Source organism: Vipera ursinii (genome assembly GCF_947247035.1).
Source record: "Vipera ursinii genome assembly, chromosome: 2".
Classification (NCBI taxonomy): domain Eukaryota; kingdom Metazoa; phylum Chordata; class Lepidosauria; order Squamata; family Viperidae; genus Vipera; species Vipera ursinii.
In genome coordinates, this window is record NC_139513.1 from 111,344,466 (window position 1) to 111,899,838 (window position 555,373).

Here is a 555,373-nt window from a genome sequence, read left to right on the forward strand (position 1 = left end):
CTTTATAATGCCTTGGTAAGGCCACACTTGGAATACTGCATCCAGTTGTGGTCACCATGATGTAAAAAAGATGTCGAGACTCTAGAAAGAGTACAGAGAAGAGCAATAAAGATGATTAGGAGACTGAAGGCTAAAACATATAAGGAACAGTTGTTGGAATTGGGTATGTCTAGTTTAATAAAGAAAAGGATGAGGGGTGACATGATAGTGGTGTTCCAATATTTCAGGGGTTGCCACAAAGAAAAGGGAGTCAAGCTATTCTCCAAAGCACCTGAAGTCAGGACAAGAAGCAACGGATGGAAATTAATCAAAGAGAGAAGCAACCTAGAACTAAGGAGAAATTTCCTGACAGAACAATTATTCAGTGGAACAACTTGCCTCCAGAAGTTGTGAATGCTCCAACACTGGAAGTTTTTAAGAATAGGCTGGACAACCATTTGTCTGAAACGGTATAGGGTTTTCCGCCTGAGCAGGGCGTTGGACTAGAAGATCTCCAAGGTCCCTTCCAACATCATCATCATCATCGTTATTATTATTATTATTATTATTATTATTATTATTATTATTATTATTGTTGTTGTTGTTGTTGTTGTTGTTGTTGTTTGTTTTTTTGTTATTATTATTATTATTATTATTATTATTATTATTATTATTATTATTATTATTATTTCTATCATACTAGAATGGTGTAGTAATTCCAATTGTTCCTTATCCTCATGACTGGCCTTGTTTCATTTCTAGGCTTTGGTTTATCCTGTTTAATCCTGCTGTTTGTTGCATTGCTGAACCCCCATCAGTTGCAGAATAAAGAGAAAGAAGAGAGTCAGGAGATCATTGCTATGCCAGAAGCTTTTTCTGCAAAGATCATTAGTGAGAAAAGGATGGTTGCTCCTAGGCTGAAATACCTGGTCTATGCTGATCTCTCCCTTCCTCAATGTTTTGAACTTGGATTCTGAATTAAAGTATTCAACCTCCGAAAAGGATTTCAATTGGACCTAAAGCAAAAGGCTCAAATGGAAAATAAGGGCTAAAGATATGGAACAGCACTGAAACACTGGGAGAATTGCTAACATCTCCTCCAATCTAGCACCTGAAGGGATGTCAACTATAGAAAAGGTCCAAATTGTGTCCACAGGACACTTTCTCTCTGATTTCACCCATAGAGTGATTCCTTCCTTCCTTCCTTCCTTCCTTCCTTCCTTCCTTCCTTCCTTCCTTCCTTCCTTCCTTCCTTCCTTCCTTCCTTCCCTCTTTCAACACATCTTCAAGAATTTAGCAAGCACAGTGTATGTGTTTGCCTTCACTCTTAGTATTATTTCCCTGGAGAATCACTGAAATGAAAGAGTTTATTGGAAAATGAAATGCCTAAATATTTCCTTTTTCCTAAGGGTGAGTGGAAAAAAGCATTTTTACTGGGTCAGAGAAACAAAGAAGCAGCCACCCTCTTTAAATAAAATCCAACAGGGAACAACAATTATGACACACCTGTCAGTGAAGAGAATGCCTTGATAGTAGGGATGTTCTCTCCCTGACGTTTCTATCAATGGTTTTTAAAAGCTAAGGTGCCCTTTGTGTTTCTTCATGAATGGCTATAGCTCAGCAGGAAAGTATATGCTTAGCATACCCAAGAACTCAGATTCAATTCTTGGCATCTCCAGAAAGGACGAATAAGCACTCCTGTCTGTCAATCACTGCCAGCAATACTGTGCAAGATGGACCAATGGTCTGAATCATAAACTTCTTATGTTTCTTTGTTCTCCCCACCCCACCCACCTTGACAGAATTGCTATTTATTGTTGTTAATTTCTTCTTCTGGAAATGATTCTGATCAAAGTTGGTGGCATATGCATTTAATAAAAAAATTATCCAGCAGGCTCTTGTGGCAAACTGAAACAATGAGCATGAGTTACAAGTGACCCACCCCCACCCCCAAATCAGCTTGCCTTGATTTGAGTCCTGCAAACATTGGATCCGCTTTGCCAAATATGGCTTGTGTGGAGAGAAAAGCAAGTTTGCAACTTCATTATCTTTATGCAAACCCTAAGGCCAGTAATGCCATCTTTCTCTACTACACTAAAGCTTATTTGACATGTACAGTACTAGCAGAGGTCAGTAATAAGATCGGCATTTCATTATTGGAACCAACCCAGCAAAAGGGGCAGGGTTTGAGCTCAATGTCATTGTGTTTGAGAAGAGTTCCTCTTGGCAAAAGAGAACAAAAGCTACAAATATCTGTCTTATATTACCTTGGGGAAGAGCAATTGCTTCTAGGTGCCTAGCATTATAATTATAATTAACAGGGGAATGCTCTGATTTGGGTGCCTCTGTCAAATATTTGATAGAGGCACCCAAATTTCTATTATGCTGGCTGGGGAATTCTGGGAATTCAAGTCCACATGTCTTCAAGTGGCCAAGTTTGGAGACCCCTGGCTTAGGAGATACTCAAACTTCTACATAAACCAAGACATGTCCAAGCATACTAACACTTGATCTGGACTGACTTAAGACTTTTAGTTCTCTTAAGTGAAGCAGCATGAAGATGGAGAAATGACAAGTTGTTGTAACGTTCCAAAATTCCCTCAGTCATTGCAGGAGATACTTAAGTGCACTCTCAATTTGTGTGGAAGAACAGGAAATAATTCCTTAATTGGTATGCTGCTTTCAGAGTGAGGAGTTAAAATGGAGCTGGATTACTATGGGATGACTCAAACTTAGTGCCCTATCTTAGAATAGAATAGAGCTAATCTAAGGTTTTCTAATCCAGCCCCCTGCTCACGCAAGAGACCCCACATTTCAGACAAATGGCTTTCCAGTCTCTTCTTAAAAGCCTCCAGTGACGAAGCACCCACAACTTCTAAAGGCTAAAGCTGTTCCACTGGTTAATTGTCCTCACTGTTAGGATGAGTTGGTTGACCAAAACTCAGTGCCCTATCTACAGCAAGTGATCGGAGCCACCTTTTAAAATGGCAGGGTCTTCTTTGACATGTGGCTAGTACCGTAAGTGAAACTAGCAGATTTCTGAAATGCATATCCAAATGCCATTTTCCTATCTTCAAACTGTTTTTGTGTTTTATTGCATACATTTAATAAAGTGGAGGATGGATGGATGGATGCTTCTCATTTGGTTTAATAACATTTGCTATATAATTTAAATCCACAATTCTTTACAAGAGAAAAGGAGATGAATAGATGCAGAGGGACAAGCAATGGATCTTTCATTAAGAAATGGGAAGTTTGTCAGACCTAGCTTATCGCTTTCCCATTCACAAAATAAATCCTTACTTGGAGCTCAAAGTCACATTTGGAAGCAATAAATGAATTCTGTTTAAAAAATAAAGGCTATCCTCAGGCATCTTAGCTGAGGATAAGGATGCTACTTTGCTGGTAATCTGTGAATCATGTGTTTTTAACTTCCAGGGACAATCTATGCCCTTTTAATTATCCCAAGTGGTTGTTCCTTTGAGTGTTTAGTAAACAAACTCCATCCTGCAATGATCTGTGTCAGATGCCCTTGGGAGGGGAATGAAGAGGAACCAAATCTTTTGGTTCTCAGTCAGATATTCTTGCTCATACTTGTCATCCTTTCTGCCTATCACTACAGAAATGCAAAGTTACTCTGTCTTGATTGCCAGGGAAATAGACAAGTGACCAAGAAGTCCCTCCTGTAATCCACAACATCACCAGGAGTTCTGGGGTAGGGGAGGGTGTAAGAAGTAGAAAGAGGAATGAGCCATCAATCTTCTCTTGACTACTATAAAACTTTCAAGGAATAGTTAACACACGAATACCCATGTGCTAATATCTATGCATACAAACACACACACACACACACACACACACACACACACACACAATATCATACAAACATATATTTCTTCTGCAGAGGTGCAGGGATTTGAGGTCTGTTGCTAGAGGTAAAGGTCATAGAACTGAGTTGGTATTACAGCAGTGCCCCAGATGTGCAAAGTAAACTTACCTTTGCCTGAATCTGCTGCAGCCCACTTGGTTGATTCCAGGGATCCATACTGGGTGGATGCCTTGCTCTCCTTTTCCATCTTCACTCCTTGCTGTGGTTTTTAAAATGTCCCTCTTCCCCCCTTTTTTAAAATGGTCAGAATTCCCTAAGGAGGAGGACTTCTAAGGAGCAGAGGTTGCCAGGAAGCTAAGCTCGGCTTTTGATCAAGGAATCATTTAGTAAGGAATCAAAAGAGCATGGATCTCAGCCAAGCCAGGTCCCGGTTTGGCAGCTGCCACCCACTATCAGTTCATACCGCGATGCTCTTCTACATCTGTCGAGGGATAAAGCAGAATCTGAGGCTGCAGGAGACTAGATGAAGGTCTGTTATGACACTAAGAGGTGCCCTCTGGTGGTTAAAAAGGTTTATTTTTATCATTTGAAAGACTCAGAAAAATCAAAACACCCCTATTTATTCCACTGACTTTGTCCCTTCTCTCTGCCTGCAACTAGTCATTACTCAACCATTCAGTTTAACTCCCTGCAAAACAGTGTAAAACCACTTGCATAAATATTTATTTTATTTTATTTTTTATTTTTATTACATTTATATCCCGCCCTTTTCCGAAGACTCAGGGCGGCTTACAAGCTTAGCAGTAGCCTTCATTCTATGTATATGCCTGCTTGTTAGAGCTTTCACACACACCCCAAGCGGCATTATTACAAAGTCAGCTTATTGCCCCCAACAATCTGGGTCCTCATTTTACCTACCTCGGAAGGATGGGAGGCTGAGTCAACCTTAAAAATATCTCTTTATTTTTAAGTAAATTCAGCTAATAGCCCTATAGTAGTGATGGCGAACCTTTTAGAGACCAAGTGCCCAAACTGCAACCCAAAACCCACTTATTTATCTCCAGGTGCAAGGTGGGACATGGCCCACTGGGTGGGCGTGGCTGTGGTGGTTAGGGCAGACTGTGTGGGTGTGGCCAAAATGGGCATGGTCACCTCGATGTTGCTCGTGGGGAGGGACGCCTGTGCGGACTGGGCAGGGGGAGATCCAGGGAGTCTCTGGCAGGTGGGATGGTGGGCAGGAGGCTCGTCCTGCAGGGTGAAGTGAGGCAAGGCAGGGCAGTTATGCCATTGCTGCAGGGCAAGGCGAGGCAGTGGCCGGGGCAGCTGCTGCCTGACACCATTGGCCCTTGCACACAGAGGCCAGCAAGTGCAGGGGGCCGACGGTGTCCATCAGCAGCCACAGCCTGCCGGCTCCTCAACCTGCACACTCTGCAGCCCGCAGCCAGCAGTGCAGAGAAGCCGCCTCTGAGCTGGACAGCTGGCCGACAGCTGAGGAAGCAATGCAATGGGTCGTGCCCGGGAAAAGGAGAGCATGCAAGGCCAGGAGGGATGGGACAGGATGGGGAGGGAAACCAGCTGTGCCAGGATGCATCCGGCCACGTGGGACCTTGGGCGGCTGGTTGAAGAGGGACAGTTGCCATCTCCAGGACATGGCGCGCGTGCCTGCAAAGAGGGCTCTGAGTGCTGCCTCTGGCATGCACACCATAGGTTTGCCACCACTGCCCTGTAGTGAGCTAAGCCCACCCAAAGTTGAAGATCTACTGCAAGAGGGTTTCCCCGATATTATGACGTAAGTCCATTTCTTCCTCAACCTTTTTAGAGAGAGCAAAGAACAAGAATCAGTTTGTCCAACACAAAATGTAAATTTATTTGCAGTTTGGAAGACAGAAGCTTTGTTATTCTTCCCTTTACTTCTACTAAATCTTGAGTTTTATGGCACTTTCTCATCAACAATTTCCAACACGTTTCATTGTGTTCAGCTTCTGCTGGACCCCTCCATATATTGTTGACATTCCACACTAATCCCATTAACGACAAAGGATATGAATTTAAAGTTCAACAAGAGCACAGGATTTCCCCCCCCTCTCTATTCTTAATACAATCTTAGTGGAAAGTTTACAAAATTTTCCCAGATGTCCACTATCTTTACTTTCCGATGAGTAGAAAATTTTAAATTTAAATTTGCTGGGACTTGCAATGAGCCAGTGCAATAAAATAAAATCAGATTGATTGAAAGCTGGTAAGGATTTCTATTTTTCAGCAAAGTCTCCAAGTTCTACCATTTAATATTTATCTGTGAATCATCATCATCATCATCATCATCATCATCATCATCATCATCTAATGTATCTGTGAACCCCCTCAAAGTCCCTGGTAGTTGGGTCATAGAGAAATAAAAATAAAATATCTGGAATGTGTTTACTTAAAGCAGCGTAAGACAACCCTAGTCCAAGAAGAGACAAACCAATAGTCTCTTGTCACAATAGGCCCATGGCTGGAAGGGGAACTCCTTCACATTTCTTCTGTGCAATAAAGTTTTTCTGGCTAAATGGAATAGCTGAAACTGCCTCAAATAAAGACATTTTCTGTGGCAGCTGCTAGTTAAAACTCCAAATCCACTTTCCTCTTGTTTGCAAAATGTGCATATTAGTCATCTTGATGGTGGCTAAACACACACCAGGAATAGAACATTCTTTATTTTGCGGTGATTTGTTTTACCGTGACTGGGAGTTTAGTTCCTGGAGTAGAGACCTGAAATAGTTACAGCCTTGAACTGTTGATTCTATTGGGCAGGGAAGTAGGATGATGGAAGAACTAGTGAAGGTACTAGAAGTATTTTAATTTAAATACACTAATTGTATGTTTGGGAAACAAGGAGATAGATGGAATTTTAATTTAATTTTGGTTTGGGCTTTTTTGGATGAGAAAAAGGAAAGAGGCAGCAAGAGGAATACACTTCCAATGTTGTATGGAAGTGTATCTCTCTGTTACTGTTTGTTTACTATATGAGTCACTGAGTCTATTCTAAAATTTTCATACATGCTCCTGAGCAATATAAAAAAATGAGAAAATCTAAGCACAGAATTTCAGTTGGGTCACTTCCTTATTCAAGACAGACCATTGGTGGTACAGACTGTCATAAAGTTTGGATCTGCATTTGCTCATTAGTCTTCTAGATAAAACAGCATTAACAATTCCTAGTAATGCTGCAATAATTGAACACCAAACTTTGAACATATTCAGAATTTTGCAGCACTGGAGTCCAGAGGACATTTGGTTGTCACCACACAATAGTGTATAAGAGCTCAGGTATTCAAGCAGACAAATTTAACCAGAAAGTCTCAATTGACTTATGAGTACGGTAAATCTTTAAAACCTTTATTTTTAATATGTAGTTATTTCCTTGGAAAAAATGATAATTTTAGGATTACAGTATGGTTTATTAGTTATTCCAAGGAAATTATTTAAGTTAATTAGGGAGCAATCATATCATGATATATACTAGATAACAAAACTGTTTACTGAAGTGCATTGATCTTGTTTTGGGGATATGTTTATCTTTTCTGTCAATTGGCATAAAATAATTAAATGTAACTATGATGTAGGAGAAGACCTGGCTGAGCCCAAGGGAGGGGTCAAACACATCATTAGACAAGAGTCCCTGCAAGCCCTCAAAAGAGCTAAGTCCAGCCCACCTTGAATGCCTTTCTTATCTCCCACTCATTTCTTCCCTTGACCGCTAGTTGGTCAGATTTTTGTAGATAGCTTAAACTTGCAACAAATTTTTATAGTCATTTGAACTGCCTGAATCTACTGATTTCCCTGGTGCTTGATATATTATTATCAATAAATATAAATTACAGCTCAGCTGCAAAAACATAGATTTAATTAAAATTTACAGTGGTGAGTGAAAAACAGTCCCGTCCCCCTGCAATCCTTTGGCTGCTGTTCCCCAAACGTGTTGAGCTAACTCCTAGTTTGTGTTATATAAAACCATTAAGCACATGGTTTAGATTTCTCAGACATCACTTTTGAATTTCTAAAGCTATTTTGCAGAATGAAATGAATTTCTGTTGTCTCGAACCTTGTCTTTATTTAGTAGAACATGTTGTCTAGATGGCTCATCCACCCTTTTGTGTTTATGAAGAAGCAGACAAAACAATACTTTTGTGAAAAGTTCCAAATTCCAAATGTGCCATTAATCCAAAGGAGTTTGAGCACCAGCTGAGGCCTTGCAGCAAATTGAATGAAAGATGCACTGTAGCACAGAAACACTTGACATACCTGGATTTCTGACAACCAATTGTCCAACCAATTCAAGCATTTCTTAAATTCAGCTTGGGATATTTAAGAGTCTCTCTCTCTCTCTCTCTCTCTCTCTCTCTCTCTCTATATATATATATATATATATATATATATATATATATATATATATATATATATATATATATATATATATATATATATATGTTTAAGTATTTGTCAAGGTTTTTTGAATGGACCTTGCTAATTAACTCTTTCATTCCTGTTTTGGCCCGGCTCAGGGCTTATCCACAGGAACTAGTCAACTTATGACAGCTCATTATTTTATATATATATATATATATATATATATATATATATATATATATATATATATATATATATATATATATATATATATATAATCATCTTAGCCTCCCAAATTCTTTATTAGCAATTTGAATAATTTGCACAAATAATGAGCTGTCATAAGTTGACTATGTCCTGTGGATAAGCCCTGAGCCGGGCCAAAACAGGAATGAAAGAGTTAATTAGCAAGGTCCATTCAAAAAGCCTTGACAAATACTTAAACATACATTTGCCTTGCCTTCCAGCTAATATAAGAGAGAAAGAACCCCGTGGCTCAGGAGGTTAAAACACTGCCTGATATACAATCAGCCCGGGTTCGAATCTCAGATAAAGGGTATGACTAACTGATGAGAACATAAATGAGTTCGAAATGATCATCTTAGCCTCCCAAATTCTTTATTAGCAATTTGAATAATCTGCACAAATAATGAGCTGTCATAAGTTGACTATGTCCTGTGGATAAGCCCTGAGCCGGGCCAAAACAGGAATGAAAGAGTTAATTAGCAAGGTCCATTCAAAAAGCCTTGACAAATACTTAAACATACATTTGCCTTGCCTTCCAGCTAATATAAGAGAGAAAGAACCCCGTGGCTCAGGAGGTTAAAACACTGCCTGATATACAATCAGCCCGGGTTCGAATCTCAGATAAAGGGTATGACTAACTGATGAGAACATAAATGAGTTCGAAATGATCATCTTAGCCTCCCAAATTCTTTATTAGCAATTTGAATAATTTGCACAAATAATGAGCTGTCATAAGTTGACTATGTCCTGTGGATAAGCCCTGAGCCGGGCCAAAACAGGAATGAAAGAGTTAATTAGCAAGGTCCATTCAAAAAGCCTTGACAAATACTTAAACATACATTTGCCTTGCCTTCCAGCTAATATAAGAGAGAAAGAACCCCGTGGCTCAGGAGGTTAAAACACTGCCTGATATACAATCAGCCCGGGTTCGAATCTCAGATAAAGGGTATGACTAACTGATGAGAACATAAATGAGTTCGAAATGATCATCTTAGCCTCCCAAATTCTTTATTAGCAATTTGAATAATTTGCACAAATAATGAGCTGTCATAAGTTGACTATGTCCTGTGGATAAGCCCTGAGCCGGGCCAAAACAGGAATGAAAGAGTTAATTAGCAAGGTCCATTCAAAAAGCCTTGACAAATACTTAAACATACATTTGCCTTGCCTTCCAGCTAATATAAGAGAGAAAGAACCCCGTGGCTCAGGAGGTTAAAACACTGCCTGATATACAATCAGCCCGGGTTCGAATCTCAGATAAAGGGTATGACTAACTGATGAGAACATAAATGAGTTCGAAATGATCATCTTAGCCTCCCAAATTCTTTATTAGCAATTTGAATAATTTGTATATATATATATATATATATATATATATATATATATATATATATATATATATATATATATATATTCCATTTATATCCCGCCCTTCTCTGAAGACTCGGGTTTTTCCCCACGTAGAATTGAAGGTGTAAGATATAATATATAATTTTCTTAATAGGAGCATTTGAAGCTGAATTGCCTCTGTAAGCAACACATATCCTTCGCCTTTCTTTCTTATTTGTCCAGAACTAACTCCTACTGTTTCTTCAGGCAGACAAAGAATGTTAAAATGTCAACCAATAAATGGTGGAAGATTCATAACAGTCAAAAGTATTTTTCTTCACATAACATACAGTTAAACCATGGAATCAATTATCAGAAGTTATGATAACTAAGGGCACTTGTTATAATAACTATGATAATTTAAAAATATTTCTTAAAATCTATTGTAAAGTAGTATAATTAGGAAAGAGTCATGCTTGTGGGCTTTCTCTAGAGTCTAGAACAAGAATGGATATCCCAGAATCTTCTGCTTCTCTAAAGGGCTTTCTTTCTCTCACAAGCCCTCCCCCCAATGTCTGTCTGTCTCTTCTTACCTTAGTGGTTAAAAACTGGTAGCATGATTTTGTGCTATTTGAAACCTCAAAAATGTCAGTGTAAGTCCCTGGATACAATTAACATAATTTCCAAAACAATAAAAAAATCCAGACAGCACCCACTAAAATAAACAAATAAAAATCCACGAACGTCCTAGAAATGATGTCCCCATTCACTTTGCATTTTCATTCTATATGCTGAATTCACATCAAAAATGATAAGTATGAGCCTTTTGGCCAATGCTAGTGTGGACTACAGAGCATTTAGTCAGTTCCAGAAACACTCAGCCTAAGTATCAAGGTAGCTTTAATGAGCATGATTAAACTGAGGAATTAATTACCCAATTCTCTAGCAGTGGCCATCAGATTAGAAGACTTTAAAAAGAGATATGAATAAATATTAAGATTAGTCTTATCTATTATCCTGGTATCCAAGGGAACATGCCTCCAAACATCAGTTGCTAAGATACGTGATTGGAAAGGAAGCAGAAGAAAATGATTGAGCTCATGTTCTCCTCATGGGTTTTCCAGTAGGGAATTCCACTAGACAGCATTGGGGTTGAATGATGGAATAGATGATGGTACGATCTGATCTCCCATGGATGTTTATATTTTTAAGGGTACTTTGGTTAACTGTTCAAGCCTATCATTTCTGGTCATTTGTGAATTAGGATTTGTCCTCTAAGATAGCCATAATCTCATCCTGGTGCCACCTCCTTAACATTTCCTTAACTGAAATTTCCTGAGCTCAGATGCTTACTTAGCTACTCTGTGAACAAAATTGGGAACTGCAGTATAACATTGCGATGAGTAGAGAGTGTGCAGAACAGAGTTTTGCTCTTCAGCAAGTAATGGAGAAACGTATGACTCTGAGAAAGTCTGTTGTATATGTGTTGATTTAGAAAAACTTTGTGATAAAATAATAAGAACTGTTTTAGGTGAACAAGAAACTGAAAGTTGACTCCTGAATGTGTTATTAGTGGTTTTATAGGTTTTTACCCATTTTGGTGAAGAACGAGGCAAAACACCTCTTGAGAATGTTATCATGTTATTAAAACAAGTACTTTCTATTTGAGCAAATTTCTGTAGCAAAATTGTTTACTGGGTGAGCCAGCCCTGAACACTCCTGCATCTTGATGAAGCCATGGCTTTAAGATTTAAAATGCACTGTAAAATATTATTTTTCATCTACTGGAAATTGTGAAGCTTAAATGTTTTCCAATGTAGCCACCTGAACACATATTTCTAAAGACTCTATCTCTGCTTGGATAAGTTACCACATGCCTTCTTCCTCTGTGAGCCTGTCCTTGCCTAACAGAGAGAGACAGAACATGATTGTTTCTTTTCTGGTCTTCTGGCTCCTCCAGAGCTCTCTGTGCTGGACAGAATCTGTCCCATATTAGACCCCAATCTTCACCAATCTTCTCTGGGTTGTTTGATGCTCCACTTCTGAGAATGTTGCCTAGCCCAGCCTCTCCTCAAACCTGCACCTTTTCAGCAATATATCCCTTATTTGTTCGTCTCAGGTTACCAGCCAATACTGCTGTTAATTAAAACCAATAACAACTCTTCAACTACCAATACTATCTAGATTCATCTTAGCTTGCCACCTTCACTATCCATATTTTCCTTCTTCTTCCCAAAAGTTCCTTCCTAGTTTTTGAGACTGTATCTTTCTTAACTTCTACTTATCAACCACTAGAGCAAGATGTATATTTAGGTTTTTTGTGCACTGGTGACAGATTCACAAAGAGGCATGGCTTTCTATAGCCTATCATTAAGTGGTGAATAATGTGAGTAAAGAAAACTTGGGAGTAAATGGTATGCTGAGCAAAAGGGTCAGTGTTAACAAGGAGTATACCAAGGATAGGTGATGGTTGTTTGAATCATTTATGTACAAATGCATAAGGAAGATGTCTGTTGTTTGGAGTTGTGAATTGTGTGTACTTTTACATGCAGACCGTGCTGTGGTGTTTGCAGAGAATCCAAAAGATTTACCACTGATGTTAGATGTTTACATGATTGTGACAAGGAATATGGATCTGAAAAGTAAAGTATGAAAGAGAAATTACATTTATCAAGAAAAATGGAATGAGCAACTACTGTATAAGCAAATCAGTTAAAAATAAGAGTACGGTGAATTAACATAAATTATCTTAATAGAAAGTTAACTAAAGCCTGGAAAATAGATTTAGGTTGCTGAGAGGTAGTGGATAGAATGTAGCTTGGTGAAAAACATGACTGTTTGTTGGAATAAATGAAAATGGCTGTATACAAGAGCATGCTTCTGCTTGCTTTATTATTAAAAAAATGAAAGTTGAGTTAGACATGTCAGGAGAATCATAAAAACTTTGATGCGGTGAGAAAGGGCTACTTAGGAAATCTGTGTGATAAAATAAGAAGCAGGCTCAATAATCAATGGAGATAGATGAGTGTGAATTGAATACAAAGTTGAGAGAACAGTATAAAAATAATATATTGAGCGGATTGGCCGTAGAGGAGAAAGAACTATAATCACATTTCAAAAAAATAATATATGAAGAACAAATTGGTTGAGCAGAAGGGGAAATGGTCAGGTGGAGGTAATACAGTACTCAGAAAAAAGATCCTCAAAGAGATAGAAATTTAAAGAACTAAACACAATTATGAATCAGTACATTAACAGAGTGGAAGGATGGTTAGTAAGAAAAGAAAACGATGGGAAGGTACAGTGAATGGTGGTGCTCTAAATAAGAATTACTCCCCCCCCTTTCTCTCATCTCCCACCTTTAATTTTTTGTTCTCATTGCATCTTAAACTTTTTTCTGCATTTTCAAAAATATTGCTTTCCAGGAAAGAAAGAAAGAAAGAAAGAAAGAAAGAAAGAAAGAAAGAAAGAAAGAAAGAAAGAAAGAAAGAAAGAAAGAAAGAAAGAAAGAAAGATAGATAGATAGATGATGGGCATGCATGCAGCAAAATAAATATTTATGTTTTAACAACATTTACTCAGGATAAAGGCCCAGTGCAAACATTTGAAATAATCTCACTAGATGGCAGTACCTGGTCCATCTTTGTTTGAATTTAAATTAAGCAAGATCCAACCTGGTTAGTATTTGGTTGGACAGCTACTTGTGATTTCCTGGAGATTGCTGGAAAATCCACAAATATTCCAAGAAGCAGTAGAAATTTGCAAAGAGAGGTCCACAAAGTTGAGATTCGATGGATAAGCTTAATTTATGGGCCTGTTGGCCTTTACAACTAGGAATGAATCTGCTTTGTATTCCAGCCTTAATAACATAATATCATATATACCTTCTGAGAAATCAATAAGAAATTGCTCAGGGATTGGATCAAAAAAAATTCCGAGAAAGAGACAATCTCAGCAATGAAAAATATTTTTCCCCAAAGTAAATGGCAACTGTGAGCAGAAATGAACTGTAAGCCCAATACAGATACAGTTCTAACAACTAAGAGGTGACCCCCATCCCCTATTGTGACTTTTTTTGCATTGCCGGAGCTGGGGTGCGTGTGATCTCCGTATGATGCAACCGGACCGCAGGCTGGCTGTTTGACACCCCTGCCCTAGAGAATTATAAAACTAACTCCGTCACCAAAGTGATATCACCAGTGACCCTGAATTCTATCACCAATTGTTAGACAGTCATAAGCTTTCTATTGTGGGGTACTTATACAAATTAACAGTAAGTAAATACAGATAGGTCTTCTCTAGAACAGAGGTCCCCAACTTTTTGGGCACCAGGGACTGTTTCCGTGGAGGAAGGTTGTGAAGGCGTAGTTTTGCTGCCTGCATCTTGCGGATGGGCTTTGCTTGTTTGTGCGGACCAGTTGCTGGCAGGCCACAGACTGGGACTGGTCCACGGACCAGGGGTTGGGGATCCCTTCCGTAGAACCTGATTTGATGCCCTCCCGTCAGCAATACTGAAGGGAAGATTTCATGGGATCCCTTATTCATAGAGACTTGCCCTTGTATTTCCATGTTCCAAGTACCGGTACTTCCTTGCCCATGTTCTCATCTGGTGCCCTTTCTATGATGCCTCAAGACATGCTCTGATTGCTCCAATCATTCCCAAATGTGAAAGCCATGCAAATAAATTTTATGTTTACTATTTTTTTAAGGGATGCTAACCCTACACTGATATATCAGGTGGCAAAATATTTTCACCAAGTTACACAACTGTGCAAAATTTTTAATTACATATGCTGTTTTATTGTCCTATTTTAATAACTAGCTGCTGTATTAAACTATTTTTCTTTATACTATACTTTTTTATTATAAAGACTGGTTAAAGACCTCAATAAAGCTTTTTGAATTAAACAAACAGACAAATAAACCTATCTCCAAAGCAAAAGATTATACCAAAGATATTTTGCTAAAAATATCTAAACTGGGAGTTGGTACTATTGTTAGGCTAAGGAACTTGGAATTTGATCTATCCAACATTAGAATAATTCTCCAAAAACTGAACATGTATGTTTTGGAGAGACAAGCCAGCAAAATAAAAATCATATCCAAATGGGAACTATGGAGAAAAACACTCCAGCTAATTTTTCTCAATACTTCCATACCATTAACTCCTCCAGTTTAAATATTTCTCCTTGATCCCTCTTAATCACAAAGGTTGTAAAAAATTCTGGAAATCATGCTCTGCATGAGTTTCCTAATTAAGGGATTGTTGTAATTAAGTAAATAAATTGTAATTAAGATGGCATTGTATCTGTATTACATATGTAAAATGAAGAAATGTTCCAAGCTATGAAAATGACTCATTTCATTCAATGAAGCATTGCCTAGAATTTTCAACATTGTGTCATCTTATATTGATAAACCCATTGTGGATGAGAAACAGAATAATGGGTATTTAAAAAAAATAGGTGAAGGATAAAAATATAAACCAATTTTTAGGGAACAGTAGCCTCTGTGAACAGATGAGCTTTCTTTTTTCATGAAATGTTAAATTTTTAGCCTTATAAGAACCAGGTGGGAGTCACCTGATTAATCACTCTCTTACCATTAGTTAAGAAGTAGTAGATAGAACTAGCATCCAATAAAAGCAGCTTTAGGTTACTGGATCTTGTGAGATTTGTCTGCAAATTACATAGAAATGCTTTCAAATAATGTTTGTCAGTCAACCTGTGTATGTTTTATTATCAGTTCTTGGCAAGCGATGCTGAATGTTCTGTTATTGGCATGACTAGCAAACCTATTGCACACTATGAGATTGCTTTGTTTTATGCAAAAATTAATGCAATTGTGCGGAATCAGGTTGGAATGTCAAGATTTTCCTGGAAAGTTGTCTCTCTCTCTCTTGGATCAGTACTTTGCCTAAATAGGATGCTTGTTGAGGTGGTGATGCAATTCTGCATGAACAGGTGCTGTGTGTCACCTCAAGACTTCATGCCAGGAGAGACCTCTCTGCAGGCATAAAAAGTATCTAATCTAGAATGGAAATAGGAACAGATATTTTACCTGCTAGAAATGCCAAAGTCCCTAAAGCAACATAAAATAAATTCACAAAAGTGGAGTGTTGTTTGACAAGCATATCCAAAGGGGTGCTTCAAATGAAACATCATCAAAGTTTGCTTTGTGAATACTTTTACCTGTGAAGGGTTTGTAACGTTCAAAAAAATCTGGTGCCAAGTTATAAAAGAGGGCAGTGGGTAAACCATTACTAACTTAACAACTGCAGCAATTAACAACTATGGCAAAAAAAGGTAATAAAATGGGGTAAAATTTACTTAACAACTGTTTTGTTTAGCAACATAAATTTTGGACTCAACTGTGGTCATAAGTCAAGGACTACCTATATCTCTTTCCCCAGCACCAGCATCCAGACCTCCAACGATGAGAGTCTTAGAAGTATAGTAGTATAATTTCATTCACATGGATATGGCATAGTGGTGCATATAAATTCATTTCTTCTACTCTCTGGTCATACTAACAAGTAATTTGATAATTACATAATATTTGGGAATCCAAGTATATTTAATGGCAAGTACTGTGACATATTTTGGCTTTGATTTTTTAGGATAGGCAATATTAAAATAATAACTGACTAAATAAAAGTTCAAAACAACTCTGGCAATAGAATAAATCCATTGTACAATTTTACTATTTACAAAGTCTATACAGTACAAAGTAAATCTGAAGCAGAGATAACCCTTAACTCAGAAGTCCCCAATCTTTTGGGCACCAGGGACTGGAGGGGCATGGTTTTGTGTGCTGCCTGCATCTCGCAGATGGGCCTTTGCTTGTTTATGCGGACTGGTTGCTGGCATGCCGCGGCCCGGTACTGGTCCACAGACTGGGAGGTTGGGGACCCCTGCCTTAACTGGCAATCTGGAATGTGATCTATTTCTTACTGATAAATATATATGATGTCTCCTCCCCCACACCCAATTATTATATTGTCTTCTGCCAAGCTGAAAACATAATACTGTGTGGCAAATTGTCATTTTTATCTCATTTTATACCAATAATCATTTTTATAATAAATGACCTGAAAGTGCATTCCTTGTGCTTACCAGAAATAGGAAACTATTATTTTATAAATATAGAATGCAGCTAATACGATTTTCTTAGATAATTATATGTCATATTTATGCCTACCATGCATACATTTATTTACAATTGCTTGATAAAACATACATATGGAATTGAATGAATTTTCAATTTGAAATTATGATAAGCGCCTTATTAAATAAAACAGCTGAGAATGGCAAAAGGAGGTAGAACTATGCCTGTAGATTGATCAATTTAAATTCTGTAAGTTACGACATTGCAGATTCCAAAAATGGAACTCCTGTATTTATTTCTAGTCTCCCAAGTTACATTACTTTGCTAAACATGTAAGATTTTAAATAAAACAATAAAAATATTTGTAACATCACCCAAGCAATTTCCATTCCCAAGATTTATGGATGGATTTTGATTTTGTTGTTGTAATGAAAAGCCAAACATCTTCAAATGAATAGGCAACTTGTTAGCAGCAACAGTTTTTATTGAAAAAACAGAGTGCTTTGATGCTTACTATTAACTGCAAAATGGGAGCAAAACTTGTGGAGATTGCATGTGAATTTATTTCTACCATGAAATTGGAAATATTTTTTGTCCATGATTCTTACAACATTCTTCTGAAACTCTATTCCATTCTTCTGTAATTGTACAAAGGCAATTATTGTTAATAGTGCATTTTCTAAATAGACAGGTTGTTGGGAATCAGGTGCTTTACTGTGAGACTCTAGCCCTCAAAGCAGTTTATTATTATTGCCTTCTTGTTCTGAACAAAGAAATCTGTTAAACCAGATTGTATTACAGCTGAGCATTTAGACAAAATCTCTGATATTTACGAAAGGTTCTAGTTTATACTGGAAGAATAAAGCATACACAAAAGAACAAAAATAATATTTTCCATATATCCTGAAGATGTATAGAAACATAAGAATTTTCTAAATATTATTAATGCAAGATAGAATGTTAAAGCCATGTGTAAACTGCTTTTGTGACCACATTTTATAGAGAAGAATCTTCTATTTGAAGGTAAAATCTGGTTTAAAAGACAATAAAAAAGGGAAAAGTAGCAGCTATAATCATCAGCACCTAAGTAGCAGGCTCCTTCATTATGGTGAGATATATTATATTTTTATTTGTCTCTAAATTTGCAATATATAAATTAGCACGTGCAAATGCTATGCATGTTTGACTTCCATTTGGACAAGAAATAAGTGACCATTCTAATTTATAATCCCTAATCTATAGTTTGTGAGGGCTTTATGGTCATATTTCAACTATTGGGGGAAACATTTTAATATATGAACATTTTAAACATTAGATCAAATGTATCTTGTAGATTTAAGAAAAATACCATTGTAAAGAATTAGATGGCATCCTCGAATTTCAGCTCAGTTTTCAAAAATACTGAAATATCTGTAATGATCTTTAATTTTAAAAACGAAAAGCAAGTAGAACATTTTTACGTAACTATCTAATTGTGATTAAAAGTAAGAGAAGCATTTTATGCAAGAATTCTGTGTCTGTTTTAAAAAATGATTAAACAGTCTCTGTAAAGACAATTCTCATAGTGGGAAAAAAACCTATAGTATTTCTGCTGAAAGCCCCTTTTCCTAGTTTTGAAAATGAACGTTTTAGAAAAGCAGACTTGCTATAAGTACATACAATAAATTAATCTTACGAAAATAAAATATTTATAAAATCTTTATAATAATTTCCTGAGCAAATATGTACATCATAAAATCGACTGCCAACAGAATGCATTCTTACAGATCCGGTATGGATTATTTAAAAAAACTTCACCCTAATTCTCCGAAGTCTACCTTCTGATAAAGTGACTGATGAAATCCAGTATTAGTTACCAATTCCTAGTGAAGTTGTCATCTTTCATAGCTTTTACCAGCCAGTCCCTTTCTTTCTGTTCATCATAATCAGAGTCACTCATATCACTAGAATCTGCAGCTAAGAGACGGGAATAATTAATCCTTTTTTGTCGTGGTAATTTGGATTGAACAACCAAGAACAAAACTAGCCATAGTATTAAGGTAACGGAACATGCCCTGTAGAGCATTGCTAAACCAAAGCTGCTCACTCCAAATCCTCCTGCAAAGCTGCCTAAACTGGCTCCACATCCATGAGAGAGGCCTTGAAGGACCAAGTGCAGAGACCTTTCTGTGCCAGGAGTGGCAATGTCATCTGTCAGCATGTACACTGCCCACCATAACGCGCCATTGCTGAAGGCGCAAAAGACCTGGATTGGCAGCACAGACCAGGAATTCCAGAGGAAAGAATAGTAGAGCAGCTGTACTGCCAGGCAACTTAATCCCAAGGCAACTGTGCCACCATCGGAGAGAGCCTTTAGCAATTTGCCTTTGAAGATATAGAGAAGGATTTCAGCCATTAGCCCAATAGTCACCGAGAGGCCCATGAATAATTCATGACTGCCTTGATCTTGCATTTGCCAGAAGAGAAAATTCTGCACAGTTGACCCAATAGCTCCTGTGAGGAAGATGGTGACAGCATACAAGATGGTTCGACCGTCACTCCCAATGAGGTTCAAAGCTTTGACTGTTTTATTGACATGCTCGGTTTTTTTTGACACATAAATGGGAAAGAAGGCACTGACAACTAATGTCAATGTCATGAACAAGGCATAGCCATAAAAATGCACTGCAAAACGTGGAATATTAGTATTCAAAAAGCAATTCAGCTGATCCACAAATATTGCGGTGCTGCAGAGACCCAGTGATGCTCCCAAGTAGCTCCAGATCCAAAGGTTCTCATATCTGTCAGCAGCATCCACAAAGTCAAGGTATTCATAGAGACTGTCATCGACCATCCACTCAAGGGGTCCAGCCAGCAGCTCCCAAAAGACAACAGCACCTAACACCATAAGGAAGACCTGGTGCTCACTGTCCAAGAAGTCAGTACCCTGAAGTAATTGAGAGCTTATATCTTGTGCTCTTTCCCTGCGTTCTGATAGATTTTTCAGTACAAAAGATACCTCTCCAGCAGGTAATGGGATTGCGTAAAATGTGAAGTTACTATTTCCTCTTGAGTCATTTTTGTCAGCCTTTTCTTTCATAATCATAATGCCAGCTGTTTCTTTCAAAGCCACATTCACCGTCGTTTTTTCCAAATTTTGCTCGGCTGGAACAATTTCTTCCCCAGAAACACCAGATGTCACACCAGGAGAAGCATCTATGAATTGCTGTGCATTTATATCAACATCATTGGCATCTTTGTTTATTAGAGGAGTTTTTGTACTTTTTATTTTAAATGAGGTATACGTTACTGTTGGCTTTCTTGTAGACGCTTGGCCCTTTGAGATCATTCCAAGTGGTTCTGTAGACCACATTTTGTTATCAGCAAAAGAGTTACCATTCACTGCACTCAGATGGCTCACATTTATATCAGGCACTTGGGTTGTAGTCAGTTGTTTAGTGGGATACTGGCTCATATTGCAATATTTATAGACAATATCTTTGTTCACTGGTGGGATGAGTGTAAGTAGCAAACCTGCTCCAACTGAGCAAAATAATGATCCACTAATAAATATTTTCCTTTTATTGTGGGTTTTTGCTAGATAGGAGCATAGTGGGGCCCAAAGAGAAGTGATTAAATGTTTCAGTCCTATTATAATCCCTACTAGAGGTGCAGTCAGCCCAAGCTGCCGAAAGTAGAGCGTTAAAAATGGGATTGCACAAGCATTTCCTGCACCATATAGAAAATGGAAAAGGCTAGCAAGAGTAAGTGCTTTGTTCACATCCCATTGGTTATTTGTACTCATGGCTTCAGAAGGAGTCTGTGTTCTTCCCACTTTTGCCCTGCAAATTAATAAAGCAAAGACAGATTTATCAGTACTCAATAAAACAGGACAAAAAAGTTAAAGTTTCTTAATTTGGTATGACTGCAAATCACTAATCAAACCTGTAGTGCAATTATACATACAACAGCAATAACTTCACAACTGGTTTGTCACAGAAAAACACTGTATGTAAGATACATTTTTTAGGAATTCATGAAAAGTAAAACCTAAGTTCTGAATCAAGAAAATATCTTTTTTTAATGTGCTGATTACTTTAAACTATAATCCTCTATACAGTTACCTGGGGTCAGGCCCATTTAACTTATTTATGCTTATTTCAGAATACTATAGATAACCAGAATTACACTGAGAGATGCTTCTGTTTGATTAGGATTACATTTATGCTAAGCTTTTTCAAAGTAAAATAAATGACCTTTCTTATACAAGAAGTAGAATAAAACTGTTAACTAATTTTTAAAATTCAAAGGGACGCTTACATATAGGATTGCAAGAAAATCCTTTTAAAAAAATAACAAAAAAGCTGAAAATCCAAAGCAGTATATGTGTGTGTGTTTGTGTGCGCATGTGCAAGTGCACATGCATTTTATATATTTATTTTATTTATTTATTTTATTTTATTAGATTTATATACCCCCCCTCTCCAAGGACTCGGGGCGGTGTACAGGGCAAAAAACACTAACACACAAAATATAAAAATTAAAAATAAGATTAAATCAATAGCCCTAAGTAATAAATACATTCTAAAATTTAAAATTTTTAAAATATAACTCTAAAATCCAACCCCTCAGTCCAGGCCGGCCTGTTCAAACAACCAAGTCTTCAGGTCGCGGCGAAACAAGCGAAGGTCGGGAGCCATCCGAAGCTCAACTGGAAGCTGATTCCACAGGGCAGGCGCGCCCACAGAGAATGCTCTCCCCCTGGGAGCCGCCAGTCGACATTCCCTGACCGACGGCATATTGTTTATATGTAAAATTTAAAATATAAGATTATGATGTATGAAAGGGTGACATCAGTCACCAATAATATTGTTAAAGAAATGATTCAGAATGTGAGAACTAAATAATACTCTAAAATTTTTAATACATGTGCCATAAAGCAAAAATTATTTTAGAGGAAAAATGTTACCATTCATGCTGGAAAGTGTTCTTAATCAAAGTACTGTGATCCAGTGCAATTAATGAGAAACACTGTGTTTGCTGTTTATAATATATAAATTCATTCCATATAATACTGAACATATACAATAGAGCTTTTTTGATAGAAACCTTTTTAAAGAATTTTAATAATTGTGTTACTGAATTTATCTATTTCATTAAATGAGATATATTTAAGAAAGCTACAACTGGAAAGACAAAAGTAAAACACTTCAGAATAGCTTGTATTATCATGGAAAGAAAGAAAATGAAGATAAAAGCAATAATGAGAGATAACATTATTAAACACATATTTCAAATTTTTGACTGAGATCCTTTAGCATTAGCACAGAATTAGGATTCTAGAATCAAATCAAATATAAATAACACCAAGCTCCCATATCAGTAATAGGAAATTGAATAAGAGCCAAAGATATTAAAAATTACAGTTTTACAAAATGTTTTAAAGTGAATTTGTAATACACAAAACAGTTTTTTTGAATGTGAAACAGCTGTTTTCTTTCCAAATTGTTATATCCACCATTTTGGAAAATTTTGGTACAAAACAAAATGTTTTAAACTCAAAAGTATTTTTTTCCAGCTCAAAACACTTCCATGATCCTGTTGCTGCATTTCAAATTCAAAGGTCCAAAACTAAAAGTTTTTACCCTACTATTAAAAAATAGCCTCCTTGCTCGGGCTGATGATAATCTTAAGAATAAAGCATTTATAAGTTCTAGTTGGACAGAAAGAGAAGATGCCAGTTGAGACCTTATACTATAAGTCCATAATAAAAAGTGAAAGATTACTGTCAATACTACGTGAGTAGAAATAAATTCAGAGTTTTGTAAAAATCTGTTTTTAAAAAATCATTACTATTTACAGCATTATTCTGCATCAGCTACAATACTACTTTAATGCCATGCCTTAGAGAATGGTATAATGAAAATGCCAGAAATCCTTCTTGAAAGACTCCTTCAAACAACAAACATGAAGATGTAATTCCTGTTTCAGAACTAAATGGAAGTGAGTGGGTGCAGAGCCAATTGCATGTTAGAGTGTTGGAACTCTTACAGAATTTTAACCCAAATAGAGAACAGATAATATCAGAAGCTTCTAATATCAGAAGGATCACATGAATCAGAACAGAAGAATGACATTATTTCCTTTGTAGAGGAAAACAACAAAAGCCTTTGTCTAGTAACAAACATTGAACTGATTTAAATAAGAAGGCTATCAGATACTGTAAAGAAAACACAGTGAGAGCTGTCAGGTGTAACAAAACCAGTCTTCAAGTAGGAAAGAGCAGGCAATATGAACTTTGTTTTCAGGAACTTTATCTGTATATCTTTAGGAAAGATACAACCTATCTTTGTAGTTTCATGTGGCATACTTATTAGAAATTGTATTTTGTGAGTGTCTCAAGAGCTTTTGAATAAACACAGCAACAATCATAGGATGAGAAAAACTGTCTGTTTATAAACTAGTTATAAACAGAAAGTAAAAATAGGACTACATGGATAAGGAAGTAAAAAGTGCAGCTGAAACCAGTGCTTTACAAATCTTAACAATTAGGAGGAAATAGTATGCTGGCCTTATTGGCGGAGAAAATTGAACCATTCAGGGTAATAAAAACTAAACACAATTGTGGAGAGTTCCAGAGGCTCCCTTCAAATTGCTTGAATGACCAGTCAAATTACAAAATCATTAAATTTAACTATGTAGAAAATAATGCCCAGAAAGCTGAACAAGGATATGATTTTATCTTCTCCTCTAAGAACACCAGGGCTAGCATCACCCAATAAACCTAGCAGTGGGCTAATGCCTCCTTAAGTAACACCAGCTGCCTGCAATTAGTGCAGGTTCGCGTCCCACCAGGCTCAAGGTTGACTCAGCCTTCCATCCTTCCGAGGTAGGTAAAATGAGGACCCAGATTGTTGGGGCTCAATTAAGCTGACTTTGTAATAATGCCGCTTGGGTGTGTGTGTGAAAGCCCTAATAAGCAGGCATATACATAGAATGAAGGCTACTGCTAAGCTTGTAAGCCGCCCTGAGTCTTCAGAGAAGGGCGGGATATAAATGGAATAAAAATAAAATAAATAAAAATAAATAAACCTGATTAGAAGGCAACCTAAAACAAGCAAAAGAAAGCACTTCCACTGTGCATAATAGTGTCTGTAATTCATTATTACAAGATAAAGCGATAGCCTCTAATTTGGACTGATTTGAAGAAAGATTGAAAAAAATCACGGAGACCTGGTCTTACAAGTTATCTGTCTTGAAGATACAATGTTGCATATAGATTAAATACAGCAAGCCTCCAAAATATCAGTTATGGGATAACAATTGGGGGAGTGGATCTGTCTTTATGAACTGCCAGATGGCTATTGCTCTAAGAAAATGTTGGATTAAGTTGGGATCTATAATCTTATAAGAACTAAAAGTAGCATAGCTGGGCTGCAAAAGTCGAGAAGACTAGTGCTAATGTTTTCTGTAGTCACCCTTCAGTATCCTTTGGATTTTTGCAGTGCACTTATTTTTCAATGTTTATGTCCACCTGCTTGCCAAGTGACTTTGAGCAACTAACAAAGGTTAAAAACATAAAGGAAAAAGATAACATAATAAAGATAATAAAACATGCTGTATGAGTGCCAGACAGATAACAACTCATAGAAGTTGCTACACACTCATATACCATCCTTGATCAACCTGTTGAGGAGCAACCAGTTAAAGGTGGCCATGTTGTGGCCAACCAAATTGGGGGGGGAAGGTGCTCTATAAGGCGGATGCTGTGCCAGAGAAGACAGGCCTCCTGCCTCACATCAGGTGACATCATCTAATAATTGATAGGATTGGGAGGATGTCAACCCTGCTGGAATTTACAAAATGAGCAGAGACAATGAAATTGATAATCCTGCAAATAACCAGATTCCAATTGTAGCTCCAATTGTGCCATATTACTATTGTCCTTCTCATCTGCCTTGGTGGAGCAGTGGGCTAATGCCTCCTTAAGTAACACCAGCTGCCTGCAATTAGTGCAGGTTCGCATCCCACCAGGCTCAAGGTTGACTCAGCCTTCCATCCTTCCCAGGTAGGTAAAAAACCCAGATTGTTGGGGGCAATTAAGCTGACTTTGTAATAATGCTGCTTGGGGGGGGGGGGTGAAAGCCCTAATAAGCAGGCATATACACAGAATGAAGGCTACTGCTAAGCTTGTAAGCCGCCCTGAGTCTTCGGAGAAGGGCGGGATATAAATGGAATTAAAATAAAATAAATAAAAATTATATGTAAAAACCTTAGCCTCTCTACATTTTACAAAGGCAGTATTGGTGCCTATATATAATGTAACCTTGTGTCACGTTCAGTACACACACACACACACAATACACAAAAGAGGATATTTGAGAGAAGGATGTGTTTAACAACAAAAAAAAGGGGGGTGGGGCATTTTGTTAGAAAGCCCTTGCCTATTCAAGCCATTTAAAACAGTCCTTTCCGTATACTAACAGCAATCTATCCTAATGACAATAACGCCAATTCTAATCTCAGTGGTTTGTTTCCTTGTCCTCTTTCCAGGAAAAGCCAAATGGCTCTGAGAATCACAGCGATAGGACGGTTGCCTATCAAGCCAATAGTCCGCCCATTCTCTCCTGGCTTGTGCAAATCGAGGCCGTGGACTACTGATGGTCGATTCCAGCTCTGGTCATTCACCCTTGGTTATGTCCGTGAGTGAAGGGGCCTCCTTGGAAACCTGACCCTCCAACCCCGCCGCCCCCCACCCCCGTTCAGCCCCAGAGCCTCGCCCCACCCGGGCGGCCCCTCCCCACCCCATCTCCGTGCTCGCGGGAGACACCCCCTCCTCAGCCCCGCACCTTGGAGACGTTGCCATGGCAACTTCTGCGGCCGCCCGCCTCTCTGGCGCTGAACTCCAGCAGCCGACGCGGGGCCTCCCCTACCTGAAGAAAGCAGCGGGCAATCGGCTTCTTCCGCTACCCGAGGCGGCCTGCGGTCCCGAGCGCGCCGACTGCGCATGCGCCAGATTACCTGTCAGTGGTGTAACACCTGTTGCCGCTGCCCCAGCTGTTGGAACGCTCCCTCAGGTGCCGTCGGAGGGGAGGGACAAACCATTGCTAGGAGACGAGGAATCGTTCTGGGAAGTACGAAAAAGGCGCCTGGCCGCGTTTTATCCGCCTTCCTTCGCCGCTCAGGCGCCTTCTCAACCAGAGACCGGCTTTGTCTTCCTTCCACTTTTTCCTGCCCTTTGCAAAAGTCTGCCTTCCGACGCTCGCATAGTTGTTCTCGGGGTTTGAGATACTTTACGGGCTCACTCTTAAAGGTAAAGTGCGTCTGACTCTTAAATAATTTCAGATTCTTGCTCGCTGGGAAAACAGGGAGCCGTTGGAAAGAAAAGGACTTGAATGGGCAGAGAAGCGCGTATCTTTAGTTTCTGTTCTTGCTTCCATTTCCTAGGTATACCTGCTTTATCCCTTAATGCAGGGGTCGGCAACCTCGGCTCTTTTATGACTCGTGGACTTCAACTCCCAGAATTCCTGAGCCAGCATAGCTGGCTCAGGAATTCTGGGAGTTGAAGTCCACGAGTCATAAAAGAGCCGAGGTTGCCGACCCCTGCCTTAATGCATTATCTCTTTTCTACTAATTTTCTCTTATCCTGTAATTGTTGCCACTCTTAATATTTACTTTTGGCCTGCAATATAGTGCTCCTTCTAATGTTTATCTTTATTTTGTTACTGTATTGCCCCTTCTAAGGATTTCTTTTACTAAACATGTAACTTGCAATTCATGCAGCTTGCAACCATGATCGATTTTTCTCAGAGCAGCTAACTGTGAAAACTGACATGTAACTGTCATTCAAATCAGTAAAACTGTAAATGAAGTAGGGCAAAGGTTTTAGCGTGAAACTTTTCTCTATGTTTCCTAATCTTAAAATAATAGTAACAAAATATGGTACCATAACGAGTCCTTGCCAAGTTTCCCAAGGACATGGTGGCAGCTCAGATAGAGGCAATCAAGTATAGTTTTAGGCTTATTATACTGTCTTACTGTCACAACTAGAGAATTGTGTATAAGATAAGTTGAAATTAAACACAATTGATAGGGATTGTTACCATATTAAAACTGGCATTTAAAGGCTTATCTTCTAAAATCATAGTTCCTATTTTATTTTATTTATTTTATTACATTAGAATGAAAATTTGTTGCCATTCTTCATCAACATTCTAAGGCCCCAAATCATTTTGGTGGAAGGGATATATGTTTATTCACTAGTGCGGTTTACTTTTAGTTTGAATTGATGTAACTACTGAACTCTTTAGAGAAAAAAGTCCCACAAAACTATATTTCATTGCATAATAAAGCAAAAAAGTACTAGCTTTGCTAAAGATCCTGCCGCTCTGACTTAAGTGGAAGATTACTCCATGTGATCCTTCCTTCCTTCCCCTTTCTTTTTCTTTTTTTTCTTTCTTTCCTTTCTTTCTTTCTTTTTCCCCCACCCAAATTCTAATAACTCTGGGAACAATATTAGATCCTTATATCTCAATTCACTGGTACTTATATACTGTAATAATTTATAACCTCTGATTGTTTAAGGAAGAAAAATAATGACAGGAACACATAGCGTTCAACTTTTTAAAAAGCTATTTAATGAAATTAAAGACTGCCACTTTCCAGCAGATGTTATATCTATACAAATAATTTATAATGTATTTACATAATGTACATCTCCATTTAATACAGATATAGTATTCAAAACAATCTAATAACTTTTGGGTTGTAAACATTTAGCTGCAGCACCATGTTTAGGAAACCCTATGCTTAAAATTGTATCTTTTATTTCTTAAAAAGAGATTGATCTTTACAGCAGCTCATGAAAATATTAGTTATATATGATCTGTTTTTCCATCCATCATTGCTCAACCTATATAATTTGTATTATTGCTCTGTTGAATATTTGTGATCCCTTCGGTTGATTTACAAGGATTATGCAATTGAAAAGAACCCTACGGCCATACCTGTCCATTACTTAGAAAAATAGAAAGACAAAACTGTATAAAGGCTGCTTCTGAGAACTCTAAATATCATGCTGCGTAAAGCTTGCAGTCTGTTCCTTTCATGTAAACTATTCATATTTTATAGGAAAAGTGTGTGCATTAATAGCTAAATCAGGTTTGAATAGAAAGCAATATAAAAAGTGTGATAGAAGTGGCCGCAGAAAGCAGACAAACTTTTGTAACATCTCTAAAACGATTATTTTCTCCCTTTTTGACATTCATGGTCATATTTCACTAGAATTTTTATTTTTGTCATTTCATTTTACCAGTAGTATTTCCTAAATTATCCTGAAGACCCAGTGGGGACCAGTAAGCAAAATGAAAAACGGAATATTTTAATAATACTGTAGGAGGCAGGAGTATACGTTTGAACTCTATTCAACTTTGATCATTTAATCCTTGTGTGTATCATATACAGGAATGATCCTTTCATCTACAATACCTGCACCTCAAGATGGTCACCTACTGTTACCTTCACAATCTTCAGATATGCAGATATGATTATCTGCATTTCATGAAATTGTAACTCCCAAAATCACCAGTGCAGCAAAACAGAATGAGTTTCATATATTATCACAATTTGTGTAATAGATCTGTATAGTAACAGACCTCAGTAAAATCACAAATAGTTGGCAGCAGCCAGCTGAGCCTGGCTGATATTCAGAGCTAAGCAGTTGGCCCTGTCAGTATTTAGATGAGGGATTGTCTAGGAATTCCAGGGTAGACTAAACTGCAAAGGTGTGGTGGTACAGGTAAGACCCTGAAGAAGGCAGTGACAAACCATTTTGTAACACTGCCAAGAAAATTGCATGGATTCACCTGGGATGATTCAAGGATTATTTATCTGTGTATTAAAAACATTTATTTAGACAAAGAATGTGAATGGAGAATCAATGGAATTTTTAAAAGAGACATAAAATCACAGGACATAAAAGAAGATCAAAAGCAAGGGACCATGATTAAGTGAGAAACAGGCTAAGGTAACTCCAGGGTCAGAGAAAAGGATGTCAATAAAATTGGAAAACAACTGGATAGAAGGTCACTAAAACATTATTTTAGGATGAAAGGAGAAAGAGGGATAAATCACAACAAAGCATTCAAGTAACAAATTTAGGTTTCTTGCAATATGAGACAGTTGGGGTCAAGATGGCTGAAGCAAGCAGAGAGGCTATGCAAGACTTGCTGAAATGAACACTAGATTCCTGGAAATGTACAGAATAGCTGAAAGCAAAAGGGGCCAATCAGAAATAAAGGCAGTCACAGTACAATTTACAAATTTTCGTGTTTCCTTGACTACCATTATATTATAAGAATTCATGCACACATTTGTTTAACATTATTCCACTTATTTTCTAACGAAAGAAACATTGCATCCTGCTTTATTAAATCTAAATTCTTTACTTTGGGACAAAGCTTATCTATGATTTTTTTTTAGAATAAGCTTGTCTGTAATATATTTATGACAACACCTGCCTCAGCTGAGATTTAACTAAAGCCTCTGTATAAGGAATCTAATTACATTTGCCACTCAAATGATAAAGTGAAAGCTATTCTTTCTTAATCTGATTAATGAGAACTGCTTTATTCAAAGAAAACACAGTATAGTAGCTTAAAGATTTCATACCTTGTTTTCTTTTGCATCAGAAGCCACTTTCCTTTACCTCATGCAATGTGGTGGAATCGCTGGTTAAAGGAGAGTGGGGAGTAAAGAAGTGCACCAGCACAGTGTCATCTGTGGCAGGAAGCGACAAAGGCCAGACTAGTGAAGCCCTTATTCACCGGTTCTCAAGGGAATGCAGTCAAGTCTGGCAAGGTGATTAACAATAAAGAAACTGCTTTGGCTTATTCATGGAGTTGTTCTGGTTCCTTGCGCCCGGCATGCTATTGCTACAAAATTTTCCTATATTGGATGGGATCTTTTTTTTCTATTGCTAAAAACCTGACTTGTTCTTCTGACAATATTTTTTTTCTCTTTTCATCTTGACACCTTTCTTTCACTTAATGAAACACCTAATGAAACTCAACAAAAGATTTGAAAGGTTGGGATTATCAGCTTTTTTATCGAATAATGCCTGCAAAAGTATTGATGGGTAAGAGTAGAGACTTAGGTAAGTATTTAGCCAGTCCTATATCATCGTCTTCTTCCTCTTGCAAGTTGGTCTGTTTTGTTCTTGACTTTTGCAAACAGTAGCTGGGTTCTAGGCAAGGAAACACTTGAATACTGGGAAAAAATCCCAACAGAGTTTCAATTAGTAAATACCCAAGAGACAAATATAATTCTAATTTCAAATCATTTAAAAATTGGGCATTGTTTTTAATTAGCAATCCATGTATTCTAATCACACAATAACACTGTATAATTTATAACAATTTATATTTGATGATGAAGTTGAGGGGAAAAATTAGGCCTCTCTTAGCTAGAATAAGTTAGCTACAATTGTTTTTGCTTATTTTTTTCCTAGTGAATTTGGTGTAGGAAGGCACTTATCAATATTGGCCCGTAAGATGAGTTAAAATGTCTTATATCCATTATTCAGATGTATAAGATGTATAAGATGTCTTATATCCATTATTAAAGGGACGCGGTGGCTCAGTGGGTTAGGACGCTGAGCTTGTTGATCAGAAGGTCAGCAGTTTGGCAGGTCGAATCCCGAGTGCCACGTAACAGAGTGAGCGCCTGTTACTCGTCCTAGCTTCTGCCAACCTAGCAGTTCGAAAGCACGTAAAAATGCAAGTAGAAAAATAGGGACCACTACGGTGGGAAGGTAACAGCGTTCCGTGCGTCTTTGGCATCTAGTCATGCCGGCCACATGACCACGGAGATGTCCTCGGACAAGCGCTGGCTCTTTGGCTTTGAAATGGAGATGAGCACCAGCCCCTAGAGTTGGGAACGACTAGCACGCATGTGCAGGGAAACCTTTACCTTTTACCTTTATATCCATTATTACAGGGTTCTCACCTACTGATTAAAATTGGGACATGCAATTATGTTGCCAAGTGCTGTAGTCACTAAGCAAAATACCATGTCACCATGCCAGATTTATGACTTCATTTCTGCCTCTAACATTAAGCAAATTAAGTTGTTATGTGAGACATCACATGACTGTGACTTGCAATTTCACTTCAACATTCTCTATAATTCTGGCAGTCATGTGAGTATGAGACACTGCAACAGACATAATTGTGCACCAATTGTGAAGTGCCAAAGCTGTGATGGGCGTAAGTGTGAGACTTAGATGCAAAGCTGGATTTCTTTCAATTGTTGTAATTTTTCAAATGGTTGTTAAACAAGGTAGTTGGTAAGTGAGGACTACCTATACTTGCAGTGGACATAATTTCTGAGATGATTAAGAGCCTAGAACGTCTGATCAGAACAGCTAAGCATACATATCCAAAGTATTTTTAATTACTATGAAAGCTTAAAGTAAATAAGAATACTTTTTAGACTGATTTGCTGTACATTCCCATAATTCAGAAACTGACCTAAAAGAATCAATAATTATTGCTCATTAAAGAAGGCTACCTGATAACATTCTTATAGGCTCGCCTGGAATCCTTGTCAAGAAACACAGTAAAAGATCTTTGTTCTGTACTTCTGAGACTGATGTCACGCATTCGTATAGTATTTGTTATTAACTGAAAGAAAATGAAAGATATTCTGATTATAAAAATTGTCAAACCTACTGTATATACAAATAAATAAAGATGTGTTTTGAATTGTCTTCCCTTTTAAAATATTTTCTCAATACAGCTAAATAAGTCATTTGTTAGGACCACCGGAAACAGTATGAGTCATATTTGATATCACAAAATAGTTTTAGAAAGCTATCCTTCATTAAAAATAGCCTGATGTAACACAGAAAAAGTATGATTATAATTTCTTAAGTTTAAAATAAAATTGTATTGCTCAGGGAACCATTAATGGATTGGGGCTCTAGCATTAAAGGTAGTCCTTAACTTATGACCCATAACTGAGTCCAGAATTACCATCTTAAGTCATGTGGATCATTAGTCCAGGCACCCACATAACCAGAAGTAATTTTCTGCTCTGTTTTATGGCAGTCATTAACTGAATGCCATGGTTATTAAGTGAACCTATTCATTTGAAAGGGTGTTAAAACATTGTGAATTGCTGTCATCTGATCACAGAACATCACAAACAGTCATAAGCTGACCTGCGCAACATGCTATCATGTACCATAGAGGAAGGGTAGTGTGACCATTTTGATGGCCAGGGGTGCTTTACGAATCATAGCACCCATTCTGTGGCAGTCATAATTCTGAATGGTTGTAAAATGACTGGTCATTAAGCAAGGACTACCTTTAAGGAGAAGGTGGTTAATTATTCCTGCTACGTCATCAGACCCTTAAAACAGTTTTTTTAATGTGGCAGAAAATACAAGGGATTCTGAGGTTTGAAATAATCCTTGTTAAAGGTTTAATGAAACTATTTGCTTTATACTACTGAATAATATATTAAACAAACACTTCTTAGCTACATTGAATACTCTTAGAAGAACTGCGTTTTCTACTATAATATTTAAATTATCTGCTGTATATTCTATAGATCATTGTGAGAAGGAAGCAAGGAGCTTTTTTGCCTTAATAATTTTATCAACATAAAACATTTAATATGCACAAACTTTAACAAGTTGAAGACAAAGTCTAACTTTTTTAGAAACAATGAAAAAAGGAGAAAAAAATAAAAGAGCACGAGTTACTAAATCAACTGAAATTCTGGAAACTCTGATCAAGCAACATCCCCAATGGCAAGTAGACACAAACAGCAATTTAGCAATAGACTGCATTTGAAATTCAGTTTTTCAAATTCCTGATTTGCCAAACTAAACCAGAAACCTCTTCCCTAACTTATTCTCCAAGTATTGATTAGCATCATGGCTCCTCTTCCTGAAAAATCACAGTACCACTTACAGAATATGATCGTCCTGAAATGTTGGAGGTTTTTATGACTTCATCAATATTTACAGTCAAGCACACTAGATCTACAATGGAAAAAAATGAACTAATGAGTACTGACCTTGTCCTGACCCTTCATATGTCTAGCAGTAGTAATAACCACATTCTGATTTAGTTTATTTTGTTCTACTTTTATAACATTCAACAGTTAGAATTGTCTGGACAATATACACTACAAGTAAATTAAAAACATTTTAAAAGATAAATGATACAGATTGCACATAGTAAGATAAAACTAGCAGAAAGAAGGAAAATCAATAAAGTTATAAAGTGATACAACACTGCCTTTGGAACTTGAGGCTAAGTGTAAAATGTGCTTATACAGCCCAGTTTACCATCTATAATTCTATGAAGAAAGTGACTGCATAAATTTCATTACAAATGCAGGTGAGAAGCACAGTAAAAGAAGATAATCTATCTTTGAACACTTTTTACAGTGTGAGCTTTTATGTTCAATAAGGAAGACACACATTGGAGTTTTTAAAAATAATGTATAGAGAACATTCTATAGAAATATTTTTCCTGCCTGTTTTATAGGGATTTCATTAACACGTGTGATACATCTATACTGTATATCATAATCAACACAATTCTATCTGTTTTTTATTTTTAAAATGAATATGATGGTTCCATAAACCACCATAACTTTTACCTTCAAATTCATGTGAAGGAATGGTTTTTATAACAAGGCCTGTAGATCGCAAAGAAATCATCTCATCCTTTTCACGGTTACTCAGCAAAACCTAAAAAGAAAGATGTTTTACTTTGATGATTGCATTTATGCTTTATAAAATGAATGAGCTATTCAGCCATCCATCCAATAGACACACTTCCGCTTATGTTGAATAGGGCCAGGCAGAGTGTTTGAAAGCAGTGATTCACAAAGAATATCAGCACCAAAGGAACACTTCAAAGCATTAAAGCAGTAGTGCCCTTCACCAGCTCCATCTGACTGTTTCAAAAACTGTGTCTGGCTACACATGGGAACCATGGCCACTTCACTTCATTGGAGGTCTCAAAAGTGTTGCTTCCTCATGCACGCATACTGGCAGAAAATCAACCAGCTGTCAAAGCTTTGTGAAAAATGCAGTGCTTTTAATATTTTAAAAAGGTTTTGTTTGTACTAATGCGCTTTGTGAACCGTCTCTTCTGAATGCTTTTCATAACCCCACATATCTCCTCTTAGTTCTTTATAAAGTCCTAGTCTATAAGTCAAATTACTCACTTTCTTCTTAATGTTTGTCATCTCTTTGAAGAACATAAAACATTCAAATTCAGCTAACTTCTAAGTCTAATGTGAGATAAAATAATTAGGTCAGCTTGCTTGTTACATAAATTTGAAGCATAACTTTCAATACTGAAACTCAAGTTATTGATGTGGGTGAAATATTTTGCTGGAACTTAATTCCAATTCCTAAAAGTCTAGAGTTTTCCATTTCTACCTAGGATTTGTATAGCGTCTTACCTTTTTATATAATAATGTAAGTTCTGCACCAGGAAATTCTATTGTTGGTTTCTTCTTTGTTGGTAAATTGTCTAGTAGAGAAAGACATAGCTTTCAAGCAATTATGACTAATAATAATTTTCCAGTTAGTTTACAGACAGACTGAATATTGAGACATACAGTGCTCTTCTACTTGAGATTTTTGTTTGTTTGTTCTGTATGGACAATAAATGTGATAGGTGGGGGAATGGCATGTGAACTTTTAGCTAAATATTGTTGAGGAGAGGTAAAAAAGCCAAGGAGTTGTGCTAATGATGTAATCAGAGGGGAAAACATTAAATATGCTCAGTTTGTCTGAGGTTATTTTTAAATATAAATATTACAACGTGTTCATTGGGTTGGGATGAAAGGAACAGTATTTTAACATATTGGTCAGGGAAGACTGATTACAGGTTTTGAGAATAAAACTGAAAGTGCAATAGATAGTAAATCTTGAAATGAAATACAGACCTCTGGAAGGGTTGAACTCTTCAAAGTTTATTCTTAACTCAGTGAGGAAAATGTCCTCAACTGGCTCCAAGGCAGCATTATTGAAAAAAATCTGAAAGACAAGAGAATCCGTCCTCACTGGGTGAAATGTAATCATCTTTGTTTAAACTGATAAATATTTTCATCCTTCAAGACTACTGACCTTCACGGCGTAGACTTGGAAGAAAACTGGCTGTAAGCCCAGACGCACATAATATGCAATCACATCAATAATAAACAATTCAGAGAGGGTGGACTTGCTTGGTGAAGAAAGCTGCATGGGATCAAAAATGATTACATCAGTCTACACCATTTATATGTGCTATTTCTAGCACATATGCTGGTAAATATAGAAGTATGATTAAGAAAAATATTCTTTGACTGAATCACATAGACTCTCTCATCTAAAATACTAGACAGTAAGATGTTTCTTTCTTTCCCTACCCCCATTATTACACCAACAACAATAACTATACCTTTATGAAATATAAAAGACAGTTAATGGTAGGGCTATGACCCCAAACACAGCAGGATGATACATAGGCCTCATGTCAAGTTGGCTATTAGAAGCTGAAGATTCTGATTAAGGGATGGTGATATTGCTGGTTTCTTTTCCTATTATCTCAAGAATGGGTCTGAAAATCTCATAGCTGTTTCTACACATGCAGAAGGAATGGCTTTCTCTCCTACCATGGTGGCCAGCTTCGGAATTGTGTAACAGAGGGAATTAATATTGCTCTCGTACCACGGATCAGCTCTTCCAAGATAGGCAGCCAACTCACATGGCTCTCCCTGTTTTGGCAGAGAAAAAAGAAGCAAGGTTTTACTCTATACTGCATAGGACAAGATCCACTTGCACAAAATCCCCTTCTACTACTAACCATAAGTCACTCACCTCAATAAGGGAAGAGACTGGTTGCTCTTCAACAAGAGGCACATAATAAAAATGTACTTTTAGCCTTTGTGTAAGAAACACCCGCCTGCTTTCTCGCTTCCTGGACATGGGGAAAAATAAGGTCTGATAAGGCTTCTTCAGTAACAACTGATCTCTCCCTCTCTCTGGAGTCCTTGGCAGGCTCTGAGCTGGTAATTTGCCTGCTTGTTACCCAACTAGATAATATAATCAGTGCTAATGAGTGTGAGGTTTTTCTCCCTATTTATATACAGAAGCTTGGCCTGCCAGTATTGGTGGGGCTGACATTTGATGAAGGTGTGGTTATATATGGGGAGCAAATCCCACACTCACTAGCATTGGGGATGAAATTTAGTTGGGTAATGAAATGTCTGCGTGCAAACAACCAAGCTTGGACATCACGAAGATGGTGGTGGTGGTTATATAAATGGCAAACCCCATACTCACTACCACTGATCATGTTACCTAGTCAGGTAATGAAATGTCTGCAACCAAGCTCAGAGTACCAAAGGCTCCTCAATTCAACCCTGAGCTACATTGTATTATCCTCCCTCTCCCTCTCTGTCTCTCTCTCTTTCTCTCTCTCTCTCTCTGTATTCTGACTGAGAAAATATTGGAAGATTTATTAATGTGCTTTAGTAATCTGCCAATACTTAGGTAACTCGGCTGATTTAAAATAGCTAAGCAAATATTTGAATTGGACACCATCAAGAGAGATCAAATTGACTAATCTTGGGAAGACAGGAAAAATCTTAGAAAAGAGCAAAACAATGTGTCTATTAAGTTATCAAGTGTTGAGCATTAATCAAAGGAGATTTGACTTTATTCTTTTGACAGTTATGAAACTGGTGTATAAGAATCTATATCATTTTCTTTAAAAAAGCAAATTCATTATTTCTTAATTTGTGGCTGCCTCTTTTTTGCATCTTCCCTATACCTTTTTATAGAATAGTGTGTGTGTGGGGGGGGGGAATCCAAGCACTCATGTTGCCAAGCCTCATATGACCTACCGCTAACATGACAATTGATTTTACAAAAACTACATTCTGTAGCGTGTTAAAAGGTTTCATCCACTACAGTGAGATACTGCAATTCCATTGTAAACTTTCTCCCTTTAAGTACTAATCATTTGAGGAATATTATGTCCTCAGACTTGTTAGGATGAATGATAATGAATGAACGTCAACACCCAGCATTAATCTTTTAAAACAAACATGGATAATGTGGCTTACTTGTTGCCACTTCACATTTTTCTTCTGCTGGAGTTAAAAGGGCATATATATTCTGCTCAATAAAAGGCATCTATTTCATACAAAATGGATTTATTTATTGATTAATTTGGGTGTTTTTTTATCCTGCCTTTATTATTCTGTAATTAACACAAGGTGGTGAACGTACCAAATACTCTTCCTTCCACCTATTTTCCTCAGAACAACAATCCTGTGAGGTGGGATGCACTCAGAGAGGCTGACTTGCCCAAAGTCTCCCAGCTGGCTTTTATGCCTAAGGCAGGACTAGAACTCACAGTCTCCTGATTTCTAGGCCAGCACCTAAAACACTTTATTATCATCATTTAAAGCTTGCTGGGATGACTCCTTTTAGTATGTATGTATGTATGGATGGATGTATGTCACTAAAATTGTAGAAAAAGCCCACTTACCACCCTTTCAGTCTAGTTAACTGATGGTGAGGCCACTAGCAAAATGACATCAGGCTATAAACCAGAATTGTTCCTGCAGATGTTTCTAGTTTGTTATTTACATTCCTTGTGCAGATGCAGTTCAATTTTGAAAAGAAAAACAAAAACAAACAAAGAGATAAGCCTCTCCTTATCTCGTATAATATGAATTCATTCCCAACCTGGCAATGTCCCATAGGTTTTAGTTACAGCTTATAAAAATTGACAAGCCAGGAAGAGTTGGCTAGCAGCCATAGATAGCTGGAATAATAATAACAAAAGAGAAAGGCAGTTATTGTTTGCTATCTCACTGGCAACAAGTGCTCTGTGCGAGTGTTTTCATTAGGGTTACTGTTAAATTATATCTGATGTGCTAGGAAATGTGGTTTACATTAGGGATGGTTCCCCAACTGTGGTCCTTTCCAAGCTGGCTCAGGAATTCTGGGAGTTGAAGTCCCCTAGTCACAAAGGGGCCATGGTCCCCCACCTCTGGCTTACATAGTACCCTAGTTGCTACCTGGTTGTTTCCTTAAGAGAAAGTATCTGCATTATACAATACTAACCTCAAAGAGTGATAGGCCTGGGCAAGGCGTCCCAGTATCCTGTCATCACCCAGCACCAAGACCCGAGCTGTATGCAGTTTTTTCACTTTAACTATTGGTTCTACGGTACTACCACCGTATTTCCGCTGCAGTTTCCCAGTTGGCTTTGCACCTTGCCCACTGCAATTACTCTGAAGCAAAGCTACGCTATCTGCATATTTCTTCTTTATGCAACCCTTTCTCTGGAGCCGAGAGTGCTCAGTCTCAGCACTGCAGGAAGTTGGCATGTCATCAGCCAGAAGGGGCAAGTCTCGCTCAATCCCACTGTCATTGGAGAGCACAGAGAAACGTGTCTGTTCACAGCAGTCGTAATCTGGTACCAGATCTTGAAATTGAAAGCCATCCAGTCCTGGACTCAGAGAATCCTGTTCACCACTCTGACTTGGTGAACGGAGAAACTGCACCAGCTCTTTCCCTAAAATGAGAAGAGAGTGTGAGATTTTAAGAAAAGTCTCAGAAGCTTGTAGCCAGGACACAATTCTTGTGCAAAATAAAAGATTTTGTTCACATTCCTAGGCTGAAGCTTTGGTTCTTGAAAGTAACATAATTGAACATAAAGTAATGCCACGATAAGCTTTAATGTCTTTCTCCTTGAGAAGATTAGAGCTTAAAAATGTTCTGCTGAAAAAAGAAAACCCCTATCGTTGGGACCATAAAACTTCAGAATGCAGCTGGATGAGTGCATTTTTAACAGGTCCCTTGTATTCAGAAATAAAAGACTGAATATTCATTAAGGGGACTGAATATTCATTAAGGGGAAGGCTAGCCTTACTAGCCAATTTTTTATGAGCCAAAGTACAAACTAAAATCAAGAGAAAGTGGCTTAAGCTGTTTGCAGTAAACAATACATCTGTGGGACAAAGAACAGCCATGATGAATTTTTGAACAATAATGAAAATGGGGTACTAATCCTGATGAGAACTGATTTTATTTCAAATAAAAGCAGCCATTTAGCATAAACTTTTTACTTGTAATTAAGCCATGTTCATGAGTTTAAAAGGTTGGTTTTGATTTTTTAATTTTGTTCCTTTAAAAATGTGGCAGGCTTTCAAATATGTATTTATTGTGTTCATATTCAAACACAAAAAATACAGCAGAATAAAACAGACTGAATCTGACTACCCCTCACAATCATTTCAAATATGCACTTAAGATATTTTTAATGCATTGCTTTTATCAAGGCAATGAAACCTATTTATTCATTTTCATATAATATACAGTATTTCCTGAATAGCATTCACATGGCGTCCAAACCACTGTTCTAACTCATGGGGGAAGTGAAATCATTCAGAGATTTATCAAAACATTCCAGTTTGCTTTTCCTTGTCATGCTTCACCATCCACGCTTGGAAAAGCATTTTTGTGCCCCCAATATTGACACGGATATGCAATCTGCCATTCATTATTTTTTTTCTTCTTTTCCTGTTATATAACTTATTTGTATCCAAAGTCCCAAAGGTGCTTTTTCAAAAGGCAACTGGACTTTGTTTTTCCTTGAAGACGTTTTGCTTCTCATCCAAGAAGCTTCTTCAGTTCTGACTCAGAAGCTTCTTGGATGAGAAGCAAAACGTCTTCAAGGAAAAACAAAGTCTAGTTGATTTTTGAAAAAGCACCTTTGGGATAACCATGATCTGGATGGCTGAGAATCTCCAAGGACATTTGCATCCACAACCCCCTTCAAATAATAACTTTCTGATTCAGAGCTTCCTTGTTCACCTTAAGCACTTAAGAAACCTTCTTAAACACTGAAGTTGCCCTGCTTCTCTGTCAGGGAAAAAAAACCCCTAATGAGATTGTGGTTATCCTTTACCCACACCCTCCACCCACACTATCTTATAGGCTTCCTAGCATCACCCAGCCATCGCTGAGATAATATAAAGCCATTTATCATGATCTTTATATTAACGCTGTGTTAATTGGCTAAGTCTAAAAGACACTACAAGAGATTAGTGGGGACTCTACCACAAACATTTTTACTTTTCTTCCAGTTAGCTACAGTTCCATAACCCTTGTCAGAGTTCAGATACTTACAAAGTTGGTCTTCATCAGTCCACAGGTGGAAGCTGATTTTAGGGTTGGGCAAAGGGATGTCTGAACTTTTGTCTACTGAAGACTTCTTCACCCCTGTAAAATACAAAAATCTCGCTGTTTATATATCATTTGAGGTTATAGTTTTGGCCAGTCAAGAAAAAACTGATAAAGTCTTAGAAAGAGATGAGAGAAATGTGAAAATTAGTCTGTGAGAATGTTGGAAGGGCTGGTGTTTGCTCTGCACTGGGTTATGGAACCTCACATTTAGTTCTCTAAAATGATGTTCATGTAGAAAAATCACACAGAAAGATCTGATTAAATGTGAGATGAGTAGCTACTTTACAAGCAGCAGCATTTTTATAGAAGGAGAGAGAAATTCAGATTTGGGGATAAGAGTACATAATTAATTGTACCTAGTTGTTATTGGCAGTTTGCTGGGTGATGACAGTTGGCATTTTGTTGCTTTAGCTTTCTTTTTCTTAAAAAAAAATACCTAATACAGTTCTTATGGGACTGATTTTGACATTGTTGTTTTTTGCTGCCAAGGACTGTAAAGCTCCATATGGGGAACAGATTGGATATATTCATCTTGCTGCACATACTGAGAGAAATGAAGCATGCAGAAGAGGGTACCTCACAAATTCCCAAACCTCATCCCCAAAAACAACTCAGGGACCAAGACCTTCTTCTTCCAAGTTCCAGAATGCTCCACTTACTTCTCTCCGAAGAACTCAACAATGTGCTATAGATGTTCTCAAGGGCCTCAACATATCGACCATATTCCAGATTCATTTCTTCAACTGCATGTTCAGTTGCTGCCATCACTTCTTGAAAACAGTGTTCAATCTCATCTAAGGGCTTTGTCTGTCAAGGATAAAGATAAGGATAAACTCCTAGAATGAAATTCACGTCTTGCAAAATGAGTTCAGCTTTATTCATTCATCAAGTGAGCAGATGTTTATATAGATCTACTGTCTTAATACTCAGTTTTAAGTAGAAAACTAATTTTTCACTAGGAAAGTGCAAACATGGAATACTTGATACAACTGACATATTTCTGGAAGTGATTTGACCACTGGGATTGTTTCATTTTTCCCAGTAATATGCTTATGAAAAAAATATTTTAACTAGGGTTAACAATGTACTTATATTTTGTAAGCTTCTCTTTGTCTACTCATGTTAAATAATAAACAGCTTGTTTTAATTATGGCTTGTTGAAATGCAAAGCCTATCCACATTTTTTCAAAACTCATTTCCACTAATTTTAATAGAGCTTATTCCAACTAATGTTGAAATTTCATAGTTTTTATTGCCATTAAAGACAGAAGCCAATTTCAAACAAAATCTGAAGGGGACTTAAAGGGACAAGTACACTGCTCCATTTTTGATGATTACATCACTGAATACAAGCATTTAGGAGATTTTAATATGCATTAATAATATAACCAATCAGTATTCAATGTCATTAATATGTGCAATCCTAAGTGGAATTTTGTATGATCAACACTTCATATTATTTTTGCAATTTAGGAAGGACAATCCAGTAAAAGTAAATTGTACTAGAAACATAAATGGTGCTTGTGAGAAGATTAAATAACAGTGGATTGGAAATTAAATATGAATTAGCAATGTGATGTAATTGCCAAAATGGCAAATGAAATTTTATGCTGTATCCACAGAAATACAGTTTACCAATCATGGAAAATAATCATGTTTGCTTTAGTCAGAACCCTCCCCACTTATTGTCCATTTCTGGGCATCACACTTTAAGGATTCAGAGAAATTAGAACAAGTTCAGAGAAGGGTAACTGGGATTATCAAAGGACTAGAAACTAATTCCTATGGATAAAGGTAAATATGTTTAGTGTTGAAAAAAGGACTCAGGAGCATATAATAGCATTCTTCAAATACCTGAAAGGATATCACACAGAAGATGGATAAGAAATCCTTATTTATTGTTCCACATTGTTCCATACAACATGCACAAGACACATAAGTATGGATATCTTATCAGTATGGGTATAACTTAGACAAAGTCATATTCCTAATTGAATGCTATCAAATATTTCCTAACATAAAATCAGTTCAACAGATAAACCAATTTCCTTCTTCAGAGGTGTTTAAGCAGAGGATGGAGAATCATTTTTAAGGGCTACTTTAATTCAGATTACAGCACAGAGTAGTCAGACTCAGAGGACACTTAAAACTCCATGATTCCAAATTAGAGGATTTTAACTTGTAAAAAAATATATTTGTTGGCTGAGGAGTTTAGGATGGGGCAGAGAGATTTTCCCAATTGCAAAATGAATTATTCTAGTGAGGAAATGTTGTATATAGGTGTATGCAGGAGAGGCAAATAATGGCTCATGAGTGATGGCATCATGGAAATACCATGAGTCATGCAAATGTTGTGATGCAAGTACATAATTGCTGCATTGGTGTGCAAGTATCATCAGATGCATGTCATTTGGTGATTATCATGGTCTGTTACTGATGAAACTGGTTCTGCCTGCCCCAGATAATCCAGAAGGTGCTGGTTTATATGCCACACAACCACCAATGGTGTGTTTGGAGGATGACTAAAGTTTATTTATTTATTTAATTAATTAAATTTCTATACCACCCTATTCCCAAAGGACTCAGGGCGGTTTACAGGGCAGAATAAAATACAATATAAAAATAATATAGAATTAAAATACATTAAATTAATTAAGCCCAATTAAAACATTTAAAAAGCTATAAAAAGTTATTGAGATACTGGATTCAAAATCCATATGATCTCTGGAAATGGGGACAGCACTGGACTCCTCGATTTCACCATCTGAAATATAAGGCAATATTTTACCCAAATGTGGAGGGAGGTGATAGATTAAGAAAAACTAAAGTCCTATCAAGCACAGTCTCCACTTTAAGTCAATAAGGCTTTGGAAGGTGTAATGGGTTCACCATTTCATTATTTTCCTTAACTATATTTAGGAATGCCCTGTTATTTATCGAGGCTTGTTTAAGAAAAGTTGGGAGCATTTTTAATGTGGATAATCCATATTTCAGCACTGTACTCAATGATGCAAAACCTACTACATTTTATGCAATGTAATATCAAACTTTCGAGCGGATCAATAAGCCATTCAACATCTAATTCTCTACCTCTCTCGGTTATTATAAGGTCTTACAGAAAATAGTTCCACTTTGAAATTATAAAAATGCTTATTTCGCAAAATGTTTGCAGGGAAGCAGACAACCTAAACCTTTTACAATGCAACTCATTTTCCATTAATGTGAAGTTTAGCTTCAAAAGAAGTCTAGAGTACATAGTGTATGCCAGATTTGTGGCTAAATATCAACAAAGCTTCTTGGGCTAAATGTGTGCAGGAAAATGAGCACATTTCCAAGAATTGGTCTTTTATCTGTAGGATTACTGGCTTTGTTTCTATTTCCCAGCACAACTGTTTTTTTTTAACCTTAAGAAAAAAAAATGCAGTGTTTTCTATGTATTCCAATACATTTCTTTTTCTTTAAAAGGCAGAAAGCTTCCAGATGTGTTAGACTTCAATTTCTACAGTTCGCAGCCTGTTGAATATTATGTGAGGTGATGTCCAAGGAGGTAAGGGAATTCTGTGTTTTTCTTGGGCAATCTTCAACAGCACACATGTATGTAAGATCTATCTATCTATGAACTGAAAATGAAAGCCGATCTTGATGCAGCACTCTGAGAAAGAAGGAAGTTAAAAATCTCCATCTATACTATTTAGAGTGAAACTATTACTTTAAGGAGCTTTAGTTACTTCATTCATTCAATCATTAATCTGCAAAACCAAAACTTTCTTGTTTCTTCACAATACCTGAAATACTTGGTGCAAGTTCCTCATATCACAATGTTCCTTCAGGCCTGTTTGGAAGGCATGTGCTATTACATAGATCATGCAGGACCTGGCGCACTGGAACATTTGAGCAGCCTTGATTTCATCAACTAGTGCTTGGCATACAGCCCCAGAGAGCAAATCTGGATCAACAAACATGAAAATCCTAAGGAAATGAAGAGTTAATATATATTACATAAGCAGAATTTATTAGTTGTAGATATGAAAGTGAATCCAAGAGTCTGCATGGGAAACTAAAGCCCTCTGTAAACAATTCCCTGCTTAAATCCACAATATTCCAGGTTCAGTAACGTTAATGTCCCTTCAGTATTAATGGTTTCATCTTGGTATATAGACCAGGGGTAGGCAACCTCGGCTCTTTTATGACTCATGGACTTCAACTCCCAGAATTCCTGAGTCATGCTGACTCAGGAATTCTGGGAGTTCAAGTCCATGTGTCATAAAAGAGCCGAGGTTGCTTACCCCTGGTATAGACACTTGATCTTTTTGATCTAGCAATTTATTTTCATGTGGATGTTTTATCACAAATTATAAATCTATTTACAATTTTACAAAGTTTAACTAACAGAAATCAAAGTAAAGGTATATTAAAGAGTCGGAGTGATGTTCTTCTGCAACAAATATGTAACATCACACACATACTGTACAAAGCATACTTAAAAACCTGGGAATAAACAACTTGGAAAACTTCTTTCAGCCAGATGACCATATAGCACCATTCATTTTCATATACTTTCATATACTTTTGTATCAAATGATACAAAGTCCTAATTTTAGGATAGATTTAGGCACAAAAGAGACATGGGAAGTGGAATACTTACTTATCCTGATAAGGGAATGAATCATTTTTGAGACCTTGTTCTGCAGAGACTTTCCTTTGGTATAATATCCCTAGTGGGTAAACACATACACAACAATTAAAATGCAAAATGTCCATGGTCTGATTTTGATTCTACTAATAATCAATTGGTTAAGGGAATAAAGCTCAAAACTGCCACCATGAGCTACTGGACAGCTTGAACAGTAAATGATCTCAAAGCAGTCTTAATGAAAGCATGAAACATGCTTACAGATAAGCCTTTTATTGTGTAATCTTCCTGCATTATTCATGAAGCATTCTTGGGGAGAGGTCCATGCATCACTGCATGTTTAAAGGATAGTCCATCCTAATTATCCCATATTTTCTGATCCATTTGGTGCTAATTTTATGTATTAATAAATAGCCATTATATCATAACAAATACAACAAACTAAATTAAACAAAGCTTGCCTACCTGGTATTGCGCGTTCTAGTTTCAGCTGGCAAGCATAATCCAAACCAATAGTGCAAAAAGGCTTGGGTAAAGTAAGCAACTTCTTGAAGAAATCATAGACCCTCTCATACAGGTCATCGAATAAGCAAGGCACCTGGGGGTGAAAAAACCCACAGTAAATGTCCAAGCAGAAGTTTCTTCATTTAAAACACATTTAATTCTCAGAAGTGTAAGAATTTCTGCTGCAGGTACTAATTATGTTCAACCATGAGTAGAAAGCAGATTGTAGGATTATAATAGGGTTATAGAATTCCCGTTTATAAGTAGTTTACATTACTGATAATCTAAACACTATCACAAAATTTTCTTTTCCCATTGATATAACGAATAATGCAGTGCACAGTAGGGGCCAGCATGGCCATTCATAAATATACTGCATCCTATTATCTGTATCTGTCAAGGCAAGCTGATTATGAAAGTATTCATTGCATCTTTACAAAGCTCTGCTTCCTGTCCTAAGATCAGAGTCTCTGCATTCTTAATCTGTGTGTATGCAGACAAATGTGCCTTTGAATCAGTGTCGACTCCTGAAGACTGCCTACACAAGTTCCTGCAGTCAACTTGGCAAGTTTTTTTCAGGGTGGTTTGCCATTGCTTCCTTCCTAGGGCTGACAGTGAGTGGCCTAAAGTCACAGACCCTTCAGAAAGAGCACATTTAATTCTCATGGGTATAAGAATTTATGCTGCACAGGACTAGAACTCACAGTCTCCCAGTTTCTACCTGGATGCCTTAACCACCACACGAGACTAAGAGCTCTTTTTAATAATGAGCATAGCATATACATAGCAATACAGCAAACTAGTCTTTATAAGCTCCTCCCTTTGGAATGGATATGGAGTCTCAGTGTCAAAATTAATGCCTGATATCAGTGCATTCTGACCTATTAATCCCAGTGCTGAAGAAATAAGGTTCTTACTTTGATCAGTGTATACATCAGTGTGTGAAGCAGGGGGATGATGTGCTTCTGATGGTTACACCTTTCTGCCTGGAAAAAGCAGACAGTTATGTTAAATGTATTCTAAATATTGAATTATTTTCTAAAGAAGAGAGGCAAAGCTTCCCAAAATAAAATCACAGAAGAGAGGAAGGCATCCAGCCAGAGCACTGCAGCTGCAATGCTTCTGAAAGAATGCGTAACTACAACTGTAAGGAAATATGAGACGACCTTGTACTTTGCTGTTTAATAACTGGTCTCTTCCTTATTTTGATGCATTCTGATAAAAGGGGGTGAAGGATTGAAACCTATAGGAATGTGTATTTTAAAGGGAAGTTTGAAGGAGCTAGGTGTATATCCCATAACCAAAGGAGAATAAGCTAAGTTGAATAGTATTTGAGAAAACTGGTCCTAGAAAACTACGACAAAAGGTTTTTTAATCATAAACATATGGAACGATTTATAGTTAACACAAGATTTAAAAAAAAATGATACTATGCCAAGTTGCTCTTAATGTATTATTTTCCCCCCACTGACATTAAATTTTGATTTTTTACAAAAACACTGAAGATTTGCTTTCAGTGGAAACTGTGAGGTGAATGTATATTCAAATGAGCCTGCCAGAATTGTGGGAAAAGAATATTGATATTATCTGTCTCTAGCCAAACTAAAGATTCTTTACTCTCAGGATTAAGGGTTAGGAATGAAAAGGAGCAAAAGCAGATAGAAGAGACAAATCAAGGAACATTGGTCTCCGGTCAGCTCTGCAGAGATGATGGGAGGTGTGATAAACTGAGATATAGCAATCAGAAAGGAAATAGACCTGAAAATTAGATGTTGATGCTATGAATTCCTGACCTCAAAAGAGTGCAAAATTGCTTTTACACTGGGATTTGGTAAGCAGCATGTCTTGTTTTGCTACTTTCAAGAAAGGAATGGTGAGAATTTAATCTAGAACAATGGAAACATCCTTTTTTTTAGCCAAGGGATACTTTAAGAAAATAATTTTAGGAAATTTGCACACACAAAGAGGTAGGACCAAAATGATTGTCTCCTTAATTTTTAATTGTGAGATTTTGAAAAGTAAGATAAATTGCTTAGACTGATTTAGGTTAGACCCTTTTGTTATTTCTTTTTAGAATAGTGGATCAGAAAACATTCTGTGGGCTGAATTTGTAACTGAATTTCAGCAGTACAATTATAGGGGAGTGGCTGCATGTGTTCCCAGTGCAAGAGTTGTTCGCTCCTGTTCTAGCTGACAATAAGTAGCACTGATGATGTTACCTAGTTTGGTAATGAAACATCTGCATAAGAAAACCATCAAGCTCAGATAGCACCAAGGACCCTAGAGAAGATATCCCTATGTGTCAGCTGCAAGAGAAGACAGCATTACTAACATCTCTTTGAGCCTATGATGCCCAAGGTTCCTGACGGAAAGCCAATTTCATTCTTTCTAAATCCAGAAGGACTGACCATTAAACATAGTTTTATATTCATAATCAAGTCTGTCTGGGCTACCAAGATTACCCCCAAGCCTAAATTAAGGTCACTTGCCTATTAACTGGATTGTTTACATTCCATTTTTTCTTCAGGAGATCAAGGCATCTTACATGGGAATCTCAATTTATTTTATTTCAAAAAACCCCACAACCACTGCTAAGGTAGGTTGGATAACAAGAGAGTGACTGAGTAACAAAAGTCATCCACTGAGGCTCCATGGCTGAAGGTGGACCTGACCTAAATCTCCATGATCCTAATCCAACACATTTACTATTATATCACAGTAGTTCTCATTCTTACTCTTTCAAGTTCTTTCACCAAAATTTTAATCCAGAGGATTCCATTTTGGGGATTCCGCTCCATTTTCTTGTGCAAGGTCCATCTCAGCATCCCTGCGAGATCAAAATCAAAGTATATATTAACATTTCATTTATTAATCCAAGGATACAATATATAAAAGAATGGAATTCATAGGAGAGGGAAGGCTGGATTGTAATATGTTCAGGAAAAGCTGTCCATTCAGGATGCAGGTGTCTTTCAATATGTTTTACAGCTAAGGGCTCATCCATGTGATCATTAACTTTAAGTACAATTAAACATATTAATAATTCTTTCCAGTCCTTAAAACTATTCTATTCCTAGAATAGGAATTTGCTTCCAAGATGTTTTTAGTATTGCATGAAAAAAAATCTGAACAAAAACACTTACATTGCCTTTTGTCTATAAAGATTCTCAGTCTTTCAGTCATGGTTGTCCCAATGATGCTTTGCAAAAGGCAACTGGAGTTTTTTTTCCTTGAAAATGTTTCGCTTCTCATCTAAGAATTGAAGAATTGAAGAAGCTTCTTGGATGAGAAGTGAAACATTTTCAAAAAACAAAACAAAACAAAAAACACCCCAAGAAAGTCCAGATGCCTTTTGAAAAGCACCTTTGAGCCATTACATTGCCTTCATTTAACTTCAGTACATTAAGTTAACCAATGCATCATTTGTAATGCTATGGAACAGCAATAACCCTGTCATACAAATGGCCAGATAGCAGTCTAAAGAAAGCTAAGGGAAATGGATATTGACACTGGTTGGAGTCCACCACGATCTGTCATTAAGGTTTTGTTGCAGTTATCTTCACACAACACAACTAATCCAGGCAAATATATCACCTCTGTGAACTGATGTCCAAAGATGAAGAGTGGCTATCTTTATAGAAAGTAGTGAGATTGTTACTTATTGCTTTTTTTAACTTTCCTCTGAAAAACCTGGGAAGAAATTCCTCAAGGACCGATTGGAATCAGAAGCATAGTGGACAGAAACTTAACTATTTCCATGTCTTTTTTGGCTATGAGATGAAAATAACAGAGAGAATTCCCTGTTATTCATGTTCACCTTGGAAGTTTTAAATAGAAATATTAAACAAGATACAGAAATTAAAGGGTTGGGGATAAAGGGTGAAACATGTAAATTACAAGCATTTGCTAACGATTTAGTATTTATTTTGGAAGAACCTCTGGAGATGATTCCTAAATTGTGGGGAAAAATAGAACAGTGTTGTGATTCAGGGTCAGCCTGTGGGTTCGGCAGTTGGGTCGGACAACTCAGAGGAGGAGGAGGGGGGTGTTGAAGAGCTTGCTGAGGGGGTTGGAGAGCTTGCTGATGAGAGCCCTCAGCCAGGCCCCTCCCACCTGGTCACGATGCAGACCCAGCTGGGTGAGCCTGACAGCATGGATGAAGATGAGCCACAGCTGGCCCTGTTCAAGGACGCCCGACGCAGGAGGCAGTCAATCAGGAGTAAACAGAGGAAGGCTATGGGGCACCTCGGAAGGAGGCAGAGAGAAGCCACGCCCTGAACTGTATAAAAGGGGAATGCATGGGAGGGCTGGTTTGCTGAAGGCAACCGCTTGAATAGCTCCTGTTTCATGGTTCATGTCTTGTTTTGCTCTGTTTTATGTTAATAAATTTGGCAGGCTTAGTTCCAGCCTCTTGCCGTTTGTAAAGGGGTTGTCCCTGCCTTTTCTGCAGGGCCGGTAGCAGGCTGGTACAGAACAAACAGTATGGAGAAACAGTGGGATTAATAATAAATAAAGAAAAAACCAAGGTAATAGTAAAGAATCTTACAGATAAGAAAAAAACAAAAACAAACGAATGTCAGAATCAATAGAGCTACAGATAGTGAAAAAGGTCAAATATTTAGGTATATACTTATCAGCCAAATGCTCAACAATAAAAGAAGACAACTATACAAGGCTATTGAAACAAATAAAATTAGACTTGGAAAAGTGGAAGAATTTGTAATTGTCAATACTTGGAAGAATGGCTACAGTTGAAATGAATATATTGCCGAAGATTTTATTTTTATTCCAAACAAATCCGATAAAACTTGAGAAAAAATTCTTCCAAGATTTAAATTCATTAATTTGGAAGTTTGTTTGGCAAGGAAAGAAAGCTAGAATAGAGATGAAAACATTGCAATATGCTAAGGAAAATGGAGGTTTTGGGCTACCTGAGTGGGCTTTGTACTATCAAGCATCTGTATTAATATGGGTGAAAGAATGGATAACTCTCAGGAATAAAAGGTTGTTATATTTGGAGGGACACGATTTACAATTAGGGTGGTATGCTTTTTTGAGGTATGGGAAAAATAAAATTCATAAATATTTCCAAAATCACTATATTAGAAAAGCTTTGATAACAGTATGGGAAAAAATAAAACTAAAATATATGTAAAAATTCCAGGGTGGCTATCAATGATGGAAGCTTTTTCAAATCCAAATTTGATAGACTTTGAAAAAATCTGGACATATAGAGATATTCTAAATACTGATGGGACATTAAAATCGAGACAAGAACTGGAAAATCAGGGCATCAACCTGTCGTGGGCACAGCTAAATGCAAAATAGATATGAAAAAGATGTGAAACTGTATGGGTTTTATAAAGAACAAACTGTATTTGATAAGATATTGTTAACCTCTGATGAGAAATTAATTAAGAAAATGTATAATTTTTTGTTAATTTTGGAGATGGAAAGTGAACAAACTAAAGAAACAATGAAAAGATGGGCGAAAATTTTTGGTTATAATATAAACTAGAAAATGGCAAAAATTATGGGAGAGAAATTAGAAATTGACATTGTTGGGAGAACATGTAGAATTTAATCCTGAACTTTTTCTATTAGGTATGATACCAGAAAAGATTAATAAACAAAGTTTATATTTAGTTCTACACATCACAACAGCAGCAAGAATAACCTTCGTGCAATACTGGAAAAATGAAAGAATACCACCAGAGGAAGAAGTAATTAAAAAATATTGGAATGCGCAGACATGGACAGATTAACTATGAGACTGAAAGATAAAGAAGAAATAGAATACTATCAAACCTGGGAGTCATTCTACAAATGGCTAGAGGAAAGAACCAAAGATTAGGATTTGACTATGTATTAGCGCTTTTGAACCCAGACTGCACGCTGGTTGAAAAACTTACTTATGTATGTAAGGAGAAAAAACCTAATAAAATCTTTATTAAAAAAAGAAAATAACAGAATTACTTCCCAGAGAAGCCCTGATATTGCTCTACACTTTCATTTCTGGGTGGATGATAAGAGTGGATTAACTCTATGTTAACCATCTGTTCTCTATTCATAGGATACAGCTTACTAGAGAAAGTAATTTGTCCCCAGACAACTCCAAGACTATTTTAGATTGAACGTTTATTCATGACATGCTTGTAATCCACTTAAGCATGTTGTGAACCTACCCTATGTGGGTTGTTTATTCCTAGCATACATTAAGCCAAACCAACTGGGAATCCACTGGATTTGATCAATGTTCTACCCAGCCATTTGGCAGTTCTCTTTTCTTTAGGCAAAGCTCTGCTATCTCGCTGCCTGAAATATCTCAACTAGAGATAATAGATGGAAATTTCATCTTTACAAAGCATGTTCTTTGACAAGGAGCAATTGCTTTTCTGTAGTTTTACTGGTAATGAAGAATTTAATGGGCAGAGATTTGTCCTCTAGGATCAGATCAATTACTTCATCTTTGAGCAAGTATCTCACCAAGTAAGGTATCCAAAAACAAATTCCAAGTGAATGACATCCTAGCATGGAGATTCAAGCTTTCCTTGCTCCAGCTTATGTAGGCAGAATGTGTAGGAGATGATCAAGCTGAGCCTGAGGGAGGAGTCAAATGCATCTTCAGTCTTGAGTTCCTTCACGCCCACAAGAAATCTAAGTCCAGCTGATCTTAAATCCCATTGACTCTTATCTACTACTAATTTGCTTTATTAATTAGTAGATTCTTGAAGAGAGCTTAAGCTTGCAACAGACCTTTATATTCATTTGAACTGCCTGGATTTCCTGATTTCCCATGCTTGACAGAATGGAAGTGTAAGCACACAGCAACCAATCTCTTGGAAGGCTGGCAATCTGGAGTGATCTTACCTCTCTCACTCTGGAAGGCTGGATGATGGCCATCAAGTTCCCGAAGAAGGGCATGCACACTTCGGAGAAAGTCTGACTCAACCTCTTGAAGCAGAAGAGGTAATCAACATGAGGAAAGAGGTTCAGTGATTTCCAATTTTTTAGTTTCATACAAACTTACATAAGTTTACATATACATAATCCCTATCAACAAAGGCAAAATCCTGGTAATATATCACTAGTGTTGTTAGCTCCTATCTGAGATGTATGCATTAAGCTAAGCAGTACCACAGTTATGACTAATACATCAATATTGTTGAACATAGATAAAATCAAAATATCCAGGTTTATTTCTCAGCAGTATTTTCCATACACACTTTCTTTCCTTGGCACTGTTTACAAACAAAACTTGAAGGGTACCATGTGTAAACAATTTAGTTAATTAAAAAAATGATATTTTTTATTTAAACAACCCATCAGCAATTACTATCAGCCATGATAGGTTTATACATGTTGTGTATTGTAAAGAGGACAGAATTAATAGAAAGAGGATAGAAAATTGCAACAATGTTCATTTTTTATAGTAAGTGAGCTTAATGAAGCCTATAGTAGTTTTCTCATGAAGTCTTTAAGTATAAATAATGCTTAATTTCAAGGCACCCTAAGACTCTTTAGGTGCTCCTTGTGTCAGTCCTAGAGGAGATCAACCCTGACTGCTCTTTAGAAGACCAGATCATGAAGTTGAAGCTCAAATACTTTGGCCACCTAATGAGAAGGAAGGACTCACTGGAGAAGAGCCTAATGCTGGGAAAGATTGAGGGCAATAGAAGAAAGGGACGACAGAGAATGAGGTGGCTGGATGGAGTCACTGAAGCAGTAGGCGTGAGCTTAAATGGACTCCAGAAGATGGTACAGGACAGGAAGGCCTAGAGGAACATTGTCCATAGGGTCGCGATGGGTCGGACACGACTTCGCAACTAACAACAACAACAACAAGCTGTTGTGATGGAATCGGCAACTGAGGTTGGGAGTGGAACCAATAGCCTGGCTAGCTTGGAATCTGTGCAAGGGAGGAAGCAACAGAGACCTAACACACACCCCCCACACCCCCACAAAGGGCTGAAGGGCTATGGTTGTTCTCAAGAGAGTGAAGTTAGCCTGGTGAGATTTTTGTAAACAGGCAAATAGCAATAAAAAAAATTATCTGATCGGCCGACAACGTTGTTCCTTGTACTTGACACTCTCCTGTGTTTTCTTTTTTCTTTTTTTCTCCAACAGGGAAGGATAGCAAAAGAAAACTGGAACCATTTCACTTTTCCTAATTAGAATGTCATGCTCTAATACCAAGCACAGACCTGGGTTTTCCATATCTGGACAGTGTTTAAAGGAGTTGATTGCAAGCTTAATTGTAGCCACGCTTTTTGGAGAGCTAGGTGAACGGAGGTCTCAATTTCACTCAGCATGGCCTCAGTTCCTGTGCAGCTTCTGCAAAATAAGACGATGGTGTAAGGCAGAGGCTGTGGACTGCTCTGTGGAAGAGCAAAGGATGAAATGGTTTGCCTCCCACAGCAGTTCGGTGTTCAGAATAACATCCACACTCACACAAGTGCATGAAATGAGATTTTCTTTCCCTCCTGCTGCTATAGCCCCCCACCCTCACCCAAACGCCTCAGCATTGCAATCCTCCAGAGCTCTTTTTACAAACATATTGAAGGCTGCAGTGATAATTCAGTCCCTCGGGGTTGTCCATTCCTTTGTTAAAAAAATTCACAGGATAAAACTTGAAAGTTATCTTGGTGCAATATAGGTAGTCCTCGAGTTACAAACCACAATTGAGGTGAAAATCTATGTTGCTAAGGGAAACATTTGTTAAGTGAGTTTGCCCCATTTTACGATGTTTCTTAAGTGAATCGTTTGCATTTGTTAAGTTAGTAACACAATTGTTAAGTGAATCTGGATTCCCCATTGACTTGGCTTGTCAGAAGGTCTCAAAAGCTGATCACATGATCCTGGGACACTGCAGCCATCATAAATATGAACCACTTGCCAGGCATCTGGATTTTGATCATGTGACCACGGGGATGCTGCAACAGTTGTTAAGTATGAAAAATGGTCATAAGTCATTTATTTTAGTGCTGTTGTAGCTTTGAACTGTTATTAAATGAACTGTTGTAAGTCGAGGACTTCCTGTGCACTTTCTTTGGCTAGTGTTCTCAGGCCTAAAACAGCCTTCCTGGTCTGTCACCCTCTACATGAGCTGAACTACAATCCTTTTAGTAGCTTTATCATATGACTATAGTAGGAATTTGGAGTCAGTATAGCTGGGCTGCATCAGATTAGAGGAAGGCTGTCTTAGAATGTGCGACATTCCACAACAACCCTAAATATTGTGAGGCCAGCTATCAGTAGCATAAACCATTGCTATTCAGGATGGTGACAGGCAGAACAGAGTTAGCTAAGATGATGAACAGACCTATGTGATGCTTGTCCTGTAATTGTAAATACAGTGCTATAGCTTCCAAGCATAGGAAATTATGTTGAAAGGGCTTCCAAAGTAAGCATACGGATTCAGTGGCTTTGTCCCCCTGCCATATTTTCCACAGTCCAGTTTTGAGGCAATTATCCAGCACCTTTGGACCAAGAGCTTAATGGTAAAGCCAACCTTGTAAAATGCTTTTGTTGTTAGCTATTCCGCAGCCTCACGTCACCTGGCCTCCCCAGAGCATACAGGCTGGGCTACACTATGGAATTCATGCATTCATGCTTGAGAATGAACCCAGTGAGCCCAAGCAATGATAACCGCATCAGTTTCTCCTCAGCTGCAAAACAAGAAGTGCCACCACAACAATCTTTTGAAATGTGGGTGGATTCATACCAGTGGTTGTTCCAAAATGTGCTAAAACTTTCCTCATAAATATCAATATGCACATATACAGTACATACTTACAAGAATTCAAGTGACAAGATGTGGGCTCAAAAATTTCTAGAGAAGTAACTGGTGAAACAAAATCAATAGTAAACTCTCAGGATATTTTTGAGACATTAGGATTCAGAGACTCATATAATGAATGCACAAAACAGGGATAGGCATGTAGCGATCCCAAGTCTTCAAGACTGGTATTCCCTCCAAGCTCCTTTAGATGTTGCTATCGAAGCACAATTTTTAATGTGACAAAAATAATAATCAAAATCAGTAACTACATTTGTTAAATTTTAAATTAGTCACATTTACATGTTGTTCAGGGCTCATTGTATGCTCTGGCATACAACTCAATAGCCAATTTCCCTACCTCCATATTTTTTTAAATTTTAATTCCATTTATATCCCGCCCTACTCCAAAGACTCAGGGCAGCTTACAAGCTTAGCAGTAGCCTTCATTCTATGTATATGCCTGCTTATTAGGGCTTTCACACACACCCCAAGCGGCATTATTACAAAGTAATAATACATTTATTTACATTTATTTATACATTTATGGTACTTCCACTGTCCTGGTTTTTTTAATAACTGGGTTATTAAAGTATTGTGTGGCTACAAAAAGTTAGCGGTTTGCAAACAAAGATGTGGGATAATGTGCTACATTATTCTTTTAGTCTTCCCAAGTAATTCACTCATTAATCATCTTAAGTACCAAACAATTTTCAGCTGTTTACAAAACCACATATAAGAGTTGATTCCCATCAGGAAAAAATCAGGAGACTTACGTAGTTAATAAGCTGCAAGTTTCATTGATATTGGGTGTGTGTGTGTGTGGAATCTATCATTTTGCCAGACACCAGGAAAGCAGTGAGAAAAAACAAATAAGATATTTCCACCCCAAAGTACTTTGAGGTATATTGGGAAATGGTGGGAAATGATGGGAAATAGTTCAGGTGTTCTAATTCTTCCTAAAGTCTCTGTGAGTGAAGGAAACCCTTTCAGTTCTAGGCAAATACTTTATAAAGTTTACAATATGCATCTCACCTGATCAAGCGTCTCTTACCTAGATTGGACTGCAACTATCTGGCATGCTTGCAGCACTATGGGTGGTGGGACTTATGACCACAATTGGTATTCCTCGATTTATGACCACAGTTGAGCCCATAATTTCCATTACTAAGCAAGACAGTTGCTAAGTGAATTTTGCCTCATTTGCCTCTTGCCTCACTCTTTCTTCACAGTTGTTAAATGAATCACTGCAGTTGTTAAGTTAGTGATGCAGTTGTTAAGTGAATCTGGTTTCCCCCATGGACTTTGCTTGTCAGAATGTTGCAAATATGGTCTCACGACCCCAGGACCCGGCAACCATCATAAATACATTGTCAGTTGCCAAGTATCTGAATTCTGATCATGTGACCACAGGGAAGCTGCAGCGGTTGTAAATGTGAAAAATGGTCAAAAGTCACTTTTTTCAGTGCCACTGTAACCTCAAACGGTCACTAAGCAAATGGCTTAAGTCAAGGACTACCTGCATTTCAAGCCATTCAGGGGATGCCAAGTTTGGAAACTGCATTAAGCAGCCTCTACTTAGGATGCCTGCCATTGGATAGCAATTGAGAGGAAGAATTACTGGCCTTTTGCACAACATGCTTAACTGGGTCAGGGAGATACCCGTTTAAACCCAGTTGATTGACCCTGCAAATGTATCCAAAAGAGATAAGACCAAGGCTAGAATAGGCTTATTCGGGATAAGAGTAACACTTCCCTAGTGAACTAATTCCCTCCATTTTGTGGAAACAACCTGCTAAATGATGAAAATGGGCACTCTTTTTTTGGCTGCTGGGGGTGTGGAGGTGTCAACCCACCCTGCAACCCTATGGAGGGGATCAGAAAGGACAAAAACAGTTTGGGTGGTTGCTGTATTGGTGCTGGAAGTTAATTTTCCATGCAGAAAAGGGGAGGGGTAAATGACGGCCTTCCATCGGGCTTGGTACAAGCTAGGAGGTCTAAAAACATGGCACTGTTCAACTGTGCCACTGCCCCAGAATAATATGCTGCTAACAAACAAACCTTTCTTCTCTCATGAAGGTGAAGCAATACAGCACTTTCTTTAAACCTTTATTAGAGACTTAAATCCTTACCTCGCTGGGAATTACTGTATACACAATGCTACAGAAGTCATTACTGCATTAGATTTTCAAAAACAAAATGTGGCCTAATAAATTTCAATCCATATAACATTTTAATCATCAAAAATATAATTGAACTGATCACGCTGGATGTTTTGCAAAATGTGTCTGATCATGTGTCCATTCAAAATACAACACCTATTCTAATGATTCTACTAGTGATTTATTTTTTTTGAGGACTAAAAGTTTCCTTTCTCATCATGGGTGGGCCTAATTGCAGAAACAGCTCTAACCATTTCCGGTTTTCTATTTTAGGACCCCAGTCACGGCAGAAGTTGTTGCAGACAAACTTCCTCTTTACACCTTTTGTCAGGGCCATCAGTGACTGCTGAAGCTACAAACAGCCTCCAAACTCCCATAACTCTTAAGGAAGCAATTCCACAAACAGAAGTTGGCTAAACCTCGAAATTTAGCAACAGCAAACAATGAAGTATTTCCCTGCATTTCCTGAGGATCTGGAAGACAATTCTTAAATATTAACTTTAGCCACACACTTAGTTTGTAGAACATGCACAGCTGTGTGTAAGTCGTTGAGACTTCTTTTAAGATAAGGCAACTGTTCTGAGCCCCATATTTGGAGGGTGGAGATACCTTAAAGTAAGGTATCAGAATGTCCAATCAGCTGATTGCCTTTCATTCAAGGCAATCAAAAGAAACATTACCTTTGTTTATTCTTATGCAACTGAGTAATGTAGCAAAATAAAAAGTACATGCGCCTCTGCCAGTTTTAGGACAAAATTAAATCCAAGCAAATTTTGCAATTGCTCTAATCTGAGGGAATAAAAACTGACTTATCTTGCAAACACTTGGTGGTTTCCTTGATCTCTAAGTCTGCTGTTTTTCATTGACATTCTTGAAAAGTAATATGCCAATCTCTTTATTATTTATGTATGAAGCAGCCTTCTTGAATCTCAGGAAACCTGACTTTGCATGTGGTCCTAAGCACACACTCTTCGAAGTTCCGTTGAATAAGTATGTTTAAAACTGAATGCTGGATGTTTGCCAAAATTGGTTATGTCAATAATAAGACATAGAAGGCAATTTCAATTACCTGACTTTTTATTCTTTATCCCCCTAGAAGTAATTGATGTATTATTTGGGGATTTGTCATCACATTGGCTAGGGGGTAATAGGATTCATACTTGAAAACATCTGTAGGGTGTCAGACTAACAAGTGTCATCTAGCTATCTATGACTAGTAAAATGATGCCAATCATAAAGTACCAGTATGTACTTTATATTAAAAAGCCATATTTATAAACATACATCCACAAATGGATATGTTCATTGCATGTGCAATGAGAAACCCTCATTATTCAAATATATTAACACAACAGCATTGTGTTGATGTCCTAATAAGCCTCTGATTTGCAGATATAATTTCTTTAGTTTCACTGTGACATATTAAGCTACCTTTAACTAAAAAGTAGCAGAGTGAGCACCTGTTACTCGTCCCAGCTTCTGCCCACCTAGCAGTTCGAAAGCATGTAAAAATGCAAGTAGACAAATAGGGACCACTCCTGTGGGAAGGTAACAGCGTTCCGTGCACCTTTGGCGTCTAGTCATGCCAGCCACATGACCACAGAGACATCCTCAGACAAGCGCTGGCTCTTCGGCTTTGAAACGGAGATGAGCACCGGCCCCTAGAGTCGGAAATGACTAGCACGCATGTGCGGGGGAACCTTTACCTTTAACTAAAAAGACTGTGGTTACATAAAAGTTAGGACTTATAGTTTCAAGGATGGATGGTTGAGGCCAAACTAAGGCAAGCTCCTAGATATTGATATATGGAGAAATGGGCTGGTTTTTCTAGTGGCTAGAATAAATGTATAGAATAAGGTAAAGTGTGTTCTGGATTGAAAATATGCTCAGAAATCTAAGCAGTTGTTACAGAAAGTGTATGCTTTTGTAAAAGTTGCTTTTAAAAAATCTACAACTTTCTGCTTTTTCTCCTTCTACTTTATCACTGTAGAAGATTTTAGAATTTACAAGGTTGTTAATTATGTTAGTCTGTGCAACAAAAAACACAAGAAGCTTTATAGCACCAGTAAGAATTAGCAAATATATTAGCCCATAAAATTTTCCTACATAAAAGGAAAAGTTTTCAAAGAACCCTTTGAAACTAGCTGTATAAAATGAATTTTGCTACTTTATCAAATATTTTGAAACCTACTAGCATCTATTATCTGAATAGGCACAGTATTCAAAAGTCAAGGTCCCTTGAATCTAGCTTGATTCGTGGTGACTACATGGACATTTCCACATAGTTAGAGAGTGATGTAAGATCCACAGACCATTAGAGCAATAAAATAAATTAAGTAAAATAAAAAGTAAATTGTTTCACTATTCATCTCTACAATTTCACAAAACTTTAATTAGTCAGGTAGCTTTTGCAGCTTTTAGTTTTCTGGAATTTTTATAGTTTATACCTTACCATATTTTAATTCTATAGTCATTGCCCTCACAGACTCTAATTTATTAATTTTGCAGCCTCTGCACTTATGGTGGTCAAAGACAGTATGCTGCAAAGTAAAGGAACAGTTCCCCCAATCCATTTTATTTCAGTGTGTTGAGTGGGATCCTACTGCTGAGTAGACTACATTTTCTATACAATTCTAATTTTAGCTTGGGTCTTCCCTTTCCTTTTAAAGAGGTTGGGAAAACTTGCAAAATGTATTGCTATATTCGGATTTAGCTTGGGGAGACCCAGGAGGAGCCAGGGCCTCACTTGAAAGACTGTACTACACTGCTGTAAAGCTCAGATATAAGCATTTCAGGGCAGGAGCTAATTTAATCCCTCATTGGCATGTACAGGGCATATTGAAGAAGAGCAGGTGGGGAGATGAGAAAGAAGTGGGTAGGAACAACACATTATTTGGCTTCTTTAGTTTAATTAAGCTTCAACATTAATTTAAATGAAGTAATTGCATTTAAAAACCTCATTTGTTTTAACTCAACAATATTTGTGTAATGCTTTAGGGACCACAGGTAATCCTGAAAACTCAGAAATTATACCCTTTCTGCAAAGCTTAATATGATAACTTTAGAAACAAATAAAAAAAAATGTCAGCCGGGCTTGGCTCAGGAATTATATTTTTCTGTTCAGTGGTTAATTGGCTTTGTTGCCTATTTTAATCTTAGGCTGCAACCTTTTACTCTCTGTAGTAAAATGATGCATCCAAGGAGAAAAGTGGCATATTGCAGAACAGAAAAAGAGCAGGTACATTGTTGGCTGGAGCCAGAAACTGGAAGCAGAATTCCATGCATATTTTATCATATGGAAAGTCTATTAGTTTCAGTGGAACTTATTCCTAGGTAAACATGTAGTGACTTGTAAAAGAAAGAATGTGGCAATGATTCCGAGAAGTGGCTGAAAGCTGGGAAAAGAGACTATGATTCCATATATAATGAAAAATAGGTTGATTCTGATAGAGTTGGTGCTTTTAAAAGATATGGTCTTTCCCCATATATCAGGTGTTTTGTGAGTTATAGTTTTAGCCAGAAGGATATGCACATCAGTTCCTAAACATGAACGATCCTTTGGAGAATTTCTCCAACTTATCACATTTAATTAGATGAGATGAGGGCTTCCAGAAAGCATTTACCATCTCTGATACCATTTTCAGTGACATTTTCAGAATATCAGCTGAAAAGATAATACAGTAGGAAATGCGACATATTGCCGAATCTGTTCATAAAATGAAGCAGCACATCAAAACACCTGTTAAAGTAGTTCTGCCTCCAAAACTTTATACAAAAGTGATCATGTCTAACATTAATTGGGGTAGCAATGGAGACAAGGTCTCAACTCATTTCTCTCAAGTCCTGACTCAGGATTTGCTCAATTCACTGAGTAATAAACTACAGTAATGAAAAGGGCTGGGTTCTTACAAGTTGCTAACAAATGAACTATTATTAAGAAAGCCATACACAATTTGCTATGTGACCTAATTAAACGTGTTTTTGCACCTAGCTGTAGTACAAAAACACTTGTCATTCTGTGTGGCTAGCACTCAAATCAACTGATCCATCAAGATCACCAAAAACATAAGAATGAATGCAGTTAAGAAAAACGGAAACTATATCTTGTACTCCTGCCTTTCCTCCAGCTGATGAACAGGATTTGAGGACCAACACTTTTGGTGAAGTGTTCATGAAGCCTGAAATTAGATGGGGAAGAAATTCCCACAGCTTCCAAGAGACTCGTTGCATTGGTGCTCACATCAATATTAATCATTTAATGGCAGAAACATCAAAGGCTGATAGACCACAATATTTTTTCATGCAGAAGTTCCAAATTCAACTCCTAAGTAGGGAGAAGGAAAATTATATAAACTTTTGATGAATACCAGCCACACCAGTAAAGCTAAATGAAGCAATTTCCGATCTCAGTGCAGGGAAGCTTCAACATGCAAACTGGGCACCACATTTCAAACACCACAAACAGGGTTGTGGTACCACCTCCAACATAAGGGTCTCCGGTGGTTCCAGTTCACACATTCATTCACCCAGGAAGAATCAGTGCTTGGCTAATCACACATTTCTTTGAGGAGGCTCTTTGGGTGTTCTCTAAATAGCCTTCAACTGAGAGGAGGAGCAGCTGCCATGTGCCCCCCCCCCGTGGCTGCAGGAGGGCACCCATCCAGCTAAATGCTCTGAGGGGCAAAGCTCCTGTAACACAAGCTAGCAATTGCGCAAAGAAACCGACAAGCCGCCTCCCCAAAGCAATGGCAGCCATCCTCGGCACCTCTGTTCCAGTTTTTCCTGTCCCAGGGTGGAGGGGGGGGGGGAATCTGGAAACAAGGGCGAAGTGTTTCTGCCAGGAATCTGAACGTGCAAGTCAAAATTAACCCGCTCCTGCCAGGCGCGCCGAGGGGAGCACTGCTGGCTCCCCTTTGCAGGGATATTGAGCCTTGGTGGAGCAGTGGGCTAATGCCTCCTTAAGTAACACCAGCTGCCTGCAATTAGTGCAGGTTCCCATCCCACCAGGCTCAAGGTTGACTCAGCCTTCCATCCTTCTGAGGTAGGTAAAATGAGGACCCAGATTGTTGGGGGCAATTAAGCTGATTTTGTAATAATGCCGCTTGGGGTGTGTGTGAAAGCCCTAATAAGCAGGCATATACACAGAATGAAGGCTACTGCTAAGTTTGTAAGCCGCCCTGAGTCTTCGGAGAAGGGCGGGATATAAATGGAATTAAAATAAATAAAAAAAATAAAAATAGCCCCGAGTCGATTGGGGGGGGAAAACAAAAACACCTGTTGCTGAGCACCGGGCCTTCCACTTCTGCTGGCCCTGGTTTCCTGGGATGGAGTCTGCCGCGCTGCCTTCCTCCCTTCCCGCCTTCCCAGTTGCCGGAGGGACAATTTTCCCTGCACGGGACCACTGGCTCACGTCGTCCCTCAGCAGACGGAAGCAGCGATATCCGGCCGAGAGAGCGCGGTTCTTCTTTCCCTCACCCTCCACCACTTCCCCCCCCCCCCAAAACTGCAACTTTTGTCCCTCGCCGCACAAAACTTTCCTGCTCCGGATCTGGCCCAAAACACCCGTCGTCCCCTCTCCCCCCCCCTCCCCCTCCCCGCCCCGTCTTCCATCGGATCAAACAACAAGGCGGAGAGCTGAGAGAGATTTTGGAGAGACCCGTTCCTAGTCGCTCCAAAGCTTTCTGACGGGAAAGTTTTAACCAGAATTGGTGTTCCTTCGGAAATCTTAACGACGAGCCCCCCCCCTCCCCTCAAACGCCTCCTTTACTGGATTCTCCTGTTTATTGCTGCGCCTCGCCGCGGGGGGGGGGGTATTAACGTCCCGCCTTCTGCGCCTCGTCCTTTTCTCCCGTCAACCTGAGGAAAGCGACCGGCCGCCGCGGGCTCCCAGGACGCGCGAGAAAAGCGGGCTCCCGAGAGAGAGAGAGGCGGCCGTTACCTTTATTAGGGCGAGAAAAGCGGGGCTAGTCTCGACCGGTCCCCGCCTGAACTCGCGAAGGGCCCTTGGAGCAAAGGGGGCCGTCTTCGTCCGCGCGCCGGCTTGTTCGCGCGCGCCGTCTCGGGTTTTTGGCTCGGCCGCTCAGGAAGCGTTTTGGCGGGTTTGGCTCGCTCCCTCGGAGTTCTCTCCGCGGCCGGCCGCTCACCTCCGGCCCCAGGGCGGCTCAAACGAAGCCTCCCAAAAAAAAAAAAAAAAAAAAAGATCCTCGCCGCCCTGCGGGAGGACAGACGCACTTCCTTTCCTGTCCGAAGGTTGCTTCGCTCGGCTCCTGGCTTTGCCACTCCGCTCGCTCGCTCGCCCGCCCGCCCGTCTGTCTTTTTTTTTTCCGGCGCCGAGGAATCGCTGAGCTCAGCTGGGCGGCAGCGGGAGTTGACTGAATGGCAACGTCGACGCCTCCCGGCAGGGAGAACCCAACCGAGAGTTACCGGAGAAGCCTCCGGAAGGCTTGGACCAGGGGTCTTCAAACGTGGCCCTTTTATGACTTGTGGACTTCAACTCCCAGAATTCCTCAGCCAGCAAAGCTGGCTGAGGAATTCTGGGAGTTGAAGTCCACAAGTCATAAAAGGGCCAAGTTTGAAGACCCCTGGCCTTGGACGGTGCCTCGCTGGCTCCACCGAGAGGGGTTTTCGCCCACGGCCACGGGGGACAGCTCTGTCCACGTGAGCTTGCAAGAGGTCAGGCAGGTGTTTGTCCTCTCCTTTGGTGCCCGGCGGCGGCGGCATTTGCCAGCCTCTCTCGCAGCTTCGCCTTTCCACAAGTAAAAAGCCTCTCAACAAGCCCCCCCCCCCCCGCGCCTGGCTCTCCCTCCTCTCTCCTACCTTGGTTCATTCTTTGCCGGGTTTTCCCCTCCAGAGGTTGATTGGGTAGAAGACGTGTTTATATTACCCAATGCAGGTAGTCCTCGTCTTACGATCACAATGGAGCTCCAGAGTCCTGTTGCTGAGGGAGACAGTTGTTAAGTGAGGTTTGCCCCATTTTACGAACTTTCTTGCCACGGCTGTTAAGTGAGTCACTGCAGTTGTTAAGTTAGTTTACAGGTTGTAAACTAAGTAAATCTGGCTTCCCCCATTGACTTTGCTTGTCGGAAGGTCGCCAAAGGGGATCACATCACCCCGGGACATTGTAACCGTCATAAGTACGAGTCAGTTGCCAAGCATCTGAAATTTGATCACATGACCATGCAGAGGCGGCAATGGTCGTTAGTGTGAGAAATGGTCATAAGTCACTAAATGAACTGTTGTAAGTTGAGGACTACCGCTCTGAAGCGGAGAAGGTCCTCACCGTGACCTCTCTTGAAATTACGCCCCAGACTCATCAGTTAATTGGCTGGGAATGATGGGGGTTGAAATCCAACACATCCAGGGGTTTCAGTTTGGGAAGGCTGCCTTCTAATATATATAAAATATAAATACACAAGAGATGTAATACAGTATTTCTTTCACACTGCACTCCAAAGGTCTTGGACGTGGATTTAAATAATTCATATTTAAACTCAATAAATGTAGCCACTGCATTTGCAGCTCTCCAGATGCCACTGCTTAAGATAGGATCTGCACATGCCCATTCTGTTGGATGCGGTAGCCTGGGAACTTCCAACCCCAATCGTTCCCTTCCCAGGGTGGGCAAGACTGGCATAGTGACTAAACCGAGACATAGCCCCAACTCTGCCATGGAATAAATTAGGTCACTACAATGAAAACGTCTCAGCCTTCATAATGTTGTTATGAGGATAAACGAGAGGAATTACATAACATGAGCTGCTCTAAGGAAGAATGGGGATACAGTATTTTTTAAAGCCCAACAAGAATTCACTGAATAGGCTTTCTGTAAGTCTCTGCGCTAACCTTTGGCATACTCAGTGAAGCTGTTCCAGCTGTCAAACTCCAGCTGCCACAGCAGGCATTGAGTGCGAGAAAGCCAGTCGCATGCTTCAGGAGTTTTGGCCGCAACTGTTGTTTTTGTGTTATATATGTAAACAATCCTTTAATAGATATGTATATATGTTAACAGTTCTAATAATACGGCAGCAGCAAAGTGCATAAACTAAAAGACTCCTGACAGAGAACACGCGCGGGAACTTTGACAGCTGTCAAAGTTCCCCGCACAGCGCAGGCGCCACCACTGACAGCTCGCGGCTGTCAAACTCCGGACTACGAGGAAGCCTGAGCTGTCAAAGCGTCCTCCGTACAGCGCAGGCGCGACCACTGACAGCTCGCGGCTGTCAAAACACCAAGACACGCGGAAGCCGGAGCTGTCAACAAAAGACGACGCGGATTGGTCCCTGCCTGACAGGGCGCCAAAATGAACACCGCTGATTGGTCCTCGCTACCAGCTGCCGGCTATAAAAGCCGGACAAGTTATTCTATGTTTGCCTTGCTCTTAAATAAACCTGTTGTTACTAGCCTGTCGTCCCGAGTGGTCCTTCGGCTACTTCACTGGCGACGAAGGTGGGATCGCTCCGGAGCTGAAGTCACGGCCGAGGAAGGGAGTTCCCGGCAAGAGCTGTCACGGAAGTTTTAACTTCCATCGGAGCAACCCAGGACCGGACGATATGGCAAACTTCGGCCGTGTGAGGGAGTTTGATACCCGCCATCCCGAGAGATGGCAATCACACCTCGGCCAAGTCGAGGGATTCCTCCTCGTCAGTAAAATCACTGACGACCGAGCAAAGGCCGCCGCTCTGCTGTACATCAGCGGGCCCCCGGTGTACGATGCAGCCGTTGGGTTGTTCAGCCCAGTGCCCATCACTGAAGTCTCCTACGCAGACTTGGTGGACCAGCTGAGCAAATACTACATGCCGGCTCGATCAGAACTGTACTGGCGGGTGCAATTCGCACAAAAGAAACAACGGCAGGACGAGCCCGCCAACGAATTCATCGCCGGGGTCAGACACGCCGCAAGGAACTGCTGCTTCCCCGACCTGGAAGACCGCATCAGAGACCAGGTGGTGATCGGTCTGAGGGACGAGAAGCTACAGAAAAAACTGACGTCCAAACCCGACATGAACCTGGCCGAGCTGACCAGGGAGATCATGGCATACGAACACAGCCACAAGAAGAAACCGACCAACACGACCCCAGAGACCCCCGCGACCGTCTACCAGGAAAGCGCAGCCTTCAGCGACAGCGGAGAGTCGGTAGATTTCACCGACGGAGAAGCCCTACAGCGCCGAATGGAGCACCGACAGCCGAGAAGGGGAAAAACGTCGGACCGCCGGGGATCCAGGAACCCTCCACCGCCACCACCGCATTACGAGCAACGAGCCGCCTGTGCCAGCTGCGGGGGCAATCATGCCCGAGGAAGTTGCCGCTTTAGGAACGCGAAATGCCACAATTGCGGGAAGACTGGCCACATCAAGCCGGTGTGCCGCAGCAAGGGCCGGGACAACATCAATGAGGTGGAGGCAAACCCCCCAGGTAGGCCAGCTGACCAGGCCAGCAGAGAACCCCACCCAGGGCCCCTGGTAGAGACAGTGGACAGGGTAAACAGCATAAGCTCCAAGGTTAAGATCTGGGTCAGAATTCAGGGGGTGCCCTGCCACATGGAAGTAGATTCGGGGTCGGCAGTTTCCTTAATTTCTCTGACAACCTATCAGGAGATCTGTCAGAAAGGCCGAGGACAAATTCCCCTGAAACAAACTCAGGTACACCTAGCTGACTTCCAGAAAACCCCCATTCCGTTGGAAGGAAAAGCCAAGGTCGTAGTGCAGTACAAGGGGTTCAAGGGTCCCCTGGAGGTTTTAGTTACACCAGGGAACCGTACCAATCTGATAGGACTAAACTGGTTCAGTCCACTAGGTATCGCTTTAACTGGGGTTAACACCATCCTAACGCCCAGCCTAGAAGCCGTTTGCGATAAGTTCGCCGACGTTTTCGATGGCACTTTAGGGAAATACACGGGTCCCCCCATCTCCTTACAGCTAAACCCTGCAATCCAACCAGTTAGGATAAGAGCCAGGAGGGTACCTTTTGCCCTCAAAGAAAAAATCGAAAACGAACTTGATCGCCTCGTAGGACTAGGGGTGCTTGAGCCAACAGAAGGGGGAACCTGGGAGACCCCTATCGTCACTCCAATCAAACCTAATGGGGAAGTAAGACTGTGCGCTGATTATAAGGCGACAGTCAACTTAGCCCTCAGCCCCCATGCCTACCCGGTGCCAGCGGTAAGGGACGTATTTGCTTCCATCCGCTCTGGCGCCCTTTTCGCCAAGCTTGATCTCACACAGGCGTATTTACAGCTGCCTGTCACTGAGGACACTGCGGAGGCCCAGACAATTGTCACCCACCGCGGTGCCTTTAAGGTAAAGAGGCTCCAATTTGGCATATCGGCGGCCCCGGGTATATTTCAGGGTATCATGGAGAAGACCCTGAAGGGAATACCCGGGGTCTGCCCCTACTTCGACGATGTTCTCATCGCCGGAGAAAACGAAGCGAACTTAGCTGACAGGCTGTCAGCTGTGCTGAGCCGGCTCAGAGAAGCCGGCCTCAAACTTAAGCGGGAAAAGTGCTCTATTGGAGTTACATCCACTGAATTCCTAGGGTACAAAATAGATAGCCAGGGCATTCACCCCACCTCAGAAAAACTGCAGGCTATTCAGACCGCACCCAGTCCTAGGAACAAACAAGAGCTGCAATCCTTTTTAGGATTGTTAAACTTTTACCATGCCTTCATCCCCCATAAGGCCACTATTGCGGAGCCTCTGCATAGACTCCTAGACAAGGGCACAACTTGGTCCTGGACCAAAGAACATGAGAGTAGCTTCCAATCGTTAAAAAAGATTATCTGTCACAGTTCAACTATCACCCTTTTCAGGGAGGACACCCCAATATGCATCGCTTGCGATGCCTCTCCCTATGGAATCGGGGCTGTCTTAAGTCACATATTCAAGGACGGCACACAAAGACCCATAGCCTTCTATTCACGCACTCTAACCAAAGCTGAAAGAAACTATGCCCAAATTGACAGGGAAGCCCTAGCAATAGTAGCAGGGGTCAAAAAATTTCATGATTACCTATATGGAAGACCATTTACCATAATTACAGATCACAAACCCTTGCTAGGCATATTCACGTGGAATAAAACTACTCCACAAATTCTCTCCCCGAGAATGCTAAGATGGTCAACCTTCTTAGCAGCCTATTCCTATCAACTAATACATAAACCAGGTAAAGAATTGGGACATGCTGACTGCCTCAGCAGATTGCCCATACAAACCAGGGACTCAGACCCAGCCCCAGCCAGCCAGATTTTAGCAATCTCCCAACTTCCAGAATGCCCCCTGACTGCAAACATCATAGCTAATAATTCTGCCAAAGATAAAATACTTGCCAGAATCCTCAAATGGGCCACAACAGGATGGCCAGCTCAAAATCCACAACCTCAATTCCAACCTTATTTTAACAGAAAAAATGAGATCTCAACACATAGAGGATGCCTGCTGTGGGGAAATAGGGTTATCATACCAGAGAAAAACATAGACCAAACATTACAAATTTTACACGAAGGACACCCTGGAATTGTAAAAATGAAGGCGATGGCTAGAAGTTATGTGTGGTGGCCAGGCATAGATAAACAAATAGAAAAGTATGTGGGGGGGTGTTATACCTGTCAAGAGACCAGGAATGAACCACCCCAGGCTCCAATCCATAAATGGGAGACTACAAGGAACCCTTGGTCACGTATACATATAGATTTTGCTGGACCCATCCAAGGCCAAAGTTTCTTAATTGTAGTAGACAGCCACTCAAAATGGCTGGAAGTCACACCCCTTAGAAAAACAACGTCCCAAGCCACTATTCAAGCTTTACGAAAAATATTCGCTACTCACGGCCTACCTGACACCATAGTTTCTGACAACGGACCTCAATTCACCTCTCGTGAATTTCAGATCTTCGCTATGAAGAATTGTATTAGGCTGGTCACGTCGGCGCCGTTCCACCCATCGTCAAACGGAATGGCTGAAATTATGGTACGATCCACAAAAGAAGCATTAAAAAAATTCGTCAAAGGAAACTGGCAGAGGCGCCTCAGCCAGTTCCTCTTAGCACAACACACAACACCATGCTCCACGACCGGCAAATCACCGGCGGAATTAAGATGGGGGAGAAGGCTAATAACACGTCTGGACAGACTGCACCCGGACACGTATCCAGAAGAAAAACAGCACCCCCACCCCGCCCGCACACTCAACCCAGGTCAATTGATTTGGGCACGATCATACACAGATAAAAACAAGTGGGTCCAAGGGACAGTAATAAAACAAACAGGCCCCATCTCATACCTTATAGCTACGCAAGCACAGGGCAACATACGCCGCCATATTGATCAGCTCAGACCCAGACAACCACCACACAATTCTGAGCAATCAACCAATGCCAGCATACAGCCCCCACCGGAAATGCTGCCTATCCCCAACCAGGAAGAAGAACACCAAAACGAAGATCCGGAACCAGACCACCCTCCACCCCTTCGCCGCTCAACCAGGAATCGGAGACCACCCACCTACCTAAAAGACTATCAGTGGGCAGGTTCAAACATCCAAGAGGACGGAAACGCACCAGGGGAGGGGTAAGGGGTGTGTTATATATGTAAACAATCCTTTAATAGATATGTATATATGTTAACAGTTCTAATAATACGGCAGCAGCAAAGTGCATAAACTAAAAGACTCCTGACAGAGAACACGCGCGGGAACTTTGACAGCTGTCAAAGTTCCCCGCACAGCGCAGGCGCCACCACTGACAGCTCGCGGCTGTCAAACTCCGGACTACGAGGAAGCCTGAGCTGTCAAAGCGTCCTCCGTACAGCGCAGGCGCGACCACTGACAGCTCGCGGCTGTCAAAACACCAAGACACGCGGAAGCCGGAGCTGTCAACAAAAGACGACGCGGATTGGTCCCTGCCTGACAGGGCGCCAAAATGAACACCGCTGATTGGTCCTCGCTACCAGCTGCCGGCTATAAAAGCCGGACAAGTTATTCTATGTTTGCCTTGCTCTTAAATAAACCTGTTGTTACTAGCCTGTCGTCCCGAGTGGTCCTTCGGCTACTTCAGTTTTGCTCCTTGAAGGCTCACTCTGCTCCAGGCTTTTGTCCAAGTAAGACTTTATCAGTTCTTTCTGATGTCCAGACTCATTCCAGATCAGATGTTTGCTCAAAAATCTAACCCAGCATTAATCTGATTCAGCAGTGTTTCAGGTACAGCACTCTTCTGCAGAAAAATGATCTTGCGTTTTTTAATGAAAGGTCTTACTCAAAAAGAGGTTTGCCAGAATTTTTCTTGACTTTTTGCCACCATAGACATAAAAGGGCTGACCTCCTATAATGTCTATATCACAGTAAGTTCCGATGTTTACAAGAGGTGCTTTCCTGCAGACACAGAGCAGGAAGCCTTTCAAGAGGATGCTTCTTTCAGGGCCATGAGGCTGGATTGCTTTATCTGATCAGAACTGCTAAACAAATAACATGGAGATAATTTGGCTGGATTTTAAAACCAAAGCTAAAGGGTTTCTACCTTCACAAAGAAGCCGACTTTGTTTGAAAGAGCATCTTAGGATTTTTGCAATCTGGTATACGCAGTTTCATTCATAACACACTCCAGTTACCGTAGATACTTTTCTGTGCCTACAAGTTACTATCCCTAGGCTATTTCTCCTAGATCCATGTTGTCTAAGAGCTGGGTAACTCCCAAATATGTGGATTTCAGATGTCGAGAATCATAATAAAGCAGCTTCTGTGGAAACATGGCATTATTTTGTCTGGTTTAATATTCACTAGCCTGCCTTTTGAGAACCTTTCATCACTTCTATGGCTTCAGTACAAATTTGTCAATATGCCTTGTATCACAGAAGCCTATACGCAGTGTCCTAACAGGTTAATTAGAGTTCTTTCTTAGATTTGTATTTTTGTTAGTTTTTAGTCCTCAAATGTATGGTGGACGATTAAAAATGCAGATCATGTCACCCACTAATCCACCAACAAGGGAAATGTAAAATCTTTGATTTATACCTGATAAAGTGCTACATTTTTCCTCTTTAGATCTTGGAGCCATACAATTAATCACAGGTTGGGCCCCTTAATTTTTGGAGCCAGAGGTTTGAATTGGAATTTTTTTTCTAATATATCTGGAAAACCTAAAGTTTTATTATACTGATTATACTTGTAAGCAGCAGACATCCCCCTTTGTAATAAATTGGATTTCTGTCATTTCTAATATTGCATTTGTCTTTCTGAGAAATCTTAGCTTAAAAATGATCAAAAGAAGATCCATGTCTGAAAAATATCAATATATGCTAGTAGCTAGCAGATGATAATTTCATCACTATGGAAGATTATCTATAATGAAAGATGCAAGGAAGAGGATGCTGAATTTCAACAACAACCCTCCCTCCTTTTTCTGATATTGTTAAATACAAGGAGAGAGGACTGGGTGATTAAATAAGTAATTTGAAATCATTTCCTTAAAGGAAAGAGGAAGAAGTAGAGTTTGCAATGTTGGCCCAGTGACAGGAAAAACAATAGCTGTGCTGAATATGAACTGCCAATCAGGATGCTATACTTCTTCTAAACAGTAAGAATTTTTCCATAATATTTTTAAGTAGAGAAATTTTTTAAAAATGTTAGAGCACAGGAGAATAATTTTAAAGTGGTGAGAACTTTGGTCATGATTTGTTGATCAATCCAGAAAATTAACATGGATTATTGACAAAGAATATGATTATCAAGCTGACTTTTCATTATAATATCTTACCCTACCTCATTCATTTGTCCTGCGACATGCCTGCGTCATATCATTGTTATCCCCTAAAGACCATATGTGTGACAAATGGAAATCACTAGAATAGAATAGAATAGAATAGAATAGAATAGAATAGAATAGAATAGAATAGAATAGAATAGAATAGAATAGAATATCTTTATTGTCATTGTGTAACTCGCAATGAAATTAAGTGCTGTCCACAGTGCACACTACACACAAGTAAAAACCACAAATAACATACATTATATACACACATCCTTCACATTCTATTCATCATTGCACTGCCCCTAATATTGTACTTCAATATTGCACTATACAGTAGTATTTAATATGGTTACAGCTCTGGGATAAAAACTATTTTTCAGCCTACAGGTGAAACTCGAAAAATTAGAATATCGTGCAAAAGTTCATTTATTTCAGTAATGCAACTTAAAAGGGGAAACTAATATATGAGATAGACTCATTACATGCAAAGCAAGATAGTTCAAGCTGTGATTTGTTATAATTGTGATGATTATGGTGTACAGCTCATGAAAACCCCAAATCCACAATCTCAGAAAATTAGAATATTACATGCAATCAATAAAACAAGGAGTGTACATAGAACAATATCGGACCTCTGTAAAGTATAAGCATGCATATGTACTCAGTACTTGGTTTGGGCCCCTTTTGCAGCAATTACTGCCTCAATGCAGCGTGGCATGGAAGCTATCAGCTTGTGGCACTGCTGAGGTGTTATGGAAGACCAGGATGCTTCAATAACGGCCTTCAGCTCTTCTGCATTGTTCGGTCTCATGTCTCTCATCTTTCTCTTGGCAATGCCCCATAGATTCTCTATGGGGTTCAGGTCAGGCGAGTTTGCTGGCCAATCAAGCACAGTAATCCCATGGTCATTGAACCAGGTTTTGGTGCTTTTGGCAGTGTGGGCAGGTGAAAATGAAGTCAGCATCCCCATAAAGCTCATCTGCAGAAGGAAGCATGAAGTGCTCCAAAGTCTCCTGGTAGACGGCTGCGTTGACCCTGGACTTAATGAAGCACAGTGGACCAACACCAGCAGATGACATGGCTCCCCAAATCAACACAGACTGTGGAAACTTCACACTGGACTTCAAGCATCTTGCAGTGTGTGCCTCTCCATTCTTCCTCCAGACTCTGGGTCCTTGGTTTCCAAATGAGATGCAAAAGTTGGACTTTGGACCACTGAGCAACAGACCAGGTCTGTTTTTCTTTAGCCCAGGTAAGACGCTTCTGATGTTGTTTGTTGTTCAGGAGTGGCTTAACAAGAGGAATATGACATTTGAAGCCCATGTCCAGGATCCGTCTGTGTGTGGTGGCTCTTGATGCACTGACTCCAGCCTCAGTCCACTTCTTGTGAAAGTCCCCAACACTTTTGAATGGCCTTTTCCTGACAATCCTCTCCAGGCTGCGGTCATCCCTGCTGCTTGTGCACATTTTTGTTCCACACTTTTCCCTTCCACATAACTTTCTATTAATGTGCTTTGATACAGCACTTTGGGAACATCCAGTGTCTTTTGCAATTACCTTTTGAGGGTGTCAATATGGTTTTCTGCACAACTGTCAAGTCAGCAGTCTTCCCCATGATTGTGATTCCTACTGAACCAGACAGAGACCATTTAAAGGCTCAGGAACCCTTTGCAGGTCTTATGGCTTAATTAGCTGATTAGAGTGGGACACTTTGAGCCTAGAATATTGCACCTTTTCACAATATTCTAATTTTCTGGGATTGTGGATTTGGGGTTTTCATGAGCTGTAAGCCATAATCATCACAATTATGACAAATCACGGCTTGAACTATCTTGCTTTGCATGCAATGAGTCTATCTCATATATTAGTTTCTCTTTTTAAGTTGCATTACTGAAATAAATGAACTTTTGCACGATATTCTAATTTTTCGAGTTTCACCTGTATTTGTCTTTGTTTTTATTATCCTATACTGTCTGCCAGATGGTAATAGTTCAAAAAAAGAATGTCCAGGATGAGATGAGCCTTTAATATTTAGCCTTCAGTATTCTGTCCCAATGTATCATTGGCAGATCGTATAGGTCAGGGATTCCCAACCAGGGATGCGAGATGATATTCCAGGAGGTGCGAAAACTTGAGTTTTCAAAATTATACTGCATATGCATAATTCGTTGCTGTTATTTCAAAACTTTTGTAAGGGGTGCAAGAATATATCAGAAGCGTTGTAGGGGTGCGAGGTACAGAAAAGGTTGGAAACCACTGCTATAGGCCATCTATGTTTGGATCTTGGAAAATGTTCTGTGTGATGTTTCCCCAACACTGGGAATTAAAATTAGAACTCTTTGCCTTACACAATTCTCATCAAAAGGGTCAGGAAGGAGAATCATACAGAAGGGCTCAAACTGTTCCAGGCTTTTGAATCTCAACATCCATCTGCCTAAAATCAATCTGTCTCCAGAGTCAGCTGTGGAACCTGGAAATGCTCTTTGTGCAGAATAGGGACCTTGCCAAAAACCAACACAATCTTCTTAGTTTAGATGAGCATGGGTTTTAGTGATATAAATCCAAACCTAGTTTGGTTCCTGTTTTGACTGAGTGGTGGATTATTGAATTTTATTGTTCCAAAGATCTCACTAGATCCAAGATATACAAAGTTACCGTATTTGACTAAACATTTGAATACCCATAGTAATTTTGGAAACTCTTTTAAAGATTTTTTTTTGGGGGGGAAAGAGTATTTCTATGGTTTGTTTTTTTAAAAAAAATCATGCATTAGCCACTGAAAATTGTTAGATAAGGTAAAATAATACTTTTATATAAGGTAATATTATTCACCTAGAGTTTTTGGATGATAAATAGCTTATACATTTCTGAGTCCTGCAAAATACATTTCTGAGTCCTTCGGGAGAAGGGCGGAATAGAAATCAAATTATTATTATTATATATCCAACTAAATTCACATTATATAATCAATCAACATTAAGTAAAATACACTTTTGCAAGAATCTCAACATGAATGTTTGTTTAAAACATAGAATTAGTACATCTATTACAGTAACTAGCAAGAAAAGTCACAACATGATTTTTTAATGATGAGAAAGGTTTTACTGGAATTTAAATTAGGTGTTTTATGCCACCTATTTCCATAGATGTGAACTTCATTTTAACACAACGTTAAGCTAAAAAGTATGGGACACGGTGGCTCAGTGGGTTAGGACGCTGAGCTTGTCGATCAGAAGGTTGGCAGTTTGGCAGGTTGAATCCCGAGTGCCGTGTAACAGAGTGAGTGCCTGTTACTCGTCCCAGCTTCTGCCAACCTAGCAGTTCAAAAGCACGTAAAAATGCAAGTAGAAAAATAGGGACCACTACGGTGGGAAGGTAACAGCGTTCTGTGCGCCTTTGGCGTCTAGTCATGCCGGCCACATGACAACGGAGACGTCCTCGGAGAAGCGCTGGCTCTTCGGCTTTGAAACGGAGATGAGCACCGGCCCCTAGAGTTGGAAACGACTAGCACGCATGTGCGGGGGAACCTTTACCTTTACCTTTAAGCTAATAAGTAACTTAATGATTTATTCATTTCAGCGTCAAACTATTCTCGAGGGTTGCAAAGTAGCCCATAACTTTGTTTAAAAAATTAGATGGAGTCATGAATTAGGAAAATGTCCTTTATTAAACAAATAATTTTACAGCCATCATTAAAATATGTTTTTATAAAACCAGATCACAAAAATGTACAAAATATTTACATACATATTCATTCCATAAGGCAATTCTTATCTTTATTAAGAAAAAGCTCTGCACACATATGCATACTTGATTTTAATTGAAAAGTTTTGCATTGGTACATAAATATTTAATTCCTTTAATTCCAGTTATCAAAAACCAAAGTGTGTTGTGTGTTGTTTGGCAGATTGCTGACTGTTTAACTGGCTATTTATGTCAGATACACTCAGATGATCCTGAGAAAATAAGATTTTTAAAAATGAACCAGAGGAAAAAAATTAGTCAAGGAATAAAACTAAAAGATTAAAAAGCAATACAAACCACCAAGCTGTTAAATCAGCACATTATGGCACTCAATAGTGTGTGTACTATCTATTGATTGCTACCTAGAAGAGGAATTGAAATTACATTTTCCCATCACAATTTTTCACCAATGTATTTCCTTACAATTGAAGCTGATATTGAAGAATATTTTTGAAGACATTGTATTGCATCTCATTCTAGGAATTGTGCTTAAATGAATAGGATTTTTCAGATGTTCCTTATCCTTGGAGGAAATGTTTTCAGAAGTAATGTTCATATAAAGCAGACTGTATGTGTTTTAAACTAAGTCACTGCAGTACAAAAAGTAGATGAGCTTTTAAAATGTTCTTAAAATTCTTTGGATTTAGTTTTTGTTCCTGAACACCATTCAAATATCTTTTTTTAAATTAAGCTTGACCTTTTTGAAAGTGGATAATTTTTTAAATGATTTACTTTAAATAAGTAGATGATGAAAAGGGATCTCAATTATTCCTACATTTCTCAGTTGCATGTTTATTTATTCATTTATAGTTTATATGCAACCTAACTCCAATAGACTCCAAGTTTATAGTTAGTTGTTCTACAATACTCAATAAAGTGTTTTGTTTATTGGATGGAAAAATATAATTGTTGTGGTTTTCCTTTAGGTTGTCTTTGGGTATCATTTCTAGAAACCCTGCATGCCCAAACTGACAATTGTTTCTCTAGAAGTGTATCCTGAATATTCCAACATGCAGACACATTCCCCTGCCCAGGAATACAGCACCATACATTGCACATTAATGATGGTTATTATGACCATTTAAATAACCATGACCTTCCAACCCTAAGACTTTGTCACAGAGTTGGATTTCAGACAAAACTGGAATTGCTAAGTTTGGAATTGGTCAAAGATTTATTAGCATCCATTGGATTTGATCAAGGATTCTAAAAATGGGTAGAAACTTTTCAGAAACATTTAAAGCAATCCTGGCTCAAGTTACATCTTTCCTCTGCAAATCTAAGGATGTTGGAACTTTTTGAGGTTTATATTTTTCATTCAGTAAAGTGCTGGACCTGCTTGGCACAATTCACGCCAATGCAATCATTCATCAGGTATAAATCTTGAGTCCCTCAGTTAGACAAAGTACCAATCACCAAAATTGCCTAGTTCCACAGATCACATCATAGGAGATATTTGAAACATATTTTCTCAGGAATGCTTCCAAAGAATCAGAATTGTTGTTGTTAGCTAAGAAGTCATGTCCGACCCATCGCGACCCTATGGACAACATTCCTCCAGGCCTTCCTGTCCTCTACCATCTTCTGGAGTCCATTTAAGCTCACGCCTACTGCTTCAGTGACTCCATCCAGCCACCTCATTCTCTGTCGTCCCCTTCTTCTCTTGCCCACAATCTTTCCCAGCATTAGGCTCTTCTCCAGTGAGTCCTTCCTTCTCATTAGGTGGCCAAAGTATTTGAGTTTTAGCTTCAGGATCTGGCCTTCTAAAGAGCAGTCAGGGTTGATGTCCTCTAGGACTGACCGGTTTGATCGCCTTGCAGTCCAAGGGACTCGCAGGAGTCTTCTCCATTCTGCTGGAGAAGAATCAGAATACTTGTCACTAAATAAACAATATCATCTTTTCCAGACTTTCTGAAATGGGAAAGCATTCTGATTCATTTGTCATGAAATCTTGCTAGCTTACTAGCTTATTTTGCTCAATGTTTTCCCTAGATAAGTTTGCTGATCCATTTCATTCAATGCTTGCAGATATATCACTGGTACAGAAAGAAATATAGTCAAATAAAACAGACTTTTCTGCTCCCTTGTTCTCCTTGCCCATATCTCCAGGAAGCAGCTCAAATAATAGAATGCAAAGATGCAATTGCCAAACCAATTTGTGAATGGCAACAAAGTGTACAACTCATCTCTGAACTTCTTTAACCATTGTCTTTACTGGCTTAAACTGGCTTGTAGGCCAAGTACCTGTTCCCATCAAATATGTCCTTGGATGCCCTGTGAAAAAGGAAAGGGAAAGACTGCAATTCTCTCATCTCACGTGAAGAAATTTCACATAGATTGGCCAGTCTTCTTATCCTTTCTCTGCATTTCAGATGTGCTTTTTTTTTTTTGACCTTTATTCCAGGTCCCACAAATACAGTATTTCAGCAACACTCAACAACTGTCAAAGAAGTAATATTCCATCTCATGCGATATGGCTTCTCACTTTATATTCATTTGCTAAGCTTAGGATGCAGTCCTTCTAGGACTAATGAGGTAACTTGGGAACACTGGATTTTCTTTTTTCTTTTTGGCCAATTTTTGGAAGCTGGCCTCAGTTTGGAAGCAATTTCAGTCAGCACTTGAGGCAGGTTAGCCAGTCCATTCTTTTTGGTATCCTTAGGGAAGTGCTCCACTAAAAGTAGTAATTGGCAAGCACAGAAGAGAACAGAAATCAGAGGAATCTCCGGGAGGAAGTAATGACGTGGAATTCCACCTGGGATGGGGCTCATTGGTCTTGGGTTTGTAGCATGCAGAGATTTCACATCTGTGAAAAAAACAAACACCAAAGTCACTCTAATGTAAGACATGAAAGGGGGAAGGGGCCATTCCCCAATACTGTGGAAATTCAAATATCTACATGTCTCTAACAAGAGAATATTGAACAATACAGACTGATTATTCCTTGGATAACTAATACACTGACGTAGCAACACACCTGGCAGGTTTTCTTCCTTTGAAACTGTGGATTGAGTACACCAATGTGGGGACCTTTCCAGATGGCTTCTGATCATCTGCACATCCCAGATGGATCAGAAGGTGGATCAAACAGATTACCAAAGCAAGTGTTTTAAATGAGATTCTCCTTCACCCCCCCCATTATACTAACCCTATATCAGAAATAAAGGAATTCAGCATGGGATAATGTTTCCAGTCAGATCCAGTCAGATGTTATCACTTAATACTACTATAAAATCTTCTTTGGCTCATGCAGGATATACAAAAGACCTAATTCTGCATATCCTTACATAGGAGCTGCAAAAGTCTGCCAGCATTCAAATGTACTGATTGGGTTCCATATTACTCTGAGCAATCTCAATAACTGAAGATTAAAGAATAAGAATTGCAAACAAATTGGATCCAATTTGTGTCAGACTTGGGTAGAACTTAAACGCTTTCTAAGTTCCCTTACACTACTCAGCTGAAGCAAGGAAAAAAGAACAGGTATTTTAATGTTTATAGCAGATACTACTGAAGAAAAACATTAATGGTCAAACCTAATATGCTTCCAAAAGGCATTTTTTTCACTTTGTAGAATGGTTAATACCCTACCAACCTAGCTATCCCTCATCAAACTACAAAAACAGTGCTGTCTATTCTCACCCACCTGGTAACGCTCTGCAGAATTTTCCGTTCATCTTGATCTAGGCATACAGCAAAGGAACAGTTAACTCCTGTGATCTGAACCTTGTCCACTTTCAACTGATATATACCAATTTGCTATAAGAAAAACATACATGGGATTATTTCATAGAGACACATTTTTGCTTCCTCCAACCTTAGCAATTGGAACAATGGGTGACTTCATTGATCAGGTACCTGATTGAAACTCTTTTTAGACTTAGAGCTTTGCCTCTTGATTACCTCTGTGGCAGTGAGAGTCAAACATTCTGTTTTTGGACCTGGAAGAAAAAGGAAATAAGGATAATAGTCAAATGTGGAATTTCCATACCAACCCTCACAAACCTATTAACTAGTAATTATTAATTACTGAACTACAACATACATTCTCAATTAGCATGACTGTCACTGCATCATGGAACACTTAGGTCATTTGCATTAGATGATGCAGAACGTGGAAATTAAAATTTGTTGTTAAATGAAAAGGGCTGGAGTAAATATCCTGCTGTCCTGAAGGTGCATAAAAAACTGAAACATATGTTGTCCGTTTCAGAAGGTGCGTGTGTAAGGGGAAAAGAGTCGTTTTTCAGTGAAATGCAAATGGGATATTAAAATGGGAGAGTGACTGGATAGTGCAGAGATTAAATGCTGCCCTTTGGTGCAAGGGACCAGGCTTTGAATCCTGGCAAGTACCTACATTAACAGTAGTGGTCCTTGGGTAAAGATGCCCTAAATGTTTCACCTGCCTATCTCAGATGTGAAAGTGACAAGAACAAACTCAGCCATGCCACCTTAGATATCACCTGAATTAACAAGGCCCACACCAAATGTTGGGGAACCAGGACAATCTGACAATACATGGGCTACTGGAACAAACTATACTTGGATGAGACAAGAGAACCTGGAATTGATGGAATTCTACTAAAGCAATGTACCTAACGAGAGGGGATATATGAAATGTATGAGCGAACTATAGATGGGCAGAACAACTACATCCATATTAACTTAAGAAACAACTAGTTACCAATACACCAACATAGTGACAAGCAAGCTGCTCTCACAACATGAGATAGAATGACTATGCATTATATCCCAGACTCAAGAAGACCTGGAAGAACAACTGGATATGCAACCAACATATGATGCTGGAATGTCACTACCACCCACTCCCACAGGTCTTAGGAGACATAAGATGATGGATAAACTAGCTACTGTAAACTGCTAACACCAGTTACTAAGACTCAGTGGAGAAGTACCGTCAGTGTGCTAAAAGATGCCAGTAGAGTACTCATAACAATCCTTACTATCATTACCACCATAACTCAAACCAACATACTGGTATACCCTACAGCCACTACAGTTCTGGAGATGTTTGGCTACATGAAAAATAGCAGAATACTCTCCCACAGAAAATGAGGTTAGAGGCTAAGAACACAGCAACTCAGAGAGAAATTAGTCAACTGGTGGAACTACAAAAAGGAGTGAAGATAAGACTCAGCTACTGAAAAAACACATGGGCCTGATTTCATGTGAAACCCTAGAGACTGCTAAACAAAGGCTCACAGCACTATCTATCACAGACATGTCAAACACAAGGCCCAGGGGCCAGATCCGGCCTGTGAAGTGGTTTCATGCGGCCTGCGAAGCCATCCTGGAAACAGTGAGGGAACGGCCCCCACTGCCTTGGCCCTGGCCCAGAGACCCTCCTTCTGCCAGAGACCCTCAGATCTCTCCCACTCCTGCCCAGGCCCCCATAGGCACCCTTGATGCAAACCATGTAGAGCTGGCCATGTCCACCCAGTAGGCCATACACACTCTAGCCACACCCACTCAGTAGGCCACGCCCACCCAGACCATACCCATCAGGCCCCCTGAGGGCAACCGCAATGCTGATGTGGCCCTCAATGAAATTGAGTCTGACACCCCTGATCTATCAGGATAAGGAGATACACTAGAGATGCAGATACCAAGAAGATAAATCCTTCTTCTCTAAAGAACCATTCAAGTGTAGTTCCAACTGCAATGCAACAACACAATAACAGCTGAGCCACCAACAGCAGTAAATGAACAGTACTGGAACAATGTTCTAAAAAGATGGCACATAACACCAATGCAAAGTGAGTGCAGAACCTAAGGGCAGACCATAGCAATCCCCCAGTACAGACACCAGTCACTATCAAAATAGCAGACATCCAATAGCAAGTCAAGAACATAAAGAGCTGGGCAACATTTGACTCAGACACAATCCAAACTTATTAGCTAAAGAAGGCCTACCAGTAAAGATAAACCAGCTGACTTTCATCCAAAGTGGCTAACACAAGGAAGGACAGTGCTAATTGTGGGGGGAAAAACTCAGAAGAGAACATCACTAACTACTGACCAATAATCTGCCTTACCAAAACATGGGAAGTCCTATCAAGCATCATAGCCATCAATCTAAAGGACCATATCAAGCAATGCATAAGCTCAACTCAAGGGTATTGGAAACAATACCAAAGGCTCAGAATACCAGTTGCTCATTGATAGACCAATTGCCAAAGACAATCCAGACAGACCAATCTGAGCACAGTCTGAACTGACTATAGGGAAACCTACAACTCAATGCCACATACACCTCAGAAAGCTAAGGTGGCTGGCAGTGGGAAATCCTACCAGTGGCTGGAAAGGGCTGAATTAAAAGACACCACTGAGGCACTGATCATAGCAGCACAGAATCCATCACACTAAACAGGAACCAAGGTGCAGATTATGCAGAGAAGTCTCAGACCTCCAATACATAGTGGCAGGGTTAAGATGCAGGCAGGAACAGCATACAAGTAGTCCTCGACTTATAACTTATAACTAGGCACTTAACTACTGTTTAAAATTATAACAGGTCTGGAACAGGAGCTTTGTGTTTGATGTTAAAAACCTATCTATTTGCCTAAGCATTTTTAAACAAGTTGCTGAAAGTATTTATTGTTACATATTCTCTACCTTTTATTGCTGCAGTTATGGGTCTGTGTGAAACGAGAGTACATAACCTGGATGTTACATTCTAGTGAATGGTGGGAATGGAAGAACCAGGGATGTGTATTAGGAAAAATTGTGCGCAACAATCAGTGTGATCCAAGGTTAAAAAAAATTCTGTTATGTGATATAGATGGGTGGATTGGAACAAGACATAAAATGCAGAAAAAGATTGAACCATTTAGGTAGCCAAGAATGATGACTGATGAGTATCAGCATCAAAAATATCTGTTTTGTGTAAATATGTGTTTAAATATGTATACCTGGTGAAGGAATTTATTATTTTACATGTAACATAAATTTATGTATTGCCCACTTCAAGACAGTATATAATTAGTATAAACAACTATACTGCAAGGCGATCAAACGGGTCAGTCCTAGAGGAGATCACCCCTGACTGCTCTTTAGAAGGCCAGATCCTGAAGCTAAAACTCAAATACTTTGGCCACCTAATGAGAAGGAAGGACTCACTGGAGAAGAGCCTAATGCTGGGAAAGATTGAGGGCAAGAGAAGAAGGGGACGACAGAGAATGAGGAGGCTGGATGGAGTCACTGAAGCAGTAGGCGTGAGCTTAAATGGACTCCAGAAGATGGTAGAGGACAGGAAGTCCTGGAGGAACATTGTCCATGGGGTCGCAATGGGTCGGACACGACTTCGCAACTAACAACAACAACATGATTGATTGATTGATTGTGAAAAAATGAAAGAATTAGTGAAGAATTATGATGATGAGGTATGATTATGAACAGATAGGTATCCCTTTTTTTAAATAATGTCGAAGTGAGTTCTGGAAAAACATGGATGTGGAAAAAAAATGATCGTGAAAGCAAACCAATTCAGGAACAGAAAGTTGAAACAATATTAGAAGACAGATTACTCTATCGGCAGAATGACTACAAAATGGATCTGAGGGAAGAAAATATATAAGAGCTGCTTTTCAGTCAGTAGAAAGAATTATGTTACAGAGTACCAGAATAGTGAGGGGAACTATGTTACTGGGAAGTACAGAAAAGTGTGCGTGGTAAAATGATGAATTGAAAAAGTCTGTGTATGAGAAAACGTATATAGAAGAGAATGTGGGTGGGGGGAAAAAAGTTTCTGCCAGGATGGTGTTACAAAGTATTGAATGGCCGTCTGTCCAAATTTCTGCTATTGCTGTGTTTTTCTTATTTTGAATGTATAACTAACTGTGCATAAATAGTATGGATTCAAATTTTCAGGTAAATGTTAGAATTAACTTTGTACCATGCATAGGATATGTCAAATGCTATTGAGCTAGGAATTTTTAAAAAATGGTTTTGCCATCAAGCCAGGGGCCTTGATAATATGAAAGAGGTCCATTTCTTGATTATACTAACTATGGGATGCTGTCAGTGTTCCTGGCTGCTGTTTTATGCTATTTATGTTATTGACAAATTTGATCGTTTTATTCTGTTTTTAATTGTTAGGGCTATCATGTATATGAGATTGGTGGCCATATACATTTATTAAATGAATGAAATTCTATTCTGCAATTACTACAGATGCAAAAAGACAGCTGCAAAAAAGTAGTAAAGAGAGCAAGTAGCAGTGAATATTAAAGATCCAGAGAAAATATTCCACAATTTAGATAGAAATTTTTAAAAATGGAAAGAAATGAAGGGGGACAGTAATGAGGATGAAATTAAAAGTAAAAATAATAACATGATTTGGGATAAAACAAACAAGGGAATACTGGAAGGAGTATTTTAGAGATCTAAATGGGAATAACAGTGATATGTCACAGAGTGTAATTAGAACAGATGTTCTAAATGTTAGTGTCCAAGAAAATATTGTAGAAAGGAAAGTAATATGCTGGGTGAAAAATGGCAAGGCTGTAGGTGCACTAGAGAATAGTTAAAATATGGAGTATCTGCGTAGCTTATTTAATGTGTGTGCAAAGGCTTCATCTGTGCCTAATAATAAGAATTATCTTCTTGTTGTCTTCTACAAAGGCTAAGATAGAAAATAAATGCAAAAACTACAAGTTTGTTTACTAATAAACTCCTTAATTCAAACATATCTTCCTGAGCTTATATTTTTAAGATTATATTTAGTATTGTAATGTGACAGATAATAAATACATTTTAATAAACTATTTTAATAAATATCATCCCTAGATATCACTATTTCATCTACTTTTAGATGAAAGCTTTTAGCCTTACATTTTCCATAATTCCCAGATCCTGTTACAAAATGCCCATTTTACTAACTTAAGGGAGTCCTACAACATTTCCTTACTCTATTTCAAGAAATCACTTATGAACTGTATTAGGTGACCATCGAAGTTATTTCTGGTATATTAGCCTAGTTTGTTTAAATGTGCAATTACAAGCATTTGAAGTTGTAAGCACATTGTACTATCAGGCTAAAAATACAATTTCCTTAGATAATTGGACCACAGCCAACCCTCCTTGTTTTAAGCCAGCCAGATTTCTGGAGTGCAAGCTTTTTTGGTTGAAAGCAGGAAAATCTATGACATCTAGTGTCCAAGATTGTTACTGCATGAATCTAGCAGATTGCAGAGGTGGAGAACCTTATCGGTCTGGCAAACAGATTCGCTTTAATCCATTCTGACTTGGACCCTGGCCGGGCAAGGCAAGCCAAGATGCCCCGGATACAGTTTAGTGGTATGATCTGCAATCAGCTGGTGACTCCAAAGGAAGTCAGTCTGTGTTGTCAGCTCAGCTACCTAATTACTGGATACGGGCACTTCATGGGACATAAAAGTGGCCAAAAATGTAACCTGGAGTTGGATTCATGCTGTGGCATCAGCCTCTTTGACAGAAGGTACCTCCTGCCTTGAAAGAAACAGCAATGTATCCTGTCCCCAAGAGGCCATCCTTGGACCCCACACTCTTTTGTAACGATTAATCAGTCTCCAACCTTCCCTTTCTGCTTTGCTTCCAGAGGGAAATAAGCAGGAGGAAATGATGACATATGCATAAGAACATCATCAGACAAATCCCACAGCTTAAGGACTAGTGCCAGATGTTGGGACACAAGTATCAAATCGTAATATTTGCCTCTCAAATTAGTGTCAGATTAGCTAACAAGGAGTGCATTAATAAATACACACCCCCTTTGCCCAGACTGCCCACTTCTTCAGATAAACCCTAGGTTTGCAAAAAATAGTAGAAAAAATCTGTAGCTCAGGTGTAGGATAAGGTGAAGGTTTGTTCTCTGAGCTTGTGGGTTGGTTTCTGAATGTTTCATTACCAAGCTAGGTAACATCTTCAGCAGAGTTTTAGAAGATGTCAGTGTCCTAGGTGTCAACAAGATTCCTTCCTCCCCACACTTATTATTGATCTTATGGAAGCAGAATAGTTGCCCACACTCACCAAGTTCCTCTTGTCTCTTACACCCCTTGCTAAGGTTGACGGACGTACAAACTTTTTCAGTGTCATTCCAGCGGCTCCTTCCACTGACTGCCCTCTGGAGAAATTAGAGATAAGTTACTTCCGGTCCCTTGGTTCCACGTACCAATCTCTGAAGACTGTAGTTAACAGCATTGGCTCTCTCTAATTAAATACATTCCCCCCCATGTGTTGCTGCCAGGGCTTGAGAATGTTATACTTGTGTTGCTGTTGTTGGATACATTCTCTGCCTTCCCGAACAAAGTCTCCCTTTCCAACCCAGGTCCTAGCATGGGAGGCCCATGAGAAGAGCATCTTCCCTACCTTGCTGTAGGCGATTTGTAGTGTTAGTGGGATTGCTTCCCTGTCTCCATCTATGCCAAGACGCTTGCAACCTGGACCTGAACAAAATAAAAGAGGAAGGTGAGGTTGGTTGGATGGATGGATGGGTGGGTGGGTGGGAGTAAATACCAACAGAACACAGAAAGACTCTCTCCAGTAAGTTTAGCAAAGGGAGAAGAGCTGTTTAGTTTTGTGACATGATAAATACCCATACTGTTCCTCTATTTTGGCCTCTCCTGATCCTTCAAGAAAACTTAATATCTTGGGTCCATTAGTGCATCCACAGCTGTTGCCATGACCATCTGGTTGGTTCACAGCATTGATACCCTTACTTTCCATGGATACATGAAAGCAGGAGGCTGCCCTTTTGCCTCCTTCTCCAGTACCTCATAGGAGCTGAAGGAAAGTCAGACTAAACAATCCTCTTTTCTGCTTTCTATAGTGAGCTTTTACAAGCATTTCAATGAAACAAGATGGCAGCAATGGAATTGGGTGGATTAGTGTTTCTCCAAAACAAGACCAAAGAGTTACTGGCCTGCCTATTAATTGGTTTAGTTACAAAGGACCTCTTTTATTTTATCAGGTCTGTCTTTACCATGAATTTCATGCCAGTAATTGCTGAAGAGAAAACCCTTCAGTAGATCACAGTCCTGTCTGAGTTATCCATTTGGTTGCTCTTTGCAGGCAGAGCTTTGGTTTTTCTCATTTGCATCACTGAATTTTCCGCCATACACAAACTGAGCACAAAGTGATCACACAATGGGCCTCTTTTGCCTTACCTGAGGCTTTGATGGCCCGCGTAGCTGCTGAGTGGCCCAACTCAAGGGAGTGAATGAAGATCTCAGTCCTTCTCTCTCCCCCAATGAAAGTGAGCTGTGAAATTCAGAGGAAGAGGCCATTTAACATTTTCCTTCAAGATAAACCAAAGCAAATCACATACACACAGAGAGACAGAGAGAGAGAGACACTGCTTTGTGTCTTTGAGACTATTTTTTGCTAAAAACAAATTAATTAACAAACAAATCAAATTTGGTTTATAGGACCAAATATGGATTAGAACCACAGAAACACAAGATTTAAATACACACTTTCAGAGACTGTTGCAATAGAGAACAGAGAGACTACACTGAATGTGTGTTGAGGCACAGGCTGACACTGAATCACAACAGTCAGCTCTTCTATAAGTAGGCCAAGGCAGAAGAAATCAGCAACTGTGTTTTGGGAAGAAGAATGAATCAGGCAGCTGATGAGATTTCTAAAATGGTCTAAAAACAAGATTGGCCCATTAGAGCCATGCCTTAGCTAAGACATCCCCTCTTCTAAATTCTCAAGAAGAAAAATGTGTTATTGGGTCTGACTTTTTCTGCCACACAGAAAAATGGTAACCTGGCCAAACACAAAACAGGATAAAATATGCTATGTGAAATTGAAGATATTCTTGGCCTATTGCATGGGACTGCAGGAATAACAATAACCTGCTAATGCTAATTATTACTGTTATTTAATACATGCCTTTACCAATCCCTGGTTTTTACCATTCTTACCTCTGCCTGATAGACCTGGAGTAATACAGAGTGGGTAGCAAAACGGCAGTAATAAAGAATCATATCAGCCAGGATGGGAAGTTGGGTGGCTGTTTCCTCTGAAGACTCTCCCTCTGGCTTAATGGATTGCTACAGATAGACAAAAAACCATCAGTTCTCTTCCACCTAAACACTGCAGTTCAGTATTTCTCCCACAAGTTCCTGCTTGCCCCCTACCTCATAATATCTCACTAAGACAAGAAAGGGTTCTGAGTTTGTTTCCCCTAACTTTCTGACTTTTTTTAGAGAAAATTTGCTAAGTGGAGAGCCTAAAGCTAAGAGACTTTGCAAGTCAATACAAAAGAACACAAATTCATCCAAATAGGCAGAAGGTTTGAAGTATTTGAAGTCGGATAATTTTAAGCAACTCTTTGTCACGCACAAGGGCAATGCATGCTAGTCAGTTCCCAAAGAAACTTAGCATTTATGTGACCCCATGGCAGGAGGCCAACACATGTTGAGGATCTTATTGAGTAAATGAATGGGGTATAATGTAACATTTGGCTTCAGAGATGCAAAGGAGAATTACCTTATGTTTCATTAAGCTTGAACACTCAAAAAAGGGATCTTAATATGTTAATAGAAAGGAGATCTCTGCTCTCCACTACCACATTATCACAATTCTGCCTCCATCTTGTCTTACTTTCTGCATGAAGAGATTATTTCCCTAGATCTATTCTTTCGTTCTTTGATAGAATTCCAATGTATAAGCAATGGTGACCAAGGATAAAGGTTTGACAGAATTTGGGCCCGGAGTGCATTACTGGATAACATAATGCCTGCTAAGCAATAGAGAATTCAGGGTGTACCTGGCATAAAACGTTGGTGGGGAGATTCATTAGCCCAAGAACATTGCGTTCGTACCAGGGATCCAGCATACCTATGTAGAATGAGATATCATTTGTGCTGGTCTCTACGCCTCCCATACTTGGATCCTGAAATCAAAGAAGCACATTTCAATAGCAGCCTTACCAAAGCATAGCCGCAATGCTCACAGATCCAAGCGCGGAAATTCTTATTATGCTGGGAACACAGTAGCCACTTTTTAAAAAGACAGATGGGTATGAATCCTTGTTCAAATCTAGCTGGATTTGTTGTAAGAAGCATACAGCCTAACTCAATACATTCCATTCACAGTGCAAGCTTCCAAAATCCAGTTGTTTCCAAACAACTTCCTCATCTATAGAGATACATATTAATGAACCACAGCTGTTTGGTTATGAAAGTTACTATAGACTTGCTAAAAAAACTCTATACAAAGTTGCTCGTTGTTTCCTAACTAGCTCTTCCTATATTGCTGAACTCATCCACCCCAAATGCGGGATGCACCGAAGCAAGCATGACTTGGAGAAGGGATCAGCAGTGACTTCTATCACATTCATGGTATCTTGCCACCAAACACAGAGACTTTGTTGTTGTTGTTGTTGTTGTTAGTTGTGAAGTTGTGTCTGACCCATCGCGACCCTATGGACAACGTTCCTCCAGGCCTTCCTGTCCTCGACCATTTTCTGGAGTCCATTTAAGCTCACGCCTACTGCTTCAGTGACTCCATCCAGCCACCTCATTCTCTGTCGTCCCCTTCTTCTCTTGCCCTCAATCTTTCCCAGCATTAGGCTCTTCTCCAGTGAGTCCTTCCTTCTCATTAGGTGGCCAAAGTATTTTGAGTTTTAGCTTCAGGATCTGGCCTTCTAAAGAGCAGTTATGTTCTTTAAATGTCACTTATATCAGCTGAATTTTTGCTATAAAGAGATGCTCTTAAGGTATTTATCAAAAACTCATCTTGTTCAGCGTGCTGTTCTCACCCAAGCCAACCAGATGCTTCTGGAAAGCACAGAGAAAGGATGTGAGCGTAGCAGCATATTTCCACTCATATCCTGGAGCAACAATTATACCGATGCTGATAAAGATCTAGCACAATTAGCATCCATTCACATAGTTATACCTGTAAATCAGTCTAAATCTCTTCTAAAGCAATCCAGGTGGGACCACTATCTTGACATAGTTTTGAACATTCAACTAGGTATTGCATTAAAAAAGTATTTCCTGACTCAGTTACACTGAATGGCCTCAGTTCCACCAGGCAAATTTCCCTGTTCATTTTTGCCATTCTGTGCATAGATATACAACTGTAACATGAGATACTGTATATACAACAATTTAGAATCCCCCCAGTCTTTCTTCTTAATAACAGAATTGCTTCAGGTCCTTAATAATTTAGAAAGAGGTTAATTGAACCTTTTACTTTAAATGTAACAGCCAGAAGTGTATAGATTGTTTTGAGTGTAATTGCACCACAGATTTCTGTAATATTGGTTGCTTTAGTTTTTAATCCTTTCCTGCTGATTCCCAAAATAAAGCATCCTGGGTCAATGCTGCCACTGACAGCTATACCAGTTCAACCTTTTCTACTTAATCAATGCCATCTCCAATATCAGGCTGCCATCCTGAGTTACATGACTGTTTCATCTCCATATTTATCAGTTTAAATTGGCTTGCAGTGAACGAGCTATTTCCATGTCATTTCCTATTGGGGGTTATCATTTCACTGCCCCCCATTTTTGTTGTTCTTGTTTTAATTATCTTAGCAATTAAAAGTTATCTTAGCAAGTGAAACCTGCCCATCATATGACTCATCATTCTTTCCAGATAATTTATGAATAAATTGAAAAGCAGTAGTCTTAATGAAAGCCTCCTAGAACAGGGGTTCCCAACCACTGGGCTGTGGCCTAGTACCGGGCTGCAGCTTGTTTGAAACTGGGCCACAGGAAAAATGGGCAAGGACATATGTGTGAAGCTCCAGTCACGTGAGTGGAGGGTGCTTCCACTCATGCACAAAGCTACACTCACGCCTTCCGCTCAAGTGTTCTCTGTTCATGCACAAAGCTCCATTCGCGAGAGTGGAGGGCGCACGTGCCACTTGCACATATAAAGCTGTGCGCGCACACATGTGCCTGCCACTCACACGTACCCCCCGCACCAAGCCATGCCACCAAGCTGGAAAGGAGTCATATCCACTTAGTTTACTTAGGAATCTTTGCTGAGGAATTCTGCCAAAGCTCTAGACCAGGGGTGTCAAGCTGCTGGCCCGCGGGCTGGATGCATCATGGTGAAACCACACCCACCCCATTGCCGGCAATGGAAAAAAAGTCGAGATACGTTGCGACACATCACATGACGTCGCAACTATGACACCCCTGCTCTAGACAGTCCAAGGAAATACAGGTAGTCCTCGACTTATGTCCATAATTGGGTCATAATTACAATTACAACAAAATTTCCATTGTTAAGCAAGACATTCGTTAAATGAATTTTGCTCATTTTTATGACCTTTCTTGCTACAGTTGTTAAGTGAATTGCTGTTTTTGTTAAGATAGTAACATGGCAGTTAAGTGACTCTTGCTTTCCCACTGACTTTACTTGTCAGAAGGTTGCAAAAGGTAATCATATGGCCCTAGGACATTGCAACGGTCATAATACGAACTAGTTACCAAGCATCCAAATTTTGATTATGTGGTCATGGGGATGCTACAAAGGTCATAAGTGTGAAAAATGGTCATAAGTCACTTTTATCAGTGCCATTGTAACTTTGGTCACTAAATGAACTGTTGTAAGTTGAGGACTACCTGTAGTGTTGATTATATCTCTCCAATTTATGTTTGTTGGCATTGTCCAAAAACGTATATACAGTATGTTGTTATAGAAGTCCTGCTATTTATTCTTTAGCAAGAATACTGATTCTGTATGCTTGCTAATTTAACCTAGTAATTTTTTTCACAAATACCAGCTGTAATTTTCTTGATCCCCTTTTAAAACATATTGTCCAATTGTCCAGTTCTTTGGTACAGAAACCAATTTTAGTCACATAGTATATATTTTTGCTAAATGAATAACAGAATTCATATTCAAGTTCCTGAAGAACTATTTGGATGAATTCTATTTGCACCTCACATAAACAAATAATTATTTAATTGTATGTATTATTACACAGTGTAATATATGAGCATCAGTTCCAGCTTTGCCCAGGATGCTTACCACTGATCCAGAGCCATGGGAATTAGGACTTCCTGATGAAAGAAGAGGGTAAGTCAGTGCAAATGAGGTAGGATTGCTCCTCTTCACAGGGACATAAAAAAATTGCAATCTACAGTACCGAGTTAAACAGGGACAGCTGCTTTCTTGAGATCTGTAAAAAAAAAGAGAGAATAAGAATACATGAAGAAAATGCTATGCAGTGGCCATCTGCCTGCAAACAGGTAGTGATTGATTGATTGATTCTATTTACTAACATCCATCAACGGGGGGGGGGGGAGGAAATAAACAATCCATGGTAAAAATGAAGAGGATGACATAATAGACAAATCCTAACATATGCCACATTACAACTAATGGCAGCAATTTATATCTCAAATAGCACTCTTTAAACCCAAAGCGCCGCCATACTTGGAATCAATTGATAGGGCTCGCAACTTGGGCGTCCTCCTGGATTCACGGCTCAGCTTTGAAGATCATATAGGAGCCGTGACCAGGGGGGACTTTGCCCAGGTTCACCTGGTGCGCCAGTTGTGGCCCTATCTGGACCGAGATGCCCTACGCACAGTCACCCATGTGCTTGTGACCTCCCGGCTAGACTACTGCAACGCTTTCTACATGGGGCTGCCCTTGAGGACCACTCGGAGGCTTCAACTGGTGCAGAATGCGGCCGCGCGAGTTGTGATGGGAGTTTCCCGATACTCCCGTGTAACACCTCTTCTCTGCGAGCTGCATTGGCTTCCGGTTGCCCTCCGAGTGAGATTCAAGGTGCTGGTGATGACCTATAAAGCCCTAAATGGCTTGGGTCCGGATTATCTGAGGGAGCATCTGCTGCCGGCATCCACTTCCCATCATCCTGTGTGCTCCCACAGGGAGGGCCTTCTTAGGGTACCGCCGACGAAGGATTACCGGCGGGTGACTCCCAGACAGAGGGCCTTCTCTGTGGGTGCGCCTGCCCTTTGGAACCAACTTCCGATGGAACTTAGGACTGCCTCCGACCTCCGCTCATTCCACCGGGACCTGAAAACTTGGCTCTTTGAGCTGTCGGGCCTACACTGAGGGGTTTAATTGGGTTTTAAATGTTTTAATTTTTAAACTTTGGGCTTTAAATTTAATTGTTTTAATTTTTTTTAACTTTTGTATGGTATGATTTTAATTTCCCTGTAAACCGCCCAGAGTCCTACGGGAATAGGGCGGTATATAAGTCGAAAAAATAAATAAATAAATAAATTGAAGTTTTCAAACGGTCTTCAAAAGCAATTCCATACAAAGCACATTACAATGGCCCAGAACAGATGATTACTGGGCCTTATCCTCTAGTCAGACACAGTAGGTACTGAAAAAGCATAAAGCTTACTTCAGAGACCCCCTTTTTATCACCTATTTGTATGAAAGCATCGTGAATGATATAAATGGAAGTTGTAACAGCATAAATCCTTAGAAAAAAAATTGCTGAGGTGATGAACAGAGAAGCTAAGCTACAGGAACATCAATCTTCTAAATACTACATAGTATGCTCAATCTTCTAAATACTACATAGTATGCTCAAGTTTGATACTAGCAATAAAACCAGAGCTTTGAAAAGGACAGGAGACAAGTTATCAAAAACCACCCCTACTTACTGCAGACTACTATAAGCCCGGGCCACTTTCCCTGAGATGCGATCAGAACCAAACACGACCACACGCAGTGTTGAGATCTTTGCATCTTCATCACAGCTCAACAAGGGCCTGCGTTGGACAAAAGTGTTCTGTGCTATATGGCTCTGCAAAAGTGTGGCACTCAGCATATGCTGTGGCAGTGACTGTGCCCGTCGGGATCGTGCAGGGATACGGTTCTTGGCTACAGGATTGCAAAGACTCTCTGCTCGACGTAACGGCAATGACGAGGCTATCTCAGAAACATCTCTCAGATCTCTGCCCAAAATCATCTGGCTCTTGCTCTTGAACAATTTGTATAGCCTGTTGCTCAGCCGGTACCGATGCCTGTGTGATACCTTTTCTTCCTTCAGATCTAAGCGTCCTGTCAAATCTAAAGAGTTGTCATCACTGTCTTCCACATAGCCGCTATCCATAGAATCTTTCAGACTGGAGACAAAAGATTTCAAGGACTTCTTAGAGGCCAAGGAGAGCTCAGAGTTATTGGAAAGAGCAGAGATGACAGACACTTGTGAGTCACATGGGTCATCCGCTGACAATGTTGAGTACATAGAGTTTTTTGTGACTGAGGCAAGGGTGGACAATAGGCAGTCTTTTTCTGCAAAGCAATTGTCAACCTCTTCCTCCTCCTCCTCTTCATCCTCCAAAAGAACTGGTTTTGGATAGTCCACTTCTTTGTCTAGTACCTCATTCAAGATATCTGTAACAAGGAGGCAGATACAAAATAAGATGTAACAAACATCCTAACAGCTTAAAGCAGTCTTTATTGGTGGTACACCCTTGAAGATGTCATTTGTCTATGACTTCTGTCATCTCCAGGAAGCAGAGATATTGATATTAGTAGTATAATTAATCAGATAATATCAGGCTCTAATTTTATATATGCTTTCTCTGTTTCTAAAAAAAATCAAGATCAATCTTAGGTTTAAAGAAGTTGGGCCAAAGTCTCCTACTTTATTTCAGGCTTATGAAACCATTCTACCTCCCCTTTGAAAACATTATTAAGTTGTGCATGTAAACTGGTCTACAGATTTTAAGCTTACCAAAATTATCCTTATCCCATCTGTACACATAACAGCGGGCGACAGGGATGGGGATCACACGCAGTTTAGACAGCTGGCCTTCGTCTGAAGAGAGAAATGGCCACATTAAGAGGTAGACAGATTTCATTACAATGGAGACAGTATCTAACTATAAACACAGACCTGCCTTAGCTTTCCTACCTGCTATTTCAGGCAGCCCTGCTGTTCTTGCAATCTCTAGCAAGGCAGATTCCAGCTGTTCCCTGCCAGTAGAAGGATCATTGCTAGTCAGAATTGCCATCTCCTGGGCTTCTGTGGTTCTGGTGAATATTTTCATGAGTTCTTCTGCAGTTTTCAGCTGCAGAGAAAGAAAATAGTATAAGATTCAATTAGCAACTACTTCAAAAAATAAAATCTACTGCAACCTGAACAAATGTCTATGGAGATTCTCAATCATCCTGGTTACTGTTGTCACAAAGGTGCTTTTTCAGGAGGCCACTGGGCTTTCTTGTTTTTTCTTTGAAGACATTTCGCTTCTCATCCAAGAAGCTTCTTCAGCTCTGACTGGATGGTGGGGAATGGCAGGATTTATACTCCTTGCAGACAGAATGCAAAAGAATGCAAATGACCAGCCTCCTGCAAGGAATATAAAAACCCTTCCATTCCCCACCATCCAGTCAGAGCTGAAGAAGCTTCTTGGATGAGAAGTGAAATGTCTTCAAAGAAAAACAAGAAAGTCCAGTTGCCTCCTGAAAAAGCATCTTTGGGACAACCTGAACAAATGTACCACAGAGAAATGTTTGTTGTACTGATTCACTCAGCAGCAGTACCAACACCAACAAAAAAATATATTCTAGGGCAGTGGTGGCGAACCCGTGGCACGGATGCCAGAGGCGGCACTCAGAGCCCTCTCTGCAGGCACGCACACCATCGCCCCAGCCCCACCTCCCCCCACGGCCCCTTCCTCACCAGCAGCCCCCCCAGAGGTCACCCTCGGGCTCAGCCCGCACACAGCAGTGCAGCCAAGGACATGGCAGCTGGGCAGCAAGGACAAGAATCCGCCCTCGCACCCCATCGTGCATAGATGATGCTGCGGGGCGCAGGTGGAGGGTGTGGCCACCATGGCACTGCAGACCCACCTGAGTGATCTGCTGTGGCAGGCCATGGAAGCAGTGGGTGGCCCTGTGGACAGGTGGGGTTGGGCAGAGCAGGCGGGGGTGGGCGGGAGGGGTGGGGCGGTTTTGGGGCACTCGATCTCTAAAAGGTTCGCCATCACTGTTCTAGGGTGTCCAATTCCCAAAAAAACTCTGGGTGACTTCATAGAGTTAAAAAGAAAAAAGAACCCAATCTAATGTTATTGGGGTTTTTTAAAAAAAAACCCACAAAATTCGCTCAAGGGAAGAATAAAACAAAAGCAAAAACATCTCTCATACCACCTCAACTTAGAGGGGCCTTCCAGACACCTTAAACTCAGGACCTGAAAGAAAAGCTAGATTTTTAGGGCTTGTTTGATGGCAGGTAGGATGGAGGGTTGAATAGGGTGGGAAGCAGATAGGAGGAAGCTGTTGCAGAGCACAGCAGGGACTGGAACAAAGGACAGCTGCTTCCTGAAATTTGCTAGGTGACACTGCTTAACCACAAGTCAAGTCTGTCTGATTGTACAGGATGGACAGACACTATGGGAGACAGGCAGACATTCAGAGAGCTAGGCCAGTAGCCTTTATAGGCAATAACTAGCACTCTGAATTGCAATAGGAAGCTATTTGGTATATCAGCGCAGCTCATGAAGCAGAGGTTTATATGTACACAGAAAGAACTGCCAATCACTGATCAAGCTGCTACACAGTGGACCGGATGTCGCTTCTGAGTAATTTTCAAGGGAACCATCACGTAGAGGTCATTGCAATTGCCCACTTGAAGAAGACCAGGGCATGAGTGATTGTAAGAGTGTTTCCTCTGAGTTCTGGAATGGGAGCAAGAGCTGCACAAGTTAGATTTGTGCAAAGACCTTCCTGGACACAGCTCTCACTATTCCTCAAGCAAGAGCTAAGAGTCCAAAAGATGCACAGATTGTACATTGCTGTTGAATGAAGGAGTGCTGCCCCATTTAGGACTAAGGATAGAAAGTTCCCAGCATTAGGCCGTATCATCCACACCCAGGTTTTCCCAGTGATGAGTTTAAGCCTGTTCCTCCCATCCAGATACAACAGCTTCCAGGCATAAAGACAAGATCGTGACAACATCACTAGGCCAACCAGAGATCAAGAGGTATAACTGAGTACTATCCACATATTGATGATATATATGTCCCTGAAGCAATTAATGACCTCTACAGTTGTTTTATTTAGCTATTAAACAGGAGAGGGGAGAGTATTGAGCCTCACTGCACCTCACGAAGCAGGGGTGTTGAATATGACCTCTTTCCGCCACCCATACTGACTGTGGAGTAAGGAAGCATTTGCAATATTGTGCTTCCCATTCCCAAGAGTCATGGTGGTATAGTGGTTACATCGCCCACATCCTAGCTCGACTACAAGTCATTGACAAGTTACCAAAGCTATCTCCATAGTAAGTTGTAGCCTTAGTTGTAGCCTAACTGAAAATAATTTTATTGATTGAAGTATTTGAAATACATGTATCTATGTTTCTATTATTAATAGTAACACGAATAAATCAATCAATGCCCTAGGCCAGAGGACTTTTTTTACCTTCAGGAATTGATGTAATTTTGCCAGGTTGCATCTAGTCCCAAAGTTAGCTTGGTATGTGTGCTCCAGGAGTGTCACTAGTAATGTATGCTGGGAGTAGTCTGCAGAGCTTAGCTTTTCAGCAACTGATAGGAATTCCCCATCAACCTCTGAAGGATTCAGCAACAGTACTGTTCTGGGGAAAGAAGACAGGAAAACAAGCAAACTCTTAATAGAAGAGAATCTGGAGCTCAGGGCTGAAGTGTGGAGTCCTTAGTAATGTTACCAATTAATTGTTTGCAAGCAAACTCCCAAAGTCAGAGAGCAGCAAGGACCCAAAGCTCTTAATAACCCATCAGAGAAACAAACCTTCTTTCCCTAAGGATAGACTTTTTTAAGCTTATGTCCTACAGAAATGTTATGCTAAAGGTGATGCACATTATAGTCCGAGTCATCCTGAGGAAAGCTGCTCTAAAAATGTACAGAAATCATTATGAGTGTTTAATACTTACAAGGTAGAATTCTCACAGCCTTTTCGAGGTAATCCTTGCTCAGCTTTAACAAGCCTTTGAAAAGAAATCCCTGTAAAGGGAGAGATGTGGTCAGCCAAAGCAGCAGCATGAGCTGGCTTTCACCATGCAAAATAGGAGAGCAGTGATGCAGAATGAGCAACCTGAAGCTCATTCTGTGCTGTATGTGCCCATTCCATTGTACACATGAGAGTGCACAATTTGTCAGTTAAAAATATTCAAATCTGAAAGTAAAACCATCAGTTTTCTGCCTCCTCACCTTTTGTTCTCATGAAAAGGAACAAAATAGATCAGTTAAACACTTTCAAGGCTTTAGATCCCTGTCTGTCAATTTTAATACATACCCATGTGCACCATGACCTAGACCAGGGCTAGGCAACCTTGGCTCTTTTATGACTCATGGACTTCAACTCCCAGAATTCCTGAGCCAGCAATTCTGGGAGCTCAGGAATTCTGGGAGTTGAAGTCCATGAGTCATAAAAGAGCCGAGGTTGCCTAGCCCTGACCTAGACTGTCTTGAAAAGCTAAGCAAAGTCTGTCTTGCTTACTATGTTTTCAAAAAACATTAGGGAATCCAGAGCTATAGGCTGGATTGAGATGTCCAGAGAAAAACAAAACTCCCGCCAAAAAGCTTCAACTTTGCAAAGCTCATGCAAGAACCAATTTGGAATGAGAGAGGGACAATATGCTTTTCACAATCCTGAGAAAATAGGATGGGAATGACTGGGAAGAGGACTTAGAAGGAATAACCAATAGGCTTACAAGACTCTGGGTGGCTCCCATTCTGATGGTGTTCAGAAAGTTATTAAAGACCCAGCTATTATTTGTATCTTTGGACAAGTGGAATTTGAGCCCCTGCTGTATAGATTCTGTGGGGAAGTGTTATATGTTGATTTTATGTCACTCTGGGTTTTTTGTAACTTTTGTTTACCTTTACTTGTACGTTGTGTGGTCTACAAATTATATAAACAAATAAATAAAATTAGCCACTGTCTGGTTAGGTGGTCAAGCAAAGAGAGAGTGGGGGAACAACATTCTTTAAAAATGTTATTCCTGCTGTAGAGAATCCTAACAAAGGTCCTTTTTGGCAGCTTCCAAATTCACTAAAACTAAATTTGGGAGAATGACACTTTCATGCTTTCTGTTTATTCAATTTAATTGGTCAAATATCCATGATTAGGAAATCTAAATGTATCAACATGGTTAAAACTGCCATGTTGTTGTCCAGCAGCTGTCTTTTCAGGGCAGGGTGCTTAGCTCAATCAGTCTCCCCCAAAATTCCTGAAGATTCCTACCTGGGGCTTTGAGCTCATTGTTGATAAAGTTAAGTAATTCCTGACAGATATTGCAATATGGCACAGGCCAGGTGAGAAAATCACGGTACATCCTCACAGCTCTCAAAAGCAGATCAGAATCCGTAGGAAAATGAGGGATCTAAGGAGAAAAGGCATTTTAAAGAGGTGCATCGCTTGAGGACAAATAATACAAGGGTCCATTGGAGAGATCACACATGAGCTAATGCTACAGATTTACCTGCTTAACAGCATACTTCCAATAAAGTTGCATAAGAAAAAAAAAGCTCCAGGGAAAAAAAGAAAGGAAAACAAAATAGTCTCTATTTTGCTTGGCATGCATTGTTGTTTTAATAATCATTTTCTTTCTTGATGACATCTTTCCTGAAACATGCACATTTCAGAATCTTACATATAGTTCCACCTACAATATCTTGTCTTGAACACCTTCCCTTTAATTTTTATTGAGGACTGATAGATATGAAGAGGGAGAATCTAGACAGTGAAGACCTCAGTCTTGCAGAGGACACCTGATCATTAACTTACTTTTCCAAGTGACTTCATCTCTCCACTGAAGCATCTATTAAAATAAATTTCTGGCTTGCTACTGTAGCCAAGGTTTCTCTGATTACTGTGACTTCCTCAAGCAGAACCTCTAACTCTGACGATATTGCTTGACATTTCTTTCATTATGCTTCAGTAAACGCAGGGACCAGTGGTAGTTACTTACAGCCCACTTTCATGATAGATTAGGCCCATAATCCCATCAGTTAAAAAAAAATCAACAGTGAGCCACCATCACAAAGGCTTGACTACTGAGACTATGAATTGCAAGCTTTAAGCTCCAAACTTACACACAGGACAGTTGCACTGAAGAGAAAGGCCAATGGACTAAAGAGATTGTAGTCACATTTCTCTTGGACCTTTATAAAAAAGAAAAACAAAGAAAGAACAAAAAATGGAAATGTAATTTGGTAAGTTAGTTAAAAGAAAATCTATTAAAAGCAATACTCATCTCACTCTGCAGAGCTTTACACATTACTCTAAAATATATTTCATAATACAATGTGTTGAATAAATAATCTACAGTATAGTATATGCTAAAGCACAAACCATTATCTTTGGTTTATAGAGCAGAAGAGCTAGGTTCACACATTGTTCCAAAAGCAAACCTGTGTGTTGTGGTGCAATGTGTGGACCAGGCCTGTAGGGTACTTGTTCCAATAAGTGACTTTTGACATTGTAATTCTGAGCTCTGGTACAATACTCAACATAATTTCTCAGTACCTCTTTTAGACAGTGGTGCTAGCTGGAAAAACAATGACACCGTGACAGAGAAGAGGGGGTCGACCTATTCTTCAAAGCACTTAATAGCGGGACAAGAAGTAACAGACGGTAACTTATCAAAAAGCGATCCAACATAGAATTAAGGAGAAATTGCCTATCAGTGAGAACAATTAATCAGTGGAATGGCTTGCCTCCAGATATTTCTGGTTTTCTATCACTGGAAGCTTTTAAGAAGATATTGGATAGCCATTTGTCCAGAATGGTATAGGATTTCCTGCTTGAGCAGCGGGTTGGACTAGAAGACCTTCAAAGTCCCTTCCAACTCTGTTATTCTGACATTGTATTAGATATTACAGCCAAGTGAAGTGATGCCTTTTGCAGAAGCTTGTCAGTCCTTCAGATCTTATACAACTATATCTGCAGCTTCTGTGTCCATAGACCATGATGGCTAGGACTGGGATGAATCAGAATTAAATCATAGTTTGAGAGCCAAGGTTCTCAGTGCCTACAGTAAAGGTATTGCTAGAATAGTATGGCTTTATTTGTTATATTTGTTCATCTTTCTTTTAAAAAGTCCAGTGTTAAAAAAAAGGGTTCCAGCCAAGACTAAAATAATAACAACAGTATCCTCATAGTCAAGAAAGATACACAGCTATCAAAATGAGAAAGAACAGATAAATAGCATCATCAAGAAGTACAAAAGTTTAAACTGTACATCCAAAACTTTATGAAATGAATTACAGGAGGAAAGTCCTTGGGAGTTATAGATGTAAGAGTTCAACATATAAGGCGAAGGTGGTGAAATCAAGACGGAGAAGGCTGAATTGAACAAATGCTGTACTGAATGGCATGACAGGGGCCACATTCAGAAACTTCTGAGTGGGATTGAAAGACAAACTAAACTTTATTTCATTTAATTTCATTGGATTAAATTTACAAATATTTAATAAGGTTACTTTCAAGTCATCTATTTAATATTTTTCCCATACCACAACACAGCAATTTGTTTTTTAAAAAGGGAAACAGGACTTTGAGCGCTTCATCTGAGGTTCCGGAGGTTTTGGTTTATTTCATATGATCCAAATGTGACTTTTTATTAAACTCCATGGCCTTGTACAGATGAAAGGGAAACTTTCTGTGATTTGCTTCGGCTTTATATACTCTGAACCAAAAACTATTTCTAAATCACAAGAAACTCAAAATTAGCTAGGGCAAGGCTCTATTAAAGAACCAGGAAGTCACTGACAGGAAGATAATAATAATAATAATAATAATAATAATAATAATAATAATAATAATAATAATAATAATAATAATGATGATGATGATGATGATGACGATGATTACAGAAGATATCAAATGGATTCACTGGAAGTCCTGTTACACTAATCCCTATTCAGTAACACTGAACTAACCTTGTTTCAGAATCAAAGCAAGTTCCTCTTTCAACTAGAAAGTTGAGACCTCTCTTTCTGATCTGCCCATTTCACAAAAACATATTATCTGAAGAAAAAGGAGAGGGGGCATTCAATCGATGGAACAGATTTTAGTGCCTATAATAGGACAGTAGTTCCATATCAGAAGCTGTAGTTCAGAGCAGGATAGATTTTAAAAAAAAAACTTTTCTGAGTCCTACCTGACACAGCTCTGATTTTAGCTGCTCTTTCCAGCCCAGCAGAAAACAGAACTGACAGCTTCAAACTAATTCTTAAAATCTACTTAGACCCAGATGTCTCTCGATAAAGATGGCATCAGTTCCAAAAAGGATTCAGCTAGGCAGTTAGATCACCTCATTAGATGCTAGTGCAGAAGATGAAACCATATTTCCTTTTGTAGAGGGTTCTACACATGCAAACAAGGTAACTGGATGAGCAAGAAGGTGGTCAGATCTTATTTTGTTTCTCAGCTTTTCCTTTGATTTACCTCTTGAGTCTTCTGTAGGATTTTCTCCAGGAGAATGAGGTAGTTCCCAGCATCACGGCTGACTAGCTCCTGGAGGCTCCAGCAGTTCAGACAAAGCCCAGCTATTTGGAAGAGAGGAAAAATAGAGAATATCCAATCATACCACAAATTCAAGAGCGCAAGGAGTCTTCTCCAAAGAAATCTGCTTGCCCAGAAGCTTTTGCAGGTGGACTTATTGCACATTCCAGAACATAGGATCAGATCTTTTGCCCTGCACAGTCGTGGGCTATTTATACTATTTATTCATCGATACTACGCAAAGCCACAAGGTAAGCCCTTTTTAACCTGAGTGTGCATTCCATCTGTCACTCAGAGCAGCAAAGCAAGTGTGCCAGATGAAAGCAGGATAGGCCAGATAAGGGATAAGAAAAGGCTATCCTGCCTCTTAAAATCATAGAGGGAATGTCTTTATATAATCCCTGGACAAGGGACAAAAATCAGTCCAGGTGGGAATCAAAAACTTGAGTTAAAACCCTCTTTCGGGTATGATGCTCTAGAGATGATCTGAGGCTATCCACTGAATATCAGGGTTGATCTAAGAACAAAGCAGAAAAACTGTACATGCCATTTTGAAACATGTATAGTAACAGTAATTAATATTACCACACAACTAATTATTGATCTTAAATAGAAAAGTGAAGGTTAATCTTATCAACATGAGTATCAGAAAGGCAACTATGGTATACAACCACCGGGCTGGTCAGTGTCTATTTCTTAAGTTATTTTAACCGGCTTTATCTTTAGTTCACCTGTGCTAAACAAGCCTCTAAATCAGGGGTCTTCACACTTGGTCCTTTTATGACTTGTGGACTTCAACTCCCAGAATTCCTCAGCCAGGCACGCTGCCTGAGGAATTCTGGGAGTTGAAGTCCACAAGTCATAAAAGGGCCAAGTTTGAAGACCCCTGCTCTAAATCCAGTAACCCATAGAAAGCAATTTAAGATGCTGCCCATTGGTTCAGGTAACTTAGTATTGCTGCACTGACTGGCAGCATCTTCCTAAAATTTCAGGTAAGAATTTTTCCTACCCTAATTGAAGATGCCAGGGGACGAAACAGCCCTTTTTTCCCTGTAAATGTGCTCAATGTGTCAAACTGCACATTCTGAATGCATAAAAATTTATAGCTGGGTGAGAGTGGGTGGCAGAATTCATGTTGCTGCATTCTGATATAGTGGGGGAGATATTTTTTCAGAATGCAGCATGTTCTTCTTAGAATTATATTGTCCTCTGGCAAATGCTAAATCCTTAACTTGGCATCTGTGGTTAGCATTTCCTCTCTCAATTCTTTGTCATGTAAGAGCAGCTCAAAGGTTGCAACCAGCAACTGTTGAAAACATTAGTGGGAGCTGTAAATATCAAGGTTCCACCCATGAGTAAGACATAGGCTGGCCAATATTAAAGCAGACAATTACCCTGAGAAATTGCCATAAATACTGATTGAAGCCCCTGACCTTCTAAGGTCAGTATTTTAGACTGACGGCAGCCAAGATATAAAATGTAAGATGGTACATTATGGAAATAACTGACAATCACATGTAAAATGTCATTAGAAATATGATGCGTGTACTGAAATGGCAAAACCCCATCTAATTTAGACTGTTGAGGACACTCTAGCACATTTCTTTAAAATGTCTAGGATGTTCTCTCTCTCTTGCCCCACATTTTTTTTTCAATGCTAGGCAATTCTGTTCATTTGCAGATCCTTTCAAACAACAAAAATCTGTACCAGAGAATTCTGAGAAGGTTTCAGTTGACCAGAATGAAACAACAGGCTATGAGTTCCCTCTAATTAGTGACACAACTATCCAAGTGGATACAGTAGATGCATCTTCTCTTTCTATTCCCCTATCACACTAGGACTGCTTGCTATTGGCAAATTCTACAAACAAAAGGCCATGCACATATCTTTCTACATGCACAACGTTTTGCATTCAGCATACAAATGCAAACTGCTCGATACTACCAGTGTAAATTATTAGGGAGATTAGGAAGCCTCAAGCAACAGCCTGAATGCACAAACATCTAGGAGTCTCTCTTTCCCCAACTCCTTTTCTCCTTTCCCCTGCCCATATATTATTTCTTTCCCCTTTCTATTAGTTTCAAATTAACCTGTAGAGACTGTACTAAGACCTCCAACCCTACCTTCTTCTCATTGTGTCTACATCAGTAATGAAGACATAATGAACAAATCAGAGAAGTTAAAGCCTCATTAAGCTTACTATACCTATTTATTTTTAAAATCAAACAAACAGGCCCCACATCTTCCAGTGACCCCCCCTCCTCATTAGCATTAGGTATACTTGCAACCCGCAGAGTCCTATTTCAAAAAAAGAGCACAGCTTTTGGGCAGAAAAGAAATTGTTTACTTCTAAATATACTTGGATTAGATTTGGAGGCGTTTGCATTCAACAAATATAAGAAACCCAAGGAGCAGGGAAGAAAGAAACTTGCTAGAGTGAGAAATCTCCTCTTTCTATCAAGGGCGTTGAGCTCAGGAAATATTGACTAGCGTTCACACAGTACTATTCATTGACCCGCATTGAAAAATGGTACTGCCTGGGGAAATGGTGCTGATTTCTCTCTCCTAAAGCTCTGGAAATTGAACTGAGGATTCACTGACTAACAGAACAACATTAGATCTTTCCTGCAAAGGAAGGCAACACACCTGCAGGACAGACAATCCTGCTGAACATTGCTATCCAGTGCTGGCACATCATGGAGGTGGGAAGGATTTGGAAATGCCCAAGTTTTGGATTAAACTAGGGTTGGTGCATCTAGCCCTTAAGTGGAAGCTTCTCTCCTTGCTCTTAACTTCTGTCAGTGATGAGCGTAAGCGAATATGTCTGAAAATAATATCTTTCTAGAGGAATCAAGGGAAGGGCAAAGAAGATGAAATCCAGCAGTTTTGCTATTTCTAGACACTTTTGATAATATTAGTCAAAGAAGAAAAATGGAACAGAAGGCTACACACGTCTACCCAAATCAACCACCATATATAAGCTCAACAAATTATCTCAATACCATTCATATCAAATACAAAACCTGAAGCTATGGAACCGGAATTTCAAATTTCAAATGCATTGGTAATACTACCCAAAAGTTGTCTTCTTCCTTCTTTTGAAGCATCAACAAAAATTCCCACCACTGAAGTCCCATCTGTAAACAACATTCCCCTTGCTACCCTGACCTTGTTTGGCTCCCAAGGATGTTTTGCCTGGCTTAACCTTTGGAACTAGTATTTGTGGTGACCTTGCTGCTATTGAAACTTGCAGCATCACATGGCCAGGGCTCAACACAAAAATACACCTGTGATACTAGAGCAAAGTACCCAAGCACACATTCAGTGTTTACCACATTCCCCCAGCTGTCAAGGAGACATTTTTACTAGGAGGTATTGGATAGACTCTTAAGAACTTTAACCTAGAATAGAAATGGAAGAATTGTGATAAGGAGGGGTAGTGATAGTAGTTTGTTATCTTAGGTGCTACACCCTCTTTCCAAATAGTTATGTTCCGTTCAGAGCATCCTATGAAAGTCATCCTCCAAATTGTCACTAAATTCTAATTTTGAAGGGAAGGGGAGATAAATGAAATCATACTTGAGGAGTAATAAAACTCACTGTACATTTTTATTGTTTTAGAGTACAAGAATTTTAATTTTCTCCCAACTATGTACTACTTTTAATACATAGCTCCAAAAATCAGCTACGACTCTCAGCTCAGCAAAATCTGCGTCCTAGTAGTTTTAGTACACTACTAGTACTTCTTTACTAATACTATATTCTTCTAGTAGTATCTTCTACTAGCAGCATTTCTTTACTTATAGTAAGTAAAAGTTTTTTTACTTACCTGTCCATGTACTTGCAGAAAATGTGCTTTTGCTAAGGCCATGGAGGCACCTCTCCAATGCATGGTGGATCCTGTCCTCTGTACACGTCGTGTGCTGCATTTTACTTCATCTCCTAAACAAGATAAATTAATTAATTCAAACCTAATTAGAGTAATCCACCCCCAATTTTTAGCTTAATCCACCTCCAACTTTCTTGGTTTAAGTTACCATGACATTCTGCCTTTGAGATGCACACAACTTCCTATCCAGACCAATAGCATCTCCACAAACTCTGCTGCCAAGATAAATTTACCCCAAATTTGACTGTTGAATTGTCATGTTGCTAGATGGGAAAAAAGAGACTTTTGCTGGGCAATGTAGAAAGCAATGATAAATGGGACAGGATAAATGGGAATGTTTGCAATGCTGAACCAAAACAGGAAATCATTCTCTCTCATTTTTTTCCTCTACAATTTTTGGTTGGAAGCAATGCAAAAGCAAGATGCATGAAAGCCACAACTGTTGGCTTCCTATAAACTGAAAATATGCTTAAGATGATAGTGGGAGGGGGAGTATGGCACACAACCAAGCTACAACCTGTTACATCCTGAAAATTTTGCTATTCATTCAATAAAATTGCTTTATGCTAGGGATTCAGTGGTGGGATTCAAATATGTGGACAACTGGTTCTCTGTGTGGATGCCGCTTCCAGAAGTCCATTCTGGGCCTGGGCAACAAAAAATTAGCTACCAGTTCTACCGAACTGGTGCAAACTGGCTGAATCCCACCACTGCAGGGATTCATACACTGAGGTTGTGGAACTTTGTTTCTTCTTCCCAACTCAAAATCTTGGGTACAACTCCAAGAGATCCACTTAAGGTTACTAGGCACTTTTTTCTCAGAAGTAGCCTTGATTATAGCTCTTAAAAGCTCCATCCCTCGTGTCTAAACTTATTAAGATAAAATAACCTTTATTGCCATTTTTTACCATGAGCACACTGGCACACCTTAAAAATGAAATTCTGTTGCCTGCTCTGAAAAGAAAGTATATATCTATACATACCCATACATAACACACATATACACATGCTACACATACACACAGTCAATTTTTAAAGAGGAAACTGAGTTTCTGATTGAGTTCCACAGTTCCATAGTTAATCTGTGGTACAAAGTAAGCCTGAATGGTTAGTTTATGGTTCAGTGAATAATAACCTTTCTCTCTCTTTTTCTTTCTTTCTTTCTTTCTTTCTTTCTTTCTTTCTTTCTTTCTTTCTTTCTTTCTTTCTTTCTTTTTTTCTTTCTTTCCCTTCCCTTCCCTTCCCTTCCCAGCAGGCAGGTAAGTGACTGCTGCTAGGTGGGGAAGGGAGCAAGGAAGTGTGATGCAAAAGCAAAGGGGCTGGACTTGGACTTGTGGGAAACTGTCAAGGAACTCTAAGAATGAGATGTAGGGAAGCTGAAAGTGACAGTGTAGTGGTGATGCTGAAGCAGCAGCAGCCCTGCACAGTGGCGTAGCGTGGGTTGTCAGCACCTGGGGCAAGGCAAGTAATTTGCGTCCCCTAACCCGTGGATTTTAGCACTCGAGTCTCTTCCACTAGATTAGTTAAAGAAACCCTTACCCCCTAAGCACATGTATTGTTTGTTATGAAAATATTGATGTAATTAAAGTAAAATGCATCTAATGCGCCCCCCCAGATGTTGCGCCTGGTGCGGCCGGCCCCCCCTGCACCCCCCACGCTATGCCACTGGCCCTGCAGTACTGAAACAGCAACAACTTTCCCATATTTCATTTCTTTGGGAGTCATGGGTCCCAGCGTTCTGTAGGTTAGCCCATTTGAGGTACCTTGGTTCAAAAACTTTTCTCCTATGATGCTCTGTTTCACCCAGGTAAACATTATAGACACAAGAGTTTTAGTAGTATATAAATTGTATTATTAAAATCTATTACAATTATTTTTTTCTCCATTGCCCCCTGTTTCTTTCTCTTGGCTTAATATACTTTTTGGAAGCGTGGTCTGTGCCTGAAATGGATTAAGCGTTTCTATTATCAAGCAGTGGGTAAGATTCCCATTTAAATTCAGACAGCAAGGATGAAGGAAATAATTGTATCATGTTCTGAATAATGGATCATTTAATGCCTCTATCTCTAAAGAAATGTGGGGTCAGGCAAACATTTGGGGGAATATACTTACTTGCTAGAAAACCATGGAACAGCTGCAAGGCTAACAAGAAGCCTGAAAACACCCGTGGATAACCTATTCTCCTAAATCTTGGCAAGATCTATCTTACCCAGGGGTCTTCAAACTTGGCCCTTTTATGACTTGTGAACTTTAACTTGAAGTCCACAAGTCATAAAAGGGCCAAGTTTGAAGACCCCTGGTCTTACCCCTTACCTCAACAACCTGAGTCTTTAAGCAAATTGCCTCTCAAAGGGAGAATTCTAGGACAAGCAACATGTTTAATATCCAACACATATAGGGTGGCTTTAAACATCTGCTGGAAAAGCATTTGGTTCCGGACAAAATTGCCACTTTTGAAAAGCTTGTCTATGGAAGAAGGAATGATACCCAAAGCGCAGGATTAAATGTGATTTGAAGAACAGAAGAATTTTTTTTAAAAGGAACTCATCTCCAAATCACAATGTCTTAATTACATTTTGGAACAAATGTCATAAGGGAAATGATGACTGGATAAAGGACATGATTCATATCCTGAACATGGTCAGAAATAGTATTTACTACTGTCAGCTCCTTGCACAAAGGTCCATTAGCAGAAGAGGGGTGATTCCTCAACTGGCCTCAGCAAACAGAAGTCTGCCCAGCCTCAAATTCACTTTTTTCCCCAATTCATAAATTGCATAATCAAAAACTGTCAGCAGCAACAGAAAATGAAGAAAAGAGATTCCAGTAAGTTAAAAAGCCACAAGGTACAGATTTGGCTTATGTCATACTTTCCTCACATGATAATGAAGAACATGTTCTGACTTCATGCAAGCTTAATGCAGATTGTCTCAGCTGCACAGGTTCCTTATACATTTAACCTCTAAGATCTCCATGAAATCTCTGGATTCCTATGATTATTGGACTGGGCTGAGATGTCATGTTGACAAAGTACGAAAAACCTTGGGGGCTTTATTTCAGGAAAAAGACAATTTGACAAATGGTCAAAAGTCTAGGCAAATTCTTTCATAGCTTTCAGCAATGTCATTAACTTTCCCACTAGATTCCATCTTACCCCTTTCCCATTTGTCTTTTGGAAGATACCTCTTTTGGAAGATACATCAGGGAAAGTAACCAATATTCATAGTTCTACATCGTTACTTTTCAAAAACTGCTGTATCAGCACAGATATCACCATGTAAATATTTACAGTCACTCCGTCCATATTATGACATCATGATTCAAATATTTTCATATGAATCAGTTGTTTAGGAATCCTTAGCTGCCTTAGAAAGCCTATTCTTCCGGTATTTTAGTCAGAACAGTTGAATCTGAGCATGAGCTTCAAACTAACCCTCAGTGAGCCATTTGCAAACTGGACTCTGAATTTATTCAGGGCCTGGTGAAACTTCAAATTTTAAGTAACATAGCCAGAAACCTTCCTTCAAACTTTAGGAAATAAAGCAAAGCAAACACCTTTCTCAAAAGGAACCAATTCCAAATTACAGAAGAGCACAAGGTGTGACCTTTTTAAGAACTCCCTCACAACATATTTCAATGATTTCAAACATTTTCGCTCAGTTTGTGTACCTGTTTTTCCACACACTAGAAACTCTGGTCTGCCTGATTTTTACAACTTCTGGTTTATGACTGGGCTCTGGTTTGACCTTTTGCCCAAAGTTTTACTTCTACATTCTGTTGACTTTGCCTATCAGTAATTCACAGATAGAACATACTGTTTTGGGAGAGGGGGACAGTTACCACAATGAGATGTACAAATTCTCTGATTGACAATCAAATCACATGGCTTTTATACTTCAGCCACACAGCCTTCTAGAGCTGGGCTGAAGGGATGAACTCAATTCCTTGAAACAGTACAGGGTGTTTCTTCAGTTCTATTGCCAAGTCAGTTTGGAATTTGGTGGCAATAGCTTTCCCAACCAGTTTTTCCTTGCAACCCACGGGGATGATTAAATGTTTAATAATTGTATGATACTAAACTTTGTTGCTAAACTAGAAACAAGGGACACCACTGATGCCAAATGGTGTCTTTACCCAGCCAAATTATTCCTGGCTGCTTTAGCAACTTGCCTTCTGCTCTGCTAATGCTCTTCATTCCAGAATAAAACGATTTAATTGGAAATCAAGAGCCTGACCTAATGTTCAAAATGTGAGTTGAGTATAAATCTGGGTATTTAGAATAGAACAAATTAGAACACTGGCAGGGATAGACAGCACCCCAGACGTTAGGCTCAAGATCCACATGGATCTTGACAGAGATGAATACTAGGCCCTAACTAACAAAATGAAATTCAATCTAGGAAAAATAAGGTTTTGCACTTAGGCAAGAAAAAACAAATGTACGGGTATAGATTAGATGAAACTTGGCTCAACAGCATTAGCTGCAAGACAGATCTTGGAATCCTAGTGGACAAGCACTTAAATATAAGCCAGCAGTGTGCTGCAGGTGCCAAAGGAATCCTAGGCTGCATTAGCACAGGGATAGAATCAAGATAATGAAAAGTGATACTACTGCTTTATATTGCCTTGGTAAAACCAAACTTGGAATACTACATCCAATTTTGGTCAGCACGATATAAAAAAGATGTTGAGACTCTGAAAAAAAGTGCAGGGAAGAGCAACAAAGATGATTAGGGGGCTGGAGGCTAAAACATATGAAGAATGTTTGCAGGAATTGGGTATGTCTACTCTAGTGAAAAAAAGGACTAGGGGTGACATGATATAAATGTTCTAATATTTGCAGGGCTGCTACAAAGAAGAGGGGTCAACCTATTTTTCAAAGCACCTGCAGGTAGGACAAGAAGCAATGGATGGAAACTGAACAAAGAGAAGCAACCTAGAACTAAGGAGAAAATTTCTGACAGAACAATCAACCAGTGGAACAGTTTGGTGTCAGACGTTGTAGGTGCTCCAACACTAGAGGCTTTTAAGAAGGGACTGGACAGCCATTTGTCTAAAATGGTATAGAGTGTCCTGCTTGAGCAAGGGGTTGGACTAGAAGACCTTCAAGGCCCCTTCCAACTCTTGTTATTCTGTATGATCAGAACAGCACAGAATACTTTATTTGACCAAGTGTGATTAGACACACAAGGAACTTGTCTCGAACAAAAGCACTTAGTGTACTTGTAAAACAACAAGGAAATAATAATTTTACTATGCGATGAATAATAATAATAATAATAATAATAATAATAATAATAATAAGAAGAAGAAGAAGAAGAAGAAGAAGAAGAAGAAGAAGAAGAAGAAGAAGAAGAAGAAGAAGAAGAAGAAGAAGAAGAAGTGGTGGAGCACCACTTGAATCCTATTGACATTGACAAATTCACCGTTAGTCAATTACAAAAGGTGGCTTTACTTGGAACAGCTTGTACCCTGCCACAATTTCTCTAACACTATCAAACATCCACATCTGCCTATCCCAGGTAGACAAAAATATCTGGAAATACTGAAGTTTGCAACCAGTAGAAAGAGAAAATAAGAGTAATAAAAGGATAAATAATACTACAGCCACACTCTATGGGTTAATATACATGCACATTACACAGAACCTAGTAGTCACTGTATGCTGTCAACTGTGAAAATTAGGAGTTCAGCAGAGTGATGGCACAAGGGGAAAAAACTGTCCCTGCGTTTAGTTGTCTTGACCTGCAGTACGCTATGGTACCATCCCGAGGGAAGAAGGTGAAACAGTGTCCAGGATATGAGGGGTCTACAGACAATCTCTCCTAGTCGTGGTCTTCTAGGTAGCCAGTGCATTATGAGCATAATCTTGAGTATTGCACAATAGGTGCCACTGTCATCTATATAGACTCCCTTTCCTCTCCAGACTTCCAATCTAGGTCTTTTTTATGTGAAAAAACCTTAGGAAATTAGAGGGGGTTTTTCTGGTAAATCCCCAACCTCATAGTATATCAATATTCCTGCATGTGCTGAGATTGTTCTAGGGGACTTCAAGATATGCACTGACATAATTAGAAGAAGACACATCAGAACTTCATGGTACCCATGATAATCATAGGGCCATCTTAACATGATATTAGTACAGCACACATGGCAGAACATAGTTTGGATTGGGTTTTCTCAGTCAAGTAGAAGAATAATATCAGGCCCAAGCCCAGAGACAACACAGAAAAATCCTATCAAACTCAATCCTTTATTTGCTTACACCTAACAGAAGCTTGTCAAACTAAAGTTATAACCTTCTAACCCAGGGGTCTTCAAACTTGGCCCTTTTATGACTTGTGGACTTCAACTTCCAGAATTCCTCAGCCAGCCCTGGCTGGCTGAGGAATTCTGGGAGTTGAAGTCCACAAGTCATAAAAGGGCCAAGTTTGAAGACCCCTGTTCTAACCTATTAGATATATCCTAAGAGATTCTATGGTGTGGCTACTCTGAACCTCTTTCCCTCTCCCCATCCAACTCCAGATTGTGCACTCGATTCCTCTCCACCTCTCTCTGGGAAAGCTCTGAGTTCAAAAATTCACTGGGAGTGGGGGTGGTATCAGCCTCTTTAGGAGAAGCTGTGATTATATTATTCATGAAGAATCCTGACCTGGGCCCAGACTATGAAGGTAACTATGGTTCAATTGCCAAAACCAGAATCACTAGAAAATGTTCGTAAGCAAGTGGATGTTAAATAAATCCTTGACCTCTTGTATGAAACTCTTTCTTTATATCCATTTTAAGCTACTTTAAAGCCTGATTTTGGAAACAGAAACTGTCTTGTTTACCTTGTGCTATCCCAAGCTTTAACAGCAAGTCCCCGCTTTTTTCTGTTTTCTGTAAAAGCATCAAAGGGCATCTTTTCAGTCAAGGAATTGTGTAATAATAATTATGTTACATTAGCATAGGATGATTAATTCTCATTTTAATGATTTCATTCATTTGTTCCCTTATTATTGATTGCCTAGACAATGTTACATGCTTGTGCAAATCAGCATTCAGAAAGGGAGAAGAAATGTTTATTTCTAAGCGCACTGAAAAATGGTTAAACCCACCCAAAGAGCCACAGAAGCAGGATCCTGAAGATAACAGACTTATTTACAGCTCACCTGTGGTTCATAAAGGAAGAGGAAGGCCAAAAAGGTATACCGGTAGTTAGATTCTCTGAAAACAATTTACCACAAGGATCCAAAGATACCAAATTTGATAAAGTTCTTTTTTCATGGCTCAAACTAAATGAGTCACCTACTGAAACACAACTGTGAAACTTTTTTTCTTAATGGACCAGTTTTGTTTTGAAAAATGTGGGTGAAAAAATGAAAATGTGAAGCTATGCTATTATTGAAAATGTGTAGTGGCAACAGGATGTGAGGCAACATATTCAACTAGTGAAGAGCTGCCCAGCTCAGAACTTCTGGACAACTCCAGATTTAGGAGATGGATAACAAACAGATACTGAATTGGAGTAGCAATGTCTATGATTCTAAAAAGCAATGACTAGAAAGTTCTACTTTTTTTCTCATTAAATGAACAAAGGATTCCAAATAAGATTTAAAGTCCCCTATCATTGCATTTGAAGCAGACAAATTAACTAAACATATTGTCAAGCCATTGATGCTACTTCACTCATAAAGCTAACTTCAAAAATGTAGTATTTTTAAATTTATTTTTTAAATTTAAAATCCAAAGTGTTGCCTAATTAACATTTTGTTAGGAAACACAACAAAGCCTCTCTATATACCCATAACTAGGATATGTGCCAACCAGACCCACACTTGTAGAGTTTTAAGAAGCCACTTTATTGTTCTATGCCTGTTTCACAGGAATCTCCCCAGACTGGTAGCTTTAGCCTGGGAAAGGCAAACTAAGGCTCAATGGGATTTATTTATTTATTTATTTATTTATTTATTTATTTATTTATTTATTTATTTATTTATTGGGGGGGAGACCTTGCCCTCTTGTGTTTATGTGTTGTGTTTACATAACAATTCCAGACTAATTTCCCACTTGAGTCCTTTCTGTTTGCATAATAATTCCAGACTAATTTCCAATTTCAGTCCTCCTCTGACTGGGATAGTTGCTCTCCAACACTGTGCCAGTTTAACAACTTGACAAAGTCTTTTAGTAATCTTATCTACATTGCATATGATTCATCATTAATCCAACTCATGTATGATTTCCTGTGCTATATGTTTAACGAAGTGTTCCATTTTCATGAAGTAAACAGGAAACACAACAGGAACAAGACCAAAGCTAAGAAATGGGATTTTTATTACATGTTCTCTTAATAGAAGATAAGCTATAGCAAGTCCATAATGGTAGTTAACTGCATCTGTTTAGTACAGGGTTGGTAGCAGGGAGTTATGTATCTTTTGTGTTAAGGATATTCTATCTTCTAGCCCCATGAAGAAGGTATACCAGTTGAACATGAGTGATTGTGAGAAGGGCTTCCCAAACCAGAAAAAAAATGTAATTGGCAGACAAAATGTATTTGCGAAAAGGCCCTCCTGCCGGCAATGGGGGAAAAGCCGCGATATGTTGCGTGATGTCACGTGACATCGCGAGTTTGACATGCCTGGTCTAAGATAATCCCCAAATTTCAAACACATTTTGCTTAGGAAAGTGCAATCCTATTAAGATCTAAGGATTATAAATCCTTGTAAAAGAATGCCCTTGAATCTTTGTGTACGTTTTGAATAAAAGTAGAAACAATGTCAAAACTGTGATACTTTGATACTCTGCCTAGTGAGAACTGGGGGTAGATTTCCAACAACAACTAGAACTAATCCCAGAAGAAGAAGTAGACACTACAATATGCTTTCCCCTACTCTCAGCTCCTGAGACAGTCTATAAGGAACACATGAGTAATGGAATCAAAAGTTGATGAGAATCAAGTAGAATCAGAAAGATTATATGACCCCTGTCCTTGTCATCCATAAGTGCTATTTCATTGCTATACATAGTCCTGTAGCCCAACCAAAAAGTGTCTGAATAATCTATTTCTTCCATTGCCTCCTGGAGCTGCCTTCCATGACACATTAGACTTCACTGTCACCAGCACTGTCATTATTCTTTGATGCAACTTCACAAATTCATTGAATTAAAATATGATGATAAAGATTGCAGAAACAGTGTGCAAATCAGACTCCAACTTCAATGCAGTTTTTGAAAACCAGAATGAGCACAGCAGAAATTATATCAGATTTAGGAAAGAGTCATGCCTGTACTGTGTACCACCAGAAGCATTGATATATTTCATTTCTGAGCTTGCACTGGGACAAGTTTCACCACTTAACCAAACATAAAGACCATATGGTAGGACAAGTCCAATCAGATATGATTTAGTGAGGATCAAGGCCATCTAATCTGTATTTCTCCTAACTTTTTTGTTTGAAACTTTACCTCATAAAGTTGCTGTTTACCCTGAAGCTACATGGAAAGATTTGTTATACATGGCAATATTTTATTCACATATTTATTATGACTTTATTCAAATTTCATCAAGAATGTTTACTTTGAACAGCATTTACTCTACAAATAGAGAGGAACATCTGAAACCTCCTAATAGGGTAGTGCAAGCATCAGTGAAGCCAACAGAGGAAGGATGAGGCTGACGGGAGTTTCTTAGAAATGCAGTATACCAAAGACCACATACATTTCTGCTGATTTTTTTTCAGTTATGCTTCTCTGTTTTCAAAGAAGAAAAAGGAAATAGTTGAAAATGAAAACAATTTTTTTGAATTAAAAACATATTTGTTGTAATAAACAGCTATCCATAGTATTGTTCTGGAAAAACAACGTGACATACCCATATATAAAGTAGTAGTAATGTGAAATTGCAATGAGTAGTTTTTAAGTGTCTGAACTTTCTGAGTTTCCTTCCTCAAAACTGAAAATGAAGAGACCTCCAGTGAGCAGTTTTATAGCATCAAACTCATATTCTGGACTTCCAATCAAACAAAGGCCTTTCTTCCTCTGACACTCTGACATAAACATGGCATATCAAATTAATCTATGCATAGTCCTGCATTTCAAAAGAATTCCAATTGAGCTTAATGAGAGCTATCGCTTAGAAAGCATGAGCCAGAAATAACTTGTGATCCATCAACAGAAAATAGAATTCAAGAGCAATCTTTCATATTTTAGATCCTAGTTTCTTATTTCCTAATTTCCAATACAAGTCATGAATACCAGGAGTCCATGAATACCAAAATACATGTTAACAACTATAGTACATCACTATCTCTATGTCTAGGTTTCTGTATTCATGTGTGCTCCAAACCATTCTTAGGAAATCAAAATATAAAGGGATGCATTCAGAGCTTTATCTAGAATATGTTTCCATTCCCAGGAGGGAAGAAAAGTAAAGAGTGTTGAGACCATTCTTGGAAGCTAGAGGGCATTGTGAGAAATAGTTTGCCTTTAGACCAGACATGTCAAACACAAGGCCCAGGGGGCGCATCCGGCCCGCAAAGTGGTTTTATGTGGCCCGCGAAGCCATCCTAGAAACAGTGAGGGAACGGCCCCCACTGCCTTGGCCCTGGCCCAGAGACCCTCCTTCTGCCAGAGACCCTCAGATCTGTCCCACTCCTGCCCAGGCCCCCATAGGCACTCTTGATGCGAACGATGTAGAGCTGGCCATGCCCACCCAGTAGGCCATACGCACTCTAGCCACACCCACCCAGTAGGCCACGCTCACCCTGGCCATACCCACCTGGCCCCTTGAGGGCAACTGCAATGCTGATGCGACCCTCAATGAAATTGAGTTTGACACCCCTGCTTTAGGCAAACTGGGCACACCCCATATTGACCATTTTATGGAATGCCCAGAAGCTGCGTTCAGAATTTCAGATGTGCCCATCAGCTCAAAATGTTAGGAACTCAATTTAAAATACCTAATTTCTGAGACACTCATGTTCATAAGAAATCATTTATTTGACAAAACAGGTTAGATTAAGTTAAAGTAAAGCAACAAAGAGAATATACAAGAAGCCCAAACTGTGGAAATTACAGATTATACTGTGAATGTCTTAACAGCACCATTGCCACCCCACCTCCTTGGTAATGCAAATTATCTACTAAAAGCAAGTGTAGAAAGGAAGTAGGGAAGCCCAGCACTGCCAGTTTTCCTGAGATGGAGTATTGACACTTCACTTAGAACTTGTTCAAATTTAGCACCTGAAAATTACCAATAATTCTTTGTCAAACCTTGAGAAACCAAACTGACAATGAACTCTAGGTCTTACTTACATCTTCCTGCATAAATGTACTCTCTAAATCTGGCCATTAATATCATCTTACATCCAAAAGTGGAGTGTTAATTGCATTTGAAACATTCCATTCTTTTTCCTGTGCAGCCTCATTCCTAAATATCAACCTGTGTCCCTTTTCTCACACAGAAAAACTAAATCTGAGGCAGCAGATGTCTAAATCTAAGCTGCCACTACGCATCTAGATTTGTTTTTTAAACTAGCACTGAGTTCTATAAAGCCATATTTCCCCTAATCCAGACCAACAGATGAAAAGAACAAAATCTACACAACTCCTCAGCACTTTTCTGGCATGCCAAATTTCTCACTTGCACATGTGAACACATATTTATTTTATTTTTATTTTAATTCCATTTATATCCCGCCCTTCTCCGAAGACTCAAGGCGGCTTACAAGCTTAGCAGTAGCCTTCATTCTATGTATATGCCTGCTTATTAGGGCTTTCACACACACACCCCAGCGGCATTATTACAAAGTCAGCTTAATTGCCCCCAACAATCTGGGTCCTCATGTCTAATATCATGTCTAAATGCTGCTGTCCAAACAGCGGGAAGAGAAACTCTTCTGTTACTGATTTTTTATCTTAAAGCAGCACGTGCATCATGATTTTCAGCCCCTCACATATTATTCAATAATTCCTTTAAAAGTTCAGAAAGAAAACATTCCTTTTGTTGGAAAGTAAATAAGCACAATTTATCTCAAGAGTGAAATCATTTGAATGGGTACTGTGACATAGATTACAAAGAGGGCTATAGGAAAACAAAGCATTTAAGAAAACCTCAAGTGAAAATGCTGCCATTCATCAGTAAGATTTCCTGGATGACAACTATGCTGAAGAAATTTGGGGCATAATGTCTTTCCTGGTTCAATTTCACCATTCTGACAGAAAGCAGAGGGACCAATTTTGCAAGGCAGTAGTCAAGCAGTAGTCAAAACAGTAAAGAGCTTCTAGGTGATTGAAATGTACTCAGAAGTAAAATAAACTGCCATTGAACACATAGGGGATGTGAACCAAGCAAAAAGAAATTTGTACATCAGGATCCTTAGTGGCGCAGTAGTTAGAATGTAGTATTGCAGGCTAACTCTGCCCCACAGCCTGGAGTTCAATCCTGACTGGCTCAAGGTTGACTCTGCCTTCCATCCTTCTGAGGTTGGTACAATGAGGACCCAGATTTTTCAGGGCAATACGCTGACTCTATAAACTGCCCAGTGGAGTGTAAAGCACTGTGGAATGGTACATAAGTCTAAGTGCTATTGCTATTCCAAATTTCTTAGTAGACTACATAGCTTCCACTCTAACTCACATACAACTTATATGGTGACCCCTTATATGATGGCCCCTATAGCTGCCTTATCAAGAGAGATCCCGTCACTTTCCCAATGTATGTATTGTTACAACTGTTGCTCCCACATAAACCAACTATCTTGTAAAGAAGCGCTGGATTCCATTCAGATGAATTTCATTTTAAGTTTCCATTTCATACTATAACCAGCATTTATTTTCCAACAAGAGCAAGTCTATTGCATCAGATCCACACACATAACAGAAATAGAAAAATGCTGAATTCATTTATGGAAGAACAATTTAACTGGCTTGGAAGAATGCTTACATCACTATGGTGAGATATAAGCATCTTACAGGAGACCAGATTTTTCCCAAGTTCTTGTTTTGCTTTAATCAAAGAACCCATCTAGTTAATTCTGAGAGGACCTGATATTTTTCTAAAAATATAATTTCACCAGATCTTCCATAGCCTGAGAACATTAACTACTATAGCTACCCAGGAACAAAAGAAGCTTGGGACCTTTACTAGCACAAATCAAAGTATTTAAGTCTCCTGTAAATACATGGACCACCATAAAGAAGAAACTAGCATACCAATTAGTAGATCTGGGCCTTCCTGAAAGGGGGATGCTTAGCCCAGAGAGAATAAGGCCACTAAGAATTAGGGCAAAAGAGAACTCAAGATCAAACACTTCATAAAGTTTACTTTCACAATCTCTTATTGATCTAATTGATAAGAGTATCAGACAGAATATATTCTGGGAAAAAGAAGTAAAATTGCCATTATTCAATTCCCACATGGAGTAGAATGCTTGATGCTGGTATATAGAAAGCCTGCATTTCACTGGGTACAACCAAATAAAACTGCAATGTCTAAATGTTGGTTGTGCAAACTGACACACAAAATGAAACAAAGGAACAAACCAGCTCATTGGTAGTTTTTCAAAAGCAACACTGAATGAGTTGCATGCCACTATATGTGAAACCAAAAAGACAAGTAGGTTTTCCTTTTAAGGTGTTTAGTCTTTATTCATTTTTAAGAAACACAAATTTTCCTGGGACGAGATCATCTTCTTCTGATATATGGCCTTTTGTATCCTATATAAGCCAACCTGCTTTAAAATAAAAAACCTCACTCTTAATACCAGTGAATAAGCAGGGGTTGTTTTCTTTTACAAGTAGAACTATACATCACTTACAGATGATAAGTAGCTCATAATGTGGCATTCCCTAAACCAAGTTGGTCATAAACTCTGGACTTATTTGGAAGTTTTGTAGCACTCAGAAGAGGGAAATGCTGGGGAGAAACCGTATTATGGTTAAGGTGTAGAACTAGCAACAGCATGGCCTCAGGTTCAGGTTGACCCGTAGCCACAAACTTGACAATTGACTCTAGATCAGACATGTCAAACACAAGGCCCGGGGGCCGGATCCGGCCTGCAACGTGGTTTCATGCGGCCCGCAAAGCCATCCTGGAAACAGTGAGGGAACGGCCCCCACTGCCTTGGCCCTGGCCCAGAGACCCTCCTTCTGCCAGAGACCCTCAGATCTGTCCCACTCCTGCCCAGGCCCCCATAGGCACCCTTGATGTGAATGATGTAGAGCTGGCCACGCCCACCCAGTAGGCCATACGCACTCTAGCCACACCCACCCAGTAGGCCACGCCCACCCAGGCCATACCCACCCAGCCCCCTGAGGGCAACCGCAATGCTGATGCGGCCCTCAATGAAATTGAGTTTGACACCCCTGTTCTAGATCAATTGTTCTCTATCAACCCATCCTATCTCACAGGGTTGTTATGGGGAAAAATTGGAAGGAGAGCTATGCACAATGTGCATAAACCAAATCTGCTATTCATTCAAAGTTGTCTCCAGATTTTTTAATGTATTCTTCACATCAAAGGAAATAAATACTCGTGACTTTCCAAAACAGCTATGTAGAAATTCTAACCTCCCTCTATGCACATGTCCACACAAACACCCTATGCTCGTAGGATTTTCATTGGAGAGAAATCCGTGGTTTCAGGAACTTAAACTGAGACTGAAACAAGATCCGCCCCCCCCCCCAGCAAAGTTTGTACACAAGATGAAATTTTTCCCCTGTAAGAAAGCAATTATAAATAAGCTATCATTCTCCTACATGTACTTAACTGAGACCTTTTATCTGTGGAATCTGGGAAAAGTAGAAAGAAGAGTCTTAGTGAGCAGGGAAAGGACTGCTGCAAGATACGGTAGTTAGCTGCAACACAACACCAATGATAGGGGCACTTGCAACATCTCATGAAATCACTTCTACAACAGTTAACATGATGTTCCTGTCTTGCTAGAAGGGAAGTGTGTTTGTGCATGGGGAGGGGGGAAGAAGCAAAGAGTGTTGAACAGCAGCCGCCAAATGATAATTTAACACTTCACACTTCCAGTTCCTCTTTGCATCTCCACTTCCGCTTTTGATTACCAAGAGTGTTCTCACTCGGAAAAGTTTGCTTTTACCAGCCACTTTCTCAACTGGTTTCCAAAATATTCCCCATCTGTAACTGCGGGCAGGCAGAATTCCCTACTTCTTTCTGTAACAATTACTCAGATTTTGTCCTGTCACTTTATATCAAATCAGTTATGTCAATTGTTGTCCTTTCCTTGTTCCAAAGGTAAATGATGAACCTGAATGAGAAACAACTACTAGAAAAGTAATTTAAAAGTTTAGACAACTCCAGGTAGAATTAGGAGAGAAAAGAAGATGCATTTAATAGCCATTACAATCAAAAGGCTGTTGAATGGACTGCAGGATATAAATAATAATAATTTAAAAAAAATCTCCCTACCCATCAACCCAACAAACAAGGACACAAGGCTACTTAACATTCCCAGAGAGTTTTGCAAACACAGAATTCTTGAGAACTTGTTTACATTGCAATGCACCAAAGTACAAAGAAATTTATTGTGCTGCCTCATTCTCAAAAAGAATGGAGCCTTTATCTCTCTCTGTCTCTCTCAACAACTGCCATAACCTCTGAGAACCCCTATCAAATGATAAGCAATGGCAACTTCTTTTAGAGAGCTGTGTAAGCATCACTGAAAACAGCATCTTTCACACTCCACTATCTTTGTTTATCTGGGACCTCTGCTCCCATCATCTGCCTTTGACACAACATTGTCTCTAATCAGTTTTAGAGTATATCAAAGGGGGACATTTTTTTACAATTCCTGACACATGTATTAGTTTGTTTGTTTGCTTAGAACATTCATATGGTCCCCCGTCTTAAATACATAAATCTGGGTACTTCACAACCAATTTATAAAATTATTTTTTTAAAAAAAATATCTATAACCAAACAAATAATCCAATACAAAAGAAAACAAGACGCCATGTAACAACTTCACGCATACACAAATGTCATTTGTTTGTTTATTTGCATCCCACCTTTTTATTTTTACCAATAAGGTGGTGGAAAGATCCAACACACTTTCCTACTCCTATTTTCCCCCCCAAACAACCCTGTGGGGAGAGTTAGTCTAAGGCAGACATGTCAAACACAAGGCCCGGGGGCCAGATCCGGCCCGCGAAGTGGTTTCATGTGGCCCGTGAAGCCATCCTGGAAACAGTGAGGGAACGGCCCCCACTGCCTTGGCCCTGGCCCAGAGACCCTCCTTCTGCCAGAGACCCTCAGATCTGTCCCACTCCTGCCCAGGCCCCCATAGGCACCCTTGATGTGAACGATGTAGAGCTGGCCACACCCACCCAGTAGGCCATACGGACTCTAGCCACGCCCACCCAGTAGGCCACGCCCACCTAGACCATACCCACCCGGCCCCCTGAGGGCAACCGCAATGCTGATGCGGCCCTCAATGAAATTGAGTTTGACACCCCTGGTCTAAGGGAATATGATTGGCTGAAAGTCACACAGCTGACAGGCAGGACTTGAATACACAGTCTCCTGCTTTGTAGCTTGATACCTTAACCATTACACCAAATTAGCTCTAATATCAAGTTTTCTAATATCCTGCTCCTAATGCCTATGGAATTAGTGGCCTTCTGCTTGGTGCTTTCTGAATCTCAGGGGTGAGGGTGTTTCACAGGACAAATGATATGTCGAAGAAATCCCATCTCTTTAGCCCTGCAAGATGACAGTGTTTAAAAGAGACATGGAACATGCTGAATCTATCAGATCTGGTAGAATGGCTGAAACCCTTGACGATGGGTAGTCCCACATATGAAGCCTGGCCCCATGCCATGCAGGTTTTTCAAGGTGATAACCAGCTCCTTGAGTTGCATCCTGGAAGCATACAGGAAGGTAATGCATCTCGTAGTGCATTACCTTCCTGTATGGCAAGTTTTGTAGCTCTCAAAATTATGCATGTGCACTTTGAAACCTTTGACGCTTCTGTGTATTCTTCAGAATCCTGAAGAACATTCTCATGTTGTAAGGGAAGTAGGGTTGTAGGTAAACCAGATGGGAAATGGCTAAGACATGAGTGGAAATGAGCAAATCTCCAGGCCCAGGAATGGGCACAAGATGAACCTCTGCAAAAGGCCACTGACCAAAGTTGTCACCTGCTTTTTCAGCAAGAGCCATGAATCAGGAACAGTTAGTCCTCCAACTCTGTTTGGGAAAGTGCAAATTCCATCAAGAGTTAAAAATTAAAAATCACCAGATTCGGGTGTGTGTGTGTGTGTGTGTCAAAAATCCAGGGTCACTTGGTCTTGACAATTTATGGCAGAGAGCAGTAATCAGGTAACATGCACATTAAAGGTTTAACTGATCCATTGACACATATACCATCCAAGCAAGCCTTTTTCCTAACCAAGCCTATTTGGGGTATGGAAGCTTTGCTGGAGGTAGGGGAAAGAATGGGTTATAGTTACAACAGGTAATGAATAGAAGGCTTTAATGTCCCTGAACTCCCACAACTTCCACTGCTTCAATGATGAAAAATGGAAAAACCACATTCAACAACCTTCATCTTCAGCACAGGTGCAAAGGCATGAAAGATCTCTCAACCTCAGTCACTTTTCCCTTGCTTTTAAGGATCTAAGCAAAAATCATTGCAACTTTTTGGAAGAGAACTTATAAACCAATAAGAATTACTATTTTTTTAAAAAAAAATCACAAAATTTGTCTTTAAAAGCCCAATAGTTGCTTTAAAAGCGACTGTTACAACAAATAGTTTATTGCAGAATATATGTAATTTCATGAAAAAATATATATAAGGAGGAGAATAAAATGTCGATTGTGAGGTACTTTATATGCAAAGAGGGTTCTTGTTTTCTGTCATCCAAATGTCTTTTTTTTAAAAAAAATAGAGAGCTCTCAAAAATTTATAGTTGCACAAAATGCAGAGTGATTCAAACATGATCTTCAGTTGGAGAAGTGGAGGACATGCCAGATTGGGGAAAACACAAGATTGAATATACAGTCATGAATCAGCCGAGGCAGCAAAATGGCACTCTTTAGTACACACACATGTGTACTTCACAGGATGAAGAAATACAAAACTATCTAAAGCCAGCAGTAACACTTTTCAGTCTAGCACTGTTGTGTATTGTCAACACAACAGTGTAGGGCTTTAAGCAAGAGATGTTGCGTAACATCTATTTAAATATATTTCATACAGAAGAAAATAAGTTATTGACTGAAAAATACAACAGAATTTCCAGTCTTACTTTTCTTATAAATCTCAGGCATTTTTGGTGGGAGCTATACATCTATACAAGAGTTTTAGGACATGGAAAAGAAGCAAGCAGGAGAATAAATTGGCTGAAATATTTAGTGCCAGAGTTGCGTACCACCATTTCTAACAAATTTTATTAAAACTCATAAGTACAGCTCACTTCAAAAGATGCCTGGAGTGACTAACATTATGTAGGATTTAAATGGCAATGAAGGAGGGGTGAAGGGAAGAGAAGGTGTTTCTGCAGATACAGGTTACACATGTCATAGATCACAAGTATCTTTTTCATTAGCAATTATAATGTGTTAAAAACACATTGTGTTTGTTGAGACCTTCTGAGACTGGCTTAAATCTAGTATGTGAGTATGTGAGTTCTCATTGAATTTGACTGGGAAAGTTTCTTTTTTTCCCCCCGAAAAATAGTTATTCTGAAATCTGCAATGAAGAGTCTTGGGAGGCAGAAATGTTCTTTTCCTTGCCTTGAATCCTGATATCAAATTTGTGTCCATTTTTTTTGCACAGAGAGGGTATTGTTTGCAGACATGACATGTATCACATTAAAGACATAGCAACTGAAGTTGCCTCTAATCTAGTTTGTGCACTTGTTGATGCCTCTGATTATGTTGTTGATGTATAGGTAGGGGGAATCTGGATTTGCTACAGTATGCGAGAGAGGGATGCATCTTACTGGCAATAAGCCGTTTATTACTCTTCCCCAATCTAGTGTCTATATAGGTTCCTTCAACTTTGTTTTTTTAACCATGTTTTTTCACTCCCATACTGTCAAAGGATTCGGTGTTTTCATAGACAGAAATTAGGGGATTTCCCCACCCTCCGACTACTGGAGAAAACAAACTTCAAAGTGCTGAAAATATCTCTGAGATCTTGATCTAGACCAGAATTTTGTGTTCCAGCCCACAATTCTTCCACCAGTTTGCAAAGCAATCTCCCAAGAAAGTTACAGGTAATTCACACATTCACTGGGGCCAAATCAGGAACTACATCGGCCATCCTTATTTGGAGCTCTCCAGAGTTCCAGTCTGTTCAGCCTGGAATGCTGCAATATCCAAAACGCTGTGAGTTGTGCTAACAATATATCTTCGGGGGAACTGAATTTGCTAAGGCTTTGGGGATGAACAGTCTTAGTCCAGGATATCTTAACCTTGGCAAGGTTTAAAGATGCTGACAGGGGAATTCTGGGAGTTGAAGTCCACCCGTCTGAAAGTTGCCAAGTTTGAGAAACCCTACGGTAGTGAGTGCTGTGTTCCACACAACTTTGGGAGGGCTGAGAGCTCCAATTGGCAAGCAATGATGCAACTTGGCAGGACTGGTGTGTGGGGGGGGAGTTATTATGGGTAAAGCTGGGATAATATTTCTTGGTTTTTGTTTTTTGGTTTTTTGGTTTGGGGAATTAGGGTGGGAGTTTCCTATTAGTCTTTCCCTCTTTTTAGGCTTATGGTACATCTTTGCATGTTTTTAGACTTAAAGTGGGTGGAAAGAAGACCATTGGTTTTTGATAATGGAAGCTAGAGGAGACTATAAAGATTGTGGTAAAGGGAATCACAAGACACAGGATGCCCATTCCTGATCTACCTAAAAAACCCATTCATAAATTTCCTAAATCTAGACTGATATTTAAAAAAATAACTGATTTATACCATCAATTTAAACTTTCACTGTTGGTATTTATTGATAGGTTTCATATATAAAGCAGAATGACTATGGACACAATTTACCTTTCTCTTGACATCAGAACACACAACACTTGTTCCCCTACCTTCCAATGCACAAATAAGTCCAGAAATTAATATTACCAATTCTAACAATTTTATGAATATTAAACTATTTTGGAAAAACCAGAAGAAGATTAATGCATAGAATTTGGTCATGAGTTCTGGTTGCTCCAAAATAATTAAATGTTCTTCAAATGGTTAAAAAGGTGATGGATAGACAGTGAGTAAAGATTTACATGTATTGTTAAAATTGGTTCCTAAAATCAGGAATTTATTTATGAAGAACTTTGGATACGGTGTGCTTGGATTGTTACAAAGAAAATTGGTATTGGAAAGACACCTGTATACAAGATATCAAAAGGTAGCTTGATAAAATGTGCACACTGTCCATTTTTAAGCAAGCTCATTATCATTTCCTAATACAAACCTGTTTACCCCATTTTTCCATACCTGACATGCATTTTCCCCAAGACTGATTTATTTCCAAACACTATTTCCTAATACATGCATTTTTATTTCTCCAATGTAAATTTTCTTCTCCAATGTTAAAAAAAGAGAACTGCCTAATAAATGTCAGGTAACTGGAAATAGGGAAGGACAATTGCCTTCCGGTTTATGCATTAAGTTAGATCAGTTCCTACTAAATATAATAGGAAGTGAATTCCATTGAAAGGTAGCAGGCCAAGTGAGGCTACCCAGAGCATGACCTGCACCCACCCAACACCTCACTATCCTGCATCTCTCTCTTATCCCAACATCTGCCCCCAGGGTTACCTGCTCAGAAATAGGTGCAGCTCTATTCTTCCATGGATTTATTTGCAAAGTGTCAAGGCATACGCAAATGTTTTGTTATTCCGCTGTCACTGTACATCTCCCTTTCTGACAGTCTAGCCCAGGGGTCGGCAACCTCGGCTCTTTTATGACTCGTGGACTCCAACTCCCAGAATTCCTGAGCCAGCATAGCTGGCTCAGGAATTCTGGGAGTTGAAGTCCACGAGTCATAAAAGAGCCGAGGTTGCCGACCCCTGGTCTAGCCAGTCTAGCCTTCCTGGTTTCTTATGCTGCAATAACCCCCCTCCCCTCCTCCCCCCCCCAAAAAAAAGATCTTATAGGGAAGGTCTTACTACTGGGCATTTCAATTTGGAAACTGCATGCCACCAAGAATGGATGAAAAAATAAGTAACAGAAAACAGCAGCAGCACCTCACACACAAACACACTTTCAGCAGTTAAAAAAATATCTATCTATCTATCTATCTATCTATCTATCTATCTATCTATCTATCTATCTATCTATCTATCCATCCATCTATCTATCCATCTATCTATCTATCTATCTTGCCACCAATTTTCCATACAAGGCAACTCTGTCAAATGCACTGCCAATAGAAATGTAACAGAAATTCTCAAACATCCTGAAAAACAGAAGCCTTTTTACAGGAGCAGAAAATGAAAACCCGCAGGGCAGCTTTTGTCCCAGCATTCATTTTTACTGCAGAAAGTTGTGACTTGCTTTGCAACGCGTGTTTCCCCCACCCCCCCACCCCCGCCATAGTAGCTATGGGGACATGGCTATGGGACTTATTTAGTCAACAAAAGTCCAGGTCAGCTGCCTTCAACCTGGCACCTTCCAGGAACATAGCTCACTAATCTCATTCTTTCCTGACAACATGGCTAGTACTTTTTTGGTTGGGAATAATAAAAGTTGTATTCCAATATTTTTGGCAGGAATCAGGCTGGGGGAGGCTGACTGATAAAACTGCCTTTGGAGACAAACACTTAATTCTTCCTATTCGCTGATATCTCAGAGTTAGGGAAATGTTTTAACATCAGACGTGGTAACAGCCGTCTCAGTCTTGATCCCAGATTAAAGATTATCTCTTGGCCCAGTCCTTGCACACACTTAACCACAACTTTAAAACCAACCCCAAGCGAGGATGTTAATCTTAACAAAGACACAATCAGCAATTACCAAATGTTTTGAGTGTCCTGTTATCCTTCTGCCCTGGGAAAGAGGAATAGTCTTTATGTCAGAACTCCTTTGAAATTCCTAGTTCCTAAAATAGTTTTCTCCCTGCCATCCAGGTTGCTCTATCTATTTAGCAGTAAGTGAACTATAATCGGCCTGCTGCCTTCTTAATGAGTCACCTATGAAGCCTGTAACCGTTGACCTGCAAGAAAACCCACCACCAAGAAATAAAAAGAAGTCACGAGCAGCGCTGTCATTCTGGATTTTGAACTCCTAAACCTAGGGGAATATTCATGGTATTAAAACAGTCACGATTAATTCTAATTTAGTTGCAATGCAAGACAAGGGGAGATGATTCCAACCTGAAGTTTCAGCACAACTGCCCTAATTCAGACTATGGAGAGCTATGCAGAGAACAGCACTGGATAGCAACATGATTTTAATCTAGGCCTCCCTGGCTGCAGATGGTATTACACCTCTGTTTTCACTCTTTGAAGCAGGTAAGAAAGAGGACTTAACATAATGATGGAAGCATTGAAAGCAGAAAACTCTTGTGCCTGCCAGCAGGTATTTTGTCATTTATGTAGTAAAGAATTGTAAGGCCAATTGCAGGCCCCAGACTCAGAACTCTTGTCTTTAGAGGTAGAGGTAGACAGAACATGGATGTAAGACAATCTACTGGCCAGGAAATGTGTGCCTATTTGACAGCTGCTACATTTTATGAATACAGATGGCTAATAACAATGGGGGGGGGGAAATAAAAGGAAATGCCAGCTGTCTGGATGGGAACTTGTTTATGCATTACTGTATATTTGAATACATACAGTATGGCGGTACTTGGAAATGAAAGAAAACATAAGGAAAGAGGGAGGGGAGGGGAGGGGAGAGAGAGAGAGAAAGAGATTTTATCTTCAGGGAAAAAAGCTTGGTTGAAACCCTGAACTCTGAAATAAGATTACTGTAATAATTTCTTACAGTCCTAATCAAAAATATATCTGAAACAATTTACTTACATTTTCTAGTGCTTTACAAAATATATGGATTTTAAAAGGAAGCATAGCACTAAAGTATCTTATAGTGAATACATTCACTGAACTATAAATGTGCCAGGACACAGAATTTGTTGCAGTCCTCCCATTGTTGTACACAGTGAGTCAACCAAATTAGTTCACTTAAAGTATTGGGGGAACCCTTTTCTGAAATCAATAAATTTAGAAATAATGTAATCCCAACTTGTCATGGGGAGGAAGCAAAAGCAAAACATGGAAAAGGCATACGTAGGTGCCTAAATGTACATTCATATACATACACAAGTAGAAGCCATACCAAAAGCTGCCTAAAATGTTTTAGCATCAGAGAATGAAAATTGCCTAAGCAAGTGTCTACTCAAACAAAATATACAAAAATGTTGTGAAGAAACTGACCGTTCTTAAAAGCAACGTATTGACTCAACATCCTAAGCGGGTGCCACGCTCCTTTGGTGAAGAGGATTGAAAGGGAGCATTTCTCTAATTGAGAAAATGCATATTTCTTCAGTTTAATATATCAAACGAATACCCTTTTCGTTTGGCTAGCTCAGGGGTCAGCAACCTGAAAAACAGTGAAAGAGCCCCTCGGAACCGGTTCCCTCACAAAAGGAAAAACTGGGAGCTGCAAAAAATATATGCGCATGCGTGTACATGCGCGCATGTGCAGAACAGGGTTTGACTGAAGAGTGGAGACAGGGCGAGATATGCACCTACCCTGCATATTTGAATTGACTGGTTGAACTTTTTTAGTCCCACTTTTCTTTGGGGGGGGACTGCACATGGCAGAGGACTGTGGCTCCGGAGCCGTGGGTTGCAGACCTGTGGCCTAGCTGTTCAGGTATATTTTTAACTCTTAAGGCTTTTTATGGCTCGTCTCTTATTCTGAAGTGCTGCATTCAGGGGAATAAAACAACACAACATAGACCTCTCTACTGACATGTGTTCCCCCTTGATTTACGGTAGATACAGGATACTATACAAGAAGGAAGGGGGAGCAAAGCAGCAAGCGTGTTTCCTACTTGGCCCATCCCTGCTAAAAATGTAAGAGAGAAAGAATCTTTAAACCATTCTGCATTTATATCTAGGATACTGTAAGTATCAATAACCTTATGTTGTTCTGCAGGACTGGATGGAATGTTGCTGCTTTAAAAAGTGTAACCCTACTTAACCCATACAGAAATGAATATTCTCTCATTGTTGCCTATGCTAAATACCAAACAGAAACAATGTAAAGGAAAATGAGAGAAAAAAATGAAATCGATAAGTAAGAAATAATGTATTAACCCATCCAGCCACGTGGATCTGGGTACAAACATTCTTTATAAGATAGAAATCTGCTGCTTTTAGCTTTAGCAAGAACAATAGAATTTAGAGTTATATACTGCTTCATAGTGCTTTTACAACATTCAGAGTCAGCATATTGCCTCCAACAATCTGGGTCCTCATTTTGGAAGGATGGAAAGCCAGGTCAGGATTGAATTCGTGGCTGTGGGCAGAAGACAATACTTTTAACCACCAGAGTTCTTAAGCTTTCAAGTGAACCAGGTAGCTGCAACCTGGAATTGCTCCCCAATCAGTCTACAGAGGACTGCCATTTGATTCAATCTAGTGGAATTTGCAGGACAAAGACAAAAAGTGGGATGGACGTTATCAACAGGTGGAACCAGAGCATAACACACCCATCGTCATCAGGTTTCTGTACAGGTTATTGGAAGCAAATATAGAATTTAATGGTACAGAAACAAGCCGTTGGCAGCTGTTTCTTCCTCACCACACCAACTATCTAAAATGTCTGTCATTACGAAAGTTGGACTGGGCAAAAATATTTGCCCCAGTTCTCATTTCTTAAATGAATGCTCTATTTTAGCCACTATAGAAACTCAGATTTCTATGCTAGATTTCCTGATACGTATAACACTAATTGAAACAAGTGCAGCAAAAGGAAGGAGAAGACTTGAGGGATACCTCTCTGAAATAGCTTCTGAAACCAGATAATAGAGGCAAAGCTTTGATTTGATAAATAAGGTTTTATGTTTTTTTTTCCTCCTTGGAAACCTACAAAGTAGGAAGCCAAACAGCCTTCCGGCAAACAAAGTAGCTCAGTTTCACTAATCAAAAGTTGTAAACTGGCTAGTCGCATGCCCAGGCAGACCAAGAAAAAATGAATTTAAAAAAAAAAGCCCTCTTCACTATGGACCCACGGAAAAACAACAAAAGTCCTCTGGTTGCAAACTTGCCATGACATCCCAAAGCATTTTTGTTATAGACAGAACAAGCTTTCCTATGGATGCACCATCTCCTAATAAATATTCAGCCTTGAGATCAAACCCCCCAAGCTTCCTTGACTGCAAGTTCTCCTTACATCATGAATCCACACAGCTCTCAGCTCATTATGACACATTTGATTGCCTGTCAAATTAAACAACAGCCTGGGCAAGAGACCATAAGAATCGATTATCCTTTATCAAGATAAGTATCTGCGGGGAACATGCCTCCCAGCAGCTAAAGACAATAGATGTGGAACTGACACAATTCACTTGTGACTGAAAAAAAAAGAAATCTGCATAGCTGCATGTCACAATGCTCAAGCAAAGGAAGAGAGATTGGCCAATGCTCCTTCAGCCAAGAACATTTCTGAATTTTTACCACAGCTCTGGGACTCCATTCACAAGTCTGGTTTCCACATTAACCTTCCTTCTTAACACACTACAAAGTCATCTTGTGGTGAGGTGCGATGACCTGTGTCCCCGTTTATTAAACCCCTTCATAATCTTACCCCTCCCTACTATGGCGGTGTGCAAAAATTAGCCAGCCTACTAATTATGTTATCTTGCATAATCCTTTGTCCGTGGACAAATCATGTCTAGTTTCAACCCCCCCCAGGAAAGATGTCTGTCTTAATGGGTCGAATGTGGATCTCCCTATCTCTCTCCTCACCCCCTCCCCCATCATAAATGGTTTAAAAGAATGAAGGAACTTTGTACACGCAGTGAAGTCACCATAGAAATAAACATCCCTGTGTGTAAACACAATGGAAAAGGTGGGAGCAAGATCCCAAGACCTTCGAAGGAAAGGGAGCGGAGTCCATACAACAGTCAAGGCTAAACAAGGATATCTTAAAATGCACCCCCTTTTGTTATCTCTGCAATCCCGAGCCCAGAAGCACAAGCACTATTCTGTTGCATCTGTTTACATTTTCAGCCTGACTCTCTAGTTCCTTCTCTAAAAAATAATGCGTCAAAGTAATGTTGCAACACATAAAGAAAAGTGGTTTGTTTGTTTGTTTACAAAGCGCTCAACTTCAACTTTCAAGACTCTCATCAAAGCGTTCAATCCCATAAAAGCTCAGGTTGAGATCCTGGACCCAACTCGCAGCTTGTAGCCCATTCCTGTACCGCTGCCGTTCGTGCTTCCCCAAAATGAGCGAATCCGGATTAAAAGTGCTGAGAGACAGTAAACATTGCAAATATTCTGAGGAAGTTCTTAGCATGCGGCGATCATCCTGGCTCAGACCCAGGATGATCCGGGAACCGGATTCCGCTCCTCCCCACACTCCGCACCCCTCTGGGTCTTACTTCGAGGCACTCCCGGCCACGGCAAATGTCCCACTTACGAGCAGCTCAGCCTTCTGCTCCGGTCTCCCACCTCTTTCTCTTTTGCCCAGGAGAAGGACAAAATAATAATAATAATAATAATAATAATAATAATAATAATAATAATAATAATAATAATAATAATAATAATAATAATAATAATAATAATAATCCCTTTTTCTTTTCGCGCTGAGCGGGAACGGAACCACCCCAAAGCTGTCATTTGGCCATCCTCGGACGATTTGCCTCTAGTCACTGGTAGCAGCTGTAGCAGCGGCCGCGACAAAGAGGGGCTGCCCACGCCGGCATCCGCCCCGAACGCCAGCTGATCGTTTGCAAAACCTCAGCGGAGATTTCTGCCCATTTAACTCTAACCCGGCGTTTCCCAACCTTAGGAACTTGAAGATGCGTGGACTTCAACTCCCAGAATTCCCCAGCCAGCATAGCTGGCTGGGGAATTCTGGGAGTTGAAGTCCACGCATCTTCAAGTTCCTAAGGTTGGGAAACGCTGCTCTAACCTCCCATTTACTCCGATGCCCGGCTCCACCACCACCACCCGTTCAAAGCATCCCCTCCCCGCCTGTTCACGCATCTCTCAGCTCTGCCGCTTGCCCGGAACCTTTACAACTAGCCCCAGAAGGCTATTTTTGCACCCGAGAAACCGATCCAACGATCGCCCGCGCCTGCCTCTCCCGAGCCATTCCGGACTGCCGCCCACTCCCCACAATAGCCTCTGGGGACGGCTGTACCTGTCCGGTGCCTCCTCCCTGAGTCTCGTCCTCCAGGCCCATCCTGGGCCGTAGCTCAGCTGCAGTCAGGCGCGGTTGATCTGCGAGTCCAGACGTCCGTGCTCAGCCTGCCGGGCTGCAGCCCCAATTTCCCCTCGCCGGGGTGAGGGAAAAGTACAGCTCCGAGCTTCAAGGCTGGGGCGAGGAACTTTCAAGCCCCGCCCCTCGAGGAAGGCGCCCGGCCTTGCGACACGCTCGCCTGCGCTGTAAGAGCGGAGCGGATCCGAGCGGCCTCCACCAATGGGCACCTGAGTCTGCCCTCCCTGCCTCTCGCCACACTCGTCTATTACGTCCTTGCCGTCGTTCGCGTTTGATTTCCAAGCCTCCGTCGATGTTCGAGTGTTATCTTTAGAAATCTGGCCGAACCTCACGTGCGGAGAGTGACAGCCTGCAATCTGGGGTTTTGTTGTTGTTGTTGTTGTCGCTTGTTTTACTTTAAGATCTTTCTTGCTTCTTCTTTACAATAATAATAATAATAATAATAATAATAATAATAATAATAATAATAATAATAATAATAATAATAATAATAATAATAATAATAATAATAATAATAAAGTTGGAAGGGACCTTGGAGGTCATCTAGTCCAACCCCCTGCTCAGGCAGGAAACCTTATACTTTAGCATCCCATATTATGGAATAGCTTCTCTGGGGAAGCAAAGGAGGAGTGGGGAAACTTAAACCAGAGAAAGCAGCAAGGAGATTTTTTTTCTCCTCTATCACAGGCTATCATAAGCTGTCAACAGGTAGTCCTGGACTTAAAACGGTTCAGTTAGTGCAGGAGTGTCAAACTCAATTTCATTGAGGGCCGCATCAGCATTGCATTGCGGTTGCCCTCAAGGGGCAGGGTAGGCGTGGCCTACTGGGTGGGCATGGCTAGAGTGCGTATGGCCTGGGTGGGCGTGGCCAGCTCTACATCGTTCGCATCAAGGGTGCCTATGGGGGCCTGGGCAGGAGTGGGACAGATCTGAGGGTCTCTGGCAGGAGGAGGGTCTCTGGGCCAGGGCCAAGGCAGTGGGGGCCGTTCCCTCACTGTTTCCAGGATGGCTTCGTGGGCCACATGAAACCACTTCGCAGGCCGGATCCGGCCCCCGGGCCTTGTGTTTGACATGTCTGATTTAGTGGCCATTCAAAGTTATAAAGGCACTGGAGAAAGTGACTCGTGGCCGCTTTTCACAGTCACAACCTTTCCAGCATCCCCTTGATCATGTGATCAAAATTCAGGTGCTTGGCAATTGGTTTACATTTATGACCATTACTGTGTCCCAAAAACTTGTGATCATCTTTTGTGACCCTCTGACAAGCAAAGTCAATGTGGAAGCCAGATTTACTTAACAACTGGGTTACTAACTTACCCACCTGTGGCAAGAAAGGTTATAAAATGGGCCAAAACTCACTGAACAAATGTTTTACTTAACAACAGAAATTTTGGGCACAATTGAGGTTGTAAGCTAAGGATTACCTGTATAGCCTTTTTAACATTAATACAAGGTAGAGACATCCACTGTATATAACAACCAATTCACATATACTGTAGGTGTTCACTTTATTGCTAACTTCCTTAGTGCAAGGCTTTACAACCAGTGGTACGGGTACTACCACCTGTGGTACATTGGCATCTGGCAGGTGGTACACAACCATTCTAGAAAAGTGGTAGCGGGGGAGGGGAATGAGCTGAACTGGTGGCAGCACCACAGAAGCCTGAGCGAGAGATGGCTGGAGCTGCAGGGCTGTCAGGGCTCAGTGGAAGTGCCAGGATCAGTGGAAGCGCCAGGATCAGTGCCAGGCTCCAGCTGGAATGTTGCAGCATCTCCAGGGTCTTTTGATTTACATTCAGATCCTTGGCAACTGATTCATATTTATGATGGTCACAGTGTCCCAGGGTCATCTGAAGTGACCAAAACCTGCTGCAACCACCCAGCAGACAGGGGGGGGGAATAAAAACCAAACACCCCCCCACCCCACCCCCACTGCCAATCCTCAACAGAAATGGTCACAACAGTGAAAACCTTGGACAGGAGGAAGAGCACCGCCGGGCAGGCAGGTGTCTTGCTCGGCTGTGGCTTGGGAGGCACTTTTTTCAATGCCATTGTAACTTTGAATAGTCACTAAGTGAACTGTTGTAAGTCGAGGACTACCTGTATTTCATCACTTTTTTCCTTTTTTTGTCATCAAGTTTCTATTGTGTAGCTGCCATTTTTTTGACAATCACCCACCCGAACAGATGTCTCCCCTAGCTATTGAAAGGTTGTCCATCCTACTTTTAAACTTTGCCAAATGCCTCTTTGTTAGCTTACCTCATTGGTATGTGATATAGATAGTGTACCACATATGCCCACTAACTGGTATATGTACATGACATCACTTGCTATAAATCTGCATCGTTTGCACTTTAAAATGCATGGAAAGGTCATGTTCCAAGATATTTCCTGGATTGGTTTATCTGTTTTATCTGTGTGTTCCCCCAGAACAGAGAATTATTCCTTATTTCTTCAACTGGCTGGACCATATGTAACAGCTGGAAATATGATGTGCCAGTTGTAGAAATCAGGTTTTAGGTGCAAAGTCTGGTAGATGCAGCCTTGCATATCTGATCATTATAACCCCACCCCGCACCCCTATCTATAAAAAGACATAATTTCTTGGCAGAAAGCCAACTGGAGGGGATTACCATCAGCTCTTGGGGCTCATGCTGTGTGGAAGGAAGTGTAGAATTAGAATAAGGAGGAAGGTAATTTTCCGGGCCATGTGCATTGCTATAATTGGCCAGTAACAAGAGAAGTAAACAAGGTGACACTAATCTTCAAGTGGTGCTGTATGGTGTCCTATGGGGAAGACTGTGCCTGCATTCTCCCAGGAAAAGCAAATAAACATAATGAACTTCTAAAAGACTGCACAGCAAAAAAAGCAGCTATTAGCAGTCATTTTGCCCAGGAGCAAAGTTGAATCTACTTCTTTCCTAAACTTCCTTTGAAAAATATTTTAGAGCAAACTTTTATTTAAGCTCATGTCAGCTTCAGATTCTGCATTTCTTTTGAATACTTATATTTGAATGCAAATGAAAAACAACACAAGTCTTTCATACTTCCAGAGTAGCATGTTGATTATTGTGTGATGTTCTGATTTGATTTCCAGGCCATAAGATTTGGTTTCCTGGACTTAACTTTCAGGTAAACAACTATGTGCTCACACTGTTACTCATAGTCCTCATTTAATGACCATTTGCAGTTATAACAGTGTTCAAAAACTTACTTTGCCACCAAACTACACCTTTATGATTTTTGCAGGCTTATAAAAGCAAAGGAAAGCTGAAATAAAATCATAAGTCCAGTTATTGTTTCACTTGGAGACAACTTAACAACTGGATTGCTCATCCCAATTGTGGTTGCTACTAGACAAAGACTACCTGTAGTGTGAACTAATATTAGTTGGGTTTTTGACAGTAGAGATTTTAATTTGAAATAAAGCTTGTCTAGTTCAAATGACAGCTAAATGAAGATTTGAAATGGTCTCTTCCCCTTTACTGTTGGTTTTGAAATGAAAGAGAAGAGATAAGTGCAAAAGAGCGTTTTAAATCATGCATCAAAGAATATAGGTAAACCTTGAAAGTCCTATTATATACAGTCAACAGGTCATATGGAAGACCAAAGTGATCTAATGTGGAGGTGATACATTGGTAGGATTTAAGGTAGGATGGGCTGCATGTTGTTCTTCAGTAAAAGGAGAACAAGAGCATGTATTCCTTGGGATAAAAGAGAGCATCCATTTTAAGAGTCCTTCCAGCCACTGCAGAAAAGATTGGCAGGCTATCAGTTTCCTCCTTCTCATTTCCCAGATGTGTGTGTGGGGGGGGAACCCTAATTGTCATAGGAGCTACTGCAGACATATTAGGGAGGGCCTTACTTACTTTTTTCCTATTTTCTACCTCCATCTCGTTCATATATGTCTGTGGGGAACATGACACCACAGAAATGAAATTTCTAGACCTGCCCCATGTCTTTGGGCCTTTCCCCACCACAGAGGTGGAAAATTACCCACACTCCCTTGAGATGGCAGAAAACTATACTAACATTAAGTTAGATATTCCCACTGCCAATTAGTATCCTGGCTATTAAATCAGAAGAAAAAAAATTCAGAAAATGTCAATAAAAAGGCTTTTATATGGTTGTTAAGCAAACAATACTTGTCCATGAAATTATAGTTAAGATCAACTTAAAGGAAACAGTACTTTTTAACTATTCTGTTTTTCTTCAAAAACTACCTAGATTGGAGAGGAAAGAGATCCAGATGTTCAGGATTATAGTGATCTGACCAGGGGAACACTTTCTGGTATTCCTTTGCTTACAGACAGTTCACAGACTTATTCCAAGAAAGTCACAAATGTTGACTCATCGGACATTGTCCAGCCATGGTTCCTATTGCCCTTCCTAGTGTCTATATGGTAGTGCACCTGTTTGACTTAACATTGATTACTAATGACCACTAAGGCCTTATGGCTTAGCAAAAGCAGCACAGGCTGTATGCATATTCAGTAAACAATGGCTTAATTTTTTTTAGAATAACATATTGTGTGAACACAGCCTGTATTGCAGGCTGCGTTGCAGGGTTCTTTATTAAAGCCTGAGTCATCCTAGACAGTCATTCTAGAAAATAAATAAATAATTAATAATGAAATTATTCTCCTTTATCTCAAAATGTTTACATTTGAGGTCAGGTGCTGCCTAGCTGAATGCAAAGGTCAGTTTTCATTTATCCCCTTCACACCTTCATATTGTTGATATTATTTCCTGGGAACTCAGGAGCACAGTGAACAATAGATGCAAACTAAAAAGAAGAAGAAGAAGAAGAAGAAGAAGAAGAAGAAGAAGAAGAAGAAGAAGAAGAAGAAGAAGAAGAAGAAGAAGAAGAAGAAGAAGAAGCATCTTGTATAAAAAGGGTCATTTGCAATCTTACTGCTTACTTTTACTGTGGTAGGAAAGATTCTCTGCTTCCTGAAGTAGAAGAACACTGTACAAGCTGCTTGCCTGTAAATGGGTAGGCCAGCTCTCTGTTGATTCCCTACTCTGCTGATTTGTTTTCAACACCATTCCCGGAATGGCATTTTTCTGTGGAACTGTATTTGCATAATTGAGTATACTTGCCTAAGCAAATCTATTCATAGAAGTATGCAAAAAATCCATCCTAGTGCCAGGCAGCACAAAGGAACTAAAAAGAAATCGCTTGCAGCGGTGTAATTAATTAAAAAGTAATCTCTTTCCCCCCCCCTCCAGAAATCTAGTGGCTATAAATTTCAAGAGGGCCTGTAGCACTTTGGAAAGGACTGTAGCACTTTCAGTGGGGTGATGATGAAAATTGAACACAGCTGGGAGAAGTTACCCACTCAGTACCGGATTCCTGGGTATGGTTGGGACATGATCATATTGCTTAAGTTTTCTAGAGTTGCACAATTGTCCTTTTTTCCTACAACTGTTTATCCCCCACATGTAACAAAATGGAACCATGGAACAACACCTCTACAAATGACTTTTCTCCCACAACCACTGATCTTCTTCTCTTCCCTATAGTGCATGTTTGTTCACAAACATTAATAATAATAATAATAATAATAATAATAATAATAATAATAACAACAACAACAACAACAACAATAATAATAATAATAATAATAATAATAATAATAATAATAATAATAATAATAATAATAATAAAGTTGGAAGGGACCCTGGATAAGTAGAGGCTTATTTTAACTGTGGGGTTTTGTAGGTTAATTAAAAAGTTGTCATGCTTCCCAAGACTAGATTAAATTTGACTAGAGAAATATTTGGGATTTTTAAATTATATGACTATTCATACTTGACAGCTTATTATACATCAGAGCAAGGTTAAATAAAAAATATAGTATGAATATTTTTAATGTTGATTAAAAATAGATTTTAGGTGTTGGTATTATTAATCTAAATTTAGAGAAATGTTGTTGTATTGTCTCTGTACTGGAAACAGTTGGAAATCATCCTGTTATATATTTGTTTCATGTATTTTTTCTGTCATTAATTAACCTGTCCTTTTTTTTCTCCACCTGTTTTCCTTTTACCAGTATGTTTGTATTTTAAAGATTTTTCTGAAATTTAATAAAGATATTCTTTAAAAAAAACTTGCCATACTTCCCAACACAGAGAGGAGCAAAAATGCAGACAATTACATCAAATAAGTTTAATCAAAAAGGCTTAAGACAAAACTGTAACAATAAATATAAATAATGATCAAAGATTCAAAGAAAGTAAGAGGAAAACCATTCTGATAAAATAAAAACAGCACTTCTACATATTTCTGCTGAGCTTCAAATAAGCTGGATCTTTTGGTTCAATTAATAAATTAGATATTATATTAAAAGTGAGCAATCCATGTCCATGGTTGTTAATAATAATAATAATAATAATAATAATAATAATAATAATAATAATAATAATAATAATATAATAGTAGTAGTAGTAGTAGTAGTACAGTAGTAGTAGTAGTAGTAGTAGAAGAAGAAGAAGAAGAAGAAGAAGAAGAAGAAGAAGAAGAAGAAGAAGAAGAAGAAGAAGAAGAAGTTGTTGTTGGAAGGGTCTTTGGAGGTCATCTAGTCCAACCCCCTGCTCAGGCAGGAAACCCTATACCATTTCAGGCAAATGGCTGTCCAGTCTCTTCTTAAAAAACGTCCAGTGTTGGAGCATTCACCACCTCTGGAGGCAGGTTGTTCCACTGGTTAATTGTTCTAACTGTCAGGAAGTTTCTCCTTAGTTCTAGGTTGCTTCTCTCCTTGACTGGTTTCCATCCGTTGCTTCCTGTCCTGCTTTCAGGTGCTTTGGAGAATAGCTTGACTCCCTCTTCTTTGTGGCAGCCCCTGAGATATTGGAAGACTGCTATCATGTCACTCCTCACCCTTCTCTTCATTAAACTACGCATACCCAATTCCAGCAACTGTTCCCTATATGTTTTAGCCTCCAGTCCCCCAATCATCTTTGTTGCTCTTCTCTGTACCCTTTCTAGAGTCTCAACATCTGACAATATATTCCTCAAATTCAGGTTAATGAAATAAGATGCACAGTTAAGCAAGGGAGAAAAAGGGGGAATCTTCTCCAATATGTCATCTACTGCAATAATTAAGTTCACAGATGATACCACCATGGTGGGTCTTATTATAGGTGGAGATGAAACAGCATACAGGGGGGAAGTACAAATACTATCCATATGGTGTTCGGAGAACAACTTGCACCTGAACATCAGCAAAAGATGGTGTTAGACTTCCGGAGGAAGAGAGGAACCTGCCCCACTTTACATCGGGGAGGACTGTGTGGAGAGAGTTTCCTCCTTTAAATTTCTGGGAATCTACCTCTGCGAAGATCTGACCTGGAAAGTTAATACAACCCAGGTGGCCAGAAAGGCCCAACAGAGACTCCACTTTCTCAGGGTCTTGCGAAAGAACAGGGTAGAACAATAGCTAATGACCCTCTTTTACCGGTCTACTATAGAGAGTGTCCTCTCGTACTGCATTGTGTTTTGGTATGCTGGTCTGACAGCTGTGGATAAGAAAGTATTACAGAGGGTGGTGAGCACAGCATAAGACATTGTGGGCTGTCCCCTGACACCACTGGATGACATCGCCAGGTTTCGCTGCCTTGGAAGAGTGAGCAAAATTCTCAGGCATGACTCACACCCTGGTCGGTATCTCTTTACTCTCCTACCATCGGGTAGAAGATAAAAGAATATAGCCAGCCGTACCAACAGGCTGAAGAACAGCTTTTATCCATGGGCTGTCAGGCTCTTGAACGGAAAATAATTTTATAATTTTATGTATGATTGACTTACGAGGCCAGTGTGTTGTGCAATTAGCTCACATGGTGTAACAAGATGGTGGATGTGTTGTCACTGTGTTGTGGTGGGGGGCACGAAGGGAGGCTCAGCCAATCTCAATGTATACATCGTTGTACTTTGACAATAAAGGTTCATTCATTCATGGTTCTGACAGATGAAACCCTTTAAAAGAACTTTGAGGCATTGTTTTCTTTTAAGAGTCTTTTATTTGGGAAACAAAGTATCGGCACTACATAGTTGAACCCAAAACTAAATTCCCCTCCCCTGGATACAAAGTTTCAAAGTACAATTTCCACCTTGAATAACCTGTCCTAAAGCACATTCCCCAATAAGCTTATAGCACGGGCTTTCTCCCCAGCAATTCAGCCCACCAAAACATTATCAGCTCCGGACCCAGTTTGTCCTTCAGTTCCCACGGCAGAGTTATTATTATGGCTAACTGAGCTCGCATCCCAATCCCCCCTTCCTGCACCAACTAGTTCTTAAAAGCAAGAAAAAGGGAAAAGAGGAAATGGCTGCTTTTTCATCTGTTGTCAAAGCAAGAACATCCAATGTTAGCAGCGTTGACAATTGGTCCTATCCATTTGTCTCACTAACTCACTTCTGCCTGCTAGATATAATAGTAAATAAGTACGGTCTTCACAATCCACATTATTATATTATCTCTCCTATAGTAGTGGATGAGCTGAAAGGAATCAGATGCAAGTTTATCATTGTGCCAAAAGAAGAAGCTAACGTGGCTTCCAGTGAAGAGTTATGATGGATTAGATACCTCTGAAGTAGCAGGGATGGTGTTGTGGCAGAGACTGGTAGCCAGACAGTGAATTTTGACCAGCATAAGCTTTCCAGACAAGAGACGGATTTCCCACTTGCACTCCAGACAGCAATTCCTTGTGAATAGACTGTAGGAACTAACTGTGGTTAGTTTGTGACTTGAGCAGCCAGGAGTCAAGGAATTTCAACCAAGCTCACAGTTTAATGCACCCTATATGGACACAAGTTTGCACAAACTTCATTTCTTTAGCTTCTTTGGATCTTTGAATGTTTTTTATTCAGTATTTGAAAAGAGCAGGCAATATTTGATTTATAAAAAAAATGGGTGAAGAACATGATAAATTCTATCTTACGAAAGGAAAGACACCAAAGTGTTGGAAAGAGACCAATGTAGTACTTGATACCTAAAGAGCAACAAGATTTAACAAGAAGATGTCTTTGGAGATTCTCAGTCAAACAGGTCATGATTGTTCCAAACTGAAGAAGCTTTTTGGATGAGAAGCGCAATATCTTCAAGGAAAAACAAAGGAAGTCCAGTTGCCTTTTGAAAAAGTACCTTTGAGATTTAACAAGAAACTGTAAGCCAATATAATTATTGAATAATCACTACAAGATATTTACAGTGAGAGACCAATATCATTACTGAATAATGATTACAACACATTTACAACATTCTAAATGGTAGACTGAAATTAGTTTTACAAGACTGTTTTTATGAGGATCGATGTGGGTGTTTATGTAAAAAGACAGTTAAATCATTAGAAATGTGTTGGACATTTTGGAATATTTGGAGCAACATAATAAATAAGAAGCCACACTGATTTTTCGTACATGCAGAGAAGGCCTTTGACAATTTGAATTGGGTTTTCTTGTTTAAAGTTTTGGAAGATATGAAGTTTGGAGAGAATTTGATAAAATGGGTAAGTTTAGAGTCAATTTATACTTCACAGAAAATACAAATACAGGTAGTCCTCAATTGTGGTCATAAGTTGAGGCCTGTCTATAAGTATTAATGGAGATACGTATAACAAAATATTGAGAGGTACAAAAATGAACAAGACAGGGGTGATCACTGTCTCTTCTCTTGTTTATTTTGGTTTTTAAAATACTGAATAGAAGTATAAAACAAGATGAGAGGATTGTGGGAGTAAAGATTTAAAAAGAAACTTATAAATTAAGGGCTTTTTCTGATGACTTGATATTGGCTTAGGAAGGTCCTTTATAAGGAATTGAAACATTAATGGGAAAACCCTAATTGGGTGTATTAGGATGTTTTGAAATCAATAAACAGAAGACAAAAATGTTACCAAAAACATGAAAATAGAAGATTAAACAGAAAAAATGATGATGAATAAAACAGGTTCTAAGATTGAGATGAAAGTAAAATATTTTGGTATCATTATGATAAATATGTATTGTATGTTATTTCAAAATAACCACGTTAAGACAGGGAACTGAGTTGAAAAAAACATGTTAAGATGGGAAAAACTACAGTTGTCATTGCTGGGAAAATTTCTGTGATAAAAATGAATGTCTTGAACAATGTTTTGTTTCAGATGATACCCGTTTTGACAACTGATGCATCATTTAAAAAGTGGCAGAAGGTTATTATCTAAATTTGTGTGGGAGGGGGAAGAACATGAGTTCAATATAAGGTGTTACAACATTACAAAGGAAAACGGACGATTGAGTTTACTTGATTTGAAATTATATTTTTCAGCTTCCTGTTTTGTTTGGATAAAAGAGTGGGTACTACAGAATAATAGAAGGCTCTTGGAGTTAAGAAAGACACAACTTGAGATCTGAGTGGAATGAATATTTGTGGTATGATAAAATCAAAGCTACTGTGAATATTAAAAATCATTTTCATTGATTACAGCTTGGCTTTCAGCACCATTTTGCCGAGCATCCTTATTGAAAAGCTGACTGACTTGAATTTTCCCCCTTCCGTCTGCAATTGGATTAAAGACTTTCTAAGGGACCTGCTACAAACAGTGAGGGTCAGGTCTGTTTTATCCACCCCCCTGAAGCTTTCCACTGGCTCACTACAGGGCTGTGTGCTTAGCCCCTACCTGTACTCATTATACACATACAATTGTGTATTGTGCGACTCATCTACTGTGATAATTAAGTTCACAGATGATACCACCGTAGTGGGTCTTATTACAGGTGGAGATGAAACAACGTACGGGGGGAGGTACAAAAACTATCCATATGGTGTTTAAAGAACAACTTGCACCTGAACATCGGCAAGACAAAAGAGATGGTGCTAGACTTCCAGAGGAAAGGAGAGGAACCTGCCCCACTTTACATTGGGGGGGGGGCTCTCTGGAGAGAGTTTCCTCCTTTAAATTTCTGGGAGTCTACCTCTGTGAAGATCTGACCTGGAAAGTTAATACAACTCAGGTGGCCAGAAAGGCCCAACAGAGATTCCACTTCCTCAGGGTCTTGCAGAAGAACAGTGTAGAACAACAGCTAATGACCTTCTTTTACCGGTCTACTATAGAGAATGTCCTCTCGCACTGTATTGTGGTTTGGTATGCTGGCCTGACAGCCGCGGATAGGAAAGTATTACAGAGGGTGGTGAGCACAGCACAAAACATTGTGGGCTGTTCCCCTGACACCACTGGATGACATCACCAGGGCTCGCTGCCTTGGAAGAGTGAGAAAAATTCTCAGGGACAGCTCCCACCCTGGTGAGCATGAAGGGAGGCTCAGCCAATCTCAATGTATACATGGTTGTACTTTGACAATAAAGGTTCATTCGTTCATTCATTATTTTAGATGCGCCACATTGAAAATATGGAATAGATACAAACCCAGTTTGTGCCCAAATTACCCCTGTGGGTCTCAGCACAGCAAAAATTTTATAGACCCAAAACAATGACTAAAAATAAATTGCTAACATACCTTAAGATATTAGAAGAGAAATAAAAAATAAAATAAAATAAAGATAATTGGTGGCAGAGGTATATAACTGGCAATGGCTTACTTATCTGCGGTTATTAAAAAGATCGAAAGTAGGCAAACGAATTAATAGTTTTGAACATTGTAAAACTGGACTTGAAATAGAATTGTGAACATGTAATTGCTAAAATGTATAAACCTTTAATGAAATTTGAAGCAGAAGAAGAACAAGTGAAAGAGTGTATGACAAAGTGGGCTAAGGTGTTGGTTATAATATATAGATGGATCAATGGGAAAATATGAAAGAATTGAATTTTACATTATATTATAATCTTAAAAAGATTATTTATAAAATGATGTGCCATTGTTATATGACAACAGATAAATTGTATATATTTGTAAAAACATTTCAAATTTATGTTGGAAATGTGAACAATGAGAGCTATTTTAGCATGTTTGTGGATGTGTAAAAATTCTAGAAAATTCAAATATATATACTGATTCAGAGAATTTTAAGGATTAATTGAGACAACTTGTATTTCTTTTGGGATTAATGGGCAAACAGTTTTTTAAAAGTCATGGAACTTTGTTTGATATATGATAATTGCAGTGAGATTATTGTATTCACAAAGATGGAAAGATTCAGCATTAACCACAACAGAGGAGCAGTTGGTTAAGACGATGGAATTTGCTGAGCTGGGCAATGGCTGCTTTGATCAGAGATATTATCTACATGCATGGCTGACTGGAAAGCCCCTATGGACATTTTGCATAAAAAAGAAAAAAAAAATGAACATGATTTGTGGTTTTGATTATTATGCAGGATAGATTATAGAAAAAAAAAGAATCATGTAACCTTAAAGTAACAGGTAAAGTTATAATTGTACTTATAATTTCTGTAAAGAAGTTTGGAAGATATAGATATAGATATAGATATGGATATGGATATGGATATGGATATGGATATGGATATAGATATAGATATAGATATAGATATAGATATAGATATGTATGTATATGTGTGTGTGTGTGTGTGTGTGTATGTTTGTTTTAAATGTTTGTTAAGCATTCAGAATACACTTGCTTAGTCCCAGACACGGGACAAATCTTATTTCCTGTTTCAGCCTAGCCCAAGGCCATCAACAGGAAGTAGCCACAGCAGTGGCAGCTCATATTTGTGTAAATTGTTTTGGCTTGCTAACCTTTATTTATCCCTTTATTCTTTGTTAGCAAGCCAAAAAAAATTACACACACACACACACACACACACACACACACACATATATATTCTTTTCAATTTTTCTTTTTCTTTTTCCCTTTCTTGCCCTTTTAGTTTTCTTTTTTATTCTTTTCCATTCCATTCTGTTCCATTCCATTCCTTGCTTTCCTTCTTTTTTAACATTTGTTTGTATTATCTTTTAGCTTTTATTTCCATTTTAAAATTTTCAATAAAATTATGTTTAAAAAAGAATACTGTTACCCTGGAGCATTCTGGGTATCTGCTTGTGAACTCTGCTCTTATCTTGCTCATCCTTGGTTTGTGCTTTGTTTACGCAACAACGGCGTGGCAGTGGCAGCAAGGGACAAGTCTGATGAACGATTTAATTGACTTCCTCATTTCTGTACTGCATTGAGCATCGCTTCATCTGGCCTGTGATGACATTCATGACAAGAGATACCCAGTGACTCAGATATTTCAACATCTCTGCTGACGTGGACTTGAATGCCTTCATAGTTGTTAGCAGCAGCATCCATAAGCACAAAAAGTTCACGCTGAAAAGAGGAAGATTTGTTAAAGGGTATTATTTAAAAATAAATCAGATGTAAAGGGTGAAGAACATGAAAAAAAAATCAAAGATGGATGTATGATCTGACATAGAAAAGGCCAAGGCTCTAAAAAGCAGTGAGTATGGTTTTAACACAGTAGAAAGAAAAAAAAGGGCTCACATACCTTGCTCCTATATCACTGACCAGCCTGACTATTCCTCTTCCACTGCCCTACTTGGAATAATATTGAGACCCCTTTCACGCAAATGGAATTAGCTAAGGAATCAAGGTTTATCAAATTTGATGGTGATGCTGCTTTGTTCCAGGAAGATGCTATCATATTGGCTATGTTTGTACATTTCTATGAAGATTCTCAGTCATCCAGGCCATGGTTGTCCTAAAGGTGCTTTTTCAGAAGGCAACTGGACTTTGTTTTTCCCTGAAGACATTCTTCAGAACTGAAGAAGCTTCTCGGATGAGAAGCGAAATACCTTCCAGGAAAAACAAAGTGCAGTTGCCTTTTGAAAATACACCTTTGGGACTGTGCTTATACAACTCATGAAGTTGCAAAGTAGCCTTAGCCAATAGTATTTTAGAAAATAGCCTATCATGAAGACCCAGGCCATGTTGCCTGTGTGTTCCTTGAATATAAAATTAATAGAGTAACCCAAAATTGGTCAATCATGAATAAACACATTATGTGATTGTAATCAGAAACTACTTTATTGATTGAAGAATATGCTACAGATCTAAAGCTGCAAAGGTGCTTCACGGCTGGGCCATTTTATTAATGCCCCCTTAACTCAGACAATGTATTTAGGGGGAATCACAAATGTTTGAGCCCAAGAAAAGATGCAGCTTCTTTAAAGAGGCATTGACAAGTACAATGGGCATGCTTATGCTATCTTCCCAGGCTTAGCGTATCCCGGATTGATTGATAGATTGGATTAGACTTATACTAGACCCCTGCTCTAGTGAAATTACATTTACAAACGAAAGCCGTTTATTAAGCATTTAAAAATCCATACTAAAATTAACCATAAGGCAAATGCTAAAATTATATAATGATTTTTTAAACATCACTTCTTCACAAGTTTCCTAATCACAGTGAGAGTTAGAATCAAATGCTTCTCCTGAAGGATTATGTTCTAGTGATCCCTCAGATAATCATGCCTAAACACATTAGAGCACAGGTGTCAAACTCACCACGTCACGTGACGTGTTGCAACGTATCATGACTTTTTTCACATTGCTGGTGTTATGTATGGGATATGAGCAGCAGCTCTGCAGGTACCACCAGGTGGCGCTGTGCTGTGGCCGGATTGGCTGAAGGGTTTTCGGCGGGAGATACGGATGGATGGATTGGCCAGAGTGTCACCTGGCTAGGTATATAAGGGGTCCAGGTAACCCCCTTTGTTCGGTACGCACCTACCACTAATAAAGAGCTGACATGAGGTACTCATCTCTTCATTCATTGCCATGCAGTCCACAACCCTCTACTCTATAGCTGGAGCTGGGGTGAGCGCGGCCTATGCATGATGCAACCAGCCCACGGGCCAGAAGTTTGACACCCCTGCATTAGAGCATTAAATATCAAAACCAGCACTTTGAAACTGTGGCCTATAAACTATGGGAACCAATACAGATTTTTCAGTACAGGCATAAGACAACCTCTGTGTGGTCCATCAGCTGGTAGCTTAGCTGCCACATTTTGCTGCTGCATACCTTTGAACAGTAGCCCTATCTAGAAGGCATTGTATTAGATATAAACAAGATGTAGGGAATTGTCTTCAAATCCGTCTGGTTCAGGGAGGGGGGAAAAACAGGTAGCGGCCCTCTAGGTCAAGGAAAGTTTTCTTTAATAAAGATCTTATTGTTGTCTACTTTAGGCAAAGAGGCACACATCCCTCCAGAAAGGAGGAGGCTCTTAACCATGGGGCAGCCCTGTATTGGTTAATTTCATTAACCAGGAGCGACAAGGGTTGGGTAATCAGATTGTTGTTCTCCCCGGCTTTCCACATATCCTGTCCACACCTACAAGCAGAAAAGAAAAAAAAAAGTCCAAAATCACAAAACAAACAGTTGTCCCAGGCAAAAGGTGTACATGGTTTCCCCCAACATTTATGCTGATGCTGCAAATTGCTCATGGAGAATACCAACTGTTTGGGTTCCCTATCTACAACAACTATGGAAGAGCAATACTGGTCTGTTTCATCCATTTCAAGGCAGAAACATAAGCCTCCTCAGTTTCCTCCACTGCCAGAAATAGAAATTTAGGTAGGTCTTCAAGTAGGCTCTACTTCACAGAGGATCTGCTGCACCCTAAGAGTTCCTCCACTTGCGGTGCAGCTGACTTCTTCACTCTGAGTTCCCTGATAAAGAAAGGGAAGGCAATTTGGTTCTGTGAGTAGAAAAACAAAGTATAGGTGTAATGGTGTTAACTGTATATGCCATCCCTTTATTCCATAGTTCGGTGATAGCATTCAGTAAGGTTATTACCAGCAAACAGTATGGGAAATATCCCAAGCATATGCCGGAAACCATCCAGATCTATCATTTGCTGGGTTAAATTATTTTCATTGTTGTCCAGCTCTGCAGAGGTTTGTACCAAGCACCAGTCTGACAGTGCTACAATGAGCTGTAACTACTGTACAATGAGATGACAGAGAGCCCTTCCTCCTCCATCCAAATGAAAACCCCAGTCCCTCCTGTGCCTTGCTCTGTGCATGGGGACAGATGCAAGTGGGACAAGACCATAGTAATTGTAGAGGACATAACAATCCGCTCAACCCAAAGGACAGAAGACTCCTCACCAAGATGCAAAACAGCCCAATGGCAACCTTTACGTAGAAATTGCAACCTAGAGAAATCACGTTTCAATCTCCTTTAACGAGTTTTCCAACTCTGCTACCCTGAAAGGTCCATTTGGCCTAATAATAGAACTAAACCCAGGCACAAGACATTGACCAGCCTGGCTTCCCCAAATTAGCCAGCAAATCAGACCCCTGGGATTTCCCGGCCTTGTAGCCCTCCACTTCTGTTAAAAATAAACCTTTGTTTTTCCATTGTTCAGGATCTCTCTTTCTTCCAAAGCAAGCACCCAACAGATTGTTGAATAAAGAGCTGTCCATTTCTTCTGCTGTGGGGCTATTTACTCACACAACACAGAATTTTTCCTGAGTGGGCAATCAAGAGTGATAAAATGTCATTCCTGAGGTCACCCCAAATAGCTATATTTTTTCCACTGTCCCAATCATAGCAGCACGCACTCGACATTGGTGAACTAGTGTACGGAGCATCTGGACAATGAATGGAATTTCTTTAGATCATGGCCACACAACCTCCAGTCTTTTACTGGCTGTAACAGATGATAGCTGGTAAATTAACTGGCAAATAAACCTGGGAGAGATGAATTCTTCTTTCCTCTGTCAACCGAGACTCTGTGATAAATTCTGTCAATACTTTCATCCTGAATATCATCAGTGATGGATCTGGCGTTAAACAGCGGGACTTTTAGGCTTGGTGGACCCACAGTCCTTGTCACCTTTACTTCCTTGATTAGGCGGCAACCTGAAAGGCGGGGGGGGGGGGGCAGCCACTCTGCTGCTACCCTTTACCTGCAGAGAGGCCCAGCTCCTTTTGATGGTAATTATCTCATGGATTCCTCCCAGGTTCTTTTCTGTGCTCTGGTCTCTTACATTTTCCTTATATTTTCCCCAACAAACCAGCCATTCTGATTCCCACTCCCCATCCCAACCAGCATCCTCTTCAAAAACTCACATCTATATCTCACTTAAGGTGAGATGTTCTCAATTCAAAGTCTTCCTCAGGGATTTCCAAAGGATAGTGATTCTTTTTAAGTTCCAAGCCCAGGATGCTGATTTATAATTTCAGACTGGCAAGATTCCGTTAAAGTAGTCTTAAGGTAAAATAGCACCAGCACATCTTATCATGTTTCCCATCCTAATCAACCTGGGAAGACTGATCATATGAATCCAAAAGCAGAGCCAGTGAATTAAAGCTAAGGAGCCCCACAGGCATAATTTCTGAGTTCTAATAGCCTAGGCTTGTGTAACTATGCCCCCCTCTTCTCCCCTCCCCCAAATAGCAGATGCTTAGTCTTCTCTACTCTACCTTCATGGATGCCCGAAGAGAAGTTGTTTTCAATCTTTGTGTGAGAGAACCACGGAGATGAGAGAGGGGTTGCATGAAATGATTCAGGAAACTACTGCCATTGTTGTTGGCTTAATAGGGAAAGTACTTCTTTACCTATATAACTAAGAATGACAAAAGCCTGTTTCACACATTGGATGGAAATGAAACAATCATAAAATCACGAGAACATGTTTGTGTTGTGACTAACTGCAAGCAGGGAAAGGCCCTTGTGGTTACCTAAGGCTGTCACTCATGAGTTGGGGATAAGGCAAACATAGTGTAACCAAGGGGAAAGATTGGGTTGTTGGGCATCATGATGTCCTGGTAGACCAGAAGAAGTTACAGGACCACTGGACACGTATGAAGAATATAATGATAGCTATAAATGTTGTGGGTAGGGTGGGCCAGATTAGCAATAGTCTTAGAAGCCATTCTTAAGACATAAGTTAACCTTAGCACAAACATTTCAAAATTTTCACTTAAAAACTTTTCCACTCTTTATTCTGAATAGGAAAATTGTTTGCATATTTTTACCCGTCCAAATATTCCCTAGTTTGATTTTTTTTCTATAGGAAGAAAGAAGAAGGAATAGGAAAAAGTTTCTCTTCCAATATTTGCATATTTTTAAGTGTTTCCCAATTTGTTTAGAACACGTATTAACTATTTCACTAGCTGAATTCTGAAGCAGCTGTGGCAAAGTTGGCTGGAAATTCTAGAATCGGAGTCTCAAAAACCTGGAAGTTGATGAATGCATTTCATAGTTACAGGAACCTTGATTTTCTTTACTGCTTTATTGTTTTCTTTTGCCTGAGACCTTCCAAATTCTGTTGAATGACCATCCCTATTAGTCTTCATCATTAGACATCCCTACTAGGAGTTATTGAATATCTGTAAAATTAATGTGGTCTTAATTATATCTGATGTTTCCAGATGTCTGGAACTTCTATTAGCTGTGGTCAGTATGATCAATACTAAGTATTACAAACTGGGAAAGGGAATAATAAAAGATTTAGCTGATAACCTTATTTTTGAAGGTTTCTTCAATTAAATACACTTAATATGGTGTGCTGCCATATCAGGCTGAAACTCCTAACACTCCTTAATTTGCCCAGTTTGTTATTTAACCCATTGGATGAAAACTTCTCTTTTTAACTCATCTCTAGGAAGAATACAAAGGAAGCAGCTTTGGATCTTCCTTCCTTAAGTCCAAAACACAAACAGTTTTGTTCCAGTCCCAAAACACAGGAAGAAGCTATGCAGCTGGGCTAGCTTGTATATGGAAAGATTATAATAAATAACTCCCTTATCAAATCAATAAAACCATCCATCTATCCATGGTACTCCCTTTTGGTTTAAATAACATTCCACAGAGCACAGAAAAGGATTAAAAACAGTAATACAAAGAAATTAATAATGAAAGAAAAGCAAAAGAAGACCCAGCTAAAACTAAGTTACAATACTCCAACTAAATTATGCTTCTCCATCTCTTTTTGTCTTTGTGAACCATCCTTGTTTCTATCATATTTATTTTATTTTATTTATTTATCACATTTTTATACCGCCCTTCTCCCGAAGGACTCAGGGCGGTGTACAGGGCAATAAATACAAAAAACAGGATACAAAAGTTAAAAGCGAATTAAATAAATAAATGCCCAAAGTTAAAACAATAATTAAGATATATTAAAACCCCAACCCTAACCCATCAGACCAGGTCAGACTGCTCAAATAGATACGTTTTTAGATCGCGCCGGAAGGAGCGAAGGTCGGGGGCCGTCCGGAGCTCAACCGGCAAGCAGTTCCATAGGTCTGGCGTGCCCACAGAGAATGCTCTCCCCCTGGGGGCCACCAATCAACATTCTTTGATCGGAGGCACCCTGAAGAGGCCCTCTCTGTGGGAGCACACTGGACGGAGGGAAGTTGATGCCGGCTGCAGGTGTTGCCGTAGGTAATCCGGACCCATGCCATATCCATCCACCATTTCATATATTTCCTTTTTTTTAAAGCTTCTCCCCTCTCTCTTTCTGAGGATCTCATTAGCTCCATCCAGCTCCAATTGTCATGGTCCTCTCAGCCTGTTCACTCTTCCTTCACACGTTTGTTTTTAAGATTGATGTTACCTCATTCTCTCTATATGACCAACCCACTTCAATTTTTTTCATACTAGATCCTTGTGCCATACCAAAACTAAGAGTTTATTGCAGCAAGGAACTATGGAAATTCTAGTCTCAAACACTTGCAGTTGCTGGTTATAACAGTACTATTAACCAGGCTGTTGTAGGAGATGACCAGACTGAGCCTGAAAAGTTGGGGGTGGGGTTCAAATGTGCAGTCAGTCTCCAGTCCCTTCATGCCCATAAGAGATTTAAGTCCAGCCCACCCTGAATTCTCTTGACTTTTATCTACCGCCAATTTGCTTTGAGAGTTAGTAGTTCAGATTCTTGTAAAGGGTGTTAGCAGGCAGTGAACCTGTAGTCATTTGAACTGCCTGGCTTCCTGATTTCTTGAGCCTGACAACTGATCCCCAAAGAAATGAGTTTTTATTTTTTTATTTTATTTTCTCTTTTCTTTTTTTTTCTTTCTTTTCTTTTTTATTTTTTTTGGGCTTGCATCACAGGATTGTGTAGGATGACATTATTGATTTTTATAAACAGAACACCAATTATGCAGATTTATACTCCAATTAGACTAGAAGTATAAATACATTAGCTCCTCTCTGCCACACTCACATTGGCTCTTGAATTCTGGTTTGTACACTTCTGCAATTAATATATTACTTCTTTTTCAATAAAAGGCGGAGGGAAATACTCAGCAAGCGCACATTCCTCCTTTCTGCAATAATTGTGAAATACCTAAAGAACTACTGCCAGAGGATGTTTAGGTTTTCTCTAATTGTATTATTCTACTAATTATAAAACACGAATTGTTGAAGCAGAGGCTCAAATGGAGGCTGCGTTGTGAAGGCTGCCATCTGCTGGTGCTAAGAATACAACCCAGTTCTCAGGTAGTGCATAGAGAACTGATTCTACTCTGCCTTGTGGTCTCTCTCTCTCTCTCTCTCTCTCTCTCTCTCTCTCTCTCTCTCTCTCTCTCTCTCTCTCTTCTTTCCTCTATTTGAAGGTAACTCATGGATAACTCATGCACAAAATATTGATATTAATCCATATTGAATTTATAACTTGAATTTCAGAGGTGGTGTCAGGTTTTTTAAAATCCTGCCTTTATTATTGTTTATAATTAATTCAAGGTGCCACACAGACCTAATACTCCTTCCTCCTCCTATATTCCCCACCCTGTGAGATGGGTTGGGCTGAAAGAGTGACTCAGAATCCAAAGTCACCCAGCTGGCCTTCAGGCCTAAAGTGGGACTAGAACTCACAGTTTCATGATTTCTAGGCCAGCATCTTCATCACTGCACTAAGCTGGCTCTCTACTATTCAATGAACTACAGCTAAACAAGCCATAATTTAGCTTAGCATAATAGTGGACTAGGGTAGTGCCTGCAGCTGACTGAATAGACAAAGCAGAAGCAACAAACTCATGGTTTTAAGGATAGTACGAAGGTTAAGACTGCTAGATATGACAGTCATTTTTCCATTTCAGTCACAACACAGTCTTAATTTCTTATCTCAAGATAAGTAACATCATTGGAAAGGAATGGCTTAATATCCATTAATCTCTGGTGCCTTGCTCCCCTTTTGTTCTGCCTTGAGGCCCACACAATTCTTGCTGGAACAAGAGAAGGCTATGATTAAAAAGAAGTTGCATCTCCTTCAGGTGACATTGTCTCAACGCTTTCTTTTAAATTGATCCCTACAATTAGAGGTGACAACATGAGGTCCAAAACATGTCTCTGCCAGGAATGTCCAGCTAGCTGATACTTCACTAGACTTTAACACTGGATTTCTTAAACCAAATGAGGGCAGATTTTTGGCTTGTGGGATCTATTTGGTTTGAGTGTTTGTTGTAGATTCACTAGTCAAACAGAAAGTCACTGATTTGCATCTATGTAAAGATTCCCCCACCCTCTTCATTATTCAGTAAACAAAGAATAAGCAGGTTAGCTCAGAAAGAACTCTAAACCTCTAGACTTTTCTTAATACAAAGGAGAAATCAAAATATGCACTAAACCTCTTGTAGGTCTTCTGCATTGCCACTACAGAAGGTCAGGAAGTTGTATTTTTTTCTTCTGTGCTGCCTACTTGAGAGCCATTCTTCCAAAAGTTTAACAGCTATTGGGAAAAAAGAGAGATTTTCCTTCCCCAAAGCTGTCTGATATCTTGTTTCTAAAATATCAGTAATATTGCCATTTATCTTAACACTGTTTAATTCAGTGGGTAAGAAGTGGAATAATAATAATAATAATAATAATAATAATAATAATAATAATAATAATAATAATAATAATAATAATAACAACAACAATAAAAACAATAAAAACAATAATAATAATAAAGTTGGAAGGGATCTTGGAGGTCATCTAGTCCAACCCCCTTGTACCATTTCAGACAAATGGCTGTCCAGTCTCTACTTAAAAACTTCCAGTGTTGGAGCATTCACCACCTCTGGAGGCAGGTTGTTCCACTGGTTAATTGTTCTAACTGTCAGGAAGTTTCTCCTTAGTTCCAGGTTGCTTCTCTCCTTAATTAATTCTGTTGTTCTTCACACCGTGTTACCCCAAAAGTAATACCTATCCTGGAAATAAGCCCTAGCTAGGGTGGGAGTTTGGGTGTGGAGCTGCCCCATGCGCCCCACACCCATTTACCTTGCAGCCAGGCCTCTCCTTGCTGGCCCACGTCTTCTGCAGCATCCCCAGGCCTAACTTTCGCAGTCTGGAAGGCCACTGCAGCCAAGAACCGAGCATTGGCCTTCCAGAAACGCCTTTGACTGCAAAATGAAGCCCAGAGCTCCATTCTCAGCTGCAGAATGAAGCTGTTCCTTTGGCTGCAAAAGAATTGGGCTGGCTAGGTGGGGTTGTCAGTGCCAGAGGTGAGTGGAAAAGACACAAACACACACACACCCTGAAAATAAGACCTGGTACCTCTTTTGCAGGAAAAAAAAGACCAGGTCTTATTTTTGGAGAATCATGGTAGTTCCTGAGCAGAAATAGCCCAGAGGTCAAAGAGAAGAGGCAATTAACAATTCAAGTTTGTCAATTGAAAAACCTTTGGGAGGGGAGACCCTATCCTAATGTGGTAAAAACTATATTATAAGCTTCCTCCTGCCAGTGATAAATTGCCTTGAAGATGGAAAGTCTGTATGCCTGGCTCAAATTTGAAATGACTTGGAGATTGCTCAGACCATTGGTACAGCTTATGGTCTCCAGGATGTCTAGCAGTCAAGAAGTGGCCTCAAAGTTGCTGTCCAGAGTGCTGGAGATTTCACAAACAGAAAACAGTTAGAAAGCCTTGGAGTGGAGAGGAAATGTAATCCAGCACAGTTAGTTCCGCATTTGGGAGTGCAAGATCTCAATCTCTGATTGCTAATTCTCTTCTAAATATGAGCACACTGGCCTTGTAGTGGCTGTCTGAAACTGCTCTTCACATGGAAACTAAAATTCTGAACAGGCAACCAAAGTGCACTCAGTTCCAAACTATTCCCAGAAATAAGAATGCCATGTAAGTTTATCATAATTCCTTTTCACTGCAATCCCGATATGCCTTGGGTTTCAAGCATCAGAGCTCAAATAAATGTTTCAATGCGTACTTTTGAAAATGTATTTGTTTATTTAAACATATTTATTCATATAACATGTATTGTTCTGAGCTATCCTAGTCTATTACACTCTCTCACACTCCATGCACCAAACAAGCTATTAATTCTTGGATTGTGTGTATGTGAATCCATGTTATAGTTTGATTCCCAGATTGTAAAATACCCCCTTCAAATCCTGTGTAGTAAGAAATGGTACTCTAACCAAACACAGTTTTTTCCTTCTCAGAATGCAAATACATTTCTTCCTCCTACGCACTTTTTAATTTCATTTGGGTTCTTTGCTCCACTTGTCTCCTTCACTGGGCCATTTTCTCCTCTCCCACTTGCTTCTCGGCTTTCTCCATTTCTCTTAAGCTATTCTTCTAACTTAAGATGAGAATAGTGTTGATCTACTACCTACCCATAATGTTTTTGTGGGGGTGAAAATGTATATTGTGAAAGCACTGTTTACAGGAATTGCAAGAACATTTGCTTGTTTGTTTGTTTGTTTAATATACCATCCATCTGGTTGTTTGGGGTGACTGCCTGTGGTACATCGGCACCTGGCAGGTGGTACGCGACCATCCTAGAAAAGTGGTAGCGGGGGAGGGGAATGAGCTGAACCGGTGGCAGCACCGCACAAGCCTGAGCGAGAGACGGCTGGAGCTGCAGGGCTGTCAGGGCTCAGCGGAAGCGCCAGGATCAGCGCCAGGCTCCAGCTGGAATGTTGCAGCATCTCCAGGGTCTTGAGATTTACATTCAGATGCTTGGCAACTGATTCATATTTATGACGGTCACAGTGTCCCAGGGTCATGTGAAGTGATCAAAACCTTCTCCAACCACCCAGCAGACGGGGGGGGGGGGGAATAAAAACCAAACACCCCCCCACCACACTTCCACTGCCAATCCTCAACAGAAATGCTCACAACAATGAAAACCTTGGATAGGAGGAAGAGTGCTGCCGGGTCTTGCTCGGCTGTGGCTTGGAGGGCACTTTTTTCAGTGCCATTGTAACTTCAAACAGTCACTAAGCGAACTGTTGTAAGTTGAGGACTAACTGTACTTCATCACTTTTTTCCCTTTTTTTTTTTGGTCAAGTTTTTGACACCTTGCTAGGTGATTGGTGGTACTTGGGTGTTGCCATATCCTAAAAGTGGTACAATGGGTGAAAAGGTTGAAAAGCCGTAGCATAAGGAGTATACCAAAGAGAGAGTGCTGTGCAGGAGTGAACAATTGGTGGAAACTCCCCTGTTCCTAAGCGAAATCACCCAGCACTCCTCCTCATTAGCTCTGCTGGCAGGAGCCGCTGAGAGATAAACTTCAACAATATTTGGAGGGCCACCATTTCCCATTCTTAATGCTATCTGATTATCCAGGCATGTTAGCTGTAAAAAATATAACTATATTTATACATTACATTAAATCATTTAACACGTCACACAACGGCTTACCAAAATGTGTAAAGCTGGTCAAAAACTAAATCTGGGTAACATACAAGGGAAAACTTTTGGTATTGTGCCAAAGAGGCACAATATATTGATATTCATATCAGGTATATTATACTTACCGCAAAGCATGCCGTTTACAAGTTATCATTACTCTCACATAGACTTCCCACTAGATGGGAGTATAACCTTAGGATAAAGAAAGTGAAATGGGACTTAAAGAGACTGGAAACATTCTAACCAATGTGGAATCGAGTTCTCTCCCTGCTGGTTTGATACACAGGAAGACTTTAAATTAACATAAGAAACCTACCTATGCTGGCTTTAAACAGAGGTTGCTGAAAATTGGGCTATGACCTTCAATCAGTTTTAAATATGAGAAAGAGAGTCTTACAAGTTATCCTGGCTTTTCTTTTCTTCTTCTTCTTGTTCTTCTTCTTTTTTTGGTAATCACTTCATTAGATTTTTAAATAAGAAAGAAAAAAAAACTAACAGAAATTAATATTTAAAATAAAGAAAATAAGAGAATAAAGAAGGAAAGAACAAAGTCAACACTGTGGGGAAAAAAGAAAAATAATAAAAATAAAGAAATTACTTTCAATTTTCTTTCACAACCGTTCTACGTATACTTTTAAATCAAACTTTTTATAGTTACAACATAACTTATTTTTTTCTACATTCTACCATTTGTTCTAGTCATCAAATCCGTACATCATGTACATTTAACTTTCAGCAATCTCCATCACGTTTAGCAGATTTACCTTTGAATTAATATAGATTGATTCAAACAATATGACTATCCTAGGATTTTTTTTCTTTTCAGAAACTACTGGGGAAAATCTCTCAGAGAGTGCAAGAAATAATTTGTTGGATAATCATAGAGAACTGTTTCTGCTCTGTCTTGTGGCCTCCTTTTGGTCCTTCCTTCCTTCCTTCCTTCCTTCCTTCCTTCCTTCCTTCCTTCCTGCCTTCCTGCCTTCCTGCCTTCCTGCCTTCCTGCCTTCCTTCCCTCCATTATCTGTCTGTCTGTCATCTGCCTATAACATCATTCAAAACAAAGTTGTCCCAGGGTGGCATTCAAACATTTCAAACTGTTGCAATTGAGGGAATCCTGGATTCAGTTCAACCTCCTGACCTGCAAAGGGCTAGAGAGAATGTCATTAGAAGGGTGGAAACATCAACTACAAAGATAATGCTATTACCGGAAGGCCCAGGGCTTCAATTTTTCAGTCCATTTGTTTCAGGGCTGGATTAAGGCCAACTGATGCCCTAAGCACAGCTCAGTAATGATGCCCTTCAGCCATTCCACTGCTTAACTGACAAGAAGTTATAATTCAGTAAGTGCTCAAGGCAAAATAAGAGATTAAAAACTGAATTTCCTTCCAGACCAAACCAAACCAAAATCCCAACTGTATTACATATAAATATAAATATTTTTGGATGCCACTTCCGGAAGTCCGTTCTAGGCCTCGGAAGTCTAGGCCTGCATCGAATAAGAGAACCGGTTGTTCAGGTATTTGAATTCCACCACTGATATTATTTACTTATCATTAAAGCAACAGGAAAAATGCAAATGTATAACTTTATAAATGCATTTTTCAATAAAATTGGACAATCATGTAGTATAATGTGTGGAAAAAATAGTCAGCTTTCCAGTTTTGGCCACTAAATCCAAAGCTTTTTAAATATTAGTTATTCACCTTGCCAATGGGGATAATTTTTTTAACAATGTAGATCAAAGTTGAAGATGGCAGATAAGCACAATTACAAAAACAAAATTGACTAAGGTCAAGTGAGGTAGCGAAAGTTCATTAACATGTAAGTTCTCTTTAATTTGCAGTAAGCTTTTAAAAGTGTGAATTAGAAAAGAAGCTTATATTTTAAAAATAGTAATATACAAGCTTCATTTTCTTGAAAGCAATAATGCTCATCCAACCAAGATCCCAATCCTGTGAATATAAATATTGTTATGAAATATTTTCATTAAAAGGGGAGGAATATTTTCTTTACTTACATAAGACTGCAACACTTATACCCATTTTGGTCAATCTGGGTGATTTCACCACACGAACTCTGCAAATGATTTCCTTCTGTATTTCAGGTGACTTAGGTTGAAATTATTATTTCTTCCTTACATGGAACTCTACTTTTCAGTAGTTGCTTTAAAAGGAAGGGCCTGGTATGGGAAGAAGAGAATGAGCTTCAAAATATTCAAAATACGGTATCAAATTGCCTTGACTTTTCATGAGTGAACAAGTTTCTTCCAGATACTTCTTGGAGGAAGAGCAATGCATCCTATACTAAGTTTGAATAATCTCTACTAAGATGTAGCAGAGAAGGGAAATATGGTGTTTCAACAAGAGTGAGGCGAATAAGAATGATTAAATGAAGCCAAGAATGGGACTAGCCATTATTAGACCACCTCGGTTTTGATGCCAGGATAAATGTGTCCATTGAGTTCTTTTTATTTGTCCATGATTGAACTGTTTCTTTGCTACTACTCTAAATTCTAAAATAATTAATATCAATGCTGGCATAACACTGAAAATTAATAAAGCTGATGGAGAAGGAAAACTATATAAGACATCCTCATGGGAAAATGTTGGCAGGAAGTGTAGGCTTTTTGTGTAATTATTATTGTAACAATTAAAATGTATCATAATGATTCTACAGTACTATAGAAACACCCAATATCCTTGGAAGAAGGAACCTTAAATAGAGAGACAACACATTTTAACTCTACCACCTTATATCATGCTCTAACATTCCAAATTTAATATGTTGCATGATCTCCAAAGGATAACTTCTTAGATCCCTTGAATCTGGACATTGTGGCCAAATATAAGATACAGTGTTCAGAATAAAAAGATCTAAGCACACTGAATTTAAAATCTTGGGGAAATTCAGTACGTGGGAGATTAAATAATGGTGCCACAGGTATTCTATGACCTCTATGTTTCTACCACATGTAGAAAGTGCTAAAATTAGGTAGATGAATCAATCCAAAAGATGAAAGTATGAGATAATATTTCAGCAGTGTTCCTTAATGAAAGAAAATATAGAAATAGGAAATTATCAAATCTTTGGTGGACTCTGAGATTGCTTGCTTGCTTGCAGATGTTCATTACCCAACTAGTGCACTGCTGATGTTACCTAGCTGGGTAATAAAATGTCTGCAAGCAAACAACCAAGCTCAGAGGCCACCAAGGACTCCACGGTTTAACCCTGAACTACATATATTCTCTTTCATTGGATATAAAATTACATTATCCATCATTTGACTTGTGCATGTTGTTTATATTCTCCCATTCTTTAACAAACATACTTTCTTCTCTCATTTGTGATAGCCTTTCCGTAGAAATCACATTTTACAGACTTTTTCTACTGTTATTAAAATAAGGTTCTTATTTACACTGCAAGATATAGTGATTTTTCTACAAGTTACTGTGATTATTTGGATCCAATAACAAGAAGGCAGAAAGAGCAAATAATGTCAAAGTATAATCATTTAATAATCATATTATTTCTGTGGTGTGTTGATATATTTCAAGAATATCATTTTGACATAATCATAGTTTATTATGAATGACCTTATATCCATATAATTGATTTGGTTCTCATTTTGTACAAATCTATGATTTGGTGAATAAGTCACAGTGCTCAGATCACACAATTCACTACTTCAAAGTGCTTATATTATCATGTGGTTAAGTGGAATATGTGAATCTAGCTATTAAGATCAGATGTACTTTGTACCCCAAAATATTTAGTGTTTTTAATATTTTAAATCAGAACTTAAAACACCAAAGAAGGATTACTTCCTCTGTGAATTATGTTTAAAAGATCAAGGCAGACCACTGACAAAATTTAATTTTGTCTTACTGAGTGTGGCTGACAATTACGGAAGAGATTACTTTTCAGGATTAGCATATCTCACTAAGCCGTAAACCGTGATTTATAAAACATAATGGCTGCTGCTTAGCTTAGAGTGCTCACCTATGATTTTGGTTTTTTTAATGATTTATAAGTCTGATGAATAGCTTAGTATGCTGTATGAATTCAGCCCATTCTGTTTTATTTAATAAAACTCTAGTTATACAAACCATGGCTTAGTACGAAATCTTTCCAGCAGTGCAAAACTAGGAAAGGAAACAAGTAGAAGTATAGCTTTTCTAACTTTGCTGCTGTACTTGATGGCTGCAACCCAGAATTTCAGTGGGGAAGAATCTCCAAAAGTTCTTTATTCTATGCATACAAGTATCCTCTCTGAGCCACAAATCACCAGTGAACAATAGAGGGTGGCAAAGAATAAGCTTTGCTGCCATCAAATAGCTGTTCAGAATCTTTCATTCAAAGTATGGTAATTGCAGTTCTAAAATCACAAGCTGTGCAACAGGTTGTCTGCGAACACCACCTGGAACACAGAAGAGGAGCAACTGGGAAGTTAGGGCTACAATTCCTCCTAGATTCCTGAAATAATAACCAAGGCCAAGGAAGAGAAAAGTTTGTCTATCCCACAGCAAATGAAGAAAGAGTCTAGATCCACCATCCGCTTCTGTCTTGCCAAAGCGAGCCACCCTATTTCTTCCAATGGCCAGTTGTCCTGGGGTTCCAGGAGCAGAAGAAGGAAGAACACCCTGGGGCCCATCTATTGGCTGAAGGAACAAAGGCCTCCCATTGCATTTCCATGTGTAAAACACAGCAAAGCTGGCATTTCTCTGGCTCTCTGCTGCTCACTGCTTCATTCAAAGCTGATTGCCCTCCAGTTCTTTCTTTCCACTTCCCTTCTCTGCCCTATCGGAGTTTGCTTCTCGTTTGTAAGCCCGAAGGCAGCTCCCTCTTCTTGTACTGGGATGGAACTGCTGTCTGAAATAAGACTGAAGGCATTTGCCAATTAAAGTAACTTGTGCAAATGAATGATAGTTGCTAGGGTTGGTGGGGCATTTCAAAAATGAATGGCATTTTTTTTCTTCTTCATGAAAATAGATTGTTTCAAGCAAATATTCATGAGCACTGTACCATACAGTGCTCTGATGTCAGAGAGATGCCCTCGTTCATTACAAACAGCTGAAAAGGTGGAAACTAAAAGAAGTTTAGGGAGACTAAAAGAAATGAGCCAAAGAAAGAGACATCTAAGCAGCCTTTTCCAGCCTGAGCTCTTTAGATCCATTTGAAAGTGGTCCCTATTGCTGCAGATCATTTGCTCTCCTGGATAAGGCTGGTGAAAGTTGCAAGTCTAGCTTTGGTTCACTCCACACACTTGAACTTAATGCTTGGCTTTGCCTTAGCATGTTGTGTAAATCCAATTGATTGTGGTCTATCCTATAAATCAAGATTAACCATGCCTCAAATCTTTTGAGAAGCCTCAATCGGGCACCGCTGGTCCCATGAAAAGGGAGAGTATAAATAAGTTAAAGATTAAGGGAACCAAAAATATAGGCTGCATTCACAGAGCCGTGGCTTGTTTTCATTATGGTTTGTTGAATACCTCGTGGTTGCCTGGATGTGTGGCTCATACTGTGTGAAAACCAATCCATGTTTTGGCCTTGTGTGATGGTCACTAATGAGGGGGGAGGGTTGTAGAAATATGAAAAGCGGGGTATGAGTTGTAGTTAATAATAACCCAGAAATGTGTAAGACTGGAAAAAAAGCAAGACATGGATAGAAGGAGGCAGAGTAGAGAAGGTAGGAAAGTAAATGGATAAGGAAGATAGAAGATTATGACTAGGCCATCATGCAGGCTTTCAAAATGTTTACTTTTATTTATTAAACAATGCATCCAGCAATTACAATAACAAACCCAATTTGTGTGTGTGTATAAAATTGTTTGCATATCTTTTTGACTGCACACACTGTGTGTGTGTGTGTGTGTGTGTATGTAGATTTTCACGGGTATAGGTATGTAGGTCTTGGTGTATTCGGGTCTTTTCCCCCCGTGTAGGATTGAGGGTGTCTTGGCGACGTTTCACGAGGTCGAGACACCAGCCTGAAGATCACCAAGACACCCTCAATCCTACACGGGAAAAGACCCAAATACGCCAAGACCTACATTGAACTCAGACATAGACTTTTATGTCACACCCTTCTTAACTCCCGCTTAACTAGGGAAGATGAGCCATTTCAAAGATGGAAACTCTTTCCAAGGAGAAAGCAACATAAACAATATTTTGTTAGACAAGTATGGCTGAGCTAGCACGAGGTTTCTGGCTTCTCAGTGGAAACCCTGTGCCTTTAAAGATCTATCCGTGGAATGGAAAATGCTTGGCACGTTTTCTCAGCATAGATGGATGGAAGGGGGAAATCCACCTGCTCAGTGCTGTGGAAACCTGGCCATCATTGTTGCCAAAGAGGAAAAAACCTATTGAAATCCAGATGGAAATTTCTTATCCTGATTCAATTTCTGGCCAGTGTCAGTGGGGGAGACGAGCAGTTTGAGACCACAGTGCAAAAGAATCCTATGGTCACGTGGTGGCAACCTTTTATCCCCAGTCAGCTATCTCAATAGCCTCCTGCCATTGTTTTGCGCACCAGTAGTTTTTCCTGCCTTATCCTACAACTGTCCTGGAACAGTTTCGAAGTATGCAAAAAGATTAGCACTTTGTCCATAAGGGACAGCCGTCCATTATCATGGAAGTAAGATCCGGTGACCTGTTGCAGATGATGGCAGGCCCATCCCTTGGGTGTGCCAGGTTGGAGGGATCCCCACCTTTGTCAGTGCCCTCCCAGAATTTGCCGTCTCTGTCACTGCATGATATTCCCAGGTTTACCCACTAGCTCTTTCCTTCCTATTTCGCCTTCCGAACAGGCAGGTGGCTTTTCTCTTGAAAGATCACCACTTCTTTGCTGGCCCTTCTTCATGCCTTCCATCAGCTTCCCTGACCCCACCCCCAACTGTCCTCAATGCACTTCCAGGGTTGACTGTTCCCTTCCAGAAACAACTTTGTCTTGGACAGGCCTTGGGGGAGGGGGAGGGGGATCTTCTTTGGAAAAGGGGAAGAAAACCTCCTCGCACCAGCTTTTCCACCCCAGAGTTCTTCCTCCTGGCTGGGGCGGGCAATCCGCGTGGTAGCCAACCAAGCCTTACAGCAATATCTTGAGCAGCTGCTTTAGGTACCAGGAGCAAAGGCAGCTGGTGCGCTTTTAAGGCGACTTCTGCTCTCTGGGGAAAAACCCGCGTGGGGAAGGATCAGCTCCTCCGGTCTTGGGTTCCCTGTCGTGTCTCCGTGCGGGGGGGGGGGTCGGGGGTCGGGGGAGGGATTGTTTTGCTTCGGTGGGAGAAAACTGGTCCGAGGCTGGACCACCCAGGGAGAAGTGCAAGGGACAGGGCAGACGGAAAAGGGGGACGGCTCTCGCCCCTTTCCCGATTGTCTTTGTCCCGCGGGGTTGGCCTGAGAGCCAGGATGCCGCCCGCAGCCTTCAAGAATTGTCCCCCCCGGAGGATCTCTCCGACGGCCCTTAAATCTCCTTTCCCACCAGCTGGAGGACTGTGTCCGGATCAGCGATCCACTCACCCAGCCCGAAATTCTTGCTCTGTCAGCCAAGTCAGATCGAGGCCGCCTTCTGCCGGCAGTTCTCTGCTTTTCTGGAAAGCGACCCGGCGCCTGGGCTGGGCTGGCAAACGGAGCCTCGGCGAAGGACTCCCGCTCGCGGACCTTTCACAGGCTGGGCCGGGCTGGCGGAGGTCGCGCCCTTCGTGGGAAGGTGAGGGCTGGCCGAAGCCATCTTCTGGCACTGCCTGCTGCGAGCGGTGGCTGGAGAGGAAAGGAAAGGCAGCGAAAAGCCCGGGCGCTGGGGGGAAATTGGCGTCCCGCCGGCCTAGCAAGTCAGAGCCTGGAGCTGTCCGGTTCGGCCCGGCCCGGCCCGGCCCGGCCCGGCTCTCCCACGATCACCTTTGGTGTCTTGCGATTCCCGGAGCCCACCTCCTCCTTGTTGCAAGGCCGTTTTACAGCCAGTCATTGCCACCTTTCCCGCCCCAAATTTCTGAAGCTCATTCGCTGTCTTTAAGGGGGGGGGGGGAGAGAGAGAGATAAATACGAAAAGACAACGATTATTCTGCCGGATGGAATTACCTAGCTTTCCCCTACATTACACACACACACACACACCACACATACACACACATACACCCTCACTGCTTTTCAGCTAGAGGTCCGGACGCAGAGAATGCAAAGTATTCCGAGAGACAAATTTTCCCCGTCCCTGCAGATTTTTTTTGCTCTTTCCACCTTCCTTCTCTCCTTCCCCCCCCTTGCACCCCCCCCCCCGCCGGCGTCCTTTTCTCCCAGTCTCCAGTGCCTTGATTCAGGCCTTGGTAATTAATTTGGCATTTCAGAAAAGCTCCTGATCTGGATAAAGCCGCCATTCATCCTCTCTGCCCAATCTGAACACAATCTGGAAGAAAAGCTTTTAGAGAGACAGAAAACGCCTTTCGCTCCCCGTTCAAAAGAGCTGTCAGTCGTCGGAATAAATCGCCCCCTGATTATTTCGAACCGGGGCTCCGGCCTCGCCGCCGAGCCACGAACTTTTCACAATTTGGGGCAAGAATGGGCCCCTTTCCTCATTCTCTCTCCCTCTTCCAGCGCTCCAGCAGCCACCCCTCGGCAAATAATATTTTCTGAGAATATAACTTTTTTGTTAGTAGGGCTGGACGTGTTGGTGCTGTTTCCTTTCCTTTCCCTTTTTTTTTTGTTGTTGTTTCCGAGGTCTCGTTTTCCTACTAATTCTTCAGAGGGGAAGGGGCTACGAGGCAACTAATTTTGGCAGAGAGGTTTGAAATCAGGCCGAGCTGCTTCAGAGAGAGCAACATTAAAAGCGCAGCACAGCCTTTCCCCTTCCTAAGTGGCCCTCGTATGTTAGACTACAATTCGCATCATCCACAGGCAACGGGGCGGCGATCAGTATTGTAGAATAACACAACTGGACTTCAGTATAAGGCACACTACATAGGGGTGCGCGCGCGCATGCGCGTGTGTAGCATTTCGCTGCGCTCTTTATAACTATTATACCTCTCTCTCTCTCTCTCTCTCTCTCTCTCTCTCTCTCTCTCTCTCTCTCTCTCTCTCTCGTTAAGCCCCACCACCACCCACCACCCCCAAACTCCAAAAAATTCTGGGCAGATTTCCCTTACTAACCCTGAATACTAGTAATCCAACGTTAACCCGACCTTTCTGGAAGGTTTTAGTTTAAAATATAGAGGCACCTGAGGTTCAAAAGCTCCCTTGTGGGGGTCGGGTGGGGAGGCGGAAAGTGAGTCCTGTGACAAAAGCTAATGAGGCGCGATTAAAAGCCGTTTCTCCACACCACACAAGTCCCCCCCCCCGGCGCGCCCCCGTCCGCTCAGCCCGCCAGCCTCTGACCTGACGCGATCCAGACAAAGTTAAGCGCACCTTTCCTTCTGTCCTGGCAAAGTCCACGGCCGTTGGTCGTGTTTTAACTTAGGTCTAGGATTTTACTCTTTGCTTAATAAACGCGGGGATTCTGAACTCCCTCGTCTCCCTGGAAGACCTTCCTCCGACCGGAGCCCCGCCGCCGGGAAGCGAGAGGAAGAGGCGCCGTCCAACCTGGAGGATTCTCCCGCGTTTCCCCTTCGGGATCAGAGGAGCCGAGCCACGCCGGCGCCCTTTCCATTCCCCTCTCCCCCACCCCGTCACTCGGTCCGGTGGAACTACCGGCTGCATCCGACGAAACCGGGCAGGACTTATCTCCCTTCGGTCCTTGGACCCTTGCAGGGCGAAAACCTGAAGGCGGAGTCCCGAGAAAGGCCGGCGAGGGAGGTAAGAGCGATTTCGGAGAGAGAAAAGACGCCCTTGGGGGAAGGGGAGGGGAGGGGAGGGCAAAGGTGATCAAGGCGCGCCTCGGAAGCCCTTGGAGGAACAGATTCTGCACCTCTTTTCGGAGCATCCCTACCGACCCCCACCCCCGGAACAGCCCAGCTCTCTTTTCCCCCGCGCGCCCTCACCCCCGTGCGAACCAAGCCCTCCGAGCTATTCTAAACACACACACCCAAACCCACAAACACACACACACACACACACACTCCCCCTCTTTGTGGGGCAGTTTTCCTCGGGCTCACGGCAATTGCTCCGGCGGAGCTTCGGGCGATCTTGTAAGGGAAAGGGGTTTGAGCTTGGCGGGAAAGGCTAGTCCGCAGGGGCAGCCGGGTTGGCGGGTCCGAGGAGAGCCGGAAGCTTTCTTTGTACGTGTGGACAGTGAAGGAACGGGTGACCACTATTAATTGGTTCACGCTTTCCAGGAGATACACAATACTGCCCTGGACGTGCTGCCATTTATTTATTTATTTATTTATTTTTTAGCAAAGAGCAGAAGATCGCACTATTTTTTTTTTATGGCCAGGGACGTCTGGTTCAATTAGAAAGCAAGACTCGGGTATATTGACCGGGATACAGTACAGTGCTGATTGATTGGTTTAAAATAATATCAGCGAATACCAGTCGCCCATCACTTCCAACGCGACTCCTAGTTTCGCATTCGTATCAGGAATTCGCCATAGTGCTATTTTCTATAACTCCGGGAGTGGTTCCTCTCTATACGCCAGAAGGGGGTTGCAACGGGTCTCGTTGCCTTCTCTGAATCTTCGGAGCTGATTCCCAAAGGGCGTCTAAGCTCTGAAAGTCGGGCGGGCTCTGTGTGGCCCACCCTACCAGTTAAGACGCGAGGACAGACTCTCTCGTTCCCCGCTAGGCAGAGTCAGAAGGAAGGCGAGACAGTTCGGAACCATCCAAAATTGCATCCCTCAACTCAATGAGACAGACCAATAAAAACACATCCACACGGCAACAGGACCGCTTTGCCTGAAGCAAAATGTCTGTTTCGCAAGTCCTGTTAACTAACCTTAAGGCGTCCAAGGCAAAATAGGCACACGTCTCTTTCTGGAGAGTAAAATACGTAATCTTCTTCTTCTTCGTGCTATCCTTGAAGCCTTAGAGGCAAAAGCAGATTAAAGGTCAGCTCAGCTGCTCGTAGGTTGCCTGTTGCAGCCCAATCCTTGAGGTGCTTGTTCAGTAATCAGGTCTGTTATCTTTTATAAAGCTTACCAAATATGCACAGAAGGGAGGGTGTTGTTTTTTTTAAGTAGCCATTTCTTTTTAAAACAGTTTAGGTTCTGATAGATCTGAAAAAGCAGAAGCCGAGCTAGAACTTCCCACCAATTTAGGTGAGCTCTTGAAAGCTTTGAATAAATTGCAGTAGCTTCATTTATTCCCAGAAGCAACATAAAAAGCCTAAGAAGCCCCTTGGCTTGCTACATCAGATCAAGTACTCTCCTGCTCCAACCTTCACCAACCTGCCCCCTTGCACAACTCCCATCCTCACCAAATGGCTGCCATGGTGGGAAAAGTGCAACGTTCCCTTGCCTAGAGTGGCTGAGCACATTCTTTCAGAAACCCACAGAGCATGAAGGCCAAATGCTTATCTGCATCTTGCTTCTCACTGGCTATTTATAACTTGTCCCCTCTAATAATATCTGAAGATCAGGACAAAATCTCATGAAAGCTGTAGAGAACCCAAAAAAATGGTAGAACGTTGACTAGGTAAGATTCTGCTACTAAAAAGTTGCACTTTTTTTTAAATAATGTGCTAAAGGAATCACTGTGGGTTGTGTGCAGTGATGGATAACGCAAACACCCCTCCCTGCGAGCTATCGTGAAATATTGCCAGGCAAAATTACTGATCAAAAGGTATAAACATTGTGAAGAAAAGCAATGCCACACAGTGATTTAATTTGGAGCACTAACATTTTGTCACTGGAAATAATAAGAATAGACTAGCTCTAGATTTCTGTTCTGGATAGACAGGATGTCTTCTTCAGTGGTTTTATTATGAAAGCCATCTGGGGTGGGGACTCATTAGCAGATGGAAAAAGAATCCTTGAGGCAGCTACGCTGCTGTGAGCGTCAAAATAGAAAGTTTATCAGTAATATATTCATTGTCGCCACCATGCCAACCACTACATCCATAAGCATTAATGGATACTCAGCCAGAATATCCGATGATCAAGGTAGCTAGGAATTACGGGAATTGTATCTCAGTACATCTGGAGAAGATAAAATTTGGGAAATCTAGGGAAATTGTTAGTAGAGCAACATCAATAAACCATACTAAAGCTTGCTTAGAGTAGACTTGCAAGGTGAGAGGTATAAATTCCTACCGGAGGGGAGAGCAATAAAAAAAAATTGAGAGCCAATTCCACCAGATGCCAGTTTGTCTAGATTTGGACCAGAGTTCTTGAATGCAAGTCAAATATGTCAAATATACAGATCGAGAAAGCCTGTTTAGATCTTCGCTGCAGTCAAGGTGTAACAAAATTGCCTGTGTGAACTTAGTCACCTTGTTGCATTTCTACAACATTTAGTCATTTCCCCCCTCCCCCCCTGCAAAAAAAGGCAATATAGCGGTATTTAAAAAGAATCCCATCTTCTTATTGAGAATGCAGGTCTGCCCAGTTATTTTAATAACAGAATGAATGTTTAAATCATGCTATTTCTTAGAAGTTTGCCTCACTAACTTCAAGAGTGTCTATTTCCATGCAAGTAGAAATCCGAATAGGAACCACTGAAGCAGTAATATATGGAAAGGATACGGTGGGTGGCATCTGCTCGGCACTTTTATCTATTCCTGTCTGACCACTGAAGTTTGCATGGTTTCTGTCTCCCATTCCTAGCCTGCTATTTCTACCCCACTGCTGAGCCTTGGAGGGTTCCCCACAAGGCTATAAGTTTTCAAAGGTTATTTTTCAGCCTTCCTTTGAAAGATGAAAAATATGCAAACCGTTTGTTACCTTCTATTTGTTGAGAAGCCAGGGGTATTCATGGTGCTTGGACAAGACAAATATTGTTTCATTCCTCAATAAACCTCTCTGAAAGCCAGCTTGGTTCGTCCAAATGTTGCAGCAAAGCAGGAAGGGCTACTCCGATGAGGCAGAAAACCAGAGGGTTTCAATTGTAACAGGGTGGGGTGAAGGAGAGAAAAGACCTGGCCAGGATGTGTCAGCCAGCAAGCAAAAGGAAAGAGCAGTGTAGGCCTCCTTTTCCATTATTCCTCTGAAACAGAGAGAGGCTCCTACCACTTAAGAAATCCATTCCCTCCTTACTTGAAATCCAGTGCCACGGCTTCTTAACTTAAAGCAGGAATAAACGGATTGATTTTGCTTGGTCTAGTTTGGGTTTTGATTATCACTACTGCCTGCTTTGCTTAATGGGTATGCTCACACACAGAGAGAGAGAGATACTTATACGCTCATGATATGGAAGAAAAATCAGACCAAAATTTGACTTGTAATGGCTAAAATTGAAATTCTTAAAAATGAAACTGAAGGAATTATCGTGGCAGCATAAGAACAAGCCGTACAGGCAAACATTATGGTAGACAAAACTGAAGGTATGTATTTCAAATGGCAGCAAATGAATAAAAATAAAGCTCCCAGTCACTTCTTCTGGGAAGACAGCAAAATTGTCAAAACTCGGTATAAGCGACACCAAGATAGATAGCAAAAACTGGACATTGAAATGCATGCAAAAATAATGTTAACAAAAATTCCTGGGGACCCACACTTTAAAAAAAGTCTTAGAAAATGAAGTGGGATTTTAAAATGCAAACTAATGTATACCTGGAACATATATGACTATAAGGAGCTGTGCCAAAGATTGACTGTTTTCAATTTCTGGGCCTGAATCTTTGCTTGGAATATCCTAAATGTCCTAAATACTACAATGAAACTTCTATGATTCTTAAGCTTTTGGTTAGAACCCAAATCATCAGGAAATACTCTGAAGATTGTGCTATTCATAGAATAGGTAAATAATCAGTACAATACCATGTTTACCAGGATGCAACTTGATTTGCCTCAGTTATAAGATGCAGTCACAGCTCCTTTTCTGATCAGTTAGCTTAGCAAATTATTTCTACGATGCAGTTTTTTACTCCTATTGTATCTTCCCCCCCTCACCCCCCAGTTTAACTTATTCTTCCTAAACTGACAATACCCATTAGTCTAAAAATGAAGTTCCTTACTGCAAAAGTAATCTACTTCAGCAAGTTGAGAGTATGGATTGTGGAAGTTTAGGTGTAATTTAATGGATAAAGAAAAAATAGTACAAGCAGATCAGAATGGTTATCGCGCCCGGGTTCTAAAAGAAGCTCTACAGTTGAATTGGAGGGTTGTAATACTTGAGTCCTTTCTCCACGTGCAATTAAGAGCAACCTTGTAATGTTGTGACAGCCCCAGGTGTCCTTCCTTGGTTACTCTACAGCAGCCTCATCATGCTTCCAGCCCAAGATTTCAAACAAATCTTCAGCTGACATTTCATGTACCCGGATCAAAGTATGTTTTCCTCCTTAAACCGGTATTGGTTTAAATTAAGGGGTATACAAGTTATTATGTTTTGGTTCTCATAGTCATGGAAAAGACTCTAGTGACCCATTGCAGGTATCTTTGGACCTGTGCTGGAAGAGGCAGACATGGCCCCCCTACTATTAGGATCTGCCCCTGCAGCTTCTGTTCCAGCATTTACTCTTTTATTTTATTTGGAGTGTAATCTTAGGATCCTTTCCTATCCATTCCAATGGGGTTTTTTAATTAGCTTCTTTTCAATACTTTCAACCATGCAAAGAAGAGGAAAACAGATTTTTGCCATTCTCAACCAGCTACAGCAGAGCAGAGCAGAGCATCCCTTACATCGATCAGTTCTAAATTGGCTACATAATATTGTACCTGAGTCCCATTTCTCCTCTCTACAATATCTTGAAAATAAGGAAAAGGTGTTGAAAAAGGCTTTTACTAACGCAGTTACTTTCCCCCTGAAAAGGTTAATACTGTATATCTTCTTTGGTGTCAACTCAGTGTCTGTGTAGCTGTAGCTGTATCTGCCTGCACTGGAATGTCATCTTTAGACAGGTACATGTTTATGACTGGGACCCGTCTTCTCCCATCATTTCACAAAATAATAATGGCAACCAGGATAACCCAACAACTCGCAGGAGGAGCCAATGACATATGAAAGGAGAGGCAAGCGTCTGATTCACCCCATTTGTGTTGCAGTGACCCATGGGGAAGATGCTTTTCCTTTGCCTGTTGGGGAACCAATTCAGTCAGTGTGCTTATCATAAATGGTGCATTTGCTAATCAGAAGCTGCGATCGGTGCAACAGAGACAGGAGAGAAATTGGGATGGGGGTGTGTGTGAAGAAATTTAGGGTGGCCTTGTTTTTGTTGTTGGTGGTTGGTTTCAGATTTTTTTAGCCCATCTTTTTTTTCATATACCACTCAAGCTGGAAAACGTACCAATACTTCTTCCTTTTCCTATTTTCCCCACAATAACAACCACCTGAGGTAGGTTGAGCTGAGACTGGGTTTCTAGTCCAAAGTCAACCCTTGCTGTCTTTCAAGGGTGGGAACTGGAGTCTCCTGGTTTCTAGTCCAAGACCTTAACCACTACATCAAACCGGCTCTTGTTTTGTGCTGATAGGAGAGGAATGTGGCTCTTTAACTTTATTTTGAGGAAAGGGGGAGTTTAAATAAGTTTATAAACTCTCTCTTATTCCTTGACTTAAGCCTTGAAGGAAAGGGCAGAATCACGTTGGAGGTGGGAGAAGAGAGTCCCTGATGTGAAAAGGAGTTAAGGATGTAATTGGGAAGAAGAGTGAGGAGGTGGGTTGAGTCTCTTTTGGCCAAGGTCTCATAGAATGAAGACCTGTTATTCATGATAGGTTCTTCCATGGTCCCCTTCACTGAAAAATGGGGTCTGAGAGTAGTACCATAATTAATATATTACTCTTTGATATACCACAAGTCTCATTCTTTCTCATTATTTACTATAGTTCTAATATTCCCAGACAACCCAAGAACACTTAGCTGATGACGATGAGGATGCGCTTGCTTTAAGGGAATGAAATCACGTTGGGAAACGCACCTCTCAATTTTACGAGCTTATCACTAAAGGGAATGCAAGGGAAAAGGGGAAATCTCGTCCGAAAGGTGCTTTTTCAAAAAGCAACTGGCCTTTTTTTTTGTTTGTTTGTGGGGGGGAAATAAAGTCCAGTTGTCTTTTGAAAAGGCACCTTTGGGACAACCATGACCTGGATGACTGAGAATCTCCATAGACAAAGGGAAATCTAATTTCTTCCTTAAAAAACAAAAACGAAACCTGGGGCGACTTGATTGCGGGGATGTGGAGGGGGAGGGCGAGATAAAGAGCCTTGGTGGAGCAGTGGGCTAATGCCTCCTTAAGTAACACCAGCTGCCTGCAATCAGTGCAGGTTCGAGTCCCACCAGGCTCAAGGTTGACTCAGCCTTCCATCCTTCCGAGGTAGGTAAAATGAGGACCCAGATTGTTGGGGGCAATTAAGCTGACTTTGTAATAATGCCGCTTGCCCCCCCCCAAAGCCCTAATAAGCAGGCGTATACATAGAATGATTTGTGCAAATTGTAAGCCTCCCTGAGTCTTGCCCTGAGTCTTCGGAGAAGGGTGGGATATAAATGGGATTAAAAAAAATTGGGGGGGGGCATCCGAACGACCGGGCATGAGCTGAATAGAGTAGGCTGGCGAGGCTAGGAACCAGTCATGGAGCTCCTGCTGACACAGAATCAAAGTCCGTTTCTGGTTTCTTTCCTTTGGTTGGGGTGGAGCCCGTGGCCCAGCTCCCGAGGACTTAAACCTCTCAGGGGTTTCCCGGTCGCAAGCGGACACGAACGCCTATTTAAAGTGGAAGAGAAGACAAGAGAGGGAAGCATCATTTGCAAGCTTCAACTGAGGAAGTCTGGGAAATGGCCTCGAGGAGAGGAGGGAAGGTTGCTGAGCGCAGGTTTAAAGACACGGCAAACATTTTAAAGCGCGCCGTCCGTAAGGGGAGGACGGGGCGGGGGGGGGGGCAAGGGAGAGGCGGCGTGTTAGAGCTCCTTTAGGCACTAGTTCCTGAGCAGACATTCAGCCCTTAAAGAAATTAGAGGTATAAATTAACTACTGCTGGAACTGGTCGCAAAAAGTTACCACCGCCTCACAAATTAAGTAAGAGATTGTCCCCTAGCCTGGATAAAGTAAAGCCATACGATATAGAGGAATCATATTGGCAGAATATGCCCTTTCGTGTCCACGGTTGTCCAAGTTGTTGAAATATACCATTAAAAATTCTACCGCGGAGATAGAGAGATAGATAGATAGATAGATAGATAGATAGATAGATAGATAGATAGATAGATAGAGATAGAGAGATAGAGATAGAGAGATAGAGATAGAGAGATAGAGAGATAGAGATAGAGATATAATCTCCCGGATTCTAAAAATAATTATTTGGAAAGAATCTAAGCATGTGCTGGAATTTGTAATAAGCATGTGCTGGACTTTGTAATAATGCCGCTTGGGGGTGGGTGTGAAAGCCCTAATAAGCAGGCATATACATAGAATGAAGGCTACTGCTAAGCTTGTAAGCCGCCCTGAGTCTTCGGAGAAGGGCGGGATATAAATGGAATTAAAATAAAAAATAAAAAATAAAAAATTTTTAGAATACAATAGGAATGGAAAGGAAAGGAAAGTGTAAGTAAAAATTCTGCCATATTTTATGCTGTCATCTTAAACTGGATGAGGATGAAACAGTTATCTGGAGAAAGGCTGATGGGGTGATTTTGATGGCCCCTAGAGTAAGAAATAAAGTGAAATTGTTTAAACAAAACAGTTTATTTCCTCTAAATAAAATAAATCGTATTTTTGTTGTGAGTTATACCGTCAAGAAAGACATGTTTAATCAACACAATTAAATAGCTATTCAAAGAATTAGGAACAAATGTTATTTTTTTTAAAAAAAAATATGACATTATACATACTTCAGCTTCTAAACTAATTCCCAGACCAGTTCCACCCACGTGTATGCACAAATAAATCTCCTTATAGCAGTGCACCTTCCTCTAAGACTTTAAAAAGAGATTGCAATTTAGGATTGTGCTGCATGTTTGCCATGGAAATGATTCCTTCTGGATCTTCCTCAAATGCTTTGTTTCTGCAGTTCATGAATTAGCTCATAGCTGGTGCTGGGGAACATCTTCAGCTGAAGGGGAAAAAAGGGTGAGATAACACTAGGAACTTAAGCATATATTTTTTTTGCTTTAGAGATAATTAGGAGTGTCCAAATTGGAATGTGATATTTATTTAGTATGAAATAACGGTGCAACTCAAAGATTTGTATATTATCAGCAAAATAATACTGCGCTTATTGTACTAGATATTCAGGCTGCAAGAAACTTCACACCGTTCTGATTTCTTCAGCGTACCTCCCTGATCATCCAATTAGTTTTACAGGAGCCTTTCCCTTTGCCAGAAAACCCACAGCTCCAAATCAGCAAGAGATGTTTTCCTTTACATCTGGTGTTTTCTGAGAAAGAGTAGTTGCAATCAAGAGCCATCAAAGTTGTTGCTGTAGCTTTCCTCTGGCAGGACAATTCCAAATGCGGTGAGCTGTCACACTTCACTTATTGTACAAAGCTCCACCCTTTTGAGATTTGCACAGACAAATCACTGGAAGTATTTCCCGAGCGGTTCTACCTTACTGTTTATCTCACCCCACCCTCTTTTTATCATTTATGTGCTTGTAGTATTGTGTTGGCTGAAGAGATTCTAACTTTCCAAAGTTGGGCTGGTATTTTTTTTAAAGCCTTCATGAATTCTATTATGGGTTTCTTCCTTCTAGGAATTTATTTTCTGCACCTTTCAGCCTGATTTGAATGCATGTGGGAAGGGCATTACTAAAAATCTAAATGTTACTCCCAGGGCCTGAGTCAAACTTTCTGTAGAGCTTGCACCTATCTGCAAACTTGTGGACACAATTGTTCCATAAGTCTCAAGGGTATACATTCCCTTGAGTGTTCTATAAATTACCATCCAAGTACAAAAGGGAATTCCTGCAGGTGTCCCCTTTTAACAAATACATTTAATAAATGTACGTTTAAGTACATTTAATAGCCTGTCCCACCTATGGCCAATCTAACATCCATTTTTTTTAAAAAAAAATGAAGTGGCAATATTAAAAAGTGCCTTTATGCATCTAAACATGTCTTTTTATCATGATGTCACTCATGTAGAATAGAAGTGCAAGATTTTCTTCTTGACCAAAACTCATGAATCATGAATTCATTGGCTATGGGGAACAGTCTCCAAACCTACTTTTCTCCCCCAAAATTAAAGCTCAGGTATTTTCTACCTTTTGCATCCAGACATCATAAATGTGCACTATGCACATGCCCTAAGTCAGTCCTTCTTTCTCTCTCTCTCTCCCTCCCTCCATCTCTCTCTTCTCTCTCTCTCTCCAAAAAGAACACATCCCCCTGGCTTTAAAATTCAGTTGTCAGGCTAACAAGAAAAGCAGGGACCCTATGAAACTATGAAGTCAGCCACGGCACAGGTAAGGCAAGGGAAGAAGAGCCCTAAATATCGTGCTGTTCCCATAGAATTAACTGCACGTCAGCTAAATTACTACAACAGGAGGCCCATTTTCAGATGCCAACACGTGCCAGCAATTTTCAAGGTTTGGAAAGCTGCTTTAAACATTGAAAGAGGGGAGAGAGATCACCAGCCGGAGGAAAAGCTCTCCGATTTCTACCTAGCTAGCCCAGATAGTGCAGGAAACCTCGACTCTCAGGTTCAGCGTGTGCTAAGCAGCAAAAGTTTAATATACTTGGAGATAATAAAGTCGCCGGTTGCCAAGCGCCTGTTTCGTCTCGCCGAGCCTTTCATTAAATATTTCATGCTGGGATAGAAACTTGGCAGCGCAGTCAGATTTGAGACTTCAGGTAGGTGTGCGTGAACGCCGATAAGGCAGAGAAGTCCATCTTTTGTGCACGCGAGGGAGTAAACAGCGAGGGAGGGGGCGTGGATTATTTTCCGCCTGGGTGGCCCCGTCAGGGTCGAAGATCTTCCAAAAGAGGCGCCCCCAATTCCAGATGCCCTGGCAGGAGCAAACGCTCTAGATCGGCAGCGCCCAGCTCCGACAGAACTCCCGCTCCTTCGCCGCCTATTTTAGCCTCTTGCCAGCCAATTTCTCCCCTTTGTGAGCTGCAGAACACAACCGAATAACAGAGCTGGAAGGGACCTTGGAGGTCTTCTAGTCCAACCCCCACCCCACCCCACCCCCGGCTCAAGCAGGAGACCCTTATACAGTTCCGGACAAATGGTCGTCCAGTCTCTTGTTGAAGGTTCGGAATGTTTCGGCCCCGGGTCAGAAAGAAACGCTGGCTTAAGCCGCGCTTAAGTAGGCTGCGGGGATGGAGATCCTTTGCCATAAAACAGCGTGCTGGGAACGAGGCACACCGGCCACCTTCTTTTTTTTCACCTGCCTTTTGGCGAGGGGATCTTCTCTAACCCTAACCTCCCCCCCCTCCCCAGTCGAGATTGGTGTTGACGAGGAAGTCTCCAGACCAAGCTTGATCCTGCCCCGTTGGGCCATCCGGCTCCTCCTCCCGCCTCCCCTCCCCACAGCTCCTCCCCCTCCCTTTCGCAAGTGCACGAGTGCCGGGGCCGCCCCTTCTCCCTCCCTCCCTCCCTCCCCCACCCCCTCCCCCCCCCCACCGCTGCCCGCCCCCTCCGTCCGTCGCGAGAGCTGCCATCCCGCTAGTGGATGCCGTTTTCTCTTCCCCCGCGCGAGCCCACGGGGTGTCACTCCTCCGGGATGACCTCAACTTCGGCCCGACTTTGCCGCCTCACACGCGCCCGACATCCGCGGAGCCTGGCCGCTCGCTGGGACAGCACGATGGGCACCGATCGAGACCCCTGAGAGGCGCCAGCTCGCCTGGAGCTGCGGCTGCCCGCGTCCCCCCGCAAAGGAAGCGAGCGACCGGCTGCAGCCAAGGTAGCTCGGGAAGGAGCCCCGGGAGGCAGGCGGGGAGAGAGAGAGAGAGAGAGAGAGAGAGAGAGAGAAAGAGAGAGAAAGAGAAAGAGAAAGAGAGAGAGAGAGGGAGGGAGGGAGGGAGCTGTCCGGCGGGAGAGAGCGGGGCGGGCGGCTCCTTTGCTCCCGGGGGCAGCTAAGGGCGGGCTCCGGGGTGGGAAGGCCAGCTGACCGCTACCCGAAGAGAACGAGTGTCGGGCTTGCCTGTCCGAGGCGGGACGACGCTTCCTGCCAAAGGAGGGACCGAGAACTTCTCGCCGCCTCCCAACTTCTCCGGGCGCCTCTGTGGCCGCGCGGGCTCTTTTTCCGGCTGAAGCCGAGGAAGAAGCAAGCAAGAGGGCCACGCCGAGCGGTCCCGCTGGCCGCGGCTCCCCACGGGACGGCCGCGAGTTTCGCAAATGTCTCCCTGTTGGGCGCGCAGGGAGTCCTTTCGAACCGTTCAGGGTTCTCCTCTGCCTGGCTCTGCCCTGCTCCCACCGCCTTCGTTGGGAAACCGAACCCACCGCCCCAGGGGCTTTGGACCGGCGCTCGTTGGACTAGCGGCGTTCGGGAGGCTGGACTGAACTGATTCTGCGGGGCTGGGGGAGGGAGGCGGGGGGGGGGGGGAATGAGATTTAGCTTCCCCGCCCCGTCCTTCCCTTTCTTCCCTAGGTGACGGATCTTGCGGGTGGCAGGTAATCCCCGCTTCACCAACGTGAATTGGGAGCCCAAGTCTTGTATTCTTGCCCTGCTCGCACCAACTCGGGACCGATGTCCAGCAGAAAACTTGGGGCATGCTCAGGCTGCGAACTGAAGGCCATTTCTTTGCGGGGGGAGGCACAAGGAACCCCTTAAGAAGAGGGCTTCTGGGGAAAGAGAAACGGGCAATATCCCAAGCGCTCCGCTAAGAAAATGTTCCGATTACTCACGAGGAGGGGGTTTCTCCAGAGTGCTAAGCCTTTAGATGTTAACCCCTGTTGGTCTAACCGGTTCTAAGGTCCCGGTTCACACCTAGTATTAAGTCCTGGGTTACCCAAATCGCATTTTGACTTAGCGAGATAGGCGAACCCACGAGGCTCGCTGATCCTTGGTTAATTGAACCCTGCTTCACTTAATACTACCCAACTGCCTGGACAGTTGCGACACACTGAAGCTCTGCGTTGTCCCACCCTCTCCCCTGCGCCAGACTTAAATGTGACTGGAAAATTTGTGGTTGGGTGTACCACCAACTTCAGCTGCGCAGCCTCCTACATTGCTGTGATCTTAGGGATCAGTCGGTCCTCACAAAAACAGGGGGCTCAATTTCAAAAGCAGGTTCTTCGGGGCAACGAAGGTAAAAGAAAAGGGACCCCCATGACCCCCTCATAAGCATTGACTGGGTCTAAGCCCAAGGGTGCTGGACAAGCTAAGACCCAAGGCCTTGGAGTCCTTCAGATGGTATTTTCGAGCCAGCAGCAGTAGAAAGTCTCCATTCGATCTTTTTCTCTCTGAAAGGGGTTTTGTAACCACAATTTCGCCCGTGGAAATCCAAGTCTGCCCTCTCAAAACCGATTGCGCGAGAGAAAAGCTGAGGGGATGGGTGCGCTTTACCTGGTGCCCGAGGGAGACTTCCGCGCAGGGGGAGAGGGATCATGTCACACTAGATCATATCGATATAGTCAGGAGGATGGGGGTGTGAAGCTCCCTCCGTAGGTCGAAATGGTTGTCCTACTTTTCTCATTCTCCTGAGAAAGCAGTTATCTACAAAAAAAGGAGGTCCAAGTTGATCCGAGGACAATAAATCTCCACTGGGCAAAAAATTGCTGCTGGGTGCCCTTCGGAGTCCTTTCAAAGTCCTTTCACTTATTTGTGCGTTTGTGCATCGCCTTATGACAGAGAGCAAGGGTGGCTCTGAAACTGAGAAGACTCCAACTCCAAGTTCAGTTGCCCTGAACTCCTGGGCCAGGTTCCCCCGTGCCCTGAACCCGAAAACAGATTGGGGCTAGCTAGTGTGTGCGAATCCATCCGAGTCTGGTTTCGCAAACTCCACAACCAGATTCGGAATCCCACCGGGACGCGAGGCAGGCTGACGCTGACTTGGCACAAGGGTGGGGGGAGGAGGGAGGACCCAGGGGCCGATTTAGCAGAGAGGAAGCCCCTTGTGACTGGGGCCCTACTACCTTCCCAAAGCGGCCTTTTCAACTGAGGCGGACTGTCACTCAAGCGGCTCCCGGACTCGCTGGGCCGCTCTTCCTCAGAGGCTCCTTTTCCGCCCGCGGGCAGGGTTACACCCTCTTTGTCCCCCCCACCCCCACTCCGGACGGACGGACGAGCCCCAGCAGTCCTCCACTCACGCCTCAGCGGACGCGGTTCTGCTGGCCGGTCGGAGTCCAGGCGCAAAGGCCGGGGGTCCGCGCTCGGGAGCTGACCCGCGCTCTCTCCTTTCTCTCCACAGGCTCCCTTCCCTCAGCGCCCACCAGGAGGCAAGGCAGGCAGGCAGGCAGGCAGGATGTCCCCGGCGGGCTGGGAGGCCCTGGTGGCCCTGGCGGCGGTGGCCTGCCTGGCGGAGGGGGTGCGCGGCGGCTACGGCTTGAACATGTTCGCCGTGCAGACGGCCCCGCAGCCGGATCCCTGCTACGACGAAAACGGGCAGCCGCGGCGCTGCATCCCGGACTTCGTCAACGCCGCCTTCGGCAAGGAGGTCAAGGTGTCGAGCACTTGCGGGCCGCCCCAGGCGCGCTACTCGCGTGCTGGGCGAGAAGGGCGAGGAGCGGAGCCGCACCTGCCACCTGTGCGACGCCGCCGACCCCAAGCGCGCCCACCCGGCCTCCTACCTGACCGACCTCAACAACCCGCACAACCTGACCTGCTGGCAGTCGGAGAGCTTCGTGCAGCACCCGCTCAACGTGGACGCTGGTGCTGGCGCTGGGCAAGAAGTTCGAGGTGACCTACGTCAGCCTGCAGTTCTGCTCGCCGCGGCCGGAGTCCCATGGCCATCGCCAAGTCCATGGACGGCGGCAAGAGCTGGGTGCCCTTCCAGTTCTACTCCACCCAGTGCCGCAAGATGTACAACAAGCCCCAACCGCGCCACCATCACCAAGCAAAAACGAGCAGGAGGCCATCTGCACCGACTCGCACACCGACATGCGGCCCCTGAGCGGGGGGGCTCATCGCTTCAGCACCTCGACGGGAGGCCCTCGGCCCACGACTTCGACAACTCGCCCGTCCTGCAGGACTGGGTCACGGCCACCGACATCAAGGTGGTCTTCAGCCGCCTCCACACCTTCGGCGACGAGAACGAGGACGACTCCGAGCTGGCCCGCGACTCCTACTACTACGCCGTCTCGGACCTCCAGGTGGGCGGCCGCTGCAAGTGCAACGGGCACGCCTCCCGCTGCGTCCGCGACCGCGACGACCACCTGGTCTGCGACTGCAAGCACAACACGGCCGGGCCCGAGTGCGACCGCTGCAAAGCCTTTCCACTACGACCGGCCTTGGCAGAGGGCCACCGCTCGGGAAGCCAACGAGTGCGTCGGTGAGTTACGCGGCCCAGGCGCCTCGGGCGGCCCGGCGGGTCCCGGACCTCGCGCGTACCAAGTCCGCCTTTTGCTGGCCGAGCGGATCTTCTGCCCCAGGGAGCGAGCGAGGGAGGGAGGGAGTCTCACCCGATCGCCCGCCTCTGTCGACGGGACCCCTCGGGCGTGCCGATTTCAGGGAAGTCCCCGGTCAATTTTTGCAGGCTTGGAGTGAGACCCTCGGCGAAGGTCAGGGGTGGGGATTGTACTGAAGGGGGCTGCAAGTCCCCCGTCTCGGCAAGGGCTTTTGATTTAGGGTGAGCGGGTGAGTGGGGGGCGTGTTTGCACGCACTTTCCATTTTTTCCCTTTTTATTTTATTTATTTATTTTATTACATTTATATTTACATTTGCTTAGAGTTATGTTTTACGTTTAGAATTATAATCCTTACAATCAAGGTTTGGGTTAGTTCTGCGCAACTAAATCTGTAGTACTGAGCTGCAGGTCTCCCGAGCTGAACGGGATCCTTCAAAGCCAGTCCTGCCCAGGGCTAAGCTTGATAAGAGTCCTGCGTGGGCCCTTCCGTTGGCCCCGTTAGGGCTGCCGCTGTGTCGCTAGAAAGTGGAACGCGCGTGGCACGTGCCCGGAAAGACTCCCCAGCCTCGGGGGCAGGTTTCCCATAAAGGGGCCCGACTTTAAGGCATTCGCCTTTTCGCTGTCCCAAATTCTGGAGGGATTTTTTTGCCCCAGACGGGAAAGCTGACCTCTGGGTCCTCCAAACACAAGCAAGTTGGCAAAACTTCCCCAAGAGGTAGGCCGGGTTAGAGGGCAACAAACCAATTAAAATTAGTAAGGGAGGATTTGTGGGTGTAATTTAAACAGGGGGAAGGCGAGGAGAGAGACACGTTTACAAACAGATGACTTTTTCCCCCCTCCCCCCCCAAAAAAGAAAGAAAGAAAAAGAAAAGCACCAGTCTTTTCCTGCTTCCCTGGATGCTGAGCGACCCCGGCAAAGTAGGCAGAGCTTATTTCGATCGATCCTCTTTTCCGTCTGCAAAATAGGAATTGGATTTGAATCGCAGCGGAGCAGAAACTGCTCGCCGGCAAGGGCGGTCCAATGCCTGAAATCCCATCTCTCTCTCTCTCTCTCTCTCTCTCTCTCTCTCTCTCTCTCTCTCTCTCTCTCTCTCTCTCTCTCTCTCTCTCTCTCTCTCTCTCTCCTCTCTCTCTCTCTCCTCTCTCTCTCTCTCTCTCTCGACGCTGAGTAGAGGAGATTGTGGAAGCTAATTCCGCACGGTAGTATTTAGGGGAGGGGCTTTGTTCTTGGGGAACCTGCGGTGTGTCGCACTCTACCCGTAGATGCTGCTTGCGGGGCTGATGGTTTTAATCAGGGAAATTTAAAAAACAACAACACTATTGATCTTGGGGGCCCTTGGTCTTTGCTAAGGGCAAAGGCACGCAACTGGTAACTGAGGAGAGAGAAGGACAGATCTGAGGAGCTTTCAGGGAGATTCCAGAACTGGTCAGGATCAAAGCGACTAAGAATTATCCAACTAGGTGTTCAACCTAGTTGGGCAATGAAACGTTTGCAAGCAAACAACTAGGCCCTGGGAGCACAAGGACTCCCTAATTATCCCGTTTGCCAGCAAATATGTAGTGCGAATGGGCAATAGTTAAACGTGTGGTGTACTTCGCCTGAAAACCTACAAAAGTGTGAGAAGGAGGAAATAAAACACCCAGCTGCTGCTTATTTTGAAAAATTGTGGTAGTTGATTTCTTCCCCTTCTGCCGGTATCTAACCTGTGTGAATGTAGAAGATATGTTTACAGCAGTCTGCACAGTACAGTGTAGTCTGTATTTTTTTTAAGTCATATATTCCAACAGCATTTGCTTTCAAACTGTGAATAAAAATGTTTGTGGAATACCCAAATAACTCTGGTTGGAAGGATATGCTGGGAATTTCCTAGCAAATGTCTAAAACATTGCAACTTATTTATTACTATCCAGCCAAAAGTTTTACTGAAACTGAAACCGAGGTTGCCTTTTCTAAAAATAAGTAATAATGCAATCTTAAGGTTATTATTAAGAATTAAGTGCTGTTACTGCCATAATGTTTATTTTTTTAGTAAACGCATACAGTATAGTCATGCAGACTTGGGATTATAAATTAAAGAACAATTCAGTCAAGAGGTTATCACTAAAATACGTGTCAAACTAATAAATATGCTTCTCTCTCACACACACAGGCACACACACACACAAACACACACACACACAGAAGAGAATATTCAATATTTGAGTTGTAATTGCTTATAAAGTAACAAACCTTCCTAGAGTAGTTTTTTATGTTTTAAAAAACATCATTAAAAATACCACTTTTCTCCTCTCTTTTGTACTGTAAATATCACAGAAGGAGAGAATAATCATAATTTGAACCGAATTATTCAATTCTTTCAAGTTTGAGTCCTAGGAAATAAACTCTAAATCTAGGTGCATAGGAGTTGTTGGTCTCTCTCTCTCTCTCTCACACACACACCCATTCATATCTGTACTTTTCTGGACCTCACATGTGTGTGTGTGTGTGTGTGTGTGAGAGAGAGAGAGAGAGAGAGAGAGAGAGAGAGAGAGAACAAGAAGGGCCATTTCTCTGCCAAGATAGTTTTGATGTGTGAGGGCGCAGTGCGGAAAGACAGTCTGTTGTGGCTGCCTGTCTCTAATGAGTTGTTTGCCATTGGAAGAGTTCATTTGCTGTCCATGAATCTGTTGAATCCTTACTAACCCTGCCTTGATTGTTTAGACAGGGTTTATCTGCCTCCTCCATTGCAGCACAACCAAGGCAGAAGGCTAATAGTGTGTCTAGATTGTCACGGCCCTTTTTGATTTCTTGAACTGGAATAATCATAGGGATATCTGACTTTCCTGAACCTTTCCGCCCCCCTCCATTCTTTCCCTCTATTTCAGGAACAGTGACAGTGACAGTAAGGGCTGCGATGAATCTAATCCAGATTTCTAAGCAGGACGTGAGCATAGTAGCAATTCCTTTCTTAAATATGGACCACTAGTAGTACTAATTGTGGGACAGAGATTGAGGAGATCCAGGCTTAAGTTCAGCTATGGAAGTTGATTTGAATCAGCCATTGTCTCTTAGCCATCTATCTCACAGGGTTTTGGTTCTGGAAGTAAACCCGGAGGAAGAATGCAATGCATACTCAATGCAATTGAGCTCCTAGATGGAAAGTCAGGGTTAGGGTTAGGGTTATCAAGGGTACTTTTACACTACAGACAAACTTTCAGGGTGGTGATAATTACTTTATTTGAAGTACAGTGAATTCCATAGCTTAATTATATGTTATGTGAAAGGAACATACACGTACGCAAATGTATACACGGTATTAATTTTTCTTCCACTTGGAACAGATAAATTGATAGCCAGAAAGAAATCTAGGTGACAATGTGCTATGCTCCCTGTTTAATAGTGTTGCATATTAAAAGCCTTGGTGGAGCAGTGGGCTAATGCCTCCTTAAGTAACACCAGCTACCTGCAGGTTCACATCCCACCAGGCTCAAGGTTGACTCAGCCTTCCATCCTTCCGAGGTAGGTAAAATGAGGACCCAGATTGTTGGGGGCAATAAGCTGACTTTGTAATAATGCCGCTTGGGGGGGGAAAGCCCTAATAAGCAGGCATATACATAGAATGAAGGCTATTGCTAAGCACATTGATTTGTGATTTAAATTGTAAGCCGCCCTGAGTCTTCGGAGAAGGGTGGGATATAAATGGGATTAAAACAAAACAAAAAAACCCCCTGGAATTTAGTAAAAGTTAGTATCCAGACTTACTAATATCCCTTTTTTAGAATGGCATAGGGCCTTTTTATGTTAAAGTCTTTGCACTGGCACAAAACCAGGCTGACACAAAATCTGTTGTCCCTGTTGCTAATCTTTATCCTGCCAAATGACATTGTCCTGATCTGTGAGATGTCATTCATTTACAGATAAGGCTTGTCTCTTTTGGATTGGCAGTCCTCCCCTTTCAGCACCTCATTAGCCAGGGAAGAAGGCATTCAGCACTGGAGTGCTATACTGTGAGCAGAGCAAGGTTGACTTCAGAGCTCTGCCTGGGATTCTCTAGGCAGATTTGACAGCCCTCCATCCTGCATAGAGATCCTTCAAGTTAAAATGAAGTGAAGTAAGCTATCATATAGGAAAACATCTCTGCAGAGAATTTCTCAAATTGACTAACTTCTAGACTTCTTTTCTTTCTTTTTTTGAAGGGGAGTATGATTGAATCTGACATTTATAAGGAATCTGGAACATATGTGTTAAAACTTCAGTTTTTATGTGTGAGTTAGCATTCCCCATTATTTTCTGGAATCTGTAACCAAGCAAAGTAAGGCCACTGCAATCTGTATGTTCAGGTTACGCTAACATGGAATTGCATAAATGCACCCCTCTTTCTTCCCCAAATAAAACAGTGGTAGTGTACCTTTCTCTCTCTGTTTTGTAAGAAACCTACAGAGAAGTTGGTTTCAAAAGTGTCTCAGTGTGTGTTGTGTGTGGGGGTAACATGCCCATGTTACTCAAAATGCACCTTTGATCACACTGATATTGCTCCCTCCCCCAGATAATAAATGGGAAAGTATCACAAATTATATATCTTGAAGCTGTGATGTGAAAGTGTCACCTTACGGGTGAAAAGGATTCTTTTACTCTTCATGGTATTTTACGCCCTTTTCATTTATGGGACAGCGATGAGACGAAGACCACACTATGTGATCAACTGGAGAGATGGAGGTCATCAGGGCATAATAGTGACACCATAAACTTCAGATAAGGACAGGACAGTCTGAAACGTATCTCTTGGATATCCTTAATAATTGCCTGGAAGGTATGACATCAGATGACAGAAACAATAATAATGAATATTTATGGCAGTGAGAAAATGGGCTTCACTATGTTGAAAGCACAGCTGGGTGAACTAAAGGAAGCTCCTTGCTGATACTGATCTGATACTTCAGAAAAATATTGTTTAAGCCCAAAAAGAGGTAAATTAAGTTGGACTAGAATGGTGCTGTCACTTTGCATAAGTCTTGCTCTAGATTTAGGGTAAGGAAATAAAAGTTCATAGCTTGAGCGCATATTATTTTTACTGACTTAGTTTAGATTTTGATACATTTTTGATATTACTTGCAACGATTGCAAAACTCGAAGGACATTAAGCCAATGGCACCTCACAAATACAAATAATAACCTCACAGATTATTTTCTCCTCCCGTAAGTTAATTAATCACTATGAATAGGCGTTGCATGTTTGGGGACCCTCAGAAAAGACAGCAGAGTAGAAAGTTCCATTCTACTAGTTTAACTCCAGCTTTTTTTTTTAAGTGCTTCCAGGCCAACCCTATCATTAAGAGGAGAGAAGTACAAATTTTGAAGGCAGCAGATGGCCAATTAGTAAACTTTTACTGCTCGGGAACTTTTTTTCATCTTAAGCACTCGAAAGTCTTGGGTAGGCCCCAACATTTCTGAAGCTTAGTTTGATATGAATGTTTAATAATCTGGAAAAAAAATGTTCTTGTTTTCTTTTTAAAATTTGATGGCACAAGGAAGCTCTTGAACTAGAACCGTAAGAGTAGAGTTGGGGTAACGTTTCTCCATGTGCCATTCTCTTTCTCTAAATTATCTCTCCTCTCTACCCCCTTTAACATAAGTCTAGTTTTGTCTCATCACTTCCACAGGCTGGCGAATGAATTTCTTTACCATTTTATTTATTAGATTTTTTTTATCCTGCCTTTATTACCTCATAAGTAAGTAACACAAGGCAGAAAATATACATAATATTCATTCCTCCTCCTATTTTCTCCACAACAACAGCAAACCTGTGAGGTGGTTTGGGCTGAGAGAGAGAGACTGACCGGCTCAAACGACCTGCAATGTCAAGACCCTGATATTTCATTTATTTGTAACAACTGAATTTGGGTTTGATAGATAGTGGGGGCTGTTTATTTTCAAGTTATCTGCAGCATCTGCAAAATTCCAATTATTATATAAAATCATAATCACTTAATTTTTTTTAAAAAAATTGCATTTTGACTTGCTCACAATACCATAAAACAACAAAATATTGACCATCTACTGCTCTTTTAACCGACAAAGGAATTTGCATTTAGAGAATAAATACAATTCAACCTGCAGAGAGGGTAATTTCGTGCTTTACTGAAATTATTTTTATTTCCATTAGGTCTCATGCAGCAAAAACATTAGAATGCATTGTGACACCTTAAGGATATTTATTGTTTCATAAGCTTTCCAGTCCTCTTTACATCAAAGCGGAGTGTGGTTGTTCTGGGAAAGAAAACTTATAAATGCTCAAGGTCGTTGCTGGAGAGGAAGAAAAGAGAAAATGGGAGTTGGGAAAGGAAAGATAAGAAACAGAGAGAGAGAGAGAGAAAGAAGAGACACGATTCCTAGTTGCCCACTGTATTTATTTAATAATTTATTTAATCACATTCTAAAGCAATTTGGTCTCTCCGCTTCTTATCTTTCCTCTCACCACTCATACAGTAGATAGATTGGTGAATTCTTCTCACTAAGGACAATTCCTGTGGCTGCCTAGATAACCCAGCTGAGATACTCTGTGGAACGGTACTACACGGTGGAAGGGGAACCACACCGCCTCCCCCATCCTTTTGTACCACGTATCTTCCATTATTGTTAATAATGAACATGAAGAAGAAATAGTTAAATACATGAGGAATAATCATACTGATTCTAATTCATCTTCTTAAAAATAAATCTTGTTCTTCTGCTCACATTTTTGAGTACAAGCTTACTAATAAAGCTTGTGCAGGCTTCAGTGTGAAAAGGATTGTGTTCCCCTGTGTTATCTACTTATTTTTGTATTGCAAGCCAAATTGCGTAGTATCATACCCATGGTATCGTAGCTATTAAGGTGTTTGGAACTACGAATTAGCAGCTGCATTTTAGGTAATATATAAATAATGCTTATATCAAAACAATGCGTATAGATAAACATCTGGGGTTTTTTGTGCCTTAAAACCAGTCTTGACTCCTGGTGACATAATCATAGACATAGATTCATAGGGCTGGAAACAACCTTGGAGGTCTTCTAGTCCAACTTCCTGTCCAAATAAGGAGACCTTGTACAGTTCTGAATAAATGGTTGCCCAATCTCTTCCATGTTCCACCTTCCAGTCCTGCCCTCAGGTGCTTTGGAGAATAGGTCAATTGCCTGGACCAATCCCTGCACGTTTTCTTGGCAAGGCTGTTCGGAAGTGGTTTGCCATTGCCACTTTCCTAGGCTAAGGGAGAGTGACTGGCCTTAGGTCACTCAGATGGCTTCATGCCCGAGGCAGGACTAGAACTCATGGTCTCCCCATTTCCAGGCTTATACATTAACCACTAGGACAAATGGCTTTTTGCATCCTGTTACTAGGCCCCTCACGTAGCCTTTAATCTTCCTCAATTTTTTTCCCCTTAGATGTATATGTTTGCTACAAACATACAAATAAACAAAATATTTGAAGGAGTTTAGTTCCTAGGAAATATATTGAAAAGCACTTCTGGAGTAGGAAGACTTGCTTTTCAGAATGAGATACCACGTTTGCTGACATTTTAATCTACTCCTGATGAAGAATGTCCTACTTGGGTGTTTTACTGCTGAAAATACTTAAAAGTCTCTTCTGAAGCAGATGCTTGCAACACTTCCCCAGCCTGTGGTTGGGCTCAAGTTTAGGAAAACTAATTCAGCGGTCACAGCCAGAGGCATAAGCATTTGTAATTTAAAACGACAGCAAATAAGGATTGAGAAAACCAGCCCCTTGACACTAGTTTGTATTAGTTCTATCCTATGAGATCATTTCACGGTAAGGAAGTGAAAGAAATATTTTGGACATCTTCCTGAGCCATTAGAATCCTGAGTCCCAGAAAAATTATGCAAGTCAAGGTTATTTAAGGTTTAATACTTCTCTCTCTCTCTCTCTCTCTCTCTCTCTCTCTCTCTCTCTCTCTCTCTCTCTCTCTCTCTCTCTCTGTGTTGTGTGTGTGTTTAAAGACTAATGATTTGAATCATTTAGTTAGAAATATAGAGCACCGTAAATATGTATGGAAGGCACAAAGCCTGGAATTTAATTTGAAGAAAACCATTTCTTACTTATTGGATGTTTTTGCACATTAAATGAGATTTTAGCTTCAAGGATTGTGCAAACACAATCCATGTGGTTAGCGCATAGTTCAGTAGATTGCGCAAAGCCAGAAAATTGGACAATTAAGTAAGTCATGATTAATTTAACCAACAAAAAACATGCTATTTGAAAATAACATTTATGTTTTGGGGAACACATATTTATATATCTAACCTTTAATTAAGCACTATTTGGACCTTGGTCTGCGGATGGAATAGAGTATACTGTCTACACTGCAATTAAAATACTACAAGATATTGTGCCAATCATTAAAACTCCAGCATGAAGAAAGCAAACAACAACTTTAAAAATCCTGGCCATTTCACTTGGTTCCAAAAAGAAAATAAAGATGATTCAAGCAAGCCTTTCTGAAAAACAAACACAAAGACAAAGCATCAGAAATAGTAACCATTACTACCGTACCTACCTAATTTCAGATAACAAGAGGATGCAGACCACACTCTCAAAGAACAGTCTTAATGGTTAGACAGGTTTATGTAAAGCGAGTGTTTTTTTTTAAATTAAACTTTATTCTATAGTTAAATCTAAGATTTTAACAAATATGTGAAAATAAATCAGTAACTTACTATATGACATACTGGCCCCAGATTTGACTTGGTATGTTCTAATGTGCTATTGCTAATCAGTAATTATGATGTTATATTTTGTATTACATTCAGTTTTCAAGGAATGCATTGCATTAATCTATGAAAGCAATGGCACCAGACTGTAATTGACTATGACAAGGTTATTGGTTAAAAAGGTGCAATCCAAAAGATTATTTGTGCAAGTCAAACATCCAAGGTTGTAACATAAGCCTCAAGTTTATTCTTCCTTTTTGTGAGGGGTGTGAAAAGTAAAACCCTCTCTTTCAACTTCTCAATTTGAGCTGCTGCAATGATAACTTCTGTTAAGATTTTCCTTTTCAGGGAAGAAGCCTACAAAGTATTGGCATGGATAAGGATAAAAGAACATTAAGTGTACTTAGTCTGCTGCTGGAGGTGTTCCCACTGGAAAATAAGATAACTGCTCAGTGGTCTTTTTCATATACTGTAGGCTATGGACAGGGCTTTTTTTTCTCATAGAACGCTCAGAACGGAGTTCCGGCACCTTTTTTGGATGGAACCTTGTAGGGTAGGCAAGGCGGGTTGTATGACATGTGTGAGTTCCGGCACCTTTTTCTTTTACAAAAAAAGCACTGGCTATGGATTTGGAAGCCACTCCATCACACCCTTTGAGCATCAGAATATGTGTGTAACGTGTATTAGAAGTGCAGAATTTTGGCAAGAAACAACTCAAAAGTGGATTGCATTATTTAATGAAAGTACTTTGTAAATCTCAATTATCTACAAGTACTTTCCCTGAACTTTCAACTGATGTCACTTAGTATTGGTGGAAGAAATAGTTTGAACTTAAGAATTTAGGGAAGTAGAAGTCCCTTTAGTTCTGTGTGATGCTATCTAGCAACATCTTCTCCATTGCTTAGAGCCCTAGAATTTGAGGGGTTAATAGGGTCATATTATTCGTGATATGCTTTGTGGGAAAGGGCATTTTGATCCCTTGTGGGAAGCCCTTTTAAGTGCCCTTGGAAAGTGTAAACAATTTAGAATTGTAATTTATCTCCTTTAGTCTGTAGCAGCTGCAGTAAGGGCACTGCTGTGATTCTCATTAACACCTGGGAGGGTAGAAGTGAGTCAGCTCTGCCTACCTACTCACCCACTCATCTAGCCAGCTGGAGGACCTTGCAGTGACCAATTTATGAGGCTCATTAGAACAAAGACATTCTCCATTTTCCTCTACATAATATCATATAACAACACAATGAGTTTTTAATTTCCTAGAAAAAGCAAACTGGGTTTTATTGGTCTTAGGGAAAAAGAATCCAAACATCCTTTTAGAGGAATTTTAAAAATTAAACTAACTTTCCAGTGATCAGAGAAATATATCAAGTTTAAAGATCTTCAAATCTTTTCATCAGACAAACTACTACAAAGCTTGGAGGAAGGGAGAAGATGAAAGTGACAGTTCCTACACTATTAGACTTTAGATGGCATGTGGGAAATACATATATATACTCTGATGTTCTGATTAAATTCAAGACTGGTATTAGCCTACACAGGATAAGGTTCTCCCATGTTTGAACATACAGTTTCTATATATGAATGAACCCAGGGCTTTTTTTCTCATAGAATGCCCAGAACGGAGTTCCGGCACCTTTTTTGGATGGCACCTTGTAGGGTAGGCAAGGTGGGTTGTATGACATGTGTGAGTTCCGGCACCTTTTTCTTTTGCAAAAAAAGCACTGAATGAACCTATTTCCTCCTTTCAGTGAAATATAAAAATGTTTATATTATTGTAATGACTAGTTCTTGGAACTTACATTTTCTACCTACTAAGGAACCCATGGTTTGTTGTTTAAAATTGGCAGTGGTTAAATTTTATATTGTTAAATATATACTCTGTCACTTTCTCAGAAGCATTCTATTCAATTTTATTCACATAGTAGTAATAATTATTAGCACAAGGGAGTTCCAGAATACTTCCAGGTGAAGGTGTAAACTAAAAGAGCAGGAATTGGTTTAAATTGCAAACCCATGTAGTAGGGTTTTTTTGGAGGGAGGGGGGATAGAATTTATTTCTAAGATTATGGGATTAGAGAAAACAGACTAGTGTAGGTAAACAAAAGAGAATTTTGAATGGTTTAACTAAAAATCCATGTGATTTCTCTTCCAATAGATTCTGTGTGCTTGATTGCCAGCATATTTACAAAAAGACCATTTACATGCATCACATATAACATGCAAAAGACAAATTTATGCTTCCTGTGCAAAGCAACCATGACTTCAAGTATAGTGATCAAAAAGCAATACCCTGTGAAAAAGAAAAATAGAAGTAAAAATGAATAGAACATTTTTCTCCCGTCTTTTCAAGGCCAAATAAAGTTATTTACCATTGTTTAAGCTGTAAGGGGGTGAATCACTTTTCCAATGATTACAAGAATCTCAGTTGTCTGTTGTTCTATTCCTAAATAATCACCACATATATTAGGAGAAAGAGTGTAAACAGCAAAGGCATATGTTAACACTAAGTCCTTGCGAAGATCTGACACTGTCAAAGAGTAAGCTTAATATACAAAATAGTGGAATATGATATAACATATTCTTGCACACTGGATTAAAAACTAAAATTAAAAACGTTATCAAACATACTTTCTGAAATCATTTTGAGATAGAGAATTGTACCCAAGGTGATATATTTGCTTTCTCTTGTTTTCAACTTGTTTGCTAGTCAGAATATTATGGTCATTTATTTTATAGATGTTCAGTTTAGAGTTGCAGACTTTGAAGGTCTTCTTAATGCCACATAGAATGTAGACTCTGTTTACCCTATCTGCCTTTTACAGTACTCTTAAGAAATGTACATCTTTGGGGGAAACCCCCCCCCCACAGAAGTCTAAAGTTAGTTTTGAGGATACGCTTATTTGTTTAAATGCAACAAACCATTTAATATATGGTTTGGAGAAGAAGAGGATGAATGATCTTTCTGTAAAAATCTAAACTGATTTTCTATTCTCAATCATACAGTATATACAGTGGCTCAGTGGGTTAGGATGCTGACCTTGTTGATCAGATGGTCGGCAGTTTGGTGGGTCGAATCCCGAGTGCCGCGTAACAGAGTGAGTGCCTGTTACTCGTCCCAGCTTCTGCCAACCTAGCAGTTCGAAAGCACGTAAAAATGCAAGTGGAAAAATAGGAACCACTACGGTGGGAAGGTAACAGCGTTCCGTGCGCCTTTGGCGTCTAGTCATGCCAGCCACATGCCCATGGAGACGTCCTCGGACAAATGCTGGCTCTTCAGCTTTGAAACGGAGATGAGCACCGGCCCCTAGAGTTGGAAACGACTAGCACGCATGTGCGGGGGAACCTTTACCTTTACCTTTTTATATACAGTATCAGTTGATCACAGTTGTTTCCAGATCTCACACCGTGCACTTTCTTCTTACAGCAAGACAGTGTTTAATATACCACTAGAAAAATGTCTCTGTTTATCGTACTGCAAACATGTGGAAGATATTACTCATTGTCTGTGGTACTACCCATCATACAAGAGTTCAAAAGAGAGGGGTTTTTAACCTATTGTTGGTTTTAAGCAGTTCTGTAATCAATAATTCAAAACTATAATTCCTAAGGCATACTTCACTGCTACTCACATCAATGTTTTTCTTTTGTTCAAGTTTCCTAAAAAAGATGGCAGTTTGCTGTTGTTACTATTATTATTTCAAGAAGTCTAGCTAGCTAGCTACTGCTTTTTAACTAGACTTTGTTTCATGTATTTTTGTGCAGTAGCATTTAAGTACAGATTTATAGTTTTTTATTTAAGTACCAATAAAGTACCTCTGGATAACATTTGTTTTAAAGCCAATAAATACATTCATCATCCTAATGAATGATACCTGGGTATTAATCTCAGCCTATGCAGAAAAAATGGATAGCTTCATGTGGGAGTCAGCCTTTATAGCTATTTGTGAATATTGTACAACGGAGGTCTACCATTTTCACAGCATGGCTTCCCATTTCACCCTTAACACAAACTTTAATAAAAACGTCTTCATACAAAATACAATTTTATGGAAAAAACAAAACTGTTTTGGACAGTTTGGAGGTTTGCCTTTTTATTAATAAATTGATTTCTTGTTGAGGCCTTCTCTGCAGCAAGTACAAAAGATTAACATCTTGCTCATTCCGTTCCACTCTTCTTTTGGGGAAAAAGAAGTTTATGCCTGCAGAGGGTTAAGTGGAAAGACCAGACTTCTTATAAAAGAGCAGATATGATCTTTCTTGAGCATTAATGGTATGGAATTGATTTGACTATACACAAAGTCTTGGTCTCTTTGCCGAGTCATGTGTAATATATATAATCTTTTGCTGAATAAATGTTTAAGATATTTTTTTCAGGCAGAAGAAAATTAACCAAACTTGGGAGAAGACTAATAAAATGTTCTGCAATAGTTCACTGAAATCCAAAGGGCCAGGGTGCTACATGGCAATGTGACAAATCTCCTGACAAATCTTCTTCTTCCTCCTCTTCTTCCTCCTCCTCCCCCCAGCCATAGAAGCAAAGATATTCAGTGGAGATGTAGTAGCCAAGGCTATTTCATTTCCTTCTGGTCTTTGTCCTATCAGAATTGTTTCCACATAGCTGATTTTCTAGAACAAAGTAAGTTTCCTTTAAAAACCCACAGATGACTTAAGTCAATCAGCCTGTCACTGCCTGGGTTTCCTAGGACGTAATAATCTGTGGTTTGGTTAGTCATAGCTTTTTGAATAAATAGTAATCATGCAATATGCTAAACCAAAACCAAATAGTTTAATATGGCTTAACAAAATGTGGGAATGAACTTTAGCAACACACACACACACACACACACACACACACACACACACACACACACACCAAGCCTTATTTATAATCAAAGTGAGCATAGCACAAAATCAGCACAGCAGGCCTAAAAGCTCAGAGTTTAATTAGAAATGTTGATTGGGACAAAATATCAAAGTGGGTGTTTTTTTTAAATGAAATGAAAGGAATTACTGTTAAGAGTTGTCATGACTTTTTGCTAAATAACTGCAGATGTCTCTAAACACAATGTTTACAGTTCTAAATTACTGGCACTCCTGAGTTACTTTTATTTAATAATCACTGGGGACAGTGCATTTCTTTATGCTGCAATAAGAAACGCTTTTTTTTAACACCATGTAGGGTATGTCTGATCTTCATGGTGCTAGTTTGCTGAGCTTAGTTGTCAATCTTTTCTAGTTATTTTTATACCTTTTATAATTCAAGGAAAGCAGTTATGGTCACTTATAGTGTGTGTGATTTAATTTAGACATTAAAAATATGCAGTGGGTTTCTAGCAATTTTTAAATATGTCAGTCAACTGGTTGATTGATCCCTAGGGCCTGCCAGGTCAAGCACTAGCAGTGGTGGGATTCAGCAGATTCACACCAGTTCGACAGAACTGGTAGCTAAATTGCTACTGCTAAGCTTGTAAGCCGCCCTGAGTCTTCGGAGAAGGGCGGGATATAAATGGAATTAAAATAAAAAAATAAAAATAAATTTTGCTCCCAGGCCTAGAATGGCCAGCCAGAAGTATGGGGATGCCAATTCTGGAAGTCCGTTCTAGGCCTCAGAGGCAGTGGTGGATTCAGCCAGTTCACACCACTTCGGCAGAACCAGTAGCTAATTTTTGTTGCCCAGGCCCAGAATGGACTTCCTGAAGCGGCATCCACACAGAGAACCGGTTGTTTACATATTTGAATCCCATCACTGCTGGGGGGCCCAGGCCTGCTTTGAATAAGAGAACCGGTTGTTCAGGTATTTGAATTCTACCATTGAGCACCAGCTTTTGGTAACAGCATAATGGCCTGTGGCCAAACCAAAATACAGCTAGTCCTTGAATTATAACCACAACTGAGACCAGAATTTCAGTTGCTAAGCAAGGCGGTTATTAAGTGAGACATTCCCAATTATACAACCTTCTATTGCCATAGCTGCTAAGTGAATCACTTGCGGTCACTAAGCAAATCCGGCGTTTCCCCCGTTGACTTTGCTCGTTGGAAGCCAGCTGGGAAGGTCAGACATGGTGAATCATATAACTCCAGAATGCTGCAATGGTTGTAAATACAGGTAGGCTGTCAAGCTCCCAAATTTTCATCACATGGTAAGGCTGTGACAATCTGAAGGGCAAGTAACGGTTGTAAGTCACTTTTCTGAGTGCTGTTGTAACTTTTAATGGTCATTAAATGAATGGTAGAATAATTAGAAATTGAGAAGAGCAGTTGTGCCTTTGGTCTCTCTCTCACATATTTCTAGTTATCTTCATCACGATTGTTTACTGTTCCTTTCCTGTTCCAGCATAGTAGAACCAGTTCTGGGTAATGCTCAAGATGGCATCATGAAGCTAAAATAGCTTTTCTTCAAAGGAATAGGAGGGGTTGTTGGGAAGCATTTCTGGCAGAGTGAAGATGGCGAAGCGGATATTGAAAGCAGGATGGCGTTGCACGACTGAATTCTGTCCACGTGAAGATAAAACGCAAACAGTGGCTTCTGTTTGCACATAAGAGCTTTCTGGACCAGTAGAGCAGGCCGTATGTGTCACTGCAGTTGGGAGCGGAGAGGAAATAGGTGCTTTTGGCTAGAACAGAATGGGGCGGGGGGGGGGGGAGAGTAGGCTTTGCTGAGCATTTTGAAATGAATTGAACTATGCAAACCTTCCCGTGAAAAGCTCTCAGGGGTGATGCTTTGGAACAGACACCAGCCCCTTGTAACACAACTACTGAAATTTAAATAGCAACTTTCACACTGGAGCAAGTGGAACAAAAGAGGACAAATAAAACAGACTTGAATAGGGTTTTCTTTGTTTTTGTAGCTCAGCTAATATTTCAGCTATTGTTCTGCCTAGGAATGCGAGGGTTTTCCTTCAGAATTAATTTGAGGGAAACATGAGAAGCCTCAGAGTTGTGTGAAAGCTGCCCCTGTTCTTATTCTTGCTCCCTGTTTTCCCTGGCAAGTTTGAGGCAGGGATCTCTGTGGTGATAAAAATCTAAATAGTGGTATGATTTCCTAGTATATTTTGGAGATTTATGCATTTAAAGTTTAAGCTTTCACATGTCTATCAAGAAGTAAATCCTATCTTGTTCATTTATGAATGCCATTTCCATACCAAGTGTATGTGGAATATGTAGTTTAAGGGGAAAAAACAAATAACATTTTATCACCCCCAAATTTCTCATTCTCTGCACAATTTCTACATATAGAGAATCTTAATATTAATTTTCAGGCATTTTAGGTTATTTTATCATAGTTATGGGTAGAATAATGTTTTGATTAAGTTGGATTTATGGACAGCAGCATTTAAATTGTGAGAATTCAGCTACTGCTGTATTTCTTATAATTACATCAGAAATTTACAATTTCTTTGTAAAACGATAAGGGATAAATAAAGTTTAAATTGGAATGGAATAATTTAAAAGGTGTTTTTGAAGTTGTAAAGTGCTCACTGAAACAAAGGTTTACACAAGATAAAAAAGAAATATCAATAAGTATAAATAAAGTTTTGCTGGAAGATCAATGGGCCAAGCTAGCAATTTGTTGGGCTGTGTTTATATGTTCTCCAATTACAAATTATTCTGAGCAGCAATGAATGCTAGAGGCACAGTGTAGTAAGATCCTCTATGTGCACAAATCGATATATTTAAACTTTGAAGAAGATAGGTAAGGAAGACATGATGATAGCTTTCTAATACAGGAAAAGCTCATTCCATTGTCATAATATGATAAAAAATAGAGAGAAAATTAATGATCAGAGCCCATATAGGAAGAATATATAAACAAAATGTGTAAAAACAAACTGTTTGATCCTGGACAGCACAATGGATTCCAGTCATTTTTCCTTAATGTCACAATGGATCATCATAATTATGGTGGGTTATCCTATTCATATCCTATGCAAGGATAGGCAACTTTTAGATCCCCAATAAATATCAACAGTATTTATCAACAATTTTGAAATGTGAAATACGTAAAAAACTGTGCTGTTCTAAAATTAAGCATTTTTTTTAAAAAAAGAAAGAAAATCACTCTCTCCAATGCTTTAGCAAACTTCACAGAAAATCCCAGCTCCATGCAATTGGCTCACTTTCTATTACCATCCTAGTTTTGTACAGCTCCTTCTCTCAGTTACAAATTATTGGAATGTATGTAAGATTTTCATAATCCGAGTATAGAAACTACTATTTGTTAGGCCAGTCTTTCTCAGCTTGATATCTTCAAACATGATGTTTGGAGTTTTGCCATGTCACCTGGGAATTTTGGAAGCTGTATAGTTAACATATTTGGAGGGCACCATGTTGGGGAAGATGGCCTTACACTATATGAAAGGGCATCTTAAGCTCCGACAAAATCCAGACATCCACTGTTGAAGTAATATCCTGTTGTTCACTGGATGCAGCTATCATATTGTCAGCAGGAAGTTGCTCATTTCTAGCTGTTAATATTTATCTCCCTCTTCTGTGGCTGCTAAGACAACTAAATCATAATTGGGATAAACTGGAAAATATATATACTGGGGTGCCTATTGAACTAAAACAATTATCTCATAGTGTCTTTCAATCTAATTAGTACTATTAAGTCTTAAAAAATTCATATATGTTAATAGAGATTTTCTGGTAGCTACTGTATACAATTGTAGTATGTTGGAATGCTGTTCGGTGACTGCGTCAGTATTCCAAGATCTAACACTGAAGTGTTCTCCAATTTGATGCTTTATGGAGCCAAAGCAGAGGAAATTTTCCCAGACCAGGATAAGCATTGCTTTGCCTTTTGGCAACTAATAGCTCACTCATTCTCAAACTAATTAGGAGATCTGGTTAGACCAATTGTCTCTAAAATTTAGACTAAGCACTTCTACATGCAATATAGCAATATTTTCAGAAAATTAATCTCCTTTGGATTGTCCCATACCACATGCCAGACTGGCCCTGGAATCTCTTGCCAACATTCACAAACCACTCCCCACTGAACAATGGTAAAGCAACAATGGGGGACTTACAACTGAACTAATTAAGATAAACCCTGACTTGTAGATTCTGATATTTGCCTGCCTTTTCCCTCGTGTCTGCCAGATCCCTGAGTAACAATTCTAGTTAGGAACCGATCCATCTACAAAAAAAAGAGGAAAAAACTGGGTTCCAGTGAATTATTGACTGATTTGTCCTGAACAAGAACTGAGCATAATTAATAAATTGCAGGACAATTTCTGTTGGAAACTGCTTGCCTGGATGAGGTCCTGGCAAAGAAGTAAGTGGAATTTAGGCCAGGTTGATCCGCACACCATCACCATAGTGTTTATTCCGCAGCACTTAGCAGAAAAAATAAAACAAATTATGAAGGGGAATTCTTCTTGCATTCTTCTTTGATTTAAAGGCAGTATTTCAGACCCTTGGTGAAACCAGCAGCTTCTTCCAGGCCACTTCCATATAACTGCTTTCTTCTCCTTCCTTTCCCTCTCTAGGTTAGCAGGAAATTACCCCACCTTGCCTCCCCCCACCCCAAGCATCCTTACCAAGGAAATGAAATGGGTAATACAGCTTTTTAAAAAATCTTAATTAAACAAAACAAACAGAGTAAGCAAACAAACAAAGAAATGAATGGAGCAGAAAACATGTTATATAAAGCTTTAACATGCAACATTCCAAAGGCTGTGATTGGTGGGTTTTCTTGGCTGAGACTCCAGCCCTGCTTAATACCATGCACCAATGTAGTGTGAAAAGCCTTCTCCGGATGGCACACATAGCAATCTTGTTACTCTGTGTGCTGCATTTTCCCCCCCTCTTGTGCCATTGGTTCTTATAACTGCTGGTTGACTCCCAAGCTTTATGAGAAACTGCTAGAGTTGGCCTTATGAGGGGAAAACTCACTTCCTTTTAGCTGGCATGGTTCTTGAAATATCTAGGAAGGTAGTTGTAATACTGTTACTATTAGGAAACTAACAATCTAGATTTTTTTTGTTTGGCAGTTATCAAATATCTTTATTTTCTCTATGGTATGGAGCAAGACTAACCAATCTTTTAACTTTTAAGTTTAGCTCTGTCCTTTTAATGTTACTATATTAGACGTTTTTGCATTTGTTTCATTCTGTCTTTTAAAAAAATCCATATTCTTTTCTTTGCCTCTTATGTTTAATTTCAGTAACATGTATCCTTAAATAATTCAATAATTTCAAATACTTTTAATAGTATGTATCTTTAATTAGAGGATGAATCGAAAGGATTATTGCACATTGTAATATAGTTTTACACAGTGTCCCTGAATTGTTAGTTGGTGTTGATGTCATAATACTTGAGGGTAGAGAGTGATTTTAGTAATCATCTCCATCTCTCATCTAGAGATTTTGGAGCAGCTAATATGGGTGAGATGTTTCTTAATTTCAGAAATAGAAATAAATCATATTCATTCCAGACCATTTTCTGATCTACATAAGAACATGTAGCGGACAGCATCTGGTCATGTTTGGCCTAACCCTAATTAATTCACTAAATAGGAGATGACAAATAATTCATTATCATGACAAAGTAAAAGTAGGGGCCTCTTTCTACTGAGCTATTTAACTGGCTGAGGTTTATTCATTTGTTAGCATTTCTATGGCAAAAGTATTACTACTTAAAAACAGCAGTTTTCTTAATTACATGGTAATGGAGAATGTCACAATGTCTAAGATGCTAAGGAATAAAAAGAACTGCGCTGTGCTAAAAAAAAGCATGAATTCTATTTAAAAAAAAAATATTTCTTTTTGGGCCAGAAACTAATGGGTTTCTGACTTTGATCTGAACAGCAGTATGGTTAGAAGTTCAGTGCTGGTAAAAGATATCTGGTTTTATTAGTTGATGTCAGAGCAGTGGCTTTGAAAGTAAGAGAGGATGTGCCTCTCCTGATACTGCTCTAGTGTGTTTGGGGGATTATTACAGAGGTCAGATAATCAGGCGCAATGTCTTATAGAAGTGTGGGAAAAAGTGCGGTGGGGGGGTGGAGAGAGAGAGAGAGAGGCATGTAATAAAATGTGGGCTCCCAAAACCTTGGCAATATTCAGCTTCAAGGCTTTATCTCTGCATATGGTAGCAAGCAAGCAAAGCAGAACCATGTTAACATGTAGAATGCTAAACGGATGTCAGTGTGGAGGATTAACAGCAAAAACCACTGCAGGGAAACATAAAAACATGTTTTTTTGCTAAGTGGAAAATTGCACCATTAGTACAATCCCTCAAATATGGGTGTTAGCCTCTTTATGGAGATGGGTTTTGCTTCAGAAAGCATTTTAAGGACTAGATTAATTCATTTGAGAAAGATGACCTCTGAAATAACTATACAATAAACCCTCATTTTAAGGGATCTCATTTTAGGAGGCTAAATACAAACAGGCAAAACCATATGCAATATGCTTCTGCTCATGCATAACATTTCATTCACAATTTTTGCATGCACAAAATGTGTAAAATAGATTAAGCATGCATACATAAAATCCACTTCCCATTTTATGAATGTGTAAAATCCGATTACAATTTAATACACATTCTGCTTTAATAGACATCTCCCTCCACACTGCCAGTCAGTTAAATTGTGGTTTACAAACAATGCTAGCCATGTGAAAGACAATGCCGTGTAATAAAATGTGCAACAAAACAGAAGTAATACTTTGATTAAATGATAACTGGTGTTTTCTTTGCTCTCATTGCTCTGTGTATTTAATACTTGAACATGGATGTTGAAATGATAGTTGAAATAAAAGCTTTTTGTAACTTGACATCTGGAAGGAGTGTTCTGGGAATACCAAAGAAAACTGAAAACTGAAGCAGTAATTTTGAGCTCAGGATTAAACAATAAACTTTCGTTTTATTCACATGTAATCAGCATTGCTTTATAAGGTTTGCAGCAGAAAATGCAACATGGTGCAAGGAAGAAAACAACTGAAAGCGGTGTGTGTGTGTGTAAATGGTAGATTAAATTTCCAGAATAGTTTGTGTTCTATGAAAATGCTGAAGAGATAAAATGGGAGGGGGGGGAGAGAATTCTGAATTATATTGCACTACAGTATCGGAAATCTGAGCGACCTCAGCCATACTGTTATTTTTCATGTGGTAAGTAAAAAAGCAAGAGATATATTTAATACTTTTTGGTTTTAACTGCGTGCTAATAAGAAAAAAAGGATTTAGTAAAAAATGGGATACATATTGTGCACACGGAAGAAATAACACAGATGAAAGCACATAATCTTTTCATCATGTCTGAATGGAAGACAAAAAAAATGAATCCATCTGTGAACAATTTTAAAGCTTGAAGCACAAATTTGTGTATTTGGAAAGCTGTGTGAATCATTTATTAAGATAATAAATGACTTTATATGTGACACAAGGTCAGGAAGACTGAAATCCAGTTTACTGATTTAAAAGACTAATTTAAATGAACATCCAAGGCATTTTCTGTGGCATCCATTTCATGGAAGCAGAACAGGATTAGTTAGAAAGTTTGCAAAAGCTGGGGGTCTAAAATAGACCACAGGAGTTCATAAAGCAGTTCAAAGATAATCTAGTATAAGTAAAAGCCTCAGACCGAAGAAGGAACATACAGTAGGTGTAGCAAAGGAACATTCTAACTGTAGCATCATAATATCTGCAATATTGAAATGTGATAAATCATTTCAGCATTCAGACCATAAATTAGAAGCATGCTCTGGAGAAAATGTATGCAAAATTTAAAGACCACATTTAGATTCAACATTTAAAAATTTAAATGTATTAAATATAATATAACTGAAATCATTACTCAAATTTGAAAAAGAAAAACTTTCTCTTTCTTTTTCTCCCACTACTATGTACATAGTATATTTACCTGCCCTGCAGAAATGGAGATAGAGATTTACTTCAAATCAATCAAAGGAGAAAAGCATGCATTGGTTGATTATGTAAAAGATATCCAAAACCAAGCATTGATGCAAGTTAAAATTATAAACAATGACATACCACAGCTGCCAAAACAATTCACTGGAACATCTGTAAAAATTATCATGTGCCAGTAATGAAAATTGGAGGGAAGTTGGAATTGAAAAAATAGTTGAAAATGAGCAGGGTAAAATACTGTGGGATTTCCAGATATAAACTGATACAGTCTTGGAACATAACACATCAGGTTTAACTGTGGTTGAAAAGAAGAAAGTGTGGATAATTGATATGGCAATACTGGGGGATAATAGAATAGAAAATGGAGAATTGGAGAAGATTATAAGGTATCAAGGTCTGAATATTGAAGTTGAAAGATTATGGCATAAACCAGCCCAGAGGTTGTTGTCATACTGGGTGCCATATGAAAAAGCTTTGGAAGACATTTAGAAAATCTGCATATTGACAAGATATCCATCTGTCAGTTATAAAAAGTCACACTGCTTGGATGCACACGTATGGCATCCTAGGTTCTTGGGAAGTACTTGATGTCCATGAAGGCCAACACCAGCTAAAGAACTAACAATTGTGATTTCACATTATTATGTATATAATTATAATAGTTATAAGTCATTATCCTGGCTTCCACCTATACTTCTGCCCTCCAAAAAAAGAGAAATGACTGCCTATTTTTCATGTAGAATTCTTCCAAAGAGTTAAATATTCATGAGTCTCAATATCAAATCCAATCTATGCCTCAGTAAAGCTCAAAGATTCTAATAACACACTCCTGGAAATGAAATATCTTTTCTACTATAAGCTGATTCAAGAACTTGCTGTAATCATAATGGAATAAGTAATAATTTTCCAACAAGGTCCAAAGAGGATGATAGTCTACAAGATAGATTATAAAACCAATGCAAGTCCAGTAACATGGGGAAAGGCTGAATGCTGGTGAAAATCATAGACAATAGGTTTGACACTGATTTATTTAGAGAGGGAATTGAGCACAGTTATGATAAATTGCTCTAGTGTTTAAGATGGTCTCTGTATCTCTGTAGATTTTTTTGCCATTCAGCAAAGAGCTGCATTCTTTGGATGTCTGTAAGTGTTAAAGACACATGCCTCCAGAAGAAAGTGGCAGCCCTCATCTGAGGATGATATAGCTACAGTATATCTGTTGAAACCCTGGTAATTTCTTATCCTTTAAATATAGGGACCAATACTTTATTGTCAAGGAACTGATGGAAATATAATATTTTTGGGGGGGAATGTTGGTTGCATGTTATTGAGGATCATGTGCATTTAATTTATTTACTTGCTACTTTTACTTTCAATAGTAATTCATATTTTTTTTTGCTTTTGTGTCCACTCACCCTAAGTCTTCCATAGAACAATTCAGTAACAGAAACTTGATAATATGGTTGTAATATGAGGGAATATTTGCAGATTTTGTGTCAAATAAGATTTTAAAATATTTACTATATTGAAGTTTAGTTTTGGATTGCTTTGGTGGGTCAAATGTCCTTTGGAATAGCCTATTCTTAGATATTTGGATTGCTCCCCCACTTCTTATTAATTTTTCAAAGAGCCTTTGAGGATGAGTGACAACTATACCACACCTCAGTGGAAGCACAATGGGCTGGCTGTGATGTCGTGCTCTTAAGTATACTAGCATACTATAGTATCATATATTAAAGAAAAGTAAATTAAGCATTGTTTTTATATTGCTTTTATATTCTTGGAAAGGGCATTTCTACACAACATCCAAAGCTGCTTGCCAGCTATGGTGCGCATAGATATTTTTTCCTTTTTGAAGTTCAAAAATTTGCTGTGATTGGCAATGAGTTTCGTCCAGACTAGGGACAACTCAGGACCTGATTGGCATTTTTCTACTTTTTGTCCTTCCCATTTGGGGAGGGGGAGTCAAGTGCTACTGGGGAGTCATGGTCTGAGGAACTTTCCATTTTCCTTTTAGGGATTTAGGGAGTCCAGTTTCAATGGTCTCCCATCTTTGCTTTCTCTCATGAATGCCTTCCACCTGCCTTTTTGGCTTCTGCTGCTTTAATTTTGTGCAATCCTTAAATTTCACCTTTTTTTAAAAAACAAACAAACCATTGCACTAATGTTGCACTGAAAAACTGAGGCTGTGGATCAGTCCATCATTCTTTCAAAGGCTTTCAATGGCTTGCTGAAGTGCCTTCCCTGTTCAATCTCTTGCAGACTCTCCCCATGGGCAGCTGTTTGTTTAGGACTGATGCAATGTTCCAGTCTAAAGTGTTTTTCTTTATAACTCATAGAACTGAGCATAAGTATTGCATAAAATGGGCAGGGGGTTGGGAGCAAGCATCACATAGTCTGGGCAGGTTTACTAGGAGAAATGAGGATTGGATACAGCCAGAGCTTTTACAGAGGCTGGGAAATCACTGTTGAGCCGCCCTTGAATTAACTGTAAAATTTGAAGGTTTTTTTTTTAGTTGTTTAAATTGTAAAATTAAAATATATACAGAGATCCAGCCAGCCTGCAGCCCAGGAAGACAAGACTGCATAGGGGAGAGTAATGCATCAAGCCACATAGTTGTGACTGTTATTGGAGTGGAATTTGTGGAGCAACTGCTGTGGGGGACTTCAATTTTTAATCACAGCTTGAAAACATAGCCAAGGATAGCCTTTGCGTAGGCTAGGAGTGGAGAAACACAATGTCCATTCCCACATTCTGAAAGGGGTTATGAACTGTACTGGTGATGGTCTAAAGAGAACATGTATGCAGTCTCTGGAAATGGAGTGAGTAATAAACTGGAGTAAGTAAACACACAAGCTAGGAGGAAACAGTGGAGTTCTAACTTTGCCGCTTGATGGCCAACAATGTGCTTAGACCAAGGGATTTAGTGATTAGGTAGCCTGAAAGGATAGCAAGCAAATATGAATTAACAGACAGTTGTTTCTGTCAGCTATTATGTTGAAAGTGTAAGCACTGATCAAATTGTGAATATCTATAAATTATGCTGTTTACATTTCCCTGCATGTACGTTCTCTGAAATGGCTTTTTTATTGTAATACTACAGGGGTGTAATGAGTCCAATAGATTAATTCTATGTTTTGATTTCTAAATAAGGAATCTTGCTATTGCTTTTTGTTCTTTGTAGCAGCATTTCACAAATGGAAAAAAATGTAATTTCCAATCCATGCTAGCATGTAAAAATACTCTTTTACACTTTTGTAGATGGTGTTCTTGGTTCTCAGATCAAATTATTTACATTCTTAGTCTTTCTGTGTTTCAGACTTCCAAACTGCAAACAACTGCAAGTGTGGAAGGCATTGGTTGCTTTATGCTGTGTCTCGTCTCTAGGAATTTTGCTCATTTTATATATAGAAGGATATAGGAATATAGGTGCAACTGTATGTTTTCCACGAGCAATGGACCATCCAACTTGCATGTCTGAATGGGTGCTAGCACCCCTGGAGCACAATGGGGGAGAGAGAGAGCTGTGTGCACAAAATTAACAGGCTTGTGAATGGCTGAATCATTCTCCTGAAGGTTTAATTTTTGGGGAAGCTTTAATACCACAAGCTTATCCAGCAGTGAAAGAAAGGCCAGCTAATCCCTCACAGTATCTGAATGTACTCAGGCCCAGAAGTGAGATGATGCAGAGGGGACCAGGAAGAGGGCAAAGCCACTTGGATATGGGCAAGAGTGTCTGTTTCGCCAGACATGCTTTCGAAAGGAATGAAGCTTTTATTTAAATTTTCTTTCCCTGGAAAGAGGAGGAGGGGTAGAGGAATGGATAAATTGAAGGAGGAAAAATATTCAAATTATCCTCCCCTTCCTCCTCCTACTCTACCACAGACTCTCAAACAATGATTCTTCTGAAACTGGTATCCCAGGTGAAAATGGGAATTAACTGGATGGAAAATGCATGCATTGTAATGTATGCTATTGTTGTTATCAGATATTGTTATTTCATATTTTTCAAATCATCCTAATTCAAGTATTGGTTTCTTAGTAGAAATGAGGGCATAAAACATAGATGCCACAAAAGTGATGAATGTAACAGAAGAAGTGGCAGAAGAAATTCTATTTAGTTCTAAGGCAGCCTGAATCTTTTGTTTTACTAGAGAATAGAGGCTGTCATCAGTAGAATGTAATCAGTAACTTAAAATTGGTTCATACTTACAGTAAGTGCCTGTAATCTATGCAAATGAATGTTTCTTTTCCTGGGTGCAGAAACTATAATTGTAACCAGCTAATACAGTATGCTTTGTTATTATAATAAACCTTTTATGTAGTTCTTTAAATGTGTTATTCCTGTGTTGCTCCTTCATAAAACATCCCTAAGCAGGCATCATTGCTTCCATTTAAAGATGCAAAACCAAGACTGAGGGATCACCATAGACTCAAAGTTGCACAGGGACTTTCTGGTTGGACAAATCTCTCAATACTTTGGACAACAGTCTTAAAAACAAAAGGTAATGGGGATCATTGATCATTGAATTATAAAACAAAGTAAAAAGTAATGGGAACCTATTTAATATATTTGTGTAGGGGATAAGCAGTTGATGAACCAGGAGCTGAACTGGAACCTCCATATTATCTTCTAAGAATGTAAATAAAGGAGAAACAACTGCCATAGATAACACAAGAATGGAAAGTTATTTTCAGTAGGCTGATTTGTTTTGAGCCATTTTGGAATCAACACCTCCTGTGTAGCTTCAAAATGTAATTTCTTTGTCTCTTGGGGATCTCCAAGCCATGAGAACAGCCTAATGCTATGCAGCCAGAAGCAGCCAGCCCTATTATGCCTTGCACCCACAATCCATTGTGAACCCTTGGGTGATGACATGACAGCCCCAATAAGGCTCTCTTTTCTTCTGCAAATCAACAGTCCTTCTCAATGTTGGAAGAGCTGAAGCCCAAAGAATATAAAAAAGAGGCACCCCCTGGAGTGTGGATGAACACTGGATGAGCCATGGTAACCTGGCTGCCAGTATGACAACAAGACACCAAGACCTTGGCTGCTCCTCCCTAGGCTGGTTATTCAGGCTGGAGGATTTCTCCATTAGTCTTGGAATAGCTTGGAACTGATTAGGAGAACCCTTTCCTTTCCTTTCCTTTCCTTTCCTTTCCTTTCCTTTCCTTTCCTTTCCTTTCCTTTCCTTTCCTTTCCTTTCCTTTCCTTTCCTTTCCTTTCCTTTCCTTTCCTTTCCTTTCCTCCTTTCCTTTCCTCCCCTCTCCTCCCCTTTCCTCTCATACCCTCCCTCCCCTCCCCTTCCCTTCCCTTCCCTTCCCTTTCTCTTTTTTCTTTCTCTCTCTCTTTAATCAACTCACCCATTGTACACTTTCCCTTTTTTAAGTGCACTATTAAACATTTTCAGTGGAAAAATATTTTATTACCAATCAATAAATCCCTTATTTAATTCAGCAAGGATGTACATCTCAAACAAAGAAATTCTCAGTACCAGGGCCCTGGAAATGAGAGGGACATAAACTGGCTAACTGTACCTTTGGGCTAGTTCAAATGGTCTGTTTTTGGAACTTCTGTAATAGAGCCAGTCTCCAGTTAGAAGTAGAACTCCTGAGGTTAACATGTAGGTAGAGGGACAGCATGGTTAAAGCACTGATTTATATATATGTGAATTGAGTTTGGTATTTGATCCTGGAAAAAGTACAGGAGCACTGATCAAGGTATTCCATTTTGTTCTTTTACATTTGGCAAATTTATATAGCTGCCCATCTCACAAAAAGTAATTCTGGACAATGTACAAGCAAAATAACAATTAAAACCACATCACAATATTAAAAACATCACGCATAAATAGCAACAAAAATAAAACAAAAGAATGTAAACATAAAAGAACCCCGAGAGAGCAAGACGACAATTATCATTTAGGCTCATTCAACCACTTTACAGGCTCAGCATGGGGTCTACAGGGTGGATGGAAGAACCAATTTCAAGGCTTTCTGGAAGGCTAACAGAAGGGGGTTAACCTCATATATTCTACTAATGCTTCCTAAGGAGAGAAAAAAAATGAAAAAGAAATGCTGTTTCCATTCCATTCTGTACATAAAGATTGAGTGAACTATTACTGGCAATGAAACAATTCTGTCATTATTTATAAGGCTACATGCTAGTTGAAGAAGTCCAGGAGAGACTGTGTGGCCCACAAGACTTTTTCTACATTAAAGGGAAAGCAGAGAGTCCTGAAGGAACAGCGCAGAGTGGCAAAAGTATAGCCAGCATTTGCTTCCTGAGGCAATGGTCTCATTCTGCTGTTAGGATTAGTCCTTTTTCTCAGGCAGGGGAAGAGACATCAAACTCTATTCCTGTCAGTAGTATTTCAGTAGTATTAAAACTGCTGAACAAAAGTCATTATTTGGAAATCCGTGAAGCTGTTTGACATTTGATTAAAAAAGAACTTTTTAAAGATTGGAAATAGAATGTGAAGATTTTACATTCTAAAAGAATTTCTCCATCATTTAATCTGATATAATGCCTTCAAGCAGTATGCTTTAAAATCTTAATCATATTGAGAAATTCCTGTCAGAGGCCATTCAATTGTTTTCCTAATTAAATCAGCTTGTTTCAGCATACATTACTTTCAGAATTAGAAATAACATATCTAATTTTTTCTTCTAACTTTGTTTACCCTGCCTGCCTGCCTGCATCCCTTTGTAACAGATATTTTGTTCTTTTGAACTATGGTGCTCTAAAAATGACTGCATAGACAATTGCAAATTGAAGATGAACCCTAAAAATGGTGCTTGTGGTTTGTTTTCTTGTGAAAACCTATTTGAATTCACACCTGTGTATGAACAATGATCAGATTGAATTATTGGGGAAATTGATTGTGTTGAAACATAATCTAGAGTTCCAAAAATAATATATAATAAATATATATTATAAATATATTGCTTCCTGTTTTATGATTGACTAATGTAGGAATTCATAGCTAATGGAGCTGTCAAAGAATTGCATCATAAAGACATAATGTAAGAAGCTGGTGCCAACCTAAGCTTATATAAGTCAGCATCCTGCTGCCAAAATTGCTTTCAGAAAATTGATAAATAAGCCTTGAAGTCAAAGATATCCTCCTATTGCTAGTGTGCAGTGTTTATTATATAGGCATATAGTTGTTGACTTTAGAGACTATATTCGCCTAGTGTAGCTAAGAGCCATTGGTCGATTTATTTTGAATGAATTTGTCTAACGTCCTTCAAATCTGTCTAAATGTAATGTGCTTGGCCAAATATCTTATGGACATGGATTTTACAGATCAGCTACTTATTTTATTGACTTTGGGGCAGTTTTTAAATACTTTCAAAGTGCTGGGATTTAAATTTAAAGCAGACATCTCAAACACATCACACAACATATCGGAGATTTTTCTCCATTGCCGGCAATAGGGTGGGTGTGGTTTCCTGATGACGCGTCCGGCTTGTGGGCCAGCACTTTGACACCCCTGATTTAAAGCCTTATATCAGCAACTGTAGGAAATACTTTCTGTTATAACCTGCCTGAAAGCTGAGTTCTTCTTTAGAGGTTCTGTTGCTAAGCGAGACAGTTGTTATGTGAATTTTGCCCCATATTATGAACTTTCTTGCCACAGTTATTAAGTGAATCACTGCAGTTGTTAAGTTAGCAACATGGTCGTTAAGTGAATCTGGCTTCCCAATGGACCTTTTTGTCAGAGGTTTGCAGAAGGCATTCATATGACCCCGGAACCATCGTAAATATGAGCCATTTGCCAAATATCTTAATTTTGATCATGTGACAATAGGGATACTTCAATGAAGGTCGTAAATCACTTTTTTCAGTTCTGTTGTAAATGAATGATTGTAAGTCAAGGACTACCTGTACTCACCATATTACAACTTTAATCATTCTCTGATTAACAATGATGCTTCATATTCATCGTTCTTAACAGAAAAACAGCATCAGTCCCACCACATATTTAGATGTGCAGTTCTGTTCCTTTTAAATAAGCTGTATTATCCAGACTTCAGAAATAGAAGGAAAATTGGCTGAAAATTGACAAGATAACATGCCTAACAAAATGCTTAATCTGGCTTCCATAATATAGCCCCAGTTAAGCAGGAAATGTATTATTTTGATTATACATTGTAGCTTGCCATCTTGCCACATAGATTCTGGAATAATTTTATCAAGGATAATATCAGGATGTTCTTGAAAAAGTATGACTAGATTCTTTGAGGTATAAAAAGTAATGAAACCCTCTTGTGGAATTACTTATTTCTATCTTGCTTTTTAATCCATGGTTACTATTAACAATTTGATAAATTAAAATACATTAAATCCTAAGGAATTTATTAGGTTGAGTCTGTTGACTGTGAAATCATGTTTAAAAATGAAGGTGCTGAGATTGTACTGAACAGAACACTGAAGGTTATATGATAATGATATTTTTCCTTGTCTCCTTTTTTTAGGACTCTGTAATTCAACTCTCATTAAACACTATAATTTTCATCACTGTGGCAGGCGATTTCTAAATCACTGAGCATAATTCTGTGATCCATTTGTAACTGTTGATTAATTAATGTATGCAGCCATATATACACTATTAATATAACTGGCCACCAGGTGGTTTCACATATGAAATGGGTGTAATGCTAGACATCGTAGAGGTAATGTTTAAATTTAATGTTTTTAATTTCCTATGTGGGTAGGAGTTTCCCTCAACTTGTACCCATACTGAGATCATTGCTCTAAGAGTAAATTCATCCATTTTTCCTACATATAAGAAGGAAAGTGGCACAAGTCCTTTCAGGATGCTTTGTGAAAACAGGTGTTCCGGGGTTCTCTTTGTCAGACTTTCCTAGTCTTTGCTTCCAAATTTGTGGATTATTTTTTATTTTCTCAGTTAATTCTTTGGATAATTGTTACCAGTGTGGCTTTTGTGCAAAATAAGGGCTTGAATAGTGGTCACTATAATTTTTCTTCAGGTAGATACAAGGACTGCAGAATCTCAGAAAAACACAAATTTCTGCATATTCCACTTAGATAAAACAAATATTGGATGAAAGAAAATTCATTAGTCTAAGAAGTTTCAGTATTCTCTGATGTATCAACAAGCAGAATTATTTGGGGAATTTATTAGTCTATAAAAATGTCATCAGCTCATGAAGCCACCCCATAAAAAGGCTTAGTAAACTTTATCACCGTTTAATTCAAAATAGAAGTCTTCTGGCAAGGGATAAATAAATATCATCACTTCCCCTGACACATTCTTACAATAGTTTTGGGGCTGGGGAGTAAAGCATCATATAGAACACCCAGGCAGGAAATAAAGTGTGCTAAGCAGGATGCTAAAACTGGGGCTCAGTCTGAGAAGACATGATGGATGAGATTATTTAACAACCAGCTGTAGGAGCAATAATCAGTGATACAAAGGCCAAGTCATGAGGGTACTTGACTGTATTCCTGAAGGTTGCTGATTTGTACCTCCCCTAGGGTTAGCATCTGAATGAACTCAAATGACCTGGGGTGGTTAAGTCCCTTTTTGACACCTGATGGTGTCAAATGGTAAAAAAAAACACCTAATTGCATACTTTTATGCACTTATGTTAGACTGAGGACAGGAAGGCCTGGAGGAATGTTGTCCATAGGGTCGCGATGGGTCGGACACGACTTCGCAGCTAACAACAACAACAAAAATGTTAGACTGACATAACATGGAAATATCAAATGGAAGTTTTAACTACAATATCTGTACAGGAGAAACTAGGCATCTTAAGTTCCTAATCACATGATAGTGTAGACCACTTTCTTATGACAGTGTTTCTCAACTTTGATAACTTTAAGAGATGTGGACTTCAACTCCCAGAATTCCCCAGCCAAGAATTCTGGGAGCTGAAGTCCACAGGTTTTAAAGTTGACAGGATTGAGAAACACTGTCTTTTGAGATTGTCAAATGGTATAAGTGAGTTACCCAGTACTGAAGTTTTTAAAGAGAATTTCTATATTCATTTTCACCTTTGTGGTCGAATATACATCTGAAATTGTGGGACATATTCTTGGAATCTTTTATCTTCGAGACCACCTCCACATTCACTGTCGGAAGATAGTATAAAGACAATGGACATTATTCTGATCATTTCTAGATGCACTGATTATCATACCTCAGGGCCCAAAGCAAAGTATGGAACCAGATAGCTCCATATCCACGGTCCTTGGCATGCTGGTTGGGATTGCTGAAATTTTCAGTTACAGCTGAGCAATCTCTTGAGCCTAGAAGCTCCCCTCTAAAACTGATGGACAGGTACAATCAGTTCATCACCTCAGGCTCCAAATGTTCTAACAAGGATATATGCAGTTACCTCCCTTTGAATAATAGAAAATGGTAGCGTAAGGAATGAGTGATATCAGAACATCATTTCTAGTTTTAATATGCACATCATGATCTACTTTGGGCATTTTCATAGAAGTTTAATGACAGTTGAATCCGTTTGAGCTGTCAGAAGTTCAAACGCAAAAGCAAAATTAGTGGATTAATTGGGACATTCACAAAAGAATGATTACAGAAAGGCATACCCATATTTGCTGCAGGGAATATCTGTATCCGTATCCGTATCCGTATCTATAGATCTATACGTACACACATACACATTCATATTTGCTGTAGTAAATATGTATATGTATAAGTATGACAGGAAGAACAGAAATCAGAGGTTGTGTGATATTTTCAATGTATTGAACATATTATAGTAACATTTATTAATAAAATAGTGACTATTGATAAATATACTATATAAAATCAGATTTTCTCCCTTTCTGTTTCTTAATTTGTTGACGTTGCTTTTTTCTAATTTTTTGGTTTCTGTTTTTTTTCTTTGTTAATTGTGCATTTTTCTTTTACCATATTTAGATGTGTTGTCATTTTTTCCTTGCGATTTGTAAATAAAATTTAGGAAAAAATATAGATAGACATAAAAACAAGTCCTAAGAAAAGTAGTGGAATGTTAGTATGAAGAGTGACCAAAGCATTTAACCATCTGGAGAAATAAGTGTATCATCTTGCATAGCATAATTTATTTCTCTGTGTCTGTGCATGTACTCTTCAATACCTCAGCTTTTATGGTTGGAAAACAGTGCTTTGCATGTACAAGCTATTTTTGCCTAATGTTCCTCCAAAAAGAGTTGTGTTATCTAAATGTATTATTATTAAATGCTTGTATTTAGTTTTAATGGTTTAATCTGTACAAATTCCAGTACAAGGAAGTCACAATAAGCAACTAAAAAAAATTCTGTATGTTTTCTACACTACTTCGAATATCATGTGCTGTTAGAATTCATTTACTATGGATCAGATCAGGAATAAAAGGGATAATTATCTTCTGTAGCACATTAGCTGCTCTGGTTGAACTCATACTTGATAGCATCAAGTCTACCAATGAATCTTAACTCAGGGTAGAGAACCTCCTTTGAATGTATTTTTTTTCTTGTTGAATAGGAGCTGTTCCTAAATCTTCTTCCAATAGATGTTTCTGCACTTCCAATTAAAAATAGCTTCACATGGAGACTCCAAAGGAATGTCTGAATGATAATTCATTTGTATATTAACACTACCAAGATTAGATTCAACGTGGGAATTCAACAAGTGGGAACTGCAACAACAAAACATTTCCCCCTAGATACTTCATTCTGTTCACTTTTTATTTTTAATCCAGATTCTCTATGTGAGAACACACAGTGCTCTTGTTGACCTGTTAAAGTTCTATCCTTTGGATTTATTTTCCCCAAGAATAGATAAATTAAATAAACAAATGAAAATATAGATTTATTTCCTCTTGAGGCACTTTTGCACAGCTTAAGGTTGTAAACCTCAGATAGCTTTGTGTGCTAAAGTTTTATTTTATATAAATATTAGAATAAATTATTATGCAAATGCAACTCTCTCTCTCTCTCTCTCTCTCTCTCTCTCTCTCTCTCTCTCTCTCTCTCTCTCTCTCTCTATATATATATATATATATATATATATATATATATATATATATATATATATATATATATATATATATATATATTATTAGCACACTAACCTACAATTGAATTAAACGGTATTACAGAAGCAGCCGTGGCCACAAAGTGTATGTCAGAATCAGCAAGACAGAACATTGTGAGGGAAACTCGGTTTCTTTTGAATGTGCATGTTCATCTTGCCAATGTGTATCTCCCCTCATGGACACTGCTGGCCAGAAGATGATATATTTAAGTAGCATTTTTGGAATAATGTTATCTGATGTCCATTTTGTCCAGGAAGTACTGCTTGAGGACTTTTCTGCTCAAAAAGGCACTAAAAAATTATTTGGCTCCTCCCTGGACCATCTCTCCCTTTCCCTCTCTTTCTCTTGAATCTGCTACTTGAAAAAGTGAATCCCTTTAGTCCAGTATGCAAATTTAGTCCCATATGCAAATCCCATTTGCCACAATGTTAACCTGAGGCTTGGACTGTATCTAAATTCCTCCAAAACGCAGTTCTCTTTCTGTCACTGAGACTTCCTTCTGTGCTCTTCAGCTGCCCTGCATTCCCAGCACTGCTGGCCCAGATGCATTGCTTAGAATTCAGAGGAGGAGGGAGCAAAGAATAGCTCCCAGATGCAAACACAGCTGCACCTGGGAAATGTTATGCTTTATTTTGAAATTTAAATCAGGCAAAGTGACAGCCACAAGGGCATATATGGTGGGGGAGAAGTAGAGATTTATAGCTACAGGTCATTGTTGGACTGAGCTAAGTATTTGAACTGACTTGAGCTTTATGAATGAGCCTAAATGCAAAACATTAGAAATATGTTCCTTGTTATAATAAGAAAGGCGAAGAAGCCAGAAGCGAAGCAAATTCCCAGGCATGGATCTACCTCACGTGAGACTTATTAATTTGGAAGAGAAAGAAATGGCACAGAAATCTAAGGGCACTGGCACCTTCATAGAAGTGCTTTAAACTAGGATGAAACTAACCTGGCAGAAAAATACGATGCCAGTTTTTTAAGTGCAGAGAGAAAGAAGGAAAGAAGGAAAGAAAGAAAGAAAGAAAGAAAGAAAGAAAGAAAGAAAGAAAGAAAGAAAGAAAGAAAGAAAGAGAAAGAAAGAAAGAAAGGGAAAGAAAAAAGCTTATGAGCAGAGAATATCTTATAAGTAATCTGTTTTCCAGTTGGTGGGAATTCTGACTTCACTTTACGCTGGCTTTTGGATTTTTTTTCCCCTCACATCCCAGAAATTTGAATGCCCTGCTCCTGATGTTTAGGATAAACATTCCTCCCTTTCCTCCCAACAGGCATTCTTGTAGTTATTGGGAAATGTCCCTAATTTCAGAAAATACCAACATAGTTATTTTATTGTACTAGCTCACTATGGATTTTATGCAGAGTAAAGTGGCAGTATGATTTATTTATTTTTAATGCCATTTATATCCCGCCCTTCTCCGAAGATTCAGGGCGGCTTACAATCTAAGCACAGATCAAATGTGCTTAGCAATAGCCTTCATTCTATGTATATGCCTGCTTATTAGGGCTTTCACACACACCCCCAGCGGCATTATTACAAAGTCAGCTTAATTGCCCCCAACAATCTGGGTCCTCATTTTACCTACCTCGGAAGGATGGAAGGCTGAGTCAACCTTGAGCCTGGTGGGACGCGAACCTGCGCTAATTGCAGGCAGCTGGTGTTACTTAAGGAGGCATTAGCCCACTGCTACACCAAGGCTCTTTTTGCAACATCTTGTCATATATATCTCTTAAATTAATAAATAAATATTAACTGATCAGTTTTTTTTCAGCAACCGGCCAACCACACATGAACATGTAAAAAGTGGGCTCTTGTTATTTATTTCCTTCCCTTTATTGTTAGTTAATTTGTGGCTACAATGAAATGTCATTTGATGGATTTCCAAGCAGTCTGTGTGGTTGCATATGAAAGGCAAAAGCAATGGTGGTGATTAACTTGAAACTAGGTCTGAAGTGGGATATGTTTGTGTAGGAGAGATTTTTGCACCATAATTTTCCAATAAAAGTGAAGAAAAACAAAAAGAAGGCACATGATATTGGTGGGAAAAGTTTAACGCATGGAATGAGAAAAGCACCATAGATACTCATTTCATACCAGAAAAGAATTCTTATGTCAATATCTTATTTTGTAAAACATATCCCAACTCCTCTTTTTTTTTGGTCATTCTGGAACACAATCAGTACTTCATGCTTAAATTAGAAGTATAAAAACAGATTATAACTATGTTTTGTTAAACATAGTTACTACAGACCAGAGATGGTAGCTAGCAGCTGTTCAGGCATTGCTGGATTATAATTCTCATCATCTGTCACAATTGACAGTATTAGCTAGAATAGGGTTTTTTTTAGTCATTTCTATAATTATTATTCATCTTTGTTAGCACTTTTGATCTCCCCCATTTTCAATAACATTGTTATTATAATGGAATGCAAATTGAGTCAGCATTAAAATACATTTTCAAAATTGAGATACTATACCTGTAAAGTTAGCAACATAGTCTTGTATCTTGTACATTATAAGGGGGTCACAAATTCCAACACGGCCTATCACTGTGTATGTTATATATATATATATATAATCTATCATTAATACAGTATGTGCACATATCAATTCCACAACAAGTGGAATTAATTTTTGTATACTTATTTATATATGCCCTGTGAACCGCCCTGAGTCCCTAGGGAGAAGGGCGGTATAGAAATCCAATAAAATAAATAAATAAATAAATAAGTGTCCATAGATGCACGGATCTGTTTGTTGCTTTTTAGGGTGTCACAAGATTTTTATTTTTATGAAGCATATTGCTCTGTGACAGGACTTTACAAAGAATTCCAAGAGACATAGGGTTACTTAGGAAAACTCAATGGACAGTGTCTTCTGATGTTCAAGACTGATGAAGGATCTTAGTCTACTTCAATTATAACTTGCCAGAATGGTCAAAGATGGTTGTATAATACTGAATGCACTGTAAGCATATAAACTATACATAAGCAGAATGGTATCATCTCATTTTAGAGAGCTAGTATACATGACAAGAAAGATATTAATTTAAAAAAGGAAGAATGTTCTCTCAGCTACTAATAGATTTATTACACAATTGGGAGTTGTGGTCCTTCTGTGTATTTGACTGCTAACCTTCAAAATATGGAGACAACAACATGTAAAATGGGTGAGATTATTGTGCATTTAAAGTGATACATCCTAGAATTGTAGGTAGATATCCAATCCTTGTTTAAGGAGACCAAAAGACTACCATTCATGGAAGAAGTGCATTAAAATGATATTGAGTATAGGTCTTGGGAATAGTCCTCTTAAAATGATTATCTGATCCTTGGTAGCTGTGTGGGGTGGGTGGCCATTCTGTCCAGAAGTGCCAATCTAGACCGATTGGCAGGGTCAAAAGTTGAGCGATTGTAATCATTTTGACTGTGCATGTCCAATATGTGTGGTGTATTATGTGATCTCTGTTTTTCTCCCATTTTACAACAATAGTGCATTCATATTACTTGTTTAATGAAGTAAAATTCCAGCAAATGAAACCATATATTCATAGAGTCATTGCCTCTGATGTGATGAGAATTCAGAGGTCATAAAACTTAATGGTATAAAAAATAAAGATAGGGGTCTGAGCTAAATTTAAAACAAAAATGTGAGGAGGTAAGATTTGAATGATCAACCTATAGAAAGGAAATAGAGGAATGATGTTTCATAAAATCAGGGAGGGAAGCCCTACACCAGGGGTCTTCAAACTTGGCCCTTTTATGACTTGTGGACTTCAACTCCCAGAATTCCTCAGCCAGTCTGAGGAATTCTGGGAGTTGAAGTCCAGAAGTTATAAAAGGGCCAAGTTTGAAGACCCCTTGCCCTCTACAGTGGCAATAATCACACAAGAAATACATCATGAGTTGGAATGCGAGAGTGATTTTAAAACTTTAATGCTCATTTGCAACTGGTGCAGATGGCAGATTTAAAACTACAGAGGGCCAGTGTGTTGTCTTTCCCCAGTAGTTATTTCCTGCAGTTCCTGGGCTTAAAATTAGCAAGCCTTTAATCAGGAAATATTGTTGCTTGATTCTGAGAGAAAAAAAGAATCTAGGTTCATATTATATTTTAATGCCCTGTGATAGTTTTATTTTTTTAGCATCTTCCACATCACCATTACTGAGAAAAAGTTAATTCAAAACATTTTTGAAAAAAAACTTTGGCATCTTGGGAAGGCAATTTAGGCATCCTAAAAAGTACTGGAGATAATTTGTTGCCTATTTTAATATTGCAGCTCTACCTCATAAGTAGCACTGAAAACAAAGTCTGATATTCCTATATAAGCAACTGTATGATTAAAATGGCCAAGTTGAAAGAAGGCTTAGCTCCTTGATGATTTACTACTGGGCATATTCAGAGTGAGATACAGAATGGTTGGGGCCACTTAAACACAAAAACCTTGTGGGCTTTCTCTTTCTCTTTCCTCCTTTCTTTCTTTCCTCCTTTCTTTCTTTCCTCCTTTCTTTCTTTCTTTCTTTCTTTCTTATTTTTGCATGTGAGTTGAGTTCTTCAAGGCTGAATTGTTACTACTGGGCATATTCAGAGTGAGATACAGAATGGTTGGGGCCACTTAAACACAAAAACCTTGTGGGCTTTCTCTTTCTCTTTCTTTCTTTCTTTCTTTCTTTCTTTCTTTCTTTCTTTCTTTCTTTCTTTCTTTCTTTCCTCCTTTCTTTCTTTCCTCCTTTCTTTCTTTCCTCCTTTCTTTCCTCCTTTCTTTCTTTCTTTCTTTCTTTCTTTCTTTCTTATTTTTGCATGTGAGTTGAGTTCTTCAAGGCTGAATTGTTCATCTCTATGCCTTATTTTTATGTAACACAAAAAAGTCTAAAATCATTTTTTATGTAACTTTCCATTATTGCAACCAAAGCCCAGTGTATTATAAAATGATTGCAATATTCAAAGCTTCTCATTGCCCATAATACTAGGAGAAGAAACCGACTGCACAGCCTTGCTTCCCTATGAACAAAAAGCTCGGTAGGGAACCTAGATGGTTAAAAGACCTATGTCAGAATGGCAGCCTAATGGCAGATTTGGATGAGTCCCTACAGGAGGCCACCGAACAGTTCAGGCTTTTTGTGACCAACAGGTCATTTCATGCATTAGCTGGAATGTATTGTGCAGATCATTCTCCCCTCAGATGTCAAGCTTGCAGGAAGTCCCAGTTCTTCCCTTCCTCACCAGCCAGGCATTTGTAAAACAGACTTGCTGACAGATTGTCCTTTAATTCACAGGATGGACTCTCCAGGGACTTTTTCTCATACCAGTGTGATCCTGGGGCTTATGAATGGTCGCCCAGAAAGGGGTGGTTCCTGGGGAGTGTAGGATTTGGGGAAATCAGAAGCCTATTAAGGAGAAAAATACCCTGAACCAGCAGGTGGGATTTGGGAGCTGTTAATCTGAGCTACTTTTCTTGCTTGTTTTTAAAATTATCATTGATAAGGCATGGGCTCAGAGAGTGATATTATTTACTTCTTTTGTGCCCCATACCACATTTGAAATAAGAAATGATGTGCAACTGGGTGAGCCTTCTGTTCGATCCTTTTCTATCTCACTGGTGACTCAAGGAGCTGGAATGTTTTTATTCCAAATGAAGTACCTGATTTGCCTAAGAATGGCTATTAATATAGCCAATAAAAAGAGACAACAATTATCACCAATTTCCCAGGAACATTCCAATTCATCAATAGTAATTGCTAGGAGTTTGTAAAGATTAAATTAGGAAATGCAGTACACTCAAGAGGTTTAATGCAAACATTTCTGGGGTTTTAAAAATCTGGGTCTCTTATAAATATATTCACAGTATTTCTCCAGAATGTTATATGAGATTAATGAACATTATTTAAGGTGATCCATGGTTTTATTCTGCAATGCAATAGAATATTTATAGTAGCTGACTTAGAAATCCAAAAGAACAAATTTGTTTTTCAGTGAAAAAACAGGACCTAGAAATGCTAACTTCTGAATGCTGCTCAGTGTTAAGGTTGTATTATTAACAAAACTGTCTTACCTATCCAGTCAGATTAGATCCATAAAGGTAATGATGATGGTCAGCAGAAGCTCAGTTTATCAGCATTTGTCAATAAAGTCAAACTATATTTGTAAAGTAAGAATCATCACAGAGCACTTTGGCCTATAATTTATCTGGATGGGACAAATTAAATAAAAATATTCTTTCACTTGACAAGGGTTTGCTCACCTCTCGAACAACGAAACTCTTAGAAGTTCTATAGATTATGTAAAAGGCATTTTCTGACTGTTCTTTGGATATTACACATTGGTAAATAGAAACATACTATCTTTGGCAGATACCTTTCGTTCCATTTGTCATCAATTAACAATTGAGCAGAAGAAAACAGTGATCATTTTAGTTTAGGAAATTGGGAGTGATGCTTCTGTTTTCCAGATGCTCTTAACAAATAATATTGCTAAATGCCTGCCACAACCCAGTGTCGTTCAAGATGGTCTAGAGAGGTTGCATGTTTATTTCTTTGTATTATAAGGATATTGTAGTGTTCTTTAGGCATTAATCAAGATGGTAAATTTCATTTCAGAGTAATATTTTGGGATCTGCCCCCTAGTTCTCCAGTCTGTTTTATCAATAAACAGATGACTTTCTTGAACATTCCTTGAATTCTTATTTCATTAATCTAAGAAACTGTTTCTCTCTCCTTGCCAAAATTGTGATATTCTTGAAAATGTGCTGGCCTCTACAGCATCTCTCCAAAATAATGGATGCAGTGTCCACAGTTCAGTAGTGAAGCAATGATGGAGGGTGGATATATCTCCACTACTTTGGACCCCAAAGGTCAACAATTACTTCTCTCTTACATCCCCTAATGTTTGAAATAGAAACATTAGTTGAAATAGAAAGTAGACAGACTGAGCAAAATAAGGGTGGTGGGTGATAGGCAGAGAGAACTAATGGTCTTCGACATTGAGCTTAACAAAAGATATAACACTTAATGTATATATCATTTGCCAGGGTATTGCTAACTACATGCAATTCTGCAAGCCTGCCAGATATTTTATTTTTTTATTAAATTTCCATGCCGCCCATCTCACCAAAGGTGACTCTAGGTGGCTTACAAACAATCAATAAAAATATCCTCTGAGGGTCCTTTACATTGCACCCAAAACTATATGGAGTCTAGGATACAATGAACGAAGAAAATTTTTTGAAAGAAGATTTCCATGTCACATATGGACAATTGTATTTAAATTGTATACTATTAAAACTATATTTGTTTTCACTTAAGCAGAGCTATGAGTAGAGAGCACATAACTGTGAGGTCTTGTTCAGAATGGCCAACATTCATTGTGAGATGGGGAAGCCAATGACAGTTTCTAGGAGGTAGATAAGAAAGAAAAAATAGGACTGGAGGCATCTTACAAGAAGCTGCTTGGGATGAATGGATTGCATAGACAGCTTGAGTGAGAATACAGAATTGTTAATATCAGAAAAGCTAAGATAACCATATGTCAGGATTTGGGTTTGTTTTCTGAATAAATTAATATACATTTCCTATCGTTTTGATTTAGTCTGACAGAAATGATTGGTGAAATTCAGTATTTATTGTATGCAACCAACTACAGAACAAAAATATATCAAAGCCTTAATTTAGATGTGAGCTAATCCACAGTATTTCCTAGATGAATTTAGATCTCATAAATCAGGATCTATGAAACAATATATATGTACCACAGTATGTAGAAAAATGATCTCCTTTTGTGTTTAATAAACCATGATTACTTTAACAGTGATCTGAACAAATAGTCCATTAGTAGTCTGGTAGTAAACTATGATAGTGTTGGTACTACATACAACTGTATGTACTGTAAATATTTTTGCAGATTGAAAATGATATTTAAATTATCATCAGCAATTATAATAACAGTATAATCTGCATTCAGATTGTGCTGTATTACTGGTGGGGCATCTTTTGAGTATGGGACATTATCAGTAGTCAGTTATATCAGGCATACTGTATTTGTAGAGTTTGAGTTTATAGTCATAAGTAATCTGTTGATTGGAAGCTAGAAACTATAGAAGCTGTCTTTTCAAATAAACCCCATTCAGGTAGAAAAAATTGTGTGTATTAAGCTGTACTAAAACATCTCTTGTATAGCTTAGCAAATACCTAATGATCTGATCAGGTATTACCTTTCTCCACTACCCTGCAAACAATCTTATCTGATTGTTATCTATCTTCATATCTATCACGTAGGTATCTCTGGTGAAGTGCCTTATACTCATCCTGGCTTCTGCTTATAGAATACCAATGAAATACAATATCTGCTAATGGTATTTAGATATCAATGAGCACAGACTACAGAAACGTTACATTCTTTGTAACCTTATGACTGCAGGAGTCTATGGCATTAGCCTGAAACTTCGAAAGGAATACAAACTGGAAAGTTATACTAATAGTTGGATAATTGGGAATCAGCAGTGCTTTTTTTGTAAAAGAAAAAGGTGCCGGAACTCACACATGTCATACAACCCGCCTTGCCTACTCTTCAAGCTTCCATCCAAAAAAGGTGCTGGAACTCCGTTCTGAGCTTTCTATGACAAAAAAAGCCCTGGGAATCAGAATGTAAATCAAAGCACCAGCACCATGCAGATATTAAAGAGTAGAAAACAGGAAGTTTAGAAGCAAATAAATTATCAGCTGTAATTTAAACAAGGCTTGTACCTTGTGTTATTTGTCTGATACCCCCATATTATATCTCAGATATTTTTTTAATTACTGCAACTCATAGGAATTGAAAGAGAAAGAATCCTCACTCCCCATGATACCCCAGTCCATTTCAGATTCTCCTTCTCACTTGCTGAGTAAGATTTGTGTTCCTCATCAAAGTGTCTCATGCTACTCCAAATTTAGATTTTCCTCTAGAGGAGGATCTAGGAAGCATCTATATGGTTGCTACTCTATTGTTTTTATGAAATACATGCAGTGACATTTGTTTTTTATAGTGATGAGGCTATTTTATGTCTAAATAATAAGAAAAAAGCCATTAATTTTATTTTAGCTCTATCCTAATTTGTCTTCCTATGCTAGTGCCAAGGATTATGATAGCTAAATTCAAAACTGATCTGTAGGACACTAAGGCTTACGTGCGTGCACTGTCTAGTTCACAAATCACATGCTGTAAACAACTTTTGAGAGCAGGTCTAGTAAAAGAATCACGATGCTACAAGCGATGCTTTGCAATAGCTTAACAAAGTAATGGGAAAAAATGGAGTGTCAGATTAAATAAATGGAATAAATGAATTCAGTATTTCCAGTCAACACATTGTGGTGGCTTTAAGATATTAAAATATGTGGTGGTTTTTTCTTCTCTTTGCCATTTAAGTGTTCATTATGCTATGATTACCTTCAGGGTTGAATGATTGGAGGGTTTTTTTGTATTAAATTTCTTTTGATCTCTCATTGTTCAGTATTGAGATCCATCTTCCCTTTGCTGTCTTTGTAATTCCCCAAGAGTTTCCCTATGTGTAGCTGAAGCTGCAAAACTTATAATGTAATTATTGAAGGGGTGGGGAAAAATAAAATATTATGGACCATGTTTCCTGCTGCTTATGTGCAGGAGTCGAGGGCAGGCAAAATCCCTATTCTTAGTTTGTCTTTACACCCCTTCCAAGTTCCAAAATACTTTACCATCTCTCTGAAGTATCAGCAACAAAGTTTTCATCTTTGTTTATTTTATTTATTTATTTTCTGTTATTTACTCCTCACTTCTATAGTTTGGAAGCCTGGCATGAAATTTGCAACAGCATTAGGAAGGAAATAAGTACAATTTACTGAGTGTTAAGAAAAATGGTAAAATGTCAGCAGTACACTGTGTGTTTTCCAAGAGTTATTTGTAAACAGAGCTCAAATGCTTTTGATCTTGTCCTGTGGCAAAGGGGTTTATGGGATGAATCTACTGTAAGCACACAGCAGATTCAAGAGCAGTAAATTCATTGTAGCTGTTCATGTATGCTTGCAACTGAAGTTTAATTTTATTAGCTTCACTGAAAGATTACCAGTCCCTCACCACAATCTGGAATAACGGAGTTGCAGAAATAAAACTAGGAATGCTTTATAGTTAAAAAATTTATTAAAATCAACAACCAGAAGTGTCTTGCCAGTACAACTAGAGATCATTTAATAGTGTGAAATATTCACAATGATGAAAAACAATATTTAGTATATACGGTAAGTATTTAAGAAATATCTGCCAATAAAAATATTGGCAAGCTTCCACATTAATTGACATGATATTTAACTGAAGAGCAGCTGTATTTCCTGCAAATAATACCCTTTTAAATAAAACCATAGACTTTAAGCATTTATTTTCAGATTTGTCAAGTAGCTTTTTGATTTCTCACTTGGTACTAGTTAAGAAGGATCATAGATAGAGGACAGTGTAATCTCAAAAATACGTTACACTTCATTTGTTCTTTTATTGCACATAACATGGCTATTGTTTGTAATAGAAAGCAGCCTCATGATGTGCTTGGAATTGCACTATACTGTAGTAGAATATACTATCTGGAAGTAACTTGAACAAGATGGTTTGAATCAGGGAAGTGGTAGATGGGGAAGGGGAGAGGAAGCCTTGCACATCTCTCTGTCACAAGTACTTTTTCAATTCCATCCCTCTCTCCTTCCTCTCCCTCTCCCTCTCTCTATACAAACACACATATCCTATATCTATATCTATATCTATATCTATATCTATATCTATATCTATCTATCTATCTATCTATCTATCTATCTATCTATCTATCTATCTATCTATCTATTAAAAAAATCTTGAACATAGAAAACTACCAGACATTAGTGATACATACAGAAGACTTGCTTTAGAAAAAAATAAAAATAAAAACCCAGGCTATACCAGACACAAAATTCTGTAAACTGCAACTTGTATAAACATGAGCAGTTCAAATGTGAAACCCAAGGAAGAGGATTGTAACTTAAAATTAAAAAATAGATTTCATTAGAAATTAAATGTACAACTGACTGTAAGAAGCAAGATTATGATAATAAAAAGATATAAAAATGAAAACATGGGATTTATTAAGCATGTTCATTCAGTATATTAAAAACTCATTCTTAAAATATTTGATAGTGGAGTGACATCTAACCTGTGGGAATCAGGAGGCAAAAATTGGAAATTTCATCCTATTGTTAAATTCTGGGAGTCATGTTGCAAATGTCCACATACTAACTTTGGAGTTGTTGAGAAATTCTTCAAGCAATGATTGACAGGGAAAAAACAGCCAATGAAATATTGGCTTATCTGTTTGATGATTTGCCCATTCACAGGAATGAAACAGCAACTATTTTTTTTGAAGAAAGAAACAAATGTCAGGTTTTACTTAGAGACAGAATATGCTTATCATGCACTCTAGTCGATTCAATGCCTCCCTTTACTAGTACTGCTGAAATAGTTGCTGTACTGTATATAAAAAAATGCTAAAACGGTGACTCCTGAACATTTCTTTAAAAAAAAAAAGCTCAGATGATAAACTACCAGTTCAAGGAAAGAGATATTTTAATTATTGCAAATTAATAAGAAAAATTCTGCCTGGATTTGGATTGGCAAGCCTTTAGAAATTACAATGTTCTTCACACAGAGAGGGTAGAGAGTAATATCATAAAATAAGCTATTTGAATAGATATGATTTTTGAAAAAGCTCTGGAATAACAGATACACCATCATTTTCATCATCAACAACAACAACAAAGTCTAACACTTACACAATCCCACTGAAGTCAAAAGGGGAAACTAGAAGTCTTTTTCTTTGGTTTACGGACAATTTGTTGCTGAAAGCATCTTTCTTCTCTGAAGGAATTCTTACTGGGTTTGTGGCTGGGAAGGAATGCACTGAACATGGAGTTGTTTTGAGGTCAGAAAGCTTTTTACAGACAATTGATATTATTAAAAACATCCCCATGGCAGGAAAATAAAATTTGCCTCTCTTTCCACTCTTCAGGAAATATTTTCTCAATGCACCCTTCCAGGGATATAAAATAAAATCTTAGATGGAAAAATAAAACTTTAAATAAGCCTGAAAATGAGAACAATTTTGTCTTGAAGATGGTTTGTTTGGCTTTTGCACCAGAATTTATATCATCACCCATCAGATAGTTGTTAAAATTATCTATAAATAATGGAGAACCAAGATAGGATTCAAGGGTATGGAAAGCCAAATTAGACATATCAGGAAGTTTATGATTTGTGAACTCTGGGCTTCCCTAGGAACGGAAGGAGGAGGGGTTTTTTTATATGTTGAGGGGCCCCATCAATCTGCTTGAACTGCTTGTTATTCAGAATACTGATGGCACTGTGCAGACACATGCTCACAAGAAGTAGCACTGTAGGTGGTCTTGTGTCATTTCTCCAACATCGATAATTTGTCTGGCTGCTTGTGGCAAAGTTCCAACTCATACAACTCAACAGAGAAACATAGAAGTAAGGGAGGCAGATTCTCTCCCTCAACTCCCTGGCGTTACTTTGATCTGCAAAGTTCTTCTGTTCAATCCTCACTTGGCTGAACTTCCCAATGAGAATCACTCTCACTGAAACATCTATGCATATGTAAGGTCCTTTTCAAGCTGTTGGTGAAGAAAGAGAAAACACCACCACCAACAACAGTTGAACAACAAGAAAAAGTGGGAAGAATCGTACTGGCAATGACTTCCTGCCTTAGACCTTTGGAAACGTAGAAATCAAATGCTGTAGTTTTAGCATGTATCACCCCAGTTAGGGTCCAGTATTTTTACTTAAATTGGAATGATAAATAATAACACATGCAAGGCTTTAAATATTAAATACCTTACTTGTTTACCTTTAGTTCTACTGTTTATCATAGAGTTAGCATTGCAGTTTTTAAACTATATGTGACATATTACAAATATTACAAATCTTAAGTTACATAGCCAGACTGGCATAGTGCTTAGCTAGAAACTGGGAGGTTGCATGTTCTAATCTTGCCTCAGGGACAAAGTCAATTGGGTGACTATGAGCAATCACTTTCTCAGCCCTTGGAAGAAGGGAAGGGCAGATTCCTTCTGAAAATCTTGCCAAGAAGGGGAGCCAATACTAATTCACAGGCATACACACACACACACAAGTTACAATGGGGCCACTTTGACAAAAAATGAAGCTCTGAGGTTGAACAGTTGTTAGCAGATGCCAAGGAACCAAACCTGGAGGATGCAGCTCTTGTCCCAATAATCAATAAAAATATAATCCCATCAAGAGCAGTGTTGTGTAGCCGGTTCTTCGCAGGCATTGAGTGAGATGGAAGGTTCAAAACAGCAACATGCTTTATTGAAGGTCAGAACAGAAAAGAAACAACAAGGGAGCTGCTGTGCAGCTATTTATACGGTTGGCCGATAGGCAGCGACCAATAGGTTTGAAGCATAGGTTTCCCACCTAACGACCTACTTAGCCAGCTGTAGACAACCAGTCTGGGCCAGCTAGCAACCTTTACAAAATACATGTGAACTAGCACTTAGCAATTGAATGCAAGCAATTAGCTAGCAATGCAACAACAGCAAACACTTACAACATATACAAAAGGCCAATACATTACAAGCAGCACATCATATATTTAAACATACATGAATATTAAACATTTGGGAGAAAAGTACTATAACAATTTTTGGCTGTCACAGAATAATATAAATAAGCAGCGGGTGAAAAGATGCCAAGAATATACCAACACTGTGAAGTCTCTTTTCCCTATTCACCAACTCCTAATCACAATGCAAAGGAAGAAAGCTTTATCATTTGCATAGGGTTAAAATTTGCTCCATATAGTCTATGTAAATGCTTCCCGAATAGAAAATCCCTAGAAAAATTGCTTGTGATTCAAAAAGATCAAATGTGTTATTTTATTGATGCTGTTACTTTTATTTTTAAAATTAATTTCTATACTTGCCATATATTTTAAAAACTCCAGTGTATCAGATTCATATTTCCTTTGATATTATCTACTGATTCCAGCCTGCTTTACTTTAAGGGGAGCTTAAAAAATTTCCTTAACCTAGTTTGCTTGAGGAAAAAAACAAAGCTTCCTCTGAACACCAGCCAACACTCTCTGCCTTCCTGCTTTGCTTAAGCTGCCCTGAGGGGCAGCCTAAGTGCTGGAGCTAATTGCCTGCAATAAACTAATTAAATGACTCTGATATGAATCTTGCTGGCCTGCTCTGGGGGAATCCAACCTCTGTTACATCACAGAGCAAAAAAGTCTCTTTCAGGGTATGTTTGCCTCTCTTTCCATCCCATTTTGCCACACTTTCTTTCTACCCCTGACTTTGTTGTTGCTGCTGTTGTGTTTGTTGGCAAAGAATGGAAGCTTCTAAACAGTCCAGGGCAGGGAAATTTAGGCTTTGTACAGTACATAATCCTGATAAAATTCCCCATTCTTGGTCTCCCATCTCTTGAGGGTAGAGTGTATTGAGAATTTCCCATTAGCTTTGCGCTACAATGCACGGCTGATGCCAAAAGAAATTACACAAATAAGGATGTGCAACATAGAAGCCTAGAGGAACGAATATACCAATATGTTTTTTAAAACCATTTCGGCTGCTCCCAGGCTGCACCACTCATATATGACCATCAGAAAGTATATTTTCATTAGATTTATATATCACCACAATCATGTGACATGTTAATAAAATACTTTGTCAAACTCAATTCAGAAAAGAAAGTCTTAGCACAAACAAAGAAAGCTTGGGCTAACACCACTGAATACATCTGTAGGAAAATAAAGGCATTTCAAAGCTGTAGCAGCAAGAAGAAAACAATTGGATCAAAAGTTAGTTTGTTGTGGGAGTAAAATTAAGCTCAATTGGATTGTTTTAAGTCAGTAGAGACTCTCTTGTTTTGAAGTCGCCTGACCTTTAAGGGAATATTTTCTGAGGAAGTCACATGTTCCAGCCCTTATTACAAGTCATGTTTGAAAAACTGTTAGGGAGGATGAATTAATATCAACTAGTAGGGTAGTTCTGTAACTTTTTTTTATCATCATATTGATTTGTCCTTTAAAAGAAAAAAGATCCACATTATTTATTTAATTTGGAGATACATTTTGGAGTATGAAAATCATTTTAAGGAATTATTAAGAAGAGAAAGTCTCATAAGATGAACCCATATATGCCTCTCCTGTTGGACCTGATGGGACAGATAGAAACAATCCATTTCTTCTTATGATAGCTAGTTACTACCATCATTTACAGTATCTCCTAAAGCCCTATTATGGACCTACAGTTATTATTCATTTTAGGCCTTAGTATAGTTCTGGTTGCTGTTGCTTTAATTTTATACTCTCCCATAGAGGAGTAAGTCATCCAGTCAAATCTTAGTGATGGCAACTTATCTTTTATCGGCTATAACTAATTAATACAACACAGCAATAGGAACACAGAAAGATGACATCACCCAGGAATTCTCAGAAATGCCATCTAACCCATGTCCTAAATTTAAAATATGAGAGCTTCTACGTCAGAAACATTAACCGAATTCTGTAAAATACAAACGGAATGTTTTGGACAGACTGTTCAATACAGCATAGGAGGTGATTCATTTGCATATATAGTTATTGAAGAGATAAAAACAAAAAAATACAGTAGGCTTGTATAAGTTTAGAACTAACATTGACTTAATTTGCACCAACTTTCCTTCTCTCAAAGTGATTTGAAAACTGCAATGCAGTACATTCTGGATATTAAAAAAGAGTAGAAGGGTAAATCAAAATTAGTTTGAATTTAATGTTGCTTTCTGAAGTCTCACTTTATGCAAATTCACCTTGAGGCTTTGGCAATTTCAACATTTGTCAGGTGGAAGGTTAACAATCCGCAAATCAGATTACAAGAGAATAATTGCAACATAAGCCCCTGTTGATAAGTTGCATTTCTTTTGTTGTGACACGATGGGATGGTCTTACACACTCTGGGCCTGCTCTTTTTCAGAGGAGAACAGAAAAAAGAAACACAAAGCATGAGATGCAACACCTATAGTGCAACATGCTTAGACTAGCACCTTATTGTAATGAAAAGTGTCAGAAAAAAAGCCTTAGCAACTAGCCTCCTTCAGCGCAAACCAGGTGGTGACCTCCGTGATGAATATATTGCCTGTTGGTGGCTGTCTTGGCTCTACCGTGAAACATCCCAGCAGCTGCAAGGTGTTTGCCCTGACCCAAGACTTGCCCTGACACCTCCCTGCAATGCTAGGCATGTTGGTGATAACTCTGGCCAGGGTGTCAGTCAAACAAGCCATTGGCCGCCTTTCTTTCTCAGATCTCTTCTGATAAACCCTCTGGGCATAAGAAGCTGTCTGTGTTTGCTAAAGGGTCAGCCAGCCCCTGTTCACAAAAGCACACTCTGTCAACCATTCTCAAAGGGCACTGGCATATCTGAGCAAACAGGGACCAAACAAGCTCTTCACACCTGTTTAATGTTTGAAAGCAAACCCTAGGCCTGACAAGTTGGATCCAAGGCTGATTCCCTTTTGAAGATAGCAAACAAAAGAAAAGGAAGGGAGGTCTGCTGATTTTAACACCCTGTAGGCCAGAGTAGACTCTTAACTCTAGCCTTTCCTCCTTTATCCTTCTGTTTTGGTGTTTGTACTGTTCTCCTGGACTGGTGTCACCCTTGAACTATTTTTTTATGGGCCATTTGTTGGTGCTTTCTTGACTATTAACAATAGAGAGACATATACACTGAACTACATTTTGGAACTTCACACTTGCCAAATTATTTACTATAATCTCATTTGTATGTGCGCTCACAGAGACAAGAAGACTCAACGTGATTTTTATTTTACTACCGGTACTTCTTCTTGTGGCTTCCAGAATTTTGTATTGTGCTCTTTCATATAAATTGTAGAGGTCTACACAACTACTTAAAAACAAAGCCCAAGAGTATACTGGGGAAACTCCATTCCAAAAGAAGGCTTTGAATAATGCTACAGTCTGATTCTGATTCCTTCTAGACTCAGTCACAGATTTTCTGCCTGGCTTGAGAAACCCTAATTTAATCACCTTCAGCCTCCATCTCTCAGGTATGAGTAAAAATGCAGTCCTATCTTAGGCACTTTAATAATGGGGATAACTGGACAGTGAGATTAACACAACTTCCATTAAGTTTATGAACTTCTACAATTTTGTTTACACAACCAATTTGACCAAACCTCTATCTGATACACACACACACACATATGTGTATGTATATGCATATGTCTATGTGTGTGTATATATATGTGTGTGTGGTACACACACACACAGAGTTCAAAAAACCTCCATCTTTTAACATATGTTTTACAGTTAGATACAATAAGTTCACCCCCCAATCTCCATCTATCTCCTTAGGAAAGTCAGTTCATCACTCCTAGTTTTGTCAATTCTGAGTCTTTGGAATCCATACCCCTTTCAGCCTCCTCCGACAAGGCTTCAGTTTTCATACTGTATTGTATTCCTCGCAGGAATGACAGCTGTCAAAGGCCGCTCCACGTGGCCGCACTGACAGCTGTCAGAAGGCCGTCGGCCCCAACACGCATGCGCACCCCACCGTTGACACTGACAGCTGTCAAAAGCCGTGCATGCGTAGTAGCAGCCGCGAGCTGTCAAAGCGGCAGCAGCCGCGAGCTGTCAAAGTCGTGCAAGTGCAGATCCACCAGCAAACTGACAGCCGCTAGCTGTCAAATACACTGGCTATGATTACCCGGGTTCCCAGCTGAAGCGCCAGCCAGCTGACGGGGTTCCCTCGCTCAGCGGCGCATGCGCTATCACTAGGGGAATGTCAAAAGCTGCCAGCTGATCATTGGGCACGGCCCCCTCGGCGGGAAAACACCCGTCCCTGATTTGTTGTTTAGTTTGACAGTTGCCTATATAAAGGCTCATTGTACCGTTTCACCCTGTCCGGGCTGAGCTAAATAAACGTTTGAACTGAAGCCATCGTCTCCCTCATCACTGCTCTGCACATACCAGACTCCTTCTCCTTCACATCTGCCAGTAACAAATCAGGCACCACATTTTTCTGTGCAAAAGTGGAAATAAAAATAAAATCCAATGATTATTTCTACCAGCTAAATATTAAGAAAAACCATAGGTATCCTATTATAAAAATAGATTAATGACATAGAGACTGTAAGATGACATTCTGAGCCAAGTGATGTCTCTTATATCATTACTTCCCGTAAGTAATTAAGAGAAAAGAAGGACTTCCCGTTTAAAAATATCTACTAGTTCAGAGATAATGCTGTTATATATTTCACTCATCTTGGTGTCATAGTGTACTTGATTTTATTTATGTCACAAAAATCTATTGTTGTTATTCTTCTTCTTCTTCTTCTTCTTCTTCTTCTTCTTCTTCTTCTTCTTATTATTATTATTATTATTATTATTATTATTATTATTATTATTATTATTGAAAGTATATAATAATAAATAGAACATAGAACTGATTTATTTTCAGTGGCATGTAGAACAGCTAATTTATTTTTATATTACACCCCAAGGGAATGGAGTCATTTGCTTAAAAGACTCTGGATCTGGGTAACATTGCACTGACATACTCCTCCCTAAATGTCATTAATGGGTTCTCATTAACATGTGAGACATTGCAAGCATTCTCTCTCCTAAAAAATACAAAGCTGCAGACAATCTGTATTCACTATCTGTCTGAAGTGGAATGAAATGAGCCAAGGAGCTGCTCTGCTCTGCATGTGGGTGTAGCTGAGTAGAGTTTTCAAAAATTGGTTGAATTTCCATGGAATGAAATATGGATCTTTGTATCTGTATTAATAGGTGCAGATACAATTCTCTCTTGGTAAGTGCTCTTTGTATATTATTTGAATTCTCAAGTCTGCAACCCACCTCATTAATGATTTTGAACATAAGGATCCAAGCACTGATTCTTTAATTCTAAATTTCAAGGTTAGGAATAAGATTGCAGCATGATACAATTGCATTTTGGAAAGGCATGCAGGTGTACTTGTGTGTGAAATTTTTCATTTGAAAACTTGAGATTTTATTCCCCCAGATTCTCTTTAAATTTTGTTCACTAGTTTCATTCTGGTTTCTTTGAAAGAAAAAGAAAGAATATTTCTGCTTTCTCCTGTATAGAGGTAATAGTAGATGAAATGAAATTCCAAGACCCAGGATTGTTTGACGGACAAGTTATATGCCATTGGGTTTACTGTGACTTCTGAACCCGGACTTGTTGATTCAATAGTACAGAAGATAAGCAAGAACAATAATTATTTGTCACAATTTTACCTATCTAAAGCACAATCTGGGTTGCCGTTTAAATCTTAAGGGAAGAAATCTACAGCGAACTCAGTTTTCAGCCTCTGGTGGAGAAAATCAGGAACAGCTGTAAAGCAGGGTATTATTAGCCATAGTTTCATTTCTGTAGGCCTGTGTAATACATGTGCTGTATTGGTTAAGGCATTAGACAAGGATCAGAGAGACCCAGGTTCAAGAACACCTTCAGCTGTGAAGTTCCCGGGAGACTATGGACCATCCTTCTTTCTTAGTGCAACCTACCTCACAGGAATGTTGTGAAAGGAAAAAATTGGAGAGGGGAGTGCTATGAATAATGGCTGTGCATTATGGCTGTGCATTCCGGCATCCCGGGACATTCAAAATATTCCATCTCTTCTTATGGGGGGTGAGTCTCTACCCCCCGTGGATAGGGCCCGCAACTTGGGAGTCCTCCTAGATTCACGACTTACTCTGGAAGATCATATAGTAGCCATGACTAGGGGGGCTTTCGCCCAGGTTCACCTGGTGCGCCAGTTGCGGCCCTATCTGGACCGGGATGCCCTGTGTACGGTCACTCATGCGCTCGTGACCTCTCACCTGGACTACTGCAATGCTCTCTACATGGGGCTTCCCTTGAAGACCACTCGGAGGCTCCAACTGGTACAGAATGCGGCCGCGAGAGTTGTCTTGGGAGTTTCCCGGTACTCCCATGTTACACCTTTGCTCCGCGAGCTACATTGGTTACCAGTTGTCTTCCGGGTGAGGTTCAAGGTCTTGGTTATGATCTTCAAGTCCTTACATGGCATGGGTCCGGGGTACCTCGAGGACCACCTGCTGCCAGCGTCAACTCCCCTCCGCCCTGTGCGTGCCCACAGAGAGGGCCTCCTCAGGGTGCCTCCGGTCAGGGAATGCCGACTGGTGGCCCCCAGGGGGAGGGCCTTCTCTGTGGGCGCTCCGGCATTATGGAACCAACTGCCGGTTGAGCTCCGGATGGCATCGAACCTTCGCTCCTTCCGGCGCGGGCTGAAGACCCACTTATTTGAACTAGCTGGTCTGGCCTGATGGGGAATGTTAGGGTTTTTAATGGTTTTTTTATGGCTTTTATTGTTATTGTAATTTTAATCGGGGATTTTTTTAATTCCTTTTAATTTTTGTACTGTTATTTATATATGCCCTGTTAACCGCCCTGAGTCCTTCGGGAGAAGGGCGGTATACAAATTTAATAAATACAAATACAAATACAAATAATGCCTTGAAAGGCAGCATATAAATCCTAATAAATAAAATGGGAGCTGCACATTCATGGGACTAAGTTCAGTATAAAAAGCTGCTGAGAAATCAAAGTATGAATTGTTGTTGTTAGAAGTCATGTCTGACCCATCGCGACCCTATGGACAACGTTCCTCCAGGCCTTCCTGTCCTCTACCATCTTCTGGAGTCCATTTAAGCTCACGCCTACTGCTTCAGGGACTCCATCCAGCCACCTCATTCTCTGTCGTCCCCTTCTTCTATTGCCCTCAATCTTTCCCAGCATTAGGCTCTTCTCCAGTGAGTCCTTCCTTCTCATTAGGTGGCCAAAGTATTTGAGTTTCAACGTTTACATATGCCTTGGTGTAGTCATAAAGCCTGGTGCTAAACTACTTTGTCTATTCCTTTCTAAATATGGGCTATAGAAAAAAAATCTGCCACTATTCTGTCTTACACTTCAGTTTAGGTTTCAGGGCACGCCTGTTTCATTTTAATGTGTTCATAAATTTACCTTTCTAACAACAGGTTCACATGCATGAACTATTTTTTTCCCTTTAAAATCTGATTCGCATTATAACTTAACATGTATCTTATAACATAAAATATAAGAAGCCCATTGCTGGATTGAATGCAGGAGCCTTAAAACTGTCACGGTTTTCCAGAGTAACTATATTAAAATAACTTATCAGATGAACTGAAGCAATCAACAAGCAAGATATGTATTTCAACAGAAGTGTAAAGTGTGTGTGTGTGGGGGGGAACCTCTAATCTTATTATTAGTTCTTTCTCCTGGTTTTATAAGTGCTTATAGCACTCCCAAGATAAGCAAGATGTTTCTTTTCCTTGTTGGATAGAAAATCCCATCTGTGGCCGATACACGCAGTGTGATCCGGCACCTCTTGCATGAGGCAAGAGGAGCCTACGAATGAGCATGAAGAAAACGCACAAAAAAGTTAAGCATAGAGGAGTTGCCCCAGCACAGTGAACGGCTGGCCTTTTTTCTCCAATAATCAGCCACAGAAGATGCCTGTGGAAAAGCATAAAACCCACACAATGGTTTTCATTGTTCAGCAGTCTCCCTGCCTCCTGAGACTCCCGCCCCATGCACACACTTTCACAGCGGGAGGATCAGCCCCCTGAATGAGCCTTACCCTCCCCCACCCCGAAACCCCACCTTGGCATCTCTGGCCAAGCTACAGAACAGCAGCACAAATGCTTGGTTTTGCTCTGTTGGATAGAAGCAAGTAGCTGGACCTGCCAACTGTTCCCTGGAGCCAGCTCTGCCTCCGGGGAGAACTTAGGGCTTTCCAAGAGCTGCAGTCTGTCAAGCATCTGTTAGCATGTCTGGCACATCAAGCAGCTGAGCTGTGGTTTATAATTCATGGGCATCGGGAGGAGGACGACCTGGTAAGTGCTCCCAAAGTGCTCACAGTGTGTGCAGTTTCTCTTGCATAAGGCGGGAAATGCCTCAGAAGGAAAGTTATGGCTCTGTCACTCTGACTGGATGGGAAAAAAACAACAAACCCACCCATCTTTTGGGTGATGAGGATTGTTTTGTTTTGTTTTGTTTCAGTAACAAAGGCAGATGAAGACAGCTTTCATTTTCCCCCCTGAGGACTTCCTACCACTAATTCATTAATAATACTTTTAACTTTTCTGTTTAGAAGGAGGTGGACATTTTATCTTTCAAGGCTTGAGTTTTGCACCAATGTAGTTGACTTTGTTAAATTGCTACCTCTTTAAACCTTGAAAAAGTTCACCTCCTTCTAAACAGAGAAATTACGTATTATTAATTCATTAATTCCTATTTATAATAATTCTAGGCATTTATGACTTCCTATGCAGATTCACTCACCTGTAAGAATTGGTTACGTTCTGGAAATAATCTAGCCAATATTCTTATGGTAGATATTACATACTGTATATATTTGAGATAACACCATGAATTTTAAGTATGAGAATTTTCACAGATTTATATCAATCTGTTCCTTTGCTATGAGTTGATATATGGAGATAAATTCTATTAAAGATGTAAATAAAGGTGTAAATCTATTTGCCAGCAATTAATTTTGGTAATTGTTCCATTAATGTGCACATTTTTTTGGGTCTGCCTTTTTTGGGAATCTGATTTCTGGCAGGTAATATAAACAGTCCTATAAAGTTCTATTAATTTACTCATGCTTACATGCTGCAGTAAATAAATGCATAAGCATATGTATATTTATCATGTTCCACATTGGAGGGAAAAGTCATCAAGACTGATTTCAGCTGGAAGTAGCAAACTTAGTTTAATGAACTATAAAGCTACAAAGTATAAGAACTAGATATTGAACAGGATTCTTTGTCTTCTCTTCCCATTGGTATACATCTTCTTAAAATTAAGTTCATGTTTATTTCAGGCAATACAGTGATTTTTAAAAGGACAAATCAAGTTCTGAAGAAAATTAAACAAAACATTGTATGTTCTCATTTGTAAAATATGCATTGTACAGCTAATAAGAAGCCATCCCAGGAAGATCAGTCTGGATTTTACGATTCTTCTGAATTAACTCACCTCATTTCTTGAAATTTTCTTACAGTCCAAATTAAGATAATTGTTGATAGTAAGTTCGGTCTGAAGGCTTTCAACTTGCAGATATATTGATTATGCAACCTTACACTTGTAGCAGAGATAAGATGAGACAATTAAATTATGAATATATTGTAAGAAAATATACTCTATAGAGACATTGAAAAGAGTTTGTGCTAGTGATATAATCATAGACAGAGCCAGTTTGGTGTAGAGGTTAAGGCGCCACAATGCAAACCAGAAAACTGAGATACAATCCCTGCTTATGCACCAAAGCAATTAGGTGACCTTACCTCAGTGTCTCTCAGCACTAGGAAGGAGACAAGGACAAATCACTTCTGAAAAACCTTGCCCAGAAAAACTGCAAGGACTAACTCACTAAATATGGATGGTCCCCATCACTTTTTCATCTCCCAAGCTCAGAGAGTTGCATGGATTGACTAATCACTAGTTCTTGGTTGCTATGCTATGGCTTAGTTATAGACACACTATCATGGGTTCATTTGTTGATAAATGAGAATATGCAAGAAAACAACCAAAAGAGCATCAAGAACCCCACCCACCCCCAGGTTCATTTATGGTAAATAGGATAAATTAAAAGGTCTGAATGACATGGAGACAAGGACCCATAGGGAGTGGAGTTAGGGTGCTGCCACCAGATAGCAATGGAAGAATTTTCCTATCTTCAGGAAGCCAGCCAAACATGCTAAAAAGAAATTATAGGAAGCTGCCTTCTTCTGAATTGCACTAGGCTCACTTAGTTCTGCCAATGATGCTGGGATGGGGAGGACAGCAAAAATGTTGATAGAGGAGCAGTAATGTTGCAACACTGCAGAAAGGTTGCTATTTGATTGATTGATGATGTGCCATCAAGTCATTTTTGACTCCTAGTGTGACTCCTGCCAACCATGTAATACAGATGACAAGGACCTCTATTACAGTTTTACTGGCTGTGAATGTTAGCAGCTCTCTGCTGTTTTAGATAAATTATTCCAGACCCATCTTCCAATATAAAGTATCAAGGGTTACACCTTTTCCATGCACAATATTCTACTGCATTAGTTCTTTCCACATCATTATGATTGAGGAATAAGCTGGTTTCAGGACTTACAATTGCAGCTCCTCTTCTTTTATGCGAGCTATTTATTGATATACACTCTGCACAAGTTCAGAAGAAAAAGCTATTTATCATACCACAGGATTTAACTGCTAAAAAACAAGGTCAACTTCACATTCCGTTTTCTTCACTGATATGAATAGCAGACATTTCAAACTCCTCCTGACCATCAATCAGCCTTTAATCTTTACTCCTTTTTCTTATTAAGTGTATTAGCATCGCTCCTTTATTTTTGGATGTAGATGAATGGGGAAAGGTTGAAAGTATTTCTCATTAAGGCCAATTCCCCTATTGGGCAGCATTAAGCTTAAGAGGCTAAAAACAGTTACTGTATTGCCAGTGAATGCTGGCTAAGTGCCCGCTCAGTCCAAGGACAGGATATTTAGAAACTGGGCTTTCCAAAAAGATAAAACATTGGTTCCCAATCCATCCCCCTCAGGATGAAATTAGAATTTGCAGTTACAAAGAATATATTTTGTATATATTCAAAATATATGCAGAGTATCCAATATTTTTAAGAGCCTTGTTCCTGTAAACAGGTGCATGAAAAAAGTAGAGCATAAATAGCAATATGTGTCTGCTGTGGATCAAAAATAGTTCAGATCTGCTGTAATGTGTGATAGGACAATAGTAGCAGAACCCCAGACACAACAAAACCCCAGTGATTTGGCACAGTAAAATAGCTCCTTAATGGTTACTTTGGTGATAAAAACTGTTGCTGCCCTCCAAACTAAACCAGGATTAGAAATGGGGGAGTGAGGGGAGGAGGGAACCAGGGACATGCAGATAGTTGGAGTTTTCTCAGAGTTGGATAATTGGTGGTGTTGGGAACACTGTTGTAATAAACAGGGTTGTGTTTGTGACATACTGCAGTTGAAGTCAATAGTTTTAGAACAAATGAAAGTAGGGAGAAACTGGAAGGAATGTTAACATTAACACAAGAAGAGCAACAAGCAACCAGTGTGTGAGAGGCATGCTTGAACAAGATGCAGTTCTAATAATAAACTAATTAATCTCTGCAAAGAATCCCATGGGAAAGGAATTCACAGCCAGACAAGCAGGGAAATAGGGACTGGACCAGAACAGGGTTTGTGCTGGAGCAGGGGTCGCCAACCCCAAGTCCATGGACCAGTACCGGGCTGCAGCATGCCAGCAACCAGTCCGCACAAACAAGCAAAGCCCCATCCACGAGATGCAGGCAGCACACAAAACCATACATCCTCTGGTCCACGGAAAAAACCTCTCTCCACAGAACCAGTCCCTGGTGCCCCAAAGGTTGGGGAGCTTTGTGCTAGAGAGCATTGCTTCCATCTGCGAAGAAATGAACTACAGCCCACAGGATATTGCATCCGTGAACTGCTTAGAACTGATTGAATGAGAAATGGATATCTACTTCCCATGATACAGAAGTCTTAGAATCCTTAGAATGCAAGAAGAATAGTCAAAGCCAGATTTCATTATCTGATCATACTCAGGGGAAGGAACATCAGAGTGTCTTTTTAGGTGCAAGGAAGGATGGGACCTCACTTTCAGTATGAAGGGCAAAAGTCTGCTGAGCCCCTGAAAGTGCAGATTCCTGAAGAGGTTTCAGTAGCTAGCTGGCAGTTGAAGAAGTGCTTGCAATGAAGACTTCAGGAGTAACTGCTCTTAAATGGGCAGCCTTGCTTATAACTAGTTCTATGAATAGATAAGTGCCAAAAGTTAACAACTTTGTATGAATGGGCTCTACAGCTTGAAAATGAATGAATGAATGAATGAATGAATGAATGAATGAATGCAGTTCAAGGCAGTCCAAGCTGGGATAATGTCAGAGACCAGATATGTTCCTGCTTGATTTTTTTAAAAAATATTACTTTTTTAGTGTTGCATTTTCGAACTCTGAATCCTGGTTACCAGAGTGCTCAGGGACTAAAATTTGGCCTTTGAGTGCCTAATCCTAGGACATGGATGGCGAACCTTTTAGAGACCAAGTGCCCAAACTGCAACCCAAAACCCACTTATGTATTGTCAGGTGTTGAGTGGGTGTGGCCCATTGGGTGGCCGTGGCTGCAGTGGTAATGGCAGACTGGGTGGGACTAAAAAGTTCAATCAATCAATTCCAACTTTGCGAGATCTTTTTTTCCCCGCAAGAAGTTGAAATTGATTGATTGATTGAACCTTTTTTTTTGCACACAGTGGCGGAGGCATAAAGGGAAAATGTTTTATAAAATCTTGCTGAAGGCCTAGGACTGGGGTAATGGTGCGCGTGCCCACAGAGAGGGCTCTGCATGCCACCTGTGGCACACGTACCATAGGTTTGCCACCACGGTCCTAGGACAATCCAATGACTTTGCTTTGTTGGATTTTTAAGCATCTATGTTATCCTGAAAGAAGGATATTGTGCTGAATATCCCTCTGTTGTTGTTGTTATTTTCAAATCTCCCTGATACTTTATGTAAGTAAATTTGTAGATGATGTATTTACTTAAAATATGATCTTAGAATGAAGTTATGTTTTTATGTGTTACAATGGGGTTTATAGAAATGGATTCATGTTCTGTATAGAATTTGTAAATGAACACTCTAAACAGGATTTCAGAAACAAGCTGTTATGTACTGGGTTCATTGCTTAATGAAGAAGACGAGGCGAGTGAGTTCAGCAAAGATCATTGTTTATTGCTTGCAGGATCTGAACTGAGAAACAGGGCATCGAATGCAGCAATTTATACCCTAGCCTCTAGGTGGCAGCCAATAGGTTTAAAGCAACCTATTACCGCCCTAGAGGCTACCAATAGCGGTGCTGGAGACAGGTTGTCTGAGGAGCTGGGAGCCTTTAGCCAGCTTCCCTGCTCAAGCAACCTTCCCACGTGGTGTTCCCTTAACAAAACAAGCCCAATACATTACACTCCTCCCCCCTAGAATGAACAAACATTATAGCAAAAAAAGGAAAGTAATTACAGCAATACAGTTTACAAAAGGTATAATAATAGTGTGAGTTAACACGTTTCCATCCTAGCTAATACAGGTGATTCCTAGCTAGCAGCACAATAAAGGTACATACAACATTATAGCTTCATTATTTCAGGACAAAATCTTGAAGATAAGCAGGAGGTTTGTGATTCCTTGTGGAATGCCTGGGGGACCCAGGCACTTCCTGGCCTACCAGCTTGCCCGCCGGGCTGGGTAGACCAGTGTCTCTCAGTTCAAGTGATTCAGGTTGGCACGGCAATCTCTGGCTGTCCCTTCCAGGTTGGCCTACCCCAGAGTCAGTTTGTTCTGCAGAGCTAGCACAGCAGCTGTAGTATTCAGGTTGGCTTTCTCCATCAGGGGACCCATGCTGCACTTCTGGGCTTTCCTCCCCTACGGCCATCTCCCTGTTGCTCTCACTGTTTTGGCACTCAGAGGCTATGCATGGACCGGCCTGGCTGCTGGTTTGCGGCCCGAGGCAAGGACCTGTGACAAAGTACTCGCTTTGTGGCTGTTCTGGAAAACACTTCCTAAGCTGATTGATAAGGCGACGGACAACTCGCCCACCCTCTAGGCCCACTTCGTATGTGAGAGGGCCTGACGTTTTAGTGATTTTTTTCTGGCACCCACAAGTTCCCATGCCCGTAGTTCCTGGCCCACACCCCGTCACCCACTTCCAGCCCCCTCAGGGGTTTTGGGCGAGAGGCCTCTGCTGCCACCCGGTCTGGGTGCAACCTGTCCAGTTTCGTGATTAGTCGCCTCCCCCAGTGCAGCTCCGCTGGGCTTTTCCCTGTAGCCGTGCATGGAGTGGAATGTTGGCAAAGCAAAAAGTCGGCCAGTCTGTGGTGCCAGTCCCCAGTCACTATACGCCTCAGTGACTCTTTTGTGCTGCGAACCATATGTTCGGCTTGACCATTAGTAGATGGGTGAAACAGGGCCAATGTTGCATGCCTAATGAGGTTTGCTCTCAGGAACGCCGGAAATTCTGCCACAGTAAATTGGGCCCCGTTATCGGACACTACGACGTCCCATGCGTGGCAAAGAGTTTCCTAAGCACCTGGATGGTCCTAGCAGTAGTCATGTTTGCAATTGGTATAACTTCTAGCCATTTAGAGTGGCTGTCGACCACTATAAGAAAGAGCTGTCCCTGAAAGGGCCCAGTGAAGTCTATGTGAATCCTAGACCAGGGAGTGTGAGTTTCCTCCCACCTGTGAGCTGGAGCATGTAGCATTTCAGGCCTTGATTGCTGGCATGTATAACACCCATGCACCTGGGCCTCAATGGCTTTATCTAATCCTGGCCACCATAAATAGCTTCTAGCCAAAGCTTTCATGTGAACAATACCCGGATGGCCTTCATGCAGTGATTGCAAAACCCTGTCTCTTAGGGAGGTAGGAACTATGACCCTGTTCCCCCAAAGAATACAACCCTTGTGAGCTGAAAGCTCATGTCTCCTTGTAAAATAGCTCTGAAACTCAGGACCTGGGCTTTTATCCAGCCACCCTGTGTGTACCCATGATAGCACTCTACTTGTCTGCTGCCATTTCTGCAGCTATGTCCCCTGCGTAGAGGGGGAACTCCGGCAAGTCCTGAATGGACAAAATGCAGGCCGCTGGGGCTGGATCTGGTTCAATTTGTGGCAGTCGAAGCCTGCTCAGGCCATCTGCATGGCCCATATCCTTGCCGGGTTTGTGAATGAGCTTAAACGTATAAGCCGATAAAAAAATGGACCATCTAAATATTCTAGGGGTGTCTGCCTGTATGTAGTAGGGTGTCTGCCTGTCTGTAGTGAATAGCCCCAATAGCGGTTTATGGTCTGTGAAGACTGTGAAGTCCCTGCCGTATAAGTAGTCGTGGAATTTTTTAACTCCAGCTACTATGGCCAATGCCTCTTTGTCAATTTGAGCGTAATTACGCTTAGCGGAGGACAGTGTCCTTGAATAAAAAGCAATTGGAACTTGAGTTCCATCTTTCTCTAAGTGACTTAAGACTGCACCCACCCCATATGGGGACACGTCACACGCTAAACAGACTGGTTTAGACTCTTTGAAATGAGTGATAGTGGAACTGACTGACAGAAGTGACTTCAATTCCTGGAAACTCTTTTTGTGAACACTAGTTCACTTCCATGAAGCATTTTTATCTAAGAGCCTGTGAATGAAGGAATGCGTGGTAAAAATTGAGAAGGCCCAGGAATGCCTGAAGCTCTCCTTTTGTTTTAGGGCTAGGTGCCATCTGAATGGCTTTTACTTTAGACTCAGCAGGGTGGATGCCATCAGCATCAATGCAAACCCCCAAGAATTCAGTTGAAGGGACTCCAATACTACACTTATTCTTTTTAAGCTTGAGGCCTGCTTCTCGCAGCCTTTGCAGGATGGCTCTGAGCCTCCTTGCTAGCACCTCAGTGGATTCTCCAGCAATGAGCATGTCATCAAAATAGGGGCAAACCCCCGGAATGCCCTAGAGTGTACGTTCCATGATGCCCTAAAAAATGCCCGGGGCTACACTGACCCCAAATTGCAGGCGCTTTACTTTAAATGCCCCCCTGTGGGTTACAATTGTCTGAGCTGTGGCCATGGCCTCATCAACAGGAAGTTGCTGATAGGCCTGAGCCAAATCTAATTTTACAAAAATGGTGCCACCTTGCAAGGATGCCAGGATGTGGCTTACTACTGGTACTGGGTATGCGTGTTGTTTGAGTGTCCGGTTAATTGTGCATTTATAATCTGCGCAGATTCTGACCTCCCCATTGGCTTTTAGTGGTGTTACAATTGGGGTTTCCCACTCACCCCCATTTACTGGTTGCAAAACGCCCTGTTCAACAAGTTTATCTAATTCAGTGTTTATTTTGTGTTTGAGGGCAAATGGGATCCTACGAGGCTTAATCTTGACTGGCACTACATTTGGGTGTAGTTTGAATGCTATTGGCGGGCCTGTGTATGTTCCCAGAGCTGAATCAAATACATCTGCGAATTCCTCGCATATTGTCGCTAGACTCGTGTCTTGAGTCTGGTTGATTCCGGTTACTTGGATGCCTAGCGCATCAAACCAATCGAGCCCAATTAGGCTCGTTCTCTGGCCCCCTACTATGACAACATCCAGGTGCCCTGAAAACCCCTTAAATTTAACGGCTAGTGTGGCTTCACCCTTGACTGCGACTCTGGCATTCTGAAAATCAGTTAGTACAATATCAGAAGGCCTCAGCTTGGCCCATCTCTTACTGCGACTACAAATGAAATTAAATGTTTCAAGGGAAATAATAGAAACAGTGGAGCCTGTGTCCAGCTCCATCTTGCAGGGGACCCCTTGCAGCTCCACCTGAAGTCTATACTTGGGCAAAATCGGGCGGTGAGCCCCTGTATGACAAATGCTTCTGCGGCTGGAGCAGAAACCCACGCTGTGCTGTCCCGGGGCCCCAGTACCTCTCCTGGTTGGATCTTCTGACTGGCGACTCAACGGCCGGTCCTGCAGGTGACCTCTGCAGACAGACGCGATGTGGCCTGTCTTCCTGCGGGCCCGGCACATGCCTATCCAGAACCTACCGCCACAACATAGACATCTAAGGAAGGGATCTGTCTTGTAAGTGGCCTCCTGTTGCTTGTTGCTGCGACGCTGTTGGTTGAGTTGTGTAACTTGTTGACTTCTGTGTCATCTTCGGGGTCTTCTGTGCATTCGGCGTCCTCATGGTGGATGGCTTCTTCGCGTTGTGCAGTTTTGGCGGGCCGAATGGCTTGTACGGCCCCGCTGGCAGCTTTGCCTGCCATGACTTCCTTCTGTGCATCCGAAAATGATAGAATCTCTTTGGCGAAAAGCTTCTACTGTAGCTCTCAGTTGCAGAGACTGCAGGCAAGCCGGTCTCGTAGCCTCTCCTCAATGTCAGAGAACTGGCACAGGTGTGCGGCCTGCCTCAAGGCCGCGATGTACTCGGACGCGGTTTCACCCAGTTGCTGTATTCTTTGCTCGAAAGCATAGCGCCAAGCGATCACCGACAGCTTGGGCTAGAAATGTTCTCTGAGCTTCTTCTTCAAGTCCGTGAAGGATACGGACTCCAACGGCATTGGCATGAACAGGTTCTCTGCTAAGTCGAACATTGCTGGGCCACACACATAGAGGAGCGTGGCAGCCTTCAGTCTGTCCTCAGCGACCTGGTTCACTCGAAGGTAGTTCTCGACCCTGGACAGGTACGAGGGCCACTCTTCTGGCTGCTTAATGTTGAATTCTCTCAGCTTTCCAACCTTGGCCATTTCTGTTGGTCTTCGCAGCTGGTGCTCAGCGTCTTCGAATCCTGCTCCTCCGTTGCCCAGGGACTGGTTCTCTGGGGGCATGGTCACTAGCGTGGCTGTGCTAGCTGACCATAGGGGGGTGGAATTGCTTTTCCCACCAGGTGTGCACTGCCTCTCCCCTAGTGACTTTCAGCTCCATCAGAGAAGCAGAATCCCCCCTTCATCGCCAGTGTTATGTACTGGGTTCGTTGCTTAATGATGAAGACGAGGCGAGTGAGTTCAGCAAAGATAATTGTTTATTGCTTGCAGGATCTGAACTGAGAAACAGGGCTGCAAATGCAGCAATTTATACCCTGGCCTCTAGGCGGTGGCCAATAGGTTTAAAGCAACCTATTACTGCCCTAGAGGCAACCAATAGCGGTGCTGGAGACAGGTTGTCTGAGGAGCTGGGAGCCGTTAGCCAGCTTCCCTGCTCAAGCAACCTTCCCATATGGTGTTCCCTTAACAAAATAAGCCCAATACATTACAGAAGCTTTGGATATAGTTGAGTGAGAGAATGGAATTATATCAGCAGGAATTCATTTAAAAACTGTGTTACAATTTCAGAACAAAGAATTAACAATAACAGTTATAAAATACAATAAGCAAATGTCATGCTTTTATGTCCCACTGGCAGCATGAAACTAGAAAACTAGAAAACAGGAAACTAGAATGGATCATAAAGTTTCACTGTTCCAAAGCAGATTAATAAACCATATATCAAAGCCCCATAATGATGAGTCAGAGATTTGTGGCATGAATTTGTGCAGTCTCCAACGTATTTGCAAAGGACACCACTTTAGGGAAGCTTTTTTGTGTTATTTTCTTGATAATTTTAGAGAAAGCAACAAAAGTCTAACATTTTGATTGAAGCCTTATTAAAGTATCTTCCAGGGCAGAAGCTGACATACAATGTAACAGAATATGGGTGACAAGGAATTGGGGGCTTGTCATTATTTTATACATGTTTGCTGATAATATAGCTAGATAATATACCATTTCATGCCAAATTTATCAATTTATCAATTTATCAGATGAACCACCAAACTTTACACCTCTATTTTTCCTCCTTTTTTCCAGCTTGTAACTGCAACCTGCATGCCAGAAGGTGTCGTTTTAACATGGAACTCTACAAATTATCTGGTCGCAAGAGTGGGGGTGTTTGCCTTAATTGCCGACATAACACAGCTGGTCGTCACTGCCACTATTGCAAAGAAGGCTACTATCGGGATATGACCAAACCCATCACGCACAGGAAAGCATGCAAAGGTATGTATATATGGCTTTTTTCTCATAGAACGCTCAGAACAGCATGCCAGCACCTTATTTTTTGCAGGAAAAAAAAAAGCTCTCTCTATTGGCTTTCGAAAGCCTATTGCAGGAGTAGGCAATCTTGGCTCTTTTTTATGACTCGTGGACTTCAACTCCCAGAAACCCTGAGCCAGCCATGCTGAGGGGAAAGGGAAAGGTTTCCAAGCTGAGCCATGCTGGCTCAGGAATTCTGGGAGTTGAAGTCCTTGAGTCATAAAAGAGCCAAGCTTGCCTACACTGCACTAGAGGAGGACATTAAAATTATTTACAGGGTTACTTCTTTAGGAACTAAACTTTTAGAATCTAAAACAGCTAATTCAAAAAAGCCAACAGGAAAGAATCTCACATTTTTCATCTGCTTCTGTCTTTTGGAAGGTAAAATTAGAAAACAAAATAATCTATTTCCTATGTTAGCATCTCTGCAATGAAATCAATAAAGGTAACAGGAAAGAAATGAGAAACATTTTTCTCAATGTAATATGTCTAATTTAGCTGATGCTAGAAAAAATAGTATCTTTTGTACATACTCTTGAAAACTATTTTGAATCTAACCATCTATTACAACTAAACCACTTTAAATTAAACAATTCTTAAGAATGAAATATTCTTAATTTGGACTTTACTTTTACTGTTTGGACTGTTGTGTGTTTTGAAAAATAGATTATTTAGAATCTAGTTATGTTGCACTTCAGTCTTTAAATAATTAACCTAGTATATACATAACAATATATGATGTTTTCCATAGTGAGCTTAACATCAATAACATTTATTAAAAAGGCTAAAATAATTTCTGGTGGTATTATCTGTACATTAAAATTTTGTTTAGCCACAATCTTTCACTTTTCACATTCTGGACAAGCATACATGCAAATGCATACATGCAAATGCTTCTCTGGGATAAGTAACGCAGCAGGGATTGCTTTTTCCTTCCAGTAACAGATTGCTGGGAAATACCAAACATGGCCTTAAGAATTCCAATGTTTGTTACAAATTTTTCTAGATGTGGTTGGAAAGAGGTCTAGAAAAGCCAGCACAAATACATCACACTTGCTGAATGTGCACATGCAACTAATTACAATCTTCAATTATATATGATATATCTAAAATGAGATGTCTCAACTGCCACATGCAAACCATTCCATTTTGCAGCAAAACAGTCCAGGACAAGCTGATCAGCAGAGGTTAGAGAGGACTCATTAACACAATTTTTGCAAAGGAAAGAAGCAGAAGGACAGTTTAACATCTTCCAATTGATGTTAATGTTATGTAACATCTTCTGGGAGTTGAAGTCCACGAGTCATAAAAGAGCCAAAGTTGCCTACGCCTGGCCTATTGGCTTTCGAAAGCCAATAGGTATTGCTGCTGAGCACACCAAAACACCTGGTCGGCAAACATTGCACAGGCAAGTTGTCTGCAGCGAAGGCAGGAACTTTGCACCCCTCCCTGCTACCCAACTACACCATCTCAGCTAGGTAAGTAAGATATTATTTGCAAATAGGATGGCAATAAACAATTTAGGCTGCATTTACATCAGGGCTTTTCAACCTTTTCAGAAATTGTACCACTTTTAGGACATGACAATATTCAAGCACCACCAGTGCTTAACAAGGTGTCAAAAACTTGATGACTAAAAAAAGGAGGGGCGTATTTTGGGTTTCATTGGTTAGATTCATTTATTGTTATATATGTTATAAATTGTTATAGAAATGGCTAGTTTATAATATTATAGAAAAGCAAAAAGTTGAGGTTCAATGTCAATGCTTCCTTCTACTCCTGTAACAGAGGAAGTCAGAAGTCAGTGCCTTTTCTTTTTCCCTTCTCCCCCTCACTTTCCCTTTTTCCTCTCACCCTTCACTCGCAAAAGCCCCCCCCCACTCACTCACACTTTGCTCACAAAAGCCTCCAGTCGCTCTCACTCATTCCTACGTCTCTTTCAAAGGCACCTCGTTCAGTCTCTCCCCCACTCACTCCGTCTCTTTCAAAGGCCTCTTGCTTGCTCGCTCACTGCCCCATTGCTTCCAAACACCATTTGCTCATTCACTCACTTACTTACTGCTCTGATGCTTCCAAATGCCATTTGCTCATTCACTCACTCACTTACTGCCCCATCGCTTCCAAACGCTCCCAAATGCCACTTGCTCGCTCACTCACTGCCACTAGGAACACAGCTCTGGTAGGGGTTCAGAGCAGCTCCAGGTGGGGGCTCAGCACGGGCAACTGCAGGGAGGGGAATCCCCATGGCGGCTGTGGGGAGGGGAATCCCCTCAGCATGTCGCTCCGATCTGCAGGGGTGGGGATTCAAAGGATGGGCGGCGACGCCGTAGCAAGACACCAGCATCGCTCCCAGTGACAGCACCTCTGAGTTCCGGCACCTTTATTTTTTTAGAAAAAAAGCACTGCATAAGACCAATGTCCAACGGAAGGAAACAGCAGGATTACTGCTATCTTTAATCATCTGTGAAAACTACGAATGTTTTTCTTCCTGCAGCTACCTTTCAGTTCCTAATGGTCAATTATCTGGGCATCAATGGCAACTTTCCTCTGTTTCTGTGTTTAGGACAATATTATCTTCCATTCTACCTGCCTTATTTTTAGGCAGTAGTTGAATATTTGCAAGCTCCAGTTGGGTACATGGAAGTGGGACAAAAGTGGAACCTTAAGGTCCCCTCTCACTTTCCCTAAGCCTTTTTTCTTGGGGTAGGGAAGAAAGTTGTTTGCTGCCTCATTTCATTTATTGAACTATAGGATAATTGGAGACTGGTTTTTCTCTTCCACAGGAAGTAGATGATGTAACTTGTGCAATCCTCTCTAAATATTTTGGAGATTCTCAGTTATCCCGGTCATAGTTGTACCAAAGCTGCTTTTTCACGAGGCAACTGGACTTTCTTGTTTTTCTTTGAAGACGTTTCACTTCTCATCCAACTTCAGCTCAGAGCTGAAGAAGCTTTTTGGATGAGAAGAAAAAAGTCTTCAAATTAAAACAAGAAAGTCCAGCTGCCTCATGAAAAAGCATCTTTGGGACAATCCTCCCTAGACAACTCCTTCAATTTTCCTCTTTTTTTCAATTGGTCACATTTAAGTGAGTTGGGGGCCATAGAAGTCAAATAAATAAATCAGCGTTTGGAAGATACAAAATTTAGCAACATGAGAGAACTAGCTGTGAAAAGGGTGGCTAGAGAAAAAGATATCTGGGCAGTTTAATCCTGGAAGTGCCACTTGTCTGGCCCATGACCTGTGTCCAAGAAACTATAAAGCTTTCAGAACTTTTTTTTTTTTAAAAAAAAAGATCAGAAGTTTGTTTTGTTCAACTTGTCCCAGCTTATCAGGCTTCTTTCCTCTTCTTTCCCCCTTCAAACACACAAGCACAAACACACATATATAAATGCTGAATGGCTTGGAGCAGCTATTCAGAACATGTGTGACTTGTCAAGTAAAAACAAAGACATAGAAAAAGGGACTTCAGACCTGAAAGAAGAAAGACAAAGGTGTGAATGGATTGTTGAGGTTATTCAGATCAGCAAATGGGCCTCTTACATCAAAAACAGGAGTTTGCCTTCCCTCCCCTTTTCACAGGTGTGCATACCAGCAAACAGTTGGGTTCATTCACTGGGCTTAGTAATTGAGAGGACAAAGAGTGTTCTGCCAGTATACACAGAAATTCTACATACACATGGAGAAATATTAAATCATTAATATAAAACTTTGTTCTATGGGAAAAAAACACAATTTAAACCATTCAGTGTAGATTATGGAGAAACACACAAGAAAGCATTTAAAATCATCACTTAAAATTTGATGTAAGAATGTAATATTTCAGTGCCATTGTAACTTCACTAAATACTCACTAAATGAAGGATTGTAAAGTTGAGGACTGCACCACAGATTCACTTCACATTTGGTGAAAGAAAAACACTGTAGACTTTCAAAATTATTGCATCAATACCCCCAAAAAGTATTTCACTGACCAGTCACCAAACGTCTTATTATCATCATGCTTAATAACTACATGTTAAATATCCGATGAGAATTTCTTATCAGAAGTAGCACGTATTATAGGCAAGAAAATGACCACTCTGTGGATCTAAGTATATCTCATTGCAGTCATAACAAGTACACCAACACAAAAAAATATGTTTACTGATTATGAAATAATAAACACCTGCCTATGCCTAAATTGCCTTTAAATCTTGCACTAGGCAGAAGGGTGCGATTGATCAGGGTTTCTAAACTTTTTGCTATCACATCTCCCTTTCGGATAATCTTAATATACATAACTCCCTTAACAACTCACACACCAAAATGAACACAAATGAATACTAAACACAGTGCAATGAAACACTGAGAAAGCTGGATTTATTGAAACTGTACACGACATGGTTCCTCACACCTTAAATCCTGGACTAGATAGTCCTCAGTGCCTTTTCCTAACCTTAAAATCTTTAGCTCTATGAAATCCAAAATCCTGTCAGTCAGGCTGATGAAGTGGCAAACCTTGCATGGTCTCAGTCTATATATCTGCTTTCATTGGCTCTCCATTGTGGTCTTGGGGAATGCTCTTTAAGCCTGTATGCATCGCTACCTCTGTTTAAAACCATATTGTTTTTTATCTTGACTGCAAATTAATAAAGGGGTGAAAGGGGAGAAGGAGCAAAGGCCTGGCAGAAAGAAGATTGGTGAGGTAAAATGATTTGCGAGTGGTGACTGTGAACCAGGAAACAGCAAGCAAGACATCCGTGGTCCATTCAAACCTTTTTGGAGATCTCTCTGCCCTAGATGTTTGAATAGATGCTGCCTTCCAGCCTAAAACACGATATTTGGAATTTTGAAGTCTAAAAGTGAAGTTGAAAGTGTCAGACGATTGGCAAGCTGAATTTGGAAATCCCTGGCATAATTGCAGTCTTGTATTGTGATCCTATTTATGCTGATTTGGGCAGGGCCCTGCATTTCAGCCTAGAGTGTGTCCATGGGAGGCAGCTTTATTGTGAGCCCCTTTCATTCATCTGGCAGAAAGGAAACATGCCCAGCTAATGTGGGCCACTCAGAACTGCCTGAACCTTTTGAATCAACTGGGATTTTCAGCTGCACAAGGCTGGGGGTGGGGAGACGGAAACAGCCACAGGGCTGAATGTGGGCACTGAGGGGGGAAGGGAAAGAAAAGGCTGCTTGACATCATGGCTTGGCAGCTTTGAGTCCTCAAGAGCAGGCGGTTGAGAGAGACCAAAGGAATTCAAGCCTGCAGATGGAGGAAAACCACTTTGACACAACAGGCTGGATATTTTTAATGCTGCTCAGTCTTCCTGAAGGGGATAAAATGCTCCTTGGTAAACTGTTGGCAGAGCAGGGACGTACTGAGCAGATATGTTTGGTAATAAGGCTGACACTTAATTTAAGGCTGAGTCCCAGACCAAGGAACAAAAGTTGCCCCCAACAAAAGAAAGCTGGTCGCTTTCCTAATAAAAATGAGGAACAAATAAGATGCAAAGAAAGAGAGAGGGGGAGGAGGTAATGTTTCTTTTTTTTTAATACAACAATCTGTGAGAATGTCTCCCTCCCCCCATTTTAGATAATGTGGCCTTGCCAGGTTGAAAATGCAGAATTCATTATGTAGTAGAACGTCAGCAACAAATAAATAAATAATCTGCTATTCCAAGGGAATTCTTGGGTATACCTGCCATAAGCAACTACATGGATTAATAGTTATTTGAATGTGATTCTACAATCTTCCCATCTTGCAGGGATTTATTAATATTATTAGAGTTACATTTGAATACTTTTTCAGCAAGGGAGTGTAGCTTAGATCTGGTTTGTATTCATTAAACTGGAAATCAGCTGTGGTTCAAAAAGCCTTTTCTGCTCCAAAGAGCTTGAATAGTGATGTGTTCATTGTTGGCCATGGGTCTTGTTGATCAGCTAACCGCAAAGGACAGTGGATAGCTTCACAAGTCACACTTTTTGTGTGTAAAAGCCACACCCCACTGTCCTTATATAGAGCATAGTAATAATACTTTTCTGCAAGCTAAGACTTCTTGGATTTTAATATTCAACACTACCCAAGAGGGGAAATAAACTTTCAGTTAAGAAGAAATCAGCAAAGATATTTCAAGGAAGGAAACCAACAGTTCACTTCCTTATTTTTCCAACTAGTGGATTAAAGTTCTAAAAAGCTGTGTGAAAATTCCACTTACAGTGGAGCTGAAAATTTTCTGAACCCTTTTGAATGTTCAATATTTTTTAATTATCTTAAGGCAATGCAGCTTTGGATAATTTTCCTCAATTATTAAATGATCAAATACATTTGTGTATTTGGGGTCTCTTTATTTAATTTTAGGGCTTATAGGGAGATCATGTTTAGATCATATTTATGCAGAAATATTGAACATTCATAAGGATTCACAAACATTTCAACCCCACTGTATACACTGAATCTATTATCTATTATGTGGAGGTAACTCTATTAAGAATACCATATTTCTTTTAGTGTGAAGGAAGACTTGAAAATATGGGCAATGACATTTCTGTATTTTTATTTCCTGGAACTGAAGATAGCAATAGCAATAGCACTTAGACTTATATACTGCTTCACAGTGCTTTACAGCTCTCTCTAAGAGGTTTACAGAGTCAGCGTATTGCCCCCAAAATCTGAGACCTCATTTTACCAACCTTGGAAGGATGGAAGGCTGAGTCAGCCTTGAGCTGGTGAGAATTGAATTTATCTTGCAGTACTGCATTCTCCCCTTCATGGATTACTGCCTTGTCGTGGTGAAGGGGCTTGCGTAATTCAATGAAGCTATGAGCTATGCCGTGCAGGGCCCCACAAGATGGAAAGGTCATAGCAGAGAGTTCTGACAAAACGTGATCCACTGGAGAAGGAAACGGCAACCCACTCCAGTATCTTTGCCATGAAAACCCTATGGACAGTACCAAAAGGCAAAATGATATGACGCTGGAAGATGAGCCCCTCAGGTCGGAAGGCGTCCAATATGCTACTGGGGAAGAGCAGAGGGCTAGTACTAGTAGCGCTAGAAAGAATGAAGTGACTGGGCCAAAGCCAAAAGGACGCTCAGCTGTGGATGTGTCTGGTGGTGAAAGGAAAGTCCGATGCTGTAAAGATTTTTTCTCCATAGGAACCTGGAATGTAAGATCCATGAATCAAGGAAAGCTGGACGTGGTCAAACAAGAGATGACAAGACTGAACATCGACATCTTAGGTATCAGCGGACTAAAATGGACAGGAATGGGTGAATTTAATTCAGATGACCATCAGGTATACTACTGCGGGCAAGAATCCCTCAGAAGACATGGAGTAGCCTTCATAGTAAATAAAAGAATAGGAAAAGGGATACAATCCTCAAAATGACAGAATGATCTCAGTTCGAATCCAAGGCAAACCATTCAATATCACAGTAGTCCAAGTCTATGCCCCAACCACCAGTGCTGAAGAGGATGAAATTGACTGATTCTATGAAGCCCTACAGCACCTTATAGAACTAACACCAAAAAATGATGTCCTTATCATCATGGGGGATTGGAATGCTAAAGTAGGAAGCCAAAAGATAACCAGAATAACAGGAAAGTTTGGCCTTGGAGTACAAAATGAAGCAGGGCACAGGCTGATAGAATTTTGTCAAGAGAATATGATGGTCATCGCAAATGCTCTTTTTCAACAACTGAAGAGACAGCTCTACACATGGACATCACCAGACAGTCAACACAGAAATCAGATTGACTATGTGCTCTGCAGCCAAAGATGGAGAAGCTCTATACAGTCAGTAAAAACAAGAGCAGGAGCTGACTGTGGCTCAGACCATGAGCTTCTCATTGCAGAGTTTAGGCTTAAACTGAAGAAAGTAGGGAAAAGCACTAGGCCACTCAGGTATGAATTAAATCATATCCCTGTTGAATATACAGTAGAGGTGACAAATAGATTTAAGGAGTTAGATCTGATAGACAGAGTGCCTGAACCATGGACAGAGGTTCGCAACATTGTACAAGAGGTAGCAACCAAAACCATCCCAAAGAAAAAGAAATGCAAGAAAGTAAAATGGCTGTCTGAGGAAGCTTTGCAAATAGATGAGGAAAGGAGGGAAGCGAAAGGCAAAGGAGAAAAAGAAAGATATGCCCAATTGAATGCAGAATTCCAGAGAATAGCTAGAAGAGATGAGAATGCCTTCTTAAATGAACAGTGCAAAGAAATAGAAGAAAACAATAGAATAGGGAGGACCAGAGATCTTTTCAAGAAAATTGGAGAGATGAAGGGAACGTTTCATGTAAAAATGGGCATGATAAAGGACCAAAATGGCAGGGACCTAACAGAGGCAGAAGAGATTAAGAAGAGGTGGCAAAATTACACAGAAGAACTATACAAGAATGAGCTTAATGTCCCTGATAATCACAATGAGGTGGTCATTGACCTCGAGCCAGACATCCTAGAATGTGCAGTGAAGTGGGCCTTAGAAAAGCTGAGCAACAACAAAGCTAGTGGAGGTGACAGTAGTCCAGCTGAGCTATTCAAAATCTTAAAAGACGATGCAGTAAAAGCACTACACTCACTTTGCCAGCAAATTTGGAAAACTCAACAGTGGCCACAGGATTGGAAAAGATCAGTTTACATTCCAATTCCAAAGAAAGGCAGTGCCAAAGAATGTTCAAACTATCGCACCATTGCACTCATTTCTCACGCTAGTAAAGTTATGCTTAAAATCCTACAAGCTAGACTCCAGCAGTATGTGGATCAAGAACTACCAGAAGTATAGGCAGGATTTCAAAGAGGCAGAGGAACTAGAGATCAAATTGCCAACATACGCTGGATCATGGAGAAAGCTAGAGAGTTCCAGAAAAACATCTACTTTTGCTTCATTGACTATGCTAAAGCCTTTGATTGTGTGGATCATAACAAACTGTGGCAAGTTCTTAAAGATATGGGCGTACCAGACCATCTTATTTGTCTCTTGAGAAACCTATATGTGGGCCAAGAAGCAACAGTGAGAACTGGACACGGAACTACTGATTGGTTCAAAATTGGGAAAGGAGTCCGGCAAGGCTGTATACTGTTGCCCTGCCTATTTAACTTATATGCAGAGCACATCATGAGAAAGGCAGAGCTAGATGAATCAAAAGTTGGAATTAAGATTGCCGGAAGAAATATCAACAACCTAAGATATGCAGATGATACCACTCTAATGGCAGAAAGTGAAGAAGAACTAAAGAGCCTCTTGTTGCAGGTGAATAAGGAGAGTGCAAAACTTGGGTTGAAACTTAACATTAAGAAAACCAAGATCATGGCATCCGGCCTTCTCAATTCCTGGCAAATAGATGGGGAAGAAATGGAGATAATAATAATAATAATAATAATAATAATAATAATAATAATAATAATAATAATAATAATAATAATAATAATTATTATTATTATTATTATTATTATTATTATTATAGAAGAAGAAGAAGAAGAAGAAGAAGAAGAAGAAGAAGAAGAAGAAGAAGAAGAAGAAGAAGAAGAAGAAGAAGAAGAAGAAGAAGAAGAAGAAGTTGGAAGGGACTTTGGAGGTCATCTAGTCCAACCCCCTGCTCAGGCAGGAAACCCTATACCATTTCAGACAAGTGGCTGGCCAGTCTCTTCTTAAAAAACTTCCAGTGTTGGAGAATTCACCACTTCTGGAGGCAGGTTGTTCCACTGGTTAATTGTTCTAACTGTCAGGAAATTTCTCCTTAGTTCTAGGTTACTTTAATTTTTATTTATTTTATTATTTTAATCCCATTTATATCCCGCCCTTCTCCGAAGACTCAGGGCAGCTTACAATCTAAGCACAAATCAATAGCAATAGCCTTCATTCTATGTATATGCCTGCTTATTAGGGCTTTCGGCCCCATCTCAAGCAGCATTATTACAAAGTCAGCATCCCTGGTGGGATGCGAACCTGCAATAATTGCAGGCAGCTGGTGTTACTTTAGGAGGCATTAGCCCACTGCTCCACCAAGGCTCTTCTCTCCTTGACTAGTTTCCATCCATTGCTTTTTGTCCTGCTTTCAAGTGCTTTGGAGAATAGCTTGACCCCCTCTTCTTTGTGGCAGCCCCTGAGATATTGGAACACTGCTATCATGTCACCCCTCACCCTTCTTTTCGCTAAACTACACATACCTAATTCCAGCAACCGTTCCCTATATGTTTTAGCCTCCAGTCCCCCAATCATCTTTGTTGCTCTTCTCTGTACTCTTTCTAGAGTCTTGGCATCTTTTTTACATCGTGGTGACCAAAACTGGATGCAGTATTCCAGGTGTGGCCTTATCAAGGCATTGTAAAGTGGTATTAGTAGTAGTGACAGATTTTATTTTCCTGGGCTCCAAGATCACCGCAGATGGGGACTGTAGCCAAGAAATTAAAAGATGCTTGCTCCTGGGGAGGAAAGCCATGGCAAATCTAGACAGCACACTAAAAAGCAGATCAAACCGGTCAGTCCTAGAGGAGATCAACCCTGAATGCTCTTTAGAAGGCCAGATCCTGAAGCTAAAACTCAAATACTTTGGCCACCTAATGAGAAGGAAGGACTCACTGGAGAAGAGCCTAATGCTGGGAAAGATTGAGGGCAATAGAAGAAGGGGACGACAGAGAATGAGGTGGCTGGATGGAGTCACTGAAGCAGTAGGCGTGAGCTTAAATGGACTCCAGAAGATGGTAGAGGACAGGAAGTCCTGGAGGAACGTTGTCCATAGGGTCGCGATGGGTCGGACACAACTTCGCAGCTAACAACAACAACAACTGCATTCTAGCCACTGTGCCACTGTGCCATTATTGTACAATATACAAGATGGTACGATGATGCTTTGTTTCTGCAGCCCAGAGACATCTAGCGATATTCTCTGTTTTATACACAGCCTTCTCTTACCTGCAATGTTTAAGATCAGAGTATTTGACTTCTACAAAGTTTTATAAAGCACCACAGCTAAACAATTAAATGTTTTTAGTCATAAGCCCTCATACTATTTGCTATGTTATTTTTCTCTCTGTTGTCTTCCGCTTTGTGTTAGAGCCTGGCTGTAAAACAATATAAATAATTTTTAAATAATCTTCTCATAAATGGATGAAATACTTCTTACACTCTATATTTGTTGAAAACCTAGACCCCTTGACAGTGCTTTTTTGTAAAAAAAAAAAAAAGGTGCTGGAACTCATACATGTCATACAACCCTCCTTGCCTACCCTACAAGGTTCCATCCAAAAAAGGTGCCGGAACTGCATTCTGGCCGTTCTATGACAAAAAAAGCCCTGGCCCTTGATATTATAATTTTCCATGTGCAGAAACTGAATCTCTGGCATCACATTCTGCTATGTTTTACCACCCTCCTCAATTTTAATGAAACTGCCCATCAGGCACTTGGTCTCATTTTCTGCTTGTGCTTCTACAATAGTACCTAAATTGCATTATTTCCTTCAGTTTCTTTATACAGCTTCTGGGACTCCAAGTAAGCTTCTGGAGCAAAAACGTACATGGCTGTTAGAAAACTACAAATCCCCGCGTAAAAACCATCTTAAACTTAGCTCAGTTCAAAGTGTATAAAAACCAAAAGTCCAAGACAGTTGGCCAGGACTGCCATTTTGTTTCCTTAACACATAAGGAACAACAACAACCAAGAGCCTTGGTGGAGCAGTGGGCTAATGCCTCCTTAAGTAACAGCAGCTGCCTGCAATCAGTGCAGGTTCGAGTCCCACCAGGCTCAAGGTTGACTCAGCCTTCCATCCTTCCGAGGTAGGTAAAATGAGGACCCAGATTGTTGGGGGCAATTAAGCTGACTTTGTAATAATGCCGCTTGGGGGTGTGTGTGAAAGCCCTAATAAGCAGGCATATACATAGAATGAAGGCTACTGCTAAGCTTGTAAGCCGCCCTGAGTCTTCGGAGAAGGGCGGGATATAAATGGGATTAAAAAAAAATAAAAAAAAAACTTTTAAGAATTTACACTAAACATATTGAATGACTTCCACAATGTTTGTTTCCTTATAAGGAACTTATTTCAATTAATTTGTTTAACAGAATTATTCTTTTCTAGCCCCCTTACTCCCCCCTCTCCCAAAGCCCTCAACAGGATAAACCTTCTTCTGTTGTATTAACTTTCACTTATTTTATCCTGTTTCTTGGAAACATTTATGAAAAATGGTCAATGTGGAACAGCAAAGTACACGTTAGGTCAGCAGGGCAATTAGTGCAACATGCTTCAGCATGTTGGTCCCAATGTTCAACATGTTGGTCCCAATGTTCAGTGAAGCCAAGTGCTACCTAAATATAATCCCTGTGTGAGTCACTCTATGAATCTATTTTTATTTATTTTTTTATTTTAATTCCATTTATATCCCGCCCTTCTCCGAAGACTTAGGGCGGCTTACAAGCTTAGCAGTAGCCTTCATTCTATGTATATGCCTGCTTATTAGGGCTTTCACACACCCCCCAAGCGGCATGATTACAAAGTCAGCTTAATTGCCCCCAACAATCTGGGTCTAATTTGTTTCTATGCAGATGGGCATCCATTATCAAATGAAGATCACTGATGCTGAGGATTAGATGACAGGCACAACATACTGTACACTGTGTGATCTGCACAACTTTCCCCAATCCAGAACAGAGGCAATTATGGAGGAGGAAAGGGTGATAACAAAAAGTGCATTGTGATGTCACAACTTAACCTCTATCACTTATATACTCTTGTGATATCACAATGCAAATATTTAAAAAAGAGTTTGCAGTCACGTTACATCCACTGTTTTGTTATTTTGATGTAATCATGATTAAGAACAGATGCCCAGAAATTTTGAACTTCAAGTCTTATAATATCCCAGCTAGCATAGCTGGATAAAATTCAATTTGTTGATCTAGCTAGCTCTTGGTACTGTTTCACTCAAAGTTTGCCATTCCCATCATAACTCTAACATGGAAGGTTACATTTTTTTTTACATTGTTACATTGTGAAGATTCTTTTTAATGAAATATGTCAGAACTCTGATAAATGTTAACTAGTATTATGTGATGCATCAAGGGAAGGTGAGAATGGTGAACATTTCTTCCTTTTCATCCTTGTGGGTTATAAAGTTTTTATAGAGGTTTTTTTTTAAAAAAACACAAGTCCTTTTGCAATTATTTAACTTTTTATTATTTAATTCACATTGATTTATGTAATAATTTGCATAGAAATAGTGTTGTCAACCAGGTATCCATATTGTTTTTGTTTCATCCCTTCGTCGTGGCTGTTTAGAAAGAATTGTGCTAAAAATACTTCTGCAAAACTATTAACCATTTCCACAATTTCTCTATTTACAAATATTAATTCTCATTGCAGCAGATAATTACCACAAAGCTGGGCTTTCCAGAAGTATGGCTGGAATGAAGTTCATTTTATGAAATTAACCCATTTATTGTGTTTTCCATGAACTTTACCATCAACCATCCTATGTAACAGAAAATCTTCCTCCATAGGACTTGATTCTTTCAACCATTATGTCCTGCTTCATTTGCATGTGCATTTAATACATTTACAGAGGTATTCTACTTGCTGCTTTGTGAAATTAAAAGCAATATCTACTAAGCAAGCATGTAGCAAACTTCATTATTCTTGTGCCTAATATTATGTTATGAATGTACGTGGGTTGCTTGTAAATAACAGTGGACTTCTACCCATCCATTTTAACATACAATATGTACTAAACTGCTTTCCCTTCAGTCTTGTGCATCCCTCTGACATTCCATGACACTTATCACTCATGCCATTATTTCTGAAGGAGCAATGGATTTAGGGCTGATAACATGAAGGAAGATGGACATATCTACTCAGAAGTAAACTCCATTGAACTCAGTAGAACTTACCCCAAACGAAAATATATTGTGTATTACTGGTAGGTAAATTTCATTTTGAGAAGTATATTAAACCCTAAAGTCATACAAATTTTAGTAGTTTATAAAAACACAAAAATATATGTCAGGCTTTAAAAACTTCATAAATTAATGTCAAATAAATTGGACAATGTGTCCCTTAAAAATAGTTCAGTCCACATCCATCCATGATAAGTAGAAAATAATTGTTCAATGAGCAAGATCCATTCAATTTGGATGGCTTTAAGTTTAAAATAAATAAATAAATAAAACCCTTAGAAAACAAAAGAAGCACTATAATTGATGAGGTAAATATTTTAATAGCAAGCAATACTCTCCAGTCCTAATAAAATAATTACTGACATTCTTTTATTTATGAATTTTAAGAAAGATTATTTTAAGCCATGGACAACCTTCTTATCATTTACTTGAAAATGCCTTAGATTCTACTAGTTTTTTCTAAACAAAGTTTTAGCAGTCTTCCCCAACTCTCTGCCATATACCAAAACAAATTAAAAACTTCTGGTAGACTAGCAAGCATAATGTCTCTCTTCCTGCACATAGCAAGAAAAACCACACAACAGGAAAAGAGATGACAGATTGAGTAGGGGTATCACATAAAGTGGTGAGGTTGGGATCATGCCAAGGCCTTCCAGGGCACAATTTGACAGTAAAAAGAGGCAAGTTGCCATGTGCATCTGGGTGGTCAAATTAAGAAATGAAATGCCAGCAGTTCAGGAAGGCATTTTGGTGAGAGAAAAGTGCTAGGAATAAAGACACATAAATTAGCACAAGAAAGAGTAATACAACTCATTCGGCAGCTAGTGTTGTGATTAAAGAATGATTCAAAACTCATGTTCTCACTGTGCCAGCCATGTAATTACTAAACAGTTCCAGGTTGGACCATAATATACAGTATGCAGGGTATCTGAGCCCTATATTATTTTCACTGCAATATGTATATTATGTTTGATTTCCAGTGTATATCAAATTCTCCATTATAGTCTTTCCACCACAACACCACTGACTCATCAAGGTATTACTCTCAATATATAGTTTTTTTTTAATGGAACTTGATGGATGTGCTATTCAGAGTTAACTGTGCTAGATTCAACAGGCAAGGGGCATGATTAAGAATTAGGCAGAAAAAACAAAACCAAAAAAAGCCCATATAGTAAAACTTGATAAAGACAGAGTCCAATGAATAAAGCAGCTTCATTTGAACAATATTTTAAAAAATTTATTACATGGGATTTAAGACTGGAAGTTGGGAACTTTCCCATGTGGATATTATTAATTGTGCAACACAGTTCCTACTTTTTCTCCTTGCCCTTACTTGCAGTATGCCTTCTCTTCCCAAATTACTGAATTACAAACTCTTCAGAAGAGAAGAATATCTGACCATGAGCAAGCACAAGCATAGCACTTCTATGCTTTTCTTAAAGCAGTCCCCAGGTTCTGTATGAATCAGGGGGGGGGGGAGAGATGATTTTGCTTTAAGTGATCCTTTCACTGAAGTCAATATGACTCTTAGAGCAGTGACGCAACAGAGACATATGGCTAGACATATGGCTAGACATATGCCGGCATCAACTTCCCATCGTCCTGTGCGCTCCCATAGGGAGGGCCTCCTTAGGGTGCCGCCGGTCAGGGAATGCCGGCAGGTGATCCCCAGAGGGAGGGCATTCTCTGTGGGCGCGCCTGCCCTTTGGAATGATTTACCTGTGGAACTCCGGACTGCCCCCGACCTGCACTCGTTTCACCGGGACCTGAAAACCTGGCTTTTCGATCTATCCGGCCTGGACTGAGGGGGGTTTTTAGTTTTAAATTTTAACATTGTTTTATTGTTGGGCTATTATTAATTTAATTCTTTTTAATTCTATTTTTATCTTAATTTATATTGTCTTTTAAATATTGCCCTGTAAACCGCCCTGAGTCCTTCGGGAATAGGGCGGTATAGAAAACTAAATAAATAAATAGATCAGAGAAGACATGAAATAGAATTACTCCATCTGAAAATTTAAGAGACTGTGATAAGCCAAAGATCCATGTATGAACAGAATAGGTATTGAATTGGAAATTCCTTTCTGAAGGTAAATCAAACGCAGACAACAATTGCTGCTTATCAGAATTACCTCAAAATAAACAATCTTCTTTCTTTCTTCCTTCCTTCCTTCCTTCTTTCTTTTTTCTTTCTTTTTTCTTTCTTTTTTAAAGAATGTATTGTAAAGAAGTTAATATTTGCCAGGAATTGAACCTAACCATGTTTTGGGGAATATGTTCTTTATAACATATTAGTTCGAGGTTAGAGATGAATGCAAAATGATCCTATGAAACATAGCTTACCACTTGTGTTTCACTGCCTCTTCATAAATGGATAACAGAGCTGTGGCCAAATAAATTAATTGTGTAGTTACTAAACTGAAGAGCTGCTGTTTCAAGTATCTTCTTGTTCTGTTGAAGGACTGGATGCCCTCTAGGGTAACAGATATTCATGGATGCCAGCACAATTGCATTGTGACACATCCAATTGTAATAATCTTAGTATTATTTTTGAGGAAAATTTGGTTTATCTTTTAAAAAGTGCACTTGATTGATGATTGGAATGTGTATCTTAGAAATCAGACTAATACGATTTTCACTTGTTTCTTGTTGTGTGCCAAAAAACAGGTTACAAAAGGAGAGAAATGTCCCCTTGTGTTTCTTCTTAAACAAAATGATGATTTGCTTTTATTTCTTCTCCACTTTCTTTCTAAATGAGCTTCCTGAGGCACCATCTCTCCTGCTGTGCCCAATATGTGGAACCAGGTTTTTTTAAACCCCTTTGATTAATTTCAACTCTGATATTTGCCAGGCTACCGATACTAATTTAATCCTATTGGAAGAGAGCTTCTCCCAGGTTTAGTAACATTGGTGTAAAACTGTAATGCACCCTGGGAAAAGACTTCCAGGCTTTTGATGAAAAAATGATGAATGATATGAACCATGAATGCACTCATGTTCCATTTGCCAATGTAAACCAAGTGGGGAGCAGTGGAATTTAACATATGGAAAGGCAGTAAGCTGGATAAACTTTAAATTTGGAAGGCCAATCTTGCTCATAAATTTTAGCTCCCAAGATTCTCTGCCAAAAGTTAAGCTTCAGCGATGGATCATTGCTCAGCTTGTTCATCCTGCGCCAAGTGTAGCAAGATCTGAAATCCTCTTTGTGGAACAAAATAATATCAGACCCTCAGTGTTTTGATTGCTCGGTAATTTACATCCAATGTTTTGAAGTAACTTTTGGAATAATTATACAACTGTTGCTCAGGATAGGATCTGCAAGATCTGTAGTACCCCTGATGGAGACTGTTGCTTAGCCTTTATACTATATACATGAAATAGAAGACCACAACATCACAAGACTGCCTGTTATGTAGCTGAACAGCTCTCAACCAAACCATATTTATAAGAGCCTTGGTGGAGCAGTGGGCTAATGCCTCCTTAAGTAACACCAGCTGCCTGCAATTAGTGCAGGTTCGAGTCCCACCAGGCTCAAGGTTGACTCAGCCTTCCATCCTTCCGAGGTAGGGAAAATGAGGACCCAGATTGTTGGGGGCAATAAGCTGACTTTGTAATAATGCCGCTTGGGGTGTGTGTGAAAGCCCTAATAAGCAGGCATAGACATAGAATGAAGGCTACTGCTAAGCTTGTAAGCCGCCCTGAGTCTTCGGAGAAGGGCGGGATATAAATGGAATTAAAATAAAATAAATAAAATAAATATTTTCTCCCAATGTCTAAATGAAATCTTCTCCTTGCTTCAATCTACCCCCAATTTTAGTCGTACACTCGCAATATCACATGACATGTTGTGACATATCGTAACTTTTTTGCCATTGCCAGCTTTGCTATGATGCATCCGGCCCGTGGGACGGCAGTTTGACACCCTTGCTTTAGAGCAATAAATAATTCTGTTTTATTTTCTGGAATAAATTGCTATCGCCATTCCTTTTTATTTTGTCTTTTAAAATTCTTTTAACTGCTTGTCTTTCTTCCTATTTTCCGGGGGATGTTCTTTGATCAATATATATATATAAAACATTGCTGAGTTCAGTTTCTTCTTTTAGAATGGTGGTGCATTCAAGATACTATTCACAGTATCATAAAACAAAGCTCAAATATAATGTTTCACTAATAATAAAATTAATAAGCCATACTGACAGAAGAAATAAACTTTTATTGTATTGCCATAGCAATAAAAAGCATTTCTGAAATGGAGTTTCAGAAGATCAATTCATACAGTACAGTCTAAGCATCAGCTTAGAACCAATGTCATAATGACTTCAAGACCTGGAGGAAATGCCTTTCCTGCCAAATCAAAATAATTTCAAAATTGATAAGACAGATATAGCTAAAATATGTTAACTCAATTAGTAAACATGCTGTATTTCGGGTCAAGTCTTTTCTGCCACTGGCTGTGTTTTAAACAGCAGCCTTACAACGCTTCTTAGAACTACAAGGAAGCTGCAATCTTTGCTAATTTAAAGCTTTTCTTGCTTTTCATCAGATACTTTTGATTCTTTGTATATACAGACCAGTGCTTCTCTTTCCCACAGCCCCCTCCTTTGTCAGCCTGCATCCTCGGTTTATTTGCTGAGCTACTGCTTGAAGGAAGGGAAGCTTGATTTCAATATAAACCTACAAAAGGGAAAGGGAAAGAATCACTTATGAACTTCTGCAACAGAGGGTTTAAACGGAGCGCTTTCTTGAAAATTCAGTAGATAAAAAGTTTAGTAGAAATTAGAATAAAGTCATGCTGTTGCCAAAATCCCCCCCCCTTGTTGCAAAAGGCTGTGAGTTCCACATAAGGCAATGGTTTCTCACATTCCAACTAAATTACATATAGTATAATTTTGTGTCAAGATCAACCAGTTGCTTTTGAGACCTTTAACTCAGTTCTGATGGGCAGTCTCTTGTCCAACAGATTTCCATTCCTGTCTCTAAGAACTTAGGTTTCCTTCTATAAGGGAGGAGAGGCCATAATAGTATCAATATACTATTGATACAATATACTATACGCCTGCTATCGGCCAGTTAAATTTACAGCTGCCTTTCCCAGTATTCCTGACTAAAAGTTAGAAAGAAACTTAGGGTTAAAAAGAAACTTTAAGAGAAACAAACAAACAAAAAGAAGCCATAGTTGTTTGTCAAATGAACAACTGCATGGTAAAGTCCATTTTCATAATAAATTCTCGGGTCCCTTTAATTTATTTGGTGCAAGGCTTTGTACAAAATTATCTCTCTTTCATGTTTTTTTACTTACGTTATTACTGCATTGTAATCTTAAGAAACTGCCAACCTAGCAGTTCAAAAGCACGTAAAAATGCAAGTAGAAAAATAGGGACCACTACGGTGGGAAGGTAACAGCGTTCCGTGCGCCTTTGGCGTCTAGTCATGCCGGCCACATGACCACGGAGACGTCCCCGGACAAGCGCTGGTTCTTCGGCTTTGAAACGGAGATGAGCACCGGCCCCTTGAGTTGGAAACGACTAGCATGCATGTGCGGGGGAACCTTTACCTTTTACCTAATCTTAAGAAAATTATCAAGTGAACTCATTACACTGGCAATTTTACTAAGCAAAAGTAGAAAGCGGTGGGCTTAGATCCACAATTATGTTCATCATTTTGGACTCCTTGGTTCTGCCGTCGTGGACGTCTGTGCCAGCTATTGATTCATAATGATCTGTGTATACTTTTCTGATTTCCTCATTTATTACTTTATGAACTTAGGCTGAATATTTATTCTTCTCCAGTCATTATTATATCTCCAAAATAAAACATAGTCAGACCATCAACTGGCTTCTTTAGTATTTTTGGATGCAATTCTGAAGATTTTAATGCATTTAAAATAAAAGAGTATTCTCTGATCATATTTCTATTTAGCTTTAATCCCACCTCTTCAACGTGCTCTTCTCTTTAACTTGCCCATAATTTTCTAGTGGAAGATATAGGTATTTTTTATTGGAGACAGAATCAAAGTAAATATTGAAAACGTCCACTTTTTTCCTTTATTCACTGTCAGTGTTTTGAATTCTTCATTGAATAACTAGTACACCAATTCTTTTCTTTGTCTTTTCTTCTGAAACTATCTTCCTTCCATTTTCTGTAGGGAAAGATGGGGCAGGGAGAAGTGAAATCTAGCAACAATATAGGTTCTGATAAGTTACTGATGAGTATTACATAAAACAATCTGTGGGCTATAGTGTTCCTCCCATTATACAGTCAGGAAATACATATATATGAGAGTTCTTGCTCATCCAGCATATTTTGTGAAGTGAAAAAGTGTCTTTAAGTTCACATGCCTATAATTGTAATACATTCCTTTCTGTAATATATTGGTTTATTTCTGAACCAATTACTCTGCAGGCCAATGACATATAAAAATATGGCATATTATAAGATCATTTTCTGACTAACAAATTGAACAGAATGCTATTTCCTACGAAACAAAAATAGGTCACATTGGGCATGCAAATTCCCTCTGTTAATCATCTTCCCTTCTTTAACCAAATTCTAAATATGTATCTAGTTTGTTAATGGAAAACAAATATATTTGCAGATAAATCATTAATATTCTTACTCTCTGATTTGACTCCTGGTACCTAACAAAATATCTTTTTTCCTCCTGGATCATATCATTCTGAATTTCTTTTCCTCCCCAAAGCTCACCTTTAATTCCTCCATTATCATAATTCACTAGAATGTAACAGAGCCATCACCAACCTATCAAATCCCATTTTCATTCATACCCACGAGAACTCAGGTTACACTAGCTCAAACGTCTGGCATTTTAGCAGCCTGTTCTATCATTCCCCTTTCTCTTATCATAGACACACAACATACCCAAATGGCAGTAAGACTTGGTTGCCATCCTTAGTCATACCTGTGCCACATAGACCATCTCCTGCTAAAGGTAAGGTCAGGTGGGTCACTTTGGCCATTATGCCACAAGCACAACCAAAGTCCAAATGTACTCACACTGTTTTATGCAGTCTTGGGCCTCTAATCTAGGGCTACTTTGCAAGCCATCATATTGATGCTTGCATTCCACCAAATTATTGTTAGATATTATGTAACCATACCTCAATATTCACTGTCATAAAAATTCAGATGCCTTTAATGCATAGCCCGATGTGGACATAATAGCTGCTACTCAGAATGATTTTATATGCATATCTTGCAGGGTTGAGAGACAGCTTGGAAAAAAATAGAGAGGGTTCTTTTGTTCACATCTTATTTGTGGTAGGATTATTCCTCTTTATTACTTTCAGTGAGATTGAAGAAAAGACATTTTGTTACAAACAAGAAAAACAAGACTGCAAAATACAGATGAAAGCATTGAATCAGGTGAAAATAAATGTGTTCAAACAAGTATGTTAACATATATATATAATGCAAGGGTTATTTGCGTAATGCAAGGGGAAGTACTGGTCAGAAATCATTTCTCTTTCAGATTTACTGGCAAAGGTAGATTACTAAAGCACTAATATTGGATGGAAAATAATGCGCAATCAAAGAAAAGACTACAGGACTATCTCTTCTCACTTAATGTCCATAATTCTGGTGAAACAATCATGGATGCCATTGGTTTTTGATAACACATGTTCTTTTTGGTAAATCCTTCCTTCCCTTCGAATCCCTCTTCTGATCCTTTTGTTGTATGTTCCCCCCCACAGCATGTGATTGCCATCCCGTGGGTGCAGCTGGAAAAACCTGTAATCAAACTACAGGGCAATGTCCCTGCAAAGATGGTGTGACGGGCATCACTTGTAACCGATGTGCCAAAGGCTACCAGCAAAGCAGATCTCCCATTGCCCCCTGCATAAGTAGGTGGATGCTCTTTTTGACATCTATACCATAACTTAATTAATCCTGAGTCTGGCTTGTTTACTAACACCTAACTGGATAGACTCAGCTTTTTAAACAGTGCTTGGCTCCTCATACATTACAGTGTTCATGGATGTTATTGATATATTGTATACTGTGAACCCAGTAAAAGTGCAATTTTTCAGAGAGAAAAATTAGGACAACACACAGGAGAGAGCAAAAGCTAATAGCAAAAAAAAGGACCTATATATGTTAGCTGAATGATCTGAGTAAAAAATAGTGATCATTTATATAAAAGGTTTGGAGGTTAAGATGTGATATTTTGAATGGCAGAATATGTACTTTTATTTTCCCCATTAACTGTAAACTGCTACTATCGTTATTTATGCCTCAGGCTTATAAGATCCAAGTAAAAATGTTAAACTACCCAACTTCCCTCATTGTTAGGAACCTGCTATCAAAAAAAAATGTAGCAATTTTACAATGGTATATTTCACATCAATCTCTCAATGCCTATTTAGTAAAAGAGCGATGATAGTAGCCTACAATTTTAATTCTCCTGTTTCATGGCTGACATGTATATCAACATGCCTAACATGCTTACACAATCACTTTAGTAAACAAATAATGTTGCTTCCAGATCTATTTTAAGAAGGGAGGGGAGTTGATGCCTAGGTATGAGGTAGCTATAACTTCAGGAGAGATGCATCCATGGATGAAGCTATGTTGTCTTCTAGCAATATCCTCCTTCAGAACTCATTGATGCCCAAGACCTCCCCTCATCTACACGGTTTACATAGTATAAAAACCTGAAAAGAAAAATCCAGTTGTAGTCCTTTTTTTTTTACCTATGTGAAGATAACACTCTCTGTTCTAAACTACCATTCCATATAACCAAAAGTCAGCTTTCCAGAGAGTTGGGTCACCTTTTCCCAAGGAGGATCTCAGAGTGACTTTGGGGGAATCAATGTTTCTGAGCCCAATTTACTTCACATAGTGATAGCTGATAGGAGAGAAGAATCCACATATGGCTCTTTAGCTTCCAGCGTCACATTCACTTACATGGACAGGAGAAAAATACATTTGGGAGTAACATGAAATGAAGCAACTCCTACTTGTGCACCTGACTCCAGTATGAATAGATAAGAATCCAGTTCTTTTTAATCTCTTTATCAAATATGGCTACATCCAGTTGATGATGATTACACTACTACCAGTGGCTATTATGATCAAACCTTGGGAATTGTGTTCTCTTTTATATTTAGGAAAATATTGGTTGTTGCCCATGAATGAGGGAAGAAGCTCCAGTAGCCAGATGATTATAGAATGTAAAAAAATCCTCAAAGAACAAAAGTAGTTCTTATTAATCATGCTGCATGTATACTAATTGCTGTAGAATCATGAAAGCATTTGCAATTCCTGTTAACATCCCCCCCTCCGCACAACTGCTGCTACTGTAATCAGATTTATTGTGGTGTAATTCTTAACAATGTTAAACTGGGCTGTGTTGGTTTTTAAGAAATGTTGTTATAAAGAGCCAAGCTACATTTATAGCAACTTTGAAGAATAACAATGGAGCAGAAAACTTTTATGTCGTGCCAATACATTATTTCCTTGGCTTTAATACAGAAAAAAAGAGATTATGGTTGAAAGAAACAAGTCTTTGATAGAGACCCAAAACAAATTTTTAAGATGCATTTCTAATAAAATGAAATATGTATCCCTAAATATATTCCTGTATTGTTGTTTAGATGGAGGTATGTAATACCACTGTTTTACTGATGCTAAGCAGACATGACTACTGCCTGAATGAAGAAACAATGCAGTGTCCTATGCTCCTTGAATACTACTAAATTCACTATCACCACTGTTAGACATATCTTGCTGAAAATATCTACAAGTGCTTATAGTGTTATGAGAGATAGAATATCACTAATATATCTTGTTATAAAGTTACTTGTGAATCTGAGAGCTGGTATAATAATAATAATAATAATAATAATAATAATAATAATAATAATAATAATAACAATAACAACAACAACAACAATAATAATAATAATAATAATAATAATAATAATAATAATAATAATAATAATAATAATAAACATAATTCTGGCTCCAGAGAGTAGGAAACTCGTATAATAATGCTACAGGAAAGAATGGAATAAGAATTTCAAACTATATTCCCCCTTTGGGATTTATTGCTTTTAGCTGCAAAAGATTAACATAGTGAACTCTCTAATGGAGCAATTAATTGTTATAGGCACTCCTTGTCAATTAAACATATCTTTAACTACAAACCTAATTTTAGTTCAGTTCACCCAATGGTTGTACAAACAGTATAGTTCTACTTATAGATTTATTCATTCTAAAACCAGATATGAAACATTTGGAAAAAGTTGGAGAATACGATTTTATTCTTCTTTCAATATATGTCTTTCAAAATACAAGCTGCAGATGCATAGAGTTTGTCTATAAATTCTATATTCCACCAAAAAGCAAAATGTATCTTCAATGCACATCATTTCTCTATGTGAAAGATAAGCAACATCTACAAGTTAAAATTGTAGCCAATGGACATGAACCCAATCTCTCTGTCGGAATGCTGATATCAACTTTATTGATAGATAGATAAAAGTCTATTTTTCTTCAGAACGACAGCTATTTTAAGTATTGCTGATTTTGTATGAGAAAAGGTAATGAAAGGGAACAATTAGTTCATGAAATGCCACTGCCCCATCAATTTAGGTTGTTCTTAGATCTGCTATGATGGGGGGGGAACAGTTTCAGCAGAGGAACCTCTAAATTGCGTGAATGAATGGGCCTCAAATTCTTAACTCAGGGTTTTTGTTACTGTTTCGAAATTCCTAGGGAAAGATATGGTTCCTGTAAATTTGAGTGTTGCTTTCCATTACTGAATTTGTGGGTGTATATCAAGATTAACATCGGTGTTGCTACTATTTGGTATGATAGCTAGGTGGCAGCCTATCCTGAATGTAATTTTGTTTAGATGGTGATTCCAAATTATGGAGTAAGCTGAACAAATCTCTCTCTCTATATATATAATTATGGATTAGCTTATCTACCATTGTGTGGTTCAGTCACCCTATCACCTCTAAGAAAAAGTGATTTTTCCACACACCTATCTTGAAATATAAAATTGCCCAATTCCTTAGCTAGAAAAGTAAATAATACATTTCCCTATTTGTTTGTTCTTTTTTCTGTCCACTTTTTCTTTTTGCCCACAGAGATTCCTGTTGTTCCTCCTACCACTGTGGCCAGCAGCACAGAAAAGCCCGCAGGTATACTATTATCGTTGTTATTGTGATTTTATTACTGTTATTATATCACCATCACTATCATCATTATATATGCCTAACCTGAAGCATGTGGTATCTTAGTATGTTTTGGCTGTTTAACAATTTGCTAAAAGTGCCTGCTTTCATGACCATATATGTTACTAAGGTAAAAGGTAAAGGTTCCCCCGCACATGCGTGCTAGTCATTTCCGACTCTAGGGGGCGGTGCTCATCTCCGTTTCAAAGCCGAAGAGCCAGCGCTTGTCCGAGGACGTCTCCGTGGTCATGTGGCCGGCATGACTAGACACCAAAGGCGCACAGAACGCTGTTACCTTCCCACCGTAGTGGTCCCTATTTTTCTACTTGCATTTTTATGTGCTTTCGAACTGCTAGGTTGGCAGAAGCTGGGACGAGTAACAGGCACTTACTCTGTTACACGGCACTTGGGATTCGACCCGCCAAACTGCCGACCTTCTGATCGACAAGCTCAGCATCCTAACCCACTGAGCCACCGCGTCCTTATATGTTACCAGTGCTTTTTTTGTAAAAGAAAAAGGTGCCGGAACTCCGTTATGGGCGTTCTATGAGAAAAAAAGCCCTGTATGTTACTAAAGAATATAGTAAATATGCAATACTTATTTCTTAGAGTATGTATATCTCTGGCCAGGGACGATGCACCTCTGTTAATAGCCTCATCTGGAAAAGCATCAACTAATAAGTAAAATGTGGCAGATGATCTTTTACAAGGCTCCCAAGAACCAGGAGATCATTTTAAAGCACCAACTTTATCTACAAAAGCCTATCCGATGGCTTTTGTCATAAGGCTGTTTATTATAAAACGGTCAAAGAAGTTGATTTATAAGGAAAGTCAGTGCAGATCACACAAGGCTATTCTAACAAACTGTTGAGATGTAGAAAGTTGAAAAGAAGGCTTCGTATTGGTTTTGGTTTCTTTTTATGTGACTGACATGCAGGACGTGTGTGTGTGTATTCACTTAATATTATGGGGGCTTGAGATGTTTGAGCAGCAGCAAAGCTTTGTAAGTAGGCATATCACCTACTGCTTGCAAACCTGGGTAGCAGTAATGCACTACATCACCAACTGGAACAGCCAGCCAATGAGCTGGTTATGGTTTATAGAGGTTTCCCTCTGTCTCACTAAAATCTTTCTTTGACATCATTAATTTACATCCCAAACTTTGCACCTTTCCCCAGGCCAGGAAAATGAGAACATTCTTAAGATAAGAGAACTTTTCTCCTTATGAAGGCTTTAAAACAGCAAATAGACTGGTTCCATCTTATGAAACATGTGAAACAAAACATAAAAGATAAATAACCTCCACAGATGATAATGGAGGGGCTTTTTAAAGTATCTTATTATCATAAAGGGATGACGTTTTCAAGAGAATGATTGTTGCTGGGAAAGGAAAAATAACCCTCTTGATAATGTTGCATTGCCCTAGGAACCATATCTCATTTCCTACTGAATTTTGATCAACTATCTTATCACCTTTATTACTTTGAAACTGAAGTGTCCAAACACTATGAAACAATGTTAAAAAAAGCCCCTACATATTATAAGACTTAATACTAACATACACCCCGAATCTTCTCCTATTTTTTCCAAATCCTTTAGCCCAGGGGTCTTCAAGCTTGGCCCTTTTATGACTTGTGGACTTCAACTCCCAGAATTCTGGGAGTTGAAGTCCACAAGTCATAAAAGGCACAACCTTGAAGACCCCTGCTTTAGCCATTGCTGCAAGTCCTATCTGCTTTTGTGGGGGGGGAGGGTTACCAAAAAAAGCTTGTCTCATTAAGTCCTATTTCAAGTAAATTAACTTCAGTGTTGTAAAATTATTGTTCCTAGTGAACAAAATGGTGCATGAAATCCAGCATGAGTTTCCTCCTGATGATACTCATGAATCTTCTGTTGTATATTTTTAATGCAATTTTTGTCTTTCTGCTCATACATTCTTCCCTTGATATAAAGTTATCATTATTTAAAAAGCTAGTGTGAATACTCCGGTCAATTGGTGGAAATATTAAATGGAAACTGTTCAGTGTTGTGGAGTTAGAGTTTCCTGTACATCTTATCATGTTCCCACGTGTTTCCCACAAAGTTAGTAGATTATCATGAGATATGATCTATTTTATATTGTCTATTACAGTGCCTCATTTGCAATAGCAATGCAATTATGCAAGTGCATTAACTGATCAGAGATGGGCAGGACAAGAGGCAAGAGGACAAATTGTAGGAAATATTGTTTTGCCTAGAGATTGACTGAATTTGGGCTCTGTTTCCTAATTTTGTTCAAATCATGTGCAAGAAAACCAATTAATAGACTTATTTTAAAAAATCTCCAGACCTGGGGAATACACAACCTCTGCCATAGTGTTATACAGAACTTACCATCAGATATTTTTGCTTAGTATTTAAACAAAAGCTAGGTAATTGTAACTGTACTTGTTATTTATTAACTTAGTTTCTGTGGGAATGAAAACATCATTTTCTTTATGGTGTTTTTTTTTTAAATGGAAGTGAATGTTTTCTCATCTCAATTTCCTTCAGTCTATCTTCACAGGGCATTTCCTCAAATCTTTTAATAATTTTTGTTATACCCTTATCCTGGTTCTGGTCTGTTAATATTCTTCAGGTGTGATGCGCAAATGTGATCTCACCTGGGCAAACTAGAGGGGAACCACACATATTTGAGATAGTGTTTATTTGAATCCAGCCCACTACTGCATTAGAATCTTTCTAGAACCTGTTTCATATCACTTCCTACATCTAGCTTGATGTCAATGATCAATCCAAGTCCTAATCTGATATAGTGTTTCTAAATTTTGTTTTCTACCCGAAATGTGATGCTTCCCTGTTAAAGGACATCTTGTTGTCATCAACCTAATATTTTAATTTAATTTAATTTAATTTAATTTAATAACATTTATATACCGCCCTTCTCCCTGAGGACTCAGGGCGGTTCACAGGGCAGAATAAAATAGTGAATACAAACATTAAAAAAAGATTAAACAAATTGCCCTAGTTAAAAACAATATAAATACAACACTAAAAACCCCCAGAAAAATTAAAAAACAAAAATAAAATAACCCCAACACTCCCCCTCAGGCTAGGCCGGCTTGTACAAACAGAAATGTCTTAAGATCGCGACGAAAGGAGCGAAGATCGGGCGCCATCCGGAGCTCTACCGGTAGCTGATTCCACAGCTCCGGAGCGCCCACAGAGAAGGATCTCCCCCTGGGGGCCACCAATCGACATTCTCTGATCGGTGGCACCCTGAGGAGGCCCTCTCTGTGGGAACGCACAGGGCGCAGGGAGCTTGATGCCGGCAGCAGATGTTCCCTGAGGTACTCCGGCCCCATGCCATGGAGTGCTTTAAATACCGTTACCAGTACCTTGAATCTCACCCGGAAGACAACTGGCAACCAATGCAGCTCACGGAGCAGAGGCGTAACGTGGGAGTATCGGGAGACTCCCAACACCACTCTCGCGGCTGCATTCTGTACCAGTTGGAGCTTCCGAGTAGTCCTCAAGGGCAGCCCCATGTAGAGAGCATTGCAGTAGTCCAGACGAGAGGACACGAGCGCATGAGTGACCGTGCATAAATCGTCCCGGCTAAGATAGGGCCGCAACTGACGCACCAGGCGAACCTGTGCGAAGGCCCCCCTAGTCACGGCTCCTATATGGTCTTCCAAAGTGAGCCGTGAATCTAGGAGGACCCCCAAGTTGCGAGCCCTATCTACGGGGGGTAATAGTTCACCCCCCATAACTAGAGGTGGAATGTCCGAATAAACCCGGGACGAAGGTATGCAAAGCCACTCAGTCTTGTCGGGGTTGAGCTGGAGTCTGTTCCTCCCCATCCAGACCCGAACCGCCTCCAGGCAACGGGACATCACGTTGAGGGCATCACTGGGGTGGTTTGGGGTCGAAAAGAAAAGTTGGGTATCATCAGCGTACTGATGATACCCAACTCCAAAGCCACGAATGATCTCACCCAGCGGCTTCATGTAGATGTTGAACAGGAGAGGCGAGAGGACCGACCCCTGAGGAACTCCACAAATGAGAGACCTCGCGGTCGACCTCTGCCCCCCTGCCAACACCGACTGCGAACGTCCCAAGAGATAGGAGGAGAACCACTGTAAAACTGTGCCTCCCACTCCCAATCCCCTGAGACGCCGCAGCAAGATACCATGGTCGATGGTATCGAAAGCCGCCGAGAGGTCTAATAGGACTAGGACAGAGGAATGCCCCCTGTCCCGAGCCCTCCAGAGATCATTCACCAGCGCGACCAATGCCGTCTCCGTGCTGTACCCGGGCCTGAAACCCGATTGGTACGGGTCTAGATAATCCGCTTCATCCAGGACCAAAGGGAGCTGATGCGCCACCACACTCTCAACAACCTTCGCAAGAAAGCGAAGGTTGGAGACAGGACGAAAGTTGTTCAATACAGCCGGATCCAGGACAGGCTTCTTGAGGAGAGGCCTCACCACCGCCTCCTTCAAGACGGCGGGGAAGATACCCTCACTCAAAGAGGCCGATATAACTGCCTGGAACCAGCTGCGTGTCCTCTCCCGGGCTGCATAAACCAGCCAGGAAGGGCACGGGTCCAGTAAACATGTGGTGGTGCTCAGCCTCCCCATGATCCTGTCCACTTCCTCCGGAGTTACAGAATCAAACTCCTCCCAGATGGTATCGACAAGACCACCCGTGTCCTGATCGTCAGACTCTGCCCAGTCAGAGTCCAAACCGGTCCGAATCCGAGCGATTTTGTCCGACAGATGTTGGTTAAACTCCTCGGCACGTCCCTGCAAGGGATCCTCCCTCACCTCCTGATTTAGGAGGGAGCGAGTCACCCTAAACAGGGCGGCCGGGCGATTATCTGCGGACGCAATAAGGGTGGCGAAGTGGTTAGACCTCGCCTCCCTAATTGCAGCGAGATAAGACCTAATATAGGCTCTTAGTCGCAATCGGTCGGGTTCGGATCGGCTGGACCTCCAACCGCTCTCTAGGCCCCGTCTCCGACGCTTCATCTCCCGGAGCTCCGCAGAAAACCATGGAGCCCGACGGGATCTGCACCGGGTCAGGGGCCGCAAGGGTACAACTCGGTCAAGGGCCTCAGTGGCCGTCCTTTCCCAGGCCTCCACTAGGGCCTCGGCCGAGCTGTGAGTGAGGGAGGCAGGTGGGGACCCCAGCGCCGCCTGGAACCTTTGGGGATCCATTAAGCGTCTGGGGCGGTACCATTTGAGTGGTTCCAAACACCCACGGCGGGGGGTGGCAAAACGGAAGACCAGCCGCAGGAGATGATGATCGGTCCATGACAGGGGCATAATAATTGGAGAGCCCCCACCAAGATCATCTAACCACCGTCCAGACAAGAAAACAAGGTCAAGGGTGTGGCCTCCTTCATGAGTCGGTCCCGTAATTACTTGCGTCAGGTCCATGGCCGTCATGGAGGCCATGAACTCCCGAGCTAACTCAGATGATCCTCCCAGCGATGGTAGGTTGAAGTCCCCCAAAACTATAAGTTTCGGGAACTCAACCACCAGCCCCGAGAGGACATCAAGCAGCTCAGGCAGGGCTGCTGCTGCGTGACTAGGCGAAAGGTACACCAGCAGCAAGCCCAACTGCGCACCAGGGCCGCATCTCAAAAAGAGAGACTCACACCCGACTGTCTGGGGAACGGTGGCCTCCCGCGGACACAAGGTCTCCCTCACAACAACAGCCACTCCCCCACCCCTACCCTGAGCCCGAGGCCGGTGCAGCACCCGGAAACCTGGTGGGCAAAGATCAACCAGAGGAACACCGCCCTCTGGGCCCAACCAGGTCTCCGAGATGCAAGCCAGGTCAGCCTGCTCACCCTCGACCAAGTCTCGAACGAGAGGAGCCTTATTAACGACCGACCTGGCATTCAAATACACCAGCCAGTCCAGATTAGGTTGCAATCTAATTGCAGTATCCTGAATGCTGGCCAATTTCATATAAACTTCAGATTTGATAAGCAACCCATCATGAAACAAGCAAATAAAAATAATAATAAAAATGTTGTATAATGTTACCCTCAAGACAAATCTCTGCAGAACTTCGCCATATTAGCCTTTGTAGTGTAACTCCATCAGCAATTTTAGAGGACAATTTTTCCAAAACCATCTGTGATTCTGCCTACAGAGGTTAGTCAAACTGAAAATTGGTCACATTATTTTTTTCATCTCAGAAATTCAAGAAACATTTGTTCTTAATTTACCTTATTCAAATGGCACCATGATTTACACAGACTTCATAGGAATTTAGGATATTTAAAAGAGTTGCAGTCATTTTAATGTCACTAGCAAAGACATATGCTAGTTCACTAAGAAATGTCCCTGACAATGAATTATTTACCATCACTAATTATAACCACCTTTTATGATGTTTGTTATTGGCTATGGTTGAACAATATAATGATTGATTGAATGGTTGCAAAACACTCTGCAACCCTCATTTCCATGAAACAATAAACCATACTAGGATTTCAAATATTACTCAGGACAACAAAGCATCTCTGCAACTTCTTGATATTGTCTCTCCTATTACTGTCCAAAGTTGTGCTCAGTAAGCTTACATCATCTCCTTGCTTTCAACAAGGATGTTTCACAATAGAACTTTTATACAATGAAGAAAGCTAAAGGTCATGCCAAAGGTTAGAAGGCACCCATCAGGGGTTCTGGCTTGCTGTCAAATACAAAGCAAAGGTTTTTACACCTCAGTATTTGGGTTTGAACCTTTTCTTTCTATTTTTATTTTGTGCATTGACATAGCTACTTTGCTACAATAGGACATCTTGCCAGAATCTGGAAGGCAGGGAAGAAGGTGTGGATGCCCTTGACAACCAAACTTCTATTCTCCTCCTTAACACTCCCATGCAAATTATTTTTGAATCTGAATTTTAAGTAGATTGTGCACTTTTATATGCCTCTTTCTTTCTATTACATTTTATTATTCTAATGCCAAATTGGTTTGGCAGAATTTGAGGTGAAGTGAGACCACATTTGATGATGACATAAATCATTTTATTTTGTAAAATGGGAGGATTAGATTTTCCTTCTTCTCCAGATAAAAATAAATAATGGGTTTTCAAATTGTACAACTATTTCAAAATAGCGGTTTCTAAGAAGCTAGCCACAAGGCAGAAATTTAACAAAATTTACTTCCGGCAGTCTAACTGATAGCTGTGAGGTAAACTGGCACATTTTTTAAAAAATGAGATATACCATTTGTTGTTAGCTGCGAAGTCGTGTCCGACCCATCGCGACCCTATGGACAACATTCCTCCAGGCCTTCCTGTCCTCTACCATCTTCTGGAGTCCATTTAAGCTCACGCCTACTGCTTCAGTGACTCCATCCAGCCACCTCATTCTCTGTCGTCCCCTTCTTCTATTGCCCTCGATCTTTCCCAGCATTAGGCTCTTCTCCAGTGAGTCCTTCCTTCTCATTAGGTGGCCAAAGTACTTGAGTTTTAGCTTCAGGATCTGGCCTTCTAAAGAGCAGTCAGGATTGATCTCCTCTAGGACTGACCGGTTTGATCGCCTTGCAGTCCAAGGGACCTGCAGGAGTCTTCTCCAGCACCACAGTTCAAAGGCCTCAATTCTTTGGCGCTCAGCCTTTCTTATGGTCCAACTTTCACTGCCATACATTGCAACTGGGAAGACCATAGCCTTGACTATACGCACTTTTGTTGACAGGGTGATGTCTCTGCTTTTTAGTGTGCTGTCTAGATTTGCCATGGCTTTCCTCCCCAGGAGCAAGCGTCTTTTAATTTCTTGGCTACAGTCCCCATCTGCAGTGATCTTGGAGCCCAGGAAAATAAAATCTGTCACTACCTCCATTTCTTCCCCATCTATTTGCCAGGAATTGAGAGGGCCAGATGCCATGATCTTGGTTTTGTTAATGTTAAGTTTCAACCCAAGTTTTGCACTCTCCTTCTTCACCTGCAACAAGAGGCTCTTTAGTTCTTCTTCACTTTCTGCCATTAGAGTGGTATCATCTGCGTATCTTAGGTTGTTGATATTTCTTCCGGCAATCTTAATTCCAACTTTTGATTCATCTAGCCCTGCCTTTCTCATGATGTGCTCTGCATATAAGTTAAATAGGCAGGGCGACAGTATACAGCCTTGCCGGACTCCTTTCCCAATTTTGAACCAATCAGTGGTTCCGTGTCCAGTTCTCACTGTTGCTTCTTGACCCGCATATAGGTTTCTCAAGAGACAAATAAGATGTTCAGTGAAAATCATCTGAAGTGATTCTGCTTTCAGTTCATTCAGTTAAGCCCTTTTTTCATATTGATACATTTTGGTTTTACTATATATTCTGGAACTTAGTGAAGTAACATATTTTTATTCTTTTCTGATATATTGTATATATTGTATACAATATTGTAAATAATAATAATAATAATAATAATAATAATAATAATAATAATAATAATAATAATAATAATAGTAATAATAACAACAAAAATAACAACAAGTTGGAAGGGACCTTAGAGGTCATCTAGTCCAACCTCCTGCTCAGGCAGGAAACCCTATACCATTTCAGGCAAATGGCTGTCCAGTCTCTTCTTAAAAACTTCCAGTGTTGCTGCATTCACAGCTTCTGGAGGCAGGTTGTTCCACTGATTAATTGTTCTAACTGTCAGGAAGTTTCTCCTTAGTTCTAGGTTGCTTCTCTGTTTGGTTAGTTTCCATCCATTGCTTCTTGTCCTGCTTTCAGGTGCTTTGGAGAATAGCTTGACTCCCTCTTCTTTGTGGCAGCCCCTGAGATATTGGAACACTGCTATCATGTCACTCCTCACTCTTTTCTTCGTTAAACTACACATACCCAATTCCAGCAACCGTTCCCTATATGTTTTAGCCTCCAGTCCCCCAATCATCTTTGTTGCTCTTCTCTGTACCCTTTCTAGAGTCTCGACATCTTTTTTACATTGTGGTGACCAAAACTGGATGCAGTATTCAAGGTGTGTCCTTACCAAAGCATTGTAAAGTGGTATTAGTACTTCACTTGATCTTGATTCTATCCCTCTGTTAATGCAGCCTAGCACTGTGTTGGCTTTTTTGGCAGCTGCAGCACACTGCTGGCTCATATTGAAATGATTGTCTACTAGGACTCCGAGATCCCTCTCACAGTTACTACTATTGAGCAAGGTACCACCTATACTATACCTGTGCATTTGATTTTTCTTGCCTAAATGTAGAACCTTACTTTTTTCACTGTTCAATATATATACAATATATATTGTATATATATTGAACAGATTCACATTGGCTGATGGAACCATGCAGTAATCTAATTCTGCTTCTAGATACCATTCTGAAATATAATTAGGAATTATAAATACCCTTCCAAGAGCTTGAAAGTGAGGCTGCATGGCACTCATCCTAGTCCTGCAGCATTTGAAAGTCAGAATGCCTTGCAAGTGTGGTTTAATTTGAATGGGTTCAATAGGAAATTGAATCATTCATGGGCTTAACACCGTGCTTTGAAGTGATTCTGAAACTAGGTGCAACATTATCTTATGTAGCTAATAACAGAACTCTGACCTTCTAGGAGTTTGCTGGTGTGACTCTGGGTGGCTAGCAAGAATTGAAAGCCAGGGAACAGGAAAACAACTAAATTAATTTTAAAAAGAAATTAGATGCACAATTAATATATATGTCATGTGGCATAGATTCAATTATATCATTCCATTTCCACCCACCCACAGCATGCAAATCAATCAACAAAGTTATCTTAACACAAAAAAATATGACACACTTGATTAATGTGGATTTTGGCCATATGCAGGGTATTAAATCTGTCTACTATTGTATTGTTCCTCAGACAGAATTATCATATCTGAATGTTCTAAAAAGAAGATACTCTGGACGGGGAGCATACGGAACATGGTGCAATGCATAAAATGTGCTAATTTACTTTTGCTCTTTTGCTTGTCCTTCCTCCCTGTTGCAAATGCATTCTCAAGCCCTAAATATACATCTAAAGATATATAGTAATTCATATTAGTGACTTGATTCTGAACAAAAATGCATCAATTTACAGGTACAATTGGAAGATGATTCATTTATTTGTTCGTTTATTTATTTAACAAAGTTTTTAATATCTTTACATTGTGCTCCTAAATACACTGTGAAACCTCATTCCCTAGTAAAAAATACATACGATTGTAATCTTTCCTCAGAACTTTCACACAAGCTCTACATTCTGAAGTCAGTTGTTATTTACAAGGCGCTAAGTACATTTCTCAGACATGTGTATATTTTCAACAATAAACCCACCCAAAATACACAGTCAGTGCAAGAGAAGTAGGATATGTGTGAGGGGAAAAAACAAACCCATGATAATTCTTGCCCTAGCACATATCAGTGTTTTAAAAATGTGCATCTGTTATCCAGACATTTTGGCACACTACTGAGGCTAGCCTGAATTCCTGAGGTACTTATGGCTAGAATGGGTTTGGCTTATCTTCATGTCTCCTCCTCCCAATTAGCAGCATAATAGAATCCGAATAAAGCCAGGAATCTTTTCATAAAGATGTCCTGCCATAGTACAAAAGCAGTTTATCATGTGTCCTATAGGTAACCTGGTCCTGACTCCTCCTTCTGTCTGCTGTATTGACCAAATAAATATTCACTTAATGCTACTACAGGTAATTCTCAACATATGACCACAATTGAGCCCAAAATTTCTGTTGCTAAGCAAGACTATTGTTAAGTATATTTTGCCCAATCTTATGACCTTTCTTGCCACAGTTGATAAGTGAATTATTGCCATTGTTCAGTTAGTATAACACAGTTGTAAAATGAACCTGGCTTTCCCATTGACTTTGTTTGTCAGAAGGTCACAAAAGCACATCACATGACCCCAGGGACACTACAGCCGTCATAAATATGAACCAGTTGCCAAGCGTCCAAATTTTGATCACATGACCATGGGGAATGCTGCTATGATTGTAAGTGTGAAAAATGGTCATAAGTGACTTTTTTCCATGCCATTGTAACTTTGAATGGTCACTAAACGAATGGTTGTACATTGAGGACCACCTGTACATCCCTTACACAGTCCCATCCTCTGGAGAATATAACCCAGCCCTTTTTTTCTTATTCAGTAAATGGTGCCTTTTTACCTGTGGAAAGGCCAGCAAGAATTTCGAAAGGATTGTTGTCCCTGAAGAGATAGAAACATCCATCCAGCCAACTGACATTTAATGTGTCACTTTGGCAAGATGTCTGTCTAGATGGGCTGGACAAAGCTTTTGCTACTCTTTTCATCTTATCTTATACAATTGGCCTATCAATACTGGATAGATTGAAAATGTTCAAGCAGGATGACACTTGAACAGTTTGTATTGCTCTCGGAAAATGACAAACTGCCATTGTTGATTCTGTTGTTGTGGATTGTCTATAAATGATTCACCTTGCTTTTAACTAGACATTTCAGCCTTCCCTTATTCATTTTTCCATAAATAGAAGGTGTGGACTGTGCTCTGTTGTATGATTATGTTGGGAAGAAATGTCCTACTTAGTAGTTTGTTGTTCCTTTTTTAAATTTATTTATTTATTTATTTGATTTATATACCGCCCTTCTCCTGAAGGACTCAGGGCGGTGTACAGGGCAATAAAAATAAGAATACAGGATACAAGACTTAAAGTTAAATGTTTGTGCCCAATGTAGTAAGTTAGTTAAAAACAATGTTAAAACCTCAAACCCATCAGACCAGGCCGGCTTGTTCGAATTTGGGGAAGCAGGAAAATATCTGTGTCTGCTTTGTTCAGGGTAGTTAAAATTAAGCCCCCCCTTGAAACTGCTAGCCATCTGCTCTTCATACTGTATTTTCATAACTGATCCTAAACTATAATAATGCGGGCACCAGGAAGGGCCATTGGCACACACTTGTTCATAGTGCCTTAGCTTCTATAAAAGCCTGTCCAATTCATGATTTCAATGCTGGCAGCCCTAACTGAGAGGCTTTAATCTAATTTCATGCTTTATTTGCACCCATTTGTTTTTCAATCAATCTTGTTCAGCAAGAAGAAAAGATATTGCTGGAGGTTCATTTGTGTGTTCTTGTTCCAAGGGTGAGGTTAATAGCAGTTACGTTATCTTGGGATTGCTGCAGAGTTCACCGAGCTTTACTTGTTCATTTTAGTTCTCTCTATATATCCAGCACACCCTTCTGTTCCCAAAAGCACTCAAACCAACAACTGCAGCAGATCCTATAGCATTTCTTCTAAAAAAAAAAGCAGATTTGGCTAGTGGAGCCCTTATAAAGATGCTTAAATTGACAACAGCCATTTCAGATGTCCTGTAGAGAAACCCACAGAAGCTGGGGAGTGGCCAGCATGGGAAGAATAATCCTGCAGGAATCAGGTTGAAAATGTTTTTGATGATGAAACTAACAGAGATAGAAATAGGTCTGTGCACATAGCAAATTATACCCATTCAAAGACGTTAAATGAACAGCTACATATATTTGAATATAGGGATTAAGAATAAGTTTAATGCTAATCTTGAAACCTCTGACCTTAAGTGAAAGATCAGAATGTCAGTAGAAGACACTTACGAAAGCATACTCTAGAAAGGTTAAGGAAAATTACCTCAGGAATGATCAGTGATACCTTTGTATATAAAATGTGGTATTAGATACTAATAGGAAATCGCTATGGCTGACAAGGTCACTCTGAAATAATTTAGTACTGGCAAATGCTCAAGGGGCCCTGGGATTGAGAAACAGATCAAGGAGTACATTCAAAAGGATTTTTTTTAAAAAAATAATAATTAATCAAATAAAAAAATCATCCATCTCCCTCACAGAGGGGCTTGATTATGGGTGACTTTAATTAAGTTTGCATAGATTGTTCAGATTCAAATGTTCAGATCTAGATGTTAATATAAATGACTGTTTCCTAGTCCCAGTCATATACCTAGTGGACGGAAGGGTGATCGGGAACTTATTTATGATATCCAAAACCCAGTGTGAGATATGCAAACTGACTGGAAAAAAGGGTCACAATGCAATGGTGTTAATTGCCTAGGAAGTGTAATATAGCCAAGTTTTAGTTCAAAAGAAGGTATTAAAAACAAGCACTAGGTAATAAGAAAGTTGGAAGAAGGCTCATAATCTTTCCAAAATAGTTGTAAATTATGCAAAACACCTTCAGCTAGATTACTGTATATGTCTAGATAGGTACCTCAAAATCCATTCCTCCTCCCCCCCTGCCTGCATAAATAGTGAAAAAGAAGTCCTGCTCAAATAGGAAAAATAAAGAATCACCAGTTTATTCTGTGGAAATGTAATGTTGGTAGATCAATGCTGTTATCCAAAAATTGTGAGAGATGAGGCTCCATCTTCCCTCTTGCTGGTCTCATAAGGAGTTGAAGATGAAAAATTCCCACCAGGAGATATCTCTCTTCCTAATACTAGAACAATTAAAATGAGTAAGGGCCCTCGAGGGATACACTGATCTGTAAGCATGGGAAAATGCAAGTTCATTGTTTTATTAGAATGCCCAATATGACACACACAGAGAACAGCTTGTGTTACTCAACTAGACGTTATCAGTACTGAAACTGTAACTCTGCTTATGTAAAACTGTGGTTTAATCATACCTGAGTAAATTTACAAATTATAGTGGAAATATTATCTCCTGTGAATTGCTCCTATAAGCCAAAGATGGGCAATTCATATCTAACTATGTAGCCTTTCAGAAGCAGGTAATGCCCTCTTCAGGACCTCAGGCTGAACCCTCCATAGGCAGTGTCCAGTTTGTTTGAACTAAAGTTTTTGAGGCTGTGCATGATTTCCAAAAGGACTGTTGTTATTTTCTTCAGAAATGTAGCTTATCAAAAATGATGTAGCTTGTTGTAAATGGCACTTCTCTATAACATGGATAAATGATAAAGCTGATGGAAGTTTTGTGCACCCCAGAAAGGATCAAGTGTCTATTGCACTTTAGGTATTGCCAGACATTTTGATGGGAGGAATTATCCATTTGATTTAGATAGTCATACATCACCATTGCCAATACTATTACAAAGCAAGCTATTTAAAAAACAGATGTCAAATGTTTATTGAAGTATGCACTTTGCTTTGAACTTCCAGCTGCTGGGAATTTTAAAGAAATCTGGATATATTTAACCTGTACAAGTAGTTAAAAAAGATAATGTTTAGAATTAAGTATTAAGCAGATATTTTATTTCAACTATTGTTCAAAAAAGAAGAATGAACAGTCCTTCAAAATTCTCTTTAACAGCCATATTTAATAAAACAAAAAGTAACTACAGGGGAAAAATTAAAATTGGCAGATTTTAAATGTGTATGTAAAGGAGAAGTTGGTATATTGCTGGTTGTTTAGAGACAATGTTTAGCAGGAATTTAACTTTCCCTAATTCTTTCCTTAATTTAAGAAGTATGAAACTGAATAAATTGTTCCCAGAGTTAAAGAAAGAAACGTTCTCCACATTCTGATGTTAAGTAGGGCCTGTTCAATTAAAAGTTCATACAACAGATAGGCTAAAAGGGAGTCCGGTCCAGCCTTCTGCCCAGTTCAGGGACCCACTACTATAGTTCAGAATCCTTGACAGATATTCAATCATATGCTGGAGTTTAGGAAGGAGGAGAGCCTCATGAGAAGTTTGTTCCATATTGAAAGCACTTATAGTTGGGACATTTTTATTGGTATCAGATCAAAATCTATTTCCTTGCAATTTAAACTCATTGTTTCTTGGCCTATCTTCTAGAACGACTCTGAAGAATTTTGCCCTTTCTTCTACCACTTATAACCATGTTGAACCTCTCAGTATCTCATGTCATGTCATGTCATGTCATGTCATGTCATCTCATGTGATGAAATAACTTCTTTTAAGAAGACCTGCTTGCTAATTCTCGCACTTCACAAAGAAGCAGGGTCATGCATATTTTTTATGCAATACATGATCAGGCTTCTGATAGATTCATCTGATAGACTCATTTATGCTGAATTGTAGTTCCAGGCAAACCCTTTTTCACACAGCTTCCTTTGTAGACGTTCTAACGTTGGTCTTCATCCATTCTATGGCTATTCCCCCTAAGTTTGTAAAATAATGGCAGAGTCAGTCACAGAACTGCTTAAAGCAGCAAAATATTTGGCAGAAACAGTACTTACTTGGCAGAGAAAACAAACTCTGGCTCTCCAAAAACATTTTTACAGTCATCCATGGAACCATTTGCTGCTCTGATGTTGATCTTGAAGATATTAAAATGAATAAAGTTACTCAAAGGACAAATTGAGCCTAAGCATAACAGTGAAGAATTGTAGGATTGGTTGGAATAGGATTTGAAGTTCAACATCTTGCACTAAGAAGAAATAATTGCTAATGGTTGGCATCTTTTTGAGACATATTTTGACATAAAAGAGAGACAATGATTTTGGCCAATCTTCTACTAGTACTGAATCAGAGTTAGTATAATGGCCCTTAAGCAATCTTTTCTTTTACCTATGATTCATTCTCAGGTTTTTTTAAATAAATATTTTATTAATTTTCTAGTTTTGCAATCAAGAGTACTTAATAAACAATGTGTTGTCTGATCCATTGGTAATTCAGTGATACATATTAACTTTCTCAATCTAGTTTGAGATTGAAGTATTTTTGAACCCATTGATATTCATTAAACAACCTCCTCCTTCTCCTTCAGTTTTTCTTTTCATTTCTTGTTTGTCAATATTCAGCATTTTTCCTAACAGCTTTATCATCCATTTGATCAGCTCTTCCTCCCTATCCTCAAATGTATTCTGAGATCTTGACAAGTAAGTTATCTTTTCCATTTCCGATGTTATCACTGCATCTTCTAATTTTCCATTTGTCTGTATCTGTTTGTTAATTCCTTCCTCTAGGTCCTCCATTTTGGATCTGTTTCTTCTAATTTTCCTTGTGTTTTCTGATTTACTAGTTCCTTCTTTGTAGTCATTGTCTGGATTGGTAAGTTTAGGTTAAAAAATTGTTCATCACATTTGCATTATTTGTAGTCTCATCATGAAATAAAACAATTGTCTCTTGGATTGATTTCAACATAATTTTTTTTCTGAGATTCATTAACATTTTCTTGTTGGAATATCAAGCTGGGAGCTTCAAAGACAAGATGGGTTTTTACTATTTGTGGCTAAGTATGGAACACCCATTTTGTTTTTGTATGTAGTCTTTATAGTCCAATAGGGTCCCCAACACAGATAAACAGCCCAAGAGGGTTTTTTTCCCCTTTTCCCGGCTGCAGTCTGCAAAAGTGAAAGTTTCCAGGAACAACAAACAGTCTTATCTAAGTCTGGGCTTCAAGCTGTTTCCTTTAAGCATAATAAATTATAGTGCCATGATTTGCCACTAGATGTCGTTGACACCATCTTCCAGCTTTTCAATTCCAAGCCTATTTTACAGACTTTCAAATATCTTTTCTAAAAAAAGTCTCAAAAGTACTTTTAGTCCCCAAATTTCAAAGCTACATATCTGTATTAATTCCAAATTGATCTTGTAGTTGTCTCTATTTTCCCCCAAAGCAATTAATTTGTTGCTTTTCTTTTCCTGAAGGAGTGGGGCAGAAACTTCCCTTCCCTCTCTCATTGGGGAGGATTCTTTGCTTTGGGCATTCTTTTTTCCAGGAAAGTAGTATTAAGGTCATAAAAAGAGGATAAAGTCTCACCCAGTTCCATCCACATTGTTCAAAAATGGTTAAGTTAGTGCTTATCTTCAGCTGTCAGCAGCTTCTGACTGGCCAGTCTTTTCCCCACTGGTTTGGAGAGCTTCCTCAGATCCAGTGGAAGGGCCGCTGCCCTTCTGCAATCGATGAGGGTCCCCTCCTTCTTTGTCACCTCTCTGGGGTGACTTTCGACCCTTTTTAGGATCCCCAGTGGGGCGAAATCGAACATGGAAGACAGAGCCCCATCTTCCTGCATCTGTTACGCCGTGACGCCTAACTGGAAGTCTATTCTCTGGGGTTTTAACTGCACATCTGTGCTCCAGCAATGACTGCATAATTGTGGTGGATCATTTATCTTTTGAAATATTCTGAAGTTATTAGAAAGTTTATCTCTAAATAGAGCTTGTTTCTACATTTAACCTATTCTGGGATAGAGTTAAACCTAAGGATGGTTCCTCCTTCTCTTTCTTCTGTTATAGTCTGAATGATCAACTATGGAAAATGGATAATCATCATCTTTCTCTCTTTGATTACCATGCCTCAAGGCTGATAGCATTTGGCTTAACATTACAAGAATTTCTTCTTCTCAAATGTTTCTCCTTCTGAAAAATGGTGCTGCATGAGGGTTTACTTGGCACTTTCCTGTCTCTTGATTTGTTTGGTTTTCATTGTGCATATCCAGTATTTTGCAAAAATCTGATTCCTATTTAATGAAATGTTTCCACTGGTAAGTTTCCTGGTCTTCCTTTTGTCTTTAACGTCTGGACGTTTTCTAGAGATTCTTTATCTAGAAGGTAGAAATTGGACTTTTACTTAATTAATCATTTTCTGAGTTACATGATGCGTTGAATCTGTTTACACAGATTTTGTAGTGAAGATTTAATTGATCTCATTAAGCATTCCCAGCCTATGGTTCCTGTGGATGGTTTCAATGAAGACCTATAAATATCCTTTCCAGAATTTGTTTACTGTCCCCAGCCACAGAGCGTCACAGTTGTATGTGAATGTTGTGCTTTATTACAATTAATCAAAATAATTTCTAGAAGCCATTTTGGGAGAGTGACATATAAGTAATCCAAGCTTAAGATACCTCAAGATATATAGAATAATCCAAAGATCATAAAGAAATAAATAAAATGGGTAGTGGAAGATATAATAAAATAAATGTGCTGTGAACAATATGCACCAGTTTCCCCTCAAATGATAACCAAAATGTAATGTACTGTAGACATTAGCCACTCCATATCTCAAATGTCTGGCATTCTGCTGAGTATTATGTATCCCAGCTAATGCAAACTTGCAGTTCATTCTAGGCTCCAAATATCTGCAGCAATTGTTATTTAAGAAGTGTTCTGTGTTCCGTGGCTTCAATGCCAGACATTTAATGAATTACCGTACTTTAAAATCTATGTGAATATCATCCTGACAGCATGCTAAGTTTTCCTTTTTCAAGGGGTTGTTAGTGCAGGAATGGGGAGATTGTGGGACACCCTATTAGCTGCTGCTCAAGAGAAGAAAACACCAGCAGTTGGCTTATAATGGCTTATTGGGGAGTCACAAGAAGCACTAAAAAATAGAGGAATTATTAAGTAGTGAAGTGGCAAGAAAGGCATCAAGCTATAAAATTATTTCTGACAATATACCTAAGCAGCAAATGAGGCAAAACAGCTGCCCTACTTTTTGTCTTGCTTGGAGATTTTAAAATGTGATGTATTTTTTTTTAAAATCTGCTACTTTCCAAGTTCATGTTGTTTTGACTAGGAATGAAAGATGGAGCTCTATATTTCCAAGCTTGTTATTCTTTTTTTTTTCTTCTTCCCCAAATTCAACAAGACTTAATATTTCATTCTTTGGCTAAAAGAACATTTGCATCTTCCAAGAGCAGGGACAGGAGCAGAAACTCCCCTAAACATTCAGATCAAGAATTTCAAAAAGTTGTTACCCACCAGAACTGGTTAGGACATCTTATTTATCAACTGAATCCATATCCTATTTTTTCAACTCACGCACCTTCTCCTAAATTCTTTCAATTTATTCAGCCATGTTCTTAATTTTTACATACCTTCTGGGATTTCAGGTCTAGGAGAGCCCTCCCAAACTGACATATGGATGTTTTATTGATAGCCAGCTAGTACTTTGTTGCCATTCTCTTAAGGTTGCAGAGAAAATCTCAGAATATTGGTTCAGTATGCATTCTTTCTTGGAAATGCAGGGAGATTGTTCAAACATAAAGCTTATTAAGATACTGTGTACCATTACATGCGTGTTTCAATACACTACGAGCCAATCTGTGTCAAAATAGAATAAACGAATAGAAGATAAAACTATCATCTCCTACTAAAATCTACTCATAAGCTAAATGGAACTTTTTAGTGCCATATTTGTTCTGAATATAATTTATCCATCTCCTCCAAACTGAAATATATCTTAGTGGGATATTGTTATTGGCACGTTGTTTGTAGTTATATTAAGGGGGAGTTAAAGCACATTATGAATTTGGTTAATTGTATATTATGCATAATTTTTGCATAATTTTTATTTAGAATATGATTATTGTAACTATAATCCTGTATTTAGCTCTGGGAAGTGGGGGGGGAAGTGGGCGGGTTTGGGGTGGGAGGGATTTGGGGATATATTGTAAAATTTTGTTTTTGTAAAACTCTTTAATAAAAAAAAACACAAAACTATCATCTCCTACAATGTATCAGCAGTCAGCTCCGTCCACAACTGCTAGTTTTAGTTCCACTGAATTTAAGTCATTTTCGAATCAAATTCAGCTCCTGGTGACCCCATAGATATATACTGCTCAAAAAATAAATAAAGGGAACACTTAAACAACACAATGTACTGTATTTAATAGTAGGATGTCTTATCTTGTGTTCCCTTTATTTTTTTGAGCAGTATATATCCATGTAGTTTTCTTGGTGAAAAATATGATATTTTCTTGGTTTGATGACCTTTCAGCCTAGGATACAACCCTGGAATTTCCTGATATTCTCTCATTCAAGTACTGTATCAACTGGTTGCAACCTTCTTAGCTTTTTAAGATCAACCACATTTAGCTAGCTGCTAGGGGCTCACTTCTTCACAGAAGTGATAGGTTTCTGACATTACTTAGTGTTGAAGAAGGCATGATGAAGATAAAATATTAGCACGGCAGAGCAAGATAGCAACATTATATGAAGTAAAATGTGCATTGTCCTACTTGTAGTACAATCCAGGACTATCGGAGGTGAGAGGGAAGGGCATGGCATGAGGTATAAAGAAGGAAGAGTTTAGTGTTTCATTCTTTTATCTTTCTCAAAAGATAAATTGCATCTCCTTCCAAATTGCATCTCCTTTTAAAGCCTGACAGAAAAAAAAAATCAGAGTAAAAATACAATCTACGTGAGATTTGGAGGCTGCTAATCCTGACCTTGATTGCTTCATTAGTCCATTTGGATTAACGTGAAGATACAAATTAAGTTTCCATGTCTGACATTAGAAAAACCTACTTTGCCAATACTGGACATACTGGTGGCTTTCAGAGGTTTTGGACTCTTCTTTTTGTAAATTCAAGCTAGCATAGCCAATAGCTAGACTAAATATGGTCTATTCCCACACTGGGAAATGGTGCAATTAATGCCCTAGCATTTGATGCTGCTCATATGTTTTACACTGTAATACAAAGAAAACAAAGTTAGACATGGATTTAGTTTCAAAAATGTAAAAAACCAGTTAAATGTTCTACACTGAATTTGAGTTTTAAAAAATTTGGAGGGAATCAAATTGGACATGTCTGTTTTAACAGGTTGAAGAATTTAAATGTAACATTTGTAAAAAAAATTAGTTGCAAATCACCTATCAAATACAGATAGCCATTATACTTTGATCATATACTGAATAGCCTGTAAATGTTAAATTCCAATAGCCATTCCATTTTTAAATGTTCTTACTAGGAAGTCCATTGCTAAGAATTTAGCTGAACTTACATTTGATTATTTGGATATGTCCAGAAAATATTCCCCATCACAATTTATGCATAAACAAACAAAAGACATGTGGATATTATTTCTTTTGGATTTCTCTGACAGTTAGAAATTAAAATCCCAAACTTGTTTGCACAATTTCTCTTTGGGTTGTTTTTTTATCAGGGTTGCTTGATATAACTTCATGTTGGGAAAATCAGCCAGCTTCAGTATTTTCAATGTAGCACTCTGCCTCGGTCTGGGAAATCAGCCAGAACTATGCACTAAATGATAACACAAATATCTTATGCTATTTTTACATCAAAGGGAATAGACCGAAGAAGCTAAATGTAGCAAAAAAAACAAAAAACAAAACCAAGAAAAAGATTAATTACTTTATTGTATTTACTTATGCATTCGAAAGACTTATCAACCACTTGAATCCCAAGGGACTCTAGCTGATGTGAAAATATAAAGCAGAATAAATAAAATTAATATAATGTAACAGTAATATGAACCGTTAAACTATTCTGTATGTTTGTGTGTGTGTGTGTATACACACACATAAACCTTTCTCTTTTCTTGTCTAGCTACTGTAAAATTGGTTTATCTCCTAATGGAATTGGGAAAGGAATAGTTGGCTCTACTAGTCATATTCTTCAGTACAAGACAAGGAGAAGGCATCCTAGAATTTATTTCAATTTGTTCCCCATATTTTATCTTTAAGTGTGTCAGAAAAGCAGCATAGGTTGTTGGAGCTGTCTATCACTGGATTGGAAGGTGGTTGCCAAGTAAAGTGCTCCATAGAACAGGGGTCTGCAACCTTGACATCCTTAAGACTTGTGGACTTCAGCTTCCAGAATTCCTCAGCATAGCATAGCTGGCTGAGGAATTCTGAGAGCTGAAGTCCACAAGTCTTAAAGTTGTCAAGGTTGCAGACCCCTGCCATAGAAGATATGTGGAGACTGCATTACCTACCAAGCTGCAACATTAAGACAAGAAGTGAAGTTAGGGTATGTAGACCCCGAGGTATTCTGGGAGAGAAGATGTGAGGTTCACCTGTACTGCTGTATGCTAGCAGATATGAGATAATAGGTATTAGGGGCAGCCCAGGTTTATTCTCCCCTCCTCCGCTTTCAATGGGGTTCTTTCTTTTCTTTTCTTTTTTTGCTTGTTTGTTTTGGAAATACTACCACTGTTTTGTACAAAGGGAGGAAGTATGGGAGTGGATGCTCACTGGGATGGCAAGTTTCAAAAGACTGGCATCATTACTGAAAGGCTGAGCTTCTGCCCCTCTAACCTTCTTAAATTAGGCCAGATTTCAATCTCAGCAGATGATTAATAATAATAATAATAATAATAATAATAATAATAATAATAATAATAATAATAATAATAAGTAGTAGTAGTAGTAGTAGTAGTAGTAGTAGTAGTAGTAGTAGTAGTAAGTAGTAGTAGTTGGAAGGGACCTTGGAGGTCATCTTGTCCAACCCCCTGCTCAGGCAGGAAACCCTATAGCATTTCAGACAAATGGCTGTCCAGTCTCTTCTTAAAAACTTCCAGTGTTGGAGCATTCACAGCTTCTGGAGGCAGGTTGTTCCACTGGTTAATTGTTCTTTCAGGAAATTTCTCCTTAGTTCTAGGTTGCTTCTCTCTTTGGTTAGTTTCCATCCATTGCTTCTTGTCTTGAATTCAGGTGCTTTGGACAATAGCTTGACTCCCTCTTCCTCAGGCAACCCCTGAGATATTGGAACACTGCTATCATGTCGTAATTTGGTACAAGTCAAGAAAGCACAATAAGCTCTCAGTTAGGACTTTGGCCAGTTTCTGTTATGGTACCTACAGATCCATGCATCACATATCAGTTGGCTGATGACATTATTTATTGCAGCTATAACTATTATAGGTCACATACCACTGCCATTATTATGACTAAGTTATCTTTAAGGTCATATTATTGGGATTGCATCGAATAGGTCCAGGTACTGCTAGCCCCTTGGACAACCAAGGACCAGTAAAATAAAAATAAATATATTGTAAATATATTTAAAGATGTGGTATTATACCCAGTTATTTCATTCCTATCAACAACCCTAACCTAACCCCAACTTACATCAACTTTATTGCCAACTTATTCTAATAAAAAGCAGATTTCTTCCAGACTTCCAAATATGTTTTCCTTTCTTGCTTAAAAAGACGTGTGAGCCACATTAACTGACAAATTCCTCAGTATTCTGAAAAATTCATCAGCTTCCAGTATTCTGAAAAATTCATCCAGCTTCCAGTAGTAAGATTTCCATCCTTGCAGATGTGGAAGGAAGTCCCATGATGATCTGACTTTGATAGTCAATCTCTTTCTATACAGTCATGAAACCAAAATTAGGATAATATCCCTCCATAACCAATGGATTATTAAAGGATTGGAACAGATCTATAGTTGTCACAGCAATAGAAATTATATGAAAATGGAAGTAATATGAATACGTCATTGTATTTATTGTTCTCTTTTTCACATTGTTACAATCAAATGAAAGATTCATAATCAAGGTTCAAGAAAACCCCATTATTGTCAAGTTAGAGTTAATGCAAAATCTGATACATGGTGAAGCCAAAACTTATATAGCTTTTAATATGATCCATCTGAATTCCAAACCAAATTAAAAACATGCTTTATTTCTATTCTCTAGAATTTCACTAAGGTAGAGTTGTATTGTTGCTGGGGGGAAAATATTTAATAGTGACATTTTTATGGCTTTGTCATTCAGTCAGCAGGAGGTATTGCTAGGCAATCTTAGAAATCATAGAGGAAAAAAATAAGGTATGTCTCCTTATCATCTGCTTGAAAATTCTTTAAAATCATCTTGTTAGTCCTCAAAAGAGGCAAGAAAACGTCTATTACTTGTATAAATGAAAACAAATGTATGTTTTGCTATATCAGGGATAGGATGAACATACCTTATTCATGCTTCTTTCTGTTTCTAAGGAAACTGTGAAGAAACATAAAATGTCTTCATCTGCATTTAATTCAGATAGTCAATAACCAGAGAAATTTAACCTTTCTAATAAAGTTTATGGGACAAACCTAGGTTTAGAATAAATTTTCCAGAAATTACAACTTGTCCAGGAAACGAGAGCGTGCACAGTTCTAAGCATCTCACAATTCATCTATGTGACACCACTGCTGTATGAGCTGCATCAGCTTCCAGGTTTTTTTTCCAGGTGCAATTCAAGTTCTGAATTATTACCCTTAAACTCTGAATGACACAGGAGCAAGTTATCTTCAGGATTGCCTCTTCCTGAGATCTATCTCTGTTCCAGTAGGTCTGATAAGGTGACTGTGATTCAGGTCTTTTCTCTCAACTGTTGCCATCAAGAGGGACCTAGACTGTCCCTACCTTCCTAGCCTTCTGATAAGCAGTGAAAACCTACATTTTACCGTAAGCATTGGGGTAGTGTGGGTTTGAATCCCTGAATGTTTTTTAAGGGTATATGGAAAAGTGTAGCAGTGGGAGGTCTGGAAGTTTTCTGTGTTGATATTTCTGTATTTATTGCTTTTGCTGTTGTTTGTGAGCCACTCAAAATTACATTGTGTAATCTAGGAAATAAACAGAGTGGTGAAAAAGAGACTGAAAGGAGAAATCCAAACAATTAAATAACCCTCACAAGGATATTGAAAAGGACAATAATTTAGGCTCAACTGCAATGTTTTGCTCAAGGTAATGAAGGGCCAGCCCACATCCAGGAAGCTGTCACAGTTCAGAAGACTTCCTTAAAACCTGTCCTAACATGGAGCACAAAGACAAGCAAGAAAAAGGGTAGGGCAATGTAAGGAATCCTAAAAAAAAACACAATTTGAGGGGGAAAACTCAGGAAATAATAAAAACTTAAATGTATTTGAATGGACAAAATCCAGAGCAAGGGTTCAGTCATTAGGTAGCAACAAAGTGAATAAGAAGCTCAAGGAATGTATAAAGTCTCTTCTACCACGGAAGAGACAGAGACCTGGCCCAATAGTGACTTTTTCAGGGAATAAATTGGAACAACTAAAGCTAATTAAAGTAGCAAATGAAGATATTCCAAAACATCGTGAGACAGCATAGAGAAACAAATCACCAAGTCTGGATGGTATCCAACTGAGAATTCTTAAAGAATTCAGTGATGAAATTGCTGGCCTCCCAACAAAAGTAGGTATACAAATAGCATAAATTAATCTTTCATTGAAGTAAAAGAATATGTGGTAAAATTAAGAGGAAGCAGAAGGCTGTAATAGTTCTGAATCTATGTCTTCTGATTTTCTGCCATAGAATTAATGAAAGAGAAATTGAGGTGTAGCTTTAATTAAGAATGAAGGAGCAAGAATAAAGGATAAAAAGTATGAACTGGTCTCATCTGTGGTATTGTGACGCAGAGGCGTAGCGTGGGTTGTCAGCACCCGGGGCAAGGCGAGTAATTTGCGCCCCCTAACCCGTGGATTTTAGCTCGCTCTCTCTCCGCACCGCACCGCACCGCACGCCTGGCACCCCCCCTCCACAGTGGGCGCCGACCCGGCGGCTCGGATCGGATTCGCAGGAGCCAGGCAGGGGCAGAGAGCTGCGAGTGCGAGCGCCCCCCCAGATGTTGTGCCCGGTGCGGCCGGCCCCCCCTGCACCCCCCACGCTACGCCACTGTTGTGACGGCATGTCAGCATAGCAATGCCTAGCTCGCTATGCTTTATTTTAGTGAATGATAATAATGGAAGAATCAAATATAAGTTTTAGGGGAAAAATTGGAATGAATCTGATCCATCCATTATTCCATCTAATTGGGGTATATATTTACTCTGGTTGGATCACTATAAAGTCTCTGGATGTAACTGACCAGATGAAGACAGACAGATGATAGTTTGATGTGTTTGAATCTAATGAGATAACTGGACAACTTCTTGTGAAGTCATCTGGGACTTGCTAATTCGAGTCCAAGGGATTGAATTGGATTTTCTGTAGCCCGAATTCAACCACTTGAATTCTTTTCCAGCCTGTCTGGCTTCTTTGGGCAGACAATGGGTTTCATGTAGGTTTTGAGAGTTAAGAGCCAAGGCCAAGGCCACATGGATACATGGACAAGAGGAAACAATTGCTGCATTGACTCAAGAACATTGAAAAGATTCAGAAGGAAAAGTAGGTAAGACAAATCAGGGCTGTGAAGTGATCTGGATTTGAATGGAAAGAATTGATTTGAATGAATATATATTATGAGAATCAGTTTGGTATAGTAGTTAAGGCATCAGGCTAGAAACTGGCAGACTTCTAAGCCCGCCTTCAGCACAAGATGAGCTGTGTGACTTTGGGCCAGTTTCTTTTTCAGCCTTAGGAAGGTAGCAATGGCAAACCACTTCTGAAAAACTTTGCCCAAAAAACTACAGGGACTCGTCCAGGCAATCTCCGAGAATGAGAGAGATTTGCATGGAAGGGAGTAAAAACTTATTATTCTAGTTAGCAACTCCTTGAATAAACAGTATCTTTTCCTGAGCTTGTGCTGTGTGATTCCCCCCCCCAAAAAAAATTGTTGAAAGAGGCAACATGGTCACTCAAACATCTTTTCACCATCAAATCGAGTTTGCTTCACAGCTTTGGACCTGGTGGCTGTGAGTTTGCCCTCGAGGATGGTGGGGAACAACGAGATCATTACTCTGATCCTGTGGGATTAAAGAAATCAAAGCTCCCAAGTACGTCAGAAGCAGTGCAATAATCAATACATGATTAGTAATATTAAAATGGTACTCAGATGAGAGCTGATCTATCTTGAATGTACTGTAGGCGTTTCTCAATTGAGTCATTTTCTCCTCCAAGATTCTGTATTTATCTGTAGATCTTAGTTTATAGTTATTGGGAACCTTTGTATTGATTAGCAGTTCCAGGAGAACTATTCTTCCATTAATCAATAGGGAAGTGATTGGACAATTGCTCAGTGGAAGGAGCACTTGGAGTCTGCTTCCTCTGCAGTTATCTGGGACATTCTTCTAATTCTTGGCAGCTTCTAAGTCCCTGTTGCTTCTGACTCTGCTGCCTTTTCTGGAATGAAATAGATTCAAGCTATCAGAATAATGCCAACAAAAATATGAAGCATGACTACATATGTAGAAAGAGCCAGGAGGTCTGAGTTTCTTGGAAAAGCTAGAGTATAATGATTATAGCAGCAAAGGAACCCTGTTGTGATGTTACTGGTTTTTATGCATTATATTTCCATTCTGTATGAAATATGCCAAACATTATTCTAAGTACTTAGCAAGATGGTGATGGTGATTAAACATTTTGTAATATAGCTCTTTATTTGACTGCTGTTTGTCCTCAGTAAACTAACAAGATATCAATTCATAGATAGGGTATTGTTGGAGATCCCATGTATGCTGCTTTGAGTAGTTTTATAAAGAGAGATATATATCACACACTCATTTTTCATACATGAGAAAAACAAGGTGTGTACACTGCAGTTTGTTTTACAAGCACAAAACGTATCTACCTCTTCTGTCCTGATTTATTTGAATAAGCATGAATGTCATCGTAGAGTAAATGCTTTTTGGTATTTCCAGCTGAATAAAGAGCAGGCAGAGCAAGTCGCTAGAGCTCCGTTCAAGTCCCAGCCAATGATGAGAGAGTAAAATGTGACTGTGAGGATCAGCCTTTGATGCACAAAGCATAACTGAGCTCCCCATGTTCCAAGTGATGCAAAATAGCTCCAGCAGGCTCTGCCAAAGTGGCTATGCTGCATCACATTAGTAGCACTGGAACACAGGATGATGTTCAGAAGGAGTAAAACCATTGTATCACAGCAGTAGGGCCTATTAGAAATGAAGCAATCCCACTGGGGCATTTTATTTGCACACTCCAGTAGAGTGGACGCCAAAGGCTTTGCTAATGCTTCATGGGCTGCTAATTTCCTCTCTGACCCCTTTTGTGGAGGGGTGACCCCAGCCAGAATCCTTCTGCAATGAATGCCAAAGCCTGACACAGGTCTGGGTTAGGGGTGACAAAGAGGCCTCTGTGGGCTTTAATCAGGCTCCAGTTTGCCGTTTAAGAACTGGGAAGGTGGGGGGAGAGTTGTGGCTCTCTAAAGATCTGGGTGGTACAATAAGGGAGGCCCAGGGTCTCCCATGGAGGCAGCTGAGTTACAGCAGGCAGCAGAAGACAGGCTAAAAAATTCATCAGACAAGGAGGGGAGGACAAGAAAGGAGAGGCGGATGGCTTCTTTTGTGAAAGTCTTTCTTTGGAATATAGAAGGTTTTTCAATGAATGCCCCCATTAGATGACCCAATCAGGTCCTGGCAGATGGATCTCCTAGGCACGCTGCTTATTCATAGCAGGCTAAGTTGCTTCTGCTCTCTCACTTCCCTTTCCCTTTGCTGCATCCCTCCTTTCTTCCCACATGCTTTCATGCATATTAAGACTAACTTTATATATGTAGGTGTGTGTGTGTGTGCATGTATATATATGTGTGTGTATATATCTTTATATATATATATATATATCTTTCTTTCTCTTCTTGTCCATCTGCCCCAAAGACTGTGATACCTACTGCAAGGCATCCAAAGGAAAGCTGAAGATAAACATGAAGAAGTATTGCAAGAAAGATTATGGTGAGCAACTCTCTCCTCCCCATCATCACCCTGGAAGTGTTCGGTGTCTGCCTGTCTTGTCACAGAATCTCTTAAAGTGGCATTTCTTTTCTGAGACATGGTCAGAATAATCTCTGTTATGTATGGTAAGTGGCTATTGGCCAAAAAAGACCTTCCTAGCTGTGTGCAATATTGTTTATAACTGAACGCACAATAAAGGACCTGCCAAAGGTTTGAGATGGGCATAAATGGGGGTGGGGGGAGAACTGAAAGGAAATCAGTGAAACATGCAGCAAAGTATCTCCTGGGAATTTGCTCTGCAACAGCCCCTGACTAGAGCACATTCCACTATCCAAAACGCTGAGTAAGTATGGGAAATTTGCTATCTTGCCTCTTGGAAGATTGGAAAAACCCCCTCATAAATTAAAGATTTCATTCATATATTTGAATGGGCAGCTTGCATGTACTGGGAGGTATGTGCCAAGATGGAGCCTTTAGGTTGTGTTCACACAGCATCTTTAACCTCCTTGTGCATTGACCAATGTTCTGGGTTGACAAAATATATTGAATAGAAACTGGCCAAGTAGGCTGAGTTGACACACATGCTAAACCACAAGACAAACATGCAAGTAAAACTTCTTTTTCATGCTGAGCACATTAAGGACAAATTAAGCGTATTGTACGGAGAGAGTCTTAGAAGGAGCCTACTAAAGTTAGAAAGTTTCTAATCAATAATGAAACAAAAAGAAATCCAATGTTGGTAGAAGACTGCCAAGGGGGAAGAAATGCCAGGGAAGGCAAGCACTAGAACTACACATTTAAAGTGCATTTGTGTGAATTTGTGTGGTTTCTCTTACTAACAAAAGTGAATGATGATGGGAATGACAGCCGAATTTCCTTGGAAACAGGAAGATATGTTCCTGCCACACTTAGTATTATTCAATCCCAAATTAGAATGATGTGGCTTTGTTTGCCCTCAACATCATGGCCAGGCTACCAGGTCCAGTTGGTTGTATGATTTGTGAGGCCAACGACTACTTGATTTCTTTATTTTTACCTGTCAAGAAGGGATAAAATAAAGGGGAAAAAAAAAGATGTCACAGCTTCAGCGAATGAATAGAACAGTTGTAAAATCACAAAGAGGATGAATTAAAAATCTTTCAGGAGGGTTTTTTCATGTAAACATAGGTAAGTGTGTGTGTGTGTGTGCGTGTTTAAAAATAAACATACAATAGGAATTTATAACATGGCTTTTTAAAAAACATTGGAATATACAATACAATGTTGTTGTTAGCTGCGAAGTCGTGTCCGACCCATCGCGACCCTATGGACAACATTCCTCCAGGCCTTCCTGTCTTCTACCATCTTCTGGAGTCCATTTAAGCTCACACCTACTGCTTCAGTGACTCCATCCAGCCACCTCATTCTCTGTCGTCCCCTTCTTCTATTGCCCTCGATCTTTCCCAGCATTAAGCTCTTCTCCAGTGAGTCCTTCCTTCTCATTAGGTGGCCAAAGTATTTGAGTTTTAGCTTCAGGATCTGGCCTTCTAAAGAGCAGTCAGGATTGATCTCCTCTAGGACTGACCGGTTTGATCGCCTTGCAGTCCAAGGGACTCGCAGGAGTCTTCTCCAGCACCATAGTTCAAAGGCCTCAATTCTTTGGCGCTCAGCCTTTCTTATGGTCCAACTTTCACTGCCATACATTGCAACTGGGAAGACCATAGCCTTGACTATACGTACTTTTGTTGACAGGGTGATGTCTCTGCTTTTTAGTGTGCTGTCTAGATTTGCCATGGCTTTCCTCCCCAGGAGCAAGCGTCTTTTAATTTCTTGGCTACAGTCCCCATCTGCAGTGATCTTGGAGCCCAGGAAAATAAAATCTGTCACTACCTCCATTTCTTCCCCATCTATTTGCCAAGAATTGAGAGGGCCAGATGCCATGATCTTGGTTTTCTTAATGTTAAGTTTCAACCCAAGTTTTGCACTCTCCTTCTTCACCCGCAACAAGAGGCTCTTTAGTTCTTCTTCACTTTCTGCCATTAGAGTGGTATCATCTGCGTATCTTAGGTTGTTGATATTTCTTCCGGCAATCTTAATTCCAACTTTTGATTCATCTAGCCCTGCCTTTCTCATGATGTGCTCTGCATATAAGTTAAATAGGCAGGGCGACAGTATACAGCCTTGCCGGACTCCTTTCCCAATTTTGAACCAATCAGTGGTTCCGTGTCCAGTTCTCACTGTTGCTTCTTGACCCGCATATAGGTTTCTCAAGAGACAAATAAGATGGTCTGGTACTCCCATCTCTTTAAGAACTTGCCACAGTTTGTTATGATCCACACAATCAAAGGCTTTAGCATAGTCAATGAAGCAGAAGTAGATGTTTTTCTGGAACTCCCTAGCTTTCTCCATGATCCAGCGTATGTTGGCAATTTGATCTCTAGTTCCTCTGCCTCTTCGAAATCCTGCCTGTACTTCTGGTAGTTCTCGATCCACATACTGCTGAAGTCTAGCTTGTAGGATTTTAAGCATGACTTTACTAGCATGAGAAATGAGTGCAATGGTGCGATAGTTTGAACATTCTTTGGCACTGCCTTTCTTTGGAATTGGAATGTAAACTGATCTTTTCCAATCCTGTGGCCACTGTTGAGTTTTCCAAATTTGCTGGCAAATTGAGTGTAGCACTTTTACTGCACTGTCTTTTAAGATTTTGAATAGCTCAGCTGGAATACTGTCACCTCCACTAGCTTTGTTGTTGCTCAGCTTTTCTAAGACCCACTTCACCTCACATTCTAGGATGTCTGGCTCGAGGTCAGTGACCACCTCATTGTGATTATCTGGGACATTAAGCTCATTCTTGTATAGTTCTTCTGTGTAATTTTGCCACCTCTTCTTAATCTCTTCTGCCTCTGTTAGGTCCCTGCCATTTTGGTCCTTTATCATGCCCATTTTTGCATGAAACGTTCCCTTCATCTCTCCAATTTTCTTGAAAAGATCTCTGGTCCTCCCTATTCTATTGTTTTCTTCTATTTCTTTGCATTGTTCATTGAAGGCATTCTTATCTCTTCTAGCTATTCTCTGGAATTCTGCATTCAATTGGGCATATCTATGTTTTTCTCCCTTGCCTTTCGCTTCCCTCCTTTCCTCAGCTATTTGCAAAGCTTCCTCAGACAGCCATTTTGCTTTCTTGCATTTCTTTTTCTTTGGGATGGTTTTGGTTGCTACCTGTTGTACAATGTCGCGAACCTCTGTCCATAGTTCTTCAGGCACTCTGTCTATCAGATCTAATTCCTTAAATCTATTTGTCACCTCTACTGTATATTCAACAGGGATATGATTTAATTCATACCTGAGTGGCCAAGTGCTTTTCCCTACTTTCTTCAGTTTAAGCCTAAACTTTGCAAGGAGAAGCTCATGGTCTGAGCCACAGTCAGCTCCTGGTCTTGTTTTTACCGACTGTATAGAGCTTCTCCATCTTTGGCTGCAGAGCATATAGTCAATCTGATTTCTGTGTTGACCGTCTGGTGATGTCCATGTGTAGAGCCGTCTCTTGGGTTGTTGGAAAAGAGTGTTTGCTATGACCATCTTATTCTCTTGACAAAATTCTATCAGCCTGTGCCCTGCTTCATTTTGTACTCCAAGGCCAAACTTGCCTATTATTCCAGTTATCTTTTGGCTTCCTACTTTAGCATTCCAATCCCCCATGATGATAAGGACATCATTTTTTGGTGTTACTTCTATAAGGTGCTGTAGGGCTTCATAGAACCGGTCAATTTCATCCTCTTCAGCACTGGTGGTTGGGGCATAGACTTGGACTACTGTGATATTGAATGGTTTGCCTTGGATTCGAATTGAGATCATTCTGTCATTTTGAGGATTGTATCCCAGTATTGATTTTCCTACTCTTTTATTGACTATGAAGGCTACTCCATTTCTTCTGAGGGATTCTTGCCCGCAGTAGTATACCTGATGGTCATCTGAATTAAATTCACCCATTCCTGTCCATTTTAATTCGCTGATACCTAAGATGTCGATGTTCAGTCTTGTCATCTCTTGTTTGACCACGTCCAGCTTTCCTTGATTCATGGATCTTACATTCCAGGTTCCTATGGAGAAAAACTCTTTACAGCATCGGACTTTCCTTTCACCACCAGACATATCCACAGCTGAGCGTCCTTTCGGCTTTGGCCCAGTCGCTTCATTCTTTCTGGCGCTACTAGTACTAGCCCTCTGCTCTTCCCCAGTAGCATATTGGATGCCTTCCGACCTGAGGGGCTCATCTTCCAGCGTCATATCGTTTTGCCTTTTGGTACTGTCCATAGGGTTTTCATGGCAAAGATACTGGAGTGGGTTGCCATTTCCTTCTCCAGTGGATCACGTTTTGTCAGAACTCTCAGCTATGACCTGTCCATCTTGGGTGGCCCTGCACGGCATAGCTCATAGCTTCATTGAATTACGCAAGCCCCTTCGCCACGACAAGGCAGTAATCCATGAAGGGGATTACAATAGCAATTTTAAATTTTGGTGTTGGAAAAGACTTCTGAAAATGCCACGGACAGCCAAGCAAACAAAGAAATGCTCATCGAACAAAATTAGAGTTTTTCACTTAACACACAATTGACCACAGTTAAACTGTGTCTTGGGCATATTACGTAAAGATTTAATCCCTTTACAGTTGTGGGAAAATCAGAAGGAAGCAGAAAAAGAAAGTGACCATCAGCAAGGTGGATGGATTTCATTACAGTGGGGATGGATGCACCCTTGTAACATCTGAAGGGCGAGGTAGGGAGACAGATCATTTTGGAGGTCTATATGTATGGTTACTAAGAGCTGAACCTGGCTTGATGGCACAGAATCAATCAATCGTCATATATATGACCTTAGGTGCAAGAAAGAAGAGGGAAAGCTCATAAAAGCATGCTTATAGATAAAACTTGGTATATTTATTCCTGTCATATTCTATAATTAAATGATTAAACAATTAAGTTCCATATACTTTTTGTGCTGTAGCTTCTGTATAAAAATACAGGAAGAGTTAAGAACCCTTCACACCTTTGTGTAATTGATGTAGAATTATTAGTGTATTGCCAGACTTATCGTATCAAACTTTTTCAACCATAAAAACATACAATTCTAATTGTCTCCCTGTTAGTTTCCAAGTCATTTTTGTCCAAAAGGGAGTCAGTGCATAACATGATAGTAATTAAAGTTTCAGTTTTGAGCAGCACATTTCCAACAATACATGAAGCATTGATTTAAGTCACTCAGACATACATACATACATAGAGCCATGTGATTGGTTATAAACTGTGTAGTCAATTTAAAACGAGAGGCAGAAAGTAATTACAGAGTTGTTAAGTTTGAATGTCCACAAGCATACTTGGACAGTATGACCTATGCAAAACAACTTTGCTTCAACAAAGAAATTTGTGCTGTGGAAGCAACATGATTCGCTTCATTGAAGCGGAGAGGTGAAGTGATTCACCTTGACAAAGCAATTCACATAATCTTAAACCACTTTGGGCAGGGCTTCCAGACTGCATCCAGCAGTGTGCTCTGAATCCACCCAACCTTGAAGAACTTGAACAGTTCATGAGGGGGCTCCAGGCTAGAAGTCTGAACTTCTATTGTTCAAAAATGGTCACTTTGAGGTCAGCGGCAGCGTTTCTTGGTAAACTGAAGTCCCCCCCCCACCTTTTAAGCTTTGAATACTGAAATTTCTGAGATTACCTTTATACTCATTTATTAATTTTGCAAGTTCATCCTATATACAAGGCCGATTGGCACTGATGCCTTATGATGGCATAAATCACAGTGGAAGATGATAAATTGAATAAAGGTCTCAAGCTTTAATCGATGTAATTAGAACTTGACATATTTTTTTCTGAATTGATGAAAAGTTATATTTATTCTGTAGAATTGTTATAAGGAGGATTTTTTTTATTTGTGGTTTGTTGTTGGTAATAAGCTATATTAGGTTGTTGGAGCAGAACAGTCTGTAATTAAGAGCAACCATATTATCCAAAACTTGTAAAGGAAAAGTAAATTTTTATTGACCATGATGGCCTGCAATTCATTGATAATATGTTGGGCTGGTTTTAATCATAGGCAACTACAAATGACCAGTCTTTATGTTGATCAAGGTGGCTGATGGGGCATCACTGTAGGTGACACTAGAGAATAGTTTAAGGCTGAGGGCTCTGTGAACTCCACAGAAACCTTCAAAGTGTACAAAAGGACCAGTTTGGTCTAGCAGCAGGCTAGATAACAAGAGATCATGGCTTGTAGTTCTGCTTTAGGCATGAAAGTCAGCCAGATGACTTTGGACCCAGTCACTTTTTCTCAGCCCAACTCACCCCACAGGGTTGCTGTTATGGGAAAAAATAGGAGCAGGAAGTAATATTGTGTGTTTGTTGCCTTGGGTTATTTATTAAAATAATAAAGGCAGAATTATTATTATTATTATTTTTAAAAAGGTGACATTCATGCCTCTTTCTCTTTCGTGTGCCCAGACAGGCATACTTTATTAAACCTACAGAGCCTTCATCCTATTTCTATTTAGACATGGTTTTCTTGGGCTTCTTTGGATTGAGGGAATAATTTCATCTTCTTCCCTCTCCTCACACCCGGTCACTGAACCTAATTGATGATTATAAGCCTCTTTCTTCAATTGATGGCTGATCAGCAATAAGGGGAGGAAAAGAGATTCCTGAATGCAACAGAGAGCAATGAAGTATGAAGGTATGAGAAAGGATTAATTTATTGTGGTGATGAAATGGAGACTGGGGAAACCACGGTCAAGAGCAGTCAGAACATAGATCTAGCACTCGTGCGGAAGACTGTGTTCCTCCTACGCAACTTGCCTGGTAACCAGCTGCATGGGTTGAGGGGAAGGCGGGAAAAATGGGAAAGATGGCTTTCTATTGCCTTACTCATCAGATCTCTGACCTACAGATTGGCTCCAGGTGACCAGAAACCTGGAGGTAAAGAAATGGCTCCCCCAGCTGCTTATTGGAAGGAGAAATGGCAATTTATTTATTCAATTTCTATAGCTGCCCATCTCAATTAGTGACTCTGGGCAGCATACATTATAGAAACATTAAACAACACAGGGTAAATATATTTATTTATTTATTTGATTTATATTTATATATGGGCACCAAGTAAGGCTATTGCCATAGATGTTAATATAGCTAAGCCAGAATAGATAATATGCTTTTAATCAGAGGGTTTAGTCATCTTTCTAATCATACCTCCTTCGCAGTCCCTCCCATGTTAAGGGGATAGTTTGATGGATATATATCCACTTGCAGCTGAGCTATTAGTAGAAGGGAAAGCAAAATTCGAGGTATCCATTAGTCACTTAACTTTACCCACTTTACTACTGTAAGGACAGCACTGATCTCATTACTATATAATCACAGGATTTGGCAATTAGGGCAATACAACCATCCTCAAGGTAAGAGGAAAGAGGTTTGTTAAAGCCACAAATCCTTGGTTTCAATGTCTTTTGCGAAGTTGCAAGATGAAAGGCTATCTGTGTCAACTGCTTGAGGTTTCAGTGGAACAGATGGAGGCATATGAACATATAAATACAAATATTAAGATATATGAACTTGTTATCTGTTACACATATTCTAGTAACACTCAGCTTGCACAATATCCAATTTTCATATGATTGCCAACTTTAGTTTGTTCTAGCAAAGCATCAGCAAAGAAAAACTCTTAACATTTGCACCAGGAGTAAGTAGCAGAAGCTGGTTAATTCCTGACTCTGCCTTGACTCTCTTCTACATAACCCATATACCTTTTTTTTGCACCCATTTGCCTGACCTTGGAAACAATAGTAGGGCTGCAGCAAATGAACGTTTCTTTCTATCAACTATTTTGATACTTCTGGAGGCGATATAAAAATCAATAGAGTGGGGTAACCCATTCTATTACTCACAGTTTATTTCCATTAGTACAATTCATATACCTTTGGATGCAACAAGGCTTTTATCCTTGAACCTAAAGTTAGGATTACCACACACCATTTGTTAGAGACATATAATCTAACTTGGGGAAAAAAATTCCTTTATTTACCCTACAGATGAAGAAATCGTTCCCCAGTTCTGAACCAAGCACAAGGCTTTTCCATTTTCAAGGAATGACTCTTTTGTAGCTGTATGTGTCATAATATAATGTTATATATAACAAATTATTGTTTTTGTTATTCCCTCCCCTCCCCCCAAGCAATTTTAAGTCAATGGAAAACAATTCAATGAAAAGCAAAATAAATAACACTGATGAAAAAAATCCAGTGGTTGAAGCTGCTGGTTACTGCAGACATGGCTAGTAAACTGTGGGTTTCCTTAAATTAGTCATTGCTTGGTGAGGGTCTTGCATGGTGAGATTAAGCCTTTTTTTAATGTGTCATTTCTCTCTCTCTCTTTTTCCATCTTTTGATATTTCTTCCCATAACACATTTTGTTTTCCCGCCTTCCTTTTCCTATGCTTTCCCCTTTCCCCATCTTCTTCTTCATGTGTTTTCATATCATATATTTCTCTGCATGAGAATGGTTGGTGTGTGTGCTATATGAACACAGGGATCCAATAATTCTATCAACGCTGTATCTTATTGTACAGTCAAGTCACCTTAATATGCAGCTATTAAACAATTCATTTTATTTCTTGCCCTGCACTGATTTAGAACCTTTGGTATATGCACACAAACATATTTATGCATAAACATCTGCACATGTATCACTCCACTCTGGTGGAGTGAAAATCACTAGGACTAGTTCCATCTGAAGCTGGCAATGCTAGGTTGATAAGGTGAGCAGAATTGACATTGCCAAGACTTTTAGTCTCTATATTTTTTTTATTCTTTCATTTTGTGGGAATTATTTTAAAACCTGGGTCAGTTTTCTTCCCAGTAAGTAGAGAATATCCTCGATTTCCACAGAATTTTAAGGCTCACTTACCTAACTGCGGAATGGCAGTCCTTTTCACTTCAGCCCATAATGATTTTGTTATGCCATACACCGATTCTAAACTATTTGTGATTTCACTCTGGCACTTTAAATTATCCTACAAAGCTTTCCTATTCTAAAACTAAAATTAAGCTGAACTTAGCTTTTAACGTCACTGAAACAAGCAGAAGTGCATTTTTCTGACATATGTCAGTGGATGAGAAAATTATGTTGTTCCTTTTTTATGAATATGCCAGGGTCGCAGAGTAAAAGAAGTAATAAATGTTCTTAAAGGGATATCCATGGTATCGTTGGCATTCTGTATAACTGCAAATAAATTTAGCATGGGCATCTAAACAAGGAAGAACTGTAAGGTGGCCCTCCAGATGTTTGACTGTATTGCCCAACATCTTTCAATAGTAGCCATACAGTCTAGAGTTCATAAGAGTGGCTCTATAAGATCTATCTATATAAAGTTTTTTATATTACAACCAGAGGATCAGTATATAGGGAAGAAGAGGAGGAATTGGTGATCCTGGTTTCTACACTAGTAGAATGAACATGTGAAAACCTACCAAGTTAATCAGACTTTTTAAAAATGCAAAATCTACCCAGACCTTATGCTTATTATAAGCAAAATCTCCTGACAGCACTTTTATGTGCTTGTAGCATGGTAGTTTTTCTAATCATATTTTTAGGTGAGGACACAATATTAAAAAAAGGGGAGGGAAAAAGTCCAGCTGCGAAACTGCAGAATAGGTTACCGAGAAGGACAATGAAGACTTTTTTATGGATTTCCCAGCAGGAAGCCAATTAGAAGACTGTTTTCTTGAACTTTATGATAACAGCTCTGAATATCCTAAAAAGCCCTAATTAGATTGAACATGGCTATTCCCTTATGTGCTGAATTGTGGTGCTATCATCTAGACAACTAGCTTAATGTCCTTTTAATTTGCTGATTCAAAGATGATGATATTTTTCAAAAAGCAAACAAAATCAAAAGGAAAACCCTCTGTCTTAGTTATATTTCAAGTTTCACAAGAAAAATTATATTTTGTTCAAATATTTAGGACCGGGAACATTCAGAGAGAATTTAATTCCAAACTATCTTTATTTTGGCACACCCCAACACTGGTTTACTTCTGAGATAAATGAATTGCTTTGCTTACCTACAGCAGGAAGACAGGAGGAAAATGAGCTCCTAGCTTTGGAAAGTCTATGGGAAAAATTAATGCATAGCTAAGTATTACTTTACTTTACGAAGTCATAGCAGGATTGGAGGAGAGACGGAAAGACTTGTTATTATGCATAGTTTTTAAAATAGCAAACTCAATAATCCATTGACAGACCTAACCCTAACCCATTGACAGACTAACTCCTCAGAAAGTCTTACCACCTTTTGCAGCTCACTCAAGTATTTTGGAACTGTAAGCATATTGTCTGACTCTCATGAGATGATTCCTTTTTTTACCAGCTGTATCCAATACCAGTGCAAAAACAAATAGAAAATTCTAGAATTAAACACAGTTCCAGTGAGATTCTTTGCCATTGCCTTGGATTGAGGATCGCCAAAACTTCAAGACTTGAAGTACAAGCTATTAATCTTTGAAGACTAGAGAGAGTTTTGATTATGGGTGTCAAGAAACTATCCCCCCTCCCCCCCAATCATGAAGTGCTAAATCACCTAGTCATTTTTAGCATGAGTGAGACATAACAATTCAACTTGCTTCCATAAAAAAAAAAGTTCAAGTAGCTGAACTGAACAACTGTTATCGTTCAGTTTGGATCATTTTTCTTCTTTTAACGGTAAGAACTTTGTAGGCTTTCCAACTTTAAGAGCTCATATAGTGTTGGATCTGTGTGACTGTCCATCCTGCCCCCTTCCCTGTGGTCACCACGAAGGCAAAATTGAAAGGGAGAAAGGATGAGAACTTTCTCCCCACTTGACTGCCTCCTTCTAATTTATCAATGGGAGAAAGGGTCCTTTGATCATCTTTTCCATGATGAATGGGCATGGGATTCCTGGAAGATGCAGGCAAACACATCAGAAAGCACCAGGACAGGGATTATGCAAAGGACCTCTTTCTTCACCATCACCACCACCACCAACAGCAACAAAAACAACAACCCATTTATTAGTTATAGGACTCTCAGCTACACATTCTCATCAATTTTGAAGAAAAGGCATGTTTTACTATTAGTGCATATATATACTCACCTTTATTAATAATTTAACTGGTTAAAAAAGAGATATAAACTGAAAACCGCCACAAACTGCATATGTACTTCAAATCAATTCTAAAAATTCTACTAAAGACAGGTAGAATTAAATACAGGGCACTCAAACCATGAGCAACAATGAAATACTATTGTGGTGGAGTAGTGGGAGTTCTTCCATCTTTGATCTGCACAGAAATAACTGATGGTTAATTTAAAAACAGCAATACGAAGAATCAAAAGCAGAAGTTTCAATTCAAGCTAAATGCAATGGCATATGGGGACACCTTTGGTATCCCAGGGAATCATTAACACCTGTTCAATTGAGATGTCATTATCCCCCTCCCCCAAAAAAGGAATATAGGGAGACTATGTGTTCCTTAACTGGTTTGTGTAATGCTATATACAGATTGAGAAAGACAAGAGAAAGTTTAAGTTTCCTGGGGTCTTTAATCTCTTAATGCTGATCCATTGTTTATTCCATTCTACTTCACTCTTTCACTTAAACTTGAGTAGGCCAGCATGCATACATTTCTACTTTCTATTCTAGGCAGATGAAATTGTAGTACTTCAGGCAGATATGCACCTTGATTTATTTCCAAAGACCCTGACATCTTTTTGGTGAAATTAGTCATCCAACAGGAGTATGCCTTATCTCATTCTGCAGGCTCAAGTCTAGCAAGCCCTCACCAAATATTCCAGAACTGTAGACAAGTCTGAGAGGTTGACTGAACTAGAATGTAAAATAAACAAACTAACAAACTGAAGAAGGTAGTGAAGGACCATTGTTGTCAAGAAAACTGTAAGGGTATCTACATGAAGCCACCAGGAGTAAAGTTTGATTTGAAGATGATTTCATTTTACTTTGGTTCTGAGACAGACAGTCCAATGGAACTTTCATTTCACAAAATACCAGTGAGAACCTAGCAAGAAGCATTGCCTTCCCACCAGTTAATTCTTATATTTATTAAGAAAAAATAGTGTGTGTAAGTAAGAGTGTACATGTTTAGGTGTGCTCACAAGAGCCTTGGTGGAGCAGTGGGCTAATGCCTCCTTAAGTAACACCAGCTGCCTGCAATTAGTGCAGGTTCACATCCCACCAGGCTCAAGGTTGACTCAGCCTTCCATCCTTCCCAGGTTGGTAAAATGAGGACCCAGATTGTTGGGGGCAATTAAGCTGACTTTGTAATAATGCCGCTTGGGGGTGGGTGTGAAAGCCCTAATAAGCAGGCATGTACATAGAATGAAGGCTACTGCTAAGCTTGTAAGCCGCCCTGAGTCTTCGGAGAAGAGCGGGATATAAATGGAATTATAAAAAAAAAAAAAGAGAGGGTAAATTGCAGGGGAAGGGTTCCTAACCAAAAGGTGAGATCACCACCCTAGTTGCAAACTTCTTTGGAAAAATCCTTCTTTCATGAAGACTCTGGTTAGTCATCCTCTTTGTTGAAAGGCAATTGTCCATGGAAAAAATAAAATAAAAAAGGTTTTCAAAAGATTTAAAAAAGTGTTCCATGTTTTAGCCCAAAACTCCTGGGAATAGCAATGCAGAGAGAAAGAAAAACATATGCTATTCTAATAACTCTTCTGCAAAACATATACTGTAATATGGTAAAGCTATGCTTTGTGCTAGGAGGATTTTCCAAGGGTGACAACTACAGCACAGTTTCTTCCCGCTGTATGCCTCTGAGTGTAATGTGGGAAATCTCTGTGACAGATCAGCTTCTGACAGGATGCTCATAAGCCACAGGGGAAGGGAGCACAGCAAAATTGGTTAAAACCACGTAAAGGCAATGACAAAATGAATCACACAATTGCAAAAGCTATGTTGAAGATGTTTAAATTTAAACGAAACAAAAGAAAACTATATAAAACTGTTCCCATTTCAAAGATTAAAAAATTATTGATGATTGTTGCTACAAAGAGGGTGGACATTATTTTTACTATGATTTAAATGTCTATGCTGCCCCACTCCAAATGCCTCTGGGCTTGCCAATAATAGGAACTAGAATAGCTGCTAAGAACCAATAGAGATTAATCGGACAGCTTTAAACCTGTGCACATTGGAATTGATGGGAAGGTATTCCAAGTGACTATTCCAGAGGGCGCTTGGGCCGATACCTATCACCCTTACCCACAGCCCAGTCGATGCTCTGGTGGAGGCCTGGGAAACGGCTGCCACCAGGGCACTCGACTGTGTTGTACCCATGCGACCTCTGACTCGGCGCAGATCCCGTTGGGCTCCATGGTTTTCTGTGGAGCTCCGGGAGATGAAGCGTCGGAGACGAGGTCTAGAGAGCGGTTGGAGATCCAGCCGATCCGAATCCGACCGATTGCAGTTAAGAACCTTCATAAGGTCTTATCTTGCGGCGATAAGGACGGCGAAGTCTAACTACTTTGCCGCCCTTATCGCGTCCGCAGATAATCGCCCGGCCGCCCTGTTTAGGGTGACTCGCTCCCTCCTTAACCAGGAGGTGAGGGAGGATCCCTTGCAGGGACGAGCCGAGGAGTTTAGTCATCATCTGACGGACAAAATCGCTCGGATCCGGACCGGCTTGGACTCTGACTGGGCAGAGTCTGATGTGGAGGAATCAGGCGGTCTTGAGCACGTTATCTGGACTGAGTTCGACCCTGTTTCCCCTGATGATGTGGACAGGATCATGGGGAGACTGAGCTCCACCACCTGTTTGTTGGATCCGTGCCCCTCCTGGCTAGCTTATGCGGCTCGGGAGGGAACACGAGGCTGGTTCCATGCAGTAATAACTGCTTCTTTGAAGGAGGGTGTCTTCCCTGCCGCCTTGAAGGAGGCGGTGGTGAGACCCCTCCTCAAGAAGCCTGCTTTGGACCCGGCTGTTTTAAACAACTATCGTCCAGTTTCCAACCTTCGCTTCCTGGCGAAGGTTGTTGAGAGTGTGGTGGCGCATCAGCTCCCTCTGTTCCTGGAGGAAACTGATTATCTGGACCCGTACCAATCGGGCTTCAGGCCTGGACACAGCACGGAGACGGCATTGGTCGCGCTGGTGAATGATCTCTGGAGGGCTAGGGACAGGGGTTGCTCCTCTGTCCTGGTCCTATTAGATCTCTCAGCGGCTTTCGATACCATCGACCATGGTATCCTGCTGCAGCGTCTCAGGGGGCTGGGAGTGGGAGGCACCGTTTTACGGTGGTTCTCCTCCTACCTCCAGGGCCGCTCGCAGTCGGTGTTGACAGGAGGGCAGAGATCCGCCCCGAGGTCTCTCATTTGTGGAGTCCCTCAGGGGTCGGTTCTCTCGCCCCTCCTGTTCAACATCTACATGAAGCCGCTGGGCGAGATCATTCGTGGTTTTGGGGTGGGGTATCACCAGTACGCTGATGATACCCAACTTTTTCTTTCCACCCCGAACCAACCCAGTGATGCCCTCTCCGTGATGTCCCGGTGCCTGGAGGCGGTTCAGGTCTGGATGGGGAGAAACAGGCTTCGTCTCAATCCCGCCAAGACTGAGTGGCTGTGCATATCGGCGTCTCGGGTTAACCAAGTTATTCCACCTCTAACGATGGGGGGTGAGGTGTTACCCCCCGTTGATAGGGCTCGCAACTTGGGCGTCCTCCTGGATTCACGGCTCAATTTTGAAGATCACATAGGAGCCGTGACCAGGGGGGCTTTTGCACAGGTTCGCCTGGTGCGCCAGTTGCGTCCCTATCTGGACCGAGACGCCCTACGCACGGTCACTCATGCGCTTGTGACCTCCCGTTTGGACTACTGCAACGCTCTCTACATGGGGCTGCCCTTGAAGACCACTCGGAGGCTTCAACTGGTGCAGAATGCGGCCGCGCGAGTTGTAATGGGGGTTTCCCGATACTCCCATGTAACACCTCTACTCCGCGAGCTGCATTGGCTTCCGGTTGCCCTCCGGGTGAAATTCAAGGTGCTGGTTATCACCTATAAAGCCCTACATGGCCTGGGTCCGGGTTATTTGAGGGAACACCTGCTGCCGGCATCAAACGCCCTTCGCCCAGTGCGCTCCCACAGGGAGGGTCTGCTCAGGGTTCCGCCGGTGAGAGATTGCCGGCGGGTGACACCCAGGGATAGGGCCTTCTCAGTGGGAGCGCCTGCCCTCTGGAACCAGCTGCCGGTAGAGCTGAGGACTGCTCCCGACCTCCGATCATTCCGCCGGGGCCTGAAGACCTGGCTCTTTGAGCTCTCGGGCCCAGGCTGAGGAGAAAATTTTAACTGGGGTTTTAATCTACAGGGTGAATTTAATGCTTTTTAATTGGTTTTAACTTTTGTATGTTTCGATTTTAATTCCCTGTAAACCGCCCTGAGTCCTCAGGGAAAGGGCGGTATACAAATGCAAATATTAAATTAAATTAAATTAAATAAATAGCCCTTTGAAACCAAGGTTTGGTTTAGTTTGATAGTCTGAAATGACATAGACTGAAATGACATAGTTTGTATTCAAAGAACATTTTCCCCATTACTATTTTGAAGGTTTTTTTTAATATATCTTTGAAATTTCAATGGATGAAAATTCTGAATCCAGAATGACTTCTAACAATAACCATTAAGAATTCTTATTTATACATTATAGTGTCTAACTTGCTGGAAAAGAAGTAAGCCATTTAAAGTACAATCTTGTTGGCATCCACAAGCAAAATTAAGCAGGACTTTTATCTCGATGGGTTAGTATGTGTGTAGGTGGTGCTTCTTTCATTTTGTGGTCACAATTTCTCAGTGCCTATAATACTATAGTGCCATCTGGCGGTTGGTTAGTAGCACATTAATGACCAATGTGGGTCCAATCTCCTTTCAGTACAGTATATTTATTGGGTGTGCATCAGTCCTCAGCACAGTAATTCTTTAAAAATCTTGCAAGAAGGTCAAAGTTGATAAAAGACCATAGCAAACAAACTTTCCCAAATTGTAAGTATTTGGTGTGTGAATGTTTATCTTGCTTATTTCTTTCCGATATTAGCCTTTCTCTGGAGAGAAAGCTCCTCTCAGCTAAAACATATCATCCTTGAGGTCTCCTTATTCTTCTACCCACAATCCACCCGTTTCCCCATAGCTTTTGCTTGAATATAATAGTTGGAGCCCTGCCTAGGCCGCGAATGCAGCTGGCGTTCGGAGAAATGCAAAATTTACCCTAAGAGGAAGCCCTCCTTCTTCAACATTCACGGAAACAATAAAAGTGGGATATAAATAAATAAAATTAGAACTGTTTACTGTTTTTCTTGAACAGTACAGCTGGCAAGACACCAGGAGGATGGGAAGCCCAACTTTTTCTGGCCACCATCTCGAAAGTATGGACACATCTAAGATACACTTAGAAAAAGCTGAATCTGTGTGTCAGAAGTAGCGTGCCCAGGAGCCCAGGCAAGAAAAAAAAAAGCCGCTTACTTTCTTTGGGTCTCTGCCTTGGGGGAGGGAGGGAGGGAGGGAGAGTTGCTGGAAAGCAGCGTCTTGTGGAGCTGCTTATGGGGGGGGGCTCTGCTGCTTGCTCTCTTTGCTCCCCCCCACCCCCACTGCCATTGCAAATGTGTTCTCCCTGCTACCAGGATGGAGACTGAACGGGATAACTTTCAGGCTCAAAAGCTTGTTAAATGAATGGAAACAGATGGAGTTATCTCTGGTGGCTGCTTCTTTTCCCCTGCTGTGAGAGGCTCTCAACCCTGCTAACCAGCTAGCTTGGGAGTTTTCTTTTAGGCAAAGGCCTCTTTTGAGCTCTTGGCAGGCAACCAGGCGATAGATAGCAGGCCTGTCGGCAGGTGAAAGACAGATTAGGATAAGGCGTGCTGCCCTTACAGGAGACGAGAGCTTCCCTGCCCTTCAGCAGGCTGCTTCTTCCCCTGGGATGGAGAGGGAGGAAGAGCAGCTTCTCAGAGGTCTACGTCGAATGGTCCAGCCGTTCCTCACCTCCTTTCCAGGCAGTTGGCCGTGGCTGCTCTTTTCTCACTCACCAGTGAACTATTTAGGCACCTACGGCTTCTGCATGCAAGGCATCCCGTGGAGGGCATCAACGGCAGCGCACGAGACACTTTCCTGGGATGGAGCACTGCTGGCATTTGTGTGTCAGCCCTTCTGCCTGCTACTTGACATAGTCAAAGCAGGGTCCTCCTAAGAGCCTCCAAATGACTGCAGCCTTTGGGAACTGGCTGGAGCTGTTCAACCTGCAAGTCTGAGGTTGGCTGCCACTGTTACTCGCCAGGGAAAGGTGAAAGATGAAAATGGAAGTCAATCTCAAGTGTGGGAGAGGCCCATGTTCACTACTGATTGAATTTTGCGCCATCCAAAGCGACTCTGGGCAGCTTACAATGTAATACAGTATAGTGCTATCCAACGACTGCAGTATCCTCAATTGCACAAAATGTAGTTCAATCTGAATTCAGCACCAAATCATTACACAGCAATAACAATGTTCTCTTCTGAGATACTTCACTGTTTCATTGAGTCTTTAGATTGCAGGCTTGCTTGGTTTTATTTTTGATACTGTTGAAAATCTGAGATTATTTGATTAATTTATGATTAATTCTTCCCTCTATTTCACTGCAGTATCGAATTTCTTCTTCCTCCTTATTATCTATTCTTCTTAATTTTCTGATATTCTAATTAGCTTCTACTCAAAATAAAATAGGATAGCTTATTAATCTCATCAAATGTAAGATTCTTTACAGGAGTTGGTTCGTGATAAGCCAAAACAACACAAAGTGGCAGTCTTGGGTGAGTTTTTGTTTCTCGCCCAGCCCTTCTCTTTGTTGAAAATGAAAGTGATGCCTTTTGTTACCCATGGCCACTTTCATCTTATTGGGCTACAACAGTCTGATTTCTCTCTCTTTCTCTCTTTTAATTTCTTCCCATCATTGTTAGGCTTGGAATATATAGTACATCATCACAAAGGTCACAAAGAAGGAAAAGTAGGAAGAAAAGTCTCGATCATGACAAAGAGAGGAAAAAGAGTGAACATATATTCTCAAATATATTCTTTGCTTGGGGCAGCCAGGTTGAAGTATTGAATCATTTACAGAAAAAAAATCTTCTGTAAGAGAGATTTAGTAAACATTGGAAGATATGAATAAAATACTTAAATGGGTTGGTGAATAAGCCTTTTGGGGATGCAAACATCATACTGAACCATAAACCAGCCAGCCAATCTGCATCTGAACAACCTATGCATGTCCCTCCCCCCAAAAAAACCCATACACAGATAAAAGTTAAAACCATTCATTTTTAAAGTGTTGTAGATGTGTAAATGACCAGGCTAAGCATGCTGTGTGAACACTGGAGCCAAAGATTATACCCAGACTATATAGTCTCTCTAAATGGAATATAATCTTAATATGATCTCTCTTAAAAATAGGAATGCAGAAATAATAATTTAAAGAGCTATTCTGTTTTTAAATCAATAACCCAGATTCAATTATTATTGAATTATTAAAGTAAGCACCACTTTTCATTTTGAACTGAATGTGTGACCCTCAGCCAAGCACAAGGAATTAAACATTAGGGGCACATAAAACCCTAACAGAAATCACATTGCATTTCTGTGTAATGGGTGAACACATGCAAATCTTGCTTTCCACTGTAACTTGTGCTTGACTATCTTGAGGATAACTGCAAAATCCATGAAAGAAATGACTTTCTCTTGACTTTCTGTCTCCAGCTGTCCAGATCCACATCCTGAAAGCAGAGAAAGCTGCAGAATGGTGGAAGTTCACAGTCAACATCATCTCTGTTTACAAGCAAGGGGCGAATAGGATACGGCGTGGTGACCAGATCCTCTGGATACGCTCCAAGGACATTGCCTGCAAATGTCCCAAGATCAAGCCTATGAAGAAATATTTGTTACTGGGTCATGATGAGAACTCTCCAGATCAGAATGGCATTGTAGCCGACAAAAGCAGCCTTGTGATACAGTGGAGGGACACGTGGGCCAGGCGACTGAGGAAGTTCCAGCAACGAGAAAAGAAGGGGAAATGCAAGAAAGCCTAGAGGAAAGATCAGAGACAAGAAAAGACTGCACATCCTTTCGTGTCCGAGTCAGAGCAGATGAGGTGGGATTAGGGACACTGGCAAGAAGCTCACTTTGCAGTTTATATGCAAATGGGTGGGGAGGACAAGTGAGGAATTAATAACCTGTGAGTTATGCCCATTTTGACCCTCATAAATACAAAACCCACACAAAAACTAGTGAGAAAACTAATTGTAAATCCCTACTCACCATAGTAACAAATATTAGACCAGTTACTACTTCCCGTTCTCCCATTTGATTTCCTTTCCCCCCCCCTTTTTTCCCCCAAATCATTTTGGTCTGAAGGATGATGAACTGCCTTAAATTCACATTAACTACTTCTCAAGTCCAAACACAAGAACCAACCAGCTTGTCATTGAAAAGAACGACAATGTTCAGTAACTATCCTCTTATATGTCTTCACTTGCAGGAAACTGAAACAGTTGGTCTTGGTAGGAATAGACAAAAGGGATTGTTGGCTAAAAAATTATCACGGGGCTATAACTGCATAATAGTCTGCTGGATGGTTCTTCTATCATCTGTTACACAGCAACTTACAGGACATATGGGATTGCTTGTGCAATCTGACATTCTAGTCATTGTAAACGAGAGCAGTCACAGATGTGTGTGAAACGTACTGCTCGTGTCAAAAAGGCAATCTACTCCTAAAGAAAGGAAGATGGAAAATTGTGAAGAAGGATGCATTTATGGAACAGTTGAATAATGGATACCTAATGAGTAGGCAATGTGTAGAAGAACACTAGTCAACACTCAGCTAAAAGAAGGGTCCAATTATTAGACCTGGCTTCTTAGAAAAACCTCTTGCAGTGCTGAATTTGTGAACGCAACTCCAGCAAGAGAGTTTTTCTTTCTTTCTAAATTCATCAAATCATGAAACAAATGTTATCTCAAAAATAATAACTGGTTTATAAATAATCCGTATTCATCTCAACTGCATAAAGCAAAAGTTACACAGGACAGATCCTATACTGATTTTTCTCTGGAGATAACACTGTGTTAATACTTCAGCTCCCAGACCATGGAAGCATGCGTTATGAAAGTGTGCAATGAAATTCCATCTCTTTACATTAGTGTGTCTCAATTGTGGTCATTAATATCTCATGTAGGAGTCCAGCAATGCTGTTCTCTATCAAGCGTGTTCCTGCTGATAATCTTATGAGCTGGCTGAATTTGTCAAGATTTGTATCTTACCTATATGCATGGATGAAGAGAAGAGGAAAAAATCAAGGAAGTTTTACTATGGCTTATAAAGATGAAAAAGAGTCATAGCTGATCAATCCTTTTGTTTTAAAGAGCTTACTACATGTACCTTTAATTTCTTACTTGTAAATTTTGGTACTGACTATAATTTAGAATGAGGGAATCACTCTACCCTATTTCCTCTACAAAATTTCTCTGCACTTCCTTAAACAGAAAAGTTGGCAGTGGGCTCTCTCTTCCATATTAAAGTTCACAAGAAGTGAGTTTTCTCTTCATACAACCTCCACTTCTCCTGCAAGCAAACCAGGAAGGCTGTCTGGATAGGCAGATCAGGTGTAAACTCAGGATGCTTGACCTGCAAAGCTCAAACTTCCCCAAGATGTTGCTCATTAGGAAACCTGGAAGCATCCTCTTAATTAAATTTTCCAGTGGGTTTGCCTTGTTTTATAGTATTTGACAATACTTATCATAAACTTATCATAAAATTAACTTCAGCACAAATAAGTGTAAAATGGCCAGATGCCAGGGAAGTAGATGGTAGGGGGAGTAAGAGAAATTGCTCGTGGGAAAGAGGAGAATAGACTGACTTAGTTGCTTTGCACACTCGCAGAAACTTCTGGACTCTCCTTTTTTTCTATCAGCTGAATTTCTGACAGAAAAATACACAGACAAATCTCTCAGCATTGGTGTCTCTGTCAGCAGAGATTTCGTCAGTTCCAATTTTGAACCCAGAAGGAGTTTTATATACCTTTTGGGAAAGTCCAAAAATGGCTTAGTCTATAAAACTATGGGAATGAAAGTAAATATCAGCCTTACATTTTAGGATACCAACTGAGAAAGGAGTTTACATTGTGGGTACTTCTCTCCATAATACATGGCTGTGATTTCCTTTCTGAATTCTATTCCTTGCAAGAAATGTTACACATTGGGAAATATTAGAAAGTAACATCCTTCCATCCCACTCTTTGATACGGCCCTTTTTACCAACTCATCATGATACACATGGAGATCAGTCCATGCATTCCCAAAGTTGCCTCTTAGGAAGTAGCAGCTTTCAAACATTTTATAATTGCCAATCTTGATTTATCTGCTAAGGGATGTTCATGATAATAGAGGCCCCTTCTGTATAGTTTAGCTGGGCCTTTTTGTATTAACCTAAGTAAAACATCTCAACTTTCTACTCACAGCTTGTTCATCATATGGAAATGATATCCAGCATATTTGAGCTTGTCAAAATTAACTTTCCAGATCATTGTAGTATTCATTGTAATGCCAGCTGAAATCCTCTATTATTTTTTGCTCAAACTCCTGCCTTTGGCTTGTAAAATTAACGTTGTGTGCATTCATATATATAGGCAAACACACAAACAATGTAGTTACAATCAGAAAACTAAGGACTATTGGGTAAAAGCAAGCTGGATATTTCTAATGTGTGCAGACACCATTTCAGACACACAGAAGATATGACTGGCAACTCTACATCACTCGGCAAGACTTAAAAGTAACCTTAACCTTAAACATTATTACAGAAAATGGCAAGCTATTGTCAAAACCACAGAAATGTGATACTGATAGCTTTGATGGAGTAACAAAAAAGGCTAAACACTGTTTCGGAGCTGCACACTGCCTTCAAGAATTGACAATAGTTTCTTAATAGGGGGTTGAACTAATTAACATTGGTTTCATTTTGGTTTTTTAAAGTATCTCTATAGCTCTAGTTTTTTCAGGTTGAGTTCTCTGAAAGAATCAACCGCCTCTAGATCCACTTTATGAGAAATGAATTATAAGGAGTATCTGCTATTGAAGTTCCTCAAAGAAAGAACAGTATGCTTGTAGCTGCTGAGCACTTTATACCCACCCCACCAGATCTAGCCAAGACCATTAGATTGATTCCCAGTTGTTTTTAGCAGCCAGAGAACCCAAAGCCAGTGATACCAAGCTTTTACTCTCGCACAAAACAACAGGAGATCCACTATCCAGATAGCAATGTGGAAATGAATAGAAAAAAATAAGTGAAAGAAGATGCATTTAATTATATCCAATACATATTTTACTAAGAAACCCAAAGTTGTTTCCATGGTGACCCATTGTTCATTAAATTAATGAACAAATTTTCCCCTGGGTCATGTCCTAGGAAAAACGCTATGGTGTTTTGCATTGGATTTTGATTATCTAGGATGTCTAAAAACAAGGCACCTATTTAGAGTCAAATTGTAAACTGATTAGCAGCAGTGATGAGGTATCTTTCCGCATTTAGTAGGGTTTTCTCTTTTTAAAAAAAAAAAAAAAGATTTGGGCCATTTTTGCTCATTCAGTTTTTTGTTTTTGTTTTTTGCTTTTTTGGCTTTGCCTTTTTTTTTTTTTTTTGCTTTTGGTATGACTCCATTTATTTTTCGTTCAGATTGTGCTTATTAAAGATAAGTCAGGACTTTACAGAAGTCTTGATTTGTTGTTGTTGTTTTTATATAATTCTTTGGCATTGTGAGGTAGCCCACAAAACTATAACAGCACTAGGGTGAACTGTGAACAAAGCATAAGGCTGGAGTGAGAGAGAGATAGATTACTAACAGTATACGAAGTTTAACCACATCACAGATTTTCATTTTCATTAATAGTTATTACATTCAGTTATGTCACAAGTTATGTATTTCCATGAATTCCTAAAAAAAACAATTTTGATGGTCTTGTACATTGCCTTGTCTGATTTGCTTGTAATGTTCAGGATTTCATGAAAGTCCTTTAGAAATTGTTCCTCAACTTTCATGTAATGTGTTGGGCAGTCTGATGCAATGATTTTATTTGAATGTGTGCATTTCAAGACAAGATTTTTTTGGGGGGCGGGGAGAGGCAGGCCTGGCCTATAATCAGCACCTCAAAAGAAAGTAAATTTATCTTAATTTACAAATGGGTAATATCTTAGATTAACAAGGTGTTTTCTGGGTAAAATGTTTTTATGGCAGTGCCTTTGTTGTCAAGTCCATGATCTTGACTACAAAGCAGCAAACATTATTGTAATCCTATACAGAAATGTGGGAAGCAATTTGTGTTTGCTTTTTAAAATATTGATAACCACTATGTATAAACATTCAACATGATTACAAAACATATATGTTCATGGTGTCTAATCTCTTTCAGAGAGTTGAAAAAGTCTTACTTTCTCTAACACAAATATTCTAAAAAGCTGTGAAATGTAATAGTTGCATCAACTAGCAAATGGAGAAGTACAAAAAAAAAATCAAGGCTGATTGTAGAATTAGTACAAAATGTAAAATAACTAGAGTGCAGAATCTATATATTAATCAAAAATATAATACTCTAGAAAATATTATAATACGGATTCTGCCCACAGTAGTAAAAAAAAATCCTTTTGTTTGTTCAATAGTGTCTATCTTGACATGATTAAGGGCTTGTTCTGTACTTCTATATACAGTAAATATAGCTTTGTATACACAACTATACTTCCTTATATTTAACAGACCATTTCAGCTTCAAATAAAAAAAATACAGAAAAGAATAAAATAAAACCCATTGCAATATTTTAGGCCACTTAATTGTAGAGGCATAATTCTCACCACATAATCATATGTTCTCAGGAGACAGCATATAACCAGGGTCATCTAAGTTTTCAGCTGGTAATTTTATTTGAAGGCCAACAGTTAGGCAAAAGGAGACCCCCTAATGCAACTGAAGTTTTTAGGCCTCGCACACAGCAAGAGTGCTCTATCAAATGCAATGGCTTAAATAGCCGGAAAGCTTCCTAAACTCCTGCTAAAATAATGCAACCTTGCATTGTTTAAGACAACTTTGCAACTTCAAGACACAAATTTTAAGGAAATCATCTTATTTTTCTGGATGGGAAAAGTATCACTAGCACACATACAGTGAGATATACTATCCGCAGTAGAACCAATTGGTGCCTTACACCATTTTTAAAAGAGTGGCGGGAGAGAGTTATAAAGACTACTGATATAATCTCTAATCTTGAGGCACTCTTGAGAATATTCCAAGCTCTACATTAATAAAAGAAATGCAACACAAACCATTCTGAGAAGCAACTGAAATGTTCAGACACAAGTAATACAGGTTTGTTCCCCTTGTTCCATGGTCCACTGTATGTTCGTTCCCTTGATCGCCTTAACTCCCTCCCCCCCCATTATGCAGGGATAATACTCCTCTGTTCCTATTATTCCTGTTAATAATTATAAATTGTAAATGTTGCTTAGTTATGACCTTTGCATATAGATTTGCGACAATGTTTCTTTACAATGCATACTAATATATTATGGTTTTATATATATATATGAATATATTTAATGACATGTGGGGGAAAAAGTTGTGGATGTTCTTATTTACCCACCCTTCATTTACCTTCATTTGTTAGATGGGATCATATAATGAACCAGATGGAGCATGTAACAGTGCAGAATCCACTTGATAAGACTAAATTCAGACAACTGTCAAATAAACTATTATAAACTTCTACTCATGGCAGTTTCTTCTGTTGCATCAGAATGAACAAAGCAACACTTCCTTTTCAGCTTTGAGGGAACATGAGTTCCTCTTCTGAAAACAGCCAGTAAATTATTAACTTGCAACTGGTTCCTTTAATTAGATCAGAAGCAGAGATTCTACCATCCACGCTGTGCCAAACTCCAGTACTGTATAATGATGTGTCTGCACAATTTCGTTTAGATTTATCTGTTCATCCAATACACATTTTAAGTTTAAAAACACTATTTATTTGACCTGAAAAAAAAGAGTTAACTCAATCTCCATATGACAAATAGGCCAGTTGGTATTAGCTGGGTACCGTGTTTCCCAATTCTGCAAGCAAATACCCAGAAAGTCTTTAGCTCAAAATTCATTTCAACACAGGAGACTCAGCTGCTTTTCTCTCAGCTTGGCTAAATTTACTGCATTGTTATAAAAATGAATATAAAATATGGGAAGGTGTGAAAATATCTAAAAGCTTTACATAGAACCAATGATGTTAAATATGTTATAACAAATCTATCATGCTACCGGTATTAGAAAAATATTCCACCATAAAATGCATTATTTCTTTTCAACACTTAATTTAGGAGACACACGTCACAGCGAGGAGGTAGTTTCAAACATCTTTCTCCAAGGAGAACGATCCCTTGGGAAAATCAGCATTAATCAATTTTAGCTGAAGATCAGGGGACAAGCCAATCTTTTCTGTGCTTGATTTACCTAAAAGCTATCAAGTCCCTCAGATCCCTTTTTGCTCCAAATGAATTCATAAACACAGAAAAAACCAACCTGTTCCAGCTTCAGAAGTGTATTTCTCCCGTAATAATGAAAACCTAAACTGAAATGACCAGAATTCTTCAGTGGAAAAGGGATCCTCTTATCTTTCTGTAAAAAGGAAGCTGTTCCCTTTGACTCTTATTTTCACCAAAGAGTGGGAAAGACCTCATAAGTCACCTAGTTTTAATCCTTTGGCTCAGTGAAAGATCGGATAAATAATTGGGACAACTCGAGATCCAGTTTGAAGACTTCTGTTGAAGGGGAACTATACTTCTACACAAAGCAACCAATGGCAATAGCAGTGGGCTAACGCCTCCTTAAGTAACACCAGCTGCCTGCAATTAGTGCAGGTTCGAGTCCCACCAGGCTCAAGGTTGACTCAGCCTTCCATCCTTCCGAGGTAGGTAAAATGAGGACCCAGATTGTTGGGGGCAATAAGCTGACTTTGTAATAATGCCGCTTGGGCGGGGGGCGAAAGCCCTAATAAGCAGGCATATACATAGAATGAAGGCTACTGCTAAGCTTGTAAGCCGCCCTGAGTCTTCGGAGAAGGGCGGGATATAAATGGAATTAAAAATAAATAAATAAATAAATAAATAAATAAATAAATAGCGTTAGTTGGGAGTTCTGACCATCAAGAAATTCCTTTTATATACAAGCTGAATCTATATCCCTGCAACTACTATCAATGGTTCTGGCCTTGACCTACAGATAAAGAAGTCTGCTCCTTTCCCTTCTCAACTCTTCCAGTACTACAGACTAGTATCATATGACCCCTTGGTCTTCTGCAGGTTACACAGACCCAGATCCCTTAAATGTTCCTCAAGGGACTTGGTTTTCTTTGGTGTCTCCTCTAAACTCAATGCAGTTTGTCACGGACATACTTTTGCAAGTGGAGAATGACCAAGAAGAGTAGTGTGAGCAGGTTATTTCCTGGGAACCAGACTCTATTGCTGCTATTAATATATCCCAAAATAAAATTTTCCTTTTTTTAAAAGCAAATTCAGTTGTGATGTATCGTTCTATTGCTCTAATTGATATCACCAAGTACTGTATATCCATGTTTATGGATATTCTCAATCATCCAGGGCATGAAAAGTCCAGTTGCCTTTTGAAAAGCACCTTTGGGACATCCATGTCTAATACAATTAATTATATTATGATAGTTTGCATTTTTGTTTGTACAATTGAAAGACAACGTCTTGTGAAGGGTGCCCTATGGTGAAAACCTCTGGCAACAGAAAAAGTAGCCTTTGATACTAGTTGGTCAAACATTTCATTTGCAGATTTTTATCCTATTTTTCTAATTAATATATCAATTTGTTCTATTATTTTTTTTAAAAAATGAACCTTTATCATATTCAATAATGGCTCTTCAATTCTATTAGGTCAAACATGAGGAAGACCAATTACTCTGAAACACTAAATAACACCCAAAAAAGTCTATTAAAGAGTTTCAGACATTTACTGGAGATGTAGATAAGGCTCTTAATATAGTTTTCTTCTGAAATCTTCAGCTCTCTTAGCACATTCTCTCAAATCTGAATTATTCAACATATATCAATGCTACATGGGCTAGAATGTCATTAATCCTAGATATCCAAGAACACAGATAAAGGCTTTAAATATTCCCAGCAGAAAAGGATACAAAATAAAGTAAAATGCAAGATAAAAAAAGGAATCCTATAGAACTAAAATGGCTTCTATTCAGTCTTGCTGGCTTACTATCTATTATGTCAATATATAAATAGCAAACATAACAATATATGGACATGGATTAAGACTGGGGTTTAATCCAGTGTTGCATAAATAGAAAGATTTTGATGGAACAGGATGTTTCCCTTGCAACCCTCATAATTCTCCAAAATATGCTCTGCTAATCCTTCAGTGTAGATTCTGAGTGTTCAGGGCAAGTTACAGAGAGAAGGAAAGTAATTTTCCTGCCAATTCTGCTAAGAGAATAATTTTCATTTACTTTCAGAACATATATAGAAAAAAACACATTTTGAAACTCTGGGTATTTACAGTAATTCCTTTTCTTCCCTGCTATTAATATACCTTGATAAAGAAAAGAAACCCAGATATAATACGTTTGATTCTACATTTTTGGACAGAAACTTTATCTTCTCGTTCAAAAATATATATATCTGACAGCTACCATTTTACAATAGTAATTGCCTTCTGACTCAAGCCAAAGAATTTTGTGGATTTTTTTTTATTTCAAAGATGTTCACCCTTCAAAGATGGCAGTTTCTCTTGAATCTTTGACATTCTCTCAGGAAGAGCCATATATTTCAGCAATAAGGGACTAATGTAAGAAAGAAAATGCTAATATTTTAATAAGACACTGCAGATTAAGAGAAAATTCCACTTAGTACTATTAGAAGTATTTATAGACAAAGTGTTTCTTTGAAATTAATTTCAATTTATGCCTTGAAGTTAGTTCAGGTGAGTCATTTCTTTTCCAATTATGTTCTTGAGTATATAAAGTTTTATACAGAATTTTGTAAAACCTTTATGCAGCTCAGGCATGGATCTGTCTCTCGTAGTGGAATAAGAACAGCTATCCATGGACAATGCCAAAAACAAAGTGGGGTTGTCCTTGCTATAGATGACTATTAACACTTAGTCGCAAAATGAGATAATCTCTGATTACTTTGTAGGCCACACAGCAACAACCACAATAGCAATCAGCAATAATACGATCACCACCATCATTCCTGAAAAAAACCAAAAACATAAAACTAATTATCTTTTGTAATTATTTTAAAACTCATAAATAAATACACTTTAAAGAAGACTCCATTAGAGAAGAATGGATTTATTTCTAAAACAACATTTAATTTCTCACTTTTATCAAATCAACCATTTTTTTCTGGGGCCATTTCAAAGACATTTCTACATGTTGCCTGTTTTGACAACTGATGAGTGTATGATTTAATTTTATTAGCTAACTCTTTATTCTTCTTTATTCCTCTTTGATTTATGAAATATAAGTAGAAATCTATATCCCAAAATATTATAACAATAGAAAAAAATACTTTTACATTCTTCTTGGGAAATAAGTATATTTCAATTTTGCTGAAGAAACACAAGCATGGAAGTTAAGGTTTTATAAAAAAAAATCTTTGTCTAACACATTCACACGCATAATTTTAAGAATATATGCACAAAAGACCACATAAAAAATTCTCAGTATTTAACAAATTAATTCAACATTTCTGGTTTTCTGCCCAGGCACAGGAAAATGCAAGTAGTCTCCCTCCTAATTTCTATAATTTTACATAAAGATGCAATTTAAGATTAGTATAAATACACGCACCTGACATTATTAAATAAACCTATAATCCCTAGTTATAGTTTATTAGTTATGTTTATTAATTGCAATAATTTTGTATGTAGTGGCTGAAGAGCTTCCTTAAAAAATGCATGGCGTCCACTTTCATATTCCTCCTCTTTAAATATTTTAAATTAAATAGGTCAACTTTGAAAAGCCCATCTCCCTTTTGTTTTGTTTTCATACTACAGAGTTTCATATTTAGATGAACTTGCAATACAATTTTCTACCATTTTGAGGGGGGGAAATATCCAAGCTATGTTGTTGTTGTTAGCTGCGAAGTCATGTCCGACCCATCGCGACCCCATGGACAACGTTCCTCCAGGCCTTCCTGTCCTCTACCATCTTCTGGAGTCCATTTAAGCTCACGCCTACTGCTTCAGTGACTCCATCCAGCCACCTCATTCTCTTGTCGTCCCCTTCTTCTATTGCCCTCAATCTTTCCCAGCATTAGGCTCTTCTCCAGTGAGTCCTTCCTTCTCATTAGGTGGCCAAAGTATTTGAGTTTCAGCTTCAGGATCTGGCCTTCTAAAGAGCAGTCAGGGTTGATCTCCTCATTCAAGCTATACCTTCAGCCATATAGTTGGCTTGATACAGTTTTTCTAAGGCCAGGAATAATACTCAAAGCAACGTTAAAGTACTTTGCCAAAATACTTGGCAAAATGAAACTTTGCTCCCGATGACCAAAATGCTACTAATCCCTAAATAATTACTCATGACTGACTTGCAAACTCGACCAGTCGCCATTATTTTTCTCTGATCTCAGGGAAAGGGAGGAAGAGAGCCATCTAGCGGGCATTCATTTACTTTCCTCTTAGGCCAGGGGTGTAAAACGCCCACCCCAGCTCCGCAAAGGCAAAAAATGTGATATGTCACGATATGTCATGTGACATGATCAAATTTGACATCCGTGTCTTAGGCAAATTAGCTCAACACAACCTAGGTACGTTGAAATAACAGTTCTTTAAAGATACAATCCCCTGCTCCAACACCAGTTATGAATAAAGCTTTATTTAAAAATAAAAAGGAGAGAAGACATAAAACCCAGCATGATAAACTAAGTTTCTATAACCAGTTATAGGTATAAATCAAATCAATCAATCAATCATTTCATAAACTCACTCTCTCAAGCTTATTGTACCCATTGATATTACTTGATCCACTGAGTTAGCTAGAGCATTAACACACATTGGAGCTATCTTTATTTAACTCCAATGGAAATAAATAATGAAGGCCGAAGGTGGGTGAGAAGGAATAATTTTCCAGTCTGGGAATCTTAGGTGTTTGCAACAAGGATACTGATTGGAATATAACTGTACAAAACTTATCAAAATAAGGTTTATGAGATTCAATTTCCAACTCCTGTGGCATTCTTTTATTATGTTGTTTATGATAAAAGTATGTTTGTGTTTGATGGATAATTCTATGGTATGTACTACTGTAATGGGCACAGTATATTAGTCAAGAAAAAAATATTTTGATAGTGGGTTTTCCAATATGCTTCCCTGCGCTGATTTTTAAAATATTTCTTGAAATTTTAGCTCATTTACGTTTTCATTGCTATATTTATGTTAATCCATTTACTTACTATATTTGATGCCATTCATTTCTGAAGTGTCTGACCAGCTAATAATGGAGAATATCTTTTAAAAAAATGATTGAATAAAGACAAACCAATCCTTACAAAATAGTCAAAAATCCCAACAGCTTGACAATGGATCAAACATACTTAATTACTTGGCTAAGAGAATTCTTAGAGGAGAAAGAGGGCTATCCAAAACACATAAAGCAATTATGGGCTGGATTTTGGTTCTGCGAACATTCACACAAAAAAATGCACGAGAGATAGAACTGCTGAAATCCATCACTGGGATGAAGGAAAGCCTCTAGAGGGAAAAGCTGTGCTAATCTGAATGGATGGGTGAAGAAATGAGATCCATGTCGTGAAAGAAAACAGTATATATATATATAAAAAAAGAAGTTACTCTCATGGTCACTGAAATTAGGCCTCCAAAGAAAATATGCAAAGTCCTGCAAGACAAATGTAAACATCAATGTACCCCTGAAATGAGTCACTCATTCAAGCTTATTTTACTCCCATCCAGGGCAGAAAGGCAGCACAATGGTGGGCACTGTCTCCTGCATTACAAAGTTTCCAAGAGGCAGAGCCTGCCAAGCTGCTGAGTTCTTCTCTTGGTGCTTTTTCAGGGCCTTTGGAACGGCTGAGTGAGATGCCTAAACAAGCGCGCAAAAGGGCGCTCAGTTCTGCAGGCGAGAGGGGATTCTGCACGCTGGAGGGGAGCTTGCCGAGAACCAGGCAAGGCTGCTCCTCATCATTTTGCTTTTGTCCGCTTGCAAATGAAAAACAGAAATAGCTGATGAAGGAAAGACTGGAAGAAATAGCATTCATTCTCGTTTCACATTTCTGTTCTCTCTCAAGTATTGGTTTCCTGTTAAGTAACTCGATAAGTCGGTCGAGTTAAATCGGTCCAGTGAAGAAGAACCAAGACGCTAACCAGATCTGGCAAAACTACTGTCATGCATGCTTCAATTCATAAAAGGCTTGAGTTTGCAGAAGCTGAATTTGAATGACGATAGAAGGAGGCACAAGTTTAGTTTGCAGGGAGAGCTAGAAGGTGAGAACTGCTACAGTGAAATTGGTTACAAGGGCTTTTTGCTTTTTGTAAAGCCTCAAATCCCAAAGAAGAGTTTCCAGAAAACCAGCTATGTTTCGTTTTCCTCCAGCAAACACAATAAAGGGCCCTGTTCCTTTGAGATAAATTCATTTATTTCCACTTCAGTGAAGATCCTTCCTTGGAGAGCTACAGAGTACAATTTCTGGGCATGTTTTTGGAAAGGATCACAACAGTTTGTTAGTCTGTTATGGTTAAACATAGAACGTATTTAAGTTTTCTTAAAGACCTTTTGCATTTTCAGCGCAGAGCAAGACAACATTCATAGGCTGTTCAGAGAACAAAGTGTCTGAAGATTAAATCACCTGGTCCTGTCTGCTACCAGTCAAGAGATGCTGTCAAAGTAAAATTCCACTTTCCCACTTTCATGGGAAGTGGAAAAAGTGCAGACAGCTTGTTGTTTGTTACATAGCACTTTAACCTGAAATCACATCTATTTGGGTGACTGTACGTGTAAAGACTTGTTTGATCTAACATCTATTTTTTCAGAGATCCTTGTAGATGTTGTGGCAGCCTGGTTCTTTTGTTTGTGTGCTGTGTTAGTACTGAATATTTTAGCTGCACAAAGGTCTCCTTGCCCCAAAGAAGAATCATAATATTGCATCTGACCTCCTTTTTATTTGTCACAGAAACAACCTTAAATTTAGATTCTGAAAGATTGCCATCAAGAGTTATGGCCGCCATGAACAAAACTCAAGAGCAGGCCTTGCAGAAAGTTGTGGAAGACTCAGAAACTTGTATTTTTCAGGAAGTACAACAAATGTGACAGCCAGTTTGGTACAGTATTGAAGCATCAGGCTAGAAACTGGGAGACCTTGTGTTCTAATCCTGTCTTAGGCACAAAGCCAGCTGGGTGACCAGTAACTTTCTCTTAACTCTAGGAAGAAGGCAAGGGCAAACCACTTCTGAAAAACCTTGCCAAGAAAACTGCATGGACTTGTCCAGACAATCGCTGAGAATTGGACATGACTGAACAGGAGAAAATACAAAAAAACCGTAGTGGCTATAAAGTCAAATCTCCAGAGAATCAGATCTGCAAGTTTATTAGAGTTGAGTTCTGCCCAGTTTCTTATCCAATTATCTTCAAAAGAATCCACAGCATAATTCATCCCAGAATACAATTCAAATTAGCCTATGTGGTATTGCAGTTTTCTATCATTTCCAAACATTCTGCCAAAAAACTTCATGAATGGTTTTTCTGCAAGTAAAAGAAAGCTTACACAATATATGTTAGACATTCAAGCAAAGAAATGGCAATCTATCTAGGAAATAATATAATACAATCTTTGGCAGCAAGATAACAGTGAGTTAAATCTATGATAAAAGGAATGCAGACAGCATTCACTTTTTGGATTTAAATTTTGTATTGTGTGTACTGCTGAGAGACTTGAAAGAAAAGATTATCATGAAGAAAATCTACATATGTGGTCACTAAGAGTCAAAGATGACTTGGTAGCTGGCATATCATGATCATTATTAATACTTATTATTAATATAATGTCCATTTGAACATTTTTGTTCAGTCACTAAATTGTGTGTGACTCTTTGTGACCCCATGGTGCATTGCACACCAGGTCCCCCTGTCTTCCACTGTCTTCCAAATCTGCCAATCTCATTCCCACCACATCAATGACACTATCTAACCATCTCGTCCTCTGCCATCCCCTTCTCCTCCTTTTCCCTTCAAACTGAACAAATTAGAAATGTAATATGCACTACAAATGAGGGAAATATCAGCCCAGATGATAAAATCCTGGAAAAAAAATCTGTAAAGCTATTTTTTTTTTAAAAAAAAGCTAACATGACTTCATTTTTGGAATTAAGCCCTGATATGCCATTCTATATAGCACAAAAGAATTTGTCAGATGTAACTTACTAGAAAAAATGGAGGTATGCAATTAGTTTTCCAATGTTAAAAACTTGGTAATAACCTTATTTTGTATGCATCACAAAATTGGCTCACTCCTGAAGCCACTGGGATTTATTTAACAAAAATAAATATGCAGGCCCCTAAAACATATTCTCTCTTAAAACCATTTTTTTTGATTTTCTGAGTTAAACCTTGGCCTTCATTCACAAAATCTTGATTAAAGTCACAATATATGCAATAGATTCATTATAGCTTTACTGTAATTTATTTTTCAATGTTATTCAAAGCTAACAACTTTATAATCAATCAACATTAATTACATATTATAAAAGTTGTTCTTGATGCTTAAGCACCCTGTACATATTTTAAAACTGTAACTGTGCTAGACATGGTATATAACCTAAATGTGTGAGAAGCTTTAATCTTTAATCTTAAAGATTTAAGATTTAGAGTTGGCAACTTCGACCTAATAAAAAATTTTCTAATGGCAAATGAGACTACTTGACTTCTTTCATTAAAATTTTGTGTTTAAGCAAGTACCACACTAGAATGAAGATCAATGTTAATGTGTGCAGGTACAATACAGCTTTAGTGTAAGTATCCACAATTCCAATGGATTGTGGGCAAAAAAAGTCTTTGTTTTTCTTCTTATCCACTGAGAATAGCTGGTAAGGCAAAAAAGTGTGTAGTGAATTTCCAACCTAAAATGTTTATTGTCTCTATGATTGAATAATTCCCAGAGTTCATGGTCCCAAACCACAGGCACAATTTGACTGAATGAAAGGAAATGAGATAAGTGTTTCCCCTCATCTATCATTGTTAAAGTTCAATTGCGCACTTGCATACACTCTCTTTCTCTCTCTACACACACACACACATACACACGGACATACACACAAACATGTGCGCGTGTGTATATGTGTGTGGTGTGTGTATGTGTATATGTATATGTACTTTGCTATTTCCAAGTTGAATTTCATTTTCTTTCTGAGAAGCAGAGTTGTTAAAGACTCCATATTCAGCAGGTCTTTCCAAACAAGAGAACAGTTTCCTTTGACCAAAGTTGGAACATGTATTTTGAGGCAGTAAAAGCAATTATTTGTCCAACTTTTATCTTAGCTTTGTATTTCTAACCCAATCTTTCTGTTTAGAAGAAAAACACTTCTCTAGCATGGCTATGCAGAGAAAAACATAGAAATCAGAAGGAAGGGAAGCAAGCCCAGAGCTTGCTCTGCACATGCCATTGGGGGAAAGGAACAAAGGCCTGGGATCACCAGCACATACGTTGGCAGTCCCTTCCTTGGTGTTTGTATATGTGTGATGAAGTCTGGGCCTCAAACACAGTCAGCAGTTAGACATTAGCCCTTCCAAGTCCTGTCATTACATCACAACAAAAGGAAAAAAAAACAGCTTTGAGAGAAACACTGCAGAATTTTAAAAATGAGAAAACAACGAAAGCAAAAAGTATGCCAGAGCAGATGCTTGTCTTCCAAAGATTAATTCTTTTGGGGCCTTGTGGTCCCTGGAACACTTTGGCTTCTTGATCACTCCATAGCTAAGAAAGCGATCCCTTTAAATCAGAGGTCCCCAACCTTTTGGGCACCAGGGACCAGTTACATGGAGAGAGGTTTTTCCGTGAACCGGAGGGGGCATGGTTTTGTTTGCTGCCTGCATCCTGCGGATGGGCATTGCTTGTTTGTGTGGCCTGGTTTATTTTATTTATTTATTTATTTTATTATATTTATATACCGCCCTTTCCCGAAGGACTCAGGGCGGTTTACAGGGTAATTAAAAACCAAAAATACGAAAGTTAAGAACCAAGTTTAAAAAAGATTAAATTTATCCCTGTATAATAAAACCCCAATTAAAATAAATTAATCCTCAGCCTGGGCCAGAGAGCTCGAAGAGCCAGGTCTTCAGGCCCCGGCGGAAGGAACGGAGGTCGGGCATGGTTGCTGCCATGCCGTGGTCCAGTACTGGTCCACGGACCGGGGGTTGGGAACCCCTGCTTTAAATGGTCCCCATGCTATTGAAATACTAAAAAATATCCCCTTGGGCTGTTTTTTTTTTTTTTAACAAGATACATCAGCATCCTACTATGCTGTCAGGCACAGCAATAAACAGTTCAGCATGGACCATTTGGTACATCTGTTTCTATCATAGTTGCGTTATCATAAATAAATGAAAAGCGTTTAGCCCCTCTGACATCATAAATCACAATTCGAGAAACTATATGTGAAGAATTCATCTGCAGGCTTTGTTTTTGAATGACAAGTTAGAACTGGGAAGAAAAGAACATCAATATTCTCAGAAAAATCATGATTTCTCATGATATTTGGTTTTAAGAAATATAGAGAAAATTAGACTCATCTAGCAAATAACCAAATTTAGCATTTAACCTATAATTTAGCAGTATTCATGATAAGCCACAATGATGTCAAAATTATATGTGTCCTGACATCATCACATAAGTTCTGTGTGATTATGCAATGACATCACCACATTCAGTGGAAATATAGAATTTGCATCGTTTGTAAATTGGCATTATCTGTCCCATCCCACAGAATCCCATGTTTAGAAGCAGTGCTAAAATTCTGTATTTTCAAGTCACGATTTAGAAAGCTATCTCTTTTTTTTATTGAAAAGTTTTACAGTACATTTTAAGTATACTCCCCCCCACATCCCCCCTCCCCCCGACTTCCCAGAGCTGAAAGCAGGGTATTGCCTCTAACAAGCTTAAACTAAAATATGCTAACCAACTATGAATACACTTTAAATCCTATCGCACTTTAACTCCCCTTATGCATAGATAAATAATAGTACATCTTATATGCTAGGTGAAATTTTTTAGTCCCATATTTATTCTGAATATATTCAATCCATCTTCTCCATTCCGAAATATATCTCTGTTGCGACTGATCTTTCAGGTACGCTGAAATGTTTGCCATTTCTGCCAAGTTTGAAACGTTTAAAGTCCACTCTTCTATAGTAGGCAGTTCCTCCTTCTTCCAATATTGCAAAAACCAAAAGTCTTGCTGCCATTATTAAATTCAACATCAATTTATTTATTTATTATTTATTTTATTAATTTTATTTGTATACCGCCTTTTTCCCGAAGGACTCAGGGCGGTGAACAGGGCAAACATATAAAAATACAAAATACAAAAATTAAAAAGGAATTAAACAAGATGCCCGAGTTACAACAATAGATTAAAATACATTTAAAACAATAATAAAATCCAAACCCATCCCCCATCAGGCCAGGCCGGCTTGTTCGAACAAATAAGTTTTCAGATCGCATCGGAAGGAGCGAAGGTTGGGCGCCATCCGGAGCTCAACGGGCAAACGGTTCCACAATTCTGGCGCGCCCACAGAGAAGGACCTCCCCCTGGGGGCCACCAGGTGACATTCTCTGACTGGTGGCACCCTGAGGAGGCCCTCTCTGTGGGAACGCACAGGGCGGAGGGAAGTTGACGCCGGCAGCAGGTGATCCCTAAGGTACTCTGGACCCATGTCATGTAGGGCCTTGAAAATCATTACCAAAACCTTGAATCTTACCCGGAATACAACTGGGAGCCAATGCAGCTCATGGAGCAGAGGTGTAACATGGGAGTATCGGGAGACTCCCAACACAACTCTCGCGGCTGCATTCTGTACCAGTTTGAGCCTCCGAGTGGTCCTCAAGGGCAGCCCCATGTAGAGAGCGTTGCAGTAGTCCAAACGAGAGGTCACGAGCGCATGAGTGACCGTACGTAGGGCATCCAGGTCTAGATAGGGCCGCAACTGGCGCACCAGGCGAACCTGGGCGAAGGCCCCCGTAGTCACAGCTACTATGTGATCTTCTAAAGAGAGCTGTGAGTCTAGGAGGACTCCCAAGTTGCGTGCCCTATGTACGGGGGGTAATAACTCACCCCCCATAGAAAGAGATGGAATATTCTGAATATCCCGAGATGCCGATATGCACAGCCATTCAGTCTTGTCAGGGTTGAGTCGAAGCCTGTTCCTCCCCATCCAATTTAGTTTCTATAACCGTACAATCAATAATACCCAATAAAAATAACTGTGGGGTAAACCTTATCATTTTCTTAAATATCTTCTGCATATTCCACCAAATTTTAATCCAAAAAACTTTAACTTTTTTACAAGTCCACCACATATGATAATAGGTTGCATCCTCACAACCACATCTCCAGCATTTAGGCTGATAATTTGGATACATACATGCTAATTTTTTTAGGATCTAAGTGCCACCTATAAAACATTTTATAAAAATGTTATCTCTTGATTACCTACAAGATAAACAGCCATTTGAATGCTCCTGATGTCACACCACTTAGGACATATAAGCTAGCTGAAGAAGAAAACTTGTTCAAATTGAAAAGTCATTATGACTATTTTCCAAAATATCAGTCAGTCTGTCAAGTTCAATCTCAGAAGGATGAACTGGTGCATTACTATTCCAGCCAGAGATCAGATAGTAAACAGGGGCTTATAAATTATTGCTGATAATATAAAATGAAACAATTTAACTTAAACTGGTTTTAAATGTGTTACAGTGTCCAGCATGCCCAGCAGAAAGCAGCACAAAGGGCACTAATTTAGGTATGTGGCTGTAAACTGGGATGCTTCAATTCAGTGTAGAGTTTTAAGCCACTGAACAAATGCATCAAGTATGCATGCATGCTTTTGAATAAATGCACTGGACAGCCATTCTAAATCTGCAACTGCTTTCCATTAGAAAAAGGAAAGAGTAATTTGCTGCTCAGCTCTTGCAGAAATAAAGAAACTTTTAAAACATTAAGCAATTAGCAAATTTCTGAAGCACAACATAAAAGCCAGCATAGGGCAGCCTTTGTCAACCTCATCTGACGGGGAAGGAAACCATATACTGCACTGTAATGTAAAAATCATCATGTCATCATCCTTGATGAGCAATTGCTATAAAGACTTCAGTGTGTGCTCTTCTTGAGGTTCTTTTAACTTGTAATAATCAGATTGGAATTTCCACGTTCTTGGTAAATGAACCTCTGCAGTTACTATTTGAGTTTATAGTTCATTCAGAATGAAAGAATTCCTAAACATCCTATTATTGTGCGTTTTTGGGGAACAAAAACAGGTGTTGTCAAAACAAAACAACAAAAACAGGTGTCGTCTCATATTTTAAATATATTTTAATATATTTAGAATATTAATATCAATTATTTACTTTTTCTAAAAACTATCTGAACCTTAAGGCTGGATTATTCACCACTTGGGGTTCTGGTTTAAATAATGTCAAAAGAAAAACCTTCAATATTACTGGAAAAACTGGTAAATGATAGCTCACTGTCTTATCTGTTAGGCTCTTTTCCTTACTTTTCTACATGGCAGGCAAGTGAGAGTTTTCTGACAACTGGACACAATGCTATGAAGTGCCATTTCATTGCTGGCTTTCAGTTACCTAAGTAATGATGCCTCTACTGCCTTTCTTCTACTCACATACAATATTTTTCATTCGCTAGAAGACAGCTGTCAACAAAAGTCACCTCAATGGAATGATATACAACCAAGGACAATACTCTCCAGATTTATTCCTGAATGCTTGCATGCTTCAACTATAGTCTCTTAACTAGCTAACTCATTGAACCGATCAAGACCAATATGTAAAATCCTGCTGAAACAGAAATTAGGAGGAGCCCTGGTGGCTCAGTGGTTAGAACACAGTATTGCAAACAAATTCTGCCCATGGCCTGGAGTTTGTTCCTGACTGTACTCGAGGCCTTCCCTCCTTCAAAGGTTGGTAAAATGAGGACCCCGATTGTTGGGGGAAATATGCTGATCTTGTAAACTGCTCAAAAAGTGCTATAAAGCAGGGCTTTTCAACTTTTTCACCCATTGTACCACTTTTAGGATATGGCAATATCCGAGTATCACCAGTCGCCTAGCAAGGTGTCAAAAACTTGATGACCAAAAAAAAAAGGAAAAGAGTTATTTTTATTTTATTTTTATTTTAATTCCATTTATATCCTGCCCTTCTCCGAAGACTCAGGGCGGCTTACAAGCTTAGCAGTAGCCTTCATTCTATGTATATGCCTGCTTATTAGGGCTTTCACACACACACCCCAAGCGGCATTATTACAAAGTCAGCTTAATTGCCCCCAACAATCTGGGTCCTCATTTTACCTACCTCGGAAGGATGGAAGGCTGAGTCAACCTTGAGCCTGGTGGGATGCGAACCTGCACTAATTGCAGGCAGCTGGTGTTACTTAAGGAGGCATTAGCCCACTGCTCCACCAAGGCTATGAAGTACAGGTAGTCCTTGACTTAAACAGTTTGCTTAGTGACTGTTCGAAGTTACAACGGCACTGAAAAAAGTGCCCCCCAATCCACACCCAAGCAAGAAACCTGCCTGCCCGCCCAGCGGCGCTCTTCCTCCTGTCTGAGGTTTTCATTGTTGTGACCATTTCTGTTGAGGATTGGCAGTGGGGGTGGGGTGGTGTTTGGTTTTTATTGCCCCCCCACTGCTGGGTGGTTGCAGCAGGTTTTGGTCACTTCACATGACCCTGGACCACTGGTTGAAAAGCCCTGCTGTAAAGCACTATGGGGTGGTATATACTAGTCCAGGGGTAGGCAACCTCGGCTCTTTTATGACTCGTGGACTTCAACTCCCAGAATTCCTGAGCCAGAATGGCTCAGCTTGGAAACCTCTCCATTTCTCCTCAGCATGGCTGGCTCAGGAATTCTGGGAGTTGAAGTCCATGAGTCATAAAAGAGCCGAGGTTGCCTACCCCTGTACTAGTCTAAGTGCTAGTACTGTTGCTATGTTTAGATAGGGTGGGTATTGTTCTCTGGTACAATGCATAGATCCCATAAAGATCCCATAAAAATAGGATATCATTGCTGTTTATAACTGTGCATCTCAATTACTTTTATTAGTAGCGAATATATGCAGTGCAGGCTTGTGTTTATTTATTTATAAAATTTATTGCCCACCCATCTTACCATAAGGTAATTCTGGGCAGCTTACAGTTACATAAAATCTAAAACAGGGGTGTCAAACTCAATTTCATTGAGGGCCGCATCAGCATTGCGGTTGCCCTCAGGGGGCCAGATGGGTGTGGCCTGGGTGGGCGTGGCCTACTGGGTGGGCATGGCTAAAGTGCGTATGGCCTACTGGGTGGGCATGGCCAGCTCTACATCGTTTGCATCAAGGGTACCTATGGGGGCCTGGGCAGGAGTGGGACAGATCTGAGGGTCTCTGGCAGGAGGAGGGTCTCTGGGCCAGGGCCAAGGCAGTGGGCACCATTCCCTCACTGTTTCCAGGATGGCTTCGTGGGCTGCATGAAACCACTTCACGGGCCGGATCTGGCCCCCGGGCCTTGTGTTTGACATGTCTGATCTAAAACTTAAAAAGTTAAAAACAAATATTAAGACCAAAAACACATGGGGAAGGCAGAACTGGAGTGGAGGGAAGCTGGGTTCTGTTATTATTCAATCAACCACCTCCACTGTGCTGAACCCCCACTGGAGCCCCAAGCCAACTGGCACAGCCACATCTTACAAAAAGATAGCAGGGTTGGGGCCAACCTCATATCAGTGGGGGGGAATAAGATATTTCAAAGGGCAGGAGCAACAGCAAAGAAGGCCCTATTCCTGGATCCCGTCAGCTGGAACACAGTTTACAGGCCCCGCAGCATGCTTCCTTTGCTGGCACGAGTGGTACAGGCATTCCCAGTGGCATGAGACAGTCTCTCAAATAACCTGGACCCATCCCAAGAAGGACTTTAAAGTGATTGTCAACATCTTGAATTGCATCCGGAAGCAGACTCGTAACCAGAGCAGCGCACAGAGCAGTGGTGCCACAGGGGCCATTCTTGGGACCCCCAAAATTACCTGTGCTGCTGGATGCTCCTTGAGGGGAGCCCCGTGTAGAGCTTATGACAGTAGTCCACTCATGAGATGGCTAGGGACAGGGACTTCCGGTGGCGACGCGACGTCAAAAGACAGCCGTTTTCGGGCTGCCCGCTCCGCAGCTATGTTTTTCCATCGTAAACAGCGTCTATCAGCTGTTTAGATGGATTTGAAGCCCCCTCCTCGGGAGAAGAGGAGGGGGTGAGGCCCCAGGTAGGGGTTGAGCTCTCTGGGGCCGCCTGAGCTGAGAGCTTGGGCGGCTGAAGGATGAGCCCCCCCGAAGCCTGGGTTGCTCCGAGCTGCGCAGCGCCTCTGCTCTGGGATTCTTGGAGCAGAGCCAGGCGTTAGCAACCACCCCTGCCAAAAGGAAATACTTTTGATTATCAGGATGCAGGCAGAGCGGTACAGGAGGTCAAGGTGAAGTGGACTCTTTATTTTTACTCTCTAGCTCAATGGATTTTATAGCTTTAAAGTGAAAGGGCGTAATAAGTGAAAGTGGGGGAAGATGGCGGCTAAAACTTCTAAAGCTCTTCGGAATGCGGGGTCTTCCCTGGTGCAAGAGACCTCACTGCAAGCTTTGCTTCCTCCTGCATCTCCTCCGGTATTGACGCTTAAGGATTTACAAGACGCTCTTGGAAAGCACGCACAACTGATGTCTGATATGATGGATGAAAAGTTGAAAAAGCTGGAGGAGAAATTGGAGGAGAAAATGGAGGAGAAAATGGAGAAATTGGAGAAGAAGATGGAAGAGAAGCTGAGAGCAATGAGGGTGGACATCTTGTCTAAGGTTGTATCCGTAGCTGAATGTGTGCAACAGCTGGATGTACAAGTGGAGGATCTCAGTCAAAAGAACTCTATATTAGAAGCAAAGGTATTAGAAAATGAAAATATAAGGGATAAAATGGATGAAGAATTGAGCCGTGTTCAGTATAATCAGATGCAGAATGCTATTAGAATTAGGGGTTTAAAGGAGAATGGTAAAGAAGATTTAAAGCAGCTGATTTCTGAGGCTCTGGAAGGGGTACTGGGCCAGTCAGCATCTGAAATTGAGGGAAATATGGACAAAGTTTTTTGTGTAAATTCATGGATTGCAAGACAGAGGAAGTTACCCAGAGATGTGGTGGTCTATTTTACAAAGAGAGTAATTAGAGATGAAGTCATTCAAGCTGCTTATGATACTAATTTGGTAGTGGCTGAGCAAGAAGTTTTGGTTTTAAAAGAGATTCCTCCGAAGATCCTAAGGAGAAGGAAAGATTTCGCATTTCTAGTACAGGAACTTAAGAAACGTGATATTAAGTTCAGATGGGAGATTCCAGTTGGGTTGGTGACAACGCACGAAGGTAAAAGACATCGTTTGGTTACTGTGGCTCAGGCACGTGATTTTTATAGTAATGTGTTAAAAGCAACCCCCCTATCATTTTTGGAAGCTGCAAAAGGACATGGTGTGGGAAAGTTTCAAGATGTTGCAGACAGACAGACAGAGCACAATGGTGGTGGAGGGGATCAAGCTACAGTCTCATCGGTTGTTGCAGGAGGCCAGAAGATGACGCGTGCCGCCCTAAGAAGAGCGAGACGAGAGCAAGAGCAAGACCAGCGGAAAGTTATGGAATCTTCAAAGTGTGCTTACAATGAAGATGTAAGAGGAGAGCGGTCTAAAGAAGTTTTGGGGGTCATGACAGAGGTGCTCCAAAAGTTTTGGGGCGTTAAGATTGCTGGTTAAATTTTTAGATTAGAATGTCAATGGAGTAAAATTATTATAGAGGAGAAAGAAAGTTTTTTTTTTCTTTTTTTTAATATTTTATATAATTTAAGATTGATGTTATTTGCTTGCTAGAAAAGTATATTAGGGTTACGGACTTAAAGTATGTGTTGAACTAAGAGTGGGTATGTAAGCACCTAATTAATAACAAGTTGTCTTAGAGATTGCTTAAAAATTTTTTTTATATATACTCTTTTTATTTGAACTTTTATTTGAACTTAAGGATGATTTGGAACTGTGAGACATTTGGCGTGATACACGCAAGAACTATTTTAGATTATAGTTTAGTTTGGTTGGAGATTATTAAGATTAACAGAGATAAGCGCTTTTGGTGCATAACTGAGAATTTGTTTGGAAATTAGAGAAAGGTGGGAGAATGCAAATAGCAGGTGAAAGTTTTTTTTTCTTTTCCCTTTTTTTTGAAATTAATATGAATAAGGACTGGGATTAAGAAAATTTATTTTGAGTAAAGATCTTTTTTTGTTTTCCTCTTTTTCTTCTCTACTTTATTTGTAATATTAATATTGTTTGTATTCATTTTATATGAGCTAGAGAGAGATAGAATTTATACTTTATTGTTGATAATATAGGGGTGTTTATGTTTGTTTTTTGATTTTATGCCCTGTATTTAGCTCTGGGAAGTCGGGGGGGGAGTGGGGAGTGGGGGAGAGGGATAGGGGTGGGGGAGGGGGGATTAAAGTCAAAATGTATTGTAAAACTTTTTAAATTAAAAAAAAAAGAGAGATGGCTAGGGACAGAACAACTGAGCGCAGGGAATGGTGTGAGAGTTCTCCAAGCTAGGTTTTTTTTTCATTATACTAAAAAAAAATGGATCCAGGAAATTACAGATCTATCAGCCTGCCATCAATACCTAGAAAGATTCTGGAAAAGATAATCAAGCAACAAATCTGTGAACACCTAGAGACAAACAAAGTCATAACCAGAAGGCAACATCATTCCAGACAAATCATGTGATGTCGCACAATGTATCGGGATGGCTTTGCCATTGCCGGCAATGGGGTGGGCGCGGTTTCCGCATGATGCATCCGGCAGTTTGACACCCCTGCTCTAGCCGATTTAAATGACTTCTTCTGTATCATCTTCTGTTATTTTTTTAGTCCACAATAGGACATCAGATTGGAAAAAGCAGCTGTATATATTCCATAGTGTATGCAATTGTGCATTTTTATCTATAGCTATATTAATAATAAACTGGTTTAATGATATAAAATTATCATCACCATACAGTTTGGCCACAGGTCGATAGTAACCTCAAGAGAGTATAAAGACTTTTTAAAATTTACTAATTTTTTCTGCATCAGTACAAAATCTAGCGTATCCTGTTCTTTAAGCAAATTCCGTGAATTTGGAACATGGAACACATGCCCCTGGATCAGAAAAGCTTTAATAACATTTTGGCTGTTGAATTATACTGTGAGGCCATTACTGTACTTAACTGAAGGAAACTTTTCAAGTTCTTGTCTTCACTAAGGAGTGAATATGGGAAGCCATTAGTTCAATCTGCCACAATTAACTCTCAGCTGCCCTTTCAAAGGCTCTTAGGGTCTGAAGATACTTATCATGCAAAAGATCTAGGAATCTCATTCTCCTTACAAGGCAATAGAAGGGTGGAACTACTGAGTTAAGTAGATTATTGGGGAAGCAGTCACACTCAGCTGCCCTACAAGATTATCAAACCCTGGGAAATTCATAGGCTAAATCCCTTGCTCCTGACACTGAACATTCATCAACCACATTTGGATAATCCACAATCAAGAACCTTTATGAGAGCTTCCAATATCTTTCAACTGGCAAAATGAGAAAAAATCAAGTTTAATTCTGAAGTAAGAAAACTTCAATTGCAAACAGCCTTGTTGTCAATGGAGTGCTTCATTTTCAATTAAAGATCATACAACAAATTCCAACACTGAAAGAAAAAAAAATGTATCCATACATTGGTAATATTCATGACAACACAACAGAGTTCAGGATTCATGGATACTTTTATGTGCATGAGTTGATTAGCTAATATAGTGCAAAGATGAGGTGCACCTCCTGCTACTTCCAAATTAATAAAGATTTTAAGTACTAAGTACCTTTAAGTGGAAATTCAATCAATCTTTATTATGGTCATAGACCAGCAAATAAGTGTAAATTAAAAGACACCACTTTTGTACAACTCTGATCAGAAACAACTGGAATCTCTTTGTAGCAAAACACGACTGATAGCTTTTTCCTATCCAGGGCCAATCCTCTGGAGCCAACTTCCAGGAATTATGCCTGGTATCTAATTAATCAAAACTTTAAAAAACATGTTAGTGAACCTTCTGTGAAATTGTTTTAAAATTTAGTCTTTATGAAGAAATATATTGTATTTAATTATAGATTCCTATTATTGTTTTCCATGTTGCAATTATTTGATTATTGAGCCTCCGTAAAGTATGATCTTAAATGATCTCATAGTAAATTAAACCTGTAAACGATGTCCTTAAATTGGACTGTAGGGACTGTTGCAGTATGGTGAATTATTGTATGAAATTCTAGATGGTAAAATGTATTTGTTTGTTTGTTTGTCTACCTAGATCCAGGCATATGAAAAATATAAAACTGCAAGCCTCATATGACTTGCCAGACACAAGGAAAATGGATTACAATATTAGAATCTTGATGATAAAAATTATTACATAGTCTTGTTTTTCAGAGAAAAGACACTAGCAAGCATAAATAAGCCAGTAAAGGGGATATAAATCTGGAAAGGAATGCACTGCAATATGCTCTCCTTGAGCAATGCCTCTTCTCAGTGCTTCCACAAATTCTTGAACAAGTTTATTAATCCAAAGAGACATTTTCTGTTTTTATAAGAGGCATAGCTGAAAAGAAATAGTAGAGCAAAAGCCCATGACTCATAAATCACTTTCCTCCATTGTGCCAATTAAACTTTTTTTTGAAAATGGCAATGTATCCTCTGCTCCAACTCAGTCTTACAAAGATTATTTCCCCAAACTGGACTCATTCATTTTCCAATGCTTTCCCTAGTGCCATTTGACTTCCGGATATCTTTTGCCATGAAATCATGTTGCTGCTGCTGTTAAATTTTCAACAGTACCTGACAAACGTACTTCCTTTGTACCTTTAGTTACTGGTTTGTAACAGCTCAGTGAGCAAAAAAGGATGCACCTCCTTTATCCATTCAGCCTATGTACATGCATAGACACACCTTTCTCCTTAAATCATTAACTGCACGGGACTTCCTGGTATTTAATGATTATTCTTTAGAAGTTTATACACACAAGAAAAGGAAAACTGAGCCACATGCAAAGAAAAATGGGCTGAAAATTATGCAATAAAATTTAATTGGAAAAATGCCATTCTTCACTTAGGATAAAGAAAACAAATTTAGCTATTGGGTTGACCATTTTTGGCAGTAAGAGTATTTGTGAAAACTATCTTTGAATTGTAGGTCATCACAAGTTCAATAAGAGTCAGCTATGGCTATTAATAAGGCAAATGTTAAGTTAAAGATTGCCTCAGTAGAAGCATAGCATCTAAGTTTTTGGAAGAAATAATTCCACTCATATCTCATATGCTAGGAAGATAATGTTAATAATAAGAACAGTAAGATTATGTTCAAGATTATGTAAGCTAGACTTCAGTGGTATATGGAATGAGAAATGCCATGTGTATACATTTGATTCAGATGAGACTGGAACACCCAAATCCATATTGCTCACACGTAATGGATAATGGAAATGGCAATCACATTCCAAAAGAGATGCATATTTTTGCTGATTACACAAAAGCTTCTGATTGTGTAAACCAAGACAAATTATGAATACCACTAAAAATCTGCCTTCTGAAGGTGATGATAAGAAAACAAGTTACATTGGAGAAGGATGAGCAATTCATACAGATGCTTCCCCAAATCACTGAATTACAAGAAGGAGGAGTAAATATAGTATAATCAAGCTATGTTCTATATTTATAGCCAATCTCAATAAAAGTAGTTTTAGCATTCTTGTTGAGTCAATTTCTTGATCCAGTCTACCTAAGCAGGATAGCAACCATTACTTACTGTTCCTGGTAGGGTTCCAAAAATTTATTCAAATTTGGCTCACCAAAAAAATTTGCACGATAGAAATTTCAATCTTTGAATTCATCTCACCAATGTATCTCTTAAGAAAACCCAACAAATCAGCCCTAAAGTAAGGTCCCTATGTAATGCATTTCTGTGAATCCTGCAAATAGCAATTACTTCTAGAATATACTACCAGAGTTCCTTGCTCACCCCTCCCAGGAATACCCCACGGCATAATGTGGCAGCATAATATAATGTGGCAGTAGAAGGGTGTGATCCTTGAATATACATTTATATTACATTTGTTGTGTACTCATGTAAGTAAAGAGAACTAGGAATAACTGCAATTCTACCACAAAAAACAGATTTAGGAACTTCACAATTAAACATACCCTTTATATTATTCCTACAACAGAAAATTCTTAATGGAAATGCCTCCACTGAGAAAAGAAAGGAAGGAAGGAAGGAAGGAAGGAAGGAAGGAAGGAAGGAAGGAAGGAAGGGAGAGAGAGACAAAGGAAAAAGAAAGAAAACATAGGATATAAAACTTTCTTAAGAACTTAACTATCTATACTGCAAATGAAATTAAATGTTCTGGAAGGTAAATTATCTTAGACACATAATCGTACAGGGCACAATTTTATTGTGGCATTATATTTAAGCTAAAGCCTCCTGATGTATTGTAAAGGCTACATTACCCTAACTAAATATTTAAATTATCAAAATATGAATGATGGTTCTGTTCACCTCTGTTAAACATCAAGTATAACTGAAGAAAACACATTTGGCTTACACTACTATTTAAGAAACAAGAACATTCTTAGGCTACATTTCTGATTTTTCAATAGCAGGCTTACATACTCTGGATGGAATAAGACATCTGGTTTCTAATTACTTCCTTCACCCCTATTCATTCCATAACAGCTTCCAGATGATAGTTCAAAAATGGGTCACAGCTTCCATAATACTTGGAAGACACAGGTGCACATCCTACAGCCAAAAAGTTACTTATAACTTGCCACAGGGTTAAAAACAGCCCCTATGTTTTCCATATTCTATAGCCTAGCTATCAGCAATAAACCTAATACTGCTGCTTCTCTTTGCCTCATTCTACTATCTTCTCCAAATTCATTTCTCATAGGGTATATGCCTGTGCAAATTATCATTTGTTTACATGCTTCCTAATAAATGTTGAACGACAGTAATAATTTCTAAGATGAGTCAATCAAACTAGCTTTGGGATTCCTAGTTTAAAATCAGAATGAAATAAGATTTAGAAAAATAAATCTCATCCAGAAATATCAAAATTGGGCTGCAGTCACTTCGTGAACACACAGTGAAGAGTTTAGCCCAGGCTTTTGCATGCCCTCTTTAGTAATGGTTGCAATGTCATCATGTTTCAGCCAGTTCAAAATGTGTATCGTCATACTTCCTCACCATCATTTATGTGCTTCTCTTCTCTCTCCCAAATCTGAACATAATCCCATTTACCAAGAAATCTCATGTGCTATGAATCCAAATATGGCTATCTTTATGTGTATGAACACTTAGGCAGATTAATGGGTAACCCTTCTCTTGTAATTTACTTCACAATATAACTAAAGACCAACACGCCTCTTACAAATTAGAGACTCCTTCCACCAGCCTCCATAAATTCCAGGTCCTTAATCGACTCCAGGGTAAATCTGCCTGCTGTGAAAGACTATATCAGTATATCAAAATAAATCTCTTTCTCTCTTATCTGAAACCAATTTCATTATGACTATGTACAGAGAATGCTACATAAACTGATAAATTCCGGCACATAAAACAAGACCTGGAATAATCAATAGCTGGGAGAAAAGATTCAAGTTATTTCTCATTCATAGACTTTAACACATTGTGTTGATTCCTTGAGGAAAAGTGTTTGCCCTTTGTGGTAAAACCTCTGACTCCTCATTAAGTTTACATAATCAAGTTGTGGAAAGTGTTACAAAACCTCTTCTACCTCCCACTGGCTTTTTGTTGATACACACGCACACAGAAACAGAAAGGCTAGTTATTCCCCAGTGGTTAAATGGGCTCCCTTCCAACAATTCCCATTTTTTCTTGGGGATGCAGGCTCACTTCTCTGAACAAGAGGATGACCTCCAGCACCGTGGGGCCTGTACTTGCTACTGTTTTTGGTGTGGCAACTCAGCACAAAGGCGGCAGGTCTATAGATACAATTTTGGGGCTGAGCTGAGGCCTCTATTGAGGAACGGAGATCCCAAGACACAAAGCATGTGAGGTTCTTAATGAAGTCTAAGTGAAAGACAGCCTAACTGTATCTCACTCCCATCTTCACAACACCTTCATGCTGGACTTCAAATACCCACCCCTTTATGCTGCCTATCAAGCTGGCTGTGGCATTCACGTTTTCCTCTTCTTATTAAAATACAGAAAGCCTAGTTTTCAACACTGTCCCTTCAGCCTGCTCTCAGTTTGTCCCTGGTTTTAGACATGTCTCTGGTTTTTAAAACAGGAAACAAAGGGACTTCTTGTATGCTAGAAGCCCTCCAGAGGGTCTGCATTTCATTCCTCCCTCTCCAGGCAGTGTCTGAAGAGCTCTTTAGCACATTTTGTCTCATTAACATTTCCACGAGGGATCAAAGAATATATTTTAAAAAATATCTAAGTACTATGTACAATTCCTCTTAGGGTAGTATAAGATATTGGAACTTAAACGAATCTACCCACATTTATTTCCCTACCCATGTCTTTATTAGATCATTGTCCCTTGATTTAAAAAAAAAACACCAACAGCTTTTCTTTCTAGGAAACCACCTTTCTTCACATCCTGTGAAAATCCTGATAAATACATTCCACTGAACATCCCTCTTCCCCCAAACTGGAAAACAATTTCTTGTTTTGGAGGCATAGCTATGATAATGTCCCTTGCAAACAGAAAGCAATTATTCCCTGGCAGTAAGTCACGAGCAGTATGAATTGCTGTAATTTTGCCCCCTTTTAGCAGCTGCTGGGGGTGGGCCGAGAGGTGGCCCTGGTAATGAAGCAAGGATGAATACTAAAGACGCACTGAGGCATGGCATCCTGGGGCGCAGCAGTGCTTAGGGTTTCTGTAGCATAATTTCTGGCTGCAGAAAGCAAATCTCCTTGAAAACATTTGCTTCTTCAGGAAAGGAGAGGGGTGCGTGTGAGGGGGATCTACATATATTTGCATCCCCAATCCTAATCAGAATATTAATTTTAACTCACCTGACCAACTGGTAAAAATCATTCACCTTGTGTTTCAAAAATACTAACTCCCCCTCCTCCTCCCTTCTTCGCAATTCTTTCCTTTCTCCTCAGAAATGCCCAGCAACATCACCAGACAAAAGACACTGCAAACAAAGTGCATGGGGGGAAAAGGGAGGAATTAGAGTAAACAAAACAAAGACATGCAGAGGAATTTCTTTCTCCCTGATCTGTGGAATACATTAATATCCTAAACTGTTGGCACGGCCTCGAATGCTCAGGAGGGTGACAATACGAACAGTGACTCTGAGTCTGGGATCTTCAAATAAACCTCCCCTGCTGTCATGGCCACCGGGAAAGCGACGGAGGGCAATATTAGCTGACCTTCATTTCGTTGTTTCATCAGACCTAACTGCTGGACTTTTGTTTGTCAGTTACTAGGAGTTTCTCTTTCAAAAATGTCCGCATTTCCTAGACAACACCAGAGCCCATTGATTAGGTAAATAACCCATCATAAAGCAGTCTCTCCAGCTTTAGGTCGAGAATCCCTGAAGAGCAAGAAAGAAGAAGCAAATCCCACATCTCAAAATGAAAGTGAAAAGAATAAAACAAACACATTTTCAAAGAAGGAAGTGACAGGCACCTGCTATATTGGCTGTTCATCAAGCAATAATAGGTACCGAGAATTACCGTAAGACAAAGGGAGGCAATGTGGCACCCACGAGTACCAATGTGGCACCCATCAGACCACTTGATCCAGCAGACTTTTTAAAAGAGTTTTTTTTAATTAAACTCTTTTTAATTAAAAAAGGTTAACTGGGAAGTTAGCGCTATGCAGAGCAAACCATCACCATCGAATGCATGTGGAGAAATGATCAAGATCCTACTGGGGAGTCAAGAACATCCAGGGAATCTAGCTTGCCTTCTGCTCACCATGCTTCCTGAGCAGCCATTCTTGGCAATCGTCATGGCTGCCGTTTGCATCTCTTTCTTTTGTGGATGTTCTTACTGTTTTAATAATAACAGAATAACAGAATAATTATTTAACTTATATGCAGAGCACATCATGAGAAAGGCAGGGCTATATGAATCAAAAGTTGGAATTAAGATTGCCGGGAAAAATATCAACAACCTAAGATATGCAGATGATACCACTCTAATGGTAGAAAGTAAAGAAGAACTAAAGAGCCTCTTGTTGCAAGTGAAGGAGAGTGCAAAAGTTGGGTTGAAACTTAACATTAAGAAAACCAAGATCATGGCATCTGGCCCTCTCAATTCCTGGCAAATAGATGGGGAAGAAATGGAGGTAGTGGCAGATTTTATTTTCCTGGGCTCCAAGATCACTGCAGATGGGGACTGTAGCCAAGAAATTAAAAGACACTTGCTCCTGGGGAAAAAAGCCATGGCAAAACTAGACAGCACACTAAAAAGCAGAGACATCACCCTATCAACAAAAGTGCGTATAGTCAAGGCTATGGTCTTCCCAGTTGCAATGTATGGCAGTGGAAGTTGGACCATAAAACTGAGCGCCAAAGAATTGAGGCCTCTGAACTATGGTGCTGGAGAAGACTCCTACAAGTCCCTTGGACTGCAAGGCGATCAAACCGGTCAGTCCTAGAGGAGATCAACCCTGACTGCTCTTTAGAAGGCAAGATCCTGAAGTTGAAACTCAAATACTTTGGCCACCTAATGAGAAGGAAGGACTCACTGGAGAAGAGCCTAATGCTGGGAAAGGTTGAGGGCAAGAGAAGAAGGGGACGACAGAGAATGAGGTGGCTGGATGGAGTCACTGAAGCAGTAGGTGCGAGCTTAAATGGACTCCAGAAAATGGTAGAGGACAGGAAGGCCTGGAGGAATGTTGTCCATAGGGTCGCGATGGGTCGGACACGACTTCGCAGCTAACAACAACAATAGAATAACCGAATTGAAAGGGACCTTGGAGGTCTTCTAGTCCAACCCCCCCCTTACTCAGGCAGGAAACCCTATACCATTTCAGACAAATGGCTGTCCAATCTTTTCTTAAAAACTTCCAGTGTTGAATCAGAATCAGAATAGAGCTGGAAGGGACCTTGGAGGTCTTCTAGTCCAGCCCCCAGCTCAAGTGACTATCCATTCACTAATTCTGTTTCATAATTTTAGAATTGTAAGCCATCCAGAGCCATTTGGCTGAGTCGGGTGGAAATTGAATGAATAAATCAATCAACAAATAAATATGCAAAGGAGGAAATTTTTTTTGAAAAGATAACTATTTTTAAAAAAGTCATCTATCTGGTTGTCCAAGAAGAATGTGAATATTTTCAACCATTATATTGCCACAGTCATCATGCATTTATGTAAGGTATTTTAGAAGAATCATTGCATAACAAGGCAGCCTAAAACAAAAACTACTTATTTTTAGTTATTTAAATCCAATCGCTGCAAATAGAAGCTGCTAAAAAGTTACAGTGGCAACAAGACTTGCTGTAATGGTCTGATGTCTTTATTTGTATTTTTTAAAAACAAAACTTGAACAATCACCTAAAATCACAATAAAACCCCATCAGTTTAAAGACTGCTAGGAAGATAAATGGGTAAGCATCAACTATCTAATTATTGCATTCCAGCAGTTTCAAAAATATCAAGTAGTGATTTAACTCCTTGACATGTATCCTTGTAAAATGAACTAGAAGATTTGTTCCTCTTTTTATTCCAACAGAACTAATTACTTGGCCTTTGAAATGATAAATGGCTGAGGAGGCATTCCAGCCCTCCAATAAACTGCAGGGACCAGTGACAGCTGTACCAAATCCCTAGCAAAAGATGGAGCAGGCACTGGCCAAACTCTGTTTGGACAGCTGCATATGCAAATGTAATTAACTAGGTGTTACTGTCCCTTTCCCACTGGCCTAAGCTCTATCCATTTCTCACTAGATGTGCCAAACCGAGCACTCCTCGGTAAAGAATAAAGAAAAGACAAGGTTAAGGTATCTAGACTTTTAATCTCTAGATTCAAATAACCTTTCAAAAAAAGCCCAGTTCTGGGAGTTTCATTCTAAATGTCAGATTTTTGCTCCCCAAACTAAAATGCGAACTTGGCCTAGCCCTCTTTTTTTCTTTTTTAAATCTAGAGGACAACTGGACAACTTATTGTCCAGATACTTTCTTTCTGAATGCTCTCACCAGAGATGTTTGCCTGCCAACAGAATGATTGTTTTGTGATTAAAATCTTCCCTAGATACAGGTCTAGGGAGAGCTATGCACCAATCTTTCTGGGTAACTGGGCCAACCTACAATACTTTGATGTTTTTCCATCAGGGAAGAAGCAAAGGATGAGGACAGAAGCCAATGTCTATGCTGGATCTTATTTGTAATAGTAAAACTTTTGACACCTGGAAATCAACATTATGGTCCTAGGAGGATCGGTTGCTGCTAAGATTTCTGTTAACTAAGAATCATAGCACAAAGGCTAAAGCTATCTGAACTATAAAAAGTATGAAAATATTGCTGAAAAACACACAACTTGGCAGATATGATGGGGACTGTTATTTCATGTAGCTGTCATGTCATCAGAAGTAAATAGAACCTTACTAATTATAGGGCCTCTACTATCCGTTCATCTACATCTCCTCCTGGCCCCAGCTGCAAGGTGGGCTGTTCTCTGTTGTGGAGGACATGTTTTCACAACCAAGTCTCCATCTTGGTTTAGTCTACCACTGAAAAAAGGCTAAGACCAGACAAAAGATATCCAACAGGAAATATATTGTGTTATTTTCTACTGGGTGCCATAATATTTTTGCTGCATTTTATAAAGAAGGGGTGTAAGGAGATTAGTGACCTGCAGAACTACTTCAAGACTGTCCCATCCCATCCAATCACAGAGTCTGGGCCTCTGTGGTCGTTTCTGCTTTAGCTGCCAGACAGAGGAGAATCTCTCAAAGTTGGCTGTTGGTGCTTTTGTCCTGGTATATATTATATGAAGTTACTATTCCTAAAGTAATCTCTTCCCTCTCTACTATGACATTCCCTCCCTGATTTTCCAGGCTACAACTTGCAGCAGCCATGTATAGAAAGTAAGAAAGATGACCTTGATTGTTGTTGTTGTTAGCTGCGAAGTCGTGTCCGACTCATCGCGACCCTATGGACAACGTTCCTCCAGGCCTTCCTGTCTTCCACCATCTTCTGGAGTCCATTTAAGCTCACGCCTACTGCTTCAGTGACTCCATCCAGCCACCTCATTCTGTCGTCCCCTTCTTCTATTGCCCTCGATCTTTCCCAGCATTAGGCTCTTCTCCAGTGAGTCCTTCTTTCTCATTAGGTGGCCAAAGTATTTGAGTTTTAGCTTCAAGATCTGGCCTTCTAAAGAGCAGTCAGGATTGATCTCCTCTAGGACTGACCGGTTTGATCGCCTTGCAGTCCAAGGGACTCGCAGGAGTCTTCTCCAGCACCAGAGTTCAAAGGCCTCAATTCTTTGGCGCTCAGCCTTTCTTATGGTCCAACTTTCACTGCCATACATTGCAACTGGGAAGACCATAGCCTTGACTATACGCACTTTTGTCGACAGGGTGATGTCTCTCCTTGTTAGTGTGCTGTCTAGCTTTGCCATGGCTTTCCTTCCCAGGAGCAAGCGTCTTTTAATTTCTTGGCTACAGTCCCCATCTGCAGTGATCTTGGAGCCCAGGAAAACAAAATCTGTCACTACCTCCATTTCTTCCCCATCTATTTGCCAGGAATTGAGAGGGCCAGATGCCATGATCTTGGTTTTCTTAATGTTAAGTTTCAACCCAACTTTTGCACTCTCCTTTTTCACCCGCAACAAGAGGCTCTTTAGTTCTTCTTCACTTTCTGCCATTAGAGTGGTATCATCTGCGTATCTTAGGTTGTTGATATTTCTTCCAGCAATCTTAATTCCAACTATTGATTCATCTAGCCCTGCCTTTCTCATGATGTGCTCTGCATATAAGTTAAATAGGCAGGGCGACAGTATACAGCCTTGCCGGACTCCTTTCCCAATTTTGAACCAATCAGTGGTTCCGTGTCCAGTTCTCACTGTTGCTTCTTGACCCGCATATAGGTTTCTCAAGAGACAAATAAGATGGTCTGGTACTCCCATCTCTTTAAGAACTTGCCACAGTTTGTTATGATCCACACAATCAAAGGCTTTAGCATAGTCAATGAAGCAGAAGTAGATGTTTTTCTGGAACTCCCTAGCTTTCTCCATGATCCAGCGTATGTTGGCAATTTGATCTCTAGTTCCTCTGCCTCTTCGAAATCCTGCCTGTACTTCTGGTAGTTCTCGATCCACATACTGCTGAAGTCTAGCTTGTAGGATTTTAAGCATGACTTTACTAGCATGAGAAATGAGTGCAATGGTGCGATAGTTTGAACATTCTTTGGCACTGCCTTTCTTTGGAATTGGAATGTAAACTGATCTTTTCCAATCCTGTGGCCACTGCTGAGTTTTCCAAATTTGCTGGCAAATTGAGTGTAGCACTTTTACTGCACTGTCTTTTAAGATTTTGAATAGCTCAGCTGGAATACTGTCACCTCCACTAGCTTTGTTGTTGCTCAGCTTTTCTAAGGCCCACTTCACTTCACATTCTAGGATGTCTGGCTCGAGGTCAGTGACCACCTCATTGTGATTATCAGGGACGTTAAGCTCATTCTTGTATAGTTCTTCTGTGTAATTTTGCCACCTCTTCTTAATCTCTTCTGCCTCTGTTAGGTCCCTGCCATTTTGGTCCTTTATCATGCCCATTTTTGCATGGAATGTTCCCTTCATCTCTCCAATTTTCTTGAAAAGATCTCTGGTCCTCCCTATTCTATTGTTTTCTTCTATTTCTTTGGACCTTGATAGAAACATGCAAGATCCATTACTACAGTGACAAAAGCTTTAAAAAAATACTTAAGTCACTTAGACAGACAGAATTAGACAAAGGGCAAAAAAGGTATAGCATAGTGCAATCAGACTTGCAAGATTCTTTTGGGCAATCCTTTTAGTTTTCCTGTGGACTTGATTTCTCGGTCTGGTGTGCCTAACGGGCTGACACCATGGCATAGAAAATGGCCAATTTGCCTCTCTGCTACTGCAACGCTCTGCCGTTGCTCTATACTTTCTGAAGAGCTTGGAACAATTTTGCCTAGAAATTGTGGGGCTGAAAAGCACCATTGCTAAAAAGATCTGCAAGGGATACCTGGTTGGCGAATGGAAAGAATGACTGAAAATCTTCCCAGCTCCTCCTTTCCAGTCAGAGTTCCCTCATCAGAAGAAGTGGAAAACACTTCCTGTCTGAGGGCAGTAAATTTGTGGTCTTTTTTTTTGAGGCATGGCATGGGGAATGTGGTAGAAGCAGCAGTTTCCCAACCATCATGTTTTTTTTCCCCACCTCAAGGATAGGAAGAAACCAAACTATACTGATCAAAAAAAATAAAGGGAACACTTAAACAACACAATGTACTGTATTTAATAGTAGGATGTCTTATCTTGTGTTCCCTTTATTTTTTGGAGCAGTATATTTCCCCATACCTCCTGTGCAGTGGCGTAGCGTGGGGGGTGCAGGGGGGGCCGGCCGCACCGGGCGCAACATCTGGGGGGGCGCGCTCGCACTGAGCTGCACAGGGAGCCCCAAGGGCTGCACAGAGTCGGCTTGGCTCCGCTCTCGAGCTGCTCTTTCTTGCAAAGCGAAATGAGTCCAGCAGGTGAGATGGGCGGCCACATAAACTGAATAAAATAAATAGATGCGCCCAACTCTCTGCCCAGTCTCAGGCCAACCGCAAGCGCCCCGCAGGCGCCCCAGCAGGCTTGGCTGAGCGAAGACGGACCCGCCGGCCGGCCTAGCTTTGTGCGCATGCGTGGCTTTATTTAGCGGGGCTCACATGCGAGCTTGAAGTGGCTCTTGCAGGTCGGAGCCCCGCCCAGCCGCCCTCGAGAGGGACCCGGAAGCATCCCGCATGCGCGCAACTCTTGTTGGAAAGTCTATGCTGCTGCGGGGTGCATCTTTTCAGCGGTGCCGTGACGTCACTTGCCTTGCCCCGGGTGCTGACAACCCACGCTACGCCACTGCTCCTGTGAGGTGATTTCCTCCTATCCTTGAGCGAAGAAAAAAAGCATGCTGACTGGGAAACTGCTTCCTCTATCGCAGACATGTCAAACACAAGGCCCGGGGGCCGGATCCGGCCCGCGAAGTGGTTTCATGTGGCCCGCGAAGCCATCCTGGAAACAGTGAGGGAACGGCCCCCACTGCCTTGGCCCTGGCCCAGAGATCCTCCTTCTGCCAGAGACCCTCAGATCTGTCCCACTCCTGCCCAGGCCCCCATAGGCACCCTTGATGCGAACGATGTAGAGCTGGCCACGCCCACCCAGTAGGCCATATGCACTCTAGCCACACCCACCCAGTAGGCCACGCCCACCTAGGCCATACCCACCCAGGCCCCTGAGGGCAACCGCAATGCTGATGCGGCCCTCAATGAAATTGAGTTTGACACCCCTGCTCTATCGCATTTCCCTTTCCATGCCTCAAAAAGGACAAATAGCACACCTGATAACCTTCACAATACTAGACACCCAACTCTTTGGAGCGGGAGGGTCCAGTTTCTATTTATTTCTTATTTTGTTAATAAATAGATCTAGTATCAGACAGTTTCCTTCTGACCATGTAAGAATTAACTTTTACAAATACAATAGATGCACAGAAGATGTAATACTTGCAGATCTGCAGAAGCAACTATAGTTTGGGTAGTTTTGCCGAACAAGGGACTTAATTATTTGAGAGCAAAATCCAAATTCAGATTCTGCCCGTAGTATTCAAGTTTCAATTCAAGAGTTTTTGGATTTCAAGAGAAGTTCTAGTGGCAGCAAAACATGGCTAAAAGGATGCACAATTATAAATACATTGGTTCTAATTTGGCTTCAGCACATCGCAACACTGGTGTTTCAGTAATTAAACTATCTCCCTGTTTTCAACAGGAAACAATAAATGTTTATGCGTCCGCAGATAATCGCCCAGCCGCCCTGTTTAGGGTGACTCGCTCCCTCCTTAACCAGGAGGTGAGGGAGGATCCCTTGCAGGGACGAGCCGAGGAGTTTAGTCATCATCTGACGGACAAAATCGCTCGGATCCGGACCGGCTTGGACTCTGACTGGGCAGAGTCTGATGTGGAGGAATCAGGCGGTCTTGAGCACGTTATCTGGACTGAGTTCGACCCTGTTTCCCCTGATGATGTGGACAGGATCATGGGGAGACTGAGCTCCACCACCTGTTTGTTGGATCCGTGCCCCTCCTGGCTAGCTTATGCGGCTCGGGAGGGAACACGAGGCTGGTTCCATGCAGTAATAACTGCTTCTTTGAAGGAGGGTGTCTTCCCTGCCGCCTTGAAGGAGGCGGTGGTGAGACCCCTCCTCAAGAAGCCTGCTTTGGACCCGGCTGTTTTAAACAACTATCATCCAGTCTCCAACCTTCGCTTCCTGGCGAAGGTTGTTGAGAGTGTGGTGGCGCATCAGCTCCCTCTGTTCCTGGAGGAAACTGATTATCTGGACCCGTACCAATCGGGCTTCAGGCCTGGACACAGCACGGAGACGGCATTGGTCGCGCTGGTGAATGATCTCTGGAGGGCTAGGGACAGGGGTTGCTCCTCTGTCCTGGTCCTATTAGATCTCTCAGCGGCTTTCGATACCATCGACCATGGTATCCTGCTGCGGCGTCTCAGGGGGCTGGGAGTGGGAGGCACCGTTTTACGGTGGTTCTCCTCCTACCTCCAGGGCCGCTCGCAGTCGGTGTTGACAGGAGGGCAGAGATCCGCCCCGAGGTCTCTCATTTGTGGAGTCCCTCAGGGGTCGGTTCTCTCGCCCCTCCTGTTCAACATCTACATGAAGCCGCTGGGCGAGATCATTCGTGGTTTTGGGGTGGGGTATCACCAGTACGCTGATGATACCCAACTTTTTCTTTCCACCCCGAACCAACCCAGTGATGCCCTCTCCGTGATGTCCCGGTGCCTGGAGGCGGTTCAGGTCTGGATGGGGAGAAACAGGCTTCGTCTCAATCCCGCCAAGACTGAGTGGCTGTGCATATCGGCGTCTCGGGTTAACCAAGTTATTCCACCTCTAACGATGGGGGGTGAGGTGTTACCCCCCGTTGATAGGGCTCGCAACTTGGGCGTCCTCCTGGATTCACGGCTCAATTTTGAAGATCACATAGGAGCCGTGACCAGGGGGGCTTTTGCACAGGTTCGCCTGGTGCGCCAGTTGCGTCCCTATCTGGACCGAGACGCCCTACGCACGGTCACTCATGCGCTTGTGACCTCCCGTTTGGACTACTGCAACGCTCTCTACATGGGGCTGCCCTTGAAGACCACTCGGAGGCTTCAACTGGTGCAGAATGCGGCCGCGCGAGTTGTAATGGGGGTTTCCCGATACTCCCATGTAACACCTCTACTCCGCGAGCTGCATTGGCTTCCGGTTGCCCTCCGGGTGAAATTCAAGGTGCTGGTTATCACCTATAAAGCCCTACATGGCCTGGGTCCGGGTTATTTGAGGGAACACCTGCTGCCGGCATCAAACGCCCTTCGCCCAGTGCGCTCCCACAGGGAGGGTCTGCTCAGGGTTCCGCCTGTGAGAGATTGCCGGCGGGTGACACCCAGGGATAGGGCCTTCTCAGTGGGAGCGCCTGCCCTCTGGAACCAGCTGCCGGTAGAGCTGAGGACTGCTCCCGACCTACGATCATTCCGCCGGGGCCTGAAGACCTGGCTCTTTGAGCTCTCGGGCCCAGGCTGAGGAGAAGATTTTAACTGGGGTTTTAATCTACAGGGTGAATTTAATGCTTTTTTAATTGGTTTTAACTTTTGTATGTTTCGATTTTAATTCCCTGTAAACCGCCCTGAGTCCTCAGGGAAAGGGCGGTATACAAATGCAAATATTAAATTAAATTAAATTAATCTTTTCTCAATCTGCTCCACAATTTCCCATATAATGTGCATGATGTCTATGCACACAAAATTTATTTTCAAGAAAAATAATAATGAAATCAAAAATGCTTGCATTACCAGCAAAATGGTAGCACCTCTATGGAAAACTATGTTTCCAGAGTTAAACATATTTAACTCTGGAAACATAACAAGATTCAAAGACGAAAAACTGTCACAACTCATATGCCAGGAAAAAAAATGCTTTGGGGAAAAACATCTTTTGGTTCCAAGCCAAGGCAATTGTCCATGCAATTTTTTGATGGAATATTGACATAATCATCCAGCAAACAGACTGTAGGAAAAGTTGACTTCATGTCATGTTAACTAAACTCTTGGCTATATTAGAAATTGGAACATACAAAGTTTATATCTTATGAAAACATCTGCAGACCTGAAATAGTCTATTAAAAAACTTAGGGAAAGAAACAGAAAGTAAAAATTACCAGTAAATTGGATAAAGAGAAATATTTAAGACAACAATTATTTTATATATCCTTATCTAATTTACAGTTGTAAGCTGACAGGCTTTAAGGTTTTATAATACTCTTTGTTGATTTAGATGAGACTGCTACACGTTTAAACGTAACAAAAAAACAGGCAAAATCCCTGAGTACTTTAGTAATCAACATTTCTAAGATGGGCTAATAAAGCAAATGTCTAAGGAGAAAAAAAAATAGAAGTGATTATTCTACTTTCTCCAAAACAGTCAGAACCAATATAAAAGGGAAGCTTCAGTTATTTAATTTCCTAAGGTTAGGAACTGCATTGCCATCTTGTGGAGGAGGAAAAAAAATGGAAAAATCTGACATGAGCCCATCTTGTTTTTCCATGCTGATAAATTCTTCACAAAATAGAAAAATGGGTGTGCATGTGTATTAGAGAGAGAGGGGGGGAGGAAGATAGATAAAATAGCAGAGAAAACTACATTGTCCTTAAACCTTTTCTGAAGTCTTTACAGGAGGATGTAAAAAATCTCTTTATGAAGGAAAATATCATCAGCTCATTCTCCTTCAGTAATTTCATGAGTAGATACTGACAGACTTCACTACCTCCAGATTGCAAGTTCAATTACATAGAATTTCATGGGGCTTAGTATTACTAGTTACATCATGGTTATGCTATTTGTGCTAAAATTATTCCAGAAATTATATTCTTCTAACCTTTTTCACCTCAAGTATAATAAGTTCATTTTCATGTACAATCACATTTTCATAATTTGTCCTTAATGCTGTATTATATGAAAATCTGCCAAAATCGCATCAATTTATATGCCCTTGCATTCATCTATCCCCCACCTCTCTCATGGTCTGCATATAATATAATAATTCCCGTGTATTTCAGGGAACTAAATGGCAGCATATGGTCCCCCATGTTTATTCCACAATAAACATACTACTATGCTACATATTAAACTGGACTGCCTCTCCAGGCCCAATCATTCGCCACCCAGCTAACAAAGCCCACCTCATTCGTGACCTAGTGGAGAGCGAGCATGCGGACCTGGCTTGCATCACGGAAACCTGGCTGGGCCCAGAGGGTGGTGTTCCTCTGGTTGACCTCTGCCCGCCAGGTTTCCAGGTGCTGCACCAGCCTCGGGCTCATGGGAGGGGTGGGGGAGTGGCAGTTATCATCAGGGAATCCCTTAGCCCGCGAGAGACCACCGTCCCTCAGATGGTCGGGTGTGAGTCTCTCCTACTGAGATACGGCCCAGGGGCGCAGTTGGGCCTGCTGCTGGCGTACCTACCACCTAATCGTGCAGCGGCGGCCCTGCCCGAGCTACTCGATGCCCTCTCAGGGTTGGTGGTTGAATTCCCAAGACTCATGGTCTTGGGCGACTTTAATCTACCGTCCCTGGGAGGATCGTCAGAACTGGCTCGGGAGTTCATGGCTTCCATGGCGGCCATGGACCTGTCGCAAATAATTTCTGGACCGACTCATGAGAGAGGCCACACCCCAGACTTGGTGTTCTTGTCTGGACGGTGGCGTGATGATATCGGTGGGGGCACCACAACTGTTACGCCCCTGTCATGGACCGATCACCACCTCCTGCGGCTAGACCTCCCCCTTGCCACCCCCCACCGTGGGTGCACGGTGCCAGTCAGATGGTACCGCCCTAGGCGCCTAATGGACCCTGATAAGTTCCAGGCAGCGCTTAGGGACACTCATGCACTCCCTGCTCACAGCTCGGCGGATGCCTTAGTGGAAGCCTGGGAAAAGGCAGCCACGGAGGCTCTGGACCGAGTTGTACCCTTGCGGCCTCTGACCCGGCGCAGATCCCAGCGAGCCCCATGGTTCACCGAGGAGCTCCGGGAGATGAAGCGTCGGAGACGGGGCCTAGAGAGCCGTTGGAGATCCAGCCGATCCGAATCCGACCGATTGCGACTAAGAATCCTCACCAGGTCTTATCTCGCTGCGATAAGGGTGGCAAAATCCAACTATTTTTCCACCCTCATCGCGTCCGCAGATAATCGCCCGGCTGCCTTGTTCAGGGTGACTCGCTCCCTATTAAACCAAGAGGTGAGGGAGGAACCCTTGCAGGGTCGAGCCGAGGAATTCAGTCAATATCTGCTGGATAAAATTGCTCGGATTCGAACTGGCCTGGACTCCAACTGGGCTGAGATGGAAGAACAAGACATGGACAGTCTTGTCGACGTCATCTGGGATGAATTTGATCCTGTAACTCCTAAGGAAGTGGACAGGATTATGAGAAGGTTGAGCTCCTCCACATGCTTACTGGACCCGTGCCCTTCCTGGCTGGCCTATGCAGCTCGAGAGGGGACACGTGGATGGTTCCTAGCGGTCATCTCTGCTTCTCTGAGTGAGGGTCACTTCCCCACCGCCTTGAAGGAGGCGGTGGTGAGACCTCTCCTCAAGAAGCCCACCTTGGACCCATCCTCTTTAAATAACTTTCGTCCAGTCTCCAATCTTCGCTTCCTTGCGAAGGTTGTTGAGAGCGTGGTGGCGCACCAACTTCCTCAGATCCTGGATGAAGCGGTTTATCTAGACCCGTACCAATCGGGTTTCAGGCCGGGCTACAGCACGGAGACGGCATTGGTCGCTCTGATGAATGATCTCTGGAGAGCCCGGGACAGGGGCTATTCCTCTGTCCTAGTCTTATTAGACCTCTCGGCGGCTTTCGATACCATCGACCATGGTATCTTGCTGCGACGCCTCAGGGGACTGGGAGTGGGAGGCACGGTTCTGCGTTGGTTCTCCTCCTTTCTCCAGGGTCGCTCGCAGTCGGTGCTGACAGGGGGACAGAGGTCGACCCCGAGGCCTCTCGCTTGCGGAGTCCCTCAGGGGTCGGTCCTCTCGCCTCTCCTGTTCAACATCTACATGAAACCGCTGGGTGAGATCATTCGCAGTTTTGGAGTAGGGTTCCATCAGTATGCTGATGACACCCAGCTTTTTATCTCAACTCCAAACAATATCAGTGATGCCCTAGACGTGATGTCCCGCTGCCTGAAAGCGGTCCGGGAATGGATGGGGAGGAACAGGCTTCAACTGAACCCGGACAAGACTGAATGGCTGTACGTTCCGGCAAACCAGGATATTCAGAATGTCCCATTGCTTAACATCGGGGACATGTTACTACCCCCTGTTGATAGGGCCCGCAACCTGGGTGTCCTCCTAGACTCGCAGCTCTCCCTAGAAGACCACATAGGAGTTGTGACCAAGGGGGCCTTCTCCCGGGTTCGACTAGTTCGCCAACTACGGCCTTATCTAGACCTGGATTCCTTACATACAGTCACCCATGCCCTTGTGACCTCTCGCCTAGACTATTGTAACGCTCTCTACATGGGGCTGCCCTTGAGATCCACTCGGAAGCTTCAGCTGGTGCAAAGTGCGGCGGCACGGACACTCTTGGGAGCCTCCCGATACTCCCATATCACACCTCTCCTCCGTGCGCTGCACTGGCTTCCGGTTGCCTTCCGAGTGAAGTTCAAGGTGCTAACAATGACATACAAAGCCCTACATGGCATGGGTCCGGACTACCTACGGGAGCACCTTCTGCCGATGTCAGCACCCCACCGTCCTGTGCGCTCCCACAGAGAGGGCCTCCTCAGGGTGCCACCGCTCAAGGAATGTCGGCTGGTGGCCCCCAGGGGGAGGGCATTCTCAGTGGGTGCGCCGGCCCTCTGGAACAGTTTACCAACCGAAATCCGGATGGCCCCCGACCTCCGTACCTTCCGTCGCGACTTAAAAACTTTCCTGTTCCAGCAGTCCGGCCTGGCATGATAGCGTTAATTGGGGTCCCAGTTTGTTTTCACTATTGTTTTTATTACTTTTTATTGTTCATCTGTATACCTTCCTCTGTACACCGCCCCGAGTCCCTCGGGAGAAGGGCGGTTTATAAAAACTAATAAATAAATAAATAAATAAATAAACTAGTGGCAGGAAATGAAAGGAGAGTACTAGGCCTATTCCCCTTCCTTTGGGTTTATATGAACATGTGTAATTGAGGATGAGGGAGTAGAAACACAAAGTAATCACAAGAAAAGAGGATTGTCATTTCCCACAGTCAGAGTCAGAAAAGTGAAAAGGAAGGCCGCTGCGATCAGCAAAAGAATAGGGGAAGTGCTTTCTACCCTGCCTCTTCTGATCCAGAGAGTAGAGCCAGGGGGAGTCGGAGTGAGTGGGGAAGGTGGGCGAAGACAGTGGTTCTATTATCCATAAGGTGGGTCAGGATGTATGAAGGGGTTGCGAATATAGATAGTTTGGTGAGGTTACTATGCTGTATTATACTTAGTTGGATCTCAAGAGGGAGTCACTTGGTTGGACTGAGAAAGGTCAGTCAGCTAATTGAAAAGGGTGGAAATGGAGAAGGTAATGATAAGGAAAAGTCAAATTTTCCAGAAGAAAAAAATTGGAAATTTTATTTATTTGTTGAATTTTATTGGTCGCCCAACTCCAATGGACTCTGGAATTTGCTGCCCAGTCTCAAGTCATAAGCCAATTATTCAGACTGCTGATTATCTCAGTCTCAAGTTGAGGTTTTAAATGCGGGTCTGTTGGTAATGAATCTAACCTTGATATAATGATGGATGAGCAAAAATATTGCCTGTATCTTCTGCATTCTGGATTCAGACACTGGGCATGGGATGGAAACTGTCTTGGTTATCTGCTCATTGGTTAAGACCTACGATGAGACTCAGGTGGAGGGAGTGACAAACCTACAGAAACATACGGAACGGACAAACCCACTGATAATGGTTCCCCACTCTCATGGCCTTCTGGAAGCCAGTAAAAACCTGGTTCTTCTGGAAACCTTTCAGAATTGACTCTGCTTTCACCAGAGGTAACATTAGTATAATGCTCTAAAGTACTTTTTACATTTTAAATAATATTGTTATTCTGGATCAAGGCCATTGTACTGTAATTAATCCCTTGTTAAGACTTCTATGGTCTATATAAGCAGATGCCATTACCATTAACAGCTCTCTCTCCAGATAGCTGAACTCGTGGAAACACCCTTTATCATCTAAAAGTACCTTTATTGCATGTAGAGTAGAATTCAACAGGTGGGGTGCGTTAAGATGATGTTTGAACAGTATTTCCAAGGTCAGAAGATGTTAATAACTCCCAGCGTCTGCACGTGGATCTGGAGCACATGTCTGCTGGTTATCACATGTTTGCCGGTAATGGAGAATGAACATCTCCAGGGATGAAGAAGGAGGAAGTCCATCCCAGAAAAGGGGAGGGGAGAGGAATACATCACAGGAGGGGTCTGGCTGCCCACATTTCCCCAAAACAGCCACATGGTGGCAGCACAATTGTATTATTTACTACTATTCTATTACTATCTCTAAACTGCCTAAGTTGAAGGAGTGACGCAGGAAGAAATCTCATAAAGAAATAATTCTGTCTCCTATTTTAAAGTTTCCCTTTAGAGGTTTTATGGCTTTTATCTCTCTTGACCTTGTCTCTAAAAGAAGGACTCTGAGGTAGAGCATATCAAACTCCACAGAGGACTGGGAACAGCAAGAGGGAGAAGGCCTTAAATATGCATATTCAGTGGAGAAGCTGTAAACCGTCACTTTTTTTTCTTGGAGTTGGGAAAAATCTGTAAAATCTGTCCACTTATAACTATAACTTAATGCTATTTTTCTTTTAGTTTCTTATGTTTTTTTCAGAGGAAGAGACACTTCTATCTGCTTTGATGTGCTGAGAAGCAGCCACAGCACCAGAAATCTACTAAACTTTGATAATCCATTTCCTAAACTGAGCTTCTTCAAGACTGAGGCTTGTTTTTGATTATCTTCAGCTCTGTTTAGCACCTCTTTGGGATTAATACCTTCTTTGCTTGCTGGTCTGGAGTTCCTCGTCACTGTTTATCTCCTCTTCTACTCTCATGACACATTATTCTATAGCACCCTAACTGCCCTACGTAAAAGGAGAGAGAATTGTATTAGAATGTGGCCCTTCTTTCTGACCTGGCTGGATTTTCTACAGAAGCTGAGTACTTGGATTCAATGATAGCTCCAGAGTGTTTCTTGTGTAGCTTAGCTGCCATGCTAATCAGCTACTCTGTTCCTCTCCCACCAAGAAAAAAGATTGATAATATCTTGCCATGGTTTCCAGATTGTGTTTTCAGGCTGATACAGTGGCACAATAGTGCTCAAATGTAGTGCAACTTCACCTTCTAAAAAGGAAAAAAGCCAAGAGGAAGGAAGGGAGGTATAGAAGAGAACACAAGAATGGAATGGTGTTTTGATTTAAAAAACTAAACAACTGGGCTTTTGAACTTTCAGACGAATTCAACTGCCTGCACTACACTGGAAGTCAGCATTTATTTTTTTATTTATTTTTATTTTATTAGACTTATATACCGCCCTTCTCCCGTAGGACTCAGGGCGGTTCACAAGGTTTTTAAAAACAATTACAGCAAATTACAAAAATTAAAAACAATTAAAATGATTACATTAACCTTGGCATAAAAACCCCAATTAGAATACAATTAAAACCCCAGTTAATACTCTCAGTCCAGGCCAGAAAGCTCAAAGAGCCAGGTCTTCAGGTCCCGGCGGAATGAGCGAAGGTCAAGGGCAGTCCTAAGCTCTAGAGGAAGCTGGTTCCAAAGGGCCGGTGCACCTACAGAGAAGGCCCTCCCCCTGGGTATTGTCCGCCAGCAATCTTTTACCGGCAGTACCCTGAGAAGACCCTCCCTGTGGATGCTTGTTATGGATGGCTCGTCGGAGTTTTCATTACGTTTCACAGTAGGCTTCTGAACTGATCGAACCACACTCCATGAATTTCACTAGCAGTACTTCACATTTGGCAGGATTTTCTATGGCAACACTTCCGGTGTGGTGTTGGTTCACGATAATCCTTGGCTGCACACCGCTAGACGCACCCAAGAACTTTTGAAGCAGTTTCATTGGGATGTTCTTGATCACCCACCCCTCCCCCATAGCCCAGATTTGGCGCCGAGCAACTACTACTACTACGGAATTTCAAACTTTGTAAGAGTTATACTGTTAAGTGCCTCAATTTGAACGGCAATTATGTCAAAAAGTAATATAATGTAGTTTTCTAATAAGCATAATAAAAGTTCTGTATCTGCGAGTGTCTGTCATTGATAACCAAATGGAGATTTACTTCCGAATTGCCCTTGTATCTCAGAGTAGAGATGCCCTCCAGGGGATAACTCCTTTTCTTTAATCAAACTTGGGATAATACTTTTATAACTGGTTTATCACACTTCTTTCCCACTTTTAAAAAGGGTAGAGATTTTCAAATGTCCTGGATATAATTGTTAAGATTGTTTATAAAGGAAAGTACAAGGTTACATGAAAGAGATAGTATTGGCTGTCAGAAAAAAAATTAAATGGCTGTAAACCAGGCTTCAGAACACATAAAGCAGCAACTAGTATAAAGCAAAAGAAATGAAATTTAAAATCTTACCACAGGAGGTTGACTTGTTCTCCACCCTCAAGACATGTTTGGTTTGCTTGCGTAGTTTGTCATCAGTATTTTCTACCAAATTGGCAAGATCATCAATGATTTCTAGGAAGAGGAACATGACTGAATATTAATATCTAAGCTTTCTATTATTACTTCTAAACAAACAGAATTTTATCAAAACAAACATTTCTGCAATTCTGATTTTGCATTGCAGTCCTCTGAAGTAGATTAAGTAGATAGAGGATCATTTAAGATATAGTATAATCTATGCTGAAATCATCAAAAGAACCGTATGCGTAAGTAGTATAACGAATTATTAAAGCATTTTAACACAGCTACTACTTGAGGCAAACATATTTTGGCGTTGGATTATGGTAGGCTTCACTCTGAACCCAAGTTTCTTTGGTAAGAAGAAAGCAGAAAAAGTTTTGTTTTGGGGCTGTTGTTTTTTTTTTTTGCATCTTCCTGCATGACAAGTTTACAAATTTATGAAGGAATAAAAGGTTCTTCAATGCCCACCTCTCATATCACACTGGATTTGGCTGTTACAAATAAAGCAAATTACTTTTTTTTAGGATCCTGTAAAGTACTTGATAACATTTCATAAAAATTCACAGTTAAAATTAATAAAATAGAGAAAAAAAAGATTTAGGGTTTATTTATTTATTTATTTATTTATTTAATTTATATACCGCCCTTCTCTCAAGAGACTCAGGGCGGTTAACAGGGCAATACGTAAAAGACAGATACAAAAGTTAAAATTATTAAAACATGATTAAACAATGCCCATAGTACAAATTTAAAATTAAAGTCATAATAACAAACCCACCCCATCCCATCAGGCCAGGCCCGCTTCCTTAAAGAGATGGGTTTTAAGGTCGCGCCGGAAGGAGCGGAGGTCGGGCGCCATCCGGAGCTCTACCGGAAGATGGTTCCATAAATCCGGTGCACCCACAGAGAACGCTCTCCCCCTGGGGGCCACCAGTCGGCATTCTTTGACCGGCGGCACCCTGAGGAGGCCCTCTCTGTGGGAGCGTACTGGGCGGAGGGAAGTTGACGCCGGCTGCAGGTGCTCCCCAAGGTATTCTGGACCCATGCCATGGAGGGCTTTGTAGGTCATTACCAACACCTTGAACCTCACCCGGAAGACAACTGGCAACCAATGCAGCTCGCGGAGCAAAGGTGTAACACGGGAGTATCGGGAGACCCCCGACACAACTCTCGCGGCTGCATTCTGTGCCAGCTGGAGCCTCCGAGTGGTCTTCAAGGGTAGCCCCATGTAGAGAGCGTTGCAGTAATCAAGACGAGAGGTCACGAGCGCATGAGTGACCGTGCGCAAGGCATCCCGGTCTAGATAGGGCCGCAACTGGCGCACCAGGCGAACCTGGGCGAACGCCCCCCTAGTTACAGCTACAATATGGTCTTCTAAAGAGAGCTGTGAATCTAGGAGGACTCCCAAGTTGCGAGCCCTATCTACAGGAGGTAATGACTCACCCCCCATAATGAGGGGTGGGATATCCTGAATATTATTAGGTTAATGCTGTAATTTTGCTGTGCTAAAAATACCCTTAAGTAATCATTTAAACTAAGGAAACTTCTGACTACTTTTAACTTATCACTCCTACTTCCCATGATTTCCCTCCTCTATCTGAAGTCAAGGCTGGTATGGCCTCAAGACTGTTCAAGGGGGAACCTTTGCTATTTCCTTCACACAAGTACATTTCTTCCTCACTGTAAAATGAAGATGCATACATGATAATTACATAGCAAGTATGGTAACAATATGATGATAATTTAGCCACTGAAAAATCCCCAGGCCTCCAACTCTTAATCAGGCTCTTAGAATATCTGATCTTAGCAGCTCTTGACATGGATTGGCACTTGTACAAGCAGGTCATTATTTTACATCTGTACAGGTTTTTATGACTTTGGGGAGTGTGCTTCAACCAACATACTGATTTCAACCTTAGTAGGAAGATTGTTATGAATGTATTGTAATAACAATCACATGTACTATCTGTAATGGAGGAGAGTGGGGGAGGATAATTATGCCTACATTTCAGAGTATTTTAAGAATAATGAGTTTCATGTGAAATGCTCTGAATTTCTGACAAGTGTCACATAAAACTAATAACAACCACGTTTTTTGGTGTGTTTTTTGTCACATACTTCACCTCCTTAAGTGCTTTATTTCCCAAAAACTCTCTCCTGCTTCAAGGTAGAAGTTCTCTTGCGGATTTTTTACAGAACTCAACCCACTCAACACAAAGCACTTTGAAGTGACAGGAGTGTTATTTACGGGCAACTCTCAGTTAAAGGAAAAGACTGGCGTGCAGATTCTATTTTGCTTCATTCATGGTTGAGAACCTCTGAGTTTTCCAAAGTGAGTTAAGTTTGGAAGGTCCTAATCTTTATGAAAGGGATGCGGTGGCTCAGTGGGTTAGACGCTGAGCTTGTCGATCAGAAGATCGACAGTTTGGCGGATCGAATCCCGAGTGCCGCATAACAGAGTGAGCGCCTGTTACTCGTCCCAGCTTCTGCCAACCTAGCAGTTTGAAAGCACGTAAAAATGCAAGTAGAAAAATAGGGACCACTACGGTGGGAAGGTAACATCATTCCGTGCGCCTTTGCCGTCTAGTCATGCCGGCCACATGACCACGGAGACATCCTCGGACTAGCGCTGGCTCTTCGGCTTTGAAACGGAGATGAACACCGGCCCCTAGAGTTGGAAACAACTAGCACGCATGTGCAGGGGAACCTTTACCTTTTACCTTTTTTAATCTTTATGAGTCCAAACTGTGCAGCTAATGTGAAACACCAGTCAAGGCAGTGGGGCACTTCAAAATGTAAACCAAGAAAAGAAGCATACTTTCTTTCCATAGCTCTTCTTAATAAACGAATTCAGTAGGAAAGAATTTGGCACACTGGTGGGGAGACTGGTAGACAGAGGAATTCAGGGCAGATGGGCCAAGGGTGCAAGAGAACGGAAAACTGTTCGACATATGAAAAACGACGTTCTCATTCTGCAGGAAGTAAAGTACTCCTTCTCTACTCTCTCCAGGAGAGGCAAGCGGATTTGTTTGGCTTACATTTTTTGTTACACCTTATTTTGAATTTTAATTTAATTTGAAATTAATCGTTTTTTAAAATGTAAAAGCTAGTAGGTCAATGTGGCCTACTGGCGCCATATTCCCTTGAGCTGGCTCAGACCACTAGTAGATTATCATACATCCAAGAAATTATCCCCAAATTCAGACTGCTTTATTTTGTTCTTGTAATGGGCTTCAGTCTGATTTTGTCTCTGTGAAACCCACATTTTTCTCTAACTGGAACTGGCCTCTTTTCATTTCGAATTAGCTGTTGTTAAAAGGGAGAAAGTGGATCTCATAATCCATCGATATTAACTGGAGCCTTTGCTCTTGAGCACACAGAGGGATTTTCTTTTCCAGCTGCTTATTTTGTTTTATTCAAACAAATCAGCCAAGCATTAATTTTAGTTGTATTTAATTGAATAATTTCCCAGAAGAATAGTTTAGAAGAATTTTAGAGCAGCTTGTTTCCAAAACCCATTACTGACTGGCATACACTATAGCATCTGTGTGCCAATGAAAATAGGATACTTTAATGTTATTGGAATTGCTTTTTCCCCCCAGATGTGTAGAGAAGTCTCAGTGATATAATGCAGGCAACAGCTCTATTTACACAAAGTAGGAATTTGAGTATCCTTTCTTAATTATCTTGGATAAGATTATTCTTCTTAACTGGAAGGATCAGATTATAAAGAATAGAATTAGTTTCTCTTCTTCATTTTAGTAATTTCCTTCTGACTGAAATTGTACTTCGTGCAATTAATAAAACAAAGGGGTGTGAAACAAGAACATCTGAATCCTAAACTGTATTTTACAAAAACATTTCATGGAGCATCTCAACTGTTGAAGGAAAATATTTGGTAGTTCTTTCTTAGTCTAACCATAAATGCAAAAGTTCCAGACTAGACTTATTATTAAAGTCATATTTATATATAATATTCATATTTCAGAAAACAAAATGATGTCACTTGGGTAGGAACAGATAATTTCAACAATTTTCATTGGGAGAAAATTCCCCAGTACAGGCTTCCTTTCAAAGCAAATACATTTTGCAGAGGAAGCATTTTCATCAAGATTGCAAAAGAATAAAAATAGAGGTAAACCACTCTCCCCCAGAATCTGAACAATAAAAACTTTGTTGTTGAGTTAACATAGGGTTTTTTAATACACACATTAAATGCGCATTAGATCTTGCTTGGTGTTTAGATGCAGCATAAAAAAATTACAGTTTCTATTTTATTTCATGGGGATTAAGCAAGGAAGAGAAAGCCTGTACAATGTGGCTGCTAGAATTCTTTTCAACTCTAATAACCATAAAAGGCAAGTGGATTTTTCTCTACAGAGATTAAACAGAGCATACATATAGTCACTGTGTTTGTATATGCATGAATGTATAGAAATCTAAGCAGGCATTTATTGCTTTATAAATTACATTTATAAAACTGCCCAACTCATTACTCTGAGCTATGTACAAGTTGAAAACTTCTGAGGTAGAGTAGAAATATTGGCACACATTTAAATAATTGTATTATTTGAATCTTACTGTAATTATAAATCCAAATGGAACATGTTACAGGGGCTGAACAGTTCTATTTCTTTGTCTGTTTATTCAAGCTTATTAATAAAATGACTCCTATCAGTACACTGTGTTCAGGACAGTTTATGTCGTGCTAGTATCAACTTAGGAAAATCATATTTAAGAATTATGTCCTGCCTATGACTCAATATTCATAAAACTTTATTAGACTGTATTATATCAAGGAACATACCCTTAAGAAGTAGAAGCAAGATCACAGATTTTGTACTTCATTTAAAATTAATATCTCTTATGCATACATTATTCAGCCCATAGAAATCAGATTTCTTTGTTAAATACACAGAGTGACATGTAACTTTTTAGCCACTGAGCCATTACATTGAATTTAAAATCAGCTGGATGGCTGCCTGCTGGATAACCCTTCCTGAAGTATGAAAGGAGTTGTTCCAAAGCCAACACACTTAAGTTTCAATAGGCAATAAGCAATTAGGCCAATAAATCCCCTATCCCATGCCATTTTGAGATGCTAGCTGTATGGCAGTATATCACCAGTGAAAGGATCATGAGAAAGCATTTGCTAGTTAGCAGGACACAGATGTGCACTTCTTTGTTGGACCTGCCTTGGCCCTGAGTGATGACAGGCCACAAAGGCAGGAATCTTAGATGAGAATCCTGGGTTGGTAACCAAACATCTTGCAAGCAATTTAGTTCATCAAGACGTGAAAACACTATGAGTTGAAATTAGACAACTTAAATCTTTCACCTGAATATTAATACGGCACTATTGTTCATTGAAAGGCAAAGTTACTGTAATATTCGTTTTATAGGGGGAAAAATGAACAATTTCTTTTTAAAAAAAATCATAACCTAGGCAAGCACTAGGAGATTGCACTTTGTATATTTATCCAAAAGTCCTACCCCAGTTGAAAACTCTGTTGGTACAGATGTAAAAAAATAATAATCTAGAAATACATACATAGTCCTGGATATCATGAAAGGTGATTATTACTACTGAGTGATTTTATTTTTCCCCCTACTCATTTATGCCTTTGATATATAACATTAGTGACATTTGACCAGGATCCAAAAGATGAGCACAGATATGCAAACATAAATCAGTTGTGTGCAATCTCAGGAATGTATATGTGTGCACATGCATATAGATGCTTTATCCAGGGTAATTTACTAAGGCTGTCCAAACTCTTCAAAAAAAGAGAATGAAATGACTGGAAGAGGCAAAGAACTAAACTAACTTCATATGATCCAAAAAGAGCCTGAGGATTAAATTCAATATATTACAGGATGCAAAAGAACAATATGTTCTGTCAAATACCAAACTTGTGACTGTAATATCAAGTTAGTTGTTTAACTTCAGTTATAGATTGGATTACTTTATCTTATAGTTGGGATATTGAGGAAGCAGAATTTCCAGATGGTTTGTTCAAATATCTTTGAGTTAATACAAACAAGAATTAACAATTTGCAATAACAAGTAGCATATTAAAAGTAAGGGATAACACAGAAAAAGAATCCAGATTTATCACTCCTTGCTTCATTAGTAAATGTTTATGTTCATGAAGATGAGAATACAACAAAACGTGCCTGACACAGAGAGTAATTAACCATCAATTTAATTACAAGATTTAATATGAGATTGAGAAAAATTTGAGAGTCTTTTTTCAGAATATAATATCTTCAAATGAGCAGTAATATTCTAAAGGAGCTATAAAAACAAGGTGGAACATTTAGGAATTTGGCTGAATCTGAAACTTTGTAACACAAAACTTGGAATACTTGCTGGGCCTTAATTAAGATGTTGGTGAAATAACTTAGAAACTGAACAAATTGAATATTATCTGATTACATAGATGCAGAACATAAACAGGATATATAACTGGAATTGTTACAGTGGAAGAAAAAAATAAATTTACAGTGAATATATTTTGAGAAATCTGATGTAAGATTTTAGTGACTACAATGAACATATACTATTGTATCCTTTATATCTATTTGTACTTTCATATTAATTTTATATTTTTGATATGGTCAAATGATTAAATCAATAAAGTTTCTATTTTCCTGATAAATTACCCCAGTACTTATTAATAATAATAATAATAATAATAATAATAATAATAATAATAATAATAATGATAATAATAATAATAATAATAATAATGATGATGATGATGTTGGAAGGGACCTTGGAGGTCATCTAGTCCAACCTCCTGCTCGGGTAGGAAACCCTATACCATTTCAGGCAAATGGCTGTCCAGTCTCTTCTTAAAAACCTCCAGTGTTGGAGCATTCACCGCTTCTGGAGGCAGGTTGTTCCACTGGTTAATTGTTCTAACTGTCAGGAAGTTTCTCCTTAGTTCTGGGTTGCTTCTCTCCTTGACTAGTTCCATCCATTGCTTCCTGTCCTGCTTTCAGGTGCTTTGGAAAATAGCTTGACTCCCTCTTCTTTGTGGCAGCCCCTGAGATATTGGAACACTGCTATCACATCACGCCTCATCCTTCTGTTCATTAAACTAGACATTCCCAATTCCAGCAACCGTTCTGTAAGTTTTAGTGTCCAGTCCTCTAATCATCTTTACTAAGATTGGTAATTTATTTTCTAAAAATGCTTGAAAATGTAATAATATGTCAGATTATTTTTCCCTATTTGGTGGCAATGCCATAAAGCCTAACAATTCTGGAAATTTATTCATAGTAGAAATGAAGAAATCCTAAAATTTGAATTTTCTTTCCAAAGTGTCATTTGTACAAAGAATTACTAAATCTTATCTAAACAAAAAAAGATGCTACCTCCTTTGAGACAGGCTTGATTTTGGAGGGCTTCATGGTCATTTTCCATGTATTTTTCTTGGTAAAATATGGAAGTAGTTGGCCAATGTCTTTTTATACAATGATTTTTTTCCCCAAGCTTAGTTTATGGCCCTGGGCTTTCCCCTTAGGTACAAATCAATTTGATCCTCCTAACCTAAAGATGTAATAGGTCAGGGTCAGAATTACATCAGAAATCAAGCAAATACTACATACTCTTCTAGGCTAGTGTAACTAGATGCTGCCACCTAACTAAGCAATTAGACAATTGTAACTCTAGTCCCAAGACTGGAGGAAAGCAACTTGTCATTCCCATCTTATAAAGGAGAATGCAAAAAACTACAAACCTATCAGCTTGATGTCTATTCTGGCCAAGGTCCTAAAACAAATGATCAAACAGTTTGTGAGCAATTGAGTAGGCACTGCTCCTTTGTTCTCTCTGTAACAACATATATACTTGAGGGTTAGTTTATCTCCAAACCATCTGTTTTCATCAGAGTAGTTCACCACCTGTGTTTTGACATCAAAACCCACAACGATATCAGATGATAAAACTAAACTATTAACAAAACTATGTTTATGTAAGACTTTGAATTAACAATTGAATTAATCATAGAACTCCAATCCAACATGACACATCCAAAAGAAACTATTGGAAATAATAAGTATAGGACTTCATATAGCATTTTTATCCTTCAAAGAAAAAGCACAATGCATAATATAATTCTTCATTTTGCTTTTCAAGGCAAACTCTGACCTCTAGACTGCCAATCAGCATTCCAAGGATTCAGCCCATCACACATTGAAAACAGCCCAGTCATTAATCTTTAGGAAAACAATGACTGGTCATGGAGAACAGGAAATGAACACTTAAAACAAAGCTCACTTTGGTAAAAAGAAAAAAAATCCACAGAATAGCTACTTTTTTTCCCCTGGAACATCTTCTCTATAAATGACTTGGGCAGATAAATTCTGCTCCTGATATTGGTGAAACTACATCTGATATTACTGTAGCTTGTTCTTTGTGTAATTTACAATCATTTTATAATACAAAAAGGACCAGGGACAGTCCAACAGATCTTCCAAAATTTCTTTTATAGCATCGATTATGATCATTTCTAAAAGAAAGCTCGGACAAATTTGATAAAAGACTAAATTAGTTAACTTTTCACATGCCTTTTATCAGCAAGTTGAATTTCTTTAATAATGTGAACCATAATGATGTGAATGTAAATCCTTGTAAATAAACCCAGGAAAATAAACCCAGAGTGATCTCCCATTTGGTACACTAACCTTTTCCTCAAACCAGCTCCAGCAGCCATGCATTTCTCCTGCACAAATGTGGACAATAGAAAAGGGTCCCTTAACTCTGTCATCATTAAGCCCACTAGACGTTTGGTCAGACTGAAATAATCTCCCATGATTTAGAGCGGAAGAAGCATTATTAAAATCTTCAGAAATACTGTACCGATTTAATAAAGTTAACAAAACAGTTAGAATATATAACATTTGACAATTAGTTTTAGTTATTACTTTAAAAATTATAAAATACATGCATAGTTCACAGAGATTTTGAGAGAGTAAGCAGAAAATTTAGGAATATATGTATTTATTTAATGTTTTTCTTCATGTTTCTTCAATTTTCTTCAATGTTTGCAAATAAATATGTATGACCTAACACTATACATTTAGAGACATAAACAACTTATTTATTCTGCTTGGTAAATCTGTGGGAGATGATATTCAGTGGGGAAAATATTCCCTGAAACATCTTACTACAGATCTTTATTTTAAGGAACAACTAACTGTTCTTCCAATGAACAAATTTTAGATTCCATCCCAACATTTTTTTTCCTTCTATTTTTTCAAGTATTAAACAAAAAGTAGTTTGTGTGGATTTGTTTTCTTTCTTTTTTTACTGACTTGGGCTCTGGCAACAATTTGTATAGGAATATCTTTTAATATATAAACAAAACTACTTACTTTATTTGCAGACGAAACATTTATTGACAGAATAACGGTAGGAGAAATAAAATGACATAAAATGCATGTTTATTTTAAGCATAAACTTTACCCAGCATAAACTTTACCCAGGAATGACTAATGTTTTGATGGCCACACCAAAATCACATTTACATTTTGGTGGGTGGGCATAGACGAAATAGACATAACAATGATGCTCATGGGCAAGGCTAACTTTTGGGGTGTGTGTGTGTGTTTTTAAAGCTGATTTTTAACTGTTAGATCTATTTGAATTTACAGTTTTTGATGCTCACAATTTCAATTATCAAAAACTCTTTCTATTGATTTTTGAATGAGATTAACAAGGACTAAAAAAAGGATTTGTGGCTCACATGTGTTGCCAAATCCCTCTCTGGCCCAGAAAACATTTTTTATCACATAATAATTAGAATATTAGTTGAAGGCTGCTTTATCATTTAAATGAAACACTATCTCACTTAAGTGTATTAGAAAGGGATTCATTTCCAGAATGAAATCTGTTTTTCTAAGAGATATCAAAAGAATAATCTAACCACCTTCATATAAGTAGGACTTGGCACCCTCTGAAAGCAGCAGACCAGGAATATGTGACAAAACCATACAAAGCATTTGAAGCAGCATTTCATGGAATAGCTCTCTTCAAAGCATTGAAACAGTCACAGCTTCTGGAAACTTAAACATAGCTGTTTCAAAGGCACCCCCAGCTTGCTTCTGCATGTGTGCATCACCTCTCTAGGAGTCCCAGAAGGAAACATGGTATGCACGTACACATATACACAAGCTTGTAAAACTCTCAAATCAGACATACCAAGTCTTTCATGGGATAAGGCTGCTTCAGTATTTGGTAGTAAGGTGTCTTGCTCACATCATATTTTATGAATGCCCCTTCTGAATGTTTTGCATAGCCCTAATAGCTGAACTGGACTAAATTACCTAATTTTCATGCATGAAGTATGACAGCTTGAGCTGTCAAAGTACAAAGAGCACTTTTTAAATAAAACTGTAGAATACTACATCATCTGAGAAAAATCTCTCCATACTTATAAAGCCTTCACTATCTTGCATACTGAATGATTGCATACTGAAAGATGTACGTGAATGACAGTGCATACTAATAGACAAAACATGACTACCATTACATATTAAAACTTACAGTTTAATAAAGAAGCTAAAATTAATTTTATAGATAATTATCAAGAGCCAAACAAATCTTTTTAACTTGTTGCATGGATTGGGCAGATTTCATACTTCTGTACCTCTTGTCTCATGATCAGAAAAGCATAATATTCACCTGTTAAACAATAATCACTTGCATTCAGGAAAGCAAGTAGGTTAAGTGATTTATGTAAAGATTTCTTCAATAAACAGGTATGATTAACAGACATATTGTTTTGTTTTATTTAGGTTTGATGCTTAATTTTCTGGCACATTACTGTGGTTCTCACAGAACTGTTCCCAGCGTTCACCAGACTACTCAAAGCAGCTGCTAAATGAAAATTTAAAGAGTGTATTTTCAATAAAACAAGAGGGATTTTACCTTCTATGTCAGAAATGATAAATAGTTTCCATGAGTTCCTGCTGGGAGCTGAGACACTAAAGTTAAGCCAATGTGAAAAGGGCTCTTTTAAGAGCAAGTATGCCCATGCATTTGGCCCTGGTGAATTACAGTAATATACAAATACTCAGACTTTAAACAATTGTCTTTCCCATGTCAGGAAGACATCTCTTGCAAGTCATGACTCTCAGTTCTCTCTTTCATGTACAGCACAATCAGAAGAAACCTAAAATTATAACTGGCTCATATATTTTCGCAGATCTTAGTGTCTACCAAAACCTTGAATATGCTTTGAAGACTCTGACAGTTGCATCATTCTCCCTTTATGCCTTCCAATGCCACTTTCAATCTCTCAGGTCTTTCTCTATTAAAAGCTATTCCAGGTCCTCACCTAGACCATACAAAAAAAATTCAAGTAGCAAGCTTCCAATTTAAATTATTAATTGCTGCAGACTGTGAACTTCTATAGTGGGGTTTGTATCCAACCCTCTTCATGAACTCACTAAGGAGAACTTGAAACATTTGGAAGCCTCCACACAAAGAAAATATTTGAGCAAATATATCTCCTTTTTCCATGTAGCTGAAAAGAACAGGTGGTAAAGATTAAAAAGCACACACCCTTGATTTTGGCAAGCATAAAAGCATTTTTCTGAAATGCTGGGTGCTCTCAAAAAGCACTTTTGTACATGGTACCTAATCCTCATATTCTCTAAGCAACCTAGAGATAGGATTCAACTACATATAATGCAGGCAGCAAGCAGCGAGCATGCAACTCAATTGATGACAATAAGAAGCTGCCAATATGTACTTCCAAAGCAAGATTTGCTATTTTGCTTTTTTTTTATTAAGTAGACTTAATAGAACAGTTAAGGTGAAGTATCCTTTTGACTGTTTAAAAGAATTATTCAGCTTTCATAACACAAATCAAAATAAGAAACCTAACCCCTCCCAACTCACAATAATTTGTGATAAGCATCGTCTCTGTAAATCCTTTTATATTTTCAAAAGTACAAAGAATACATTTAACAATTTTACAATGCAAAAGACATAGGTCAAACAGTCTGTTTCAGTGCCCAAAGCATAATTCTTGCTTGATAATGAGCATAAAATATTGTGTCCATAAGAATCTGCTACATATATACTGGAGAGCTAAAAAGAGGGAAGCAGTCTTAATTCACGAAGACAGATTAATGAATCCTCTGCTCATCCACCCCCTCAATTGCATAAATGTAATTATGACTTTCCTTGATAGGCTGCCAATGTGATATAAGTCTAAGAGAAATCAACTGCTTCTACCGAGACAGAACAATAAACGGGTCTCCTTGAATACAGTGGTTAAGGAATCCAAGTTCCTGACCTTAAAAATGTTTTACTAGTAGTGCTCTATGCAGTGGGGAACAATCAGAATGACATCTGCTGAAACACTGGTGATTTACGATATAATTGGTTCTACATATGTGCCAAGAGTAAAACTCCTAAACCCAACAAAATCAAGATTTATTACCGATTAACAAAAAGGGAACAGTGCAATACAGGTGGCACACGAAGTTTTCTATAAGACCATCCTCTGTTTAAAGGGCAAACTAAAGAAAGTTAGTTTCGAAGTCTTACAAAGACTAATCCAATTTCCACCATATGTACATAGGAAAAGATACAGTAATGTTAGGGGGTTTTTTTCACACTATTTTAGGAAGTATGATGAATGAGGTCACAATAAGGAAGGTGCTAGATGCCTAGTTTAACCAATTATCATTTATCCTTAAACCGTTTACTGTGAAAATAAATAGAAGAGAAAACAACGCATACTTCAGTTTGATTAGTTCTCCAGAGAAAGTAAAGCAGTAAAGTATTAATCCCTTTGTACTAGGCATCACCCTTCACAAATGGTTTAGCAACCACCCTCCACCGCTTTTATAATAATTTATAAATTTATAATTTCCACTTAGGAAATCCTATATATATGGTTGACATTTTATGTCCATTTAATTTCCTATTTGCACTTGTTGTTTTGATCAAAAAGTTCTGTGAGTAACAGAAAATTTAATCCACAAAACCTGCCTGGATTATGCCAAGGCCATAGCTTCATCAACAGTTGTGGCCACAGGTTTCTATGATTAGAAATGCACGTAACATTTAATGCACCTTATGATCACGCATAACGGAGATGAGTTTCTAGTTTTTCACCATGATAAGAATGTTTCCAGTGCCATTATAATCAGGAAAGTATTCCTAGCACATTTGGTTTCTTTTCCAAGAGCCAACTATGACAGCACAGGTAAGAAAACTCTAACCTTAAAGAAGCTGCTGAATCACCACTTCTGCAGTTTTAGGCAGACAACATCTCCAGTGGTAAGGGAGATATTTCCCAAATGGACATTTCCCAAATGGTCTGCTTCAAAGATCGGGACTGCCTTAGGAAGTGTATACTTTCTCTCCGAAAGCAAAATACAAGCTTCAGCTCATAACCCCTTTTAATAAGGGTATTTTCCCTCCCTCCCCACCAAATGCTCATTTACCGGTAAATTGCCATCAAATACAACAAACTGTCCTCATGGTTACTCTGCGAGTTGCTTGCAAGGTGCTATCTGGTCTTCCCATATCTCATGAGGGCACACCAAGAAGTGAAGCAAACAACGACAAGAAATCCAAATTTACTACAAGCACGCCCAAAAGAGATGTAGTAACCATGGGAAAAGTGATTTGTATTAACTGGCAACTTAGACCAATATTTAAACTAAAATGTCCTTATTAAAAGTAATCAGATTCTACGTTTGGGTACAAACAAAAGTAAAGTGGCAATTTCAAGTTTGACTTTTTACATTTCTCTAAAGATCATTTTTTAAAAAACGTATGAATATTTTCTTCAACCCTAAAGGTAATATGGATCAACCCCGATACTGTTTTTGTTTCAATTGTGAGAAGCAACCTTTTCACATAAAAGCTTTAAGGAATTTACTGCATAAAAGGAAGTTGGTTCCCAAAATATTTTTTTTAGCTTCTAAATAAAATTAGGTAAATGAAAAGGAGAAAACAAATACAAATGTATGAGCAACATGTTTATATATACTCATAACTGCAGTAACATGAAATCTCCACAACAGTACTCATTAGGAAGGAGATTGCCCTAACTTCAAGTGACAGACGTTACATATGACATTGACATAGCCTGGCAGGACCACCAAAAGATGCCTTGTTGAAGACACAAGAATGCTGGGTAATTGTTTAGAAGTAAATGGCACTGCCATTCTAAACTCATTTGACTGAGTTGTATATGGTTTTATACACCCAAGTGTTATGAATCAGGTTCAGAAAGTAACTGGAAAGCAATGTAGCAATGTTTCAATACAGAGATATAAAATATCTCTAAAAAAGGTGAAGGTTCCCCCGCACATGCGTGCTAGTCGTTTCCAACTCTAGGGGCCGGTGCTCATCTCCGTTTCAAAGCTGAAGAGCCAGCGCTTGTCCGAGGACATCTCCGTGGTCATGTGGCCGGCATGACTAGACGCCAAAGGCGCACAGAACGCTGTTACCTTCCCACCATAGTGGTCCCTGTTTTTCTACTTGCATTTTTACGTGCTTTCGAACTGCTAGGTTGGCAGAAACTGGGACGAGTAACAGGCGCTCACTCTGTTACGCGGCACTCGGGATTCAACCCGCCAAACTGCCGACCTTCTGATCAACAAGCGGTTATTTACAATTCCCGCTAATGTTTTCTGAGTCACCTGCAACTTCTAGATCATCTTCAAGGGCCATACTAAGAAGCATCCCAACCCCGAGGCTATTTCCAGCTTATCAGCACATATATAATCAACTGCTTTCTCCCTTCTATGAAGTGGTACAACTGATTTGTGAAAGCTGCTAAAAAACTCTTATTGTCACAGATATTGCATGATTATTCAGTATTAATGCCAGATCCAGGAGTATCTGTAAGGTATAAATGTGTTCCTTAAATGGGACTATGACAAGCATTCACCCAAATTTTAAAGTCCATCCACCCAAAGCAATAGAAACTCATATGTTCTCCAAGTACAGATTCAGCTTGTTTTCCTAGTTACTTTCAGCCCAAAGACAAGCAGAGAATCTCCAATCCTGAGTCCCCGCCCCCGCCAAAAGAACTTTGCAAACTCCTTACAAAGCTCTGCAGAATACCACTGATTGATATTTCCAGATATAATCAAGGAAAACCAACTCATCTTTCTCCCTGCTTACCATAGATCAGTTTAATAAGAGTGTCCCTATATATTCAATTTGATTCATCCTTAACTCTGCTCTATAGCTGGTCTAACTTCTTGCTCTCATCCATCAGCATTTTATGTAATTTATTAGATTTATATCCTGTCTTTATTTTGTGTAGCTAAGGATATGTACATAATGTCCCCACCTCCTATTTTTCCCCACAACAAACACATTGTAAGGTACATTGAGTTGAGAGGGAGTAGCTGGCCCAAAAATGCATGTGAGGAGCTGTTCATGAAGGGCAAGCAAGCTTGGTTCCTTAAAAGGGAAGCTTATTGCTAGATGGTAAATGTACTGTATTTATTGGCGTATAACACACACTTTTTCTTCCTGAAAATAGGGGGCAAATGATGTGTGCGTGTTATACGCCGATATAATTTAAGGTTTTTTTTCCTGAAATTTCCTTTTTAAAATGAGGTGCGTGTTATACGCCGGTGCGTGTTATACGCCGATAAATATGGTATCTTTCTTGAAGCTGAGAAGATTTCTCTGCAGCTTAAGCTTAAATGAGAGATAGAAACAGGCACCTTGGGTGCAATCCCAAAATACCTGAAGCAATACTTGAATACCATGGGCATTGACCAAATCACCATCAGTCAATTGCAAAAGGAAACTTTACTTGGAACAGCTTACACCCTGTGATAATATCATTAACACCATCAAGCATCTTCCTATCCCAGCTCTTTGGAAGGACTTGCTGGGTGAATAAAAATGCCAAATCCAGTGTAAACATCTGGCTGATTGTGCAACCAGTCATAAGAATAATAACTAGGTGTGCACAACCATAAAACAGCTCAAAACTCTAAAGATCTTGGGCAATGTGCACTGCATATCAATTTGCAGAAGCAGTAATTTTCTAACTTGTGTAAAGTATTATGAATTCTTCACACATTTTGAAAAACAAAAGATAGTTAAAAATGTTATATAAATATGAGTGAGTTATAAAGGCAAACTTGTATTTATATGTGTATCCTACTAAAATCTGAAGAACAGTTGCTGTATGTCAAATAATATGTCAAATTATATCATTCTAGCTGCAGAATGACATCTTTTTCACACCCAAGTGCAGCAAAATGAACTTCTGATGTCAAACATAAAAATCTGTCCTATATCTTCTCTCGTCCCATGAAAATTATTTTCATCTTTAGCCCCAGTACTACCAGTTGTTTATGTAACTGGAGAAGAGACAGATTTTTCCCATGTGATTTAAAGTGCTCTGGTGTTAAAAATAAAACAGAGAATCTAAGACATTAAAATATTAATCATCTTGTGTAATATCCCCTGAGAATAACTGAAAAATGCAATGCTTTGCAATCTATTGGCCTCACTTCCTTGCTATGCACAAAGAGACTCCCTTTCCTGCACATATGGAGAAGACTAGAGAAAGAATTTTCCTCAAGAGGTAATTCCTCCATTGTTAAGCCTTTCTAAAGAAAGGATTATATAATGTACATCTCTTAGAGATGGTACTTGTTCTTTCTTTCTGTCTGCCTGCCTGCTGCTGCCTTGCCTTCCCATCCATAAATCGTACCATTAAACATGCCAGAAATGTATATTGAGAGGGCATGAGGAGTTAGTTCCTGCTAAGAATCATGAGGACAGGGCAGTTTTCCAATCTTCCACTACCAGGTATCACTTGCAACTCTAGCTAATAAACCCATGCTTGTTTATTTTTAGGCACCTCTTAGTATTTATACCTTGTATGTCTATGATAAAAAAAAATACATTCGTGAAAAATCAACACAAAGATTTAAACCTGAAGAAATAAGAATTTGAACTCTGTCATAACTATACATTGGCACAGAACATCCTACTACTAAAGTCGATTATTTCAAGATTTAAATTGATTAAATATGAACAAGCCAGTATCAACTGTTAATAACCACACAGATGTTCTCCACGATGATTTAAGCTCAACCTGGCCTTTTAGTTCTCTCAAGAGGGCATTCATTCTGCTGTAATCAAATGCATACGCCTTATATCATCCTCTTCTTTTTCCTTCCACCTTTCTCAGAATCATGGACCTATCAAGATAAGTAGGTTTTCTCATGAAAATGCCCAAAATGTGAGAGCTTGAGCTTTGAATTTGAGGCCATTTGTGCTTTGAATGAAAACTCTGGACTAGCTTGTTCTGTTTGTTTTGTGGCTATCCATACTGTACATAACATATATGTATTCAAGATAGCTCAAATACAATGTTTTTAGAAAACATACCATAGGTCTGAATTATGAAATGCATTGCTACGGATATACACAGAAGAGTATAACAACAAACCCATTCTTGTTTCTAGCATTGTGTCTTTATCTTCCCAGAAACAAAGAGCACACGGAAAAATGTAATTTTGATGGAATCATGGTGGAATGTTCAAACTTGTTTTGCAACTGCCATCTATTGATATTCCTCATGTATTCTTCTGCATCTTAGGTTACATTGTATTTTGCATATGGAATCCTTCCTCCCTTCCCTCCAAACTCATTCAGGAACAGATGAAAAGCCTATGCAGATTGCATACAACAAACAGCACTTGCAAATGAAATTAGCTTGTGATGCCTCACAATATGGCTTCAAGGCAGTAATATGATAGATCATGACAGACAGAAGTAAACACCTCATAGTTTTGCATCATGAAGAAAAAATTGTGATGCAAAATAGGAGAAGCACTCGACTTTGGAGAGTTAAACATTTTAGCTCATGCCAGAGGATCATAATTCATGTACAAACAGAGCCACTGAAATGTTTTTAAAATGCTTGGTGAGCAAGCTACGGAACACCAGTGATTTTGTTCTTCTGTTCAAAGTTTGAGAAGAGGGTCACTGAAAAAGAAGTTGGGCAATTTTCCATGATAAAAACGCTGGCACATTAACCAGATGAAGAGAAGAGAGGCACAAAACAAACAGTTGTACCTGGTGTGGTTGGAAACTTAAATGTAATTCCTCAATTACCAGAAGCAGCACCTAACTGTAAAGACATATGGATGGTGCTTACTCAAGGTCAGGGGTCAGCAACCTGAAACAGTGAAAGAGCCACTTGGAACCGGTTCCCTCACAAAAGGAAAAACTGGGAGCCGCAAAAAAATGTGTGCACATGCACATACATGCGCGCATGCGCAGAACATGGTTTGACTGAAGAGTGGAGCCAAGGCAAGATATGCACCTACCCTGCATATTTGAATTGATTGGTTGAACTTTTTTAGTCCCACTTTTGTTTTTGTTTTTTTGGACTGCACATGGCAGAGGACTGGGAGCCGCAGGAGGTGGCTGAAAGAGCCGCATGCGGCTCCGGAGCCGCGGGTTGCAGACCTGTGCTCAAGGCTTACTGGTACTGCTGGTCTCCCCAAATGTTCCTTTCTGTGGGGTGATAGAAAGTATCCCTTTCACATACGAAAGCCCTAGATTTGTAAATATAATGGACTCCATAGCTTGGCAAAGGGATATACAGCTAGTCCTTGCTTACTGAGCACTTGTTCAGCGACCATTTGAAGTTATGACTGTGCCGTACAAGAAGACTAACAGCTATTTCTTGAGGTTGCTACTGTCACAGTATCCCCGTGGTCATGTGATCCTGATTTGGCACTTTGTAACTGGCACACAGTTATGATGGTCACAATATCCCATGCTCAGAGGATCAATATTTGTGGCGTTCACTGCCAGTTTCTGGCAAGCAAAGTCAGTGTGAAAGTTGGCAGGAAGTTGCAGGTCATGTGACAACAGGCTCAATGACCACCTGCGAATTATTTAATGACTGCAATTGTTAACTGCCGTCATAAATCAATACAGTCACATGATTTTTCACTTTGCAACCACACCATCCGGCAATGAAGTTCCCAATCCCAATTACGGTTGTTAACTAATGATTTTGGGGTTATTGTTGTCATGGGTTGATTATGCATGCTTGTGATCTGGTATTGATTACCGTGGACCGCCTGCTTATGGGGTAATTCTTGCAGACTCAGTGGAATTAGTTCTAGAGGTTTCAGTAAAGCAAGCAGCAAAAAGCCTGTTTCATATTCTACTGTCTTTTGTTTGATCAGCACAAAAGACACAACCCTGAGATTTTTCTTTCAAACAACTTAATCAAAAGTGATCTCCTTATCCTCAATTGGTTGTGGACTGTAAGTCATTGTAAGACTTCTTAAGAGAAAGAAGGGAAGTTTGTACAGCAGAAAATGGCAGCATTACAGGTTTAATAATGAATCAACAATTTTTGTAACTATGTCATTTCAGCTTCCAAAAATTGCCTATAAAACAGAAGGTTATTATTGCATATGGGATAAAAAAGCAAAAAAAAAGTATTTTGAAAGAAAATATCTATCATTCTCTTTCACAAAGCATTTGATTCCAAATAACTGATATTAATTCAAAGAAAAGATGGATTTTATGGGAGGGAGGGTGATGACCGACAAGTTAAGTGCACATGAAACAGCTGTTCATTCTGAAAAGAGCCATCTTTGTTTTAAGAATAATTAAAAACAGAATGGGCAATTCCTAAAAGAACTGGGTGGAGTGGGGTGGGATTCTTTTATTAAATTTTGATTAGGATACAAAAAGCTAATAGGCCAACTTTAACAATCTTAAACCAACAAGATACTGAATGAAATTTAAGAATTTACAGTACATTATATTCCCCTGTTACATGTTCTCCTTGTAACCTTGTTACAAAGAAGAGAATTTTTCTTTTGAAACAGCTTCAGCCTTTGAGGCCTGGTATTTTTATTAGACGAAATAAAATATCCATCAAAAAACAGCCCCACTACTCTCATCTGAATCATATTGTGAGAGCTGGAAATACACAAACTCAACCCTGTCCTAAGATAGGATCTATCATTAAGAGAACATGAGTATCTGTTCACCTTTCACGTAGAATTCAGCATGTTTATACTGGTACAGATCTGGTGAGCAGATGCACACTAGATGCCCCTAAACCCTGATCATATCCCTCTGAAGTTGGGTTATAAGAGATTTCCTGGCAGGATCTTCTGGCCTCATCTGGAAGATGAGGAGGAGGAGGAGGTGATAAATGATGGAAGTATTAAAGGACACTCTTTTATCTTAGTCAGGTACAGTCCATTCTTCGACCAAAATCTATAATGTTCCCTTTTGAAAAGGAATTTCCAAGCTTTGATTAGTAGGTTGTTATGAGGACTGACTGATTATGCCCAATTACCTGGAGGGGTGGGTGGGTGGCTGAGTGAGTGAGTGCAAAACCTCATTCAGCACTTAGGAATTGCCTGAGCTGAGCTGGGAAAGGAAAGGGACAATACGTGTATCTTCTTTAAGCGCTGCTACTTCCCCCAACCTAGTTCTGGAGACACCGGGATTTGCTTGAAGAAGCAATTTAGTTACTTTGACCATTTATCAAGTAATAAGCAATAGAAAACTGACAATCTGTCATATTGATCTTATTTAGCGTTTACCTATTTAAGGGAAGCCATTAAAAGCCACTTAAAAAAGCAACTAAAGCAATGAGCAAACAGTCCTCACTAAAGATATTTATTTATTATTTATTAAATTTATTTAGCCGTCCATCTCACTACCATGACCTGGATGGTGTATACGGTTAAGACTACAAAAACACAATAAAAAGAAAGAAAACAAAAGATTAAAACAATAAAAACTACTCAAGCCAAAAACAAACAAACATACAGGTCATTCTCAATTAATAACCATTTGTTCAGTGACCATTCAGAATTAGGACATCACTGAATCAATGATCCCTATATCAAGTCCTCAAAGTTCCAGCTGTCGCTACACCCCCCCTCCCACATGGTCACATGATCACGATCTGGACACGTGGCAGCGACATTTGCAGCATCTCACTGTCACATGACCGCTATTTGCAACCTTCCCTGCTGGCTTCCCCCGAGTAAAATCAAGAGAGAAACCAGCATGAAAGATCACAAGTTTCTCTGGTAAGTCGTTCCCTTGCCTGGCCAGCAGCAGCTATCCCCAGCTCACAGGCCTTGTAGGCACCTGCACACCCTTCCCACTTGGCAGCAGCTTTCAGAGGGCTAATAAGGTCGGGGCCGTTCTTATCTCATGGGGGATGATGCTACAAAGGACAGGTGTTGTGGCCGAAAAAGTTCCCTCCTGGGTCCTCCTGTCAGGTAAGGTAGCAATCTGAGTACTCCCTATTTATTGCCTCTGTTATCCCACCAGTCATTAGGCTAGGACCCACCCGGATGAAAATCCTTCCTGCTTGGTCTCTCTCCCAGTCCCAAGCCTTGGTAAGGTGAGAGACTGACTCCTTTTAATCTCCCTCCCACATATCTCCCCACTCCCCATCTCTGCCTTTTGACTACCCTGCACTGCAGGATTTGGGAGGAGGAGGAGAAGGAGGAGAAGAGGGGGTCTTCAGCAATCTTAACTGACCACCACGACACCCGGGCTTCAACTTCAGCCCCTGCACTGCCAGTGTAGACTGCTGCTTCAAGCACTGTGCTGTGGCCAATCAACACAGCATAAAACTCCTGCCATCTGCGCTGACTTGTGTTTTGCAGGCATTGGGGTACCCAGATGACCTTAGCCATCTTCCTCTCACTGTTGACAAAGTGCTCCTGGACAAACTCTATGAGAGGCAACTACTGATTGTGCCAGGCTTTCTTCTCAAGGCCATTCTCCAAATAGCACGCCCTGTTCTTGCAATGTTTCGGAAGGGTTCAAAAGCTTTTTGAAGTATTACAAGAATGGGACACACCATTTGGAGAAGGGCAGGTGTGTTCTTCTTGTGAAGCTTTAATATTTAATATGAAACCAATATTTAAAAATATTAAAACATTTATCTTTTAAAAACAAAATATCCCAAATTATTAACTAGAATACTTTTAAAAATTTGATTGCCCAAATCAATATGCTGGTTTACTCATAACATTATCAGTATTAATATCCATGACACTCAGTTAAAATCCATTTAAACTCACTATTCATGACCTACAATTTGAAAGTAATCAGAGTCAATACTTTTATGAATACTTATATCCCCCAAATTATTAGAACAAAACCACAAAGAAAACATTTATGATTACTATCATTACAATGACTAACTTTCCTTTCCCCTATAATTACTTCTAGCAGAAACCACTGAAAATGGTTCCAAAACCAACCCTCTTCCTAATGTTAATACCCATAATTGTTCTCTAAGATGCTGAACAGCTGTATTTTACAAAACACAGCCAAGAAATAGTAATTTTTCTCTTAATGAGTTAATTTTCTCTTATTGGGCATGTTTTTGGTAAGAAGATGCAATAACATATACTAAAGGATAAGCCCAACAATTTGTTTTAAAATCTCATTTACAACATTCAATTTCTTCAAGCCTGATAAAAATGTTAATAGAATTCTTTACTCTGTACTATAAGACATTTTTAATATCTCCAGAAGCTTGGAGAAAATTATTATTCTACATTTTCCTCTTTACTTAAGAAAAGCAAAACAGTTAAAGCTGCCACCATTTTGAAGTAGGAAAACTAGTCATGATTTTGCTCAGTCATGGAATTCTCAATGAACCCAAACTATTTATGCCACTTCCTTACTTTCTGAAGAGCTATATACATTTTGCAATTATGTTGTAGGGATGCTGAAACGCCCTTGTTCTAAATACATCTGAACATCAAAAGATATCACAAAAGCATAAACTTACATTTATATTTCTTAAATAATGTTGCATAGTTTAATCAAACATTGATCAGAATGTTAACTCCTTGCACCAACAAGCTGGTATATTCCTACATAAGATTTTAAAATCCCATTTGATATTTCAAGAAGAAAGATGGAAAGACACGTAGACAATCAAGCTTTCAGTACTCTCATTTGATACAGGAAGTTGTCTGTATCTAAGAACAGCCTTTCATAAATGGAAAACTGGACCAGCTTTTGTTCCCTTCTTGACAACAGGTTTGTATACAGTGTCATGTCTTGGTGAATAAAAAAAGCAACAGGGTAAATTTATATTTCTTCTTAGACAAGACGTCTGCTGCTGTAAGTCTATTAAAAATCGTAACAAGCACTCTTATCCTATTATCTCTGCTCAAGCTTCTCAACTTGCCAGACTTAATATATTGATTTAGCCTGCAAAGGTAGGGATTCATAGCAAATTAAGCCCAAAAAGCCAGTTAGTTTCAAATAAACAATAAATATTTGGGAAAAACAATAAATAATTCCATGAACCAAGTTGTGTGAACGATAGATGGCCTTACAAATCTAGCAAATAAAATAAACCAACTCCACAAAAGCTTCTCAAGTGTGCACAGAATAAAATATGGACAAATAATTATCAACCTTATAAACTTTTTGAAACGGGAAAAAATGCCAGTAACCAATGATTATTCCCATAGATAATATATTGTTCAAGGTATTTTTCTTTTAAAAAATAACATAATTCCATCATCCGCTGGAGAAATCAGATAACTTTATTATCCTGAGTGACATAAAATGATCAAATGACTCAATTATCTTGTGATTACTGAGTTCTATCATATTGTTCCATTTATTTGAATGCTATATATAGTTTACCTTCCTTTGAGCTTTCAAAGCAGATAGATGTCATATTATGCCAGACCCCATGACTTTTACCCCTCTGCCATTGAAGGAAGGAATTTCTCTATACTTTACAGTATATAGTGTATATCTGGGCTCTTCAAACTTGCCAACTTTAAGACTTGTGGACTTCAACTCCCAGAATTCCTCAGCCAGCCCTGGTGTATATCCTGTGTTTTCAATTACAGTGACTAGCAGGAGACAGTTATGTAATTCATCCTTATTACGAATCTTCAGATAGTTACTGTAATTTCTTTTGATTGTTGTGAGCTGTCCGTTCATTGAGAATCAGGCAGCATACAAGTTTAATAATAATTAGCAAAGGTTGTAATAAGCACCCTGGGTGCAATCCCAAAACAAACAGAGTACCACTTGAACTCAATCGGCACTGACAAAATTACTATCAGTCAATTGCAAAAAGCAGCTTTACTTGGAACAGTTTACATCCTGCAACAATACCTTTAACACCATCGTGCAAGAACATCTGCCTATCCCAGGTCCTTGGGAAGGACTCAATGGGTGGACAAAAATGCCAAATCCTGTCTGAACATCTGGCTGACTGTGTGAATAACTATAATTTAGTCAATTATTCAAACACTGAATGTTAACATCTCAGGTTTCTCAAATGCAGCCAAAGCATCTACTCCAAACTGAGATGTTAGATCATGCTTGAGTAGATTATTTTGGCACTGTTGTGAATAGAGGTAGTCCTTGATTTGTGACCACAATTAAGCCTGGAATTTTGGTCATACATTGAGTCACCACATGACTGGACTCAATTTTACAGCTGGTTTTTTTACGATCGCTGTTAAGTGAATCGTGTGATGGTAAGTCCCAATCCAGCTTATCCAATGGGCATCTTTTTCCAGAAAATGGCAAAAAACTGTCACCAAATGCAGTCATGTGACTGTGGAACATGACTGCCAAATCTCTGAAATGTAGTCACATGACCCGCAGGGGTATTGCAGCAGTTGTAATTTCTAGGACAGGTCGTAACTTTTTCGAGTCTGTTGTATCCTCAAACAGTTCTTAAGGAACTGGTTGTAAATAAAGGACTACCTGCAGGAGGACAAAATTCCACTTTGGAGTCTAGAAAAATCTTTCTAGTGCAGAACTCAAATAAGAAGTTTCCAATTGTAGAAGGTAAGAGTTACAGTTAGGCTGCCTTAGGAAGTGACCCTTGTATACTGTTTAAATGCAACGAGCAAGTGCTTATCATTTGTTTAAAATAAGGACATTATTACTGCTTAGAGACTATTATCTCTAATGCAGTTTAACAGAGCCATAAGATTTTTAAATAGTTAAAATTCTAGAAAACCCTAATTCCAGATGGCTGATGTATGTTATGAATGTTAATGTTAAATAGCTTTTTACACTTTTAGTGTAAATTGGTACCAGCTTGGATAAAAGTAACTTAAGTTTGCTCTTTGGTTATTTAAAATTCATGAAAGGGAGCCAATGGTAAAAAAAAAAGAAAGAAAATTTTGCAACTGGAACCATGACTGCTAAACTTTCTGCTGCATTTCTTTGAATACAAATTAGAATTTATTTTTCTTTGGAAAAAATGCCCACCTATTTTTTCTCCTTTGGGCTTTCATTTTAATTATGCAATTCAAGAACAGTTGAAATTGTGTTTTTGAAGGTTTGAAATTATTTTTAAAGCCATAAATGGAAGCTTAGCATGCTGATACAATTGAGAAAGGCTATAGTAATTTTTGCGAACTTATTTTCAAGTCTGATCTCATTCCATCATGCCCTCAATATGCCACAAATGAATAATCCTAGGGGTGTATAGAAAGTAGGTCTATTAACTTGTGTATATCTCTCTGACTGGCTCAATAACCCAGGAAATGTGAGATCAAATATTTGAAGAGTTTGTAGAGCTGGCAGTGTTTCAAAGTATAAAGTTTTTCCTACCATAGTTTTCCAAAATCTGCAAAAGTTCTGGATTTGTTCCTTTGGATCCACTAAACAATTATGTTAGTTGAAGAGCCCATTCAATACAATTGTGCAGTGCTCTGGATTTAAAGGGAATTCAACATGGACCCTCTTGTCATAACTACAGTATCCCTTAAATCCCTTAAATCAATCACACTTTTCCTGGCATTTCAAGAGTAGAAAAAAGGCTTATTAAAAGAGTAGAGGATAGGTATGACATGCATGCGCTTGCATACTCCAAATCACCTTATTCCGTGTGCATCTGGACCACTGCAGACTCTTAATGCTTATCATCAAAGCTATCGATTGAATGCTTGAGAAAATGGAAAGAGGCAAAATTGTCAGATTTCTGTAACTACATGGCTTAATGTAAGATCAAATTAATCCCACTTAACTTGGGGTCTCAAGTTATTTGCCAATACCACCACTTAATGCTTGTCTTTTCCCTGAACCTTGCATATATTAGCTGATACATTACTACATGAATAAGAAAATGTATTTAAATGCATAAGCAGACAAGTTGGCAGACTGAAGGTCCCACCTTTATCTGCTTTAGTCAGACTCCAATTAATTCAGTAAATCAGATCATCCCAGCTGTCTAGCTGTACTCTAAATTTCAGAAGACCTCACAGTTCCAGAGATCCTTGCAAATTCAAAGAAATTGGAAAAAAAATTCAGGAAAAAAACAGTAGGATGATCACGCATGTAGAAATTTAAACCCTATGAAGAGAAATGGAAAGAGTTAGATATATATTTATCTTGAAAAAAATTAAAACTCAAGCTAGCACTCTTTAACACCTAAAATAATTCTCACAATAGGAAAAAAAATCTAGTTTTTCTTGTTTCATAATACAGGACATGAAATAATGGTATGATAAGAAGACAGATCTTTATTAAATGCAGAAAAAAAATTCTGGTTAGAGAAGTTCAACAGTGAACCATTTATCCAGAAATATCCAGATTCCTTTTGTTGGTTATGTTCAGATGAAAACTAGATATATATTGGTCTGGAATGCTTTAACTTTGAATTCCTGTCCTGAGCCTCAAATTGGACTACATAGTCTAATTGTCCTCTTCCAGCTCTAAAATTTCCCCCCTCACCAATTCACTGTGCAGGGCATGTAGAAAGTGAAGTGTCTTCCTCTTATCTAGCAATCTCATAAAAGGAAGGTTTATGAAAGGCCAGTCTTTTTTTCCACAACCCAGCAGGGGAATCGGAAAGACTGCCAAAAGAGAGAGGGCATAACTCCATCTTTCCCCTTCCAGTTGCCTTTTTGATACTGGTTAGAAAAGAAAGTTGGGCTTTTGTCCCTTAAACAAATATATGGAAAAGTGACTGATTTACTTCTAGTTCATCGATCTGCTCGACAGAAGATTTTTTTTGGGAGCGTAGCCTGGTAATTTTCTGACCTATCCATTTAGATCAGGGGTGTCAAACTGCTGGCTCACGGGCCGGACGAGTCATCCGGAAGCCGCGCCCACCCCATTGCCGGCAATGGCAAAATTGTCCCGATACGTTGCACGATGTCATGTGACGTCGCGAGTTTGACAGGTCTGATTTAGATAACCCATAAAGTAAAACAGACAGTAGATGTAGCACCATGGAAAGCTCCTAACGAACATTTTGCTTCAGGAGATAATAGAAACAAACTGAAGTCTTACACAAGCATACACACCCCGTAAGTTCTAGCATTATTCTTAAAGAGTGTGAATTCATAAATTGCCAACCCCTCCCTGAAAATGGAGGACTATCATGTTTCTAATTATTTTGCCTGCAAGTGTGGGGGATACTTGACTCCATAAGTAAGTCCTGCAGATCCTGTTTACTAGCCTCACGTGAGAAATTCTGCAGGACCACAAGCATCTACTCCTCTTCCTTCTCCTAAGTTTTGAAACTTAAGCCCGCAGGCGTGGCAGCTAAGAAACAAGTTGCTTCCTAATAGGATACAAAGCTTTCCTAGTCTTATACAAGATAGCAGCAGTCAGAGATCATGTAAGAAATCATTGAACTAAAAAAGAAAAACCTACACATATTTGCCGACCACAGTAAGAAAATCCTCAAAGCTAAAATACATATCATATAGTGAGTGAATAAATGTACTGGGAAGGGATAAAAAATTTTTTCCAGGCAAACGAGAGAAAGGGAAGGGGAGAGAAAGAAGCTGAAAGATAGAGGAAACCTTTTTTCTTTCTTTCTTTCTTTTTTGTGTTTTGCTCTGTAAGAGAAGCAAAAATAAAACATTCCTCCTTTGCAGAAGCTTAGGCAGCTCAGCCCTAGGTCTAGTAAGACAATCTAAGGAAAGGCTTTGTTGTCTTCTGCTACCATCTAGTGGTTTACAAAAGAATAATTAAAATGCAAATTACTCCCTCTCCTATTAGGTACTCAGATCAGCATTAGCCACACTTAATAAATAAAATATACTAAAAATGAAACATGTCATTCTACACTAAATACATCACTGCTGTAAATATTTACTCTGGAATACTTACAATGTTTGGAAATGAAAAGGCAATCATCAGGAAAAGCACTGGATACTGTTTTCATGTTGCAACAATTTTTAGCTCTTTCCTTGATAATCTCCAGGTTACTTTCCAAATGCAGTAGGGTAGGCAAACAGAACTCTTGTAACAAAAATGTATCCAGATTACATCAGACTACACTCAAGCATATTCTTACTCTGTTCAGATGGAGCTGATGATGGAAAACTCATTGCTCATTGTTAATGTTAGAATGGTGACTATTCTAACTTTTGCAGTAGTTTTATGAATGGGCATGAGGAATTCCCTGCCTTGCCTGTTAACAATACTGTTAGTTTTAGTATCTTTGGCAATGGATTATCTCCATTGGATTTGGATTATCTCATGTGTTTTACTATTCCAAAGACGTCCGAACAAAAAGCTGTTCCCGACACTTACCTTAGGGAATATATCCCATCAGTTTTCAGCCTGACTCCAAAGAGACCTAAGCCTAACCCTAGTTTCATTTTATTGGCAATCGTATTTTCCCACGCAGTTTACTGTGATCTACAAAGAAGTCCAAATGAAAAACTGTCACTGTCCCTTATCTTAGATAACCTTAAGAATCTCTCCATGAGGTCAGTTTTCAACCTAGACTACAAGGAAACCTAACCCATGGGATTTTCCCATGTTTTTTTATTGTGGTTCCCAAAGACGTCCTAACAAAAAGCCCTTACATTAGAGAACTTCTCAGAATTTATCCCTACCATTGGTTGTCAAGTTTCCCACGGATGAGCTCTTCAAAGGATTCTGAGGCATTGTTTACTTTAAAAGTCTTTTATTAGAGCCCTATAACATCGGAAATGCTTGCTGGAAGCTGGAATCTGAATTCCCCTTCCCTTAGCACAATAATATTAAACACAATTCTCCATTAATCACATTCTCCAATTAGTTTGAAGGGTCAGTTTTCCCTTCTGTTAGACAACCTGCCAAATTCTTATCTTCTCTTATTTCAAAACAGCCTTGAGAGACATTCTTCCTCCTCCCCCCAGCATGAACTGATTCTAGCTCTAAAAGTAACACACAAGTTTTAAATATGAAATAGCTGCTTCTTCATCTTTTGTCAAAGCAAGAGCATCCAATGTTAGCAGAGTTGACATTAGTTTTTGGCCCTGACTCCCAAGAAACCTAATCCTAACCCTAACCCTAGTTTCATTTTATTGGCAATGGGATTTTCCCCATGTGTTTTACTCTACAAGCAGTTTGAACGAAAAGCTGTCACTGTAACTTACCTTAGGGAACCTTTAAGAATCCATCCCTAACATCAATTTTGCCCTGACTCCAAATCCTAATCCTAATCCTAACCCTAACTCTAATCCTAACCCTAGGTTCAATGTCATTGGCAACGAGATTTTCCCATGTGTTTTATTGTGGTTCCCAAACAAGTTCAAATGAAAAGCTTTCACAGTCACCATCACTTACCTTAGGGAACCTCTAAGAATATAGACCTAACATCAATTTTCAGCCCTGACTCCAAGGAGAACTAAACTTAAACCTAACATTAACCCTAGTGTCAATGTCATTGGCAATGAGATTTTCCCATGTGTTTCTGTGGTCCACAAAGAAGTCCAAATGAAAAGCTGTCACTGTACTTACTTTAGGGAAACATTATGAATCTATCTCTAACATCAGTTTTCACCCCTGACTCCAAAGAGTCCCATCTCTAACCCTAACCCTAACCCTAACCCAACTCTAGTTTCAGTTTACCGGCAAGAGGATTTTTCCATGTACTTTATTGTGATCCACAAAAAAGTTTGAACAAAAAACTGTCACCATCCCTTATCTTAAGAGCACCTCTAAAAGTCTACACCTGAGATCAGTTTTTGATCCGGACTGCAAGGAGACCTCACCCTAACCCTCATTTAAATATTTTGGGTAATGGGTTTATCTCATGTGTTTTACTTTGCTTCTCAAACACATCTGAACAGAAAGTCGTCACTGTCACTGCAGACCATATACTATAGTTTTGCTCATACAATTTTATAATGGTATCCAATGAACACAAAGACGACCAACAATGCTCAAAAGAACAAAAATTACTACCATCTTGAAACTTAATAAAGAGGGGAAATCTGCAGCAGGTTTTACAGGGTCTAAGGCAACTTGGCACCACTGTCTTGGGGCAGCCAGATATTATATCTTATCTATCTGGCTGAGTTGGAACGTAGGGGCACTATTTTGCAGTGGTTCTGATCTTTTCTGAATGGAGTATACCTGGAAGGTGGTGCTGTGGGGCTACAGTTCAGCACATTGGCTGCAGATCCATCACATCCCATAGGGTTCAATTTTGTCTTCTAAGTTTTAAGATATAGATCAGGGGTAGGCAACCTTGGCTCTTTTTTATGACTTGTGGACTTCAACTCCCAGAATTCCTGTGCCAGCCATGCTGAGGGGAAAGGCAGAGTTTCCAACCTGAGCCATACTGGCTCAGGAATTCTGGGAGTTGAAGTCCACGAGTCATAAAAGAGCCAAGGTTGCCTACCCCTGATTGTTCTGTTCCAGCCTACTACCGGCCCTGCAGAAAAGGCAGGGACAACCCCTTTACAAAAAGGCAAGAGGCTGGAACTAAGCCTGCCAAATTTATTGACACAAAACAGAGCAAACAGAGCAAAACAAAAACACGAACCATGAAACAGGAGCTTTTCAAACGGTTGCCTTCAGCAAACCAGCCCTCCCACACATTCCCCTTTTAAACAGTTCAAGGCGTGGCTTCTCTCTGCCTCCTTCCGAGATGCCCCATTGCCTTCCTCTGTTTACTCCTGATTGACTGCCTCCTGCGTCGGGCGTCCTTGAACAGGGCCAGCTGTGGGTCATCTTCATCCACGCTGTCAGGCTCACACAGCTGGGTCTGCGTAGTAACCAGATGAGAGGGGCCTGGCTGAGGGCTCTGCGAAGCCTCAGGACTGTCCTCTGCAGGCTCTCCAACACACACCCCCTCCTCCTCCTCCTCTGAATCGTTCGACCCAACTGCCGAACCCACAGGCTGACCCTGAATCACAACACTGATATAGATGAAACTGCTGAGTGAGGTATTCAGTGTTGGGATGGTTCACTATGCTGATGCTGATGATACTCTCATTTACTCCTTCCCACCATCTAACCCCAAGAAAATAATTGGCAATCCTAAACTCAGTAATAAACAAAACAAAATAAACAAAACAAGTTGAAATTAAATTCTCACAAAATAGAAAGCGTTTCAGGTAAGGAAAAAGCTGCACTTGAGGACTGAGATGAAGTCTGCCCAGACATGGATAGTTGAGGCAAGAATCAAGAATTCTTAAGTGCCAATGATCTATGCCTTGGTTATATTCTACTGTGCCTATTGCATAAGACTACTGTTCTTTCGGTGGGGTTGTTCCTGGAAGGATTCAGAAATTGCCAACTAGTACAAAATGTAGTTGTTTAGCAGCTAGCTGGCAGAAGTTACAGGGATTGTAAGACACCTCTATGGAAAGATTTTTATTAGTTTCCAGGCGTTTATCGGGCATCAGTTAAATGATACTGGTTGAAACGTGTAAGCCTTACATGGCACAGGGCCACATTATACCATATGTAGGACCACCTTTTTGCGATTACACATATATGGCCTATTAGGTTTGACAGAGTGGACATGCTCCACTCTTTGTATTATGGAGTGTAATTTGGGGACCTCCTCTGTGAAACAGCATTCCCATGGAGATCCAGATGGCCTTGACTCTATTGGCATTTTGTAAAGCATTAAAATCCTGGTTGTTCCCCCAGGTTTTTGGGTCAAGGAGTTCAGTGAGCACACATTGGCTGATTTGTCTGGTTCTGTCCCTGGACTAGAAGAGGAATATTTTTCAACCATGATTATATGTTTATCTTATTATTCCTACTTGCTATTTATCTCATAGCTATGGCAAATCTAAGCACACTAAAAAGCAGAGACATCACCTTGCCAACAAACGTGCGTATAGTCAAGGCTATGGTCTTCCCAGTTGCAATGTATGACTGTGAAAGTTGGACCATAAGAAAGGCTGAGCGCCAAAGAATTGAAGCCTTTGAACTATGGTGCTGGAGAAGACTCCTGAGAGTCCCTTGGACTGCAAGGCGATCAAACCGGTCAGTCCTAGAGGAGATCAACCCTGACTGCTCTTTAGAAGGCCAGATCCTGAAGTTAAAACTCAAATACTTTGGCCACCTAATGAGAAGGAAGGAGAAGAGCCTAATGCTGGGAAAGATTGAGGGCAAAAGAAGAAGGGGACGACAGAGAATGAGGTGGCTGGATGTAGTCACTGAAGCAGTAGGCGTGAGCTTAAATGGATTCCAGAAGATGGTAGAGGACAGGAAGGCCTGGAGGAACGTTGTCCATGGGGTCGCAATGGGTCAGACACGACTTTGCAACTAACAACAATAAATTTATCTCATGTTTTTGTTTTCCTTTTAATTCTTGTTCACCACCTAAAATCACAATATTTTGAGATGGGCAGCTACATATTTTTTTCCAATCAATCAATCAATCAAAGAAATAAGTAAGTGCCGGTGCTGACCTTAAAAGCCCTAAATGGTTCAGGTCTGACTATCTGTCTTTCCCATTATGAATCTGTCCAGTTACTTAGATCAGCAAGAAGGTTGAAGATTCCCCCTCCCACTGCTACCAATAGTTAATTTATGTGGAACATAGGAGAGGATCTTCTTCTGTATGGCTCCAAGACCTTGGACTGCAATTTTCCAAGATGTGCTTATCTCTCACTCTCATAGTATTCAGTAAAATGGTAAAAAAAAACCCTCACCCGTTCCACCATTTTTTTGTTATCTGAACTGATTTAATTACACCGATTTTCAATTTTACCTCTGTTTTTAAATATATTGTTTTTATTTTTGTGTCTTATAATTTGCATTTTAGCTGCTGTAAGCTTTGATTGTTATAATTGTGGGATGTGAATAAAAGAGAGACAGGAAACAAAAGTTTTAAAGAACCTGCTTTTCTTCTGTTTTGTAAATTGCATTTCCTTGTAGTTCTGATACAATCTTTCCCAAATCATGGGTGGAAAAATATAGTTACGTATTTAAGACAGCCAGTGTTTAAGAGAGCTGGAGTGGGTCTAGTCGCAGGGGTAGGCAACCTTGGCTCTTTTATGACTCGTGGACTTCAACTCCCAGAATTCCTGAGCTAGCATGACTCAGCTTGGAAACCCTCCCTTTCCCCTCAGCATGGCTGGCTCAGGAATTCTGGGAGTTGAAGTCCATGAGTCATAAATGAGCCAAGGTTGCCTACCCCTGGTCTAGTCCACTGCTTAAGGCACCAGGCTACAAAGCAGGAAACTGAATTCTAATCCCTCCTTAGTCATGAAAGCCGGCTGGGTGACTTTGGACACACAGTCACACACACACTCTCTCTCAGCCCAACCCATCTTGTAGGGTTGTTCTTGAGGGGAAATTAGGAGGAGGAAGGAGTATTAGGTATGTTCATGGGAATATGAGTTATTTATAAAAACAATAAAGACTGGATATATAAAAATAAAGTGTTTTCATCTTTTATAAACATAACACTGAATTATAACAGATACATCAAATTCTAAAAATTCTTTTGCCTCATGTACTTACCATTCTGTTCCTCTAATTCATTTCCAATTTCATGTCCCATTTGTTTTTGGCGAGATAAGATCGAAGAGAGTGCATCAAGACCAGCATCCTGTTCTATACAAACAAGCAAAACAAGCTCAATGAATATAAAATTCAAGTTAATGAATCCGAGATTTATACATAGATTGCTGAGGAAATGCCCAAACTTGGGTTTAATCTGAAAGAAAACTTGCTAATGGCCAGATAATAAATTGAAAAGTCAAATTTTAATATACTAAAACAAATAGATACAGCACTTAAGCTGACTGTTAGAAAAAACATCAAGCAACAATTATTTAAACATTTATTTATTTATTTGGTATCTTTATTTGCTTAAAGGAGGGCTTATTGTAATCACTGTGATCTTTGAATTTCTAAGAACTTCCCATCAGGCAAAATATTTAAAAATCCAAGAAAAAAGAGTAGAAAATCATGGAATTTTGACGTATGCATAATTGTTTTCCATCTATTTTCTGGATTTTTTAGCCATCTTGGCTAAAGAAAAAGCTAGTCTTGGGGTTTGAAATTGGAAAGTTGGATTTTATCAATTTGCCTAATAGATATTGCCTCAATATGAATTTACAATGTGGACAGTAGTGAGCAATTTCTCAACAAGTACATTTAGTCAAGGATCCCAAATACTTAAGAAACTGGATGATTAGTTACTTCTCCCTAATGAAAGCACTGGATTCTCTCGCATACTCACACAGTTTACTCATTAAGCTTTTCTGATTTTCCAAGGAAGGTTTAACATGACTGAAAAAAAGTAGCAATAGCACTTAGACTTATATAACACTCCACAGTACTTTACAGCACTCTGAGCAGTTTACAAATGTCAGCATATTTCCCCCAACAATTGGGGTCCTAATTTTACCGACTTCGGAAGGATGGAAGGCTAAGTGAATCTTGAGCTGGTTAGAATCGAACTCCTGGCAGTGAACTGAGTTAGTCTGCAATACTGCATTCTAACCACTGCACCATCAAGGCTCCATGTAGACGAAGCAAACACCATGAATCTAAATATCTTTTTTCAAACTGTGTGGTAATTTATCTTTCATTGCGGAGTTAATCCAACTTTTGGGGGAGAGAGCATTGCCACAGCTACAATCTCCCTACTTCCAACTGTAATCTGGATTACATGGTGTAACTGTACCCTTACTTCCTAAATCAGGGGTGGAAAACAATAACCCTTTTATGACTTATGGGCTTAAAACTCCCAGAATTCCTGAGCCAGCCATACTGGCTCAGGAATTCTGGGAGTTGAATTCCACAAGACATAAAGGGAGCCATTGTTCCCCACCTCTGTCCTAAGTGACCTAAATTACAGGTAGCCCTCAACATTATGACAATTGAGTCCAAAATTTATATTGTTAAGTGAAACATTTGTGAAGTGGGTTTTGCCCCATTTTACAACTTTTTTGGCCACAGTTGTTAAGTGAATTATTGTATTTGTTACGTTAGTAACATGGTTGTTAAGTGAATCTGGCTTCCTTGTTGACTTTGCTTGTCACAAGGTTGTAAAAGCTGATCACATGACCCCAGGACATTGCAACCGTCATAAATATGAACCAGTTGCCAAGCATCTGAATTTTGACCATGTGACCCTGGGGATGCTGCAACAGTTGTTAAGTGTGAAAAATGGTCAGGTCACTTTTTTCAGTGCCGTTGTGACTTTGAACTGTCACTAAATGAATTGTTGTAAGTTGAGGATTAGATTCTTGGACAGAGTTGATGATTTTTCAGAAAGATTATTCCCTAGCTACTGTGTATGTTATTTGCAGAAAGGGAAAAAAGACTTTTTTAGGAAAAAAACAGTAAGAAAAATGTTACAACAGTTTAAACTAAGATGTTCCAGAAATTAAAGATGTTACCAATGTAGCTAATTGCTGTTGGAAGACTTCTATGCTAGCCCTAACTATTCTTTACTAGCATGCAAAAAAAAACCTCTTCCCAATAAACCACACATCCACAAAATGTTTAGGAAGGTTCTAGAATATTTAAGAAGAAAGCTGGTTTGGAGACTGTAAAACCACAGGCAACAGACCACCACCAAGTGATAGAATGGAGATTATGTCTGGGAACAAAAGTCCCAGACCACATAGTATAAGTGCACCTACTTTTTTTTTAAATGAGTCTAGGGAATAACAGCAGTACAAAAGCATCAGAAAAGGGTCCGGAGAAGAAATTCTGGGGATCAAGGACATGGCAATATAACTACCATATTGATTTCAATCATATATTGATTAGAATGAGTTTTTCCTACCTGAAATTGATATAAGCAAATAGCTAACCATTTCCATAAACAACATGCCAATAAACAGAGGCACAGATGACTGATACTTCCCCAGAGATGTAGAAGAATCAGGGGGGAAAAAATCGTGACATTCAGTAACTTGAGTTTGCTTAAGGAATTCCAGGCAGATTACCTTCTTTTTAGCAGCTCACAAAAATTAGTTGCAAACATAAAAAGGATGAACATAAAGAGAGAAACTATGCTAACAGCAAAATAAATATCTATCCAAGGATTCAAACATCTTAGATAACTCTTGGCCAAACAAAATACTGCAAAAATGTTATACCTATTTTAAGGACGATTTAAAGACACCTCCTCCCCAAAAATACAAAAGGGAAGATTTTTTAAATCTAGGCTGTGATCAGCTACAAAACTAATGTAAAAGTTGACAAGATTAAACAAGGAAGGAAGGATTTACCTTCGATAATTCTTTGTTGTTGCTGCCGGATATCATGAAAGTCAAGCCCTCTCGTTTCCTCAGGCTCCTCCACAAGCCATGGGTTTGTTACTTCTCTTCTGACCCCACCTGCCATTAGGCTAGACCTAAAAATGGGTTATATAAAAACAAATTAATGCTCCTATCACTGGTAAGATTCTGATTCTGCTGACAGCATATTTAGACTAAAGTGAAGAACATAAGTTATACAGTGGAGATCTTTGGTCACCACGATGTAAAAAAAGATGTTGAGACTCTAGAAAGAGTACAGAGAAGAGCAACAAAGATGATTAGGGGACTGGAGGCTAAAACATATAAGGAACAGTTGCTGGAATTGGGAATGTCTAGTTTAATGAAGAGTAGGGGTGACATGATAGCAGTGTTCCAATATCTCAGGGGCTGCCACAAAGAAAAGGGAGGCAAGATATTCTCCAAAGCGCCCGAAGGCAGGACAACAAGCAATGGATGGAAACTAATCAAGGAGAGAAGCAGCCTAGAACTAAGAAGAAATTTCCTGACTATCAGAACAATTAATCAGTGGAACAACCTGCCTCCAGAAGCTGTGAATGCACCAACACTGGAAGTTTTTAGGAAGAGATTGGACAGCCATTTGTCTGAAATGGTATAGGGTTCCCTGCCTGAGCAGGGGGTTGGACTAGATGACCTCTAAGGTCCCTTCCAACATTATCCTCATCATATGGGGGATCCAATTATGCAATATATAACTCATATGTAAAAACACTGACAAAAATCAAGTATCAAATGACCCCCAAAGAGAAAAGCAATTTAGTATTTAATTCAGAATGAGCATCTGTAAAAGGTATGATTTTAAAAAATATTTAAAACACTTTGGGGCATTCTTTTCTATATCTCCTTTAAAGTGTTAGGGACTGTAACAACAAACAAACAAACATAGAAAACAAACTAATTTAATTACAAGAATCTTTCTCAATTTTTTTCCCCCAAGACTTAACAAAATCTCATTAAAAATCTCACTACCCAAAGACATCATGAGGCAATGGGAAAAGAAAGATTTTATTTTCAACAATACCCTAAATTCCTATAGTCTTAAAATCAAATGGAAAACATGCAATGCACATGATGCTTAAATAAGCGTAATATCTATTAGCTTTGTACCTTTATTCCAAATAAGCAAGATGAAGCTTCCTTTCTGACCCCATGATAAGTGAGAATAATATTTCAAAATTTCTATCACCTTGAGAAACACAGACAATTTTATTACCTGTTAGCATTGCCTAAAATGAAACTGCAGTTACATTCACTTCTGTGTCTCATACATTACTGGCATTTTCTTTCTTGATTCTACCTTTGAAAAATCTTTGAAAACAGCCTACATCCCTGCTATTCCCTGAAGCCACTTGCCCACTCTCCCCTATCCAGCAGCAATCTTTTCTGGCCCTGACATACTTGCAGTACACCTTAACAGACACCCGTGCATCCTTGTGCAACTCCATCCATCCAGCCACTCACTCACCCTCATTCACATTCCCCTGCCTGGAAGCAGCCACCCCAGTCTCTGCAGCACTTGTACCACACAGGCTACTTGTGCGCCCTCCCAACCCAGTAACAGACATTTACCTGCCTTCCAGCCTGCTTGCAAGCCATCTGGGACCTGTGAATCCCTGTCGGCTTTCCTAAAGAATTTGCTTGTTCAAAGCCGGCAGGAAGTTGTAAGGAGGTCCTCACTTAATGATTGCAATTCTCACTTAATGGTAACCATAGGGACCAGAGTTTCTGTCACTAAGCAATGCTGCCACTTGATGTCAACTTTACAACCACATCACTTAGCAACAAAATTCTGGTCACAATTACCATAGTAACTCAAGATTTACTGTAGTGCTTTTCCACCTGCCTCTCATTAAAATGTTGAGGACCAGTTATCTGGAGTAGGGTAGAATGCAGATTTAAATTATTCATATGTACCTATTGAAGGATTCACACTTTGCTTTGGACAGCTTGTATCACAATGAATTAGTCATGTTTAAAAATACTAAAGCAACAGATTACAGCTGTTCTGAAAAACCAAACTAATTTTGGTTCCTTTACAAACTCAGATGAAACTAAAGCTTCAAGTGATGATAATCTAAGCACTGATCTGCAGATAATTATAGCTTCACAATCTATATACTAATAAAACTCTGATTCCTTTAACTGAACAGTGTACCATAAGGCAAAGCTTTTTGAGCCAAGATGCCTCATATAAGTATCCAAAATCTGGAGCCAATGATTCTCATGGAATAGAAATTTGGCAAATTTTATAAAACATTTTATGATATAAAATGTTTAAAACAGTTTCTGACACAATAATGTCATAAAATATTTCCTGATGTTTGATTGTGCCATGTAGTTCAACATGGGCTATTTTCAAGGTGGATCCATCTCTGAATATATCTCAGCTTTTCCAGTGAATGCAGTACAGTACATTAGAAATTGTGTCCCTATTGAAGGCATTGAGGAAATATCTCTGAAAAGATAATTCAAGGAGCCATCAAGGCTATTCTAGTATCAATTAAATTAATAAATTAATGTAATATAATAAATTAAATCAATTAGGAAAAGACTTATTAAATCAGCACTGCTTGGTTAACAATTCAATCGATCAGCTATTACAAATGATAGCTTTGTTAATTAAGGAGAATCCTTGAGGGCCGTTTAGTTATTTGGCCTTACTTGAAAACAGCAAGTCAGGATTTTAAGATTTTTAAAAAAACAAAAACAAATCCTAATCAGTATCATTCAGATTGCTAAGCCAAACCTTAGGACAAGAATGTAAGCAAACAAAAAGGACCATGTCATATAGGAAGGAAAAGTGTAAATCCCAAAACAAAATCAAAATGATCTGCAACATAACGCAATAGTTGATATCAATCTACTGGGTCCACTCAGAGATTAAACCTCTGGAAGGCCATTGGTTGCCATCCCTGCAATTGTATGAGCTTTTTGTTCACTTTTTAAAAGTACCAGCCAAGTTTTCCAGCCACAGCATTATTTCTTTGCCGTATGTTTTTCCCAAAGGCCTGCCAAAAACAGCAGCAGAATGCAGAAATAAAAGTAAAATGATGATTGCTTTTCAACCTGAGGTTTATTGTTCAATACAAAATCTATTTCTTTCTCATAATAGGAATTGTAATGGTACAGTAATTGGTATTAAATTGGTATTAAGAGGCCAAGGGCCAAAGGGAGTTTAAGAGTTTCCAACATTATATGCAGCCATCTGTCTTCGTTATTTAAAGCTAACATTAAAGCCTAACTTCAGAGAGATGGGAGGCATAGAACTTTCTGCTGTAGTAGGAAAGGATAACCTGAGATGGCTAACCTCTACTCCCAGTTGGGAGATAAAGGAAGAGATACAATTTAACTTTAATTCTTTTTTAAACTATTGTTTTATTGTATTATTATGTAACACAATTACTACATTATATTATTTGGCAGAATAGTATTATAGTGTTGAGTAAAAGTTATTAATACTCTGATGATTTAGATATTTTTTACCTTTAAAGGTAAAGAAACAAGTTTAGGACAACATTAACCATGATTTCAAAATGTGCAAAGAAGCATGATGTTGCATAAAATTTACATCAAGAGCTGAGAGTTCCACTGGTGAACAACTGCAAAATGCATTAAGTTAAAAGGTAAAGGTAAAGGTTCCCCCGCACATGCATGCTAGTCGTTTCCGACTCTAGGGGCCGGTGTTCATCTCCGTTTCAAAGTCGAAGAGCCAGCGTTTGTCCAAGGACATCTCCATGGTCATGTGGCCAGCATGACTAGATGCTAAAGGCACACGGAACGCTGTTACCTTCCCACCATAGTGGTCCCTATTTTTCTACTTGCATTTTTACATGCTTTCGAACTGCTAGGTCGGCAGAAGCTGGGACGAGTAACAAGAGCTGAGAGTTGCACTGGTGAACAACTGCAAAATGCATTAAGTTATTGATGATTATATAATGAAGGTTTCTATCAAGCTTAATATTTAGTATTAAAGTCTCTGCTGTATCATACCCATTGTTGTTTATGCATATTAGGGGGGGAAAACTTAAAAAACTATTTGGTTTCTGACTTTGTTCCTCAATCAATTTGCAATCTTTGCAAGAATTTAGACCCTCTTAATGGAGAGTTGGGAAAAATTGCAATTGTCTTTGTTGGGGCGAATCGCAGCAGTGAAAATGAATGTCCTGCCTAAATTTTTATTTTTATTTCAAATGATACCGATTCTTAAGAAAGATTCTAATTTGGAGGAATGGCAGCGAGGTATCAATAAATTTGTTTGGGCAGGGAAAAGGCCACGAGTTAAACTTAAGATTATGCAGGATACTCGTGAGAGAGGTGGTCTTAAAATGCCTAATCTTAAACTATATTATGAAGCTGCTGCGTTAGTAGGAATAAGTGATTGGATTAATTTGACACAAGAGAGATTATTAAATCTTGAGGGCCACGACTTGTTGTTTGGCTGGCATGCATATTTGTTGTATGATAAGAAGGTAGATAATGTATTTAGAGTGCATATTATAAGACAGGCATTGTTGAGAGTTTGGAAGAAGTATAAACATAAGTTAGACTGCAAGATACCATTGTGGGCAATTCCAAAACACGCAATAGAAAATATAAATGTTGGTTTTAAACATGATGTGACTACGTATAAGGAGATTTTAAGCTTGGAAAGAAATGTCTGGTGTCTGAAACCATATAGCCTCTTGCGAGATGAGAAGATTGTTCAAACTTGGTTTCAATATATTCAGTTATGGGCCAGGTGGAAAGAAGATCAGAAAATTGGTTTTACAATGACTGATGAAAATCTGATAAAGCAAATTAGACATCAGGGTCCAGCACATATCAAACGGATATATCTTGCATTGATAGAAATTGACTCAGAAACAGAACTTGTTAAAGATTGTATGATTAAATGGGCCCAAAATATCCAAGAAGTTATTACAATGGACACCTGGGAAAGGATTTGGGTGAGGAACGTAAAATTCACACAAGCTCAAAATTTAAGAGAGAATTTTTATAAAATGTTTTACAGATGGCATTTAGATCCTAAAAAGCTTGCAAGTATGTATCCGAATTATCAGCCTAAATGCTGGAGGTGCGGTGACGAAGATGCAACATATTTTCACATATGGTGGACTTGTAAAAAGGTTAAGGCTTTTTGGATAAAAATCTGGTGGAATATGCAGAAGATTTTTAAGCAAAGGATAAAGTTTTGTCCGCAACTTTTTTTGTTGGGAATAATTACAGATGCTACAGTTGTGGACACTAAGTTGACGCTGAATTTAATTACGGCAGCAAGACTCTTAATAGGTCAGTATTGGAAGAAGGAGGAACTGCTGACTATAGAAGAATGGACTTTAAAGGTTTCTGACCTGGCAGAGATGGCAAAGATATCGGCTTATTTGAAAGATCATTCGCAAGAACGCTATATTATGGAGTGGAGAAAATGGATTGAGTATATCCAGAACAAATATGGGACTAAGAAGTTTCATGTAGCATTTGAATAAGTCTTCCTTTTTTCTTCTTTTTTTGTTTTTTTTTTATATATTTTATATTAATAGTGTTTGTAGTTATCCTATATGAGCTAGAGAGGGATAGATTTTAGAGTTTATGGTTGTTAGCATATGGATGTTTATGATTTTTTTTGTTTTTTATACCTTGTACTTAGCTCTGGGAAGTCGGGGGGGGGAGGGGGGGAGGGGTAGGTAGGGAGGGATAGGGTAGGGGTAGGGGGGACTGTTAAAGATAAAATGTATGATAAAACTTTTCAATAAAAAAAAGAATTTAGACCCTCTTAGAAACCATATGGTAGGTATTTATATTCGACAAACTGCATAAAATATTGTATATATGGGAACCACTCTGGCTTGAATTTGGTTAAACTTCTGTTATGAATATTTACAGTTAATTTTTCCTTTGCTACACATTCTTCAAGCTTAAAATCCCAATTAGATATCAGAATTACATCTTTCTTCCAAAGTTGGGAAAAACTTATTCTTAGAAAATTATTATATTTCTTATTCAAATATTCTGGGTTTACACCTAGTAAAAATGGCTGTTTCATTTCAAATTTAAATTCCAAATTATTCTGTATTGTATTATATATGTCTTATTCAGTACTTTTGAAGTTTTTCTAGTATGTCTCCCTCGCATGATAAAATGTTCTTTCTGTTTCCTAGCATGGCTAATATTTATCTCTGGAAGGTTTGTCTATCTGGGAGATTACTGACAGTAATTTATAGTTCTCGATGTGCCTCATAACATGCTTAATTCTCTGAAAAACGTATCTTCCCTCCAATAATCCCTGCAAATTTTTCCAAGATATTTATAAGAAAATCTTTAGTTCCCATAATTTGTGGCTCACTCCACTATTTCAAAGGGATTTTTTTGCCCATTTTAAAATACCAATGTCAAAAAGAAAGATGTAATGGCATAATTTTAATACAGCTGTTGTTCTTGCTTTGTTTGTGACAAGTTATCTCTACCATCAAAAAAAATCTTTTTGACAAGTTGAGTAGACCCCTTCATACCCGACAGAGTCCAAATTCCACCTTCTGATCTTCCTCTGTATCATTTTGGCAGTGTGAAGATTAAAGCTTATCCAATTAGCCACCCATGGCTTTTGCCAAGTTAATCTCTTAAATCTTTGAAATCTTCACAGCAGAGTGGAGTGTGCAGATACCTTTTGATTACAGGAGCAGATTTAACTAATTAAAAGGCTTAGCAATCTGCTCAAATATAAAAGATGTTGAGGGTTATAATTGAGAATTGTGCCTCATTTTAACAAATGGCAGCTTATCTTCTCAAGTATATTGTTTCAGGGGTTCATGGTTATAAACTTTCCCAAGTAAAGCAGATTAGTCATTCAGAATTTTTTCCCTTGACTATGGCCACACAATGAGGCTTTCATTTAGCAAGGATTTTAAAAATTAGTTAAAATTAGTTACTTTCCTCTATGGATAGTTAAATACAGACATAGCCTTTGAAGCATTCTAAGTGTTTCAACTTGAATCTACCAATTGTTATGAAATGTGACTTATGCATTTTGAAAACTCCTGACTATGAATAACAAGAGACTGAAAGTTCCAATGTCTCGTTCCGAGGTGGTTTATCAGAATATATTCTGATTACCTACTTTCAATTACCTACTATCCATATGGTGTAGTAACAACAACTTGCACCTAAACATCGGCAAGACGCAAGAGATGGTGTTAGACTTCCGGAGAAAAAAGGAGGAACCTGCCCCACTTTACATCGGAGAGAACTGTGTAGAGAGAGTTTCCTCCTTTAAATTTCTGGGAGTCTACCTCTGTGAAGATCTGACCTGGAAAGTTAACACAACTCAGGTGGCTAGAAAGGCCCAACAGAGGCTTCACTTTCTTAGGGTCTTGCGGAAGAACAGGGTAGAACAACAGCTAATGACCCTCTTTTACCAGTCTACTATAGAGAGCGTCCTCTCGTATGGTATTGTGGTTTGGTATGCTGGTCTGACAGCTGCGGATAGGAAAGTATTACAGAGGGTAGTGAGCACAGCACAAGACATTGTGGGCTGTTCCCTGACACCACTGGATGACATCGCCAGGGCTCGTTGCCTTGGAAGAGTGAGGAAGATTCTCAGGGATGACTCACACCCTGGACGGTATCTCTTTAGTCTCCTACCATCCGGTAGGAGATATAGGAATATAGCCAGCTGTACCAACAGGCTGAAAAATAGCTTTTATCCGTGGGCTGTTAGGCTTTTAAATGGGACATAATCTTATGCAGAATTGACTTGGGAGGCCGGTGTGTGGTGTAGTTGGTTCACATAGTGTGGTGGGATGGAGGGTTTGTTGTCACTGTGTGTTGGGGGGAAGGAGCACGGGGAGAGGCTCAGCTAATCTCAATGTACACATGTTGTACTTTGACAATAAAGGATTATTATATTATTATTATTATTATTATTATTATTATTATTATTATTATTATTAATTATCAACAGACCATAATTTCTCAAATGCTTGGAGCAAGGTTTTCCAACATACTATGTGAATCTATTCTGCCCACACCCTTTTACCATTAAAATATGATAGATGCAAATTATATTGTATTATATTACCTGTAGCTAGTTTAATTCTTTTCACCAAAAGCTTTTCAGTAATGCTTTATGCACTTAGTTTCAATTCTGGAATAGCTCTACAACTCTATTGGGGCTCTATAAATAGTGGTTTCCACGAATATGGCTCTAATAAATACTGGTGCTACTGTTATTGGTGTTTTATTTGGACAAGAAACGAGCGTTTACGAAATATTACAGTAGATTAGAAATAGGGACAATTGTTATGAATATATTATCCTTTCAGAAAAGTAAATGACCGGACACCTAGAAATGGGATGGTTCATTGAAAAGCAAATGAGAAAAATAGTTTGAGATGAGATAACTCTATTCCACAGTTATGCAAATATTTTGCGATATTGAGGACTGTCTCCTAAATTAAAGCTGAAAGTACTGGAAGGTAAACTCCTTTGCTACCTCATAAAGCAAGTCACTGACCTGCACTGTGGCCAAGTTGTCAATTAAATAAGAAGAGTACTAAAATGACTGTAGCACAACAAGAGAAGTTTCATTAAAATAGATTTTGAAGGACATAGAGGTAAATGAATATTGACTAAACCTCAAGCAAGATTAATTTTGGGAACGCTTTCATAATTCCTTGTTAAGAAATATTAATAACATGGAATTGTGGAAGCATTCTCAAAATTAGTATTGTTTGAAGTCAGATTTGTTAAGACTCTGGACAGCTTACAAAATATCAAATACATAACTAGCACAGTATAAAACACAATAGTCTTGGCAAAACAACCATAATAATATTCAAAAAACAAGAAAGGGGCTCCACAAGCAATCTAATCCCAGGCCTGAGTGCACAGCAAGGTCTTAAGTGATTTCCAGAACACTTACAAAGAGTGTAGTGATTGCGATACAGAAGGCATGCTTACTCATTTCCACAAAATGACACTTTTAGCACACCTTTTGCCTAAATATAGCAGGTGGGCAGAAGCAACTAGAAACAAGGAATCCTTCCTATCTAGCCTTCAAAGCTGATAACCAGCACCTTGAAGTAGACCTGGTTGCTTGACTGACAAGCAATGCAGCTCACATAGCAATGATGATCCATGGGCTTAATAAGAAGTACCTGTTACTGACATAGCACTTTGAACCAGCTGTAGCTTCCAGATGGTCATGAACAGCAATGCTCCAATTGTGAGCTGACTAGGGTGTTAAGTAACCATCTGAAAGGTCTTCCTGATCACGGAAGGGTACAACAGGCAGACAAGATGAACCTGTAAAAATCCCTTCCTGGCCAAAGCCACCATCTAATCCTCAAGCAGTAGCTACAAGTCCAGGAGGATCTGCTACAAGTTGTGCACCTACAGTCTCAAGTGGGAAAGTGCAATTCCAACCCAGGCAAGCTGTGTAAACATCTTCAACCTGGGGGACCCAAACAGTCATAACCGGTCTTGTCAGGACTGAGATTAAATCTGTTCCTCCCCACCCAGACCAAAACAGCCTCCAGACACAGGCTTAGTACACTGGCAGCTTTACCTGCAGCAGTGCAGGGCTGAGACAGAGATGGGTATCACCACCATACTAATGACCCCAAAGTGATAAGTTAAACAACAGGAGTGTGTTAAATTCTAAAGCAACCACTTTTTTAAAAAAATCATTCTAGGGTCCTAAAGAGGCTAGAGCTCAGCAAATACATTCAGATGAAAAAAAATATCTACAGAAATCCAGATATCAAAGGAAAACTGAACAGCTTTTGTTTTCAAATAAAAGATAAAATGGGTTTGGCTTAAAAAAAATTAACTGGGCAAGAAAGATCTACAAGTACTGTAACAATTACTGCATATTATAGCATCAACGTTTTGCTGAAAGTGTAAAATTTCTGAAAATGTTGAAATAAAAAAGAGAAAAAGAATACCGATATGTCTCTGGAAATTGTGACATATTCAGCACTTACCTTTTTTGCCCATTTCATGAATATAAAACACCATGCATAAATTATTTGTATGAAGTAAATGTGCAAAATGGAAAAGTCCAATTTATTCAGACAATTATAAACTGGCAAGTAGAATTTACTTTTACATCTTTAAATTTTTGTTATAAATGTTAACTACAGCAAGTTAGCTTTAAGGAATAGCACTGTAGCACTCCTTCATTTCTGCTGATTTAAGAGAAGTGGTTACAAAATAGTAACAGGGAAAACAAAAACAAACCAGCAAAGTGATCTTTTGTGACCTCACTTGCCTCTGAAACAGATTCAGAATATATATATATATATGTATGTATGTATGTATGTATGTATGTATGTATGTATGTATATATGGATCCTTGGTTTTTCGGGTTTTTCCCTGCGTAGAACTAAAGGTGTGGGCGCAACATTTCGACGGAGTCCCATCCGTCATCATCAGGCTTTAGCTTCCTTGTATATATATATATATGTATATATATTAATTTTAACTAATACAACAAAAGTAGCAAAACTGCAAAAATACTGAAGTATGAAATAAGCTGTTCAACTTGTTTTATGCTTGTGTGCATCTGTGCCCAATGGATACTGATGTTATTAATCTCTCATACAAAAGGAAAGATAAAGAGAGTTATATGCCAATTAGTCTAACTGGATCTGGAAAGCTGTTTGGTAGAACTCTGAATCAGGAAGAAATGTGTCAATAAGCAAAATCTGGCAAATGTATTCAACTTCATATGAGGCAGCAGAAGTTCATAACGAGAAATATATTTTTTGTTTGGTGATGTGGAAAAAACTTAGAAGTTTCCATTACAAAATGTTTTGTACTAATAAGGAGTTGAAGATTGGTTGCTGAGGTTGCTGAATATTGTAAGAGCTAAGTATGATGGAAATAAAGCATGAGAAACAATAAGTGGAATGCTTAACAGATTATTCAGCAGTGAGCAGAGAATAAGACAAGAATATATGATGTCCCCTTTAATAATATACGAGTAAAATGTATGGAATACTTATGGTGACATAATAGATATAATCCCCTTCATGGATTACTGCCTTGTCGTGGCGAAGGGGCTTGCGTAATTCAATGAAGCTATGAGCTATGCCGTGCAGGGCCACCCAAGACGGACAGGTCATAGCAGAGAGTTCTGACAAAACGTGATCCACTGGAGAAGGAAATGGCAACCCACTCCAGTATCTTTGCCATGAAAACCCTATGGACAGTACCAAAAGGCAAAACGATATGACGCTGGAAGATGAGCCCCTCAGGTCGGAAGGCGTCCAATATGCTACTGGGGAAGAGCAGAGGGCTAGTACTAGTAGCGCCAGAAAGAATGAAGCGACTGGGCCAAAGCCGAAAGGACGCTCAGCTGTGGATGTGTCTGGTGGTGAAAGGAAAGTCCGATGCTGTAAAGATTTTTTCTCCATAGGAACCTGGAATGTAAGATCCATGAATCAAGGAAAACTGGACGTGGTCAAACAAGAGATGACAAGACTGAACATTGACATCTTAGGTATCAGCGAACTAAAATGGACAGGAATGGGTGAATTTAATTCAGATGACCATCAGGTATACTACTGTGGGCAAGAATCCTTCAGAAGAAATGGAGTAGCCTTCATAGTCAATAAAAGAGTAGGAAAAGCAATACTGGGATACAATCCTCAAAATGACAGAATGATCTCAGTTCGAATCCAAGGCAAACCATTCAATATCACAGTAGTCCAAGTATATGCCCCAACCACCAGTGCTGAAGAGGATGAAATTGACCAGTTCTATGAAGCACTACAGCACCTTATAGAACTAACACCAAAAAATGATGTTCTTATCATCATGGGGGATTGGAATGCTAAAGTAGGAAGCCAAAAGATACCTGGAATAACAGGCAAGTTTGGCCTTGGAGTGCAAAATGAAGCAGGGCACAGGCTGATAGAATTCTGTCAAGAGAATACGATGGTCATAGCAAACACTCTTTTCCAACAACCCAAGAGACGGCTCTACACATGGACATCACCAGATGGTCAACACAGAAATCAGATTGACTATATGCTCTGCAGCCAAAGATGGAGAAGCTCTATACAGTCAGTAAAAACAAGACCAGGAGCTGACTGTGGCTCAGACCATGAGCTTCTCCTTGCAAAGTTTAGGCTTAAACTGAAGAAAGTAGGGAAAAGCACTAGGCCAGTCAGGTATGAATTAAATCATATCCCTGTTGAATATACAGTAGAGGTGACAAATAGATTTAAGGAATTAGATCTGATAGACAGAGTGCCTGAAGAACTATGGACAGAGGTTCGTGACATTGTACAACAGGTAGCAACCAAAACCATCCCAAAGAAAAAGAAATGCAAGAAAGCAAAATGGCTGTCTGAGGAAGCTTTGCAAATAGCTGAGGAAAGGAGGGAAGCGAAAGGCAAGGGAGAAAAAGAAAGATACACCCAATTGAATGCAGAATTCCAGAGAATAGCTAGAAGAGATAAGAATGCCTTCTTAAATGAACAGTGCAAAGAAATAGAAGAAAACAATAGAATAGGGAGGACCAGAGATCTTTTCAAGAAAATTGGAGAAATGAAGGGAACGTTTAATGCAAAAATGGGCATGATAAAGGACCAAAATGGCAGGGACCTAACAGAGGCAGAAGAGATTAAGAAGAGGTGGCAAAATTACACAGAAGAACTATACAAGAATGAGCTTAACGTCCCTGATAATCACAATGAGGTGGTCACTGACCTCGAGCCAGACATCCTAGAATGTGAAGTGAAGTGGGCCTTAGAAAAGCTGAGCAAAAACAAAGCTAGTGGAGGTGACAGTATTCCAGCTGAGCTATTCAAAATCTTAAAAGACAATGCAGTAAAAGTGCTACACTCAATTTGCCAGCAAATTTGGAAAACTCAACAGTGGCCACAGGATTGGAAAAGATCAGTTTACATTCCAATTCCTAAGAAAGGCAGTGCCAAAGAATGTTCAAACTATCGCACCATTGCACTCATTTCTCATGCTAGTAAAGTCATGCTTAAAATCCTACAAGCTAGACTTCAGCAGTATGTGGATCGAGAACTACCAGAAGTGCAGGCAGGATTTCGAAGAGGCAGAGGAACTAGAGATCAAATTGCCAACATACGCTGGATCATGGAGAAAGCTAGGGAGTTCCAGAAAAACATCTACTTCTGCTTCATTGACTATGCTAAAGCCTTTGATTGTGTGGATCATAACAAACTGTGGCAAGTTCTTAAAGAGATGGGAGTACCAGACCATCTTATTTGTCTCTTGAGAAACCTATATGCGGGTCAAGAAGCAACAGTGAGAACTGGACACGGAACCACTGATTGGTTCAAAATTGGGAAAGGAGTCCGGCAAGGCTGTATACTGTCGCCCTGCCTATTTAACTTATATGCAGAGCACATCATGAGAAAGGCAGGGCTAGATGAATCAAAAGTTGGAATTAAGATTGCCGGAAGAAATATCAACAACCTAAGATACGCAGATGATACCACTCTAATGGCAGAAAGTGAAGAAGAACTAAAGAGCCTCTTGTTGCAGGTGAAGAAGGAGAGTGCAAAACTTGGGTTGAAACTTAACATTAAGAAAACCAAGATCATGGCATCTGGCCCTCTCAATTCCTGGCAAATAGATGGGGAAGAAATGGAGGTAGTGACAGATTTTATTTTCCTGGGCTCCAAGATCACTGCAGATGGGGACTGTAGCCAAGAAATTAAAAGACGCTTGCTCCTGGGGAGGAAAGCCATGGCAAATCTAGACAGCACACTAAAAAGCAGAGACATCACCCTGTCAACAAAAGTGCGTATAGTCAAGGCTATGGTCCTTCCAGTTGCAATGTATGGTAGTGAAAGTTGGACCATAAGAAAGGCTGAGCGCCAAAGAATTGAGGCCTTTGAACTGTGGTGCTGGAGAAGACTCCTGCGAGTCCCTTGGACTGCAAGGCGATCAAACCGGTCAGTCCTAGAGGAGATCAATCCTGACTGCTCTTTAGAAGGCCAGATCCTGAAGCTAAAACTCAAGTACTTTGGCCACCTAATGAGAAGGAAGGACTCCCTGGAGAAGAGCCTAATGCTGGGGAAGATCGAGGGCAATAGAAGAAGGGGACGACAGAGAATGAGGTGGCTGGATGGAGTCACTGAAGCAGTAGGCGTGAGCTTAAATGGACTCCAGAAGATGGTAGAGGACAGGAAGGCCTGGAGGAAAGTTGTCCATAGGGTCGCGATGGGTCGGACACGACTTCGCAGCTAACAACAACAACAACAAAAATAGATATAATGGCTGTGGACATAGGTGTACTTTTGAATACAAATGATGCAATGTTGCTAGCTGGGAACTCGAACAATTTGTATTAATGTATGTTGCAATGAAGAACACCAATTTTAAAATGAATGTAGCAAAGAGCAAGGAAGTTGTGTTTGGTAGGGAAGTGAACAATCATATGTTACATATAAATGGAAACAACTAGATTAAGTGTATTAATTTGTCTACTTTGGAACAACAGCTCCTAAAATGGGGAAATGGATGGAGAAATTCAAAAATATGCAAATACTGATAAAAACCCAGTGCACAATGCACTATGTGGCCAGTTTCAAGGAAGGAATGCTTGTTGGAAGGTGCAAAATTGTGTATAAAAGCATACTTTTGCCCATTTGTTATACAAGTGAGAATTATTTATGTCAGACCATGAAACTTGGGGAATGCAGTGGCAACAGGATATGACAGATGCTTGCTCACTCATTTACTTATTTACTTATTTATTAGATTTATGTGTCTGCCACTTGTCTAGAGGCAATTCTGGATTTTTATGTGTAAATAGGAAGAGATGGTGTCAAGGATGTGTGGGTATTTTATGAATATGGACTAAATGCAATTAGTTCACATACTTATAAACGTATTAAATAAATTTGGATTGCTGACAAAAAATTAAAGGGCTGCTTTGCATGTTAGGCAGTTGTTTTAACCTCTAGGCCACAGGCTCTTTCTCACTTTGTCAGCTGTATTAGGGAAGGAAGAAATGAGGGGAGGATATATGTCTTGAGTGTTTTGAGCACCTCATCGGCCCAAATAAATAAAATACTTATAAATGTATAAGTATATGGACTTACGGAAAATGGTTGTGACAAAATTAATTTATGACCATTTTTCACTCTTATGACCGTTGCAGCATCCCCAGGGTCATGTGATTTACATTTGCACGTTTGGCAACTGATTCATATTTGTGATGGTTGCAGTGTCCCAGGTTCACATGATCCCCTTTTGCAACCTTTTGACAAGCAAAGTCAATGGGGAAACCAAATTCACTTAACAACTGTGTTACTAATTTAACAACTGCATTGATTCACTTAACAAATGTGGCCAGAAAAATCATAAAATGGGGCAAATCTCATTTAACAAATTTCTCACCCTTTCTCCTTTTATACCCTCTCCTCTCTCCTCCTCCTTTTATATCCTCTCCTCTCCTCCCCGCGTCCTTTTATATCAGGGGTGTTGATCTTGATTTCATTGAGGGCCATATCAGCATTGTGGTTACTGTCAGGGCGGGGAGTGGGGCTGTGTGGCCAGCTTTATGTTCTCAGGTCGGGGGTGCCTGTGGGGGGGATCCAAGGGTTTCCTGTGGAGGGGGTTAGGGTTAAACTCCTTCCCTCCCTCCTTTCCTCTTTCTCGTTCGCATCTCCCTCCTTCTCTTTTCTTCTCCCTTTCTCCTCACAGCTTCTCACAAAAAGCCTTTTCTTTCTCACACTCGTCCCTCCAAAATCTTTCCATTCTCACTCACACGCCTCTCCAAAATCCTCCCTTCTCATGCACACATCCCTCCAAAATCCTCCCCATTCTCACACGTCCCTCCAAAATCCTCCCCATTCTCATGCACACACCTCTCCAAAAGCCTTTCCCCTCTCTCACACCGCTTCTCTCACAAAAGCCTTTTCTCTTTTGCCTCTTTCTCCAGCGTCTTTTTTCCTCTCCCTCTCCTGCCCAAACTGCCTCCTTTTATATCCCTTCCTGTCTCTGCCCCCCCCTTTCTCTGGAAGTGCCGATCCTGGAACCTTTGTCTCAACCCAGCTCTGCAGCTTCTGAGGATTCTCTCACGGCAAGTCATGCGCTGTGCTGCTTTGGCTCATTCCCTCCCCCACTACACTTGGCTAGGCTGGACAGGGCCGTGTACCACCTGCCAGGTATCACTGGTTGAAAAGCCCTGATCTAAGCTTCTGAAAAGCGGAGGAAACATGCCTCTCCTGTAATTAACAACACCCAGGTCATTTCTCTGAAAAGTATGACCCTGTAGAGTGGACCAAGAGGCTAAGATCACGAGTCAGCAACTTATATACCTTTTCTACTTTCTGACAGAGGATAACCTTTTCCTTCTCAGACTACTGTTGTTTGCTCAGCCATCAAGCGGCTTATACAGGAGGAAAACGAGGGCTCAAAGTTTAAATCCTTGAAAAAAAAACCCAATAGACTAGATTTTACAACTACAGATAGTCCTCACTTAACAATCGTTTAGTGATCATTCAAAGTTACAACAGTGCTGAATGAATGATTTACAACCTGTGTCCAAAGTTACAGCCGCTGCAGTGCCCCAACAGCCACACAATCAAAATTCAGTGCTTGGCACTCTGCCTTCACTTACAACCAACTACAGGAAAGGAGAAACTCCCTTCTATCTCTGCCCTTAAACGCCCAGCAAAAAGAGGCATTTTAGGACACTGAAGCTGAGCAGCTGTCTTCTTTTTTATAAAGGGTCAGGCTGGGTGCACCACATAAGCAGCGAAGTGAAGAAAACAGTGAGGATCAGCTGGAGTGGCAAAGTTCAGGCAGCACAGGTGGCTTGGATGGGGCTTCCCATGGGTTTGGTGGTTAACTGGGGGGATGGTCGCTTTTTGCTGTGTCATTGGAGACTCATGGGCATTTGGAACATCCCGCCAGGCAAATGTTTTGTGCCCCACTGTGGAGGCTTTGTGAGTGTTCATCCCTTTGTGGATGTGTCTGGCTGCTTCATGCATAGCCTACACTGAGCTTTGAAGGACTTCCCCCACCTCCCTGAGGCATTCCCGTGCACCTTATTTTGGATCCCCTCCACTCAATGACTGGTGAGATTGCTTAATGACTGCAAGGGAAACTGCCCTGATTGCATTTGTTGAGCAAAACAGTCACGTGATATCTTACTTAATGATCTTATTGAGGAAAATGAGATTTTCCTCAATGAGATTCCAGTCCCAATTGTGGTCGTTAAACCTGGACTACCTGTACACCTAGTTTCCTGCACAGATCATTCTTCTAAAGTCTAAACTTTAACTTGCTACCACTACTGTTAAAAATAGAGACAGTGCCATCACCATGTTAGCAGTCATCACTGAAGAGTGCTTGGTACAGAAGGAAGCAGCTACTTGCTTCAATCAGACAAATGTCAAATCAGTTGTGTCATATTATCTGTGTGTACTTAAATTTCCTGTAAATCGGATAGAGGAATACAAGTTCTTCAGAAATGTTTTCAAGATTATGTCACTGTATTTGCCGCTCATCTGCAATACTATACCTTATTACATCAGGTTCTGTATTTTCAATTTGGAAAGATGCTTGGAGTTTTCTGTGCGCTGTGAAAAGTTCATCTACTAAAATCTGCCGTCTTTCTCCTTCTCTCTGGGTTCTGCAAGAACTAGATTAAGGATCATTGTTTGATTAAAAAAAACCCTAATCAAATAGGTAAAGAATGGCACCCATGTACTCAACTGGACATTAAATCTTGAGTAAGGAAACTCAAGTCAAAATTAAGCTTCTCACAAACATCACAAATCACCTATTTTACAATAATCCTGTTTTATAAAGTGTGTTACTTTTATACACTTATAAAATAAGAAGTATAAAATAATTTGCACACAGAAAAGGACTACAAAGGTAAAAAAAGGCCATCTTCAATCCAATGTGTAGGACAAATTATAAAACAACCACATGTATTTAAAATATAAACCATGATAGCAGATGCCATGAAAATCTTTGCAGAAGCCTGATTCACACCTGCTGTTACCAAAGAGTGTGTCAATTTATGCTCAAAGAGGGTGCAATTATACTCCAGGGAGGACTGCAGAATTGTAAGGCTCCCAACACTGCTTTTGTAGCTCTCAGAATCTACACAAATTACGCAGAATCATTTTTTGAAGTTAGGAAGATTTGGGGAAAAAGAGGGAAAACTAACAGCTTAGCTTTGCAAAGGCTTAGGGTACCCATTTCACATTTTTAAAATGTTAGCTATCCATAAAAATGGACACACTTTGGAGTGCAGCCTGCAGGTATTTTGGAGAGTAGCCCTGAACAGGAAATGAAAAGTAAACTGAATAAAGATAAATGTTAGAATACTTCCTGTAGTTGGGTTTTCCCCAAATTGAGGGATTTTTAAAAACACACGTGTGAATCAGGTAGGGGTTTTCCAAAATAAAATGAACCATAATTATCATACTGGACTTCCAGTTACAACTGTTTACATGGATACAGCTGACGTGTTGATACGCCGTGAAACAACAAGTCTTTCAGACGATTGGTTTTTTCTTCAAGATTTTGCAGTAAAGACCTGACCGCAACATTGACCTAGAGAGGGAGAAAGAAAGATAAGACACAGCGTGGCTTATCTGTTTCTCAAAGGCAGAATAACATTCAAAGGAAGGAATAATGAATACAAATCAAATTCTTTAAAAAAAATATCAGTACATCTATTCTTAAACTACCCTGTCTTTATGCTATCTCACGTTCCTGAGCTGTTCCTGACTCTGCTGATTTTTAACTTCGATGCAGCTTTTCCTTTTTTGTGACAATGATTTGTGTGTGCAATACCCATAAGCGAATGACAGCTCTACTCTCTGGATTTGGAAAAGTCCAAAGTACTATTTTAAGGACTAGCAATAAGCCAAAAATTCTCAGAGAGTTTTAAAAAAAAGTCTCTAAAGTTTTCTTCACAGAATGAAGAAAGCTTCAGTACAGAAATTGATGAGGGGAACCAATCTTTTCAGGAATATAGCATGATTGGATGGGAGCTGGTCCTCATCTACAATGCCTTGTGCATTGAGGGGGAAACTGCTTCTAAATCATCCTTTAGTAGTCCCATTCTGGGTCAGGGTTCTGAATGTAGCAGAGCAGCTTCCTTGCTGAGATCCACTGAGAGTCAAAGGGCAGCAAATTGCACAAAGGTGGTAAAAACTGACAGTTAACACAGTTAATGTCCAGAAATTGCTAGAATCTCATGTCACTATAATCTAAGATAATGAAGCAGTGCCATCCACTCACAAGACCTTTCTCAGGCTAAAACTCATTGTGAATCAGCACTCCTTTGGCCCTCCGGTCTCTTGAAACGTAACAATATAAACAATAGTCCTGTTTTGGACACATTTATCTAAAGGGGGCTATGGCAGACTCATTATCAATCCATACTAAACACACTTACTTGGATTTATGTCCAAATAAGTTTTCTTATGAAAGCAGACTTGTACATTATGACAAAGCAGCTGGAAGTTATAAAGGAAACAAGAGCCCACATTCTGCTAAAAAGTACCACCCACTCAATACAAGAACAATTTCAATTATAGGACTTCAATTACAGGCTGATACAATACAAGCTAGCCAACCATATTTTAGCCTGATATATTGTGCAAACCCGGTTCATTTTTAAATATTTTTATTACAAGGTGCTCAGTTGTGAGGAGTTATTTTTTTTATATTTCCATAGAAAGGTAGTCATCAGTCAACCATAAGAGTGCAAAAAGAGGGAAAGAGTAAGAGAAAAGCACAAGTAAAAGCACACTGCTAAGCTTGTAAGCCGCCCTGAGTCTTCGGAGAAGGGCGGGATATAAATGGAATTAAAATAAAATAAAATAAAAATAAAAATGTATTTTTCCATATCTCTTCTTCCCTTTGTCTTTTAATTTCAATTCCATTTTCTCAAATTATTTTTTTAAAGCAGAAGTGGCAAAACCTCATGAAAAACAAGATACTATTGACATTTACCCTGCTTGGCTGATAGAGTAGAAAGGCATTTTTCTTTATTAAAACAGCATGACTGATCTGAGCGTTTCTCAACATCAACCCATAACATCAACTGTTATGGCAATATATATCGTCATGGTTTAAGGTCTGTTTATACTGGATTCAAATTCTGGCTCTCTAATGATCCTGAGGAAACACCTCCAACTTTATGAATATACAAAGCTTTCTTGATAAACTTATTTGTCAGCTGTGCAAAACATTCACAACCTAAGCCAAGATTTTTATAGAAGAGAAAGCTAGATGAGGAGCATTAGTTGATCCTGACTATAGACATATGCAATCACACAAGTACTTGCTCTAATTGCTCATTCCTTTTTATAAAAGAAAATCCAGGCCCAATGGAGGAAAAGAGATGATCAAGAAATAATCAAATTACCCCTGAAACTGTAATATCTATACATATAATTTCAACAGTGGTATCTAGAGATCTAGAGTTGGGATCTAAAGATTGCTACACACATATTTCCTAAAGCAAGAACTTCCCACAAAAGCTTAAGTGTGATCAATAGAAATACACTGTATGCTCTTCCATACTAATCTGGATTCTTCTTTAACAACCAGCAATTAATATTCCTAATTATTATTATTGTGTATGACTGTTTCAATACTGAGGATTCATTTCCCAAATGTCATCCTGCAAAAAAAAAATGCTTTTTCACTTGCTATAAAGCTATATCAACAGCTAATAAATATTCCTGAATCATTTCAGAAAGAAACTATTAAATTTGTATTGCATTCATTGTTAGAAGTAGTTAACAAAATCAATATTTTTTAAAAATGTTTCTTTTAAGCTTCTCAGTTCATAATTTCCTTTTGTAATCTTTGCTGTGTACTGACATAGGAACTGTAATGAACATCCTTATGGAAACTTGTCATGGGAAGGAGGCTTTACCACAGAAAAAGAGCTTTGCATTAATCACAAAGAATGGATTGCAATCACAATGTATTCCCTTATTGTTGATACTAAAAATATAGCAAAATCTAAAGCAAAGAGGCAGGCAATACCTTAGTTGTACTTTCACCACTCCTCTGGAATCTGTTGCGTTCTTGAATTTTTTCAGCAATCTCTTGTGCAATATGGCAAGCAGAATCATACAACAACAACCTTTAAAAAACAAAAAGAGAGATAATATTAAACAGCAGTAAAATCTCTCTGTACCTTGGACAGCTTTTATTACATGCCGCAGATTCCTCAAAAGAAGTTTGCTTCCATTCCTTCCTGTTTAGACTTTTATCCCAACCACCTGTTGTAGCAAATAATCTGTTAATGTTAAAGACATCAACCACTATGAAATACAGGAAATTACGTCTCTGTGTGTGTGTGTCTTACCAAATGAGTAAAAAAATGAGGAATTCGAATTATATTGATGTTAACATACGAATTTACTTTTTAAACATCTATTATGGAGGATTGCCAAGGCTACTGTTCATACAAAAACTGTTCCTATATTTAATTGTTCTAAAGTATAATAATTGTTCATAAATGTGATTGTCCTAATATGCATATGCCCACCTGTGTGGAGTTATAAATTGATATAAATATGGCAGGTACACCCAAAGCTATGAAGTATGAACTGGTCTTTCATTTCTCTATTTTATCAGATGGAGGTAGAAAAGATCTTAGGTAGCAAACTAGAGTGATTATCTTTCATACAAGCAAAGGGATGCATACCGTATGAAAACAAGGTAATATGCACAAACATAAACAACTTTTACTATAAAGCATCTCACATACAGTAGTAGTTTAAGGACACCATAATAACTCTTAATGTAAGAGAAATAAGTTAGTTGTAAAAAAAAAAGTCTCAATTTTGTTTCAAATTTAGGGCATATTGTAAGGAATCAGAATCTCAACATAAGGAAAACCAAGACTTCTTTAAATTTAGTGAGGGGGTTTCCCTAAGAAATTAAGGAATATAATTTATTCTTTTTCCAATATGAAGGTTGCTTCATTTTATTAATTGTTTATACAATTCCATTTTTATAAACAAAATGTTTTACTACAATTACTATCATACATTATATTTTATATCTAACAGAATTCATGTTGCAATTTGCAATTTATAGTTTGAAACATTCCTTCAATGTGCTCATTTTAACTTACTAATTAAAATTATATATTACCTTACATATTATTTTGGGCATTACATTTTTATCAGGATAAATGTTATCTGATTAATTGAATTGCTGATGTGCACTTCTTTAAGTGTTACTAAAAATATTTAAAATCAATTATGTTTATTTTGCAATAGTATTCAGAATATTTTTGAAAACCGAATCCTATTTATTTAAGTAGAAATTATTAGGATGAGTTTTTAAAAACACACACACACATTTTTGTGGTATTCAAGTAGTCAGTTACTTGTTCTATGAAACATCCTCACATTTTTAATCTGCAAAAGACAATACAGAAATGTTTTATAAAAAAACTAAAAAGTACTTGCTGTCATTTAATATAAGAATAATTATTAGTTACAGTCACGGTATCCGATTAAAACTGGGCATCTTTGGGTCTATGATAATCAAAGATGATTTGATGAACAAATCACAGTGGCCTTGATCACACATATTGCCAAATTGAAAAACATTATTCATATACAATAATTACACTTTATCGTAAGTCAAGCCAAGCCAAGCAAATTACATTATGGATGTGTTTGCACAATATACCTGATTGCATCTGACACAAATCATGAGCAACTTTTGTTGTATCCACTTTCAAATTTTCTAAATGTTTGCATATTTTTGTCACTGAACGTCATCAACATACGTGGATCCTACCGAAATGCACAGGGAATTTCACTATACTAATAATGTTTCAGGTATGTCTTAATTTATTTCAAAAAGAGCCATCCTATCTAGGCCAACCTATAATGCCAAAATGAAAAAATGATCTGTTAATTTAATTCACTAAGCCATTATGTCACCTTTAGCTGCAATAACTGTAATCAAACACTTCCTGTAATTAGTGATCTCTTTTTCCTGTAGGAATTTTGGCACATTGCTCCAAGGTGAACCTTTTTGAAAGTTTTGTCAAGAATCACCTGACAGTGAGATGGGCAGCATACAAATTTAATAAATCAGGTTTTCCTGCATGAACTGTTCTTTTATATTTTACCATATTTGAATAGACTTGGACTATAATGTGGCCATTCCAAAGAATTTAACTTATTCTTCATCATCCATTTTTTTGCAGACTATCTGTATTGGGGGGGGGGTGTCACCATTTATGCTTAAATTTCAGATTAAATTGTGGGATATACGGTACCCTGTAGAATTATCTGATATGAAGCAAAAAGTATTCTTTCAGCAACAGCATTCAGGTTCGGAGACAGCAAAACATCTCTTAACCATATTATAACCTCTTTGCTTGATAGCAGGCATGAGATTCTTATTGTAGATTATTTCCACGAGGCAATGGCCATATAGCCCCAAATAAATCTACTTTTGACACATCTGTTCCCTGAACATTTCCCCAAAGTCTGAAGGATCAATAATCACATTACACATATGATTTAGTAAAATACATTATTGAACACTGTAATTCTGTCATTATGTATATTAACTCAGCCACTAGATCTTTAAAATTGATGGGGATACTTCATACAATGCATAGGTAAGAAATGTGCTTTGTGAAAAATGGCATATTTTGTAAGATTTTTTTCAAAAATTCTTGAACTTGGATATGTTAAAAGTACTAAAAACAGAGGATATATTTTAGGAAATAAATGTTGCAGCCTCTAATTCAAACATAATAGACAGTAGACATATTTTAGATGCTTAATGATTTCATCATATCAAAATGTGTCATAGCAAATGGCCCATATACAACTGTGTGCTAAAATAGGCATTGCAGAAAGCTGTTATGTGTGAGCTGCGATATCCCAAAATCTGAAATCTAGTAGCACCTTTTGGATTAACCATTTTTATAAAATGCATAAACACATATAAAATTTAATAAAAACCGTTAGTCCAAAAACATGCGACCACATCCAATTTTGGCCCTCAAAGCATGTTTAATTTCTTCTACTACACCAAAATAATACAGGAGACTCAATTTCACCGCCTGTAGAAATTCTCCCATTTCTTAAACCGAAGAGGAAGAGCAGAATACGGAGGTGGAGGAAGTAATGACGTCTCATATTTTAATTTATAGCAATGTTTTTCAACCTCGTCCTCTTTTAAAGGGATGCACTTCAACTGGCTGGGAGTTCTGGGAGTTGGAGTCCACTCCTCTTAAAGTCGCAGAGATTGAGATCAATGCCTTCCAGGAAAAGATGCGCATTTCATCTCGCCCCCTCTCCCGCCCCTCGTTCGTCAGGCACTTTTAGCGGCAAAGGGGAGACGCAGGGAGCATGCGCAATGTCGAAGAGGAGGAGCAGCAAGGGGGGGGGCGTCCTTCGTGGGCTGCCCTCAGGCCCAAGCCGAAGACCGCCTGTCTCCCCCGACTTTGCTTATTCTGCCTGCTGGGACTCGCCACCAGTCTGCCCAAATGGCCCTTCGCGGCCTCCGTCACTCACCAAGGCTCCACAGCCATCGCGGCACCCGGCAACCGCACGCTATCCGAAGTCTACTACCTGCTCGGCCGGGAACTCTTCCGGCTCCGATCACCTGACTACGAGGCGTGCCGAGGCTCAATTTGTGACAGCGCCCCCCTTCGGATGATTGACGAAGGCATCTTCGAGATGGAACTGAACTGAGTTGGAGAGAAAAGCACGTGGCTATTCAGACTTTCGGGGCTCGGGGTTAGAAATCTGGTCTCTAAACTTGTGCTTTGCTCACGAAGGAATCGTAATCTGCATCCTGGACGGGGATCCCTGACTTAAGGAGACGTTTCCTTTTGGCAAAACCAAATGGGGAAGGGGAATCCAAAAAGGTGGAGCTTGCGTTGCTCACAAACATGATAACGTTTGTAAATTCCGGTCCTTATAAGAAGAATTTAGATAATTTGGAGCCACGTTTCATATTGCTGATAAGATACCACTCACACATAAAGTTTGTGCCTTAACGATTCATTGGTTTTCAAAATGTCCAAAAAGTTTTTTTTCTTCTTATCTGCCTGGAAGCCAAATTTTGCATCAGAATCATGGGAGAGATGATGGGCTGAACTGCCCATCTCAAAATAACCATCAGCATTTTTCTGCAAGGTTGAACCTTTTTTTCCTAACTTTTCCCTCTGCACTTGGCATTGTAGGGCCCAAATCTGAGCCATAAGGTTTGGTGAAAAGACAAGGATATATACTGAAACTTAATACTCACTATAGGCAATGAATGGAGCCATGAATATGAAAGCCCGTAAGAAATAAGAGGAGTTATGAAAACAACAACTGGTTGAGTACTACTGAAATAAATGCATAATCTGTCTCCACCTCACATTGACCCAAGTGCTTTAAAATGGCCATAAAGAATATTGATACAATACCTAGAAATCCTGGACCATTGAAATTATAATAGTAAAGCACAGTTTCTTTCTATTATCACTTTGTCCTTAGAAATGAATGGCATCCCATTAGAGGCATGGTGGCTTAATGACGTTGGAGATGGTCTTTCTCCAGCAGTTCAAGTCCTGGCACTTTGTGCCCTGTTGAGCTCCCGTCACATGCCTCAGTTTCTGCCCACCTAGCAGTTTGAAGCAGTTTATCTACTATGTAAGTAGATAAATAGGGGAGACAAGTTGGTGCTCTGTGAAGGCAGTCAGATTCCTGCCAGCTCTGAATCTTCCCAGTTGCAGTGTGTCAGAATCCATTTATATCACATTTCATAAATGTATAGGTAGAACAATGTGCTTATTCTGGGGATTCTGCCATCTCTCCGAAGGGGGGGGGGAGAGGATAGACTTTAGGCATCTTCAAACAACAGGGAACATTTGAACAAAAAAGGAAGCAATAACCATAAAACCAAGGAGAGTTCCCTTTCCCATGGAAGGGCCTGACATCTGACCAAATGGATGAGGGGAGGGGCTGAAATGGGAATGCTTTATATAGGATTGAAATGTAACTTTGTTAGATTCCGTCTTGTATTGCCACAATCGATTCCATCCTAGTAAACATTTTCCTTTTGGACTAAACTTGCATCCAAGAGTTCTTATTTCCTAAGATGTGGATTGAGGTGGGTCCTGACACAGTGCCTGTTTGCGAGGCAGCTCCAGGGAGAGAGGGAGCCTTGAATGATGCTGCAGGAGGAGCAACTTGCCTTTTTTTCTGGTGCGAAGTCAGCTCACCCTCCTGTGGCACACTTTGAGAAGTGTGTGAGCATTTCCTACAACAATGTTGGTAACGTGGCAACCAAACTACTACACTGCAATAACATTGTGGTCTCCTGGTTAATGTAACAATGCCATACAATGATTATCATTATCTTCATCATAATCATCATCGTCATTCTTATTATATCCCATGATACACAGCATCCAATGTAGCCCATCAAAAAGCAATTCTAAAGCAGGAGGCATAGATCTCTGCTCAACACTATTAGGCTTTCTCTATTATACTGGCATCCTGTAAGATTGGTGAGGAGATAGTGGTATACTCCTTTTTCCTTAGGTACAGGTAATCCTTGACTTAGAGCAGTTCATTTAGTAACCATTCAAAATTACAACAGCACTGGAAAAAATGACATGACCGTTTTTCACAGTTACAACCTTTGTAGCATCCCCATGGTCATGTGATCAGAATTCAGACACTTGGCAACTGGCTCATAATTATGACCGTTGCTGTGTCTCAGGGTCATGTGATCAGCTTTTGCAAACTTCTGATAAGCAAAGTCAGTGGGAAAACCGGATTCACGTAACACCCATGTTACTAACTTATCCACTGCAGTGATTCACTTAACAACTGAAGGAAGAAAGGTCGTAAAATGGAGCAAAACCTTACTTAACAAATGTCTCACTTAACAACAGAAATTTGGGGCTCAATTGTGGTCGTAAGTCAAGGACTACTTGTACATATAAGATACCTATGTACAACCAATTAGGGCAATATATCAAAAGCAAACAGCCCGTATAATAGTTAATAATAGTTTGACTGAACTATGTAATATTGAAAAGGGTACAAGGCAGGGGTGCCCGTTGTCACCTCTATTATTTCTTTTAACATTGGAAATATTACTGATTAAAATACGTGACTCGGAAAAAATTAGGGGAATTCAAATAAGAGATCAGGATCACAGATTGAGGGCGTTTGCAGATGACCTGGTTGTTACAGTAACCCAGCCAGATTATTCAGTTGTAGAATTGATGGAGATAATAATGCTATATGGGAAAGTTTCTGGATTTAAGATCAACATACAAAAAACTAAAATATTGTCTAAAAATATGACAGTATCACAAAAGGCTGTTTTAGAAGAGCTAACGGGATTTGAAATAGTTAAAAAGATTAAATATTTGGGGATATATCTGTCAGCCTCAAATGTGAAGTTATATAAAAATAATTATGAAATGTTATGGGGAAAAATACAAAAAGAATTAGATAGTTGGAAAAAATTACAATTATCCTTATTGGGAAGAATTGCAGCAGTGAAAATGAATGTTTTGCCAAAATTTTTATTTTTATTTCAAATGATACCTATACTTAAAAAGGATTTAAATTTGGAGGAATGGCAAAAAGGAATTAATAAATTTGTCTGGGCAGGGAAAAAGCCACGAGTTAAATTTAAGATAATGCAAGATACGCGTGAAAGAGATGGTCTTAAAATGCCTAATTTTAAATTATATTATGAGGCTGCTGCTTTGTCAGCGATAAGTGACTGGTTTAATTTAACACAAGGGAGATTATTAAATCTTGAGGGTCATGATTTGTTATTTGGTTGGCATGCATATTTATTGTATGATAAGAAGGTGGATAATGTGTTTAAGATACATATTTTAAGGTATGCTCTGTTGCGAGTTTGGAAAAAGTATAGACATGTTAAATTATAAGATACCCATTTGGGCAATACCTAAACACGCAATAGAAAATATAAATGTGGGATTTAAACATGATGAGACTACATATAAGGAAATCTTAAGTTTAGAGAGGAATGTATGGCAATTAAAGCCATATAATATTTTAAAAGAAGAAAAAATTGTACAAACTTGGTTTCAGTATGGGCAATTACAGGCTAGATGGAAAGAGGACCAGAAAGTTGGTTTTTCGATGACTGATGAAAATTTGATAAAACAAATTAGAGATCAAGGTCAAGCACATATAAAAAAGATATATAATGCATTGATAGAAATTGATTCAGAAACGGAACTTGTTAAAGACTGTATGATAAAGTGGGCTCAGAATTTTCAAGAAGTTATAAGAATGGACACTTGGGAAAAGATCTGGGTTAGAAATGTAAAATTTACACAGGCACAAAACTTAAGAGAGAATTTTTATAAAATGTTTTATAGGTGGCACTTAGATCCTAAAAAATTAGCAAGTATGTATCCGAACTGCCAGCCCAAATGTTGGAGGTGTGGTTGTGAGGATGCAACGTATTTTCATATATGGTGGACTTGTAAAAAGGTTAAAGCTTTTTGGATTAAAATTTGGTGGAATATGCAAAAGATATTTAAGAAAAGGATAAAGTTTTCTCCGCAATTGTTTTTATTGGGTATTATTACAGATACTACTGTTATAGATACTAAGTTGATGTTGAATTTAATTACGGCAGCGAGACTTTTAGTAGCGCAATATTGGAAGAAGGAAGAACTGCCGACTATAGAAGAGTGGACTTTAAAAGTTTCTAACTTGGCGGAAATGGCAAAGATTTCAGCGTATTTGAAAGACCAATCGCAACAGAGATACATTGTGGAATGGAGGAGATGGATTGAATATATTCAGAATAAATATGGGACTAAAAAGTTTCATTTAGCATTTGAATAAGTAGTGGATCTATATGATGTATAACTAGTTAGTAGTTATTTTATTAATATTTTAACGATGGAGAGTTAAAGTGCGACAGAATTTAATGTTTTATTGTTGTTAGCATATTTTAGATTATGCTTGTTTGTATTTTTATACCCTGTATTCAGCTCTGGGAAGTCGGGGAGGGGAGGGGAGGAAGGGGTTGGGGAGAGGGGAGGGGGAGGAGGGGGGGTTGTATTTAAAAATGTATTGTAAAACTTTTCAATTAAAAAAAAAGAAAGGGTTGTTTAGCTAGCTGAGGTAACTTAGCAAACTTTCTGGACTATATCACTGTATTGTTAGTCACTTGCCTCTTACCATATTCCTATTCAAAATATGTAAGATAAAGAAGACAATACTAGCTTCCTAATCTATATCTGCAAAGGAGAGAGAGGAACAATAGCTGCATACTGAAAGTAATATTCTCATAAAAATATTCTTAGTAAAGGAGTACCTTTACTAAGATTCCCAGATTATTGACCAGATATGATATATCATCACCACCATCCTCAGGTGTTTTCTTCTAAATACTCTATAATAATAATAATAATACTCTGTTGTCTTAAAAATATTCTTGGCAGAAGGCCCACTGCCTAAAGTTACAATCAAGTCCCCATAAAGATGGGCAAGCAATTCATCCCAGGTTTCATTGTTTACACTTTCTATCCTTTTCTATTATAAAAAGACAAAAACACCAAACAGGTTGCCTTGTTATGTAAAACGAAAATATCTGGGCATAATTATCTAGAACAGGGGTGTCAAACTCGCAATATCTTGTGACATGTCATGACATATCGCAACTTTTTTTCCATTGCCGGCAATGAGGTGGGCACGATTACGCTATGATGCATCCAGCCCGTGGGCTGGCACTTTGACACTCTTGATCTAGAACCATGATGATATGTTATTCATCCTTGACCTAAAAATCTTTTGGGAATGGGGGAAGGGTTACATAGGATAGATAAGAATTTTCTGTAGTCTTCACTTGCTCAGGATATTCAAAAGCACATTTTCTTGCTTAAAATAATGCTTACCAGGGGTCTTTTCAATGCACAAGTTAAAAAGGAAGGAATACAGTTACATCTTTTTCAAACAGTAAATCTGTTAATGTACTGTTCAGAGTGCCACACATTCTAAACCCAATCAATGGTCTCAGAACATTCATTGGGGAAGTCCAAAGTTTAATAACTTAAATGGATAATCTTAGGCATGGCCTCTAATAACATTTCTATTAAAGACCCTTTCACCTTCTTCAGCAATCAGTTCTTCTTGAACATATCAAAAAGGTCGCACAAAAGTCTGAAGGTAAACTATTAAGAGACTAGTTTGGCTTTGAAGTCAAAAGTGCAAGATTCTGTTAATGTGCTCTTACAATGAAGTAGAATTAGCTCATCTAGTCTTTTTTTTATTGAAAAGTTTTAAAATACATTTTAAAAACATAAACTCCCTCCCTCCCTCTCCCCGCCCACTTCCCCTCCCTCCCCCTCCCCCCTGACTTCCCAGAGCTGAATACAGGGTATTAACTTTTACAAACTTAAGCTAAAATATGCTAACTAACTAAAAAAAAAACTTTAAATTGTATCACACTTTAACTCCCCTTAAACATAACTAAATAACTAAATAATAATAACTAAATAATAATACATCTTATAATACTAATACTTATTCATATGCTAAATGAAACTTTTTAGTCCCATATTTATTCTGAATATAATCAATCCATCTTCTCCATTCCAAAATATATCTCTGTTGTGATTGTTCTTTCAAATATGCTGAGATTTTTGCCATTTCTGCCAGGTTTGAAACTTTTAAAGTCCACTCTTCTATCGTAGGCAGGTCCTCCTTCTTCCAATATTGAGATACCAAAAGTCTTGCTGCCGTTATTAAATTAAACATCAATTTGGTTTCTATAACAGTACAATCTGTAATAATACCCAACAGAAATAACTGTGGAGAAAACCTTATCTTTTTCTTAAATATTTTCTGCATATTCCACCAAATTTTAATCCAAAACGCTTTAACTTTTTTGCGAGTCCACCATATATGATAATACGTTGCATCATCACAACCACACCTCCAACATTTAGGCTGATAATTTGGATACATACATGCTAATTTTTTAGGATCTAAATGCCATCTATAAAACATTTTATAAAAATTCCCTCTTAAATTTTGTGCCTGTGTAAATTTCACATTTCTGACCAATATGTTTTCCCAGATATCCATCGTTATGGGCTCCTGAAAATTCTGGGCCCATTTTATCATGCAATCTTTAACAAGTTCCATTTCTGAATCTATTTCTATCAGTGCATTATATATCCTCCTTATATGCGCTGAACTTTGGTCTCTTATTTGTTTAACCAAATTTTCATCAATTGTCAAAATAGCAACTTTCTGATCTTCCTTCCATCTAGCTTGTAACTGCCCATACTGAAACCAAGTCTGCACTATTTTTCTTCTTTTAAAATATTAGATGGCTTTAATTGCCATACATTCCTTTCCATTCTAAGAATTTCTTTATATGTAGTCACATCATGTTTAAATCCCACACTTATATTTTCTATTGCATGTTTAGGTATTGCCCAAATTGGTATTTTATAATTTAGCTTATATCGATATTTTTTCCAGACTCGCAACAGGGCATACCTTAATATATGTGTCTTAAATATATTATCCACCTTCTTATCATACAATAAATATGCATGCCAGCCAAATAATAAATCACATCCCTCAATATTCAATAATCTCCCTTGTGTTAGATTAAACCAATCACTAATTGATGATAAAGCAGCAGCCTCATAATATAGTTTAAAATTGGGCATTTTAAGACCACCTCTTTCACGTACATCTTGCATTATCTTAAGTTTTACTCTTGGTCTTTTCCCTGCCCAAACAAACTTATTAATACCTTTCTGCCATTCTTCCAAATTTGAGTCTTTTTTAAGTATAGGTATCATTTGAAACAAGAATAAAAATTTTGGTAAGACATTCATTTTCACTGCTGCAATTCTTCCCAATAAAGACAATTGTAATTTTCTCAAACTATCTAACTTTTTTTGTACTTTTAACCATAACAATTCATAATTATTTTTATATAATTTCACATTTGAAACTAAAATATATACCCCTAAATATTTAATCTTTTTAACAATTTCAAATCCTGTTAATTTTCCTAGGACTTCCTTTTGTTCTATAGTCATATTTTTAGACAGTATTTTAGTTTTTTGCCTATTTACTGTATCTTAAATCCAGAAACTTTTCCATATTGCAAAATTATCTCCATCAAATCTACAACCGACAAAGTCAGTTGACTTAATGTAATAACCAAGTCATCCACAAACGCCCTTAATCTATAATCTTGATCTTTTATTTTAATTCACTTTATCTTATTTGAATCACGTATCTTGATCAATAATATTTCCAATGTTAAAACAAACAACAAAGGTGACAACGGACATCCCTGTCTTGTACCCTTTTCAATTTTACAAGCTTCTGTTAAACTACCATTAATTATTATTTGAGCTGTTTGTTTCTGATATATTGCCCTAATAGGTTGTACAAACCTATCCCCAAACTCCATCTTCTCCAATACTTTAAATAAAAATTGCCAATTCAATTGATCAAAGGCCTTTTCAGCATCCAAAAAAATCAGCGCTGCGGGGACTTGATTATTTTTTTCCAAAAATTCTAATAAATTTACAATATGTCTCACATTATTTTTCATTTGTCTACCACTTATAAATCCTGTTTGGTCACTATGAATCTTTTGCTGCATAACCTTCATTAATCTATTTGCTAAAATTTTAGCAAATATCTTATAATCAGTATTTAAAAGCGATATTGGTCTGTAATTTTTAGTTTGAGTAAGATCTTGATCTTCCTTTGTAATTAACGTTATAAAAGCTGTTTTCCATGAAGGAGGCACTTCTCCTCCAGACTGAATTGTTCTAAATAATTCTTTTAGAGGTTCTACCATTTCTATTTGTAAGTTTTTATAATAAATGGCTGTCAAACCATCTGTTCCAGGTGCCTTACCCACTTTTAATTGTTTAATTGCTAAAATAATTTCTTCAACAGTTATCAATTGATTCATTCCTTTCCTTTGCTCTTGTGTAAGTACAGGGATATTCACACCTTGTAAATATCTATCTATATCTAAACCTTGAGTTACATCCCTAACATATAATTTGGAATAAAATTCAACAAAAGCCTTTTTAATAAAATTTTGCTGAAACACCTCTTTGCCCTTATATTCTATCTTATCTATATTACGTGACTTTTGTTTTTTCCTTAACAGATAAGCTAACCACCTACCTGGCTTATTAGCATTACAAAAAGTATTATGTTTAGCATACCGTCAGGGCTTTTTTTGTCATAGAACGCTCAGAACGGAGTTCCGGCACCTTTTTTGGATGGAACCTTGTAAGGTAGGTAAGGCGGGTTGTATGATGTGTGTGAGTTCCGGCACCTTTTTCTTTTACAAAAAAAGCACTGCATACCGTAAATTAGTTGCCACTTGGTCTGCCATCAACATATTAAACTGCCCTCTTAACAGATTAATTGCTTCTTTCACCCTCTTATTAGATGGGTTCAAAATAAAAGCCTTCTCTTTCATCTTTATTTCCTCCTCTAACTCTTTACGCTTATATTCCAATCTACGTCTATATTTATTATTCAAATATATTAACACTCCTCTCATATAAGCTTTACTTGCATCCCAAACCATTTTAATAGAAGTACCTTTATGCATATTTGTTATAAAAAATTCTTTCATATATTTTTTACATTCTTCCACATTTTCTTCATATCTAAACAAATTTTCATTTAACCTCCAAGATCTCCTATCTCCCTTTCCCTTGTCCAATTCCATCCATACTGGGCTATGGTCTGATAAAGTTCTTGGACATATCTTAATCTTCTTAACCCTAGAAAAAAATCATTAGTAGTCAATATAAAATCAATCCTGGAAAAAGATTGATGTCTATCAGAAAAAAAGGTAAAATCCTTTTCATCCACGTTTCGTTCTCTCCAGACATCTCTCAATTCCAAATCATCTTTCATATCAAAAAAAGATTTAGGCAATCTGGCATGATTTGGTGTGCTTTTAAAAGGTCCTTTTTATCTTTCTGTGTATCCAGCACTCCATTCCAGTCTCCCATCAAAATACACAATTTATAATCCCATTGAATTATTTTATTATGTAAAAATTTATAAAATTCTCCTTGCTGTTGATTAGGTGCATATAGTCCAATTAAAAGTATTTTCTGCCCTTCTATTAAAAGTTCAATTATAATATATCTTCCTTGTTTATCTGCTTCAATTAGATTAGCTGATAAATCCTTCTTCAGATAGATAACTACTCCATTCTTCTTTTCTGAAGCAGATGCAATAAACTGAATACCCAATCTAGAATTTATCAAATATTTTTGATCAGATACACGAATATGCGTCTCTTGCAAACATGTAACATCATTTTGAAATTGTTTCAAATACTGAAATATTTTCTTTCTCTTTTGCAGTGAATTTAAACCATTAACATTCCAAGTTAGAAACTTTGTCGCCATCTTTTGTGACATGAAGCTTTCGGAGCGCATCTTGCAGATCCTCACGCACCTGCCTCTTTGGTCACGCACCTCCCACTGCTTCACTATAAGTAAGTTCTTGAGTTGTAGTTATAGATTTCGGTTGTTCTTGTTGCTTTCATCTAGTTGCAGCCCGTGTCACTCTTTGAGTCTTAAATTCTTCTAACAATCCCTGGGGCTGCGCAGTTTCCAAAGTTTGCTGAGTTTCTTTTGCAATCATTGAAATAATTTCTGCATCTCCCTGTATATTTTCCATTTGTGCCTGTCTCGCTCCTTCTTCCTTCCTTCTTTTAAATTTCGGGGATGGTGGAGAACCTGCTTTCAGTACATTGAAATAAAAATCTCGTGCCTTCAAAACTGTATTAAGACAATATCTTGTACCTACGTAGTTCACCACCAATCCAATTGGTATCTCCCACCTAAACTGGAGCTGCCTTTTCTTTAATTCATCTGCCAAAAAAGCAAACTCTTTCCTTTTCCTTAAAATTCTTGGAGGAATTTCTTTCAAAATCAAAACCTCTTGACCAGCCACTTTAAATCTGTTATTGTAAAAAGCTTGAACAATCACATTTCTAATTGATCTCTTTGTGAAATAAACTACCACATCTCTTGGTAATTTTCTTTGCCTGGCAATCCAGGAGTTGACACAAAATATTTTATCTATATCCACCATAATATCTTCAGCTTGACACCCCAAAATCGGTTCCAAAGCTTCTGCTAAAATCTCCTTCAAATTTTCCTTTGAATCCTCTTTCAAACCTCTTATCCTCAGGGCAAACTCCATGTCTCTGTATTGTGTCATTACCACATCGTCATCAATCTTATCCATTTTATTCTCTGTTTCAGACATTTTAGCCTCCAATCTCAAATTATTTTCATTTACGTCTTCCACACATTCATCCAAACGCTCAATACAAGCTGCCAGCCCCTGAAATGCCAATAAAATGTCCTCTCATATTTCCTTATTTTTCTCATCAATAAGCTCTGCCATTTGCTTAGATATTTGCTCATATTGACTTTTTAAAGCATCTTGTAAAGCATCTTGTAGATCTTTTAATGTCAATGCAGGTGTAGGTACTGCGGGGGGTGGCATCAAAGTCTGTAGTACAGATTGTTGCTGAGTTGGTGATGCGCCCGCACTTCTCGAAGTAGAAACTCTGGGTGGTTTAGAAGCCATTTTAACACCCAATTAACTTTCGTTTCTCACTTTCACTTTTCCACCCAAATTGAAACTTTATTACTTCCCAGTCAAATATCCAAATCTTCAAGTCACTTTTAAACCAATTTCAAATATTTTGCACAAAGTCACTTTATAACCCAATTTCCTCTTTCCACTCAGTCTTTTAGTTTGTTTTATTTCCCTTGTCCTTTTGATCTTCACCGTTCTCTCTAGCAATTCACTCCCGCGCCATCTTCCTTCCTTTCTTTTAAAATACACCAGAGTTAAAGATCATATACTTGCTATTTCAATATTCTCCTGCACAGCTCTGCCTGCATCCAAGTAATCCAAAGTACGATATTGATTGCAGGGATGGTTGCAGCGTCCTGCTCTGTTCCAAAGCCTTAGAACAGAGGAGTCCCCGAGTCCGGAGCTGATTCAGGCTCTGAGGGAGCTCTCACCCTTCAACCCCCAGAATAATAATTCTGGGGGTCTAGGGGAGCTCTACCCCTACCTGAATGCTCACCCTCCCCTCTTCTCCCGAGGGTGGGTTCGCGAACTGTGAAACAGCTGATTGTTGCTGTTTTCGCGATTCAATGGAAAACAACGGGGCTGACAGTTGAAATGACCGCCATCGATGGAGCCTTGCCACCCGGAAGACCCATCTAGTCTTGTCTCCTGTCTGGTTTCCCTGGGTGGGCTGACAGACTGCGACTGATCTGAAAGTGGATTTAGAAATGACAGGTTACAAGAATGATATGGAAAGAGATGCTATGCATACAAAAGAAACCAGTTGATGTCTTAATAATTAAAAGAGGATCTATAAATAACAAATCAAGTGAGTTACTGTCAGCCCTTCCAAGTAACCCAGGCTGGGAATATAATTAGAAAAACTAATTCTGTTTTTTTATAAGGCTACGTTAACAGAATCTTGCAGGTCTGAAGGTACAAACTTCCTGCTACTTTTAACTGCTTAGGACAGTTTCCTAAGGTTTTTTTTCCCTCTGAATATTGAGCCACTGTGGGCTACTGCCTCTTTTCTCTCATTGTTTCCCAGGCAGCATTTTTTCCCTTTGTTTCCCAACCACACATTCTACTACGGTGAACTGGATGATTTTCCTATCTTGTGTTTATAAAAGTGGCTTATTAAAGCTTTGAAGAATTTTGTGAGAGGGGACAAAAATGAATAGAAATTAGGTTCTAGTACATTATTTGAAAGAAATAAAGATCAATATTGTCCTGTAATGAAGTAATTTATCTGTTCCTTTTCTTTTTCTTTACTATATTCTCTTTTTTTGTCTTTTCTATTTACTTTTTCATTTCTGCACCTTCTATTTTTTCTTTTATACTTTATTACAGTTTATATTCTTATTTTATTCTTTAAATTATAATTTTAATAAAATTACTATTAAAAAGATGTAATTGGGTTTCTTTGTCCTTAAAAGTAATATATGACCAATTTAAGAGCACTAGTGGTGTTCTTAAAAGGAAGTGTGCTTTCAGTGGCAAACTGAACAGTTTATCTTTCTTGCCTTTCTGAAATTCATATTGTACATTCGGACTGCAGGATTCCTGGTAGCTTCTCAGGAAAGCGTGCTTCACAAATTGAAAAGCAGTAAATTAAATATTTGTCTTTAAGATTCTAAAAACTAGACTTTTTATTCAGATAATGTTGATACACATGGTGGTGTACAAATAGACACACAAACTCTACCATACTGTATATATTCAGAAAAATAAATAATGTCAAAGTCACATTTATAAAGAAAGATAAAACCAGCAGAAGAGATGAAAAACAATGCCGCATTTAAAAAAAATAGAGTATCCACAAGGACTATCATATATTTAATTGTTGGTAAGATCAAAATGTATTTATTTGGTACTAGAAAGACTTTAATGTAGGAGTCAGCCAGAAAATTTCTACTGACGAAGATGTCATCGCCAAAATAATTCTCCTGGGAAATATCTGTCTCAGTAGCACTCTAGTAAGGTTCTGTTTAGTGCAGTTTGTTGGGTTGGCTTTAAAGAGTTGATATGGAAAGAGACATCTGTCAGTTGTGCCTATATAGGTAATAGGAAATTGTAATGAAAGCCCTGAATGGAGCTCCCTAACATCTATAATATTAGAAAAGACAATTCAAAGACGCTGACAAAATTTGTCAAATAAATACCCCCAGAGTGAGGGTGGGCAACGAATGGATAGGTTATATCAAATCCAACCATTGTCTGGTGTCAGTGTGTTTCTCAATATTTTGGTGTGTGTGTGTGTGTGTGTGTGTGTGTGTGTTTGTGTGTGTGTGTGTGTGCGCGCACAGGCAAAGTATTAATATGTGGAATATCCTCAATTTAAAAAAAACTTCGCCTTTTTAACCTTACAGTAGTATTGTACTGATAAATAAGAAGGGTAAAGGATTTTACAATTTCAGAAAGACTCTAAATAAATAATCACATCCTGTGCTAAGCACATTAGACTACAAGCATACTCCACAGTTCTTGGTCTGCAGCTACAGTGTCTGCATCCTTCCATTTAAGACTGATGTTTTTCAGGTCTTCCTGAAATGTTTGGCACCAGGATTTCTTTGGCCTTCCTCTTTTTTTCTGACCACGTGGTGGTATCCAATTGATTGTGGTCTTTGCTGGATGTTGCTTACTCCTGTGGCGCACATATCCAGCAAAATGCATTCTACATTCTGTCACTATTTCAGAGATTCTATTGACAGAGTCAAATTCTTTTTTAAATCAGTAAAGTTAATGATCACCTGTATTTGATACTCCTTATTCTGTTCAGTGATATTTCATAGTAGAAGATCTGTTCATTGCACAAGCGACCTTGTCTGAGAAGAAATATTATATAATAAATAATATGGATGATGGTTATGTGTGTAGATGGTTGGGAAAATAAAGATGCATCCAATTCAAACAATGAATGACATACAGGCTTAATATATGGGCCACACTATGTTTACTACCCATCACTGAATTTTGATGAAGTGGTGCAATTCATATTTGTTTCTTGCCAAGTACTGTAAAATTCATTCATTAACTGATACCCTCTGCACAGCCAAGTCATTACTGATATGGTATAACATAATGGTTCAAATCTAATGTGATGCCAGGAGCATCAATATTTCCTGGAAATCCCCAATTTAAATGCTTCCTTAAATTTGGTTTGAGTGATTCTTTTCAATCTCAAGAGTACAGTATATTGATGCCTTTCATACCAAAAGCCATTTGAGCATGGTAGAATTTTGGCTAAATGAGAAGGTAGCATCCGTCCTCTCGCCAGGAATAGGGTTTGGCTGCAACCCATTGTGCCATGCAATTTCTTGCTCTCTCTTCACTGTTCTGAACTCTAGCAAATGGGATTTAAAAGATGCTGAGCTCAGTTCTCCTCTTTACAGTACACATCTAACATGAAGTAATCATGAAACATTCATTATATTCAACTACATTGCTCATCTGGAGGGAATGGGGCCTTTTGCATTTTTAATTTCCTCCCCATTAAGATCTCATGAAAGAATGATCCCTTGCTCAGAGTTCTTTAATTAGTTCCTTTTATACATCTCCAGTTGGCCTGCTCCAATTCATCTAGGAGAATTTTGGAAACAATCCTCCATATTGCTGCATGTTGAGAATATGCAACGAGAACAAAAAGCAGGGGGAGGCTTGAGAAAGGAAAAAAATATTTGCAACTTACCTCTCTTTGTACAGAAATTCTAGTTTGGGATCACGGGCAAAGTTACAGAAAAGTCTTTGGTGCCATCTATTCATCATCCAAATTTTTGCAGCCAAGATACAGTAACCTTAATTTTAAAAATCTAATATTATTTAGAACTGAATAGCAGGAAAAATCACAACAATAAAAAAGAAATTTGGAGCATAGCTGAATTGTGCAAATTTCCCATTGGAAATATAGTGATGTTTTTGGGTAACTTTAAAGGAGGATTAGAAAATTTGGCCCCTGAACTCAGCACAGTAGCATTGGTGGGGGCTGTGAAAATGGGAAGGTCGCCACCGCTGCTCTGTGCTTTGCCCACTCACTCACCCACCGGGCTCTCCCTGCGACCGCTCCTGGCGAGTTCTCCCTGTGGCGAGTTGGCTGTATGGAGTTGTCCTGCAGCCAAGCTGACCATGGCGAATTATCCTACCTAGACCCTGTCAGAAAAGAAGGCTGGACTAGCCAAAGTCTTAATTAGGCCAACTTATGTTTTTATAAGGGACGCGGTGGCTCAGTGGGTTAGGACGCTGAGCTTGTCGATCAGAAGGTCGGCAGTTTGGTGGGTCGAATCCCGAGTGCTGCGTAGCAGAGTGAGCGCCTGTTACTCGTCCCAGCTTCTGCCAACCTAGCAGTTCGAAAGCACGTAAAAATGCAAGTAGAAAAATAGGGACCACTCCAGTGGGAAGGTAACAGCGTTCCGTGCGCCTTTGGCGTCTAGTCATGCCGGCCACATGACCACGGAGACGTCCTCGGACAAGCGCTGGCTCTTTGGCTTTGAAACGGAGATGAGCACCGGCCCCTAGAGTTGGAAACGACTAGCACGCATGTGCGGGGGAACCTTTACCTTTACCTATGTTTTTATAAATGATAAAGCTTTTTATGATTCCCAATGCCAAAGTCAGCAATCAATAGACCAAAGAACTGAAAGTGTCTGTGGAGACTATATGTCCATGAAGTTATGAGGAATCAAACTTAACGCAAAGGATTATTATACTATGGGAAGGAATTTTCCAACTTCATTATGCAAACACAGACACATTCAGAAATCTAGAGAGGTTCTGGACATTTCCAGTTTTTAACGTTCCTATCTATAACTAAAAATTGTATCAGAGGAAGAATGAAGACCTAATTTCAATATTAAACAAAAAAAATCCAGTTAGCTGAGGTCCAAAATTGAGCCTTTCTTTGAAGCTCAGGCTGGATGATCATCTCCCCAAAGTCCACTTTAACTGCCTCTATTGAGAAAGGTGGCTCAGTGGGTTAGGACACTGAGCTTGTCGATCAGAAGGTCGGCAGTTTGGTGGATCAAATCCCGAGTGCCGCGTAGCAGAGTGAGCGCCTGTTACTTGTCCCAGCTTCTGCCAACCTAGCAGTTCGAAAGCACGTAAAAATGCAAGTAGAAAAATAGGGACCCACTACAGTGGGAAGGTAACAGCGTTCTGGGTGCCTTTGGCGTCTAGTCATGCCAACCACAAGACCATGGAGATGTCCTTGGACAAGTGCTGGCTCTTCGGCTTTGAAACAGAGATGAGCACCGGCCCCTAGAGTCGGAAACGACTAGCACGCATGTGCGGGGGAACCTTTACCTTTTACCTTTATTGAGAAAGGGTCACTGAAAATGAATGTAGTTTTCCAGGACTTAGAAGGACCTTTGGCAACTGAAACTGAAGGGGGGAAAAAATCGTATCATGAATTGAAGTGGCATTAAGTTGCCTTTGCATTCCCATATAATACCAATGTCATTTTAGTGCTTGCTTTCCGATACAACTAAGGCTACAAATTAAAGCCATGTGCTTATTGATGGACTGGGATACATCTACGCAACATTACACTTTAAACATGTGACTGATTAATACAAAGCCCTTCCCAGACTAGCCCTGAAATACATTTATAGCACCTTTGTTTTCATAGATACTAAATCTCATAGCCAATCATTTAGAAATGTGAAATTTACTGTTCACCTGATTCTATTTTTACCTTCAAACAGAAACAAAGGAACCAGTAGGAAGCAGTTTGAAAGTCAACTTCTGTGTTTTATGTTCCATCAGTTCAAGGACATTTAATCATCAGAAGGGCAGAAATTAAGAGCCTCCTAAGGGCACCACACCCCCGCTGCTCCGTCTTCCGTGTACCCTGTTTTGCTTTTCTGATACACATGGAATTCTTTCTCTGTTGCAAGGGAAGTCGGGAAGATAAAGTTTACCCTTCCACAAGTAAACGGTCCCTTTTAATGGTCTTGTTGATACTCTGATCACTATCTTGCTTATGCAGATCTTGCCTGTCAGAGAGGCATACGGTAAACAGAGACAAGTGGGTAGGTGGGGGGACATTTTACCACTGTTTACAGCAAATAAGAATCTCCTTGGGGAGGTCTTACCTGTAAAGGAGGCTCAGGTCCAATAAATTAAGCACAGCAGCAGAGCTTCGTGCAGATCCTTCAAGCAAGGACAAGAGATGATCCAGGTTGCGCTGAAGTATATCAGCCCCACTGAGGGGACATTTGGGAAAAAAACACAAATTCCAGGATGGATATCCTAAAGGACAGCAATTTGGCCACCACACAAGGTAAATAAGGCATCTTAAATGGTCATTTTCAAGGAGCAAATATTAAAGCAACCAAGTGAGGAAGGAGAGGGGGAGGGGGGGTCCATCCAAATCTTATACTCTATTTGTGTGGCTTGAGAGCCTGACTGGCAGTCTATTCACTTAGAATGAGCTATGGCATGACAAGACACATTGGATTCTGCTTACTGCAGGGTTTTTTTGTGTTGGCTGAGGGAAACTCAGGTTTTCCCTGTTTTTAAGAGCTGCCGGGGCAACAGCTGTATCTTTGCTACACCTGCCTAATGGTAGAAGCTTTAATCAAGAGGTAGCATGCTTCTCCCAAATGTTGTGCCAAGAATGGAGCACCCCAGAACGTTTTGCAATTTTAAAAAAAGCTGTGACTTGAAGGACAATACCAGTTTCCTGGAAAATACACACATTTGCATGCTTGCAGTGTATTTACAAATATTTTCTTTTGTATGCAAGTAAAGCATTAACTGGGACGCGGTGGCTCAGTGGGTTAGGACACTGAGCTTGTCGATCAGAAGGTCAGCAGTTTGGCGGGTCGAATCCCAAGTGCCGCATAACAGAGTGAGCGCCTGTTACTTGTCCCAGCTTCTGTCAACCTAGCAGTTCGAAAGCACGTAAAAATGCAAGTAGAAAAATAGGGACCCACTACGGTGGGAAGGTAACAGCATTCCGGGTGCCTTTGGCGTCTAGTCATGCCGACCACAAGACCATGGAGATGTCCTTGGACAAGCGCTGGCTCTTCGGCTTTGAAACAGAGATGAGCACCGGCCCCTAGAGTCGTAAACGACTAGCACGCATGTGCGGGGGAACCTTTACCTTTACCTTTAAAGCATTAATAGTGTGTAGAATAGCCTAAATCATAAGTGCACAGTAGTTAGAATGCAATACTGCAGGCTAATTCTGCTGACTGCCTCCTGCCAGCAGTTTGGCAGTTCAATTCTTATCGGCTCGAGGTTGACTCGGCCTTCCATCCTTCCGAGATCGGTAAAATGAAGACCCAGATTGTTGGGGGTAATATGTTGACTCTGTAAACCGCTTAGAGACGGATGTAGAGCACTGTGAAGCAGTACATAACTCTAAGTGCTGTTGCTATTGCTATCTTAAAGTAAAAAACTCAGTTTTTTTTAACCTTATAACATTGTGTTCACAAATGAGAACTGTAGAGCAGAGTTTTAGAAAGGGTTTAAGCCAGGCATGTTGAGCCCATGGGCCATGGGCTGCATGCAACCCTGGATAGCTAGTAATGTGGTCCCATAAAACTAATAAAGTTATAAACAATAAAGTTTGTTATTCATATTTATTTATATTACATATTTTAGATGTGGCCCAAAACAATTCCTCTTCACTCAGTGCGGTCCAGGCAAACCAAAAGTTTGGACACACCTAGTCTAAACAAATGTTTAAGAAATAATATTGATGATGGATATCTCTGCAGCTGGTTGAAAGAAGAAAGATTTAGCTAATTCCTATAATGATTGTCATACATTGGGCTTAATATACTGGGCTACACCACATTGCTTCTCTATCACTGAATTCTGATGAAATGGAGCCAACTATTTGTTATCCAATAATATTCATGCTTTTTTAACTTGCTATAGGGAAAAAAAATCATTACCATGTCTGGTACAGCATGAACAGTAAATCTAAATTTGGAAAAAAAATATAGATTTATCCTAGTTTTCCATTACAGCTATGTTAACTTTTTTAGAAGTTAAAAAAAGTATGGTAAATAATCTATTTCAGGGGTGTCAAACTCAATTTCATTGAGGGCCGCATCAGCATTGCGGTTGCCCTCAGGGGGCCGGGTGGCCATGGCCTGGGTGGGCGTGGCCTGAGTGCGTATGGCCTACTGGGTGGGCGTGGCCAGCTCTACATCGTTTGCATCAAGGGTGCCTATGGGGGCCTGGGCAGGAGTGGGACAGATCTGAGGGTCTCTGGCAGAAGGAGGGTCTCTGGGCCAGGGCCAAGGCAGTGGGGGCCGTTCCCTCACTGTTTCCAGGATGGCTTCGTGGGCCACATGAAACCACTTCACGGGCCGCATCCGGCCCCCGGGCCTTGTGTTTGACATGTCTGATCTATTTGGTTGCAAAATCAGGTTGATACTTGACATTACATGCTAATATTGTTTTGAATATAATCTCCATTAAACTTTCAGTGTTCAACCTCAGGCACATCAGTATAGCCAGAGTTAGTTCACTGTATTGTACAGGTAATCCTCAACTTAAAACAGTTCATTTAGTGACCGTTCCATGTTACGACAGCACTGGAAAAAATGACTTATGATTGTTTTTCACCCTTACAAACTGTTGCAGTATCCCCACCGTGATCAAAATTCATATTCTTGGCAATTGTCTCATATTTATGACGGCTGCAATGTCCTAGGATCATGTGATCCTCTTTTGTAACCTTCTGCCAAGCAAAGTCAATGGGGATGCTAGATTCACTTAATGGCCGTGTTACTATCTTAATTACTGCAGTGATTCACTTAACAAGCAAGGTTATAAAATGTGGCAAAACTCACTTAACGACTGTCTCGCTTAGCAACAGAAATGTTGGGCTCAATTGTGGTTGAAAGTTCAGGACTACCTGTATATTGTTGCTGGTATTTTTAGAATTTCATGTTTCTTCTGCCTAAATGTTTATTCACCATTCCTCATTCCTTATTATATGGAAGTGGCCCACCTCCAAGTGGGGTCAAGCTTCAAGAATGTCAGTAATAGCTTAGCTAGGGCCCATTTTCCTTTACTAGAAACTGTTGGTATTCCTGTGAGATGAGGTTATTATTATTATTTCACTTTATATCCAGTCTTTCTAACCACTGAGTTCAACATATATGCAGGATCAATACAATAGGAATTTATTTATTTATTTATTAAATTTATTATCAATCAGTCTCAAGATATTCAATCCAGTCTAGGCTTCCCTACTTTGTCTTCATTCTCCAGAGATCCCAAGCCTATTTAGTATTATGCTGAACTCATAGGAATCTCTATTTTCTATGAAGCCTAAAAGCTTTGGTGCTCTTTCGGCAAAGCCTAAGGAATGTGTTGTACCAGCAAATTTTGATAGTGTAGTAGGCCAGTAATACGGAATCTGAAGTTTTTTCCCTCAAACCTGGGTTGAATCAAATGGAACACGAAGACGTGTAGCAGCCAGTCTATTCAACACAGAATGGACTCATTGGAGTGTTGCAGATGCACTGGAATAGGAGGAAATCTTGTTTTCAAGGTGTAGAGAGGAAGCTCTTATTTTTGTTGTCTCATGAGCTAAGTGGAGCTAAATTCACTAGAGCAGACATGTCAAACACAAGGCCCGGGGGCCGGATGCGGCCCGCGAAGTGGTTTCATGTGGCCCGCGAAGCCATCCTGGAAATAGTGAGGGAATGGCCCCCACTGCCTTGGCCCTGGCCCAGAGACCGTCCTTCTGCCAGAGACCCTCAGATCTGTCCCACTCCTGCCCAGGCCCCCATAGGCACCCTTGATGCGAACGATGTAGAGCTGGCCACGCCCACCCAGTAGGCCATACGCATTCTAGCCACACCCACCCAGTAGGCCACACCCACCCTGGCCATACCCACCTGGCCCCTTGAGGGCAACCGCAATGCTGATGCGGCCCTCAATGAAATTGAGTTTGACACCCCTGCACTAGAGGTTTGAGCATCATGGCACTCAAAATTAACTCTCTCCTTTTCTCCCTTCTAAGAGCAGACAGCCTATTTGCTTTATAAATACCAGCCCCTTTCGTTCTTTCTCCTCATTTAATGGGATAAAAGTTGAGTAATCTCCGCCCAGTCTTTATTTCTTCTTAACCAATGAAATACAACAATAGTTACAAACTGTGGTCACGGTCGGATCTTGAGAGGAGTTGCAATTGTATACTCAATCGATCAGAATAGAGTTGGAAGAGACCTTGGAGGTGTTCTAGTCCAACCCCCTGCTCAAGCAGGAGGCCCTATACCGGAAAAGTGGCTGTCCATTCTCTTCTTAAAGCCTCCAGTGATGGAGCACCCACCACTTCTGAAGACAAACTGTTCCACTGGTTAATTCTCCTCACTGTTAGGAAGTTTCTGCTTAATTCCAGATTGCTTCTCTCCTGGATTAATTTCCATCCATTGTTTCTTGTCCTGCTCTCTGGTGCTTTGGAAAATAAGCTGACCCCCTCTTGTTTGTGGCAGCCCCTCAAATATTGGAATACTGCTACCATGTTTCCCGAAAATAAGACCCGGTCTTTTTTTTGCCACCAAAAGAGGCACCAGGTCTTATTTTTTGGGGGGGGAGGTGTCTTTTCCACTCACTTCGTAGCAGTGACAACGATAGCCTTACCCAGCCGGCCCACTTCTTCTATGGCTAAAGGAGCAGTTTCCTTAGCCAAAAAAGCTAATACAGTCCTTGGTTGTATAAACAGAGGCACAGAATCAAAATCACATGAAGTATTATTACAGCTTTATAAAGCTTTAGTAAGGCCACACCTGGAATACTGCAGCTGAGCACCGAGCTATGGAATCCATAGTTTGGTTCTCGGCTACACAGGCCTTCCAGAAAGGCCTCTGCAGGCTGAGCTCCATTCTCAGCTGTAGAATGAAGCTGCTCCTTCCTGCGAGGCAAGTGTTGGTCCATGGGAGGCCTGGCTGCAATGGTATGCTCCACCCCACACCCCTACCCTAGCTTGATTTTTAGCTGTGCGCCTCGTGCCAAAACTAGGGTTTATTTGGGGGGGGGTAGGGCTTATATTAGGCCCAACCCAAAAAATAAAGCTAGGGCTTATTTTCAGGGTAGGTCTTATTTTCGGGGAAACACGATATCATGTCACCCCCTAGTCCTTTTCTCTAGACTAGTCATACCCAATTCTTGCAACCGTTCTTCATATGTTTTTGTTTCCAGGCCTTTAATCATCTTAGTTGCTCTTCTTTGCACTTTTTTTTCAAAATCTCAACATTCTTTTTTGTAATGTGGTATCAAAATTGGATGCAGTATTCCAGGTGTGGCCTTACTAAGGCTTTATAAAACGGTACTAATACTTCACGTGATTTTGATCGTGCCTCCGTTTATACAACCAAGGATTGTATTAGCTTTTTTGGCTGCTGCCGCACACTGCTGACTCATTTTTAAGTGATTGTCCACTAGGACTCCAAGGTCCCTCTCACAGTTACTCAACTGCTATCTCTATGAAAGAAACACTTTATTTAAAAAATATAGAGATGGAGTCTTTTTAGCCAACCCCAAACCCATCCTAATATATTTTGTAAGAAAGTTTTGGGCGTTTGAGGAAGAGGACTTCTAATCCATGAACGCTTTTGTATGCACTGTGGTGCAGTGACTAGAATGCAGTATTGTAGGCTATTTCTGCTGACTGCCAATTGCCAGCAGTGCAGCAGTTCAAATATCACCAGGCTCAAGGTTGACTCAGCCTTCCACCCTTCCGAAATTGGTAAAATGAGGGCCTAGATTGTTGGGGAAAATATGCTGATTCTGTAAACCGCTTAGAGAGGGCTGTAAAGCAGTGTGAAGCGGTATGTAAGTCTAAGTGCTATTGCTATTATATAGCCTTCTAGATATTGCTGGAGCAGCGTTCCCAAGAGATTCAGGTACCATGCCCAATATTATTATAAGGGATGATGGACAGTGAACTTCTACTAGGCCTGGAGATGCATGTGTTGGCTGTGCTGTGATAAACTAATTAATGTGACTGAATATTCCAACAGATTTTATTTTACTTTTTTATTTATGAGAGAATTTTTTTTTATTTATGAGAGATGTTAGACACACGTAGGATATAGGCAATGCCAGAAACTTTCCTTTCCAACATATTTCACAATGTACAAGGTTTGTCTGCCAAATGGGGTCACAAAGAACTTTAGAAAGTAAAGAACTCAGCAATTATTCATTCCTGACCTGGTGTCTCTTTCTGAAGTTTATTGCATATTTAATATAAGCCAGCTAACCTAACACTGTTAGAATCAACAAATCCAATACACAGAAGTGCAGGAATTGCAGTGTAATGTATTGGGCCTGTTTTACTTGAACTGTACCATGTGGGTTTTGAATGCTGTTGAGATTGCTTAATCAGGGAGTTGGGTAATGGTCACCAGCTCCTCAGACAAGCAGTCTCCAGAACCATCATTGGTTGGTTCTAGGGTGGCAATAAGCTCCTTCAAATCTATTGGCTGCCAACTAGTGGCCAGAGTATAAATAGCTGCATAGAATCCTTGGTTAACAGTTCAGTTGCTGCATTCAATAAAGCATGTTCCTGCCTGAACTCTCTCGCCTCGTCTCCTGCTTGCTGCAAAGAACCCAGGACTCAACATGCAGAATGTAATGTTATTTGAGCAAATGAATAAATAGCAGTTCTTATCCCGTTACCAAGAAAACTACAGGGACTTATCCAGGCAATTGCCAGGAGTCAGTGCAGACTCAAAGGGACGCACACACTTTCCCTGTAGCCTACATTTTTAAAGAGGTCACAGCTAAACAGTACTTTCTAACAATGGCCCAGGTTTTCCTCCAGGGGGAGCACAATGATAACTGAGGAAGTGAATATGCCACTGGCATACCATAAAGCCTTTTTGTTTATTTTAATGCAGGGATGTTTGGTTTAGTCTTTCAAAAGGTTCAGGTGATCAAATAAATGCATGTTGTGATGGTCTAATGCTACAGTGTTTTTTTCCCTAGCACAATTTACATACCCACCCCATAGCAAGGCTGCTGACATCCTCTCCAATCTGCTTTCCTCTAGGATTCTGGATAAGATATTTTCCTATCCAGTGTAGCAGCTGTTTGTTCTTAAAAATTTCTATATCAATCTTCAGTACCCCAGGCCTCTACCTTGCTCTTTTAGGTACCAACCTCCCTTGCCATCCTCTGCTGCTTTTTGAAGTCCATTGCTTTCCATTTTCTTGGAGCAGAGTTTAGTTCTTTTTTTTTCCCCTGGCATGAGTGGTATTGGCACTGAAGATTGGAATGAATCAAGTTCAGAAACTGTTTCCCCAGAATTGTTAATAATAACGGCAGATTCATCTTGCTAACACTTAGCATTCTGTTAGCACATGTTATAACACTCTTGCATTATTAAGTTGTGCTGCAGAGAATCCACAGAAATAGAAGGCATTCACGGATGTCAGCTGCTCCGGCTGAGTGTTGAAAATGAAGAGTAGCAAGTGAGAATCAAATGCAAAAATCATCTGGAAGATTCACATTATCTTGTAATGATGGCTTTAATTATAAATATCAAATTTCAAAATATGTGCATTGTACCCCTCTACACTGCAGGAAGTTTCACTTTCAGCCAGTTCATAGTTTTCTGATTTTTTTTCTTTCTTTCCATGATTCTAAACTGCTGCTCCGCCTTCTCCACCAGCTGGACTATATTATTTTGATGAAATCTGATGGATATTACATTACAGGATTCAAAATAGATTCCCAACTCTCAAGAACATTAGCAGCAGTTGACACTTAATGTGCAACTGACATAATAGGTCCATCAGCAAGTCCTATACATTCACTACATAGTTATCTATCCTGAGCAGATACTTTTGCACTTGATTGTTATTTGCTCATCTTTTCCTTTTCCCACCCTCCACCCCCAGCCCTGTGTTTGTATAGCTGACACTAATAGCTCTGTACTGGCGTTTCTATTTTGGTAGTTTTCCTCCTCTGCAGTACAACAGTAATGTAACAATGCTATAAATTGCTAAAGCACAGGTGTTAAATGAATACTAAACATTTGCATCACTTCATGGGTAGCTTTTATGAAGAAGTCTGGGAAAATAGATTTGAATACCTAGCAAATGGAAACTTACAAGACTAAACCAGTGGTGGGATTCAAATATGTGAACAACCAGTTCTCTGTGTGGATGCCGCTTCCAGAAGTCCATTCTGGGCTTGGGTAACAAAAAATTAGCTACCGGTTCTGCTGAAGTGGTGTGAACTGGCTGAATCCCACCACTAGACTAAACCCTTGTAAGGTTACGGGCCCTTGGCAAAACTTGGAAAATCATAAAAAAATCCAATCATGAAAACTGAAGCAGAGGCTTCTTAAAGGTACAGCACTTTATTTTCGATTGAAATAAGTCCTGGGTGGGAACACAATCTGAACTCTGGCAACAATTGCATTGAGAAGTGCCACACCTTGGAAAGTTAGTAGCATTGCTTTGTTAGCCAATGAAAATCAGACAACAGAGTCATTACATTATTAGGAAGACATCAATCATTCATGTACACTCCCTTATTCCCTCCTTCAGTACATCCCATCCATGTACATGTTTCCCAGGCTTGCATGATTTTTTTTCCTGACGCAAAAGCTGATTACAGAAGCGAGATAGCAATAGTTAGGCTAAACAATTTCTTTTTGTTCCAGTTACAGAACCCGTCATCCTCATTTACAACAAAGAACGTCCACCCAGTTCCAGGGCCTTGCAAATCAAACTAATATCACATCCACAAACTTTTAGTTTCACCTTTAAATAATGTGTAGTATCTCTTATCAACTGTATTTTCAACTTCTTTTAGAGATGGAAAGAATTAGTGTTACCCAATTATTACAAACTACATTGTTATGTTTTGGGTATACTCTATTTTCTTCTCCATCTCTATCGAGTCACGTATACAACATGAGAGACCAAGCTGGAACAATGTTCATTTGAGAGGCAGCTTACTTCCATAAACAGTGCAAAAGGCAAGCACATCTATGGCACATATGCCATTATTGGTGGAGATAGTGGTTGCGTTCTAGCTGCACTTCAAGAAAATCAAGATAAAGTACAACATGGCCACATCATTCAGCCAGATCGAGCAAAACTATGGCCGCATTTTTAAGAAGAAAGAGAAAAAATCATTCCGTGAAATAAAATAAAATGTTTACTGCCCCCATCTAAAAGACAGCCATTCTTCATGTACATTCTGAGAAAGGGAGATTGGGTCATAAAAACTAAAGAAATCCAAGAATATTTGAAAAGCTGAAACAGAAAACTGTAGATTTTGAGATATGTTGCATATCTCATATCTTATTGTACCAAGTCGCCTTTCCCCCCCAACAAATCAAAATGTAAGGTTAGTTAGAGATGAAAACTAATCTGATCAACACTACCTATGTTCATTATATTTATAAGATTTAGTCAAATTTCCATCCTATATTTTCTATTGCAAGAAGCCCCAAATTCTATCTTGAGGAATCAACAGTTACTTTTGGATATTTTGTTCAGCATGCAGAATAGGGGACATGGTATAACTTGGCTCAAGACAGGATCATCATCTGCCTGGCTGGCTGCTCCCAGATCCTGAGCGTTCCTAGGAAAAATAAAAATGATTAGCCTCGCCTGCTTGATTCCCCCCATGCTGCAAGTACCTTTTGAGAAGCCTTTCTCTGGAACCTGGACTGGCTTGCATTATCAGGGTCAGCATTTGAGGTAGGCCAGACCAGGAAAACAACTCCAAAAGTCCATGTTCATTGAGATTGGCTGTAGCAACAGAATCCTGAAAGCCCGAGTGGGTTTTCCCTCCCTCCCTTCTATACCCCAGGGAGCCAGTCTGAGTCTCTTCCTAATGTTTTGCTTCTTTCTTAGATCTGAAGAATATTTTTACAGGTTGCTGCAACCATGTCGGCATAGTTTCTCCAAAAATGTCGCTGTGGTGGTTGATTATTTCATGGGAACAGTCCATTCCCATTGCTAGTTTCTGTACATTAAAGACAGGATTTTATTTAACCATTTGTTTATTTTGAAGATGTGTATGGTCATGCATACACATACCGGCGTCTACTTCCCTCCGCCCTGTGCGTTCCCACAGAGAGGGACTCCTCAGGGTGCCACCGGTCAGAGAATGCCGACTAGTGGCCCCCAGGGGGAGATCCTTCTCTGTGGGCGCCCCGGAGCTATGGAACCAGTTACCGGTTGAGCTCCGGACGGCGCCCGATCTTCGCTCCTTTCGCCGCGATCTGAAAACATACTTGTTCAAGCAAGCCGGCCTGGCCTGAGGGGGGATTGTTGGGGTTTTTACTATTTTTATTGGTTTTTTTTACTATGTATTAACTGTATTTTTAATTGGGCATGTATTTAATTATCTTTTATCTTTTGTAAATCTCTGTGTTTTATTCTTGCCCTGTACACCGCCCTGAGTCCTTCGGGAGAAGGGCGGTATAGAAATATTAATAAATTAAAATTAAAATTAATGCATCTTCAAGGGCAACTCTGGGTAGCTTACAATAATAAAAAACCCCCACAGAAACATAAAAACCACAAAACCATTCAACAACCAGGCCAAGACGCCCTCTCTCTATCCCAGTGTCTAGTCTTGAGCCAGGTCTTGGTCGCCTTCTGGAAAGCTACAAGGGTGGGAGCTTGGCAGGTTGCAGTGGGAAGATATTCCCTAATTAGGGTAGTCACAGAAAAAAAAAACACTTCCAAGGTCCTGTTACATGGGAACATTTTAGAGAAAGGACACGGGACATGTCTATCTCTAGCCAATCTGGTACAACAAGCAGATATTCTCAGGGAGAAGCAATCCCAGCGATAACTTGGTTTCCTGCCCTGTAGGGCTTTAAAGGTGATAACTAATACCTTGAATTGCATGCAAAAGGTAACTGGGAGCCAGGACAGATCACACTACAAAAGTATAGCATGGGCAAACCTAGAAGCACCTAGCCTTGTCCACACTGATATATTCTGGACCAGTGGTGGCTTCCTGGTGATCTTCAAAGGAAGCCCCATGTAGAGCATTTCCCAGGAGATCCTGATTTCAAATTCAGAATGAGTTTAAGCTCCCTGCCAGAGTCACATAAAGGACCTGGCAACATATGCAGGAGATGGGAGATTACAGATTTGCCTTACGCGTTCCATTCCCAGATTATCCCTCTCCCTTCTTCCCCTTTCTCTCTGCTGACATTTTTCACCTTTCTTCTCCTTCTTTGTGCCTAGCACACACTGTCCTTTTCTCCTAGCTCAAAGAAAGCAATGCTCCATGGCTCTTTTCTTTAATTTCTTTTGGGCACTGCAGAGTAACGTTACAGCACCTCTGTTTCTCTAGGAAGCATCTAAGGGAGTAGGTGGGGAGGAAGAGAAAGAAGAAATGGGAAGGACAAGGGACCGATGCAAAAAGATACAAGGATTTCCAACGTGGAAAGACTTTGGGCTATGCAGTCCTAATAGCACCAAATTTTTCCTATTAGATAATATAGCTACTGTATAATGTCTTACCTCTTGTTGCTTTCATTCTCTCTCAGAGAAAAATGTGCTTGTGTCCGTCCTTGTAGAGTCTGTATTTCTGCAGAGCTCAGAACAGTCCAGAGCTATGTTACAGTGAACTTTTTCACTGTAAACTTAAAGATTTGTGGATGGAAAGCCTTCATCTTCTGAAGCATCTCGACAATCTTATATTTGACACAGGTATTTGCTGTGTTGTCTGACTATAAAATATTCTTTTATAGCCATTTTGAGAAATTTATTGTGATTATCCTTTAGATAAATAAAGCCCATTTTTTAAAAATATAGCATCATATTCAGTATTGGACCCTGCCATAGTGAAAATCTTTTATTGCGCTACGCTTCAATTTCTAACAGGTATTCTGATTGGTAAGACCAACTACCTAATGAATGAAATGGAAGCTTAAGAGCAAATGGCAAATTACTGTTTATCATTTTAAACACAGGGGTTTCCCCCCCTATACTTGTCAAGCAGCATTAAGCAAGCTGTCAGATAGTAGATAAATTGCACTCAACATAATGTCTTTATTCTACAGAGACAGTTAATCCAATTAAACAACCTGTGCAGATCATTGCCAAAGCTGGGATAGGGGATAGTAATACAGCTTCCTGCCTAGGCTGCAGTGTATTTGTGGACCAGAGCAAAATCCCCAAGCTGAATAATCATCAGGACTCTCATGAGCAGTTCCTTGGCAACTCTAGGAAAGAGCTAAAGAAACTAGCAAGGGAAGGATGTTGGGCTGGAAGCCATACCCTGAGAGCAAAGGCTTACCAGCACATTATCCAAGAAATACCATGTCGGCTAATGACTGCTGATGCCTTCGTCTACCGAGATGTTGCCAGCAAGTTATTTGGAAACCAGAGTGAAAGTTTGGATCCCTTGCCTGAATTCCTGGAAGGAAGCATCATGCCTGAATACTGCCTCAGTCCAGAAGGGATAACAGCTTTGAAGAAAATACTTATCTGCATTTCCAATCTGTACCCTGAGATTACTTACTGTCCTTTGCTCCCAGCTGTGATTGCTCTGCTGCTCCATTACAGCCAAGATGAGGCCCAATGCTTTGAGTTGACTTGCCGACTCCTCTACTCCAAGGCTCCCCACACCACCTACATAGACCAGTCCTTCCTGGCTCATGAGGCCTCCTGCATGACCTTTGGGGACTTAGCCAATAAGCACTGCCCAGCTGCTCATCAACTGATAGCAAGTTCATCAGACATCTTGGAGGTGTACTCTGAGTGGCTGGTGTGGCTCTTTGATGATCTTCCCTTTAATTATGTCATTCGCATCTTTGACGTGTATCTCTTGGAGGGGCAAAAAGTCCTTTACCGCATTGCTCTGGCACTGCTGAAGCAATACCGGTTCTTTATGACCTCAAGAGGACAAGAGGTGGTTGACATCAAGGGAAGCTTGCAGGCTTTCCTGTGGGACATTCATGAATACTTGGCACCTGAAAAGCTTTTAGAGAAAGCATTTGGCATCCGACTTTTCTCCCGCAAAGAAATCTGGCTTCTTCAGATGGCTAACCGGAAGGCTCTGGTGGATAAAGGAGTAACAGTGGTGCAGCACAGGTAAAAGACCCCTCTTTACTATATTTTCAGACATGCCATAGCATTTCCAGTTATGAGATGCTATACAATACCACTCTAAATGACTGGAGAACCTAATCAAGTAGAATAACTCATGCAGAGTATTCTCTACCCATCCTATCAATCACAGTAAAATATGCCTTCCCCCACAGAGAGATTCTAGTCTACAACTGCCATAATCAGTCTGCCCTAAGCACTGTAAGTTTACAGACCTCATATTAGATAATCATGTCAGTAGGTAGTACTAGTCATGTATGAAGTTTCTAAAAAGTATAACAACAAATTTGAGCCATGTTAGATTTATAACAGCTTTGGGGGAAAATGTAGAAATAAGCATGAGGATACATCAATAATAGCCCTGAAAGCAAATTGGTTTAAATTTCCATGAGTTTTAACAATGTCATATGCAATCTACCATTGGGGTCTGCATTTACTGTAGGTATATGGTTTAAGCCTTACTGTGCTTTATATTTCTCTGAGTTATATCAGAACTTAAGAGTAGGATTTCGTTTTAGCCAGACCTCATTGCTAAGTCTGAATTATAGAACATGGGCTTCCAAAGCCCATTCCTGACAGCAGATGTTTTTTTTTTCCAAAAGAACATACAGAACTAATATCAAGGTCCGACCCCAAGGCTTCAGGATCTGCCCCGTGCAAAGCTGGAGTGTTGCTTCCAGAATCTCTCCAGTAGTTGCAATTGAATAATCAGCCTAACTGTATTTAGTTCATAACTGGAAGGATGATATTTAAAAATTCCCTATGTGCTAAGACTAGTCACACTCTGACTGACTGCTGATGAACCCATCACCAATAGTAACACTCTTATCCTGTTTTCTGATTTTATGCTTATTTTGTTTCTAATATGTTTTATTTTGAAGATTGGTTTGTGAGTGCAATATATTACATTTAATTGAGAAGTGTGTTCTCCTCCTGCCCCACTGTTCTCCTGGTCTTGTCCCCATTTTGGAGTACGACTGCCAGCATACCATTAATGGTCAAGTGGCCTGAAAAAGTGTGTCTGGTGGGGAGGGGGGAGGCACCAACATTATAGCAGAATCCATCTGCCTTTTAGATTGGTGCTCCCTCTCTTGAGTGGGATGCAAATGCATGGGCACTTTCCCAGATAAATGAAATGGACATTTCGATCACTAGCATTGGCAAGATGCACCATGCTTAAAATCACCTCTAATATCAGATTCGGCATCAATTCCTGAAACCTAAAGACACTGAACATCTGTAAAGTAAAGTAAACTTAATTTCAGTGCTGGGAATAATAGATTGTCTAAGGGAGGTTGTCTACTTTTTTTAAAAAATTCCATTTATATCCCGCCCTTCTCCGAAGACTCAGGGCGGCTTACAAGCTTAGCAGTAAGCTTTACATATGTATGCATATATTTGTGTATGTGGAGGGGGGGAGGGAAGTATTTCTATCCCAGAAGTCTTGAAAATAACTAATATCCACCTCTGATACAAGAGGGCACACTGATAGCAAAGGGCAAGATGGATGGAAAGTAATCAAGCAGAAAAGTAACCTAGAACTAAGGAGAAATTTCCTAACAGTGAGAACTATTAACCAATACTCCTTCTTGAGCAGGGGTTGGAGTAGAAGACCTCCAAGGTCCCTTCCAACTCTGTTATTCTGTTAATATGACAGCTTTCATTAAAACAATGAGCAACCATCTCTTAACACAGTTCTGGTTTGAAGAGCGTATGATATCTTATGCTTCATCCAAAGATGACCCAGAAGGAAAACCAGTCGGGTTTCAGGCCCGGGTACAGCACGGAGATGGCATTGGTCGCGCTGGTGGATGATCTCTGGCGGGCCCAGGATAGGGGTTATTCCTCTGTCCTGGTCGTATTAGATCTCTCAGCGGCTTTTGATACCATCGACCATGGTATCTTGCTGCGACGTCTTGGGGGGTTGGGAGTGGGAGGCACCGTTTTACGGTGGTTCTCCTCCTACCTCTCAGGCCATTCGCAGACGGTGTTGGCAGGAGGGCAGAGGTCAACCCCGAGGCCCCTTAGTTGTGGGGTGCCCCAGGGGTTGGTCCTCTCTCCCCTCCTGTTCAACATCTATATGAAGCCACTGGGCGAGATCATCCGTGGTTTTGGGGTGAGGTATCATCAATATGCTGATGATACCCAGCTTTTCATCTCCACCCCGAACCAACCCAGTGATGCCCTCGACGTAATGTCCCACTGCCTGGAAGCGATACGAATCTGGATGGGGAAGAACAGGCTCCAGCTCAACCCGGCCAAGACTGAGTGGCTCTATGTACTGGCATCTCATTTAGTCCAAGAGGTTCCATCTTTGGTTATGGGAGGAGAGGTGTTACCTCCCGTTGATAGGGCGTGCAACCTAGGCGTCCTCCTGGATACACAACTCAGTTTTGAAGATCATATAGGAGTTGTGGCCAGGGGGGCTTTTGCCCAGGTTCGCCTGGTGCGCCAGTTGCACCCCTATCTGGACCGAGATGCTCTACGTACGGTCACTCATGCGCTTGTTACCTCCCGTATAGATTACTGCAATGCTCTCTACATGGGGCTGTCCTTGAAGACCACCCGGAGGCTCCAGCTGGTGCAGAATGCGGCCGCGCGGGTTGTGATGGGAGTATCCCGATACTCCCATATTACACCCCTCCTGCGTGAGCTGCATTGGTTACCGGTTGCCCTCCAGGTGAGATTTAAGGTGCTGGTTCTTACCTATAAAGCCCTACATGGCTTAGGCCCAGGATATTTGCAGGACCGTCTGCTGCCAGGAACGACTTCCCATCGCCCGGTGCACTCACACAGGGAGGGCCTCCTCAGGGTACCGTCGGCTAGACAATGTCGGCTGGCGACCCCCAGGGGAAGGGCCTTCTCTGTGAGGGCACCTGCCCTGTGGAATCAGTTTCCCCTTGAGCTCCAGATGGCCCCGGATCTATGGTCCTTTCGTCGCGACCTCAAAACATTTCTTTTCCATCAGGCTGACCTGGACTGACGATCGGGTTTTTCTTTTAAAAAAAATGTTTTAAATATTTTATCACTGGAGCTTGTTAGTTTAATCTTTTTAAACATTTGTATTATTGTGTTTTATTGTTGTTAGCTGCCCTGAGTCCTTCGGGAGATAGGGCGGCATATAAGTCCCAATAATAAATAAATAAATAAATAAATAAATAAATAAATAAATAAATAAATTATTAAATAAATAAAAAAATGTAGTTGTAAATGTAAAAAGAATAAGGAAAGCTGAACAACCAGCAGATCACATGACCATCCTTGCTCTAAAATAAGTCCCAGAGTTTATGGCCATTGTGTGTCCTGTACCATTGCAGTTCCAGGATGTAATATATCATCAGCTGTTCCTGCTTGAGAATTATTTGCAAAAAGTGCCTTCTCTATCCTAAAAGTCAATCTCTTTGGAATTATAGTTTGATTAGAGTGACTCTTTTCTTTTCCCATTGCACAGACAACCATTCCACCTCATTGTGAATGCACATAATTTTAGTTCCACCATTGTTAAAGCTGAAGAAATGCGCATTGTGTGGTCCTGGATCCCAGAACGATTTTCTTTATACCCACCTGTTCTTTTATTCTCAACTTCTGAAAATGGATACAGCTTGCGAAGGTAAGGGCCATATTTTCAAAGTATAGCCAAAATGTGACACTTATTAAGGCAAATAATAAACTGAACAGTTCTATAAAAGTTAGACCAGTTAAAGAATTAGCACAAGGAACTGAATAGAACATTAGAAACAAGAGCATCGTATTTTACGGAGTAGTAGGTTTGGCAGTTACAAAGATTATAAAATCTCCATGTTCCAAGTGATCAAAATCAAAGAAACCAAGTTTAGTCTAAAATTCTAATGCAGTCAGTATACTGATGTGCTTTTAAAAAAAGTCACCTTAAACAATTGTGGAGGATTTAATATTTATTCATACAGTCCATTTAAGTGCTTATAATACTGAAACTATAATTGGTCTTGGCATAGCTGAGAACTCCACATATTTAACTAAAGACAAGTACAGTGTTCACAATGAATGGACAAGGCAGTTCTAGATCTTCATAAAACGAAGCACTTGGGAAGCTTACTAAAAAAAAATTAAAGACTGAGCAAACATTCAGAATAAGAATTACGGTTTATGCACCTTCCTTAAACTCAAATGAGGGCCAAGTATCCTGTGATTCTTAAATGTCACCCTCTTTGGCTCCAGTATTTTGGGAGTTCTTGATCTTTTCCTGGAATGATCTTGGATTATGGCATAGCTAAAAAAAAACCTGGGAAACTGTGAGAGTGTCTGAATCCAATCTTTTAGGTAGAAAAGCACAGAAAAGGATGCCAAGGTGACCAATTCCTTATACTTTGGGAGTTCTTAGTGTAGTGTTGTTGGATCCCTAAGCCTGAGTGTATGCTTATTAAGGCTGCTTAGTGCTTCAGGATCAACCTTCAGAAAGAGCAGGTGCACGAATACAATATTAGCCTGCAGCATTTTGAAATGTTGTCTACCCACCCACAACAATCTTGGGATAATTTAAAGGTACTATGTTCATGCTCCCTTGAGTTCCAAATCACTTTACAAAGATAATATCCAAAGTGCCACACAGTCTTAGTGCCTATCCCATCTCTGTTCACTAAACAAATAATAGACTCTTGTGGGCTCAGTGTGGGCTATGAAACCTCTAAGCAATATGCTTCCCAATTTGGATATTTGCTCATCAGAAGCAATTTCCACGTAGAGTGCTCAGACAGTAGCATAGGTAAATTTATCTGGAAATGTACCCTTTGGCAGAAGACGCAATTAGAAAGCTGCCACTGAAATCAGTGTCTCATTGCTTTCTTTTGAATGATCCTAATCAGCACATATTCAGGACAAATGGGGAGAACACCAGAGAAAATGCAGGGGTAGGATCTTTAAAATTTCCAGCGCCTTGGAACTTTCAAGTTTGAAAAATATAACATGAGAAGACACACACACACACAAACAAACACACACAGAGAGAGAAATGGGGTGGGTGGGTTTTGAGGTATTTTTGAAAACAAGTAATACTGAGATTTATCACAACTGGATCTTCAGGTATTAGGTATTTTTCAGGACCTTAACTAGGCAGTCGCTCCTAGATATGAGTACTATAACTCCCAAAATTTCTGAAATGCATCAGATTAGAGAAAAATAATCTAAGATGCCAAAAAAGAGAGCGAGAAAAGTTCAAGAAGTTGATTACCCTGGAGCATGTACTATTTATTTGTTACAACACTTTTACTCTTCTCCAACTATAGTCTCCCAGAATGGCTTACATAAGTTTAGTAAAATCAAAATAGCCTCTAATTTCAGCATTCAGATCTAGAACAGAACTGTCTAAGAAGGAGAAAGAAAAGAGGAAGAAAGAAGCAAACCAAGGCTATCCTTCTTAAACCAGCATATTCTTGCTATGATTAATTTTAAATTGAAATATTCAGGAAATAGCAAATGTCAGATGAGGGAAGGAAGGAGCCGATGGAACGGATCTCTCCTCAAAGCTTGTAGAATAAATTTCTCTCTTTAGCCTGATGGGGCGCACCTTTCCTATGCTTAGATTATTATAAAGTAATACTTTGATTAAAGAAATTTAATGGAAGAACCCCTCTGAGGGAACTTCACAAAGCAGCCCCTCACTTTTAGGCATACCCAGTGCTTCTTTTCTAAAAAAAAAAAAAAGGTGCCGGAACTCACAGGTGCTATTAACGGGAGCGATGCCAGTGTCTTGCTACGGCGTCACTGCCCGTCCTTTGCACCCCTGCCCCTGTGGCTCGGAGTCACATGCCTTGGGGATTCCCCTCCCCACAGCTGCCTTGGGGATTCCCCTCCCCACAGTTGCCACGCCATGGCCCGTGCTGAGCCCCCACCCGGAGCTGCTCCGAACCCCAACCCAGAGCTGTGTTCCTCGTGGCAGTGGTCTCCGGCGCCAAATATCCTCTTCCCAACCACATCCAGAAAAATTTGTAACAAACATTGGAATTCTTAAGGCCATGTTTGGTATTTCCCAGCAATCTGTTACTGGAAGGAAAAAGCAATCCCTGCTGAGTTACTGATCCCAGAGAAGCATTTGCATGTATACAGGTATCCTTAGGGTGCCATAGTTATGGATGAGAAATATTGGTTGCAAAGTTGGCATTTCTGGATGTAATACAGATATTTTGGACTTATTTTTGTTTCTTTGCATGTTTGATATTTTTAAAAAGGCATATGCTACTGACTACACTTATGCACATATGTAACATCTTTTGAAAGATTGTGACTAAACAAAATTTTAATGTACAGATGATACCACCAGAAATTATTTTAGCCTTTTTAATAAATGATGTTATTGATGTTAAGCTCACTATGGAAAACATCATATATTGTTATGTATATACTAGGTTAATTATTTAAAGACTGAAGTGCAACATAACTAGATTCTAACTAATCTATTTTTCAAAACACACAACAGTCCAAACAGTAAATGTAAAGTCCAAATTAGGAATATTTCATTCTTAAGAATTGTTTAATATAAAGTGGTTTATATACTCTAGTATATACAAAAGATAATATTTGTTTTCTAGCATCAGCTAAATTAGACATATTACATTGAGAAAAATGTTTCTCATTTCTTTCCTGTTACCTTTATTGATTTCATTGCAGAGATGTTAACATAAGAAATAGATTATTTTGTTATCTAATTTTACCTTCCAAAAGACAGAAGAAGATGAAAAATGTGAGGTTCTTTCCTGTTGGCTTTCTTAAATTAGCTGTTTTAGATTCTAAGTTTAGTTCCTAAAGAAGTAACCTTGTAAATAATTTTAATGTCCTCCTCTAGTGCAGGGTAGGCAACCTTGGCTCTTTTATGACTCAAGGACTTCAACTCCCAGAATTCCTAAGCCAGCATGGCTCAGCTTGGAAACCTCTCTCTTTCCCCTCAGCATGCTGGCTCAGGATTTCTGGGAGTTGAAGTCCACGAGTCATAAAAAACAGCCAAGATTGCCTACTCTTAAAGCCAATAGAGGGAGCTCTTTTTTTGCAAAAAAAAGGTGATGGAACGGAAAAAAAGCCCTGGGCATACCTAACAAACCATGAGGAAATAGCCTCTTTTCTGATGTTCAGCAATCTTCCGGTGAATCTCCACCAGAGTGGAGCTCACCCTTACTGCTCTTGATTGCTAATATCACAGGAAAAACTCTGGCTTCTTCACAAGAAGCCACTAACTTGAAACAAATCATCCCAGAGATCATAATAGAGATGGCTCAGTAGAGTGAAATGATGTGGCTTTGCACTGGCCTACCTCTTATTCTGCCATTCAGAAAGGAGCCTGCAGGGAAGAGGGCAGAAGACATTGAATGAATCAACATTAGCGGTGCTTTGGGGTGTGGCCACCAAAGTTGTAATTTCTTGGCCATGCTGTGAAAGGCATATGTGGGAAATGGCTGAAATCCTGGTAATGATAGAAGACCCATTTATATTAATATTTTGGAATGCCCCCATGCCTGCCCTTAGGGTCTTCTCTGCAGTTCACACAGTTCATATAACCAACTGGCCTTTTAGTCATGGGGGGGGAGGTACCTTCAACTGTGTTCTAGCCATTTTCCTTATACATATTTTCAAAATTGAAGGGAAATATTTAGAAATCCATGTACATTGGGGAGGTACTTTAGCAACAATAGAATAGGAACAGCTTAAGGATGTGTTGGGAGGGGTGGGAAAACCTCATGCCCTCTCAAAAGACGAATCTAAGTAGACATCCTTAATGGTGTGAATATTACAGCTTGGAGCGTCTGATAGTCAAGGTGCACCTATATTAAAATTATCACTCTTTTTACAACCACAGTTAAGCTGTCTGATTCCAAACCCAGGAATCTGTGTCAGGATCCTGCATGTGCCATGGAGATTATGATGCATTCAGGTTTTTATGTGAGCAATTACCTGCTTCACTGAGCAGAAATTATGGCTTCCAAATGTCCACTTTGCAGTTATTATACAACATGGAACAACATTATCTCATTATTGTTTATACTGTAGATGTATGTATTATGATTTTGAAAAAAAAGTTACAGTTTTTTCTTTTTTCTTTCTTTTTTGGGGGGCCAGGGGCGGGAATCACCTTGGTTGAATTGGGTGGCCACTTTTAAATAAAGAAAGGAATACTGGTGGGTCTGAAGGAACGGTTTGGCTTTTCCTTTATGGATTTAACATAACAATGACTTGTTGGCAGTCATTACCAGCTGCTACTCCTCCGGGCATTTTACTGTATGTAGTCATGTCAAACACAAAAACAAGAGGTGCTGGAACAAATTGCTCTGGAAATCCAAAGAGGAAAAGGTTTTATATAGGTGATACTCATTTAGTGACCATTTATGATGGTGATGAAAAAGTAACTTTGTGACCAGTTCTCACATGTATGGCCATGCAGATCTGTAAGGTAAAAAGAAAGCTTAAGTAACTTCAAAGGGAACAGTCACAGTTTCATTTAAGTGACAGCTTCGTTTAACAACTGACTTGCTAGTCCCATCTGTGCTCACTAAACTGCATATAAAGCATCATGAGGCTTAGTTCAAGGGCAGAAGGTAAGAGGTGTGCAGGGCAAGAGGAACTCTCCTGCTATCCTAAAAGAGGAGACAGAAATGAAGACAAGGCATGCTTAGCAATAGTGGTAATAAGGCTTTTAGATAAATGAAAGGATCAACAGTGCTTCCCAACATCTTAGCACCTTCACGTTCAATTTAGTGTCTTTCAGCCTACTGGGTAGACAGGAGTAGAAAATCAGCTCCATAGGAAGACCAGAACTATACTTTGTTGAGATGGGCTATAATAGGAGAACCATGTAAACAAGAAGGTTCTGCACCTACCCCCACCCCTACTTCTTATACTCCAGTGAATTAGAGAGATATCTGCCTGAGCCACTTCCAAATATTACCTTGTTTCCCAGGACTTAAATAATATCTCAGCTCCTTTGTCTAAGGTTCTTGCATATTTTCCTCAAGATCACCTCTTTTACTCTCTACATTTTGTTCCATTGCTTCTGGCAGAGATGTCCCTTTGTCCTCATCCTTTAAATCATTGCTCTGAGGACTCCACAAGTTTAAAAATGGCACATTTAAAAAGGATATAGGAAAAAAAAGTACATTGTTATTGCAAATTTTAAAAGGAACATTAAAAGTAACACAAAGAAGGAAGGAAGGAAGGAAGGAAGGAAGGAAGGAAGGAAGGAAGGAAGGAAGGAAGGAAGGAAGGAAGGAAGGAAGGTGGGTACAAAAACAAAAGTTAAAAAGAAATAGGAAGATGTGTCTGATATCCTTTGCAGCAAACATAAGTACAATTACAAAATTATCTCTTATTTGATTATTATAAAAAAGCTCACTTTTTTCTATTATCCAATTTTGTTCTAATCATCAAAACCATGGGTCATAGGTGCATTTTTCCCCATTCATGCAAAAAGTCTTTAAAGAGTTTCCAATCAGCCATAAATTAAGTATTATTTTTTTCTCTGATCAAAGAAGTTAATTTAGCCATCTCTGCAAGTTTCATCATCTTCTTCACCCATTCCTAATGGTTGGAATATTTAGAAGATTTATAGCAGAAAATCCTCTGCATGAAAAATGGAATTTGTTCTACTGCGTACATATTCAATAAGTAGATGGATCTGAGATAATGTAAAACTTGCAAGGTAACTAGACCACTTCTATTTCAGAGTCTGCCTGGTTTCCATCCACTTGTTGTTTTTCTTGCTCTAGGCTTATTAATAAAGCACTAAGAATAACATGCTCCACTGTTCAAGCCATCTCCGTCTCAATGCCATCAAGGAATTGCTTTCCCAGCCATTAGCAGGGGATTCATTTCATCCCATTTTTTGCTTCCTACAGGTTTTATTCCTGCTGTGAAGGCTATGAGCCAACTTTACTGTTGTTAAAAAACACACTGGGAGAAGTAAGTGATTTAGTTCTGTATACGGTGTCTCAAAAAATTCTGGGTTAGTGGGATCTTCCATCTATGGGGCTATAATAAAACAGGAATTATCCAAAGTCATATGCAACATGTGTTTTCTAGGCTAAAAACAAAATTCTGTGCTTAAATCACAAACATGCATTCATTTACTTCTATGTAAAAAGGATGCACAACTCTCTCAAATGTCTACATGCTAAGTCTTATTAAATCAGGAGTATTTTTTTAAAGAACGCTGATGATGGAGGTAAGTAGATGTCTGAGAGGCTAATGGAGGGTTGGAGAAAAGACAAGGATTGAAGAAAAGATAAGGGGGTTTATAAAACAATCAGGAAGTTTTCACATGTGACTGTTTGTTGAGGATTGTTTCAAGAATAAATCACACTAATTGCAACCAAAAAAAAAGAATGGGGGGGGAACCATTTAATCAATACAAGTGAATGAATGAATGTGTTCCTATCAGAGACACATTCAAAGGTAATAATTTGTATATTGAGTATCCATTTCCTGCCTGATGAGGAGGAAGGGGAAGCATTCCGAGGGTTGTTTCACCAAGTTTGCCGCCAACTGTGAACGCCAACCACTCAAAAGGAAATTGCAGGCAATTCTTATATGACACACATTTCTTTTTGCTCACAGCTTTATATGGAAAGGTGTACATCTCAGTCTCAAACACACACTTAGAAGCGTTAACACCTGGACAAGTTTTAAGTTGCTTCCAGGTCCTAAATTTACAGGATGAACATCATGCTGGGTTACTAAGAATAGCATATTTCAGATAAAAGAGCGTCATCTCTGAACATTCTCTCCCGTGACCATTGCCTGACATCCTCTTGGATTGCAAAGGTGGTGAATATCTCTAGCTTGTGTGTAGGATGAGGGTAGCGGTTTGTTCTCCAAGCTTATGGGTTGGCTTCCAAATGTTGTGTTACCAGTGAAGTTTAGGGGATGTCAGTGTCAGTGTTTTTCTGCTTATAAAGGCTTTGTGCGGTCAGTCAGTCTTGTGATGGGAAGGTTACATCAGGTGAGTGTCTTGTGATGGGTCTTGTGAGGGGGTCACATCAAGTGAGGGTCTTCATCTCCAATGAAGATGTTACCTAGCCTGGTATTGAAATTTTCGGAAACCAACCCACAAGCTCAGAGAATGAACCTCCACCCTCATCCTCTTGGATGCCAGAGAAAGATCTGATTTTGGTTCCCAAAACTCCAGCGTTATTTTGTTGTTCTATCTTCAACTACTTGGCTATTTCTAATCTTTGGTTATGCATTTTACTGATTGTTTTTTTAGTCTTTGCTGCCTGGAATTGTATGTATTCCTTTACTACATTAGTCGCACTGGAAGTGCAGGGTATTTATGAAGCAAAACTTCAGTGGATTAACGTATTCAAAACTGCTCCCCTAAACCTGTATATGCATCAAAAGGAGATACTAGAGCCTTGTCCCTAATGTTCTGCTCCAGGGTGCCCTCATAAAATAAGTGGAAGATGATAATAACAACATGTTTTTAAACTACATCTCCACTTTACTTGATAGCCCCATTTTTTTTCTTCACTGGATGGTTTGAATACAGTAAGAGTTTAAGTGGTCTTCTGTGATCATAGATTTCCTTGAGACTTTTTGATTATCAGGAAACCATATGCAATTGCTCACATCTTACTCCCATTCAGGTATGTGGAGCATTTCTTTCCTCTGACTGGAATGAAAGGAAAAAACGGGGAGGAACAACAAGCTTCTTTGGCACAGGAGAATGCTTTATTTTTACAGTAAGTTTAACTTACTTCCATAGCAATAGTAACAGCAGGTAGACTGTATACTGCACCATGGTGTTTCACAGCACTCTCTTAAGTAGTTTATAAAGTCAGCATATATTGCCCCCCAACAATCTGGCTCCTCATTTTGTCGATCTCAAAAGGATGGAAGGTTGAGTCAACCTTGAGCCCGTCAGGATCAAACTCCAGGCTGTCGGCAGAGTTTGCCTGCAATACTATATTCTAACCACTGTGCCACCAGGGATCCATGATGGAGAATATATTGGTTTAATAAGTACTTTCTTTCAGTTCCTTATATGCACTGGTCAGTCTGAACTAAATCTGACCAGCAGTATAACCGTCCACCTAATGGTATGATGAAAATTAGAAAATAGAGCTCATGTATTTTGGGGCTTCAGGTGAGTCCTACATCTGCAAAGCATGAAAACTGTCTCATTATTCCAAAATAAAACCATGTCCCTGAATGCCCTCTCAAAAGATGTGAGGCTTCTCCTCCCACCAATATTACTTCATTGGATGTTCTTCCAAAGTCACCTCCAGTGAAGTGTAGCATGGTATATATTGCATAGCCACTCTACATATATAGAAATTGCTTGGCCCACTCCACTAGCTATTAAACTAGTTGATTCTCCCAAATCCACAATATCTGATTATTCTTTCTCCTCACAAAATACTAAGGTTCCAACCTTGAAACAAGCCCTTCTGACCAGCTTAAGCCAAAACTTAAATATTTACTAAAATTGTAATTACATACAAATCATGTCATAGTATGCCACCAACATGTGGTTGTGTAACACCAGGGAGTTAAGTACAACTTGTAGCTTATGCATCTTTCCTTTAGAGCTTCCTATTCCTGTGCAGTCCTTGCTAAATGTACCAATTTTTCACAGTTAGGACTATCTCTACAAAAACTGCTTTATTGTACAAAATTAAACTCCTTTCCTTACTTGTAACCTTAATGCTAACTGTAAGCGTGTTTCTAGTTTCCCACCTTTCTGAATCTACAGGTTTCCCATTACAGTTTACAATGATTTTATCCTAATTTATACATTCTTATCTCTAAGTTCTATGGTGATGTTCATAGTGTTTGTAGCACTATGTTTCCCTACCTTAATTTTTTATTTAAATGTCTATGGAGATTCTTCCTTTTCTCTGAAGAGCTGAAGAAGCTTCTTGGATAAGAAGCGAAATGTCTTCAAAGAAAATAAGAAAGTCCAGTTATTTCTTTAAATATTTTCTTTTCCCCAGGTCTTCAGCTCTTGTAGCCAGCCTCAGTCCCTTGCATGTGAAAACCCGTTTCTCTCCATAGATTTTGTTATGGGCTTTTCTCTCCCCCCAGTGCTTACAGACCTCTCTTTCTGGACCTGGTTTGTAGGCTTGCTTGGGTTTGTAGACACTGGTCAGACTCTTTTCCTCCTTTGTCTCTTAGCTGATCGTACAGGGCCAAGAACTGCAGTTTTATTTTGCTTGAAGACCACTGCTATGGTGCTCTCCTTTGTGTTCGAGGCTTCTCTTTCCCATTTCTCTGATGTCTTTCTGGTTTGATTTCTTTTTAGCTACTGTACTCTTGTACCCTTGTCAGATTTCAGTTCTGTTTTGTGGGACAAACACTCCAATTAAGGAGAGGATTGGGCTGTTTTAACCCTCCTTTCCAAAACGACACCAAAACTCTGGATCCCGGGGGGAGGGGGAGGGAAATGCCTGTTTGTTCTGGGTGGTGAGTTCCAAAATATCCCTGATTGATATTGTCTTTTCTTAAAAGGTGCATCCTAAAATGGAGCGATATGAATGGGTCTTCATCAAGAAGCCAGAACAAGCTAAAGCTCTACCTTGTTCCCAACGCCAGCGTTCTCCATCTCCCTTTTCTTTGGAGAATCAGAAAACAACCAGCTCAAATCACCTCACTGTACCAAAGCTAGAAACAATTAAATGCCGTCTCTCTCCCTTTCTGGCAATTAGACACTTCAGGTTGCCCTCCAAAACAGCTTCCATGTTTATGTCTGGAAACCAGGAAGGAATCATCATAGGTAATGATGCAAACAAACCTTGTGGATAATCTGTAGATCTAAGCACCATACACATTTCTGGCACCCCCTGCCCCTAATCCTCAAATCAAATGTTATTTTGGTGCTGCTTATTTAACAAATAAAGTCAACCACAGCTGAACTGGGATGATCACAACCTACAGTGTATTTTGGGATAGGAAAAAGATGTATAGGAGAAAGTCAATATGGTAAAGGGTCATGAGGAACTTTTGGCAAGGTTGTCCTACCAAAACATATGAAGGAGAAATGTTCATATAGAACCAGTTACATCATCATCGTCATGACCATTATGACCATCATCATCATCCTCTCAACATCCTAACAAGTGGGACTTGCAATAAAACCCTTTGTTCCAGGAGTATTGCTACATTTGCTTTTTTTTCACCCTGTTTTCTCTTTTCTTCCTTCCTTAATCTGTCACTTACAAATCCACCTGTCTCCTCTGTGTGCCTTTCTCTTGACTACTTTTCTCACTCCTCCACAACATCACATATGCTTGGCCTTGTTTCTTCCTTCTAGCTCCTAGCTCTTGCTTCCACCTACCTCCCTTCATCTAGTGTTGAACCAGCATGTCTGTCTCAAAATCTAAACATAGCTAATATTGTGAGTTACTTGGCTGACTTCTGGTTATGTAAATACTTCTAAAAAAATTCTCCTACTCTCATCTTTGCTTATAAATTTGCCAGCAGACTCTACTTGAATTCAGCATTAGAGGAAGTGAAAGCAAACTATGACCTTTCCCATAAAGGAGAGCAGTACAAATGTTCTCTGGGGTTGGAAAGCTAAGCCTGTCTCTCCTCCTCCAGAAGAAATAAGGCAAGGTGTTGGGGTTGTTGTTTTTTAGGTGCTTGGTGATTTCTTATTGGCTGGAACTCCCACCTTGCACCTTGTCTCAACTTGCAGTGCTTAGGATTCTCTTTCTTGGTGAATGACAATGTGCCACCATACTTTATTTGCTCTCTCCTGCACGTTCACCAAGAGCTGGCTTTGCCATGCTGCCTCTTGTTCAACAGCCTGTATGGGGATTTTTTTGCTGTGAAAGGTAACTGCGGCAAGGGAGTAGCTAAGAAGGAAATGATTGCTGGATGGAGAGAGCACAAGTCAGCTCAAGGAGCGGAAGGTGAAACACTTGCTGAGTGCTACATGGTGACATGAAGTTGGTGCTTACGGTAGGGTCATTACAAATGGCAGTCACATAAAAAAGGTTGATTTCAAGCCACATAAAATTTGAATTTTCAAATAGAAAATTCAGTGAGAATTAACTCAGTTCAGTCTTTTCTGTAAGAAGTGGATTGTTCAGAGTGTCAGTGAAAACTGAAACAGCTAGCCAGTATATAACGGTGAGCTCTGATTACATAAGTAGAAAAGATCAGGGCCCAGCATCAATTATTTCATGAGTTCAATTCATTAACTGGCTCTAGCTTTTAAAGTTCCAAATGTCCATGGATCTGGCTAATTACAGAGCATCTGTTGGAACCAGTTCAGTTATCTGCAGAATAGGCTTGAAAGATGTTGGTGCTCACAAGAGCATCTCATTCTCTTGCAATCCCCCTAAGTTGTATTCTTTTGTCATATTAAGCCACAACATGATGTAGTTAGCTTTGATGAACCTGCCCAGTTGTAGTTTATTATGAATACTACTGTCCTTAATTGCAAAAGATAGTTACATCTCTTGAGTTTTAAAAGGAATTTTCAAACAACTTTTTAAAACTTGGCTTTGCAGTTTGACCGTTGTTTTAAAAATTTCAATTATATAAATTGTTTTGTTTTTATTTATGTTGATTTATTGGTGAGTTCTTCATAGAAAGATGGTTCATAGATATCTATAGATAATTACAGATATATATAAGAGGAGAGTGATTGTTTATTGTGTTAAGGATTTTAATTAGATGAAATCCTTAACCAAAGCCTGGAGATGTTGTTCACTGATATCAGGCCAAATCTAAGAAATAGAAACAACACACACACAAGAACTACCTAGTATGCGGCTGCGCGAGTTGTGATGGGGGTCTCCCGATACTCCCATGTAACACCTCTACTCCGCGAGCTGCATTGGCTTCCGGTTGCCCTTCGGGTGAGATTCAAGGTGCTGGTGATGACCTATAAAGCCCTAAATGGCTTGGGTCCGGGATATCTGAGGGAACACCTGCTGCCGGCATCAAGTTCCCTTCGTCCAGTGCGCTCCCACAGGGAGGGTCTTCTCAGGGTGCCACTGGTAAGAGATTGCCGGCGGACGACACCCAGGGATAGGGCCTTCTCAGTGGGGGCGCCTGCCCTTTGGAATCAGCTGCCAGTGGAGCTGAGGACTGCCCCCGACCTCCGTTCATTCCACCGGGACCTGAAGACCTGGCTCTTCGAGCTCTCTGGCCCAGGCTGAGGATTAATCTTATTTTAACTGGGGTTTTATTTATACAGGGACAAATATAATTTCTTTTTAAACTTGTTTTTAACTTTTGTATCTTGGTTTTTAATTACCCTGTAAACCGCCCTGAGTCCTTCGGGAAAGGGCAGTATATAAATGTAATAAAATAAATAAATAAATAGTATGGATGGAATAATAAACCTTGGTGGCTTATATTCATCAAATAAACCTATTATGTACTTTGCAGAATAATCCCTGATCTAGACAAGAACTTTGTGCTCATTGATGGTTTTCAACCATTGTTTCTTGTCTTGCCTTTTGATGCTTTGGAAAACAGTTTGACCCCCTTGTCTTTGTAGGAGCTCCTCAAATATTGGAATAGTACTATCATGTCCCTCCTTGGTCCTTCTTTTCATTAGACTAGACATACCCATTTATACCATTTATGTCTAAAATCATCAATTTAAGACATTTTTCATAAGTCATCACTTTCCATGATGATATAAAAACTGTGTCATGTCTAATATAACAACACATCCATCTTCAATTCAAGTCAGAAACTGCTAGATGCAAGTAACAGGAAAGGAGACCAGGGTCAGTATCTAAAACTCTGTTCCATAAGATGGTGAGAAACATTTCTTAATTAATCATGTTGATTTTTTTCCTAGGGGGAGGTGGAGGCCAGGCTCTCTATATTGATGCTAATCTGAATCATGGAAGAACAGAACATTGTGAAACATTTGACAACCCTCCTCTCTGCCAGCCAAACTTCCAGATCCAGCTACTAGAAGTTTGGGGATTTCAAAACTCTTCAGCTTCCTTTTCCTCCACATGATGGACATTTTTAACTGAAATTCCTCTCCAAAGCACAGCATGTCATCAGGTGATGACTGAAAGATGGACTTCTAAGCATCAGGAATAGATCTTTAAATATTTTGGGTAGTTGCCCATTAGTACAGTCCTTTTGGCCAGAATTTTCCTGAGCATAACAAAATATATTAGATGATATATATTTACCTATAACTGATCTGCTTGGACTTTTGAAAGGATTAATTTTGAAAAAAGATATGGAATTCCCATTCGATCATATGCCTGCTTATTCCGCTTATTAAATGAAACACAAGAAGCCAGAGATTATCCAAGAATGCTAATATGTGGCTGGTACAAGGACAATTCGGAAATAAACCTCCATTTGCTTATCTATGACAGACACTCACAGATACAGAACTTTTATTATACACATTAGAAAACTACAACATTACATTATTTTTTAACATAATCATCGTTCAAATTGAGGCACTTGTCATAACGTCTTACAAAGTTTGAAATTCCTTAGTAGTAGCCGTTCAGCACCAAATCTGGGGTATGGTGTGTGTGTGTGTGATCAAAAACATCCCAATAGAACTGCTTCAAAAGTTCTTGGGTGCATCTAGTGGTGTGTAAGCGAGCATTGTCATGAACCAACACCACACCGGAAGTGGTGCCATAGAAAATCCTGCCAAATGTGAAGATGCCAAAATAGTACTGCTAATGAAGTTCATGGAGCATGGTTCAACCATCAATTCAGAAGTCTACTGTGAAATGTTACAAAAACTCAGATGAGCCATCCATAACAAGCATCGGGGTATGCTGACTTCCAGTGTGGTCTTGGTTCATGATAATGCTCACCCGCACACCACTGGACACATCCAAGAACTTTTGAAGCTGTCCAGTTGGGATGTTTTTGATCACCCCTCCCTTTAGCCCAGATTTGATGCTGAGCGACTACGAATAAGGAATTTCAAACCTTGTAAGACGTTATGAAAAGTGCTTCAATTTGAATGGTGATTATGTCAAAAAGTAATGTAATGTTGTAGCTTTCTAATGTGTATAATAAAAATTCTGTATCTGTGAGTATCTGTCATTGATAATCAAATGGAGATTTATTTCCGAATTGCCCTTGTACATGCAGAAATGGGCCCATTTAATTTAATTTAATTTAATTTATTGAGATTTTTATACCGCCCTTCTCCCAAAGGGACTCAGGGCGGTTCACAGGGCATAAATATAAACACCAATACAAACATTAAAAAATAATTAAATTAATGCCCAAGTTAAAACCAGAATACTAAAACAAACCAATAAAAAACCCAAGTACCCCCATCAGGCCAGACCCGCTAGTTCAAATAAATGGGTCTTCAACCCGCGACGGAAGGATCGGAGGTCTGATGCCATCCGGAGCTCGACCGGCAGTTGATTCCATAACGCCGGAGCACCCACAGAGAAGGCCCTCCCCCTGGGGGCCACCAGTCGACATTCCTTGACAGGAGGCACCCTGAGGAGGCCCTCTCTGTGGGCGCGCACAGGGCGGAGGGGAGTCGACGCCGGCAGCAGGTGGTCCTCGAGGTATCGCGGACCCATGCCATGTAGGGACTTAAAGATCATAACCAAAACCTTGAACCTTACCCGGAAGACAACTGGCAACCAATGCAGCTCACGGAGCAAAGGTGTAACATGGGAGTACCGGGAAACTCCCAAGACAACTCTCGCGGCCGCATTCTGTACCAGTTGGAGCCTCCGAGTAGTCTTCAAGGGAAGTCCCATGTAGAGAGCGTTACAGTAGTCTAGGCGAGAGGTCACGAGCGCATGAGTGACCGTACACAAGGCCTCCCGATCCAGATAGGGCCACAACTGGCGCACCAGGCGAACCTGGGCAAAAGCCCCCCTAGTCACGGCCACTATGTGATCCTCCAAAGTGAGTCGTGAATCTAGGAGGACTCCCAAGTTGCGAGCCCTATCCACAGGGGGTAAAAGCTCACCCCCCATAGAAAGAGGTGGAACATCCCAGGTGTCTCGGGAAGCCGGAATGTACAGCCACTCAGTCTTGTCAGGGTTGAGTTGAAGTCTGTTCCTCCCCATCCAGACCCGAACCGCCTCCAGGCAACGGGACATCACAGCGAGGGCATCACTGGGGTGGTTTGGGGTCGAAATAAAAAGTTGGGTATCATCAGCATATTGATGATACCCAACTCCAAAACCACGAATGATCTCACCCAGCGGCTTCATATAGATGTTGAACAGGAGAGGCGAGAGGACCGACCCCTGAGGAACTCCACAAGCGAGAGTCCTAGGGGTCGACCTCTGCCCCCCTGCCAACACCGACTGCGAGCGTCCCAGGAGATAGGAGGAGAACCACTGAAAAACCGTGCCTCCCACTCCCAATCCCCTGAGACGCTGCAGCAGGATACCATGGTCGATGGTATCAAAAGCCGCCGAGAGGTCTAATAGGACTAGGACAGAGGAATACCCCCTATCCCGAGCCCTCCAGAGATCATTCACCAGAGCGACCAATGCCGTCTCCGTGCTGTGCCCGGGCCTGAAACCCGATTGGTAAGGGTCCAGATAATCCGCTTCATCCAGGACCAGAGGGAGCTGATGCGCCACCACACTCTCAACAACCTTCGCAAGAAAGCGAAGGTTGGAGACTGGACGGAAGTTGTTCAATACAGCTGGGTCCAAGGCAGGCTTCTTGAGGAGAGGTCTCACCACCGCCTCCTTCAAGACGGTGGGGAAATAACCCTCACTCAAAGAAGTAGATATAACCGCCTGGAGCCAGCCTCGTGTCCTCTCCCTAGCTGCGTAAACCAGCCAAGAAGGGCACGGGTCCAATAAGCATGTGGTGGAACTCAGCTTCCCCATAATCCTGTCCACTTCATCAGGGGTCACAGAATCGAACTCCTCCCAGATAACATTGACAAGACCGCCCGTGTCCTGATCGTCAGACTCTGCCCAGCTGGAGTCCAAACCGGTCCGAATCCGAGCGATTTTATCCAACAGATGTTGACCAAACTCCTCGGCACGACCCTGCAAGGGATCCTCCCTCACCTCCTGATTAAGAAGGGAGCGAGTCACCCTAAACAAGGCGGCCGGGCGATTGTCTGCAGACGCGATGAGGGTAGAGAAGTAATTACACCTCGCCTCCCTCATCGCAGCGAGATAAGACCTAATATAGGTTCTTAACCGCAATCGGTCGGGTTCAGATCGGCTGGACCTCCAGCAGCTCTCTAGGCCCCGTTTCCGCCGCTTCATCTCCCGGAGCTCCGCGGAGAACCATGGAGCTCGCTGGGATCTGCGCCGGGTCAGGGGCCGCAAGGGTACAACCCGGTCGAGTGCCTCAGTGGCTGCCCTTTCCCAGGCTTCCACTAAGGCATCCGCCGAGCTGTGAGCAATGGAGGCAGGTGGAGACCCCAGCGCCGCTTGGAATCTCTCAGGATCCATTAGGCGTCTGGGGCGGTACCATCTAGTTGGCTCCGTACCTCCACGGCGAGGGGTGGCAAAATGGAAGACCAGCCGCAGGAGGTGATGATCGGTCCATGACAGGGGCATAGTAAGTGGAAAGCCCCCACCAAGATCATCCAACCACCGTCCAGATAAGAAAATCAGGTCAAGGGTGTGGCCTCCCTCATGAGTTGGCTCAGAAATTACCTGCGTCAGGTCCATGGCCGTCATGGAAGCCATGAACTCCCGAGCAAGCTCAGATGAACCTCCCAGGGATGGTAGGTTGACGTCTCCCAAAACTATAAGTTTGGGGAACTCAACCACCAACCCTGAGAGGACATCGAGCAGCTCGGGCAGGGCTGCCGCTACGCGACTAGGCGAAATGTACACGAGCAGCAAGCCCAACTGCGCCCCAGAGCCAAATCTCATAAAGAGAGACTCACACCCGACTATCTGAGGAACGGTGGTCTCCCGCGGACATAAGGTCTCCCTAACGATCACCGCCACTCCCCCACCCCTACCCTGAGCTCGAGGCTGGTGTAGCACCCGGAAGCCTGGTGGGCAAAGATCAACCAAAGGGACCCCACCCTCTGGCCCCAACCAAGTCTCCGTGATGCAAGCCAGGTCCGCATGCTCACCGTCAACTAAATCCCTAATAAGGGGAGCTTTGTTGACCACGGACCTGGCATTCAGGTACACCAGCCGGAGCTCAGGAGGCTGCACATCCTCGCTCCCGGAACCTCGGGAAAGAAGCAGAGGGTCGGAGCGCCCCACCGCTTGCAAATAGCGGAGACGGCGCTCCCGGTAACGATATGGCCCCCTGTCTATCCGCCTGCTGCCATTCCCCATCGTGGGAATTGGTAATCCCACGACCCGCTCATGAGCCCCGGAGACAACGACCCCTCGTTCTCCCCCCGCGCGGTCAGACCCAAGTCTGGCCTGAACTATGGTTGATTGGCCGCCCCCCAAAGCCAAACAACCCCTATCACCCACCCCCCTCCCCAACCCCGTAAAAATTTTTGATAAAAACAAAATCAGGGGCCTCTTGTTACATTTATGTTGACGGCCCCTACCCCTACCCAGCCATCTCTCAGAGACCCAGAACTCGGGCCCTTCATCGAGGTTAGAATTTAAAGAGGCGGGTCGCACCCAGGCGAGGGGGGCACCCCTGAGGGCGAGCAAGTCCGTGCTAGTATATTGTCGCATGTTAGTCCAGCAAGTCCAGAATAGGTAGTCCTGGAGATGATCAAGTCCATAGGAGGGTCGAAGGCCGGAAAAGAAAATATCTGGATCCACACCCAGCTGCACTGCCACTTAGCTGGGTGCCCCAGTAAACAGGTCACCCCCGCCCTCTCACGGCAAGTTGCAACTCTGTACCTGGGGATGGTCAAAGATATACTCTGGGTAGGCATGCCCCATAGAGCTCCCACCTCTATGGGGCTGCAGATGTAAAAGTCAGCCACTCTCCCACCATGGCTGATACCCAGGACCGACCAAATCCAAAGGGGAGAGGGGGAGGCAGACAAAATTATATATTCAGGCAGAAGAGTAGACGGGCCAAAATGGGCGAAATGGTCTAAAAGCGTCACTGCCGTTAGAGCGGTCCAAAGGTGGTATAAAGACCGCCTGTTGCTCCATTGAAGCGGTCCAAAGACGCCGTTGCCAACACAAGCGGTCCGAGGCAGCACAGGAAGCATCATCGCTGCTAGGATAACTCTCAGTCGCCCTCTCCGCCGCCAAAACGGCCCGAGGACGATAGCGTCACTAAAAGCAGCCTGATGCAGTCTGGGGTGAGATGAAAGCACCACCGCCGGCGGGAGGGGCCGAGAGCCCGAGAAACATCGCAGCCAGTCACTGGCCTCCACAAGCGGCCCAAATAGGCCAGAAAACACTGATGCCGCCGAGGTGGCCCAAAAACAGGTCAAGTGTTGCCATTCGGGCCAAGAGGCCCCAGGAATGCCACCGCTTAGTGCTGGTCGTTGAGAACGGCCCAAGTCCACTGCTGCCGCCGTCGTCGCCGGATGCAGGCCATCTCTGCCGTCGAATGCGGCCCCAGGAGACGCCGCTACCAGCGGCAACGCCAACGCCCACGCCGTCGCCGCCATCGCCGCCATCGCCGCCGCCAAGTCGGACCCACAGGCGTCTCTCTCGGCAACCAGAGGCAGCCCGAAGATGTTAAGGGCGGCCCGAAACGGCCCGGGGAAGCAAAAAACGCCGCCACCGAACGCCGCACCGAGCGCAGCCCGAGAAACTGCCGCCGCCAGCGCCCACGCAGCCGCCACCACCACCGCCACCCCAAACGCACCCGCAAGTGTCCTCCTCGTCCTCCTCGCCGACCAGAACCTGTCTGAGAGCAGCAAGCAGCCCAACCGGTCCGGCACAGCAGGGAACAGCAGAGAACAGCAAGAACAGCAGGGAACGCCGGAGGCGGCGACGAACAGCTGAGAGGCGGCCCGAAAAAAAAAAAAAAAAGACAAGCGGCAAGCGGCAAGCGGCAGAAGGCAGAAGGCAAACGAAGGCAGACAGATGAAATAGCTCGCAGGTTAGCTGCCTCGTCCCCCAATCCACATCCCAGGCAGCCCGAAGGCTCCTGAGGGGCTCCAAAAGGACACCTCCAAACTGGGACTCACGGAGCTCACGGAGCTCGGACAAGCACGTCCGCCATCTTGAAACCCAACTAAAGAAGAGCTAAATTTAGATATAAAACTGGCAGAACAGTACCAAGATATACTGTGTTTGGCAACTGGTGCTCATTGGGACTAACAGAGTAAAGCAGACATGTCAAACACAAGGCCCGGGGGGCGGATCCGGCCCACGAAGTGGTTTTATGTGGCCCGCGAAGCCATCCTGGAAAGAGGGAGGGAACGGCCCCCACTGCCTTGGCCCTGGCCCAGAGACTCTCCTTCTGCCAGAGACCCTCAGATCTGTGCCACTCCTGCCCAGGCCCCCATAGGCACCCTTGATGCCAACGATGTGGAGCTGGCCACACCCACCCAGTAGGCCATACGCATTCTAGCCATGCCCACCCAGTAGGCCACGCCCACCCTGGCCATACCCACCCGGCCCCTTGAGGGCAACCGCAATGCTGATGCGGCCCTCAATGAAATTGAGTTTGACACCCCTGGAGTAAAGGAAAGGGAGACCAACAGAATTAGTTGATTTTAGTTTTGTTTCCATCTCCTTTACTGGCAAAACAAACAAACAAACTTGAAATCACGTGAGTACTGCAGTACAATTCTAGTAATGGGAACATTATTAGAACATTTCCAAAATTTCCTCAAGTGTTCATTTTTGCACTGGGTGTAAAGTGGACCTAGGAAATAAGGTACAGTGGCATTATTATGATATGTGCCTTTTAATGAATTTGTTCTGCACACCGGTGCAACCCAGTATCTGGGCTTTACACTCAAGCGGACGAGTTCAGATCTTATCTCAAGGTGCTAGAGAACTCCTTACAAAGGAACTAAGACATCCAACTGAATGGGCTATTTTTAGACTACATGCTTTTATCAGTATGGCCCCTGAGCGTCGCATCTGGCATGTGCTACATTAAGAAATGTCAGTAAAAGATTTCCTGTAAAAAAAGAATAGAACTTCCCTTTCATGAGTTAATGCTTTTACATTAAATACATACAGCACCGCCTGACTGCCCAATTCATCTGCTTTAAAGATGAAAGAAAATAAAATTGTCTTTGGCCTTCAGGTCTGCCAGTCATTCCATATTTCAGTTTCCTTTCAATCTTCAATGATGAATAAATGTTGCTGAACAAACATGGCTCTTGTCATCAAAGATGTGCATTTAAAGGAAAGAGCAATATAGTATGCCTGCCATCTGACAAATGCAAACATCATTGGTATTCAAAAATATAGTAGCAGTGTATACACAACTATTCAGGTAAATGCACAGAACATGTTGACTGTTGAGGAACACGACATATAATAAGCCTTAGAGTCTATCCAAAAAACAGTACTTTGTGCATCATAAACTGAACATGGTGCAGAGGAAAAGTCAATTCTGTGCCATGAAAGTTTATTCCATAATAAATTGCTTAATCTTCCAGCAGTTACAAGAATCTTTCCTGTTCATTTAATTGTTTACTTTATCCCTGAAAGATTTGTTTGCTGTCTATTTATATTTTTCAAATTGTAGTTCATGTTCTTGTGCTTCCTCTGCCATTTACTGAGTACATTACTGATCAATAATCCCAAGGTGACATTTTCAGAAAAGGACAAAATGAACTACACTTTTATAAATCCATTAATATGGTCTAGAGAAGAGCTCTAAGACAATATCTAAATAAAACATCCATTTCTGTACATTCTCTAAAAAGTGGCCATGATTTCAACATGGTCATCCTTGAGCAGAAAGATGACAAAGATTCATTATATTGCAATGCAACAGAGCAGAAATTCAATTCACGTGTTCACATAATGGGCACATTTTAGTTATTGAATTAACCCATTTTCTGAGTTTCCACTGACATCAAGATGAACATTACCAATTTTGGCATATTATGCAAAGGTAGCCAATAAATCTTTAAGTGACAATTTAAGTATGCGGTGGGAACACTTCTGCTATTTAAGTCAGGAATATTTTAGGCTGAGAGGTTTAACTTGGCTTTTTGAGTATCAGTATGTACTGGTCTAAAGAATTATAATGCTTATAATTTTTCCATGTATTTAATCATTGTTCTGTCCTGTCATGTTAAAAAATACATTTGTTGCATATTTGACATTTTCTCTATATTTGTCAGTTTTAATCCACTATCACCCCATCCCTATCTAATACTTAGTTAGTCAGGACTTTGTTCACTGATTCAGCATGGTAGAATCTGCTTCCTTCCTCTCTAAGGGCAGATCTGCTCTGGTGTCTTTCCAGATATTTCAAGATTTTACATTATTTTAGGTTTGCGGTTATCCAAACAAGAGCATGGAAAGAAGGGCAGTCAAACCAACCTAAGGAACATAGGTAGAATCAGTGGCATACCTAACATATTTGATACCTGGGATGGATCATTTTTTAACACATACACAAACACAGTTCTTCACTGCTGAGAGTTACTTTGGTGTAGTGGTTAAAGCCAAGACTAGAAATCAGGAGATGTAATTTCTATTCCTGCATTGGTCACAAAGCCAGTTTGCTGATCTTGGGCTTGTCACTTCTTCTCAACCGCAGGAAGAAGGAGCTGATAAGCCACTTCTGAAAAATGCTGCTGAGAAAAGTGCAGTGGGCAATTGTCAGGAGTCAAAACTGATTTGAAGGAACATATTTTTTCCTCCATCACTTTTGTGCTGCTGCTGACTGCCAAACACCTGATCAGCATGCAGGGAGCAGCAGCTGGAATCCACACACCAATTTGGCAGCGCGCGCGCGCACACACACACACACACACACACACATGACTGCCTCCAGCCAAGGGAGAGTCCTGAAGTAAGATTCCACTCCTCTGGCAATGACCTAGAAGGCTGCCATTCTTGCTGTCAATATGCTAAAAAGAGATGGAAGCAAAACCAGAAAGAAATTTGTTTTTTAGCATGCCTGTAGCAATAAGGGTCAGATAAGGGTAAGACTATTCAGTGACTTAGAACAGAAGCAATAGAAGTAGGCTAGGAATTGGTAAAACAGACAACAAATTTAATGGGCACCATTGTTTCATGCTGACACAAGGATGGGTGGGCACCTTAACTTAGAGATATGGGGGAACCCTCAAAGGGCCTTAGTCTTGACAATGAGTGCTATATGGATCTTTCTAAATGCACAGTATTGGCCCCTTCTGTAGGCTTGCTGATGAGTGATTTTGGAAGAAGCAAGATTGTATTTTGGGAATGTTCAGAAAACATTTTCTAAATTAAAATAACGATAACAGCAACATCTTCTGTTAACTCAGTGTGCACTGAACTCAGATAGGTTGGGACAACTCCTGAACAGGTAAGAAATCTAAGCAATGTCAGCTCCAATGCCTTATTTGTGGGGAGGAGGTACTATTTGTCTCTCCCCTTCCATGTAATGATTATCACTTTATCTCTCTTTCTTCTTCTCCTTTTCTTTCTCCACTCCTGCCAATTGCCTGCAGAGGTTCCTGCAATTTTTCTCAGAAAAAAATCATTTGCCATTGCCTCCTTTCTAGGGCTGAGAAAGAAGGACTGGCCTAAGATCATTCAGCTGGCTTCAGGCCTATATCAGGACTAGAACTCACAATCTCCTGGTTTCTAGCCTAGTGCCTGAACCAGTAGACCAAAGTGGCTCTCAAAACATATACCAAATGTCCCTCTATAATTTGCATTTTGTCAGTAAATATAACCACCTGTTGCTGTCAGTTGCCACTCACTGCTGTTCTTTTATGACTTTCTTTCCTTGGCATCAACGCTAACAAAAATAAATCATGGATGAAAGGAACAATATTATGCTTTCTTTGGGTCTGTTGCGTTTCAAAACCATTTGCTCTCACAAAGCAAACCAAGTTTCTTATGCTCATTTGAGAAGCAGAAGAACTAAACAGGGGAAACAGAGTCCTGCCCAGTTAGCCTCCAATGTCACTTTGAATGATTCATCATTTGATCAAGATATCAACTCATATTAATAGTTCCAAGGCCCGGTCAGGGAAGACATGAGAATTTCAGTTTCTTCAGAGCATGCAGAGACTCCTGAGGCAAAAATGTTCTCTTCATTTAAACAGGTCCAAATGCTACATAAAGTAGGGCACAGGAACATGCCAGCATTTAACAAAGATAGCACAATTGGAGGCCTGCCCTGCCTTAGGAAATGGAAGAAGTGGCCGTTTACCCAAAAGTAGGACAGCCAGATCAAAAGGATGGTTTGATTCTCTTTCCCATTGTTGCTAGGAGGAAGGGAGGGGAGTTGAATGGAAGCAGGAGAGAAAGAAAAAGAGAGTAAAGATACAGCATACAGTGATTCAGGGCAAATCGTTCCTTTCCATATGATTGCTTATTGTCGTGTGAATAGAACGTGCTCCTGACTGTTAAGTACAGTTAAGAGGCCAGCGAAGTGCTTTGCTACCTTCTAAGTTCCCATTAGCGACCTTTTGATAAAACTGCACGCAGCCCCTATGAGAAGATGGCTAAAAATATGGAGAAAACAGCAGCTTGACCAAGGTGGTCTATTTAGAGCTTGATCGATATGGCAAGCCTCAGAAGCTGCAGCAGGCCCCAAAGTCCTAAGGTGCATTAGGTAGGAGCTCATGGCACTGATCAGGGAAATCCTGTTCCAGAGCCCAAGACAAATGGTGAACTCATTTAGGTTTAGGTTTATTCGATTTCTATACCGCCCTTCTCCCAAGGGACTCAGGGCAGTTTAAAAGGGTTGTACGCCTAGCCAGCTAGAAAAGCACAGAACAGCTTTTGAAATAACACGCTAAATATTTCGGTGGCGGGGAATTACAGTAAAAGGAAGCAATGGAACAGAAATTCCTTTTGAAGACAAACAGCTAAGACCAGCAATGAATTAGCAAGAACGACTAATGAATGACTTTTATTTTATTTCTCTCATTGTCTACCTGCTTTCAGGAAGAAAATTCAGAGTGGCTCAGTCCAGTTGCTGCTGTGGAGGTTTATGTTTATACAGTTGTTGAAAGAAAAATCCTCATCAGGGTCCAGTCCAAGCTGGGAATAATCAAAATGGAGACTGCTTTAGAAAGAAGGTTATAGTTTATTGAAGAGGAGAGGCAGACAGAAAGATGGCTCTGGGAAAGCTGAGGGAGTGGCGGGTTTTTATACCTTCTTGAGATTTTGTTTGGAATTGTTCCTGTGGCATGAACATTGACCCAAGTTTGAGTGTGCCTTTCTGGTATTCTGATGTTGGTGGGTTAATCCTATTATGTCCCAAAGGTCATACATATCCTGTTTCTCTGGGGCTGTGGCTAATGACTATGTCCTGTGTCGGATATTTTTGGTGTGAGGGTTCGTTGATTTTAGGGATCTTTGTTTTTTCAATCCAAGCTTCCTAGCTCCAATCTTTCTGACAAGATTATCACATCTGCATTTCTGCAGACTTGGTTTCTGTTTGGGGAAGAGAGACTTTTGGGGTGGGGGGGTTGGTTTCTGCCTTTAAGATCCTTTGGGGAAATATAATATTCTGCCTTTTAATATTCCCCAAAATATTTCTTTCTCTGGGGTGTAAAGGTAAAGGTAAAGGTTTCCCCGCACATGCGTGCTAGTCGTTTCCAACTCTAGGGGCCAGTGCTCATCTCCGTTTCAAAGCTGAAGGGCCAGCGCTTGTCCAAGGACGTCTCCGTGGTCATGTGGCCGGCATGACTAGACGCCAAAGGCGCACAGAACACTGTTACCTTCCCACCGTAGTGGTCCCTATTTTTCTACTTGCATTTTTACATGCTTTCGAACTGCTAGGTTGGCAGAAGCTGGGATGAGTAACAGGCGCTCACTCTGTTACGCGGCACTCGGGATTTGACCCGCCAAACTGCCGATCTTCTGATCGACAAGCTCAGTGTCCTAACCCACTGAGCCCTCTGGGGTGGGGGAACTGACTTCCCACACATTCTTTTAGGTTAAGTATTAAACTGCATGTATCTCTATGCTAACTGTTGTAATAGAGGGGTCATTTCAATAGTTTATCAAAGCATACTAAGATTGTAGCCAACTGACCAGGAGAAGAGAGGAAGATTCTAACAGCAATGCAAGTGTTATTATCGATACTGCTGAATAAAGGTGGACAGGACAGTCCAGGATCTGATTCAAAGTTTAACTTTTAGAACTTTGGCTACTTAATGCAGAAAAATCAGTTGATTCTGGAAAGAACAAAATGTCTCCCACCCTGATGGCATTCCAGAAACCCATGAAAACCTGGCTATTTCCTCTTGCAGTAGGGTGAATTTGATTCCCGTTTGTGAAGTTTTATGCCTGCTTTGTTGTTTGAATTGCCATCATGATTGTGTAATTACTTTTGTATTTTGTTCTGGTTCATTTTTTTAAAATTTTGTTTTTATACACTATTTTTTGTGAGCCACCCAGAGCTACTTGGAATCAGGTGGCATCCAAATTGAATATAATAACTAAAAAAAATACATACATTTTCCTTAACTCAGTGCTTTTGGTCATACTGGCTGATAATTCTGGGAGCCTTTAAGAATAGCTTCTAGCAAGCCAGAGATTCACCATCCCTATTTCCATACAAAACATTTATGTTTGGGTAATGATTGTTCTAAAATATAATATATTGATAACATAATGATTTTATTTTAAAATATAAGGATTTCATTCAGTATAATGATTTCATAATCAATATAATGTAATGAATTTATTTTGTTTGTTCTCTCATTTTACATTCATTGATTTTAATGATTTTAATGTTTATTATGCTGTAAGCCATCAGAGTCATTTGAAATGAGTTGGCGGCAAATAAATTTAATATACTGAATGAATGAATGAATAAATAAATAAATAGTTTATGGTTCTGGTTTAGCTGTGGCTTGTAAACCGTGCTCATGTCTTTGAATGGTGTGCAATGTCAACTGTAATTAGGGCTACCCTTGAAGACCATTGAGAAGCTACAGGTGGTCTAGAATACAGTAAAATGGCTGCAATGAATGTGCCATGCTATGCCCATGGGTCCCTGCTGCTTTGTGAGTCTCTCAAATTGTTAATGGCTTATGAATGCAGTTCACCTACAGAGTACTTTGGTCCTGATTATTTGAGGGACTGTCTATCTCCATCAGATTCTGCCCATCCAATATGATTGGGTCAAGTGGGTGTGTTTCAATTAAACAATGCCATATATTGGGAGATGAACAAGATGTAGTAGACCGCTACATATACCTTGGCCAATGGAGTTCAATGAAAGGTGACACAATAAAGGAAACTGAACGGCATGTTAAATGTAGTAGACAGGCATTTGGCAAGCTAAGTGTAATTTTCAAGAACAACCTCTCCCTATGCCTGAAAAGTTTTTGATCAGTGTGTGTTATTTGCTCTAACAGATGCTGGTAAAACAAGGACACTAACGTCACAATCAATACAAGCTGTGAGTGGTGCAAAGAGCCATGGAAAGATATATGCTCGGCATTACAAGACAAGATAGAAAGACCTGCACATGGTTTAGAGAACAAACAAAAGTATACAATATCATCAAGAGAGTAAAAGAACTGAAATGGAAATGAGCTGGTTACAAGAACTGATGACAGGTGGACCAAGGCAGTCATAGTTTGTATCCTATTTGGTAAAAAGCATCCACGAAAGAGACCGAAAACCTGATTGACAACAGCAGCAAGTATTTGGAGCCTAATTGGCAAAAGAAAGATTAGACTATATTGGTTGGAAACATGCGAAAGAGGCCTTCATCCTGCAGTAGATAAACAATGGCTAGAATGATGTTATTAGGATTCAGGAATTTCTCCATTGCCTTCTAAAACAGCATCACCCTGGAAGATCAGGAGCTCCCACCAGGCAAGTATCTGAAAATCTGGCTTAGTCCTAGGCCTGAAGTTAGGCTAACTGAAGAGACTGTTAGTTTTGTTTTCCAAAAGTAAATTCCCTTTTCTTTCATTTTATTGTTTCCCACTTTTGAAATGTAAGCTGCCAGAGTTGTTGGGAGTTAGGCAACCTCTAAATCCAATAAAACACGTAATAAAATGTTTGTGATAAACCATAAAGAAGCAAACTGCTTTTGTACCACAGATGGTCCACCATCTCTGCCTTAACCCCTAAAAGATTGCTTTGATTCTGGATTAATGCTAAATGATTCTGGTTTAGCATTTTAACATAATCCCCATTAATTCTGGTTTACCCAATGAAATAAAAGTGAGTAAATTATGGCTTAGCAGAACGTGTAAAGCTAATTTAGGGCAACGATCATACAGCTAAATCACGTTTGTAAAACACACTAGCACGGATGATATTTTGGTAACGAAACGTCTGCAAGAAAGCAACCAAGCTGAGAGGACACCAAGGACCCCTCCTAACATATACAACCTAGAAACAGCCTGGTGGCTGGGTTGACATAGTCATAGGGTGCTATCTAAAATGTGGTTGGAAGCCAGTAAGTGCTTCTGGGCATCGGGCACCCATCCTAAGACTCTGGAGCTGGGCTTGGCGGTCTTTACAATGAAAATAGCGCAACTCGTAAGATTCCGCTTCATTTACAAAAAGGCTGGAAAAATGCAGGAACGCCGCTCTCGAACTCCATCCCACCGATTCTGCGATCGATCCTTCCGCAGCCGGGAAACGAGAGAGGCGCCGCCCCTTCCACCACGGGTTCCAGAGCATCTCCCAGAGCCACGCCTCCTCTGGGGCCTGCGCGGTTTCCATAGCGACCGGTATATACAACCGCTAAGCTAGTGTTAAGTGCCGGCGGCGACATGGCGACTGTCCCGAACGAAAAAGCGGAGTCGGCGGACGAGTTGGAGGGTCTTCAGCTTCAGGCGATCATTGGCTTCAATGGTACCGGGGGCAGAGAGGGGAAGACCGGGATGGCAAGCAGGGAAGTCACGGTATTTCCTTGCTGTGGGGAAAAGCCCCCTCCCACCCTGGCCGCTAGGAACTCCGCCTCGATCTTCATCTCTGTAATTGCCCGGCATAAAGCAAAAGAACTCTGGCCATGCTCAAGTGTTCCCTCTTCGATATTCATATATTGCACTGGTGGGCTGTAATGATAATCCAAACTGTTTTTCAGGCTGTACCAGAGAACGTAATCTAACATAAATATCCGTGCATTAAGTAGTTTGTATTCGGTTACGGAGGGAAGGATTGAGAAATCAGAGTTTCAGTTTGACCTGGGGCTGTAAACAGCAGGACTATAAAGTTTACCTTGATTGCAGTTCAAAACAAGCCAAATCTGAGTGCCTCTTAAAAATTAACGGCCATCCTCCCTGTGATTATTCTCATACTTGCTGTGATTTTGATTCTTAAGAAATGAACTGTTTTAATGATATCACTTTGCTTTCAGAAGGTTAAAGGAAAGACACGATTTAAGCACAGTATTATTATTATTCTCTAATGTTTGAATGAAAGACAGAATGGATTAGAATCAAAGTATCAAAAGACAGGCAGCATTAGCAAGTAATTGGGGACTGATAAAAAAAATGAAGAGCAGTAAAGTATCCTGATGAATTGCAGGGATAAATCTTTTGCTTCTCCTACGTGGGAAACCACTTTCAGTTTCCAAAAATTATTGCTGATTATTGCTCGGCTATAGCATGTAACTAGAGAACCTGTGATCTGTTGGATCATCATTTCAAAAATGTTTCCTTACTAAATTCTCAATGATTCTTCAACAATGACAGAGCACTAATATACTGCCTTCCCTGGAAATGTTAAAATTCAGAGTGATATTCAGTCTCTGACTTAAAAGTAACCCATGTTGAATTATATTGTATTCAAACATCAGAACTTGACCACACAATTTTTAAAATCATTTTGTATTATGTCATAAATGCTTACATTTGCATCATAACATGTTTTATAAAAATTGCCAAATTTCAATTCTACAAGAATCATGGGTCCCAGATTTTGGATGCATTCTGTAAGTTAGCCTAGTTTGGATACCTTGGTTGGAATTCTTTTGTCCTATGGTGCACCATTTTGCCCAGTTAAAGATTACAGACACAAAAGAGTTTCAGTAGTAGATAAATGTTGGCTGTTCTACCTCTAGTAACAAAATAATCTTTACATTTCTTTTGTCTTCAGGACATGTTCCCTTTGGCCTCATCTGCCATCCAGATCGAGAGCATCTTATCTATCCACTGGGTTGTACAGTAATTATCCAAAGCATAAACACTCCGGGTCAAGATTTTTTACATGGTCACACCAACAATGTCTCCTGTGTCACAGTTTCTCCAAGTGGAAATTATGTGGCTTCTGGTCAGATCACGTTCATGGGCTTTAAGGTGGATAAAAGCATCCTTTAAAAATGTATTTGATTCCTAAAGGCTGCTGCTGTTTAAAATGGGAAGAATATGATCCTTTAAAGCCTGATCTTTCAACTCTGATTAACTGTTTAAACTTCAAGTTATGTCTATACTTTTTACAACCACAAATAGTTCACACTTAAGGATGGTAATTGGAACCAGAATGTCCGTGGCTAAACCATGTGGTTATATAGTCTAGTCATGTGACCGTGCTGCCTAGCAATGAAAATTCTGGCACTTTCAATTGTTATCATTAAGTGAATCACTGCTGGTCGTTAAGCAAGAACATTATGTTGTTGCCATTTGCATCCTCCTGCTAGCTTCCCCTTTGACTTTGCTTGTCAGAAGCCAGCAAAGAAAATCACAAATGGCAATTGTGACTGCAGGGGCACTGTGATTATTACAAGGACCACTAGTAACTATCACTCTTTCAGCACCTTTGTATGTTTGAATGGGCACTGAACAAGTGATCATTAACGGCCACCTGTAGAATATTTCTGAGAAATCCTGCTACATTATATATATAGGCTGATGGGGGTCAGTCCAGTGTTGGATTTGAGATAAAATAATTTAATTGTCTAAATATAAATTAGATTATTAGTTTCAAATAGTGTTTTGGAGAGAAAGCATAACAGTTGAGAGGCAATGGCTGATTTAAAACATCAGGGAAATCACCATGTTTTGGCTGGGATTTTACTCTTACTGACAAATAGGCCTGAAATTTTGGGTGTTCCCTTATTTTCAGCAGTTTCTGGCTAGTGATAGCAATAGGGAAAAAGCATTTTTGCATGTTATAGTTAAATTAACAACCATCATTGTTCTTGGTTGGTCAGGTTCACCTACAATTAATCCATGCCTTGAGTATGTAATTACTGCAGGTAATTGTCTATGGAGATTCTGAGTCATCCAGGTAATCCTCATCTTACAATCATTTATTTAGTGACTGTTCACAGTTGCAATAGCACTGAAATATGTGATTTACGACCAGTCCTCACACTTATGACTGTTGCAGCATCCCCATGGTTATGGTATCAAAATTTTTAGTCTTTTCTAACTGGGATAGATTTATGATAGTTGCATCATCTGGGGTCATGTGATCACTATTTGTGACCTTCCCAGCCAGCTTCCAACAGGCAAAGTCAATGGGGGGAACTGGATTCACTTAACAACCACATGATTCACTTAACAATTGCAACCATCTCCAGGTGTGGTGGAGGGAAAGACAAAGGTCGTGTATAAGTGGGAGGGTTGGTTGATGTTATTTAGAAAGATGACAAGCATCCCAAATCTAACAAGAGTTGGGACTGGAAGAAGGCAGATGACTCAAGCCTCATCAGTGGAATTAAGCCCAGCAGGGCAAAGATCCATAGAAGAGATGATGCCATGGGAAAGAGCAGGCTCACTTAAAGACCTACAAGCAATGCTACAATCCATGCAAGAGGTTATGCTGAGAAATCATGAGGATTTTAAAAAAGAAATAGGTGAAATAAGGAATGATACTGGAGAACTTATAGAGAAGATGGGAGCAATGGACAGATAATTTGAATGTTTCCAACAACAAATATTGAAAAATGAACAGAAATTATTAGAAATGGAGGACAGAATGAATAAGGAGGAAAGAAGGGTAGATGAATGAAAAACTCTTGCAAGCAAACAAAGAGTCAGAAAAACTGTCATCCTGCTTGAAACTGAGAAAGCAGACCATTATCTATGTTTCCAAAATGTGAAAGAAGAGAAGGGGGAGGACCTCCCAGAAATGATGACGGACTTGCTAGCAAGGGCCCTAGAGACAGGGAAAGAAAAGATGGCAAATGAGATTGATGAAATATACAGAATCCACACAAACTACGCAAGAAGAAATAACTTACCCAAGGAGGTACATATCAGATTTGTGAAGAAGTCAATTAGGGATGATATTTTGCACAGAACAAGGGACGACCCAACAGAATACAGAGGTAAACAACTAACTGTCCTCAAACAAGTCCCTAGGAGGGTAAGAGACCTGAGAAGGCCCTACCAACATATTACATCAAAATTAATAAGACAAAACATCAATTTTAGGTGGCTGATGCCGGAAGGGATTCTGGTGACCTGGCAAGAAAAAAGATATGGCTAGATTCGATTGACAAAGCAGAAGAGTTTTTCCAGCAGCATCTAGGCAATGAAGATGAACTAGAAGAAAGAGAGTTAAGAGAAGAGAACAATACAGAGAGCTATAATAGAAAGACATGAGAATCACAAGGCAAAGAACGGGAAACAGAGAAGAGAAAAAATGAGAATGAACTATGACAATGATGATGAAAGAAGACACAAAGAACTCAAGGAAGAAAGAGCGACAAGATCAAAACAGAAGCAGTAATGTAGAAATATTAACAGTATTATCATTAAATGTAAATGGACTAAACTCCCTGGCTAAGAGAAATATAATTTTGAATAAGCTCAGTAAGAAAAACTTAGATATAACAATTCTACAAGAAACACATATAAAGACTCAAGATCAGGATCTACTAAACTACCCTAAGTTAGGAATCAAATTTGTATTGCTTTCACAGCAGAAGAAAGGAGGAATTGTGATATATGTTAAAGAAAGAATCCCAGCAAGACAAATCTATCGAGATGAGGAAGGTAGAATACTGATTATTGAAATTTCCCTGAATAAAAAAAAGGTCGCCCTGATAGGAATTTATGCCCCCATTGAAAAACAAAGACAATTTTATAAGAAACTGCATAAGGTTATTGCTGATATGGAATATGAGAACATTTGTATAATTGGCAATTTTAATGAAATTATAGACAGAGAATTAGATTATAAGAGTGAGGAAGTAAGGAAATGAACCAGGAGAATATTACCCGTTACTTTTTTTAAAATGGTGGAACAATTAAATATTCAAGATAGTTGGAGGGAGAGAAATCTGAATGAAAAGCAATTTACATACTATTCAGGGCGGCATCAATCGTCCAGAATTGATATGGTCTGGACAACAAAAGAATTAAATTCAGATATTGCTGACATAGTAATAGACATTAATACTTGGGCAGACCATAATCCCATTATAATTAAATGGAAAGAACAGAAGACAACAAGGAGGTGGACTCTAAAAAAGGCAATCCTAAACCAAATAGAATTTAAGCATAACGTGGAGGAACAAATATGGACATTCTTCCAGACAAATAAGAAAGAGGAGACTAGCACTCAAAATTTATGGGACATGGCCAAGGCTGTTATGAGAGGAACTGCAATTGCGTACGTGGCCAATGAATATAAAAAGAAAAGGCAATATTGAAAAAGTTTAGAGGAAGAACACAAAAAATTAGAATTAGGACTAAAAAACCCCCACAATGTAAAGATCTAAAACAACAGCTAGATTTAAATAAGCATAAATTGAATATTATAGAAAAGGGAGAAATGGCACAAAAAATAAAAAGTATTAGACAAAAAAATTTTGAACAGGCAAATAAACTCGGGAGATGGTTGGCCTATAGATTGAAAAAACAAAAAGATAAAAGATGGATTTGTAAATTGTGTAATCAAGCAGGGGAGATGGTACATCAAAATGAAGGAAAAAATGGGTGACGTATGAATTCTGTAAAAAAATTTATAAAGAGGATGAAAAGTTTACTGAGGAAAGAATATCACAATATCTTATGAAAGCAGACTTACCGAAGGTTCTTGAAGAATTTCAAAATATATTAAATAAAGACATAACAGTCCAGGAAATTATAGAAGCAATTAAAAAACAAAAAAGTAATAAAACACCTGGCCCTGATGGATTACCATCCGAAATATATAAAAACCTCCAAGAACTTTTGGCTCCCACCCTATTGACATATTTAATGAGGTACTAAATGCAGCAAAAACCCCAAACTCATGGAAAGAAGCAATCATCTCACTAATTCCTAAAGAAAACTCTGATTTGACCTGCATTAAAAACTACAGGCCCATTTCTTTACTGAACACCAATTATAAGATTTTCATGACCATAATGGCAGAAAGATTAAAAAAATATTTAGCTGAATTTATCCATACTGACCAAAATGGCTCCTTGCCTAAAAGACAAATTAGACATAATGTCAGGATCATACTAGACATCTTAGAATATTATGAATTACACAGCGAAAAACAAATGGCATTGATTTTTGTTGATGCTCAGACAGCGTTTGATAATGTCAAATGGAATTTTATGTTGACTCAACTTAAACAGATGGAATTCAGGGGGAAATTTATAAACATGTTTAAAGCAATCTATTCCAAACAAGAAGCAAAAGTAATCATAAACGTAGAATTAACAAATAGCATTCAAATACAAAAAGGCATGAGACAAGGCTGTCCACTATCTTCTCTATTATTTATTCTTTCTTTAGAAACACTCACAAGAATAATCTGAAAAGATAAGCTGATTAAAGGATTAGAAATCAGAAAAGAGACATTTAAATTAGAGGCTTATGCAGACAATTTAGTTTTCATTTTGGAAGACCCCTTAGAATCTGGAACAAAATTATTACAGGTGCTGGAAAATTATGGAGATGTTGCGGGATTGAAGATTAATAAAGAAAAAACTAAAATGTTAGTTAAAAATATGTCCAATTTACAAGAAACTGAGCTAGTAGAAAACATTAATATCCAGACATCTAAAAGAGTAAGGTACTTGGGGATCCAACTGTTGGCAAGATGTATTACACTCAAAAGAGAAAATTATGACAAATTAATAGATCAAATTACAGCCGACTTAGACAGATGGAAAAACTTGCAGCTCTTCTTTATGGGGAGAATAGCGACAATCAAGATGGATATACTTCCCAAGTTACTCTTTTTATTCCAATGTGTACCAATTAAATTAGGTAAGGATTTTTTTGAAAATTTAAACAGAATTACATCCAAATTTATCTGGCAAGATGGAAAACCGAGAATTAAATTAAAATTATTACAGGATGCAAAGGAAAGAGGAGAGCTCGGCCTCCTGAATTGGGAAAAATATTATCAAGCAGCAATATCGGTATGGATAAAGGATTGGATACACTTAAGGAACAGAGGACTACTAGCATTAGAAGGTCATGACATGCAAATTGGGTGGCATGCTATAATGTGGGATGGAAAATATAAGGCTCATTAGTACTTCCAGAATCATTATATTAGATGGGCACTATTAGACATGTGGATAAAAATTAAAAAAAATAATTATATATAAATCCCCAATTGGCTATCCATATTAGAGATATTCATGCACCCCAAATCCATAAATTTAGGAAGAGTAATCACATATAAAGATACCTTAGACGAGAATGGAGACCTGAAAACAAGAAAAAGACTATTAGAAGACGGTATAGAGTTGGAATGGTGGGCATACTTAAAAATACAGTCACGATATAGAAAAGGCAAAAAAGAACGAGGGATAAAATTAGAGCATACACAATTAGATAAAATCCTCCTAGGAACAGAAGACCAAATGATAAAAAAGATATATCAATATCTATTAGAACAAGATTTGTTAGAAGAACAGGTAAAAGAAACAATGTTAACCTGGAGTAAAAATTTTGGTTACAGTATTGACCTAGATAATTGGCAATCACTATGGGATAGAAATAGGAGGTTAACACTAGCCACCTCCTATAAAGAGAATCTGTACAAGATGTTTTATAGATGGCACCTTCCCCCTACAAGGTTAGCAAAAATAGATAAAAAAAATCTCACCGACGTGCTGGAAATGCAGAAGGCTTCCAGGGACTTACTATCATATGTGGTGGGAATGTTCAAAAGCGCAAAATTTTTGGCAGCAGATAAAAAATTGGTTGGAAGAAATATTACTACAAAAAATTGATTTAAAACCAGAAACCTTCTTATTAGGGATTATTAATGATAAACTCAGCAAAGCATCTTTCTACTTATTATTGCATATTTTAACTGCAGCAAGATTGGCATATGCCCAAAAATGGAAAAGAAAGGAAACCCCCACTGAAGAAGAAATAATAAACAATTGCAGCCATTCTCTTAACAGCCGTGGGGAAAAATGACAAAATTGGGTGTAACTCACTTAGCAATTACCTTGCTTAGCAATGGAAGTTCTAGTTCCAATTGTAGTTGTAATTTTGAGGACTACCTATAATAGATTATTATAATGTACTTTACAGAAGGGTGTCTAAAAAGTCCAATTAATGCAAAATGTGGCAGCCAGGTTGCCAATCTGTACACAGCATCAGAATCATATCTGTAGTCTTCACCAGTTACTTTCTGGACACAGTTCAAGGTATTGTTTTTACCTCTTAAAACGTGAAACAGCTCTGACTAAGGAACAGCATCTCTTTTATATAAATCTATACAACAATAAATTCAACAGCAGAGATTTTCTTTAAAATTACCCCATTTTCCGAAACCTACCTTTCAGAACAGTATACGTAGCTAACCAAATTCTGGAACGCCTTTCCTGGGAAATTGAATTTTATCCCTTGCTCTCCCACCTCCGGTTTAGAAAAGGAGAAATTAACTGCCTTCTCAACAATGTCTTATATGGATCTGTTAGATGAAAAGGCAGGTTCAGTTCAATACTAATTTCTGAATTGCTTCACAGCATAGGGTTGGTATGATTTTGAGCAAATCATATAAGAGGTTTTGATTTAGTAGCCAATAATGCTTTGTTACTTTTTGTGTGCCCATCTGGATAGAAGAACAGTAGCTCTGCAGTATTTAATGGTGTGGGTAGATCACATCAGGCTCTTCTATTGCCTTGTATTAACACATCATTCTTGATGCTGCTATTTGTCTCAGAAATGGGATGTGCTTGGCTAAGTTAAGCTTCCATTTGAGCTTTTCTGTCTCAATAAAGTTGCAGCCATTCAAAAGGCTGCCCATAATGATACATGGGAGGAAAAACTCCTTTAAACCTGGAGTTTGGGATCCAAATAGCTTTTCTGTTACAAACTTGGTTTCCCCCCCCCCCCAAATGATGTTGTTAGACTCCTTATTTATATTTTTACCCCAGGCAGATATCATTTTATGGGACTACAGCAAAAAGGAGATGTTGTCTCGGCTGTCACTTCACAAGGGTAAAATTGAACATCTGGCATTTTCTCCAAATGACCTTTACCTGGTTTCACTGGGAGGCCAAGATGATGGGAGGTAAGACTCCTTTACAAGTATGTTGCCTTCTCTTTTCTTGTTTTTTCGTAAAAAGTCAGACGTCAGATACAGAGAAGACCGCTGTCCTGTCTTGAATCATAGAAAAGCTCTGATTATATTTCTCCCTCTCCTTCGTGATTCCCTTGCTGTGAAGTTTCACCCCTCAAATTTGGTTGGGGATAATATTAACATCTTTCCCAAATCATGTCTTTTTCTGAAGATCAGTGTAGCAGAGCTATGCAAAACATTTTATTTTATGCTCAAATTCCAAAATGTTCTTGGAAAAAAAAAAACTTCAAAAGGCCAATATAGCCTGTTTTGCACTTGAAACAGCAATTTTCCACGGAGGATAGGATATCATGCTCAAAATAAATAACACACACAAAAAAAGATTTTATACATTCCCAATATATGGGCATTGGAGGACAATGGCATAAGATATTTGCAGGTTTCTTATGCACATAAAATAGACATTTACATGGTCAGAATCAATTACCGCTTTAGGTCTCTCCCTATGTATCCCAAGGGAACATACAAAATAATAGGACTACAGGTAGTCTTTGTTTACTGACTGCTCTGTTTAGGAACCATTCGAAGTTAGGGCAGTTAAAAAAACAGCTTTGTGACCAATTCTTGCATTTAAGACTATCACAGTGTCTCTTGGTCACGTAATCACTATTTGGAAACTTTCAACGAGTGGAATTAATGGAGAATGCGGAAATGAAATTGCAAGTTTTGGTTACATAATGTCTTTCTTAACAACTGTGGTAAGTCACTTAACAATGGGTGTGGAAGTGACACTGTAAGTCTGGCACAATCATGTGATTTTTCACTTAGTGACCACAGCACTTAGTGACAGTTGCCAATTCTAATTGTGGTTGGTAAGTGAGAACTACCTGTAATGCTAAAAAAATCACTACTAAATCTGATCAGTTGAAGTGACAAAGCAAATAAACAAGATAATTGATTTGTAACTGTAGAATGATGCAGCAAGTTTGAAGTGTGAATCCATAAATCTTTTAATGATTTTTGCCTGTTCTCTTCAGCCTTTGAGAAGCATAATATATTCTCTTTATATCCTTTACTTCATTTTGCCTAGTTTCCTTTTCCCATTAAGTTTGCAATTTATGAGGAAAATTTGTGAAATTCTGACAGAAATAGGAAGTGAGAATACCATTCATAAGGATTACACACAAATATAATTGTCCAAGCATGCTTACTTAGCTTAATGGAATTTACCAGCTATACAGGTAGTCCTCGACTTACGATCATGATTGAGCCCAAAATTTCTGTTGCTAAGTGAGACATTTGTTAAGTGAGCTTTGCCCCATTTTAGACCTTTCTTGCCATGGTTGTTAAGTGAATCACTGCAGTTGTTAAATTAGTAACACGGTTGTTAAGTGAATCTAGCTTCCCCGTTGACTTTGCTTGGCAGAAGTTTACAAAAGGGGATCAGATGACCTCAGAGCAGTGCAACTGTCATAAATATGAGTCAGTTGCCAAGCATCCAAATTTTGATCACATGACCATGGGGATGTTGCAATGGTCATAAATGTGAAAAACAGTCATAAATCATTATTTTCAGTGCTGTTGTAACTTTGAACGGTCACTCAATGAACTGTTGTAATTTGAGAACTATCTGTATTTTGTGCCATACTAGATGCTCTGTTACCTGAACCAAGAAAATGAGAAGATTGTTAGAAGTGTGTTTGGCTTGTTGGGTCATGAGTTGTATGGACTTAGTAGACGCATTTATTTTGTACACCATGCTTGGTGGAGCCTTGGTGGAGCAGTGGGCTAATGCCTCCTTAAGTAACACCAGCTGCCTGCAATTAGTGCAGGTTCGCATCCCACCAGGCTCAAGGTTGACTCAGCCTTCCATCCTTCCCAGGTAGGTAAAATGAGGACCCAGATTGTTGGGGGCAATTAAGCTGACTTTGTAATAATGCCGCTTGGGGTGTGTGTGTGAAAGCCCTAATAAGCAGGCATATACATAGAATGAAGGCTACTGCTAAGCTTGTAAGCCGCCCTGAGTCTTCGGAGAAGGGCGGGATATAAATGGAATTAAAATAAAATAAATAAAATAAAAATTACCAAGAACAGTATTTCTGTATTTAAGATGCACGTCACTAGAAACAAAAAGCAAATAAGATGGCATATTGCATTCTTTTGGTTTGGACATAGTGAAGTGACATAATGAAAATGTATGTCCTGTATTCACTTCAATTTAATAATGGGAAGTATTTTTATTTTATTTTTATTTTTTTTGCAGTGTGCTTACTCAAAAACATGGATAAGTTGTCAATATTCTTTTTTTTTTTGGGCTGGCATGTTCAATCTTTGAACTGGGTTATAAATTCTATGAACAAAAGATTGCGTTACTGCATGACATGTCAGGGAACGGTGCAGATGAGATATATTCCCCTCCAGTAATATTATAAGAACAGGCATTTCCCCTTTAACTTGGGGAAAATGCTGCCTTGTATTTCAGTGTACAGATGTCAGTTACTTTAAATCAACTACATGCCTATCAAGGAGTCAGTTCAACCAAATATTGGATGTGGCCTCACAATTCTCCATCTTTATTATAAAGCATAGATGAGAGATTCTCTCCTGGGGCACTCTATTGATGATCATGTAAACCTTTCCTTGCAGTCTTCTGCACTGGTTTTGTAGTAGCCAACTTCTCTTTGCTGGGGATAAATATCCTAGCTGCCTTTGCAGTGGCAACTGGAAGCAATCTGAAATTGTAATTGGCTTCTTTTCTGCAAAAGATTTAATTGCATTGAGAATCAATCCATATTGGGTGGGGAGACCTAATTTTTCTCCCCTGCCTCAGCTTACTTGAAAAATTAAACGAGGAACTGTGTAAACAGATGGCAATCAAAAGAAATCCATGTCCCAGTATTCATTTTGTCCATCTCTTTTTCTTGAGGAAGATTCTTTGACCATCTCACAGAAATTGGGAATTTATTGTGTATCCAAGATTCACATGATGTGATAAGCTACTAATTGGTTCTTGAAACCCACTATAAATACTGTTTTATTTCTGCTGTTTAGCTATTGTAAGATGTTCACCTCTCACCAAACTCTTAACTAAGCAATGAAGGCTTACTGTGTTATATGAATATGTCATTAGATTGGCATGAAATGAATGAGCAATCAAAGAACTACAATAAGTTCTACTCCCTACTTTTTTTCCATTCAGTCAATTTTCTTGCCTCTCCTCTGGTAGGCGAGACAATTCATTTGATCTGGAAAACTTCAGAAATACTGGAAAATAGGTTGAAATAAAACCCCACCGAGTGCTTCTACGCCTCCTTAATGTTTGCATAATGACTGAACCAAAGAGAGCTACAATTGTGTTTATTTGGGAGAAATTCTCCTCAAAGCACAATCATAAGTTCAAAATAACTATTCACTGAAGACAAATACATCTCTTGCTTTCCCGACAGCATTGTGGTATGGAGTGTCCAAAAGAAAGAAGCCATTTGTGGTAGTCCTGCTTCTGCTCGTAGTGCTGGGAACCCAACCACCCTGGTCTATTCCAACTGCAAGGATGAGATGTTCATCAGTGCGGGAAAGTATGGCTTTGTTTTTGAGGAAAGGCTATCAAATTCAGTTGTTTAAAAATGTACTGTTCCTGTTAATTGCATTGTCCCCAAATTATTTACAGGTAGTCCTTGATTTATAACTGGTCGCTTAGCCACTTTTTGGCCTTATGATCAACATCTCCCAAGAGGTACTTGCAACCTGATTCCGAAGTTCTGATGGATGCTCTTCCCTCAGGGTCACATGGCCACATTTTGGGCTCTCAGCAACTGGGCCATAGTTAATGACCATGGTTTACAGTATTTTTCCCCAGAACCAACATTTCTGGTCTTCTGCAAGAACATCCCATAACAAACAAAGGGTTTGCTTAATGGCTGTTGATTCACTTAACAAGCACTGCAAAAAAAGTGATAAAATTGAGTTGGTCATGTGATTACTCAACTCTATGACTGTCATGACTTACAACTGTAATAAGCAGGCTCCATTAGGGTCATAAGTTGAGGGCTACCTGTAATGGATTTTTTTTAAAACCAAAGACATCCATGCTTTTTTTCTTCAGAATTGCTAGACAGTACATTGGCTTCTGTATGTCCAGAAGTACACTTGAGTGTACTCTATGAGCATGTAGATCTGAAGGGAAAGAGCCTCAGAAGGCATGGGAGTATAACTATAGCACTTACTTGCAAGTCCTTAAAGCAACAGCAGGACTGTTCTGCATAGCTGCTGTGTGAAATTGTAATGGCTGCTATGTTTATATCCAAATGCCTTTTTGCCTTTGCAGTGCTTTGGATTCACAGCATGACTTAGATCAGGGGTGTCAAACTGCTGGCCCACGGGCCAGACGCGTCATCTGGAAGCCACGCCCACCCTATTGCTGGCAATGGCAAAACTCTCCCGATACGTTGCGCGACATCACGTGACGTCGCAAGTTTGACATGTCTGACTTAGACCTTCCCAGATCTGTTTTATTGATCAACTATAGAAAAAGCTAAATTCACAAATTATATGACTGATGAGAAGAGTTTACCTTAAGAGTTCTAGAATGTTTATGCTGAAATGTCGGCAAAGCAAACATTGTGGTAAAGTTGCTCTGCTCCATGGCATTTTATCATTGGAAGAAGTTTTGAAAGTTTTCTTTTACCACTCCTAGAGTGCAATCAGTGGCTTGAGTAACCTTTGTTTCCTTTGGGGTTTGCTGTATCTGAATGATTACCTACTTACATACAATTATTTGGAAAAAAAACTCAAATCAAAAATATTGTAGCTCAATACTGATTGTCCTCATTTAGCAACTAACTTGTACAGTGACAGTTCACAGTTCATCATGATGGTGATGAAAAATTAACTTTGTGATCTACCCTCATATTAATGACCTTCAGAATTATGTAAAATGAAGGAAAGCTGAAGTAAGATTGGTAACATAATCATGATTGGTAACATAATCATGAAGTAAGATTGGTAACATAATCATTAGCAACCACTTAGCTTAATAACTGAGTTCCTGAAGTTAAGATAACTGTCTGGAAGACAAACAGTAAATGCATCTTTTAGTACTGCACCAAAGTGTTTTGTGTGATATAAATCTGTCTCAAGTTAATAATGAAATACATACTTTGGCTTCAGTGGAACTATTCGAGTATGGGAACTGGATTTACCCAACAGAAAAATCCGACCAACTGAGTGTCAAACAGGACAGCTGAAAAGAGTAGTTGCTTGTGCGATGGTAAGACATCTGCTGATTTGTGATTTATAGTATGTATAAAAATTGAGTCAGGTAAGCAAAAAAACAAACAAATCCTAGAGAACAATTTATAGAAATTCTACTTAGTTTGGGAAAGGTGCATTTGAGTTTAAACATCTAATTCAGTAGGGTGAAGTATGTCCAAAGCCATATGCTGTCACCTCCCTCTTAGAAACAATTCAAATCATAACTAACTGTAGCACCAATAAGAACCAACAAAAGTAGCAGACTCAGCAATAGCAATAGCACATACCTCTCCATTGTGCTTTACAGCCCTCTCTAAGTGGTTTACAGAGTCAGCCTATTGCCCACAACAATCTGAGTCTTCATTTTACTGAGCTCAGAAGGATGGAAGGCTGAGTCAGCATAGAGCCTGTCAGGATTGAATTCCTAGCTGTGGGCAGAGTCAGCCTGCCATACTGCATTCTAACCACTGTGCCAACATGACTTCGTTTTGAAATGATTATTACAAATACATTTTGGAATGATTATTCTGGAAGATATAACTGAAGAATCTGGCACCAGTCCCTTTCCCTTTTTATTCTGTCTCTATGTTAAGATCATAATTATAATGAGACACTACCTCTGGCTCTTGCTATTTTTTTGAAGTTACAGCCCGGCTGTGTGCAAGTGTTTTACAATGGTGCCCTACTTTGGAAGTATTGTCTTTGTGAAAGCAAAGACCGTGTGTGTGTGTGTGTGTGTGTAGACCCTTTTAAAAACTATTATTGTGTTTTATTCAGTGTTGCAATTGCTTTTATTCCTGAGCTTATGTTAAAGCAATAGTTCCCAGCTTTTCTTTTCTTTATGTGGATCTTTACATTGTCATTTGATACTTTAGAATACTATTGGATAAACAAGTTGGCAGTGAGGTGCTCGTGAGGATCTTGGTACCAGTCCTATGAAACCACAAAATTAATACAATTTTATTTAGAAAACATTCAAGGCCATCCTTTTGCGGTCTCATCAAATTTTATAAGGGTTTGGCTTTCCGGTCTGAAATATTGGGATTTGAGATTTGAATGCTCAAAGCTGTAGCTTCAACAACCTTGTGAGATTTTACTCCTTTTGTGTGTGTCTGCAATGGTATGCAGAACACTTTTATTTTAGATGAATGACTGCTTTTTCTTACATGATGCTTAGTAAATTTGCAAAAATCACCAATAAAAGATTTGTGGAAGGTGAGGCATACAGTAGACAAGTATAAAGAAAAGACAATAGACGCATAATATCAAATATTTAAAATATAGGTATCTGGGTCCTTTTATACTGTATGTGATGGCATCCAGTCTTTATCCTGTAAGTCAGATACAAATATGGCATTGAATTTACATTATAGGATATCAAAGCTGTTAACTCACCCCAATGAATGGTGAGAAGCATGGTTTTTAATCCATTTCCTCACCCTTCCCCAGATGGCAGATGATGACAGCTACTTCTATGTTGGCACATCCACGGGTGATATCCTCAAAATCAATACAAAAAGCACACTGATGAGTAGCTTTGGCCCGGAAAAGGATAAACACAGCTTGGTAAGTGGTCTCTGTCTTCCACCTCTTGCTTGGAGAGAGCAAAATCTTGCAGACCACATTGTAAGTATTGTAAGTTAAATACAACAGGAGCTAAATTTCAGCAGAGGTCAGGTAAATGAAAAGGCTGATAAAGTTCTAGCTGTCTAGTTATTGGCAAAGCTTATGACTCTTTTATGAGCTATTTTTACTCGATCGCAGAATGAGCTACTCTCTGACGTAGCTGTTTTCAGACTCTCTAATGGAACCTCAGTATCTTTCTTTCTTTCTTTCTTTCTTGACTCCTTGCTGTGATAGGAGGGCATTCTTGATGAAATCCAAGATGTTTGGACAAGCCTCCTCCAATCAGAGTTTTGCATAATACGTTTTGCAGAAATACTAACAATTAGAGATATCAAGGGGATAGCTTCAACCCAAGGAGATCACTTGCCCATCTAATTCCTTACTGTCACTTCTAACTGCCAGCAGTTTTCTGACAATTTTGAGAGCCAGTGTGGTGTAGCGATTAAATTATTTAGCTAGGAGATCAAGGCTGTGGTCTACCTCATCCACAGAGGCTTATTGGGTGAATTTGGGCCGTTTCGTGCACTCTCAGTTCAATATACCTCACAGGGAACTTGTGGGGAAAACATGGAAGGAAGGAGCGCTGTGTATGCTGCCTTGAGCTTTGGCATGAAAGTTAAATCTAACAAATAACATTTTGCCCATTTTGCCCTAACACTGTTATTCTTCCTTCTTTTAATTGAAAGTGCCAGGGGCCCAAGCTGAGATTTTTATATGCCGAAGAGGTGATCTGCCACTAAAATGATATTACAGAATACTTGTAACAATTTACAGCAGGGGGCAATGTAAAGTATTGTGCCCATTAGCACGTGTGAACAAATGATTAAAAAAACTAGCAAGCTATATATGTCGTGTGTCATTTTTCATATTGGTCTTGGTTTCCTTACAAGCAAGCGTTCATTGAGCTGATCAGGAATTCAGAAAGTACATTTATTGTCATTTGCCTCTAACCGTTGCAAGTTAATGTACCTCTGCTGGCCGCAATCCCACTGGGAAATCTCTCCCCATTGTTAGCAAAAAGTATTTATTTCTTCATTTATTTATTCCAGTCTGTACTACTGCTGCAATCTAATTGAAACCATGGCAGTGCAACCCCAAAGTAGAAACATAATCACTATCATTATCGCTGAAACATCCCTGGCAAATGCCTTAAAACTTAAAACTAAACCACTCATAAAAACTACCTCGCAGGATAAAATATGGACTTTGCATAACTGAACAGAAAACACAACAAGAGATTTCAATGAGGGGGAAAAAAGAGAAGAAGCAAATAGTGTCAGATTCATGTAATTGAGGCTAATCCGTACCCTAACATGCAATCTCTTTGCAGGCCAATTGTCACATCTTAATGTGATATAAAAGGTCCACAAGTAGGTCTTCTTTTTAGATGTGATAGTCAGCAGCAAAGGTCAACCTTGGATTTTGGTGGGCAAAGGAAAACATACCAGTGTCAATAATATATGATCTCTGTCATCTATACTAAAAAAATCTATATATTTCTTTATAGGACAAATATTATTTTTGAGTAGAGATGTATGAAGTTCAGACTAGAAAAATAACACTGGAGACAGAATTAACTATTTCTTAATCCATACCATATGGCTCTTCTTAGCAACAATATAGGGAAGCTTATAATGGTTTTCTTGGCCTCATATCCAATTAGCTCATACTTTGGCTTGCCGGCTGTAAATTATTTGCCTTGCTAAATATCCATTAATGGCAATTCATTTTACTTTTTATAGTCACCATAATCCAGTTTTTTTGCTTCTGAATATGTTTTACCCAACCTCTGGATTCTAATTCCAATTCTAAAGGGTATTTTTTAATATAAATTATTTCTTACTTTTCCTTTTCTAATGTTTTAAATACCCCCTTAAACATTCTCCCATTTGTGCATTTTGTATTCTGTTCTGTCAGATTGTTTCAGTTGTTCTTCTTGACATCTAGCTTCTCTTAACAAAAGCCGTCCTGAATTATCTAAGCCTTACTTGGTTGACATTTCACTCACTGCTATATATTCATTCTGTCCTTAGACTGCAAACGTAGTAATAGCAAAAAGAATCCATTTTCAACAATTCAGAGGGAGAAATAAAATCCTTTGTTGGATGCACTGTAGTTCACTTTTTAACTTTAAAAATTCAAGAATTGAGATGGGAACCTGCACCCTTGGAGAGTCTTGTGTGTTAAGAGAGATAAGAAAGATTAGTCACTGAAACAATTCAAATAATCAAATACAGATAATTGTGCCTGAATACATAATTCAAACAGAAGCTGTCTTAAGTCCATATTCATCCCACAGAAGAGGATATGGTAACTTGTAGAGAGGGGTTTTTCATTTCCTAATGGGGATATTCCTGTTCACCAGCAGGTCCAGTTTGGCCCATGCAAATCAAAGGTTTTGTCCTGGTGATGTTCCATATATATTGCCTGGAGTGATTTGATTTTCTCATTTCAGTAACTTCATCCTCATTTTAAAAATGCAACAGGGAAACCAAGTCAGACTTTTAAAAGTTTTATTTAAAGAAGCTTAGGTTATTGTTCTAAGACAGTTTTGCTTGTATTATTCTAATCTGCAGACATTCTCAGGCATTCTTTGCAAAGAAAAAGCAAAACATAATTTAGAAATGTATTTCCAGTTTCAGAAATTCTAAGTAACTCACTACTGAATAGGAAAAAACTCTCAGAATTTCCCAAGCAGCCCAGGATGTAATGAAGGTATAAATCACTTGTAGCACTCTTTTGGAAGCTGCAGACAGGCCCTCCTTGGAAAAGACAGACTTTGAAAATTAAAAGTACATGCAAATGATGCACGGACAAGAATAGAATTCTATAGCTTGGTAAAAGAAATAATAACTTTTTCATGAAAAAAAACCTATTTTACTCATTGCTTGCATCCAGGTGCCCTCCATCAGTGACATACAATATCCATTAATATAAAGCAATGAGTAAAGGAATATACATTATCTCAGAGATGTATGCATGTTATGAATCCTTTTGCCATAAAAAATGGCAATATAGATAAAAGAACTAATCTTGGTGGTATCCAAGCTAGCAGAAGAGTAAGATGCTGCTGCACGGAACTTCATATTGTAATTTCCATCTTTAGTACAATTGGTTAATGATGATAGATTAAATTTTGTACTTACAGTTAGACTTTTATATAGTTTGCCCAAACTTTAACCTTAAAAAGTGTTTTAATTATGAAGGCAATTATGATTCTTTGCCTTTGTTGTTGTTGTTAGCTGCGAAGTCGTGTCCGACCCATCGCGACCCTATGGACAACATTCCTCCAGGCCTTCCTGTCCTCTACCATCTTCTGGAGTCCATTTAAGCTCACGCCTACTGCTTCAGTGACTCCATCCAGCCACCTCATTCTCTGTCGTCCCCTTCTTCTATTGCCCTCGATCTTTCCCAGCATTAGGCTCTTCTCCAGTGAGTCCTTCCTTCTCATTAGGTGGCCAAAGTATTTGAGTTTTAGCTTCAGGATCTGGCCTTCTAAAGAGCAGTCAGGATTGATCTCCTCTAGGACTGACCGGTTTGATCGCCTTGCAGTCCAAGGGACTCTCAGGAGTCTTCTCCAGCACCACAGTTCAAAGGCCTCAATTCTTTGGCGCTCAGCCTTTCTTATGGTCCAACTTTCACTGCCATACATTGCAACTGGGAAGACCATAGCCTTGACTATACGCACTTTTGTTGACAGGGTGATGTCTCTGCTTTTTAGTGTGCTGTCTAGATTTGCCATGGCTTTCCTCCCCAGGAGCAAGCATCTTTGCCTTAGAAGCCAATTATTAAGGAGGCAAGTAGAAAAGTAATATATTTTTACAATAGGGTGAGCCATTAACATATTTTCTGAATAGTCCAGCATATGCAACCTATGAATGTACACCACATGCATACCACAGAGTTTCCTCTGGAGTCAATTCACGCATATTTGAAATTGATTAATATAGCATATTGAAGTATAAACAGAAAAAGAACACAACATCACAGCTGAGCTCCATGAGAAAACACAATTCTCCACACACAACTTTCAAATTGTTTTTTAATATTACTTGCCTGTTTTTCCCTGAATTAAAAACCCAAGACACATTAGTTCAAGTCATTACAGGCAGAAGACCTATTTTAAAGAATTAAATCAGGGAATGAAATATTTAAAAAAAACAACTTCAGCTTTACTGTGTAACTGACCCTCCTTCTTCCATAAAAATAGCACTGAATGAAGAAAAAAATAAATTGGTTTCTTAAATTTGTTATTTATCTCTTCTGTGTTATTTTCATAACTGTTCCAACTTATTTTTAGTATGACAAACTGCACCAATATACACTGAAAGAAACAAATGAAAGGAAAATAAGTGACTTTGTTCCCCCAAAGGCTATGTTTTCAATGCAAAAAATGATTGAAATTGCTCAGTCATAATTCTTATATGGATGTTTCGATCTCTGCAAAGAGATGGACAGATAAGTGGTCATTCTTTATGCTTTGTTCCTCAGATGATATTATGTTTCAGTGGATCTAAAACCTTTGGTAGGAGATGAATGTTGACTTTTATCTGCAATTTTTATAAGAAGCAACATGAAAAGATTTGAAGGTGTGAAAAGAGAAGCAAATTAATCCGTGAACTCATATGCAATATTACATAACACTACATTGATATAAATAAATGAATTTCTGTAAAGGTGTGGAATATATTGTATAATGTTCAGCTGCTGGCTTAGGCACGGAGGTGTATCACTAAGGAATTCATCTAATTGGTATTTCAAACTATACACTTCTAGAATTGGCAGAGTTCATTATATAAATTCTAGATGCCTAAAAATTATAGACATTTGACTGTGAGATGCTGGCTTTTATCCATTACTGTTTTGATGATCTGAAAAGTACACATATGAAATAACAAAAAAAACCCATTCAAATGCATAATGGATTTCTTTTGCACCCCTAATGCTCAGTATGATCCACTTTTATTAAAATCATTGCGATTTTGTCATTACAGTAATGGAAGATACAACACCAAGGCAGTGGAATTTTTATGTAATACCACTACTTAAATATTGGAAATCACAGTGGGATGAGATTAAGTTTAATAATTGCTAGGTTTTTATATTATGGTTAGCTACAATGTAGTTTGATTGCCAGTTGGGCTAATGGCTAACCCATGGCTTGTTTTTAAAAAGTAAACTATAGGTTAGATTCAAGATTGTTTTGGGTTTATAGAGTATAATTGTAGCTTAGTGTTGAGTCATATTATGAGATGCATGATTATTTATAATTTCCTGTTTTATTCCTGGTCTGGTTTTATGTCATGCCCAAGCCTTTACAGAATTGTGAAACAGTAACAACTGAAAAGGAAAAACAAAAACAAATCAAGAATTGGCCAAACAAATGCTGATTCTTTGCTTTTGCCTTATTCAACAAACCATGGTTAAATAAACATAGCTTAGTTTAAAGTGTAAATTCAGAATGTAAAGGCATGTAATACAGTACATCTCTGGAAATTACACCCTTTAAATTACCATTCAGTGTAAATCTCGTGATCATTAAAATCTTTGCAAATCAGTAAAATAAAACTCCTTTAAATACTGACTACTTACCTTAGTTACTCCCACGGAAAGGAAATGCTTGTTCGCTATGAAAAGAGGTTTATGGAGGTGTTTACATTACGTTAAACCACTTGAGTGAAAGTAATTAGAATGTGATGCAGAGCTTCATTTTTCTGCAGGGAAATAAGTGAGCTTCATTTTATCTTGGAAGGTGTCTTTTGCAATCAGTATTTGTCAAAGCTATGATTTCTTTGTGTAACAAGTAAATAATAAAATAAATGTTAACCTTCCAGCAGCCTTTATGTTTAACTCACAAGGGCACAGTAAAGTATTTAAAGCAAAGCACTGCATCATTAGTATGAGTTGCTGAACATTATCAGCATTATAGATTATATAGCTGCTGGTCTATTAGCAGTGATGTATAGGACAACCTTGAAATTAATCTGTTGGTAGTAGATTTGTTCGAAAAATGATCATTGAAGTATATTTTTTGACGGAATCAAAAAAAACCAACAACCTGCATCCAAGTTAGTTAAAAATGGTATAATAATAATAATAATAATAATAATAATAATAATAATAATAATAATAATAATAATAATAATAATTTTATTTATATACCACCCTTCTCCCGAGGGACTCAGGGCGGTGAACAGGGCAAATATAAAAAATACAAAAATACAAAAGTTAAAAGGAAATTAAACATATGCCCGACTAAAAACAGTAAATACAAATATTAAAAATGACCGTAAAACCCAACCCATCCCCCATCAGGCCAGGCCAGCTTGTTCAAATAAGAATGTCTTCAGATCGCGACGGAAGGAGCGAAGGTCGGGTGCCATCCGGAGCTCAACCGGCAGCCGATTCCATAGCTCCGGGGCGCCCACAGAGAAGGACCTCCCCCTGGGGGCCACCAATCGACATTCTCTGATCGGTGGCACCCTGAGGAGGCCCTCTCTGTGGGAACGCACAGGGCGGAGGGAAGTTGATGCCGGCAGCAGGTGCTCCCTAAGGTACTCTGGACCCATGCCATGTAGGGCCTTAAACACCATTACCAGTACCTTGAATCGCACCCGGAAGACAACTGGTAACCAATGCAGCTCACGGAGCAGAGGTGTGACATGAGAGTATCGGGAGACTCCCAACACAACTCTCGCGGCTGCATTCTGTACCAGTTGGAGCCTCCGAGTGGTCCTCAAGGGCAGCCCCATGTAGAGAGCGTTGCAGTAGTCCAGACGAGAGGTCACGAGCGCATACAGTAGATAGGTAATTGCCTAGGAGAATTAAATCTGTATCTTCCCTTTCCTAGAAATGTAGTCAAAATCTGTCAATGGAGAACTGTTACATGCCAAAGCTGTAAAGGCATTTCGAACTCACCTCACTACTGTGCTGCACTTGGGTTGAGAGAGAGTTGTTGGGTAGTTGATAGCTGGAAATTTGTAAAGCATGGTTGATCCTCCTAAGAAAGCTTTGTGTTCAGTGATAATCCTGCGGCTGGATAATTGCTGAAGGAAAAGAGCATTTCTCATTAGACTATTAGCACAAAAGCTGACTTCCACCCTAATGCATGTAACCTCATGTGAACATGAACATCTGTTCATTATAAAAGGGCACTTCCATAGCAGAATTTTAAAGAGATCATGCTTTATAGGCATCCCCTTGATACAGTCCAACACCTTTATAGGTGGTGCTTTGCAATATAACAGTAGGCAATGATCAAACAGGCTGGGTAAAAGTGTTAAATGCATTTGGAAAGAACTGAAAGCTATTCATACAACTGGACGCATGGAGCTTTACTGATATGTGTTTATGTAGCTTGCTAAATTTGTAGATAGCGAAGGAATTCTGTTGCTGAAAATAGTATCTCACAAAAATGTGGCAATGATCAGGAAGGAAGGAAGCTCACTGCCAGTGCTTATTTGGTAAGACAACACTGGAAAAGATAACTGGAGGCAATTCAGAAACAAATACTAAGATAAATCGATCATTCGACTCATTTAGAAAATTATTTTTAAAAGTATGGAATGACAACCATCTTTCGCTATGTAAATAACTATAAGGTGGACTCCTGTCATTAACTTCTATCTTTTTTTTTAATCTTCATTACTGTTCAACTCTATTCAAGTCCTGTCCATTCATTTCCAAAAGCTAATAAAAGATCATGCTCTTAGTGTATGGTAGCAGTTTGTGCATATGTTATCAAATAAAAATGCTACATCTGGGGCACGGGCAAATGATAACATGGCATGGCTATCTTTGCCCACAAGTATCAAGTACCTGTCCAATGCCCGTTTGGAGATGCAAGTCACAGTACAAAATCAGTCATGTTCAACCTTACATTCTGCTGGCTTGTAACTTTCATTACTCTAAGGCAGGGATCTCCAAACTTGGCAACTTGAAGACTTGTGGACTTCAACTCCCAGAATTCCTCAGTCAGGATGGCTGGCTGAGGAATTCTGGGAGTTGAAGTCCACAGGTCTTCAAGTTGCCAAGTTTGGAGACCCCTGTTCTAAGGCTAGCAGGGACAAAGTGTTTGGGCTTGGTGAACATATAATTGACATTTGAAGAGTACTAGTTTGAGAAAGACTAATAAAGACATTCCTACAAGAACTAGTGGACACGTATAGGAGTTTTCCATGATCTTTACCTCTCTCCATTGTTAACTTGCTTTCCTTATGCACACTAGCAGATTTATACATCTGATTCAGCGAAATGGTTGAATCAGTGGCTAGAACTGGTGCCAATAAACGGAAGCTTAATAAGATGAAGGTAAGACCACCATTCAAGAGATTCAAATTCTTTTGAATCAGTCACACTCCCTTAAGGTTATTAAGGTTGCAGACTGGGAGCGCTCAGAGATTTAGATATTACTGAAGGTCTGGCAGAGCATCTTTCACCAGCTACAGCCTCTCTTGGATATAGACTGGCCACAGCTAACTTCTGTTGAGATATTTTCCGCAAGTTAAGGTTAGGATTCCTTTTTGGACAACTTTGTCCAGAAACTGCTGAGCTAGTTGAGGGCAACTGGTGAGAGCAATCTTGCCAGGTCTCCATTGAAGACATCAGTTCCTTACCTACTAACGCGACTTGAAATCTAGAGATTTTACGGTCCACATGTTTTCTCAGCCTGGCTGTACATTGATTTCCTGATGGTTTCTCTCCATGGGCTTTTGTCATCCATGGTAAGGTCAATGGGAAATGGGAATAGGGCCTCCATAATTTTAGCATCACTTATGGACTACTCCCACTCCTAAAAACATTTATTGGTTCCAATTTTAATTTTGCTTGAACTATGTTTTGCGTTTATATGAATTGATAAAAAAGTTTCATTTAATAGTTTTTGTGGTGCCATCAGAAAGCTTAAAGCAGGATGTTCATAATTTACCTGTTATAACTTTCAGAAATTTCCTGATACTTGACCCTCCACAGAACTTTGGGAGATGGTGGCATTGGTGAAAAGCAAACGTTTCATTATACACAAGTAAAATGCTTTCCAATAGTGGAAAATTCAAATTACCATTTGAAAGATCCCATTGTATTTATCAGGTTTTTATATGTTGCTGTGTGGATATGCGTGCCTTAAAAGTCAGTAGTGCAATATAGTTCTAAATAGCTTTCTTTATTTGATATCTTTAACTCCTTCTAAGATGCTATTCTATGTGTGCTCGTTCACTCTTGGTTTAGGGATTTTTATTTTAAGTGATTTCTGTACATAAGCTTGAACATAACCGAAGGTGATATAAACTGATCTCAATAGATTTGATAGAAGATTACTGATCAAACAGTAATCTCAGTTGCTTACATGCAACATGTCATCTTGGTAAGCAACAGTAATATATTGAATTAAGCTGTCAATATACATAAATACATTGATTTGTTAAGCATCTAAGTAAGTTAAATGTCTTCATCTTGCCTTTTTTAGGGGGTCACAGCTTTGCTTTTGCTGAAAGTGGGTGACTTGGTCATTGGCACTGGAGCTGGAATCTTAGCTGTTTGCTCGGGATCCAAGTATAAAATAATCAAGTGAGTTTCTGAATTTTCTTGGGCCAGGACATTGTTATGCAAAAGGTACCTACAATGAAGAGAGTGGGTTATTTTGAGTCCATGGAGAGATCTGTGGGTGTATGAGCCACCTTATCCAAAGCCTCGATAGGCTTATGCTGATACACAAACAGAGAGAAGAAGGGCATTCTCCTCCCTCCCTTCGCCACTTTTTAAAAATGTCCCTTCCAGAGAAATTGTGCATGGTAGCTTCAGGGTTAACATACATTCTCTTTCCCTGCCCCAAGTCAGTGATGTGTGGGATCTAAAGCACATTTCAGTCCCACTCCCTTTATGTTTTTGTTGATGTCAGAACTGCAAGATATGGATGCCATAGGGTCTAAGACGAAATACATTAGATTTATCTATCTGGGGGAAAGGCAGGCTTGATTTTTCCCAGGGTACCTGGGACACTCTTCAACAACAGAGGACTGCAATTTTGAAGACATACAGGACAAAAAAAATAAGCCAAAGAGCACAGCATGATATAATTGCTAATTTAAAGTGATGTCTTTCAGCTCAACAATTCAACTCTGAAGTACCAATTTAAAATGCATGGATGCTAATTGTGCAATAAATACAGCAATCTCAGTGAATAGATTATTTAAAATATTAGCATTTATTTCCTGAGATTTCTTTTTTAATTCATGAATTAGCATTAATAAAAGAGGGGAAAAATCCACACAGTGATAATTACACTCTAACCTTTAGATTTAAAAGTAAGAGTGTATTTGCACAGTGATTAGAATGCAATATTGCAAGCTAATTCTGCCAATTGCTAGCAATTCAATTCTCACTGGCTCAAGGTTGACTCAGCTTTCCATCCTTCTGAGGTCAGTAAAATGAGGACCCAGATTGTTGGAGGCAATATGTTGACTCTTTAAACTGCTTAGAGAGGGCTGTAAAGCAGGAGTCCCCAACCCCCAGTCCGTGGAATGGTACTGGGCTACGGCATGCCAGCAACCGGTCTGCACAAACAAGCCCCATCCGTGGGATGTAGGCAGCACACAAAACCACACACTCTCCAGTCTGTGGAAAAACCTGTTTGCATGGAACCAGTCCCTGGTGCCCAAAAGGTTGGGAACCTCTGCTGTAAAGCACTATGGAGTGGTATATATCGTAAGTCTATGTACTATTGCTAAAACATTTCTGGATTGCTGAGATTACTAAGATTGGCTATCACTGAAGGGAGAAAAGTTGTTAAAAAAACCACCCTAAAACTAGGGAAGATTCAGTCATCAGAAACCTATTTATCTTTTGTGCAAAACTTTCATTTTTGTTTTACAGAAAAGTTCAGTTAGAAGGTGCTATCACGTCTATCACACCACGAGGCCAGGGCCACCAATTTTTTGTGGGCACAAATGAGTCACAGATTTACCGATTCTCATATTCTGACTTTAAGGATGAGCTCATAGCCACCTGCCATAATGATGCTATCAATGATATAACTTTCCCATAGTAAGTATAAGTTAAAGATTTTTTTCTCTCCTGTTCAAATGGAAATGTTAACCGTTTTCAGCTAGGAGGGTAAGGATGTGCTTAAGTAATCCTTCCCCTTAATTTACAAGAAAATTATAATAATTGGAATTAACTAGCTAGTGAACTTTAGCTATTTGGAGCCTCTACCTATTTGGAAGATGCAGGAACCAGAGAAAACTATAAAATTTGTTGTATTGTCTGAAGCTTTTGTAGTTTTTCCACTTTTCAATGGTTACAGTATTCTGCTTTTGGTATCTGTTCACATAAATTCTGCCAGTAAAATATTCAGAACTGATATTATGCAAACTTATCTTTCATATTTATTTTGATGATATTTGAACAGAAGTGTGTAAGAAAGAAAATAAAATTGTTTTCCCAGGAGAAATATAAGTTTTCCCCCCAAACCATCCTGATATTCATGGAATCAAATAGGATCTCAGTACTCTTGAGTTAAGTATGTTTTATTAAAAAGCAAGGTGATCTGAAAAGAAATATAGTGGATAATGAAGAAATGAAAAAATAACATGAATGTGAAAAAGACACATTTTGCTGGCCTTCTTCTATAAAACTCCCTTTAAATCTGTCTTACTTTTTGATTTCAAATATTTTGAACTATCAGTATGCTTCTGTTTTCTTATTAAGTAAAATTTGACATATTCTTCAAATGATTCCAGGTTCTACAACTAGATCTATAGGCAGTGTTGAGAAATATATGTATACTTATAATTTTTTTATCTTGAATGATCCCCAAAATAATTTGGGATGTATCTTTCCAAAGATCAAATTCATTTAGATCAAAATATTAAATTTCCTCACTTTTTTCTAAACAGCATGTGGATGAACTTTACAGCTGCAGTTTGTACTGATTTACTTTGTGAATGTACTTGCGTATTTTGTGCCAGGAGTCATTTGATTGAGTTGGGTGACTATAGAAATTGAATAAAGAAATAAAAGTAAATAAATGACAAACTGACCGGTAGAACTGCACTATTTTATAGGTAAGGTCTGCTTGCCATTGATTAAATCATCTAGATGCAGCTCACATTTAGTTACGAAAGCAGCTCAGCTCCGCACCGTCTGCAGCCATCTGCCCGCCCGCCCCGCCGATTTCTAAATGAACAGCTAGGTAAACTGCAGGAGCCCGGTGGAGCCCGGCGGAGCCTGGCGGAAGGCATGGAAGAGCCTGGAAGAGCTATGCTCTGTGCGGTGCCGACCAGCTGATTGTCGGTGCCGCGGGAGCCCGGCGGAGCCTGGCGGAAGGCCCGGAATAGCTGGGAAGAGCTGCGCTCCATGCGGCACCGACCAATTGATTGTTGGTGCCGTGGGAGCCCGGTGAAGCCTGGCGGAGCTTGGCGGTGCTCGGGAGAACTTACCAGCTGCCTGGAGGAGCTGCGCTCTGTTGGATGCCGGCCGGCTGATGGTTGGTGCCGTTGGAGTTGCGGCTTGGAGCGGCATTGGAGTGGTGGAGTGGTGGAGATATTGTGGTTGGCGTCTGGGACGGTTGGCGGCGAGGGGAGTTGGAGTGCCGCGGCCGCTCCGGTGTGGTGACCATGGCTCAGTGGTGGAGTGCAGACGCTTTGTGCCTTGGACGGTTGAGAGGCACAAACCAGCTTTGCGCCACCAGAAACCAGCCAGACCGAGTTTGTGGCCCAGTGGAAGTACTGTGGGTTTCCTGGTTTCCTCCTCTATTGGCGTAATCATCGTCTGGTCCTCTCCTGACGCAAGGAAGAATTTTGCAGCCAGGATTCCTCAACATTTTGCGACTCTGTTGGCTTTTATGCCTGGATTAATCTGCTGACTCTTTCCTCGTCACCCCCCTCCCCAAAGGCTTTGGAAGGACCCGGGTATAAAACCACTGTGGGAGAGTGGCCAAGACTTACCAGCTGCTATCTCCTAGAGGTGAGAGCTCTAGGTGATATGCCTTATTCCCGGTTATGTGTTCCACGCTGCTCCCCGGACCTGACCATCATGAGAGGACGGGAGTTGATCTGTTTCGGGGTTATACCCAGCTCAAGTGGCAGTGGGGCTGGGTTTGCAGATTGGACACTTACCTTCTGTTTTAAGATCCTCCTGTTTGATCTAGGGATTGCCTTTTTGCCGGACTTATTTTGACAATCATTATGCGTCTTAGCTATTCCAGCACGGTTCTGTTCACCCTCAGGGGTGCCCCCCCATCCTGGGTGCGACCTGCCTTATTCTCCATTCCGCCTCTTGATGAAGGGCCCGATTGTTGGGACCCTGAGAGATGGCTGGGCAGGGACAGGGGCCTCTTGTACAAATTTAATAAGAGGCCCCTAGTTAATTTTTTAGTTAATTTTTTTGTGGGGTTAGGGAGGGGGGAGGGATTTCGTGGTTGGATGGAATTGGGGGGGAGTCCACCAACTGTTGTTCAGGCCAGGTCCGGGATTGATCACATGGAGGGGGAGCTGGGGTTGGTTGCCTCCGGAGCTCTGGAGCGGGTCGTGGGATTACCTATTCCCACGACGTTAGGGAATGGCAGCAGGTGTACGAACAGAGGGCCGTATCGACATCTGGGAGTGCGTCTCCGCTATCTCCAAGCGGTGAGGCGCTCTGACCCTCTGATTTTGGCCCGTGGTACCGGGAGCGAGGATGTGCAGCCTCCTGAGCTCCAGCTGGTGTACTTGAATGCCAGGTCCATTGTCAATAAGGCTCCTCTCATCCGGGATCTGGTTGGGGGTGAGCATGCAGACCTGGCTTGCATTACGGAGACCTGGTTGGGCCCAGAGGGTGGTGTCCCTCTGGTTGATCTTTGCCCACCAGGTTTCCGGGTGCTGCACTGGCCTCGGGCTCAGGGTAGAGGCGGGGGAGTGGCGGTAGTTATGAGGGAGACCTTGTGTCCGCAGAAGGCCACCATTGTCCAAATAGCCGGGTGTGAGTCCCTCCTCCTGAGATGTGGTCCTAGGGTACAGTTGGGCTTGCTGCTGGTGTACCTTTCGCCTAGTCGCGCAGCAGCAGCCCTGCCTAAACTTCTTGATATCCTCTCGGGGCTGGTGATTGAGTTCCCCAAACTTATGGTTTTGGGTGACTTCAATCTACCATCCCTGGGAGGATCATCTGAGTTAGCTCGGGAGTTCATGGCTTCCATGACGGCCATGGACCTGACACAAGTAATTCAGGGACTGACTCATGTGGGGGGCCACACCCTTGATTTGGTTTTTCTATCTGGACGATGGTTAGATGACCTCGGTGGGGGTTTCCCAATTGTTTTGCCCCTGTCATGGACTGATCATTATCTCCTGCGGCTGGTCTTCCGTTTTGCCACTCCCCGCCATGGGCTTGTTGAACCAACTAAATGGTTCCGCCCAGGTGCTTAATGGACCCTGAGAGGTTCCAGGCAGCGCTGGGGTCCCCACCTGCCTCCTCTGCTCACAGCTCGGCAGATGCCTTAGTGGAAGCCTGGGAAAAGGCAGCCACGGAGGCACTTGACTGAGTTGTATTCTTGCGGCCCCTGACCCGGTGCAGATCCCAGTGGGCTCCATGGTTTTCTGCGGAGCTCTGGGACATGAAGCGTCGGAGACGGGGCCTAGAGAGCTGTTGGAGATCCAGCCGGTCTGAATCCGACCGATTGCGACTAAGATCCTTTACTAGGTCTAATCTCACGGCAATGAGGATGGCGAGGTCTAATTACTTCGCTACCCTCATCGCGTCCGCAGATAATCGCCCGGCCGCCCTGTTTAGGGTGACCCGCTCCCTCCTTAACCAGGAAGTGAGAGAGGGTCCCTTGCAGGGTCGTGCCGAGGAGTTTAGCCAACATCTGTCGGACAAAATCGCTCGGATTTGGACCGGTTTGGACTCCGACTGGGCAGAGTCTGATGATCAGGACATGGGTGGTCTTGTCGATGTTATCTGGGAGGAGTTCGATCCTGTGACTCCGGAGGAAGTGGACAGGATTATGGAGAAGCTGAGCTCCACCACGTGTTTATTGGACCTGTGCCCTTCCTGGCTGGTTTATGCAGCTCGGGAAGGGACACGAGGTGATATCTGCATATTTGAGTGAGGGTAGTTTCCCCGCTGCCTTGAAGGAGGCGGTGGTGAGACCTCTCCTCAAGAAGCCTGCCTTGGACCCAGTTGTATTAAACAACTTTCATCCAGTCTCCAACCTTCGCTTTCTTGTGAAGGTTGTTGAGAGCATGGTGGCGCATCAGCTCCCTTTGGTCCTTGATGATGCCGATTATCTAGACCTGTACCAATCAGGTTTCAGACCCGGGTACAGCACGGAGACAGCATTGGTCACTCTGGTGAATGATCTCTGGAGGGCTCGGGACAGGGGATGTTCCTCTGTCCTACTCCTATTAGACCTCTCAGCGGCATTTGATACCATCGACCATGGTATCTTGCTGCGGCATCTCAGGGGATTGGGAGTGGGAGGCACGGTTCTTCAGTGGTTCTCCTCCTACCTCCTGGGACGTTCGCAATCGGTGTTGGCAGGGGGACAGAGGTCGACCTCGAGGCCTCTTGTTTGCGGAGTTCCTCAGGGGTCGGTCCTCTCGCCTCTCCTGTTCAACATCTACATGATCATCAGTATGATCATCAGTATGCTGATCATCAGTATGCTGATGATACCCAGCTTTTTATTTCGACCCCAAACCACCCCAGTGATGCCCTCGACGTGATGTCCCATTGCCTGGAGGCGGTTCGGGTCTGGATGGGGAGGAACAGGCTTCAGCTCAACCCTGACAAGACTGAGTGGCTGTACGTGCCGGCATCTCGGGAAACTCAGATTATCCCATCTCTTACTATGGGGGGTGAATTATTACCCCCCCGTAGATAGGGCCCGCAACTTAGGAGTCCTCCTAGACTCACAGCTTTCTTTAGAAGATCATATAGTAACTGTGACTAGGGGGGCCTTCGCCCAGGTTCGCCTGGTGCGCCAGTTGTGGCCCTATCTAGACCGGGATGCCTTGCGTAGAGTCACTCATGCGCTCGTGACCTCTTGGTTAGACTACTGCAACGCTCTCTACATGAGGCTGCCCTTGAGGACCACTCGGAGGCTCCAACTGGTGCAGAATGCAGCCGCGAGAGTCGTGTTGGGGGTCTCCCGATACTCCCATGTTACACCTCTGCTCCGTGAGCTGCATTGGCTTCCAGTTGTCTTCCGGGTGAGATTGAAGGTGCTGGTAATGACCTTTAAAGCCCTACATGGCATGGGTCCAGAGTACCTTAGGGAGCACCTGCTGCCGGCATCAACTTCCCTCCGCCCAGTGCGCTCCCACAGAGAGGGCCTCCTCAGGGTGCCACTGGTCAGAGAGTGCCGACTGGTGGCCCCCAGGGGGAGGTCCTTCTCTGTGGGTGCGCCGGATCTGTGGAACCGTTTACCGGTTGAGCTCTGGATGGCCCCCGACCTTCGCTCCTTCCGACGTGATCTAAAGACCTATTTGTTTGAACAAGCTGGCCTGGTCTGATGGGTTTTGGGATTTTATCATGTTTTTATGTAATTTATCTGTTTTATTGGGCATTATGGTTTAATCTCTTCTTAATTTTTGTATTTCTGTATTTTAGTATTTATTGCCCTGTTCACCGCCCTGAGTCCTTCGGGAGAAGGGCGGTATACAAATTAAATTAAATAAATAAATAAATAATAAATAAATATCTGAAATCTGCCCTGTTGGCTGATATTTATTTCTTGATACAAGTAGTTCTCAACTTATGACCACAATTAGGACTAGAATCTCAAGTCATTCAGTGAAGTGGTTATTAAGCGAGACACCCACGTGGCCGTTTCACTTAACAACTGCAATCCCAGCACTTCCATATAGGTGTCATTAAGCAATCCTCTGGGTTGTTAAGTAGATGGGTCCCAGGTAAGGAGCATGGCATGCCTTGGGAGAAGGGGGAGGCCCTGAGAGGGTTTTTTCCTGGAGCCTAGCAAAGGATTTCCCTTCTACTTTCCCCACTCTTCACAATTTTAACTCCGTTCCTGCAGCCCAATAAGGATTTCCTCCCAGTGGAAGGACGGGAGGGGAAATCCTTCATTAGGCTGGAAATCTCAGCTCTGGGGTGGGCCCCAGCCCAATAGAGAATAGCATAGTAGGTAGGAATGTACGAATTGGTATAGACCAGGGGTAGGCAACCTCGGCTCTTTTATGACTCATGGACTTCAACTTCCAGAAATCCTGAGCCAGCTATGCTGGCTCAGGAATTCTGGGAGTTGAAGTCCATGAGTCATAAAAGAGCCGAGGTTGCCTACCCCTGGTATAGACTATATACCAATGAAGGCTGCTTGATTCAAAGCGAAGACTGAAAACATTTATTAAACTAAAAGGAGTTAGGAAGATCTGTCAGAGAGCTGCGGAGAAGAGAGAATTACAGCGCCTTCAAACCTGGATTTCCTAGCAGTACTATAACTCCATATTATAGAGGCTTGCAGTCCATGGATTTATTAGAATTAGATGGATTGTCTGTTCTGCAACCCACTTCACAACAGTATTTCAGCAAATGGTTTTAGGTTTGGAAGTTTGGGTAGAGAATGTGTTAAGCTGTTTTCCTTGAACCGTCTATTGTACTCTTATTCCAGAGTAGACCACAACTGTCTATATCTAGCAGTACTTCAGTCTTCCTGTAGAATAAGAGGAAGGGAAGGAGAAATGTTGGTCTAATTTGCAACATTCTGTTTGCAACATTTTTATAGTCTTAACTCATTAAAGCATAGTTCTAGCCTCCTTGTGGAGACTGTTTTCTGATCAGGACAATTTCAGAAGGCTAACAGTACTGTATCCTGTGCCTTCCAGGAGTAAGGATCAAAATTTGTGACATTTGCCTTGCTATTAATTTCTAAATTATTATGAGAATATTCTTTAGCTCCAAGTATATTAAAAGGAGCCATATTTCATTCCTCAAATTAAAGCAGTTTTAAAGCAGCTAATATATACTTATCAGTTGCTTTAAATACAATTATGGAACTCATATTTTGGCTGAAATCAAACTTTTCAAGTTTCTTCTGAAAAGAAGAATTTTTCAAAAATTCTGGGTAAAAATCAGGTAAAAATCCAGTGACTTTGTTATAACGAGTTATTGTAATTTTAATCTGTTGTAATTTACTTATTGACATTCAATAACAAATTGCAAAAATGTAGCCGCAGCAATAGCCAGCTCTGTGCCTTCAAAGTTTTATTTTTTGCACCCTGTAGTGGTACATCTGACTTGTTTGCCACATGTTCCAAGAACGATATTCGTGTATGGTACACACCTGAAAATAAGGAGCTGCTGCGGATTACGGTCCCCAACATGACTTGTCACGCCATAGATTTCATGCGGGATGGCAAAAGCATCATTTCAGGTGAAAGCATTTTAGAATGTCTGGCTTATTGAAGGATTGTATCTTCTGTTTTAAGTAGCCATTTTGTCGTTTACCAAAACTATTAAGGCCAGTCCAGCATTTGCTAAGTTCTTAGAGTACTGCAAAACGCTTTGGCTGCATTTAGAGAAGGCAAGGTTGCAGGATAGGAATAAGCAGCTACATTGAATTGTAATTCTCAGTTTCATAATTTGGCATTGTGAACTAATGAATCCCTGGTGGCTTATGCTGTACAGCTTTGTTCAGTGAAATAGAAAATGCTGAGGCTCACCTCATGATAAGAGATAAAATATGCTCTATCCATCATCTACCGTACATAGTTTTCTTAAAAGGAATAGGTTCTTCAAATTACCTGCTCTTGAGACTGAACAATCAGCTGTACCGACCACTGAGTTACAGAAATCTTACTTTAGGAGGGAGAGGGGGGAAAAAAGAGAGAGAGATACTGCTCTTAGCAAACTCCTTTTATTTTGTGTTAGCATGGAATGATGGAAAAATCCGTGCCTTCACCCCAGAAACTGGGCGATTGATGTACATGATCGAGCATGCTCATAGTATGGGTGTGACAGCTGTGGCTACCACAAGTGACTGCAAAAGAATAATCAGTGGAGGTGGTGAAGGTCAGGTAAAGAGTCCCCAAACTTGATATGCCTTGCAGATTTCATCAACAAGTATGTCTTTATGCTCTGAATATAATATTAAATGATAATTCAGCCATGCTAGATAGAACCTGAATAGTGATATTACTAAACATATTTCTATGCTGTTGCAATAAAAAACAGTAATTGGCTGGTCAGATAGATAAATACCAAGTATAGCATTTTCTTTTAAAAGAGAATAAGAGATATACGTTAATGTGAATGTTTGACAATAATTGATTTATATTTATGTGCCACAAATCATAATCCACAAATCCCAAAATCTATGAACTGCAAGACCGTTCAAACAGCATTTTGGCATGAATGCTAAATAATGTTTCTATCAGGTGAGAGTATGGGAAGTTGGGAAGGAAACACGCAAACTAGAAGAAGTAATGAAGGAACACGTATCTGCTATTTCTTGCATCAAGATAAAGAAGAATAATCAGGAGTGTGTCACAGCCAGCACTGATGGAACGTGCATTATCTGGGATCTTGTGTAAGATCACTTTTGCATAGAAGTATGGCTCAGTTATACTACTGAGTTAAATTCTTTTTTTCATCAAATGAATAATTGGATCAGACAGATGCCAGACTTGGGTATATTGTGTGACAAAAGCAGATTGTCCCTATGCTTTCATATGTACTAGAAACTTAAGAGATTTAATTCTTTCCTTCATTGCAGATCAGTAGGAAATACAAAGTTGCTTTGAAAGATCGATTCCTGAACGAATCCATGCAGTTTTCCTAGCACGAGAGAAGCAGCATTTTTTTTGCTATGTTCCTAAATATTTGTTCAACTTCACAGAACTGGGTACAGCTGTAGCTCTCCAGAGGGTCCCCCAAATACTAATCAAGGCTAACTCTATTTAGCTTTTAGATTACTCAAGGTATTGATTTTAGATTAGGGTTTGTTTTTTGGCCGAGGCAAAAATAGTAGAGCAGCTCCCAAAAAGCAAGATTTATTGGTCAAGGTATTTAGTTAAATGTCATTTCAGAAGCTGATTTTTTTTTCCTAGCCACTTCATGAGACGGCAGATGATATTGGCCAATACTTTATTCAAATGTGTATGCTATCACCCTGATGAACATCAGCTTATCACAAGTGGCACAGATAGGAAGGTAAGGATTCATTCATTCATTCATTCATTCATTCATTCATTCATTCATTCATTCATTTTCTATACTGCTGCAATCCAAGACATTTTTGACAGTCTGAAATCAATTGGAGCTGGGTGGCTATAACAAATTTGAATAAATAACAACAAATCACACCTAGCTGTATGACTCCAATTACTGTAATTAATTATTGTAGAAAAGTAGTGTTCTATGACTTTCCTTTATTCAGTTTTATTCTGGATTCTAGATTGGTTACTGGGAAGTATTTGATGGATCCCCAATCAGAGAATTAGAGGGCTCCCTTTCTGGTTCTATCAACGGAATGGATATTACAACAGATGGGTTGTATTTTGTGACTGGTAAGTTTGTTTGTTTTTTAAAAAAGCAATAATTTTGAATATATTTTATCTCTCCCTCCTGGTAAAGTCTCTCCTTCTCACGGTAAACATAAAATGAGAACGTGGAATGGAGGCCATCCAAAGAAAACACTGTTGGCTGACTGGAGGCCAAAATCGAAACGTTATCTACCATATCTTGCTGCTAACTGTAGTTCGGTGCCCACTACTAAGCAGAATGCTGACAGTTCTCTCTTCTTCATACTACAGGAGGTGATGACCATCTAGTAAAAGTGTGGGATTATAATGAAGGTGAAGTGATTTCTGTGGGGATTGGTCATAGTGGCAGCATCACCCGCCTGAAGATCTGTCCTAACAATAAATTAATTGTGAGTGTGAGTGCTGACGGTGCTATCCTTCGTTGGAAATATCCTTACATTTGTAATCCTTAAAAAATATTTGCTACTTCTACTGTTTTTTAAAGGTGACCTTTAAATAACTGTTGAAGTTGGTATTGTTTTTATAAAAGGCTTGTTTCGTTTAAGAACTTCATTAATTTGTTCAGAAGTGAATTAGTCTGAAAAAACACCTGTTTATTATTACCATTTGTTTTTATTGGTTTCAATTATTTAATTATATAATATTTTGGTATATTTGTACTATGTTTATAAGGTATGATGCCTGAAATGTCAGTTGATGTATATTGACATACTCCCTCCTTCACATTGAATTAGAAGTTGCACAAATCTATTGTGAAAACATCCTTAAATCTCATTTATTAAAAAGGCAAAAGACTTGGGATCATAAAAGCTTTACATTTGGAACAGGTTTGAATATATATTGATTCAATGATGCAGTGCCTCAATGATTGTGAATCCCAGCTGTCTCTGTCCAGAGAGGAATATTTAAAAATCCCTCAAGTGAGTTAGGTCTTCAATTCCCCCCAGTTATATAGTTCAGTCAGGAGTCTTTCACAGACCTACAACCAGCCTCTTGCACGCACTGCCTGTGTTGTATTGTACAGCTCTTTCTCCAGGCAAGTCCCTATTTCTGTGTTTTCCCTCATCTCCAATAAATAGAAGTAAAGTAGCAGGATGTACCTATTCAATTGTTATTTCATTCTCCCACCCAAAATAGAAAAAATACTGGAAAACAGCACAAGATGAAGTGCTGGAAACAAATTCCAACATGCCCTTATTTTGGATGGGAGAAAATTCTTGACATTTCCCCAGTCAACTGCAAATATTCTCTCTGAGGTGGCTAACATTTGCCTACAAATATGATTTAAGCTTAACTAATTCAAAGGTTTTGTCTTCAGTGGTATAATTAAGTAAGCAAATCTCTGAAGGCTCTTGCTATTTTATACGGGATGAAAGACTACGAACCTGTCATTTTTTTACATATACTACTTTGGCTGCTTGCTGTGCCATTTCCAGTTACAAAGGAGCATCTATATAGCATTCAGTAGAGTTCTTCTGGATAATCTATTGTCTTCCACATTAAATCCATTAACTGTCATAGTGGGGAAATTGCAAATTAATCATTCTGATCTGTGAAAGTATAAGAAACAGCTTTTATTTAGTTTCTTTAAAACAAAAGATGTTCCTGAAAACTGTCTCTCGATTCAGAAGGCAGTGTTCTAAAATAAATTTCTTACAGACATGAGCCATATTTGTCTTGATTTTTCTTTATTCTGCCTTCTGCAACTCTTGGATCGTTGATATAATGGATGGACTTATGACCATCAGGAGGGAGGAATCACATTATTTTTCCTCATATGAAGAATGATCTAGGCCTTAGGCAAGGCACTGCACTGTCTTCTAAGAGAGACGTGAGGATATAGGTGAGAACTTTTGAATTCTCTTCTTGACATCTAGACATTTTGACATTCTCTTCTTGACATCTTGACAGTCATCTTCTTGACATCTTGACAGCTAGATGACAAGGGAAAGAAAACTAACCTCCTTCATTTGATGTGCTACTTTGCCATTTGAAAAGCTTAATCTCTCACTGAAGTGCGATAAGGAATTCTGTTATTTAGTGAGGTTTTCCTGTAATTCTAGTGACTTATGGATATAAGCTTCTTCATTCAGAGTCAAAAGCAGTCTACTTGAATGGCAAATTTCAGAACGGGTTTGATTTGTGTGGTGACTTTACAGGTGAGCTCCCATCAGTTATTCTGATGCTATGCCTCTGGGGCAAAAATAATTAAACATGAATGCCCCGTGAGGTATTAATAGTATCTTTGTTAACTAATTCATATTTCTGCTTAAACATGAGAGAATAAGTTTTATGCATTCATATTTCATAATTTGATGAAAACACCTAGTCCTGTGTCAAGCACTTTTCATATCATCTCTGATCAAGTCAAGCAAAATTTTACTGGAGATTACATCCGCTCAGTTACTACATATAAATCCCAAAGCCCTTAGATTTGACTCTGCATCTTCTTTTATCAAGGAATATCTTTGTAATCCTTTCCCCTCCCGTAAGCTTCACAACATGTTTCAGGGAAATGGGATTGGCTGATTGGGAGGGAATATAAATAACTTTCAGTTTATGTTCTTTTTAACTAATTCAGAATTACTTTCCAGCTATCTTTGTGTGGTAAAATGGGCTGACCAGAGGTAGCCTAGGTGCAAAAGTTATTACCCCTAAGAACCCAATTTATAGTCCAGAAGAGTATGTGTGTGATTTAAAGGGGGGGCGGGGAATTGGCTGCAAAAAATCAGATTAACAAATTGATCAGATGACAAAAAGCAAATTATCTGTTGCCTGTTCAAATGCCCATTATATTTTTCACTAGGAGAGCATGCGCTTCAAGAAGTTTTCTTTTTGTTAACCAAATAGCAGGATGGAACTGTGAAAGCATGAACATCTGGAGGATAGGAGTATCAGCCATGCTATTTCTAGTACCAGCCAAGGCAACCACTAGAGGGCAGCCAAATACTTTTTTATTCCATGTGGAAAAAGCTCCAGTTTGGATCTTGATATAATTACAACTTTAAATCCACTGGGTCACATAACATTAATTTTACTTACTGAAACCTTTAGGAAAACTATTGTTTGTATGCCAGTCTGCCATTTGGCTTTTTCAAATTCTTGCCTTCTCAAGAATATGTTCAGTTGATGTTATTCTGATGAATGCTTGGTGCTTATACACAAAACTGTTCGTGTTCCACCCCTGAAAATACAAGAATTCTAACAGGAAAGAAATGACAATAACAGCTTGCTGATAAACAAAACTATTGTTCTTTTTCTCATAAAGCATTGGTCAGCCTTGGGCTCCCCTGTGGCATTAGCAGTGCAGGCAGCATGGGATGGATTGACTAAGGATACATCTAGCTGCATTATTGTCTACAATAATGTCATATAATGGTATTTGAGGAAGCTCATCGAAGAGTTACTAGGGTAAATCCATGCCACTGAATTGGCATTCCTATGGTTTTCATCTGTGCATTATAGGGCAGCACCTCATACTACATAGATTCTAGCTCGTTGCTTCTGAAGGGGTGAGCACAGATCTAGGCTAGAAAATGCATGTTCTGTAGGGCTGAACAGCTGGGTCTCATCCATATTCATCAAAGGCAAATAAAATCATCCTAAACATAATGCATATGTTGCCACAGCAGAGGGTAACTGTGCACGCAGCCAACCTTTCATGTTGAAAAATCAGTGGAGCCTGTCCATGGCAGTTTGGTGAATTGACAAAAGCAGTGCTTGCCTGTCCCTCTGCCATTCCTACTTATACCAAAGCCATCTTTTAAAGGGAATTACTAAAAAGCTTCCTTTATTGTATATAATTTAGCTACCTCAGACAATTTTTTAAGAGGAAGGAAAGAGACTTCTACAAATGTTTACTTCAATTCAGGCAATTCTCTGTTCAGATATGGGTCTGAATTATTGGTAGGTTGCTGCAAGTTCTGCTGTTGCTGCCTTTGGGCCAACAACTCTCTTAAGAATGTGATAAATATAAAAAGTCTTAACATTCCATTTGCACGTAGCTGCAGAGAATGTGATTTTAAGAGTACTCTTCCAGGCATAATTGACTAATACCCTAAGTTCCCTTCCTCCTTCATTCCTGGCTTGAACAAAGACACAGAGGTTAATCCTATTATTCTCAGCTCACCTGTATAATGAAGTGGAATGCTGTATTCATATGGTGGATATCAAGAAAGATACTGGAATGAAGCTGAATTTTACCTGTTATAAAAGAACACAGGATGAGACCTGCTCAGGGCATCTCTGCTAGATTAGAAATTCCAGATGCTACTAAGAGATACGAAAGAAGCTTTCATCGATCAGTAATCAAAATGATACTTAAAATAAGAATGGAAGGAAAGAATGAAACATGCTCATTAAAACTCAATTTTTGCAATAAAAATCAATGTGTTCTAATGTTCAGATTTGACTGTTTAAGACTTACAGACAGACACAGTAACAATGACAGTGCATCTTTAGTAGATTCTAAGGAGATAGAGGAATTGTGTCAGACATTACAAAGGAAATTTGTAATGGGTTGTGTGGCTTGATAGGTCATGTTTGGGATACCATAATCAGTGGCGATTCATCAAAATCAACAAGGTGGTCCTGCTGTTTTATGCTGAATATCAACTTTAACTTCAAAGTCAGAAATAATAAATGGGCAATTTAGCAGGCTGAGATGAGCAGAAAGCAAATGCTACTTTCACAAATTGCATATGGGAAAAATAACCCCTACCAAAAGCCATAACCCTGCTCCATATTCCAAAGAAGGCTCAGACTATATCACTTAACCATTTAGGAGAAGGTCCAATTCTGCTATCAATGAATATAGCTAAAAGGAAAAAAACAAATGACAAAGATTTCTAGAGTTTATGCTGCTTAGTGTTTTGTGAAAGAAAAATGGAATGACAATTTATTTTTAAATGTCCCTCAAAATCATGCTTTACTTCAAATCTCTACTTATATTATCTTACATTTTTACCTGAAATTTTCAAAAAGAACTTGAGGAATATCCACATTATATCCAATATGTATTAACCTGGGCATTAATGAAAATGTTTCTGCTGATTTTGAGATATTAATGAAAATTCTGTATCTTAGGAATATAGACCTAGATATTTATATGCATCTGGTAGGAATCTCTCGGAAAGACAAGAATAATTCACTAGGTCTGCCTGATGAGGTCCAACCCCTATGGACAGAGCTTTTTGCCCACAGGCAAAAACAGGAAAGTGTCAAAATAAAAAGCTGGGTGCAGCTTCAAGCAGCTGGCTGGTTTGTACCACTACCCAGAACATTAAAAATACACTTTTGTGTTTCAGTCATTTTGGAAGTAGTTCATTAAATTCCATTAACATCTGTATTTTATTCCACAAAGATAAATGTATTTGACCAGAATGGTTTATTGCCTGTGTTAATATCACTTTTCCCCAATATTTTTGTTTTATTTTTTTCTACCACCGCTTCTTTCTCTAAAGAGAGTTTCCCTTCCTCCATAAAATTTTAAGGCTTCCTTCAGATAGCAAATTATTATTTATGCACTAAGAACCACAATTCTCAGAACATAAACAAAACCCAATGGATCAGTTCAAAGTTTCATTTGATGTACCACTCTTTTGATAACAGTGCTAGCTGGATATACCTAGAAATATTACATGCTGAGACTAAAAGATAATATCCCTCCCTTGCTTATGATTCCACTACTGATACCTACTAATTATTATTATTATTATTATTATTATTATTATTATTATTATTATTATTATTATTATTATTATTAATTTAATTTATATACCGCCCTTCTCCCAGGGGACTCAGGGCGGTGAACAGGGCAATACATAAAAACTAGATACAAAAATTAAAATTATTAAAACATGATTAAACAATGCCCATAAAATTAATACAAATTTAAAATTAAAGTCGTTTATAAAAATCCCACCCCGTCCCATCAGGCCAGGCCAGCTTGTTTAAAGAGATGGGTTTTAAGATCGCGCCGGAAGGAGCGGAGATCGGGCGCCATCCGGAGCTCAACCGGAAGATGGTTCCATAAAACCGGTGCACCCACAGAGAACGCTCTCCCCCTGGGGGCCACCAGTCGGCATTCTTTGACCGGTGGCACCCTGAGGAGGCCCTCTCTGTGGGAGCGTACTGGGCGAAGGGAAGTTGATGCCGGCTGCAGGTGCTCCCCAAGGTATTCTGGACCCATGCCATGAAGGGCTTTGTAGGTCATTACCAACACCTTGAACCTCACCCGGAAGACAACTGGCAACCAATGCAGCTCGCGGAGCAAAGGTGTGACATGGGAGTATCGGGAAACTCCCAGTACAACTCTCGCGGCTGCATTCTGTACCAGTTGGAGCATCCGAGTGGTCTTCAAGGGTAGCCCCATGTAGAGAGCGTTGCAGTAATCAAGACGAGAGGTCACGAGCGCATGAGTGACCGTGCGTAAGGCATCCCGGTCTAGATAGGGCCGCAACTGGCGCACCAGGCGAACCTGGGCGAAGGCCCCCCTAGTCACAGCTACAATATGGTCTTCTAAGGAGAGTTGTGAATCTAGGAGGACTCCCAGTATACTGTATATAGTTTCCTTGCGGTCTTGGATAGATCTATTCTCCATTTAAAAGCCAACCAAAGCAGCAGTTACCTTCATTTCCAATGGCTTTGCACATTGCAAAAAGGATTGTAGTGTAAAATAATACGTGTATAAATTGTACAAGAAGAACAAAATGACCTTCAATCAGGTACTTAAAAACTGACCTGAAAATGGTTTCTATTACTGTGTATGCATAAAGCATTTTGAATAACAAAATAGACCATACATGCAGTAAGTTAAGACCCAAAACTAAATGAGAGATGAAATTTGATTAAAATACACTAACTTCAAAATCATATATTAATATTTGGAGGCAAACAACAATTCATATTAAAACAAAGAATTAAAAGAAAAAAACATTTAATAAAATTTAGTCTCCTTTCAAAAGACACATATTTCCATATATTTGAATTATATGATAATTCTATTGAGCTACATAATAGTTTACCAAGAACATTCTTTGGAAAATTAGAAAGAGGCATAAAAACAGAAAAAAATATACAGTATTCTGATAACCATCTATGTTATTTATACTAAAAGGTTTATCTTTTTGTCTTCTGGTGAAGATGCTCAGATACAGTATCTGCAAAAGTACAAATAGTCTAATTATTACAAGTGGACTGAGTAAATTCTGGGTCATATAGTATATGGATCGCCAGCCTCATTACCAAATTTTTGGTATTTTGATTTTTATTTTTTTTGCAATTTTTGGTGGATATAGGAAATACGATTAAAGCAAGTTTATTTGGGTCCATAAACACTATAAATAAAACATTTGAGTTGCAACTTTTTTAAAAAAACAACTATTGTTACTGACTTTTGTTAACTTCATTGAGTTGCACCATGGGAAAACATGCACTAGGCGTACACATGAGAATTGGCAGAAGATATGGCTGAAATATAAATGAAAGGCAGGTAGTTTATAGGAAGCTATTAAATTAGACCATGACTATGGCCATCTGCTCCCCTATTGTTGGAACTGATTGGCTCCCTGAATTATGAATGAGTTTTTCTATTCTTTCTGGGTATTGAATCTGGAGTGTTATATATGCAAAGTATGCACTAATATTGTGCACTGCATTTGAAAGAGTGCTTCACAACCACATGGCAAATACATGGCAGTAAATTCTTTTCACAGAAATTCACAGAAGCTGCACTGTCCAAAACCTTGAGGAAACTTTCCCAGGACAGTTCCATATTTACATGCATGCAGAGCTGCTTTGCTTCATTGGGAATCCTAGTGGAAGTATCTGCATCATGCACAGTGTACATGCATGCAAATAACTTGGAAACCTGGGGCAGCTGTGCCAGGTTTGGACACTTTGAAGAGGGGTGCTTTGTTTGGGCGAATATGCTTTAGAAGGTGCTTCTTCAAACGACCTGCTCAGTCATAGCTTGTGGCCATCTAGGGCTGTGTCTAGGATATCCTGCCATAAAGAAAGATGGAATGATGTTCCTCCATTTCATGTTCATCACTGGCTGCACCAAACATTTCAACCCAAATGAGACAGAACAAGAAAAAGCACAGACATAAGCAAGGTTTTATACTGTACGATCCAACATTCTCCCCCACAAAACACTATGATTAGAGCAACAGGTACTGCATTATCTGTGATTAGATTGTTTCACTTCTGCCTCGTTTAATGTTCCACAGATGGCAAAATGAAACCAAAGCTAATGTTCTACCAGTCCAACCCATAATACTTTTGCAAAGTGCTAAATCACAACATTTTTTTAAAGTTCAGATATGGTTCTGATTGCATTCAGGGGAATGCCTCTTTGGAGACCCAGAAAAGCTCCTTTAAGTGGTTCAATTCAATGCTGGATTTAGCTGAATATGATGCACATCCTCTTTCAGAAAAGGAAGAGAAGAATCTTTCCCATTTCCATTCTGAAAGGGCTAGTTTCCACATTACAGACCATCAAGACTAACCTAAATGTTATGTGCTATTGGGAAGTGGGGATGGTCCACTTTCCAGTGAGGGTTTTTTTGCTGAAATCTTTTCTGGGTATAATAGAGTCTGTTCACATTATCTCTTTGAAATGTATCAGCATGATAGAAATAATGAAATGGAGCAACCTTCTTTGCTGCCTTTTTGCCTCTCTTTACCTCTGGATAGTTCTATCAAATGCATTCAGAGAAAAAGACCAGTGAAAGAGCAATAATGCCTTGGAGAAGTGATCAACCCACAAAGGGCAGCATGTTCAAAACCAAATTTTTCTATTGCTTCAAATTTGGCCTGCAAGTGGTCTGTTCTACAAACTGCTAGCTGAAATAGTTGAACGGTCTTACAGCATGTGTATAAATATTCAGCTTAAGTGCTGTTTTTAAATAGTGATTTGTCTGATTTGTCTGAGAGACATGAGCATCAGGGAGCTAAAACGCCCCAAAGAAAATCACTGCATTCATATTAGCTTACAAAATGCTAATACTGTGTGCCAATATTCCACAAAATGAATTGGATTATTTATCTCATTTTGGATTTGTGATTCTGCATGTGTGTATTATACAGGTAAAAATGCTGCAAGATTGTTATTAAATAGAAATTTAGATTCAAGTCTGCATTACCTACCTTTGTAGCCACTGCACATAATAGATACATTTTAACTCTGCTAACAAAAGTTCTTTTTAGTCACAAAATTCCAGCCATATTTTCTCTCTCTGGCAATCAATGGTTTCACCATTCCATTTCCTTCTATGGTTTTTACATTCTGTTGTTTCCTCCCACCTCCACTTGTTGACTTCTCATATTTTCAGAACCAAAAAATATGAGAAGTAGAATCTTTTCCCACTAATTCCCCAGTAAATAATTATGTTCTTCCTCTCCTTCTGTTTAATCTGTATTACTTAAGCAACTGTAAACAGACATCTATCCTAGTAGTACTTACTTAGTGGTTACATAACTTAAGAATTATGAAGGTCTGTTTCCTTCCCCCCCTCTAATTCTGTTAAAGAAACTGTACTTCTTTCAATCTGACAATATAACAAGAATCTTAAGAAATTATCCTCAATCATGCAGAGCTTTATGATTCCTTCAATCAGCCTTCTCCAGCCTCGGTTAGTTACTCTAGCTGCAACTCCAGTTTCCTGGAAACATATATTTAGAATCAGAACCCAATATTAATTTCGTAGAATCATATAATCACAGAGCAAATTATAAACATCTTCATACAAAAAACCCAAACCAACCATATTTAGTTAATTGATGACCTGACTCACACAATTTAAATTTCTCCCACTATGATACATACCGTATTTTCCGGCGTATAAGATGACTTTTTAACCCATGAAAATCTTCTCAAAATTCGGGGGGTCGTCTTATACGCCCAGTCGTCTTATACGCCAGAAAAAAAACATAAATCAGTTGAGCGTCCCCGTTCTTGCAAAGCAACTTCAAGCCTCCTTAGTCCAGTCCCCCCTCCAACGTGACTCTCCCTTCCCACCCCCAAGAGCCTCTAAGCCCCTTCCCCTCCCCCTTGCAAATGCCAGACCCCGGTAGTGGCAGGAAGCCCCTCCCCCTCACCCAAGCGCCATCTGAGCATAAGCAGAGCGCGCCCTGCTACCCGCTATCTCTCCCGGCAGACGCCCACATCCGGCCTCGCAACCAGCCGCAGAAGCCCGCGCCCAGCTTCCCTTCCCCCCACCTGCACCCGGCTACCGGTTCCTGGGCCCCGGCCCTAGCCGCAGGCCAGCTCGCCAGTGACCAGGTCGACGGACTCCCGGCCGCCAGACGCTGCGCTTTGGGAGACGCTTCCTGGTGGGTCGGGGAGGGAGCGCCCGCCCACCGCCAGGCCGTTCCAAGAACTTCCGGGGACTTCCGGCGGGCCGGGGAAGAGCATGCCTGCCAGCCCATTCTAGGAACTTCTGGGGACTTCCGGCGGGCCTGGCGCCCCTCTCGCCCGCAGACCACGCAGCGGCCCTCGCCAGCCGGCCTCGGCATGGCCGCCCCAAGCCCGGCTCTCCAGTGCGTCTTCCGAGCCCACCTGGCTGACCGCCTCCTGGGCGGGGCTTGGCTCCAGACGCGCGGCTGCTCCGTCTGCAAATGTGCTCTCAAATGGGTGGGTGGAAGGAAAAGCCCCTTTGGGCTTCAAAAGGCAGGCTTTGCACCATCTGCATCAGACGGGGCTGAATCGGGCTTGTGTCGGACACTTGGCAACTGGCATGTAAGTATTTTCCGGCGTATAAGACGAAAAATCTTGAAAATCTTCTCAAAAGTCTGGGGTCGTCTTATACGCTGAGTCGTCTTATACACCGGAAAATACAGTACTGTATGTCATTTTTCTTTTTGATTCAAGCATGCTGGATTCTTGGACAAGTCCCTGCAATTTTCTTGGACAGGTTTTCAGAAGTACAGTAGTTTGCCATTGCCTCCTGCCTAGGGCTCAGAGAGAGTGACTGGGCCAAGGTTACCCAGTTGGCTTTATGGCCTAAGGTGGGACTAAAACTTGTTTCTGTATGCCTTAACTACTACACCAAACTGGCTCTCATGTAAATCATAATTTATTATTAAACATGTAAGGTAAATGCAATCTATGTATTTGTTTGATGGCCCTAGACTTTAATAATTTGCTTGTTTCCAGGTCCAATTCAAGGTGTTAGTTATGCCCTTCATGGCAAGGGTACAGGTTACCTGAGGGATTTGCCACCCCCAGCATAACACCATGTAGATCCCATCAGTCAAAGAATTTCAGCTGGTGGAATCCAGAAGAGCCTTTTCTGCTATGGCTCCTGCCCTATGAAACCTCATTTCTGCTGAGATGAGGTCCACCCCCACTCTTTGGGGCTTCTGAATGGGCTTAAAGACATGGCTCTGCCAACTAGGGCCCCAATGGGGGAGGGTGGCATCCTGGAGGTCGTTAAAGAATTAGGCAGACCCCACCCCTTCCCTTTTTCTCTATCTTGGTCAATTGAACTGTAACTAGATTTTAAATTTATGGTCTTTATTTATTGTTTTAATGTTTTACATGTTAAATTTATTGAAGGACTGCAAGCCGCCTAGAGTAGCCTCAGCGAAGTTAAATAAATAAATAAAATATTGTGGTAAACCCTACTGGAGAAGAAGAATAAATGACCAGTTTCGCATGATGTGCTACTTTAAAATGTGGTTTACCAGTTTTTGATTTTTTGTACTTCTAAGCACCCTTAGTATGTTTAGTGAATCTAGCCAATTGTAATTGATTCAACAACTCTAGCTTAATAAGGTGCGTGAACTCAATCAATACAAGTGGTCTTCATTTAACAACCACTCATTTGCTGACTGTTCAAACTTACAATAACACAGAACAAGTGGTAATTAGTTCACTCCTAATACTTATGACTATTATAGTGTCCCTGTAATCACATGATTGTGATTTGAGACCTTCTTGGTCAGCTTCCAACAAGCATGGGGAGCCTGACAGAAATCACAGTCATTAACAAGATGCAGGACCCTTCCTAAATGATGGCAACCAGAATTGTCATTGTAAAGCAGTTTTTTGTTGTTGTTGTTGTTTTTTACTTCATGACCATGTGACTTCATGGCAGAAATTCTGGGCCCAATTAGCATTGTTAAATGAGGACTACCCTTATAGAATAAACATAAGCCTTCTTAATTATGGTTAAATGTGGTGCACAAAATCCATGATTCATCTTCCAGTATCTTTCTTTTGCTCCTGTCTTAGAGGTTTAAGGAAATTATTATTTTTTCCTTGTATCATTCCAAAGGTGATAGAAAAAAAAACACCAAGAAAGTTACAAAAAGAGCTGCCAGTTTATTCATTTATGTGTGTAAAATTGCATTCTGCTTTACTTAAGAATTCTAAAAACTGAAGTGGTTTCTAACATTTTCCCAGTTCCACATGAGTCCTTAGTTAATGCCTGGCAACAGGCTGCTTCGGAGGCGCTCGACCGCGTTGTCCCTTTGCGGCCTCTGACCCGGCGCAAGTCCCGACTCGCTCCTTGGTTCTCCAAGGACCTGCGGGAGATGAAGCGCCAGAGAAGGGGCCTAGAGAGCATTTGGAGAGCCAGTCGGTCTGAGTCTGACCGAACACAGTTAAGATCCTTTTCTAGATCCTATCTTGTGGCAATGAGGGTGGCAAAGCGCGCCTACTTCACCACCCTCATTGCGTCCGCAGATAATCGCCCGGCCGCCCTATTTAGAGTGGTCCGCTCCCTTTTAAGTCAAGAGACGGGAGAGGACCCCCTACATGGACGGGCTGAGGAATTTAGTAAATATCTGGTGGACAAAATTGCTCAGATTCGGGCTGGTCTGGACTCTGACTGGGCAGTATCTAACGAGAGGAAATCGATGAAGTTGGCCAAGTACATCTGGGAAGAGTTCGATCCTGTGACTCCGGATGAAGTGGACAAGATCATGGGGAAACTAAGTGCCGCCACATGTTTGTTGGACCCGTGTCCCTCCTGGCTAGTCTATGCTTCTCGGGAGGTTACACGAGGCTGGCTCCTAGCAGTTATCAATGCCTCACTGAGTGAAGGGTACTTCCCTGCTGCCTTGAAAGAGGCGGTGGTAAGGCCCCTCCTCAAGAAACCGGCACTGGACCCAGCTGTTTTAAACAACTTCCGTCCTGTCTCCAACCTTCGCTTCCTTGCGAAGGTCGTTGAGAGTGTGGTGGCACGACAGCTCCCTTTGAACCTGGAGGAAGCTGAATATCTAGATCCGTACCAATCGGGTTTCAGACCGGGGCACAGCACGGAGACGGCATTGGTCGCGCTGGTGAATGATCTCTGGCGGGCCCGAGATAGAGGTTATTCTTCTGTCCTGGTCCTATTAGATCTATCAGCGGCTTTTGATACCATCGACCATGGTATCTTACTGCGTCGTCTTGAGGGGCTGGGAGTGGGAGGCACCGTTCTGCGTTGGTTCTCCTCCTACCTCTCGGACCGTTCGCAGACGGTGTTGGCAGGAGGGCAGAGGTCAAGCCCTAGGCCTCTTAATTGTGGAGTGCCTCAGGGTTCGGTGCTCTCGCCCCTCCTGTTCAACATCTATATGAAGCCGCTGGGAGAGATCATCCGTAGCTTCGGGGTGAAATATCATCAATATGCTGATGATACCCAGCTATTCATCTCCACCCCGAACCAACCCAGTGATGCCCTTGATGTGATGTCCCGTTGTCTGGAAGCGGTACAGATTTGGATGGGAGAAAACAGGCTTCGACTCAACCCGGCCAAGACTGAGTGGCTGTACATACCGTCATCTCGTTTAGTCCAAGAGGTTCCATCTCTGACTATAGGAGGAGAGATGTTACCTCCCATTGATAAAGCACACAATCTGGGCGTCCTCCTAGATTCACGACTCAGTTTTGAAGATCACATTGGAACCGTGGCTAGGGGGGCATTTGCCCAGATTCGTCTTATATACCAATTGCGCCCCTTTTTGGACCGAGATGCCCTACGTACAGTCACCCACGCACTCGTTACCTCCCGTATTGATTACTGTAATGCTCTCTACATGGGGCTGCCCTTGAAGACCACCCGGAGGCTTCAGCTGGTGCAGAATGCAGCTGCACGGGTTGTGATGGGAGCTTCCCGATACTCCCATATTACACCCCTCCTGCGTGAGCTGCATTGGCTACCAGTTGCCCTCCGGGTGAGATTTAAGGTGCTGGTACTTACCTTTAAAGCCCTACATGGCTTAGGTCCGGGATACTTGCAGGACCATCTGCTGCCGGGAACAAATTCCCATCGTCCAGTACGCTCACACAGAGAAGGCCTCCTCAGGGTACCGTCAGCTAGGCAATGTCGGCTGGCGACCCCCAGGGGGAGGGCCTTCTCTGTGGGAGCACCAACCCTATGGAATCAGCTCCCCCCTGAGCTTCGGATAGCCCAAAACCTCCAATCCTTTCGCCGCGGCCTCAAAACACACCTGTTCCACCAAGCTGACCTAGACTGACAGGCATTTTAATTAATTTATATTTAGTATTTTTAATTCATTTTAAAATTCTCTAATTTTTTATTGCACTGATGTTCTCAATTTTCATTTTATCTTGATTTATGTACTTATTATATGTTTTATTGTGAGCCGCCCTGAGTCCTTCAGGAGATAGGGCGGGATATAAATCCCATCAATAAATAAATAAATAAATAGTGTCCTAATTCAGTGTTCTTCTGTCATTTAGTTTATAAAGTTAGTTTTATTGAGAACAATTTACAAAATTCAGAACATACTATATATACAGGGTTTTTTTAATTGTTGCTGTCAACTATTCTATCATGAACTGATTATTCAAGGTAGAAAAATCTGTTATAAAGTGAGAAAATACTAAAACCATCTACTTTCTAGTTCAAAGAATGAGCTAAGGAATGAGAAAAAGTCTTGGGATGCCCTATGTGTTTCTACAATTTTTAATGCACCTACTCCATGCATCCAGAGAAAGGTATTTCATCTAAGCTTTTGCTCACTTCCTTAATACATGTGATTTCCTGTCTTTTGAAGTTTTCCATCATAGATTTCATTATTATCTTTGAAAATGGTATTTGCCTTATCACCTTTGAGATTAAATTCTTTTTAAACATTCTTAGTGCAATTCAATACCAATCTTTTCAGAAGAAAATTCTACTGAATTTAATTAACCTAAATCCCATAATGTTATAATACATTAATCTGTAGTTCATATTCTGGCTCACTTTTTTACTTACTATACATTTAGGTTGTAATTTGCCTCTAGCCCGTTCATAATCTAAAAGATTTTGTTGTGATCTGCAAAAATGGAACATATTGCTTAGTTCTAATAGCCAGACCATTATTTTAAATAACTTTGCAATATTATATTATATTGTATTGTATTACATGTAGTCCTCAAATTACAACAGTTTGCTTAGTGACCGCTCGAAGTTACAACAGTACTGAAATAAAGTGACTTATGACCATTTTTCACACTTATGACTGTTGCAGTGTCCCCACGGTCACATGCTCAAAATTCAGATTCTTGGCAACTGACTCATATTTTTGATGGTTGCATTGTCCCGGGTCATGTGATCACTTTTTGTAACCTTCTGACAAGCAAAGTCAATGGGGAAGCCAGATTCACTTAAAAACTGTGTTATTAACATAATAACTGCAGTGATTCACTTAACAACTTTAGCAAGAAAGGCTGTAAAATGGAGCACTTAACAAATGCCTCATTTAGCAACAGAAATGTTGGGTTCAATCTTGGTCGTATGTCAAGGACTAATATAATCATATTATAATATTAATAAATTGTGCGCTCATCCCTATGAACACTCAATTGCAGCTTTGTTTGCATCCAAAGGCTCTCATGAGATAATTTACAAGCACATAAGGTATATAGATTCAACAGTTGGTTCTCTTAGCCTTTCCCTTTTACCCATTTCAAGTTCCTCTAAGTATGCCTAATAAGACAATGATCAATGTGTCATATTAAATGTTGGGGCTACCAAATCTGAGCTGAAAAATACAGAGGACTACTAGATGACAAAGAGATATTGTTGAAAAACCTTTTTCTTGCTGCTTTTTGTTAATGGCTCAGATTTGTTATCCCTAAACAAGTATTTGTTTTTGTTTTTTTAAAAAAGAGCAATTATTTGGCAATGTAGTAAACTGAAGAAGAAACCGCGTAACAGAGTGAGCGCCTATTACTCATCCCAGCTTCTGCCAACCTAGCAGTTCGAAAGCACGTAAAAATGCAAGTAGAAAAATAGGGACCACTACGGTGGGAAGGTAACAGCATTCCGTGCCCCTTTGGCGTCTAGTCATGCCAGCCACATGACCACGGAGACGTCCTCGGACAAGCACTGGCTCTTCGGCTTTGAAACGGAGATGAGCACCGGCCCCTAGAGTCGGAAACGACTAGCACGCATGTGTGGGGGAACCTTTACCTTTACTTTAAACTGAAGAAAATAATTAACAGCCTATCAGATTTAATCTTCCCCAAATTCCAAAGTATAACTTAAGTTCCTATTGGTTTTTCTTGATATATGGGGATTTTCAAAGACGGTGGTTGTTTTGACATAAGCTCTCTTTTCTCACATCATGATGGAAGACTCTTTCGTTTCAACTAAAATGCTTCTTTGTGCAATTCCAGATTAAAATCCATTTTACTTCACAATTTAGTTTTAAAAAATTAAGCTAAAGATAGTTAATTACCTAAGAGAAAGTACATTTTGAAGATAATAGAATTTGTATGGTTTCTTCTAAAAAACATACACTCATTAAAAGCTTAATAATAATGTCTAGTTTAACATATTAAATCTTCTTGTTCCCTATAGAGGGGCATTTCCTCATTTATATAACTAGCTTTTCCAATATCGGATAAAATAATTCATTTTGTGTCTGATTAGCATTAAGAATTGACAGAACAAAAGACATGAACAGTCTTAAGGCAAGAGTGGGAAACCTATTGCCTACAGGTCAGATTTGTCCTTTTTGTGACTTTCAGCCATTCAGTCAGCCATCTTGAATAATCTCTCTTCTCAGGTTCACCAGCACTGGGCAGTATGGAAGGTTACTTTTGTAAGGGTAACTTTGATAGCTGTCAGCCAGTTCAATATGTAATATAGCATCCGCTTATGCAGAAAGTTGTATTAATTATATGTACTTTCTGACTGGTCTACTATCTTGATGTAATAAGAATGCTAAGTAGTTTCTATAAACTCCTAAATGATGACTATGGAAACATAAGCTTCCAATAGGATCACTGTAAGTAAGGTTAAAAATGGAGGGAGAAAACTAAGAGTAGTTTACAGAAGGGCAAAGGCAAGTAAAATTCACCAAGTATGAGGGAAGCTAATCCAACTAGGACAAGGAACTTCAAAATCATACAAAGGCAATGGAAACCATTTCTGTAATTGCCAAATAAACTGTATACTCAACCCATTGAATCTGGGTGCAGATAATAAGACTTCCATCATTCCCAGATTAGAAGATGTTCTTCTAAGGAATATTCATTTCTTAATGAAGTTCATCAAAATCTGTACCGAGACTAAAGCTGCCAAAACCCTCAAATCAATAAGGTCTCAGTAAACAAAGAGGAGCTCCTTGTTTTACAAAGTTGTATACAACTGGACTATGAAACACAGCAAAAAATTGACATGGTCAAAGAGGAAGTGAAGCGTACTAAATTAGATTTTTAAAGAAAAAGTATCTTAGATGGATTGTAATGGGTCACTTTAAATTTGATAATTAAATTGTATATTATTTAGGATATGAAACTACAATGGAGTGGAATAGCATAGTACTCAACAAAGGCACAACTAAATATATTTGGCTGTAACTAAGTAAACAATAGCATCATATCTATTAGTCTCAGCAGATTTTCAATAAATCTAAGTGTCATACAAATACATTGGTGGAAGACATGGAGGAATTCTATGACAAATCATAAGTAATAAATGCAGCATCTAGGAAGTAATATTATACTAATAAGTAATTAAAAGGGCAAAAATGAAGAAGTACAAGAACTTGAATCCCTAGAGTTATTTGGATTGGGCAAATGCAATAATACAGCTGATAGGAAGGAAGGAATTCTTCCTTCCTTTCTTTTCTTTTTTGGCTAATATATACTTCAAGTAGTATAAATGTAGATGATATACCAGGACATCACTGATAGGATCACAAAATATTTATATAATAGAAAGCCGTCTGCTTTCCATTTATATAATAGAAAATGCAATCCAGTCAACTGGAATATTTCCAAGTGCAGATTGTGAAACAGGTTGTGATTATTAGTGTAAAATATATGGCTTAAACTTACAAAAATAAAGTGAGTAGATGTGTCAGCAGGATTGGATCAAGTGGAGTTAATCTAAATATAAGTTCAATGTAAAGAGCAAATTCTATCCATTTAAGATATGCAAAGAAGAACTTGATCTGAAGCATTATGGAAAGTGACAACAGAGCGTAAAAACTGAAGAGGGGGAAAAATCTCCAACATTGCAAAGAAAAAGAAAAGAACAAGCAATCAGCAAGGTTAGACAAAGCAAGCCTTGGGCAAAGAAAGACCGGTATGTCTAAATGCAGATTTTCAATGTCAAATATATATTGTTGTAAGGAAGCATTAAGGACATGGGAATAGGGCAGTACAGTTCCATATCCTGCCACTACCTTCCTTATGCTTTCAGCATTCAAATGAGTGAGTTCCTGAACCTGCATGTGCCATTTCAGGAAAAGTTATAAGCAGTGTTTTTCTAAAAAAAAAAAAAAAGGTGCCAGAACTCAGAGGTGCTGTCACTGGGAGCGATGCCGGTGTCTTGACACAGCGTTGCTGTCCGTCCTTTGCACCCCCGCCCATGGCTCAGAGCCACATGCTGTGGGGATTTCCCTCCCTGCAGTTGCCATGCCACGGCCTGTGCTGAGACCCCACCCGGAGCTGCTCCGAACCCCGACCCAGAGCTGTGTTCCTTGTGGCAGTGGTCTCTGGCGCCAAACAGCTGACTACCTCCAGCACTGGCACTCATTCACATACTACCCCGTCACTTCCAAATGCAGTGAGTGAGCGAGCAAGTGGCGTTTGGGAGCGTTTGGAAGCAATGGGGCAGTAAGTGAGTGAGTGAATGAGCAAATGGCATTTGGAAGCAATGGGGCAGTGAGTGAGCGAGCAAGAGGCCTTTGAAAGAGACGGAGTGAGTGGGGGAGAGACTGAACGAGGTGCCTTTGAAAGAGACGGAGGAGTGAGTGAGAGCGACTGGAGGCTTTTGTGAGCAAAGTGTGAGTGAGTGGGGGGGCTTTTGCGAGTGAAGGGTGAGAGAAAAAGGGAAAAGTGAGGGGGAGAAGGGAAAAAGAAAAGGCACTGACTTCTGACTTCCTCTATTATAGCAGTAGAAGGAAGCATTAACATTGAACCTCAACCTTTTGCTTTTCTATAATATTATAAACTAGCCATTTCTATAACAATAAATGAATCTAACCAATGAAACCAATAATACCCCCCCCCTTTTTTTAGTCATCAAGTTTTTGACACCTTGTTAAGCACTTGTGGTGCTTGAATATTGTCATGTCCTAAAAGTGGTACAATTTCTGAAAAGGTTGAAAAGCCCTGATGTAAATGCAGCCTAAATTGTTTATTGCCATCCTATTTGCAAATAATATCTTACTTACTTACTTGTGACTAAACAAAATTTTAATGTACAGATAATACCACAGATAATACCACCAGAAATTATTTTAGCCTTTTTAATAAATGTTGTTATTGATGTTAAGCTCACCATGGAAAACATCATACCGGTATATTGTTATGTATATACTAGGTTAATTATTTAAAGACTGAAGCGCAACATAACTAGATTCGAAATAATCTATTTTTCAAAACACACAACAGTCCAAACAGTAAATGTAAAGTCCAAATTAAGAATATTTCATTCTTAAGAATTGTTTAATTTAAAGTGGTTTAGTTGTAATAGATGGTTATAGATTCAAAATAGTTTTCAAGAGTGTACAAAAGATACTAATTTTTTTCTAGCATCAGCTAAATTAGACATATTTCATTGAGAAAAATGTTTCTCATTTCTTTCCTGTTGTTACCTTTATTGATTTCATTGCAGAGATGTTAACATAGGAAATAGATTATTTTGTTATCTAATTTTACCTTCCAAAAGACAGAAGCAGATGAAAAATGTGAGGTTCTTTCCTTTTGGCTTTTTTGAATTAGCTGTTTTAGATTCTAAAAGTTTAGTTCCTAAAGAAGTAACCTTGTAAATAATTTTAACGTCCTCCTCTAGTGCAGGGTAGGCAACCTTGGCTCTTTTATGACTCATGGACTTCAACTCCCAGAATTCCTGAGCCAGCATGGCTCAGCTTGGAAACCTCTCTTTCCCCTCAGCGTGGCTGGCTCAGGATTCCTGGGAGTTGAAGTCCACGAGCGATAAAAAAAGAGCCAAGATTACCCCTCCAATAGGCTTTTGAAAGCCAATAATAGAGGGAGCTTTTTTTTTGCAAAAAAAAGGTGCCAGAACGCCATTCTGAGCGTTCTATGAAAAAAACACAACCCTGGTTATAAGCTTCTGCAGATATAGCATAACGCTTATGCTATAGCCAAAATATTCCTCTGAATACTATACATCTGCAATAAATAACTAAGATAAAATGGATTAGGAAGAGTGCCAGAATGTTTTAAGGTTTACCTGTTTTACTTATTGCTACAAGATCCTTGTTTAGATCATGCCACAATGTAGAACACATTAAAAGTAAAGGATATGCTAGAACTGGATTCTCTTTCTGAATAACTTTAATAATGAATGAGAAACTACTAGTGGATAGAAAAACTGTGGTTTGAATTAGGAAGGGAATAAGACAAGGATGTTTACTATTATCATATCTGCTTAACTTGTATGGCAAATGTGTAAGGATAGCAGTATTAGAAGAGATAATAGCTAAAGTCAAATATGGAGGTCAAAAGACTAACCATTTAAGATGTACACTATACTGCTTGTTAGCAGAAAAGAAGGAAAACTTAGAAGAGTGCATTATAAGATCGTTTCAACTGGAATGCTTAATGAATTCACAGTTGACAGCAAAAAAGTGAAGATAGTAAATAGTTTGGATTACTTAGGTTTGAGAATAGATAATGTGTGATATGCTGGAGAGGTAAGAAACAATCATAAGAAAGGAAATGTCAAAATTAAATATGATTATGAAGGATAATTTTATCATCAAAAATGAGAAAGAATAGCCCTTTTTATGGCAACATGTCTATGAACTAGACAATAGGAAAGAATGAGAGAAGACTTACATAAAATTATGGATGTGATGATGGTTATTAAAGAGTACAATAGATTATAAGAACAGAGCAATTGATCTTGGATAAAATAAATCTAGACTGGTTACTTTTATTTTTTTTTAATTTTTGTTTTATTGAAATTTTTAGGTAAAGATAAATACAAGAGTGAATAAAGCAATACGGTTAAAAAAAGAACAAAAGTGACTTCTTTGCAGTAGTGACAAAGTTATTATCCCTCCACTATCATTCAGACTACATTACAGAGATCCCATCTATACCACATTCAACTCCTTTTTTTCAATCAGCAAATCCAAAATTCACTATTTCGCATTTTTCTGTTTTCAGCATAAATTCCATAAAAGGTTTCCAGTCTTTTAGAGTTTATGTTTTTATCTTTAACTAAACAAATATATATATAAATATATATTTTAAATCTTGTTTTTAGGGCTAGATAATTTGGGGCAGCCATAAAAATACTTAATAAGGTGGCTTTTTTATTTTTAATGTTGGTAGTTTATAGAAATCTATGATTATTTCAGCACTGAATATGATACAGACAAAAAAAACCCTTTTTATCAACTTAGCTGACCGCAGAGAAATTGAAATCAGCATTATTTCCCCTACCAGAGATATCATTCTGTACCAACTTCAGGAATAAGTATTGAGACAATGAAAATCCTCATTTCTCCCCAAAAATGCGGAAACAGTGATAGGAAATATCGTTGCTGGTTCTAAATCAGTAAATCAAGTGACAGGTTTCACTGGCTCTTAACTTATGCTGGAAGAAAATGTAATCTGTAACTCAGTAGAAATATTGTTTATAGGAATCTTTTAAGACCTTTAATGGAGAGAAAATCCAGTCTTCCAGACAGGGCCTTGTTGACTCAGGAAGTAACCAACATTTGGAGCTTCTCTAAATTTCTCTGCTTAAAATGAAACTGTAAAGATTCATGTCCTCCTTTAGGAGTGTGAATGAATAGAGATTAATTGTCAGACTCCCTGGACCAGGATTCAGTTTTACATCTCCAATATGTTGATTTTAATTACTGAAATAAGCTGCTGGGCTTGAATTCAGCAGTCCTTCCGATGCCCTATAAGCCATTAAGTGACGAATCTTTATAGCAACTAGGCTGAAACCATAAAAAACAATTATCAATGAGAAAGTGAATTTCCCCCCCCACACACACACCAAAAGTAATTTAAATCTGTTTCTTCTTCTCACATTTCCCTCATTTCAGTAGACTCTGTGCCCTACACTTCATGACTTTGAAGCTGGACAGTCGTACAGGAAATTTGATTAGTGACTGTTCAAAGTTAAACAGCACTGAAAAACATGACCATTTTCACAATTACGGCTGTTGCCGTACTGTAGTCACGTGAGCAAAGTTCGGATGCTTGGCAAATGGCATGCAATTATAATGGGTGCAGTGGCCCAGGGTCATGTGATCCCCCTTTGCAACTTCTGACAAGAAAGCCAATGGGGAAGCCAGGTTAACTCAACTGCAGTAATTCGCTTAACAAATGTGGCAGGAAAAGTCATAAAATGTGGCAAAATTCACTTAACAACTGTTTTGCTTAGCAACCCCACCCCTGCGCCCCTGCCCGCAGCTGCCCCATCAACGTCGCCCACCCCGTGTAGAGAGGGCCCCGCGGCTGCCACTCTACCTGCTCCGGCACTGACTCTGGCCTCGGGGGGCAGCCTACCGCCACCACCCACCGCCCACAGCCACCCCAACAGCGCCGCCTGCCCCACTGTGTAGAGCAGGCCCCACGGCTGCCACATTATCTGCTCTGGTGCTGACTCTGGCCTTGGGGGGCAGCCCACCGCCACCACCACCCCCAGCCACCCTGGCAGCGACGCCGCCCACCCTGTGCAGCTCCCTGTAGAGCGGGTCCCGCGGCTCCCACAGCACCAGCCCCTCCGGCCCCGGGGGACTCCGCCAGCGACACCCGGCCCAGCCTCATCAGTAGGTTCATCAGACATCAGAAAGCAAGACAAAAAAGGGTTTCCTTGAAAGCAGAAGGGGAGGATATTCTAAATAAGTTTACACATCATATTATTAGGCCATAGTTTTCTGTGTATGCCCCAAACTGACTTATTTAGGACATACACTGTGTTTCAAATGTTGCTTTGCAATGACTGGATCCAAACATCACTTTAAGCAACAAATGAATGATCCACTTTAGCATATTTGCCGAATCCAGATTAGATGCATAATTTATGGTATATATAAAATATGAATAAATATAGTATACCTAGACTGTGGGTCCATATGTATGAATCCTGCCAATGGTGATTTATTACAGTTAAACAATATGGCTCAGCATAATGTGTGAATCCATAAAAAACCAGCATTATTTCAGACAAGGATTTGCCTGTTTTCAAAAATAATCTACAGTACTCAGTTCCAGAATACAGTAATAATACAATAAAACTACAATACAAGCTTCCCCCTTTTATACTGGTGTTGTGATGTAAGGGGTGGAATTTGTGTCATATTTTAATACATCCTGCTTCCCAGTGATTGTGCAGCTAAGGTTGAGTGACAAAAAACCAGATAATCAGTAAATATATAATGTTTTAATTATATAAATAAATATATAAATAAAATTATATAAATAAAAGATTAACAAGATGAGAGTTCCGGCACCTTTTTTTTTTAGAAAAAAAAGCACTGGTAATAACAATCATATCTAGGCAATGGGGTATTTGTAATGATAGTATTTTATGTGACTAATGACTCTGTACATGAATGGAGAACTATAAAATGAACGAATGAAATGGCAGCAGCCTACCAGTCTTGGCTAAAATTAAGGCAGGGTTGGATCTAGTTAGAGGCAGACTTCCAGAGAACAACAGCAGGGCAAGAAATGAACGTCAATAAGACAATTCCAAACCATGTCTTTATTACCACGAGAACTGCATGGATATGTCCATGAAGTCACCAGCAATCAAATTTGGAAAATCTAGGTGATGAAATAAAAAGTTACTTTTTTGGTAAAGGAGAAACTGTTGCAGACATCTGGAAGCTAAAATATTTTCAGCTTCTTCCAATCCTAAGGAACAATAATTTCTATTTAATACCACTGTCTCCTATGAAGAATTATGGCCACCAAGTATTCAGAACATTTGTCGCTGCAGCCAGCCAGCCACAGTTGCCTCTTTAATTTGGTGCTTCAAGGACCTATCAGTCCCAATAATAAATGCATCACTCAGTGTATTATCAAACTCCAGAGTGCCTATCATTTTTTTTATTATGCTCCCATTTAAAGCCAGCAGAATTAAGATGGGGCACAATTAGTTGGAGTAAGGAGTCCAAGAAATGTAGACAAACAAGGAAGATGAGAGAACATGAAAGCCCACAGAAGGCTGGAAAGGTAGCCACAGGGACATGATTCCGCAGACCTGGAGTTGGACCTACTTTCAGTGATACTTCTATCATTTCTTTTTGGCAGCACAAGCATGGATTGTTTTTTTTTTAGGTCAATCCAATGTGCTCTTCCCAGTGCTTTTTTTGTAAAAGAAAAAGGTGCCAGAACTCACACACGTCATATAGCCCGCCTTGCCTACCCTACAAGGTTCCATCCAAAAAAAGGTGCCGGAACTCCGTTCTGAGCGTTCTATGAGAAAAAAAGCCCTGGCTCTTCCCCATAAACATCTGCATGCTATTTCCTGACAGTTAGAACATAGAACAATCAATCAGTGGAATGGTTTGCCTCCAGAAGTTGTGGGTGCTCTGTCACTGGAGGCTTTTAAGAAAAGATTGGACAACCATTTGTCTGGAATGGTATAGGGCAGGGGTAGGCAACCTCGGCTCTTTTATGACTCATGGAATTCAACTCCCAGAATTCCTGAGTCAGCTGACTCAGGAATTCTGGGAATTGAAGTCCATGAGTCATAAAAGAGCCGAGGTTGCCTACCCCTGGTATAGGGTCTTCTGCTTGAGCAGGAGGTTGGACTAGAAGACCTCCAAGGTGTCTTCCAACTCTAGCATTCTGTTATTTCTGTTTAGCCTGTGCCAGTGAGTCTTTCAGGAAATGGCAAACAGACTCAATCACAATCAAGGACATAATCAAGGCAATCACTGGGCAAATGGGATAGCTTTTCCACCTGCAGAGTCCAATATCTGACTATAATGGAGTGTGCCCTTTATCGGTGTAAAGGTCATAAAATGGGTCGGTAATATGACTGACCTAATTTTGTAAACTTTTTTTTGTGGCACTTGTTAAATGAATCACCACATTCATTAAGTGAGTCTGCAGTTGTTAAGCAAATGCTGTGGTCATGAAGTGAGCCAATGCTCCATTATGGGTGCAGTTTTGCTAAAAACGGAAAGTGACGGTTTTCCATCATAAAACACTGTCATATGGGGGACGCTACAAGTGGTCATAAACGTGGCTGTTTTTCCAAGCAACTGAAGTTCAGTCACTGGGGCCAGACTGATGGAACTTTGAATCCGAGCCATACATCTTCTTTTGTGGGTCAGTTATAACTTTGAATAGTTGCTAAACAGTCGTAAGTGGAAGACTATCTGTAGTTCTAAGACAAATTGTCTTTTGTTTAAAAAAAGCTTTCAAAGTTATTTCCTAAGATAGCACAGACAACAGTTTAAAAACACAATCGAAAGAGTGAAGATAGATGAAATAAAGCTGGACTAAATATCGCTGCCAAAGTTACAAATATGCACATTATAAGCAATTTCCAAGCAAACATGACTACAAGGCCTCTTC

The 555,373-nt window shown here is 39.8% G+C and overlaps 8 protein-coding genes and 1 long non-coding RNA gene across 15 annotated transcripts in view; 3 read left to right on the forward strand and 6 right to left on the reverse strand.

The window, feature by feature from the left end:
* The window catches only part of LOC310634069 (bMERB domain-containing protein 1-like), a gene marked incomplete at both ends in the record, with an annotated part of 13,376 nt that extends 9,321 nt beyond the window's left edge, over positions 1-4,055 (reverse strand). The window contains one exon of the mRNA XM_083352115.1: positions 3,977-4,055. Coding sequence (XP_083208241.1) covers positions 3,977-4,055 — 79 coding nt within the window. The remainder of the gene's footprint in view (positions 1-3,976) is intronic.
* A 13,354-nt stretch (positions 4,056-17,409) lies between these two features.
* On the reverse strand, positions 17,410-25,845 carry MFSD6L (major facilitator superfamily domain containing 6 like). Of its 2 annotated transcripts, none has more exons than XM_083356942.1 (2): positions 25,792-25,845; positions 17,410-20,700 (listed from the first exon to the last, which is right to left on the reverse strand). In XM_083356942.1, the coding sequence occupies exon 2, from the start codon at positions 20,661-20,663 to the stop codon at positions 18,732-18,734; it is 1,932 nt and encodes a 643-aa protein (XP_083213068.1). In that variant the 5' UTR covers positions 20,664-20,700; positions 25,792-25,845; the 3' UTR covers positions 17,410-18,731. The 2 variants fall into 2 exon arrangements, with proteins under 2 accessions (XP_083213068.1, XP_083213067.1); XM_083356941.1 differs by having other exon boundaries at positions 25,708-25,838.
* A 4,042-nt stretch (positions 25,846-29,887) lies between these two features.
* Positions 29,888-63,522, reverse strand: PIK3R6 (phosphoinositide-3-kinase regulatory subunit 6). Of its 6 annotated transcripts, none has more exons than XM_083352341.1 (21): positions 63,149-63,522; positions 55,067-55,114; positions 53,475-53,604; positions 52,141-52,224; positions 48,006-48,097; positions 46,188-46,256; positions 45,232-45,364; positions 44,779-44,848; positions 43,919-44,102; positions 40,793-40,940; positions 40,077-40,169; positions 38,007-38,460; positions 35,748-35,847; positions 35,543-35,644; positions 35,016-35,126; positions 34,835-34,925; positions 34,346-34,416; positions 33,533-33,623; positions 32,836-32,906; positions 31,427-31,539; positions 29,888-30,124 (listed from the first exon to the last, which is right to left on the reverse strand). In XM_083352341.1, the coding sequence occupies exons 3-21, from the start codon at positions 53,485-53,487 to the stop codon at positions 29,962-29,964; spliced, it is 2,253 nt and encodes a 750-aa protein (XP_083208467.1). In that variant the 5' UTR covers positions 53,488-53,604; positions 55,067-55,114; positions 63,149-63,522; the 3' UTR covers positions 29,888-29,961. The 6 variants fall into 6 exon arrangements, with proteins under 6 accessions (XP_083208467.1, XP_083208463.1, XP_083208466.1 ...); XM_083352337.1 differs by lacking the exon at positions 63,149-63,522 and adding an exon at positions 62,485-62,678; XM_083352340.1 differs by lacking the exon at positions 55,067-55,114 and having other exon boundaries at positions 53,475-53,601.
* Positions 63,523-75,603: 12,081 nt separating this feature from the next.
* On the reverse strand, positions 75,604-133,527 carry PIK3R5 (phosphoinositide-3-kinase regulatory subunit 5). The gene is made up of 19 exons (XM_083352332.1): positions 133,372-133,527; positions 105,978-106,090; positions 102,091-102,191; positions 99,735-99,803; positions 98,884-99,022; positions 97,571-97,640; positions 97,080-97,254; positions 94,573-94,729; positions 94,393-94,476; positions 93,314-94,049; positions 91,695-91,845; positions 88,472-88,597; positions 87,624-87,752; positions 86,859-86,952; positions 86,062-86,138; positions 85,723-85,816; positions 79,552-79,634; positions 79,340-79,452; positions 75,604-78,499 (listed from the first exon to the last, which is right to left on the reverse strand). Exons 2-19 carry the CDS (start codon positions 106,075-106,077, stop codon positions 78,352-78,354), a joined length of 2,646 nt encoding a protein of 881 aa, XP_083208458.1. The 5' UTR covers positions 106,078-106,090; positions 133,372-133,527; the 3' UTR covers positions 75,604-78,351.
* A 47,826-nt stretch (positions 133,528-181,353) lies between these two features.
* On the forward strand, positions 181,354-321,231 carry NTN1 (netrin 1; the record flags this gene model as incomplete). Its single annotated transcript, XM_083352344.1, is given in 13 exon segments — positions 181,354-181,590; positions 181,592-181,753; positions 181,755-181,832; positions 181,834-181,920; positions 181,922-181,948; positions 181,950-182,025; positions 182,028-182,314; positions 182,316-182,379; positions 248,596-248,784; positions 270,396-270,545; positions 273,798-273,851; positions 302,047-302,121; positions 320,903-321,231. Coding segments are annotated over 13 exon segments (1,815 nt in total).
* On the reverse strand, positions 288,816-294,311 carry LOC310634208. Its single transcript, XR_014491171.1, has 3 exons — positions 294,057-294,311; positions 289,040-289,119; positions 288,816-288,961 (listed from the first exon to the last, which is right to left on the reverse strand). It is a non-coding gene; the product is annotated as an uncharacterized lncRNA (long non-coding RNA).
* Positions 321,232-330,056: 8,825 nt separating the features above from the next.
* Positions 330,057-431,618, reverse strand: STX8 (syntaxin 8). The gene is made up of 8 exons (XM_083354940.1): positions 431,533-431,618; positions 428,018-428,117; positions 425,469-425,563; positions 424,518-424,628; positions 406,952-407,076; positions 404,223-404,315; positions 370,424-370,525; positions 330,057-330,462 (listed from the first exon to the last, which is right to left on the reverse strand). The coding sequence occupies exons 1-8, from the start codon at positions 431,547-431,549 to the stop codon at positions 330,395-330,397; spliced, it is 711 nt and encodes a 236-aa protein (XP_083211066.1). The 5' UTR covers positions 431,550-431,618; the 3' UTR covers positions 330,057-330,394.
* A 17,248-nt stretch (positions 431,619-448,866) lies between these two features.
* On the forward strand, positions 448,867-478,634 carry LOC310633407 (TBC1 domain family member 24-like; the record flags this gene model as incomplete). The annotated part of the gene is made up of 7 exons (XM_083351113.1): positions 448,867-448,906; positions 460,643-461,675; positions 465,142-465,300; positions 471,545-471,608; positions 473,291-473,386; positions 475,155-475,419; positions 478,468-478,634. 7 exons carry the CDS (start codon positions 448,867-448,869, stop codon positions 478,632-478,634), a joined length of 1,824 nt encoding a protein of 607 aa, XP_083207239.1.
* A 14,749-nt stretch (positions 478,635-493,383) lies between these two features.
* On the forward strand, positions 493,384-529,847 carry CFAP52 (cilia and flagella associated protein 52; the record flags this gene model as incomplete). The annotated part of the gene is made up of 14 exons (XM_083352343.1): positions 493,384-493,465; positions 494,711-494,910; positions 501,906-502,042; positions 505,498-505,626; positions 507,218-507,317; positions 508,751-508,867; positions 518,391-518,491; positions 519,797-519,967; positions 527,137-527,285; positions 527,783-527,928; positions 528,289-528,440; positions 528,961-529,063; positions 529,308-529,419; positions 529,666-529,847. The coding sequence occupies 14 exons, from the start codon at positions 493,384-493,386 to the stop codon at positions 529,845-529,847; spliced, it is 1,881 nt and encodes a 626-aa protein (XP_083208469.1).
* Between the last annotated feature and the right edge of the window lie 25,526 nt (positions 529,848-555,373).

Bases quoted from the DNA above. Each gene is read 5' to 3' on its own strand.
- PIK3R6 (XM_083352340.1), bottom strand. The intron at 34,926-35,015 runs GTCAGTAGTCTT...CTTGTCTTTCAG, and splicing joins TCCAAGTCTACGCCGTGAAG to ATTTTTTTCAATAATGCTGC. The intron at 32,907-33,532 runs GTAAAAGTTATG...TTTCCATTGTAG, and splicing joins TCCTTCACATGAATTTGAAG to ATCTAGTGTGCTTGACTGTA.
- PIK3R5 (XM_083352332.1), bottom strand. From the start codon at position 106,077: ATGCAGCACACGACGTGTACAGAGGACAGGATCCACCATGCATTGGAG. The intron at 86,953-87,623 runs GTAAGAATGGTA...TGAATTTCACAG, and splicing joins TCCAGGTCTATCAGGCAGAG to CTCACTTTCATTGGGGGAGA. The intron at 86,139-86,858 runs GTAAGGCAAAAG...TATTTTGTTCAG, and splicing joins GCGGGCCATCAAAGCCTCAG to GTCCAGGTTGCAAGCGTCTT.
- STX8 (XM_083354940.1), bottom strand. The intron at 424,629-425,468 runs GTATCCATGTAA...TAGTTCTTGCAG, and splicing joins GGCGTATCAACACGTCAGCT to AACCCAGAGAGAAGGAGAAA. The intron at 404,316-406,951 runs GTAAATCCTTCC...TTGTTTGTATAG, and splicing joins ACAACAAAGAATTATCGAAG to AACAGGATGCTGGTCTTGAT.